The sequence below is a fragment of the Delphinapterus leucas genome, chromosome 10, assembly GCF_059928025.1.
Source record: "Delphinapterus leucas isolate spDelLeu-1000000601 "Yukka" chromosome 10, BTC_Dleu_Yukka2, whole genome shotgun sequence".
In the NCBI taxonomy this organism is placed as follows: domain Eukaryota; kingdom Metazoa; phylum Chordata; class Mammalia; order Artiodactyla; family Monodontidae; genus Delphinapterus; species Delphinapterus leucas.
In genome coordinates this window covers 60,851,994-61,428,709 of record NC_143138.1, presented here as the reverse complement: position 1 = coordinate 61,428,709, position 576,716 = coordinate 60,851,994, and the positions used below count along the sequence as shown (strand labels likewise).

Here is a 576,716-nt window from a genome sequence, read left to right as displayed (position 1 = left end):
GATAGTGTGTAGATATGGTGTGTGTGCGCGTGTAGATATGGTGTGTGTGTGTGTGTGATACAGTTGTAGCTTAGCTTAGCTTTTGTTTAGATTTTCTTTTGCTCTTTGTTTTGGTCTTTGTCTTTGTTTGGCCTTTGTTTTGTCTTTGTTTCATTCTTTGTTTAAACTTTCTTTGGCTTTTGTTTGGTCTTTCTTTAGCCTTTTGTTTAAACCTTGTGTGGCCTTTTTGTAGTCTTTGTGCAGCTTTTGTTTTCAAGTGGATCTTGGCTGAGAACTCATCAAAAACACCTTGTGTAATGAAAACCCCGGATATATAATCTGTCCCTATATATTCTGCATGCATTGAGGTAGCCTCAACCCCCCCAGGGACCTGGTGCAGACGTGGAACCTGTTTCACACAACTGCTACTTGAAGGTAAGGTGATGCCACTGGTTTTCATCTCACTTCATGTTCTGCTTCATCTTCAGGTGGCAAGTGCACATTTTTGTATGGGCTGTTTCTTTATATCCCAGGGGAAACGAGGTAACAACAGTCAAGATTGGGAGGAGATAGAAGAATGGAGGAGATAAGCACAGAGGACACCAAGGTTATTCCACTGCGGGCAGAGGGCCTTCCTGGAAGGTTCTGGCTAGTGTTTGGGATTGTCTGAGACTCAGGAGAGTCTCCGAACCTTAATCCAAGTTCTCCTGGGTTTAAAGTCTCATGTTACTGGAGCTAGATCAATAGCATTTACTGGCTTTTTCTTCTTTCCCCCTATTTCTTCTTTTATTGCTTGTCATAATTTGAAAAAGAGTTTTTCTTCTTATGTAGGAAGAGCTTCTTTCCTCATACAGCCGGGTTTATGTGTGGGGAGTACTAGTGGAACAACAAAGCCTAAATCTTGCTAGAATTTTGCTCCCTGTAGACTCGCAGCCTTCAATGGAAGGACGCTAATGCTTTGTCTTGTACAGAATTTCCTGAAAATCACAGAGTTTTTCAATGTTGCGGTTGACAGAAAAAGGAATGAAAAGATTATGTGTCAGGGGAATAAAGTAATGAACCTGGCTAGAATACTAGGAGGAAAATGGGGGAAAGTATTTTGAATGCTTTGTGAATAAAACATGAGAGAGAACAGACTGCCGTCAGATGTGCAGCTATACCATTTTACGTTCATCTAGAAAAACAGGAGAATGCCTTGGTGGGTGGATTTAAAAATTTTTTCGGATTTACAAAAAAATTACCAACAGTACAAAAATTTCAGATGTACCCCCATCAGCCAAATGTTGACATTTTACCATATTTGCTTTATCACTCTCTCTCTGTATACACATTTATATATTTTCTTCTGAGACTTTTGAGACTATATTACAGACATGATCCAAATCAGAAAATTAACATTGAGAAAATGGTGTCATCTAATCTACAGACATCTAGATTTCATCAATTGTCCCAGGAGTTGATCCGGGATCACCCATCACCTTTAGTTGTCACGTCTTTTTAATGTCCCTTAATCTGGAAGAGTCCTGAGACAGTCATTCTCCTTCATGATCTTGACCGTTTTGAAGAGTATACGCCCGTTATTTTGTTAAATGCCCTCAATTTGGGTTTGGTCTGATGTCTTCTCATGATTAGGTCAGGAGTATGCAGTTTTGGAAGGAATAGGCTTGCATTTTAGATCATACATAGCCAAATTCATTCTTGAATTGTACAAGCTTAAATTGTACAAATTTGAATTGTACAAGCTTGAATTGTACAAGCTTGAATTGTACAAATTTTTAATTCGAGGTCTTATTCATCTAATGGTAACTAGGATTTTAAATGAGTACCTAAAATCTTACAAGAAAATACAAAAAAATTAAAAATCCAGAGCTTTTACATGTAATTCTCAAGTATTCACCAAAAGTGTATGTGTTGTCTTTGAATTATAAATGGTACTTACAATGATATGTACATGAACTTGATAGGCATGTAGTGAAGTATTTATCAAGATTCTTCATGTGTGTTGGATTCATGCCTACTGCTCTATGAGTATTCATTTCATCAATGTGATCATTCTTTTCTAAGTAAAAGCATCTGCTAAAAACAGACTTCAATAAAGAGCTGTCCTGATTAGCAACTTTGGGTTCACTGACGTTTACCATGTTGACAGGGTATTTGGTAGAGAAAGAACTTTCATTTTGTTTGTTTGTAAGTGGGAAAACTTCTGTTTGGAGGCATCTGGCAGCTATCATTCCACAAGTGGAGACTTTGATTTCCTAGCAGACTTCCTTTGTTTGGGGAGTATTGCTAAACTGCATTCCTTAGATAAGCAAATATAAAGCATCCATTTTTTTTTCTCAGAGAAAACTTTGCAGTCATCATAAATCTGAACGTGGGGCAATTGATTAAACTTGATATACGATCTCTGTGGTCAAGTGAATGTATTATGATTTTAACAGAACTGTTCCCTGGATGAGGTAGATAACTATTTTCTTTCCTAAACATGGAGTTAGATTAGAAGTTTGGGGTTCTGCACGTGGTGCAATTTAATGTTGAGGAACTCAGCTTTTGGGAAATGTAGCATTACTTATTATGATTGCTTTATCTGGGCCATCGAAGTCACTCTGGAGGTTGAGGAAGTATTTTGACTTAAAGGGTTATGTGTTCCCATGATGAACATTTTCCTATATCTTCCTATCTTGTAATTTTATTGTATGCTGAACACGGTAGATAGTAGATTGTAGAGGTTCTGGATTATGCTAAATTACTGGAGGATCACCTTGATCCTGTCCAGGCTTGGTTTTAGGCCTTGTTAGGGCAGACTTACTTCATCTTTGCTCTTTCTCCTAGGCATATAAGACCCCTTTGTTTAAACAACACTTCCAAGATCTGAGATGTATTAAGAAAGAAGGGACAGATGGTATGAATAGTCACATAAATCTCTGTAGTGCATGAGAAACCAATATTGATATTTTCTAGAAGTTCTCAATTTGATGCCTTGTCAAAGCGGATCCTTCATTGAGTTTATAGTGCAAAAACTACATCATGATCCTTCCTAGGGCTGTGATTGTGAAGCTCGGTGATTAAGACACTTGATTTAACTACAACCTCAGTAATCAAAACACTAAATTAACCAGAACGCATTCTACTGCTTCAATTTTAGGGAAAAAAGAAGCCAATGATACCAAGAAAAGCTCATAACAGAGATCTATTCACCAGATGTGTATGGATGAAAATACAGGTACAAATGAATCTCTTTTACTCTTTTGGATCGGCATCTAAATTCCGGTATAATGATTACTAGTATTCAGAATGTCAAAGTAGAATGTAGAATCAGCAAAAGACGGAGCAATCAAACTTTCAATAAGAGTTACACGCTTTAAAAAACTATTCCAGGTGTCTTACAGTATTCTAGGTTTGGGGTATAGAAATATGAGAAAAACACTTCCTTGCATCAATCGGAGGGACTATGACCCAAGCCACCATTTGTCCACCTTTGACGAACCCATGTACCACAGTGTGTAGTCAAATGGAAAAGGAGACTTCATCCCCTGTAGCCTCAAACTCTACTCAGGAGATTCCTTCCATCTCATTATCTTAACTGAATCCAGCCAGTCTTCTGAGAACGAGGCTTCATCTGTCAGCCTCTCAAGTGAAGGCCATTTTACACTCCAAGTAGCTCCAGATCTGAGAGTGGGGCAGTGTTCTCCCCATTGCCACGTTCAGGCCACTGCTCCTTCACTCTCTAGTTATTCCTCCATAATTTGAAGCTTGTGCTCCATTCCCTGTGTCAGTCTGCATCTGACTTCCCAGTCACTCCTCCTCTTTCACTGATAATTTCATAACCAGACTCCGTACTCCCCCACTCCCTCTCCACTTCAGCTCCATCCATTGACTTAGATGACTTTAGTGTCCATGTGACTAAACTATCACTACTCCAGTGAATTATCCACTCTGTCTCATCCATCCACCGTCGTGCTGTGGAACTTAGCAATACTCGAAACTACTCAATCTCTGAATCAAACAGTGCAAACATCTAGCATCTCATTCACAACCTTCCTTTTTTCAACTTTATTTGTTAAGTGCCCCACTACGACTATTCTTTCACTAGGTGCTTCTGATTGACTTGCCCCTTCACCTCCCCATCCATTTATGAATCCATTCACCCATCCATTCAACAATTCATTCACCCATCCATTCATCAATCACTCATTTCTACCTTTTATTTTCTTCCTATTATGAATAGATGCTAGGATTTATCACTTCAATTTTTCTCCTGCAAATTCTCTGGCAAACTCCAATCCTAGATGAACCTATATGTCTTCTCCATGTCTCCACCCAGGCTGCTAAGAACATCTGGAGAAAAACACAATGAGATTGGTACCACTGCAAAATAATGATCAGTGACCTCAACTAGGCCATCAAAAATACCCAGTAGCTTGGTCTAAAAATTTATGCAAAATCTATTTTACGCCCATTCTATTCTTCTTAAATCTCCAATTCTCTCTCAGCTGATAACCTTGCCTCTGTTTCACTGGAAAAATGGAAGCTATTAGATGGGAACTTCATACAGCCAGTGTTTTCCCTCTTCCAACAAAAGCCAACCCTTCTACATGTGCTCCGAACTCTATCTCCTCGGGTTTCACTCAAGAACATTAATTATTTTACCTCTTTCTTATTTTATTTCAATCTCTTCCTCTCTATTAGACCCTTTTCCATCAGCATTTATGCATGCTCTCATTTGTCTCATTACAACAAAAAATAAATCAACAAATGAACAAATCACCGTTCCCCACCTCCAAAAAAAAAAAAACCCCTGGAAACCACAGGCTTCTCTATCTTCCACCAATCTCCTCCCCTTTACTCTCAAATTTCTGGCCTGAGTTGCCTATAGTTTCTCTTTCCAATTCCTCAGCCCCTTTTCCCTCCACAAACCCTCTAATCTAACTTGTTTCAACCACTCCATGGAGACAATTCTTGTTAAATTCACCAAATATTTCCATATCACTTAAGCTAATGTACTTTTTATAGTCTTCATATCACACCACCTCTCAGAATCATTCTACAACTTTGACCACTCCCTATGTTGAAATAATCCTTCCTCTGGCTTCTACGATACCACATGCTCCAGTTTCCCTCCTTCCTCTCTGATTCTTCTCTTTTTCCTTTGCCAATCACTGTTCCTCCACCTAAACTGCAAATGTGGGAGTGCCCCAGGACATAGTCATACCCTCTTCTCATTCCACGTTCTGCCACCCGGGCAGTCCCTTCCATCCCCACGGCTTCAATTGCCACCTATACTCCAACAACTTTCGAATTCTATCTCCTGCCCACACTTCTCTGAACTCTCCACTTGATGTCTCTATCTAGATGCCCCTCAAACACCTCAACTCGAGTGCATCTAAAACTGAACTCATGATTTAGCCTCTTCCTTCAAAGCTTCTCCTCCAGTGGATGCTTCCACCACCGACATAGTCGTTCAAACTATATACCCTGGAGTCACCTTTGACGACTCTTGCTTCTTTGAGGAGGTGAATGATTTCAGTAAAATATGGTAAATACAAATTTCAAAATGGAACAAAGATAAGTGGCATTTCATCAAACTGAGGAAGTCTACCGGTATCACTGCTATTGGCTGACTCAGATGGTGGCCTTGGACATAAAATTTGGGAAAAGGTGTGGTTGACAATCAGTGCTTATTTCAGCTCATCTCTAGCCTGGTCTCTTTGTCTCCCTGAGACTGACGCCCCTGGAGAACACAAAGGCAGAACCCGAGGCAGATTAGAAGCTCTCACCATACAATTGCTGTCAGTGGAGCAATGAATCAGTCCATCGGGTAATTTAGGTTCTCTTCTTTAGCCCCCGCCCCTATGACTGTAGGCCAAATTAACATTTAGGTTTTTCTATAAGACAATGCAAATCTGGAAGATTGATTTTCTTCTCCATCATTCAGGAAGAAATTATAAGAGAAAGGATTTGTGTAACCTACATATGTGGGCATTCCAGAATCCCATCATTTTCACAGAGAAAGAGAAACATATTTTCCTTATTTCTTAATCACAAACACTGGATTAAGAAAGACAAATAACTTAATTTTTCGCACCTTGAAAAAATAACAAAATAATAAGACGGTCTCTGTGGAGAGATCATTTTATGTTAAAACCTTAATTCTTAGAATAGCCCTGCTGGGAATCTGACAAAAGCAACTGGAGTCCTATATGACATCCCAGGGGACAGAAGCCCCTGGGAATTTTAAAGACACTTTCAAATCAATCATGCTTAATACTCATTCATCCAGTAGAAGGAGCAGCAGAACCCTGAGGATTCAGAGAGAAATCCTTCCCTCAGAGAGTTCAAACTCCGGTCACAGACCTACAGCCAATTAGAACATAGTGGGATGTGTTCACCAACAGAAGTATGTACAAATTATAGCCCAGAGGAGGGGTGGATCCTTTGAGGAGGTGAGACCTTAGCTGGGTTGTTCAGAATGAATAGGAGTTTACTACACAACCATGATGGGGAAAAGGCATTCCAGGAAAAGGAAACAGTATGTTCAGGGGCATATCTTTTGATCATGGGATGATGCTTCTGTCCTAAAGCAGTTGCGGGGGGCGGGGGGAGGTGGGAGACAAAGGGGAAAGGTGGACAGGGACCAAATCATGGGGAGTCTTATGTGCCATATTATTAAAGAAGCAAGGACTTTGCTCTGTAACTGGGGAGAGTCTCCGTGGTTTTGCGTAGGGAATGGATAGATGTGGAGGCAGACTCATGTTTTTGGTTCCTTCTCCTGGACTCTCTTGTCCCCTGTCTGTAGAAAAATATGGGATTATTCATTCACCTACAATCCTAGTTGCAAGTTCTCTTGATAAGCTAAAACCATGTATTTTGAAATTTTAGATGTAAGAAAATGATGAACATTGTGTTATTAAAATTACATTCAGAAAATTACTGTACTTCTTACATGTTTATCGAGCTCCGCTATAATAAGCAAGGTTTTCACTCCTAAAACATTTTCTAAATATATTATCTTTGTGCTAAGGATACCAACCTTGGTCACGCTTGTTCCCTTCCCCACGATAGCCGGGGGTTAGGCAGAGTTTGTTCAATCAGAAAGGGCTTTTGCATGGGTCTGTGAGATAGTTATCTGTGCGCAGTGTGGTCCTTGGACCACTTTAATTTGTCTTTATCACCTGGAAACAAAGCAAAGCAATGAGGGCTTTGTTTTGTCTTGCCAAATGAGTTGCCAACTTCAAGACAACAGTATCCTCTTATGCTATTATGTTTTCATAGCTTCAGCAGCTCCCCAAATCAGTGCTGGAGCTTGGCAAGATGACGCTCTCTGTGGAAAAGCAAAGCACTCTGATTCAAAATAAATATCTGTATGAAGCCTTCTGTTACCGGGGGGAACTGGTTTCCCAACAAGAATCTACTGTGCAACATTCAATTAGTAGTAAACAATTTGGTTGCCAAGGAGACAAATGAATAAATGAGTACAAATGGATAAAGCCACCCTTAGAGACATCCTGTGGACCAATCAACACGGAAGCCATTGTCTTTTACTGTGTAAATCTCCTCTCAGGGGAACGCATTAGCCCCTGACCTGAGAGAGAATTAGCAAGGTTTAAGAAGCTACTCAAGATCTCTAAGGGAGGTGGTGAATGTGGAATGAATTTGCTCCTCAGTGATAGTGGTTTTCACAGCAGAGGATTTGGGGCTGTGCAGCCTTTGGTAGGATGTGGTAGGGCTACGTGAAAGAAGCCTGGGCCTGCAGTGGAACTTTTGAAGCCTCAGTTTTTTATTCCAGAAACAGCTCCTCAACAAGGCACCCAAGTGCATTCCTCACCTGCAGCAAGCGTGCCCTGTGGCAGCTTGGGACAGTGCCTTGAGCACTGAATGCACCAGCCCCTGTGCCCCTCCCTGCGCTCTCATTGGCTGCTTTTCCCCCTCCTTCAACAACGTTATCCCCTCACCCCCTTTTCAGGCCAGTCAGAAGGGGCGTGAATTGACATTCCCTTGCTGCTATTGTCTCTTTCCTTGAGTCCTACAGAATTAAACGTATTTGTATATGATTACTAGCTTTTAAAGATTCATCTCTTTCTATTATTTGCCCATTTAAAAATATTTGTAGCTTGTTTTTTCTTAAACATTCTGATTATTAAAACTTTATACTTTTATGTATTCATACATTTTCTTCTATACTGGCACAGGTCTTTTAACTTGTAACCACAGTGGTATCTTTTATTCTATAAAATCATAATCTTTGCTTCCCTCCTCTTCACGTGTGCTGAGTTAGAAGCTGCATACTGTCAGGATTAGGAATACAGACTAGCCTACCTTGGTTGGAATCCTGGGGCTCCCATGTTCTAGCTCTGTGTCCTTGGGTGGGTTATCTGACTTCTCTGTATCTCAGCTTACTCATTTGCAAAGCGGGGCTATTGTGAGGTCGTGAGAATTAAGTGAGTTAAATACATAAAGCCCTTGAATAGTGTTTGGCTTCCATCTCATGACATGTTTGCTATCATTTTTCTTGTTGGGGTCTTTTGTCTACTTCATTTTGTCTCCCTTTTGAGTAGTTAAACCATTTTCCATTTACCAAAAAAATGCCCCCTCTGTTATGAACCATGCTTCTATACATATGTGGGTCTGTTTCTGGGCTCTCTGTTCTGTTCCATTGATTTATTGGTCTATTCTCAAGCCAATACTCTACTGTCTTAATTAGTATAGTTTATGATGAGCGTTGATACTTGGTAGGGCAAAACCCTATTCTTATTCAAAATTGTCTTGACTCGTCTTGGTCCTTTATACTTCCATAAGAACCATGAAATCATCTTGTTAATTACATGAAAATCTGATATATTTATTGGAATTGCATTAAATTTATAGATTTATTAAGAGATAGCATACTTAGGATATTGGCTATTTCTTTTGCAGCCTTCAAAAGGATTTGCAAATTTCTTCATGAAAGTCTCGCGATTCCTTTATCAGATATACTTCTACCTGTAGGTGTCCTATGGTTTTGTAGTCAGTGTGAATGGCTTCTTTTACTTTTACATTTTCAAATTGGATCCTCTTGACCTACAGAAATGATTTTGATTTGGGCGCATTGATCTTGGGTCCAGAAATCTCACTGGACTTTCTATAAGTTCTAACAGCTTGTGGAGTCTCACGGTTTTTTGTTTTATTCTGTATTTTGTACCGGTTAGGATTTCGGGTGCCGTGTTGAAGAGTAGTAATGACAGCATCCTTCTTGGGGTGTCTGATTTGGATGAAAATGTTTCTAAGATTTCACCAGCAGTAAGCTGTGATTGTAGATATTTTGGTAGCTAGCTCCTTATAATGTTAAGGGCATCCCTTTCCCTTACCACTATGCTAAGGGTATTTATCAAGAATGGGAATTGAATTTTTTCCCCACAAGAATTTACACATATTAATTACTGCTTTATTTCTAGGTATCTAAAGATTTTTGTTGCTACTGTGAATAAATTTTTTTCTAGTTATTCTTTTCCATTTCTTATACTCTCTTTCTCCCTGGCTGTCCTCCTGTGTTCCTTTGGCTGTAAATCTCATCTGTATGTCAAATACACTTAAATTTATTTCTCATCCTCTCTCTCTCTCGAAATCTCCTGACCCATGTGGCCAATTACTTCCTTTCACAGCTGCTTGGAGGCTTCATAAGTTTCTCAAACTGAACATGCCTCAGACTAAATATTTGACTCTTCCCTTTCCCCATCCCTAAACCTGTTCCCATCTTAGCAAAATGATTCATCATCTACCTTAATTTCTCTTGGAGAGATCCTGTTTGTCCTTCCTTCCTGCCTACGTTCAATCTATCTTCATGTCCTGTTCATTGCTGGGCTTCCTTTCCTGCTCACTCTCTACTCTGACCTTTAGCAATTTTGAGGAGCTGAGAGGACACTTGGATCAGAATAGGAGGCTGCTGAGTAGGGGCCCTGACGACTGGTGGCTTTGGTGGGTCAAATGGTCAGCAGTAACATGTGTCATTCATGCCAAGGGGCCGGTGAGACCAGACAAGGTACCTATGGCAGAGTCCGGCAGAGAAGGACACCACAAAGACCAGCCACTCCTTCCCTCATTGCCACGAGGACTCTTGGCTTCCCCATACTCTTTTCCACCTTGAGAAGGCATAGAGGGAGGTAAGGAATAGTCCTGATAAGGAGCTGAACTTTAACTGACTACTTATTAGCCAGAGACAGTTTACGCCAGAAACAATCGAGGCAGTATGAATTCAGAGTTTCTCCTGCCCTGTCCCTTCTCCTTTCTTGTAGTATTGTATCAATTATACAATTATAGAGCAATGAAAAAGTTATGTGATTTTTTTTTGGTACAACTGAGCTGAATTTTAATAAATCTGAAATTTCTTGCTTGATTAACTTAAAAATTTTTTCCCAAGTATATATTAAACCACCCCTTCCTTAATCCATGTAACGTATTAAGAGATCTTGGGACTGATCGCTGTCCTCCTTTGGAGTTTTGATCTCTGAAGCCAGAATATTGTTCTCACAGAGGGTTCAGGCCCTAGGTAGTCAGTTGCCTCCTGTCCTTCCCATGTTGAGTTCTCTAATCACAAGACAAGGGCAGCCCTTGCTCATGGTTCTGAGGGATCTGATTGACAAGAACTGGATAAATGTACTGTCTTCCAAATACTGACCTGCATCCACCCTTCACTTGGTAGAGCCTGTACCCATTTCCACGTCTGACTTCCCGTGACCCTATGGAGATGTAGCATGGCAACTGACAACTTGCACTGTCTTTCTGTCCAGAGGACCACCTGGGACTAAGGGCCACATGCTGCTTCTATTAAATAATTACCCCACACCCCAACTGCCTTTTAAAAAAGATGGTAGAAAGGAAGGAAGTCTGGATGGAAGGAAGAAAATCCGTTTTATGTTCACGGTTCTCATTTCCACCTGCAGTCTCCTTAGCGAATAGTGAGAGTGTGTTTAAAGATACCTATGACATTGGTAGGTACGTAGAGATGCTAGTGCCATCTCTAGAATATGTAATTGATTTAAGCTTGCTAATTAATTTGCATGAATTAAAAAGTTATAGTGGGCTCACAACCAATCAGAATGGCCATTATTAAGAAGTCTACAAATAATAAATGCTGGAGAGGGTGTGGAGAACATGGAACCCTCTTGCACTGTTGGTGGGAATGTAAATTGGTGCAGCCACTGTGGAAAACAGTATGGAGGGTCCTCAAAAAACTAAAAATAGAATTACCAAATGATCCAGCAATCCCACTCCTGGGCGCATACCCAGACAAAACTATACTTCAAAAAGATACATGCACCCCTATGTTCACAGCAGCACTATTTACAATAGCCAAGACATGGAAACAACCTAAACGCCCATTGACAGATGAATGGATAAAGAAGATGTGGTACATATATATAATGGAATATTACTCAGCCATAAAAAAGAATGAAATAATGCCATTTGCAGCAACATGAGTGGACCTAGAGATTATTATACTAAGTGAAGTAAGTGAGAAAGAGAAAAATACCATATGATATCACTTACATGTGGAATCTAAAATATGACACAAATGAACTTATCTACGAAATGGAAACAGACTCTCAGACATAGAGAACAGACTTGTGGTTGCCAAGGGGGCGGCAGTGAGGGAGGGAAGGATTGGAAGTTTGGGATTAGCAGATGCAAACTATGGTGTACAGGATAGATAAACAACAAGGTCCTATTGTATAGCACAGGGAACTATATTCAATATCCTGTGATAAACCATAGTAGAAAAGAATATGAAAAAGAATATGTACGTATAACTGAATCACTTTGCTGTACAGCAAAATTAACACTATAGTATAGTATAGTAAATATAGTATAGTAAATCAACTATACTTCAATAAAATTAATTTTAAAAAAAAGAAACAAAAAAGTGTAGTGAGTTCACAAAGCTTCTTATTTTGTCCTAAAGAGCCCAGTTTTATAACTTTCAAGATCCGTTAGAAAAGTCCCTTTCTGTGTTGCCTTTTTCATTCATCAGACTCTGTTGCCTGAGTTAGAGTGGAGGTCCCTGAGGGATGTGGGACTGCTAAAGAGCATCTGGGGACAGGCAGCGACAGGCTGAGGGCTCCTGCAGCCATTGTGAGAGGCACCCTTTGTTCATGCTCTCCTTACTCAAGCATCTATTGAACACCTGTTCTGAATTAGGCGTCAAACAAAGCTCTGAGGGCAGAACACTTAAGGGCAACCCTACAGGTTCCAGATGCTCTCCTAGAATTATATACAGCACACAAGGCCAGGGCACAAAAGAGGGAGGAGTGATCATTTTTCCTTGGGGGAAGGGAAGGCTCTGGAAAGTCTCCCCAGGAAGTGACTTGGCTTTGGGCTGAGCCCCAAGGTGTTAGAAGCATTTGCTGTGTAACTGTTGGTGGGAAGGAAGTAGGCGGAAGGAGCCCTAAGGCTCAAGGTCCAAAGGCTGAAATAATCCTGCCTCTTGGGGGCCAGGAAAAGCTGGGTTGGGCTGGATGTACTCACCAGGGGAGAGTCCCTCCTTGAATAAAAGCCTTATTATAGAAAAAAAGTAATCTTCCCCATGGACTTTTGCCTGCATCTCCTTGGCCAGAATGTGGTCACATAGGGAGTTGTATATATTTAACTGGGCATATCATGCTGCCAAACAAAATCAGGGTTTGTTATTGAAGGGCAGGGCAGATATTGGGTAGTCAGTAATCATACTGGCGATTATGAGTTTTCTATTATTATTATTATCATTACTATATGATTTGGGTGAGTTTACATAACTTCTTCAGGTTTCAATTTCCTCATCTCTAACATGGGGACAGTAGGGACTACCTGGAGGGTTATATTGGGAATTAAAAATGACAGATATAAAGCATCTGGAGCATAGTAGGTGCACAATAAATAGGGAGGGGAGGTTCTTGTTCTCCCTTTGGTTCCTCTCCTTCACTTCCTTTTTCTCCTTCTTCAAATACCTGTCTCACTTTCCCCTCCTCTGTAGTTTTAGAGTATATGGAGACATCTGGAAAGCCTAGAAGAAATTATACTTTACAGTTTCAAGTTCAGTCACTTTTTTTCTCCTCATCCTGATAGACAGTTTATAATGATATTTGCTTTGCAATTAGGTAGTATAGTTTGTGAAAACATCATGTAGTGTTTATAATGATTTGTTTTTAGCCACGAAAGTAAATGATGATGTCTTTACTTCATTAAGCATTTAATTAATGCTTAAATTAAATGTCATGTGAGATACATAAAAAGTGTGTCTGAAGAAGTCAGTAGAATTAGGTCAAATGAATTTGAATGAATTCTTAGTGAAAGGAAAATGGAGTTTATGAAGCAAGTTATTTGTATTTGGTAGTGCTAGGTTCTTCACCTACTTTATTTTATTTAATACTGTCAAAGCCCCTGTGAGTTAAATGTTATTATTATTTTTTATTCCCCTCTGTTATGGACTGAATGCTTGTGTCTCCCAAAATTCATATGTTGAAATCTAATCCCCAGTGTGATGGTAGTTGGAGGTGGGACCTTTGGGAGGTGATTAGGTTATGAGGGTGGAGACCTCATGAATGGGATTAGTGCCCTTATTACAGAGACCCCAGAGAGCTCCCTCACTCATTCCACCATCTATGAACCAGGAAGTGGGCTCTCACCAGACACAGAATCTGCCAACACCTTCATCTGGGACTCCACAGCCTCCAGACTATGAGAAATAAATTTCTGTTATTCACAAGCTGCCCAATTTATGGTATTTTTTATAGCACCCAAACTGAGGCAGACACCCTCTTTTAGGTGAGAACACTGAGTATATTAATTCAGAATTGTATTTGACTGTTTGTAGCTGAAATAATAGTGGTTTAAACAAGGTGGAAGTTTGTTTCTCCTGTAAAACGTGGTCAGTGTTCAAGGATCCAGGCCTAGAACCACTGTCATCAAGGATTCAGCCTCCTCCAACTTTCTGCTCCACCAAGTGGCTTTATCTGCAAGGTGGAGCTATGATCCAAAAATAAATCGCTAGATTGTAGTTTGTGCCCAAGAATAAACTGCTAGATTGTAGCTTGTTCACATTCTTATCTTCCGTAGATAATTCCAAATTGTTTCTGGAAATACACAGTCTTTCAAAGCACACATGGAACATTTAAAAACGTTGACTGTGAAACATGAAGCTTAACCAATATCAGAGTCATTAATCATACAGACCACTCTCTGACCAGAATGCCTTAAAATCAGAAGTCAATGTAATAAAAATAACTTCATACACTTGGAAATTTTACAACAGATTTTTAAAAGTAATTGATGAATCAAAGAAGAACTCATCCATATTTAAAATGAAGAGAAAATGAACATTTTATGTTAATATTGTGGTATTCAGCTGAAGTCGTATGAAAAAGTTATAGTCATAAATGCATATGTGAGAAGAGTTTGTCTCAAGGATATGTAAAAAGCACAAGAACATAAGCCTAAAGAAAACTGAAAAGAAGAAATAATAAATGCACTCAGAAATTAATGGACTAGGGAAAAAAAGAACAAAGACAAGCAGGAAACCCAAGAGCTTGTTTTTGAAAAGAATTGTAAAGTGGGTAAGTTCTCCAAGGTTAATCAAGAAAATGAGAGAAGATGCAAATATATGATATAAACCATAAAGGGGGCTGCAACTATAAATTTATCACAGATTTTAAAAGCCAAAGGAAAATGCTATGAGTGACATTATGTCTACATCTATAAAACTTTATTTAAAAAATGAATGATTTTTCCAAGTATATAATTTGAAAAGTATGTAAGGTATGGTCTGACTTTTTATTAGCTATATATTTACATGTAAATATTCTCAAGGCAAAAAATACGTTCAAATATTTTTACGTGGTTAACTATGAGATAAGAATTTAGGAATTTTTATCATTTTCCTTCATCCAAGTTTTAAAATTCTCAACAGTGAATAAGGTCTTAAAACCTACTAAGGACTGGTGAGGGAGGGACAGAGGAAGCACCCATGGGTCACACTCCCCTCGGGACCCTGCCTGAGTTTACATTGCAGCCCCCCACTGTGAGCCTCTGTGCTCTGGCAGGAGGTGCTGGCCACCGTACTGTCCTGATGTCTCCACACGCCATCCTCTACCATTCCTTTCTTCAGGGAGCTGTTTCCCCAACTTTCAGTCTTTTTCACCCTGGGACATGGACCCATGCACTTCTGCAGCCTTATCCCATCCTTGGACCCAACTCCAGTTCCCCAAAGTCCAGGCTGGTCCCATCGCCTGGACACCTGCTCCCTAGAGAGGAGGGCTGAGCACAGGGAACTCAGACCATGTTGAGCCTGGTCAGACGGCACCAGGTGCTGGAGTCACAGGGACCTGGGTTCAAATCCCTGTTCGCCTCTTACTGGCTCTTTGAACTTGGTCATATTCCTTACTTATCTCATCTTTAGTTTGTTGATGATAATGCCATATTAGAAAAATGAGGTAAAGTATATAAAACAACCACCATATAATAGGGCATCAGGAAATGTGAATTATTTCTTCTGCCATTAGTTATTTGTCTGTAGTTACAACTAATTTACTAGGAAGCCTGGTATGGTGGGAAAGGATGGCTCGTGTGTATGTTGCTATGGCTTAGCATGTGGACCTTAGCATTTCTAAACTGGGGCATGGTGTGGGGCAGAGTTGGAGGGGAGTATATATAACCAATTACAATGTACCCCAAACTAAATGCGGTTCTTCTGCTACCACAGGCAATAGTAGCCAGAGCCTTTCCACTGACTGTTAACATTTTACTAAAGGAAGGGGGGAAATGCTGTGTTAAAGCTGGGTGAATTTTCAGTTGGTTAATCTAGAAGAATGTCAGGGGTCCGGGGCAGAGAACTGCTTTTCCATTAGGAACACATGTGATGAGTAACAAGCGGTTAGGCTGCTCCCTGCTGGACACGGTGGGCGAAGGCGGAGAGTAAGGAGAGTTGCCAGGGAATACTTTGAGAACTTTCCCCTGATGTGCTGGGGAAGAGATGGCTGGGAGGGGGTCTAGATAGGCATAGAGTGGGCCCAGGCATCTTGTCAGGTGGGTGGGAATTGAGAATTCAATCAGAGCAGAAATTTAGAGTCACAGGAGACTTAAGATCTCCCTCTTACCCCATGCCGGTCATTCATAAAAATTTGGGGCAAGTGCTAGATTTTCTGTTATTTGTGATGAGTGCCTGAACAATCTGGGGAAAGATGACCCCAGAAGGCTGGAGGAATTAGGGATGTCTGAGTTGCCTGTGAAACTGAGTAACCTCGTCTCCATGTGCTGGGAGCCTAAAGAAATGACTCCTGCTGCTTAGTCCTGGGGTGTTTCATTTATTTCCCACGGGAGCAGAAACTCGAGCTGGACTTTGCCACATGTGCAGGGTTTGGTAGGGCTTCGGCAGATCTTTAGGGTCGTAATTGCAAAGAATCAGATCCTAAAAATCAATTTTAGTTTCTCATTGGTCTAAAAATGCTTGTTTGTACAAAGCGTTTTTTTGTTTGGTTTTTTTTTTTTTTTAATATATACTGCTGACCATCTCCTCCTCCTGCAAATTTGCAGATTTCTCTTCTAAGAGTCTGCTACTCCTCCCACCTCCCTGGCTGCCCCTGCTGCTCCTTCTTCCCTAGCTCTTCTTCCTGGAGCTTGAAGGTAGGCCCACTACTCCTCCTGGGAGCCTTCCCTGGCCTGGCTCCTCACTCAGCTCACACCCAGTACATCCACTCCCAAGGTTGTGCCTCTTCCATGAGGTGAAGAACCCTCGAGCTGACAGCTCTAGCTCCTGAGTTTCGGATGCCCATTTCCACATGGATGTCATGAGCGCCTTAAATTCATGATACCCCAGACCAATGAGATGATCTCCCTCCCTCTCATCTATTCAGACTCCTGATCAGCTGATGGCATGACCACACTCCCAGTCACAAGGGCTAGATCCTTCGCAGTGATGGGTAGCTCCTGTGTTACCTCATCACCTGTGTCCTGGCACTGACACCTCTCCCACACTGCCCTGAAGACCGGGTGGGCTCTCAGGTGGACTGCAATTCACCCTTCTGTATCTTTGCTTAGGAATCAACTGTTCCCAATCCTCCACAAACCCTTATCTCTGCTGTCCAAATCTCAGGGCCAGATGTTTCTACCCATGTTTTACCTGCTTCCCCAGCCCAATGTATGGCCCCGCCCTTGTGGACTCTCCGTGCCATTGTCTCAGCACATTCTCATGTTCCACAGCATCCCTTCCTTGTATTGCACTTCCTAACATTTATGCAACATTCCTCCATCTACAAGATGTCAGCAGGATGTTTAGCTGATCCATCCCCTCAGTCTCTTCAGAGACTTGTACGTGTTTGGGGTCAATAGGTAGGTTTTGTGGCCATGAGTACACCATGCGCATCCTTGCCCATCTTCCCAGCTGGTGGATACTTTTCTTGAGGATGGGACTAAACATGATTCAGCTTTGCATCCACTACAGAGCCTGAGCACTGTGTCTGGCACAACCTAAACATATCATAAATGCTGAAGTGGATGCTTGAAGGTAACCCCATTAATAATTTAGTATTTATTGTACCTTGAAGAACTCTAATATTAAAAGTTTTGGATAAAGCAGATGAGCCTATAAGAGAAACTGAGACAGAAGGGCTAGAGATGGAGGAGGGAATCTAGGAGAACATGGAGTGACAGGACAGGGAAGCATTTACATGGAGAGAGAGATCGAGCAAGAAGACGCTGGTCTGGCAGCATGGAGGTCTTTATGAGAAACACGTGTCTTTGGGAGGTAGGAACAGAAGCCAGATTGGAGTGTACTGAGGGGGAGGAGACGTAGAAATGGAGAAAGAGAGTGTTGATAACTTCTCAAGAACATTGCCTATAAAAGTGAGGAGTTATAGAGAGGAAAAGAGACATGAAAGTGAGATTCAGAGAGGATTCTCTTTCAAAATGGGATATTCATGAGCATGATTAAGAGCTTCTGAAGTAGGGAGGACTTTCTGAACTCAAATATAAAACCCTGAGTAAGAACTAGGAAACTTAATTACATAAAAATTAATTTTTTGCATGATAAAAGCAGGTGAAACATTGGGAAACAGCATTTGCAACATAACAGGTGTAACACATAATATGGACTCTACAGACTGAGGTGCAAAAGGTTGTATTTTCTTCTCACAACTACACTCAACTTGCTCCTCAGCCCTCACTTCTATCTGTAGCAGAAGACAACCCTATCAAAAAACAAAAAAGTTACACAACATTATAAATCAACTATACTTCAATAAAAAACAATAGAAACCAACCAACAAACAAAAAATCAAAATATCCCCTCAGAGTAACTTAGTTGTTTTTAATGTATTCATCCTTAAAACCCAGATCATCTTCTCTGTCTTCAAAGAATCCATCCCCTTTTCATGGTTTCCTTTATCTTTGTACATACTTCTGTTGGTCGATGTCACTGTGTCTTGTAATTACATACTGCACGTCTGTGTGTACAACTTGACCTTGAGTTTGTTGAGAGGAGGGACATTCTCAGTGGCCGGTATATGCACATTACCTGTGTATATTTGTAGACTCTTGTTGGTTAATAGTCATTTAAGTACCCTGCGTGCTTCAGTGTTTTGGAGTGTTAGGTAGGACTATTTCTGCATGTGTCACGTTTCCACAAAGGATGTTGTAGTAATTAAGTTTTTACCCCCCTTTCAGAATATTTCAAGAATCAAAACTCTCTAGTCTCTCCTCTTCCTCCTCTTACTTTTCCTTTTCAACTGAGGTAAACAGTAAAATGCACAAAAATTAAGTGTAGAGCTCACTGAAGTTTTACATATGTATACACCTGTGTAGTCATCTCCCAGATCAAGATCCAGAACATTTTCCGCCCCCAGCAGGCTCCCTCCTGCCTCTTCTTGGTCAGACCCCACCCCTTCCAAATATAACTATGTTCTGATTTCTAGCACCATGTACTAGACTAGTTTTGCCTGTTTTTGAACCTCATATAAATTGAATCATATAGCGTGTATTCCTTTGTGTTTGGCTTCTTTTGTTCGACATTATGTTTGTGAGATTCAAACATGTTGACCTGTGTCTTACAGTCTGTTCTTTCTCATTCTGGTGTAGTATTTCATTGTATGAATAGAGATTATGCTTTCAATAACAAAGCTTTCTTGGTTTTTTAGAGAAACGGCCATTCCTAAATCTAGAATATTATTTTGCCATAGATGTGTTTGGCTTTGTAATATTTTTTCCTGTCCTAAGTGGGTGGCTAATAAACAAGGGAAAAGAGAGTCCATTTTCAGAAAACATGATTTAAAAATTAACAAACTCTTCCCTTATATTGCCTAGGTACAAACTCTTAGGTGTAAGATAGGCTACAGGGATGTATTTGTACAACACGGGGAATATAGCCAATATTTTGTAATAACTGTAAATGGAATGTAACCTTTAAAAATTGTATGTAAATTTTAAAAAAAGAACAAACTCCTAATTGAGTTCATTTCCATAGAGCTGGGCAGGAAATTGACCTTCCAGATTCAGGATGGAGGATAGCCCTGAATGTTAACTTGGACCATGGGAGTAGCAGGGAGTGGGTTCCTTGAGTAGAAAGCTCCCTCACATGAATGTGCTGTTTTATGTCTCCCCACCTCCCCCCGCATCACTGATTTCCAGTGAGATGAGTCAGAAAGTGGTTAAGGAGGGCCCCAGACTCTCCAAGAACCAGAAGTTCTCGGAGCACTTCAGCATACATTGCTGCCCGCCGTTCACCTTCCTCAACTCCAAACGCGAGATTGTGGACCGCAAGTATAGCATCTGTAAAAGTGGCTGCTTCTACCAGAAGAAAGAGGAGGACTGGATCTGCTGTGCCTGCCAGAAGACCAGGTGAGTGGTCTGCGAGGCCACCTGGCGCCTGGGCTGGGCGTTGGCCTCTGTCTCTCAGCTCTGAGTTCCCCCTTCCTGCTCTACTCTGCGATGCTGGGGCTGAGGCTCTGCAAGCTGCGCTTCCCCCAATCCCCTGACAGTCGGCTCCCCCGTTAGGCTCAGGCATTGGAAGGTACTGGAGGGAGACTGGAAGGTGGGGCGGGGGGAGGAGCAGGGCTGCCTTCCTATTTCCAGCTCCTGTCAGCATCCCTTAAAGCAACAGAGGAGAGCCATTGCTCCAGCCTCCAGCTTCTTTTGGCCCTCTCAGAACCAGCCGCCGCGCAACGTCCCCTCAGAGGCCCAAGCGCCAGCCAGCTGCACCCCCCGCGGTGGTCAGAGCACCAGCCAAGCCACGGTCCCCTCCGAGGTCCGAACGTCAGCCACGCCCCCGCCCAGAAGTCCGACCTCCACCAGCCAAGCAGCGTTCCCCTCAGAAGTCCAAGCAGCAGCCGCGCAGCAGCCCCCAGAAAGGGCCAGGCACCAGCCGTGGGGGGTCCCCCAACAAAGCCTCTAGGTTCTGGTAACACCACCTCTTCCCTTTTGCTCCCCAGCCCTAAGGTTAGTAGCTGCTTCCTGTGTTTACTAACAATAGGTTATCTCAGTGGCCCTCCTTCAGCCTTACCAAACCTGTGTAATCAATTCCCTGCATTAAATCCCCTTGTTTGAAACACCTAGTGTGGCTTCTGTTTTCCACATAGCCACTGTTGGTACAATACTTCAGATGGCAGCACCAGTTGCTTCCTTTGTCTAGTAGGACTGGAAGTGATTAATTTATAAATTCAGAGTATGGACCACAGTAACAGATTGAATTAATGAGGTCCTCGATTCCTGTCCCTCAGAGAAAGAAAGAATGGTGGCTCTAAGGGGTATCTGTGTATGTGCAAAAGGAGAGGTTCAGCCAGTTCATCCATCCCTCCTCCCAACACACTTCATCTGATGTTAACTTCAGTGGCAAGAGCATTCATTCATTCATTCAACAATCTTGATTGCATATGTATAGAGTTCCACATACTATACTGGGGGATGGGAACGTGGCCAGAACAAGCCAGGTTGTGTGTGATCCACCAGAACCAAACAAGAGAATAGTTAGTCACAGTGTAGGGTTAAACGCTCTAATACTCTCATAATCAGTATGTGCATTGGGGCTATGGGAGCCTGGAGAATGGCTCTGCCTGTCTGGGGCTTCGCAGAAGTTAGGTTAGAATAAGTAGAGGATAAAAGAGGATGATGCCTGTAGAGAGAATAAGTGAGCCAAAGAGCATATGTTCATCAGCTCCATCTTGGGAAGGTCAGCCTGTTTTTTTGTTTGTTTGTTTGTTTGTTTTAATAGACTTTACTTTTCAGAGCAGTTTTAGGTTCATATCATAGTTGAGCAGAAGGTACAGAGACTTCCCTTATACTCTGTCCACACGCACGGCAGGCCAACTCTTTAGTCCTTTTAGTATTTGAAAATGAACCTGTTTTATAAGTTAACAATGGATATAAATTGTATTTGGGATTCTCATAAATACTCTGATGCTCAGAACCTACATAGCACATAATAGTGTATGCATGTCTCATGATGTTTACAGATTTAGTATGTAGAAGAATCAATTGGGGAGCATGTTAAAATGCTCCCAGAGAATCTAATTCCTTGGGTCACTTGTGAGGTTCTAGGGATCTGCACTGTCAACAAGCAACCAACCCACCCCCAGTGTAGATCAGGTGAAGTTAATTTGGGAAGGAAGTAACAGACTGGTGAGTGACTGGTAAGTCACTAAAACTGTAATAGGAAGTTGTGCGTCAAGTTACCTGGTTGTTAATTTATGCCTTCCTGAGGGGCCTGAGTAATAAGGTCCTAGGACAGGTAAGCTTTGAAATATGGAAGTGGTTAGGAAATGTACAGAGCAGAGGAAATTAATTGTATATGAGGCATGACATCTATGGTGGTGGCTTCAAGCCCACAATCTCCAGTGAGCTGTGTGATGGCTGTTTGGGTGGCCGGGAGTTGAATGAACCAGGACATGGAAAGGAGATGGAAGACAATGAAAGCTAATTTCATCTGAGCCACAGATTTGTCTGGATTCAGCCTTGCTGAATTCACTTAAACTCAAGAGATATTTTAGTGTTGGTGTATTTTGACTCCCTCAGTTAACCATCCTCAGTGGGTATCGGGGAAGACACCTCTATAGTCTGTCATTGCCTCCTCAGCTGTCGTCCCTTCCCTGGGACCAAGGGACCTGACAGGCTCCATTCATAATGTCCCACGACATCACAGATGCACCATCTGAGCCCTTCCTACGATACTCATTCTCCCTTCTCAGGTTCCCCAAGGTCCTAAGGTAATGCATTAGAGACATTGCTTCGCCATGCTGTATGCGCTATGCATACATACTCTATTGACACTAAGTGACTGTCCTAAATCAAAGGGGTGGGAGGAAGATTAATGGGAAAAAATTCACTCTCAAGCAGAGCTACTAAATTACATGTGAAGAAAGCGTCAAAAAAGTTCTCCTGAAGCAGGTTTGCTTTCTGAAATGGTGCCATTCTTGAGGTCTGACCCTTTGAGGTCAAACAATTTTGACAAAGGACTTTTGTGTCCTTAGTAATTCCCTTGGATGCATCTTTTCAAAAACCAGTGAATATTTAAATCTTAGGATCCAATAGGTATGATTCCTTGCATCCTGATTGAACATGCCAGCATTCTCATATTTGATGGAAAGAAACCATGGCATCTCCCTTTTAGTTTGTTTTACTCTCAGTTCTTCAAGGTTTTAGTATTTCACAGGTCATCCCGGCCTTTAGGGTTAAGACGTGTTTCCTGAGCTGAGAATCTTCTGGCTCCTTGGTGCTCTGCTTTCAGGAGCTAAGATCTGTGGTTTTCTGAAAACTTCTGTGGCTGTGGCTTTGTGTGACTAATTTGGGGCCAGTCACACATATGTGAGCAGTACTGTGTGTGCCTTTGATGTGTTCTTTCACAGCATTGTCTTGTACAAACTGAGCCCTGCACACAAGAAGCCTGGAGGACCAATCTATTTCCACATGTATTTTCACGCCTGGTCATCAAGACCACGTGTACAGCACTGCACCAAACTCTGGGCAATCAGGGGGGATGATGTATACCCCTGGTCCCGCTGCTCAGATGGTATTTATGAGTGGCCCATCTCTCAGTGATGCTGCTGTTCCCTGAGTAACAACCCTGAGCTCGGGAGTTAGCCCACAGTCAGTGGTCGCACCTGTATATAGTTTTCGGTTTGTTCGCAATGACCAGGACTGCCAAAGGAAAATGCAATTATAAACATTTACATACTTGACAAGCTAGGATTTACTTCAGAAGAGCGCCGACCCATGAGCAATTACTGTGAGGGGTCCGAGAGTATGCACTAACAGACCCAGGCTCCGGGGCCAGCTGCTAAGTTTCAGGCTCTTAGATAGAGGTAGTCTGCCTGCTTTTCAGGTCTGCACACCCAAACTTATTCCAGACACTTTCTATGATGTGACTTGTCCTCCTTTTGTCTTCCTGATGCCAAGAGGTACATTCTGCATTTTCACCTTCCAGAAAACCAGAGAGAACTCTCTTTCTTTGTGCAGGATTGGGTAAACTAGCCCTTCCACTTCCCTTGATTTTTCCATCTTGGTCTTCTTTATGAGTCCTTCCTTTTCTGGCAACACTTCACCTTGGGATCTTCTAGGGTTTTATTCTGAGCCCTCTCCTTGATTTTGCCTTCTGTTTTTTTTTTTTTTTAATTATTTATTTTAAAAATTTTTATTAGAGTATACTTGATTTACAATGTTGCGTTTGTTTCTGCTGTACAGCAAAGTGAATCAGTTATACATATACATATATCCCCTCTTTTTTAGATTCTTTTCCCATATAGGCCATTACAGAGTCTCTTACGGTTTTATGGGTTTTTTTCAGTTGTAAATATATATATATATATATATATACACATTTTTAATATTCTTTTCCATTATGGTTTATAACAGGATATTCAGTATAGTTCCCTGTGCTATACAGTAGGATCTTGTTGTTTATCCATTCTAAATGTAATAGTTTCCATCTACCAACCCCAACTCCCAGTCCCTCCCTCTCCCTTCCCCCCTCTGCCTTGACAACCACAGGTCTATTCTCTATGTCTATGAGTCTGTTTATGTTTTGTAGATAGGTTCATTTGTGCCGTATTTTAGATGCCACATTAAGTGATATCATATATTTGTATTTCTCTTTCTGACTTACTTCACTTAGTATGATACTCTCTAGTTGCATCCATGTTGCTGCAAATGGCATTATTTCATTCTTTTTTATGGCTGAGTACTATTCCATTGTATATATGCACCACATCTTCTTTATCCATTCATCTGTCGATGGGTATTAAGTTGTTTCCATGCTTTGGCTATTGTGAACAGTGCTGCTATGAACATAGGGGTGCATGTATCTTTCTGAAGTATAATTTTGTCCAGGTATATTCCCAGGGGTGGGATTGCTGGATCATATGGTAATTCTATTTTTAGTTTTCTGAGGAACCTCCATACTGTTTTCCATAGTGGCTGTACCAACTTACATTCCCACCAACAGTGTAGGAGTGTTCCCTTTTCTCCACATCCTCTCCAGCATTTGTTATTTGTAGACTTTTCTTATGGTTTTAAACGTGACCGGCACGGTGATGACTTTTAAACCTTATTCCAGCCCTGGCATTAAACTCATATATGGGCTTGATTGCCCAGCAGATCAACATGGATGTTATCGAACTCAACTCATCTCCACTTGACTTCTTTCCCATGAACACTCGCTCTTCCTCTTATCAACAACCTCAGCAAATAACACTACAGCCCCTCTAATCAGCCCTACTGGAAACCTAAGCCCCACCCTGACTTCCAACCTCTTGAGATACACACATGCCTGCCAATTCTACTTTCTAGAATTTTTTTTGTTTTTTTACCGTAACTTAAAGTACATTAAGAGCTGATGGGAAAGGGTGCAGAAGTGAGGGTGAGATTGGAAACAAAGGAGAGGGGATGGAGATCGTGGATAGAGTGAGAGAAGTAAGGCTCCTTCATAGTACGTGTGGAGGGACAGGCCACTGATGGGAACAGGAAAAGCCGTTTGTTTTTGCAAAATAGAGACCCATTAAATGGTCGTTAAGGGGACTTCCCTGGCAGTCCAGTGGTTAAGACTCTGTGCTTCCAATGCAGTGGGTGTGGGTTCGATCCCTGGTTGGGGAACTAAGATCCCACATGCCTCGCAGCCAAAAAAATACATAAATAATAAAAAAATTTGAAAACATTTAAAAAAGGATGAAGGCAAGTCATACCCCGAGGATGAAAGAGCTGGAGGACTGAGAAGGTTAGGGTAGGTTTAGAACAGGCCGTGAGGCTGTGCTGAAGGCTTGCTGAGCTCTGCCTGATGGAGCCGCATATGAACCATCTGTTCTTTCAAAGTTTATTCTCCAATGAGGGAAACAAATTGCCGTCTCTGAAATCACCAGTGGAATCATCCAACTCCACATCACCGTCTGCTTTTCTTCCAGCTTGCTTTGTTAAGTGTGCCCACAGCAGCTGTTCTTAAACTTCACCAGGTGCTTCTGGTACTCTGAGCCCTGGCTTTTCCTTCTCCATCCATCAGATTCCTTTTTTCTTCCCTGGTAGTTTGATTTAAAAAATGTTTCAAGTTATCATCATTTATTTATTAATTTAAATTATTTCCTTATGAATTATTCAATTTATTTAAATTAAAAAAAAAATCGAAACAGTTTACCAATTTCTCTCCCCCTGCACCCCTGCCTCTGTTCTCTGTATCTATGAGCTTGTTTTTCATTTGTTTGTTTGTTTAGATTCCAGATATAGAAGAGATCCTATGGTGTTTATCTTTCCCTGACTTATGTTACTTAGCACAATGCCCTCGAGGTCCATCCATGTTGTTGCAGATGGCAAGATTCCATTCTTTTTTATGGATGAATAATGGTTCGTTGTATGTGTGTGTGTGTGTGTGTGTGTGTGTGTGTATATATATATATATATATATATATCACAGTTTCTTTATTCACTTATCCACTGATGGACACTTGTTTCCATATCTTGGCTATTATAAATAATGCTGAAATGAACATGAGGGTGCATATATCTCTTAAAGTTAATGTTTTCATTTTCTTTGCATAAATACACAGGAGTGGAATTGCTGGACCGTATGGTAGTTCTATTTTTAATTTTTTGAGGAACCTCCATACTGTTTTTCACAGTGGCTGCACCAATTTACATTCCCCTCAACAGAGCACAAGGGTTTTCTTTTCTCTACATCCTCACCAACACTTACTATTTCTTGTCTTTCTGATAATAGACATTTTAACAGGTGTGAGGTGATATCTCATTGTGGTTTTGATTTGCATTTCCCTGATGATTAGTGATGTTGAGCATCTTTTCATGTACCAGTTGACCATATGTGTCTTCTTTGGAAAAATGTCTATTCAGACTCGTTCTTTCTTCACTTTCCTCCCTCTCCAAATTAGAAACCATGGCCCAACATTTTAATCTCTCTCAAAAATACCTTACATTCTCCTACCCTTTGAGTATCTATCTCATATTCTTGGGAAAACCTCCAGCCTTGTATGAAGCCAACCATCTGCCTTCACCCTGTCTGTTTCCAGGCAGTTTTGAGCATTACTGGGAGAAAACACACAGCAGGGCAGTAGTAGTTGGGTGGAAAGCAGGATTACAGTGATTATATCACTAAGCACTGTTTTCTTTTGGGAAGTCATAGTTCAGTTACCTGCATTCGGATAAAGGAGAAAGCCACAGACCATGACACAAAAAGTGTCATGTATGTTTGTGTAATACACAAGGCACACACACACACACATGCATACATATTTCAGGTTTACATGCATGCAGTAGAATTCAACATTTTCATGTAACCACCACCGCAATCAAAATATAGAATACTTTCATCAACTTCCAAATTTCCCTCATACTTCCCCTTTGAAGTCAGTCCCCAAGCTCCTGACAACCACTGATCTGTTTTCTGTCCCTATAGTTTTGTCTTGTCTAGAATGTCACATAAATGGAATCATACAGTATGTACCCTTTTGAGTCTGGCTTCTTTCACTTAGCATAATGCATTTGAGATCGAACCATGTTGTTGCTGCATGAATCAGTAGTTCTTTCACTTTTATTGCTGAGTAGTATTCCACTGTGTGCATGAACCTATCAGAATTTTCCATTCACGAGTTGAAGGATATTTAGGTTGTTTCCAGTTTTTGGTAATTATGAATAAAGCTTCTGTAAACATTCATGTGAGTGTAAGTTTGCTTTTCTTTGAGTAAATAACTAGAACTGGTATTGCTGGGACATATGGAAGGTGTATGTTTAAATAAATATAAAACTGCTAAATTGTTTTCCAAAGTGGTTGCACTACTAGCAAAGTGGTTGTATCCTCCTAGCAAAATGGGATGCTCTGAATTCTTGCCAGCATTTGGTACTGTCAGCTTTAAAAATTTTACCCATTCTAATATTGTGTGCTGTGGTAGCTCACTGTAGTTTTAATTTTGTTTTTTTCTATTGACTAATGATGTTCTTTTAATGAGCTTATATATCATCCACCAAAGACATTTATTGGTGAAGTGTGTGCTCAACCTTTCGCCCACTTAAAAAAGTGGGTTATTTAATTATTATTGTGTTTTCAGAGGTTAAAAATACATATCTGGATATAAGTCCTTTATCAAATACATGTTTTACAAGTATTTTCTCCCAGTCTGTGGTTTGCTTTCTCATTTTCTTAATAGTGTCTTGTGAAGCACCAAAGTTTTAAACTTTGGCAAAGTTCAGTTTATCAATTTTTTCTTTTATATATCATGTTTTTTGTATTGTATGTATGCTTTTTGGATTGTATGGAAGAGTTCTTTGCCTAACCCAAGATCACAAAGATTTTCTCCTGGAAATTAAAAATTTTAAGTTTCACATTTATGTTATTATCTATTTTGAGTTAATTTTTTGGTAAATGGTGTGAGATATGGATTGAGGTTCCATTTTTTTTTTTGCATATGGATCTCTAATAGTTCCAGCACAACTTGTTGAAAAGATTCTCCACTGAATTACTTTTGCAATTTTGTCAAAAATCAGTTGACCATAATGTGTGAGTTTATTTCTGGACTTTCTATTCTGTTTCACTAATTTATATATCTTTTCTTTCATCAACTTGATTACTACAGCCTTACAGTAAGTGTTAAAATCAGTTTAGTGTAAATTCTCCAACACGGTTTTTTATTTTTGAAATTGTCTTTGGCTATTCTAGTTCCTCCACTTTTCCATAGAAATTTTAGTGTCAGTGTGTGAATTTTGACAATATATCCTGGTGGGATTGAATGGGATTATGTCAAGTTTATAAGTCAGCATGGGGAGAACTGTACATGCTATTATCTCCCCATTCATTTAGGTCCTTTTTGTTTTGCAGTTTTCAGCATACAGATCACATACATATTTTGTTTGCTTTATACTTAAGCATTTCATGCTTTTAGGTACTATTAAAAATAGTACTTTTTCAATTTCAGTTTTTCACTGCCAATATATAAAAACATATTGATCATGTACCCTGTGATCTTGCTAAACTCACTTATTCTAGCTTTTTTTGGGGGTAGACTCTGGGATTTTCTACACTGACAATCATGTTGTCTGTAAATAGAGACAGTTTTATTTTTTCATTTCTGATCTGTATGTCTAGTTTCTGTATATGGTTTAAACTGCTATTTCACTTAGAACATTTTCTTTTTAGAAAAATATTTTAACAATATTAAGTCCTCGCCAAATTGGCTTTTTGAATCATTAAAAGGAGTTAGAGCGGCTTCCCTGGTGGTCCAGTGGTTAAGACTCGAGCTTCCACAGCAGGGGGCACGGACTCATCCCTGGTCAGGGAGCTAAGATCCCATATGCTGTGCGGTGCAGCCAAAATATATTAAAAAAAAAAAAAAAGAAAGAAAGAAAGAAAGAGAAAAAGGAAACAAAATCAATAATTACTGTACATAAAAACAGAAGATATTTTAAAGAATATCTTTCCTAGGCTCAGGCCGGAAAAAAAAATTATCATATTATTTTGGCCAGATATTTCCAGAATTGAGAAGTTTCCAGAATTGAGATTTTAAGGCTGAGTTTAGCAGAAGAGTAATAACCGCAAAGGTAGTCTATAAATGTATAATTCTATTAACTGAGCATGGAGAAAGAGCACATCACTTAGCAACGCTGGGGATTTTTATGTTTCTCTTTGTAAACCAGATTGAAAAAGAGGACCAAGCCGACCCCTCGGAAGAAGTGATGGAGGAGTTTCAAGTGAATGGACGGCCTCAGCTCCCGGACTCACTGCTTCTCAACCCACGTGCCCTGGGACAGGTTATCTGGCTTTGAATATGATGCAGGGGCACACACCTGCTGATGCAGCCACAGCCGATGCCCATAGTCCCAATGGCGCGGGGGCCACCGGGCAGCCTGCCTGGAGGTGAGAGGGGACACGTCTGTGTGTTATACTCCAGGCGGTGGGTCCCAGCAGCAGCCCTCAGGCTCCAGAGCTCTTTTGGTCTCAGCTACAGACCTTTCTCCCCCAGGATGTGCACAGGCCTCCAGGATCTGTGGCTCAGGATGGCCCCAGTGCCAGCCCATGTGTTGTCTTCCAACCTCTAGTCCCCTCCATCCCGCATCCTATTGCCTAGTCTGACTTTTAACCTTTGACCTCTTTCTTTGTAATTAATCCTCTACCTGGGTTCCTCTCTCCCCCTGTGTCCTTTGGTTTCCATTTGACCTCCTTAATCAGTCCTCTGTACTAGCTCACAGTCTGAGGCACAGCTGGCTTTGGGGAAGATCCAAGTTCTTTTGTAATAAGATATTAGGCTACCAAATGGTCCAGAGATGCAAGGAGATTCCCAGGGAGGGTACGAGCTGTCTAACTCCACATGTCAGAGGCAGTCGATGTGCTGTGTCAGGAGCTGAGAGGAAAGTCATGAGGAAGGAGCTCTCTCCCACTCCCAGGCCCCTGTCTCCAGCCTCACACAGGGATTTGTGAGTGTCTCCAACTGATCCTCACCCCGGTGAGAGCAAACCCTCTTACCAACCCATCTGGACAGTCTCAACTCCAGAACTAGTTGCTTTGCAAAATGTGTAACCCTGGGTGAGTAATCTGGGCTCACGCACAATGCCCTGCCCACTTCCCCGCTTCTGAGGGCTCCTGGAGACAAGGCTGCAAAGATGGCCCCTGTGTCCCACCCTCCCCACCTCAAGACACAGGCAATGGCCCCAGAGCACTTACAGAGAACCAGAGGGCTGCTCTGAGAGTTGCTGTTTACAGGCCATAGAGCCTCAAATTCCTGAGAAGGGCTGAGGCCTGGTTCCCCTCCCCCTCCCCAATCTCCCTGGCTCAGCCCCTTTACATACTGTAGAGGAATCAGGAAAACTAGGAGAGGAACTTGGCCTTGGGGAGAGGATAACTAGGTCAAGGAAGGAGCGAGTTAGGCCAGTTAAGCCGTCCAAGACTTCCCTCCCTGCGTCTGAGGACATTCTGTGGTGGTGGGGTCTGAAGCCAATTATAATGGACCAGGGTTGACTTCTCATCTCTTATTTTTTTTTTGTGGTACGCGGGCCTCTCACTGTTGTGGCCTCTCCCGTTGCAGAGCACAGGCTCTGGACGCGCAGGCTCAGCGGCCATGGCTCACGGGCCCAGCCGCTCCGTGGCATGTGGGATCTTCCCGGACCGGGGCACGAACCCGTATCCCCTGCATCGGCAGGTGGACTCTTAACCACTGTGCCACCAGGGAAGCCCTCATCTCTTCTTTTTGATTTGCTCCCACTATCTACAGTCCCAGGCTCTGGAAAAGGACTTTGATCTTGAGTATGGGCTCTCGATCAGGGCCACAGGAACTAAACCTCCACTCCACTCTGGTTCTACCACACCCCCTATACACACACACATGCTGGGGGTCATTGCCCCCAGGTTAGACAGAGGACCCATAGATCACCTGTGTTCCTGTGGATTGGGGTGCGTGTGTGTGTGTGTGTGTGTGTGTGTGTGTGTGTGTGTTTGGGAACTTGGCTTTGGGAGAATATCTTTGGGCTCATTTTGTCTCCCAGGCACAAATACTGGAGAGCCCCTCCAAGTCCAGGACCCTGACCACTGAAGCTGATCATGAGAAGATTGAACTCTAACACACTCCCTTCAGGGGCTGACCTTGACTTTGGGTTCCACTGTGTAGCCAGAAGTGGCCTTGTAGGAGCCCCTCTTGGGCTACTTTCCCTATCCAGCTCAGAGTTGAGGGATCGAAGGAGAGGGGTGAGGGGATCCGTTTCTCTTCAGGCTCCAGCGGGGTCCATTCCAGAAGCTCTTCCAGCTTGTTTTAAGCTGGCTGATTTGCTTATTGGCTTCTAAAGTTGGATTTGAAGGGTGGAGGAGGCGGGCAACAGACCCTCCTCCACTCCTCCAACACTTCTACTCAGGAGGCCCGTGGAGGGGAGGTGGAGCCAGGCCCCAACCCAAAAGGGTACAAAGCTCATTGTTCTTCCAGACTTGGTCCACTTCACTTGTGGCTCAGAAGCCCTTTCCTTACCCAGCAAGAGCACACTCTCTTGCCTCTTTCTGGTCTCTGCTTTTGTACATGTAAACGACATGTTGTCATATCTATTCAGTGCTTGTGCCAACCTCAGGACTCCGTTCTTGCTGTTTATTCTGCCTGTGACATTCTGGCCCAAGATCTTTGTACTCGTGCCTTCAGCTCAAATATCATTTCAGAGAGGCTTCCTTTGGAACTCAGTGTGGTTTCCATAGTTACTCTCTATCCCATCACTCTAGCACTTACCACCTTATGGAATTATCTTGTTCATATGTTTCATTGTTTATGGCTTGGGTCCCCATCTCCTCCTAATGTAAACTCCACAGTTGCCAACACCTGTTTACTGCCACATTCTAAGTTCCCAGCACTAGTCAGAACTCAATAAATGCTTGTTGACTGAATGGATGTTTGTTTGTTATTTTTTAAATAGGAATAATTTTCCAAAAGTTTAGATACTTTTGAGAAGTCAAAGGTGTCTATTGTGTTTAGCAACAAGGAATCTCGTACGGCGACGACTTTGAAGGGCGACCTTGTAGGGCATCCTCCCTGGGAGTCAATGGGAGGTGAGGAGAGGAATTCGTGAAGGTAGATGCAACTCCCTCAACTAAGCTCGACCATGAAGGGAGGCAGAGGATGGGACAATAGCTGGAATGCTCCATGAACCCAGTTGACACTTGGGCCTGTTGAATGCTACTGGGAAAGAGGCAGTGAAGTGGGTGTAAGAGGCGGAGGAGGAGATAACTGATGGAGCCAGGGACTGAGGAGGTTGGCGGGAGGGATCTGGGACACAGGTAAGGAGATCAGGCATGGAGCAGGGGTTCCTTCTCATTGGAAAAAAGCGAAGGAGGAAAGGAGAGCACAGATTCTTGTGGGTTTGCAGGAGCCTGAGGCAGTTCCTGCCTGTGGCTTTGATTTTCTTTTGAAGTAGGAGGTGAAGTGGCCTGTTCACAAATGGGAGTGGCAGTGGTGGCAGTGCGGCAGGGGTCAGAGATATGAGGACGGTGGAGAGGGTTATAAAGAAACCAATTTATCTAAGGTCTTTGAAATCTTCTTAAAAAAGCCTGTCTCCAGATGAGTTTCATTAATTAATTAATTAATTTACAGCTCAAGGCAATATTGTGCCACTAAGTCGTTGCCTACAACTTCACATTTAGATGTAAATCTAAGATCTAAATCTGAGACCCACATGGTCTCAGATGGAAGATGTAAGAGTTGGAGGAAAAAAAGGCAGAGTCTAATCTTCCCAAGGAATACAGAATCATGAGGAAGCTTTTTCACTGTGGGAAGCTGCAAAAATGCTGACAGATCCCAGCGAGATGGGGCTGTGCTGTGAGACAGTAATTTGCTGAGCGTCCATCTGGGCTGCTGTTCGTTCTAACACCAGAGAAATGTGGAAAGTCATTCTCCCAGGAGAGCATCTTGCCTGACTCCATAGCACATGTCTCGGCCCCATTAATAACATCACTAACAGGTACTTACTATCTCTGCTGAAATAAAATGAAGTGTTTTTAACAGACAAAGATGATGCTGTTGACCCGATAGTAGGGTGTATATTTGCAATTTGGAGGGATTTTGCATACTCACTCTTCTTATTTGTAACACAGGTACACACTTGCAAGAATGCTGGTTAAGAATACTGATAAAAATTTCTTTCTATTGAGTATCAACTGTTATCTATCTCATACCACATAGTGTTTTATGTTTGTAAATGGAAGAAGTTGGTTATGGCCTCCGTGGCCATTGAAACCATGACCTTGACCTTATTGCTATTGTGTTGTGACCTAGAAGTTGCTAAACTGAGCTTGGTGGAGCCCTGGGGCACTCGGAGATGCCACCTTATGAGATGAGACGGATGTGGAGCTGACAGGCTACCTCCATGTCAACTAAGGCAGCTTTCAGGGTCTATGTTGACTTCTAATTTTATATAGATAAAGGGTCCCACTGGGGTAAAGGAGCCCAACAAAATCCACTTTCACGGCTGAGAGCAAAAATTTTGGGGTGTGTGTGCCATGTGGCTTACGGGATCTCAGTTCCCTGACCAGGGGATTGAACCTGTGCCCTGGCAGTGAAAGCGCCAAGTCCTAACCACTGGACCACCAGGGAATGCCCAAACATGGAGAGAATACTTATGTTAGTAATCTTCTAAGTGATTTCTTGAAGAGTGTATTCTTTGGCATCACACTGCAGGTTTGGGTTTAGTTGATGGGTATTTCAGTGACTACTTATTTCCTCTTAGGCAACAGTTCACCTACCACCAAGTTGAGTGTTTTGACTTTTGATCAAGGTTTATGCAAAGTATGGATGAGCAAAAGAACATAGATTAGCAAACAGTCATGACAATTATTCCTACACTTTTCCTTTTAAGCAAATTTATGAAAAAGTGTTATATTCAGCACATATTAAAACCCATCTCTGTCGCGCAAGCTACATTAACTGTATAAACTACGTTAGTACATAAAACAGGTTTGAGGAGAGTGGAGAAAGTGAGAGGCATCAGCTCAAGTGGTGGTCATACTTTATAGTAAATCAAATACCTATCAGATTTGAGTCATTTGGTTCAAAAAGATCTCTTAACAACAAAACTAAGTTCTAAGAGCGTTAACCTAATTACCAAAGTAACATTCACACTGGATTTTGAAACACCTGAACTATCCCAAGGGTCCATTCATAACCTGAGGCTGGAAGCCTGGGGGGGCAGGTAGTGACATCTGGAGAAGCTCCTCTCTAGAACCCAAAGGTTGTATGTATTTTGTAGAGGGAGAAAGGTAGATAATCTCAAGTAATTAGGGTCAAGAAAGAAGGTACTTTCTTAGGGCAAGAGGATCTATGTTTCTAAAGTTTTCTTTAGCAAGGAGCTGTAAGCTCACCAGGAAGAAAGGTTGGGAATGTGTGGGTCCATGTTTGAGAAGGTGGCTGATGGCAGTGTTAGTGGTTTTTGTGATTTATATTTATGACAGATATTCCTGATAAAGATAGGAAGTTAGTGGCATCAGCATTAGCTAAGCCAGCCCTCCCTGGAGAAAGTAAGAGCCCTTAGGGCCATTCTTTGTTAATGAAACCACACCAAGGCCAACATTAGAGGCAGATATTTTATCAGATCCTGAAAATAGTCCTTTGGTCCAGGTGGTGGTCCATGTACAGCCCTGTGTTGACCTCCACGCAAGTCTGTTTGATGAATGGTGAAGTGGAGATATCTCGATTGTGTCCACCATCAAGGAAGGTTGGGTAGTCTGTCATTCAGACGGTGTGGGATTCAGTAGACATTCTGGCAGTTTTTCATCAAGTCATGTTTGCAGATCAGAGGGTAAAGTTTTCCTGACACCTCATAGGTCCCTCTACCCAGGTGGCAGCCCATTCACAACGCATTCACTTGTAGGCCATGCCTCTTCCATAGCAAGAAGGATGTGAAGGGCACAGTGGGGTCGAGGGCCCCAGTACTCCCAGGGAGTGTGCTCAGGGAGCCAGCCTGTCTCCCAGGACCTCTCACTGATGGGATTTACTTCGTGACCTTCCTGGATTTGGTTTATTTCTGAAATCTCTTAAGTACACCAATCTTTGGGTTTGCTATCTGCAATTTCTATCTCTGGAAGGCAGCATCTCTCTTCTCTCCAGGAAGAAATCTTGATGCATCAAAAAGAAAAAGCCTGGTGTCTTGGGCTTTTTTTCCCCACAGGGTGATCCAACAGATTTTCACATAATCTATCTTCACTATAATTTCTCTTCTGTTTCTTGAATTCTCTGTGAACATCCCCTTCTTCAGCTGACAGCTTCTGTTCTCTCTCTTCTGGCTTATAAGTTTTCTGAGTCAGACCCCTTAAAAGAATCTTAGTTTTCTGCTGATGGAGATCATTAAGAATCTCTACTGCCAGCTGCAAAATTTTGCATTTATTTTCAACTAGAGCTTTGGCTGCAAGCAGTGAAAAAAAGAATCATTTTCCAACGTTTTTCTTCCAGCTGATGCCTTGCTGACACCTCATTATTTGGCTTGGAATGTAAATGGTGTCTGTTTTCTTCAACTTTTGTTAATGTGGATTTTGGTCGCATTTGACTTTCCTGACTTTTCTTTCATCTTCTTACTGTGGTAATCTGCCAACCAAATCTTTACTTTTAAAATGATCCTGCTCATTTCATTCCCTATGATTTTCCTCCTCTCATGCAAAGATCATGATTAAATGGTTTTAGCTGCACAGCGGATTTATTGAGAACTTCAACTCCATTATTTTTCTAAGCCACAGCTTCTTCCCGAGACTTGAGATCTTAAATGATTCGCTCACCGATCCTAGTGGGTAGGGCTGGGAACACAGAAAAAGCTAGGGGCAGAAGGGGACCACTCTGCCCCCGTTGAACTGCTACCCTTCCTCTCCTTCTAGCTCCTGTCTTCCTTCCGTCTCTTTCCCTCACCCATCTGTTTTCTCACAGCTTAAGTTCACAGAAGATCTTGGTGTTTAGATTTCTAGCAGAGCTACTAACAATTTTATGTACTTTTATTGCTCTGGGTTTCACACTGTCTTTGCTGCCTTCTCCAGATCTTGTTCTTAGCTGCTAACTGAGATTCCACCCAAACCAGCACCACTATGATTCATGCAGGTCCCCACGGTCAGGTGACCAAGAATGACCCTGAGAGGGGTGCTGACCCACATCCAGGTGCATTCTGGCTCCAGGCCTCTCCAATCCCAATTTTCTTCGCTTCCGCAAGTGGCCTGGTACAAAGGTACCATCATGTCACGCAGATGCGTTCTCTTGAGTTAGGATGGTTGCGTCATTGCTGAATCTACCTCTGTAACTTGCTTTCACCTACAGTTTTAATTTGCTGCTACTTTCATTGACTCAAGTCTCCAAAAGTCCTCAAATACTTGAATGCAGCTTCTCACATGATACCTTCCCTTTTCTTCTGGTGTTAGTTTCCCTTCAGTGAGCTTTTGAAGTCCTCATAAGAGAATCTCTGGAGTCCTACTGAAGAGCTGGGAGTATTTAGCACCAAACATGTATGTGTGTGTGTGTGTGTGTGTGAGAGAGAGAGAGAGAGAGAGAGAAAAGAGAGAGAGAGAGAGAGAGAGAGAGAGAGAGAGAGATTCTTCCCTTTTTGTGGCTTCTTTCCTTCTGCTGCTTCATGTGCTCTGGGGGAGGTTGGCTCCCTTCCTTCCATCCTTGATTCCCTGTCACCCCTGCACGCAAAATCACATGCAGATGGGAGGTACTGAGCTCCTGGCAGGGTAAACCCAGCGGTGCTCCTTGCCCAAACAGCACAAGGGTTTGGTTGGCATGTCATTCCAATATCCTCTCTCTTTCGACTTGTGAATGGAAAAGCTTTAGTGTACATGTATCACCCAACAAAGCTTTATAAAGCTGCTTCTTAAGGCAGCTCTGTTTTCTGAACACTTCTAACCCCTACTGGGATATAACTGATTTAGAACAGGGTTATACAGTGACTTGCTCATACAGGGAATTCATTATGCCAATGAAATTGTTTAACCCAGGACATTATTTACACAGGGGAAAAAAATCAGGTGTGTTTGTGTGTGTGTGTATTTTCCCTTCCTAAATAGAGAACTCATTTTGTCTCAAAATCTAAGGCCCCATTTAAAATTTGTAGAGGACTACCTGACCTTTGCTCTCCACCCATGTGTTTTAGGAGCTCTCCTTTCACATGGGACCCTGGAGCAGGAAGCACTTTTTAATTTATATCTAAGTGATCAAAACAAAAGGGTCTGTCCTCAAGTTCATGGACAAGTCTTCTCATCACCAGTGTCACTGGCCAACAAGGTCAATATTTTCTGACTGAGTAAATAATGAAAATATACTGAAGAGAAAATTATTTAGAGATTTATTGAGTAGTATGTAAGTAAAGACTCAGAAATGAGAATTCCAACCATCAGGCAGAGGGCCCAGATGACAACTTCAGGTGCTCAAGGTCACACAACTATTCCAGAGGATAGCTGAGCACACCTAAGAGTACGCTACCATCTCCTCCATCCATATGGGGCTGGATGCCTAGATTCACAGGGGCATTTAGTACAGCCTGGGTCGGCTAGCACTTGCTTTATTGGTTGATGGGCTCATGGGTGGGAGGGTATAGGGACGGGTCTGGGCCAAGGGCACAGATCAGGGCACCTCTCACACTCTCCACAGAAGTGGGAGTTGACTATGGCAGCTATCACTTTACCATTGTTAGGAAAGGTGGTGTGTGCAGTGATTCAGAGTGAGGGAGCTGAAACACACCTGTGGTCAAACCCCTGTCTGTTATTGGTTGTGTGAACTTGGATAAGTGACGAAAGCTCTTTAGGCTTCATTTTATAGATAAGGACAATTAAGTAGGAAGAACATGCAAGGAATGAGCATAGAGCTGGCATGTACAAAGTACTCACTCAGTAAAACAGGGAAACACGACACTCATTCTCATAGTCATAGTTCTCTTCACTACTTGTATTTACTTCATGTACTTATTTGTATACTTATCCCGTCTTTTCCCCTAGAACGCAGTCCTCATAAGGGCGAGGACCATGGTTTCATATCCCTGTGTTGTTTCTCATTCCCCTCGATTACATGATATGGACAACTGTCATTTTCTGGGATTTATGGAAACAGCTTTGAAAGCATGGCCTTGAATCTCCTTTTGGCCCCTTTTTAAACCTTCATTTCCACTATGCTGTTGATCTGGCAGAGTGTGGATGTCGTCTACTTTCCACTCTGCTGTGGTGAGCAGACTCTACCTAGAAATGTGCCATGTTTGCAATTCCTTTTTAAAAGATAATAATAATAGTAAGAAAAGCATCATCCTTAAAATAAGTATGTCATTGTCTTTCTTAAGGTGCGCTTAGTAACAGCTTGTACACAAAAGGTCCCCTATGCTGTATGACTTCCTGTAAGGCACTTCCTCCTAAAACTTTCAGGCTGCTCTCATCCTCCAGCTCATTTACTCAGGGATTACATCTGTGTCTTAGAGAAAAATGTGATTATTTTCCATACCCTGGCCCTAGTGAGGAATAAAGCATTTCATCTGAGGAGCTGCAGCTGCAGACTCTATGCCAGGGGAAGACCAAATGTGAACTCATGTTATCCACTCAGAAAAACAAAATGGGCAGAGTCCTTCCTCTGTTGCAGGGTCCTCTGCCTTCATTTGTCAGAGTATCTAGAAGTAGATAATGATATAATGTCAGGATCCCACAAGGATCCTTGCCACTATTCCAGAGAGTAACTCTCATGATCAAGGTACGCGATTTTACTTAAGCTTTCAGAAAATAATAATCTATTGAACTGAAATTCTTTGATTTTTCCTCTGCCCTGAGCAATATTTCTATGAGTATTCCTATTTAAGCTTTAACTGCAACGAGTATTTATAAAATAAGATTTCATTTGAATATGCTAACCTCTCAGTATAATATACATCTTGATTTTTTAAAAATTAATTAGCTGATTTCTAAACATACACTCAATTTCTTGATATTTCCTATCTTGCTGTCTACATTTGGCTATTTTGCAAACATATAATAGCTTCACATAAGAGTGAATATAGGGGGCTTCCCTGGTGGCGCAGTGGTTGAGAGTCCGCCTGCCGATGCAGGGGACACGGGTTCGTGCCCCGGTCCGGGAGGATCCCACATGCCGCGGAGCGGCTGGGCCCCTGAGCCATGGCTGCTGAGCCTGCGCATCCAGAGCCTGTGCTCCGCGGCAGGAGAGGCCACAACAGTGAGAGGCCCGCACACCGCAAAAAAAAAAAAAAAAAAAAAGAGTGAATATAGTAAATTAATACGTTTTCCAATTGTTGGCATTGAAAGTAGTAGGTCAAAGAAAGTTTCAAGAAAATGGGCAAAAATCCCTGGATTCTGGAAAGGGCAATTATAACAAAAACTGGGCTCAGACATGGTTTTGTTTCTCATTAGCTGTATGACTTTGGTCAAGTCATTTGACCCATGTGTTGTGATTTCTTTATTTGTGAAAGTGAAAGGATGACGCCTACCTCACCTTCCCTTTCTCACAGGGCTACTGTGCAGACCAAAGAAGATAAACTTTTTGAATCTGAAAGATTTAGCACACTTAGATGGAAATAACTTTTCAGAGAGGCTTTTGTGCAGGAGGCTAGTTGACAGAGGTCAGCTTACCGCTTTTTAGTCATCTAGAACTCTAGGAACCTGACTGCTGTGATGACTACTGTGATCAGATAGAGTCTAGGCAGTCTGTTTACTGATATAGAACAAGGTCTGGAGCCAAACTGGGCTGCGAAAAGGATATGTTGGTCCCCATCTCTGGACCTAGAACCATGTATGCACTAGGGCTAAGCAAATTGAACAAAGCTCCCTGAGGTGGGGCAGGCTTTAGGAACATGAAATATTTGGTTAACCAAAGAACTCTGCCTTGCCAAGTGGTATTTACAATCCTGGGGTAGAGCCAAAAGGCTCTGGACAAAGGAAGGGAACAATCATATGACCAGAAGGCATGAGGTTCTAGGATCTTCCCAGCTTCGACACCTACCCTCAGTATGTATTTCTGAAGAAGGTGGGGGAGGTCAATTGAGGATGCACAGACAAAACCACTGGGAGAATAATATAGGGTTTTAGTTTGACAGGTTTTTTTTCTTTCCTCCCAACAGCATTTTGAAGATATTGTCCTATTGTCTCCTGACCTCTGTAATTGCCAATGAGAAATGCGTTGTCAGTCTGCTGGTCCTTCCATTGTAAGTAAACTGTATTTTCCCTTTGGCTGATTTTGAGATTTTTCGTTTTGTCTTTGGTGTTCTGAAGTTTCACTATGACATCACTAAGTATGGATTTATTTTTATTTATTTTGCTCAGGACTCAAGTTTCTTCAACCTGAAGATATGTGTCTTTCTTCAGGGATGTGCAGAAAAAAGATATTGTTGTACAACCACTATAATGGCAAAAATTAAAAATTATCAAGTTTTGGCAAAGATGTGGGAAAAATTCTCATAAGCTACTTATGAGAATTTATAAACTATTACAACATTTCTGGGCTGCAATCTCGGGGTACTAGCAAAACAAGATATATCCAAGAAATATAATCCAAGAAATATCTATCGTCTTGGAAATCAAAAAGAAGATATGAAATAATTCCTGGTTTGAAGAAAGAACAGAATTAAAAGCTATATGGAAATGGTCAACAGTATTAGCCAGACACAAACATGCTTGGGGAGGTAAGGGAGACTACTGATTAACCTGGGGTCTCTCCAAGGTTACAAGTCTTAGAAAACAAAGATACTTGTTCAGAGTCAATTTTTTATCTGGGTTGTACTGTGGTTTCTGCTCGTTTCTGACATGGCAAAAGGGGGAAGAGTTAGAATGTACCCCTCCCTCTCTCCCAACTTTCCTTTGGTAACAGGTAAGAAAGCACAGTAGAAGATAATGGAACGTAGTAGAATGTGGAGGGATGTAAAATGGACAGTATTAGGTGGAGGGAAACTCAGAGCACAGGAGAGCGAGGGCATCGGGGCCGGCATTCTGCTGGGAGCTGGGGCGGCCAAGCACAGGCAGATGCCTGAAGCACCAACCAGGCCATGGATCTGTGTCCTTGAGAGAGCACAGCCAGACCTAGCCAAGCTTAAAGGGCAAGTGAGAATCTGGGGGCAATGCCAGGGGAAGTCCTGCTCGAGGTGTGGGGCTGGGTGAGAGGGAGTGCCAGAAGTAGGGAGGAAGCGTGCTAGACTCAGATGGGCTGTAGCTCAGAACGCCATACTCCCGGAAAGAGGAAGCAGGACGAGTACTGTCCCAAGGCAGCTGGAGGGACAGAGTGTCCTGGCTTCCTCACTTGGGGAGGCCACTTCTCTGTAGAAGTGGCAATAACAAGGCAGGGAATCAAACTACACAGAGCCTTCAAGTAGAAATGTTTCCTGCCTAAATTCAGGTGCTAAATGAACAACAAAAAGAGAACCTCTACCATGAACAGTTTCCAACGATTAGATACCTGAGGCCATTACATTCCTGGGAATAACACCAGGGGTGCCATGACAGACCACCTGAAAGAACAAATTAGTGGGCCAGCCCCACTCAGACCCAATGAGGAAACTTCACATCCCTTTAGCTCGTTTTAGATTTTGGTAAAGCCAGACCCCATGCTCCAAGTTTGCTGGGTTCTATCCTCCATATCACCCAGATAATACACAGTTACTACAGAATGTGACATCGAGGAGAGAGCATGGTGTGTATTAATTCATGTAAAAAATTGGATATCAGCACAGAAATGTTAATAACTAGAAATTACTGAATTCTCTATGTTGTCTGTTGTGGAAATAAAGGCCTCTGGGGAATGGATCAAAAATATCTGGAAATTACTTGAAACTGGTGAATAACTAAATGGAATTATAACTAAAATGTACTATAACCCAATTGTACTTTTTGTCTTTCAAGGGTTGGCTCCGGGGAGCACTACGCAGTGAATATTACAAAAATTACATAAAGCTCCAAAAGCTACTCTATGTAAATTTCTTGAGTGGGAATTCTCAACCATAATGTTTGGCATATTATTCTGATAATTCTATATCAGAATATAGAATTGTATAGTATATCAATTGATTTTTTGTTCTGACATTTTGACCGGTTTTGGTAAAACTGAGGTGTGTACCCAGAGTTGTCCTGATATATGCTTAAAAACCAGCCCTCTGGGTGGAAAGTCCTGGTTGATAGTGTTTGCCTATTTCCATGGTGTAAATACTTCCATTATGGCTGATTGTAAGCTACAAACGTGATATCACTGAGTGCAGAATTGGGAAGAGATGTGCAAAGTTGACCCTTGTGAGTCAGTACAGGACACTGTATATACCTATGGGCCTGTATGAAACTACAATTTTTTACTAAAAATGTTGCCCTGTAAATATATGAAGGCACTAATGAAAGAAAAAATATAAAGAGAAAATAAATTCCAATTGGGAGCTCAAATGGAAAAAATTGACAGAGGATTTTTTAAACTTTGTATTCTACATTTTATTATTATCTTTTATTAAGCAAACAAGCCATCTATGTGTCACCCTGAGTGTTCCAAAATCTTAGTTTCTTTGGTGTTCCCCTAGATGGAGGCTAGGGTTTCTCTCCTTTCAGATACTGGTGCTAAGACGATGCTGACCAAAGAATTGATGGGACCTGCTCACCGTGAAGCTAGTTTCAGGATGGCTGAGCTGAGGGTGGAGACAGAAGAAAAGATGTGGAGGCTTCTGAATTTGGGGAGGCAACACTGATATTCAGACTTCTGGTTTGGTATGATAATATATTGCTTTTAAGAAATTAATACTCATGGAAACAAGAAAAATCAGTTGTTTAAAAATTGAAAAAAAAAAAAGAACGGATTGATAACCTCTTCTGTTAGAGCAAGCCAAGAAGAACTTATTAAAATTGAGATGAATTGGAAATACCAATGTTTTTAAATGACATGTTTTTAAAGAGGCTTTATCTGTTCCGTCCCTACAGTGATTTATGCCGTTGGATATTTTTGCTGCCATCTGCCAAATTCCAGTTGGAATGTGGGACAAGCTTATTTGTGGAACTAGTGCTTGTGGGTTCTAAAACTATTCTCCAATGAAAGGAACAAATGCCCTTGGAGGATAGTTGACTCCATATTTCTGGGCAGGGAAAAAAAAAATCAGGATTAGTTTGTAGATTCTAGATGTTGAAAGAAAACAAGGTTGCATTAAGGTATCAGAGAGTCATAAATCCATAATGATGCAAAAGGGAAGATAAAACAGAATTGCCTGAAAAACACACTCTCTGAAATTGTTTACTGAAAAGGCTGTGTATCAATTAATAAAAATTATGTGAAGCCTACACTTAAGTTTTTCTAAGCAACCGTTTGTTTTTGTTTTTTTGCTTTTTGTTTTTGCGGTACGCGGGCCTCTCACTGCTGCGCCACCAGGGAAGCCCTCTCCTGTAGTTTTTTGACACTGCCCTCCTTCTTCTTGGTTCTTGCTATCACCATCTGAACTCTGGGTGGCCTAACCCAGCTTTCCCTCCAGGTCCTGGGCAGTGGCTTCTTGATACTGAGAATCTGGACCATCTCTGCTCTGGCTTTGCTCCTCTACCTGAATTCTATTACATATGGGCTTCCATGCCGCCCTCCCAAGATACACACACAACATACTGATCATCTCTCATCATGCGCTCAGTCTCTCTCTCTGTATTCTTATATATAGCAGAGGGCGTTTTGCCCCAATGAATTCTTCACTAACATTATTTTTACACAGAATGGATCCCATAGTTTCTCATAAGAGCCGGTGACATTTTGGAGTCAGAAATATCCTCATGCACAGTTGTCATCTGAGTCTATAAGACAGTGAAGGTTGTAAAACCACTCCCTTCATCCAGACCTGCAGAACAAGTACAGACATTAGACTTTATATAGTCCAACATGGCTAATTTATAGGTGAAAAACGGAGTCCCTGAGAGGGTAAATGATCTGCCCTGAGTGTCTCAGAGAAACTGTGATGAAGGCACACACCCAGACCCATTGTTCAAAACTCTTTCCATCGTGAAGAGCAATTTAGTAAGTGACATCATTCTGGAGGCTATGAGGACAGAGTTGAGCAGGGAGAGACCAGCAGGAAGAATATACAGGAGGCTGTTTAAAAGTCCAGAAAGTAGTTGAGGGAATGGACTCTAATGTCAAAAAAGCAGAATATATCTGTAAGAGTAAATCACCTCACCAGCAAATGACACAAAGACCCATCTGCCCATCCCTACACTCCCCAGGGACCAGGCATTCCTAGCTGAGGCAATACCGTATATGGTCATGCAGAGGCCGGAAGGTGGTCTCCGAGTGATTAGCATGGATGAGGTTTAGGAGGCATGAAGAAGCAAAGCAGGAGATAAGGCCACTTCCGTAGAATTAGGACTTCCCTGCAAAGTCTGGAAATGTTCATTGTACCTAAGAACTCAGCCCGAGGTGAAGTTCCAGAAGAGGATCCAACACATGGTGGAAATATTGAAAGCCCAGTAATAAAAGGAGTGCAAACACAATCACCCACGGCTTCTGTCTGTGAATGAGGAGCCATACATAACACACGGGGCAGAACCATGGAGAACCATGATGGAAGCCACGAGGAGGCCCTGGAGTAAGGTGTCCCCAGACCATGGGCAAACCATAGAGCAGTACTGCTAATGCAGAGGAACTCAGGGAGCAGCCCCTAGAGTGCCATGGTACGCCCACTAGACCGAGCACACACAGAGTCTTAATGATACCTTACAGCACCAGAATCAACTCACCACACGCTGGACACAATTAAATGTTTAATCACAACCAACAATGCTTCCAAGTGGGGTTTCTGGAATAAACTAAATTGTTCACATGCCCACCAGCCACTCACCCATCAGCACACACCGTATAAACACCATTTCCCTCCTTCCACTGACATGTGTTAAAGATTTATTGAGCTATGCCCTATCAGGTATTTCATAAGATATCACATTACCTTATTTATTCATAATGTAGCAATTTAAAATAGCATTTTAGATGAGAAAAGAGTAAAGTTCAGAGACTCACCCAAAAGTCACATAGCTGATATTTAGAGGATCTGAGACTTTGACACCCATGCAAGTTCTATTCCCCATCTCTCTTCTCCTGGTCAATCTCAATGAACTGACTTGTGTCCGCCCAGGAGGCCTTAGGGGTGTCTTCCCTCGGGACAGGCGATTCCTGCTGTTGCTGCCCTCTCTCCCCCATGTAAGGGGCCAGGAAGCTCCTACATGCTGTCTGGCCAGTGGTGGCCACTGGTGGTGAGTCACGGGGTGTTGTAGGGTAGTGGGATGACCCAGCTACTCCCCACTTCAGATCCAGGTAGGCCAAGACTAAAAGCCACAGGCCACAGCTTCAGGTGGGAATATCTGTATTGAGGAGAGCCTGGTGCTCAGCCCTTTCTGGCCAGGCTCCTGGTTTGCACTGGATCCTGAGCCCCACAAGGGGTACTCCACCATCCTCTGCTTCGTAGGCATGAAAAATAGTCATCATTTCCTGAATGCTTACTATGTGCCAGGCACTGATCTAAGCCTTTTAGATATACTTAACTTTCACAATGACCCTTTGAAATACATAGCTTTATTACCCAAGTTTTGTAGAAGAAGAAATAAATCAGCCTGGAAACATTAATAACTTGCCCAAGATTTCATAATTAGTCAGGAGTGAAGCTGGGATTTGAACCCAGCAGCCTGGATTCTGGCTTTCTTGACTTGCATATTGACCTGCCATCCCCTGGGGTTCTTGATTTTGCCAACTTGACCAACTCCAGACACTGACCTCTTCTTCCTGGTTTCAACTCAATGATTCACGGACAACGTGGGCTCCTCAGTCTCCAGTTGTGATCCTGTGGTTTTTGAACTGATGATGCCCTGCAGCTGGACACTTCCTGTCCCCTAAGTTTCCTGATGCTCACTGGCAACACTGTGCTTAACCCTTTGGAGGATTAACTAACCCCTTGTTCCAGCTGAGACCTACTCCAATGTTGAAAAGAAGGACTAACTAGTTCTAAAGCCAGGAATGTCCTGAATTGCTGTTTGCTGGGTGAATGTCTGTCTAGACTATTTCCCATCTGTAAAAAGCCCTGCCAAAATCCAAATAGAAAATATGGGTTTACTGTGCTTTGTGTCGATTGCATGTATTATTTAGGCTATACTAGGCTGAAGTAACAAACACTGATTGGTGGATCAAAGACAATCAAAATTCATGCCTTGGCTCAGGTGACAGTCCTGGGCAGGTGTGTGGATTGGCTGGACCCCTCTCCCCCACATAGGCATTAAAGGACCTAGGATGAGAGAGGCCCTGCCATCCTCAGAACAGGGCTTCCAAGGTCACTACTGTCCTGTTCTTCCCAGTCAAGTGGAAGGAGGAAAGAGTATGGAAGAATGCAAAGGAAGGGTTTCATGGACCATGGCCACAAATGGCACATACAACTTCTGTTCACATCCCCTTGGCTGAAAATCAAACTGCAAGGGAGGTCGGGGAGTGCAATCCAGTTGTATGCCCAAGAAGAAGGAAAACAGATTTTGGTGAACAATAAACTGTTCCTGTCACTCTACTTCTGATAAGTAATAGTCTGCACATTCATATTTTGACTTTCTTCTTCAGTTTGCTCTTCTGCATTTTCCTGAATTCAGTTTTTATTTCTATATTTACTTTTCTACTTTACTGTGTTTTTTCTTTAAGTCTTCTATGGAAGGTGGCAGAAAAGAAATTTTTTTTTTTTTGGCGGTACACGGGCCTCTCCCGTTGCAGAGCACAGGCTCCGGACGCGCAGGCTCAGCGTCCATGGCTCACGGGCCCAGCCGCTCCGCTGCATGTGGGATCTTCCCGGACCGGGGCACGAACCTGTGTCCCCTGCATCGGCAGGCAGACTCTCAACCACTGCGCCACCAGGGAAGCCCAGAAAAGAAATTTAAAAAAATGAATGTAGTAGAATGTAAATCAATGAAGTTAGAACACACGCTCTCACCATACACAAAAATAAACTCAAAATGACTTAAAGACTTAAACATAAGACACGACACCATAAAACTCCTAGAAGAGATCATAGGCAAAACATTCTCTGACATAAATCGTACCAATGTTTTCTTAGGTCAGTCTCCCAAGGCAATAGAAATAAAAACAAAAATTAACAAATGGGGCCTAATCAAACTTACAAGCTTTTGCACAGCAAAGGAGACCATAAAAAATCCAAAAAGACAACCTACAGAATGGGAGAAAAGATTTGCAAGCAATGTGACTGACAAGGGCTTAATTTCCAAAATATACAAACAGCTCATATAACCCAACAACAAAAAAACAAACAACCCAATAGAAAAATGGGCAGAAGACCTAAATAGACAGTTCACCAAAGAAGAAATACAAATGGCCAATAGGCACGTGAAAAGATGTTCAACATTGCTAATTATTAGAGAATTGCAAATCAAAGCTACAATGAGGTATCACCTCACATGGGTTAGAATGGCCATCATTAAAAACTCTACAAATAATAAATGCTGGAGAGGATGTGAAGAAAAGGGAACCCTCCTATACTGTTGGTGGAAATGTAAATTGGTTCAGCTACTATGGAGAACAGTATGTAGGTTCCTCAGAAAACTAAAAATAGAATTACCATATGATCCAGCAATCCCACTCCTGGGTACATATCCAGACAAAATTCTAATCCAAAAAGATACATGCACCCCTAGTTCACAGCAGCACTATTCACAATAGCCAAGACATGGAAACAATCTAAATGTCCATTGACAGATGAATGGTTAAAGAAGATGTGGTACATATATATAATGGAATACTACTCAGCCATAAAAAAGAATGAAATAATGCCATTTGCAGCAACATGGATGCAACTAGAGATTATCATACTAAGTGAAGTAAGTCAGACAGAGAAAGACAAACACCATATGATATCACTTACATGTGGAATCTAAAATATGACACAAATGAACCTATCTGCAAAACAGAAATGGACTCACGGACATAGAGAACAGACATGTGGTTGCCAAGGGGAAGGGGGTTGGGGGAGGGATGGAGTGAGAGGTTGGGGTTAGCAGGCATAAGCAATTATATACGCAATGGATAAACAACAAGGTCCTACTGTATAGCACAGAGAATTCAGTATCCTATGGTAAACCATAATGGAAAAGAATATAAAAAATGAATGTGTGTGTGTGTGTGTGTGTGTATGCATAACTGAATCACTTTGCTGTACAGCAGAAATTAACACAACATTGTAAATCAACTATACTTCAATAATAATAATAATATATATATAAATATAAATGAATGTAGTAGAAAATGACAGAGTATAAAATGATTTCTCTTATATACATAGATGGGAAAGAAAAGGGGAAGATAGCAAGTTTTTGCTTTTGTTTTTGTTCCTGAGGAAAGGCCTACATTTGGGTGACATTTGCCAAGATTTTACAGATCTTAGGTCATACCCTGGACACAGTTCCCTTCTACACAGATATTCCCTTAATTGTAATATGGGTAACCGGATTCCCTTCTTGTGGTTATGCACATTATAGATGTAGATGACTGAAGAATGCCAGTCCATCCATGCTTATCTGGAATTTTAGTTACGATTTTTTTCATGAAGACAGAGCAAATAAAAATCATTATATTTATAAATATTTTGTATAAAAAGAACATTAAATGTAGGGTCTTTGTAACAGCTTTAAGTATTATTCATCACTAATTAATATATTCTATTCTGCCTTCAGACTTAAGTCCAGAATAAAGATTTCTGGACTTGAATTTCATTAATAAGATGTCAAATTAATTATTAGGAATTCACATAAGGGAATAATGTATAATACTTGGAAAATGAATGAAAGCTTTATTCATTATTATTGAATAATCTCCAAGACATATAAATGAAGAAAGCAAGGTCCAGGGAAACCGAGATGATATAGAAGCCTAGTTTAAAGAGTAAGTCCTGGTTTTTATTTGTAACAATTCCTGCTCATTTTCAGATTTAGGGGAATGGTAACATGGGTAGATGGTGGATCATTTTTACTTCCTTCCCAATGATAAAGTCAATACTTTTGTGACAGCCACATAATTGGGTTTCCATTCAGGGATTTCTGGGAGAGAAAGGATCAAAATAAAACTCTTTGAAAAAAAAAACACCTGGAATTCCAGTATGAACCTGTCTGTGTGAGACAGTAAGTAATCTTCTTCTCTTGTGTATCATAAGAGCCTGGGATTGTTTACATTCTGCTCTAGGCTACTGAACCAAGTCAGCCAGAAAATAGCCATTGAAGAGCATGTTTTGGACTGAAAATCATCAACAGCCTCTGTGATTAGTGAAATAACTGGAGAGACTGTCTTACTGGTTTGTGGCAGAGAATGACTCAGAGTGACATTGTGGTTATAATGGAAAAGGCACAATATTAAAGGTCAGTTCTATCTGCGGGGATCAGGGCATCAGTTCTATCTGTGTACTGAGCTCAGGATATTGGCTCTGTCTCTCAGCATGGCAGTGAGGATCCCATCAAATGAGGTAGTAAATATGATATGTAAAATGCAAGATCAATAGAGTTGATATTACTTTTATTGAATATATTTATATTTAATATTATTTTATATGATATTTTTAAAAAAATCAGTGGTCACAGATCTCAATTTTCTTGTGTTCTTTACTGTCAGCATGACTTGACAACTAATTAGTCAAAACCACCCATGAAGGTTGGCAGACTTATGCTTCAAGGAGAACTACCCCACACTGTAACTGACTGTGTAATAGCACTATTTTTTTCATGTTTTTTTTCAAAGTGCCTTGAAATCAATTGTGTTAGTCAGAGTTCGCCAGAGAAACAGAACCAATAGATTGTGTGTGTGTGTGTGTAATATATATATGGAATTGGCTTGCCTGATTATAGAAGCTGACATCTGCAGCTGTGAGCTGAGACCCAAGATTGCTGATGGTGTATCTAGTCTGAGTCTGAAGGCCTGACAATCAAGAGAACTGATATTGTGGGTTTCAATCCCAAAGCTGCCATGTTCAAGACCCAGGAAGAGCCCATGTTTCAGTTCCACACCAAAGGCAGGAAAAACTGATGCCCCAGCTCAAGAGTCAGGCAGGAGGAGTTCCTCCTGAGAGACTGTCAGCCTTTTTATTCTCTCCAGGCCTTCAACTGATTGGATGAGGCCTACCCACCCTAGGGAGGGAAATCCACTTTACTCAGTTTACTGATTCAAATGTTAATCTCATCTAAAACACACTCACAGACATACCCAAAATAATGTTTGACCAAATATCTGGGCATCCTGTGGCCCAGTCAAGCTGACATATAAAATTAATTATCACATCAGGTAAGTCTTGTTTTAAAATCATCTAGTTGCAAAGGTAAATAATGACTCATTAAACTATAATTTTTAAAGTCCTCAGTTCTAAAAGAACAGGGGTTATTTCATTTCCCCCAGACTTTGTTTTCCAAATAAATAGCCATTAGAGGGAGCTCTGGTTGCAGCATAGAAACAAAATTATCCTTCATGAATTGATAATGTTAACTTGAAACTGTTTCCAGGTTTTAATGGAGAGACAGAGAATATATATATATATATATATATATATATATATATATATCCCAAAACAACACTAAACTAAGAGGTATTAAGTATGCTTTAGCATCACGATTTTGTATATCTGAACTGAGTGAGACCAGACTTGCTTCATGGAGTGCAAGAGACGAAATGATACAGCGACAAAGCTGGGTGGAATGGGATAGGCTCTGAGCTTGAGTTCCAGCCATGCCACGGAAGCAGCTGAGTGCCCTTGAGTCAGTTGCTTCCCATCTCTCCTGGCCTATTTCCTCCCCTGAACAATGAATATGACAGAGATTAGTGTTTATCACACATTGGTATCTGTGGATGGGAGAATTTTAAAAAATTTTCTTTTCCCAAAAGATAACCTTGAAAATGTTATGTTCTTAAAAGCTGATGCTTTTGAAAGAATTATCTTAAGCATACTCTCAGTCATATGGATGATACACTCACAGTCAACCCAGCTGCTGCCATGCAGTTTATGAGCTATGTTGACATTATGTGGGTACCAAGTGATCCCTGTCTTGAAGTGACAGCACTGAACTTTTAATCTGTTGCTAAGCCTCTTCTGGATGACTTTAGTTGGTGTTGTCAAAATGACAACAGTTGACTTATCACCATTGTACCGATAAAGACAGATTTTCTCTTTCGCAGAGATAATATTGAAATTGAAATATTCTATGACAATGCAATTGAAAGCACTGTCATAGAATAATATTTTAGAGTCATAAGTCATCTTGCAAACCGAAAAGGAACCCTCCTACACGTTGGTGGGAATGTAAATTGGTGCAGCTGTTACGGAGAATAGTATGGAGGTTCCTTAAAAAACTAAAAACAGAGTTACCATATGATCCTGCAATCCCACTCCTGGGCATATATCTGGAGAAAACTATAATTCGAAAAGACACATGCACCCCAACATTCACCGCAGCACTATTTCCAATAGCCAAGACATGGAAGCAACCTAGATGTCCATTGACAGATGAATGGATATAGAAGATGTGGTGTGTGTGTGTATATATATATATATATATATATATATATATATATATATATAAAATGGAATATTGCTCAGCCATAAAAAAAGAATGAAAATGGAGGTATTTTAGACTGAGGAGCACATATGTATTTTTTCTTGATGGATTTTTTTTTTTTTGGTACATTGAGAGGAACTCATGATTTCACATCACTACTTCTGAAGACCCTGTTGGGAATGAGAGAGGAAGCATTGGCTCTGCACAGATATGTACACATGCATGTACCCACACATACATGCAAAGGTACTGAACGAGTTGTTACCCCCATCTTATCCAAACTTCCCTTTCTCACCAGTATGTACAGCCTACTGCTGTGAGGAGGTAAAAGGAAGAGAATGATGGAGAAAGAAAGAGACAGGGGAGGCAGGAAGGGAAAAGGAGCAGCAAGGCATGGACCTGGGAGCAGCGGGCACTCCGTCTGAAGTGAAGAGAAACACAGGATACTGTGGCCTCCCTTTGTCTTCACTCCACATATTAATTAAAACTGATAGACATGGCCAAGTGCAAGTTTCTGAGCATCCGGTGCCTGTACTGAGCTTGAGGGTGTGTTTCATGTATTAAACCCACAACCACAAAGCCTTCGACTTCGAAGTTCTGCAGAGCTACACGAAACCCTCTGCTCTCCCCTATTGTTACCCTTTGTGGATAAACAGGGGCTGAAGCACCAGTAGCCTTTGGCTTTCTTCTCGGTTGGGCGTAAGCCTGTTCAGCCACAGTTTGATGGTTATTATTAACGTATCTCATCTAATCTAAGATTCCTTCAACTGTAAGTCATACCATTATTTTATGTGCCACTAAAAAAGAGAAAAAAAAACCACTGTCAAGTACGCTAGGACACAGCCTTAACAATGTTGCCGCTCAATGCATGGATGGGGCACAAGAGCTTGCTGGTGCTTCGAAATGCCTTTTATCTGTTCTGAGGGACTTGGCAATCTCTCCTGCCTTTGGTCACACTGTGCTGGTGGGCAATAAGCCATCCTTGTGCATTTATCTCAGTAACAAGATGTACCTCCATTTCTTCTACCTGAGGGTTTCTAAAGCACTTGGTTATTGCTTCGAAAGAAATATGAGATTGCAATCATTCCTTTAACAAAAATACCGGCTTCATTAATATAAAATATATACTCCACTGCTCCACTTCCATGTCTTTCTGCAAACACAATGACTTTTTTGCTTGCCAAATTACAGCGAAATCTTTCTGAAGATATTTTCAATAACAAATTCAACATTTGTAGCTCTGACAATGCATATAACTCAGTTGAAGTGACAACATCAGGAACAGCCCTGGCCAAGTTTGTTCACGATAACTACAATGATTCTAGCTGCCAGACTGGGAATTGTGAGACACATCCTGATTTCACAAATGTTAAACTATGAAGAAAAAAACCACATGTTTTAGAAGCAAAGAAATACCTTAGATCTGCTTCATTTTAACAGTTATGCTTTTCCTCCTTGAGCACCTTCTCCAGCAGCTCTGCCTTCCACCCACAGCCCTCTCACCTGGCCAATGTGTGCCCGCACCCCTGAGACCCAGCATCGGTTCAGGGGACGGTAGGTGCTGGGGCAGCCTCCTGCCCTCGGCGGCAGCATCGCTGGCATGACCGCACATGCCGCTGTCACTGACCTTCATGGTGGGGATACAGAGCTGTCTTGTTCTGGGCACACAGAGCAGCAAGAAAAAGAATCCTCCTTGTGGAGGTTTAAGAAAAGGGGGATTATTTGTGAGGCCTTAACAGGCAACTGCACAGGCTTCCAAGGGCTGAAAATAAAGTCAGCCAGGCTCATGGGACAGAGGTCTCTAACTCTTGGCCCATAAGATTCTCCCATTTCTGCTTCTGATTCCTCCATGTAATAGACACTCAGTAAATGCTTGAAGGACTGTGGCTCTGGCTCACCATGGCAGCAGCATGGGCCCGACGCTCCACGACACAGGGTCTAGTCACAGCGTCTGGGTTTTGTAATTCACATTCTCAATAGAGAAACCTACGACTCAGCCCAGCCCATGGATTTGCTCTCCCCACCATCTTTCCCCACCACGGGGTCAGATGTTCATCTCTGGTCAGCTCTGGCCAACCTCAGGCTATCCCTTCAGTAGGAACTGTGGGAGGGGTCACTTCTCCCCACCACCAAATGCTGTGGGCAGAGAAGTAACAACTGGCTGACCTGGTACAGGATTCGTGCAGCTTTTAATCTTTCATCAGAACCCCTGAAAGATGCTGCATGGGCCTAGCTCAGTACTCTATTAAATCATCTCAAGGCAAAACTCAGCTTCCATAGAAGCTGAACTGTGGTGACCAGGCCACATCTGGCTGAGAAGCTATGATAAAGGAAGAGAAGAAGGGACATGGGTCTTATTCTATTACTGTTTTCAGTGATGCCACTTTTTGTTTAATGTAGACCTACATAAACCTATCAAGCATGGATGCTTTCCCTATGAACCAAAAAGGTATCTAAGGTTACAGCCTACCCCACCTGCCAGAGCCTCCATATGGAATTCTGTGATCCCAGAAGTGATAAACAGTGGCAAAGTGAGGGTGGGATGGATATGGGGACTGGAGAGGTACTTCCATGGGTTTCTTCCATGGACATGGGTATGTCGGTGGGTAGGGGTACTTTACAGCAGAATATTTCTCTTTAAGGATTTATCACAGGGTTTCTTTCAATGAGCACATTTATAGGGTGAGTCCTGTCACAGGCTGATTGCAGCTTCCACCCAGCACTGGCATTGCCTGAGGGCAGATGTCCTGGTAGAGTAAATAGGACACCAGCCTCACAGCAAGAAGTCACCTCTATCATAGAACAGCGCTACGACCTTGGTTAGTGTCCTGGCTGAGGCCACACTTCCAACCCCCTCTCCATAGAATGTGGGGAGATGGTGGCTTCTTGCCCAGCTGCCAGGATCCCCGCTTACAAAGAATGCTGTGCTGGAGAAACGAAGGTCCTCACACTCTTATCAGTGCTATTTAAATGTGCTTGGCCGACAGCCTTGCCCATTACAGGATTTCTGCCTCGGTGCCCAAGGCATTCTCTGCCCAAAGATTCTGGTACTGACAGTACATTTTGTTGCTGGGAGAGGCAGAAGAAACCAAGCAGGCTCTCTTTGGCCCAAAAGACCTGAGAGTCCTGGGTTTCCTGCAGATGCTCACTCTAGAGAAACACCACATTCCAAGTCAACGTCCAGATGTTCACCAGCTGGGCCAGTGTGATCAGAAATGCAGAGACAGCCAACCACAGATATGTCTCCAACAGCCCTGCCGTGAGTTTCTGGGTCCAGAGGGACACAGGGTCCCCTGCTGTGGGCAGATTCCTCCTAGCTGGGCCACTGGATACAAGTTTTCTACCAGCCAGTGGCTGAGCTCATGAAAGGAAGCAAATGACGGGATTTATCACCAGCTACTCCTTCCAGTGGTGGGGAATTCTCAGGTCAGGCCCTTTCTGACTCTATAGAATGTTTCTCCGAGGAGGTGGGGAGGCATCGCTTTAGAGGATGCTGTGAGGGGCATTAAGGGGCCCCTCACTCATCCTCACTTATTTCTCTAAACCTCATCTTGTTCAGAAAGGAGATTTGAGGGCAGTCATAGAAATATGAGCGACACAAAAGAATAAAAAGAAAAAATTGTTTAAAAGAAAGAATAAAAGTAAAAGAAAATCAGAGCGAAGGAAAATGACAGTGAGAAAAAAAGTGAAGGCTGATGGGGCAACACCAGAGCACAGTGTGTTTTCTCTGATGACTTGGTAAAAATTGCTAATCACGGGCATTTAATGCCTCACATTTGGGGGAGGACACGGATGCTCCCTACCCCGGCCCCAGGGATGGGCAGAGTTCAGTTCTGCGTTGAGGCTGGGTTGTTCTCCCTTCCCCCTTACTTTCTGGCCTCTCTTCTCCCCCAGGGGTAAGCAGACTGCTGCTGCCACCCGCTGGAAGCTGCCTCAGGTAAACTTTCAGAATAAAAGGATGAAGGTCAGGGTCAGGGGGTTAACCCCGATCTAGAAGCCCAGATCCTATTAGGGGCCCTGGTGAGGAGAGAAGTCGGGGAGCCTGGTCCCAGCTAATCTGCTCCCCGGTTTCTGCAGCAGCACATTGGGGTCCCTTCTCCGACAAGGCTATGGCTCCTGGGGTCCCAGGGCCGGGGAGGGTGTGGAGGTGGCCCAGTAAAGGCCAACCTCTATAAAGCAACGCGACTTTCTAGCTGCGTAACACTCAGCCAGTTGGTCAGTCTTCTCAAACCTAGGATAGCGATCTTTAGAGTGAAATAAGTTAACGGGTGTTAACTCGTTTACACAGGCCTAGTGAATTAGTTGAATAAGATCCTGAACACAGAAACTCCTGGTTGATTGGAAACTTAGCCTTTCGGTACTAGAAGGAGAGAGAGACAAGGGATCTGCCAGGGAAGCCATGTGACATAAGAGTTAATGGCTGGAGTGCAGGAGGCAGGGCCCTTTCACTTACTTTGGGCAAGTTTCCAAACTTCCTTTAGTCTCAGTTTCCTCCTCTGAAAAATGGGAATAATCATAATTATTTCCATTATGATTTCTGTGGGGGTTCAATGGCCCGGTTTAGGAAAGGTGTTTAGAACTCCAATTGTTACAGTAAGTGCTCAAAGAACATAAACTATTACTATTACAATCACTGACATTTGTAAGGGAGGAAATCATTAATTCTCCACGGTGCCCGGGGATGTTGTATACCGCCCCCCCCACCCCCGGCAACTCCCTGCACAGAGGGAAGATACACCGTTCTCAGAAGCAGAGCGTGGAAAGCCAGGTTCACAGAACTGGCGAGACTTTTTGTTGGAAACTGATCTAATAGTACTCATAATTCACTTTCACTCATTCAGGAGACAGTTGTGGCTGAAGAAAAGAGTAATAAAGAAGAAAACATCTATCCGATGAGTTTGCCCTGTGTCTTGGCCAACTCTCTGATTATCTACTCTTTCTGCGGAGCTGCTTCATTTACTTGGTGGTGATGGGATCCTGGGAAGTTTCCACAAAGCAGCATGACAGCTCTGGAGGAAATGGAGGGAAGAATTAGGGCTGAACACCCTTTTCTGAAGATGAATGGTACGTGCAAACACAGAAGTTGAACCAGCTCTGTCTTAGAGGTTGAAGCAGAGAAAGCCTGGATTATCCTATATCTTTAAAGAAGTGGGTGGGACTGCATTAAGAGATAGATAAGGCTGATTTATAATTCACATTAATTTTTTTTCCCTAGAAGATGCTTAGTTTAAGAATGCTGAGGGGGAATTATTCTGTTGAGAAGATTAAACAGCTTTCCTATAATCTCATTTACACTATTCCAGCGCTCAGCAAACGATTTCTTCATGTAAGGGCATTTGCTGGATGCCGTGGTGAGGGGGATATAAAAAAAAAATGCCGTGGCCCTGCCCTTAAGGCAAACTTCTTCTTGGGATACTTTTAAATTATCCTTAGTAGGCTCAAAATTAGTACTACCTGCTCACTCTTCTTTGAAAGATGATGGGTAAACGAGGGCCTCTTCCTGTCGCTAGGAGTAAAACCAGGTCATTTTGAGCTGCACGAATCAACAGGAGAAGGAAAGTGAGCCGACTTCATGTGTGTGTGTGTCTGTGTGTATAGTGTGTATAGTGTGTGAGTGTGAGGTTCACTACCATGTACAGGGCCTAGCACACAGTGGGCTGGCTCTCAGTGAATGTTTGCTGAATGACTGAACACTGTGTGTGGACAGGAATTTCTGCATCCCTGGGAGCATGTATGCTTTTCCCTGGGAGGTGTGACAGGGTCTGCAAAGAACTGGGAAGATGGGACAGGATTTAGACAGCAGCCAAGGTTGTCTAGCAGTTCAGGGCCAAGGGACTCAGAAAAGATCCTGCAGTCAAGGTGAGAAGGAGGAAAAGTTCAGAGTCCAACTGCCCTGACGTGGGATTCCAGCTTTGTTACTTATGAGCTGTGCGACCTGGTCACCTGGCCTTTCTGAAAAGGAGGTTGGTGACAGGTGGACTTCCTGGAGGAGGATGGGCCCCTTTTTCCTAGGCAGGTGTCTTCAATGGGCAGCAGAGCCCAGGATTCCCTTGGCTGGAGCGGAAGAGATTCAGGGCTAGGAGTGTGCTGAGGGGGGCAGTAGCGGCCCCCGCGTGCTGTGAGCTGGCCCAGCTTCCCATAAGGAAACAGGGCATGCTCCCAGAGGGACAAGTATTATACAAAGGGCTCTCAGTTTCTCAGGCAGCTGGAAGCCTGGGGTTTGTGGGAGGTTTGAGTGGGGCCAGGTGGAGAAGAAGGGATGCTGGCAGGTGCTGCCTGGAAAAGTCTTAAATTCCACAAGGACAGAACTGAACATTTGTCTCCCCACCTTCCCCAGAGCCCAAGTCAGGAAAGGAGAACAATGTTATTCTGGCTCAAAGTATGAAGTCATCTTATATCCCTTCCTCTCCTCATCTCCCATGTCAGACACCCAGTCACCAAGGCCCATCACCTCCACTTCCTAGAGCCTGCTAGAACTATCTACTTCTCCTCTGCTGTACCATTGCCACAGTCCACGGTCCCCACGGAATACAGTCTCCAGGCACGGGAAACGTGACTTGTCTTTTTAAGAAACCTCTTCCCTACGTCGGCTGTTTCATGATCCCCGTCTTTCATAGAATTCTGACCTGCGTGAATGGGCCCTGCCTCCTGTCCGGATGCTCTACCCCACTTCACTGAGCAAAGAGTTCCAGAAACAGAGACAATATCCTCTTCTAGACGAGCTTTGTAATAAAACCAGGTGTCTCCCTTCATGTTACAAAAAAGAGCCTCTGGTGAAAGCTTACTATAGTCAAGACACTGGCACATAGTGCTCTATGCCTTATCTTATTTCATCCTCACTACAACACTGAACTTTAGGGACTTCTACCGCTCCCATTTACAGATGGAGATGCAGGCGGAAGTTACGTAATGTTACCCAGATCAGTTCACTAGTCAGTGACGGCGTCAAACCAGCCAGCCTGACTCCACAAAGGGAAATTGTGCCTTCCCTCCTGTCTTGAATTGATCACCTTCGATGGTTGGTCCATGAGCACATATTTGACTGACACATTAACCAATTTGTCTCTTGAAGCAAACCTGGGAAGTGGGGAAGTCAGGGAATATTATCCTTATTTTTCAGAAAGGCAAAGTGAACTCAGATATAAGCTCTAAATAGTAACCACGACGATGATAATAATGACATTATGCCGAGTGGCTAACACGCACTGCAGAGCACGCTGGCCTTGCCAGGGCAACACTCCATGTGGACCATGTGTGCAATAACTAAGGTCACACGGGTACTCACCCAGGAGAGGAGCCCGGCCAGATTGCAAGGGGACTGTCCAGGGGCAGAAGACAGGGGCAGAGAAGACCCAGAGCCCACAGTTCTTACACCCAGAGGCGACCTGGGAGGACGGGAGGGAGTGAAATAACAAGGGCTGACTGGCCATACTGACAGTACAAAGTATCACGCATACAAGCCCCAGCATCTCCCAAATGGTCCTCGCTTGTCAGGTGGGAGTTCTGATGTCTGGCTTGGGTTGTTTGTCCTCTTATTTACAGACAGTGCTGTAAGTCTGGGGAATCACCACCTGCACGTTGGGCTGTGGTGACCAACATCTTTCCTCTCCTCTGGGAAACTTCTACACTTAGTAATTCCTTTAATGTTTGGTCTCAGGACCCCTTTATACTCTTACAAGTTATTAATGACCCTAAAAAGAGATTGTTGATATGGGCTATTTCCACTGATATTTACCATGTTAGAAATGAACAGCAAAAAACATAAAAAATATGTATTAATTCATTTAAAAATAATAACCCCTTACATGTTAACATAAATGCTATCTTTTTATAATAAATAACTGTATTTTCCAAAACAAAAACTACTTTACTAAGAAGATAGGCCCTTTTATATTCATGAACTACTGTTGGTGCCAGGATGCAGAGTTTGGCTTTAATAGTTTGTGATTTTGCAGGAATTCTACTGAAACCATTTCAGACCTCCTTTTTTCTCAGCACTTAGATTATATTTAGATACATTTTAATGGATTTCTTTGGATGCTCAATGCCAGCATCTACACTTCCAATTAATTGTGTCAACTCTGCAGTTCCTGCAGGCTAACAGTTACCTGCAAAATGTGCTTTGGCCCGTTGTAATTAATAACGTGACCTTCTGAAACGGGAACCAAAAGCTTCTGGAGCAGGAAAATTGTTCACCTGAATTCAGTGGATGGTGGCCAGAGGCAGGCCTGAGCTGCAGCGTCTGTCAGTAGTGAGGCTGAAAGTCAGAGCACCTAAGAGAGACGTGTGAGGGCAAATGCAAGAGGAGAAGGAGAAAGCAAGGAAATCCATAAATCAGGAGTGATGTTTATGTTTCAGGAAGCTCGCGAACATACCAAATGACAAAATAAATGCGGTGGTGGTCTTCGGAATATGCTTTGAGGAAGCCTCTTCTGATCATTATTGGGCTAGCCTGGAGTCCTTCCCTAAGCCGCCCAGCCTCCACGAGTCTTCCGTTGAGGCAGGTCTGTGCCACAGAGCTGTTCTCCACTGACTTCTGCCTGACTGGGGCGCCTGCGTCCTGTGCCCCCGCCACTCTTCTTCCCCCACGGAGTTCCCTGAGCATACACACTTTTCCTCACTCATCTTTTTAAAATACTATTTTATTGGGCTTCCCTGGTGGCGCAGTGGTTAAGAATCCACCTACCAGTGCAGGGGACACGGGTTTGAGCCCTGGTCCGGGAAGATCCCACATGCCGCGGAGCAACTAGGCCCGGGCGCCACAGCTACTGAGCCTGTGCTCTAGAGCCCGCGAGCCACAACTACTGAGCCTGTGTGCCACAGCTACTGAGGCCTGCGTGCCTAGAGCCCGTGCACCGCAACAAGAGAAGCCACTGCAATGAGAAGCCCGCGCACCACGACGACGAGTAGCCCCTGCTTGCCACAACTAGAGAAAGCCCACGTGCAGCAACAAAGACCCAATGCAGCCAAAAATAAATAAATTTATATATAAGAAAACTATTTTATTATTTTTATTTGTAATTGTGGTAAAATACATACACATAAAATTTATCATCTTAACCATTTTTAAGTGGCATTAAGTATACAGTCACGTTGCTGTGCAACCATCACCACCAGCATCCATCTTCAGAACTCATTCCATCTTGTAAACCTGAAACTCTGTACCCATTAGGCAATAGCTCTCTGTTTCCCTCTCCCCTCCAGCCCCTGACTACCACCACTCTACTTTCTGTCCCTATGAATCTGACTCCTCTAGGTTCCTCATATAAGTGGAATCATATAGTATTTGTCCTTTCGTGACTGGCTTATTTCACTCAGCATAACGTCCTCAAGGTTCATCCACGTTGTAGTACGAGTCAGAATTTCCTTCCTTTTTAAGGCTGAGTATATTCCATTGTATGGATACACCACACTTTGTCCATTTATCTGTCAGTGGATACTAGAGCTGCTTCTACCTTTTGACTATTGTGCATAATGTTGCTGTGAACATAGCTGTATAAATATCTCTTCGAGTCTCTGATTTCAATTCTTTTGGGTATATAAGCAGAAGTGGAATTGCTGGATCATATGGTAATTGTACTTTTAATTTTTTTAGGCATTGTTTTTCATAGCACTGCATATTTTACATCCCCACTAGCAGTGCACAAGGATTCCAATTTCCCCACATCCTTGCCAACACTTTTTATTTTCTGGGGCTTTTTTGATAGTAAGTAGTCATCCTAATGGATTCTCACTCATCTTTGAATCCTCCACAACAGGACATGATACAGTGCATGGCCCAAGGGATGACCACAGGGATTGGCTTTTAAATGGAATGCCCTTTTGTTTCAATAACATGTTGAACTAAGTCTGCCTCCGACCAGCCTGCTCAACTTCACCAAAGGCATCTTTGTCACTGCATAGTGGTGACCTTTATCAGTGATGAGAGACCTTTGCACCTGAAGACAGTACCTCTCAACACTTCCTGTTCATACATGGGAAGATCTGACATTGTAAAAATGTATATCTTTCCCAAAACAATCTGTAAAATCATGTTGGATCTTGATACCATAATATAAAATTCATCTAAAAAATAAGCTTATGAGAAAAGACAAAAAAATCCTGGCAAGGAGGAATGGGGGACACAGAGAGATTATATTTTGCAGTTATTTAAATACGTTAACACAATGTGTACGGGAATCAGAGGGTTGCTGCCCGCTTGATGCAGAGATTTCTGTTCAGCTCCCTTTCCTTACCGCGGCCTGAGGTTTACTATGACAATTGCACATCACAGCACTGCTATCAGCTTTGCCCTCAGGGCCACTTCGTTCCTTCAGTTTATTCACTACTTTCTGCTCCCAGCTCTGGTTCTGACTCAGAGTTTGTTACCCTTTCTTTAGGAAGGAGGGTTCCCCGGAGATTTTCCCTACTTCCTGTAAGCACAGCAATCCCAAAGGTAAATTCCCTTTAAGATCTAGGTGTTCTGGAGCAAATGGGGGGCAATCAGCAAAGTATCAATTATGTCACTGTGCTAAAAATAGATTCATTTGAGGAACTCAGATAATACTTTGAACGTTATAAATATCTTGCCTTAGTGGAACCAAGGTGGACAGACACAATGGCTGGGCAGTGGCAGTGCCCTGACCAGACTTCAAACCCCTAGTGCCCAGCAAATCCCCCTTTCAGATGCTAAGATGTCACATTGCCTTTGTCCAGTGGTTTGTGACTTGATGACCAGTGTTTTGTGATCGGAGAGGCCAACTAGGTCTCTAGAAAAACACAGAATAAGGAATGACCTCATCATTAGCCCCTCTACCTTTGTATTGCTGGACCAACCAGCTCTTCTTTTTATAGATTTTTAAAAAATAAATTTATTTATTTTATTTTATTTTTGGCTGCGTTGGGTCTTCGTTGCTGCGCGCGGGCTTTCTCTAGTTGTGGCAAGTGGGGGCTGCTGTTCGTTGCGGTGCGCGGGCTTCTCATTGCGGTGGCTTCTCTTGTTGCGGAGCACGGGCTCTAGGCACGTGGGCTTCAGTAGTTGTGGCACACAGCCTCAGCAGTTGTGGCTCACGGGCTCTGGAGCACAGGCTCAGTCGTTGTGGTGCATGGGCTTAGCTGCTCTGCGGCATGTGGGACCTTCCCAGACCAGGGCTCAAACCCATGTTCCCTGCATTGGCAGGCGGATTCTTAACCACTGTGCCATCAGGGAAGCCGTATAGATTTTTAACAGAGGATCCTTCTAGGCTTCTAGACAAGCCAGAATTCCTGTGTTGTGCTTATTGAAAGCTAACTTAACCCCGCTCTGGCTTTACTGAGATATAATTTACATATAACACTGTGTAAGTTTAAGGTGTACAATGTGTTGTGAAATCCAAGCTTTTTGTTGTTGTTGTTTTTTGTTTTATTTTATTTTTGGCTGCATTGGGTCTTCGTTGCTCTCCGTGGGTTTTTCTCTAGTTGTGGCGAGCGGGGGCTACTCTTCTTTGCGGTGCGCAGGCTTCTCACTGTGGTGGCTTCTCTTGTTGTGGAGCGTGGGCATGGGCTTCCGTAGTTGTGGCTGTCGGGCTCTAGAGCGCAGGCTTAGTAGTTGTGGTGCATGGGCTTGGTTGCTCCACGGCATGTGGGATCTTCCCGGACCAGGGCTTGAACCCGTGTCCCCTGCACTGGGAGGCGGACTCCTAACCACTGCACCACCGGGGAAGCCCAATCCAAGTATTTTTAATGCTGGACAATGAGGAGCGGGAACAACCAGACAGACTCCTGCTGTCACCTACACCCTCAAGTTCCTCCCTCTGTGGACAGTGGGCCACGCAGGCAAGTGGAAAATTCGAAGACCTGTTCCTCCCCCAGAGACAGTTAAGACTCAGCTGAACCTGGGCTGGGAATCAGGACACCTGGATTCTTGTCCAGCTCATCTGGCAAATACCACTTTTGAAATCTACTGCCCTACCTGGATCTTAAAGCATCTGGATCTTAGAGTTGACTTCATCACAGTATTTAAAGAGATATTGTGAAGATTAAATGGCTACTTCAGAAATGTTATTCAAATGGAACACAGTAGTAGCAGTGGCATCAAACTCTCACTGAACACCTAAGATACTTAGGTGTTAGCACAATGGGACAGCTGTATAATCAGCCTAGGTGGAGAGACTGGATTAATAAATAAAATCTAAATAACTGTGTGAGGAAGTACATGACAAGTGCTAAGTGCTCTCAGCTATGTTCTACCAGGTTTAATCCTCCTGCTTCCCTAGTACCAGCTTTCCACCCTGGTTCCTTGCCTCAGAGTTCACCAAGCCTTAATTGGAAATAGAAATGCAGCCTATTGCCTGAGTCGCAGGATGACAACAAACCAAGATAAATTAGAGTGAAGCTTGCATGATCTTGAGCTTCTCCTGCTAACGAAGCAAATGCAAGCTGGAAATCTGCAGCCAATTTAAAGAGATGGTCCCTGTCACGGTCTGTAGCCACAGGGTAAGGTTGCCGGCTTTTATATTTGTGGCAGCATCAAGCTCCCAAGTGTCTATTTCAGCTTCCTCATCAACCCTTTTTAAAATTTGACTAGGAATAACAACCGTCACACCAAACATCTCCCATGTCACATCTCGCAGAATATAAGGAAGCATTAGAGAGTGCAGCCCCACAAATTCAACCCACTTATAATGCAGGTTGCTAATAAGATATGACAGACAGATTAAATTTGTTCATAAATCCCCAGACTCATTTTAGACCATGCTTTGCCCAAACACTCACTATTCTTTTGACACATTAAGGGATATGGGGTGAGTTGAACTTCATTTTTCTTCTATGCATTGCCCCCAAATTGGCCAGAGGTGAGGGATGAGGAAGAGAAGGCAAGGACATAGATATAGAATTAACAGAATTATTAGCATTAATAAGTGAATTTTTAGAATTAGTACATGAATTTTGAAAGTCCTTGAGCTACAAGGGCAATATATAAGTACCAACTGTATTTCTTTATACAAACAACATAGAAAATAAAATTTAAATTTTATTTTACAAGTACAATTGCATAAAATGCATCAGAGATTTGGGAATAAATATAATGAAAGATGTTCAAGACCTCCACAGTGAAAACTAAAAATCAGGACAGGAGACTTTAAAGACTATCTATAAAAATAGAGGGAATATACAATGTTCATGAAATAGAGCAATCAATATTGCGAAAATATCAGTTCTCCCCAAACTGATGTACAGATTCAATGAAACCAGAGTCAAATCTCAGAAGAATGTTTCTTGGGGGAAACTGACAGGTAGATTTTAAGGAAATGCAAAAGGCAAGGATAGCCAAGCCAATACTGAAGAACAAAGTTGGAGGATATTGAGACTTAATTTACAATTGCATTAATTAATGCAAATTTGGGTAAATAGATCAATGGAACAGAATGGAGAGTCTGGAAAGAGATCCACACAAATGCTTCATCTGACTGTCACAAAGATAACACTGCTGTGCAGTTGGGGGAGGAGGCTCTTTTCAATAAATGGTATAAAATTCCCTACTTCACACTATTCACAAAACCCAATTCCAGATAGATTACTGATTTAAATGTGAATATTAAGTCATTAAAGCTTCTAGGAGATAGCATAGGAGAATATCTTCATGACTTTAGGGTAGGCAAAGATTTCTTCAATGGGACACAAAAAGCATGAATACTTAAGGAAAAGGTTGATAAGTTGGAATTCATTAAAGGTAAGAACTTTTAGAGAAAAGCCCTTCTCTAATCTTCCCTCCTCCTTAAAAGAAATAAAAATTAAAAACTTTTGGTCATCAAAATCCCATTAAGGATGTGAAAAAGTACCCACAGAGCAGGAGAAAATATTTGCAATCCATATGTTAATAACATAAAGAACTTCCACAGCAATGAAAAAGGCAACTCAATAGAAAAAATGGGCACTTTACATAAAAGGATATAAAATACATGAAATATGCTCAACATCAGGGAAATGCAAATTAATCATCGGGGAAATGCAAATTAAAACCACAAGAAGAGGGCTTCCCTGGTGGCACAGTGGTTGAGAGTCCGCCTGCCAATGCAGGGGACACGGGTTCGTGCCCCGGTCCGGGAAGATCCCACATGCCGCGGAGCGGCTGGGCCCGTGAGCCATGGCCGCTGAACCTGCGCGTCTGGAGCCTGTGCTCCGCAATGGGAGAGGCCACAGCAGTGACAGGCCCGTGTACCGCAAAAAAAAAAAACAACACAAGAAGAATCCAAACTCTGACCCAGTAATTCCACTATTAGGTATATATATCCCACCTCTTCTTCCTAGCATCTCTCCCACATTTTCCAGCTCCTAGGGCCCCCTTTTTCCAGTTCCTCTGGCCCGAGAGACAGACCTGCCTGTGACTTGGGCTGCCTTCTGAGCAAAGCAGTGAGAGAAAAGAGAGAGGAAGAAAAATAACCAGCATCCTCCCTGCTTAAGGAGATGGATGTTCTCTAGGGGCAGGGCTGGGAGAGAGAGAGAGAGAGAGAAAACAAAAACAACACAGGGCTTTCCCCCTGCAGCAGTATGGAAGCGTGGAAACTATAGAATGCATAGAAAGTGATTAGATGGTATACAGGTATAGCATAAACCAGGACAAAAATAAAATCTATAATTGAACATTAAATTTCTTTGTTGCTTCCTGACCAAAAAAAAGAAAAGGTGAGGGGTGATGACTGCATTGGATTGAATGTTTGGACTCTCTGACTATATCTAAAACTTCAGTTAAAAATTTTCCCATTTTTAAGAATTGTCTTTTTTTATCCTCCAGCAATGGTTTCTGAGCTGGCAGCCAGCTTCCCAGAGAGCCTGGGGCTGCCACAGTGTGGCCAGTGTTGCAGGGAGTAGACCATTTGGCCTCTGAAATATCTGCTTCTGGTCAGCATCAGCTCCAGGTAACACAGGGGAAGCTGAAAACAGATTTACAGGTGTCTCCAAGGGTCCAAGAATCAGAGAACAGGCCAGATATCTGTTCTTTGTTCTATTCATTCATTCAATACGTGCTTATTAGGTGACCCATGTGTGCCTGGAACTAAGCTATTGATTGAACTGCACACTTATTCATTATTCTACTTCCTTAAATTCACACACCCTTTGCTCCCAGACCTGGAATGAGTGCTGACCTTGTAGCCCTTGTCTGAGTGTCCTAAGACCATGGGGTCAAGGAATTGGCACTGGGACCCAAACACCAAACCTGACACTGTAGGCAGCAAAGGAAAAAGCCACATTTGGGACCATCTTCAGGGGGAACTAGCCACTTAGCTAAGTGACCCCAGGTAAGCACTTCACTTCTCTGAATCTCATTCTTCTTGTCTACAAAATGGTGTAAACACAGTGACTTCCTCAGAGGGTTATTGTGAGATTAAATGATATAAGTCTATAAAGTGGATACCAGACAGAGCCGAATCTTTACTCAACCAAAGTGATGCTTTCCCATTTCGTCTCTCCCTCCCCTCCCACAGTCTCTCATCTGCTTTGGCCATCTCCCTCCAGGACCTTGAGACACCTGGCTCCGGAGGACATGCCCTTCTCCCCATGGGAGCCCTCCTCTGCCTCTGAGAAACATGGGAAAAGCAGGCAGCTCATTCTCTGCACCATCAGCCCTGTCTGATGAGGACTTCATGAATTTTAAAAATGAGGAAGAAAGGTCATAAATGTGTATGTACCTCAAAAAGCTCTAAGGCAGCTCTCCTCAAACTTTAAAATTCACTCAGACTGCTTGGGAACTTGTAAAATGCAGGTGTGACTCAGTTGGTCTAGGGAGGGGCCTGGGAGTCTGCATTTTTACCAGGCAATGCTGATGCTACTGGTCATGGATTACACTCCAAACGGTTCTATGTCAAAGCACACAGACCCACGCTTCCATGCCCAGCAGCTGCCTGTGTCCCCATGAGCCAGCCCCTTCCCACTCTGCCTTCTCCTGCTCACCCCTCCAGAAGGCAAGCTCTGAGGATGGTCCCTTCTCCTCCCAGGCCAGGCCCAACCACCCTTGGCACTGGTGACCATTGGTTCTTCCCTTCCCTGGGCTGCGGGCACCAGGGAGGGAGAGGGCCAATTATCCCAAAGAGTATCCCTACAGTAGCCTCTGCAAGACCTCTGCCCAGAAGCACCGGCAGCCGAGCCCTGAGCCCTGCCTCAGTGAGCTGTCCTTTCCCCCTCTGCCCTGGGCACAGACCAGAGGAGCTGGGCCTCCAGGGAGCAGAGCTTGCTTTCCAATTTTGGAGAGTCCCCTTAACCCCCTGATCTTTTAGCTTTTCAAGCTCTATCACTTACTGACTATGCGACTTTAGACTGTTACCTCCCTTTTCTGAACCTGAGGATCCTCATTTGTAAAATTAGGAATAAAACTACACACCTGTGTTCATAGCGATACTCTTTTACAATATCCAATAGGTCACCCAAGTGTCCATTGATGGATGAATGAATAAGCAAAATGTAATATATATATATGTGTGTGTGTGTGTGTGTGTGTGTGTGTGTGTGTATGTGTATAGTTGGCCCTTGCACAGGTCATGCACAGGTCCACTTACACACGGATTTTTATCAGCAGTGAATAATACAGTACTACATGATCTGTGGTTGGTTGAATCCATGAATGTGGACCTGTGGAGATGGAGGAAACTTGGTTGAGGCCAACTATAAGTTACATGTGTGTTTTCTTACCCTCTCTTCACTCCTTCTGACGGCTTCATGCTCAGAACTTCTTTATAGATCCAGAAAAAAAAATCCCCACAAAAACAGTCAGCTGGAAGGTGCTTGTATATCCTCTTTCAAATTCTGAGTTGGACATGAAATTCCCAGTGTGCACCAGCCCCACGCTTAAATGGGAAGTGGACCACTGACCATCAGATTCAGTGCCAAAGATTTTAGGAACTTAAATCAGTCACCAAGGACTAAATTTGTCACTACTCTGCAGCCATTTATACAGCCATTATTCTTGTCAAGATGACTAGTGAGTTGACCCATGAGTGGCTTAGGGGCTGAATGGCAGCCAAATACCCAAGTGATATACTTAGGAGAAGCTCCAAAATGACCAACCAACTCCAGCTCATGGAAGCAGGTAAACCTACACTCGGGTGACTTTGGCTGGAGTGACACGCTAAGACATAAAGAGCATGTGCTTTGAAATCAGGCCCACCTGGGCTTAAATTGAATTTTGTTACTCACTAGCTGTGTGAAGATGGACAAGTTACTTAACCTTGCTGAGCTGAGTTTCCTTAAATGTAAACTGGAGATAATATTGGCATCTATGTTTGTGGGTAAAGTGTGTAGCAGATCTCCCAAGACAGGGAAAATGCTGAATAAGCCTGACACCAGGTGGGTGCTCGAGATCTGGGAGCTACTGCTGACGCTGTGTAGGATGAGTGGTAAGAAGGCTTCCAAGGAAGGTGATTCAGAAGTAGGGGAAAGATGAATATAGATGCATCTAATCTTTTCTGGAAATTTGCTTCCTTGCACAGTCCTCCTTGATAGGCTGGGGCATGGCATGCTCCAAAGCCTTGAACGTTCTCCTTGGAATGCCCTTTCTGCACTGCTTAGTGGCCACTATTACATTTTAAACAGCCATATTGATTTTTCCTTCCCTTTACCAGCAAAATCCTCCAGGCTCTGTTGACAGACCAAAGCACATACTCTACTTCTTCAAGCTCTCTTCAAGGGCAGGGCACTCCGTCAGCTCTTTATGCCTGGATTTGTGGAGAAAGCAGGTTGGGGGCGCTGCAAGATCTCTGCAGATCCCCTGTCCATTCCTGGCCAGTGCAGGCAAATCAGAATCACGCAAGACAGGGATAGCTGGAATTGACTTGGGGAGATGTGCAGGCTCTTTTTAATATATTTTTTCACGGTAAGGCAAGGGAGTCGGATGAAATTCCAGAGCTCTGGCTCACTTGTCTTTCCCCTTCAGTCAGGCTTTGTGTTTCCACACTCACTACTCTAGCTTGTGAGGGCAGGTGGCTGCCGCCAGCTCTTGCTGATACGATGCCCAGGATGCTAGATGCCGACTCCTCACCTTCAATGCTCGTGACTCAGCCAGAGTGCAGACATGTAGAAGGTGGCAGCAGGGCCCTATTGTGAGGACTGACCCTGGTGGTCTTGCCTGACGCCTCCCTCTGCATGTTTGCTAGAAACACCTGCCCACTGGATAATGTCCACTGGGAGTGATGGAGAGAAGAGCCCTCCAGTGTCCTCACAGCCAGAGTTTTCCAGAGAAACAGAGCTAATATATATATGGTGACTTTGTATCTATAAAGCAATTTACTGTAAGGAATTGGCTCATGCCATTATAGCCAGTGACAAGTTCCAAGATCTACAGGGTGAGTCATCAAGTTGGAGACCCAGGACAGACAATGTAGTTCCAGTAGGAGTCTGAAGGCCTGAGAACCAGGAGGACGATCCAAGGGCTGGTAGGATCGAAGCCCAGGAAGAAGTTTCCATTTGTGTCCAAAGGCAGAAAGACTGACGTCCCAGTTCAAAAGCAGTCAGGTAGGAGGAATTCTCTCTTATTCATGAGATGGTCAGCCTTTTTGTTCCATTCAGGTTTCAGCTGATTGGATGAGGTCCACCCACATTCGGGAGGGCAATCTGCTTTTATTCAGTCTACTGGTTCAAATGTTAATCTCATCCAAACACCCTCACAGAAACACCCAGAATAATGTTTGGCCAAATACCTGGGCACCCTGCGGCCTAGTCAAGGTGACACATAAAATTAACCATCACATCAAACAATTCATGTTTGTTGTGATTATGACATTCTGAAACACTGATAATACACACCCAACCAGTCTGGCTACAAAAATATCAACTTTTATTTCCTTTCATTTCCAAGGAACTAAATACTGAAGCTAGAGGGAAGAAGCAGCTTCCACTTGAACCCTACCACATGAAATTTTAGGATTTAGCATTTCCTTGGGACAATATAGAGGATGGAATACTGAAAAGAGCTTGGATTTATGGTGACATGACATAGATCCAAATCCCAGCCCTGACACTTGCTGGCTGTATCACTTCGGGCAAATGACTTAACATCTCTGGATCTTGGTTTTCTCATCTGTAAAACAGGATGACAAAACCTCCCACCCACACTGTTCTGTAAAAAATGAGATAAGGTAAAAGAGTGTCTGAAAGATGATCAACCATGCCAACACCTTCATAACATGACATTGAAATGGAGGAAAATTCCGTTGTGAGATCAGAGCACAGAGGGTGTGTTGATTTAGTCCCAACATTACTGCTACATGGTGGACACTAAAGAAATATTGAATGAATAAATGTATACATGAATTTCAGGCCCCACCAACTGTGAGCTCTTAAAAAGCAGATACCAGGGGCTTCCCTGGTGGCGCAGTGGTTGGGAGTCCGCCTGCCGATGCAGGGGACACGGGTTTGTGCCCCGGTCTGGGAGGATCCCACATGCCGCGGAGCGGCTGGGCCCGTGCGTCCGGAGCCTGTGCTCCGCGGCCAGAGAGGCCGCAGCGGTGAGAGGCCCGCGTACCGCGAAAAAAAAAAAAAGCTGATACCAAATTTTGTCTTCCTACGTTTAACACAATGCTGTGTTCAGATATTAAGCTCCCCAAAATGTATTAGCATAGGTTATTAAAGTTTGAAATTCAAAAAACAAAGGGTTTGTTCATAAGCAATTCAAATCTGGGAGACTGACTACTTTATAAAAATGTGAAACTATTAGATATTCATTTTTTGTGTCATTCCTCTTAGTGTGTCAGAGATTAAAATCACACTTAATAGCTTTTTGTTATGTTCACACCATCCAGCCACATTTTCAGTTCAATAATCCACCCACTACTGAAGCCATTACTTCTCACTTGGGAGAAGAGAATAATTCTCTTTCACTCAAAGAGGGCACAGTGGTCTCTTTTACTCCCTCCAATATCACCTATAAAATAATTTCTGGTTTTCTAGCTTTCATTTTAATGTGGCCTTTTTCTGTAATGAATAAAAATGTGTTCATCAACTAATCTCAGTGAATTTTCTTTCTGAAAATGAATGCCAGGGCTCTGTGCAGAGACTTCCTTGTTATGTTAACGAAAGGAAAAAGGCTGAGTCACCAGGCTTATGATTCACTGACTTAGCAGGACAGTGAGTCAGTTGGGCCCTGACTGGAGATTGTAAGCATAACAAGGGAGCCAGGTAGATATGGGCCCCTCGATGTGCGAATATGGAACAAGGGAGCAGGTCTACAAGGGGCAAAACATTTCAATATACATTTCTCCAAAAATTTTATATAAGTGGCCAATAAGCACATGGAAAGATGCTCACTATTATTAGCTATTGGGGGAATTCAAATCAAAATCACAATGAGATACTACTTCACACTCACTAGAATGGTTAGTTATAATCAAGAAGTCAGATAAGAGCAAGTATTGACAAGGATGTGGAGAAATTGGAATGCTTATATATCACTGGGGTGAATGTAAAATGGTATAGTCATCTTGGAAATGGTCCGGCAGTTCCTCAAATGGTTAAACATAGAGTTAAAATAGCAATGCCATGGCTAGATATTTACCCAAGAGAATTGAAAACAGATGTCCACATTAACACTGGTACCTGAATGTTCATAGTGGCATTATTCATAATAGCCAAAAAACAGGAACAGTCAAATGCCCATCAACTGATGAATGGATAAGTAAAACGTGATATCCACACGATGGTATATTATACAGCGATAAAAAGAAATGAAATACTGATACATACTACACATGGATAAATCTTGAAAACATTACAATAAGTGAAAGAAGCCAGTCACAAAGGGCTAGAGGTTATATAATCAGGTTTATATGAAATGCCCAGAATAGGCAAGTTTATAGAGATAGAAAGTAGATTAGCAATTGTCTAGGGCTGAGGGGGATGAGAGTCATGACAACTCATGCTCACACAACCTGTACATGAATGTTTATAACAGCCCTTTTCTTCTTTTATTTCTTTTTGGCTGCGCTGCACGACTTGCGGGCTCCTTGTTCCCTGACCAAGGACTGAACTCAGGCCCTCAGCAGTGAAAGTGCGGAGCCCTAACCACTGGACAGCCAGGGAATTCCCTTCAGCTTTATTCTTAATTGCCCCAAACTGGAAACAACACAAATGTCCCTCAGAGGAGGAATGAATAAACAAACTATGGTACAGCCATGCACAGGAATACTATTAGGCAATAAGAAGAAGAGAATATTAATATGTGCAACAACAAGGACGAATCTGAAATTCATTAGGCTAAGCGAAAGCAGCAAGACTCAAAGGCTACATACTGTATGAATCCATTTCCATGACATTCTTGGACAGGCAAAACTATAGGGACAAAACACAGATCAGTGGTTTCCAGGAACTGGGAGTAGGGGGAAAGGTTGACTACAAAAGGGCACAAAGGAATTAAAATTTTAACTGTTCTGTATGTTGATTGCAGCGATGGTCACATGCATTTGTCATGTATTTGTCAAGTATGAATTTGTCAAAAGTCACAGAATTTTATACTAAAAAGGGTGACTTTACCTGTTTGTAAATCTTTTCTCAATAAAAAATTTTTTTAAAGATAAGTATTAAAAAACTACTAAACATGCTAAAGTAATATAAGGGACCCTTATTTTTGTTTACCATTTTGTTGAAAATATTTGCCAAATATGTAAAATCATGAAAACATACTTATGATATAATAGCATATAAGGTAATCAAGTGATTATATTACATATTTATAGCATAAATACAAATCTTGTATTTAAAAATTCTCAAGTATTAGGGATGAAAAGACAGAAAAAAATTAGCCAAAATGTCAACAGTAGTCATTTATGACTGGAGTGGGGGAACCATGGATGATTTTTCTAGTTTTTAAGTTATATGTAATAAGTATGTATTGTTTTTCTGTAAAGAAAATGACAGATTACATTTATGAAAAAGGATTTGTGGGAGTCAGAATAATCCTTCCCAAATATAAATATGTGCTCAGAGTATATGTATATTGGTCTAAAAAAGATGTTTATTAAACAAGCCGCTATTCTTTGTGGCTTAAGTTTACTTTTCAGCAGAATGAGAGGAATTCGTATGAAATTTTTGCTACTGCTCCCCTTGAAGGCAAAATAAACAAACAACAGCTAATTCAGAGTGGGTGGAAAGGGGAGTTTGTAAAAACAGGAGCATTCATTTGCACATCTGATTTAATTCACATTCTCAATCAAATATGTTCTAGTTTCATGTTTCGCTTTCCAGTAAAACAGTAAAGCTAAGCAACATGTTAATATGAGCCACACTCTCTCACCCACCAAATCTATAGCAATATGCCCCATAAACGAAGATCCACCAGCCCGGTTCTGTTTCCATAGCACTGACCAACAGTAAGCTATCTGTGACCAGACTTACAAAGCAGCCTCTTATTATCAAAGACCTCACTGATACCATCAAGTCCTGAAGGAAAATGGATCCTAACTCTCCCGTCTAACCTCACAGGGGCCCCCAGTGCTGCTGCATCACCTATGGGAATAAAGGATGGTTTGAGCTGAACAAGAAACAAGAACATCCTGAGTATTTCTGAAAGATAATTTTCTCTGAGCCAGTATGTGCTTTATGACCCAAAGAGGGAGAGACTGCAGGACTACTGTAATGTAAACAAACTGTCAGGAGGTGGCAGGGCTATGAAATCAGATAGATCTGAGGTCACTCTGGCTTCTACCTCAAATTGGTGGTAACACATAATTTTTTAACTTCTTTGAGCCCCAATATTCTCATAGGTAGCAAGGGAGATAATAAGGCCTATATTTGAAAATTATGGGGATTAAGTGGGGGTAAATGAAAAGTGCCTGATATGTAGTAGGCACTTAATAAAACGTTATTTCTTTTCCATGGAGGTCCAGGATGTTCTGTGAAAAATCATAAGGAAGCCTAGCTAACTGTTCTAGAGATAACAATAAGAGTGTCTGTGTGTGTGTGTGTGTGTGTCCGTGTGTGTGTCTGTTTGTGTGTGTTAGGACTAGTGGTCAGAAAGAATCATGTACAACGGTGTGAATATATAATTAGAGGTGGAAACTGAAACCTACAAGACCTGGGAGAGAGGCTTCCAGACTCCTAGTGTAAAAGTTATGAAGAAAGAGAAACAATTAGTCAACCCATTTGAAAAGGTTGGCCAAACCTAATTATAGGATCATAATATATTCTAGTTGAAAGATATTTTCTTTTTTTCATTTTCTTTTTTCTTTTTTTAAAAATTTTTGGCTGCGCCGAGCGGCATGCAGCATCTTAGTCCCCCGACCAGGAATCGAACCCGCCCCCCTTGCGCTGGAAGCACAAAGTCTTAACCACTGGATGCCAGGGAGGTCCTGAAAGATATTTTCAAATTAATTGTGTCCAATTTTCTCATTTTTCAGGCAAAACAACAACAACAAAACACACCAAGGTTTAGAGGAAATAAAGGAAATTCTCAAAGTCACACAACCTGTGGGGAGCAAAAATGGGACTAGAACATTCCCAGTCCCATTTTTCTGGGGAGGTAGGGCTCTCCTCACCCTCTGAGAAACTGCTGGCCCTTCTTTGAAATGCCTGTGCAAACAGGTCTGTGCTAGATGCTGGGCGAAGCAAGGTATATGCCCACCTCTCAGTGCTGTGCCAGGAAGGAGAAGACAGGAAGATGGGGAGAGGGGAACACAAGCTGGAAGATGGCACAACCACAACTGCCAAGCCATTAGGAGCTGGAACTAAGCACTCGTGCACACATTCGTGCATAGATGTTTACATTACTTGGGGTTGCAGCAGATTGCTATTTGTCATGGAAGGTTCCATGGAAAAGATGTACACCCTGCTCAGCAAGGAGAATACGGGTCTTGAGGAAATCACTTAAGTGGGTGAGTGATGACACTTGATGGAAACTAAAGAGATATGCGAGGATTGCAAGCATTCTGGGAGGGTTTATCAGGCCATGTGACCTGAGGAAAGTCACATGACAACCCTCTCCTCACCTTCCTTATGGATTATGTTGTCTTCGCCAACACGGGACTACAGTTGAGGTCATGGGCATGCCAATGGATAAATGATTTAGAGCTGCTCATTGCATATCCAGGACTCAGAGACCTTTTCCAGCTTCTTTCCTCTCCTGGGGAAATTCTAGGTCTTCTTAAGGAAGGTACCTGAGTGTTTCACATAGAATTTGAAGCCAATGTCTCTGCTGCACTGCGTATCAGGTGCCTCATTCCTAAAAGGATGAAACTAATAGAGAGGGCTTCGTATTACCCTGAGATATTAGACTTTGAGCTGTGTGTAGGGTCACAATGGGACTTTAGGTTGTCTCTCTGGCAGAAGAGGTTTTGGATGTTCTCTAAGCAAAAAGAAGAATAAACTGGGTATTTGATAGACTGCCAGACTGTGGTAGTGACCACTAAGTGTTCACCAAAACGTCTTTCATTTTTTCCCCAGGGTATACAACGAAACTACATTTTCCAGACTCCCTTGCAATTAGGCATGCTCACATGACTAGTTCTAGCCAACAGAAGATGAGAAGAAATTATGTATGTTATGGCTGAATGTAGAAGGATCTGAGGATCTGCCTGAGGGTGGAGCTACATGATGGAAAGGTCATGAATCAATATATCACTGAACTACATGAGCAAGAAGTTATCTTGTACTGTATTACACTACTAAGATTTGGAGGTTGAGCTGTTATAGCACTTAGCCTGCCCTACTTATATTTCATCAGTCCTAACATGCATATATTTCCATATTTTAATACTCCATCTTAGACTTGATGACATACAGTCATATGACAATGCTAAAAGAGGCTTATCGATACGCTCGCATTCACACAGCTAGTGTGATGCTGATACTCCAAGTCTCCTCAATATTGGACCAGAAGTTACTACAGTTGACTAACTCACAGCTCATGGTCACAGTGCATGGAACCATGGAATGTTATTCTTAGCATTCTGAATACTAACTATCTGGGTTCTGTGACCGAGGTAGGGATCAAAGCTTGAACATCGGCTAGATTTGGGAGTGGTGGAGGGGAGGCGAGGTAAACCTGGTAAACCACAGAGAGCCCAATTGTGTCCAGAAAAGGGGAAGGCTCTTCTTTGAAGAACTGAGCTCAATTTCAAGTCCTGTCAGAATACAGAAAAGAGATGCCTCAGCCTCTAGCGTTAGCGTGTGTTCCTGTCAAACTGCCTTTGGATGTTAGATCTGCCATCTGTATCATGGTGTCTGGTTGCCAGGGTTACAGTGCTCTCCTTGAACAGAAAATCAAATAGTTTCCTAAAACCCGCAGGTAAAGGTCAGAGCGGGCAGAGCATGCTTTGTTTCTTGGTATATAAACAGAAAAATATGCTGTATGGAAAGCAAGTACTTTAGATTCCTCCTTTGAGGCCAAGCCGGTAAAGATGATCTGGGTGGAAACTTCAGAGATGAGCTATATATAAAAGAGCATCTTGATAATGCAAAAGAAAATCCATAGCTGGACACTGGAAATGAATGCTGAAAAATTGAACCCAAGATCCCATGTCTTTAAGGGGGGTCATGGTCTCACATGAATCACCCCACGTTCTCTACTCTCAGCTACCCCGTTTCCTCTCCCAACTTTTAGAGTGAATAAGTCCGTATGGCTGAGGAATAGGAAACACTACCTAAGTAGTGATGGAGCAGTGGAAGAAGTACATTTCCCAGATCCTATATGTGACTTAAATAATGGTTTGATTCTCTGCCTTTTCAGGGCTCAGACAGACTCAGGGGTAGCAGAGTGAAGGGGAGGGGGATATTCTCTGGCCAGGATAATTTAGTTTTGTAGCCCATGCTTGAAGAGACAGAGCACCTCTGGCTAGAGGAGTAACAGACTTTTTAAAGACTCTTAGAGAAAGGGGAAGAGAGTTACCAGCTGTCCTAGGCTTGTTGCTTTTTATTTTTCTTATTGTAATTTTTACTACTGTTGATGCTTCTAATAATTTTGCTACTACTTCTGCTTCTAATACTATTAGTATTTATGACCCCTAGCTCTTCTAAAATAATTTCCAATGAAAGTATTATAATTGTAATATATGCAAGTGTAACTGTACAGAAACATATAAAATGAAGTTCCCTTCTACATATCTTGATACCCAAGAACTATTCCTTATCAGTGATCAATCTAAAACATTTCTTGTGTTACTTCAGAAATATTCTATGTTCACATATAGACATATAAATATATTTGGACAGATGTGGGATTTAATATATACTGTTTCTCAACATATTTTTATCACTTAACACTGTGTCTTGGATATATTTCCTTGTTAGCTCCTGTAGAGCTATATATATGTGAGATACAAATTTGCAACATGGTTCAGTAGAAAGAGCATGAGCTATAATTAAGGATATTTGAAAAGATTTGGCTAAAGGATGACAATAGCTTCATTCTTTACAATAGCAGAAGTTTTGCAACAACCCAAATGTCCATTAAAAGGAAATTCACCATAGTATCATCATAGAAAAATATATAGCAAAACAGCCTTTTTGTTTGATATTAAATTTTAATTACATGACACAAAAGAGTTCTTAACCAGATTTGGGACAATTTTTCTTTCTCATGCTTGATATTTGTAATTGATTCTTTCCTATAACAGCTTGTTCAAGCTTCATGTTTCAAAAATTCTTATCACTCTGAAGATATGTATTGAACATACTTTATTTATTTATTTATTTATTTGTGGTACGCGGGCCTCTCACTGTTGTGGCCTCTCCCGTTGCGGAGCACAGGCTCCGGACGCGCAGGCCCAGCGGCCATGGCTTCACGGGCCCAGCCACTCCGCGGCATGTGGGATCTTCCTGGACCGGGGCATGAACCCGTGTCCCCTGCATCGGCAGGCAGACTCTCAGCCACTGCGCCACCAGGGAAGCCCTGAGCATACTTTAAATTCTTATTCTGTATGGTCCTCTAATTTGGTCTCCTTTAGTATAGTTCATTCAGTCTGCTTTTCTTAAAGAGTACTTATATTCCTTAGATGTTGGGTTATTTTGTTTTATGAATTAACTTGGCTTGACCCAGGAAGAAAAATATAATTAGCCTAAAAACCTTAACTTGAGCAACTCTTAAACAACGTTATTAGCTGAGTTAAGAAATGGGGCGGGAACATCTCAGGATGGAGAGGGAAGGAGTAGGTGTTGCAATCTGGGTTTAACTAACCCTTGCAAGTGTCTTTCCCAAATTTCTCAGGTGACCGTTACCCTCACGGTACCTCTGTCCAGGAGCTTTCACTCTTTCTTGTAAGAGGTTCAACCACTGGATCAGGGATGAAGGAACTGTGAGTGGGGGATGCTTAGAGGCGTGCCAATCTGCTCACCAACATTAGTATCAGCTCTGCCACCCCCTAGCCAGGTGCAGCACTAGGGTGATCTTTGCGTGTGTAAATGAGATCATTAACTCCCTGACTTGAAATCCTAGTACAGCTTACCATTATACTGGACTAAAACCAAAGTCTTTCTCATGACCTGCAAGGCCCTTCATGATCTGACTCCTGCCCGTCTGCCTTACTTCCTCTTTCCAATCTCCAGGAATTCCCATCAGTCAAACCCAACTAGAAGCCAGAAGACAAGAAAATCTATTAAGGTAATCCACAGAAGTCAGCATTCTGGTGAAGAGAGGAAAATGGCAGGGGTGAAAAGTGGCTCTGAAGGGGAATGAAAGGGATCCCACATGATAATCCCCCAAAGTTAAGAGGCACAGGCCTATGGGGCTAGTGGTTAATTAAGCTGGAAATCTAGGACTTTCTTGAGGAGCCATGCCTTACCTTGCCTCAAAGGATTATAGTCATCTAGTGTGAGGAGAGAATGTATGTGGGGAGGGGTGCAGGGATGCTGACACTCCCCCCAGTAGACTCTCTTCTCTCGAAACTTCCACCCCATGGAAATCAGAAAATGCCTAAATAAAGTGAGGGGGATATTTTCATTCCCTCTAGGACAGGCATCTTGGGAAACCTTAAGAGTCAATGAGCCTGCTCCATCCAAGGTAAGCATTTTAGTCTGTAAGTGGAGCAAGCTCATAACATCACTGAAACCTTAATCAAGGTCCTCTTGATCATCAAGATTCATGATTTAAAAAAATTTATTTATTAGTTGAACATTTTCCAAGCAATCCATGCAGAATTCTATTTTTTTTTTTACAAGAATAGAATGTAGTTTCTCTGCTTAAGATGTATGAGTGTGTGTGCAAGTGTGAGTGTGTGTGAGTATAAGGAGGTTAGCTGGGGTTTTGCCCGCTCTTCTCCCTTTCCTTATCTCAGCAGCACCTAGACAGCAGATTGGAAAATAGTAAGAGAATTTTGATATAGTCCAACTTCACTGCATGGACAGGAAGCCCAGCCCTAAGACTTCAGTCCAAGATCATGCAGGCACTAGAGTTTTGAATCTCCTTAACACTTGGTCTAGGGCTCTATCAGGCTCCCTATCCTGCTTCCCATATGGTCTCTGGTACACTCACAAGTACATCATTAAGCAGATCCAAAGCATCTTAGATTTGGGAAACGTATCACATGGAGTGATGGGGTTAGAACAGGCAATAGAACAGATTGGGGGAAGGAGTGTGGTGCATGTCAAAAGAAAAAAACAAAGACATGGAGCAAATATTAAACCCAAAATGTATTTTCTGTTGACTTTTTTTTCTCAAAGCTGCCAAATACTTATGATTAGGGATGAGCAAGTCTTAATGCCACCATTTTATCAACTCATTAATCAAGAGGAAAGGCTTCTCATTCTCACAGATGTTAAGCATGAAATATTCTCAAAGCATGCAAGCCACAGATGACAGGTACTCCAGCAGCCTAAAGTATTTTTGGAAGCAGTGGAAGTCAGTGAAAACTGACCTGGTTACTAGAGTCAGTTGGAATGCAAAGCTATTTTGATGGTTACCACAGGAAGCAGCTGCTACTGAAGAAACCATTGCCCTATCTGTTAATTGGGTATTGGCTGTTGGGCTTTTTTAAGTTTCCATAGAATAGAAGACTGAAGATCTTATTAAAGCTGTTCTGAGAAAAAGGCCAACCTACCTTTGAAATTTAAAGCACAAACCAAGTAGTCCACACAGTGAACTTTTGGGACATTCTCTTATTGTGTCTCCATGCTTTTGAATTTCCAAGTTTGGCCTCCACACCTGCCACTTCTGATGTGTCTGCATTTTATTTTCTAGAAAACCTCTAAATATTTACTGACACTTATTATCAAAAGTAAGCATTTAAAGGAAACAGTCATTGCAGGGCTGCTGCATTGGATTCTAGACACTTGACTGCTCCCAATTGTGCCTTAGTGATTGGGAGAGCTTGGGGTATTGTTATTGAAAGATGGACACTAAGTCTTGTTCCAAACTTAAACCATCTGTGTCTATCAACCAGTGCCCAATCATCTTCACCGTTTGTTGTTTCTCTTACATAAAGTTAAGTCTAAGTTCTTGAGTTTGTCATCTTCCCACTCAAAGCCTATTTATCCTCTATATTTTTAGATAAATTTAAGAAGCAACCCAACCTGATGATATACTAAATATTTCAAAATGAGAACACTCATGCTCCCTCTGAGTTTTAAGTGTTTACTGAAAATCCAACAAATCAAGCAAGTCCCTGCGACTAAACTAGACCACCTAACAGAGAGTCACAGCTTTTCCTCTGCAAATTATTTACATCAACATAAAAATCATTGGTGTGTGATCCAGACTCTCTAGCTATGATTCATCAAGAATGAACTTTAGTTAACATTAAATGCCACACTACCTTTGGAAAACTAGGACATTCAATCCAGATTCTACTTAGAGTTTTAATGCAAGAAACAGAACATTTTCTTCCATCGTCAGAGTGTCTAAGAACTCTAGAAATGAGTTTTTGTTCAAAAACACTACGGTTACAAAAGGCAGAATCTGAGGGTATCTTTGCCTATGACCAGAGCATGTCAGATAGAAGAATAAGGCACCATCAACTCTAATAAGTGTTTGTGAGACAAAGATTCCACCCTAAGAATTTTCATCTCTGGTAACAGTGCTTATGTGGTTCAGACCAACCTCTCACCAAGAACAACTAGAAAAATAGCAGAAAGTGAAGAATTGTAGCTCCAGGAACTGGGAGGAGGACAGAACACAGAGAAATGAACCCAGCATTTGGGGCCACTTTTCCATAGGGTTAGTTCATGGGAGGAGAGCCTGTTAGTAATTTTTCAGCTGATCTGAGTGCAATGGGTTAGAGCTGCTCACCCAACGTCTTTCTCACTCAGTCTCCTTCTGATTCCTTTGGAGAGCTTCCTGTCCATTCCATGTACAACTAGTGGGGATTTTAATCATGACTTCCAGTAGGATAGGCGTATGGCCCAAACTGGGGGCAATCAAATAATATGCCACCAGGAGAACAGCATTAAGATATATAATATGGTTGAGAACTGAAATTTGAAATCCAACCCTTAGAAGTAGCTAGGAGAAGGGTAATAGGAAAGAAGTCAGTCAGCCAACGTGTGACCAATAAGCTTAAGAGTGGGTGGTGTCATGGAACCCAGGAGAAGGGAGTGTTTCGTGAAAACCATGGAGGTCAACTATGCCAGATGCTACTGAGTGGTCAGGATGACAACTGAAAGGTATCCATTATATATGGCAGTGTGGAGGATGTTGGTGATTTTTGTCAGAAGAAATTTCAGGAAAGTAGTAGGGGAGAAGCCAGATTGGAGAGGGAAGGAGAGAAACCAGGTAGTGAGGAAATGGAAACACTGAGTAGACAATTATTTTGTGGTTTGGCTTTGAAGGAGGTAGAAATATGGCCACATCTGGAAGTAGATAAGGAGTCAAAGGAGTGTTTGTTTTGTTTTGCTTAAGATGAAAGACATTCAGGCATGCTTGTATGATCTCTCTGAAGTCGACTCGATTTTTATTAAATGTGAAACCACCTTTTGTCCTACCTTTAAGTTCTTCTCTATTCTGTTCTCTACGACCAACTTCTTGGTATCAGATGTTGACAAAAAATAAGTCTATAAGTCATGCATTTGGATGTAAATATTTGGGATCTTTAGAATTGTCATGAGATGGACCCCAGGTCTTCTAATCCAATCACAATGTGCCTTGCTAAGGTCTTATACCTAGGTAATGGCAGGATCTCCTCCTTGAAGACTAGCAAAGCCAGACCTAGAACTTCAGCTTCACTGCTGAATCCAATGGCTTGCAGGGCTCAGGTTCACTCTCAGAGCTGTCATAATTATGTAAAGAAAACAGTCTGAAATCCTCCTTTTACCAGTCTCCTGAGAGTATGACATGTGTGAGCTTGTTCTTGAGACCATGGTCATCTTTGGGATACTGATAAATTTGAGTCTCTGGACTGTAAATCTGGGGGTTGGACCTTAAAACTGGGCAATATCACTGATGTACATTATGAGCCCTTAATTCATCAGTTGGAATGCTCAGCTAGCATGCCTATTTGAGGGAGGGGAGTGCTCAACATTTAATATTCTTATTTCTTAATTAAATAATTGGCTCAATGTGGTTCTTTCAGCTCTAAGCTCTAACTCAGAATCCAGACAAAGTTGGCGGCAAAGCAGTCAGTATATGATGCTATTTAGGAGCCCTTTTAGCAGGGAAGTGCCAAGAAAGAGCAAAATGTGTGAGCAAGAAAACAAAAATAAAACCTAAGGGTAAATGAAGATGAAGTAATCGAAGCTTTTCAAAAACTTGTATTTAGAAAAGAGCAAATGGATGAATATCTCAAGCAATGTCAAATATCAGATTCTGCTTACGTGGTTGAATATATCATAAAGACCTTATATAGCAAAAGCAAAATTACAACTTTATCATCTCCTCGAACACTTACTTCCCAAGTTCCGGTCATGGTCTGAAAACTTTTCCACAGACACAAAATTACTTGAAATAGATTGGTGCCCTCATCCCAAGCAAGCCACCTGATGCAAGTACAGCTAAGACTTTACTAAAACAAGGAGTACTTTCAGCAGGATGTTAAACATCTGGCTCAAGACTTGAAAATCTGTGAAACTACTAGATTGCTATTTCTGAGAGTGCTAGGCTACTGAGTACATTTGGCACGCAGGCCGGCGGTGGGGAGCAGGGAATAGTTCTATATTTGAGCAAGGCGTCTTTCTTGAAAAACAATATCGGCTTTTTAGGACTTCCTATTTTCTTTTGAATTATCCAGGTTATTGCGTTTATGTCCTCAAAAATTTTCCCCTCAAAAAAGATGCAAATAAGCTTGCATGCGCACGCACACACATACACACAGTAGATGAATTTATTTCTAGAGCGATCAACAATGCAAATTTCTGTAGTTTTCTTTTCTTAATTATACAAATCTTGATGAAAGACTGGGGAACATTCAGTTGATAAGATTGGACCACTTTCATCATGGGAATGGCAGTGACTTGTCCTCACTGGAATAACTTCTGTTTAGAGAATGGACTTGCCTCTGCTGGCACCAGCACCACCATCCATGGACTCACTGAGTACCTTAGAACCCATCAGATATCCCTCACAACACAGCTTCTGTCTGAGCAACCTGTTTCACAGCATAAAAGTTATGACACTTTGCTCTCACCTTTGGAGTTCTCTGGACTCACCGTCTACTTCATCACCGAGAAGGAGCTGTCCACTTACAGTGGTTGTGTTGCTAACTGGGAAACCTGCATGGTTGGGGTGCTGTCTTCCAGAATGTGGTATATCTTCTCAACCTGCAACTGACACACAGAGTTTGAGAACAAAGTAACACAGTAGTAGTGATCCCTCTCATCATTACACTTAATAACCCACTGGCAGAGTCTTTGCTTCCCGTTCCAGAACCTTGGGTTCTGTTGATCTGAAGGTCTTCATTCCCAAGAGAGGGATGCTTTCACCAGGGGACACAGAATGGCCCCATTAAATCTGAAACACAGGCTATCCCCTGATCAGGTTGGGTTCCTCATGCCATTGAAACAACAGGCAAAACAGTCACTGAAACAGGGCTGATAACGGTCTGGGGTGATTGGTTCTGATGAGCTAGAGGAAACTGGATGAGGTTTCCTGATGAGGTTACTTTATGGATTGCCTTACCATCTCAGTTTAGCTTCTCAGCTTTTCTATCACCCGTGTAAAACTTCCTGCATTAGGGATTTCCCTGGTGGTGCAGTGGTTAAGAATCCGCCTGCCAATGCAGGGACACAGGTTCAATCCCTGGCCTGGGAAGATCCCACATGCTGTGAAGCAACTAAGACCGTGCGCCACAACTACTAGCCTGCCCTCTAGAGCCCGTGTGCCACAACTACTGAGTCCTCGTGCCACAACTACTGAAGCCCGCGCACCTAGAGCCCTTGCTCCACAACAAGAGAAGCCATTGCAATGAGAAGCCCACGCACCACAACGAAGAGTGGCCCCTGATCATCACAACTAGAGAAAGCCCACACGCAGCAACGAAGACCCAATGCAGCCAAAAATAATAATAATAAAAATAAAATTAAAAAAACTTCCTGCATTAAATTTCCTGTTTCAAATATTTAGAGTGCTTCCTTAGGACCTTGATTGGTATAGTTCTGGATAGCAGGAGTGGTCCCAGGAAAACTCCCTCAAGAAGGGATTCTAGGGATTGAGTTCTTATCAGTTTGAGCACAGTTTCAGGGTTGTCCTACTTTACAGATGGAAAACGAGTTACTGGTACCCTTGGTATCTCGCCTTCTTCTTCCGAGTAGAACCTCTATATATTATCTGGGCTCATGGCCACCCAGAATAACCATTAGCCCTGACCAGCCTGACTTGCACCAGGTTTAGCCAGGTGACAAAGTTCTGGCCAATAGAATATAAATGGAAGTAGTATGTGAAACTTCCTGGAGCCATCTTTAAATGGAGCAGCTTGCACTTCCCTTCCCCCTTGCTCCTTTCTGCTGACTGGAATGCAGACATAAAGATATCTTGGATTATCCCTTAGGACAGCAGAAGTGAAAACTTGAAGGAGCCTTGGTCTCTGATGAATTTGAAGAACTTTCTTATCAGCCCAAAGGTTGGATAGAACCAGTGACATCGTCAGTGGCCCCAGGGAGACCAGAGGCTCTTGCCCAGAGATAAGCAAGGTCCGATACCTGAACTGGAGTGTATACAGACCCAGAATATAGGGTGTAAAAAGGCATCTCCTCTCCCATAGAAGGTAGATTCCTAAGTTTCCCCATGCACCCATTTGCCAAGTTGAGAAAAAGGAGATAAAAGGGAAGAACTTCTGTGATAAGGAGAGGATCTTCAAATTCCTTGAATATCTACCCTCCAAAGATTCAGGGATCCAAAGGAAATGGTTTAAACCAGAAGAGACTGAGAAACCATCCACTGGAAGATTTAAGGTTTGTTTATTTGTTTGTTTGGTTTTCATTGCAACCCAGTGGGTGGGGACTTAAGGATGATATTAGATCAGTCATGGGAAATAAAGAATCAACATCTTCTTTGAATATGTGGAATATAGTGGGTATGAACATTTGATCAAACTGAGTTTCATATGGCTAGCCTGGCAGAATGCTGGAGTCATCGTTAGGGAAGAATTATGCATGTTAAAGCCAGCAAGTCCACAGATCATAGTATGGTTAAAGCCATCAAGCAGATCATGGATGTCATTTCTTTTATCAGGAAATCCTATGTGGTAAGAAAAAGCCCACAGTGATGAAACAACAGAGAATCTGATGAGCTTTACACATACAAGAATAATTCAGAGGCTTCCCTGGTGGTGCAGTGGTTGAGAGTCGGCCTGCCAATGCAGGGGACACGGGCTCGTGCCCTGGTCCGGGAAGATCCCACATGCCGCAGAGTGGCTAGGCCCGTGAGCCATGGCCGCTGAGCCTGTGCGTCCAGAGCCTGTGCTCTGCAATGGGAGAGGCCACAACAGTGAGAGGTCCACGTACCGCAAAAAAAAAAAAAAAAAAAAAAAAAAAATTCAGATACCCTGTAGGGAACTCTGCCAATACCAGGGCAAGAAGACATCTGTAAGCAAGTTGTAGAAACTTCAGAAAATGCAGCCCAGTCCCCAATAAAACCAAGACCTTAAACCTTGGTGACAAATCTCAGTCTTCCCACACTGGAGCCCACGTTCCATGAAGGCAGTGACAGTGCCTGCTATTGTGTACCCAGTGCTCAGAACAGGGCCTGGTACCTAGTAGCTGTTCAATAAATATTTGATAAAAAATGGGTACATAACTTTTTCCTTATTTTCAAAACTTTCTACCATAAGGAGATGGTGCATTTCTATTCAGAAGGAAAAGAGTATTAAAAACTTCTTCAGAAATATGAAGTATAGTACTTTAAAATATTCCCTACTGATACCTCGTAAAGAAAATACTAGAGGACGGTGGAGTAAAAGCTACATACGTTGGAGGAAGAAAGTTGTGACTTAAGCAGGGGAAGCAGTGGGGGGCTCAAGGGCTTCTCAGGTTGGAATCAAAAGCCAGGGGCCCATGACTGCAACAGAGGTGAGGTGGGGGAACCAGAGGCAAGGACGGGCACTGTAGTCTCGTACTGGCTTATATTTTCTCCCAAATATTTGGTGTGGTCACTAGCGGCAAAACACTGTTCTGGGCATTTCATCTCTGCATCTCCTTTAATCCTCATAGCGATCCTTTTGGTAGGAAGAGTCCCATTTAGCAGGATCAGAGAGATTAAACAATTTTCCCAAAGCCACACAGCTGGAGGTACACAGAGTGAGATCTGGACCAAGACTGTTTCACCTGCAAGCTTGGGTTTACATCTCCAGCCTCACCTGGAACACATTCTCAAGGAAGCGCTCACTGGCAATCTCTGCTCCTCACTTATCCCTGGATCCCTCTTCTCAGGGTCAGCTCAGTGCAGCGAGAGGCTCTCAGGCTTCCCTTTCGTTAACACCAGCCCTATCTTCAGAAAAAGCCTGGATGTCACTGCCTCCAAGTAGTTCTCCTTGATCACCCCTAACCGTGCTCTGGCACAGCCCTGTCACAATTGCGATGCTACATTCCATTGTGTGGTTATTTCATTAACCTGTCTTCCCCACTACGTGGAGACAATATATGTTTTCACTCTCCATTGTCATCCTAGTGTCTAGAACAGTGTCTGGCACATAGCAAATATTGATAGATATTTGTTGAATGAATAAAGTAATGTTTTGAGTGTGAGAATCTGCTGCGGGGGTCATTTCTACAGTCCCTTTATTGATTGATTTCCTAGGACAGTGCACTAGGACACCCCTGTGTGACTTTTGATATGGGCCTCTGTTGAACGGAGGCCTGGGCTAGACAAAAGGGAGTCAGGGCATAATGTTGATCAAATTCTTTTTAAAAATGTAGTATACAGTTAATTTTTCTTCCAAGGTTCTGACACAGTTACTCTGCTCTGAGGACGATGCATTATTAACAAAAATTCTTAAGACACAGAGAAAAATGAAATTATTCCTTATTAAAATTAAATTACTGAAGTGAAATATGGAAAGTTTCATTATCAAACATAGATCTTTGGAGATTAGTTTATACTTTATAATCTAGTAAAATAGTTTACAAACTTTATACATTCCTTGTCTATCAATAACTCAATCTTGGGAAAACAAGATATTTGTGCTCTAAAAGACTCACACTCCTACAAATTGAATCAACTATAAACATCTTAAACTTTTAATGTTCAAAAGAAATATACTGCAAACCATATGTCTGATAAGGGACTTGTATCCAGAACATATAAAGAACTCTTGCAACTCAATAGTAAAAAAAGACAATTAACCCACTTCAAAAATGGGCAAAGCAACTGTTTACAATAGCCAAGACATGGAAACAGCCTAAATGTCCATTGACAGATAAATGGATAAAGATGTGATATATATATATAATGGAATATTACTCAGCCATAAAAAGAATGAAATAATGCCATTTGCAGCAACATCGATGGACCTAGAGACTGTCATACTAAGCGAAATAAGTCAGAAAGAGAAAGACAAATACCATATGATATCACTTATATGTAGAATCTAAAATATAACACAAATGAACTTATCTATGAAACAGAAACAGACTCACAGACACAGAGAACAGACTTGGTTGCCAAGGGGGAGAGGGGGTTCGGGGAGGGATGGACTGGGAGTTTGGGATTAGCAGATGCAAGCTAGTATATACAGGATGGATAAACAACAAGGTCCTACTGTATAGCACAGGGAACTAAATTCAATATCCTGTGATAAACCATAATGCAAAAGAATATGAAAAAGAATATGTATATGCATAACTGAATATATATATATATATGCATAACAGAAGAAATTAACATGACATTGTAACTCAACTATACTTCAATAAAATAAAAAAATGGGCAAAGCATTTGAATAGATATTTCTCCAAAAAAGCTATAAGTATAGCCAATAAGTACATGAAAAGATGTTCAACACTATTAACCATCAGGAAAATGAAATCAAAACCACAGTGAGATGCCACTTCACACACACTTGGATGGCTATAATCAAAAAGACAGATAGGGCTTCCCTGGTGGCGCAGTGGTTGAGAGTCCACCTGCCAGTGCAGGGGACACGGGTTCGTGCCCCGGTCCGGGAGGATTCCACGTGCTGCAGAGTGGCTGGGCCCATGAGCCATGGCCACTGAGCCTGTGTGTCCGGAGCCTGTGCTCCGCAATGGGAGAGGCCACAACAGTGAGAGGCCTGCGTACCGCAAAAAAAAAGAAAAAGACAGATAATAACAAGTGTTGGTGACAATGTGAAGAAATTGAAATCTTCAACTGTTGGTGGGAACGTAAAATGGTGCAGAACAACTTCAGAAAACAGTTTGGCGGTTCCTCACATAGTTAAACAGAGTTATCATATTACCTAGCAATTCCACTCCTAGATTTATACCCAAGAGAAATGAAAACAATGTGTCCACACAAAGACTCATCCAGGATGTTCATAGCGGTATTATTCACAATAGTAACAAAGTGGGAACAATCCGATGTCCATCAACTGAGGAATGAACACATGAAATGTGGTATGTCCATGTAACGGAATACTATTCAGCAAAAAATAGAAGTGAAGGGCTGACACATGCTACAACATGAATGAACCATGAAAACATGATGCTCAGTGAAGAAGCCAGGCACAGCAGGCCAAATATTGTAGGATTCCATTTATATGATATGTCCAGAATAGACAAATCTATGGTGACAGAAAGTAGATTAGTGGTTGTTAGGGACTAGGGTTTGGGAGAATTAGGAGTGACCGCCAGAGGGTGCAGTACAATGAAAACCAGGGCAGTTCCGAGAAATCCATATGGATGACAGGTGGGCAGGGGTCCCAGACAAGAGAGTTTCTGTCACATATCAATTTCACATGGTCACATATCAATTTCTTCCAGATTTTCAACTTTATTTCTATGTATATTACTATGTTTAGTCACCAACAAAGTCTATTTCTATTTTTTTTTTAATATTTCTTTATTTATTTGGCTGTGTTGGGTCTTTGTTGCCGTGCACAGGCTCTTCACTGCAGCACACGGGCTTCTCTCTAGTTCTGACATGCAGGTTTTCTCTTCTCTAGTTGTGGCACACAGGCTCCAGAGCGCGTGGGCTCTGTAGTTTGCAACAAGTGGGCTCTCTATCTGAGGCGCGAAAGCTCAATAGTTGTGGCACGCGGGGTTAGTTGCCCCACGGCATGTAGGATCTTAGTTCCCTGACCAGGGATAGAACCTGCGCTCCTTGCATTAGAAGGCGGATTCTTTACCACTGTACCACCAGGGAAGTCCCAACAACGTCTACTTCTTATACGACTGTTAAGAAATGCTGTATATTTAGGTGGGCTTTCTCTGCAATCGTAGGTTCTGGCAGTACTGACTACTCACTATGTTCTGGCAGTACTTCTTTGTAGCTAAGAGGACAGACTCTGGAGAAACATGAACTGGGTTAACACCAGCCCCATCACTTGCTATGTGACCCTTGGACAAGTTGTGTGAGCTGGAATGAGTTATGCAAACCTGCCCTGGCTGTTTCTTCAGCTGCAAAATGGGAATAGTAATATGCACTGATGTCTTAGGGCTGTTGTGTAGCGCTTAGAGCAGTCTTGGTGTATGATGATTGTTAACTATTTTTCTTCCTTTGTTAATTATAACAGAATTTAGTCCTGTTTATTATTGTTTTCCCCGCCCCCGGGGAAACCTAATTTATCAGTTCTATTTTATTATGTTCACTTCAAAAAAATTAATAGACTTTACTTTTTATAGCATTTTAGGCTTACAGAAAAATTTAACATTAAGTACAGAGTTTCCATATCTGCTGCCCCCTCCCAACACAAACGTAGTTTTGCTTTTAAATATTAACATCTTGCATTAGTATGGTGCATTTGATATAACTGATGAGCCAATACTGATAGATTATTAAATAAAGTCCATAGTTTATATCAGAGCTCATTTTTAATACTGTATAATCTCTGGGTTTTGACAAATGTATAATGTCACATATCCACGATTACAATATCATATAGAATAATTTCACTGCCCTACAAATCTCCCGTGCTTCACCTCTTCATCCCTCCCTCTCCTGATCCACTAGCAACCACTGATCTTTTTACTATCTCCAGAGTTTTGCTTTTTCCAGAATGTCATAGAGCTGGAATCATTCAGTACTTAGTGTTTTCAGATTGTCTTCTTTCACTTTCACTTAGTAATATCTATTTAACTTTTCTCCATGTCTTTTTGTACTTTGATAGTTCATTTCCTTTTATCACTGAATATTACTCGATTTTTTTTTGGATGTACCAGTTTGTCCATTCACCTAAAAAAAGTATATCTTGGTTGCTTCCAAGTTTTGGCAATTATGAATAAATCTGCTATAAACATTCATGTGCAAGTGATTGTGTGGACATATATTTTTAGCTTATTTAGGTAAATGCCAAGGAACATGATTGCTGGATAGTATGGTAAGAGTATGTTTAGTTTTCTAAGAAACTACCAATCTGTCTTCCAAAGTGGCCATTATGAATTCCCACTAACAATGAATGAGAGTTCCTGTTGCTCCACATCCTCACCAGCATTTGGTATTGTCAGTGTTTTGAATTTTGGCCATTTTAATGGTGTGTAGTGGTATCTAACTGTAGTCTTAATCTGTAATTCCCTAATGACATACGATATTGAACATCTTTTCATGTGCTTATTTGCCATCTGTATATCTTCTCTGGTGAGGTGTCTGTTCAGACCTCTTGCCCATTTTTAAATTGGGTTGTTCATTTTTTTTAATTGTTGAGTTTCAAGTATTCTTTGTATATTTGGATATCAGTCCCTTATTAGACATGTGTTTTGCAAAGATTTTTCTCCCCCTCTCTGGCTTGTATTTTCTTTTCTTTTTTCTTTTTAACATCTTTATTGGAGTATAATTGCTTTACAATGGTGTGTTAGTTTCTGCTTTATAACAAAGTGAATCAGCTATATATATACATATATCCCCATATCTCCTCCTCTTGCGTCTCCCTCCCACCCTCCCTATCTCATCCCTCTAGGTGGTCACAAAGCACTGAGCTGATCTTCCTGTGCTATGCGGCTGCTTCCCACTAGCTATCTATTTTACATTTGGTAGTGTATATATGTCCATGCCACTCTCTCACTTCGTCCCAGCTGACACTTCCCCCTCCCCGTGTCCTCAAGTCCATTCTCTACATCTGCGTCTTTATTCCTGCCCTGCCCCTAGGTTCTTCATAACCATTTTTTTGTGTGTGGGGGGGATTCCATATATATGTGTTTCTGGCTTGTATTTTCATTCTCTTAGTGTATTTGTTTTTTAAAATTCCTTAATAACTTCTTTAACCTTGATGGAATCCTCCTGCTCTTTTTCAGATTTGTTTTGTTTATTCTAACTTCATGAGTCAAATGTTTATTAACTTAATTTTTATTTGCTTTTGTTTGAACATGAAAATACACATTTTCTGTAGTTTCTTCTTGGTGCACTGTTGGCTGAATCCTATATACTTTTTTTTAATAGCTAAGGGTTTTTTTGTTTTGGTTTTTTTAAATTATAGCACATTGGTTGAGTGCTTTCTGAAAATTGTGCATGTTTCCACAACCATTTTAATTTTTTAATTATTTTTAAAAATTTATTTATTTATTTATTTTTGGCTGTGTTGGGTCTTCATTGCTGTGTGAAGGCTTTCTCTAGTTGTCTTCTCATTGTGGTGGCTTCTCTTGTTGAGGAGCACGGGCTCTAGGCGCACAGGTTTCAGTAGTTGTGGCACACAGTCTCAGTAGCTGTGGCTCGTGGGCTCTAGAGCGCAGGCTTCAGTAGTTGTGGTGCACGGGCTTAATTGCTCTGTGGCATGTGGGATATTCCCGGACCAGGGCTCGAACCCGTGTCTCCTGCATGGGCAGGCAGATTCTTAACCACTGCACCACCAGGGAAGCCCAATAACTAGGGTTTTTTAAATAAGGATGAAAAGTGATAGAAACACAGGCATTTAAAAAATAGTGAAGTAAGATTAAAAATGAAGATGTGCTACATGATGAACAGTTACTGAAATTAAATGATAGGGGATTTCCAGTTCCAGATATGATGCAGCGACTTGCAACAGACTGATGCTCTCCTAAGATTGACCAGTGTAGCTGGATAAAATACAAAATTTCATCTGTTTGGAGACCACAGAGAACTGCTAAGCAAACAGGACTCTGGGTCAGGATTCTGGAGGAACGGAATTGCAGATCGGTGAGCAAACATTCTAGAACTACTCTACCTTCAGGGAATTTGCCAATTCTTGGCACTGATTGAGGTAGAAGGCAAAGAAAGATAGAGAGCCACTGTTTACAGGCAGAGAACCAAGTAGAAATTCTAGCAATCTCAGAGATCTGGGGACAAAAAGTGGAGTTTGGGACTGCCCAAATAGCCACAAGACCCCAGAAAGAGAAGCCGGGACTTCGAAGTGAGTCTGATGCTGTCAGTTTTCCTGGAGGCATTTGTCAATTTTTAAACTGCAGGGAAGAAATATAAGACACTGGGAAGAAAGACAAAGGGCAAAGCAGAATTTTCTCCCCTTTCATAGTACTGAGAAAACTAAAAATTGAGGTTAGAACTGGCCATGAGAGAGAGGACCAACTAACCATCCAGGAGCTCAATTAGAAACCCCAAAGGACCACACGGCAGAAGCAGAGGGAACCAGAGGTAGACTAACTTGTGCCCAAAGTGCAACCCAACCTTGAATTAGCTCAGTCCCTGACTGGATTAAGGTAATTCATCACCTCATGACTTTCTGAAATGTGCCTCCAATCATTTACCTCACCTGCTCACGACCACCCAGTGAAGCCCATTTCACAGAGAATCGCATCCTGACTTACAAGGCTCCACATCATCTCTCTTTTTCCCTTACCAGAGGAGTGGTTGAGCATTTTTAGGGAAAGAAAACACCATTCAGAGTTTCTATAGTTTGACACACAATATATAGCACTCAATAAGAAATTAAAAAGTCTTCCTAAGAAACTGGACCAAGAGAAAAACAAAAATTAGAAGCAGATACCCAGAAGAGACAACATTGGAGCTATCAGAGAGGAACATTAAAATTTGTATGAATAATATGTTCAAGAAAAGAGAATTTCACAAGAGAAATGGAATATATAAACAAGAATCAAATAGAAATGCCAGAATTAAAAATTATTGAAATTGTCCTATGACCCAAGAATTCTACTCCTAAATATACACTGAGGAGAAATTTGTCCACATATTCACCAAAGATATGTATAAGAATATTTTTAGAAGCTTCAGTTCATAATATTCCCAAACTGGAAAGTACCAAAGTGTCCATCAATCAGTGAATGAATAGACAAGCTGTACAACGGAACACTACTCAGCTATATAAAGGGAAGAACTATTGATACACCCAAAACTAAACCCTTCTTTCCATATTCCCTCTTTTCCTCTGTCAAGCCTGCCCCTCCCACTTTTTTGCTCAGAGTAAAATTCATATAGTCAACCCTGACTACTCTGCCTCTTGCACATACAGCAAATAAAGTTGGCTCTGCTTTCAAAATGTGCTTCTTTCAAAATACCAGCTCCTTTCATGACTCCCAGCCCTACCACACCTACATAAACCATGAGCATTTCTCTCCTAGAGCCTTCAGGTGGGCTGCAGGCATCTGTACTTTCTTATCTACCACCCCCAGATGTGGGCCTTCTGAAATGCACATCCAATCATTTACCTCACCTGCTCACGACCACCCAGTGATGCCCACCTCACAGAGAATTGCATCCTGACTTACAAGGCTCCACGTCGTCTCTCTTTTTTCCTTGCCAAGCTTCAGATCCACAGGCTTCCTTAACCCCAGACTCCCTCTCAGGAATTTTCCTTGTTCTCTGTGACCTTCTCCTCAGAATTGCCATTGACTGAGAACCTCCTCACCTGTAAATGCCCCAGATGTTGATTCCCCACCCTGTGGGGGGCGGGGGGCAAAGATTGACAGGAGGCTACAAAACACTGCTTGCCTTGAGGTGGGGGCAATGCTGGGGTGAAATACACGCTCCAGAGCTGGCAATCAGGCTGTGGCCGGACTTTACCTGGAGCCACATCCCTGCTCAGCCACTTTCCCTGCCTCTTCTTGCTTCCCTTCTTCTCCTTCTCCTAAGAACACTCCCCCACCTATATGGGAAAACAATCTTAAAAAAAAAAGAGTGGATATGTATAACTGATTCACTTTGCTGTGTACCTGAAACTAACACAACATTGTAAATCAACTATACTCCAATTAAAAAAAAAAAAGGACACTCCCACAAGAAACCATGTACATCAAATTCTTATCTCAGACTCTGCTTCTAGTTAGCCTAACTTAAGACACACAGCTACTGCAGAAGAAACTGCAGTGATTTGGCTAGAGAAATAGGCTTCAGTAGCCAATTTCCTGTACTATTTGTGTGGACATTGCCCATTCCATACAAAATGTCCAATTGGGGTTCACAGGTTTTGGAATCCCAAAACCCCAAATCTGCAATAAACCTACTAGTTAGTTAACAACATTTAAACAGAAATCGATGTATCATAGGTAAGGGATGAACTCTCAGAAGTCACTGCAACCAGGACAAAAGCCTTGGCATACTGTCAACTTGGAAAGTTAAAAATTCTGGAAACTAAGTCAAAAGAGAGAATACCTAGATAAAAGGTCCATAAATCTTAGGGTAGAAGTTCTCCCTTTACCCAAAGAGTAAGGAGTAGTTTTTTAAAGCAGTTCCTTTGAGTAAGTTTACACTGAAAGAGGCTTAATGGAAAAATTCTAGGGACATTCACAGAAAGATAGACAAGATGAAAAGGCAGAGGGCTATGTACCAGATGAAAGAACAAGATAAAACCCCAGAAAAACAACTAAATGAAACAGAGATAGGCAATCTTCCAGAAAAAGAATTCAGAATAATGATGGTGAAGATGATCCAGGACCTCGGAAAACAAATGGAGGCAAAGATGGAGAAGATGCAAGAAATGTTTAACAAAGACTTAGAAGAATTAAAGAACAAACAAACAGAGATGAACAATACAATAACTGAAATGAAAACTACACTAGAAGGGATCAATAGCAGAATAACTGAGGCAGAAGAACAGATAAGTGACCTGGAAGACAGAATAGTGGAATTCACTGCTGCAGAACAGAATAAAGAAAAAAGAATGAAAAGAAATGAAGACAGCCTAAGAGACCTCTGGGACAACATTAAACGCAACAACATTCACATTATAGGGGTCCCAGAAGGAGAAGAGACAGAGAAAGGACCCAAGAAAATATCTGAAGAGATTATAGTTGAAAACTTCCCTAACATGGGAAAGGAAATAGCCACCCAAGTCCACGAAGCGCAGAGAGTCCCATACAGGATAAACCAAAGGAGAAACACACCAAGTCACATAGTAATCAAATTGGCAAAAATTAAAGACAAAGAAAAAGTATTGAAAACAGCAAGGGAAAAACGACAAATAACATACAAGGGAACTCATAAAGTTAACATCTGATTTCTCAGAAGAAATTCTACAAGCCAGAAGGGAATGGCATGATATATTTAAAGTGATGAAAGGGAAGAACCGACAACCAAGATTACTCTAGCTGGCAAGTATCTCATTCAGATTCGATGGAGAAATCAAAAGCTTTACCAACAAGCAAAAGCTAAGAGAATTCAGCACCACCAAACCAGCTCTACAACAAATGCAAAAGGAACTTCTCTCAGTGGGAAACACAAGAGAAGAAAAGGACCTACAAAAAGAACTCCAAAACAATTGAGAAAATGGTAATAGGAACATACATATCGATAATTACCTTAAACGTGAATGTATGAAATGCTCCAAGCAAAAGACACAGGCTTTCTGAATGGATACAAAAAAAGACCCATATATGCTGTCTACAAGAGACTCACTTCAGACCTAGGGACACATACAGACTGAAAGTGAAGAGATGGAAAAAGATATTCCATGCAAATGGAAATCAAAAGAAAGCTGGAGTAGCAACACTCATATCAGATAAAAGTGACTTTAAAATAAACAATGTTACAAGAGACAAGGAAGGACATTACGAAATGATCAATCCAAGAAGAAGATATAAGAATTATAAATATATATGCACCCAACATAGGAGCACCTCAATACATAAGGCAACTGCTAACAGCTATAAAAGAGGAAATCGAGAGTAACACAAGAATAGTGGAGGACTTTAACACCTCACTTACACCAACGGACAGATCATCGAAACAGAAAATTAATAAGGAAACACAAGCTTTAAATGACACAATAGACCAGATAGATTTAATTGATATTTATTGGACATTCCATCCAAAAACAGCAGATTACACTTTCTTTTCAAGTGCACATGGAACATTCTCCAGGATAGATCACATCTTGGGTCACAAATCAAGCCTCAGTAAATTTAAGAAAATTGAAATCATATCAAGCAGCTTTTCTGAACACAACGCTACAAGATTAGAAATCAATTACAGGGGAAAAAAAAGTAAAAAACACAAACACATGGAGGCTAAACATTACATTACTAAATAACCAAGAGATCACTGAAGAAATCAAAGAGGAAATCAAAATATACCTAGAGACAAATGACAATGAAAACACGACAATCAAAACCTATGGGATGGGCTTCCCTGGTGGCACGGTGGTTGAGAGACCACCTGCCGATGCAGGGGACAGGGCTTCGTGCCCCGGTCTGGGAGGATCCCGCATGCCACGGAGCGGCTGGGCCCATGAGCCGTGGCCGCTGGGCCTGTGCGTCCGGAGCTTGTACTCCATGACGGGAGAGGCCACAGCAGTGAGAGGCCCACGTACCACAAAAAACAAAACAAAACAAAAAAAACCTATGGGATGCAGCAAAACCAGTTCTAAGAGGGAAATTCAGAGCAATACAAGCCTACCCCAAGTAACAAGAAAAATCTCAAATAAACGATCTAACCTTACACCTAAAGGAACTAGAGAAAGAACAAGCAAACCCCAAAGTTAGCAGAAGGAAAGAAATCATAAAAATCAGAGCAGAAATAAATGAAATAGAAACAAAGAAAACAATAGCAAAGATCAATAAAACTAAAAGCTGGATCTTGGAGAAGATAAACAAAATTGATAAATCATTAGCCAGACTCATCAAGAAAAAGAGGGAGAGGACTCAAATCAATAAAATTAGAAATGAAAAAGGAGAAGTTACAACAGACACCGCAGAAATACAAAGAATCCTAAGAGACTACTACAAGCAATTCTACGCCAATAAAATAACAACCTGGAAGAAATGGACAAATTCTTAGAAAGGTATAACCTCCCAAGACTGAACCAGGAAGAAACAGAAAATATGAACAGACCAATCCCAAGTAATGAAATTGAAACTGTGATTAAAAATCTTCCAACAAACAAAAGTCCAGGACCAGATGGCTTCACAGGTGAATTCTATCAAACATTTAAAGAAGAGCTAACACCCATCCTTCTCAGACTCTTCCAAGAAATTGCAGAGGAAGGAACACTCCCAAACTCATTCTATGAGGCCACCATCACCCTGATACCAAAACCAGACAAAGATAGTACAAAAAAGAAAATTACAGACCAATATCACTGATGAATATAGATGCAAAAATCCTCAACAAACTACTAGCAAACAGAATCCAGCAACACATTAAAAGGATCATACACCATGATCAAGTGGGATTTATCTCAGAGATGCAAGGGTTCTTCAATATACGCAAATCAAACAATGTGATACACCATATTAACAAACTGAAGAATAAAAACCATATGAGCCTCTCAATAGATGCAGAAAAAGCTTTTGACAAAATTCAACACCTATTTATGAGAAAAACTCTCCAGAATGTTGGCATAGAGGGAACCTACTTCAACATAATAAAGGCCATATACAATAAACCCACAGCAAACATCATTCTCAATGGTGAAAAACTGAAACCATTTCCTCTAAGATCAGAACAAGAAAAGGATGTCCACTCTCACCACTCTTTTTCAGCATAGTTTTGAAAGTCCTAGCCACAGCAATCAGAGAAGAAAAAGAAATAAAAGGAATACAAATTGGAAAAGAAGAAGTAAAACTGTCACTGTTTGCAGATGACGTGATACTATACATAGAGAATCCTAAAGATGCCACCAGAAAACTACTAGAGCTAATCAATGAATTTGGTAAAGTTGTAGAGTACAAAATTAATGCACGGAAATCTCTTGCATTCCTATACACTAATGATGAACAACCTGAAAGAGAAATTAAGGAAATACTTCCATTTACCACTGCAACAAAAAGAATAAAATACCTAGGATTAAACCTACCTAGGGAAACAAAAGACCTGTATGCAGAAAACTATAAGACACTGATGAAAGAATTAAAGGTGATATAAACAAATGGAGAGATACACCATGTTCTTGGATTGGAAGAATCAATATTGTGAAAATGACTATACTATCCAAAGCAATCTACAGATTCAGTGCAATCCCTATCAAATTACCAATGGCATTTTTTACAGAACAAGAACAAAAAATCTTAAAATTTGTATGGAGACACAAAAGACACCAAATAGCCAAAGCAGTCTTGATGGAAAAAAATGTAGCTGGAGGAATCAGACTCCCTGACTTCAGACTATACTACAAAGCTACAGTAATCAAGACAATATGGTACTGGCACAGAAACAGAAATATAGATCAAGGGAACAGGATAGAAAGCCCAGAGATAAACCCACGTACCTATGGTCAACTAATCTATGACAAAGGAAGCGAGGATATACAATGGAGAAAGGCCAGTCTCTTCAATAAGTGGTGCTGGGAAAACTGGACAGCTACATGTAAAAGAACGAAATTAGAACACTCCCTAACACCATACACAAAAATAAACTCAAAATGGATTAGAGACCTAAATGTAAGAGAAGGCACTATAAAACTCTTAGATGAAAGCATAGGAAGGACACTCTTTGACATAAATCATAGCAAGATCTTTTTTGATCCACCTCCTAGAATAATGGAAATAAAAACAAAAATAAACAAATGGGACCTAATGAAACTTAAAAGCTTTTGCACAGCAAAGGAAACCATACACAAGACGATAAGACAACTGTCAGAATGGGAGAAAATATTTGCAAATGAATCAACGGACAAAGGATTAATCTCCAAAATATATAAACAGCTCACGCAGCTCAATATTAAAAAAACAAACAACCCAATCCAAAAATGGGCAGAAGACCTACACAGACATTTCTCCAAAGAAGACATACAGATGGCCAAGAAGCACATGAAAAGCTGCTCAACATTGCTAATTATTAGAGAAATGCAAATCAAAACTACAATGAGTTATCACCTCACGCTAGTTAGAATGGGCATCATCAGAAAATCTACAAACAACAAACGCTGGAGTGGGTGTGGAGAAAAGAGAACCCTCTTGCATTGCTGGTGGGAATGTAAATTGATACAGCCACTATGGAGAACAGTATGGAGGTTCCTTAAAGAACTTAAAATAGAATTACCATATGACCCAGCAATCCCACTACTGGGCATATACCCAGAGAAATCCATAATTCAGAAAGACACATGCACCCCAATGTTCATTGCAGCACTATTTACAATAGCCAGGTCATGAAAGCAACCTAAATGCCCATCGACAGACGAATGGATAAAGAAGATGTGGTACATATATACAATGGAATATTACTCAGCCATAAAAAGGAACGAAACTGGGTCATTTGTAGAGACATGGATGGATCTAGAGGCTGTCATACAGAGTGAAGTAAGTCCGAAAGAGAAAAACAAATATTGTATATTAATGCATATATATGGAATGTAGAAAATGGTACAGATGAACCGGTTTGCAGAACAGAAATTGAGACACAGAAGTAGAGAAAAAACTTATGGACACCAAGCGGGGAAAGCAGCGGGGGGGTGAGGGTGGTGGTGTGATGAAATGGGAGATTGGGGGGTGAGGGTGGTGGTGTGATGAAATGGGAGATTGGGATTGACATGTATACACTAATGTGTATAAAATGGATGACTAATAAGAAAATAAATAAATAAATAGTAAAAAAAAAAAAAAAAGAACTAAAAAAAGGAAAAGTTCTAGGGAAAAGGCCAAATGTTCCCAGAGGAAAGGCACACGGCCTGTCTAGATCCCATCCCTGCGAAGTGGGGGTTTAATCTCTCAGCCCACTGTCTGGTGAGGAAGTGTCCACCAGCCAAGGGCAATGTGGGGAGCTCACCCATGTAAGCCATTGGCTGCAGCACCTCCATTCATTGGGGATGGGTGTGCCAGGTGGTAAAGGGAATTAAGGGGGTCAGCAACAGAGCCCACCATACCTGCCTCCATTAAAAACTGTTCAGACTGTGGGATATGAATCTCTGAAAGAATCATTGGAAACCAATTTCTTACATGTCAGTAAAAAGTAAATCAAGCATTCAGGACCCCTGCCCTTGACCTCTCTGGGGTGGATATGTGTTTGGAGACTTTTCCTTGCAAATATCCAATTCTTTCTTCTTGGGTTTCCCATGACCAGAGTTGTTCCCCATCACCCCCAAACTGGGGCTATCATAAACTCCTTACTCTTATCACCAAAAGTATTACTTCTCACACAAGCATATTCAGAGGACTGTCCTCATGGAGGGCCTCTGGAGCCCCCAGGCTAAGCTGACTGTCCTCCCATGCTTATCTCATAACCTTCTCAGTCATGGTGATATACACTATCCCAGAGGTTTGCTATAAATCATAACTTGAGCTGAACTTCCTGATGAGTCATATATCAGTTCCTCCACTCTCTTTCTTTTAATTTTATTTGACTCCAAGTAATACACTTACACAGATTTAAAGGTCAGTGTCCTCAGGGAAGAGTCTTCCAGTCTCCTTCCTGAGATGCACATGTTTGACACCAGAGTTCCTGTATCAGACAGGGAACAAGGTCTATGAAGCGTCACCACCCAGAATGCAAGCTTGACTCCTTTGTACAACATCTCTCCCCATCCTCAGCTGTGCAGATCTCCAGAAGGCTAATTAATCTCCCTTCTCCTGCCAGCATGTCCCTGGGCTGCCTGGGGTAGGGAGACTGATCTGAGAGTGGGTTCTATCAGCTCCACATTTGAACGATCAGCAAATCCTTTTCAGCTTTACCCTACAGACCCTCTTCTCCCCCATTAGAGGTAACTGGTGTCTCTAATTCCTGCATCTTCCTTGGGTTCTGTGCTGGCAGTTCATCACTTATTTCTTGTTACTTTCACCACCTGCAGCCCCAGGTTTAAGATTTACCTGGTTGGCTAAGCCAGTTAACAGGTAACCATTTCACTTTCAGCCTTTCAAAATTCATAGAAATTTGTGTAATCTCTGGTTTTATTTGGCTGAACTCCTGTTCTCTTTGTTCTTCTGAATTGATGGCCTTTTTATTCTTTAACTCTCACTTTAATGGGGTTCATAAAGGAATAGATATACACGCTTGGGTGCAGCCTGCTGTATTTCTGGTGCAGACTTTTCAGAATTTTGCCTATTAGTTGCCCTTCCTCTGTCGGATTCTTGCTCAAATCGATAATAAATATTCAGAGGGCCTGAGGTGTATTACAAAAAAGATACGATTTTATTTTTTTACTTTCAAACAAAAACCCAGGAAGAAAGAAGGGGCAAAGTCTGGGGTGGGGAGAGGCCAACTAATTTCTACCACATTTCCAAGTCAGCATCTTTTTCTGGTGTTCTAGAAACATTGTTGGGGCTGACAGCGCCCCACCTCCTTGTCCCAGGAACTGAACTTTAAATAGGCTCTTTCAAAGCCATTAGAGTGGGGTTTTCGGCCATCCTAGACCTTCCTATGTTCAAAGCTGAGCTGTTAAAGATTGCTTCTGTTAATTTGTGTTGTGAACACTGTCCTTGCTCTTTAAACTTACAGAGAGGTTATTCAGAAATAGAGATAATCTGTCACTTCTTTGTGGTCATCAAAAAACACACAAGTCCTGCCAAAGAGCACCCTTTGACTGAACTTGCCTAAGTCCAGCATCTAGACTACAATTTTTCTTGAAAATACGGTCCTATTTCCAACTTGGTTGCTTTCTAATTATGAAGTGTAAGCCCATGGATAACCATTAGGGGGTGCAAGAATTTTAATGTAAGGTCCTCCTAAAGGCCGCTAATCAGACCTTTTTCATTTAATGGGCAAAGTGGACTTTTTCTTACGATTTTTAGAAAAACTTTTCAAACCACCATACATGTAAATATTTTTTGTCAGATTACCAAATTCCAAGAGAGTAAGAAAGGAAAACTAACAAATAGACTACCAGTCCATGTTTTAATATGAAACCTATTTACTCATTCATTCAACAAATATTTATTAAGCACCTACTACACACCAGGCACTGCACCAGACATTGGGGATTCAGCAACGAACATGCATTCATGCATGCCTCATGAGTATTCAACTTGCTTTCTCTCTTTCATATTGCTTATCTGTAGGAATTCTTAATTCATTCACAGACTTTTTGCAGATGACATCAGAATATTTTAGGAGAAATTTTGGCTAAAGATCAGAAGAGAATCATTTTGCTTAGCTAGGTATAAAGTGAACTAACAGGTACCTTTAAGGTCATGAGGAGAAGATTTAGAACTTTAAAGACATCAATCAGAAGATGTTTTAGACAAAATTCAATACTTTCCCTATTCGAGATACAATGGGTAGAAATCTGACAATGCCTTCCATTTTTTCTCCATTCTCCGCTGGTGACACATCCATCCTTTAATTGTTTCAAGGGGCAATTGCATCTAGGGATCACCCTACCCCCCGTCTTAGGAGGAGACAAAAAGTACATCTACCATGAAGCACCGCGGACACAAATTAGTCAGTGCTTCTCCCCCAAGATAACCTGCATCCCTCTTTTATGTCCAGGATGACTGATGGTGATAACATCTTTTCCAGGTTCTCCTTTTACATTTGACGCTTTGTCTGCTCTCTAAAGGGGTATTTCAAAGTAGCAAGTGAGCAAAAATTTTATGTGGTGGTGCAAGAACTTTGCATTCATTCTTTCATTCTCTGCCTTTGTCCTAATGTAAAATTAATCTCAAGGAAATGGAGCGACCTAGGCATTGCTGTATGCTGCTCTCCTGTTGACAATTTACCATCTCATATGTTCACAGATCAGGACAGGCTTAGCCTATGGCAAATGGTCCAGAAGCCCTCTGGGCCTGACCAGGAAGGGCTGTGCTGGGATCCCAGACATATGCTTATTTTTGTATGTGCTTTGGTGGGAAATAGGGCAATGTCTCTTATTAATTCTACCACTGGAAAGAAACTTATTAACTTTCTCAGTTCCGGTGCAAACATAGCTATAAATAAATAAATAATCAGATGCTAATCCTAGAATCAGCAAATGTGACCAGGGGAGTGGAGCTATGGACAGATCTTGGATGGGAACTGCATGGCAGTGGTGGAGGAGCAGTTCCCAGAAACAGGGACATGTTCTCAGAAGAAGGGGCAGGCTCTGAAGACAAGGCAATAAATAGCCATTGTGGCAAAGTTCACTGTCCCTTTTTACTGCGAAATTAATTCTGGCTTTTGGATACAGAGCTATTTTAGGCATGATTGATATGGAAAAAACTTTGACCTTTTTTCTGATTCAACAGCAACAGGCAAAAAATTTCAAGAATGGGTACTATTTAAATTATACTGTGAAATCATTGGAATCATCTCATATAGTACACTATAACAAGGTAAAATGTCATCAAATATCACTGATTCCAGCAAACCTCAAAAATTAGTCTTTCATCTAGCAAAGACGAAACTTTGCACAATTCCTGGTAAAAGACACACTTTTATCTAAATATCTAAATATCTTGTTTCCAAACCCCTTACATTCTCAGCTTTGATATCTGAGGATGAGTGGCAGCAGAATTGAAGCTTATTTTTAATTGCCCCATCTATAGAAAGAAGGGTGATTTCTAGAGAAACACAGTTTGAATGTATCTGAATTTAGCACCTTTAAATTATCAGTGGCAAACAGGCAGATCCTGCATCTGGCAGGGGAAGATTTTCAAGTATGAAATTGAATTGGTTCTTGCAGTCTGCAAGAGCCCTAAATATAAAACTTTGGGAGAGGCATAAAAGTATTTGTGGCTGCTTTGTTTGAAGGAATTGGTTTTTGCTTTGTTTTTATGAAAAGATTCATCCTTTAATTAACAAATGTGAAAAGGAATTTTTAAAAAATTTAATTTCACATTCAAAGTTAAATTAAAATGGTTTAATTCATATATCCAAAGATTAGAGCTAGACTTTATTCTCAAAGATTGTTGCATAATACCTACTTAGAAAATTTTTTTTATTGAGGCTGAACATACATCTCAAGCATGCAGTTGGATGAATTTTTATATTGTTATGTCTATATCTGTGTGGCACTATCCAGATCAAGATATAGAACATCTCAAACATCACAGAAGACCTCTTCATGCTCCTATATGGTCCCACCCCTACCCATGATCCCTGAGGTAACTATTATTCCAATCTTTATGACCATTTGAATTTCATTAAAATGTAAAAATTCAGTATATACTCTTTTATGTCTGGATTCTTTCACTCAGTATTATTCCTCTGAGATTCACCCATGTTGTTTCATGTAGCGATGATCCATTTGTTCTCATACTCAATATTATTTCTTTGTATGAATAGACCACAACTTCATTACCCATCTATCATCTTTTGGTAGATGTATGCCCTCCTTTTTCTCACATATACCCTAGCAGTGGACTTGTTGAGTCACTGGGATGGCAGCTGGTTAGCTTGACTAGATAATGCCAGTTAGTTAGTTACCCAACATGATTGCACCAATCACACTGCAGCAAGAAAGGAGAGTTCCAGTTGTTGCACATTCATAATACCTCTTGGTTATAATCAGCCTCTTTAATTTTAGCCATTCTGGTGAGCACAGAGTGCTTGCTCACTCTGGACATTTGGAAACAACTCAAATGTCCTTAAATGGGCAAACAGTTAAACAAATCATGGTAGTGCCCTACAATGGAATGCTACTCAGTAGTCAAAGGGAACAGAGTGGCATATTACTGTGGTTTTACTTTGCATTTTCCTGATTCCTACCAATGTTATTCTTCTTTTCCTATGCTCCCATAGTTATACTAAAGTCTTAGATGGAGGGCTAAAAAGTCAACATAATGCAAAATCTCAACAACATAATAGCCACAATATCCAGCACACAATAGAAATTTTTGAGACACACAAAGAGGCAGGAAAATGTAAGCAATGATCAGGAGGGGAAAATGTCAATAGAAACACACACATAGAAAATATATATTCTGGAATTAGCTGACAAGGACTTTAAAAGTTTATATAAATAAATTCAGGGATATAAAGAAAAAGACACACAACATTGTAAATCAACTATACTTCAATTAAAAAAAAGAAAAAGACAGACTGAATGAGTGAACAGATGGGTAATCTCAGTGAAGAGATGGAAACTATTTTTAAAAAGAACTAAATAGACATTCTAGAACTGAAAAATACAATATCTGAAATTAAAAATTCACTAGATGAGCTTAACATAGAGTGGACGCTGGAAGAGAATCAGTGAACTTGAAAAAAGATCAATAGACACTATGCAAATTGAACAGAAAGAAAAAATATTTTAAAAAGAAATAATCTTCAGCAACTTGAGGGACAACATCTAATGGTCTGATATATAACTAATTAGAATCCTAGAAGGATAGGAAGGAGACTGGGCAGAAAAAAATGTTTGAAAAATTTCTAGTTTTGATTAAAAAAAATCATTTCAGAGATTCAAGAAGCTCAACAAACCCAAGCAGGTTACACACAAAGAAAATCACACCCAGACACATCATGTTCAAACTGATGAAAACCAAGAAAAAGAGTAAGTCTTGAAAGAAGCAGAGGCAAAATACACATTATATATATGGAATAATGATAAGAATCTCTACTTATTTCTTATCAAACACAATGCTACCAGAAGCCAATGTAACAGCATCTTTAACTTGCTGAAAGAATAAAACGGTCAACTTAAAACTATATATCTAGCATAAGGATCTTTTAAAAATAAAGTAGACTTTACAGATCAACAAAAGCTGAGGGAATTTATTGCCAGCAGATCTGCACTAAAGGAAGTCCTTCAGCCAGAAGGGAAAAAATTAAATAATACCAGAGATAAACCTGGATTTACACAAAGGAACAAAGATTACTAGAAATGGTAAATATGTGGGTAAATAGAATTTTTTTCTCATTCATAATACTAAAAGGCAAATAATAATAATGTATTGCAGGGTATACAACTTATGTAGAAATAAAATGGGTGACTAGAAGGGGGTGGTCAATGAAAACATTTTGTTGTAAAATTCTTAGATTAGATGTGAAGAATTATGATATTAAAGCAAGGTATACTCTGAGTAGTTACAGATATGCAAACACCAGCCATAAGAAAGGCAAAGTCTCTACATTAATATTGAAGTAGACTTCAAGACAAGAAGGATCTTTCAGTTCATAAACGGCATAACCATCCTCAATCATTATACATCTATTAAAAGCAATTCAATATACATGAAGCAAAAAGCGACAGGACTAAAAAAAAAAAGAAATAGACAAATCCATAATGATAGTTGTAGATTTTATGACTCCTATGTAGTTATTGTTAGAACAATTAAGTTAAAAAGTAATGTATAGAGGACTTGCAATACTATCAAATAATTTAGCCAACTTGATATTTAGAGAAAACTTCACCTAACAACTGAAGAATACACCATCCTTTAAAGGGCACAGGGGACATTCACCAAGATACTAGGCCCAGGAAAAGTCTCAATAAATTTAAAGGTATTGAAATCATATAGAATACATTCTCTGATGACAATGGAATTAAATTAAAAATTAATAATAAACTGATACGTGAAAAATATCCAAGTATTTGGAAATTAAACAACATACTTCCATATGACCCACAGGTCAAAGAAATAATCTAAAAGGAAATTGTAGGGGCTTCCCTGGTATCACAGTAGTTAAGAATCTGCCTGCCAATGCAGGGGGCACGGGTTTGAGCCCTGGTCCAGGAAGATCCCACATGCCACGGAGCAACTAAGCCTGTGCACCACAACTACTGAGCCTGCACTCTAGAGCCCGCGAGCCACAACTACTGAGCCCATGTGCAACAACTACTAAAGGCCCCATGCCTAGAGCCCGTGCTCCGCAACAAGAGAAGCCGCCGCGAAATACCATAGAAGGAAACCTTCAAGATGGCGGAAGAGTAAGACGTAGTGATCACCTTCCTCCCCACAAATACAGCAGAAATACATCTACGTGTGGAACAACTCCTACAGAACACCTACTGAACGCTGGCAGAAGACCTCAGACCTCCCAAAAGGCAAGAAACTCCCCACGTACATGGGTAGGGCAAAAGAAAAAAGAAAAAACAGAGACAAAAGAATAGGGACGGGACCTGCACCAGTGGGAGACAGCTGTTAAGGAGAAAAAGTTTCCACACACTAGGAAGCCCCTTCATTGGCAGAGACGGGGGGTTGCCAGGGCGAAGCTTCGGAGCCACGGAGGAGAGCACAGCAACAGGGGTGTGGAGGGCAAAGCGGAGAGATTCCTGCACAGAGGATCGGTGCTGACCAGCACTCACCAGCCCGAGAGGCCTGTCTGCTCACCCGCCGGGGTGGGTGGGGCTGGGAGCTGAGGCTTGGGCTTCGGAGGTCAGATGCAGGGAGAGGACTGGGGTTGGCTCCGTGAACACAGCCTGAAGGGGGCTAGTGCGCCACAGCTAGCCGGGAGGGAGTCCGGGAAAAAGTCTGGAACTGCTTAAGAGGCAAGAGACTTTTTCTTGCCTCTTTGATTCCTGGTGTGAGAGGAGAGGGGATTAAGAGCATGGCCTAAACGAGCTCCAGGGATGGGCGCGAGCCGCAGCTATCAGCGCAGAGCCCAGAGACGGGCACCAGACGCTAAGGCTGCTACTGCAGCCACCAAGAAGCCTGCGTGCAAGCACAGGTCACTATCCACACCGCCCCTCCCGGGAGCCTGTACAGCCCGCCACTGCCAGGGTCCCGTGATCCAGGGACAACTTCCCCGGGAGAACGCATGGCGCCTCAGGCTGGTGCAACGTCACGCTGGCCCCTGCCACTGCAGGCTCGCCCAGCATCCATACCCCTCCCTCCCTCAGGCCTGAGTGAGTCAGAGCCCCCGAATCAGCGGCTCTTTTAAGCCCGTCCTGTCTGAGCGAAGAACAGACACCCTCTGGCGACCTACATGCAGAGGCGGGGCCAAATCCAAAGCTGAACCCCAGGAGCTGTGCAAACAAAGAAGAGAAAGGGAAATCTCTCCCAGCAGCCTCAGGAGCAGCGGATTGAATCTCCACAATCAACTTAATGTACCCTGCATCTGTGGAATACCTGAATAGACAACGAATCATCCCAAATTGAGGCAGTTGACTTTGGGAGCAACGATATATATATATTTTTCCTTTTTCTCCTTTTCTGAGTGTGTATGTGTATGGTTCTCTGTGTGATTTTGTCTGTATAGCTTTGCTTTTACCATTTGTCCCAGGGTTCCATCTGTCTGGATTTTTTTTGGTTTGTTTTGTTTTTCAGTACAGTTTTTAGTGTTTGTTATCATTGGTGGACTTGTTTTTTGGTTTGGTTGCTCTCTTCTTTCTTTCTTTTTTTATTACTTTTTAATTTTTTAATAATTATTTTTTATTTTAATAACTTAATTTTATTTATTTATTTTTTCTTTCTTTCTTTCTTTCTTTCTCCCTTTTATTCTGAGCTGTGTGGATGACAGGGTCTTGGTGCTCTGGCTGGGTGTCAGGCCTGTGCTTCTGAGGTGGAAGACTCAAGTTCAGGACATTGGAACACCAGAGATCTCCCAGCTCCATGTAATATCAAACGGCGAAAATCTCCCAGAGATCTCCATCTCAATGCCAAGACCCAGCTCCACTCAACGACCAGCAAGCTACAGTGCTGGTCACCCTATGCCAAACAACTAGCAAGACAGGAACACAACCCCACCCATTAGCAGAGAGGCTGCCTAAAATCATAATAAGGTCACAGACACCCCAAAATACACGACCAGACACGGACCTGCCCACCAGAAAGACAAGACCCAGCCTCATCCACCAGAACACAGGACTAGTCCCCTCCACCAGGAAGCCTACACAAGCCACTGAACCAAGCTTAGCCACTGGGGGCAGACACCAAAAACAAGGGGAACTACGAACCTGCAGCCTGTGAAAAGGAGACCCCAAACGCAGTAAGTTAAGCAAAATGAGAAGACAGAGAAACACACAGCAGATGAAGAAGCAAGGTAAAAACCCACCAGACCTAATAAATGAAGAGGAAATAGGTAGTCTACCTGAAAAAGAATTCAGAATAATGATAGTAAAGATGATCCAAAATCTTGGAAACAGAATAGAGAAAATGCAAGAAACATTTAACAGGGACCTACAAGAACTAAAGAGGAAACAAGCAATGATGAAAAACACAATAAATGAAATTTAAAATACTCTGGAAGGGATTAATAGCAGAATAACTGAGGCAGAAGAATGGATAAGTGACCTGGAAGATAAAATAGTGGAAATAACTACTGCAGAGCAGAATAGAGGAAAAAGAATGAAAAGAACTGAGGACAGTCTCAGAGACTTCTGGGACAACATTAAACGCACCAACATTCGAATTAAAGTGGTCCCAGAAGAAGAAGAGAAAAAGAAAGGGACAGAGAAAATATTTGAAGAGATTATAGTTGAAAACTTCCCTAATGTGGGAAAGGAAATAGTTAATCAAGTCCAGGAAGCACAGAGAGTCCCATACAGGATAAATCCAAGGAGAAACACGCCAAGACACATATTAATCAAACTATCAAAAATTAAATACAAAGAAAACATATTAAAAGCAGCAAGGGAAAAACAACAAATAACCCACAAGAGAATCCCCATAAGGTTAACAGCTGATCTTTCAGCAGAAACTCTGCAAGCCAGAAGGGAGTGGCAGGACATATTTAAAGTGATGAAAGGGAAAAAACTATAACCAAGATTACTCTACCCAGCAAGGATCTCATTCAGATTCAATGGAGAAACTAAAACCTTTACAGACAAGCAAAATTTAAGAGATTTCAGCTCCACCAAACCAGCTTTACGACAAATGCTAAAGGAACTTCTCTAGGCAGGAAACACAAGAGAAGGAAAAGACCTATAATAACAAACCCAAAACAATTAAGAAAATGGTAATAGGAACATACATATCGATAATTACCTTAAATGTAAATGGATTAAATGCTCCAACCAAAAGACATAGACTGGCTGAATGGATACAAAAACAAGACCCATATATATGCTGTCTACAAGAGACCCACTTCAGACCTAGGGACATATACAGACTGAAAGTGAGGGGATGGAAAAAGATATTCCATGCAAATGGATATCAAAAGAAAGCTGGAGTAGCAACTCTCATATCAGACAACATAGACTTTAAAACAAAGACTATTACAAGGGACAAACAAGGACACTGCATAATAATCGATCCAAGAAGATATAACAACTGAAAATATTTATGCACCCAACAGAGGAGCACCTCAATACATATGGCAAATGCTAACAGCCATAAAAGGGGAAATCGAAAGTAACACAATCATAGTTGAGGACTTTAACACCCGACTTTCACCAATGGACAGATAATTTCTTAATGTGGAAATGAATATTGTATAAATAGCAAAAGGCTTACAACCTAAGCATTTTTAGCTTTGTTGGTCAGTTAAACTTCAGAGATATTTTGTTGCCTAGCATTTAAGTTTCAGAGGAGAAATAAGAATCACCTACATTCAAAATAGCTCAACAACTTTCCGAAAACTCCTGAAAAAGACAGGCAATGGGTGTGAACAGGACAGGTAATATAGGTAATAGGTTGAAAGACCTGTATCTAGAAAAGGTGATGAAATGTTATTGTTTTTTATTCTTCATGTAAGTTACAGGTAGTGACAGTTTTGAGAGACTATCCTGTTTTTGAATGTACTTAAGTCTGTTATTATTATAACAAATAATAATGAAAATAAATAAGGAAACACAAGCTTTAAATGATACATTAAACAAGGTGGACTTAATTGATATTTATAGGACATTCCATCCAAAAACTATAGAATACATTTTCTTCTCAAGTGCTCATGGAACGTTTTCCAGGATAGATCATATCTTGGGTCACAAATCAAGCCTTGGTAAATTTTTAAAAATTGAAATCATATCAAGTAACTTTCCTGACCACAACGCTATGAGATTAGATATCAATTACAGGAAAAAATCTGTAAAAAATACAAACACATGGAGGCTAAAAAATACATTATTTAAAAATTGAGAGATCACTGAAGAAATCATAGAGGAAATCAAAAAATACCTAGAAACAAATGATAATGAAAACACGATGACCCAAACCTATGGGATGCAGCAAAAGCAGCTCTAAAAGGGAAGTTTATAGCAATACAATCCTACCTTAAGAAACAAGAAATATCTCAAATAAACAACCTAACCTTACACCTAAAGCAATTAGAGAAAGAAGAACGAAAAAACCCCAGAGTTAGCAATAGGAAAGAAATCATAAAGATCAGATCAGAAACAAATGAAAAAGAAATGAAGGGAACAATAGAAAAGATCAATAAAACTAAAAGCTGGTTCTTTGAGAAGATAAACAAAATTGATAAACCATTAGCCAGACTCATCAAGAAAAAAAGGGAGAAGACTCAAATCAACAGAATTAGAAATGAAAAAGGAGAAGTAACAACTGACACTGCAGAAATACAAAGGATCATGAGAGATTACTACAAGCAACTATATGCCAATAAAATGGACAACTTGGAAGAAATGGACAAATTCTTAGAAAAGCACAACCTTCCAAGACTGAACCTGGAAGAAATAGAAAATATAAGCAGACCAATCTCAAGCACTGAAATTGAAACCATGATAAAAAATCTCCCAACAAACAAAAGCCCAGAACCAGATGGCTTCACAGGCAAATTCTATCAAACACTTAAAGAAGGGCTAACACCGATCCTTCTCAAACTCTTCCAAAATATAGCAGAGGGAACACTCCCAAACTCATTCTACAAGGCCACCATTACCCTAATACCAAAACCAGGCAAAGATGTCACAAAGAAAGAAAACTACAGGCCAGTATCACTGATGAACATAGATGCAAAAATCCTCAACAAAATACAAGCAAACAGAATCCAACAGCACATTAAAAGGATCATACCCCACAATCAAGTGGGGTTTATCCCAGGAATGCAAGGTTTCTTCAATATATGCAAATCAATCAATGTGATAAACTACATTCACAAATTGAAGAATAAAAATCATATGATCATCTCAATAGATGCAGAAAAAGCTTCTGACAAAATTCAACACCCGTTTATGAGAAAAACCCTCCAGAAAGTAAGCATAGAGGGAACTTACCTCAACATAATAAAGGCCATATATGACAAACTCACAGCCAACATCATCCTCAATGGTGAAAAACTGAAACCATTTCCCCTAAGATCAGGAACAAGACAAGGTTGCCCACTCTCACCACTATTAGTCAACATTGTTTTGGAAGTTTTAGCCAGAGCAATCAGAGAGGAAAAGGAAATAAAACGAATCCAAATCGGAAAAGAAGAAGTAAAGCTGTCACTGTGTGCAGATGACATGATACTACATATACAGTATCCTAAAGATGCTACCAGAAAACTACTACAGCTAATCAATGAATTTGCTAAAGTAGCAGGATACCAAATTAATGCACAGAAATCTCTTGCATTCCTATACACTAATGATGAAAAATCTGAAAGTGAAATTAAGAAAACACTCCCATTTACCATTGCAACAAAAAGAATAAAATACCTAGGAATAAACCTACTTAAGGAGACAAAAGACCTGTATGCAGAAGACTATAAGACACTGATGAAAGACATTAAAGACGATACAGACAGATGGAGAGATATACTATGTTCTTGGATTGGAAGAATCAACATTGTGAAAATGACTATACTACCCAAAGCAATCTACAGATTCAATGCAATCCCTATCAAACTACCAATGGCATTTTCCAAAGAACTAAAACAAAAAATTTCACAATTTGTATGAAAACACAAAAGACCCTGAATAGCCAAAGCAATCTTGAGAAAAAATAAAATGGAATTGGAGGAATCTGGCTCACTGACTTCAGACTATACTACAAAGCTACAGTAATCAAGACAGTATGCTACTGGCATGAAAACAGAAATATAGATCAATGGAACAGGATAGAAAGCCCAGAGATAAACCCATGCACATATGGTCACCTTATTTTTTTTATTTATTTATTTTTGCAGTATGTGGGCCTCTCACTGCTGTGGCCTCTCCCATTGCGGAGCACAGGCTCTGGACGCGCAGGCTCAGTGACCATGGCTCACGGGCCCATCCGCTCTGTGGCATGTGAGATCTTCCTGGACCGGGGCATGAACCCGTGTCCCCTGCATCAGCAGGCAGACTCTCAACCACTGCGCCACCAGGGAAGGCCTGGTCACCTTATTTTTGATAAAGGAGGCAACAATATACAATGGCGAAAAGACAGCCTCTTCAACAAGTGGTGCTGGGAAAACTGGACAGCTACATGTAAAAGAATGAAATTAGACCACTCCCTCACACCATACACAAAAATAAACTCAAAATGGATTAAAGACCTAAATGTAAGGTTAGATACTATAAAACTCTTAGAGGAAAACACAGGCAGAACACTCTATGACATAAATCATAGCAAGATCCTATTTGACCCACCTCCTAGGGAAATGGAAGTAAAAACAAAAATAAACAAATGGGACCTAATGAAACTCGAAAGCTTTTGCACAGCAAAGGAAACCATAAACAAGACCAAAAGACAACCCTCAGAATGGGAGAAAATACTTGCAAATGCAGCAACTGACAAAGGATTAATCTCCAAAATTTACAAGCAGCTCGTGCAGCTCAATATCAAAAAAACAAACAACCCAATCCAAAAATGGGCAGAAGACCTAAACAGACATTTTTCCAAAGAAGATATACAGATTGCTATCAAACACATGAAAGAATGCTCAACATCATTAATCATTAGAGAAATGCAAAACAAAACTACAATGAGGTATCACCACACACCGGTAAGAATGGCCATCATCAAAAAACTTACAAACAATAAATGCTGGAGAGGGTGTGGAGAAAAGGGAACCCTCTTTCACTGTTGGTGGGAATGTAAATTGATACAGCCACTATGGAGAACAGTATGGAGGTTCCTTAAAAAACTAAAAATAGAACTACCATACGACCCAGCAATCCCACTACTGGGCATATACCCTGAGAAAACCATAATTCAAAAAGAGTCATGTACCACAATGTTCATTGCAACATTATTTACAATTGCCAGGACATGGAGGAAACCTAAGTGTCCATCGACAGACGAATGGATAAAGAAGATGTGACACATATACACAATGGAATATTAATCAGCTATAAAAAGAAACGAAATTAAGTTATTTGTGGTGAGGTGGATGGACCTAGAGTCTGTCATACAGAGTGAAGTAAGTCAGAAAGAGAAAAAGAAATACCGTATGCTAACACATATATATGGAATCTAAAAAAAAAAAAGGTCATGAAGAACCTAGGGGCAGGACGGGAATAAAGACACAGACCTACTAGAGAATGAACTTGAGGACATGGCGGGGGGAAGGGTAAGCTGGGACAAAGTGAGACAGTGGCATGGACATATATACACTACAAATGTAAAATCGATAGCTAGTGGGAAGCAGCCACATAGCATAGGGAGATCAGCTTGGTGCTTTGTGACTACCTAGAGGTGTGGGATAGGGAGGGTGTGAGGGAGGGAGATGCAAGAGGGAAGAGATATGGAGATATATGTATATGGATAGCTGATTCACTTTGTTATAAAGCAGAAACTAACACACCATTGTAAAGCAATTATACTCCAACAAAGATGCTAAAAAAAAAAGAGAAGCCACCAAAATGAGAAGCCCACGCACCCCAACGAACAGTGGCCCCCACTTGCTGTAATACAGAAAGCCCGTGCACAGCAACGAAAACCCAACGCAGCCAAAAATAAAATAAATAAAAAATAAATAGGGCTTCCCTGGTGGCGCAGTGGTTGAGAGTCCGCCTGCCGATGCAGGGGACACAGGTTCGTGTCCCGGTCCGGGAAGATCCCACATGCTGCGGAGCGGCTAGGCCCGTGAGCCATGGACGCTGAGCCTGTGCGTCCGGAGCCTGTTGCTCTGCAACGGGAGAGGCCACCACAATGAGAGGCCCGCGTACCGCACAAAAATAAATAAATAAATAAATAAATTTTTTTAAAAAAGTAAATTGCAAAAGAGTTGAAGATTAAAATCCAATATATCAGCTAAACAACAAAGATTTACTATATAGCGTGGGGAACTATAGTCAATATCTTGTAATAAACTATAATGGAAAAGAATAGAAAAAAGAATATAAATATATACATATATATATATACAATATGTGTGTGTATAACTGAATCACTTTGCTGTACACCTGAAACTGACACAATATTGTAAATCAACTATATTTCAAAAAAAAGTCAGCTGAAGAAGTCCTCACATGGGAATTTATAGCTCAAAATGCTTATATTAGAGAAGAATGTTATAAAATCTAAGATGTTGAGTTTCATCTTTTCTAAAGAAAGGTAGAAAATAAGAGCAATTAGATTTTTAAAACAGCAAAAGAAAATGAATAATAAAGAGCAGAAACCATTGAAATAGAAGACAGCCAAACAATAGAGGAGATCAGAGAAACCAAAAGTGGAAAGATCCATAAAATTGATAAAGCGTAATCTAAATGGACCTCTAGCTGAGAGGAAGAGCAAGAATGAGGAATGGAGGGAGGGGGAGAGAGAGAGAGAGCACACAAATTACCAGTATCAGAAATAAAAGAGGAGATATTGCTATAGAACTTACAGATAATAAAGCATTAATAAGGAAACTATGAATTTCTTTATGCCAATAAATTACTTAGATGAAAAGGATAATTCCTTGAAAGACAGAATTACCAATAATGATACCAAAAGAAATTAAAAGTCTGAATAGCCCTGTGTCTATATTAAAGATATCGAAATCAAAATTAAAAAGGAATTTCTCAGAAAGAAAACTCCAGACCAAGATGGCTTTCCTAGTGACTCCTAGCAAACATTTGAGGAAGAAATAATACCAATATTGAACAGCTCTTTAAGAAAATAGAAAAGAAGAGGACACTTCCCAATTCATACTTGAGGCCAGCATCACCCTTAGAACCACACCAGATAAAGATGTTTTTAAGAAAAGAAAAAAAAATTAAGAGGCTGGAGGTACTGGGCTAAGGTAGTGTGATGGCTTTTTGATGTGTCAACTTTTTGAGGCTCTAGTCCCCAGTTGTTCAAACAAACAGTAATCTAGGTTTGGGATCTTGAAGATGCAATTAAAGTCCCTAATCAGTTGTCTTTAAGTAAGGAGGATTATCTGGATAGTCTGGTTCAGCCTGACTCAATCAGTTGGAAGTCCTTAAAAGCAGGACTGAGGTTTCTGAGAGAGAGCTAGAGAGGAAAAAAATTCTGCCCATGGGCAGTAGCTTCAGCCCACGCCAGTGGAGTTCCAGCCTCCTCCTGCTCAACCTCCCCTGGTTGAGTCCTACTGCTACAGGAAGGGCAGTATTAGACGTTAGAAAAATTCACAGAGCCAATTATGCTAGGTCTTACAGGCCATGTTAACAAGAAGGGATTTTGTAAGTTAATTGGATATGAGTAGTTGTATAATCTAAGAGTTTTCTCAAAAGTTTGCTTAATTAATACCAACTTCTGCCCATTGAACTAGAGAAACAGATATCACAATGTTGGTGGGTTTAATAAAGAGAAACCATAATCACTTTATCTGTGGAATTATATCCCAGGGAAATAATTAAAATTAAAAAATATTTTCTACTACTGCATAATAAGTTATCACAAACTTAGCAGCTTCAAAAATGTCACCCAGCCTTCCCTGGTGGCGCAGTGGTTGAGAGTCCTCCTGCCGATGCAGAGGACACGGGTTCATGCCCTGGTCCAGGAAGATCCCACATGCTGTGGAGTGGCTCGGCCCGTGAGCCATGGCCGCTGAGCCTGCACGTCCGGAGCCTGTCCTCCGCAACGGGAGAGGCCACAGCAGTGAGAGGCCCGCGTACCGCAAAAAAAAAAAAAAAGTATTTGCTAGATAAATATTAAAAAACAACAACAAATGGGCTTCTACTGTCTTTACCTTTTTGGGGTTTCTGCCCATGCGAGGCAAAATTTTCAAAATAATTGAGTGGAAGTGGATTGAACTTGGCAAACACATGCCATCAGTTGAAGTCAGACTCCCCGATCATTTCAAGGCTGTGTGAAGCTGCCTTACAGAGGCAGGGCTGGTAGGGAGCCGAGTTCCACAAGGAGGGCGGAGGGGTGGAGGGACTCACCTCCCCAGGGCTCCCTCTGCTGTGGCTCTGCCTCCCCCTGACTGTTCTCTTCACTTCTGAGTCACTGATTGTGAGTGACAGCTGGAGTAAATACAAAGTCCTTCCCTTCTCTCTTGGGTCTGCCATCCAAACTCCCTTCCCCTCTGGCTTCCAGGTGCGGGTCCTAGTTGCTGACTGATCCTTCCAGGCTTTGGACAACCTTCCTTCACACTTCAGACATCAGACTTCATTTCACCTGCTTTTCCCAGCAGACCTCCCCCATTGGAGGGGGAGCGGGGGAGCAGGGCCCGAAGCTTGCCTTCACACTTCAGAGAGTTTGGTAAGTGAGTTTTTCTTCCCAACAGTAAAAGCACTGGGACAAAGGGACCGTGTTTGTTTGAAGCTTGTAATTCAGACATCCATCTTCTTGTTGAATCTGTGTTTTAAATTTTCTCAGAAACCACAGAACAAGCTAAACTTTTTAGGAAGTCCCCAGGCTGCTTTTGAATAGTACAAGCTGGGAAACCAAGGTTCCATGATGTTTGCTCCCCGTAGCAACCTGCCAGCTTCTGCTCCCCATGGTTCCCCAATTCATCCTTTAACGCTCTTTCCTCCATTTCATAAGAATATTTTTAAGCTTAAAAAAAACCTCTCTCCCTTCTGTTCCTGCATGTCAGAGAGAGCTCTGAGAAGCAAAGTAAATTTTCCTGCTTCTGATATCTACAGTAATTGGAACAAATGTGGGTGGGCTGAGAAGGAGATCTTGATGAAACAGAAAGGCATAGGGTTTTTTGTTTTCTTTTTTTCCAACTCCAGGGTCCCATCGCTGACTTTCAATCAACACTGTTCTGCACCTGTTCACAAATGTAGGCTGGGCATTTAGGTCCACCACAATTGAGGTATTTTGTTTGAAAACATCCTGAAATCTCCGTTAATCTTCACAGCGAGTCTCTGAGGTAAATGTAACATCTCTGAACCTAAGATTCTCCAGGCTGGTGACTTACCCCATTTTTCAAATAAGAAGCAGGCCAGTAGAAGGGCCACAACATAATTACTGAAAAAAAAAAAAATCCATGAAATGAGAAGACCTATGACAAATGAAGACAGACATTTCCTAGAGAATATAAGAGAAAAAAATGCAAAGAAGGTTCAATTGTTAAATGTCAAATTGCAAAGCTTTCTTTCCATTTGTCCAAAACAAAAGGAAAAAAGAGAATATGTCTTTATTGCAACCAATTTGAAAAACAGTTTGACAGTTTCAAGTGTTAAACATATGTTTACCATGCAACCCAGCCAATCCTGGATATTTACCCCAAATTAACAAAAGCATATGTCCACACAGGGACTTGAAGATGAATGTTCACAGCGGCTTTATTTGTCAGAGCCACAAACTGGAAACAGTCCAAATGTCCAGCAGCAGGTGAATGAACAAGCAAACTGTGGTTCATAATACAATGGAAAGCTACTCAACAATAAAAAAGATGAACAATTGATATACACAATGACATGGAGTAAAAAAATCCTTATGGTAAATGAAAGAAAGCAGAAAAAAAGAGAATACAGGGACTTCCCTGGTGGTCCAGTGGTTAAGGATCAGCCTTCCAATGCAGGGGATGCAGGTTCAATCCCTGGTCAGGGAACTAAGAGCCTACATGCTGTGGGGCAACTAAGCCTGTGGGCCACAACTAGAGAGAAGCCCACGCCCCACAGCAGAGGATCCTACATGCTGTGATGAAGATCCCACAGCAGCCAAAAATAAATAAATATTTTTTGAAAAGAGAATACACACTGTATGATAGCATTTTTATAAAATATAAACTATACTGATAGAAAGCAGATGACTTGCTGCTGGGGGAAGAAGTATGAATTACAAGGGGCATGAGGGAACTTTGGGGACATTTACCTTGATCGTGACAATTATTTTATGGATGTCATCAAACTGTACATTTTAAATACATGCCCTTTTTTGTATCAGTTGTACCTCAATAAAGCTGTAAAAAACATGGCAGTGATTCTTTCCTTCTATTTGAAATGAAAAGAAAAAAAGAGTATGCCTATGTGCTCAAGAACTTTGAGATAATTTTGAAGCTTGTAATGAACAGTGGCATAGACTCTTTTCATCTGAATGTTTGGCAGTGGTTAGAAAAATAATTTCTACTGTTCAGGCTCTCAGATAGTACATAATTATCTGATTGGGTGGTATTGAGCTTGGAATGAACTTTATGGCTTCGTGTCCTATGTTTTCCCATGGATGATGTACTTGTAGAATAGGAGATATCTTTCTATCCCTACTACAGATATTCCTGACTTGGTCCATGGAATAGGATTTGTCAACATTCCTACTAATCAGGAAGAGTTGGGGAAAAGCTTTTGCCCTTACCCCCTCTCCATGGCAGGAGAAGTAACTTATCTCATGGATGAGATGAAAAGTGTTCTTTCTGGCTGACCAGCATGGAGGCAGGCTATTTTCTTCCCTCTCCCTATCCTCTAGGTGGTAAATACACCTAGGTTGGGCCTCTTGTCCATCTGATGTGATGGGGCTTGAGATACACCCAGATCCTTCATCCATGTGACTGGAGGAGTAACCTCTGTAGACACAACTCTCCCACTGTGTGGTGGCAAGGTCTAGACTTGAGTTGAGGTGGAAAGAGGTCATTGAAAGCTGAGTTTCTCTTCAAGTCTGAGTCATAGTCTACAATCTGGCTGATAATAAAGTGGATACTATGATTCAATTCCAACCTCTAAATTGGTTCAGAATCCATAGAGGAGGGAGTTGTGACTAACCAGATGATGGGATCATATCAGGTGGTGCTGCTATTGCAATAGCATTCTGCATGGAAGGGAATGATAGGTGTGTTGTCATATTCCCAATGGGAGGAAGACTCTTTCTATAGATAACATAAAAAGCAAAGGACTCAATTATACTCCAATAAAGATGTCAAAAAAATAATATAATATGAAATTATACTTTTAATTATAAAAAAAAGTAAAGGACTTCCAGTCATAAAATAAATAAGTCATGGGAGTGTAATGTACAGCATGGTGACTGTAGTAAATAATACTGTATTGTATATTTGAAAGCTGCTAAAAGAATATATTTTAAAAATTCTCATCACAAGAAGAAAATTTATAATTATGTAATGTGCTGTGGAGGTGAGCACAAAAATTTGTAACTATGTATGGTGATGGATGTTAACTAGACTTACTGTGGTGATCAGTTTGCAATATATAAAAATATATAATTGTTATGTTGTACACATGAAACTAATATTATATGTCAATTTTAAAAAAGAATGAAAAAAGAGTTACTAAAAAAGTAAAGGAAGGGACTTCCCTGATGGTCCACTGGTTAAGAAACCATCTTGCAATGCAGGGGACGCCAGTTCAATCCCTAGTCGGGCAACTAAGATCCCACATCCCGCAGGGCAACTAAGCCTGTGCGCTGCTTAGCCCACGTGCCACAACTACACAGCCCACGCGCCCTGGAGCCTACACGCCACAACTAGAGAGAAGCCCGCACACCACAAGGAAGAGCCCACGCACCGCAAGATCCCACGTGCCGCAACTAAGACTCAAAACAGCCAAAAAAAAAAAAAAAGTAAAGAAAGACACAGGTGAATTTTTTTTGTCACATTAAACAGAGTTTCTCTCATCTGGCATTTTGATATATCAATTATAAAAAGCATTACACCTTTAAATCAATATATTCAAGGAAGAGATTAATCACACTTCTAAGCTTAGAATGTCAATGCTACTTTGAGTATGCTATACAATTTTAATATGTGAAGGTATTTTTGTTGTCATTCAGTTGCTAAATTATCAGAATAATTTGGAAGAAGGAGTTGAGGATTTTGAGGAAGCATTATTGTATAATGTTTAAATGATTAAACTGCCACAAGAGACCTCATCTCCCACCATCCTCATCGATTCTCCATCCCTTTAACCATCTTTATTTTTAAACCAGCTCATCCAATACCTATGTTTGTTTGTTTGTTTTAAAGGGACATGGGAAGGTCTCTCCAGGTGCAGTAGGGAGGGATTCCAAATTCTTGGGTTGGACAGGTACCATCAAAATGGTTTACAGTGCAATAGTCTATGCCTCATACTTTCTGTATACTTCTAGTAAAACTGTCTGCTGTCCTAGAGCAAATAGCCTGGAGAGTTTATTGGACTTCCTCAAAAGCAACAGAGTTGGGATAACAGAACCTCCATGAGGAAAATGAGGTTACGTAAGTTGCCTTTTCCAAAGAAGAGAAAGCTAGATCCAGCCAAGATTTGAACCCAGCTGTGTCTGAGATCAGAACCATACTCTTTAACCCCTGCTTTCAAACGATCTCCCTTCTAAGGAACAGTCTGTCATTACCAGCCCTAAGTAGGTCAATATACTGCATTTGTTTCTTATAGATCTTCACGTTTTCATAGTGAGCCTGGCCGTCCATGGCACTCTTTGATCCTTCTCCTTTAGGAGTGATTCCTAGGGCCAAAGCCCTTCTAGTCTTCTAGGTTCAGTAATTATCTCAGGTGTATCTCATAACTCAAGAAAGATGCCAGGAGAAGAGATTGGTTCAAGATGGCAGAGTAGAAGGACGTGCGCTCGCTCCCTCTTGTGAGAGCACCGAATCACAACTAACTGCTGAACAATCATCAACAGGAAGACACTGGAACTCACCAAAAAAGATACCCCACATCAAAAGACAAAGGAGAAGCCACAGTGAGATCGTAGGAGGCGTGCAATCACAATAAAACCAAATCCCATAACTGCTGGGTGGGTGACTCACAAACTGGAGAAAAATTATACCACAGAAGTCCACCCACTGGAGTGAAGGTTCTGAGCCCCACGTCAGGCTTCCCAACCTGGGGGTCCGGCAATGGGAGGACGAATTCCTAGAGAATCAGACTTTGAAGGCTAGTGGGATTTGACTGCAGAACTTTGACAAGTCTGGGGGAAACAGAGACTCCACTATTGGAGGGCACACACAAAGTAGTGTGCACATCAAGACCCAGGGGGAAGGAGCAGTGACCCCATAGGAGACTGAACCAGACCTACCTACCTGCAGGGTGTCCTGCAGAGGTGTGGGGGAGGGTGGCTGTGTCTCACCATGATGATAAGGACACTGGCAGCAGGAGTTCTGGGAAGTACTCCTTGGCGTGAGCCCTCTCAGAGTCCGCCATTAGCCCCACCAAAGAGCCTGCAGGCTCCAGTGCTGGGTTGCCTCAGGCCAAACAATCAACAGGGAGGGAATTCAGACCCACCCATCAGCAGACAAGTGGATTAAAGTTTTACTGAACTCTGCCCACCAGAGCAACAGCCAGCTCTACCCACCACCAGTCCCTCCCATCAAGAAACTTGCACAAGCCTCTTAGATAGCCTCATCCACCAGAGGGCAGACAGCAGAAGCAAGAGGAACTACAATCCTGCAGCCTGTGGAACAAAAACCACATTCACAGAAAGATAGACAAGATGAAAAGACAGAGGGCTACGTACCAGATGAAGGAACAAGATAAAACCCCAGAAAAACAACTAAATGAAGTGGAGATAGGCAACCTTCCAGAAAAAGAATTCAGAATAATGATAGTGAAGATGACTCAGGACCTCGGAAAACAAATGGAGGCAAAGATGGAGAAGATGCAAGAAATGTTTAACAAAGACCTAGAATTAAAGAACAAACAAACAGAGATGAACAATACAATAACTGAAATGAAAACTACACTAGAAGGAATCAATAGCAGAATAACTGAGGCAGAAGAACTGATAAGTGACCTGGAAGACAGAATGGTGGAATTCACTGTCGTGGAACAGAATAAAGAAAAAAGAATGAAAAGAAATGAAGACAGCCTAAGAGACCTCTGGGACAACATTAAACGCAACAACATTCACATTATAGGGGTCCCAGAAGGAGAAGAGAGAGAGAAAGGACCCAAGAAAATATCTGGAGAGATTATAGTTGAAAACTTCCCTAACATGGGAAAGGAAATAGCCACCCAAGTCCATGAAGCGCAGAGAGTCCCATACAGGATAAACCAAAGGAGAAACATGCCGAGACACACAGTAATCAAATTGGCAAAAATTAAACACAAAGAAAATTATTGAAAACAGCAAGGGAAAAACGACAAATAACATAGAAGGGAACTCGCATAAGGTTAACAGCTGATTTCTCAGCAGAAACTCTACAAGCCAGAAGGGAGTGGCATGACATATTTAAAGTGATGAAAGGGAAGAACCGACAACCAAGATTACTCTAGCTGGCAAGTATCTCATTCAGATTCGATGGAGAAATCAAAAGCTTTACTGAGAAGCAAAAGCTAAGAGAATTCAGCACCACCAGACCAGCTCTACAACAAATGCTAAAGGAACTTCTTTAAGTGGGAAACACAAGAGAAAAAAAGGACCTACAAAAAAACCCCAAAAACAATTAAGAAAATGGTAGTAGGAAAATACATATCGATAATTACCTTAAATGTGAATGGATGAAATGCTCCAACCAAAAGATACAGGCTTGCTGAATGCATACAAAAACAAGACCCATATATATGCTGTCTACAAGACACCCACTTTAGACCTAGCGACACACACAGACTGAAAGTGAGGGGATGGAAAAAGATATTCTATGCAAATGGAAATCAAAAGAAAGCTGGAGTAGCAACACTCATATCAGATAAAATAGATTTTTAAATAAACAATGTTACAAGAGACAAGGAAGGACACTACATAATGATCAAGGGATCAATCCAAGAAGAAGATATAAGAATTATAAATATATATGCACCCAACATATGAGCACCTCAATACATAAGGCAACTGCTAACAGCTCTAAAAGAGGAAATCTAGAGTAACACAAGAATAGTGGGAGGCTTTAACACCTCACTTACACCAATGGACAGATCATCGAAACAGAAAATTAGTAAGGAAACACAAGCTTTAAATGACACAATAGACCAGATAGATTTAATTGATATTTATAGGACATTCCATCCAAAACCAGTAGATTACACTTTTTTCTCAAGTGCACATGGAACATTCTCCAGGTTAGATCACATCTTGGGTCACAAATCAAGCCTCAGTAAATTTAAGAAAACTGAAATCATATCAAGCATCTTTTCTGAACACAATGCTATGAGATTAGAAATCAATTACAGGGGGAAAAAAGTAAAAAACACAAACACACAGAGGCTAAACATTACATTACTAAATAACCAAGAGATCACTGAAGAAATCAAAGAGGAATCAAAAAAAACCTAAGGACAAATGACAATGAAAACACGATGAGCCAAAACCTATGGGATGCAGCAAAAGCAGTTCTAAGAGGGAAGTATAGAGCAATACAAGCCTACCTCAAGAAACAAGAAAAATCTCAAATAAACAATCTAACCTTACACCTAAGGAACTAGAGAAAGAAGAACAAGCAAAACGCAAAGTTAGCAGAAGGAAAGAAACCATAAAGATCAGAGCAGAAATAAATGAAATAGAAACAAAGAAAACAATAGCAAACATCAATAAAACTGAAAGCTGATTCTTTGAGAATATAAACAAAATTGATAAACCATTACCCAGACTCATCAAGAAAAAGAGGGAGAGGACTCAAATCAATAAAATTAGAAATGAAAAAGGAGAAGTACAACAGACACCACAGAAATACAAAGCATCCTGAGACTACTACAAGCAACTCTGTGCCAATAAAATGGACAACCTGGAAGAAATGGACAAATTCTTAGAAAGGTATAATCTTCCAAGGCTGAACCAGGAAGAAACAGAAAATAGACCAATCACAAGCACTGAATTGAAGCTGTGATTTAAAATCTTCCAACAAACAAAAGTCCAGGACCAGATGGCTTCACAGGTGAAATCTATCAATCATTTAGAGAAGAGCTAACACTCATCCTTCTCAGACTCTTCCAAGAAATTGCAGAGGAAGGAACACTCCCAAACTCATTCTATGAGGCCACCATCACCCTGATACCAAAACCAGACAAAGATACTGCAAAAAAAGAAAATTACAGACCAATATTACTGATGAATATAGATGCAGAAATCCTCAACAAAATACTAGCAAACAGAATCCAACAACACATTAAAAGGATCATACACCATGATCAACTGGGATTTATCCCAGGGATGCAAGGATTCTTTAATATATGCAAATCAAGCAATGTGATACATCATATTAACAAAGTGAAGAATAAAAACCATATGATCATCTCAATAGATGTTGAAAAAGCTTCTGACAAAATTCAACACCCATTTATGATAAAAATTCTCCAGAAACTGGGCATAGAGGGAACCCACCTCAACATAATAAAGGCCATATATGACAAACCCACAACAAACATCATTCTCAGTGGTTGGTGAAAAACTGAAAGCATTTCCTCTAAGATCAGGAACAAGACAAGGATGTCCACTCTTGCCACTATTATTCAACATAGTTTTGGAAGTCCTAGCCACGGCAATAAGAGAAGAAAAAGAAATAAAAGGAATACAAATTGGAAAAGAAGAAGTAAAACTGTCACTGTTTGCAGATGACATGATACTATACATAGAGAATCCTAAAGATGCCACCAGAAAACTACTAGAGCTAATCAATGAATTTGATAAAGTTGCAGGATACAAAATTAATGCACAGAAATCTCTTGCATTCCTATACACTAAGGATGAACAATCTGAAAGAGAAATTAAGGAAACACTCCCATTTACCATTGCAACAAAAAGAATAAAATACCTAGGAATAAACCTACCTAAGGAGACAAAAGACCTGTATGCAGAAAACTATAAGACACTGATGAAAGAAATTAAAGATGATACAAAGAGATGGAGAGATATACCATGTTCTTAGATTGGAAGAATCAATATTGTGAAAATGACTATACTACCCAAAGCAGTCTACAGATTCAATGCAATCCCTATCAAATTACCAATGGCATTTTTTATAGAACAAGAACAAAAAATCTTAAAATTTGTATGGAGACACAAAAGACCCCAAATAGCCAAAGCAGTCTTGAGGGAAAAAAACGGAGCTGGAGGAATCAGACTCCTTGACTTCAGACTATACTACAAAGCTACAGTAATCAAGACAATATAGTACTGGCACAGAAACAGAAATATAGATCAAGGGAACAGGATAGAAAGCCCAGAGATAAACCCACGCACCTATGGTCAACTAATCTATGACAAAGGAGGTGAGGATATACAATGGAAAAAGGACAGTCTCTTCAATAAGTGGTGCTGGGAAAACTGGACAGCTACATGTAAAAGAACGAAATTAGAACACTCCCTAACACCATACACAAAAAGAAACTCAAAATGGATTCGAGACCTAAATGTAAGACCGGACACTATAAAACTCTTAGAGGAAAACATAGGAAGAACACTCTTGGACATAAATCACAGCAAGATCCTTTTTGATCCACCTCCTAGAATAATGGAAATAAAAACAAAAATAAACAACTGGGACCTAATGAAACTTAAAAACTTTTGCACAGCAAAGGAAGCCATAAACAAGACGGAAAAACAAGCCTCAGAATGGCAGAAAATATATGCAAATGAATCAACAAAGGGTTAATCTCCAAATATAAAAACAGCTCATGCAGCTCAATATTTAAAAAACAAACAACCCAATCCAAAAATGGGAAGAAGACCTAAACAGACATTTCTCCAAAGAAGACATACAGATGGTCAAGAAGCACATGAAAAGCTGCTCAACATCACTAATTATTAGAGAAGTGCAAATCAAAACTACAATGAGGTATCACCTCACACTAGTTAGAATGGGCATCATCAGAAAATCTACAAACAACAAATGCTGGAGAGGGTGTGGAGAAAAAGGAACCCTCTTGCACTGCTGGTGGGAATGTAATATGATACAGCCACTATGGAGAACAGTATGGAGGTTCCTTAAAAAAGTAAATATAGAACTACCATACAACCCAGCAATCCCACTACTGGGCATATACCCTGAGAAAACCGTAATTCAAAAAGAGTCATGTACCACAATGTTCATTGCAACATTATTTACAATCACCAGAACATGGAAGCAACCTAAGTGTCCATCAACAGATAAATGGATAAAGAAGATGTGACACATATACACAATGGAATATTAATCAGCCATAGAAAGAAACGAAACTGAGTTATTTGTAGTGAGGCGGATGGACCTAGAGTCTGTCATACAGAGAGAAGTAAGTCAGAAAGAGAAAAACAAATATCGTATATTAATGCATATATGTGGAACCTAGAAAAGTGGTACAGATGAACCGGTTTGCAGGGCAGAAATTGAGACACAGATGTAGAGAACAAACGTATGGACACCAAGGGGGTAAAGCGGCGGGGGTGGTGGTGGTGGTGGTGTGATGAATTGGGCAATTGGGATTGACATATATACACTAATATGTATAAAATGGATAAGCAATAAGAACCTGCTGTATAAAAAAATAAATAAAATTCAAAAAAAAATAAAAGAAAAAGAAAGATGCCAGGAGCCCTGCACTTTCAATTCTTAGTGTAACTTATGTGCTGGTGCTCCCACTTCCATTTGCCATGTGTACCCAGCCTCTGGTCTTACCTGAGGCCAATCCTGCAACAGTATTTATTTCTTTGCTTGTATAATTCCCAATACCAAATCCCATCCACAAGTGTAGATTTGACTAGAGATTTTGTAAGAGAGGCAGAAGAGGTAGTTTATGTTGCACTACAGATAGCATTTCATTCAAAAATTCTGGGATATCTTCTAATTCTCTCTTCTTGGACTTGCAGCCATCTACCTTCCAGGCTTCTGACCATCTCTTCTCGGTTCATTTGTGGAGCAATTTAGCTCTCTCCCTGCTTTCATATCCAAGTTTACATACCTCCACAAAACCACTGAGAATATTGTCAAGTGGATCAAATGCTATTGTTTCTGAGTATAAGGATTTTTGTTTGAACTGAGCCAAGTAAATGATTCTTAATCAATGAATAGCCAACCATTTAAAGACAGTGAGATAGTGTAAATATTTAATGTAGAAGGAAGCAAGGTAATAGAACCACCTGAAACCCATCTTGTGCAGGAGAGATGAGAGGAGAGATGGTTAGGTTTTCTGAAGAGCCACTCCTGAAATCTTTACAATGAATATGCCTTTTGTTCTCATGGAACAATTTGTTCCTGGAGAGGCTTCCTTGCCTGAAAAGTGAGGAGGCTGGAGAAGATCTTCTTTGACAAATCATTCATCTTCATGAGGCCAAGACAGGGACTACTGGGCTGAAATTCATGTGTCCAATCCCAGAGACATAGTGGGAGAGTCAAGGCCTCCCCAGGAGAGGGCTCAAGTGCAGCCCAAACTTGGGTGTAAAAGCCAGTATTGCACTTATTTCCAAACTAGTTTTTGTTTTTTGGGTTTTTAAAATAAATTTCTTTATTTTATTTATTTTTGGCTGCGTTGGGTCTTGGTTGCTGCATGCGGGCTATGTCTAGTTGCGGCGAGTAGGGGCTACTCTCCATTGCGGTGCACGGGCTTCTCATTGAGGTGGCTTCTCTTGTTGCGGAGCACGGGCTCTAGGCACACGGGCTTCAGGTGTTGTGGCATGCAGGCTCAGTAGCTCGCTGGCTCTAGAGCACAGGCTTAGCAGTTGTGGTACACGGGCTTCGTTGCTCTGCAGCATGTGGGATCTTCCCAGGCCAGGGCTCAAACCCGTGTGCCCTGCATTGGCAGGTGGATTCCCAACAACTGTGCCACCAGGGAAGCCCTCCAAACTAGTTTTTAGGCAGCTAAGACATTTTGTCCAGCAAGGCAAAACAAAGATAATGTGGACTAGAGTCAAAGAACTCCATCCATGTAGACACACATTCTGGTATCTTTTTGTCTTTATCAACACTACCTCCTGCCATGCTGATGTGGAGAAGAATAGGGTACCTTTTGTGAGGCTTTGCACAGAACTATAGAGAGTACAGTAAGCTTCCTAATACCCTGCTGTCTCCCTTCGTGGTCTCTCCTAGACTCCCAGTACCTCAATCCACTTTTCTCTCTAGCCTGAGAGAATTATAGAAGAGGCTCAGTCCTAGGATTGTGGTCATTCAAGATGTGGTGTTTGTAATGGAGAAGCAACTACAATGGAGGAATGTATTTGCTTCCAGCCATTCTATGTCCAAATGTTGACAAACTGCTTCTGCCAGCTACTGAAGATCCTTGGGTTGTGCTATATAAACAAGAATTAGCTCTCCTCCCTCTGACCCAGGATAAGAACCTGAGAATCTGCATTACTCACAAACTTCAGTAGCTAATTTTTATGCAATTTAAAATGTGATAACCACTCTGATACAGAGGAAGATTATGGATGGAAGCTATCATAGAATATATTGGGAAGGGTGAGGGGGTGGTGTTTGTTAGGAGTGGGCCAAGGGTGGTTCGGCAGCCTAGGATGCCTTTTAAAAGCTGAGAAATTCACTGATCAAATTTTGGTGGTTCCTCTAGCACTTTCCTATCCATTGTCCCCACTCCTCAATCTCCGTTTTGGGTTGACATACATTTGGCTGGCTGCAAAGCAAGGCCGGCAAAGGTCTGTTACTGTCCCTCTGTCTCCCTCTTTCCCTTAGACACAGAGCTGCTGAGATGAGCTGGTTCATGGCCCCTTGAAAGGACTAGTGATGACACATTTGCATTAACATCTGTCCATTTGTTTCCAGACACAGTCTGGGTGGCGTCATTTAAGTAGAAACTGCACACTGGTAGCTTCCTAATTATCTCCTGCACCTATGTGTAGTCTTTGCAGCTGTTCTGGGGTCTCAGGGGGCTTCCACGAGGCCCTTGCAGGTTCCCTGCCCACCTGTCAGCCTCTCCATCCCTACTTGACAGTAGGACTCAGCTGTAGCCAGAGCACAGAGGTCAGGGCTTGAGCTGGCCTCTACCTGCTCCGTAATCATAGCCAGAAATGGAGAACACTGTCTTGAGTGAGTGTGCTTGGCTTTGCTGAGGCTCAATGAGGCTCCCCACCTAGGGAATCCTGAGACCTTTTCCCTGGGAAGAAGAGAGGAGACAGCAAAGATAGCTGATGAGCTCCTTAGAAGTAGAGCTGAGTCAGAACTTTGAGTGGCTTGGCTCCTGGGGTCACACCCAATGAGAACTCAGACCAGACTTGGTAGCTGTGGGGAAGGCGGGGTTAACATCTGTTCCAAGGCTTTCTCCTGTCTTGTTAACTTTGTAAGACCTCCTTTCAAGCTGAAGTGGGGAATGGTTTTCATCTTGCAATAGACTCTGAGAGGCAGCCCTTTGGAGCACATTCTGGCTGGTGCCCCGCTAGGTGGGGTCTGCCCTCAGGAAAGAGGAAAAGCATGTTCCCTTTAGGGAACAAGGTCAGGCTCTTTGAGCACAATCATTCCCAAGATCTTAGACTCAAAGGTAAGCTTCTCTGATCCCTACTAATAGGATTCATGAAGGACTGATGGATGTAGGGAGAAGGGAAGGGCGATAATAACCCAGGGGGCTTAACCTCTTGGTCACCAGTGGAATGAGAAGTGTTAGAAAATTCTCCATATTTATAGAGTGGGGCATGTTATCAGATATGTGCTCATCTGTCTTGAGTTGGGTTTCCTAGAATAGAGCCTGCGAGAGACTCAAGGTTATGGGATTTACTGAGGGTAAGTTCTTCAAGAAAAACCTGTAAGTAAGGGAAGGAGCTAGGAAAGAGAAGGGGGAAGAGCTGAGGAAGGATGAAGTCTCAGCCTGATCAATGGCAAGGAATACCCGCTATCCCCCAGGTTTGATTCCACTTCCTGATGATGCTTCACTCCTGCTTCAACCCCTGTCTACAACCTTCACTGAGTGCTGGAGATGGACCAGGTCCTGGAGATGGACAGTGCCCCTGTCTTGAAGGGCTCAAAGTGGTCATCAATGCCTATAGGCAAACAAGTATCTATGCTATTACACTTTTCACTATCACTTTTCAAGTATCTATGTTATTACACTTTTCTATGTTACTTCCATACCTTGTACCGGGAAGTGCATTATTTCTAGTCAATCAGTCTCTGCTCTTGGGCACACCAGTTTACAAATACATTTCACACCTAGTTTTCTAATGGTTCTGAAATAACATTCCCCCCAAATTTTGTTCTGGGCTACAATGATGGGTCATTATTTCCATAAAAAGAGCTGCAAATTTTGTTTTTCACTTAAAAATCCACTTATACTTTTAGGCGAGTTTCTTTTAATTTGCTGTTTTAAAAATGATTAACATATTGAGGTTTGTGCATTTGTAACTAAAGGTTAACTTCACTTCAATTAAGGTGATAAAATCAATGTGTTTATGCCATAATTCAGAACATGGTAGTAAAGTTAATTTTATTTTAAAATTAAAATTGAAAGCTTTAAATTATGTCATCTATTTGTTTAGTGTGTATATTTAAGTGTACATATAAAGGTATAATATAATTAATGAACAAAGGAAGCTTATGAATAATGAAGAAGAGAGAGCTAGGAGCTTAAAACTGATGCTTGGAGTATTCAGTTGGCTCTTACTAACAGGAGGTAAAGAGTTGTTCTCCACATTTTGTGCGACCTGCCCAGAGAACAGAGGTTCCTCATCTCCTCAGAAAAACCCTCACTTGAAAGATGGATAACTTTGTGTCTTGGTGATGACACTTGTCATGCTTTGGAATTATTTTATAAGCAAACAACATAAGTTCCTTGCTTCTAAAAGAGCTAGAGCTTCTAGGTTACCTTCTGCTATGTCTATTTGAAACTCTTTTATTACCATTCTGGTTAATAAAGGAGCCAGGCTATCAGCATATTTTATCCTCAGGCCCCTATGCTCCTATCATAATCAAGTGGCCAATCTCCGGCGACGACTCTTTTTAACGTTGTGCCTACTTAACAGGATGGATTGGAAGGCCCTGGAGATTTGTTAAGGCTCTCCGTGGCCATAATGTCTTCCTACCTTCAGGATAATTTGCTCTGATCTGTATAAAATAGTCATGTATACATATGTTTTATCCATGAAAGGATTCTATCATCCTCTACTTTAAAATCATGTTTGTCACTAACAAAGTAGAGTCATTTCATTTTGTCATCAACCACTGGATTCTCCGCTCTCCTTTCATTTTGCCTGAAGGTCTGTTATAAGCTGCAGGCCAGAAACTAGGTCTTCCTAAAGTAACAACAAAAAAGGACAGCATGGGAGCATCGGTAGGAAGGACTGCACCAAATGTGATAATCTGACAATTATCGATACTGTTGCAGGTTTCCCAGAGAAGCTAACCTCACCACTGTGAGAAGATGTGTCAGACTGTGCCAGGGACATCAGTCAGAGCTTCCAGGACTCTTGAAACCCAGAAGTAGATGACATTATGAAAGCAGACAGCAGATCCAAGGTTGGATGAAACAAGAATTGATTATGTAGACAGAATGAAATGGATGAGAAAAGTATTATTGTATTTGTTGGCATTGTCTTTAGTGTTCTATTTTTCAGGGGCATACAAAGAAGCCCCTTTTCTGTATTCTTGGGACGTCTTTAACCCTCGAAATAGCTGGCTGGAGTTGTGTAAACTGGAATGAAACTGAATGATGCCTCATCCCAACTGACTCCTCAGAGTTCATGAAAGACATTCTAAGGGAAATCTTAACATAGGTACAAGCTAAAGAATCACAGAAGAATGTAAGGACGATGATGCCCCTGGTAACTGGAATGCAGATGAATGTTTGCTTAGTTATAATAATAGCACCTATCTTACAGTGTTCTTGTGAGGATGAGACCAATAATCTGTGAAAAGAGTTTACGACAGTGCCTGGCCTGAAGTAATTCTCAATAAATATTATTTTTTAAGGTTATTATCACTGATATAATTGCGTTTGATTCTCATAGTAACTCTGTGAGATAGGACTGTAAAAATGAGGAGACGACTGGCAGAATGGACCAAGAAGGGATGTTTCTTCCATAAGCATGCGTAGATGCTGCTCATAGCTCAGTCACTGGCTGCTTCTAGAACACAGGGGACAGGTGCCCTCTGTGCTTATGCAAGGCACAACATGCACAACTGTACATGGTGGTCCTAGTTTAGAAGCTGACATTGGGTAAATATCTGAAGGTGATGAAGCAGCAAATCTTGCAGATGCTTTAGAGAAGAGCATGCCAGGCAGTCAGAACAGCATGGGCAAAGACCTCGGACAGGAACATACCTGGTGAGATTGAGGAGTGGCCAGGAGGCTAGTATGGTAAAGGCGCTTGAATGAGAGGGAGAGTAGATGGTGATGAGATACGGAGTTGTACGGTGTCCTGACCATGTGGCTCCCTCAGGTCTGGTGGGGGGCCTTTGGCTTTTACCCCAAGTGAGATGAGAGCCACTGGAGGGTTGTGAGCAGAGGGGTGATGTGACACTAAAAGCTCACTCAGGCTCTTGTGGTAAGGGGTCAGTATAGAAGCAGGGAGATCAGTTAGTGCAAAGGCCATCTCGATGTTACAGGCACAGGATACAGCAACAAATAAAACCAGGCCAGTCTTCGTGTTGGGAGATACGGGCGGTAAGACAAAGAAGCAGGTTGAAATGCAGTATGTCATGAAGACGAGTGGATAGAGGGTGATGGAAGATGTCTGTGGCAGGTCAACAACGCTCCCGCCATTAACTGCTAAAACAGCCAGAGACAAACACTAAAAACATGTTTTTGAAGGCTTCTGAATGCAACCAAAACTGGGGGCAGAATCCTGAAGCTGGAATCACAGAGAGATATATTCGTCAGCTGCTTTTACCCTTGGGCACTGGCCAAAGTGTCAGACAAGTGGTCCCATTAAAATATAAGCCAGATCATGTCATTCCCTTGGTCCACACCTTCCCATAAATACTCATCTAATTTAGCTTAAAGCTAACGTCTTTTCGATAACTACAGGTCCTGCAATTGGCCCCCCTTTATTAGCTCTCTAACCATTTCCTATTATGATTTCCCTTTGCGCCTTCTGCTTCAGCCACCTGAATGTTTTGCTGCTCCTCAAACCTCCCAAGCACATGTGTGTCTCAGGGCCTTTGCACACCATGCATTTTAGCTGGAATGCACTTCTTCCGGAGATTAGCACTCCTATCTCCTTGTCCTCCTTTCTCACTGCTACCTTTTCAATGATTCCTTCCCTGACACACTACTTAAGATTACGACACTCCCTTATATTTTTTCTCCATAGCATTAATCACCATAGTCTTTATTACATACTTAACTTATTGGTTTTGATTACTCTTTCCTCTCCCCACAAAGCAAGCTAAGAGGGAATTTATTTTTATGTTTTGCTCACATTACCTAAAGCAGGGACTGGCCCCTTGCAGGGCCTTGATAAATATATGTTGCAGAAATAACTGAATCAATGACCTACATACCACCAACACTGATAAGTTTCAACCATACAGAGTTAAATTAATTTGAAATTGAAGATGACAGAAGCTGACAGAAAACTCTCCTCCTTAGGAACTTCAGTGTTATGGGAGGAGATTCCAGCAAACCTCACTAATAATCCCTTAGATTTTAAAGTTAAAGCCTGAAGACATGGATGAACTGTAGGAAAGTCAGCAATAACCTTTGCCTGCTATAGATCAATTCAAAAGGGCTCAGAAGGAAAAGAATGTGGTCAGGCTGTTTTTCTGACTTGGTTTCCAAATGGGAGCTTGATCTAGCTTCTAGATGTGAGAGAAAGCCTCCTACCCTGGAATGAAATTATCTGCAGAAAGAAGTCTCAGTAAACAACCTATCAAGAGCCATTTTCACACAGGTAGACAAAACAAAAAAGTGATGGAAAATGTAAAATTTTCTTCAGTCTCATCAAACAGTCCACAAGCCTTTTGAATTTGTCATTCAGCTTTTCTCCCATGTGACCTGTTCACCTAAAAGTAGGCCATCTATCGTCAGTCCTAAATCACACCTCCCTATTGGACATGGGATTTCACCAACATACACTAAGCGTTCACTAAATTTTAGTTGAATGAGGGTAAAGGCACAGCACACAGAACAAATGCATGTACCCAATGGTGATATTCAAAATATTTAACCATGCACATGGCTCAGAAAGAACAACCCCCATAAACAACCAGTACAGCTATAGCAGAGAATACTGGTTGAAAATCAGCCACACGTTTATCACCTCTCTCTCCCACCCCCAACATAGATTCAAACACCACTGTATGAGACACTGTATCTAATTGTGACAATGTCCTTGACCCTCTGGTCTTCAGCCTTTCTTATTTCCTAATGCATTCATTCACTTAGAGAAAGTAAACTGAGTCACCTATAAAGTCCTACCTTTCTAGGATGTAGGCTTCTTAATGTTTTGCTGACTTCTGAGTAAAAATTTTTCATCACTAGGTATTAACTGTTTAAGTTCAGTACAAATACACCCAGGTTCTAGGCCAATAAACCAAAGGAGATTTGCATGCCTACCCAGTCTGATCTTTTCATTATCTCAGCAAAAGTAATTTCGCATACAAGTAACTTACTAATAATTTCTACTTTTATTATTCAAAGAGCTCTTATAAGTACAAGTGTCTCTTCAATGATGTAAAACTTCCTTTTCTTCAAGATTAAATATAAAACTTTAATTAAAATACTCAAGGCAATAAAGTCAAATTCTAATCCCTTTAAGTAGTCAATGTAATGGAATTGAAAGAGAGAGGAATGGTGGATTGATTTTCAATGATCCATTCAATCTTTTAAAATTTTTCATTATCTTCCAAAAAATAAGTTATCTGAGATAATACGTTTCTTCTTTACAGGAGGCAAAATTTTCCAATGAAACTGTTATTATTCACTCAATCAATATTAAAATAATCAGCTACAGGGAATGGTGCATCTACAAAATAAATGCCTGCTTTGGACACGTCATCTTTTTGTAGATTGTTTCTGTGCAATTTTATTTTATGTATGTCTATCTCATCTCAGCATTCATTATGGAAGCAGAGACAATTTTCTAATTTTACTGACTTCAATACACCAGCAGCAGCAACCGTGCAGGTGTATAACTTCAGCATTTGTTCTACAATATTTTAACACACACCATCCATACCTCCAATTTCCTTCCCTATGTCCATAAAAAGTTGTTTGATCCAGCTGTCATGAAAAGTGTTAAAGTTCATTTGAAACTACAAATATAGGGGACTTCCCTGGTGGCCCAGTGGCTAAGACTCCATGCTCCCAGTGCAGGGAGCCTGGGTTCTATCCCTGGTCAGGGAAGTAGATCCCGCATGCCGCAACTAAAGATCCCACACAGGGCAACGAAGACCCCACGTGCCGCAACTAAGACCCGGCACAGCCAAATAAATAAAGATAAAAAAAAAAAAAGAAACTACATATATATGTACCATGGTAGGTTTCTCTCCATCACCACAATTATGCTATTACATATCTTGTGTACTGTGAATAATAAATCAAACAATTGTGTCTCTTCTTGCACAAAGTTGCCAGCTCTTTCCTTTATAAGATGAGAAGACTTTTAAAAATTAATATGTGGCTATTAAAAATTATAGCCAACAGGAGAACCATCATCTTGAAGATTAGAAGACAGAATAGTCTTTGAAAAAATGACTTACTATAGACAATAGAACAAAACTTAAAAAACGGTCATGCTAAAAAAAAAATACAAAAAAACAAAAACCCACAACTGTCATGCTTTATGGAACAAAAGGAGAAGGCATGAAATGCAGGTGACTGTACCTTATTCATGAACACATATTAGAGTATTTGCCACATAGTAGTCACTAAATAAATATTTGTCAATTTAGTAGTTGAAGAAAATTTTTCTGAAATCACACCAGGATATGTGTATCAACACTAAACACATCTTGGGTAAATTTTTTTTTTTTTTTGTATTTAAAGAATGAAAGATTGGTAGATAAATAAATGAGAAAGGGATGAAGAAAGAGAGTTCTATAAGCACTGAGTAAAGGAAAAAAATTAGGAATGGAAATTAGACTGGGCCCAGATTTCTCTGGAAATACTAAATTCTAAAGGACAATGAGGAAACCTCTAAAGAGTTTAAGAAAAAGTTGTAACCTCTCCCAAATTTATATCCTGCCAAACTTTTATGTCTAAAGGCAACAGAAAAATATTTCAAGCATTTTATTCTTATAATCATCTTGAAATATTACATAAATATTTCATACCAGCAGTCTTCAATATAACGTACACTTACCTCAGGAATACACAAAATTTTTCAAGGAGATAAATGGGCACGGATGGTTTTATAGGAATCAATTCCTAGATCCTGAACATATGTATTGTTTATCAAAACTAGTTCACTTGGTTCTTCTTTCTAAACTACCATTTAATAATCACTCCTTTCCTACTTGACAAAAGAAAGATCAACCTCTTACCCACCCAGAAAATTACTATTCTACAGGATTGCTTTTCATGTAAATATCTCTGGAACAATTCAGAATAATAGTATCAGGACTGAGAAAGTGCATGACTCTGAAGACTCAGTAAAAAACACTTTTGCAAATAAGGGAAGTAGCATCTGTTGTCTTTAATAAATTGAATGTTAAGCTGATGGATCATTTAAAAAATTATTTCATACTAGTGAATGTGATTTTTGGCTTCTAACACAGGACTCTAAAGAACTGAGTAACAACGTTATAGAAAATACTTTCTATTCCTATCTACTTAAACATTAGTTTGCATTTCCTCAACTTTTATATAAATGTACTCTTTTTAGTCCGACTTCTTTCAGTCAGCATAATACCTTTGAAATTCACGTCTGTTGTTGCTTACATCAACAGTATTTTTTGTTAATGAATGGTCTTCAATTATATGGATATACTACAGTTTACTTATCCACTCAGCTACTGATGTACATTTAGGTTGTTCTGGCTATTACAAATAAAGCTGCTATGAACATTTGTGTACAAGTTTTTGCATGAACACACGTTCTAATAAGTATGTAATATGTAATAATGATTTTCTTTTCTTTTGCATGAATATCTAGGAGTGGAATGAGTAGATCATATGGTAGGTGTATATTTAATGTTTTAAGAAGCTGACAAACTATTTTCCAAAGAGGTTGTGCCATTTTACATTCCACCAGCATTGTATGAGAATTCCAGTTCTGCCATGTCATCACCAATACATTGTAAATGGAAGCTTAAGCAGTGTTTAGAGAAAATTTTATAGCTTAAGTGCTTATACTAGAAAAAGAAAGTCCTAAAATCAGTAATCAACCCTGCCAATGTAAGAAACTAGAAAACAAAGAGAAAATTATATCCAAAGCAAGCAGAAAGGAGTTAATAAAGATAAGAGCAGAAACCAGTGAAATTAAAAATAGAAATACAGTAGAGAAAAGTCAATAAAACCAAAGGCTGCTACTTCATAAGCATTAATAAAATTGGTAAATCAGATGTACTAAAGAAAAAAAAAAGATACAAATTAACAATAGAAGGAAAAAAGAGGGGCCATCACTACAGATCTGACAGACACTAAATAGATGCTAAATTCATCTGTGATAAACATAATTAGATAATAAGGGAACCAAAAAGATAACAAGGGAATATTACAAAAAACAGCGTCCACAAATTTAACAACTTAGATGAAATGAATCAATTCCTTGAAAGACATAAACTATCAAAATTCACTCAAGAAGAAGTGTAGATAACTTGAATATTGCTATATCTATTAAAGAAATGGAATTCATAGTTGTTGTTGTTTTAATGTAATAAAGAATCTTCCAGGCCTAGAAGATTTCACTGGCAAATTCTATCAAATATTTAAGGAAGAAATAATACTGATTCTACACAATCACTTTAAGAAAACAGAATGAAAGAAAACACTTCTCAAAGACATAAGAAAGAAAACTACAGACCAATATCACTCATGAATATAGATACACCCCCCCAAATTAGCAAATCAAATTCAGCTATATATAAAAAGGATAATACATCACAACCAAGCAGAATTTATCATGGGAATGAAAGGTTGGTTCAACATTTTAAGAAGAATCAATATAATTTACCATATTAACAGACTAAAGAGAAAAGTAATATGATCATTTCAGCAGATGCAGAAACAGAATTTGATGCTTCCATCTCAATAATACCTAACAGTGGGCTCAGGTCAATGTACTTCTCAGAGCAAAAAGACCCAGTCATCTGGTTGATACTTACATGGCTAGAGGTGAGCTGTGCTTGCTTATGTGTTCCAAGGAATAAATACTGCATGGGTATAAGGACATCACCCAGATAATAATCTTTCCAAATAAATCTCCTTGAGCCCTCTGTTAAGGATGGAGGCAAGGAGGGGGAAAGGTGGGAAGGCAGATGCCCATTTCAACAAAATATTTCTGACTTTGACATCAGCATTTTATAAAGATACAAGTCTTAGAAGAAATAAATAAGAGAGGAGGAAATTGGAATACCTCAGGGGCCTTCAAACTTCTTTTGATAATGCTTTAATGAGATTTGTGAATCTCATTTTGTGACTTAAATAAAAGTCTTTCTGCTGAGAACTTGAACAATGCTTTTTTAGACTTTATCTTCTGTTACGAGACTGTTATGAGAGGGCACTGATGAGTTCTAAACATTTTCCTTGATGAAATTCCTTCTCTTTTCTTTGGAATGTTTTCCCCTCTAGCCTCAGGACTACATGCTCTTACTTTAGCCTTTGAGACAACAGTAGCAGAGTGTTTTCTAGTAACACCTGGAGCAGGGCTCACAGTGGATCCATTCTAATAATAAGGGCTTGAAACTAATTGTAGTTATACTTTCCACTCATTTACCCATTGCTTCCAACGAAATCCAAAGTTGTTATGGTTCACAGGGACCTAAAACTCCAGCTCCTTCTCCTGTAACTCTGCCCCTTGCTCTCTAAGCTCCAGCCACAATTTCAGTTTCTCAAATTCATAAATCCTTTGCAAAACCTATGCCTTCAGACATGTTCCCTCTGTTTGAAGTGCTCTTCCCCTCACTCCCCACCTGGTTAACCCCTCTTCATGCTTCAAGTCAGCTTAAATGTCTTGTCCTGAACACATTCCAGTCCATCTAGGAATTGTTCTCCATTACACTTCCTCTTAGCACCTCATACTATTTCTTTATTGTACGCAGCATGACTTGTTGTTCCGTATCCATTTCCTTGGCATCCTTCTCCCACTAGGTTGTAAATTCCATGCAGGCAGGAGCAATATTCACTTTATATACCATTGTGTTTCCAATGCATAAACAATTCCTACCACATAGTAAGTGCTCAGTAAATCTGTATTGAGTAGATGCTGAATAAACTATCACTATCCTTCTGTACTCTAATACTTGATCAAAAGTGAATACCCCAGTTTCTAAGCCTCCTCAAAATATGTTACTATAAAAATATGTTACTATAATTAATTTTAACAGCATAGCATGCCTATTAAAATTACATGCACTACTAGAATGCTAAAAAAAATATTGTTGCCTGAAAGAACAAGGCACAGTTTTGCATGTGAAGATAGATTGGAGCGTTAGAAACTCAAGCAGCTTTACCACCTGTTTCATCCGGCATTATCGCCGTGGGCTGCAACCACATGTGATCAGGTAGCTTAGAGTAAAAACAGTTTTGTAACAATTTCCAATAAATTCCTTTACTTTTCTGTACTTTCCCCAACCATTTCTTCATAAATGCTCATGAAATGGAAAAAAGTTAATAATTTGATTTTTTTTAGTGGACTCCTAAGGTGTGCTTGACTCAGTGATAACGATCAGCAAAGAGAATCCAAGAAGTGTGTAATATGGATTGTCTCCTCAATATCCTCAATATCCTAAATATAGGATCATATGTCTGCGTTCATTTGTTATCTCATTGTTTTCCATTTCAAATAGCATCCCACAGTTAACAAGATTGAAATAACCTGTCTATCCTTCCACTGACAGCCCAGTCACACATCTCTACTTCCATTTTTTAGTTGCTAGACAACTACTGTGTCTAGCTACAGGTGTGACAGTGATAAAGAAATTAATAATGTTGACATTATTGCTCCTAGCCTAATGTTTTCTTTAATTAATTGGTTGTCAGACACAGCAAATACTATTTCGATGCCCTAAGACATCCATAATGGGGACAGCAATCTCTAAGAGACTCAGAATCCATGAGCTAAATGGGACTTTATTTGAGATCAGCCCGAACTATAACAACAGCATTATAACTTCAATATAAAGACATAGAGTTTGATAAATAACTTGGGAGACATTAGTACATAATTTTAAATTAGAATGGTTCCAGGAACTCTGAGAATCAAGTTATCCTAGCTAAAATGTATCGGTCTTTTTCTCTTCTTTTAAGAAACCAGTGGCATAATGATTATTTCCAGCATCCAAGGCATCTTCCTAACCAATAAAAAGTAAAGGGGCAGGGAAATGAATTCAGTTCCTCTCCAGCCTCATTGAGAAATCAGGAAGGGGACTGGCATGAGACCACAAGTAGAAGAAAAACCATCAAAAGCTTGCATGATGCCAGGACCCACAGAATTGGAAAAATCAGCAACTATGGCTAAGAGTGAAAAGATAGTGACAAAAAGGCATCTGGTCACAGGGAGGATCAAACCGAGTGATACAGTAGAATTCTATGCCCATGGGCAGGTAAGCATCTGAATGGGGTCCCATATGTGTGAGGTGAGTGTGTTTTGCAAGCTTTCACACAGAAATTCCAGTGGGTACATATACATATAGATATGTATATAGATAAAAGATTTTCACATATTGAGGTATGGGGAAGTCATACAGGCTTATACATAAGTTAACCTGAATTTTATGCTAAATAAAACAGCCAGTTCATGACCTATTGAGACAGGCTGGGACCTGGGACCCTTTGCTGGGACCTGGGCCCCTTTGCTGCAGTGCTGCAGTGCTTGCACCTGGACACACCTCTCCTCGAGCAACAGAATACAAAGAAACCGTATGGGACTAAAAATAACTGCACGCATGCACAGTTGGGGCAAATTCTGGACCCAAAAGATGCAAAGAGACCAAAAAACCCAACTGCCGCTTTTGAAGATCCTGGAGCAAAAACGGGGTGTCAGGAGCAAAAGCAGGGTACTGCGCATATGCCCCCTGCGCTCAGTACCACCTAAGGGGTGGGCCAACCACCTAAGCCACCCCTCTGGCCCGACCCCTAGACACACCCCTACCCTCACCCCACACCCCCTTGGGGAGCAAGCAAGCAAGCAAGGGAACCTGTTGTTTGTTCTCACTGCCCCTGCTGCAGCAAGGGCCCCAATAAAGCCTTGCCTGAATTCTTGTCTAGTCTCTAGTCAATTTCTATTGCTTGGGGAAGGCCAAGAACGCTGGTCAGTAACACTATCAAACATACATTGTACATCTTCTTTAATTACTAAGAAAGGGGCACACTGATGAGAAGTAAAGGATGTCCATGTTAAAAATAAAGATTAGGACTGCGTGGTTGTCAGACACGGGTGGCTTAGTGGTTAAGAATCCGCCTGCCAATGCAGAAGACACGGGCTCAAGCCATGGTCTGGGAAGATCTCACATGCTGCGGAGCAACTAAGCCCATGCACTGAGCCTGCGCTGTAGAGCCCGCGAACCACAATGAAGAGTAGCCCCCACTCACTGCAACTAGAGAAAGCCCGCGTGCAGCAATGAAGACCCAACGCAGACAAAAATACATAAATTTATTTTTTTTTAATTTAGAAAAAAAAAATAAAGGTTAAATGCCTCCTTTCCTGGGACACCAATGCTGGTACTCCTTCAAGGATAAGACTCCCTTCCCAGGCGCCAAAGCCGTACTGACTTACTGTGTATGTGCTGCCTTCTGGGCTGTAGTCCTCAGTCTGCCTCAAATAAAACTCCTTTCTATTCCTATTATAGATTGTTTATTGATTATTTCCATTGACAATATACATATATATACACAGACACATACTCTGCCATTTATCGATATATAGCATATGTGTATATATATATGATATCATATACCAATACATATATCGAGATAGGGAGAGAGAGAGAGAGAAGTATTTTCTGTTATTTAAATACTGCTTGCCCAATGTTTCAAATAATCTTCAAAGTGTTGGGAAAGGGAGTTGTGGTACCTGGCAATAGTCTATGAAAATCATTGTTTTCTCTTTCATTCTCTCCTTTTCTAGAGTAACATCAAACTTATTCACTTATTAATACAGCACAATTCTGCCCACACCCCTAGCCCCTGAGTCTTCCCCTCTTTTCAGATCCAGTTCCCTAAGTGGAATTCCAGAAATAACTATAGTTATAATTGTTGTAAATTATACAGTTGAGTTATATCACTTCCAACAAGTGACGTTTAAGGCTATTCAGAGTTCTTTATTCAAGCTCTGTGGACAGGCCCAGCCCTCTGAATGCCACTTTTCTCTGACCCCTCTCGGCAAGTAGCTCCTTTGTGGATGCTGCTCCTTGCAGGATGGATGCTTTCTTTTAGCTGTAGTTCAATGAAGGTCAGAGTAGGTTCCAGCCAAGCAGCCTAGGTCAGGAGCTTAGAAACCAAGCAGCTACTTACACTTGAGGCTTGTCCTGTCCTCAGCCCAGCTTTTCTGACAAGGCAGCATTTTATATTTTTTGCCTCATTTGTAGCTGTGTGGCCCTGTCCCCTTACTGCATTCACGAGGTCCTGTCTCTAGGATCTGCCAGCTTCCCCGTTTCCTATGCGTTTGGGGGCTCTTCTTTGCTGGGCCTCCTGGATAAGGGTTCCTGCCTCTTAACTCCCCCTGCTGGTTGCTGATTACATATTAGGGTAAACCACATGATCCGTATTTGCTACCTACAAGAATGTCAATTTCATTTGGTTTAACTTAATATAGGAAAGTCCTACATGAACACCAAGACACCAGACACTGTTGAACCACACGATCCGTATTTGCTACCTACAAGAATGTCAATTTCATTTGGTTTAACTTAATATAGGAAAGTCCTACATGAACACCAAGACACCAGACACTGTTGAACCACACGATCCGTATTTGCTACCTACAAGAATGTCAATTTCATTTGGTTTAACTTAATATAGGAAATTCCTACATGAACACCAAGACACCAGACACTGTTGAACCACACGATCCGTATTTGCTACCTACAAGAATGTCAATTTCATTTGGTTTAACTTAATATAGGAAAGTCCTACATGAACACCAAGACACCAGACACTGTTGAACTGTACCTGGGTGAAATTTGGAAGCAAGGTTATCTTTCTGGTTTTGTACTTTCATTTTTGCAGAGCCTGATCTTTCTAGTCACATTCATACTGTATTGTCATACATGTGACTGCGCATGTGGGTGTGTGTGTATAAACACATGTGTCTTGATACCTGTTTATTTTATTTTCACTGACTAACCTTTAACATGGGAACATATTTGTTTGTAATTAAAAACAAAGCTAAGGCCCTAGGTCCTGCCTCTCAGCAGACACGGAGGGCTCCTGTTCACAGCTGTGCCCTCGGTGGGTAGATTTCAGCAGGGACCACAATATTTGGATGTCCTGAAGTGGACACGGCAATGTCGTTCTGCCATAGGCTTGGTTCCCTGCCAAGGGAGCAGCTGAGCTCCAGAACAGAGGTGCCAGCACATCTGTCTGCTTGGGAGGGAGTTTTGGCTCAGTCACCACAGAAGGTCTCAAAGTGAGGCTGGAGCAATTTGCAATTAGATGTTCTCATTTGCATTCTTCTTACTAACAGCTATTTAGAGAAGAGCTTTAGAAATGCTGGCTGATGATTCTGGAAGCTGGGTCTGCTTCTATCCACAGACCTACAGGCAGAAGGGATTTCAGCCGCGCTAACACTTAAATACTTAAGGGAAAACACTTAAAAAGCAGCTATTCCACCTCACTTTTTGTGTTAGTGATAGTGTATCTGTTCTCAAGACTGTTTACTATAGCAGACACTGGATTCCTCCACATTATCTGGATGATCTTATACAAGGAATTCAACCTTTCTAAGTTTCAGTTTTCTTATCTGTAAAATGGGATAATAATGTGTTCCTTATAGGACTATTGTGAGGGCTACTTAGATAATGTTTACTTTCTAGTGGAGCAAGCAGACAGCAAACCATGATTCAACTGGTAAGTGTTTAGTCCTTGTGATGCTGATGAAAAGGAAATATTCAAGGTACCAGAGAATGACTAACAGGGATATGGGTTGGTCGGGGGTACCACAGGAGGCTTTACATCTTGGGGAAGCTGTATTGAAGAACGACGTCATTATTATATCTAGTTAGGAAAAGACAAAATATAAGCATCTTGAGATGATTGCAAAAATTTAGATCTGGAATGCATGGTTCGGGGTAAAGGAAGCATGTGAGACACAGTGACTATCAATAGGCGCTTTCTTATTCTCTTAGTGTTTCTAAATGTGCTTGATTAAGCAAACTAAAGGAACTGAATAAACTGGAAGGAGGTTCTTATGTCTGGTGCAGGGTTCTCAGCAATGGCACCGCTGACATCTTGGGTGGGATACATCTTTGCTGTGGGGACCTGTCCTGTGCATTGTAGAATGTTTAGCAGCGTCCCTGGCATCTACCCACCACCCCCAGTCATGATATCCCCAAATGTCTCCAGACATTGCCAAATATCCCCTGGTGGGCAAAATCACCCCCAATTGAGAATCGCTGCTCTAGTGAATTCATCTTAGAATTACATAGCATTTGGGGCTTCCCTGGTGGCGCAGTGGTTGAGAGTCTGCCTGCCGATGCAGGGGACACGGGTTCGTGCCCCGGTCCGGGAAGATCCCACGTGCCGCGGAGCGGCTGGGCCCGTGAGCCATGGCCGCTGAGCCTGCGTGTCCGGAGCCTGTGCTCCGCAACGGGAGAGGCCGCGACAGTGAGAGGCCCTCGTAATGCAAAAAAAAAAAAAAAAAAAAAAGAAAGAAAGAAAAAAAGAATTACATAGCATTTGCAGTATATAAATTAGTAATAAATAGTCCCCCGTCTTTGAGGACATGGGAGAAAATATAAAAACAAAAACACAGTCAGCCTGAGCCTTGGTCAGAGTCTGGGTGGGTCATTTGGGATGATGAATTCTGCCTGAGACCTGACTGCACTGCTCTGTTGTCAGTGTCATAAGCTGGAACTAGCTTGCCCAGAAGCCCTATCCCTGAGTGGCTCCAGGTAAGCCTGGTCAAAAGAGGGACCTGTACAAAATGTGGGAGGCAGGTGAAGCACTGGCCATGACTCTCAGGGCTTCAGGGTCTGTTACAGTGACGGACAGTTGCACTGCTGACTCCAGCTTATCCTCATTCTCCTCCACTCCTTGTCCAGTTCTTCCCAACAGCTGGTCCTGCTGACCACCAGCGACCCCAGCTCCCCACCAGAAATGTGACTATGGAAGTGCAGAGGTGGGAGCCTCACAGTGACAACGTTCTGGGACAGTTCTGTTTGGGTAACTAACTGGACGTACTTGGCTTCTCAGAGTTCCCTGCAAGCTCTGACTTGTCCGTCAGACGAGTGCTTCAGGAGGTCAGTTAGGGCTTACCCTCTAACCCCATGATCCCTCTTCCAGAACTGCACTTCCCCATCTCCTCCAACAACTGGGTAACATCAAATTTCTATCAAAAATCCAACCCCTTATCCCATAACACTCATAGTTAATTGAGTGATTGAATGCTGATAATCTCTCTCTCTCCTTAGCCTTGTTCAGAACCTGAATTTCAGAAGCAACTGCCCTCTAAGCCATTGTTAGTCACATTCATCCCCAGGGAGGAAGCTGAGGACATGAATCATCACCCAGAACAGAGGCGGAGAGAAGCAGGACAAGCAGTCAACTTCCTTCCTAATTCAATGGGTCCTAATAAATTTATCTCTACTATGCCTGTTCCAAGAGCTCAATTTGTTTTGTCTGCACTGGAAGATTGTAGACTAGAAGAAAATTAACTCTTTGTAGGCTGAAAGAAGAAGGCTTTCCTGTGAGCATCCTCAGGTTTAGGATTTGAGCTGGGGTGATAAGTTCAGCCGAGCAGGGCCTCCACATCCCGACTGAAAGTGGTGACCACACTGCATCCTTGACATTGCCTGTGTCTTAGTTCAGGTTCCCCAGAAGCAGACCCAGAGATAAGGATTTGAGGCAAGCTGTTCACTTAAGAGATGTTGCCAGGAGACCCTGAGGGAGGCACGGGGAAGTGAGGCAGGGCAGGGCAGGCAGCTAATAAAGGATTTGTTATCCAGCTAGGGACCACATGGGTAACTGGAGCTCAATTCCATTGGGGAGCTCTGGAAACCAGTATAGAATACACCGAATTATCCCAACTGGGGCTGATGACTCTTGGGGAGGAATTCTTGACCTATACTTCTGACCTGCTCTGCACACAGGCAGAAGATCCTAGCTGCCAGAGATACAGATGCTGGGAGCTGGACATTGGCCAGTGTGCACTAAAATGGTGAGGCCCAAGAGCATATACAAAGAGGCAATGACAGCATCTATTACTCCCTGCAACACCAGAATCTGTGCATAAGACTCAATACTCAGACGGAAACCAGACCTTAGAAGAGACGAGCAGCAAAAAATTAAAAAGGGTGTGTCCTGGGTCTTGCCTCTAATCTCAGGAAGAGGTTGATAGCATTGTCTCTGAATCTTAAGCCCTGCAAACTGGAGTCTTCCCTACTCACATTCCTCTGGTCAACTTAGAATAATGTGGAACATACTCCATTTATTTGCTCAGCTTATTTATTTCCTATTCTTCCTGGCTTTACATCATCGTCAGACTTGATGGTCATTCCTGTTTCCTCTTCCTTTGGCTCCACTGAACCAAATAGAGGAAAGAGGTCCGAGGATACTGGAAGTGGCCTTTTGGTGTGGAATTTAGCTTCTTAGGAAAACTGATCACACAACATTCTGATCTCCAGGAGGACCTGCCTCAACCTGTATCATGCACATAAGGGCACGCCATAGAGAAATGGTCCCCTAGTTCCCTTCTCCATACTGTGAGTTGGCTATTTGATAGAAAGGACAAAGAGATTACCGGAGTATCTTTGCACATTCCTCTCCTGCAGGAAGTGCCTTTCGCCTTTGAGGGTCTTTCATGCTACATGGTTGAGATAGGCCAGGGCAGGGCTCTGGGGAGCCGATGGTTGACTTTGGCACCTGAGGACTTGCTCGGGTGGAGCCTTTAATGGAGGAGGGCCAAGGGTCTTGGAGGTTCCTGTGTGGCCCAGGGTCACTCTAGAGCATAACAATGTATAAAGGGATCCACGGGAAGGACCAAAATAAGAATGAAATGTGCCTAAGACTGTAGTGTCATTTGTCATGGAATTCAAAGGAGAGAGAGTGAGGGAGGTACAAGAGAAGGAAGAAGGGGAAGGAAAAGAGGGAGAAAGAAAGAATGAAGTGATGGATGATAGTGTTTTCTGCTGCCCAGTCCATGAGATGGGTGTCATCTTAATTTTGAGATGACATCCCTGAAGCTCAGGGAGGTCAAGTGACTTTCCCAAGGTGACATAGCTAGTCAGTGGCAACACTCAGATTCAAACCTGCTCTGACTTACTCCCAAACCAATGCGTGTTCCACTTTGCACACCAACACAAGCATTATACTTGGCTGGAAGCTGGATGGGGTGCAGCTCTAGCAGAGGTGAGGAGAACCCAATAAATGCAGCTACCCAAGTGTTACTCACTCCCTCTTCATTCACATTATTCACAGTAACTGAGTAATACATAACATTTGAGAAATTACTGTGTGCTATAATACTCTGCATGCCACTTAATCTTCAGAACAGCCTGAGAGCACATTAAAGAATTACTTGGGGAGCTTTTATTTTTTTGTTTGTTTATTTTTTAGGCCGTGCCGTGCGGCATGTGGGATCTTAGTTCCCTGAACAGGGATCGAATCTGTGCCCCCTGCTTTGGGAGCTTGGAGTCTTAACCACTGGACCGCCAGGGAAGCCCCCTTGGGGAGCTTTTAAACATATGAACACCAGGGGGCCCCACCTTAAATTACTGTATATTAGACTCACTTGGGGTTGGAACAGAGCATTAGTATATTTTAAAAGTCACCAGATACTTGTGATGAACAACCAGGGTGAAGAACCATTGCTTAGAACAGCGGTTCCCGGACTCTAACATGCATCGGAATGCCCTGGAGGGCCGATTAAACAGACTTCTGGGCTTCACTCTCAGAATTTATGATTCAGTATAGGGACTATAATTTCATATTTTGAACAAATTCCCAAGTGACACTGACGCTGCTGGTCTGGGGACCTCCCTTTAAGAACCACTGATTTAGAACAACTTTGAGGATGGTGTTAGAGTGATTTCCACTTTACACGTTAATCAACTGAGGCTTGGTGATGACCAAGCCAGAACTCGCACTCAGGTCTGTGATCTTTGCCCTTAAAAATCTATGCTCTGGGGCTTCCCTGGTGGCGCAGTGGTTGAGAGTCCGCCTGCCGATGCAGGGGACACGGGTTTGTGCCCCGGTCAGGGAAGATCCCACATGCCGCGGAGCGGCTGGGCCCGTGAGCCATGGCCGCTGAGCCTGCGCGTCCGGAGCCTGTGCTCCGCGACGGGAGAGGCCACAACAGTGAGAGGCCCGCGTAGAGAAAAAAAAAAAAAAAAGTCTATGCTCTGTTTGCCTCATCTTGTACACAAGTTGATCGGGCCTGACTTTACCAAATGCTTCACTAGAGAGCAGTTATGGATGAATCCCAGCATTGTGTAAAAGTCTGCTGCATTAAATCAGTTCCAAACTCTTGCCTGCTAGCAGTGAGGAAGAAGCATTAGAGATTATGAAGCTAATTTAGCTTCATTAATCAGGATAACATTAATTGCTCCAGTCTTCTTAATGAAGGACCCTAATGCATGCAAAAACACTTCATCCAAGACAACTTCCAAGCGCCTCCTCCCGGGCCTGTGCTCAGAGACCAAACTCTTCCAGATAAATGTTCTCTCCTGAATGGACTCAGCTCTCTGTACTGCCTACCTAGGCAGCTAGGATGTCCCTTAGAAAGTACAACTCCTGTTCCAGATAATCCCTGGAGCAAGCCTCAGATGCCACAGTGACGGAGGGCTTTGGCCTACGTGGCACTCAGGATGGTCTCCCAGGTCCATTTAAATCCTTTGTAAATACTAGAAGGTAAAGCCAAAGAGCACCATAAGCAAAATGATTACAAATTCAGTTTCCTCCAGCAATTTTTTATTGCCATAAAGGTGAATTTCAAGACCTCAGATATCTAAGTGATTGCACTTTCAACTTTAATCAATTTACCATTTAACTTCTAAGACAGACTGAGGGCCTCCAAGGTTCTTAGAGGAGGCCAGCCTTCTGTTTGTGTGCTCTCCCTCCCACATCCTCCCTCCATACAGGCTTTCTCCTTAGAATAGTGGTCTTTTCATTTAGAAAAGGGGTATGGAGCTGAGAAATGCCTTGATAAGATTATTCCCTGACTCTGCTCCTTCCTTCCATTTTGTCCTTGCTCCATGATTTTTTTTTTTTTTCTTGAGAGCCATACAACCAAGAAGCTGACAATAAACACAGGAAACAGTCTTGTGTAGATTCTCTAAAAGCAGAGCCTGAGACGGACTGCTGAGCAAATGATTGAGGGGCTCTTTTCAATTTCCCTAAGAATAAGGAAATCAGGCAGGAGAGGGAAAGAGAGTGGGAGTCAAAGTGTGAGTTCAGCTGAAGTCTAACCTCAGCCTGATCCCACAAAGAGCTCTGGAGCATGAGTTATATCAGGGTATTCCTTCCTTGAAGCAAGGGGGACAGCCCTTTGAACTTTGTATCAGTCAGTGATAGGCTGTGGGCCATTGATGGGAAGGGCATAATATCCCAGGCATTTCCCAAAAGTGATTCCCAACAGACCAAGGGCAAATCTCAGGATACAGAGGCAGCTGTCTAACACTCACGGAAGCTGGTGACAGGTGCAACTGCCAGATAAAGGGGATCTGGGCACCAACGGCATCTACCATAGGAGCTTTGCAGAATCAAGGTGACTCTTCCTCATGTGTATGTGTAGCAAGTGCAACTGGGAAGTACGTGATGTTTTCCTTCTGTCGCCTTTCTTCAGGACCTGCTGGAGCCCTTGCTGGAGGGAAAGCAGTGGGTTTCCCTCTCTCTGTATTCATACCTCTGCTGTAGTCCTTAGGTATGTTAACATGTTTTATTGTCAGTGTCTGTCTCCGCATTGAGAGCAGGAGCTCCTTGTGAGCTGGAACCCTGACCCACTCATTTTGTATCCTGAGAAGGAGGGCAGCACCAGGCACAGGCAGGGGCCCCCTAGTTTGCTAATAGCATGACCCAAAGCTTTCCTGTCCCTCCTCTTCATTCACACCTCTCGGTTCAGTTCCATCAGGGCCACTTTCAATGAAAGGGAGAACAACCAAGACCTTAAGAATGCCCATCTCTGGAGCTTGGAAAGTGCTTAATGTAATTGCAACTGTGTAGAAATAAAATAAAGACAGATGGTCTCTGTAAACAGATGACAATGCACAGAAGGTTTAGTCATTCTTGAACTCACTTTAGTCCAAAGAAAGACCCACTTAATGGCTCTGTAAAGCAAGAGCAACAACCTGTACAGATATAAACAAGAAGGGATAGACCATTCTTCAAGGTATTAACTGGTATTTGGAGAGACAGCATTCGCTATAAGGAGTAAGAGCAGCAGAACAACTTAGGAATAGAAGCTCGTTGTGCAAAGCTGGTAATCTGTAAGGAGGCACCACCCTGGCATTATTCTGATATGTAGAAATTGGTTTTTTCAAGTATATTACAAAACAACATCCTCTAGTTAAACTAAACATCTCCCCTTTCCATTTATAAGCATGAAGAATTATCACTGTGGTACAATATTCATAAGCAAAAAATAACTTGTGCAAAAGTGATGCAAATATTACTTCAAAAGAAGAAAAGATTGCATCACAAGGGCAGATTAAATACATGGTTCTGCTTAAAATCCCCCCAAAATTACCAAAAAAAAAAAAAAAGCAACAAAATCAAGTTCTTGATTTTGAGCAAGAAAAGCTCCATCTAGACACAGTGTTTCTAATAAAAAGATTATGTGAATGCTGGAGGGGATTCTCTCACTACGTAGCCACTTAGCCATTGTGATGTTCTCTTCTAAGATACATGATTAGTGGAAGCTGGGTTTTGTGCCTGAACCTAGTACCATTTTTGTGGTCTAGGAGGTCTTCATCAGAAGGTGGTTTCCCTGGACCAAAGGCAGATCCTCTCGTCCTGCCCTGGCCAGTACCACAGCAACTTCAGCAGCTAGAGCACTGTACTAGAAGGAAAACGCCCCCTAGCACTTGCGGATATCAGGGCTCTTTTGGTAGGTCTCCATTCCCGCCCACTTTTCCTGGACTCCATTCCCTTTTTGATGGTTGGTGGTGAGTAGGGGGAGGAAGCTGCAGTTTGGGGGGATTTATAAAGAGAATTGCTAACAGATATGATGGAGATGGGGTTGAGGAACTCTGAACACCTCCAACAAGCCATGGAAGGATGATTCCTGGTTTTTTTGATTGTTAGGATTCCTGGGGTTCTAACCCAAGGACTGGCCCTGGAAGGAAAGCATGTATGTCTAACACGTCCCTCAACATGCACTCTCATTGCAGTGGCTTCTTTTGTTGCGAAGCACAGGCTCTAGGCGCTCAGGCTTCAGTAGTTGTGGCTCGCAGGCTTAGGTGCTCCGCGGCATGTGGGATTCCCCGATCAGGGCTCGAACCTGTGTCCCCTGCATTGGCAGGTGGATTCTTAACCACTGTGCCACCAGGGAAGTCCCTGATTAGTTTTGACATATGTGTATATCAACCTGGGAAGTTCCCTCATGCCCCTCCCACACATTCCCTACATCCCCCTCTCCCGGAGGCAACCACTATTGTGATTTCTTTCACCATAGACTACTTTGGTCTGTTCTCAGTTTCATATAAATGGATGTTCTTTTGTGTCTGGTTTTTTGCATTCAACATAATTCACTGAGATTTATCTTTGTTTCTGCATGTATCAGTAGCGCGTCCTTTTTATTGCTGGGTGGTATTCCATTCTATGAAAATCCCTGCCCTTTTGGGCATAAGCATTTCTAATTTTCTTGAGTAAATATTTAGGCATGGAATTGTTGGATAACAGAACAGGTGTATGGAAATCACTTCTTGTTCCAAAAGAAAGATGGGTGTCATTGACAGTGATTTAAAACTTACTTGACATCTGAACTTCCCTGGTGGTGCAGTGGTTAAGAATCCACCCGCCAATGCAGGGGACACGAGTTTGATCCCTGGTCTGGGAAGATCCCACATACTGTGGTGCAACTAAGCCCGTGTGCCACAACTACTGAGCCTGCATGCCTAAAGCCCACGCTCCGCAACAAGAGAAGCCACTGCAATGAGAAGCCCGCACACCGCAACGAAGAGCAGCCCCCACTGGCAGCAACTAGAGAAAGCTCCTGGGCAGCAATGAAGACCCAATGCAGCCAAAAATAAATAAATTTTAAAAAATAAATAAAAGTGTTTTAAATAAAAATAAAAATTACTGACATCGAAAGCCACGTGTTACAGAAACCTAGCCTCTTCTCATAATCAAATTTAACTATGGGCATGAGCTGAGTTGAACTATAGCCAGCACCTCCCTGTTCAACAGGAATAGTAGCCATATAAGGAGAGCAATCAGAAATAGCTAACTACCACCTCCAGAGAGAGATTCCCTGGCTTTGGTATACCTTTAGAACATGAAGAATTAGAAAAGGGGATTGAGAGAGTAAGGTTTACTCTAGGGGATACTAAACATGGTACTCTGGCTGAAACAATTTCATGCGGCAATGTAGCTCTTTGCTGAAAGGGTTAAGGAATTTCCTGTGGTCCAGCATGCCTTGGCTATGGGCAGGGGCAGTACTGGATCATGAGGACCCTTATCTGTCAAGCCAAACAACTTGAATGTTATGTTAAGGCAACAGAAAGCCATTGATGGTTTATAAGCTAGAAAGTAAGAGGATCAAATTTAGGTTATAGAATGATCTTTCTTATCATGGGCTGGACAATAGATTTACAAAGGAGATGCGTTGGAGGCAGGGAGAATAGCTGAGAAGATGGCGGGGCTGGGGGCTGTCATCTACATGAGAGTCAGGAGTGTCTGAAACCAGGGTAGACGCAGTGAAGACGGGGAGGAGGAGCCTGAATCGTAGAGTGTGAAGGAGACCGAATCTCCCCTGAAAGCTGGGCTGCCGAGGCTGAGAAAAACAAGGCGGTAAGAAGGACACTCTTGATTTCTGACTTGGCTATTTAAGGGGATGCAGTGCCATTTGCTGCTTCCAGAAACGAAGGAGAAACAGGGCTTTTGCAGTGATGGAGGCATAGACAGGAGATGAGTTTTGGGCATGTTGAGTTGGAGATGTGCCCTGTGGGACAACCAAGTGCAAGTGCACAGGAGACAGTTGATATTCTGGTTTTTATCTCAGTAGCAGACCAGGCTTCATGGATGTGCAACCTATACAGTCACACAGGGCCCTGTGCTCTGAAGAACCCCTTGCTGGGTATAATGTTCTGTTGTCACCATCTTGAAATTCATGATAATTTTAGAGCAAGGGACCACACATTTATATTTTGCACTGGGCCCCACAAATTCTGTAGCTGGTCCTACCCAGTATAGTGATCTATCCTGGGGATGAGTTTATGAGTAACCAGCATATACAGCCAATGGAGTAAAGAAGAGTATACATAATTTGAAGTGAGAAGAATCTAGGGGTGTCCCCTGAAGAAAGATATATTTAAAGGATGGGTGAAAAGAACTGTAAAAAGGTATCAGAGGAGAAAGAAGCCATGGATCCCACGGACACAGCATCTAAGAAGGTGGACAAGTACAGGCACATTACAGAATCCAGAGAAAATTACAAACAGATTTTTACTTTTTCTCAATGCTATACACTGGTCTGTATGGAGAACTGTGTCAAACATGTGAGTCCCTTTTCTCTGTTTTCCCTCCCTCTTCTCTCCTCTTCCCAGGACTCACCTGTCTTTTCTACACCTCTGCTCTTCCTCCGAGGAGCTTGATTGTGAAGTAGCCACATGCGGTTCTGCAACTGTGACAGCAGTTCTTGATGATGGAAACCTGGGGTGGCAGGAGAGTAAGGGGCAGGGGTGAAAGGGAAATTGTAGCTCTAGGTCGTTTAGATTCTTGAGACTTGTATAAGGATGCACTTGTCACTCATGCCAAAAACAAACAAAACTGCCTGGAATTGATATCTAATCATGTCCCGTCATAGCTAATATTGGTTGAATGCTTACTACATGCTGGCCACTCATCTAAGATCTTTACAATGTGGTATTTCCCTCAGCTCTCACTCAAACAGGGGAGGTACTATTAGTCCCCAAGTAAACCGCTCTGAAGCATAGAAAAAGCGATGACTTCCAAACTCTTTTTCTGAAGCCAACAAAGCTCAGATAGAAAAACCTGACAAAGAGCACATGCAAGAAGGAAGGAAGGAAGGAAGGAAGGGAGGGAGGGAGGGAGGGAGGAAGGAGTAGACCAATCTCACTTATAAGTAGTGGCAAAATATTACAGGCAGGAAAAAATTTAAGAATCATCATCACTGTTGTTATATAACAAAGACATGTACTATAACTAATATCTAATACAATTAGACAAGAGAAAGAACACGAGGTATAGATATCAGAAAGGCACAGGCAAAAATATTACTATGTGTTAATGATATAATTTCATATTGGAAAGTTTAAGAGAATCCATTGTATTTTACAAATCAATGATTATATTTTTTCCTTGAAGGCATTTTTCTTTCTGATCTAGATTTCCCTTCAATTTCCTTCATTTAAGCTTTACAGTCACAGTGGCTTTCCATTGCTACAATCGGGTCTTCTGAGCTAAGCAGTGAAGGCAGCAGTGAGCTCTCAGCTAAAGGGCTGCACGGCAGGAACACTGGTGACCGTGTTCAGAGGTGGGTACCTGGAGCCTGGGGTTAACTGAGCCACTCTCCCCTTTGCAAACTACTTCTGTGATTGATGGATATTTTAGATGAATCTGCATATTAGTAAAATACAGTGCTGTCACCTGTGTCCCTTTCTGTAACCAGAGCAAACAATGTATTTTCTCTGCTATGAGAAAAAAAAAAAAAAAGGAGAAACCATATAATAGCTTCCTTTGCTGTGATTTGAGTCATAATTGTCAACTCCCTAATACATTAAACTGTAAAGATTTTGAAGGCAATATGTCGTCTCAGCTGGGAAGCCTAAAGTAGGAATAAACAGAAGGAGTGTGGGATGGAAAGGAAGGAAATAATCATGCAGACTATCTTCAACTCTCAAAAAAAATTTTTTTGAAAGTAAGCGTTGCCACAACAGGAAATATTAGAGTTATTCTAAATGCCCATTAAACATATCGTCAACCTGTCTGAACAAAGCTGGGATTGCTTCCTGGGAAGCAGTAATATTTCCAAAAAGAAAAAGGAAAATATTCTTTTTGCCAGTCAATGCAAATATTGAGAAATACAAACTAATTACAAACAAAAGAGAAAATATCATAAGGAAGATGGAAGGTATCAGGGTGCTAGTGAATTTTCCTAGTTCCTCCACTCATTGGCTTCATGAGTCTAGAAGAGTTACTTAACCTCTCTGAACCCATGCTTTTACATTTTTAAAATGGAATTACTACAAATAATGTAGTGGTAGAATATTATTAACATGAATAAAGCAAATGAAACAAAAAGTGTACATATAGTATGCTTCTTTTGTGTGAGAGAAATAATGAAATAAGACACTAAATAAGCACCTGTTTATTTTTGCAAAAGGAAACACAAGGATAAACCAAAAACAAATGAGATAGCTTACCTAAAGGAGGTGTGTGGAAAACGGTGGAAGGGTTGGGGGACATGAACTGACACTCCTCTGAGTATTTGGGTTTTATATAGTTTTGACTTTTGGAACCATGGTCGTGTTTTTATATAAACAAAAAGTTTAAAACTCAACAAGCGTGAGGAGGGAAACCTTAAATTGAAATACAAACAAAACCAAATGTATTTAACTATACTTCAAACAAACAACATAACCAAACTGAAAGGGAAAAGAAAAAGAACTGACCCATGTGACTTTGAACACGGTATTTTGACTATACATCCTCAGACTAAACTAAAAAAGAACTTTAAACAAACATTGAGCTCTAGTTAGTAAGAACCCAGTCCCACAGTGTGGTGTGTCAGCAATTCCAAAACAACTCTTTATACATTCTAAGACTGAGAAAATAAGTAAATATATTAAGGATGGGGAAGCTAAAATCAAACTGGTGGTTCTAGATTGGAATTGAAAATATCAGCATAAACTCATGCTTTCTAACATAGTGATAGGTGATAGATAGATGTGTGTACATTTACATGTACAAACATACATTTCCCAGCTCTGTCCACTGGGAGTCCAGAAGCTATGACACAGCAATAGCAATGAGTACATCCGATGCCCAGACTTTAGTTTCTAAATAAACTAAACATCTAATAAAAGAAACCAGAATTCCTTGGAGAACTGGCTGATTCCACGACTGGGGCTAGGAAAGTACAAGGTGAGCTTTGAACATTGTGTTGTGCCAGAAAGCAAGAAAGTGCTCAAAGACTGATAGTCATGCTAAAATGACGTGAGAGCTAACTCAAAGGCACACACTTGGCCAAATACGGGACAATCTGAGTACCAAATAGAATAATGACAGTACGTAATGGATTGGAACACACTGAATTAGAAAAGAATCCGTGAGCCTACAGCGATAGCCAAAAATAGAGACGTGGGAGGGAACCGCTTCTTTACAAAAGAAGACTGGCTAATAGATGTAGAAGGAAAAATAGAATTGGGGGCTGGGGGTTGTGGAAATACCATTTTGCAACCTCACTGTAATAACTGATTCAGCCAAGAATTATCAATGGATATGAACATCATTAAGGGAAAAGTTCTTGGGAAACAGAATATTCAAATGGTTTCAAATTGTCTCCCTGCAAACTACTCAGTTGCAAAGGGAAAAAATTATTTTCACAATGGGGGATACACAGAAACTACTTTTGCTTAAGAAAGTACCTTGATCAAATATTATATGTAAAGGAGAAGGAACAAGAGAGAGGTCTGCTCTCTCATTTAACACACAAGATTATAATATAGACCTTTGTCACTGTGATAATACAAGACATAGGGATAAGAGATATAAATGTTTTTCTGAAAAGATTAAACTCTATATGTAGATGATATGACTATGTGCTTAATTCAAGAGAGTCAAATGAAAAACTATTTTAACCAATAAGAGAATTCAGTAAGGCCAGAAACATAATCAACAATCTAAAAATGCTATCATTTTCTATACATCAGAAAATGTAATAGAGAAAGAGACTGATTCACACACACACACAAAAACTATAACAAAAACAAATGACACTCAGAATATGTGCAAGACTCATATGAAGGAAACTATTCAATTATCCAAAAGACACAGACTATCATGACCCTGATGGGACAACTCAATAATGTAAAGTTAACTGTTCTTTCCAAATTAATCCATGATTTAATCCAATGCAAAGCAAAATCAATGTTCATCAAAATCCTCAAAGTATTTAAGTTTTTTTTAAAGTTTATCAGATCACAAAATTAGCAAAAATTACCTACATATTTTTGAACTGCTTTATTGCTATGAAATTTACAAACATAAAGTTTACCTGTTAAAGTGCACAATTCAGTGGTTTTTAGTAAATTTATAGAGCTATGAAACCATGGGAATGTAAACTGATGCATTTTTAGACAGCAGTGTGGCAACATCTATCAAGATCTTAACTTGGGATATTCTTTACTGAACAATTCAACAATTGGGAAAACATTCTAGAGAAATGCTCTCACTCATGCACAAGGGTATATGTACAAGGATGCTAATTATAAGTTTGGTTCAGAAAATGGTAAACAATCCAAATACCCGCAAAAAGGGAAATATTATTCAGAAAATTGAAATCTGTCTAAAAAGGGAAAATTTTAAATAAATAAGTGAATGAATATATGAACTAACACACAAGTCTTAAAAGTAGGGAAGAGATAGGTAGATGGAAGATAGATAGGTAACTAGGTAGATAGGGAGGGATAGGCTTACTGTCTTCTCTTCCTTTAACATGATTATTGTCCCTGTAATTTCAGAAATATAAGCAACAACCAAGGGAGACAAGTAATGCAAATAATGTACTTTTTTCCTGTTGACTTATTTGCCAAGGTTTCTATATTTTGAGATCCTTGGTTCATAAAGCTAATTCTTTGTAAATATCTGAACTTTGTTAACTCCAGGAAGACCAGTACCTTCTTGTCTTTAACCATCTTGAAATAGAAAGAATATATTATTATTTTCACCTTAAATGAAATCAAGATGCTCTGCATTCTGAGTGAGTAATGCTGGACGAAAGCCAATGCTTTTGTGTGGTCCTTTGGTGTTTTTCATGGGTGTGTCTTTGTGTGTGTATCGTGTTTTGTGTGTGTGTCTGAGTGTCTGTGCGTCTGTGTGTGTTTTAAAGAGGTGCTGGTTCTCACCAGTCCAGGAATTGTACAAATCCCCTGCTATCCTTCTCTTCCTGGTCCCCTCTCTCCACCCATGGCATCTGCATTGGCATATGAATGTATTTGTTCTGTCCAAATGTCAACACTGATTGTTTTGAGCAGACATGTGTCAAACTCTATCAGGGGCAAAGGAGAAAGATTGTTCTCAGGTGACACCTACAGCCACTATCCAGGCTAGCCCCTGGTCAAAATATTTCATTCTCCCTATAAATCCGAAAAACAAGCTTTGTAAGATTACGTATCTCACTTAAAGGTTCAAAAGATATGGCTGTTAAAACCATATGAGGAGGCTTCCGGGAAGATGGAGGAAGAGTAAGACGCGGAGATCACCTTCCTCCCCACAGATACACCAGAAATACATCTATACGTGGAACAACTCCTACAGAACACCTACTGAACGCTGGCAGAAGACCTCAGACCTCCCGAAAGGCAAGAAACTCCCCACGTACCTGGGTAGGGCAAAAGAAAAAACAGAGACAAAAGGATAGGGACGTGACCTGCACCAGTGGGAGGGAGCTGTGAAGGAGGAAACGTTTCCACACACTAGGAAGCCCCTTCGCGGGCGGAGACTGCGGGTGGCGGAGGGGGAAAGCTTCGGAGACGCGGAGGAGAGCACAGCAACTGGGGTGCGGAGGGGAAAGCGGAAAGATTCCCACACAGAGGATCAGGGCCGACTGGCACTCACCAGCCCGAGAGGCTTGTCTGCTCACCCGCCGGGGCGGGCAGGGCTGGGAGCTGAGGCTCGGGCTTCGGTCAGAGCGCAGGGAGAGGACTGGGGTTGGCAGCGTGAACACATCCTGCAGGGGGTTAGCGCGCCACGGCTGGCCGGGAGGGAGTCCGGGGAAAAGTCTGGACCTGCCGAAGAGGCAAGAGACTTTTTCTTCCCTCTTTGTTTCCTGGTGCGTGAGGAGACGGGATTAAGAGCGCTGCTTAAAGGAGCTCCAGAGACGGGTGCGAGCCGCGGCTAAAAGCTCAGACCCCAGAGACGGGCACGAGACGCTAAGGCTGCTGCTGCCGCCACCAAGAAGCCTGTGTGTGAGCACAGGTTACTATCCACATCCCCCTTCCGGGGAGCCTGTGCAGGCCGCCACTGCCACGGTCCCGGGATCCAGGGACAACTCCCCCGGGAGAACGCACGGCGCGCCTCAGGCTGGTGCAACGTCACGCCGGCCTCTGCCGCCGCAGGCTCGCCTCACACTCCGTGCCCCTCCCTCCCCCCGACCTGAGTGAGCCAGAGCCCCCGAATCAGCGGCTCCTTTAACCCCGTCCTGTTTGAGCGAAGAACAGACGCCCTCCTGCGACTTACACGCAGAGGCGGGGCCAAATCCAAAGCTGAGCCTCAGGAGCTGTGAGAACAAAGCAGAGAAAGGGAAATCTCTCCCAGCAGCCTCAGAAGCAGCGGATTAAAGCTCCACAATCAACTTGATGTACCCTGCATCTGTGGAATACTTGAATAGACAACGAATCATCCCAAATTGAGGAGGTGGCCTTTGAGAGCAAGACTGATGATTTTTTCCTCTTTTCCTCTTTTTGTGAGTGTGTATGTGTATGCTTCTGTGTGAGATTTTGTCTGTATAGCTTTACTTCCACCATTTGTCCTAGGGTTCTATCCGTCCGTTTTTTTTTTTCTTAATAATTATTTTTTTATTTTAATAACTTTATTTTATTTTACTTTATCTTCTTTCTTTCTTTCTTTTTTCTTCCTTCCCACCTTCCTTCCTTCCTCCCTACTTCCCTCCCTCCCCCCTTTCTTTCTTTCTTTGTCCTACTTCTACTAATTCTTTCTTTCTACTTTTTCTCCCTTTTATTCTGAGCCGTGTGGATGAAAGGCTCTTGGTGCTGCAGCCAGGAGTCAGTGCTGTGCCTCTGAGGTGGGAGAGCCAACTTCAGGACAGTGGTCCACAAGAGACCTCCCAGCTCCACATAATATCAAACGGTGAAAGTCTCCCAGAGATCTCCATCTCAACACCAGCACCCAGCTTCACTCAACAACCAGCAAGCTACAGTGCTGGACATCCTATGCCAAACAACTAGCAAGACAGGAACACAACCCCACCATTAGCAGAGAGGCTGCCTAAAATCATAATAAGTCCAGAGACACCCCAAAACACACCACCAGACGTGGACCTGCCCACCAGAAAGACAAGATCCAGCCTCATCCACCAGAACACAGGCACTAGTCCCCTCCACCAGGAAGCCTACACAACCCACTGAACCAACCTTAGCCACCGGAGACAGACACCAAAAATAAGGGGAATTACGAACCTGCAGCCTGCAAAAAGGAGACCCCAAACACAGTAAGATAAGCAGAATGAGAAGACAGAAAAACACACCGCAGATGAAGGAGCAAGGTAAAAACCCACCAGACCTAACAAATGAAGAAGAAATAGGCAGTCTACCTGAAAAAGAATTGAGAATAATGATAATAAAGATGATCCAAAATCTTGGAAATAGAATGGACAAAGTGCAAGAAACATTTAACAAGGACCTAGAAGAACTAAAGATGAAACAAACAATGATGAACAACACAATAAATGAAATTAAAAATACTCTAGATAGGATCAATAACAGAATAACTGAGGCAGAAAAACGGATAAGTGACCTGGAAGATAAAATAGTGGAAATAACTACTGCAGAGCAGAATAAAGAAAAAAGAATGAAAAGAACTGAGGACAGTCTCAGAGACCTCTGGGACAACATTAAATGCACCAACATTCGAATTATAGGGGTTCCAGAAGAAGAAGAGAAAAAGAAAGGGACTGAGAAAATATTTGAAGAGATTATAGTTGAAAACTTCCCTAATATGGGAAAGGAAATAGTTAATCAAGTCCAGGAAGCACAGAGAGTCCCGTACAGGATAAATCCAAGGAGAAATATGCCAAGACACATATTAATCAAACTGTCAAAAATTAAATACAAAGAAAACATATTAAAAGCAGCAAGGGAAAAACAACAAGTAACACACAAGGGAATCCCCATAAGGTAAACAGCTGATCTTTCAGCAGAAACTCTGCAAGCCAGAAGGGAGTGGCAACACATATTTAAAGTGATGAAGGAGAAAAACCTACAACCAAGATTACTCTACACAGCAAGGATCTCATTCAGATTTGATGGAGAAATTAAAACCTTTACAGACAAGCAAAAGCTGAGAGAGTTCAGCACCACCAAACCAGCTTTACAGCAACTGCTAAAGGAACTTCTCTAGAGAAGAAACACAAGAGAAGGAAAAAACCTACAATAACGAACCCAAAACAATTAAGAAAATGGGAATAGGAACATACATATTGATAATTACCTTAAATGTAAATGGACTAAATGCTCCCACCAAAAGACACAGATTGGCTGAATGGATACAAAAACAAGACCCATATATTTGCTGTCTACAAGAGACCCACTTCAGACCTAGAGACACATACAGACTGAAAGTAAGGGGATGGAAAAAGATATTCCATGCAAATGGAAACCAAAAGAAAGCTGGAGTAGCAATTCTCATATCAAACAAAATAGACTTTAAAATAAAGACTATTAGAAGAGACAAAGAAGGACACTACATAATGATCAAGGGATCGATCCAAGAAGAAGATATAACAATTATAAATATTTATGCACCCAACATAGGAGCACCTCAATACATAAGGCAAATACTAACAGCCATAAAAGGGGAAATCGACAGTAACACATTCATAGTAGGGGACTTTAACACCCTACTTTCACTAATGGACAGATCATCCAAAATGAAAATAAATAAGGAAACACAAGCTTTAAATGATACATTAAACAAGATGGACTTAATTGATATTTATAGGACATTCCATCCAAAAACTACAGAATACACATTTTTCTCAAGTGCTCATGGAACATTCTCCAGGATAGATCATATCTTGGGTCACAAATCAAGCCTTGGTAAATTTAAGAAAATTGCAATTGTTTCAAGTATCTTTTCCGACCACAGCGCTATGAGACTAGATATCAATTACAGGAAAAGATCTGTAAAAAATACAAACACATGGAGGCTAAACAATACACTACTTAATAACGAAGTGATCACTGAAGAAATCAAAGAGGAAATAAAAAAAATACCTAGAAACAAATGACGATGGTGACACGACAACCCAAAATCTATGGGATGCAGCAAAAGCAGTTCTAAGAGGGAAATTTATAGCAATACAATCCTACCTTAAGAAACAGGAAACATCTCGAATAAACAACCTAACCTTGCACCTAAAGCAATTAGAGAAAGAAGAACAAAAAACCCCCCAAAGTTAGCAGAAGGAAAGAAATCATAAAAATCAGATCAGAAATAAATGAAAAAGAAATGAAGGAAACGATAGCAAAGATCAATAGAACTAAAAGCTGGTTCTTTGAGAACATAAACAAAATTGATAAACCATTAGCCAGACTCATCAAGAAAAAAAGGGAGAAGACTCAAATCAATAGAATTAGAAATGAAAAAGGAGAAGTAACAACTGACACTGCAGAAATACAAAAGATCATGAGCGTTTACTACAAGCAACCCTATGCCAGTAAAATGGACAACCTGGAAGAAATGGACAAATTCTTAGAAATGCACAACCTGCCAAGACTGAATCAGGAAGAAATAGAAAATATGAACAGACCAATCATAAACACTGAAATTGAAACTGTGATTAAAAATCTTCCAACAAACAAAAGCCCATGACCAGATGGCTTCACAGGCGAATTCTATCAAATATTCAGAGAAAAGATAACACCTATCTTCTCAAACTCTTCCAAAATATAGCAGAGGGAGGAAGACTCCCAAACTCATTCTACGAGGTCACTATCACCTTGATACCAAAACCAGACAAGGATGTCACAAAGAAAGAAAACTACAGGCCAATATCACTGATGAACATAGATGCAAAAATCCTCAACAAAATACTAGCAAACAGAATCGAACAGCACATTAAAAGGATCATACACCATGATCAAGTGGGGTTTATTCCAGGAATGCAAGGATTCTTCAATATATGCAAAACATTCAATGTGATAAACCATATTAACAAATTGAAGGAGAAAAACCATATGATCATCTCAATAGATGCAGAGACAGCTTTTGACAAAATTCAACACCCATTTATGATAAAAACCCTGCAGAAAGTAGGCATAGAGGGAACTTTCCTCAACATAATAAAGGCCATATATGACAAACCCACAGCCAACATCGTCCTCAATGGTGAAAAACTGAAAGCATTTCCTCTAAGATCAGGAACAAGACAACGTTGCCCACTCTCACCACTCTTATTCAACATAGTTTTGGAAGTTTTAGCCACAGCAATCAGAGAAGAAAAGGAAATAAAAGGAATCCAAATCGGAAAAGAAGAAGTAAAGCTGTCACTGTTTGCAGATGACATGATACTATACATAGAGAATCCTAAAGATGCTACCAGAAAACTACTAGAGCTAAAAATGAATTTGGTAAAGTAGCAGGATACCAAATTAATGCACAGAAATCTCTTGCATTCCTATACACTAATGATGAAAAATCTGAAAGTGAAATCAAGAAAACACTCCCATTTACCATTGCAACAAAAAGAATAAAATATCTAGGAATAAACCTACCTAAGGAGACAAAAGACCTGTATGCAGAAAATTATAAGACACTGATGAAAGAAATTAAAGATGATACAAATAGATGGAGAGATATACCATGTTCTTGGATTGGAAGAATCAACATTGTGAAAATGACTCTACTACCCAAAGCAATCTACAGATTCAATGCAATCCCTATCAAACTACAACTGGTATTTTTCACAGAACTAGAACAAAAAATTTCACAATTTGTATGGAAACACAAAAAACCCCGAATAGCCAAAGCAATCTTGAGAACGAAAAACGGAGCTGGAGGAATCAGGCTCCCTGACTTCAGACTATACTACAAAGCTACAGTAATCAAGACAGTATGGTACTGGCACAAAAAGAGAAAGATAGGTCAATGGAACAGGATAGAAAGCCCAGATATAAACCCACGCACATATGGTCACCTTATCTTTGATAAAGGAAGCAGGAATGTACAGTGGAGAAAGGACAGCCTCTTCAATAAGTGGTGCTGGGAAAAGTGGACAGGTACATGTTAAAGTACGAGATTAGATCACTCCCTAACACCATACAGAAAAATAAGCTCAAAATGGATTAAAGACCTAAATATAAGGCCAGAAACTATCAAACTCTTAGAGGAAAACATAGGCAGAACACTCTATGACATAAATCACAGCAAGATCCTTTCTGACCCACCTCTCAGAGAAATGGAAATAAAAACAAAAATAAACAAATGGGACCTAATGAAACTTCAAAGCTTTTGCACAGCAAAGGAAACCATAAACAAGACCAAAAGAGAACCCTCAGAATGGGAGAACATATTTGCAAATGAAGCAACTGACAAAGGATTAATCTCCAAAATTTATAAGCAGCTCATGCAGCTCAATAACAAAAAAACAAACAACCCAATCCAAAAATGGGCAGAAAATCTAAATAGATATTTCTCCAAAGAAGATATACAGGCTGCCAACAAACACATGAAAGAATGCTCAACATCACTAATCATTAGAGAAACGCAAATCAAAACTACAATGAAATATCATCTCACACCAGTCAGAATGGCCATCATCAAAAAATCTAGAAACAATAAATGCTGGAGAGGGTGTGGAGAAAAGGGAACCCTCTTGCACTGTTGGTGGGAATGTAAATTGATACAGCCACTATGGAGAACAGTATGGAGGTTCCTTAAAAAACTACAAATAGAACTACCATATGACCCAGCAATCCCACTACTGGGCATATACCCTGAGAAAACCATAATTTAAAAAGAGGCATGTACCAAAATGTTCACTGCAGCTCTATTTACAATAGACAGGAGATGGAAACAACCTAAGTGTCCATCATCGGATGAATGGATAAAGAAGAAGTGGCACATATATACAATGGAATATTACTCAGCCATAAAAAGAAATGAAATTGAGCTATTTGTAATGAGGTGGATAGACCTAGAGTCTGTCATACAGAGTGAAGTAAGTCAGAAAGAGAAAGACAAATACCGTATGCTAACACATATATATGGAATTTAAGGAAAAAAATGTCATGAAGGACCTACGGGTAAGACAGGAATAAAAACACAGACCTACTAGAGAATGGACTTGAGGATATGGGGAGGGGGAAGGGTAAGCTGTGACAAAGCGAGAGAGAGGCATGGACATATATACACTACCAAACGTAAGGTAGATAGCTAGTGGGAAGCAGCCGCATAGCACAGGGAGATCAGCTCAGTGCTTTGTGACCGCCTGGAGGGGTGGGATAGGGAGGGTGGGAGGGAGGGAGATGTAAGAGGGAAGAGATATGGGAACATATGTATATGTATAACTGATTCACTTTGTTATAAAGCAGAAAGTAAGACACCATTGTAAAGCAATTATACTCCAATAAAGATGTTAAAAAAAACAAAAAACAAAAAATACCCATATGAGGGGATACTGTTCAGCATAAAGTGGACCTAACTTCTGATACGGGCTGCCACATGAATAAACCTAAAAATAATTCTATCACTGAAAGAAGCCAAATAGAAAAGACTACATATTCTGATCCCATTTACATGAAATGTCCAGAAATGACTCCATGGAGAAAGAAAGCAGATTACTGTTGCTCGTGGCTAGGGGATGAGAACAGGGACTGTTTGCAAATGGGCAGGAGAGATTTTGGGGGGTGATAGGGATATTCTAAGACTGGATTGTGGTGATGTTTGCACAACTCTGTAAATTTCCTAAAAATCACTGTACACATAAAATGGATGAATGCGATGGTATGTAAATTATACCTCAATAAAGGTGTTAAAAATATTGCTACAATCTTGAAAAGACAGAACAATCAGACTGCCCTATATTCACATTGCTGGGTTCTGTATAGTACAGAATACCTCACTGAGGCCTAAGACTAGATTACATCTGTATTCACCCAATGAGAGTTTCTCATTTGATGGCTTCCTCATTCACTGGAAAGTCTCAAAGGTAACAGTAGCAGCTGGCTTTCACCCATGGGCACATGGAAGCACTCGCCACATGGAAATCCTTCCCTTTACACACTCCCTCTTCCAATCCCCTATACTCACCAACTGATATACAACCAATCAACTGAACAGAGAGTCCCGACCATCAATATCAATATACAAAGAGGTTTGGACAAGGTAGGCAAAAACATGATTAAGAAGAATCCATTCACATTATTATTGGGCAAAAGCAAGCCCCGTTAGAATTGTCCACTCGACTTCTAAATTGAGTGGCAAGAAAGAATATCTACAACAAAACTAAGGACAAAATAGTTTGCAAAAGAAAGATGGAGAAAGTATATGGGTTATTGCAACAGACCCCACACCCCTGATCACAGAGGCAGAGCCGTGGCCCAGGGTGGGCCAATCTGTTCTTTATCATTTGGTGACACTCATTGGTGTAGGGGTATGAATGTAACAAGGCTGTTTCCTCAGCAAGTTTTTTACTCTAGCTAGAGGGAAATTGTTTTTTATTCCGTGATAATGGGGTGTTTGGCTGAGAGCCTGTAGGGACCAGGTATACACTGGGAGAGAAGGAAACTAATACAATGAGATAAGTACAGGCAAGAGCCAGAGAGGGTGCTGATGGATTGTGTCCTCAACTCCAGACGCCCCTAAACCCAGCTCCAGCCCTGCTTCTCTTAGAGTGGTTATGTGACCCAACACATTTCTCATTTGTCCTTAAACTGCTTTGAGTTGGATTTCCATCAGTCGTAACCAGAACCTTTTCTAATATAAACTCACATTGGAAAAAGAAGTCACAGAGAACTGGCACTCAATAAAATAGAAGTTAAAGAAGAGACATTACACTTCAAAGAATGAATAAAGCAACAGAATGGGATGTAAAAGTAATTAGCAGAATAAAATAACGGGAGGGCAGAGAAACCTAAAACTGTCTCAAAACTAAAAATTCAAACTAGAAGCAGCAAGAAGTAGAATTGACAGTGCAGGACACTGTATCAGGGACGTGCAGTACAGGCTTGATGACAAAAATCACAGAGCATTCAGAAGGAAAGGATGAATAAAGCAAATTTTCTGAGATAAAAAGATGACCTGCACCTGGAAAGTGAAGGGATCCATAGATTCCAGGAGAATGAGGGATAGTAACCTTGGAGCCATCACCAACCTTTACATGCTGGCATGGGTATATTTACAGAGGAAAATGATCTAGAGCAGCCTCAGAGAGAACAGAACACACACAGAATTCAGAAGAGACAAGACTGTGTGCCAAGAATTCTACATCAAGTGTCAGCTACACAACAAGAAGGTATAATGGAATTTAAAATGACATGGGGAGTGTTAAGCATACGCTCTTTGCTTATTTTTTTTGTCTTTTATGTATGATTTGTTAAATTATGATATATTTGTGGATACACACCTAGGAGTTGTAGCCTAGCACTAGTCAGCCTTGTGCAAATACTGGCATGTCCTCTGGCATGTGAATGGATTCAGAGATCTATGCTGAAAAGGCACAAGTGAGAGTCATGCAAATGTATATGAATGTGGGTCAAAAATAATCTAAAACTCTGACTTAGACAAATCTGAAGAGCAAAGAAATTCCAAAGGCATTAGGTCACAGGATTTACCTACTGATCCTCCATCTCTACTCATGGGCTATTCAAGGACCTAACCTAAGTGAGTGTCTTTGACACCTGGAGGGGAAGGACTAAAGACTTAAAGCCCCTATTCCAACTCAAATGTGTTAGGCCTTTGCAGTCCGTTGTGGTCTGATAGTTCCAGGACACACAGCTGAAGATCCAAATCAGCCCTCAACACCTCCCCAGTTGAATAATTATGGGATTCAGCAACGGCTGGGTGTCAAGAACAGATATGAAAGACACAATTCCCCAAGATTGTGGAACTCCATCCAAAGGAGTGCCCTGTTGAAAAACAGGAAAAGTGGAAAAGAAATAGTAGGCGAGGTTCTATTATGATACCAGTAATTTGTATCCCAATAAATGTATTGGTTCCCCAATAGCCTGGCTTCCCCGAGAGCTCCATTTTATACATTTAAGGCTGATTGGGAAGAAAACTGGAAATCTGTGACTCCACCCTGACCAAGGTCATCCACTACAGAAGACCCGAGGAAGATGTGATCAAATATGCCAGGAAACCTAAAACTAATGCTCCCTAACTAAAGAATTTACTTCAGGATATAACCCAGCCCTCTCAGAGGAAGAGGGAGAAAGGCAAGGGAGCAAAAGGATGAGAACTCACAAATCGAGAAGCTGTGGCATTAAAGGGCACAGGAAGCCTTGGCTCCATTTAAATATATTATTATAGGGACTTCCCTGGTGGTCCAGTGGTTAAGAATCAGTCTTGCAATTCAGGGGATGCCGGTTCAACCCCTGGCCAGGGAACTAAGGTCCCACATGCTGTGGGGCAACTAAGGCTGCGTGCCACACTATTGAGCCCATGTGCCGCAACTAGAGAGCCCGTGTCCCACAACTATGGAGCCCACGTACCACAACTACTGATCCCATGCGCCCTGGAGCCCGCGTGTCACAACTAGAGATCCCATGTGCCACAACTAATGAGCCTGCGCGCTCTGGAGCCTACGCGCCACAACTAGAGAGAAGCCTGTGTGCTGCAACGAAGAGCCCACACGCTGCAATGATAGATCCCACGTGCCCCAACTAAGACCTGACGCAGCCAAAAAATAAATAAATGAATAAATATTTTTTAAATAAATAAATATATTATTATAGTGCCGCAACTAAGACCTGGCACAGCCAAAATAAATAAATTAATAAAATAAATATTTTAAAAATATGAATTATTATATATAAATATATATCTATGTATGATATATAATTAATATATTATATAAATATATAATAATATATTAATATACAATCAAATATACACATCATATTCTAAATAATTATAGTAACATTGATTATAAACATAATGTATTTGTATAGTTCTTAAATGAAAAGATGAATAATGTAAAAAATAATTTATCTTTAAGGCAGAAACATAGCTCAGAGGAGACTTGCAAATGAGAAATGGGGACAGAGGTGGGAAAAAGTGTAAGTTGCTAATTTTCCCATCTTAATTGGGAGACAACAGAAACCTCTTGGTTTCTGAAGTTGTTCCATTGGTGTTGGTATTGAGGTTATTGATTTTAATAACCGAACTCTGATCTAGCAATATCATAGGCTCTCATGAACTGCCAGTTGGAGTGTAACTGGTTGCCACTTTTCTGGAGAGTGAAGTGGCATAATGTAGCAGAGGCCTGAAATTCCTTCGTAGCCTTTGACTCAGAAGTTTTACCTTTTGGAAATTATCCTACAGCAATCAGATGTACACACAACAATTTGTGTACACTCCAAATCCTGTACAACCAGGAGGATGGCAATGTAAGTCACAGTTCAAACAGGGGAATTTCTGAGAGTGAAAGTCAGTGCTATTAATAATACACCAGGACAACAGGTGTCAACAGGGTTGATGCCAAACAACCCAGCATGTACTACAAGACCATAAAAATGTATTATTTTTATAATCAGGAAAAGAGAGTTACTTTTTTTTTGTCTTAAGGCTGAGACATGCAGCATGTGGGATCTTAGTCCCCTGACCAGGGATTGAACCCACACCCCCTGCATTGGAAGCACAGAGTCTTAACCACTGGCCCGCCAGGGAAGTCCCAAGAGTTACTTTAAAATCTACTAAATTGTAAGAGAAAACAAAAGGGCAATGAATAAAAACAGTGCAGGAGTTACGGGGCCTTCCAGCTTGCACAGGCTGAGATACTGCCAGTCTAGCATCGAGAGGAACAGAGCGACTTGGAAGAGTACTCCTGGCTCCCTCTCAGGACTCGTCTGCCCACAGTCTGCTGTTGGCCAACATGCCTCTTTCGTGACTCTCTGCTGTACACCTAGGATCTTTTCATCCAGAGTTTTCTTAACCTTTAAATCATCAGAACAATCTAACAGAATCTTAACTACATAATGAATCGAACATCCAATAAAAGAAAAGTTACTCAATAACAGGAAGCCATTCACACACATCTGTTAATGCATCAAGAATGACCACACACAGACAGAGAGAAGCTCTTATACAGTTTTGTCCCAAGTGTCATGGAGGCTCAGAGGGCTGTCTCATTTAGTCAACCTTCCCTGAAAAAAATAAGATGAGGGAGGCTCTCAGAGAGGAAGACAGATTGAGGTAGAGTTTTGAAGGAAGTCTTCATTTTCAGGGACTGCAAGGAACCTTAGTGTAGCTGGTGCATGAGATATGAGTTAAGAACCCAAAGAGAAGATTCCAGGAAGAACAGATTGAGAAGGGTACATGGGTCCTTCTACTCCTCCATCTCCCACGATAACTCTCAGGTCTCAAGCTTGGTACCTAAAAAATCATCTCTGATTGTGTCAGGGGTGTAAGTGCTTTGCTGAGCCAAGAAGGACCTATGTTTCATTAGATGTCCACGTTGACAGCTTCCTTGGGTATAGATAACAATACAAAACACACAACTGTTCCAAGTCACCTTTGTCCTAACTCTAACGGGCACAGGATATGAAAATACCTGTTGGTGGTGTAGCTGCTAGGAGATGAGGATGGGGGGTGGGGATTGGGGGGAGTGGATGCTCTTTGCACTGCCATTGTCTATCCAGAGAGAAGTGGAATTAGCAAGTCTCTTCTACAAATGGGAGCTCTTTGAACTCTGCTCAGTGTGAGCAGACACAGTGGGGCTGATCTATAGGAGGGGTGTTAACAGCAATGGGTTGTCCAAGATCTCTGAGAGGATCAGCACTTAGAAAATAATCTCATTATGGGTGGTGGTGTCAGACAAAGGAACTCAAGGGCAACATGATTAAAAGTTATATTGTAGCTCATATGAAGATCCAAGGCTGACTTGCCTCCTCTCCCTTGAACCCATTTATCATGAAAACACTGAAGGAGCAGAACTCATGGGCATAACCATAAACCAGTTTTACTTTGTTTCCCACTGTCTCTTTAAAGTTTGCTCACTGGGAGAAATTCTCCACCTGGAGATTAAAAACTCAGAAAATTACTGTCCAATCACTCACAGATAATAAAAGATCTTATGAACATTTAAAAATAAAACACAGGATCTCAACTTAGAAATTAAAATCCTAGTCCCATATGATAATCCAGATTCCAAACTTGATTTAAAGTTAAATCTTGTGGACTTTTCTAGTGAGGGCCTTCCGCCATCTTTCCCTCCTATCTCTCCTTCTGCCTAGTAACCTGATTTCTGACCTATTCCATTTCCTTTGCCCTGGCAAATTGCGTTCACAGCTTGATTACTAAGCAGCCTCTTCAACTTGTCAGAGAGCAGCTAGCCGGCCTGTGTCTCACCCTTTGCTTTTTTGGGTCAGACATCAGTCCACTTTGTCTCTCCAACCAGAGATGACACTCACAGTGCTGACGCAGAGTTCCACTGAAACCCTTTCTCTTGATTTGAGGTTAAGAGGGATGTACCCTCTGCTCTACACCCTTGCTCACAGCTCAGTAACAGCTCCCTGCAAATAAGTTCTATCTAAAATAAGCTTCCTCTGATGCCCAGAAACTCAATCCTTTTATACTCTCAGTGTTGGGTGAGGAGATGAAGAGCCATGTAACTGGTTTCTACTTATTTCCTTTGAAAATGCTCCTTTTGGTGTAACACGTCTCTTTAGTACCTCTCTATTCAAATGTGGTCCGAGGACGTGGCAGCATCAACATCACCTGGGAGCTTGTTAGAAACACAGAAGCTCAAGCCCCACCCCAGACCTACAAAATCAAAATCTGCATTTTAGTAAGATTGCCAGGTGATTTGTATGGACATTAAATTTTGAAAAGCGTTGCTTTTTCAACGTTCTTGGCGACTCAGTCAAAATTTTCTACTTAATTTCCTGTTACTACATTTACAGTTCAGTGTTCTAATGTAGTCGTGTGGGTTCTAATTTCAGAAAGGAGGAGTGCCCGTGTCTGTCCTTTGCAAGTCCAGATCTCAAACCGCCTAGAGAACTAACTTAAATGTCTTTCTATCAAATTCAGATGTTCCTCTGTTATCGGGCTGGCCAAAAATTTTGTTCGGGTTTTTGTAAGATCCTACAAAAACCCGAACGAACTTTTTGGCCAACCCCCAATACTTCAAATTCAACATAATCTAAACAAAGTCATCATTTTCCCCCAAACTTGACCCCTTTTCCTGACACCTCTTACCTATAAACCTACCTATTTTTCAAGACCTGATAAAGGTCAATCTCTGCCAAGACTTTTTTTCTTGACCATTAGAGCCCACACTGGTCACTCCCCAGTCTCAATTCACACACCATGTCATCCTTGAGCACTTGTTATGTCCTGCTATTTTTCATTTACGTTATACTGCCCTGAATTGAAATTTTCTTTCATTCAATAATATTTATTGAGCACTTTTTATGTGCTTACCAATGTTTTAGGAGTTGGGGACACAGTAAAGAACAAAACATTAATTTTCTGCCCTCATGAAACTCATACTCTTGGGGGAGAAAGAGACAAAAAATAGATAAACAGAAAAATATATAACCTCATATCATAACAACGACTATCAAATTGAAATCACCAGTCCCAACCTCTCCCTTTATCTGCAGCTCTTATAGTCAACTCTCTGCTCAATATCTTCACTTGGATGTCTATATGCATCTCAGATTTAACTTATCCCAACTGAACTCTGAATTTTCACTGGAACACCCTCTTTTTCCAGTGTCCTACATCTCAGCAAATGCCATCCCCATCCTCATAATCTTCTCTTTTTCTCACACCAGACCTTCATTTCATCAGCAAATCCTGGTAACTCTACTTCTAAAATATTACCACTTCTCTCCACCTCCTCTGCTACAGCTCTGACCAGGTCACCAACAGCTCACCTGGACCTCTGCTTCCAACTCCATCCCTCTGCTACAGTATGGTGAGTACTCTACATGGCAGCCTGAGCAATCCATCCTTTTAGAGAGTAAATCTGAGCATTCCCTAGCTCAAAACCCTTCAGTGGTTTCCACTGCACTAAGAATTAAACCCAGAGACCCTACAGACTCTGGAATCCTTGTTATCACTCTGACTTCAAATCCCATCACTCACCCATCCCTTTCCCACCCGAGCCACTGTGGTCTAATGTGATGTTCTTTGAAGCACACAGCAGGCTCCCTCCCCAAGGCCTTTGCAATTTGCTTGGACCATTTTTCCCCCAGACACCAGAGGCTTGCCTTCTCACTTCCTTCTGATCTCTCTCCACTCAAGTATCACTTCCTCAGAGAGGTCTTTCCTGACTGATCTATTGCCCAAGGCACTCTCTCATCTTCTCCTTTTCTTTTCTTTATAACATTTACCTGTAACCGCCCCCCACACCCGCATACACATTTGTTGATTCTATTTGTTTACTGTCTGTCTCCTCACTAAAATGTAATTACCCTAAAATGTAGTTTCCATGGGGAACAAGAAATTTTTTTTCATGCCCAGCATCTAGATCAGTGCCTAGAGAGAGCAGACATTCAATACATATTTATTGAATAAATGAACAGCAGCTGAAGTACCTAAGTTGGCAAATTATTTAGTTTGTTTAATAACAGCCCAAATTATTCCTGTAATTATGTCACTGCACTAACTTGCATTTTTAAATACATCTTTAAATAGAATTACAGCTGGGAATTGGCCCTCGCCTGTCACAGCAGGACAGTGTCATGCCCGTAAATACTGTTCATCACATGTGTGGCAATAGAAGAAAAATTTGAGAACTGTTGCTCTAAAACACAATTTCCAAGCTCACTGTGCAGACTTTTTTTTTCTGGAGGCATTTGGTGACAAGATGGGGGGGCGCAACCTCAGGAAGCTGTCCACTGACCTTCTTTGAGAAGGTGGGAAGATGTTGCCGCCCTCATTCCATAAGGAATATACATGCTAGCACCTTACCTGCAGCGGAGCAAAGATGCAGACATCTTTTTGATGGTGAGGTCCTTTCTATATGGTACTAGTTGTTAACCTTGACTGCATTTGAGAGCCACACAGGAGCTTTTAAGAAATAGCAGTGTACCACCACACCCCCAGAGATTCTGATTTAATTGCTTTGGGTGCACCTAGGGGTTGGTATTTGTTAAAAGCCTTCCTGGTGATTTTTATGTGCAGCCAGGTGGCTAACCACTGGTGTATAACCCGCTGGTGCCAGGGTAACACTGAATGAATGCACATTCTGGGCAGAACCAATTACAAGGCACTCAGGGATGGGACCCAGGAACCGGAGCTGATCTCCATCCCCCTTGAAGAACTCACAGCCCTGAAGAGGGTGTCACAGTTGCATGATCACATCCCAGCTAGAACACGGTGAACACTTTGGTGTTTGATGATGGCCCTAGAGGTGTGGAAAACTAGGAAGATTCAAGAAAAGAATGAATGAAAAGATTTGAGGAGTTTGGAATATAAAACATGTGAGGCAAAAGTCAAAAGTTAGATTGATTTAGCCTGGAGAAGTAGAGTCAGTAGAAGAAGGGTTAGTAGAAGTAAAATTTCTGAGTATCTTTAAGTGTATACATCTATCCCCCATGAAGAAAAGTCTAGTATGCAAAAAATTCAAATGTGCAAAATAGACACAGGAGGGCGTAATCATTTACACCTGCACTACGTACACAAATACATGCAGACTAATTACAGGCGGATATTTACATAGAGTTCTCCACGGGCTGGATGCTGTTCTAAGTTCTGTGTAGAGCTGTGCATATATATTCACTCATTTAGCCCTACGACAACCCTATGAAATTGATATAAATATTATTCTCATTTTAGGATAAAGAATTTGAGGCACTGACATGTTAACTAACTTGCCTTTGCTACCATATGGATCTGGAGTTTAAATCTAAGTAGACTGGTTGCAGAGTCCATACTCTTAACCATTATTTTGTACTGCATGCATGTGAATACATATGTATATATGTGTGTATGTATGTATACATATGTATATACATATGTTACATACACTGTGCATGAGTATATGTGTGTCTAACATACTAGATAGGTAGCTATGTACTACTGTGTGTGAGTACACACACACACAGATATACATATTATATATGTGTGTAGATTATGTTTTAATGAACATATATACACACTTTGCTTTACAAAAATATGCACAGTTTCCTTTAAATAATAAGTATACTTATTTATACGATAATTTATAATATTGGAGTTTACAAATAAGTAAGCAAGAAATTTAAAGAGAAAAACACTTCTGTTATCATGTGATAACCCATGACAAATCCCTTGCAGTGAAAGTTTTTTGAGACAGATTAACGGGAAGGCACAAGTAGTTCAATGGAAGGTCTTGTATGTTTGTTCTGGATCATTTTAGCATGTGATGAATAAATTCGTTGAAAAATGTATTCTTTCGGGATTTTCCTGCTGGACAAGAAACAAAAATAAAAGTCTGACTTTTGAATATTAAGGCTGCAGTTCAGTGATTGAATGACTCATTGTTCTTCTAATTGGCTAACTGGCCTTAGGGGAATGGGAGGTGGTGTAGGGGAGGCTGGCAGTTCCTGCCTGCACACAACAGGACCATTAAAAAGCTTGCGTGAGTTTGGCTTGCTTTCTTTTGCTTTGCCTGTTGCTTTTTTAATGAATTAGGCAAGGTGCTTAAAGGATTGTCCAGTAGAGCAGTTGAAATATCATTTTCACAAATGCCATCTAAAATTTTCTTGGAAATAAGGCCCGAGTTTATTGCAACGATCTATTCATTAATGAGTATGCACATGGTAATAAAAATGAACATATTCCTCTATTTCCTATTGATTTACTTAAGAGAAAATTTAGAAACCCTCCAATGTTGGATTGAAATTCTTTAATTTTTTTGTATTTATAATTTGATAATTATAATGAGACCTTAATTGAAAGGTTAATCCTAAATAAACTCACAACATAATCTTTTGGTCAATTTAATTAAATGGTACTGGGTTTAAAGAGTGTGTAGTAACAATGAAGAAACATAAACTGAGGAAGAGAAGTGAAAGTCTCAGAAGCTTGAGAAGAATTGTGAAACAAAATTCATGTTTATGGCAAGACAAGAATATAAAAATTCTTCTCTGCCCTTTGGCCTCCCTCTGTGCATTGTTTATCTGCATTATGCATCGACCAAACCTACCCCATCAGTAGGAATACCTGCTCAACCATAAACTGCAACATTCTCCTAGCACCAACAAAACAACTCCTTAAAAGATAACATTCCTTCTTGATCTTGGCGCTTAAATCTGGATTATGTAAACTGTCAATAATACGTCATTTATTGTACAGCCCTCTGTTTCAAAAAACTTATATAAACTGTCTTGACTTTCAACGGGCGGAACAGTTCTCAGAGCTTTCCGAGATGCTCTTCCTGGGTTATAATCCTCAAAATTGGCTCGAATAAAATTTTCCAGTTCTTTCTTAGATCAACTGATTAATTTTTCGCTGACAGGATGAATAAGTAGGAAGGAAGACACCAGTTCCACTGGCCTTTGTTTTCATTGTACTGAAGTTGTAGATAGTTAAGGAAATACTGGGGTAGTGAAGATGAGACAAAGATGCTTTATAGAATACTGATGATGAAACTCTTCTTGTAAAAGGGCAGTTGCTCATCTTGGTTAAAACCTATTAAAGACCAAATTAGCCTATTTTTTAAAAAGAGAAGCCCTGCAGAGTCATTCTTTCTCTAGGCTCACATTTCCTTTGTCTAGAAGGATGCGTGTTATGAATATAAATGAATTTTTTAGACTTATAAAGTGATTTGTGCAGCATCACTAGCATTTCAATCCTCTCTGTTAGCTGGATTTCCTGGGGGCTGTGTCTACCACCATTTCCCCCATGCCCCATGCAGACTCCCCTGGGTCTCTGGAAGACTGGGCACATTTTGCCTCTGTGGACTGCAGCTTGCCTATTCTTAGCTAACGTTTCTGTTCAAAACCCCTCCCTGTTTCCTTACCCTGGTGATGGAGCTACAACCCCAGGGCCCCTGCTTTTTTACCTTTTTTTTAAGCTATTGAACTGTATGCTTTATTTATTTTTTTAATATTTATTTATTTATTTGGCTGCATGCGGACCTTTGTTCCCCCCCCCCTTTTTTTTTTTTTAGTTGCGGTATGCAGGCTTCTTAGCTGCGGCATGCGAACTCTTAGTTGCAGTATGCGTGCGGGATCTAGTTCCCTGACCAGGGATCAAATCTGGTCACTCAGCATTGGGAGCATGAAGTCTTAGCCACTAGACCACGAGGGAAGTCCCCCAGGGCCCCTGCTTTTATCCTTCTTGACAAAGACCTAAAGGAGATACAGCTCCTGGCACTAGCCAGATCTTCTCATCAGAGGCAACCTTCCAAGCAGGAGGTACCATTAGATCATATCAGGCCTGGGAGAGAAAGATTGGCCATCAGTAGGAGGAAAGGACTGACAAACTTCTCAAAGGCATAGAACTTGTCTTATTCACTTCACATTTCCAGAGCCACCAATAGTGCCTTACAGTCACAGGTGTTCAGTAAATACTGGGTGCACTGAACTTGGACTCTTCTTCTCTTCCCACTCCCAACTTCATCCTCAGGATCAGTGGCCCACTCTGGGTTTCCTTAAGAAGCTACCATAAAAAATACTTTACTTAGGGCTTCCCTGGTGGCGCAGTGGTTAAGAACCTGCCTGCCAGTGCAGGGGACACGGGTTTGAGCCCTGGTCCGGGAAGATCCCACACGCCGCAGAGCAACTAAGCCTGTGCGCTATAACTACTGAGCCTGTGCTCTAGAGCCTGCGAGCCACAACTACTGAAGCCCACCTGCCTAGAGCCCGTGCTCCGCAGCAAGAGAAGCCACTGTAATGAGAAGCCTGCGCACTGCAACGAAGAGTAGCCCCCGCTCGCCGCAACTAGAGAAAGCCTGCGCGCAGCAACAAAGACCCAACGCAGCCAAAAATAATAATAACTAATAAATAAATTTATAAAAAAGTACTTTACTTAAATGCCTAGCATGTGATTTGATCCAGGTTAACAAAATTTCCAAAATTTAGATACCTTAACTTCAAAAAAATTTTTAGAAGGTATGGTATGTAATTAGGGATATAAAGTATGATAAGAAATAAATGAGTTTAAAAATTATATATATATGTGTGTGTGTATATATATATATATATATATATATGTTAAAAACTAGCAGTTACCAAAATGCCCTTTAATAGTTGAATGGATAAATAAATTGTGGTATATTCTTGTAACAGAGTCCTACACAGCAAAAAGAATGAACAGTCTACAGCTACACACAAAAATATGAGTGACTGTCACAAATATAATATTCAGAGAATGAAGCCAGTTACAAGTGGAGTATTTATATAAAGTAAAAAACAGGCTAAATTAATCTATGCTATTAGAGGTCATAATAGTGGTTACCCTAGAGGCAGTGATTCTCAACCAGGTATAATTTGATCCCCAAGGGATACTGGGCAATGTCTGGAGAGACACTTTTGGTTGTCATACTGAGGAAGAGGGTTGCTACCAGCAGCTAGTGGATAGAGACCAGGGGTGTTGCTAAACATCCTACAATGCGCAGGACAGCTCCCCGCAGCAAAGAACTGTCCAGCCTAAAACATCGACAATGCTGAGGTTGAGAAGCCCTATCTACCAGAGGGGTAGTGGTAACATTCTGTTTCTTTTTTTGTGTGTGTGTGTGTGGTACGCGGGCCTCTCACTGTTGTGGCCTCTCCCGTTGCGGAGCACAGGCTCCGGATGCGCAGGCTCAGCGGCCATGGCTCACGGGCCCAGCCGCTCCGCGGCATGTGGGATCTTCCCGGACCGGGGCACGAACCCATGTCCCCCGCATCAGCAGGCGGACTCTCAACCACTGCGCCACCACGGAGGCCCAACATTCTGTTTCTTGATCTGCATGCTGTTTACACAAATGTGTGCAATTGGAAAATTCATCAAGTTATACACATATGGTAGGTGTACTTTTCTATAGGTATATTGTCTCTTAACAAAAAGTTTAAAAAATATTATAAAGCTACCTAAGGTTTAGAAAACCTTTAGTTAACAAAAATACATCCTAGGACTCAATTAAATCTAGACTTAGTAGAAAATAGAAAAAAAAGTAGAAAACCCTAAATTTTAATGATAAAACACAGTGTAAATAGTTCACTCATCATATCTGGTACTAAACATCAGGATTTGGGGTGTACTCTGAAATGACAATAACAACTTCAAAAAAGCATCATGCACTAATAAAAAATGCATGAATGTTTTATTTACCAGAAAATCCTGGTTGATCTGTAGATAGGAATCTGGCCAAGTCACTTAGAACCAGGATTTTTGTTGTCAGCATCTGCAGAGACCAAAGAAGAAAACAGCTACTTAAAAAATGCTTCACTGCCTCTTGCTGGGACCTTTCTCTGCAGCCTGCAATCTGCAGCATCTCCTGTTCTGGGACTGTCGGTTTGCAAACTGGGTCCCGCACACAGAGGGCAAGGAGGGACTGAAAAAAGAGAGGACAATTCCAGATTAGTAGGTGGCAGGTTTAATGAGCAAGGGAGTTTACACAGGAGGCTTGTCTTGGGTGGCTGCAGGACAAGTAGATCTCATCTGCTTGCCAGAATGTTAAAAGTTTATATAGAGGCCTTAGCTAGGTTCAGTCACGTATACCGTCCAGGTGGTCTCAACAACACCTTATGCTCTTAAGGCTGGATCCTTGAAACAGCTCCTAGTGTGGCAACAGTGGGCAGAACAAACATTCCAAGGACAGGTCCAGCTTGAGGGTCAACTGTTATGTCCCTCAATGACTTTCTCCAACAGTGATGGGGTCCTTTGGTCTGTGAAATTTACAAAGTTTTTCACAGCATGAATTGTCCTTGACAGAGTATTTTGAATGGGAAAGTCTATTTTGGTCATCTTGTCCATGTTTCACATTTGTATGTTGGGTATGTCTTTTTAATTCACAGGCCTCCAATCAAGGGAGGCCTCCTGTGGCAGAATGTAGGTTCCCAAATCATGGACTCCAATCCAGATGGAAGGAGGTCTTGGGAGGAGGTAAGTGTATTTTGCACATGGAAAGGACATGAATAACTGTGGCCGGAAGATGGACACATGGATGGAGATTTATAAAAAGGCCATAATGATTTCCTTCCCCTTATCTAGGCCTCCATGCGATGTGACTTGATAGCTCTTTCTACATGGAGATGGAGTCGATTTCGCCACTGCTTTAAATCCAGCCTGGACTTGAGACTTGTTTTGACAACTAGAATGCGGGGCAAGTGAGGTCACCCCAGTTGAGAGCCTGGTCCTCAAGAGGCCTAGCATGCTCCTGCTGACTTTCTTGGAACCATGACTCTGCCATATGAGTAAGCCTGAGCTGGTCTGACGGATAATGAGAGCCCACATGAGAGCACTAGAGACAAGCCATCCCTTCCTAGCCCAGCCAGGCCTGCCCACTCATGTACAAAGTGAGTCCAGCCAAGACCAGCAAAACCACTCAGCTGAGCCCAGCCCACACCGGCAGCCCACAAAATGATGAACTAAATAATTTAGAATGATTTCTTATGCAGCACACACCTTTGTTCTCAGAAAGATGGCTGTAAGCAGCTCTGGCACTTATTCTACTCATGTCAAGTCCAGTTTTATTAATAGTCCCTCTTTCTCAATAGTGGAGTGAAAGTCCCTCAACTGAATATTAATGATCTCACTTGAATAACCCAGCTCAGGGGGTTAGACACGTGGTGGCTGTACCTGGGTCCTTCCTAGAAGCTGGAACAATGAGATGGACTGTGAAGAAGTGACAATTGCCAAAGGGTAAAAAAATAATAGATATCCAATGCATAGTACACTCTGTATCTCATTGCCTCTAATGTGAAAATTCGGCTGCTGTGATGTTTCCAACTGGTTGATCGCTCACTGCTTTGTAGATTCTGCCATCACCACCGGCACCAAAGCAAATTCACTCATTACTAATTCTACTTGCATAATTTGAAACATAGAAGATCACTAGGAAAAAAAGCCCATTAAGATCAAATTTTGTATTTTACGTGCTTCAGTATTTGGATCTCTGGATAACTTATTCTCTACCATATTTTATTCCTGAAGCATACCAGAGCTCTTCATTTTCTCCTGAAAATGAAGGAAGGATGTGTTGCCAATTTTGTGCCCTGACGTGTTATGGAATGAGATGCATTCTAGGGAATACTCCTGTTTTTATAGAAAGTAGAAGGACGCTAAGTAAAATGTGAAGCAAGAGATGTTGTTGATGCTTGAATAGTAAGTATAGAAAGAATTGACAGATCATGGACAAAAGAATACCATTTCCTTTAATCTTATTTAATAAGCCCTGTCTTTGAGTCTTTTGATTTTCTCTGGCTGACTTATGGATGAGCTTGACTTGAATTTTACCCTTAAAAATAATGAAGACTAGGAGGTGGACATGGTATGAGTGGGAAATCCGATGGAAAGAATTGACAGGGCTTAATAATCTTTCAGCAGATGAACACTGTGTGGGCTCCTCCTGTTAAAACACTGGTTTTGTGATGGGTAATTCACCAAGTCATCCCAGTGAATGAACCACTCAGGGATGAACGATAATATATTCATAGGATGGGTTAGTCTGCAGCTGTTAAAATAGTGTTTCTAAGGAATATTAATCGACATGGAAAAGTGTACATAATTTTTTGTCAAGAGAAAAATATTTCTAGAAGTGTATTATGTCATATATATATATGTATATAACAAAATATTACCACTGAGGTTTCTAAAGACAGATAATTTGAGTGCATTTCTCCCTTTAATGCCTCTTTATGTTTTATAGGCTCCCAGTGTTATAACGTGTTACTTTTGTAATTATAAAATACAGAAATGAAAATGCAAAATGTATCAATTAACTATTGTAGTACCACATAGAAAGTCATGCTGTCAAAATATTTGCAACCAGGATAAAACAATTCCCTAGCTCCTCAAGATGTGTCCCTTTTGTATGCATTTGAAATTAGCATTGCAGTCTGATGGGGATATTCTTCTGAGGGCTGCCAGATCTAAGCGAAATGAATAACTACCGACACCTCAGAATACACCCTATATTCCAGACCCTGTTCTAAGTATTTCACATGCTTTAACCCATGTAATACTCACACCATCCTATGAAGTAGTTACTATTATTACCATGTTATGTTATACATGAGAAAATTGAAGCATGGAGATTTTAAGTTAAGATGGGGTAGAGTCAGACTCCAGAGTTCTTGCTCTTGACAACTGTTCTACAGTTCTCTCCTGTCTTGTGAGAATGGATTCCAGGTACTACTCATCTTGAAAAGGAAAGATGTCTCAGAGAGAAAGAAGAATTGTAAGTGCAGAGTTCAAGTAGTCATGAGAAAGCCTTGACCTCCTTCTCTTTGTCTATTCATGGAGGAGTTCATCTTGAACTCTGAGGACAGCATGTACTTTGTAGAAGCTGAAGAGGGATGTGGGAAAGAAGAGACTCCAGCACAATCTCTGCCTTATGGGGTCCATTTGTAATGGTTGAGGTACAGTACAGGTGACTAAACTGGTATCGTAAGGCAGGCTGTCCATAAAATATTGGTTGTGTGCTAAACTAAAGGGTTCCATGCTTTCATAAACTTGAAAATCATTGGATTAGGAAAAGCTAGAAGTCTGTTGCAGGACTTCTCAGAGCCTTTATTATGCTCATGTTATGTTTTAGTATATATGGAGCAGGTATAGCGTATACCATTTCCCAACTTTGTTCAACCACAAAACATCTTTCTCATGGAACATCTTCTAATAGTTCCCCAAGTTAATGTTCTGTGGAACAAAATTTGGGAAACACTGGTCTCAAATAATGGTACTCTCTATATTATTTCCATTTCCCGCTGATCGTCAATGATTTTTTAAAAAATCTTATCTTGAGTGTCCTCTGGAGACACAAAGAAAGGATTTGTATCCCTGTTTGGATATGTTTATTGGAGGAAGGGTAGCAATCTACTGAGGTCAACATGATAGATGCAGCTATGAGCACCTATGGGAAATAAATTTTGGTGATGGAATAGGAATGATGCCTAAAACGTCACCCAGTCCTCCAGGAATTGTCTCTCCTTGTACAGCAAAACCCTGGGAGGCTCTTTGTTAATGAAACAGGGTTTCCTTCTAGTAATATTAATTGAGCTTGGTTCATTGAATTGCAGGACTTCCTGTATGATATATGGCCATCACATGGGAATAATGCTACATTCTCATTTTTCGTATGGCAAAGAAATAAGAGAGCTTCAAATAACTGAAACGTCAGTGTGGACAGCCCCTGTCTCCTACCCATGCTTATCTTAAAAAATACTGTAGAGTCTGTAGTGTGTTTGAGTTTTAAGGTCATACATGGAAAGAAGTTGAAAATTCATGTTAGAAGGAGACTGCCAGGTAAATTATTCCTAGGAGCATCACTGTGCTTGCTGATTAACTGATAAATATTCAAAAATGTTTTTGTAAATGCCTTGAAATTGCAACTATGGCTTATTTTCAGAATGGTGGAGAGAGAACAAAAGTAGTGAAGGAAAAGCACAGAAAATCACTAAAAGGAATTGTTAGATGACCTCAGTGAGTGAGCCCATCCTAGATCATTCAGCCATCAGTCAACCTACTTCCTGAATGGGCCTAGCAATAAAAGTCGGGCCAGCCCAATTCAAGGAACCACCCAGCCAACCCATAGAATGATAAGCTAAATAAATGCTTACTGTTTTAAGTTGCTAAGTTTTGAGTTGGTTTGTTACACAGCAACTAATATAGTGTTCTTGGCATGGTGAGGATTTGCGGTCTTTCCATTGATGACCTGACCCCCCTTTGGCTCTTAATGTCATCACAGAGCCTCTGAATTTCAGACAAATCCTGTATCAGTTCCAATGGCAAACCACCTCACATCCCCTGCAGCAGTATTGCCCAGTCCCCCCCAACAGTGGCCCCTACAAGCTTGCTGGCTCTCTCAACTCCTAGTACCGTCCACATTCTTTCACAGGGAGTATATAGAGATTTATGAATTCCTTCCTTGCTGGATAGGAGCCAAGGGAATATCACGGTGCCATCTCCTGTTCTTTCTCACTTTAAATCTGCCACAATTCCATTCCTATTTGGCAGCAGCTGCTCTGTGTTGCCAGATGGGATCCAAGTGAGTCTGTCTCCTTCTAGAATTCCAGATGGGCTGTGGACATAAATGGAGACCATGCAAATGAGAAGCCACCATCACTAACTAGTGTTTGGTAGAGTCAAGGCAGGCAGGAGTGTAGAAAAGCTTTATACTGAAAGAAAAAAGGAAGGCTTTAGGTATGTGCTGACTGAAGGTTTTGTTGGCATAGGAAATCTGGCTGTAGGCTAACTAGAAGTGGGGCATCTTACGAGGTTGGTTTGGAAAGCATGTTTGGCTTTCTTTGGTTGGTCCTCAGTTGGAAGCTGGGGCGAAAAGTTGGCAATTATTAACAAAGTGCTAATTGTTCTAGGCCAATTGCTGTACAGGTTGTGTTTTCACTCCCTGAATTGGCTGCTGCAGAGGTTCTAAGTCAATATTCTACTGCCCTATATATTGTGCTGGCCATTGTCCATTTGTATATTCAGTCTCTCAGTCCCCCTTGCGGTCATCCTTTCACTTGCATGATGTTCAGACCAATTCAGGAAAGGAAACAGATCCAGATCGTCACTGTTTGGCAATTGTTCGGTTGTCTTCATGGTCAACTGTATTGCAAGATCATCTTGAGCTTTTTGTTGCTGTAGCATCATGGTGATTAGCTGGCGAGAGAGCAGCTGTGCAGGGGGAGTCATGATTCTGGACAAAATGCAAGGGGTCAGTATCATGATCTCTGACAAAGACAAGAATAATTAACAGTCCCTATAAGATAAGAAGCTTTAGAACCAGGAACCCAATTGCTCAACCTAGGCCAAGTGAACAAATTCTATGGGCTATGAGGAACAACTTTAAAAAGCCAAGTAGTTTTCTCCAGAAGGCAATGTATTGCCTGTTCGACTTTGCCTGTTTCATTAATCTAAGTAGAGCAAGAAGTTTTAGCAATGGCACAGACACCTCCCTGACTAGCCAAAGAGAAATCTAGAGCAATGCAATTGTTCATCACTACTTGCGCCGATGAGTTAAGATTGGTCTGTATTTCATCTGCCAAATGGAGATGGTAGTGCTAATAACTTCTTCCAAAGTTAATAAGCTTCTTAGAGTACTTTCTCCTTGAATGATTCACACCATTGGGAACACTGCTCTGATTGTTCACATAAACAATTAGTAATTTCCCCAGTTGGAGTGCTTGAATCATCAAGGGTAGGCTCATTTGGGAACTTGCATCTGAGCTGGAATTTTCTAAGTTGGTGATATATAGAATTAGGGTCTTCCTGTACAGACAAGTCTTGGAATACTATTCCTAAAGTGCTTGAGGTATTAGCCTGAGGAAAACAAGACCAGGCATCTTGGTTGCAAGGGAAATAGTATCCAGTAGGGGGCACATGGAAATCCAGGAGAAAAAGAGCTGTTGACAGCGGGAGGTCAGAAGAAAGGCCTTCAGTAGCCGAGTTACATACTTGGATCGTTATTAATCTCTTCCAGGTGGCAAGTAATTGGCTCATCATCCCATAAAGGCTGTTGAATGCAAATGTAGAACCAGTTGTAATAATTGGTTCTTTTTCTGGGAGAGAGGACACTACCAAATTTGCATGTTGATTTATTTAAGTTCATTCGTTTGTGTAGATGCAAATGCCATTGGCCGTAATTCCCTATGATCTTGCTTGATAAGACTGGAATTGTCCAGAGTTTTTTATCGTGATGATCATGGTGATGGATGAAATATTCCTGAATCAGTAAGATTCAGATTAGTGGCTACTGTTTGGGTGTTAGAAAGTGTGCTTTAATCTAACAATTGTAATAAAGAGGAAAGAGAAGAGAAAAGGGGCCAGGATGGATGGACAATAACCAGAGGTTTATAGAAAATGAGAAGAATGGTTATAACCAAGTAGATGAATAACAAAATGGGATTTTAGTCCCATGTCTTGGGCAGAAGCTGTCTACTATCTGTATATTCCAAAGGTCCTAGGACAACTGTTTACTTCCAAAGGTTGGCTATGAGTAGAGGAATTCTGAGAATCCTAAATTTGCGGTCCCTTACTGGAACAGCCTACCAGCTGTGTGGAATTCTGAATTGTTTCTTCAGTCGTGAAACATGGACCCAAGGACTGACTCCCTGGAGTTTCACTGCTGTATTTGTTGTTACAGTACCTGATGAAGTCCCTTCCAATGAAGTTCAAGAGTAGTTTTTCTCCAGTGTCCCTTCCAATACATGAAATCTCCTGGTTTCAGATCATGAGGAGGCTGAGGCTGTGTAGGAAGATGTTGCGGGAAGGCAGCTTTAACCTGTTGATGATAAGATTGAGTACATGAGTCCCTTGCAATTTTTTGCCATCTCTGCATGCAGCCGGGTAGAATATCAGAGGTGAAACTCCTAAAAGCATGGGTCTTCCAGTTACCAGATCATAGAGGGATAACTGATGTATCCCTGAGGTAGTGGATTGTATGGCTGTAATCACCTACAGTTTCCTCTTTTCTCTGCGTGCATGATTGAATTATCTAATCAAATTTTACTGAGAATCTTTTGGGTATGGCTTTTTGGCCTAATTGGGAGGCCCCTTTTGACCCTTGGGTTTATTGTAAAAAGAGGGACTCTGTAGATTCCTTTCTGTGTTAGTTCAATCAGTTTTTGCCATCCAGGATTGAGCATCTGAGATTTTAACCAACATGTGTACAAGTTAACATAATTCAAGTAACCCTGAGACATACATATCCAAAGGAAGTCTAAATTCTCCAAATAGTAGCTGTCCTTGTCTGGGTTAGAGAAATTCTGAATTATAACTGTTAATTCAGCTCAGGCCCAAGGCATACCTGACTCATGGGAGGGATGGATTTTTAGAAACAATTGGTATATGAGGTTTTAGGAGAGTTAGTAGGAAAAGGTAGGAGATCTGGACGAGGGAATGAAGAGGGAGGAGTTGACAGAAGTGTAGAAGGAAAGAGATCAGAAGGATAAGGGGGAAGTGGGGGACTTCCCTGGTGGCGCAGTGGTTAAGAATCCACCTGCCAGTGCAGGGTACATGGGATCGATCCCTGGTCCGGGAAGATCCCACATGCTGTGGAGCAACTAAGCCTGTGTGCCACAACTACTGAGCCTGCACTCTAGAGCCCACGAGACACAACTACTGAAGCCCGCGTGCCTAGAGCCTGTACTCAGCCACAAGAGAAGACACTGCAATCCGCAATGAAAAGCACGCACGCCGCAAGGAAGAGTAGCCCCTGAAAGCCCATGCGCAGCAACGAAGACCCAACACAGCCAAAAATAAATAAATAAATTTATTTTTAAAATGGGGGATAGTGGGAGAGCTGGATATAGGGAGGCAACTGAAGGACAAAGAGGGAGAATTTATTCAGGAAATGAGTCTAGCTTGTTGTTGCTTAAGTTTGTCAGGTTGCTATTTAACTTTGGTCAAAGGATCTTTCAGTGAGGCAATTTTTTGATCAGAATTTCATTTGGAGGCTTCTGCATGAAAAAATGCTGCCCATTAAAACTGAGAAATCTTAGTCCCTTTATTTTCTAAGATGCTTCTCAAATGAACAATTTTGTTCAAGTCAAATGTTCCCAGAGTGGCTACTGAAGATCCAAATCATCACTGATGAAGTTATGCTATTTAGATCAATAGGTACAAGAATTAGGATTGTTAACAAGAGTTCAGGTAGAAAGGAGGAGCTTCTCCTGGACGAGGGGGAGAGGACTGAGACTTAGATGATCCTTGAGAGCAGGCAACAGTGAATCCAAAGTGATGCATATGCACTTTGTATCTCGGACTCCCAGCCTGATGGTTGGCTGCCTCTGATCGCAGGTCTGACAATTGGCACCTCCAGGCAGGTGGAAAACCAAAGAGAACATCCTCTTGGGATAAGAGCCAAGCTCTCAGAACAAACAAATATTATAGAAAGAGAACCTCACCTAGTTTTATTGGTAACTTGGCAAAATTTGTTTAATTGGACTCTGGTTTAGTGAGAACCACAAATTTAAGCTTATAGGTCCTATGCCTGTGTTCTCCCCTGTGATTGTCCTCCATAGGACACTTTTAGACGACACTACGCAAAACAGAGAGCAAAATGGATTGGAAAAGAATGACCTGATTCCTCCAAGGATGCCAAACAAATGGGGACCAATAACAAAACCGAAAACAAATAGCTGAGGAATTCAACACAGAGAGGGTGGAGTCCAGACCCAGGGCTGACTTGCAGTGTTGGTGAGCACTTGACAAGCCACATGTGGCTCCTGTGGGTATCGAGCCTGGTTGAAGGCTGGGGTCTGCAGTCGTAAGCAATGCGGAATGTCTTGGTGGGACCTTTAGGAAAACTATGGAAATAAATGAAGACCACCAAATGAGAACAAACAGAAGCTTTTTATTTAGAGTTTGTGTTTGGCACAAACTCAAAGGCAAGCAGGGGACTAGGAAAGCTTTATAATGAAAAAGAGGGAAGCCTTCACTCATGCTCTGATTGGAGGCTGTCGGCAGGGGGAAGCTGGAGGTAGGTTAACTAGAAAAGCAGCCTATGTGATTGGTTTGGGAGCATATTTGGCATTCTCTACTTAGTCTTAATTGGAAACAGGGACAAAAAAAATAAGGAAGCTGGTAGCCACTGGCCAAGTCCACTAAGGGCTGATTGCTGCAGAAGATGTGGTCTGTCTTCCTGAGCTGGTTGCTGGAGAGGTCTTGGGTCAGAGTCCTGTTGCCATATATGGTCTGGCTGCTGTCCATTTGTGTATTCAGTCTCTCAGGGGCTCAACTCTACTAGCCCCTTCTGCATTCAGGGTCCACTTCAAATGCTCTTTTGCTTCCATTTTCTCACCACCCTTCCACATTTCTGAAAGGACCAAGAAACGATTTAGTCCTGGATTCTTGGGAGAACGAAGTAGTGTCTTTCCAGGGTACTCACATTCCTTCCAAATTATTCTCTTCCTCTACTGGAAGAGAGAGTGCTCCTTCCTTTTTTCCTCTCTTCCTACAGAGTAGAAACTTCCCCTACATTATATTCTCCTTTCCCTCACCCTTACTTAGATTTTTATGTTCCACGTAAAATCCACTTTTCTGTCTCCTGGAGCCAGAGGCCTCTTGGCTCTTTCTTAAAGGTGGTGGTGCTGGTGGAGGGGGGGATTGCTGAGCGGAGGAATATCCTCAATGAACTGGTAATATCATTGCAAAGAGCATAGAGATTCTTCACTTCTTGAAGGAACGTTAGAATACATGAAAATTCCGGTCACCTGATGAAAAAATACCAGTATGAATATTCAGCACACACGAAAGCCTCTGAACATCTTTGAATTGTAAATGGTGGTGTAAATTTTCTCTGGCATCTTCATTCATTCAATACGTATTCATCCAGCACTTCCTTTGTGCTAGGCTCTGTCCAAGGCACTTGGAAATACCTGTGAACAAAACAAAGAACTCTGCTCTCCCATAGCTTATGTTCCAGTGGGGGAAGACAAACAATAAATAGGAAACAGAATAAGGAAGTTAATAGTGTGTTAAAGGGTGACAAATGCTATGGAATAATGAAAATGCAGAGCAGGGTAGGGAGGATCAGGCAGAGGGAAACAGGGCAGCCTCATCTATTTCCTTTTCTTTGGTGATGCCTGACTTCGCCATGTCAATAGCAACGTTATTGCTAAGCCTCAGTGAATAAGATCAAGATAATTAAACCAAGCCCCAGGGTTTGAGGATTGTTATGAAGGAGATGCACACTCACACACAGGGCCCTAAGTTTCTGGGTATTACTGCTAATTTTATTAATCCTTAGCACAGCTGCAGTCTGAGTCGGCTGCCAAGGATTTGAACTGGTTTGGGATTCAGAGAAGCAGTGTATCTGATTTGGCTATAGAGGTTATTACCAAGTCTGGGCTTTATTGTAGGGACCCGATTTATAGTAAGAAAAATCGTAACAGGAGAGAGTCACAAATCAAGACTCTGTAAGTCAGTAGTCACCTATATGCCCTATAAAATAATACCGTTATTATCATCATCTCTCAGCAGCATCAGGATCCCTTATTAGATGCCCTAGTCAGTGTAATGACAAAGTTTCTATTATTACATCTACATTGTCCTTCCAAGATAGAATCCACTTTATTGCAGAAAGCAGCAAAGCTTTTTAAAAGCTGTTATTTTGTAGGAAACAAATAGCTGTATAATAAAATATTAATTGTTCTAAAAAATGGAAATAGTTCTAAAAAATAGAAAAATACTGTAGATACTAGAAACAATAAATTCTTTTCTCTGCATTTCTATTACTATTTAGTCCAGTATGATCTGTTTCATAATTTGAGATACACATTTGGTCATATGTCTTTTATTTTTCTAATTCATCACTGCTGAAGAGCAGAAAATCCAGGATTTCCATTTTGAAGTTTTCCCCCGCCTTGAGTTGTCCAAAGACATGAGTGTTTACTTAATCCAGTGAGGTCCATCTTGTTCCCTCATTCAATAGGCAAACTAGATGTGTGTCGTGGTCCTCTCCTCTTTTGCTGTCTCATGGTAGGGCTGTGTGTGAACTGGCTTGTACAAGTTTTTGTGTGAATGTAAGTTTTCATTTCTCTAGGATAAATGCCCAAAGTACAATTGCTGGGTTGTATGGTAGATCTGATTTTCGTTTAAAAAAACCCAGCCAAAGTATTTTCCAGAGTGGTTGCACCATTTTACATTCCCACCGGCAATGCATAAGTGATACTGTTTCTCTGTCTTTTCCCCAGCATTTGGTGTTTTTTATCTTACCCGTTCTGATAGGTATGTAGTGATACCTCATTATAGTTCTAATTTACATTTTCCTAATAATGTTGAGCATCTTTTCCTGTGCTTATTTGCCAGCTGTATATACTCTTTGGTGAAATATCTCTTGATGTCTTTTGCCCATTTTCTAATTGGCTTGTTTGGGGGGTTATACTGTTGAAGGTTGAGAGTTCTTTATATATTCTAGATACAAGTCCTTTGTTGGATGTTATTTGAAAATATATTCCCCAATATATCATTTGTCTTTCCATCCTCTTAATAGGGTCTTTCACAGAACAACTGTTTTTAAAATTTTTGATGAGGTCCAATTTTTCAATTTTTCCTTTTACCCATTTACTTTTCATTTAACACACAATTATTGGATATCTACAATTTATCAAGATAATGTTCCAGGTGCCCATAGGAAACAAGGATGTGATGTGGTCCCAATTTCAACACATTTCCAGTCTAGCTGGGAAGACTGGAGATGTACCCAAATATTACATAAGAAGTGCTAAGTGGCATGGAAGAGGGAGAGATACATTTTTTTAAAAATCAGATATTATGTTTCAGCTGATAGGGAAGTAGTGGGTGAAGGTCTCACCACTTCTATGCCAGAGAATGCCACAAAATGGCATAGAAATTTCCCTTATAAGTCCATTTTTCAGGATAAAAATTGTAATTTTTAGATAACTAACATATATTAAATCTCATTATGTGCAAAGCAATTTCACATGCATTGTATCAATTAATAACAATAAAGGGCAATGGAGAGGATTACACCATATTTTACATGTAGGGAATCTGGGATTCAACAAAGTTAAGTAACTTGCCCAAGGTCACACAGACAGGAAATGGTAAGGTCAGACTGGCACCCCAGTCTTGTGATTAATGCTCTTTTAATTCTACCCAGAATCCTCCTGAGACATGTCCTTTTCCTGCCAGTATAAATTCGTCAATCTTATGGCTAAGAAACAGACTGTCTGAGTCACATTTTAAAAGAAAACACAAGGGACTTCCCTGGTGGTCCAGTTGGTAAGATTCCGTGCTCCCAATGCATGGGGCCCGGGTCTGATCCCTGGTCAGGGAACTAGATCCTGCATGCATGCTGCAACTAAGAGTTCGAATGCCTCAACTAAAGATCCCGCATTCCACCACTAAGACCCAGCACAGCCTAAATAAATAAATAATAAAATAAAAGAAGACCCGATACATTTCCTTGGTGCACAAAAGTCAATGAGCTCTTCTTGACAAAGGAAGGATCCATTAAAACTCTTACAGTGGTCAAGATCACGCAGAAAATGGAAAAGCAAGCACAGCCTGTGACTCATGAGGGGCCAAAGAAGGGGTAGATATTGCTGGAACTCGGTAAAATTTTGCTGGATGACAGCTCAGGATGGAGTAATCGTGGAGGGAGCATTTTAGGTCATCTTGTTGTCAGCTCATTGTTACCCAAATCAGCTTCAAGTGCAAAACTTTTCATGGGGAATGTTAAAAAAAATGAATAATAGCTCAGGTGAAGAACAAAAGCCTGTTTCTGACCTAAAGGATGACAGATAGGGAGCTGGGGCTCTTTCTGACTCATAATGTCTCTGGATTTCCATCTGTACTTTCTTCCTGTTTTATTTGTGAACTTGCCCAAATCATTGAACTATTCTGTATTTATTTGTCTTTCTTTTAAAATGTTTATAACTTAGGGAAGATGTTAGGACCTTAATTCTGAGTCTGTAAAGAGGTAAATTTATATATTAGGTCAGTTTTGCAAACACCTGTATGATGTCAAATAACCTTTGAACCCCGTCCCCATTTTTGTCATGATGCAGCCACTGGCAGGCCGCATGTGGAGAGTAATCCTTTCACATTCTACATGCCAAACTTCACCCTGATGGCCTGGGATCGAGCTGCAAAAGCAAAGGTCTTCACAGTGTCTGGACATGAATGAACACGAGCATTTACATGTGGCTTAGCAATGACCAGTCATGAACTACCTGCAAACATTTGGGCGAACTTACTTCCACCACTGTGTCCATCTCACTGACCTTGCAAACAATCAGAATACCCAAGTCTCAGGCTGCTCACGGGGTAAAGGATGACTGAAAGAGGGCAAATAAGTCTTCTTGGGCAATTTAATTTGCATGCTGGGAAAGAAAAGACTGCCTCATTCTTGGATCCTAACCACTGAGAAGACAAGCCTGAAGCTGGAGGGGCCACCATGGAGTAAGTCAGCTTAACAATGAAGCCCACAGAGGAAAGCAGAGAGGAGAGGAGGAGGAAGAGAGGAGGGAAGGGGGAGGGAGGAAGAAAGACAAGGTGGGGGCTGAGATTCCAGTTCTATTGATACTTCTGACGTCACTTGAGAGCCCCTGAATCCATCTGTGCCTGAAGTTAGACCTACCATTTTGTATAACAAAAGGTAAAAATAAGAATATGAGAGAAATACATTTGGTTGTAGATTCTCTCTAGGAGGGTACGCACGAAGGTGAAAAGCAATGGTTGCCTCCAGAAGAGAAATTGAGAGGCTGGGAGACAAGGGTGGCAGGGAGACTTGCTAACCGTGTATTCATTTGCGCTTTTAAATTTTCGTACCACTGCCAATGTTAATCAAGCACAGACAAATAAAGTTAAAATTGAATGTAAATAAAATAGAAACAAAACACAAACTTTCTTCCACTTTAACCAATTTGTGGATAATAAAATCGCCTTGAAAGGAAACCAGATCTTTAGAGAAATCAACTCTTTACCTTCCAAGTTCCCTTCTTAAATGTTTTTTTGTTTTTGCTTTTTTGGCTGCTGCCGACAGATCAGCAAATGAACCGTCCATTTCTACTGCGCAAATTTACACGGAGAGAACAGCCTCAATCCATGGTCCTGAGAGACGGTTCCCAGGGTTTTAGGAATCACCCACGTAGCTGTATTCCGATGGCGCGACTTCCGTCCTGCAGCGAAAACTGATAATGTGCTTCCACAGTCGAGTTGTTAGGGCTGAGGCAGTCCGTTTTAGAAAGATTCTGGGCCCTGTGTCCTCACGGATGCAAACGCACAATGAAGCGCTGGCCTGAAGGGGAACCTTTCAACTCCCAGTCCTTCTTCCGAGACCCGGAACTCCAGGCAAGAGCCCGAATGCGGTCCTCACTGGCAGCAATCTTTGGGCGTCCTTGTGACAGCGCGGGCTCACTAGTCCTGCGGTGCGGCAGCGACGGGGGCTTTGGGACACTTGGGAGAGCAGTAGCCTGGGAGATCCAGCTCTATGAGCCAAGAGCGAAACCAGTCAATGTGTGCTGAACGAAGGAGTGTCGTTAGCGCAGTAAATTCAGGAGAGGACGAAAGGAACCCAGACCAAGGGATGGGTCACCACGGTGACTTTAAATACCCAGGCACTATGAAGTGAGGAAGAGCTGTCTTTGGAGACACGCCGGCTTCGGTGAGGCTGGGGAGGGAGGGCGCCCACACTCCGGAAGCCAGGCCGGCCCCGGATTCGGGTTACCAGGCATTCGGCTGTCAGGAAGGGTCCGGGCGCCCGGGGCGCAGGGGCAGGGAAGAAAAACCCTTACTTCAAAGCTGGTAATGACTTGAGGGCTCATCTGGCTACCCCGGGGCCGGGGCCTCGTCACCGCACTGCGCCTCAAGCTAGAGCCGAGCGCCGGGCGCGGGTCTCCGTCCCTGGCGCGCTCAGCCCCAGCCCCGCCCCCTGCCGCGCCGCGCCCCGCCCCTCCCGCGCGGGCCGCCTGCGCGCGCGGAGGGGAGGGCCTGAGAAGCCCGTCGGGCAGGCGCCCCCGGCCCCAGCACGGGCGAGAGCGCGCGCCCCCCTCCCACCGGGTGTCCGGCACTCGCCCCCGCTCCGGGCGCCTCTGATTGGTCGTCGCCCCGGCCGGCAGGTGTCTCCAGGGGCTGCGTCCACGCTGGCCCTGGCTGCCTGCGGCGCGGGCGCTTCCCTCGCAGCCGCTACCGCTGTCGCGCTCCCGCCTCCCGCGCCCGCTCTGGGCTCCCGCTGCGGCTACGTTTCTGGCGGCCGAGCCGCCGCAGCGCTGCAGCTCAGATCTGGCGCGCCTACCGCCCCGTGCCCCTGCCTTGCTGCTCGCTGCTTCCTAATCCACGCGGCGCTTTGCGGCAGGTGCCCCAGGCTTCCCGAGGCGCGGTGGCCTGAGAGCGGCCGCCATCGATGACCCCTGCCGCCATCGATGACCCCGGTACCGACCTGCTCCAGCCCGGCCAGCCCGTGTGAGTACTGTCCCCTCCCCTCCGGCAGCTTTGCGCCACTCTCCCCCGTACGTTGCCGCAACTTCGGGGGTGGGTGTATGGAGGTGTCTCTCGTGTCCCCGTACACCCCGTGCGCGTCCTGAGCCAGGGCCCTGAGGCACTGCCAGTCCACCTCTGCGGAGGGTCTTGGGGGGGCATCGAACTTGCTAGGGGGTCGTCGCAGAATCGGAACCGCCCCTTTCTCCCGCTGCCGGGGTCCGAGCTCAGCTCTGCGTTTCCTTCGCGGTTTGCGATTCCACTGGCCGCGTAGATATTGGGCTGCGGTTCACCGCGCACCCACTACGCTCCTGGCGCGCCGGCGGGGCGCCTTAAACCATCAGGTAAGTGCCCGGAGCAACCCAGCGCGACGGACTTGATTCTTTCCCACTCTTAATTTCTGTAAAATGGGACTAATCAGGGACTCGTTCAAGGTCACGGCCGGTGCGCAGGACTAAGAACCGGAGTCGATAGCTTCTGGCCGGGTTCTAGGACTGCCTGGGGAGGAGCGGCTGTTGCGGGGTGTGAGGTGCTCACTTCAGCTTCATCCTGGTCTCCTCCTTCCTGCTCCCTCCCCTCCAGCTCCGCTGCTTTTTGGTGAGGTCGGGAGCCGATTCTAAGGTACCCTTCAGAGGTTTGGATGTAGCCGCGGGGTATCTTCAGGGAGCGCGGAGCGGAGCGGTTCCTCATTGGGAACCCCGGGACCTGCAACATTTGCAGCATCCCTCCCATTCCCCGTCACTTAATTTACTTATGTCTCCGCAGGGTAGGGGAGTTTGCTAGGTGCCTGCTCTTGGATCAGTCCTGTTCCGTTTCCTTCTCCCAAATAAGCCCTGTCCCCAAGGATAAGTAAGTATCCGAGAGACTCGGACTGCACACACCACTTTGGGCCCAGGGACTTCCTAAGAGAAGCAGTAAGCTCTGGGCTTGGCTCCTATCTGATCTTAGAAAATGCCTTAAGTCTGGCTTTATTTCTGCCCGCTCCACTCCTGACCCCTTGACCTGGAGGTTTCCCACTTTCCCAGGGGAAGGTGGAATCCAGTCCCAGAATGTGTGTGAATGTCACCAGACGTGAGTCATTTACTCCAGGTCCTTTGAGGTAGCTCCTGTGGGGCTGTGGGCGGTTCTCAGAGTTTTGGCCTGGGGAGAGGGTCGCCCCTCCTCTTTTGGCATTATCACCCTGCCCCTCCAACTCAGCCTCCCTCCCCCCAACTCAGGGATGAGATGACCACTTAGATAGTTTTGTGATGTCTGACAAACATCTTTGACCCTCAACTTTTCAAATCTATAAAATGGAATAATCCCTGCTTTTAGTCTTCCGAAGGCAGTTGGGGTTCAGGGTACGTGATAGATGTGAAAGTAGAGGACAATGGTCCAAGAGATGGGACCTGAGCTGTGGGTGGAAATGGGGGTGATTTAAATATATTTTCACAGCAACTTTGGGACTATTCTCAGGTCTAAAACTCCCTCTTTCCAAACAAATTTAGTTTGGTAAGACTTTGAAAATATTATTTTCCATCTTCCTGTTGATGTTCCTCGCCTGCCCATGGGCAGCCCCATCTCTCCTAATAACCCCCACCCCAGCCATCACATCTGTGGTTTGTCTTTGTGGGCTGAAAGCTAGCTGTCTTTATGGGGCTGGGGGCTGTCTCTGTGGAGTTGGGGATTGTGTCTGGTGGTGGGGCAGTGTGTCTGTGTGGGGGGGGCTTGTCTCTGTGGAGATGGTGTGTATCTCTTTGTGGCAGGTTCTCTCTGTGGTCTAGGTTTTGTGTGTGGAGGAGGAGGGGGAACTGTCTGCTCCAGGATCTGAGAAAGTAAACTGTTAACCACCTTCAGCAATTAAGCTAACGGTGGTATCGACTGTGTCCTGTCTCCTTCCTCCCTGTCTAGAGAGACAGAAGGAGAGCTCATCTGTGGCCATGGCCCTTAGAGCAATTGATACACAGACTGAAATACCTTGTAGAGAAGAACTAGGCATGCCCCTCTTTTTGCCTTCCTGGTTATTACTGTGTTTGTCTCAAACGCAAGTTAAGGAGGGTTGACTGACTGGTCAGACCTTTGAGTTATAACATCATCCCAGAAAATTGCACAGATCTGAAGTGTGCCCTCAATGGATTTTCACAAACTGAACACACAAGTAACAAGTGGCCAGATTAAGACCTAGAATATTCCCAGCCTCCCAATTACCCCCTACAGGCACTATCACCCCCCCTCCCCTGAGGGTAACCAACATCCTGTTTAGTTTTGTCAGGTGAGTTTTATTTTTTGTTACTATTATTATTTATCATTTTAGTTTCAAAGCTAAAATGAAACTGCTTGATGTTTTTCACTTTTTTATATATGCAAACCAAAGGTAGTTATACCTAAGCCAGTCCAGAAAGCTAGAAGGAAGCATTTGGTCTTAAGATCTGGGCGGAGTTGTCCAGATCTGGTTGTCCCCCGAAACTCTGATCATCAGTTCTTGCATGATGTAACAAGCCCAACCCCAGATATAACATTGCTGACATTGGAGGCTGGTCTATTCATAGAGTGTATTTAAATAATGCAAATCTGAAATAGTGTGATAATAAAATATGAATGAAGAAAAGACATGAGTGAATTCTTCATTTGACATATAAAAATAGAAGTATTTTGAATTCCTCAAACTTAAAAATTGGTAGAGAATCACAGAATTTTAAGGCTGAGCGAATTATGAGCTGTTTGTGCTGTTGCCACATGGTGGCGCCACGTTGGCTGGATAACTGAAATACCCACTATCCTTTCCCAAGTCCTCGGGAAGGAGTCCCAGGAATAAAATTCAACAGCTTAGTATCTCCAAAAGTGATTTCCAAACACTGTGGTTTTTCCAGTGTCTGGGAGGCAGGCCTCCCCTCTGGTGCCTGCTACGAAGTCCACGGATAGAACCCTATCCCAGCTTTTGAGGAGGGAGGCTTGCGGGTTAGAGGCGGGTATATGTTGGAGGTGAATGGAGCTGAGACACCATTGCCTTCTCTTTAATAATATGGAGCTGTGGTATGTCCTTGGGATTCTAAAGAGGTTAACCGAAAAGCTAGCTTAGGTCTGTTATGATCCTTTTGGTCTCATTTTACCCCAGAATCCTTCCAAAGGTGTGAGAGAAGGAATTCTCTTTCCTGAGGCAGGTAGCTCTCTTCACAGAGCACTGTTCATGGTGAACTTGGAAGAATAAATAGACCTGGGTGTAGCCAAACTGTTGCTAGAAGAAATGCCCTGTGTTCCACAGAGAGGGGGCCAAGTCACAGGGGAAACCACCAGGGGTGGGAGTGTTATATCCAGCTGTGGAGAGGGCTAAGCAGACCCATCCAGTGCCCTTCTCCCGTCCATCACCTTTTAACTGTCAGCGTGTCTGAGACACTGTTTAGAAGTTTGTATTCGTGTTATGGCTGCCATGCCTTTGACTGCTGAGAGTGTTGAGTGTTTGCATATGCTGGACACTATATATATATATATATATTCATTTAATGTTCTAAACAGGAGGAGGGTGACTTTCCCATTTTATAGATGAAGGAACTGGGCCTTGACAATTAAGCACTCTTAAGTTTACATACTATGTGAGCCAGAGTGAGGACTGAGAGCCAGTCTCTCAGATGGCTTCCCTAGCTGAGTTGTACCCTCTGCAGGGTGCAAGGAGTCTTGCGTAATTCTTTTGTCCTCCCTGAGACCTAGTATAGCACAGTACATGTAGTAGCTACTTAAGTCGAAATCTGTGATTGCCATAAATAGAAAATTCTCTGCTGAGCAAGAGGGAAATCCAGACAGTGAAGGATGAGAATTTGGGGTTGAGTCCATGCAGCCTATAACATTGGGGCTGAGTGTATGCCCATCAGAATGTGTAGTCTCATTTTGTGTTTAAAATTTTATGTAAATGGAAATAGAGTCACAGACATAGAACACAAGCTTACGGTTACCAAAGGAGAAAGTGGGCACAGGGGGAGATAAATTAGGAATTTGGGATCAACAGATACACACTACTATATATAAAATAGATAAACAACAAAGATCTACTACTGTATAGCACAGGGAACTATATTCAATATCTTGTAATAACCTATAATGGAAAAGAATCTGAAAAAGAATATATATATATGTATGTATAACAGAATCACTCTGTTGTACATCTGAAATGAATACAACATTGTAAATCAACTATACTTCAATAAAAAAAAGAAAGATGCTCTCAGAAGAACTTTATGTTTACCTGGAAGATTGAAGGGTGGAAGGGGGAAATGCATAGAGGGCTAATGGTATACACCTTTTAATAAAATGACATGTAAAAGACTAAACAGTAAACAGATACATTATAAAAATTGTTACGTAAATGGAGGCTTGCCACTGATTTTTGTGATTTGCTTTTTTCACGCAACATTGGTTTTTGACATATGTTGATAATTGTAGATCTAGGTGATTCATTTTACTGTAGTCTTTGTTTATTTAATATTCCAGAGTTAATTCCCCACTGAAGGTCAAAATGACGTTTTTACCTTTTGCTATTACAAAAAAATTGCAAGGAATATCCTTGATAGGATCTTGTAGAAATGTATAAGAGTGTGTCTAAGGTATATATCCCCAGAAGTTGAGTAACTGAGTAGTAGGACTTGCATCAACATCTCATGTTTGTAAATTTTGGAGGTTAATCCTTTGTCAGTTGCTTCATTTGCAAATATTTTCTCCCATTCTGAGGGTTGTTTTTTGGTCTTGTTTATGATTTCCTTTGCTGTGCAAAAGCTTTTAAGTTTCATTAGGTCCCATTTGTTTTTATTTCCATTCTCTAGGAGGTGGGTCAAAAAGGATCTTGCTGTGATATATATCATATACTGTTCTGCCTATGTTTTCCTCTAAGAGTTTTAGTGTCTGGCCTTACATTTAGGTCTTTAATCCATTTTGAGTTTATTTTTGTGTCTGGTGTTAGGGAATGTTCTAATTTCATTCTTTTACATGTAGCTTTCCAGTTTTCCCAGCACCACTTATTGAAGAGGCTGTCTTTTCTCCATTGTATATTCTTGCCTCCTTTATCAAAGATAAGGTGACCATATGTGCGTGGGTTTATCTCTGGGCTTTCTATCCTGTTCCATTGATCTATATTTCTGTTTTTGTGCCAGTACCATACTGTTTTGATTACTGTAGCTTTGTAGTATAGTCCGAAGTCCGGGAGCCTGATTCCTCCAGCTCCGTTTTTCTATCTCAAGATTGCTTTTGCTATTCAATATCAGAAAAACAAACAACTCAATCCAAAAATGGGCATAAGACCTAAATAGCCATTTCTCCAAAGAAGATATACAGATTGCCAACAAACACATGAAAGAATGCTCAACATCACTAATCATTAGAGAAATGCAAGTCAAAACTACAATGAGGTATCACCTCACACCAGTCAGAATGGCCATCATCAAAAAATCTACAAACAATAAATGCTGGAGAGGGTGTGGAGAAAAGGGAACCCTCTTGCACTGTTGGTGGGAATGTAAATTGATACAGCCACTATGGAGAACAGTATGGAGGTTCCTTAAAAAACTAAAAATAGAATTACCATATGACCCAGCAATCCCACTACTGGGCATATACCCTGAGAAAACCATAATTCAAAAAGAGTCATGTACCACAGTGTTCATTGCAGCTCTATTTACAATAGCCAGGACATGGTAGCAACCTAAGTGTCCATTGACAGATGAATGGAAAAAGAAGATGTGGCACATATGTACAAGGGAATATTACTCAGCCGTAAAAAGAAATGAAATTGAGTTATTTGTAGTGAGGTGGATGGACCTAGAGTCTGTCATACAGAGTGAAGTAAGTCAGAAAGAAAAAAAATACCGTATTCTAACACATATATATGGAATCTAAAAAATAAAAAAGGTTCTGAAGAACCTAGGGCCAGGACAGGAATAAACACGCAGATGTAGAGAATGGATTTGAGGACATGGGGAGGGGGAAGGGTAAGCTGGGACAAAGTGAGAGAGTGGCATGGACATATATACACTACCAAATGTAAAATAGATAGCTAGTGGGAAGCAGCCACATAGTACAGAGAGATCAGCTCGTGGTTTGTGACCACCTAGAGGGGTGGGATAGGGAGGGTGCCAGGGAGACACAAGAGGGAGGACATATGGGGATATATGTATATGTATAGCTGATTCACTTTGTTATAAAGCAGAAACTAACACAGCATTGTAAAGCAATTATACTCCAATAAAGATGTTAAAAAAAAAACAAAAAAAAGCATCTCTATGTTACTTCAACTCTGCTAGGTTTTGCAAATGGCCCTCTGAAGCTGTTGTACCACTTAACACTCCCACTAGCACTGTCTTGGAGTTCTTCGTATCCCAATATCTTTGGCTGTGTCTGACATTAATCAGTTATTTTAATTTTGATTAATCTGATAAGCGTGGAATGTATTTCACTGCTTTTACTTTGCATTTCCCTTAGAGATCTTTTAAAAATATATTTTGATTTTCAAGTTTTCCTTTCTATGCATTGCCATTTTTTATGAGATAAAACTTTTAGATCTTGAAACTCATCTGAAGTTTATATTTCTGTACTGTGTGACGCAGAGATCTAATGTTTTCCATATTGAAAACCATTACCCCATTATCATTGAATGAATATTTATTTTCGCATTTATTTTGCTGCCATCTCTGTCATATACCAATTTTGGTTATAGTTTTGGACCTGTTTCTTAACTCTGTTCTGTTCTATTAATCTTTTTGTGATTCCTGAGCTAATACCACTTTCATTTAGTTATTAAAGCTTTGTAATAAATCTTCCCTTCCTAGCCTTGTTCTTCAAAATTGTCTTGGCTATTTTTGACCCTTTAGGCTTCAACATGAATTTTAGGATCTATCCTAAACATCACTTCCTATGAAAAATACTGTTATCAAAATTTGGTAAAATAGAAAATAAAATGTATTTTCTTGTTTCTTTTTCTTCAAATATAGTGCTAATCAAATGCTTTCATTTCCCATTATTTAGTGTAAATTTTTGGTCCCCATTTTAAGTGGATTTACTTTAAGCGACTCTTCTCTGGTACCAGATATCCTTGAATAATAAGGACCAGATGAATATAATTAAGATCTTTTTTTTCCACTCAACAACATATAAGCAGCATTAATGTCAATGATTATTCTTCTGTGTCATTATTTTTATCCTCCTAATAATCCATTTCATTTGTATACCATAATCTATTCAACAAAATCATTCTTTTAAAACATTAAGCACTTTATACTTTTTATTGTAACTTCATCTTTGCACACATTTTTATTTTCTTAGGATGAATTACTTTGTCAGAATTTACTTACTTTTATTTAAATTTTGGATACATATTGCCAAATAACCCTCCAGGAAAGTCTATAAATTTATATTGCTCTTGGTAGTGTATGAGTGTGCCAGATCCCCATGCCTTGCTAGTGATAAACATAATTATTCATCAACATTGTCAATTTCATAGGCAAAGGGAAAAAAAAGAATCTTATTTTTTACTTTGCTTTTCTTTTCTAGTGGGACAGAATATCCCTTCATGTTTATTCATAGCCCACTTCACTAAAGAATTTTCCATAAGGGTTGTTTCTCTTTTACTTTCTGTGAATGAAACTTGCATTATCACTCAGTGTTTTTGAGAGAACTATCAGATTGTTTATATAGATTATGTTCATATTTTTAACTGTTAAATATTACTCTATCATATGAAAATACCATTTTTATTAATCTGTTACCTCCATGATGGACTGTAGATTTTTTCTACATTTCTTCTGTGGCTATTACATAGATGTATGCAGCAAACATCTTTGAAATGTATTTATGCATATGCAAAAGAAATTCTTGAGGATGTATGCCCAGAAGCAGAATTTTGAAGGGTCATATTTTACATAAACTTACAACTTGACCATTTGGTGCCAAATTTCTCCCAGAGTGGTTATACTCAAACATCCCTAGCAGTGTATATCATAGTATCTCACTTTAAGGAAACAATAATACCAGGGAAGGAGGAACAAAGGTGTTAAAGTGAAAAGTACATATGTGTGTTTGTGTATATATAAATATCCTTAAGTTCATTTAGAAAGCTCAGGGTTTTTTTACCTTTTCATTTCGAATCTTGCATCATATGAATGATTAAGTGTATAAATCATAAACATCACGTAAATATTTACTTGGCTTAGGAGAACTGGTAAGAGTTTAAGTAAAAGGTGAGCGATTTTATAGTGCCTTTATTCAGGGCAGCCTACAAGACGGGGTTAGCATATGACAACCAGAAAAGCACCTCTACCCAGCTCTGCGCCTCCCGACCCAGGGCAGGGCTTCTACCCTTAGACCATTGTTGCTTTTTATCATCTTCTATTTTACAGTTTAGAAGACCTTGGTTGGAATAAGTCCAAGGTAATAATGTACCATTAACACCCTCTTGCGAATGACCTTATGTGATCAATTGCTAGTGATGGTTAAGACCAGAACAGCATGAAACCACCAGAAGGTTATTGGGGAAAAGGCTCAAAGATGGACTTGTTTGGGGACGGGCTGGATTCGTTACTGACAGAAACCTCATTCACTTCGGACTTACTCTGAGAATCAATTCTGCATTTGTGTAAAGAGAGTAAGAAGAGCTTTATGAAACTGCCTAAATGCTGTATGAAAACTGCTTTCAGCGTTGTATTCAACCATGTGTTATTTGCCCCCATTACCTTTCCTAGGTAATTGTAAGTTAAATTTTTTGGTGTACATTTATATATTATCAGCTGGGGAAAGAAAACCATTCTGTGGAAAGTCCTTTTTTGGCTATGATTTACAGTGTAATGCCACTGATGTGACAGATATGTGATCTGCAGCTGGTATGCACAAATCCATTCTGTGGGCTGACAGTTTAATCTCTCCGAGCAGACACTTCGGAAAAGAACACAAGACATGAGAGAGAGGAACGGGGGTGCCTAGAGGACAGAGGTGCTCATGGCCCCAGGATCTAGTGTGGCTATTTGCCAAAGTCCCCAAATAATCCCATACTGACTCATGGCTCAGAAAACTGTCATCCTATATGGTTCTCCCATTTTGGTATGAAATGTAACTACCTCAGAGTATACAGGGTCACTTTCTAGGCTTCAAAGCCTGCATATCACTGGAGAAAAGGAAAATGACCCAAGCCCCTTTATGTTATCTTTTTTCTGAAGATAGTCCAGTCTGCATATGCAGTGCTTCCAGCCCCAAACCTCTTCCTAACCTCCTCTTGAAAACCTTTGTCTCAATCATCATTTTACTTTATTTGTGCAGCTCCAGCCTCTGAAAATCTGGCAGGTTCTGTTTTTGTGTTTGTGTTATATAAATGTGGTTTTGTTGTTTTGCTTTCTTTGAAAAACAACTTATTGATCAGTAGGGACTTTGATTTACTAGAATGACATGTAACCAGAATATTTGAGATTAGTCTCTTTCTTTTATGGCTAATTAGAAGAAAATTTTTAAAATGCTGTTTTAATGGAATCCTTGATTAAAATCTATTAGAAATCTGCCAGTGGGTCTTTCAGCTCCACGGTCCACTGAATGTCAGGTGCCTCTCCCAGGACTGCAGATCTTGCAGCCCGGGTGCTTGAATGCCCGCCATCCCCCAACCATCCTCTGTGCTCCCAGATCTGAAGCTCCCACGGCTTCCAGGTACCTTACGCTTGCTCTTCCCACTGGCACCACCCCTGCTTTCTGCCTCAGTTCCCCTCCCCTCAGCCTGGTGCTGATGGTGGATGCCGAAGTAATGCTGATATTTCCCCTTCTCTTCCATAAATGATCCAAAAGCAACAAAGAGAATGAGAAGCAAAAAAAACCAAACACCATTTCTGGCAAATTTGGGAGATGGTTGGAATTGTTTCCCTCAAAAGATGGAAGAGCTGCCAGAAGAAGAGAGATCAAGTGGCGGTGCACGGGGAGAGGCATGGAGATGTGCTCCGCGTGTTGTCAAGAACACTCCTTGGGAAGGCAGGGGCTCTCCTGGGGTACAAAACCCAAGTCCCTTCTATGCCCCAGTGGGATGAGGAGACCTGCAGAGGCGGCCACCGCTTCCCTCCTTAGCTCTTGATCCGTACCACCAGAGTTGTTACAGGTTCTTTTTAGACTTTCCAGAGAACCAACTTTTCACTTTCTCTTCTTGGTTGTGTCATTCTTTTTCATTTTACTTAATCTCTGTTTTCATCCTTATTATTTCCTTCCTTCTACTTTCTTTGGCTTTATTCTTTTTCTCACCTCTTAAATTTACATGATTACTCATTTAATTTCAGCCTTTCTTCTTTCATGTGTATGCATTTAGTGCAATAACTTTCCCTCCAAGTGTTGCTTTAGCCATATTTGTATTCCACATGTTTTGATATGTAGTGTTTTGTTATTGTTCACATGTGAGTTTTTAACATTTTCATGATGATTTCTTCTTTGACTTACGACTTATTTGTAATCTTTTATTTTATTCTTTAATTTCCAGAACCTTTTAGCAATTATTTTTCTATTTTAATTCTATCTTTATTTTAGTTTAATATTTTTAGTAATATCTACTTTAATTTTCTATTTACTATTTTAAAATATTTTTTCTATTTTAAATTTTTTTCCATTTTAAATATTTTCTATTTTAATAGTGATTAGAGAATGTGATCTACATGATTCCATTTCTTTGAAATTTGTTGAGACTTGTTTTATGGCCTGGTACATAGTTTTCACAAATGTTCTGTATTTCCTTGAAGTTACTGGTTTGCAGTGATCCATATATGTTCATTAGCTTAAACGAGTTAATTGTGTTATTCAAATCTTCCATCTACCTTCCTCATTTTTTTGAAGTTTGATTAATCAGTTATTGAGGGAGAAATATATAGAGGTGAAATTTTCAATTTAATCTTGTGCTTCTTTCAGTTTTTGCTTTGTATATTTTGAAGCTGTATGTTATTAGATGCATTCTAGTTTAATTTTTTCCTGGTTAGTCAAGCATATGTCATTATGAAACGACCCTCTTAATCTGTAGCACTGCCCTTGTTTCTAGGTCTGAGAAAGACAAATATCACATGATATCACTTATATGTGGAATCTAAAAAATGAAACATATGAACTTACTTACAAAACAGAAATAGACTCATAGACATAGAAAGCAAACTTATGGTTACCAATGGGGATAGTTGTAGGGGGGATAAATTAGGAATTTGGGATTAATGGATACACACTACCATATATAAAATAGACAGATAAACAACAAGGATCTACTGTACAGCCCAGGGAGCTATATTCAATATCGTGTAATAAACCAGAACCTGAAAAAGAATATGTGTGTGTGTGTGTGTGTGTGTGTGTGTGTGTAACTGAATCACTTTGCTGTTCACCTGAAACACTGTAAATCAACTATACTTCAATAAAAAATAAAAATAAATAAGTTAAAAAATAGATCTGTTTCGGATAGAGCTATACCAATTTTTTTTGCTTAGTACTTGCCTATCTTATTTTCTTATCCTTTCACCATCAACAATTCTGTATATTTTTATTCCACTTGTGAAACTGTTGTAAAGAGAATAAATTTGCTTTATTTTTTCCAACCTATAAGTTTTAATGTGAAAGTTATGTTCATTTATAGTGCTACTATTAATATATTTGGATTTATTTTATCATTTTACTTTCTTCTCTTTCATTGTCCCACTTTTAATATACTTACTCTAATTTCTTTTTGTATTAATTTAGATTCTCTCTCCTACCCCACATTACATGTCCCTCCTCCACTTATTCAAAAGCCTTACGCTCCATTTCTATTTTCTTGTGTTTATTATATGGTTATTTTAGCACACATATTTACCTTAACAAAATCCAAACTGAATCAATCATTCCTGTCCTCCTGAGCAATTCAAGGACTTTATACTTAACTCTGATCACCCTTCTACCCAATTTATATGTTAACATTGTCTGGTGTTTTAGTCAGACTTTTTAAAACCCCATCTATTTATTATTTTCCACATGGTAAGCAATTTGTTGACAGTATGATTCTACTGTCTTCCAATTTCCATTGTTTCATTTAAAGAATTTATCTAACAATCTGATTGTTGTTCTTTTGTAGTAATCTGTCTTTTCATTCTGGCTGATTTGAGTTTCTTTTCTGTGTATTTGTTATTCTGAGTTTCACTACAATGTATGTAGAAATGGGCTTCTTTTTAATCATCCCCCTCAGGATTCCCTGGACTTTTAAAATGTGAGACTTGATGTCTAATCGGTGTTCCGGAAAATTCTCAGCCATTATTTCTTTGAATATTGCTTTTCTTTATTCTCTACTCCTGAAACTCTGAGCAGATATGTGGGACCTTCCTTCTATATCATCTGTGTTTTTAAGCTCTCTTCCATGTTTTACTTCCTTTCTCAGTACTGCATTCAGCTTCTTATTTCAGCCCTGTCTACCAATTCACTAATTCTTTTCTCTGCTGTGTCTATTCTGTCTTTTAAACTCTCCACTGAGTTTCCATTAACTTTTTCAAATATGTGTGGTAATTTTTATAGTTTCTTGTTCATTAGTTGTACTTTGATAAACTCTTATTTCCTTAACCATAACAAGCATACTTATTTGAGGTTTTATATAAAATAATATTATTATTAATAGGAATTTAGCAATTGGAAAGGACTGGTCAGGCAGTTTACTTCTGGGTTCCTTATTAATGTGGAATAAAGTGAAAGAACAAACAAGGGGCCAGGTAGGGGGTCAAGCCCTCGAACTAAGACCCTCCCCATCCAGAATTTTTACCCACCCCCATCATAAGGTGCAAGAGATGTTTGTGGGCTTGAGCGATACTGAGCTTCCTTGGACATCCTCAGCCTCCTCAGTGAGGACCACTGGGTGTCCCGATCCCTCGGAGTAAGTCCGCCCCTACTCAGTGAACATCAGTAGGAGCCCCGCACACTGGGCAATCATACTGACTCTGGCCTTCTGCTCCCCATTGACCAGGTCAAGTAGACACTTGAAACACTTATCCCTCCTGCCCCTCCTCACTCACGAGCCCACCCAACTCTGCCTTGGGTGGACCAGCACTCATCCCATCATGCTCTTTATCCTGTTTGTCAGTGCCCTGGGCTCCAGGACCACTTACCCTCAGCTCTTGATGACTTTAGCTCCAGGTAGAGGATCTTGTTAACATCCTGGAGTTCCTTGACCTTCTTTGCTGCAATTCTCTGACTTCCACCCAACCCTACCACTTACTTCCATAGTCATTGATAGATGTTTTCATTCCCAGTTATGGCTGGCCCTTCATAATGTGTTTCGTGCATCATGCTTTCTGATAACCAACCTCCATCTTCCAATCCTTTCCCTCTCTTACTCCAATTCCAATGGTCCCTCGGTGTTCCTGACCTCCTGTCTGTGACCCCTGAAACTTGAGGTTCTCTCCTTCTGCCTTTTCCAGCCAATGGCAATCCTTTGGGCACCCCCAGTTCACTTGCTCCTCTCAGGCAGCACTCGGTAGAACCACACACTGGCTAAGCCCTAATCTCTGCTTCCTCCTGCTTGCATTGGAGCTGCTGAATGTGGCTGGAGAAGAGCTCACAAACAATTGATGGGTCTTACGTGGCCAGGAATGTCAGATGGATCCTTAAAGTGCCTGATATTTCTCTGGTCCCTGCACTCTCCCATTCTCTTCACTGATTGTTTCACATTCGCTCCCATCTCCGCAGACGCCCACACCTCCTCTTCATTCTCACTCTTACACGATGTCCCCGCTTCCACTCTCACTGAGAAAACTGAGCCATCAGAGGGGAGCTTCCACAGACTCGCACCACCATCTGCCTACCTGCCCTGCATCTGTTGCCATATACTCTGCCTTTTGTTTTGTGACTAAACATGAAATCTCTATGCTCTATCCAAAGCCATTCCCTCTACTTCCTGGCACTGGAGCCCATCTTCCTTGAATACTCAAGGATATCACTCTAGTAATTCCCCCTTCTGTCTTCTGTATCACCTGTTTACCTCTCTCTACCAGGTAATTCTCATTGGCTTATAAACATGCTATTTCTTCTTTCTTGGAAAACACTCCCTCCTCATATCACTTCCACTGCTAGCAGTGGCTCCATTTCTCTACTCTCCTGTATATAAAAACTAGTAAGAGTTGTCCAGACTTGCTGTCTGCAGATCCGCTCCTCACATTCTCTGTTAACCCACCCTTGCCGGTTGCCTGCCAAGTTTCATCAACTTTACAAGAAACTGTCGAGATTGACCATCACCTACTAAATACAAGGGTCTGTTCTCAGTCCTCATCCTCCATGAACTTTTCGCATCATTTGACTCAGTTAAACTGTCAGTCCCTCCTCATTGGTACACTTTCTTCACCATGCCTGGAGGATACACTCTTGATTTTCCTTTTAACTCCTTGGAAGTACTCTCTCCTCTGTCTAGCCGGTTCTTCATTTTTTGCTTGCCCTTTTAATGCTGGAGTGCCCCACGGCTGCGTCTTTTCTCTTCTTTGCCTTTTTGTTTATATCCCCTCCCTGCAGACCTCATCTTTTTTCATGGTTTTAAATACCATCTAGGCCAGTGATCCCCAGACATATATCTCTAGGCTGGACCTCTCTCCCCAACTCTTTGAATAACCTCCTTGACATTTCCTGGATGTGCAATAGTCATTTGCAAATCAACTTTTTGCAAGTGGAACCCCTGATCTTCCCCCCAGACCTGTTCCACCTGCATTTTTCTCATCTTAGGTGTCTTGGTTCCAATCAATAATCAATATAAAAATTACTAATGCCTTGTTTTACCTTCTTTTTTTCATACTAATCTTTGAAATCCAACATGTATTTTTCAAACATGGCACATCTCTATCTGGATGCTAAATTTTCACCAGAATTACTTGATTTATGTTTAGATTTAATGAAATAAACAGTTAAAAAATACATCCACATACCCATGTTGTTATATAAATGTATTTAAATGTTTTCCAATTGCTCAAATGAATATCATTTAACAGGAAAAGTTAGAGTTGCTTTGCATAGCATCTAGAACTCTGTTGGTCAAAAGTCAAGAATTTTGTCTGGAAGATTCTCATTTCTGCAAAATTGGAAGTGGGAGAAATGCTGGAATGTAGAAAAGATAAGCAGATCTCCAAGAGCGGTCTCTTACTGTTCCTTCTACACCCCACACCCTCTCACCTTGTGTTCATTCTTTGTATCATTACTGCATGGCTTTTGTTTATTTGTCTTCAGAAATAGTTTCAGCGCCTCCTTTCTGAATAGGGAGGACTCCTGAGGTACAACCCAGAACATCGTTGACTACCTGGCATTAATTTTCTTCAAATGATTCTCCCCCAGATTCATGGAAAAACTCCTCAAATAATTATCTTTCCAGTGGGAATGGATGTCTTACAGTGTTTCTGTTTTTCCTGTTAGAAACGTGAGAAATTCACTTAATTGCGAGACACAAAGGCTGAATCTTGTGTTTTTCCCCTTTTAGAATCGTTATTCTGAAGTGGTCTCAGAAATAAGGTTTTGGGACTTGGGAGGACGGTATTCAGTACCTAATATTTACATCAGATAAACCCGATAAAAGTGAAGAATTTTAAGAAAATGCCATCAATCTGTAGCATGGGGAGTTTGAAGTACATAGCACTTGTTTCTCAGGTAGGGACTTAACGGAAAATCATCTAGTTAGCACATAAACAGGTTTTGTTTTTAAAAGAGTATAAAATTATTTGGAGGGGACCTTCAAGATGGCAGAGGAATAAGACGTGGAGATCACCTTCCTCCCCACAAATACATCAAAAATACATCTACATGTGGAACAACTCGTACAGAACACCTACTGAACGATGGCAGAAGATCTCAGACTTCCCAAAAGGCAAGAAAATCCCCCACGTACCTGGGTAGGGCAAAAGAAAAAACAGAGACAAAAGAATAGGGACGGGATCTGCACCTCTGGGAGGGAGCTGGAAAGGAGGAAAAGTTTCCACACACTAGGAAGACACTTCACTGGCGGAGATGGGGGGTGGGAGGGGGTAAGCTTTGGAGCCATGGAGGAGAGCACAGCAGCAGGGGTGCAGAGGGCAAAGCAGAGAGATTCCCACACAGAGGATCAGTGCCGACAAGCACTCACCAGCCTGAGATGCTTGTCTGCTCACCCACCAGGGCGGGTGGGGGCTGGGAGCTGAGGCTTGGGCTTTGGAGGTCAAATCCCAGGGAGAGGACTGGGGTTGGCTGCGTGAACACAGCCTGAAGGGGGCTAGTGCGTTGCAGCTAGCTGGGAGGGAGTCCGGGAAAAAGTCTGGACCTGCCTAAGAGGCAAGAGACCATTGTTTCGGGGTGTGCGAGGAGAGGGGATTCCTTCCCTGTCTGCCCACAGAAGGCAGAGCACCGCCTAAATTAGCTCCAAAGATGGGCGCGAGCCACGGCTATCAGCTCGGACCCCAGAGATGGGCATGAAACACTAACACTGCTGCTTCAGCCACCAAGAATCCTGTGTGCAAGCAAAGGTCGTTATCCACACACACCCCAGGAGCCTGTGCAGCCCTCCACTGCCAGGGTCCCGTGATCCAGGGACAAGTTCCCCGGGAGAACCCATGGTGTGCCTCAGGCTGTTGCAACGACACGCGGCCTCTGCGCCACAGGCTCGCCCCACATTCCAATTATAACTACCGTACCCCTCCCTTCCCCAAGCCTGAGTGAGCCAGAGCCCCCTAATCAGCCGCTGCTTCAACCCCATCCTGTCTGGGTGGGAACAGATGCCTGAGGGCGACCTACATGCAGAGGGGCCAAAACCAAAGCTGAATGCCGGGAGCTGTGCGAACAGACAAGAGAAAGGGAAATTTCTCCGTGCAGCCTCAGGAGCAGCAGATTAAATCCCCACGGTCAACGTGATGTACCCTGCATCTGTGGAATACCGTAATAGACAACGAATCAACCCCAAATTGAGGCCGTGGACTTTGGGAGCAACTGTAGACTTGGGGTTTGCTATCTGCGACTGATTTGTTTCTGATTTTTATGTTTACTTACTTTAGTTTTTAGTGCTTGTAATCACTGGTAGATTTGGTTATTGGTTTGGTTGCTCTCTTTTATTTTTTTTAATTATTGTTTTTTTATTTTAATTTTATTTTCTTTCTTTTTTTCTCCATTTTCTTCTGAGCCATGTGGCTGACAGGGTCTTGGTGCTCCAGCCTGGTTTCAGGCCTGAGCCTCTGAAGTGGGAGAGCCAAGTTCAGGACACTAGCCCACCAGAGACCTTCCAGCCCCACATAATATCAATTGGAGAGAGCTCTCCCAGAGACCTCTGTCTCAACGCTAAGACCCAGCTCCACCCAACGGCCAGTAAGCTCCAGTGCTGGACGCCCCATGCCAAACAACCAGAAAGACAGGAACACAACCCCACCCATTAGCAGAGAGGCTGCTTAAAATCATACTAAGTTCACAGACACCCCAAAACACACCACTGGACACAGCCCTGCCCACTAGAAGACAAAATCCAGCCCCACCCACCAGAACACAGGCACCAGTTCCCTCCACCAGGAAGCCTACACAAGCCACTGAACCAACCTCACCCACTGAGGGCAGACACCAAAACAAACGGGAACTACGAACCTGCAGCCTGTGAAAAGGAGACCCCAAACACAGTAAGTTAAACAAAATGAGAAGATGGAGAAATATGCAGCAGATGAAGGAGCAAGATAAAAACCCACCAAACCAAACGAAGAGGAAATAGTTAGTCTACCTGGAAAAGAATTCAGAGTAATGACAATAAAGATGATCCAAAATCTTGGAAACAGAATGGAGAAAATACAAGAAACGTTTAACAAGGACCTAGAAGAACTAAAGAGCAAGCAAACAATGATGAACAACACAATAAATGAAATTAAAAATTCTCTAGAAGGAATCAATAGCAGAATAACTGAGGCAGAAGAATGGATAACTGGCCTGGAAGATAAAATAGTGGAAATAACTACTGCAGAGCAGAATAAAGAAAAAAGAATGAAAAGAACTGAGGACAGCCTCAGAGACTTCTGGGACAACATTAAATGCACCAACATTTGAATTATAGGTGTTCCAGAAGAAGAAGAGAAAAAGAAAGGGCTGAGAAAATAATTGAAGAGATTCTAGTTGAAAACTTCCCTAACATGGGAAAAGAAATAGTCAGTGAAGTCCAGGAAGCACAGAGAGTTCCATACAGGATAAATCCAAGGAGAAACACTCCAAGACACATATTAATCAAACTCAAAAATTAAATACAAAGAAAACATATTAAAAGCAGCAAGGGAAAAGCAACAAATAACATACAAGGGAATCCCCATAGGTTAACAGCTGATCTTTCAGCAGAAACTCTGCAAGCCAGAAGGGAGTGGCAGGACATATTTAAAGTGATGAAAGGGAAAAACCTATAACCAAGATTACTCTACCCAGCAAGGATCTCATTCAGATTCGAGGGAGAAATTAAAACCTTTACAGACAAGCAAAATTTAAGAGAATTCAGCACCACCAAACCACTGTTACAACAAATGCTAAAGGAACTTCTGTAGGCAGGAAACACAGGAGAAGGAAAAGACCTACAAAAACAAACCCCAAACAATTAAGAAAATGGTAATAGGAACATACATATTGATGACTACCTTAAATGTAAATGGATTAAATGCTCCAACCAAAAGACACAGACTGGCTGAATGGATACAAAAACAAGACCCATATATATGCTGTCTACAAGAGACCCACTTCAGACCTAGCGACACATACAGACTGAAAGTGAGGGGATGGAAAAAGATATTCCATGCAAATGGAAATCAAAAGAAAGCTGGAGTAGCAATTCTCATATCAGACAAAATAGACTTTAAAATAAAGACTATTGCAAGAGACAAAGAAGGACACTGCATAATGATCAAGGGATCAATCCAAGAAGAAGATATAACAATGGTAAATATTTATGCACCCAACATAGAAGCACCTCAATACATAAAGCAAATGCTAACATCCATAAAAGGGGAAATCGATAGTAACACAATAATAGTAGGGGACTTTAACACCCCACTTTCACCAATGGACAGATCATCCAAAATGAAAATAAACAAGGAAGCACAAGCTTTAAATGATACATTAAACAAGATGGATTTAATTGATATTTATAGGACATTCCATCCAAAAGCAACAGAATACACTTTCTTCTCAAGTGCTCATGGAATATTCTCCAGGATAGATCATATCTTGGGTCACAAATCAAGCCTTGGTAAACTTAAGAAAAGTGAAATCATATCAAGTATCTTTTCTGACCACAACACTATGAGACTAGATATCAACTACAGGAAAAAAAACTGTAAAAAATACAAACACATGGAAGCTAAACAATACACTACTAAATAACCAACAGATCACTGAAGAAATCAAAGAGGAAATCAAAAAATGCCTGGAAACAAATGACAGTGAAAACATGATGACCCAAGCCTGCGGGATTCAGCAAAAGCAGTTCTAAGAGGGAAGTTTATAGCAATACAATCCTACCTCAAGAAACAAGAAAAATCTCAAATAAACAATCTAACCTTACACCTAAAGAAATTAAGGAAAGAAGAACAAAATAATCCCCAAAGTTAGCAGAGGAAAAAAATCATAAATATCAGATCAGAAATAAATGAAGGAAACAATAGCAGAGATCAATAAAACTAAAAGCAAGTTCTTTGAGAAGATAAACAAAATTGATAAACCATTAGCCAGACTCATCAAGAAAAAAATGCAGAAGACCCAAATCAACAGAATTAGAAATGAAAAAGGAGAAGTAACAACTGACACTGCAGAAATACAATCATGAGAGATTACTAAAAGGAACTATATGCTAATAAAATGGACAACCTGGAAGAAATGGACAAATTCTTAGAAAAGCACAACCTTCCAAGACTGAACCAGGAAGAAATAGAAAATATAAACAGACCAATCACAAGCACTGAAATTGAAACTGTGAGTAAAACTCTTCGAACAAACAAAAGCCCAGGATCAGATGGGTTCACAGGCAAATTCTATCAAACACTTAGAGAAGAGATAACACCTACCCTTCTCAAACTCTTCCAAAATGTAGCAGAGGGAGGAACACTCCCAAACTCATTCTATGAGGCCACCATCACCCTGATACCAAAACCAGACAGAGATTCTACAAAAAAAAGAAAAATATAGGCCAATATCACTGATGAATATACATGCAAAAATCCTCAACAAAATACTAGCAAACAGAATCCAACAGCACATTAAAAGGATCATACACCATGACCAAGTGGGGTTTATCCTAGGAATGCAAGGATTCATCAATATACACACATCAATCAATGTGATACACCATATTAACAAAGTGAAGGATAAAAACCATAAGATAATCTCAATAGATGCAGAGAAAGCTTTCGACAAAATTCAACACCCATTTATGATAAAAACTCTCCAGAAAATAAGCATAGAGGGAAACTACCTCAACATAATAAAGGCCATATATGACAAACCCACAGCCAACATCATTCTCAATGGTGAAAAACTGCAACCATTTCCTCTAAGATCAGGAACAAGACAAGGTTGCCCTCTCTCACCACTATTATTCAACATAGTTTTGGAAGTTTTAGCCACAGCAGTCAGAGAAGAAAAAGAAATAAAAGGAATCCAAATAGGTAAAGAAGAAATAAAACTGTCACTGTTTGCAGATGACATGATACTATACATAGAGAATCCTAAAGATGCTACCAGAAAACTACTAGAGCTAAAAATGAATTTGGTAAAGTAGCAGGATACCAAATTAATGCACAGAAATCTCTGGCATTCCTTTATACTAATGACGAAAAATCTGAAAGAGAAATTAAGGAAACACTCCCATTTACCATTGCAACAAAAAGAATAAAATACCTAGGAATAAACCTACCTAAGGAGACAAAAGACCTGTATGCAGAAGACTATAAGACACTGATGAAAGACATTAATGACGATACAGAGAGATGGAGAGATATACCATGTTCTTGGATTGGAAGAATCAACATTGTGTAAATGACTATACTACCCAAAGCAATCTACAGATTCAGTACAATCCCTATCAAACTACCACTGGGATTTTTCACAGAACTAGAACAAAAAATTTCACAATTTGTATGGAAACACAAAAGACCTTGAATAGCCAAAGCAATCTTGAGAAAGAAAAACGGAGCTGGAGGAATCAGGCTCCCTGACTTCAGACTATACTACAAAGCTACAGTAATCAAGACAGTATGGCACTGGCACAAAAACAGAAATATAGATCAATGGAACAGGATAGAAAGCCTAGAGGTAAACCCACGTTCATATGGTCACCTTATCAGTGATAAAGGAGGCAACAATGTAAAATGGAGAAAAGACAGCCTCTTCAATAACTGGTGCTGGGAAAACAGGACAGCTACACATAAAAGAATGAAATTAGAATACTCCCTAACACCGTATGCAAAACTAAACTCAAAATGGTTAAAGACCTAAATGTAAGGCCAGACACTATAAAACTTAGAGGAAAACACAGGCAGAATACTCTATGACATAAATCACAGCAAGATCCTTTTTGACCCACCTCCTAGAGAAATGGAAATAAAAACAAAAATAAACAAATGAGACCTAATGAAACTTAAAAGCTTTTGCACAGCAAAGGAAACCATAAACAAGACCAAAAGACAACCCTCAGAATGGGAAAAAATATTTGCAAATGAAGCAACTGACAAAGGATTAATCTCCAAAATATACCAGCAGCTCATGGAGCTCAGTATATAAAAAAAAAATCCAATCCAAAAATGGGCAGAAGACCTAAATAGCCATTTCTCCAAAGAAGATATACAGATTGCCAACAAACACATGAAAGGATGCTCAAGATCACTAATTAGAGAAATACAAATCAAAACTATAGTGAGGTATCACCTCACACCGGTCAGAATGGCCATCATCAAAAAATCTACAAATGATAAATGCTGGAGAGTGTGTGGAGAAAAGGGAACCCTCTTGCACTGCTGGTGGGAATGTGAATTGGTTCAGCCACTATGGAGAACAGTATGGAGCTTCCTTAAAAAAACTAAAAATAGAACTACCACATGGCCCAGCAATCCCACTACTGGGCATATACTCTGAGAAAATCAAAATTCAAAAAAGTCATGTACCACAATGTTCATTGCAGCACTATTTACAGTAGCCAGGACATGGAAGCAACCTAAGTGTCCACTGACAGATGAATGGATAAAGAAGATGTGGCACATATATACAATGCAGTTACTCAGCCATACGAAGAAATGAAATTGAGTTATTTGTAGTGAGGTGGATGGACCTAGAGTCTGTCATACAGAGTGAAGTAAGTCAGAAAGAGAAAAACAAATACCGTATGCTAACACATATATATGGAATCTAAAAAAACAAAAACAATGGTTCTGACAAACCTAGGGGCAGGACAGGAATAAAGACGCAGATGTAGAGAATGGACTTGAGGACAGGGGGATGGGGAAGGGTAAGCTGTGACAAAGTGAGAGAGTAGCATTGACATATATACACTACCAAATATAAAATAGATAGCCAGTAGGAAGCAGCTGCGTCACACAGGGAGGTCAGCTCGGTGCTTTGTGACCACCTACAGGGGTAAGATAGGGAGAGTGGGAGGGAGATGCAAGAGGGAGGGGATATGGGGATATATGTATATATATAGCTGATTGTTATACAGCAGAAACTAACACAGCATTTTAAAGCAATTATACTCCACTAAAGATGTTAAGAAAATAATTATTCAGAACAAAAAAAAATTGTTTGGGGTTCAGTGTAGAGGCAAAGACCTAATTTTAGAGTAAAGTGGTGCCCCCAGTGAGCCTGCACAAATGAGATGACTCAGCAGTAGGCCTGATGGCATCTGTGCTATTCAGGTGGCTTCACTATTTAGATGTTGTTCTTCAACTAGATGCCTGAAAATGTGTCTCGGGGGCTTAATATTCTTAACCTTAAACGTAGTCATTTTATTTCTGGGAATCTAGCCTAAGGGGAAAAAATTCTTAATGTGGAAAACCCTTATGCACAAAGATGTTTATCATAATTTTCTATGAAATAGTCCACAATTGGAATCAACCCTGAGGTACAACACTAGGAGCAGGTCAGCAAGTATTATATATCCACTTGATACAATATCATGTAGCCATTAGGAGTGATGCTTGAAAGTGATTGCACCAACATGAAAAAAATGCTGGAGATAAAGAGTTTAGTGAAAAAAGATGCATACTTCTGTGTATAATAGGACAAAAATAACGACATTCCCTACAAAAAGTGGGGGAAATGAGACTTAAATGAACCAATGGGTTGGCACTCCTTGTATTTTTTTGATGCTGTCAGGCGATTAATCTTCTTTTATGATATTATCATATCATTCAAATTTTCATAAATGGGAACTTGGGGGTATTGAAAACTACACAGAAACTGTAAAGGAAAAACTCAAAAGAATGAGGTGGCCAGAGAGCTGTTAGAGGTTCCTTCTGATGAGCTCCTGGCCTGGATTGTTCCCCTTCAATAACTGTTTTGCGGAATTGAGAGTCCAGAAGCAAGTGATGGCAAAGAGATGGCTCAGGAAAGGGGTCCCGGCCAGACCAGGTTGGGGTGCACATTGTTAGCAGATCATCTCCCACCCATGTCTGTGGAAATTCAGAGCAGGGCCATGTGCTTTCTTTCTGGGTTCTCCTCTGTCTGGCACATCACTGGGTCCAAGTGGGCACCAAGCAGTGTTTGCTGACTTTAGAATCAGTGGGCAGAAACTATAGCAAATTCCATCGGCCACATTACGGAATATTTACGTTATGCTTTTAGTGTGTTACCTTTGGATTTTGAGGAAAACAAGACAATTTGGCTGGAGAGGGTGTGGAGAAAAGGGAAACTTCTTACACTGTTGGTGGGAATGTAAATTGGTGCAGCCACTGGGAAGAACAGTATGGAAGTTCCTCAAAAAACTAAAAATAGAATTACCATATGACCCAGCAATCCCACTCCTGGGCATATATCCAGACAAAACTATAATTCGGAAAGATACATGCATTGCCATGTTCGTAGCAGCACTATTTACAATACCCAAGACATGGAAACAACCTAAATGTTCATCAACAGATGAATGGATAAAGAAGATGTGGTATTTATATATACACAATGAAATATTACTCAGCCATAAAAAGGATGAAATAATGCCATTTGCAGCATCATGGATGGACCGAGAGATGATCATACTAAGTGAAGCAAGTCAGAAAGAGAAAGACAAACACCATATGATATCACTTATATGTGGAATCTAAAATATAACACAAATACAATGTTCATTGCAGCTCTATTTACCAGGACATGGGAACAACCTAAGTGTCCATCGACAGATGAATGGATAAAGAAGATATGGCACATATATACAATGGAATATTACTCAGCCATAAAAAGAAATGAAATTGAGTTATTTGTAGTGAGGTGGATGGACCTAGAGACTGTTATACAGAGTGAAGTAAGTCAGAAAGAGAAAAACAAATACTGTATGCTAACACATATATGTGGAATCTAAAAAAAAAAAAGGTTCTGAAGGACCTAGGGGCAGGACAGAAATAAACACGCAGACGTAGAGAATGGACTAGAGGACATGGGGAGGGGGAAGGGTAAGCTGGGACAAAGTGTAGCACGGACATATATACACTACCAGATGTAAAACAGATAGCTAGTGGAAAGTATCCGCATAGCACAGGGAGATCAGCTTGGTGCTTTGTGACCACCTAGAGGGGTGGGATAGGGAGGGTGGGAGGGAGACGCAAGAGGGAGGAGATATGGGGATATATGTACACATATAGCTGATTCACTTTGTTATACAGCAGAAACTAACACACCATTGTAAAGCAATTATACTCAAAGATGATAAAAAAAGTTATGTTTAAAAAAAATAATAAAATAATATATAACACAAATGAACTTATCTATGAAACAGAAACAAACTCACAGATATAGAGAACAGACTTGTGGTTGCCAAGGGGGAGAAGGGGCTGGGGGACAGATGGATTGGGAGTTTGGGATTAGCAGATGCAAACTGTGATATATAGGATGGATAAACAACACTGTCCTACTATATAGCACAGGGAACTATATACAGTATCTTCTGATAAACTGTAATGGAAAAGAATATGAAAAAGAATATGTATATATATATGTGTATAACTGAGTCACTTTGCTGTACAGCAGAAATTAATACAACATTGTAAGTCAACTATACTTCGTTAAAAATTTTTAAAATGAAGACAATTTGTTTTCCATTTCTATCCAATTTGAATTAAATATCCATTGTCATTACTACTCAGTGCTAAACTACATTCCCTGCCTTCTGTAGTCCTTCTCAAGTGCTGAACCACTTTATTTAAAATAAAGCTTAAGGGACTTCCCTGGTGGCGCAGTGGTTGAGAATCTACCTGCCAATGCGGGGGATACAGGTTCAATCCCTGGTCCGGGAAGATCCCACATGCTGCGGAGCAATTAAGCTCATGTGCCACAACTACTGAGCCTGCACCGTAGAGCCTGTGCGTCACAACTACTGAAGCCCGCATGCTCTAGGGCCCGCGTGCTGCAACTACCTAGCCCACGTGCTGCAAGTACTGAAGCCTGCACGCCTAGAGCCCGTGCTCCACAATAAGAGAAGCCACTGCAATGAGAAGCCCGTGCCCCGCAACGAAGAGCAGCCCCCGCTCGCCGCAGCTAGAGAAAGTGCATGCAGCAACAAAGACCCAACACAGCCCCCCCCCACCAAAAAAAAAAGAACAAGCTAATAAAAAAATAAAATAAAATAAAGCTGCAGCTTTTTGGTTAGCTTCTGCTTCAGAGTTCTATAATCTTGTCTAGAGATTTCTATAACACACCTTTAATTATCTTTGAAGTAGCTAACTTTAATTAAAGTATGTGTCTCTGAACCTCCTGCCGATGTGAAGACGTATTACTGAAGTATAGCTGGGTTGGTGAAACCCGCCAAGGAGCAGGCTAATGTTAAAGATCATTAAACAATTTCCCTCCTGCCATGGTACTGAACTGTAGATTTCTGTTTCCTTTTTTATTGCCTAGAGCAACCTTGCTCTCCTCTTTTTTCTCTATCCAATAGGACATTATCTAGGATCAAATCTGTTTTTTAATATTATTGCTTACATATGTTTGAGTATAACCACAGTCTGAAAGGCTTAGCTGAGCACAATATTTTACTGTAAGCCTTTCCATTTGAAACTATTTTCCTTTTGAAAAATGTACACTGCAGTCCAGTTCAAACATTTATTTCAACTTTTACTATATTGAAGCTTCAAAAAAAGAAAGAAAGAAACCTATTTATTGCACTCAGGCCTTGGGTCATTGCAGACACCACAGCATTCAAAAAGATCAGGTCACAGAGGTGTTTTGAAGATCATCTGGTCCAGAGGTAGAAAACTGCTGGATCAGAAGTCATCAGTAGGTCATCCCACCAGGTGATGTGGTACATGGGTGAGATGAGTGAATTCCATGGACGTGAGTCCATGGCCAAACTTTGTTTGCTGTAAATGAGTTTCTTGGTCAGCCACAACATGCTGGGGGGAACCATGACAGTGAATCAAGTATTCTGTAAGTGATGGATAAAGGTGCAGGCATAGATGGAAAATTTATACGTATGTATTCCAGGAAGGACTCACTAACCCCTCTATGACAGAAGATCTAGTGCAATCACTGCCACCAGGTGACTGGCTGGCTTCCCCCCATCCACAGCTCAGCACTCATCTCTGGTGTTGGGAAGATGGGTCCTCAGCAGTGATGACAGGCAGATTAGGCCTGCAAAGAGGAAGTCTGTGAGACTGAACCCATGTGTAGCCACGTTGTTGGACCCTCCTGCCATGTCCATTTTGTACAAGGGCTCACTGAATAAGCACTGGGGAAGAGGCTGCCTCACCTCCTCGGGTGTCCTCTTGTCCACCGGATTGTTGAGAACTTCCGCATAGATATTCAAATATCATCACGCTCTGCTTCTCTGAGAGATCTGCACACACCTCTTCCCAGACTTCCTTGTCATTGATCTCCCAAACCTGTTCTTTTCCCATCTGCCGTTCTGTTGGCTACCATCCATGAATTGATGTCTGTTCCATTCTTCCAGACATCTCTCGGTCCAGACAATGTGGAAGATCAGTATACGGCTTGAAATCCTGCCCACCAGCAGGGTGGCCCCTCACTGCTATCCTTCAGGGTCACCCCTGACTGGGGCTGTAATGCTGCAGCTGTCCACTTCGGGCAGGTGTCAGTGATTTCTTACAGAATCAACCACAAATCCAGACTGAGGTTTTTCCTCTTATGTCGGTTGATCACCAGGAACTTTCTATGAGGACGTAGCTGTGGATTGAGGGAGAGGAGACATAGCAGCAGACATAGGAGACACGGGAGTCTGAGTCACCTGCCCATGCAACTTACACCTTCTGGAACAGATTGGGTCTAGTTTCTTATATAGCATTTCCACTTGACATCGGGTCCCTACTGTGCACGCCAAGCCTAACATGCAGCTCAGAGCTAGCTTCTGCTGGTCACATGGTCACTTGATGTCCCCTAGTTAGGCATTCAGTACCAGGGCCTGGTAGCAAGCATGAGCTATTTCTCAAAAGGAGAATAGTTACTTGTAGAGGAGGGTGTAGTTCTGCTTTAACACACCCTTGAAAGCCTTTGCGGTGCTTCTCCTAGAGCTTCCCAGAGGTCCTGTATGGCATCTCTCTTTGCTGTGGACACTTTGATATCATTGCATCTGTTGGGTCCTGCATAAACCAAGGGACAGAGCCTCTGGTAGTGCCGCCTGGACTGTTTACATATAAATTGATACTTCTAAGTAAGTACCTGATAATAATTTGCTCTCTTTGGAAGGTAAATATTCTCTAGCTCTGGGCCCCACTCAAAACTGGATGCTTACAGTTTACATAGTAAATGGCTGAGAGCAGCGTACTTGTATGTTTCTATGTGTCGTCTCCAAAATGCAGAAACTCCTGCCAAGCTTCAAGCCTCTGTTTTTACTGAAAGGCTAACTGATGATTAAAATAATAACAATAACAATAAAACAACAGCTGTAGACAGTCTAGAACAACCCATCAGAGAAACAACAGGCTAAATATGTGGTTGGGACTGAGGCTGCTGCTGGAGAGGCAGTGTGCTGATTCTGTCTCACTCTAGGGCCTGGAGGAGGCGCTGCTTAGGGCACAGATGTCTGGTCTTGGCACACCGGGCTTGAATTACAGTGGGAGCTGGTTTAGAAACTGACTTTTTACCACACGTTTGAAAAGTACCCCTCATTTGGGAGTTTACTATTTCCATACATTTCATTTCCTCTTCTTTAAGATGTTATCTCTATTTCTTTGTCTTCCTTTAGCTTATTGAGGCCATTTTGCTTTCTACTCATGTATAGACTATATCTCTGAGTTTCAAAGTCATTTATTGAGTTTTAGACATTTGGTAGGCATTTGGGATGATCTTATTTGGCACAGAATAGTTGACACTTAGTAACAGCACTGTGGCAGGACTTGGTGAAATTTGGCAAGAGTTCTTTTTGATAGGCTGCTCTCAGATCAATCAATCAACAAACAAATGTCACCAACCCACAAGTAACCCACAAGTAACAGCTGAGCATGCCACTCATGACAAAGGACAAAGAAGACCAGTTCCCCCTTTACATAGTTATAGTCCAGACACCAGACCAGCCCCCATGGCAGAGCCCAGCCTAGAAGGACTCTGTGTGTACTGGTCTTTATTGCCAAGAGCAGTAAAGCCTGCCTCTCCTGCCAGATGCCATCTTGGGAAGGAGGAGGGAGAGGGAAGGAACTGCCCATTGGGAGGTGAACTTTGACCTGCCTGAACATTTTCCAAGAGGCAAGAGTTTAATCAAGGAGTAAATAGGCAGCTTTGAGTCATTTTCTCTGCTTTCTTCTCAACTTCGAGCTCCCACCTAGACAACTGCAGTGGCTTCCAGGTGACTGCCTCTGTCCCTGTTCACCTCCATCCCAGTTTCCCACCACGACCCGTGTGACCCCAGGAAAGCACAAACGCCGTTATCTCGGGTTGCTCGCCTGTTTAGGACCCTAAAGTGGCTCCCAGGGCCCTCGGGTGAAGTCCAAGCTCTTTAACAGAGCTTCACAGACTCCCTCTGCAATCCTGCAGCAGACATACTGAGTGATATGCCCATCGCTAAGGGAAGCTTCTGCCTGTGCTCCTCCCTCAGCCTGGATACCTGCCAACCCTTGCCCCACCTAAGGGCCCTGGCCGAGGCAGGACCGACACCCGGAAGTCTCTCCATCTCTGGCTCCTGCCCTCCCTCTTTCCCCTGATCCAGGGGCAGTGACTCCCAGCCCATTCCTCAGGTAGCCCTTACCACTTTGGGCCTGATTTATCCTTTATCCTTTATCGCCAGCTGTCCCAGCCTTGAAGGTGTGAACAAACAGTACTCACCCTGGGTCCTGAGATTAAGTCCCAATGTGCATGACTAGGGGAACCCTCTGAGGTTTGCATACTAAAAACCCAGGCTCTGCAGCTGTTATTTGCTTACACTGTAATTGTGCTGTTTACATATAAATTGATACTTCTAAGTAAGTACCTGATAATAATTTGCTCTCTTTGGAAGGTAAATATTCTCCTTTTCTCATCTACTATTCACTGTCTTAATCCCTGTGTTTTGAGAACAAGTGGAATGGTAAATTTTAGCCTACCATGTTTGATCACAAATTTGGAATTGATGAAGTCTGAATTAGTGAAGTTTTAATGCGTATTTTTTCACAGTCTTATGTGGTCAAGTTCCAAATGCAGCCAGCTGTCAACTCTTATCTTGACACACTTTTATTACAGTCAGAAGAAGTGTACCAGACTTTTATATATAGAGGGAGCAAAGAGCATCATTATCCAGTTGAAACTGAAGAGGAAATTCTCAGTGGGCTGAAGAGCTGTGTATTTTTATCGAGTGTTCATTAGCTGTCCTCTGTGCAAGGGATCAACGTGAAAACACCCAAAGGATGGGAAGCAGACAGAGAAAAAGCACAAAACGCAAGAGAGGCACTGCAGGGCTTCCACTGTGACCAAAGGCTCAGAAAACAAAAGCAAGGGATTGTAGGCATTGCTCTAATTCAAGATGGCAGAGAAATGCACTGGGCTCTACTACAGACCTGTTAGTTTGGTCATTGCAGATAAGGCCAAAAAAATGCAATCAAGGTTTATAAACCAGGTCATTTATTTGCCAGTAATGTGTAATGTGTATATGTGTCTGTATTAGCCAGAGTTTCCAGAAAAACAGAACCAATAGGATATGTGTGTGTCTCTCTCTCTATGTGTGTGTGTGTGTATGTATAAAATAAAAAGATTTATTATAAGGAATTGGATCACATGATCATGTAGGCTCACAAATCCCAAGATATGCAGCTGGAGACCCAGGAGAGCCAGTGATGCAGTTACAGTCTGAGTCGGAAGCCTGAAAACCAGGAGAACCAATGGTTTAATTTCAGTGTGAAGGCCTGTACTGTAGCAGTAGTGAAGGCCCCTTTGTGAACTCTGCTGGGCATACCTGGGGCTACTGGGAAGCACATAGTAAGAGGCTGACAGCTATGTAGCTCTCAATTTAGACCAGGTTTTCTCAACCTTGGCATTATTGACATTTTGGACCAGATAATTCTTTGTTGCAGGGAGCTGTCCTGTGCATCATAGGATGTTTAGTAGCAACCCCTGGCCTCCACCCGCTAGATGCCAGTAACACACCCCTATTAGAAACAACTAAAAATTTCCCCAGATATTGCTGATTATCTCCTGGGAGGCAATATGGTGCTCAGTTGAGAACGACTGGTTTAGTCTCCAATTTTATTTCCCTTCCACCCCCCTCCTCCTGCTAACTCCTTCCACTCTGTGCTCAGGGGGTGTGTGTGCCCATCTAATACCATTTGAAATATCTCCCAATACCTGTTGCCAGCAGAGGCTGTGGCAGCAGCTCCCCCATTTTTACCATCCTTACTTCTGAAGAAGTTTCCACCAGGATCTAATAGGTAGAAAATGCCATCAACTCTCAAATGGATAGGGATAATGAGATCTCCCCACCAATTTTCAACTTCTAGAGCTGCTCTCATTTGCCAGAAATAAAATCATAGTATCACTTCTGTTTAATGGGGAAGGAAGTTTTGCCTCAAATACCATGAGCTTGGAGCCTCCATGAGGTATCAGGAGGGTCAGTGGTTCAGATGGAGGTCACAGGGGCTCTAAGAGCTGATGCCTGGCAGTCTCAGGGTGATGGCATCCAGACTATAGGAAGCCATAGGTTCCCTGTGCAGCTAGGCTTGGAGCTGATCTGGCTTTTCTGCAGATCTGACCCTTTTTCTGCAAGGGTCTCTTGTAGAATTTTAGTCTGCAGAGTATGCCTGGGGACAGCCATTCATAGGCCAGAGGGAATTACTTTTTAAATTTTTTCATTCATTTAGCAATCAAGATTGTATTGGATTCTCTTGGCCCTTACATTTCCATATGAATTTTTGGATCAGCTTGTCAGTTCTTGCAAAAAAAGAAGCTGGGATTTTGATAAGAATTGTGTTGAATCTGTAAATCAATTTTGAAAGTTCTGCTATCTTAACATTGTCTTCCAATCCATGGGATGTGTTTCCTGTGTTTAGTGTATAAGTCTTAAACTTCTTGTGATAAAATTACTCATAAGTATTTTATTTTTTTGATGCTATTGTAAATAGAACTGTTTTCTTAATTTCATTTTTTGAAGTGTTCATTTATAGTGTATAGAAATATGATTGATTTGTGTATACTGATCTCGTATCTTGCAACCTTGCTGATCTCAGTTTTTTGGTTTTAATTGGTTTTGTGTATGTGTATTCCTTAGAATTTTCTATATATGAGATTAATGTTTTCTCTGAATTTAGATAATCCCAATTTTTCCTTCCCAATTTAGATGCTTTTTAGTTCTTTTTCCTGCCTATTGCCCTGGCTAGAACCTCCAGTACAATACTGAATAGAAATGGTAAAAGTGACAATCTTGCTGTGTTCATGACATTTGGGGGGAAAGCATCTATTCATTCACATTGAGTATGATGTTGGCTGTGAGTTTTTTGTAGACAGCCTTAATCAATTCAAGAAAGCTCCCTTCTATTCCTAGTTTATTGAGTATTTATATCAGAAAGAGTATTGGATTCTATCAAATGCTTTTCTGTATTAATTAAGATTATGTGATCTTTGTCCTTTATTCTATTAATATGCTGTATCATATTCATTGATTTTCACATGTTCAACCAACCTTGCATTCCTGGCATAAATCCCACTTTGTTATGGTGTACATAATCCTTTTTTGTATGTTGCTGGATTTTGTTTGCTAATATTTTGTTGAGGATTTTTTCATCTATATTCATAAGGGATATTGGTTTATAGTTTTATTTTATTGTGATATCCTTGTCTGTTTTTGGTATCAGGATAATACTGGCTTCTTAAAATGGGTTAAGAAGTGTTTCCTCCTATTCTATGTTTTGGGGAAGAGTTTGTGAAGGATTGGTGTTAATTTTTCTTTAAATGTTTGATAAAATTCACCAGTGAAGCCGCCTAGCCCTTCGCTTTTCTTTGTGGAAGTTTTTGATTACTAATTCAATACCTTTACTAGTTATAGATCTATTCAGGATGTCTATTTTGTCTTGAGTCAGTTTTTGTAGGTGTCTTTCTAGGATTTTTTTCATTTCATCTAGGTTATCTAATTTTCTGGCATACAACTGTTCACAGCATTCCTTTATAATCCTTTTTATTTCTGTAAAGTCAATAGTGATGGCCCTCTTTCATTCCTGATTTTAGTAATTTGAATCTTTTGTTTTCTTTCTTGGTCAGCCTTGCCAAAGGTTTGTCAATTTTGTTGATCTTTTCAAAGAACTAACTTTGGGTTTTGTTGACTTCTCTCTATTGTTTTTCTATTCCATTGATTTGTCTTTATTATTTCCTTCCTTCTGCTTACTTGGGTTCAGTTTGCTTTTTTTTTTTTTTTTTCAGTCTCTTAAGGTAGAAGGTGATTTGTGATGCTTCCTTTTTAATATAGGTGTTTATAGCTATAAATTTACCCCTAAGCACTGGTTTAGCTGCATCCCATAAGTACATGTGTTTTCATTTTTATTTATCTCAAGGTATTTTCTTATTTCTCTTGACCCTTTGGTTATTTAGAGTACATTGTTTAATTTCCATATACATGTGAATGTCCCAGATTTCTTTCTGTTATTAATTTCTAATTTTCTTCCATTGTAGTTAGAGAACAGATTTTATATTATTCAACTCCTTTAAATGTATTGAGATTTATTTTACAGCCTAATATATGGTCTATCTGGAGAATATTCCACGTACACTTGAGAAGAATATATGTTGTACCATCATGTAGAGTGTTCTGTAGATGTCTGTTAGATCTAGGTAGCTTATAATATGGCTTAAATCTTCTATATCCTTGCTGATGTTTTGCTAGTTGTTCTATCTATTATTGAAGGTTGATATCGAAATCTCTAATGATTATTGCTGAATTGTCCATTTCTTCCTTTAATTCTGTCAGTCTTTGCTACAAAGACTTCCTTTAGTATTTCTTGTAAGGCAGGTCTGCTAGTGATAAAGTCTCTCTGTTTTTGCTTATCTGGAATGCCTTAATTGTCTTAATTTATCCTTCATTTTTGAAGGATACTTTTCTGGATATAGAAGTTTTGGATAATAGTCCTTTCCTTTCAGTTCTTTGAATATATCATCTCAATACCTTCTGGCCTGCAAGATTCCTGATAAGAAGTCAGCAGTTGACCTTATTGAGGATCCCTCATGTGTGATGAGTCATTTTCTGTTTTACTTTCAAGATTCTGTATTTTCTTTGGCTTTTGACCATTTGACTATGATGTGTCTAGATGTGCATTCTTTGAATTTATCCTACCTAGAGTTTGTTGAGCTTCTTGGATGAGCAGATTAACACTTTTCATCAAATTTGGGAAGTTATCCACCAAATTTATTCAGTATTCTTCAATTCCTTTTTCTCATTAATATCCTGTTAATATCATTCCCAGGAGATAGAATCTAACATCCAGTATGGGTCAGGTGACACCCCTGGTCCAATCAGCTGTGCCCTGGTGGTGTGACCATGTCTCCTCTGGGCCATTCCTGTGTTCAGGTAAAGGATGAGTCTCAGAGAATGGGCTGTTCATGGCAGGAATAACACCCTTGAAGGTGAAGATCAGTGAGTCTTACAGCCCAAGCACCACTTGCTCCAAAGAAAGTCGCAGTGAAAGTACATATCGGATCATTTGTGCTTTTTTTCTTTCCTTCCCAGGCAAGTTCTTTTCCTTTTTTACCCCCTGATAACAAGTGCCTTAAATGGGATAGCCCTAACATTTCGATTCCTTTGTAGGAACAAGAAATTTATTTTCAGTTCTAGTCAAGATCTAGCCATGGTCAAAGAGGGAAGCCCTAGTAGTATTCACCCTTTATTACTCTTAGGACTTTGGATAGTCCAATTTAGTCTCTGTACTTCTCTCTTTGTATTAGGTGCATCATCATCATCACCACCACCACCAAACACACGCGCGCGCACACACACACACACACACACACACTGTGTATTTGTAAAGATCCCACGCATGCATTTGTCCTTGACTCATCTGTTCTAGGTTCCTTTCTACAATGTTGCTTGTGTAGACATTGACCTTTCATTATGAACCTCCCATTATGTATGTATTTCATATTCTTGGAATGTCTGTTTTTTTTCATTTGCAAGGTTGTGCTTACTAGTTTCCTACAGAAGTATCTGTATCCTTCCTCTAGTTGTTCTAGCCAAGAATAGTATAAACAATTCTACCTTTATTTTGGTTTTCTATCTTTAAATTTGTTTCCATTTGCTTTCCTTTTTAAGTCATCAGCTTCTTCTAAAGCTCATATAACTCTGTAGCTTCTTATGATAATCGCATAAAAACCCCAGCTAAATCAATTCAGTAATTATATTAGAGTAGTTACTGGAATTTGTCATCATGGGATGGACTTATGGCAATAATTCCGCAATAGTCATTTCTTTGGGTGTTAAGAGGTAGCTGTTATTAAAGAAAGAGGTATCTGTAGACAAATGCATTTGAGAACTACAGGGATAAACAAAATCAGACTGGTTCTTTAGTGACAGACTTCTTAGAGGTTCTGATAAGCTTATATGCACTGTGTATCCCTCAGAGGGCAATACAGTTTGAGGCATTTCTCACCTTTATTTCATCACAGAGCTCTCCTTTCTCAGATCGCTTGTGGGAACAGTGACCTGAGAAACACACATTAGGGAAATGGTGATATAATTAAATCTTGAAGTTTATTAATTTTCTCATTACTAAATTTTAAAATGTATTCTCTCTGCTACCATCTTAGTTGAGTATAAACCAGAGAAATCCAGGGGCAGGAGCACGGGTCTGGAAGTCAGAGCATCTGAACTGGTTTTGTGTCTGGGGAATCACTTCCCTTTGGGCAATGAAAGAGTCATACTTTTGTGACCTTTGACTCATGGACATTGAGGCTTTTCCAGCCCTAACGATGCTCTTTCTCTTGTGCAGGGAATCTAATTGTGTTTCCTGTAGAAAAGGGAAGAAGCTTTTACCATTTCCCAAAAAGGGTTTCTCATTATTCTCTGTCTTATCCATTTACAGCTACTTTATTTATTTCTTTACAGAAACCATTTACCCCTCTTGAGTCCTGATCATTCTTTTTAGATTTGATATGATCAGAGCTGTCACTTCTGTCTTGTACTAACTGGGCATCTTAGAATCTCATTTGGAATTCTCAGGAACCAAAAGCCAGTGAAGTGAAATGAAGGGGGCAGACATGTCACCTTCTGGGAAACTCCAAAGTGCCATTATCACCTTTAATGGGGTGTTTGAAAGCAAGAAGTCGGTCTGCATTTTCCCTGTGCCCTCTAATCTGTTTCTCCCTGCTCATTGGGAGACTAGAAGATGGCAGCTATGAAGCTTCCCCTTTCCTGAGCAGCCTAGGGGTGGGACCTTATTTCTAATTCACTCCCTCAGACCAGCAGGTGCTCTAGGCACTCTCCCCACCCATAATGTGATTATCCCTAGCCAAATCTTTTCTCTCCTCCACAGAGGTCCCATTTTGTTCTGTATAGTTTTATCACATTTATTCCTAAAATTATATGTATTCTTGAGTTTCTGTGTTTTTGAACTTTATATAAAAGGAGTCATACTGTTTGTATGCTGTACATGCATATATATGTGGCTTCTCTATCTCAACAGCATGTTTTTAAGATTCATCTATGTGGAATATACCTTCAGAATGTTCTTTTTCCTTGCACTGGAGTATTCCATTGGTATGAAACAAGTATACAATATTTGTTTATCCTTCTTCCTGCTTGTGGATGTTTGGGGTGGTTTACAGGTTTTACTTATTTGTTTTCTCTTATTTTTTGCTAGTTTGAACGTGACTGTTACTAATGTTCTTCTGTTAGGCTGAACTATGTGAAATAAGCATTTTTATAGGCTCCTATTTATTTCCTATGATTCAACCTGATTCCTATCTGTTGGTGCATATTTGCAAGATTATATCTGAGGAATATACCTAGGTGTGGCAGAAATGCTAATTCATAAGGTACATGTATCTTCAACTTTGAAAATGATGCCTAATTGTGTTATAAAGAGATTGTACCAATTTTTACTCACTCTATCAAAATTGTCCCACCTCCTGTCAACACTTGATAAAGATGATTTTGGTGGGTGTGAAATATGGTTTTAATTGCAATTCTCTAGCTACCAATGACATTAAGCATCTTTTTATATGTGTATTTGCCATCTCTGTTTCTTATTCTGTATAAAAATGTGGAAATGACTTTGGAACTGGCTAAGGGTAGAGGGTGGAAGAGTTTTGAGGTGTATGTTAGAAGAAGCCTAGGTTGCCTTGAGGAGACTATTGGTACAAATATGGATGTTAAAGGTGATTATAGTGAGGTCTCAGGAAGAAAAACGGAGGGACTTCCCTGGTGGTCCAGTGGTTAAGACTCTGCACTTCCACTGCAGGGGGCACAGGTTCGATCCCTTGTGGGGGAACTAAGATCCCACATGCGGGGCGGTGTGGCCAAAAAGTAAAATAAAATAAGAAAGAAAAGAGGAGAGCTGCAGAGAAAGCTTCTCTCATGTTAGAGAACGCATATATCATCATGAACAGAATGCTAGTAGAAATGAATGTTAGAAGTACTGGTCTCAGACGGAAATGAGGAAGATGTTATTGGAAACTGAAGGAAAGCTGTTCCTTGTTATAAAGCGGCAGAGAATTTGGTTGAATTGTGTTCTAGTGTCTTGTGGAAAGTAGAATTGTAAGTGATGATGAACTTGGATATTTAGCTGAGAAGAATTCTAAAATAAGTATTAAAGACTGGTTTCTCCTTGCTGCTATAATAAGATGTGAGATGAGAAAGGTAAATTGAAGAAGGAATTGTCACACTAAAGGAACCAGAACTTGCAGATTTGGAAAATTCTGTCTATCCATATTGCAAAAATGAGAAAGTCTGTCTGTAGAGAGCAACAGGGGTGTGGCTGGACAACCATTTGCTAAAGAGATTAGAGTGTGGCTCACGGATCGAGTCAACCATTGCAGCAGAAGCCGGGAATAGAGATGCAGTTATTCAGGACAGATCTGTAGAGAACCTCTTGTCTGATGGCTTGGCCCCTGTGAACTGCATGGGAAGCTGACAAAGTTTTTGAGAATTCATATCAACAGAAACATTGCCAGCTTAGACTAAACAGAGACAGGACAAATGAGGGAAGGCTGCTGGATTTCTGAGTCTACAGGATGGGCCAGTAGAGCTATTTGGCTACAAACATGCATTATCCTTCAGGAAAAGGGAAGAATGATCCTGAAGACAAATCAGAGGTCTGCAGGGGTGCCACTGTCACCATGACCTGGGGAATGGGGCTGTCCCTCCTCAATTACCAAGGGTGGGCCAAGCTGCTGTGGCTACACCCAGGGCCAAGGGGGTGGGACAGCCACCCTGGCCGGCTCAGAGGACAGAGCATGGAGCCTAAGAGGATTATCCTTGAGCCTTAAACAAACAAAACAAAACAGAAACAGACTCATAAATACAGAGAACAAACTGGTGGTTGCTGGAGAAGAGGGGGTCGGGGGAACAGATGAAATAAGTGAAGGGAAGAAGAGGTACAAACATCCAATTATAAAATAAATTAGTCACGGGGATGTAAAGTACACACAGGGATAATAATTATTAAAAGAATAACAAATCAGAGATTATGCATGGAAAAAAGTACACATAGAGAACATGGTTAATAATACTGTAGCAACTTCGTATGGTGACGCAGGTAACTGGACTCATTGTGGTGACTATTTCATAATGTGTAAAAATATCGAATCACTATGGGGTACACCTGAAACTAATACAGTACTGTATGTCAAGTATAACTTAATTTTAAAAATTCTAATGGAATTTGCCCTGCTTTCAGACTTGCTCGAGACCTAAGACTTCTTTCTCCTTTCCAGTTTCTCCCAGCTAGAATGGAATGCCTATCCCATGCCTGCCTCACTGTTCTATTTTGGTAACTGGTAACCAGGTTCACAATGGGAAACGAATTTTGCCTCAGGATGAATCATACCTCAAGTCTCACCTATACCTAATTTAGATAATAATGAGATGAGAATTTGGACTTCGAGTTGATGCTGCAATAGGTTGGGACTGTGGTGGCTGTTGGGATGGGGTGAATGTAATTTACATGTAAGAAGGACAAGATATCTGGGGGAGCAAAGGGTGAAGTGTTACAGGTTGAGTTGTGTCCCCTGCCAAATTCATACGTTGGAGTCCTAACCCCAGTAACTCAGATTGTGACTGTGTTTGGAAGACAGGACATTTAAAGAGGCAATTCAGTTGAAATGAAGGTGTTAGGGTGGACCCTAATCCAATATAATTGGTGTCCTTATAAGAAGGAAAAATTCAGACATAGATGTGCACAGAGGGAAGACCATGTGAAGACACATGGAGAAGATGGCCACCTATAAGCCACGGAGAGAGGCTTCAGGAGAAGTCACCTCTGCCGACATCTTGATCTCAGACTTCTAGCCTTCAAGACTGTGAGAAAATACATTTATGTTATTTAAGCCACCTAGCCTGTGGTGCTCTCCTACAGCAGCCCTAGCCAATTAATACACCTACCTATATGCCAATACCACTCTGCCTCGATTACTGTAGCTTTATAATAAAGACATTCAGTATTGAGTAGAGGTTGTAAAGGTGGTCATTCTTGCCTTTCTCCTGATCTTAGGGGGAAACGGTCTTTCATCATTGAATATGTTAATTGTAGGTTTTTGTTGTTTTTATTTTTTAATGCCTTTTATATGATTGAGGAAGTATCTTCTAGTCTTAGTTTTCAGAGGGTTTCTATCATGAATGGGCATGGAAGTTTGTCAAATGCTTTTTCTGTATCTATTGAAATGATCGGATGATTTTCCCCTTTTATTCTGTTAATGTGGCAGATTACTCTGATTGATTTTTGAATGCTGAAACAACGTTACATTGCTTAGATAAAACTCACTTGGTCATGTTATATAATAATGCTTTTGAAATCTTGCTGCATTGGTTCCACTGATATTTTGTTGAGAATGTTTACATTTATGTTTGTGCTGCCCTTCAGTTCTGGGTAGTTTTTTGGAATTATGTATTTGATTCATCCCTGGGTGCAGCCATTCGTTAAAAATGATTTTTAAAAAAATAGTTTCCGGGCTTCCCTGGTGGCTCAGTGGCTGAGAGTCCGCCTGCCAATGCAGGGGACACGGGTTCGTGCCCCGGTCTAGGAAGATCCCACGTGCCGCGGAGCGGCTGGGCCCGTGAGCCATGGCCGCTGAGCCTGCGCGTCCGGAGCCTGTGCTCCACAACGGGAGAGGCCACAGCTGTGAGAGGCCCACGTACCAAACACACACACACACAAAAATAGTTTCCCATAATTTTTAGGTATGCACTTCTGGGAGGTGTGTCTTTGAAATATCATCTTTTCTAGTTCTGAGAAAATGTCTAAAAAGATTACTTTACTATATATATATCTTTTTTTTGCAGAGGAGAGTTTATTGGTTTCTAGTTTATATTTCATAGTCATGTGATAAAAACTTCAAGGGATATAGTATATATAGGATTCTTTTTTTACATTTTTATTTATTTATTTGGCCTGACCATGCGGTTTGCAGGATCTTAGTTCCCAGACCAGGGATTGAACCCGGGTTCCCAGCAGTGAAAGCCCAGAATCTTAACCACTGGACCACCAGGGAATTCCCCTATGATTTTTTTTAAGTATGATTTATTTTATCTTACAATTATGTGTGATATTTAAAATTTGAAACTTCAAACCATAGAACTTTAGAAGTTTTAGATATTGTCTTTTGGTGTTTTGTAGAAATCCACACCAGGTCTCATGTACACTTCATTCTATCAAAAAGAATAATTTATCTATTTTTTTCTAATTTAAGAGTTGGGATAAATGACACCGTTGATGACCAGTTACCTTCTCTTTTTCTCCACAGTCTTGCTGAAGTTGTCTGTAAATGTTTGCTGAGTTTGAGGACAGAGCAGGATACTATCTTATGTAAACACTGTGTCTAATTTTGTTTAATAACAACATTGGTTGATTTTATCCATGGAGGACTTTTATCTTGCCCTCAATTTGTGGTCTCTCCTTTGATTTCTCAGGTCTCGTTCCACTGTCTGTGTTTGGTGTTAAATCATGGGGAGGAAGCTGGACCTGTCTGGTCTGACCGATGATGAAACAGAGCATGTTCTCCAGGTGGTTCAGCGAGACTTCAATCTCCGAAAGAAAGAGGAAGAGCGGCTCAGGTGAGATGCTTCTATTTCCCACCTGGGTACAGTGAACCATATGTGGACAAGTGGAACAGGCTTCCTGAGTGTTCCTTGCTGCCAGCCCTACACTCAAAGCCTTTATGTCATGTAAACACACAGAAGAAGACTGTCCTTCCCTCTGTAGTCAGGCTGGCCAGCTTCAACACTGGGCTTCACAATGTCAGCTCAGAAATGAGGCTGTTCACACTCGCAGTCAAGCTTGCGTTCAGCTGCTCACCCTGTAAATTATTAGCTCTAGAATGGATGGAGTTCGTGCTGACGGTGGCTGTTTCGAGCTTGCTCCTGCCTTTAATTTTCTTGTCGGCAGGTACTACTGAAGAACAACCAAAGTGTTATATAAATGGGAGAATTAGATTCATAGCTGCACAATCTTCTGTTAGAGCTCTCAGCTACCATGGTGCAGGAAGAGAGCTCTGAAGACCTGGTACAAGGAAAGTGACCACCAGGCTGGGATGGGGTTACCTGGCTCAGCATCACCCTCCTCATTTTATAGAGGGAAAAGCTGAGACCCAGAGAGGGGGGCCCTGTGACTCCTCTGCAGTTGGTATTTCCTCGTGGGATGTTCTTGGAAGTACTGTTGCTGCCTAAATTTGGAAGAAGTCAGAGTGATGGAAATGCGGTCATGTGTTGGGGTTTGTGTGTTAGAACCTGATGGCAAGTCATCATGAGCTCCCCTCCTCCATAAACCTGTTTTCCCTTGGGATTCCACAGGTTTGTCATGGCACTGTCTCCTTCCTTAGCCACTGAGCTCAAAACCTCAGTCTTTATAATTCCTCCCCTGACTTGGTCCCCACACAGGGCAGGGCCAGGCCCTGTTATTTCTGCCTCCTCAGCATCTCTCCCACCCCTATCCCAGTCCAGCTTTTGTGACTTTTCATCCCAGTCGTTGCAGTAACCTTCTCTATGATCCTCCTGCCTCCAGTCCTCCAGGGTGGTGCCCCATTTCAGCTGTAACCATGCCCTTTCCCACTCTGCTTAAAATTGACATGGGTTGTTTTCCTTTGCCCTTGGAGTTTCTCAGACTTTCTATTTCTGTAGAATATTTACCTCCCTTACTTTTAAGTACTCTAGTGTAATTTACTTTATTTCCACCATGTTTTTTTCCCATATCGTATATATTTAATATGTGCTTATTAGAAGGAAGACAAGAAATCTGTTAATTAAGTAGTTATTTGATTTAAAAACCATGTGCCACAAAAAAAGATATATGGATCAGTGGAACAGAATAGAGAACCCAGAAATAAACCCACACACCTACGGTCAATTAATCTTCAACAAAGCAGGCAAGAATATACAATGGGAAAAAGACAGTCTCTTCAGTAAGTGGTGCTGGGAAAGTTGGACAGCCTTATGTAAATCAATGAAGTAAGAATACACCCTCTCGCCATGCACAAAATAAACTCAAAATGGCTTAAAGACTTGAACACAAGACATGATACCATAAAACTCCTAGAAGAGATCATAGGCAAAACATTCTCTGACATAAATCATACCAATGTTTTCTTAGGTCAGTCTCCCAAGGCAATAGAAATAAAAACAAAAATAAATAAATGGGACCTACTCAAACTTACAAGCTCTTGCATGGCAAAGGAAACCTTAAACAAAATGAAAAGACAACCTACGGAATGGGAGAAAATATTTGCAAATGGTGCGACTGACAAGGGCTTAATTTCCAAAATATACAAACAGCTCATACAACTCAACAACAAAAAACAAACAACCCACTTGTAAAACGGGCAGAAGACCTAAATAGACAGTTCTTCAAAGAAGAAATACAAATGGCCAATAGGCACATGAAAAGATGCTCAACATTGCTAATTATTAGAGAAATGCCAATCAGAACCTCACACCGGGCAGAATGGCTATCATTAAAAAGTCTACAAATAACGAATGCTAGAGAGGGTGTGGAGAAATGTGAACCCTCCTACACTGTTGGTGGGAATATAAGTTGGTACAGCCACTATGGAAAACAGTATGGAGGTTCCTCAGAAAACTAAAAATACAATTACCATATGATCCAGCAATCCCACTCCTGGGCATATATCCAGACAAAACTCTAATCCAAAAAGATACATGCATGCTTATGTTCGTAGCAGCACTATTCACAATAGCCAAGACATGGAAACAACCTAAAGGTCCATTGACAGATGAATGGATAAAGAAGATGTGGTACATATATACAATGGAATACTACTCAGCCATAAAAAAGAATAAAATAATGCCATTTGCAGCAACATGGATGCAACTAGAGATTATCATACTAAGTGAAGTAAGTCAGAAAGAGAAAGACAAATACCATAAGATATCACTTACATGTGGAATCTAAAATATGACACAAATGAACCTATCTATGAAATAGAAACAGACTCACAGACATAGAGAACAGATTTGTGGTTGCCAAGAGGGTGGGGGCTGGGGGGAGGGATGGAGTGGGAGGTTGGGGTTAGCAGATATAAGCTTTTATATATAGAATGGATAAACAACAGGGTCATACTGTATAGCACAGAGAACTATATTCAATATCCTATGATAAACCATAATGGAGGGGCTTCCCTGGTGGCACAGTGGTTAAGAATCCAGCTGCCAAGGCAGGGGACACAGGTTCAAGCCCTGGTCTGGAAAGATCCCACATGCCGCAGAGCAACTAAGCTCGTGCGCCACAACTACTGAGCCTGAACTCTAGAGCCTGTGAGCCACAACTACTGAGCCTACATGCCACAACTACTGAAGCCCACGCGCCTAGAGCCCGTGCTCTGCAACAAGAGAAGCCACCGCAGTGAGAAACCCACACACCTCAATGAAGAGTAGCCCCTGCTTACTGCAACTAGAGAAAGCCCATGTGCAGCAACAAAGACCTAATGCAGCCAAAAATAAATAAATAAAAAGTAAATAACATTTAAAAAAACATGGAAAATAATATTTTTTAAAAGAATGTATATATATGTATAACGGAATCACTTTGCTGTACAGCAGAAATTAACATGACATTGTAAATCAACTGTACTTTAATTTTTAAAAAGTCCATGTGCCAGGCACTGTTCTAGCTGTTGGATACATAACAGTGAGCAAAATAAGTCTTTGCCCCACGGAGTTTATATTCTAGAGCTGTGCTACCCATACTGTAGCGACTGACCACGTGTGGCTTCTGTGCACTTGTAATGGGGTGAGTCTGAATTGGGATGCACTGTAAGTGTAACATACACACCAGATCTCAAAAATTTAGTACCAAAACATGTAAGATATCTCATTAATAATTTTTATATTGATTACATTTTGAAGTGCCAATGTTTTAGATATACAAACTTAAAGAAAAGACATTAAAATTAATTTTTTCTGTTTCTTTTTACTTTTTTTTCATATGGCTACTAGAAAATTTAAAATTAGACATGTCTCACAATATATTTCTATTGGCTAGTGCTGCCCTAGAGGGCGGAGAAAGAGAGGAAGTAAATAAATACAAACATATTTATGTGTATTAGGTAGTGGTGAGAGCCATGAAGAAGAGTAAAGCAGGGAAGGGGGACAGAGACTGGCCAGGGATGGGCAGGGTGCTCTCTTTTGAACGGGCTGGTTGGGAAAGACTTCTCTGATGAGACTTGAGCAGAGACTTGCTGGAGGTGAGGGAGGGAGCTGGGCTGCTCTTTGGGGTACTATCAAGCAAGGTGGAGGGAACAACAAATGGCAAGTTCTGATTCAGGGATGTGCCTTTATGTTACCAGAGGAGCTGGGAGGGAGGGAGCCAGGGGGAGTGTAGTAGTAGAACAAAGTCCAAAGTAGTAGAACTAAGCCCAAAACACGTGTAGTAAATCCAAACTCAAAACCACTGCAATTGTCAAACCTTTCCTTGCCTCTCTGCATTGCCTGGATTTAGGAGACATGAAAGAGTCTTCGAAGCTATGTTACAGAAAGTATTTTTGAATTCTTTAATATTTGCTTCAGTGAGCATAAGACGCAGAATGGAAGATTTTTATCTTAAGGTTTCAAACTGAATTGTGTTTCTTTTCTCCCGGCCAGCTGTTCCTTATTTACCTAGTTTCTCTGGTTAGGTTTTGTGAGGGTAGGTCTTGGGTGTAGAGGTTACACAGTATTTCTAATGATCTGTTCTTCAGTGTTGACATAAAATGTAGTAAATAGTGGTGAAAATGTGAATTAAATGTCCTCAGAACATATGATGGTAAGGGAAACAGAGAGAGTGGGGCTGAAGCATTCAGCACAATTAGGAAATAAATTCATGGAAAGATAACTAGAAGATATAAAAGCTGTGAACGGGCACTGCCCTGGGTGCTCTGCACAGTTCATATTATTGATTCGTCATAGGAGTCCCCGTAAGGAGGATCCCCATTTACATGAAGGCACCCAAACACAGAGAGGTTACAAATCTTTCTCAGAATCACACAGTTAATTGGGGTAGAGCCAGGATTCTGTTTCCCACAGCCTCTGAATTATACAGACTGGATTAAGCCTTTTCAAAACTGCTCTTATGTGCAGGTAGAAGAGCCCTGTCCCCCACTCCCCACCTCACCCCCTAACGAGCACAGTCACACCACAACTGGGTATATCAGTTGTGTATATGCATAGTCATAGGTCTTCCTATATAAAGAGACTCTGTAGACCCCATTTCACTAAGATTATGTGCATTCCCAGCACTGGGGATGTGGGGTATTGAACATTTAATCCCATTAAAGGCTATACGCATAGTAGGACTGTTTGGGGGGAAGACAGAGGATTGGGTGGGCCTAAGAATAGTGGACATGCCACAGCAGACAGAGGAGGGGGTACTTATGTACAAACAAGTTCAATAGAGTGTTTATTGCATTTTCCAGGACACACCATAGTATTAAAACTGTAGATGGAGCACGTTGGAGAACAAAAGACATGTTGACCCCTGCTCCTACTTCCAGGGGCTTGGGGTCTAGACGAATCAGGTAAATGTGTAGAAAATACACACTATACTTGATTAATTTTATTCTTTGTTTTTCTTTTTTATCAGATGCATTCATGCAAACATTAAAAAACAAAATGGTAAAGACCTTACAATGAAAAGCACCAGTCCTCCGCTCCTTGTTTAATCGATTTTGTCCTTAGTTCTGCAGTCCTCCTAGCATTACCTCCATAAATCTAAAAAAATATGCTTATGTTGCTATTTCTCGATGTATCAATTTTAGATAGTCTTTCATTTCTCTGTTCTGAATGGTGGGGATTTTGCTCACTTACTTAGACTACTTTTACCTTTTGTTTCTTGATGGTTATATTATTTGTGGTTTGGTTTTCTATTGGTCATCTTTCAAACAAACCGTATACAGAAACCTCTGGGTCTCGTTCCATCCACATTCACCATCCTTTCTTGGTTCTGGCAGCACACGTATTCGTATAGCTAGTATGCATATGGCATCCCTACCTTCCATCAACCACCCCTTCCACTTTCCTTATCTCACATCTGTCCCTGCTGTACCTTTAGTCTTACATATTCAAGGGCTGTTCTGCAAACATAAATTTGAGTCTTTCTTGCTTTGTTCAGAGGTTGACACTAATGTTGAAAATCAATAGGCAGCCCTTAAGTTATTATGATTGAAAATAGTGTTTGCTGCTCTCTTTTCCAGAACTTCATTGAAATCTGCAGGTGGCTCATTGGTCCCCTCCTTTTCTTTTCACTTTTATGAATTAATTACACTTTTATTTCTTCACTGTCATTTTAAAGGAGTCTTGGGAAGGAGGGGAGGACACTAAGTGTTTGTTTAGTCTGCCATCTGGAACCTATTGGCCACAGTAACTTACTTGCTGGTCAGGGCCACGGAGGAGGCTGGGGGAGGTAGAGACATGAAGGGTACTCCCTGTGTGCAAAGTGTACCCAAAGCATGCTCTGGGGTCACACAGAAGTGGATATAGGTCCTTGTACCACTGCTTAACACATCATTAGATGGAGGGAGCCTGACCCCTAAGACACTAGATAGAGGGGAGTTTCTGATGACCAGCAGGGGACTTTGTGTCCGAATGAAATAAACTTTTGTTGGGATAAATCACTGAGGCATCAGGGTTTATTTGTTATAGCAGCATAGCCTAGTATTACATTGACTGATATAGTTTCTGGGGCCATCTGGCCCCTCGTGTAGTAGAAGACACCTGTGGAAAGATCTCCAGACTTACAGTAGAATCATAATTTATACCCTGTGATTTTATATTGTCAGGCGCATTTGCAAACTGGTTTTTAAAATGAGTGTTAATTGCATGGTACTCTGGTGTTCAGATTGAGATGTTTATGAGATAGCCACAGGCTTAAAGTTTCTCATTTAAAATGTGCTGGCCAGAAGCTAGTTAGCATCTGGGTAACTTCCAAAGATTTGCTGGTGCTCTAATGGACTTGGTCTGTGGGGGAGCAGTGGTTAGATTTGATGAAATGGTTTCCCGTAACTGTGACAGGCCATTAATTGTCAGGGTTTGCTGAACTGAGAGTGTGCTTCTGCCTGCCAAGGACTGCGGGGCCCAGGAGAGGCCAGGCCAGGGAAAGGAAGGGAGGGGAGGACGGAGAGCATGAGTGGCAGGGCACTTCCCATCTAGTCTTTCTCTGAGAGGCTCAGTGGCTGTAGCCCAGCAGCTGCAGTGTGTAAATTCCTCCTCCTTGGGCCTGCGTTAAGAGGGGGATTAATGCACTTGGAGACCTGTTTCTGTTACTCACTTGCTGACATGGCCTGTGCTCTCTCTGCCACCTCAGTGACAGGATGTGAGGGCAATCGTCCATCCCCCAAGAGTCCAGTCTAAGTGAGAAAATAACTAAGAGCTGCCAGGGGGTGTGAAAGGACCACTGCAGGAAAGCAGAGCATCTCCCCCAAACTAGAAGTGCTTTGTGTTTCTAGTCTGTTATACAGAAACTCCTTTGAGGTTTAATCACGATTTTACAAAATAAAAAGAACACAGTGCTTTTAATGAAATGAGTTAGCGATCTTCGTTCAAAATTCATTTTAAATAAATTAAAATTTTATTATGAGAACTTAATTTTTCAAGAAGTTTCTTTTTCAAAAAGTAAAATGGCTTTGTTCTCAAGGTCCTTAGTTTGGACAATTAAATTGATCGAATTAATTAACAAACACTCCTGGTCATATACTTCTTCGAAGCTGGAAGTCAGATTGCCTCGTCTTTACTCAGTTGGAATAAATATGCCCTGTGGTTTATGAAATACCTATGCCTTCACAGAGTGCATCTGCCCTGCATCTCCTCACTGGCCCCTTGTAGCTCCTGAGAGGCCACAATAACACTGTGTGGCACTAACCTGTCCAAGTGATGCATCTGCTCTCTCAGAGAGAGGATGCTGCAAGGCAGGAGTTCCTTCCTCTGCACTGCTAGATCAGGTTGGCTGGCCAGTCACCCGGCAGGGCTCTGAAATAACAGAGCCCAAAGCAGGTGCACTGTGTGGTGGAGTGGGAAGTGGGACACAGCTCTGTCTGAGTCACTTTGTGATGGGGGAAGGCCCAGCAACTAGGAGACACCAGGAATGGTCCTGGAGACTTGTGTAGGGCAGGTGTGAGGACCTCAGAAGCAGGACGTTCATACCATAGAGCATATCAATCTCAAAGCTAGAGCAGACCTCACAGATTTTTAAAAATCACCTTTTTACTTATTACTGGTATTTTTAATAATGAAAAGGTCACATATATTACATCAAAGCTATTGGATATCCATTCATTTGCTTCACAATCTTATATTGAATGTCAGGAGCCTCCTGGGGAAACATGAGGGGGATGAAAGAGTGGGGGAGGGCGAGAGGGGTTCACAAAGTTAATAAGTGCCTAACCCTTGAGAAAAAGTCCAGAAGGTGAGCTAAGTCTGATATGAATAATTAGGATGCTATAGAGAGTGAGAAATAAAAGCATTATGGCAGACCCATGGGAATACTTTCATCTTGGAGATGGCAGGTAGGAAAAAGGAAAGACTTCCTGAAGGAGAGGTGCATTTATTTGATCCCTGAAGGTAGACAGGATTCTTTAAGTGGATTGAAACAAAGGTCTGTGCACCAGGGAGCATCCTGAGCGAAGTGATATGGATAGAAAAGAGGGCATGTTTTCTCAACCCCAATCAGGAGCTGTGGTGGGGCAGTGGAGGAAGTGACCGCTTTGACAACAGTCCCTTTTGCGCTATTGCTCATCGTATGGAAGAGTGGTGTTCCAGGAATAGCAACCCCTCCCATGCCCAGCCACCATGAGAAAAGAGATATTCTTTCCAAAATGGGGAAAGTGAGGCTCTAAAAAGAAGCTTAAAACTGGCCCAGGCTGTACAGAGTGAAAGGTAAAATCAAACCTAGGCAGTGTCACTCCAGAGCTAGGACATCACACTGCCTTGGTACTGAAAACAAGGGGACCCAGGTGTCATGGGACAGAATGGGTGAAATTAGGGCCATCTTAGAAAATCTGGTACCTGTGCTTGCTAAAACCTGGGGTAACATTCCAAGGGATGGGAAAGTAGGAGGGTTTAAGTCAGGATATGGGGAAGGGTAACTGGGACATTACAGTAGTCATTAGCCACATGTAGCACTGAGCGCTTCAAATATGGCTTATCCAAACGGAGATGTAGTCTAAATTACTCTGGATTTCAGAGCTCTAGTATGAAAAAGAATGTAAAGTATCTCATTAATAATTTTATATTGAAAACATATTGAAATGTATCTAAAATTACATTTTAAGTAAAATATATAATTAAAATTAATCTCACCTGTTTCTTTTTTACTTTTTAAAACTGTGCCTACTAGAAGACTTTATATATATTGCTCACATTATATTTTTATTGGCCAGCACTGGTTTGGAATGCTAGGTTAAGCAATTTGGAATTTATGGGATCAGAAAGTAAGCTTTCTTCCCCAATTTTGTTTAAGGCTAGTCCTTTTCTTTGAGGTTTGTAGGTATCTGAAAGATCCAGCAAATGCCTTAGCTACCCAGCTGTGCGTTGGCCTTTGCTATCAACAGCTGTTATATCTGCCATGTGAAGGTGATCTCAGAATACTAGCCTGGTATTGGCTTTCCTGTACAGTTTAAAAGGAAAGCACACTGTGATCGTGCCATATTCACCACAGAGAGCTTGCCATCTCGGAATGGAATAAACCCTTTGATGTTTCTTTGAAATTAATGGTTGACCAAGTATATGTCATGATTTTTGAAATAAGAAAGTGGCCTTAGGATGTCCTCATATTCATAATTTGTATAATGTCTCTGGTACCATAAAAGTGATATGGATAGCGATATGAATATAGTGATATGAATATCACATATTCGCCTGTGGGGATCTGCTTTTAAGAATGGCCAAGAGAGTTTGATGCTGCAAATGGACTTATAATGTAGAAAAAGAATCATACTGATGCTCTTATTTACTTTTTAATTTGTAACCCTTCAAAGATGTATGGTTACTAATTTGTAAATTCTGGATACCTTCTCCCCATAATCCCATATTCTTTAATAACAATATTCTAGATTGCTTTTGTGGCTCTAAGTTCCTGATCTTATCTGCTTTTCCACTGCCAGTGTCAGAGGCTCAATTCTGCTGGGCTCTGATAAAGCTTTTGTGGTACTAATTCTTGGCCGGACTTTCATTCCTCAGACCTCTGGCTCCAGAAAGCATTTATTTGGCATTTGGTGCACAAAGAATTCAGGACTTGAAAGAGAATAAGGAAGAAAGTTTCTGCAGCTATTGTGAAAGCAGCTTTCTTCAACCGCAGTAATTCAGGCACGTCCACAAGCATTTTGCCAGAAACGGTCTGAAACGCAGAGTTGGTGAACACAGGTGTACGTTGTGGACATCAGAGTTTTACCTTCACCCTGTGCTGTGCTAGTGGAATGACAATTTCCTTGTCCCCATGACCTGCTTCAGTTCCTGGAAACAGGCCCCTGCCTTCACCTCCTTACTCAGCTCCTGAAGAAAACAGGCCCATCTCGAACCTTCCTGTACTGTTGGTAGGAATGTAAGTTGGTGCAGCTACTATGTAAAACAATATGGAGGTTCCTCAGAAAACTAAAAATAGAATTACCATATGACCCAGCAATCCCACTCCTGGGCATGTATCCAGACAAAACTATAATTTGGAAAGATACATGCACCCCTATGTTCATAGCAGTACTATTTACAATAGCCAAGACATGGAAACAACCTAAATGTTCATTGACAGGTGAATGGATAAAGGAGATGTGATACATATATACAATGGAATACTACTCAGCCATAAAAAAGAATGAAATAATGCCATTTGCAGCAACATGGATGGAATTAGAGGTTATCATACTAAGTGAAGTCAGAAAGAGAAAGACAAATACCATATGGTATCACTTATATGTATAATCTAAAATATGACACAAATGAACCTATCTACAGAACAGAAGCAGACTCTCAGACACAGAGAATAGACTTGTGGTTGCCAAGGGGGAGGGGGTTGGGGGAGGGATGGAGTGGGAGGTTGGGGTTAGCAGATGTAAGCTATTATATATAGAATGGATAAACAACAGGGTCCTGCTGTATAGCACAGAAAGCCATGTTCAATGTCCTATTAAAACAGGAGGGAAGGGGGCAGGGCACAATCTTTGAAAGAATGACATAGCCCAAGGACATGACATAAACTGATTAGAACCAAATGGGTCCAAGAGGCAGACAAGTCGACTTCCACTAGACCTTAAGCCTCAGTATATGCTCACTGTAACACATCAGCAAGCTAAATGACACACCTACAGGCACCATGACTGTTCCAAGGCCACCATAAGGATCGAAAAGTGGGCAGTGGCCCAATTCCTGGGAATCCCCACCCCTTCCCGAAATAGCTGAATACTCCTCCCACTCATTAGCCTATGAAATTACCCACCCCTATAAAAACTGACAACTCCATACCCTGGTGCTTTTCTCACCTTCTGAGATGGCCCACACTCTGTCTGTGGAGTGTGTTTCTCTCTAAATAAATCCACTTCTTACCTATCACTTTGTCTCCCACTGAATTTTCTGTGATGAGACATCAGGAACCTGAACTTCATTAAGACCTGAAACCAGGTGTGTGATCTCAGTTGGAAGACTGTGGGTTTTGGCCCAGTACGAGTCCCAGCCATGTGGGTTCAAGTTCCAATCTGCATTTAGGCCTGGTTCGAGTTCTGGCCCCATGTGTTCAAGTCCCAATCTGAGGTGCACAGTTCCACTATGATAAACCTTAATGGAAAAGAATATTAAAAAAGAATGTGTGTGTATGCATAATTGAACTACTTTGCTGTATGACATTGTAAATCAACTATACTTCAATTAAAAAAATGTCAGGGCTTCCCTGGTGGCGCAGTGGTTGGGAGTCGGCCTGCTGATGCAGGGGACACGGGTTCGTGCCCTGGTCCGGGAAGATCCCACATGCCGCGGAGCGGCTGGGCCCGTGAGCCATGGCCGCTGAGCCTGCGCGTCCAGAGCCTGTGCTCTGCAACGGGAGAGGCCACAACAGTGAGAGGCCCGAGAACCGCAAAATAAATAAATAAATAAATAAATAAATAAATAAAAAATGTCAGTGAGGATAGAAAAAAAAAGAGAGAGAAAGAAAATAGGCCCATCTCCTGGATCAGCTTCTAAGTTGATACCATCATGAAGTAAATTCATGAACCTCTCTGACTCTTGGAATAACTTTTAATGAGTTCCTTCTTTCAGATGAGAGATTTCTGCTCCAGCCTCAAGATTCCCTTGTGGATGTCTGGTTGATGACTTAAATGCCCAGAAGAGCTGGGCCCCAGGTGCCCAGTGAGTCCCAGTCCTCTGCAGTTCACCACCCCCTGCTGGCCTGACTCACGGGCTCCCATCCTGCATCAGCTATTCATGTATGTGGGCCTAGGACCCAAGCCTCCTAGGTCTGGCTGATTCTTATCCCCAGGCCTCAGGCTAGAGCTAGAGTACCTGACTCCTGTGTGTCTAGCCGGATCCTGGGTTTGCAGATGAGGTGACCTGCATAGGAGGTTGGCAGGGTCTGTGGTTCCAGCAGTCTCTGGAGTTAGCACTAGAATGATGTGTCCTTGGCCTCTGCCATGTTCCCCCAAATGTTCGTGTGTGGTCAGCCCCTGTAGCTGTGACGATTACCCATAGTCAGCTCCCACCTTGCAGTGCTCAGCTTGCCTTTTACATCTTCCAGGCTGAGCATCTCACAGCTACCAGGGCCCATTCCCTACACAGCATAAGATGGCCTGGGCTGTGACTTTGCCCCTTTCCATGCCAGGAATGTGCCTGGAGCCCGGGCTTCCTCTTCCCAAGGCTGCCTGTTTGGAGGGACATGGTTTTGTGTTGCTCCCCAAATCCCATCTGCAGGTTCCCCTGCCCCACTGCCCTACTCATCGGAGCTGGAGCCTACCTGAGTGCTCCTGCCAGATGCCCACCCTGTCCTGAACCAGGGCTTGGGTTAAGGTCTCAGGTCAGACCACCCATGGCTATGGCTTGTCTCCCTCCCTGCGCTACAGCTGACAGACCCCAGAGGACCTGCATTTCTCTAGGCCCCGGACTTTCGCCATGTGGCCCTGCCCTTCTGACACTCCCCCTTCCCTTCCTACCTTCCCCTTCTTCCTCTCTTGGGTCACCTCCCCTGCCATCATCTTTATCTAGCTGAGTGGATCCTGAACCAGATCCTAAAAGCTTCTGTTTCTCTGAGAGCATAAACAGCTTTGTGTGGTCCTGAAGTAGACCCGTAATATCCTACACGGCCTGCCGTGCTTAGGGGTATGTGTAGTGAGAGAGAGAGAGGGAGGGAGGGGGGAGGAGACAGAGTCAATTCATTGTCGACTGTATTTTAAATCTTCCTTCCTTCATACAGTATTTATTCATTTTACATGAATCTCAGAGCAGAGGCACGGGAGTGGTATTTAATGCTAGATGCTCAATGGCACTACTTGTCTTGCTGAAAACATAAGAACTACAGGTTCACTGATGCTGGTTTGTTTTTTAACCAGAGGATCCTCACCTGACATGTGACCTTGGGCATATTCCTTCGTTTTTTTGAGCCTCCAGTTTTTCCACTGTACAATGAGGATGATGAGGATACCTGACTAGAGTGTGGGAGGTTAAATGAATTAGTACATGGGAAGCCCTGCGGACAGCCTCTGGAACATAGTAAGGACTCATAAGAACTCAGGGTGAGGTATGTACCTGCCTTGCTCTAGGCCGGTGTATCCGGTCCATGAATTAAATAATTAGAGTCCTCTTTAAATTTTCATATATATTTAGTAAGTTCAAATGGCTTTAAGGGTTTAGCTTTTCATAAAGCAAGGTGCTTTCCCCTTTTTTGCTATTAGATGATTCTCTACAAGCAGAATAGAAATGCTAGTGTTTGTTTTATAGCCGATACTTAGTTATTTAGACCTTCAATGTCTCTCTTCATTTCGTATATTCACTTGTGTGCTGACCTGCTGTGGCCAGAGGAGACAGTTGGCTGCCAGGATGTTTTTTTCCTTAGAATCAGAAACTCTGATGCCTTTTATTTAGGGTGGTGGTTCTATTCATTTCTGTTTCCCTGCATACCTTCTATAGGAACTGTTCAGTGGCTTCTGTTTCTTTCTGATTGTAGAAACAAAACATTTCTATACAAACTAGAAAACAGGTCAGTGGGCAAATGAAGAGCGAGTTTCTGAGAAAAATCACACTTTCTGCTTTGACAGCTTAAATACAAAAGGGAAGCTTTTAACTAGGAAGTAGAAGTTCTGAATACACACAGCTACCCCAGCAGGACTAACTGGCCTTAGATGCAGCCACTGAGAGTGTTTGTTTTCTCCTGGAGACGCGTTTCTGCCTTGAAAGTGGTTTCCAAAGTCTTGCATGTCGCAGACCCATAGTTAGGGAGGGCCTCCCTACTGGGCTGCTTCTTCATGAATCACATGGGCCAGCCCGTATCCCCGAGTCCGTTCACTCTGCTCTAGTCTGCCATTAAAGGCCTTAGTGTTGCTGATGTGCTCAAAATATCACCTGACACAGAGGAGATTCTGGTGAACTGTTGCCATTATTGAGAATGGCAAAGGATGCCTCTGGTCAGAAAGACTTTATCTGTTCTTCATGCCACCCCTTTAGCTATGGGAAGCCTGTCCTAGAACTGACATTATCAAGCTTTAAAGTAGAGAAAGAATATTCCAGAATAAACGATGGAATTTTAGAGCTAAAGTGAAGCTTAAAAATCAGTCCTGAATTCAAGTACAACCTGCTCATTTTATAAACAAAGCATTAAGTCCCCAGGAGTTAAGGATGTTATATAAAGCAACACAGCAAATGAACACTGGCAGTCTCGTCCTCTTTCCTCAATTGTGACAATGTGTCTCTTGTTTAGTTTTTGTTTTCCAGTGTAGCTAGGTATTTAGTTAAATGTCACGAGATCTACACTTCCCCCCTCCTCCACAACTAGTTTCACAGGAATATTTAAACTCACTGTATTGTTTAAATGCAAATCATCATCATTTAAAATAAATTTGTTCCAGATGACATGACACTATACATAGAAAATTTGAAAGATGCTACCAGAAAACTACTAGAGCTCATCAATGAATTTGGTAAAGTTGCAGGATACAAAATTAATACACAGAGATCTCTTGCATTTCTATACACTAACAACAACAGATCAGAAAGAGAAATTAAGGAAACAATCCCATTTACCATCACATCAGAAAGAATAAAATACCTAGGAATAAACCTACCTAAGGAGACAAAAGACTTGTACTCTGAAAACTATAAGACACAGATGAAATAAATTGAGGATGACACAAACAGATGGAAAGGTATACCATGTTCTTGGATTGGAAGAATCAATATTGTCTAAATGACTATACTACCCAAGGCAATCTACAGATTCAGCGCAATCCCTATTAAATTACCAATGGCATTTTTCACAGAACTAGAACAAAAATTTCACAATTTGTGTGGAAACACAAAAGACCCCAAATAGCCAAAGCAATCCTGAGAAAGAAAAATGGAGCTGGAAGAATCAGGCTCTATGGCTTCAGACTATACTACAAAGCTATAGTAAGCAAAACAGTATGGTACTGGAAGAAAAACAAATAGAGGTCTGGAACAGACCTATAATGGAACAGGATAGAAAGCCCAGAAATAAATCCACACACCTGTGGTCAATTATACTATGACAAAGGAGCCAAGAATATACAATGGAGAAAAGACTGTCTCTTCAATAAGTGGTGCTGGGAAAACTGGACAGCTACATGTAAAAGAATGAAACTAGAACATTCTCTAACACCCTACACAAAAATAAACTCAAAATGGATTAAAGACCTAAATGTAAGACCAGATACTATAAAACTCTTAAAGGAAAACATAGGCAGAACACTCTTTGACATAAATTGCAGCAATATCTTTTTGGATCCACCTCCTAGAGTAATGAAAATAAAAACAAAAATAAACAAATGGGACCTAATTAAACTTAAAAGCTTTTGCACAGCAAAGAAAACCGTAAACAAAATAAAAAGACAACCCACAGAATGAGAGAAAATGTTTGTAAATGAAGTGACCGACAAGGGATGAATCTCCAAAATATATAAACAGCTTGTGCAGCTCAATATCCAAAAAACAAACAACCCAATCAAAAATGGGCAGATCTAAATAGACATTTCTCCCCAGAAGACACTCAGATGGCCAAAAAAAAAGCACATGAAAAGATGCTCAATATTGCTAATTATCAGAGAAATGTAAATCAAAACTACAGTGAGGTATCACCTCATACTGGTCAGAATGGCCATCATCAAAAAGTCTACAAACAATAAAGGCTGGAGAGGGTGTGGAGAAAAGGGAACCCTCCTACACTGTGGGTGGGAATGTAAATTGGTACAGCCATTATGGAGAACAGTATGGGGGTTCCTTAAAAAATTAAAACTAGAACTACCATATGATCCAGCTATCCCACTCCCAGGCATATATCCAGAGAAAACCATAATCAGAAAAAATTAAGGTGTTAGCATTTTGCCTCTGCCTTGCACAAGGCCAAATAGTAAAATGTAAAGGAGAAACTAGTCTTGCAGTTCCTTCTGTCACAACGTGCTGCTCTTTTCTTGGCTTTCAACATTAAGAAGGGACAGTGTAGCTTAAGGGATCAATAGATAATCTGAAAAGGTCATTGCAGACCAGACTGTCCTTTGTTCCCGCCATTTCCTTTGTCAGTCACTGCTTGGCATGACTGACCATGGTTAGGTTCTGGTCCACTCATGCTGAGGATTCCTTTTTCAGCCACAGTTTAAATCAGGTGCACGAACCTGTCTACTTCCCTAGTAACAACCGTCTGACTCTAGTGTGTTAATCTTCCAAGGACAGAGCTGCCTTCAGCTTTCTTGGGGCAAGATGCTTATTTGCCAGGACAACAGCAAGGGTGTTCCTTATGACTGGTATATTATTCCTATTGAAAAATAATCTTTTCTTACAAGTCAACTTTTCACCAGGGTTTCTAGGCAGAGATCCAGCGCATTTTGCTCATGTCTTTGTCTCCAAACTTTAGAGAAGGAAGAGGGTGTGAACATCCCAGAGTGCCTTCTCTGTGCCGGGGATCCCCTGAACAGCATTTCAGGCCAGGGTGAAGCCTCTGGATTGGGATTCAGACACACTCCTGCTCTTTATCCTCAGGTCATGCCTGTCTCTGTGATGTGGGCCACCTGGTGCCTGCCAGAGGAATAGGAGGTATACAAGAAGTAGGGGAGGGAGGGGTGGAAAGCAAAACAGAAAAGTACCCTGGCAGTTCAGTGTTAGAAGTGCTGTTATGAGGGAAATGTAGTCTTATAAAAGCGTGTGCACGTGTATATACAGTAGACAGATTTTTAAAAAGCAAACTGGCGTTCTATGTATATAGTTTCCTACCACTTAATATTATATTAAGCAATGCCCTGTGTCATTAGATGAGGCTGTTTTATATAATATTATATAGTAATATCATGTCATCTCATATATCACATCACATAGCATCATATGAATGTGTCTTAATCTGGTTAACCATGGCCTGATTAGTGGATATTTGGGTTATGATTTTTATAATATAAAGAATGCCACAGAGAACATCCTTGTATTTTGTGAAATTTTGTCATCTCCAATCTTTTTCCTTAAAACCCATCCCTAAAAATATTACTCAGCCATAAAAAGAAACGAAATTGAGTTACTTGTAGTGAGGTGGATGGACCTAGAGTCTGTCATACAGAGTGAAGTAAGTCAGAAAGAGAAAGACAAATACCGTATGCTAACACATATATATGGAATCTAAGGGAAAAAAATGTCATGAAGAACCTAGGGGTAAGACGGGAATAAAGACACAGACCTACTAGAGAATGGACTTGAGGATATGGGGAGGGGGAAGGGTAAGCTGTGACAAAGTGAAAGAGTGGTATGGACATATATACACTACCAAACGTAAAACAGATAGCTAGTGGGAAGCAGCCACATAGCACAGGGAGATCAGCTCAGTGCTTTTTGACCACCTAGAGGGGTGGGAGGGAGGGAGACGCAAGAGGGAAGAGATATGGGAACATATGTATAACTGATTCACTTTGTTATAAAGCAGAAATTAACACACCATTTTAAAGCAATTGTACTCCAATAAAGATGAAAAAAAAATAGAATAACCGGCTTAAATGTGTGAAATAAAACTTTTCCAGGCCTCTGAGCCACACCACCGAGCTGGTTTCCAGAGCGTAGCTCCAGTTTTGTTTGCTCAGTGGTGAGACATTTCATGTTTGCTCCTGAAGCTTGTGGACAGCATCCAAGTGAACATGCCCCGTGTTGAGTTCTTTATGGCAAGTACTGTTTGGCAAGGGATCTCTGTTTACAGTCGATTAAGCAAATAGACAGCTAAGTTCCACGTAAGACATAACAATGTTAGCAGCCCTATAGACTTAGTACCTCTCCGTGCTTTCAGAATAGGAAATGTGTGTAAAGTGCAGGTCAGAATAACAGAAGAGAGCCATGCCACTCGAGTTTCCTTTGATCTCACTGTGTGTCAGGACCGAAAGGCAGAAAGGACCACCACTAACCTTCCAAGAAACAATAAGCTCTTGAGACTTGGTGCCAAAATTTAAAAAATGTGCTCTCTGACCCCTGCCGAAAGCCTTGTGTTTTACATGTCTCCTAGGAATTAGCTTTGTTCATTTAGGCCTGACCTGCCAGATGTTTGGATTTTATAGAAATAGGAATTAGATCATTTCTCTTGTATTTTAGGTATATAATTCAATCAACAAAGACAAATCATTTTTTAAAAAGTAAATGAGGTACTTCTTTGTTCTGGAGCAGCTTTCCTGCTGTGGACATGATGATGGAGCAGGAATAAGCACATTTTTAGTTCTGATGACCTTGACTCTTGTGTTCTATAGACTTATCTAGGGCACCCATGATTGAGACTGTGTACAAAGGTAAGAAGCAATCTTAATGCTCTAGAAATTTCTTCATTCAGATTTGGATGAGACATAGCTCATTAAACTCTGGGGCATAATTGCTTTGATGGCTGACCATAATTTACGACAACATTCTCCTTTGGTCTACATTTTTATAAACCCCACCCTTCTGTTTAATATTATTAAAGTTTTATGGTGGCCCATTCCAATGAGGAAAAACAAATGGAAACACCTTATCATGCTTTCGTGTCCCTTTTGCCAGGTGGCGGTCCTGTTCTTGGAGCAGGTCCTTAGGGTTGGAGTGGAAGTGAGCATCCCTTCTGTGTTGGGAGGAAGCTGTCAGTTGAAGATGGCTGCCCTGGGGGTGGGCTTGGGGCTACGTGACCCTGTGTGCTATGGTGCTTCTGCCTAGTGCTTGAAGTTTGGTAGCTGGTCTCCTGCCTCCTTTCCTTAAGTTACCCAGTAGAAGACCACTGCCCTCAGAGATCTGTACATTCCCCTGGAATTACCTCTCAATTAACTTTTCCGGTGCTTAATCATCATAAACCCTATTTAATATCTAGGCAGTGTAGGAAAGTGCCAGATGGAATTTCTTTTATTAGCAATAAGATAAGGTCCCCTGAAGCCTGTTAAATCAATTCTCATTAGACACTGATTCATAGGGCCAAGTGTTCACCAACTCTCTCCTGCTGTTACAATGCAGTTTAGGATTTAGATGGGCTTTGTAGAGACACTCAAACTTAATGGACTCTGAACCCTGGTCATTTCAGTATGTCTTAAATCTGTGAAGCTTTATAGCAATAGTGTGTGTTTTGTGGTATTCATGTGCTTTAGGGAAAAGACAGAGGAACCAGTATAATTTGGGACAAAAACCAGGACTCATCTGACTCACACGTCCACTCCAAATAGCCCCACAAAACCAAGCCAAAAAAAATTGGGGACAGGAATTTGAAAGTACCAGGTAGCATGCTTTGGAACTACTGGGTTGGCCAAAAAGTTTGTCTGGTTAGTGAATACGTTATTCAATAAAGTTCTTCGTAAAAATGAAAAATATGTTTTATTTTTGCTTAAAACCGAACAAACTTTTTGGCCAATCCAATATGAAAAATCATGCTCTAGTAGGCTCATATATTACTGGATGGGAGCATAAATCGTTATTTCCTTATGGAGAGCAACATGGCTGTAACTCTCATAATTACAAATGCATATAGCCTCTAACCTAGTGATTTCATTTCTAAGAATTATCCTAGAAATATACTTCACACTTCTGAAATGACATATGTTTGGGGTTATAATTGTAACATTGCTTAAAATGTACACCAATAAGTTATTGGGAACATAAGCCATGCTATATCCAGACAATGGAATGCTAGGTTGTTATAAAAAAGAATGAGGAAGCACTTTATACTGATGAACAAAGACCACCAAGAAACGTTAAGTGAAAAATAAGCCTCAGGAAAATGGAATAATTTTATTTAAAAGGGACAAAAATTTTTAAAAAAACAACAAGGAAACAGAGACAGAGAGAGAGAAATTGGATAAGAGGGGAAAGGGAGGGCGAGGGAGGGAGAGATATTTTGTATACGTATGAAATATCTCTGGAAGGATACACAACTTCATATAACTGAGAGGATGGAAATTGGGTAGCTAAAAAACAGAATTAAGAGTAAACCTTTCTATACTTTCTAAATTTGAACGATGTCACTGTAAAACCTAGTTGAGACATTTTTAAATGGAACATGAAAACCATTCTTAAGTGTCATAATTGCTTGTGTGATGTTGTTGAATGAATACTAAGGATTCATCAAAAGTATATTTCCTTTTCCCTAGACTTGAAAATAAGGTGGTTGTATATATACTTGGACCAAGTATTGTTTATGAGTTTCTATTGTTTCTTCTGAGCAAGGCACTGAGAGAAATATTTATTTTTGTATTTACTGTCCATCACTGTGTAACCCTGAAACTTTAAACATATAGTAGACTTCATTGATATTTTGCTGGAAATTAATTCTTCTGCTTTTATGGTGTTGATTAAATATTGGTATTTCTATTAGCTTCATAAAGTCTTGACTAAAACATCTGGAAGAGTGTCTGAGGTGGTTTGGATGAGCCTCCTTCCTATCCATAAGGAAGGAGAGCTCAGAGAAATTAAAGGATGTGCATAAGGTCTGCAGCTAGCCAGGGACCACTGGTGGTTTTCATGTTTTCTTTGGCTGCCTTAAGAATATGTATTTGGCCCCCCCAAAATTACAATTATACCCATACATTTAACCTCATTCCAAATGCCTGTCAAAATAATAGGAGTTCCATCAACAAGCCAGAAACAGTCAGGGGAGTGCCTTCCAGTCTCAACCCAAAGGACTTCTCAGACATTCAAGAACTCAAAATTACTTAAAATTGTTCAGGCAATCAAGGAATTCATCAAACCTCAGATTAAGGGAAAATGAAATATAAAATAAATGGTGAGTAATTAAACCTTTAAAATTTGAGTTAATGTTAAATAATTGTTCTTATTGTACAACTTAATATGACATCAAAAAAAATTCTTAAGTGAGAAAAAAGTATATAAGCATATGGAATCTAAAAAAAAAAAAAGGTTCTGAAGAACCTAGGGGCAGGTCGGGAATAAAGACGCAGACGTAGAGAATGGACTTGAGGACACGGGCAGGGGGAAGGGTAAGCTGGGACGAAGTGAGAGAGTAGCATTGACATATATACACTACCAAATGTAAAATAGATAGCTAGTGGGAAGCAGCCGCATAGCACAGGGAGATCAGCTCGGTGCTTTGTGACCACCTAGAGGGGTGGGATAGGGAGGGTGGGAGGGAGACGCAAGAGGGAGGAGATATGGGGATATATGTATATGTATAGCTGATTCACTTTGTTATACAGCAGAAACTAACACACCATTGTAAAGCAATTATACTCCAATAAAGATGTTAAAAAAAAAAAAGAATTAAAGGCTACAATTCTTTTACTTGGTGGGGGACAAAAAGAAGAGAGAAAGTCGCACGGACATATCTTCAGATACTGTTTTATTCTTCATGGTGATAGGGAAAGGAGTATTAAATGGTTTAAAATATGCATGTAATTGTTTAAAAGTTTTAAGAGACTATGTATTACTTCCGGATGATCAAAGAAGGAGAGAAAAGATCAAAGGAAGCTTTGGTCCCTAAAGAAAAAGATGGTGGAGTGGAGGGGTAGGAGGGGCAGTGGAGCAGCACGGAAGCACAAGATAAAATGACACAGGAAGATCAAATTTATTATCCCAGTCGATGTGAATTTGTTAAACTCGTTTATTAAAACATAAAGACCCTCAAATTTAATAAAAAATCAAAGTTAAGTGCAATTACTTTGAGGATACAGCTGACCAGCACCTTGATTTCAGCCTTATAAGACCATGAGCAGAGGCCCCAGCTAAAACACCCAGACTCCCAACCCATAGAAACTGAGATAATAAATTTTGTAACAAAGCAGTGTTGTTACTGAGTTTAAAGAATGGGTTAGAGGCAATATTTCAAGAGATGAAAAGCTCCAATCAAGATTTTCATGAAGGCCAGCATTCCCAAGCAGGATAACAACAAAAAAAATATCTACATCTAGATTCATCTTAGTGAAGCTGTAGAACAACAAAGACACACAGAAGATCTCAAAAGTAGCCAGAGATAAAAGATATACTTCAAAAGAGTAACAACCAGACTGACTCTTGATTGTCATCAGCAGTGGAATGATACCTTACATGTTCTGAGAGCTATTTCAGAATAAAATTGGCAGGCTTTGGTGGTGGATTGAACATGAGGTCACGGAGGAAGCTTTTCAAGAGTATCTTACCAAGTTCCTAGAATGCACATAATACCTTCACTGAGAAAAGGAATAAAGAAAGCCAGGTTTGAGGGAGACGTTCATGAATTTGCTTTTGGACAAGATGAGTTTGAGATGCTTTGAGACATCCAAAAGAAGATGCGGTTCCTTTCCATCCATCATCTAGCTCACAATTTCTATCTTGTCTAAGAACATATGACAAAGAACTCTGTCAAAGGTCTTGCTGAAATCAACTTACACTATATCTATGGTGATCCCTTGTTCTATCAGCAATGAGGTGAGTTTGGAATGAATTGAATTTGAGTTGTAGCTCAGCCACTTACTATATGACCTTGGACATAACATACTCAATGTTTAGGAAACTCAGTTTCTGCATCTGAATCATGGCAACTGAGTTGGACTAAAAGAGACACTATATCTGGGGAAAGAAAGCCTTACCTATATAAAATACCACACATTTTAGTTAGTGATTCCTAACTCCTCAGAATCAGCCTTTTTTCCAAATGCTCATTAGCCACCTGTTTTCATTAGCTATTTTTCTAGAATTTTATCAGGCATTGATTTCAAGCTTTATAACCAGAATCCACCTTTTTCTCTTATTTGAAAAGTGGAGTCACATTAATCTGATTCAGAGCTTTTGGTGCCTATCCTCAGAGACTATTGACAGTGGCTGGTAATCATATTTGCAAGTTTTTTCTGGGCCCTGGGATGTGATTTGGCTCAGGTGGGCAACTTGAAGTCAGTGTAAGTAAGGCACCTGTGTGTGTGTGTGTGTTTTATTTTTTCTCATTTTAACTAATTTTATCTCTTGTCTTGGGTTCCAGTTTCTTATTTTAACTGTAAAACAGTATCTTCAGGGGAGAAGATGGAAGAAGAAAAGATGTTGAAGAGTTCTGAATTTCCCACTAGCATCTGTTAAATAGCATTATACCATCTGCCCCAAGCAATATCACATTTTGTTTCTTATTTCTATTGCCCTGGAACATAATTTTAGACACCATTTCTTTTGAATGTCTTAGCTCATTCAAGAGCTTTTCTGTAAATATTCTTATAAATCTCAGCCATTAAAAAAAATTTTTTAGTATATATTTTTCAAAAATATGGGTTCTTCCATCTTTAGCTTGTGCTTTTAAAAATATGACCTCATTAGAGCACAACACTTTGCACATGGCTGATATTCCATGTTTGTTTGTGTGAATGAGTGGATGAATGAATGAACCAGAGAATTTTTCATACAGCCGCATTGGTTATGAAGGTTTCTTCCCCTTTCTTCTTTATCAAGGTTATTCACAATTACCAGTTTTCATTTCTATATTCTGTTCCTTTTTGAGTTGTATTCCATCATGGGCCTGACCTTTTGATAATACACATTTTTTCATATGCTTTAGAAAAATGCACTTTCCTGAGGTCCTTTTATGCATTTGATTATGTCCAGATTTTCATTTCTTCACTGTTATGAATTCCAAGATGACACAATCATTTTCTTTCAAGGTTTCTGTGACTTCAGTATCACAATGACTTTAAAATTTTTGGTATCTGGTTTCAACTGGGTCAGCTGGGATGCCTGGGTCTCTCTTTCCATTTGGCCTTTCATCCTGAGCTTCTTTGCAGTGTGGTAGTCTCAGGATTTTAAGAAAAGCATGAGTAGAAGCTGCAAGAGCTCTTGAGGTAAAGGATCAGGGTTAGACTAATAGACCACAACTCTTTTTAAAATTTAATTTTTTAACATTAAAAAAAGTTTTATTTTTGACTGCGTTGGGTCTTTGTTGCTGTGCATGGGCTTTCTTTAGTTGTGGTGAGCAGGGGCTACTCCTCCTTGCGGTGTGTGGGTTTCTCATTGCGGTGGCTTCCCTTGTTGCGGAGCACAGGCTCTAGGCTCGTGGGCTTCAGTAGTTGTAGCATGCGGGCTCAGTAGTTGTGGCTCACGGGCTTAGTTGCTCCGTGGCACGTGGGATCTTCCTGGACCAGGGCTCGAACCCATGTCCCCTGCATCGGCAGGCGGATTCTTAACCACTGTGCCACCAGGGAGGTCCCTAATTTAATTTTTTAATTGAAATATAGTTGATTTACAATGTTGTGTTAGTTTCTAGTACAGAAAATTGATTCCGTTATATACATATGTGTGTGTATATACATTCTTTTCCATTATGGTTTATTACAGGATACTGAATATAGTTCCCTGTGCTCTACAGTAGGACCTTGCTGTTTATGTTTGTATCTGTTAATCCCAAACTGCTAATTTATCCCTCCCCCACTCTCTTTCCCCTTTGGTAACCATAAATTTGTTTTCAAAATCTGTGAGTCTGTTTCTGTGTTGTAAATAAGTTCATTTGTATCTTTTTTTAGACTTCACATATAGGTGATATCATGTATTTGTCTTTGTCTGATTCACTTCAGTATCATAATCTCTAGGTCCATCCATGTTGCTGCAAAAGGTGTTATTTCATTCTTTTTTATGGCTGAGTAGTATTGCATTTTATATATATATATATATATATATATATATATATATATATATATATATATACACACCACATTTTCTTTATCCATTCATCTGTCAATGGACACTTCCATGTCTTGGCCATTGTGAATAGTGCTGCTTTGAACAATTGGGTGCGTGTACCTTTTCTCCAGATATATGCCCAGGAGTGGGATTGCTAGATCACATGGTAATTCTAATAGACCCAACTCTTGATGAAAGTAGATGCAGAAAAGTATGGCCATATTTAATTTACCGCATATGCTATTTGTCACCCATTTTCACTCATTTTCTCAGTAGTTGTTGATTGTATTGGGCTACATGATACATAAATCTAAAATGAGTAAAAGCAGGGGAATCATCAAAATCTTGCCGTTCTATTACCATTTCCAAATATATTTTTTTGTTTTCAGGTTTAGTGCTCTTAGCAGAAACCCTCCTTCTGTAAATGCTTTGGCTTAGAGAGACTGGTTATTAGTGATCAACTTAATGTACTTTGAAAATACTGACTGAGGAACAGTGTTCACATGGGTCTCTTCAGGTGACAGAAGAACAAGGTAGTTTTGTCACAGGTAGCTCCATTTAATCTGCCAGTGGTTTAGATTTAGATCACTGCTCTAAAACTGTTTTGTTTACTAATTAAAAAAATTTGATGTGATTTCAGTGTATTCAAATAAAACTTCAGCCCCCTCATCTTAGCTCCATGGATGATCTAGAACAGTGATCCTGAGTCCTGGTGAAACATTAGAATCACCTACAGAGCTTTTCAAAAACCACACTGTCCCAAGATGGTCATGTAATTGGTTGGGTGAAGGGGAGGGAGGTTGGTGGACGGTCAGTCCGTTTACAGTGTTCTTCTCCTGCACCCATTCTTTCCTGCACCCCCATCTTCCTCCCAAAAGGCCATTGCATCAAAAGTGGGAATCAATTCTCATTGAGCACTTATTCCTGAGACCCTCTTGTAAAAAGCATGAGCTCAGTTAATAAAGCAATTATTTCATTTTACTTAGGGAGGCAAACTTTAGTAATAGCATGCAGTAGACTGTTTTGGCTTACAATTATAAGACTGTTCTTTTTCCTCTATTTCTCTAATCATAGCATCTGTAGATCATTAACAGGTTGACTTGCTTCCCTTTCCTCATCCACCAAACAGAATTTTAAGAACTCCTTACAGCTTTGCAGAGGAACAATATTATATAAAGACAGCATTGTGCCTACAGTTAAACTAGTATGATAAGCTTATGTCTCAGTGTATGTATTGGCACCACATACACTTGTGTATTTCTCCTGGCAAAATTACAACTTTAAAAAATTAGGTATCTGGGGCACCATGTGGTGGTTTAGCCAGAACAGGTTGCTAACGAGGGAATCAAGACAGAGGCGGACGTTGCCTTAAATATGAGCTTACATAAGCCACATTAGTCAGTGCTGGTTTCAAACAATTGCATTTCTTAGGAAGCAAGTGGTGCATTGGATCTTCCTTCTGAAAAGTGATGCCTTTCCACTTGTGAGGGGTAGGCTGTGCAGTCAGGAACCTCCTGGTGAGGAGAAGTGTCACTTTGATTGTTGCTGTGCTTTTAATGTCGTGCTAAGTGGAACGGCACTTTGCAATCTCTCATGCACAGCAGTTTCCTCTTCTCATTCAAATCCAAGCATACAAATGTTTCCCTAACTACTGTTTGAGTCCAAAATGTTTATTTGGCAGCCCTGTGCAAGTTGAGCTCTGGAAGGAAACCTAGCTTTAAAAAACATCTTAGAACATTGTGTTCAGGGTTGAAATCAAGGACCATATTTCCCACACGTGTTGTTTTCCAGGCAGTTTGCCTTGAGTATTTTTGGGGTTGTTTTGTTTGTTTGTTTTCTGCTGAAGAGACTAGAATGGTTCTTGTAGGTGGAGGGGATATGGTAGCAGGAGACCCAGAGAGCAGAGGGACCCACACACATTTCCCTGACAATAATTACTTTGTTCATTTACACCTCAGTCTCACTTTAGAAAGGATTTGAAGTGGTTTACTGATATCCCCACAATTCCTCCAGAAGAGATGGCAAAGAGAAATAACAGTGGAGAGACAAGAGGGCATCAACTGACATTACTCTAGAGTGAATCACTGGAGATTCTTACCTCTCCAGCCCATTTTTCTGTGGGCTTCCGGAGTCCAGGAAGGAAAGGAAAGTGTTGAGTCTGGATGGTTGAGTTCAAGGGTTAGGCACTGGCACTGGAGGACAAGACCAGCCACAATGCCCTCATTTCCTGGCCTCACTCTCTGGAAGATTCCAGAGTCAGGTTTTGAACACATCCTTCTATTTCAAGCAGAGGTGTGCAATGTCAGAGGGCCACAGAGCTGCATCTTTTAGTCCTATTCCATCATGCCTAGTTTTGGAATTAGCTCCCTCAGCGAGGCACATTTTCCTATTCTGCTGAGAGGTATCTAATTCTCCTTATAGCAGTCAGCCACGTGTCTTGCAGTAGGAACATTAGGTCAGCAAGTGCGGCATTAAAAGGAATTAAAGGTGAACATTTCAGGTAGGCCCAAGGCATAAGGGTATCTGGATGGAGCATCAGGGTTTAAATGATCACTATGTGATTCTGTTTCATGAACAGAGAATAAATAGACTTTCTTGGAAGATTTCATGTGGCTAGTTATGAGCAGGGTAATATAGTATGCACATGGTGTCTAAGCTCCTTATTCAACGGGGTTCAAACTGCAGATCCACCATTTTTTAGCTATATGGCCTTAAACAAGTAACTTCATTTCTCAGAGCCCCAGTTTCCCTATCTTCAAGGTGGCTATAATAATGCCAATCTCGGGGCTGTGACAAGGGTCAAGTAGGATTATGCACATAAAAACATTAGGCATCACTGACATGTGGTAATCCGTGGTAAATGCCGATGGTTATTGTGTCTACTGAACCTGTGGCTGTCGTCACATTGTAACTGCACTTTCATTGTTCAAGGAACTGACTATTAAAAGGAATACAACTGCCTGTCAATCTGCTGGAAAACAATTTGGAGCCGGGAGGAACCCAGAACACTATGGCTACGTGTTCTCTGAGTGAGAGCTTTTTCACTTGTTCAGTGAAGGGATGCGAATGAAGCACCTGTAAAGTCCATTCTAATGTGAAAATACTCTGTGGGTGAAGGGGTGCTATTTGCTTGTCCAGAGATACACATCTTCTCTAAGAAGGGCCTCAACTGCACTCCAAAAGGAGTGGGGTCAAGGGCTCTGGTGCAGGAGACATTGTCCCACAGCACTTCCCAATCCAGGATGTCTCAGTCCTGGAAGGAGGGGCCAAAAGCATCCCTAAGTCTTGGATCAGGCCTCACGTTTTAAAACACTTATGTTGCTGACTGCAGCCATGACTTAGACTCACTGTGTAGGAAGATGGAAGAGTGTCTGCCAGCCCATTTCTGGCTGGCAGAAGCCAGAAGCCAAAATCACTTGCCTTGGAAACAACTTCTGTGTTAGAGTGGGAGAATTATGGAGGATTGATTTTTTCAATTTAGTTTCATATTTAAAGTTTTCACACTTCAGTCTTCTGAGAGAACATATGCATAAGATGAAGCAAAGGTAAATTAATACAGTTACCTGCAAATACTTGGACAAACCCTTACAGAAAGACTCCTCATAACATCTCGACGCCATACAAATGTAAACAGAAAAAGCACATACTTTGTGTCAGAAAAGGCCTGGATTTGAATTCAGCTTCAGCACGTTCCAAGTGTCCAGTGCCCGGGCATGTCACTTCTCAGAACTTCAGTCTCCTTATCTGTCAAAGGGGCGGTATTTGCCTGATTCACCAGTTGTGCAGACTAAATGAGACGATGTGTGTGAACTGCCTGGCAAAGTCAGTTTTCATCCCTTCTCTCCAGCCGGGGGTAGTAGGGTGTCTGATGATGTGAGGAGTGAGCTTTGGACAGTTCATCAAGACTACTGTTAGAAGTATGAGAGTGGAAACTGTGGGGAGAATTTTCGCTTCGTTTTCAGTTAAGTGTGTCTGGTCTCCTTCTATCCATCCATCCTTCACCTTATTTATTCATATATGTGTGCATTCATTCATTCACTTATTCATCCAGCCCTTTTTTAAATCGAGTATCTTGCAGTGTGCAAGATGCTGTTGATGCAGAGATGGTTTTGTTTGGAATTTGTAAATCTATTACATGAATACAGAGATGGCACCTTGTTTCCCTTAAGCACTCTCTTGTGTGTTGGTGTTTAGATATAAAAACATGACAACATTAAAAACATAAAGCTTAGTTGTGAACTTAGAAGAAGTTTGGTGTTCTACAGATGTCCGGAACTGAATATTTATATAATATGTGTGTGTGTGTGTGTGTGTGTGTGTGTGTGTGTGTGTGTGAACATGTATATATATTTCTGTTAATCACTCATCTATATTAAAAGTAAAAGCAGTATTTTCCCATGTGATCTCATTGTGCATTGTTGACTGCTAATTTTACCAATAAATCTTCATATTTTATACTGGAAACCTACATCTTCATATTCATATTATGTACTGGAAATCTACATCTTCAAAGATCAGTTATTTTAGGTTTATGTTTAAGATTGAGACTAAGTCCAGAAGGATTGTATGTCTAGGCAATTACATGCTATTCTTAAGTTTAAAACGCAGTATTAAAATAGTTTATGGGCAGTATGTGGTGCTGAGAGAATGTTGTTTTAGATTTCTTCTTTAGCTGTGCGTTTAAATTCCTTTCTTGTGCCAGTGCCTGACATTTCACCCGAGTGTGCCACCTGGTGTGTTCAAAATGGCAAAATATTTATTTTCATCCTCCTATAGCTTGCTTCTCCCTGATGAATTTTCAGCTCTTAACTACCATTACAAACAACTTGGGTTCTACTCTGTTTGTTTCACTTTAGAAAAAAACGTTTTAAAAACGGTTTCCAGTGTATTTTGAGCAGTATGAAGAGTTTTTCAGTGGTATACATGATAATATAGCAGCTAAAAAAATGCATGAATTCCAAATGGAAAGACAATGATATTATGCAGTGAACATTTTAATAAAGACATCACAGCATGGGAGTCCTCCCAACTTTGTTATTCTGGCCTGAAAGTAAGAAGAAACAACTTCTCTGTTCTCTGAGTCTTTTCTGTTGTTGTTAACAACTATTAAGTTGTTGTGGATAATACTTAACATCTGTTCAAGGTCTTTGGTGCCCCTCTTTAAAACTGGATGCAGGTTGATTTTTGCTAATGGGGAAGTCTTGTTTAGATATTAAACTAATGACAAGATCACTCTGAGGCCTGACTGTGGTGCTGCTTATGAAACCCTTGCTTCAGGGTAAGGCTGCAGGTAAAACATCATCCAGAAGAGCTTTTGCCCTTTCAAAAAATTGTCATGAAACTGGTCCAAGAAGAACTTGGAATTATGCACTGCTTTGGAGCACACTTTAGACTGCTGTAGAATTTCATCGTAGTTTTTATGGGAGATGACAGTGTTTGAAGAAGCGTAAAACTTTTCTTACAGTTTTCATTTACTCTGTATCCATCTGATCATTATAACTGCTTGGAGAATCATGTCAAGAATGAATATTCTTGAGTCATTTTGATACAGACATTTTTTAGTTTTAAGAACAAAAGAAGACAGGTGTACTTGCTAGATATGGTAATAAAAAGTCAGTTTGAAAACTCACAATGTTTTAATACCATATCCTTGAAGACACTCTAGGCTTTAGATAATTGATAATAAAATTCATACTTGCAACTACTTTGAGATGCAGGGTAACAATTTGATAAAGTATTTTATGTACAAGTACGAATTTAGCAGAAATTATTCTTTATAATTTTTCCTTCATGTCTTCCCATAAGTCCCCCAAGTGGACATGTTACATATTAAATTTTGTTTTATTGAATTGATTAGTATTATGACCCAGTTGGATTTCACCTTATTTGTATACAGATTTTGGATCCCAGAAGCCTCTAAGTGAACTTATTTTGGATGAATTCTTATACATTCCTTAAGACCTTTTTATGGATGCCACATAACTCTGAATCGCATTAAAGAAACAAAAGCATTTTACAGAACTAAATGTGATTTCTCTTAATTTAAACTTTGCATTTTTCCCATTTGGAGCTACTTAATGATTTGCTGTTTTGTCCCCTCATGCACCTTCCCCAAATCAGTACAGCTTTATGTTTACTTAATTATAGCAATTAAGAATAGTTTTAGGGAGACTTCCCTGGCAGTCTAGTGGTTGAGACTTCGCCTTCCAATGCAGGGCGTGCGGGTTCAATCCCTGGTTGAGGAGCTAAGATCCCACATGCCTCGCGGTCAAAAAACCAAAACATAAAACAGAAGTAATATTGTAACAAATTCAATAAAGACTTTAAAAATGGTCCACATCAAAAAAAAATCTTAAAAAAAAAAAAGAATAGTTTTAGGATCGCAACTCTTTGCTCTTCCTAGTAGATATTTATATCAGTCAGGGTCAATTGGAGAAACAGAACCAATAGGGGATATATACTGAGATTTACTGCAAAGACCTAGAACGTGATTATGAGAGCTGGATAAGCAAGTCCAAAATCCATATGGCAGATCATCATGAAGGGCAAGCTAGAGCTCTCATGCATAAGCTGAAGCTGCTGTCCACAGGCAGAATTTCTTTCTCAGGGAAGCCTCAGTTCTGCTGTTAAGGCCTTACAATGGATTGAATCAAGCCCACCCAGATCATCTAAAATATTCTCCCTTACTTAAAGTCAACTGATTACTGGACTTAGTCACATCTACAAAATACCTCCACAGTGACACCTGTGAAGTTTGAATAACTGGAGACTATAGCCTCGCCAAGGTGACACATAACATGGACCATCACAATATTTAAGTACAAAACATTTCAAATTCAAGAAAATTAATATAGATTTATGTGCTGTTGTATTTGTTTGATATCAGTTGAATCCAGTTGTTCCTTTAGTGTTGCAATGAAGCGCACATCGTGAAAGTAAATATTCAAGTCCCTCCTGTGCTGGCTGAAGGAAGGGCATTAGAGGGGTGATGTAGGTGGTTGTCACGGAGATTCTCTGCCCTGCAGCCAAGGCAGGCAGGCAGTTGGGTAATTACAGGATTTCAAGGTAAGTTCACCCCAGTATGTTCTATCTTCTCTCTAGCTCCTCAGAACTAGCCTTTCTGAAGGGCTCTGTCTAATAGAGAGCTTTCCTTTGCTGTTCAGTGTGTCTGCTGCTGAATGATTATCTAAAACAGCCCGGCTTAAACCCAGAAGCTTTGGAAACCAGGGGAGGGCATCCTGAGTTTTAGCAAGAATACCTATGAAGTTGCCAGAAAAGGGGGATTACAGATACTGTGCTTTTGAAAACATTGAATGACTACTGCATTTGTTTGCTTCTGCTCTACCTCTAAGAAAAAAAGCTTCTTGAAGGCACTGACTCTACATCCTCAGAGCATGTGTATAGCATAGGTATCAATCTGGGTCCCAGCAGGAAGCAGTGTGCTCAAATTAGGATAATTTGAGGAAGGGTTAACAAAAGGGCCTATTTATAAATGAGTGGGCTCTAGGGAAACCCCAAATGACATTGTATAGTACGCAGTCACCATTGTGGTCCCCAGTCTGGGATTAGGGGAGGAGAGGTACTGGAAGTCTGAAGACAAAGCCTGGGATGGAGGGGTGCCCTCATAGGTGCTGAGACCTCTGGTTAAGCGATGAAACCAGTCCTCTGGAGAAGGAGCTGGGGGACAGGAATACCCTGACCCTGAAAATACATCTCACTCTACCTCTGGTCACCTGCCCGGGTTCCCCATTGACTGAACCCACCAAAAATCAGAGAGCCACGATGTCTGCTAATGTGGTCCCTCCAAGTTAGTCACCTGGTGGGCACAGTGGAGGGTGGATCTGGAGGGGCAAGCCCTCCATTAATGTTGTAAACAGCTCCAAGTACGTGAACTTGAGCAAGTGGTGTAATTTCTCTGAGTCTCAGTTTTCTCATTTTAAAATAGGTTAATCATAGTTACCTGGCTAAGTTAGTTTAGGGGCAGAGAGTACATATAAACTTCCTTTAACATTAGGTGGCATTTAATGTAACAGCTGCTATTGTTTATTATTATAATCGACACCATTATTATAATTGTTATCTCAATTAACTCATAACATAGACATGAGATTCACATGCCAGTAGGGAAAGAGGTAAGATATTCAAGAAGCATTTTAAACTGTTTTAGAATGACTATAATATCTTACATAGAATATGTATTTATATATACTATATACTTTAACCTAAACTCTGATAGTAAAACAAAACACCCATCTCCTCTAGGTGCTTCTTATGACCATACATTTTCACTTTTCCCTACCTATCTGCCGGGAATAAAAAAGAACATTAGTAAACTACCCTAATTTGAGTTCCATTCCCCTCCTACCTACCTCATGGTAGAGAATTTAAATGGCCCCCAACTTTGGAATCAGTGGGAAAAAATTGAGACTAATGCACGTTGTCTGACTTCGCTGTTGCTACCTTTTGATGTGATTTCATAAAAAAAGTATTAGGCAGGTAATAATAGCATTGGGATATAATAAATGTGCCCCACATATGTAATTTCTCTTCTCTATGGTATTTAGGATTATAAAAAAGGATTTATAGATATAATAGTACATGTATAGATAGTATAGGTTACTATGCTTTGTATATAAGTATGATTTAGATCATAAGTCAAATAGAAATCCACATGGAAACATCTTAAAAATTCATCCATTGTCTTTACAACAAAGAAATATGCACCATCAAGGTTCCGGGGATACCAGCAATAGCATGCTGATTTTTAAAGAAATTCTTAGTCATTCCTTATGGCAAGCATTCTGTGCTGTCTGCACGGATGAGGCTCCTGGCTGTGAATAAAACTAGGTTGGAGGTTCAGCGACAGTTTATCATATTACACCTATGAATAATTCATGTGTCATCTGTTGACCATAAAGCCAGTTAAGGAATTCTAATAAATGCATGATTTCTACTTCCTGGGGTAAAACAGCATTGGCATTTACAACCTTCCTGAACAATAAAATGCCAGTAAAACTATAACTGACGGTTAAGGGTCTCTGCTCTTCCTAAGCATTAATCACCTCAAAGCACAATATTAGCGATCTGCATTTCTGGGACTGTTACCTACAAAATGCTAAGCAACATGTTAAACTTCAGTTACTTCTTATAATATCTTATATTCACATGAGCAAGACTTAATGACTCACAAGGCAATCTGGATATTCACCCTGGAATTTTCTCTTTCAGTGACAATAATTATTAACAACACTAATTTCTGAGGTAGTAATTTTTGGCAGTTTAGTTCTTATTCAGAATGTACTGAAGATGCGATTATTATTAGTACCGCTGTCTTTCCCAGCATGTAATTATTCCCATATTAACTTCTTTTTTGGGGGGTGAAGATAGCACCATATCAGCAGAGGGATATGATTTTCAAGTATCACCAATATAAAATGATTTTAACACAGAGTTAAACTTTAACTGTGATGATTCTGAGTTACTTTAAAAAATCATGAATATTGCCTTTTATGACATCCTGATCATGCAGGAAAAAAGGAAATTAATATATTTTTTAAAGTATCAAACCTGAGACAGATTTTTGTTATTTTGATATTTTAGTTTTGAACATTCTCTCTCATTTTTGGACATAGGCATGTGCTCTGATTATCTTTTCACAGATGAAAATGAAGCTCACATGAATGGATTGGGAAATAGAGATGTGTGTTGTGCAAACCTCAGGGCTTGCTACTAACCTTCCAGTCACTTCTCTATCCTCCCCTCAGTTTTTTCTTCTGAAATGGCAGAATGGACCCTTCCTTTCATAGCAGCAGTAGAGCTAGATTCCATTGGTGAGACATCTCCTGTGGACCAGAAAAAAAATTCACACCCTGCAAATCTTGATTTTATCTCTCCTTTCAACTAACTTGAGGAATGTGACTCTGTTTATTGGACTGTCTTGATATTTTGAAAGTAAAGATAATCAAATGCATATGTAGCAAGACTTGGATTTTGTAAATAAATAGAGAATGTGTATATATATATATACATATATATATATATGTGAGTTTGTATCGATTTTAAAAGTTCTGGAGGGAATATTGCTAAATATTGAAAATGATTATCTCTAAGTTCGACTTTGCCTGGATAAGGGTACTGATATAAAAGGCACTGAACAGGTAGCATCTCAGTTTGAGACATTAAGGTTAAAAGTGGGTGATGTGCACTGTGGCTTTGGGGGCATCTGCACTGCGACGTTTGGCTGAAGGCTCGCACAGCAGGCTGTTTTATCTGCCTGTCATCAGGTGGTCTTGGGGCTTTGCAAGTGAGCTACAACCCCTCCCTGATTAAATGCATCTTCTCTCTTGTGTTGTAAAAATAACCATGGACTCTGTGTTCTGCCTAGGATTTATGAATCCTCAATGCCATATGTTTGTGTTGACATAAACAGTCTTCCCAGAAATTTGGCACAAGCCTGGCCATGTGCTGACTGGGAACAGGGCTTCTTAGACACCACCAAGAAATCAATTCCAGCTCCAGCCTGATCACATCATCCTATTTGAGTTTAGTGCTGTAATCTTCAAGTGGGTAGCTCTGTAATCTTGTCAAAGGCATTTATATGGAAGAAAAATGCTTTATAACTTTGTGTTTTATTGAACTCTGTATTGATTTTTTAAAATGTTACCAGAATCCTCACATAAGTCACCTAGATCACCAGCCTCTTTTATGTTCTAAGTTGTAGCATTTTCCCACTTTCAACATGATGTTTGATGTAGGAGTTGCTTATTACCCCATTTTTGAAAAAAGGTGTAAAATAGGAGGAAATTACACAGGGGGAGGAGGAGGCCCTTTATAGAAATGGCCCATGGGTTCACTGGAGACATCAGTGCTGACTGCTGAATGTAAACAAACTCAATAGCTATATAATACTTAAGCCCTAAATTTTTTCATATACCATTTGTGGAGAACTCAACCCAGATGTTTTTAATGAGTCTGTCCCTCTTGGGATTTGCAGTGTTTAGTAATTAATACTAAGCAACTAGCTTGCCCAAAATGGTCAGTGAACAACCTTTTTTCACACATTCTGCTGGAGGATGCGAGCAACATTTGATTTCGTGGCATTTCACAGTTAATTTTTAAATGGCAAGTAAATTGGCAATTGATTGTATTTTCCAATGAACACAGCCACCACTAAAATACTTTGTCACCTCTAGTTAGCATCAACATGATATTTTCATAATGAAAATTAACGTCAATGGTGAAAAGATTTTTACAAGATCTGTGTAAAGACTTTGGTGAATGCAGATCACTGTGGTTGTTGCTGAGGAAACAAAAGTGAACACAGGAGTTCACAGTCCAGTGAAAGTAGAAATTAGGCAAAGAATCACAGAAAGAAGTGCAAAATTACAACTCTGGCACAGGTTCTGGAGGAGAAGGGTCATCACGCTGCTTAAGACCAGTTCTCTAGGAGCAGAGCCTGAGGCAGAGATTTAGATGCCCATGATTTGCTGGGGAGGGTGCTCTTGGGAGAAGTGGGTGTCCAAATCAGGCTGAGGCAGGGAAGGGTGAGGTCTCAGCTGGACTGAGTGTCAGCCTGATCCCACGGGGGCTCTGGAGCATGAGTTGCACCAGAGTTTCCCCACCTTAAGGCAAGAGGCTGGTGTCTTGCAGTCTCCTTGATCCCACACTAGTCAGACATTAACCAGGGTCTGACCTGGGTTGGATGGGTATGGCCCCTGGACAAGGGGATTCTGTAAGGCCAAGGGCAAATGTTCCAGAGAAGAAGGGCATCAACTAAGAGAATTAGTACATTGAGTAATGGGGGGCCACTACAGATGCTGAGAGAACATATGATACAATGTTCTTCTTTGTTCTGAACCCTTTGGTGGCCTCCCATCTCACTAGGAAAATCTCTCACAAGGACTGTCAAGGCCCATGGGACCTGGTGCCCACTCTGACCTCATCTCCTGGATGTCTTTGGGTCAATACCCATTGTTCAATGTGATACTCATTGTTTCTCTAGTTAACCTGGCTCTGGCTGGATTTTTAGTTATCTTTTCTATTGAAAATGCAATGTATATTTTGGGCATTACTTTGCATTTCATCACTGTGTGTTGAGGCCCTCAGTTTGGTGGTCATACATGTTTATTCCAAAGACCTGTAAGTGCCCTAGAATTTTGCTTTAAGTTAAAACTTGACATAATGGTATGGCTTTCCTGGCTCCAGAGAAATCCTTTCTCCTTCACCAAACATGATCAGAATTACTGTCTCCATTTGAAATTGGCCCAGGGTTGAAGATAGAAAAATAGAAAAATCTTTGAGGTCAAATTTGTGTGTGTGTGTGTGTGTGTGTGTGTGATCTTAGTTCCCCGACCAGGGATTGAACCCAGGCCCTCAGCAGTGAAAGTGCCGAGTCCTAACCACTGGACCGCCAGGGAGTTCCCTCAAAATTTGTTTTTAATTTCACACAAAAAGATGGCGGGATACTGTGGGCTTCCTTACCTGGGCTGTATCCTTATCTGACATTTGCCTTTCTTTCCACGGTTAGGTTTGTCTGTTAGATATCTGCTGTCTGGGCTCTTTTCACAACTTTTTTCAGTATTCATACTTTATTATTTGGTATCTATTAATCTTTTCCTCCTTGCCTTCTTCACCTTTCTGAGTTCTATTTTCAGTTTCCATAATCAAGGGTTTCCATAATTTCGTCATAATTCGTCATGATTCCATAATCAGTTTCCATAATTTCGTCAAAATAAGATGCTGCCTCCTCACTGTTTCTGTTGGGGTCTGGGTGCAGAGATGCCCTCTCGTGAGGGCACACTGTGATCTTTCCTTTGAGATGTTTTGAATTGTTTTCAGTAACAGCCTGGAGGCTAGGTCTGAAACACTGCCAAGCTCCTGAAGAGGCGATTTTATCTGAAAAAATTTCTCCAATCACAGGAATGCATGTTGCTTATAAGACATAACATCTAAGGACTAATTTAACGCTGGATGTTAGAACACATCAGCAGATGGATGTATTCCACTGTGGGACCCAGTATGAGGGTCTGCTCTGTGCCAGGGCCCGGGGTGGGGAGACTTTGGCACATAGGCGGAGCTTGGGAAATATATGTAGGATGAATAAAAGTGAACTGGCTGGGTTGGAAAGGACAAGGATAAACACATGATTATAATTACTGTAGTATGCCTCAGTTAACTCATCTATAAACTAGGAGCCAGACCTATCTTCTGAGAGTATTAAATGAAAGGATGCATATCAAGTCCTTAACAGAATGATGAACTTAGTGATGTTAGAGCACTACTTAGTAAAGGTATACACAGCACAGGGAGAAAGTGATTTTGTAGAGAGTAGTGGGTGGACAAGGGTACCCAAGAAAACTTAATAGGTTGGTCCTGAGAGTTGAACAAGGTTTTGTGGGTCTGTCTCCTCCATTCACGATCTGTGTTGGCAGCAACACCCAAGTCTGTTGGTGGCACCACATACGTTTGTGTAGGATGAAAAACTGGACCACCATAGGTAGGTTTGATCCCCTAATATTGCTTGACATTTTTTGGAATGGAATAGTCAGTTTTATTACCAAAGGAAATTATCAAAGGAACCACTTACAGCTGCAGTTAAACGTTATTTACAAACACTCAATGGTCTTTATTGTGTTAAACAACAATAATTGCTAATCATTGTATTTCAGAAGCCCAGGGACTGCCAAGTCTCTTGGGAATGGCACAAAATATTTTCATTAAAAATTTAGTAATTTCAACATCATAAAATATCTACCAGGGAACTTCCCTGGTGGTGCAGCGGTTAAGAATCCACCTGCCAATGCAGGGGACACGGGTTCAAGCCCTGGTCCGGGAAGATCCCACATGCCACAGAGCGCCACAACTACTGAGCCTGCGTTCTAGAGCCCGCAAGCCACAACTACTGAGCCCACATGCCACAACTACTGAAGCCTGTGCCTAGAGCCTGTGCTCTGCAACAAGAGAAGCCACTGAAATGAGAAGCCTGTGCACCACAACAAAGAGTAGCCCCCGCTTGCTGCAACTAGAGAAAGCCTGCATGCAGAAACAAAGACCCAACGCAACCATAAATAAATAAATAAATTTATTTTTAAAAAATCTACCAGGGACATCTAACCAGTAAATATTATTAATCTTAAAAAATACTTTAAAGAAGGGGAGGTATCTTTTTAGTATCTGCTCTAAATACTAAATATTTTCAATTTTTCAATAACTTCAATTCCACTTGTTTGTTGCCTGAATCATGATCCTAATTACTAGGTCTTGTTTCCTCTGAAAATGGAATCTTAAAAATACTTTCTGTTTTCTGAAGCAAAAATATATCATGGTGTACTGGCAAAAACTCCTCAGGATTATTTACCCAGTAATGTCAAACTCATAGATAAGAGAATATGTCAGCTCCCTTTTCCATAAGTTTGAGTTCTCTAGAATAATACGGAAAAGCATTTATTGTGATGATGAATGCGTAGCAAGTGTTTAACCAAAGATTAGAAATATTTAAAACCTAAAGCAATAACAGAAACTTATTTCTTCAGCAATCCTTTTGAAATTTTACTTTCGATGAGGCTTAATCCATAAACAAATACCATTGCTACGTTTAAACCTGAAATACAGGTTTCTGATATTTGAAAAGGTGGGCCTGGATTACATTTCAGTCTTTATGTGATCCAGTTACTTTACTCCTGCCAGTGCCCATGCAGTATATCGGGCACTAAATTAAACACTGTCAGGAAAATGTGAAATAGTCCTGCAAAAGAAGAAAGAAAATCTAAAACAAAACCAAAGGTAATATTGGTTTCCTTGGTCAAGACTGTGTCCTTTGGTATATGCATATATATTTATACCTTTTTGCTGTATAACATGATTTTTAATCCTAAAGTTTGAATAATATGAGTTACTGATTAGAAATATTCTCCATCACAAACTATTCAGTTTATTATGTTAGACTATTTTGACTCTACATATTTTAGTTCCCAAGGTCTCTCCTGCTATGATCACCATGATGCTTGACCTATTCTAATTATTTATTCATTCAATAAATAGCCGACAGCCTGCTACTGGACCCTGTGGGAGGGCTGAGCCTCTTGGGGTGAGCCACCCAGACTAGGCCCTGCCCTCATGGAGGTGACATCCTAGTGGAGGAGACAATTAACAAGTAAACACAGGAATAGATATGTAGAATCATTTGTTACAGATTGTGATAAGGGCTGGGGAAGAAATAATAGAGCTCCAAGATGAACATTAATGAGGACACATTCTTTAGAAAATATTTGAGGACATGAGACTTTATGTCACTTGATTGCCCAATATAAACAAACACCCCATGAGAAATTTAATTTAGAATTAAGTGCCAGGAAATGCTACCTTCTGGTATTGCTATGATGTAAGGCCACATTCTGTGACTAAAGAAATGTTGAAAAACTGAAACCTTACTGAAAGCTTTCAGAGTGTCTTGTTATTCATTCTGATTGTTCTAGTCATCATGACCCAATAGATGACAGTCATAGTGCTAGGTGGTAGACCTTTTCCCATTTCTAAGTAAAGGGCTGCCCTCTAGTGGACTCTGAATAAATGTTAATTGAGGATAATAGGTTACAAAATATAACACCTGCAGCCAAATGGCAAACTGTATGAAGCTTGGTCTGTCTAAGCTTCAGTCTCAGCAAGCTTCTGGTGACTTCCAGAGACAGAGAGACCTTCCAGAGAGGTGAAGTGACTTGTTCACTGTCCCATGGTGAATGAAGAGAACTAAATTGTAAACATGGGTTCTCTCTCTATAAATATCTCTCATTTATTTGGTCACATTTATTACTAACTATTTTTACTACTTTCCTACATCTCTCCCCTTTGCTCACTTTTCCCTAGCCTCTTTGTTCTCTGTTTCTCCAGAACATCATGCAGGCTTCCCACTCTAGGATCTTTGCACTGGCTGTTCCCTCTGCCTACCACGCTCTTCCCTGCACTGCCTTCAAGTCTTTGTTCAAATGCCACCTTCTCACTCTGACCGCCTTATTTAATATGCAGGCTCCCACCACCAGCACTACAGATCTCCCTTTACCCTGATCAAGTTTTTCTTTTTTCCATAGTAATTATCACCTTCTATCATACAATATAATTTACATATTATGTAATATAATGAATATATGTGCCTGAGCACAGAGATCTTTGTCTCTTTTGCTCACTGACATACTCCATGTGCCTAGGACAGTACATAGTACATAGTACAACAGGGACTCAGTTAATGTGGGTTGGATTAGTTAACCTTCCAAAATGAATGTGTTACCTAATGGAAGGGCCACTTGCTCCAGCAGGGAAATTCAACTCTCTGTGAAGGCTGAGGGAAGTTGAACAAATTCCCTATGCTTCATGAAAGACCAGGCCATTGCTGCCTTAACTCTGCCCACCACCCAGTGCTGCCATCACGATTAGCCCAAGAGACCAGTTTCAAGAAGGAGGCTGAAATTAGAACTCCTTATCCACTCTCCTCTATGAGGCCTCCAGGACCCATCAAGCCTCTTATTGCCCTATACCCTCCTCATTCCCACGAGCCAAGCCTCCTCTGTGGACTTTCTCCCCATGCAGTACAGTTCAGCCTCTTCTCTGCCTCCACCTCTACCACCCCAGCTCCCCAAACCCTTCTGCTCTCTGCCCCCTGGGGCTCACCACCATCATCAGCAGAGCCCCCCCATCCTCAGCCTCTTCTCTGAAAGTTGCCATTGTACTCTTGCTCTGAAGTATGCCTCTCCCCCAGACACCAATACCACAAAGCTTTTTCAAATCGTGGCTGTTTCTTCCCTTCCCTGTTGTAATTCTGGGCCTGCTCCAGACCAGAACCTTGGGTCCTTTGAAGCACTTGCCATCTGAATATAATACCCACCACCCATCCTTGTTCCGGCCATCTGTCAACCTTGTAGCCAGCCCCCCTCATTCACAGAACATTTTGTTATCTGGATATCCATCTTAGTCTCACTCACTATTCCTGTGACCCCTTCTACTCCTCTTGGTGACTTCAGCATCCCTGCAGTGACCCATCCAGCATCCTAGTCTCTCAATCCTCTGCCTTCCATTAATCTTCCTATCCATGGCCCTTCTCTAGCCCTTGTCATCCTCAACATTGCCCAGCCTCCAAATTCTTGACCGCAAGCATCCTAGTCTCCAACCACTGCTTTCTGTCTTCTTCTCATGGCTCCTCTTCAATAATTCTTCATCACTGGGATCTAGTGACTTCCACTTTTTTATTTTCAAGGCCCCCTCCTGTCCTGACCTCACCTTTACTTAGCTTGGGCTCCATGAGTTAATCTGTTTCTTTGCGTTCATCTTCAGTCCTTTTGCCTCTGCTTCTTCAGCCATACTCACCTGGTTAAACTCCAGTCTTCCTCTCAACCTCCCCTTGCACCTGAGCAGCTGAGTGCGGATGGAGGGACATGTACCACTGTGCTGACTGTCATTCCTCCATCATTTCCCTAGTCAGTCTTCCACTCTCCAAGATGTCAATTATTCATACCTTGTCCTCACTCCACAACCCTCCTCACTCCTGTCACTTCCTCATTCTCAGCTAATTAAACCTTTTCTTTTTTGGTCAGATGACAAACAATATTTATTTATTTCGAACTAAGAATAAAGTTACACGTTTTATTAATAGAGGAGTCCCATCCTCCCAGGCATGGTTGCCTATTAATAATAATGAGGCAGGGGCTTCCCTGGTGGCGCAGTGGTTGAGAGTCTACCTGCCGATGCAGCGGACACGGGTTCGTGCTCCGGTCCGGGAAGATCCCACATGCCGCGGAGTGGCTAGGCCTGTGAGCCATGGCCGCTGAGCCTGCGCGTCCGGAGCCTGTGCTCCGCAACGGAAGAGGCCACAACAGTGAGAGGCCCGCGTACCGCAAAAAAAAAAAAAAAATAATAATAATAATAATGAGTCAGTAATTGAAATTTCAACTGGAAGTAAACTGGCCCTAAGAGAAAAGTCAGCCAGCCACCACTCATTTATCCCCTCCTCTACTCAGTGTTTTAACAGAGAAATTAAGGCTTAAGTCACATTAGTCTAATCTTTGCCCCTCTTTGAAGATGAGCAGCTTCCATTTTAAAGAGAGTAGGAGCTACTCTCTAGCCAAAGATAAACACTGTTAACATTTTGATCTTTATTTTTCCAAGGCTTTTTTAAAATTAAATCTTTTCTTAATTCAGTAAGAAAACAGAAACAATTGAAAGCAAACGACTTCATCTTTCCACCACCAAATATGCTCTATCTTCCTTCTAAGAGCAGATGACTAGACATTAAGTGTGGGGAACAGTAAACTATCTGTGGGCAGATGCAGTAATCCCAGCATTTCAGGGCATGAGAGCGGTGGGCACAGCAGGCCTGATCCCTTCGGTTATAAGACTTATTCCACTTAGTGCTAACTCCACTTAGCCTTCAAAGATTGTCAACCTTCCAGTTACTTTCTTTACCATGATTTCAGACATCATCTTGGGTGCTGGGCAAACTGGACAGCTACACGTAAAGGAATGAAATTAGAACTTTCTTTAATACCATACACAAAAATAAACTCAAAATGGATTAAAGACCTAAATGTAAGACCTGATACTATAAAACTCTTAGAAGAAAATATAGGCAGAACACTCTTTGACATAAATTGCAGCAATATCTTTTTTGATCCATCTCCTAGAGTAATGGAAATAAAAACAAAAATAAACAAATGGGACCTAATGAAACTCAAAAGCTTTTGCACAGCAAAGGAAACTATAAACAAAACGAAGAGACAACCCACAGAATAGGAGAAAATATTTGCAAATGATGAGACCGACAAGGGATTAATATCCAAAATTTACAAACAGCTCATGCAACTCAATATCAAAAAAAACAAACAACCCAATCAAAAAATGAGCAGAAGGCCTAAACAGACATTTCTCAAAAGAAGACATACAGATGGCCAAGAGGCACATGAAAAGATGCTCAACATTGCTGATTATTAGAGAAATGCAAATCAAAACTACAATGGGGTGTCACCTCACACCAGTCAAAATGGCCATCATCAGAAAGTATAATAAATGCTGGAAAGGGTGTGGAAAAAAGGGAACTCTCTTACACTGTTAGTGGGAATGTAAATTGGTACAGTCACTATGGAGAACAGTATGGAGGTTCCTTAAAAAACTAAAAATAGAGCTACCATATGATCTAGTAATCCACTTCTGGCCATATATCCAGATAAAAACATGGTTCAAATGGATACATGCACCCCAATGTTCATTGTAGCACTATTTACAATAGTCAAGACATGGAAGCAACCTAAATGTCCATTGACAGGTGAATGGATAAAGAAGATGTGGTACATATATACAATGGAATATTACTCAGCCATTAAAAACAACGAAATAATGCCATTTGCAGCAACATGGATGGACCTAGAGATTATCATACTAAGTGAAGTAAATCAGACAGAGACAAATATCATATGATATCACTTATATGCGGAATCTAAAAAAAAATGATAACAAATGAACTTATTTACGAAACAGAAACAGACTCACAGACTTAGAAAACCAACTTATAGTTACCAAAGGGGAAAGGTGTGGGGGGGATAAATTGGGAGTTTGGGATTAACATATACACACTACTATATTTAAAATAGGTAACCAACAAGGACCTACTGTACAGCAAAGGGAACTCTGCTCAATATACTGTAACAACCTAAATGGGAAAAGAATTCAAAAAAGAATAGATACATGTATATGTATAACTGAATCACTTTGCTGTACACGTGAAACTAATACAACATTGTTAATCAACTATGCACCAATATAAAATAAAAAAATTTTAAATAATAATAATAATGACACCATTTTGAATCATGTGTCTGCCTGCTTTTAATTTGCCTACTAAGTGGACCTAACAAACTTAATAATTGAAAAGATGACTTTGAGTATAACTTAAAGCATAAACACTTCTTTTATAACAGTGTTTATAACTTCAAGTATAAATTTAACTAACTTGACTTCAAGTATAAACACGTCAAACAAAGTGGAATTTCAGACACAGAACTTAAAAATGCAAAAAGAACTTAGAAGTGTAAACTTATAACTTATAAATAAATGTATACCACTTGCTTACTGCAATCTGAAATATTATCATAAAGACAATTCTGAGTGTTTCCAAGTAAATTGCTGTCGACATTTCACTGTAGAGGTTGTGCCACAAACAGCATCTGCTCTTCCCAGAAAAAGCTCCTTCCTTCCCATGGCATGGCTGACTTGTGTTTTTTTTTGTTTTTTTTTTTCGGTACGCGGGCCTCTCACTGTTGTGGTCTCTCCCGTTGCGGAGCATGGGCTCCGGACGCGCAGGCTCAGCGGCCATGGCTCACAGGCCTAGCCACTCCGCGGCATGTGGGATCTTCCCGGACCGGAGCACGAACCCGTGTCCCCTGCATTGGCAGGCGGACTCTCAACCAATGCGTCACCAGGGAAGCCCATGACTTGTGTTTTAAGTTCAAAAGTCAGAGAGTCAAGTAAAAAACCCATACAGACAGCCCCTGGAGTCCCTTCAATCATGCATGAAGCTAGTCTCCAGGCCATGTCACAGGGAGAGTTTCAGTGTACCCTTACACACAGCCTCACCCTGGAGGTACCTGTGGGACTTGAACTTGAAGGTCTGTAAGTTGCTTTCTTTTCCTTCCTTAATTTTTTGTGAGTCTTAATTTTGTGAGGTAAAGATCAGATTATAAGCCAAGAAACCTGATGAGACTGTCATAAAGTCTCCCTCGTGTGGCTGGTCACCCCCATAATATCCCTGGGCAGTCCACAGCTGTGATGATGGGTCTCCTGCGAGGTTTTCCAGATGGACATTATACACGCTTGTTCATTTTTCCTAATGATGCTCTGAGAATAGAAATGGCAGGTTACGTCCTCCTTTCTCCTACCCTGGATCTGGATACCTGGGAAACATTAGAAGCTTCTGCAATTTGGTCATATTTTTCATGAATTTCTTGTAGGAGCATTTCCCAAAGTGTAGAATGTGGACCATGGCTGGTAGACCAGATGAATGTAGGTGGTGCAGGACTAAACATTTTTTATATTACTAGTTATGTTTTTGTTTTAATGTGTATTAGAAGAAAATTTAACAAACATATCTAGTCCAATATTTCATGGATGTAAATGCTTAGAATTAGTCAAAATGATGATATTTAAGGTTTTGTAGGTGAGATGATGAAAAGAAAAATTTTAAGTTAATAGTAATAACATTGATATACACTTTTGGCAAAAATTGTGAAAGTGGTTGCCTGTAGGCTCACAATGAGAAAGTGATGGGCAGAGGCCTTCAGACATGGTTTCTTAAATGGTAAAGGATGTGGAAACTTTTGGAGACAGTTCCATAAATAAATAAATAACTTGGCATAAGCCCATATGGAGAGATATTCTTCTCACTCAAGTTTCTCCCACTGGAAAGTGCAGCTACCAGTGATATTATCCATACAGAGTGGGGGTTATTTTGCTGTTCTCATTGGGTTTTGTCTCATAAAGAAATGGTAGGAACCACTGAGTTCTTACACTTTCCGAGTCAGAGAATAACCACATAATAACTACAACCAAATTCCTTCAGTCACTCATTCAACAAACACTGCTGAGCACCTTTGTGTGTCAGGCTCTGGGCCAGGTGCTGGGATTAGAGGAGTGAGAAGGCCAGACATCACAAGGTTTTAAGCCTGGGAGTGACTTATCATATTGGCATTTCTGAAAGGTCATCCTGGCTCTCCCTGTGACTGGACAGGCAGCAGAGCTGGGATAGACCAGAAAAGAGGTGACTGCAATAAGACATGGTGGCTTGAACTAGCCTGGTAGCAGTGGCAATGGAGAGAAATGAGCAGATTCAAGAGGTATTTCAGGGTAGATCCAATAGGCCATGGTGACTGATTGGACATCATGGATGAGAGGAAGAGAAGAGTCAGGGAGAATGCTAGGTTTTTGCCTGCGGAAGCCCCATGCAAGATGATGCCAGGTCTTCAGAGCTCACAGAGAACACACTGCTGGGGGCTCAGTACTACATCCTCTAGGAGGTACTACAGTTTGTGGCTAGTGTGTCAGTCCCTCCTTAAGGGTACAAGTGGTACCTTATTCTCATGCATGAGGCAAAGTTCATTAAAGGCATTTGATCAATGTTGACAAAAGGACTAGATGAGAACTTGAGGCATGAGAGTGCAAGGGTGGTTGACTTATGGTGTAGAGCAGTCCCCTCTGCCCCATTTTAAACTTCATTTTAAGGAAATGATTTTGAAACTGGACTCCATTATTATCCTACCACTATAAAGACCCATAAGCAAACAAGACAGAAGCCCCACCCTTCTGCCTCAGGGACATAAGAATATGCTTGGCAACAGGCAGAGCTGAGACCAGGTGAGCAGAAGGACAGAGGGAGATTAAAGCCACTCCAGGCCATATATTAAAGTCAATCAATAGCCATAAACTATTAAAAGAAATATCTAAATTTACATGCGTATATATGTTGATAGGTAATTTCTTTCAATAGCACCATGAAACTAAACTCTAGCATTTACTAGCTGATAAAATGTCACCTCAGTTTTCCAATTAATCCATGTAAGTCATCCAAGTGGCTTACTGACATGAATCTTAACTGATACATAGTTACTTCAGGCAGGTAAATGGCATTTGGAAGCTAAAGAATGTGCAGGAAGAGTAGAATCAGGAAGAGGATGACAAACTGGAACAAGGCAGAGAAGGTGAGAAAGAAACAATGTTGAAGGTAACAGTTGAGAACAACCCATTAGGGTGAAATAAGGCAGCATCCTGTACCAGCATGTTTGTCTTGCTCTGTGTGGGAATTGGTGACCTCTCTCTGAGTAGCAGCCTGTGAGGCATCTTCAAGAACTTTACAGAGAGAGGATATCTCCAGGTAACAGTGGGAGCAGAGAAAGAAAATAGGCTTATGAGTGAGACCCTTTTGGGGGATCCCCAGAGATGATGGGCACACTGAAGACCTGCTTGTGTGTGGGTTGAATCTCTTGGCTCAGGAGTTTGCTGATTCAGAACAACTTTAGAGTTGGAGACCAGAGTTAAGAAATTGGTCTGCTTGAGGCATTGGAAATTTAACGCACTGACTTACAATGATCGCTGTGGATAAAGCATGGTAGAGTAAAGAGAAGGCAATGGTCTGGCTTCCCTTAGTGCACTTCTCTCCATTCCAACAATTTTTGAAGAGTCTATACTTTTGTGGCTAGCTCTGTATACTCTTTCTCCTCACACCTTTTGGCACACCCTGATGTAAATGAAGATGCCTCCCCAACCAGGTGAGGACCGCACTCATTTAGTATGGAGATTATTGTATTGCTATTCCTGTTTCTGAAAAGCTCACACCTCTGGCCACATGGTATAATTCATATTGTTTTTCTGACCTGAAAACTAAGCTTGGAGGGGTGTGTACATGAATAATTTGCCCAGGGCCAGGTAAGTGCTGCACAGCTGATGCAGCCCAAGTCTGACTGTGATGTTTATGAAATTCCTACTATTCCCATCTGCCATCTTTCCTTTTGGACAATTTTTTTTTACTATGCAAAAACTTCAGACAATTTCAGAGAGTATACAGCTCTTCTAGAGCCCTACTTCTTGAAACCACTTAGGTGTCCATGAACATGTTTCAATTCAGTGGATGTCAGTGCAGGCATGTCTGGCTCTGAGTTCCTAAACTTTCTGCTGTACCACCCTGATGTCTTCTCTTCCAAACTCTTAAAGTATTATACTTTTTTACCTTTACCTGAGGGTCTTACACTAGTCAAAGGAACCAGCAAAATGTTAGAGACTATATATTTGATAGAACTTCGAACCACAAAGCAGAAGCCTTGTCAGAAAGAAATCTGCAATGTCCAGGACAGGCTTCCACCCTCTGCCATGATGCTGGGACAGGATGAAAGTGGTCTGTGCTATAGGGTCAGAGTTCCACTGCAGGCCATGGAATCTGGCCCACCCTGTGTTGGGCTCATGCCGGGTCATCCACATCCTGCTTCTTCCTAATCCCCCTTGTTTTGGGAGTTCCGTGTTCATCTGCTCCCGTACGTTGCAGGCTCCTGTCTTATTAATCCACCTCTGTGACCCATAGTACCTGACACAGTGCTATGAGAAAGCCAGTATCAAGTCAATATTTGTTCAATGCATGAAATAACACTTGTTTATGTCTCAGAATTCATTTTACCATCAGGTGTTATTTCTATAATTAATTATGTTCATTCTCTGGCTTCGTTGGCCAATACACCCTCTCTTTGTTCATGGCTCCAATGTCAAAGCAGATGCATGCAATTAATAAGCTAGAACAATCATGGTTTTCAAAGTGATACAGATGAGAATATTAAAACATAGAAAATAGGCTTCATAGGCAGGTGATCTGAAACAATGTGATTTGACTTCAGGGGCATCAAAATGAAGTATTTCGTGACGGGATCATAGCAGTGTGGCTCCTCACAGCTAATGGCCCAGGTTTGAGTATGCCAGTGGTGTTGGACACATGTCATACTCATCTGCTGAGTATCTTGACTATATTTTGCAACACAGTATGTGTGATATCGTGTACTTTGCAAATCTCCTTTGTAATTGAGTCTATAGCGGCGAAACAGACATTAAACAAAATACACTAAAATGTAAATATAATGCACATACACACATTTATCATCAGAAATTGTGAAATGTCTGTCAAGGAGAAAACTTAAGTGCTATGAGAGAGAATCACAGCGAGACTTAGTTTACTCTGAAGGATGAGGGAAGGCCTGTCATGGTGAAGTGGTGGAGAGTGAATGGACTTGGGCTCAGTGGATATTGGCAAGAGGAGCTTTCAAGAAGAGAGATGATATGGAAAAGCCTCAGAAAAGGCAAGAACATGGCATTTTCAAAGAATAGCAAGAAACTGAAGAGGCGGTGTGGTTAGAGCATCAGGGGAGGGGGTGTGTTTGGAGGCTCACAGGCCATGTGGGCTCCTATTATATCTTGAGAAAAACTGAAATCTGTGAACGTATGTTAAGCAGGTGGGTGACCCAATCAGATTTTCATTTTTTAAAGGTCCTCCTCTGCTGTAGTTTAGAGATGGAGATCCGGGAAGACAAAGAAGTGTCTTCAGTTTAGAAAGATGCCATTGCCCTGGTCCCAGGGGAGATGAGACTGGGTTGGACTGGGGGTGGGGGGGTGACGGCAAAGATGGAGACAAGTAGATGGATGCCAGATATTTTCTATTTAGGATCTAGAAAGTGTAGAACCTGGGTTGACTATGGTACATAAGGAAAGGCGACCTTCTGCACATGCTGGTAAGGTATGTAGGTAACCTAATGTAATTCCTTGCCCATGACAGAATGGAGTAGTCAGGGTCCTCCAGAGGAACAGGACCAGTAGGGGTGTGTGTGTGTGTGTGTGTGTGTGTGTGTGTGTGTGTGTGTGTGTGTGTAGAAAGAGAGAGATTTTAAGGAAGAGACTCACATAATTGTAGGGGCTTGGTAAATCAAAAATCTGCAGGGTGGGCTGGCAGGCTGGAGACCCAGAGTTGCAGCTCAAGTCCAAAGGCAGTTTGCTGGCAGAATTCCCTCTCCTCTGGGGGAGGCCAGTCTTTTTGTTAAAAATCCAACTGATTAACATATACACACTACTATATATAAAACAGATAATCAACAAGGACCTACTGTATAGCACAGGGAACTTTACTCAATACTATGTAATAACCTATATGGGAAAAGAATCTGAAAAATCATAGATAAATGTATACGTATAACTGAATCACTTTGCTGTACACCTGAAACTAACACAACATTGTAAATCAACTATAGTCCAATATAAAATAAATTTTTTTTTAAATCTAACTGGATGAAGCCCACCCACATTACCAAAGGTAATCTGCGTTACCCAAAGGTTAGTGATTCAGATGTTCTAAAAAATACTTTGACAGCAACATCAAGACATGTTTTTGGTTTTTTTGTTTAATGTCTGAAACATTTATATTAACATATTTCTATACAAATAACCCAAAGAAAGTTTAGTATTAGTTTTGTTTGTTTGTTTGTACTGCAGGTTCTTATCAGTCATCAATTTTATACACATCAGTGTATACATGTCAATCCCAATCGCCCAATTCAGCACACCACCATCCCCACCCCACTGCAGTTTTCCCCCCTTGGTGTCCATATGTCTGTTCTCTACATCTGTGTCTCAACTTCTGCCCTGAAAACTGGCTCATCTGTACCATTTTCTAGGTTCCAAATACATGCGTTAATATACGATATTTGTTTTTCTCTTTCTGACTTACTTCACTCTGTATTACAGTCTCTAGATCCGTCCAGGATCAAGACATGTTTGACCAAATATCTGGGTACCCTGTGACCCAGCCAAGTTGACCTCTAACATTAACCATCACAAAGGTTTTCAAAAATGCCATTTTAGACTTCTCCAGCTCTCCCTGCTCAGTTTAGCCCTCTGGAGGGCCTTCAGGTAGAGTTCTCATGCTCCCTGTTATTTGCCCTCCATGATTCTGTCCCTTTTTATGCCTGAACCACCTTGCATTTAGACCATTATATGGCACCAGGTAGCATCTCCATATATGTTTATTTAATAAAGGACCACATAAATTATGTAGGATTCATTTATAAAAGCAAAAGATAGAAATTTCAACAAGCGAAGAATTTATTCAGTAAAAATTTTAAAGCAATGGATGAATTTAGATGTAGGCTTCAGGACACACATTTTAACATATTATTAAAATTAAAATGTATAACTGAAGCCTCTGAAGGCCATTAACCTAATACTGTCTCTCTTTCCCAAATGGTCTTTTGTGTATGCAACTTCAGACCCTGTTCTCTGGCTTAGCCAGGCTTTAAGTCCCCACTTTGGCCCCAGTTTTCTCTCCAGGTCAACAGGATAGTGTGGTAGGAAGGGGGTGGCAGGGTGGGGGCAACGGACTGTAACTGTGACTCCAGAATCAAGAGGCATCTCAGACACAGAGGAGTGTGTGCTGGAAGGCAGAGCTGGGGAGAGAGCTCTTCAGTGATGTTGGTACTTACAGCAGGACCCTGCGGGACACCTGACATCACAGGTCTCCATGTGGATATTCAACCTCAGGAGGCCTGACAGTTCCAAAGCCAGAAAACACACTTATTCCAAGTGTGTTATTATTAAAGGAATGAGAAGTGTACAGAATTTCGGGTTCTCTGTGGTCAGTTTTGCCTCTCGTCTTCTCATTCCCTTGTGTCCAGAGAGGACCAGGCCACCTTAGGGATGCATCCGGCAGAGACTCCACTGAGTCAGTCTGCTTCCTGAGCATTTTCTCTCTCCTTGCTTAAAGCTCCTCCTGCCTGCCCTTGCCTCAGGGCTGGGGGTGGGACGGCAGGACTCCTTGTTGGGAAAGCCAAGGCAAATGGAAGGGCAGGGAGGGGGAAGAAGTAGCAGCACAGGGGTTCCTTGCTGGAGTGAAGTTTCCAGCAGTGTCAAGAGCTATGTCAGGCAGACAGGGAGCTCAGAGCTGCATAGCCCCAATGTGGAGCTGGCCAGATCCTGCTGCTACTGAGGGTCTGTCCTAGGCAGGGTCACCACGGAGGAGCGATGGCTTGGGACTCCCTGAGCAGCCCCACTGAGAAGCAATCTGAGATGGGCTTCAAGGGGACATAGGTCTTCTGGATGGACAGGGCTGTCTCCTGGGATCAGAAATCCCTTAAATCACTGGATATGCCATGTCCTAGAAAAACCATTTCTCAATGGTCCCATTAAATGGTCATACTGATGCTACGAATATCATTACAATGTTTTAAAAAAAAGAAGAACAGTGATTTATCACATGCCCATGATGTACAGGTGCTATGAGTGTGTATTTCTAGTCCTTCCAACAATTCTGTGAGGTGAACGTTATTGGCCCCATATTACAGATGAGTAAAACTGAAGTCAGAGAACTGAAATACCAGGTCAGGATTCTCTCCCAGGCTTCCCAATGCCAGACCCGTGCTCTTCATGCAGCACTTTCTCAATAAAGATGATTTTTCCTTTTTCCATCCAAGGGAGGATGAACGTAGGAAAAGGAGTGCTGTCCTGGGAACTAGGAAGTAAGGACAGCAAAAGAGAGAGTCCTAGGAAGATGGCTAGCCATTCAAGGGCAAGCCAATCAGGGGAGCTATATATCCAGGCAGGGAAAGGCCAGTGGGAATGGGGCAGTACTGGCTGTTTTGAAGAACAGAGCCGGGAGATTTCTGGGAATTCTGCTGGACAGCAAGGCCAAGGAGAAAGAGCAGTGCCAAGACGTGAGGCATTTGGCCACCAGGAACTCATGGAAAGCTGGCCCTGGGAAGTGGCCACCAAGGTGACAGCAGAGCTTCCTCTGGCATCCAGTGCCTGGAGGGGAGGAGAAAGGGCAGAGGAATGCTGGGCCTCCCCAGAAATTCTAGAAGGAGGGAGTCATAGAGGGGACAAGTAGCAGTGACCAGTTATAGACCCCACAGTCCTGTGAAATGAGGGCTCCTGATAGACAGGCCTCTGTGCTTCCCATGGTTCCAAGAGAAGGACAGAGCAGCCCCTAGTGAGCCAGTGAGCTAGGAGGCATCAGAAGCCCTTGCAAAGAAAGTTGCCCTACAACTGGGTCAGTTTTAGACCATCCTCACGCCCAGCCCCACTCTGTGGTGGGTTTAGCGTGTTTCTGTATACAATGCTGTGCTTTGCATTGGTTCGCCAGCTCAGTGTGGCAGCTTCAAGTTGACATCCCTCCCCTGGCCCTGCCACCCTTTGGGGATAAATGATCTTCGTTATGGACTGCTTGTGTCATCCTGCTTTCCTTTCCATTCCATCTTGCTCAGAACCCTGCCACTCTCTGCCTCATCACTCAGCCTCCCCTTCCCATCCTTACTTTGCTCTCACTCTACTTGACACTTGCCCTGCTCTCCTTTCTCAGAATCAGATTTATCGGTGTACAAGAGAAAACCCCAAAATAACAATAGATAAACAGTGCTGAAACAGGATAGAATTTATTTCTCTTTCACATAGAAGAAATTCAGGGGGTGGGTTCAGGACTAGTGTGGCAGCCTCCCCACATCATTGAGGACCCAAGAGCCTTTGTTTTTGATCCACACCGATTCCCAAGGTCAAATCATAGATCGGGTTAGCAGCTAGAGCTCATGCCATCATGAACACAGAATGAGATGGGGGAGGAAAAGCAGAAAGACAAAAGGGAGCCCCTTCTGGCAGAGTGAGCTCCCTCTAAGCACCCTATGTAACACACCTCCCTTCCACTTTTATCTCATGGGCCAGAACTTAGTCACATGGCTGCATGTAGCTGCAAGGGATGCTGGGAAGCCTGGTCTTGATTCTGGGAGGCAAAGGCTCAGCTCAAACTCAGTGTTCTGTCAATGAGGAAGGAGAGAAGAATGGGTATCTTCCCTCCCCTCCCTTTGTCTTTCCTCCTCTGCAATGACCAGGCATCCATCATGGACTGGGTTTTGCTTCTGGGTTCAGTGTCTTAGGCTGCCTGAGAATGGAAGAAAATTAACACATGTCTGACCTTAACATAGCACCAAGATCATAGCCAGGCTTTGAGCTTATTCCTCTTCTCACAGGGACAGTGTCACTTCCCACCGTGTTTGCCCAAGCCTCCTGTGTGGACCCAGACACCTGCCTTGTGATTACACCCAGGCGAGGCAAAGCACTGCAGCAGCTGAAGGCGGATGCAGTTTCTGTCCTGAGTTCTTTCCCTTTTTTGTTTAATGGTTTCATGAACCAACCTTTACTGACAGAATCAGAAGCAGGAAAGTAGAAATCCTGGGGCATATGGAAGATAAAAAATCCCCAGTCCAACTTTAGAAGCTCTTTTAGGCAAAAAAAAAAAAAAACAATTAAATACATAAAATGAGAAAGCTCAAAAGCTACAGCCTCAAGGCATCCTCATTCAGTGACTTTTAATCTAAGTGAAGGAACCATCTGAAAAATAAAACCTCAGGCCAGTTCCTAGTATGTAAAGACATAAAAGCACTTTTTTATTTCCATAAATTTACTTCACATTCAAATGTATAACTATTTACTTATAAATCCCATGAGTTAAATAATGAAATGAAGCCATATTAATGAGCAAAATTATTTGAAATCAGAACTTATAGATGTGGTCTTGTAACAATGTTAATATCCAGTTTACTTTGTATATATTTTTTCATACGTATTTCATAATATGATGGGGATCTGGAGACACATGGGCTGGTAGTTATACATGGTCACCCTATTTCCGGTTTGTCTCACAGCTTTAGTTATGCTCCTCTGTCCAGTGTATACAGCAGCAACAGCTTTCTTGTGAATCTGCCCAGCACACAGTGGTCAGTGACCCTGGTCAGCTCAGGTTAACCTACTGCTGGCTTCAAAATATTAAAATATATACATACTGTTGCTGGAAGTGGGGTTTGGCTGCTTACCGCTCAAAAGCCAACAAAGAGGCACAGCTGGTGGAAAGAAGTCTGCTTTATTTCAGAGGCTGGCAAAGGGGTGGGGGGTGCGGACTCATGTGGCAGCTTATGTCATGGCTACAGTCTGGTCATCGTGTAGTTAACATCTTCCACCTGGTGGAGTTTTCAGTATCTATAAAACAGCTCAAAGGATATGGCTTTGAATATTATCTATAGCCCTTGAGGAGGAAATAAATGTCCTTGACTTTGCTTAATGACAAAACTGTTATTATTGAGTCTTGCTTGACTGCTTTCCTTTGCTTCTGCATTTTATCACTTCTCTGATTAAACTTATTCTCTGGCTAAAGTTTTTCCATAGACAGAAGGCAGGTGGAAAACATGTGGGGGAAGGACCATAGGGTCCCACTCCATTTCAAACCCACCTTTTCTTTGATATTCCTCAATCTTGAGGAGGGACAGGTACAGAACCAGAAAGGGAGTTTTGGATAGAGAGGTTAATCATAAACTTGGCAGGGGACCTTGGTTTTAGTTTCATTTCTCTTCCAATTTTCCCCAAATCTTTGAGGGAATGGGGCAACAACCGCTGTGGCTACTTCCTGCTGAAGTGGGGCATAGTCCTGCCTAATTTGGGGAATGGACATAGAGTTGTAAATAATCTTGAGTTTCAAGGTTAGCATCAATATTTTGTATTGTGAAAACATTGCCTCTCTCTTTGATTACTTTGTCATAGTACTTGGACAAACATTTGAAAACTAGCAGACATATTACAATGAGGATAATAATCAAAATGCATCCTTGTATTATTCTCTGATTGTGTTTTTTTTTCCTTAGTGGTTAAAGCAGATGTACAATATATGTTTAATAGGCCAGAAACAGGCTGTTTTGGTTAACCTAAAGTTTAATTTAATCATGTATAAGCCAGGATGACTTCCCCATACCTCAATATGGGAAAATTTCTTCCACCATTTTCCCTTTTTAATAGCAAATCTTTTCATGACAGCATTGATAATCAATGTATTTTTCCAACATTGCCAGAGTGGCTCAGTTGCCAGCTCTGGGTCTATTCATGTCCCTTGGTGCTAGGCCTACTTTTTGTTTATATATTGGCCTAGTTATTCACGTTGGGGGAAAACTAATCAGACATAACAAACCAGTACAGAGGTATGCTGATGGGGAAACATTTTATAGCCTATACATTTTATCAATTATACCCAATTGTCACACAAACATTGTACACGTGCTTTAAGCACATGTACTGCAAAGCCAGCAAGTCTTAAAGCCAGCAAGTACACATCATAAGTAGTTAAGTTATACTCTGTGACAACTTCACTAGACAATTTATAACTAGAAGTATGACTGAAACATAATGGCAGAACATACTCAAATTTTAGAAACGTCATATAACTTCTAGAACACTTATATTAATGATATTTATATAACCTAAGAATGTTTATCATTATTATTTGACAATGTTTTCTGTATAATTTAACATAACAAATAATCCTAATTTGTTTCAAAAAATTTTGTTCTCTTAACAGAGAGAAAACCAAACTCAGTCTTGCATCAGCTTACTATTAATAACAAAATTCATTTATCTAATTAAATTCGATCTAATCTTTATCTTAACAACGTACAAAACTCTTTTCTCGAAATTCATTTTTTTTTTTACAAACTTTTATCACTTTCTTTCTCCTTTTTTTCCCATCCAGAAACAACCAGCTTTAGGACAAAATTAATCCTTCTTCTATCCCTCAGCAAAAATATTTTCATTTTTTTATACCTTCTCTCACCAACAACACATATCCTACTTGCTTTTACACACTGAAATGCTTCCCTTATCATTTTTACATATTACAATTTTTAACCTTTAAAAGACCTTAACAACACCAAGAAACAAGTCATTGAACTGTTTGTTATATCAGCATTTTCTTATTGGCAAACTTAAGAACATATTCCATAACCTCTAAAAACATACATTTTTCTCATAGCACAGTTTCTCTTTAATGTGGTACAAGATGCGTGTTTAATGAACCCAAACATCATTTTTTTAATTAATTTTTATTGTAGTTGCTTTACAATGTTGTGTTAGTTTCTATTGTACAGCAAAGTGAATCAGCTATACGTATACATATATCCCCTCTTTTTTGGATTTCCTTCCCATTTAGGTCACCACAGAGCATTGAATAGAGTTCCCTGTGCTATACAGTAGGTTCTCATTAGTTATCTATTTTATACAAAGTAGTGTACATATGTCAATCCCAGTCTCCCAATTCATCCCACCCTCCCTTACCCCCTTGGTATCCATACGTTTGTTCTCTATGTCTGTGTCTCTATTTCTGCTTTGCAAATAAGTGATGAACCCAAACATCTTTTGAAGTTCTACTAATTAACCCAAGGCTGAAGTGTCAGGCAGAATGGGTTGTGTTTGCATTTCAAGGACATGATAAGAGTTAACTTCAAGCTTTCTCCTAGGCATATTTTTGTTCTCTCAGGGTCAGAATTCTGAAAACAGTATTTTTATCAAGCTAGCTTTCTCTAACTGCATATGCAAAAAGAACCAGTTTTGGAGTTTCAAAAGAGTTTCATCTTAACCAGTTTTCTCTGAAGAATACTGTTAGCTACACTGTGTTAAAAAAAAATCATCTTTCTTTTTCTTAGTCATAGGTTCATAGCTAAAATTTTTCTTACTGAATTGAACCTGAATCTCCCATTTTACAAAAGGCAATAAGAATACCAATCACACAAATGGAATACACATTCACACACCAAAAGACAGAACTGTCACAAATCCTCCAAGACGATAACCGATATGGAGTCCCAAACAAACATTTCCCCAACACAAAGGGTCCTCAACGTCAGACACACATCGGCACCAACTGGCAAAATGCCCAAATAGCACCTCGTGCTCACAATTGATCTCAACTCTCAAATGCCCAAATAGCACTTCATGTTCAAAAGAGAAGTTTGCCCAGGTGCACACTGGTAGACTTAGTCTTGGAGCTCGTCAGCTCTTTCCGATGCATGTTTCTGTTCCACCAAGGTAAGAGCCTATGCTGGCAGTCAGTGCCCAGCATGGAAGAAACAGGGAGAATCCCCAAACCAAATGGTTTCAGCACCTACTAGGAACATCCCCGCAAGTCCCCTCTCAGGATCAGCTAGCCACAAGCAGGGGGCTCATCACAACCATCCCGGCATGTCATCATGGCCGGCGGCTCTTCTCAGGAAAACCCTGGGGAGCCAGATACCGCGAGAGCATGGCCTCACGTTGGGAGCCAAAATCTGTTATGAAAAGTGGGACTAGGTGCTTGCCACTCAAAAGACAATAAAGGGCTTCCCTGGTGGCGCAGTGGTTAAGAATCCGCCTGCCAATGCAGGGGACATGGGTTCAAGCCCTGGTCCGGGAAGATTCCACATGCCGTGGAGCAACTAAGCCCGTGCGCCACAACTACTGAGCCTGCGCTCTAGAGCCCGCAAACCACAACTACTGAGCCCACGAGCCACAACTACTGAAGCCCGTGCACCTAGAGCCCGAGCTCTACAACAAGAGAAGCCACCGCGATGAGAAGCCTGCGCACCACAATGAAGAGTAGCCCCCGCTCGCCGCAACTAGAAAAAGCCCGCGCACATCAACACAGACTCAACACAGCCAAAAATAAAATAAATTAATTTTTTAAAAAGGCAATAAAGAGGCAAGGTTGGTGGAAAGGAAAGCTTGCTTTATTTTGTATTATTTATTTTGTATCTAGAACATTCTCGGTCAGCCTCTTTTATTCTCAGCCCCCACACCTCCATTCCTCTTGGGCTACTGCTTAAGTGAGGTCATTCATAGCGGTTAAATGGAGGGTCTGTTCTGTTTCATGCACTATGGCTAATTTGAGGAGGTGGGAAATATGATTGCCCTCCCTACTTTCCTGAGTTGTGAAGGTAGTGATTGAATAACTGCTTTGTGAAAACCCAGGAGGGAAAGCAGACCTAGCTGTTTGCAGGTGAGAGGGACGATGCTGGAAGGTAACTGAGCTGGGATGGTAATCAGCTACAGCTGGAGATGTCCCGCCCAGACATTTCCCATCTGATTTGATCAGCCTACCACCGTGGAGGTGTGACCCCTCTTGCAGGCTAGATGCCCTTTGGGTTTTCTTTTTCACATATTCCTGGCCAGCCTGGGCTTGTAATGAAACTCTGATACACTGTGATATTGATGTGAGTCCACAGGGTGAAGGTCCCAGCTTCTCTGGTGACCTGGCCATTCTTCTTTTCAAGGAAAGAATTATAATGCCTCTAGGGTGCCCTCATTTGTATTTTGATACCTCTCTCTGCTCAAGGTCAAGATGGATGTGTGTCTGATTTCACCATCTTCCCTCCAGATCCCAAATATAACTAAGCTTCTTCCATAGTCTATTTTAGACGTGGCAGGTTGTGGAAATTCCTTCGTTTTATGAAACATGGAGCTTACTGTCTGTTTCCATTCTTTTTACTTAAACTTCAGTGGATTCCATAGAGGTGATTTACGTAAATGTGCATTCATTTTACCACCTTTTTTTCTGAATTGTGATGGTAAATTCCTTCGTAGATTAGAGGTTGAACATGTTAAATATAAACTATGACTCTCTTTACTGACCCCCAAATTTTTCAGTATCATTATTCTTCTTAAATAGTGATGGTAACCAGCAAAAATGTTTCAATATATAGAAAGGTTTTAACCATCCCAACCCTCACCCCCTTGAGCCATCAGGAGCAGAGCCAGCGCCCCTCACCCTCTCCCCAGCATCCATTGTTTATTAAGCTGTCTGAAGAAATTCAGGTTGATGGAGCTCCCATAACTCCTTACAGACAATGCTCATATGAAACATGATGCTCTGGTTTATGGGGCTAAAGGGACCGTCCAAAGTTCTGGTTTAAAATGGTCTGCTTCCTTTCAGAGCTGGTAATCACACTGTATTTGGTGTGTGTCTATTAACTTCACCATCCAGAGGGAATCTTTAAGTGTTTATTTTCTGTACTGTGACACAGTGAACTCTATTAACCTTGAACGAATTTTGATAACACCATCAGGGGGCAGCAAAATGATTCTGCCTGAAATTACACAGTGAGAGAGTGACATTACCCATGACAGATTAAAAGCAAAACATACTTTTAAATTATTATGACTATTATTATTCCTATCAGTTGGGTTCACCCTCTGGAGCCTTGCTCTTAACATTTATAACATTACCGGCAGAGTCATTCCGTGATTGATCCACTACCTCACCTCCTGTTCACCCTGCAGTCCACAGCAGTAGCTCCTGCCTCACTCCCCCTACCCGCCTCACAGTGAAATTGATTTTGTCAGGGCCACCTGTGACCTCCCTGTTGCCAAATCCAGTGGACACTTCTCTGCCTTCACGGCAGGCACAGTCAGCCATTCTCTCTCTGAAACACCTTCTTCCTTTGGTGTCTTTCTCAGTCTCTTTGTCTGGCTTCACCTCTTCAAGTTTCAGCCTGAGTTTAAACATTTGGGGTTTCCCTGGCTTGTTTCTATGCTCTCTTATTTTCCCCTTGCTGCCCTCTCTTCCCTAGGGTGACTCATCCATTCCTATATTTATGGAGGTGTGTCTGAAGATAATTCCCAAACTTACACAGTTGGCCCAGATCCCTCCTCTGAGATGCACAAACACCTGTCAATTGTCCACATGGCAAATCCCTTTAGATGCCTCACAGTTTTCAGTAAAACATGCTTCTACTATCGTAGTCTTCCCTTGCTCCATAAACCGCTTCACTCCCCACAAAAGGTGTAAACCTGAGAATGGTTCTTGGTTCATTCTTTCCCTCCACCCCCATGTCGGATCCTTCAGCAGGTGTGCCATGCATCTGTCCACTCCTCTCCATCTCCTCTGCTCCTACCCTGGTCCAAACCTCAGCCAGCTACTTAGATGAATGCACTGCTCTCCAGGCTTCCACACATGGCCACCTAGAAGTTGGCCTTAATGTAACAGCAGGTGCTATTACAACGGAAATTGGATCCTGCTCTGTTTCTGCTCACCAGCCTCAATAACTTCCCACTGAACGTAGGATAAGATCCAAACTCCTTTCCAGGGCCTATGTCTTGTCTTCCCTCCCCTTTCCCCAACATTAAGCTCTTTTCCTCTGCTGTTCTCTCTGCCTCTTATGCTATTTTTTTTTCCTATTGGGCTAGCCCCCTCTCAACCTGTAGTCTCAACTTAAATGTCATCTCCCCAAAGAAGACTTTTGTCACCACCCAGTCTAAAGTAGGTTGCCACGTCATTCTTAGTCTAAGTGCCCTGATTATTCTGTAATAGAATGCCTTACAACTTAAAATTGTTTTACATTTTATTTAGTTTGTAATCCTTTGAATCCCCACTTTAATACATGTTTCATGAAGAGGAGGGACCATGTCCTGTTTTCTTTTTATCCCTAGCACCTGGAATAGTAAGTACTCAGTGAGTGTGAACTGAGTGAATAATTGGCAATCTAGACAACAGTGCCTGTGACCATGGAGTGGTGGCTCATAGCTATGGGCTAGAATTACTGTCTCTTTGATAGCAAACAAGTGACATATATGCCATCACTGTCCCTGCTACACCTATGGCAGACACAGCTAACTTATGACACTCTAGCCCCATTGAGCCTGCATGCATTCTCAACACATGGTGAGAATCAGAACTGGCATTGCAGTGGACCCAGAAACCATGAAATGTTGATAAGCTTTTCATATGTCGGTTGCAGAGTGATGTATCGGGAAGAGGCTAAACCAGATGTCAGATGACATTGCTAAAGACCAGACTAACCGTGTTCAACATCATTACTCATTTGGGAAATGCAAGTCAAAACCACAATGAGATGCCACTTCACACCCACTAACACTCAGTGCTCAAGCAACAAATACATATTGAGCCTTTTTGCCCAGATACTATCACAAAACTTTCTTGACATAGAAACAAGTGTGATCAAATGTTATGGGTACTGAGACCACTGGATTTCTTGCTAATCAAAATGTAAAGTACTATTTGCTTATTGTTGATTTGCTCACTTAAAATCTCTGGAAACTCTGCGAAGTAGGAATTACTGTTGCCTCTCAGAAGGCAGAGGCTCAGAAAGGTTAGAGGGATCTTTGAGAAGTGATTGAGCTTCTCCCCAGCCACTGACTCTAAACCCATCACTCTTTCCCACATGGCTGACCATTTGGGGGCCTGGTCCTTCCCAGGACATTTCAGTGCAGGTACCTGGTCTTGCATAATTCTTGGTTGATTCTGCAGTTAGCCACTATAGGTTATCCTATACAATTCTTCAGTGACCTCTCCCGTGAGGTACTATAGGGCAGTAGAATCTGAGAAGTGAGAGATGGTTCACAAGAAGGGCATTCTATTCCTCTACTGAGCCTGTGGTTCAAAACACTCCATTTGCTTGGAACAAACTTTGGAGGAATTGGTACAGTTTTATCACTAGACTCTCAGTGAGTTTTTAAATGCCATTGGCATTTGCAGTCCTGTGTATCAGGAAACAAAACTCATAAAGCTCAAGTGATCTTGTGCATTGAGTTCACAGAGCTTTTTTTGATCCCTAAAGACTTTCCTTCCTGGGTGTTTTATCCTATTTAATTCAGTGTCTTTGAAATATCAATAGAAGAAGGTCAATTGCTGAGGCTGTTCTTATATTGTTTACAGAGGTCAGAGCCGTTGGTAACTTAGCTCACCTTCTATTCCAAATCTGAGGGACTGGATAACAACATCTTCATGTCTTAAGGAAAAAAACCTCTGTCCTGTTTCCCTGTAAATATTTTGTTCAGCCAAGTATACATATACAATATTTTACCCTGTAGAATTATCAGCTGGCCTGATGTAGTCTCCCCTTCTAATGCTCAAGAAACAAATGAGTATCGGGCACCGCAGTGCAGAGCAGAAAGCCCTGTGCGTATACTGGCAGCCATGTAAGCCAGCTCAGGGGACCTGAAAGCTAAAGCTACAAACACTCTTTGAATTTTCATGGAAAGATGTTTATGATGTGTTGTTGTTAAGTGAAAAATTAGATTATAAAACCATATGTAGATTTCCCATTCTAGTAGCAGGCTGGGATGAGCTAGTGCAGCCCTTCTTTGTACTAAAAGCACCTAAAAATACTAATAAAATATAAGGTTTAATATAAGAAAGAGAAAATATTTGCCAATCATATATCTGATAAGGGACTTGTATCCAGAATATTATAAAGAACTCTTATAACGCAATGATGAAAAAGATAAATATTCTAATTTTAAAATGGGTAAAAGATTTGAATAGACTTTTCTCCAAAGACTACGTACAAATGGCTAGTAGGGAAATGCAAATCAAAAGCACAATTAGATACCACCTCAAACCCCCTAGGATGGCTATAATAAAAAAGGCAGACAATAACAAGTGTTGGTGAGTATGCAGAAAAATCAGAACCCTCATATGTTGCTGGTGGGATGTAAGATGGAGCAGCGATTTGGAAAACACTCTGGTAGTTTCTTAAAAGTTTAAACATTTAGCATTACCATATGTCCCAGTAATTCCACTCCTGGGATTGAAAAGATACGTCCACACAAAAACTTATACATGAATGTCGATAGCAGCATTATTCAAAATAGCCAAAAAAGTAGAAAGAACCCAGATGTCTATCAGTCGATGAATGGATAAATAAAATACGGTACATCTGTAAATGGACTATTACTTGGCCATAAAAAGGAATGAAATTCTGATACATGCTGTCACATGGATGAACCTTAAACACATATGGTATGATTCCATTTATATTAAATGTCCAAATTCAAAGAAATAGAAAGTAGATTAGTGGTTGGTAGAGGGTGGGAGGAGTAATCAGCAAGATGTAACACTCAGAAGCCATAGAAGAAAAGACTGACCGATTTAACTACAGAAAAATTAAACGCTTCTAAATGATGAAAGACACCAATAAGCAAAGTTGAAAAGACAAGTTCAAGATGAAAGAAAATATTTGCCACATACATCATAGATTCATCTGGGGTGAACTGCACAATCACAAAATGGATACAGAAACAAAAATTATTTTCTGTTATTCTTTGTGGGTGTGCATCTTTGAACAGGAAGAAACAACTCAAATTTGCCAAGGTAGAATAAGTTGGTTACTTCCGGTCAGTTGTATCCTGGGTAACTCAGTGTGTTTGGGGTAGATCCTTGCCTCTTAGGGTTTCTCCTTTCCTCCTCAGAGTGTAGAGAAAAGTGCATGCAGTGTTGTGTTTTACATTACTATGACCAGTTGTGTGCCCAGAACATCCACGAGCTCTTTGGAAGAAGGGGGTTAACTTTTATCCAACTCTGAGTCACCAGTGTTTAGGATTAGCCCATCACCCAGAGAATCTTTATTGACTACATTGATTTGAAAGCTTTTAAAATCCCTGGTGCTTCAGTCTCCAGGGATATTAAGGGCCAGGATTGCATTTATCATATTCCCAGCAGGGCTGTTATAAGGATTAATATTTTAACATAAATGATCTCCTGCTCCTTTAAAAAGACATTAATTAAGCTAAAGGATTTCTTTTTAATGTGCTTAGCTTTATAATAATTTGTATTTAAATCTAGTGTCTGAAATATAAGTAATAAGGTTTTGTGCTTTCTTATAGAAAATATGACATATAGAAGAACACAGAATTAATCCACCATTAGGGTTCCTCTCTGGATATTATGTCAAGCCATTGATCTTTCTGTGTTTTACAGGAAGATCCTACATGGCAGCTTGCCATATGGGAGGGCCAGGGTGGCGTGCTTTAGGGAGGGAGCCCCCTGACCTGATGTGCTGTTTCTCTTCTCCTCACCCTTTCCCCAACCTGGCTCCCCAGCGAGATGAAGCAGAAGCTGGATGAGGAAGGCAGCAAGTGCAGCATCCTCTCCAAGCACCAGAAGTTCGTGGAGCACTGCTGTATGCGCTGCTGCTCACCCTTCACCTTCCTTGTCAACACCAAACGCCGGTGTGGGGACTGTAAGTTCAACGTCTGCAAGAGCTGCTGCTCCTACCAGAAGCACGAGAAGGTGTGGATCTGCTGCGTCTGCCAGCAGGCAAGGTGAGTGGCCAAGTGCACCCTTAGGGTCTCAGCTAACTGGAGGCACCATCTTCCTTCAAACAGGTGGGGCCGACAGTGATTGATTGATCGGCATTATTTTTTAAGAAAGGGGAGGTTTACTAAGCTGTCTTCTACATTCAGTGTGTCTAATGCAGATAGAACACACCCAAACTTGTTTAATTAAAGTTAGCAGAAAGAGGATGCTGAGGAGAAGCTGGGAATTTCACTGGTTCAATCTTGTATGATGTCTTGTGGGGACATCGCCAGGAGTCTTGGGATTATTATTGTCTGAAATCAAAGAAGATGCAAAAGTTGAACTCATTTCCTGTTTTTCCATATTATTCAAGTCCATCATAAGAACCTGTCCAGGAAAGAAGTCCATGATTCATGGGGCAGGTTTTGCTTCTTGAAATTTCTCTAAGTCTCCGTTTGATAGAGAAGTATGTCTAGGTCAAAGTGTCTCAGATGTATGGCCTGTGCCCTGACAGTCTGTTACATTTTGAAGGATGCCTCAGAAGAGTTTATTTATGTAGTAACAAGCTGTGTAACCTCTCAGCATTGTACTGCCAAATTCATCATGGGAAACATTTAAGGAATAAATTGACTTGAATCAAGTATGGAAAATTTCAGATAAATAACAGATTTTAAAACGTGCCCAGTTTCTTCAAACCACCAAAAAAATTAGTTTCCAATAGATGGTTTAGACTAAATACCTGGTGTCTGGCTGGGGGATGGTGTTTGGGGTCACTTTGTGCTGCCATCCACTTTGACCATCAGCTTCTCTGCTCCTTGTGCAGTCTGAAATTCACCTTGGTTTAGAAGTGATTTACTTTAGGATATTACTCTCTGGGATATTCTTTCAGCATATTCATATGCGAGCAACTGGATTTTAAAACACTGTATATGTCAAATTACATGAAGAATACCTGTGTGCGTATTGTGTGAAATCCCAATAAAATAGTGGATAGCAGCTCTGTGAAGTTGCAGAGATGACCGCTTTTTAGACTCATGTTTCACTCCCCACTGCCTATGACATACTTTTCCTTTCCTGTGTAAATTAATCCCATTTTTGGTGCATTGGTTTAATTTCTAGCTGTTTATCCAGTAGCTACCATATGCATATGTTTTTGAGATACTGTGGAGCCATGAATAATTATAATAATAAAAATTCTTGCTCACAGAAAATTAAGGCACTAGGAATACAGGGTAGACATCCATGTGATAAAATTAACCAATTGTGTCAGAAATAAATGACTATATCAAGCACCCGGGCCTGTCTGTGGTGTGGTTCTACAGGAGGGACTCAGATTAGAATGTAGGCTTCCCTGGGGAGGACACAGGTAATGTCAAGTCACTGTAAAAATGGTGGTAGTCCAAAACTTCAGCTTTCCTCTTTCTCATCACAGTGAAAAAGGGTCTACCTGTCCTAGGGTTCTGGTTGGTTATTTATTATAGTAAAAGCATTTTAAGAATTTTAAATGAAAATTCCCTTGTAATGGTCACTGCTCTAATTATGATCAGATGGTTTGTGCTTCGTCAGTTTGTTTTCTCCGTATGTTTTGCATTAAAACATATTTCTGTTGTCAGTGTTAGTTTAAAATTTTTAGCTTTGGGAGATTAACAAACTTCAGTGAATTTATTATAGAATGAATGATGGATTACTTATTTTAGAAGTTATATAGCTAATGGGATACTACAGGATCATTCCCTTTGTCATCTTTTTATTATATAAAAATTTATCTTCTTGACCATTTATTGCATAGATTCAGTCAAACATTATAAATAAGGACTTATACTGGTTGTTTAAGATCTTCTGAGGAAACCGAACTTTCTCAGTGAGCCTAGATGCACACGTCAGTCATCATTTGGTGTCGAACTGATTCAGGAATGGCGTTCCTACTTTCCTTGGAAACAAACTGGCTTCTTAGTTCTTTGCTTCATTATAAAAATTGTTCTCTCTGATTTTGTTGTTTTGTGCTATTACCTTTAACACAGACCAGTTTGGGAGATTGTTTTCGGGGAATGAGAGAGAAAAATTATCCCTGGGACTGAAATCAAAACATATCTCCTGATTATGTCTGTGGCATTGGCTTTGGTTTTTCTGAGACAACTTAAGCCTTCATTTCTTTTCACTTGGAGTCAAATATCCTTTACTTCTACCTGATCACTTATTGCTTGGTGTTCCACACAGTCCACAGGATTCATAAATTAGGATGCTGCCCTTTTAGTATAAACTCCACAGTATGTTTTAGAGATATCCTAATGGGTTTGCAATATCCCTAAAGAAGATATGATATTAAAAAATTATCACTATGGGATGAGGACATCTACAGGTTAACAAGTATATGGGGAAATGTTGAACCTCAATAGAAAGCAAGGGAATAGAGATTTATGCTTCAAGTAGCTTTTTTCTCATGAAATTAATGTGTTTTTTTCAGCATTCTCTTCAGTGTTGGCAAGGGTAGATTGAAAAAGGCACTCTCATCCATTGCTGGCAAAGTTGAAATGGGCATAACCTTTTACCAACGTGTATCAAGAGCCATTAGCATGTTCAAGTCCTTTTACCCATTAATTTCATTTTTGAAAACCTATACCTAAAGAGACGATGGAATATTTTTAATACAAAAATAATTCTCAGTACAAAAATGAGATATACTGGATTATTTGTAATGTAAAACCCAGAAATAATCTAAATGTCCAACAATAGAACAGAGGAAGTAAGTTAGGATACATTCAACTTGACAGAATATGATGAGACATTTAAAATAATGTGTATATTGTATTAGCATGGGTAAATTCTTATATATTAAAAATTAGGTATGCAATGGTTTCTTTGAAGTGTTTTCACTTTTTTGAACAGAGAGCATTCTTCCTAGGTGTACACTTTGTGGAATATTTATGTGGCAAAGGAGCCTGAATGGCAGTGGAATTATTTGTGTTGGCAGCACTGTGTGCCAATTTCATGTAGTTCATTTTGGTTAATGAGCTCTTGAGATTTCTTTACACACCATGATGCAACAAGTCAAAGAAAGTTACTGTGTGCTTGGAAAAATCCCATCTTACCCACGGCTGTTCAGTGAAAAAGCTGTACAACTGACAAATCTCTTGACTAGATTGAAGAATTTAAGGGAAAAAAATTGAGGAATGTTGGGGGGAAGTTTCATTTGTGTACTGTGAGAGACAGTCTACCCTTCCAAATTTTAGAATAAATCTCATCTTGGGAAACATCAAAGACACACCGAGCAATATTATTCAAACCAACTGGCTTGAAGTCTTCAAAATACTGATGTCATTAAAGAAAAAGAGACTGAGGAAATGTTTAGATTAAAGAAGACTAACAAGAAACGATACCCAAGTGACATGCCTAATCCTTAATCAACTCTTGAGGTGAGGGGAAATAGCTATGAAGGACATTGGGACAATTGACACCATTTGAATATGGATAATGGTAGAATAGTATTGTATTAATTTTAAATTTCCTGAAATTGATCACTTTACATAGCTCTATAAGAGAGTGTCCTTGTTCCTGGAAATACACACTGACATACATCATGGTAAATTAAACATTTTTCACTTGTTTCCTCCATAAATGCTTACTGAGTTCAGCCTACACAGGAGGCCTGTGCTAAAACAATCAACTCTTTATTGTCCATCACTGATTTTCTGGAGAACTGTTTGTTCACGTGTTCACTTGCGATGTTTATCGTATAATTTTTTGACACGAGTTCTTGGTGTGCCTTTTGTTTGTAATGTTCCTTTTCTCCTTTCTTCCTTGAAGCCTCCTTGCATAAATTTCAGGACAGTTACTATGGGGAAGGGGACAGCCTGAAATTTTGATCTTTTTTAAATTTTTTTATTCTTTTTTTTTTTTTTTTTTTAATTCTTCTCTTTTTTTTTGGCCGCACCTAGCAGTTTGCAGGATCTCAGTGCCCCAACCAGGAACTGAACTCCAGCCACGGCAGTGAAAGTGCTAAAGCCTAACCAGAAATTTTGATCTTTTTGAAATTTCTCTGATAAGCAAAGGCACTGGTTCTCTCCTTTAGCAAGTGCCCAGGCCTACGTTAATGGCCAAGGTTAAAGAGTCAAACAGATCTCAGTACTGCTCACGGCAGCTTCCATAGTAACTGGAGATGAGTCTGTGCGTGAGCAGCTGTGAGTGAAGAGTGCTCTGCTGGAGGCTCTGAAGTCCCCGTGGGGGCCCCGTGGTTAGAGCAACAGCAGGACAGGTGTCCCAGAGGAAGGGATGCCTGAGTTGGGCTTTCATGAGGTAGGTGTTCAGCAGGGGAGGACAGGAGGCAAAGGCAGGCTGGACAAAGGAAGGGGGAGCAATGGGCAGACCGAAAAGCTCGGGCAAGGTAGGGCTGAATCTAGGCTGCGGGCGGCAGAGAGTAGATTTCCAGAAAAGAATGCTAATTAGATGCCAACACTCTCCACTTTATGGTCCTGCAAGGTGGATGGCACCCCCTGTTATAGTTGTAGACGCTGAGCTCACTGAGGCATGTTACTGTTCCAAGTAAGGGTGGGAGCAGGATCCAAACCCAAATGTTTGCCTCCAGACTGCAGGGTGTGCATTCTCAACAGGACTAAATGCCCCCCCAACCAGGCCAAACTTGGTCTTTGGAGGGAAGAGGGAATCTTGCTCTTTTTATGCATAAAGCACAGATATACATACAGTACATACACAAGCCTAGGATAAGCCTTGCGGTTAAAAATTTGAAGTTCCCTCAGAAAGGTCCACAGAACATCAATTTAAGAAATGAAAAGGATTTGATATCCCAGTATAAGAGGGGGATAGCCAGCAAAGAACATCCATTTCACTTTATAGAAACCTTACAAGATGTAAATCCTTAGAAAGGTCCTAGAGAAATAAATCTTAATTTGGAAAGGCAGTATTCAGCACGAAGACAAATAAGTTTAGCAGGAACTATTATAGAAGATGATGCTGTATCCATTTCTTTCTCTTTTTTTTTTTTTTCTGTATTCATTTCTTAAGACTACAAACAGCTCTTAAAATCAAGACCAAAATCTACTGCTGCTGGGCTTTTCTGGTGGCGCAGTGGTTGAGAATCTGCCTGCTAATGCAGGGGACACGGGTTCGAGCCCTGGTCTGGGAGGATCCCACATGCCACGGAGCAACTGGGCCCGTGAGCCACAAGTACCGAGCCTGCGCGTCTGGAGCCTGTGCTCCCCAACAAGAGAGGCCGCGATAGTGAGAGGCCCGCGCACCGCGATGAAGAGTAGCCCCCACTTGCCACAACTAGAGAAAGCCCTCGCACAGAAACGAAGACCCAACACAGCAAAAATAAATTAATTAATTAAAAAAAAAAAAAGAATAAGGTGTTAAAAAAAAAATCTACTGCTGCTAAATTTCTTGAGTTCTCATTTGAGAGCAGGAACAAGTGGCCTAAAGAAGGCAAACTGATTCAGCATCACCTGATGGGAGGGCCAACGCATTTACCATACAAATGGGCTACTTCAGCCTGGGCTGTGTAAGCTGTACTGTCAGAAGTATTCCTAGGAATCCTGCCTGAGGTGTGAATTGCTCTCAGAATCACCATAAAAGCATCAGAGAACATTATGGCCTCTGCAATTCAAAGGCAGCCCTGTCAGGGGAGTATTTATGAATTTGTTGGTAAGGAAAGAACTGAAAAGGCTTATAGTCTACACTAGTATAAGTGAAGATATGAGATAATTAAGAAAAGAGTATTTCATTTTTTTCTAAATAATTGACCCAGGGACCCCCAACTCCCCAGTCAAGTAGCTTCCAGAGCCTCATTCAAATTAAACCACACGAAGACATCTGCATTTTCTGGGACTGTGTGTCCTTCAGATGATTTGTTTAACCTCTAAAATGAGATTCTTCAAGAGACATCTAGGAATGGCCTTGTAAACTCAGGAAGTGTAATGAATTCCAAATAAGCTGAATAACTTTTGTCAGCTCTGCCTTTCAGGTACAATCATAAAGCACTAAAATTTTTTTATTGCTTCTAATCAATTTAGCTTATATCTCTAACTTTTGGGGAAATAATATACCATTCAGTAGGTAGGCTATGTCATGTCACTGTGTGTTATCAAATAGAATGAAAAAGAAGAAACTGTCAGTACACGCAACGCTATGGATGAACACCATGGATGTTAAGCCAAAGAAGACAGATACAGATGGCACATACTGTATGATTCCATTGATGTAGAGTTCTGAAATGGTCAAACTGATTTATGATGAGAGAAACCAGAATAGTGATGGCCCTTGGGAGTAAAAGGGGCTACTGAATGGGAGGGGACCCAGCAAGCCTCCTGGAGTGATTAGGATGTTCTATACATTGACTTAAGTGGTGATCTGACGTGTGTGCACATATGTAAACATTCACTGTGACACTTAAGATTAGTGCACTTTACTATAGGTAAGCAATACTGCCATAAAATAATTTTTAAAAATTTACTGGCACATTTACACTGGCTCTGCCACTTAACAGCTATGTGGCTACTGGCCAGTTGCTAAGCATCTCTGAGTGTCATTTTCCTCATCTGAAAAATGCGAATTCATGACACTGGGCTTAGAAGGTTGCTAAAGGATTAGAGAAGGATGATTTGTGCCCACCATGGTGTCTGTCCCATGGTTAGAAGGCTCTGGTGATAAGAACTTTAATTTCTTTTACTATAACGACGTGCGGCCCACAGCCCCTGGCTCTGATGGCTCCAGCTCCGATGGCACAGCTGGGAAGCCATGCCGGGTCCCTGCAGGTATGCCAGAGGATGGCACCTCCTGTGACAAGGACATCATTTCTAATCACACTCATAAAAGTATTCCAGCTACACTTTTTATTGCAGTAGAGGATTTTTTTAAGCATGAGTGGAGAAAATTAGAAGCTGCTGGATAAGGCTTGTGGGTTGTACTCCAGGGAAATAAAAACCAAATAAATTCACTGGCTGATTTTGAGGAGAAAAGGTCATTCTCTGAGAATAATGCCAGAATATGTCCTTGAAACCCTGAAAAATAAACACGCAACTTGGAAAACCAAAATAAACACACAACTTGGAAAAATAAACACACAACTTGGAAAACCAAAGACATTCAGATCCATAGCAAGGTACATAATAATTAAACTTTTAAAAACTAAAGAAAAAATTAAAAATCTTGAAAGCAGCCAGAAATAAACAATGTATTTCTTATAAGGGAAGATCAATTCAGGTGACGACAGATTTCTCAACTGAAACTACGGAGGTCAGAAAACTTAAAACTAAAAATATAAAGGGTGCAATCAAAGCAGGATGTCCACAACGACCCAGGAGGAATGGATTATGGTTCCCTAGTGAGCTGAAAAGCAAGTTAAACAGCTTGCTTTTCACTGCGTGGAGGCTGCCTTTGGAGGGATGAGACCTTTGTGGCCGTGGGGATTTCATGCCTTGGGCAGGCCCTCTCCAGCACAGGAGCGGGCTATAGCTCAACCCATAGCAGGGTCCTGCTTGCCAGGGGCTGGGACGGGAGAATGAGTTGCAGGGCCCCTCCAGAGGGTCACCAGGGCAGGTCCTGCTGCTTTGTGGGCCAGGGGCTGGGAGATGGCAGTGGGAATTGGCTCCCCTGGCCATCCAGAGGCCTGTCCCCTGGTTTACACTCAGGACCTCTGGTGTTGTGGAAAGAATGCCAGCCCCCGCTATCATACACACCTGGCTGAAACCCTGGCCTGGCCCCATACTAGCTCTCTGTTCCCAAGTCTACTATCCATCAAATAGAGCTTTTGCTGGTTTAGGGTAGTGCTGGGAGTAATTACCGAGGCAGCCCTGTGCCTACTGCAGTGGACCTCCAGTGACTGTTCTCAAAGCCAGGTTCAGAGAAGTGATGTGGACAGTTGTGGCCTCTGGGAGCCTCAATCCAGAAGGAAGAGTGTAGCAGCAAGGGAATCTCATTGTAGGCACTGAGGCCAGTTGGCTTTCAGGGCTCTAGGGTGGCACAACGGGGGCCAGCCCACACCCTGAGTCCAGGATGAAAACTGGGGGCTATTAGGGAGTTCATAAGGTGCCACAAAGCATAATCAACGAACTCCCCTCATACCACTGCTACATGGATGAAAACAGAAACACAGCGACTAGTGCTGGACATGCACAGACATGACCATGGGGAGAAGGTCCACAGGAGGGCAGCAGGGCAAGTGACCCAGTGTGGCTGTGACAGAGGGGTGATGTGGCTGAGTTGGTTTGGGTTCTGATGCTGGCCCTGCCCGCCTGTGGGCAAAGATCCAAAGCCTCGCTTTCCTCCTGGTCCAGATGAGTGTAACACAGTGCCAGCCTCACAGCGTTGTGGACAAGACTCATTGAAAGGGGTCTGCCAGGGCTCAGCCCAGCAGCCGGCCCGCAATAAGTACCAATAGATGTTAGCTATTATTATGGTTGTTATTGTTGCCATCACTGGGGAGTAAGCCAGACAAGTAGATCACAGAACTGAGAGTACAAACTGAAACATCTGCTTCAAGAAGGGAGGGTGTTGTGACATGCTAGATTTTGGTTGTGTTGCAGAGAACATTTGTCCAGCATGAATGTGTCAGGTTAAAAGGATGAGGTGAGAAAGCTGGCCTGGAGTCAGTGGTGTCCTGGTGAATTTTTGACAACCGGCTCTCCAGGGATAAAGAAGGCTTGATTTGTAGTATTTGCCAATTTCCATAGTGTAAATACTCCCACCATATACGTTTTCGAGCTATCGACGTATTATCACTGAGTTGGCGAGAGGCGCTCACAGTCAGCTCCCCGCAGCTGGAACAAGCCTGCCCAGCATAGCAGTGGCTTGAGTGGAAAAGGGTGTCTCCAAGAACAACAGGAAGAGGTCCCTGCCCTGCAAGAGCTCAGAGTCTAATATGGAAGACAGGAAAGTCCCAGCTATAACCATACGGAGATGGTATAAGTGCTGGGAGAGCACCGAGAGGCAGTGCAAAGGCCCTGAGGGGTGAGCCAGAAGACCTGAAAGCATCCCGTGTCTGAGAGCATCTTAATGCCTGAAACTCAGGTCTAGGTCATTAAGAAGGATGCAGCCAGACCTTATTAAATTGAAGAAGCATTTTTTGGTTGCATTATGTTGTTTTAACCTCTCAGCCACCCATGAGATACGTGGAGCCAGTGTTCCAATTTTGTAGCTGAAAAAAATGGATGTTTGCAGAAGTTATTACAACGTTGTCCTTTTTCATTGGGAGCCCTCAAAAGCCATCTTTGAGCTTAGTAGCTTTCCATGCAGGTTCTTAAGACTCGGAGATGCTCCTGGGCCTGAGACTGAGATGTATTCACGTAGCAGGAAAATTTTGGTCCTAGATATATTTGGAGTATGCCACAATGCTAGAAGTGGCCATTAGATTTGTCTGCAGCTCAAAAAAAATCAACCCTAACAAGGGCCCAAAACAAATAAACAAAGCTAAAAGGGGACATGAAAGTTAGAATTTTTATGAGAGTCTCAGGAATGTCATCATCATAAAGCTTTTATACATTAGTTCCAAAGAACATGCTCCTCTTTGTTGGATGTTTCTGGGCTTATTGTATTACAAGGGCCTTGGCAATGTTTATGCAGAATTGTATTTGCTTCGCTAAAAACCACTTTCTGTCAATTTCTGTTTTCTTCTCTAAAATTATATACAGGATCTTCAGGCCAAGGTGTATGTGGATGTGTGAGAGCCTGTGAGTCTGTTTCAGTGGGACAAAGTCAAGGAAGGTCACTTCTGAGACCATGTGCACCTCTAATAATAATGTAAACGTGCTTCTCTCCATCCTTTGATTTTTGACCTGGGGACAATCTCTTTCTCAAGGGTTTACTAAAAAGTGCCTCATGTGGTGTTACTGGATGCTGAAAAACACACCATGAATACTTGTTGCATTCAAAATTTCATCAAGAAAAATCAATATACTCAGCTTTATTTCTAATCAGACTGTTTTCTTGCTTGGTAAGCTTTGAGAACTTGTGCCAAATCCCTGACCTTTCTGGGCCCCTCCTGAGAGACTGACAGTCGACAGTGATTAGGGACCTTTGAGGGACATTCCTCAAAGAGCCTAGGGGCTAGCCAGTGAGGAGCTGGCCCAATGCTCAGTGCTGAAATTTGCTGATGTCATGAAGGGCGGTGATTGTGTTCAGACAGCATCGTGATCTTGGCCTTAGAGGGCAGTGTACCTCCCCAAGATGGTTGGGAAAAAGGGGAATCTGCCTTTGCTTATGACCTGTCCCCACCTGGTGTGGGGCATGAGGCTGAAGGCGGTGGAGAGAGCCCGCTCTCCTTGTAGACCAGCCAGAATTGTCCTGTCACCATTTCTGCTGGTTTCCAGTCTCCAAGAGCAAGTCAACTATGAGCATTACGGGATAAGGTTTCAAGTTTGGGAAATGAAAGCCTAACTCAGCTGACCAGCTTCATTCATTTTAACTCACCATCTGTCAAACCTGCTGGCTTATGCACTTCCCTGCCTACAGCCATTTCAGAGATGCCCTTCAGAAACAAAAGGCCACAAGGTGACATCTTATGTGGCACAGGTACCTATGACTTTCATTTCTCAGTGGCAGGGTTCCACCTCCATTGGTGTAGGCTTCCTGTCTGATGTCTGTGGAGGACGTGCCGTGTTGAGTTGCATTCTAGCGTGGTGGGTCTGTGGAGGCTTAAGGAGGTGCCACACAAATGCTCAGACACTCGGGTGGAGCAGAGGTGAGCCTTCAGGAAGCAGTGAAGAGGATTCATCTTCTTCCTTTTGGTTGTGGTTTCCCAGGCGTGAACTTCAGGTAAGCTAGTGTGCTCCCAAGTAAGCTGGTACACATTGCACCTCCCCCAGGGAACGGGTGGTTCTTAGTAGGAGCTGATCCAGCCAAAGTTTCTCTCTGTGTTCACCTCTCCTTTGTGGCTCTGGAGCCTTCATCCAGGTCTTGGTGAGGCCCTCTGGCCTGGTCTCCCCGGGATCTCCCCAACTGGGCCACTGAAGGGGGCTGCCACCAACGGAGAGACCAGGTTAGGGGAGGGTCTGGCTGTTAGGGTGAGACCCCAGAGTTTAGGCTTCCTGATCCAGATGCTCCATCCTCGTGAAACCTTTCCTTCTGGTGCCAGCCACTTTTTTAAATTAAAGAATATAGTGTTTCTCTGCATCCGTGGTTTTAATGGCCATGTGACAAATCAAGGACAACCCAGACCTCCCCATGTTTGATTTAAATCACTAGGAGCATATTTTAGCAGACAATCACTAAATATATTCTTAGTGAGCTTGTATTTTCTCTAAAATAGACAAGGATGGTTTAATGAGTATTAGCATCATGGCATGGGGCATTTTGCTTGTCACTTCTAATTCTCACATCTAATAACATGCTTGATCTACAAATTAGACTGCAGGATTCTTAGCGGCATCAAGGACTGAGTAGAGGAAGGGGAGTTTAAACAAGATAAAGGCTCTGTGTTAATTGTTTCTCCTCTTCCCAGAACCACCCAAAAGGAAGATTTCATGCTAACATTGGCCAGGGAAGTCTGCACCTTCCACTCTCACCCTGGTAATGGTGCCAAGGATTGAACTTGCCTGGAAAGAGATGGCATTGCAAAGAGACACATTAAGATGCATTTCAGAAGCTATAAATGGCTCATCTGAGGCTCTGTAAGCCTTGCAGTAGACTCTGTTCTTGCTGTGTCTTTTGTGCCCTGTGTGTTTAGATTCCCATTCCCCGACCTGCTTGTCTGTGCTGTTCTGAGGACGTGGCTATTACCACTGTGAGACTGCAAAGGGGGGTTTTGAAACTGCCACTAACTCTTTTGTTGTTGTTGTTGATTTATTTATTTATTTATTTTTATTGAACTATAATTGATTTACAATATTGTGTTAGTTTCAGGTGTACAGCAAAGTGATTCAGTTATATATATTTTTTCCAGATTCTTTCCCATTATAGGTTATTACAAGATACTGAATATAGTTACCTGTGCTATACATTAAGTCCTTGTTGTTTGTCTATTTTGTATATAGTGTATATATCTACTAATCCCAAACTCCTATTTTATCCTTCCCCCCTCTTTCCCCTTTGGTAACCATAAATTTGTTTTCTATGTCTGTGAGTCTGTTTCTGTATTATAAATAAGTTCACTTGTATCAGATTTTAGATTCCACATATAAGTGATAAATGATATTTGTCTTTGTCTGACTTACTTCACTTAGTATGATAATCCCTAGGTCCATCCCATCCATGTTGCTGCAAATGGAAACTGCCACTAACTCTTTTTTTTTTTGGCTGCACCATGTGGCTTGCAGGATCTTAGTTCCCTGACCAGGGATTGAAGCCCGACTCTCAGTAGTGAAAGCACCAAGTCCTAACCACTGGACCGCCAGGGAAGTCGCTGCCACTAACTCTTGATTCAGAGACCCTGCCTGGGGTCTTTGCTACCTGTCCGTGGTCAGTACCCCAAAGCCCCCAAAGATGTCCTCCCCTCCTAGATGCTCTGTACCCCTCCTGGGCTCTCTCTCTTTTTCCCCTTGATCACAGCCAGCTACCAGTAAAGGCTGTGAAAGGCATTCACCATGTGCCATATGGGGTGGGCATGTCTCCCCAAACCCCTCTCCCAGTGGAATTTTATTTACACAGGCAAGTCCTTATGGCCGCTCAGGGTATTCTACTCTGGGATGCTTTCAGCGGTGCCTGGGGCTGCCTTGGGACTGTCTTGTCACATGTGGCCCACACTAGTCATCCAGAACCCCAAGAAGGACTGGAAAAGTGAAGTGAAAGTCACAGTCCACTTCCTGAGAGGGAGGCATGTTGTCTGTGTTAACTCCCCAAATCCCCAGAAAGCCTGCAAGGCAGGAATTAGCCTCAATTTACAGGGTAGGAGATGGGCTCAGAGACCTGCTCAAAGTCATGCGGCTGACAAGGCACTGAGCCTGGACTGGGAACCCAGCTTATTTGATTTTGAAATCCAGCATCTTTCCACTGTCCCATTCCTCTTACTTGGGAGCACAGGCCACCACGGCCAGCTCCCAGAGACAACGTTATCTCAGATGCTCCCCACCCCCCGGAATTTTAGTCTGCTAATGGGCTTCATGTCTCAGGAGGTCCAGGCCCCTTGGTGCATCAGAGCTTTGTAGTCAGTGACCACGCCCACCCCTGGAATGGAGGCCTGGGCCTGGTCCCTCTGGCCCTCTGAGAGGACAGTGGAAGCAAGTCTGTGGTTCCCCACCAGCAGCTCCTGCCCAGCATGGGGATAACCCTGCACCATCACCGCTGCTGCTGCCCCTGTTCACGGCATTGCCCCAACAGAGGTGAGATGCCCTGAGCTTATCGCAGTTTGCTTCTCTCTTAATTTCTATTCTCACCTTGGCCATAACAGCATCGCAGCTGAACGCAAAACCAGTGACAACAATTTGCTTCAAACTCCTAATTATCCAGAGGGAACCCATCCATGTTTTCTTTGGCTCTTAAAATAAAGACAAAACTCAACATTCCACAAAGGCCCACAGGGTCGGTCCCACCTGCTCTCCCACCTCCCGCCTTCCTTTCCCCTCCCCGCCTTTATAATGGGGGTCTCTCTCCACCTGGAATCCTGCCCCCTGCCTCCCTCTTCACAAGTTCAAATCTTATTCTGCTTCCAGACCTCCCCTCCATGGTCACAGATTGTCATCAAGCAAGTCTGTGTTTGTTGATACTCCTCTCCCACCCCTGTCCCTCCCTGTCCCACTCACTCATGGTCCAGGCTCTTGTTCTGATGCTTACCCCACTGGAGTATAAGCTCCCTCTCTGTTTTACATACCATATTGTTCACAGTTTCTGGCACATAACAGGTGCTCAGCAAATATGTCTTGAGTGGCGGATTAAATGTTTAATTCTTACAACAAAACTATGAGATAAGACTCCCCCTTTTGCAGGTGAATAAATGAAGACTTGGAGAGGTTGTGTTGGCATCAAAGGCTTGGTCCTTCTGTCTCTAAAGCTGGTGTTTGTTACCCAGTGACAACCCTATGTCCTCACTCCTCCGTCCCCCACTGGCCTTCCCGTCTGGGCTCTGGATTAAGACTGTCAGCTCCTCTCCTCTGTAGCACATTGACGTCTGTCACTGGGGTGTTGGCTCCTCATTCAGACATCTGCCTTCTCTGGTGACTGGGAGAGCCCAGGGACAGAAGCCTTGTGTTTAATCACCTCCTCACCCAGCACCTGTCACTGTACCTGCCCAGTACATTGTTGGTTCTCAGTAGGGGTTTGGGAATCCCATTTACCACTGTTTCAGCCAGGCTTTCATGGATCACCAGGGATAGAAAACCCAACCCAACTTGACTTAAAGAAAAGGGAACCTATTAGCTATGTAATCAAAAATGTTCAAGAGTAGTGTGGCCTCAGGTACTGCTGGATCCAGAGTTTAAACTTTACCTTCAGGACTCAGTTTCTTTCCTTTCCATTGCTTTCTGCTGGTGGGCTGCAGTTTCAAACTTCTCACAATAGCAGGATGCCGGCCAGAACTGTAACCTCTCCCTTCTCTCAACCACACATCCTTAAAAACCACCCCACTTGCAAGGGTTGGACAGAGTCCTGGGCATGGCTCGCACTGGCGTGATTTGGGTTCATCTGTCCGTCCCCGATCTAATCACTGTGGCTGGGAGGAGGGGAAGACACCTGATTAGAGCCAGACCCACTCTTGGAGCCTGGGAGTGGGGAGAGGTGTTTCCCCAAATATTTGGGGTACTGTTTTGTCAGGAAGAGGATGAATGGGTGCCAGACTCTGAAAGGAAGATTTCCACTACAAGCTCCTTTTACAATTTCCCAAACTGACCTCACACCTCCTCCAAACTGGAGTGGTCCAGCGCTGTCACCGTCCCTCACAAGGATAGAGCCTGATTCCTCCTCCCTCACACCCCTTCTGGGATGACTTCCTCAGGCCTAGAGCTGTAAACAGACCCTGGCATCCTCCCTCCCTGAGCAGGGAGGATGAATCAGCTTCCAGCTGCTGCCCACACAAGCTGTGCTGCTCTGAGGAACCCCAGCTCCCAAGTGGGGATGATTTCCTCCAGCACAGAGCCAGGCTTTCAGATACCCAGAGCCAGAAATCAGGTCCTGACCAGAGGGGCAGGACCTTGGGGGGCCTCCTGATCCTGCATCCTCAGACTGAGAGAATCCAGCCTTGCTTTAGAGCCAGTGAGAGGAGAGAATTCCCCAAAGCCCCTGGCAGAGCTTCTCCAGGAAACTTGGGGAGGCTTTTGAGAACTGTGTAGGCAGGGGCTGTGTGTACAGTCCAGCCACTGGTCACAGCTGCCACGCGCACACACACACACACACACACACCACATACCCTCTCTGCCTCCCTCTCTTCCTTGCTCTCTCCCTCTCCCTGTTCCCTTTTTCCCTCACACACTCACAATATGCTCTCGAATTCTCCACAGTCCCTCCTCCCCTTTCCCCTGCCCTCTTCTCTCCCCACCTTCCTTCTCTCACACATAGAAGCATAGAAGCGATATCCACAGTGTCTCTCTCTGGTTCTCTCACATGTACACTCTCGCCCGTTTCTCTCACACACATAGAGGCTGTACAACACAACACTTCACCCCTCTCCCTCTTCCCCAGTCCTCCAACACACACACACACACACACACACACACACACACACACACATAAACTCCAACCCCGGATAACATCTGTGACCACTGACCCTTCAAAGGCTGGCCTCCACAGGTTATCTGGGGTCATTCCACCTCTGGATACACCCCAGATGGCAGTCAATCCCTCAACGTATGTTCCAACTTTGAAGGTTGGGTTCATGGAGTGCCTCAGGTAAGAAAACTAATGTCAGAGAAGGGAAGTGATCTGAGACTAGGGACACAGCCACTGTGTGACAGAGGTGGGCAGGGAACCCAGCTCTCTGGAGCTCTAGGCTAGTATCTTTCCATGTCTCTCCTCTGACATAAAGTGCATCTCCCAGGACTGAATCCTCATGTGGAATAAGGGAGGCCCTGTGAGGATGAAATCACATCGAGCACATGACAAAGGCAGCATGATAAACTAATGGGGGAATCTCTGCAAATGACTTTGAGTACATAAGTTCCACTCCCCTCCAACAAAACCCTCATCTAAGTGACTGAAGAAATCAAAGATTGTTTTTAATGGGTCTGTGTCAGCTCTGGCAACAGGGGTGGCCATCCGAGTACAAAATTTCTGCATGATTTCATGCCAAGGACTGAATAGAGGGGTGTCCGGACCAGCCTCAGGTGAGCTGCTAGGAGGGCATCCTGGGAAATGGGGTTCGGCCCAGCAGAGTCTCCCAGAGCCCCCATCTCAGAGCAGTAGGGCTGAGAGCATAGGGCAAAAGACATCAACATCTTCGAAAGGATAAAAGCTTTCTTTGCCAGGCAAAATGAAAACTGTAAGAAAAATGTGGGCACTCTGAGAGGCAGCATCTGTGCTGCTTGGCAAGGCCCCCAGTGTACTGTTTGGGTGAAGCAAAGCACCCCAGCCATCGTCCTAACTCCTTGCTTTCCCTATCACTGTGGCTTGGTATCAGTGGCCCTGCCAGCACCCAGAAAAAAGGCTCATCTGTTGCCATGGAGCTTTCAACTTCTTCAGAGGCTCCGCCTTGAGTCACTGCCTTTTTGCAAATAGACCCCACTACCAACAGCCACCAAAAAAAGCTTATAGAAATAGGAAATAATTTTTTGGTACAATAGCTAACATTACTGAGAGCTTATTCTGTAATGAATTACTGTTCTAAGCACTAGATACCTTCATAACTCCATAAAGCAAGTATATTGCACCCATTTTACAGATGTGGCAAGTAAGAAAAGAAAGGTTAAGGAACTGGCTAGAAAGTGGAGGAGTTGGGATTTATACTAGGCAGGCTGGCTCCGTAGTTTACCCTCTACACTGTGATGCTCTCAAGAACTCAAAAATCAACAGACTTTCTAAAGGCTGGGTTTTGGGGTGCTTAGTTGAATCCTGGTCAGCGGTTTCAATTTTGGTGAGAATTTTGTTACAAGCCCCTCTAAAAGCAATTTATGCAATGTATTCAAGGCTTCTCTTGAGAGATATTTTGGGCTCTATACAGATGGAGGAGATCTGAAGTCCACCATGCTGGATAATGCTAAAATAAAATCCCCCCCACCACCACCACCTACACACACAAGATCTTTGGCCAGGATCCCACTCTGGAGGTGGGGATTGGTAGCGAATGCGCACGATTTCCATCCCTGAAGGACACGTCCTGCAGCGTGGCACCCAGAGCCTCCTGAGTTTCTCTGTAGGGGGAAATCTGCAGAGACCTGGGAACACGGCAGAACCCACTTGGAGGTCCCTTCTGCTCAAATTGGGACACTGGAAAGGGGATTCGCGATCCGCTATCGACAGCGTGGACAACGGAGGTGGTACAGACCTTGCCCAAGATGAGCTCGATGACTTAATGAGAACAGAAATGTGGCTAGAGGAGCTCAGCCAGAACTGTTAAAGAATTCCGCTGTTCCTCATCCACTCTCACTCTCCAAGCAGCCCTGCAGACTCTGATCTGAGCTCATTACTCTGCTCCCTTGAAGTCAGAGCTCCTAGCACTTTCACCCCCAAAATGACCAGTCTTAATAGCTTGGCAGGTCAGCTGGCTTGCATTAGTTCCTGTCAGAGACCACTCCAGGATTTAAACTTGCTTTTCAAGTCAAAGGACAACATCAGCCTTTTTTTTTTTTTCTTTTGAGATTTACGTTTGAACAGAAGTACATTAACTTGTCTTTGATTTGCAGAATATAAATGTGTTCCCATTTTTGTAAGAAGTGGCCACTGATTTTTCCATGAAGAAAGAAAAGGCATGTGCCTTTTCAAAGTTTGCATTTATGCCCCACATATGTGAAGAGAACCCATTTCTGATGCAATCCATTCCAGGAAAGTGTAAGCAGAATTTTGCACACATGCATTTGTCTGGAAGAAATGGACCCATCCACAGAGGCTGCAGTTACTTGGCAGTCGGCAAAAAAGAACCAATTTCTCGGGCTTCCCTGGTGGCGCAGTGGTTAGGAGTCTGCCTGCAATGCAGGGGACTCGGGTTCGAGCCCTGGTCCAGGAAGACCCCACATGCCGCGGAACAACTAAGCCCGTGCGCCACAACTATTGAGCCTGCGCTCTAGGGCCCGCGTGCCACAACTACTGAGCCCGTGTGCCACAATTACTGAAGGCCGCGCGCCTAAAGCCTATGCTCCGTAACAGGAGAAGCCACCGCAATGAGACGCCCACGCACCGCAATGAAGAGTAGCCCCCGCTCGCCACAACTAGAGAAAGCCCCTGCACAGCAACGAAGACCCAACGCAGCCAAAAATTAATTAATTAATTTTTTTAAGAAAAAGAAAGAACCAATTTCTTCCTTTCCTCCTTAGCACCCTCGGTTTATCTGTAGGTCCTTTTCTAAGTAAGTGCTTTATAAACAGTAGTGCACTGTAAGCAGAGTGCCCTGCGTCCTCATGAATATTCTGAAGCATGCACTCATACCCACACACAGACGGGAGCTAATGTGATGGTTTGCAGAATATTCTGCCTACCATTTCACAGTAAAGGGATAGCACATTCTTCAAAATCCTGCCTAGATCCTTTAGAGAGAAGATTCCCCAATTCTTTCCTAACAAACGTTCTGCTCCCTTCGTGTGTGTGTGTGTAGATGTGTGTGTGTAAAGGCCATTCCCTGCCACGCTGATGTAAAAGCAAATTAGGAAAAAATTTAAATGACAACCAATAGGGCACAGGTCAAATAAATTATAGTACACCCCTAAACGGGAATAAGGAGGCTCTATATTTATGATACAGGATGATCTCTAGGATGTGTTGTTGTGGAACAGCCAGTGCAGAGAAGTCCTACCATTTGTATAGAAGAAAAGCCTAGGGGAACACTTTGGGGAGGATTGTCATGTGTGTGCATAGGTGCACAAGAAACTGACAGCATTGTTTGCCTCTGTGGAAGGGAACTGGATGGATGGTAAACATGGGTGAGCAGGAGGCTTACATTTTAAACTCCATGACGCATCTATTAAATTTTTTTACTTAAAGAAAATTAACAGTCAAAAAAAGAAAGAGGATATTGCCTTCACCATTGACGAGCTATGTAGTTTTTGTTTTTGTAAAAGAAGAGTTGTCTCGTAATTTAGTTTTGAGGACTAAAAAGACCTGGCTCCATGGCAGGCACATAGGAGGCGTTCATGAACCAGCAGGTATTATTAATTACGTGGCAGCCCCAGCAGCTCCAATCTACTATGAACAAACAGTGACGTTTTCGCAGTATCTTTAACCGCTCACAAAGTCCTTGCCTTTTAATGTTCACAGTAGTACACTGTGTGTTTATTATAGCCAAGTCCAGAATTGGTTAATATAAACAGTAATCAGATCATCTTCTTGTTCCAACAACCAGCTTGGAACTTAAAGGGAAGACACCTCATTATATAACATAATGTTACCATTAATCAAACAGATGAATAAGCCCAAAAGGAAATTACACACTTTTTAAAAATACAAATGTGAAGACGTTATCGCAGCAAAGCTGGCACACCTCAATATGTCAGGACATGGGAGGTGAGGCAATATCCAGTGCAACTAACTGTGTGTCCCTGGAAGTTTGGTTGCAGGAAATTGGGATCATTTGTATTCTGAGGGTGCGGGAAGTGAGATGCAGAAAGATAAACGTGTTCAAGGCCGTACATAGAGTGATGTGACTGGGAGAAGAATCCATATGTGCTGACTGCCTTTTCTTTGCTGTCTCAGCCCCTAGATCACACAAAGTAGCACAGGGAGGATGCAAGATTTCCCTTCTGGACAAGCTTGGTTCAGAGTGCAAATTGCTGCAGCTATAGCAGGACAGCAGCTCTTCAAATAAATGCAGTTAAATTCTCTTACTTCAAGTTGATTCTGACAAGTGAAAGTAAGTCCCAATCAGCTTTACAAATAAGAAAGCAAAAGAAAAGCCATATTCAAATGACATTTCTCCCTGCCTCCAAACAGCCGACACTGAAAGAAACCATTTCGCTCCCCCTTCCCCCAGGCCTGACAATTGCCTGGTTGAGTATCAGTCAGACTCGCTGAACCGGACAGAGAGGAATAAATCAAGTGTAAGTGTGGAGCCGAGGACCACAAAGACAGCCTCAGAGATGGGAGAGTTCAGGGCCAGGTCAGGACTAGTGGCATCAAGTCTGGGGAGGGCTTCTTAAGGGACAGGTAGGGACAGCTGGGCAGATCCTGCCCAGGCCAGAGTGACTGCAAAGAGGAGGCTGCTGTGCCCAAGTCCTGTGAATGACAGCTAGAAAGTCCTGGAAGGGACAGAGCATTCCCTGACACATCCACCTCCAGACCATCTCAGAAATGTCTTCTTATTTAGACCTTCCTTGGGTGATGGTGCTTCATTGGTTTTTATCCCTAACTACCAATGCAGGACCTCAGCCTCCTTCAAAGCTCCTCTCCACAACCCACCCCCATGGATTCCTGGGAGTCTCTAAGGGCACAAGTTTCAACAACTAACCCATGACATCCATGGATTTTTTTTTTCCACTTTTTTTCCGCTGTTCCTCATCCTCAGTGTATTATAGGCGCTGCATTCATCACTATACTCCCCTGGGTACCACCACTGTACTCCCCGGGCGCCACCCTCTCCTGCTGGGATCATCTGCTTCACTGGGCACTTTTCCCCCTTCCACGAGCACAATTGTGTCCCCCCGGCACTCCTCTGCCACCACGGAACCCTAGTGTCAAAGTGCCAACACACGGGGCTGCCCTATCAGGGCCGAGTTAGGGTCAGGTAAGCAAGGCACTCACCTCCAGTGTAAAATTTAAGGGAGTGACCAAAATCGAATAATCAAGATAAATACTTTCATGTAGTATGTTTAAAAATCAAAATTAATGCAAAAATTCATAAAGAACAAAATATTAAAATTTTCATTGAAGTATAGTTGATATATAATATTATGTTACAGATGTACCATATAGTGATTCACAATTTTTAAAGGTTATATTCCATTTATAGTTATTATAAAGTATTTTCTATCAAAATTTACAAATTTTAACTAAAGACAGGATCTAGTAAAAGCCTCTGATTGGAGACTGAGACAAAAGGAAATATTTATCCCCCTACATAATATTCTTATGTACTTTTAATGATAATTTTTCTAGCATATTAAAATATCTGAAAAAATAGTGAAAAACTGAAAAGCATGTATGTTAAACTCACAACGTTACTTTTTAATTTTATTTTTTTGTGGTACGCGGGCCTCTCACTGTTGTGACCTCTCCCGTTGCGGAGCACAGGCTCCGGACACGCAGGCTCAGCGGCCATGGCTCACGGGCCCAGCCACTCTGCGGCATGTGGGATCTTCCCGGACCGGGGCACGAACCCGTGTCCCCTGCATCGGGAGGCGGACTCTCAACCACTGTGCCACCAGGGAATCCCCACAATGTTATTTTAAGTTTAAATATTTTATTTAAATCAAAAGCACAACTTCTTATAATTTTACTTTCCTGGCCTTAATGGAAGCACACTCATCAATAATATTTTCAAGGTACCACCTCACACTGGTCAGAATGGCCATTATTAAAAAGTCTACAAATAACACTGGGCTTCCCTGGTGGCTCAGTGGTTGAGAATCCGCCTGCCAGTGCAGGGGAATGGGTTGGAGCCCTGGTCCAGGAAGATCCCACATGCTGTGGAGCAACTAGGTCCGGGCGCCACAGCTGCTAAGCCTACACTCTAGAGCCAGTAAGCCACAACTACTGAGCCCGCAAGCCACAACTACTGAAACCCGCACACCTAGAGCCCGTGCTCCACAACAGGAGAGGCCGCCACAGTGAGAGGCCTGCACACCTCGGCGAGGTGTGGCCCCCGCTCGCCGCAACTAGAGAGGGCCCGCACACAGCAACAAAGACCCAATTCAGCCAAAAATAAATAAATAAATAAATAAAATTTTTAAAAAAGTCTACAAATTACAAATGCTGGAGAGGGTGTGGAGAAAAGGAGCCCTCTTACACAGTTGGTGGGAATGTAAGTTGGTGCAGCCACTGAGGAAAACAGTATGGAAGTTCCTCAGAAAACTAAAAATAGAATTACCATATGATCCAGAAATCCCACTCCTGGGCATATATCCAGACAAAACTATAATTCAAAAAGATACATGCACCCGTTGTGTTCATAGCAGCTCTATTCACAATAGCCAAGACATGGAAACAAGCTAAATGTCCATCAATGGATGAATGGATAAAGAAGATGTGGTACATATATACAATGGAATATTACTCAGCCATATAAAAGAACAAAATAATGCCGTTTGCAGCAACATGGATGCAACTAGGGCTTACCATACTAAGTCAGAAAGAGAAAGACAAATACCATATGATATCACATATATGTGGAATCTAAAATATGACCAAAATGAACCTATCTACAAAACAGGACATAGAGAACAGGCTGGTGGTTGCCAAGGGGAAGGGGGTTGGGGGAAGGATGGAGTGGGAGGCTGGGGTTAGCAGATGTAAGCTATTATATATAGAATGGATAAACAACAAGGTCCTACTGTACAGCACAAAGAAGTATATTCAATATCCTATGATAAACTATAATGGAAAAGAATATTTTAAAAAAGAATATATATATATATGTATAACTGAATCACTTTGCTGTACAGCAGAAATTAACACAACATTGTAAATCAACTATACTCCAATAAAAAATATTAAAACTGAAAAAAATATTTTCAAATATTATTATCTACTCCCTTGTTCTCTCCTTCAGCCTGTTTCCTCATCCATCTCCCTTTAGCCACTGTGCAAATTGTAGAAGTTGTGCAAAGGGCCCAGGAGCAGCTGCGGGGGTGTCTCACACAGACACACTTCCTCACTTCTCTCCCAGGCTTTCCTTGCTGCTATTTGTCAACTCCAGCTTCCCACCCTTAGCAGGATACTTCACATTAATGGCAATTGTCACGTATCAACTGAACATGACACTTCCAGCCTCCTGGCCATGTCTGTCTACAAATTCCCAGGGACACACTCAGGGGTCCCAGTGTGAGGGCTGTTCTTTTCCATCTAGTCTGTCAGTCTCTTTTGACTTTTCGAGACTGATTGCTCCGACTCCGTGCTCAAGGGCCTTCATGCTGTCAGGGCTGAATGAGTCCTATTTTCCAAACACCTGCCTGTCGTTCTGTTGTTTTCCCCACAGCTCTGAATCAGTAATATCTTCCTGTGTTCTTGGCTACAGAACACAGGAAGATATTACATTCTACAGCATGTTAGATCTATCCTCAAACTCAGTGATTCTCAAAGTGTGTCCTTGGACCAGCAGCATCACATCACCTGCACATCTGTCAGAAATGCCCATACTCGGGCCCCGCCCAGACCAAACAAATCAGAAGCTCTGAGGCTGGCCCAGCAAGCTGGGTTTTAAGTTTAAAAACTAAATACTAAAGATTAAGAACCACCTTAACCCTAAAGTCTAACCTTTTGGTTAAGATGAAATGTAAGAATTGAATGTGTTTCCTGACAAGTCTATTTTTACTCTTTATCTGTTGATTACACCCACATCCTGCCAAAAAAGAATGCAGAGGGCTTGGGATAAAATAATAACGTTGATGATAATAAGGAATAGCATATTCTGAAGATTTACACTGGGCAGGACACTGCGCTGAGTGCCTCGCATGTGTTACAGCATTTAATCTTTTAGAAAAATCTGATGAAATATTTATCTCCTTTTGCATCTGGGAGGAAAAAAAAAAACCACCTCTGATAGGTTAAATAAATTGCCTAGGATCAGATTTGGGGGGAGAAAGAAAGTTTGTTTGTTTGATGGGTTTTTTTGCTTTTTTAGTAAAGTTGAGTTTATTTTAGGGACACTGTATCCAAGGAGTCACTTAGAAATCATAATTCTAAGAGTTGAGTCTCACTCAGCAGAGTAGGACTGAGTGATTCTGGTGGCAAGGCTGTCCCCGGGCCTTTCCTCAATGAGAGCACTCACTTGGGAGAGCTGCCATCAGCAGGGCGAGAGACTCAGCTAGAAAGTTCTGGGCTCCGCAGGCCTCTGCTGGCAGGAGAAACAGTGCACACTGTCAGTCAGGGAAGCCTGTCCTTGGACAACTGCTCTCTCAGAAGACATGTAACAAGCAGCTGAGGCCCACACTGATGTCAGTTATTGGTCCTAATGGATAAACCAAGTTCTTCCTACTGATCCTGTATTGTGGTCTGTATAGGGGGAGGGGGGCTCTTTGATTTTTACTTCTTTAGAGAAAAAGGTTTCCTTATAATAGGACTTAAACTTAATGAATATTTAGTTTCTTCTGAGATTAATTAACTACCATTCTCTTCGTGCTCACTGTGTTCAAGTTCTATGGTAGACGCATAAGCATATTAGGTCAATGATGCTTTTGTAAGACTCTGCCAGATCAATATTAGTATCTCTATTTTGCAAATAAGGAAAACGGCACCCAGAGAGGTTAGTAAATGTGCCTGTGTTCACATAGGTGGTAAGTGCTAAAATTCAATCTGATACCCAGCCCATCATCTGCCCATGCCAGCAGTTCCTAAAGCATGTTCTGGAGGCATGGAGACGCCTCATAGGCTGCAAACCAATTCCCAAACACAGTTCCTTTCTTCTCTTCTTGTAGGCAAATGGGGCACAATTCTGCAGACTTAGGTTTCTGCTTAAAACTAGGTCTACTTCTTAGTAATCTATTAAGTAAGTTATTAAGGGTTGCCAGAATCTGGTTTTTATAAGCCAACGTTAGAACAGTCATTTGCTATGTGCTGCCAGATGCCACATCCTGGCCTTTCCTTTCTCTACTCTGTTCCTGGGGGTGCTGAGCCCCAAAGGCTGCATTGCCCAGGCTCCCTTCTGAGCTTGGCCAATGGGAGGCCCTGGAGGGAACTGGGAGGGCAGGAGGAAAAGAGAAAACAGGGTATCAGTCTCTCTGCCTAAAGAAGTGTCTCTGCAGCAGCTGCATCTCCTCTGTGGCCCCAGCTTCTGGCTCCAGGATGCTCGTACTGGTAATGCCACCTCCTCCCTTGTCCCTCTGGCCCTGGGGTGGTGGCAGCTCCCCCACTGCTAGCCTCTGGGATGCCTCAATCATCCTCTCTTTGGAGTCCTGTGATTTCATCATCTATATAACCAATTGCCTATATTAAAGTCCCTCTGTTTGAAGGACCTGGAGCTTTTTCTCTTTTATTACCATTCAGTGTGTTGTTGGTGCTGAAGCTTCTCATTCTGTATTCTGTGAAGCAGAGTTCACAGATCATGGATGTGCTTATAGTTTTCAGGAGGGATGCTTCATTATCCGTACATCATCAAGGTCATCTTGAGTTGGTCATGGACTTTAATTGTTGTGCTTCTTAATTTTTACCAACAAAGTAAGGTTAGTTCATCATTATCAATTTAGTTTGTTGTAGATTGTTTGGGGAACCTTGCTGTATATAATGATTTGAACTTGGCTCAACAGTATTTTTGGCATTTTATTTTTTTGTAATGAAGGCATCTGATTTTGGGAGTACCATTTTAATTATTCTATTCCTCTTCCAAACTTTTTATTACCCAGTTCAGTTCTTTTTCCTTGAAAAGCAGGAAGGAGGGAGGCAAGTCAGCTGTTCTCTCTCTTATCCTACCTAAGTGGATTGTAGTCAAAATTAAAAACAAAACAAAAACCACATGTGGGCTCAGAAAACACCCAGCTAATTTTGCTAGGCCAGTGCTTATCAAGCTTTGATATACATAGTAACCACTTGGGAACCACTTGGGAACTGCTAAAGTGCAGTTTGATTCAGCAGGTCTCAGGGTGAGAATAGAGGTCTGGGATTGCCATTTCCATCAAGGCTCCAGAAGGTGCCCCAGTGCTGCTCCGAGGACCGTACGGGAAGTAGTGGGATCCACAGACTCTCCTAGACTCTCCCCCATAGTGAGCTCAGTTTGCACAGCGCCTGCCGTGCCAGGGCTGAGGGCCAAGGCGGCCTTGCTTCATCACCAGCAGCCAGGATATGAGCAGTTCTTATGTAGGCAGTTCCTTCGTTCTCACAATCGTGTTGTTTTGTCTAATGAGCCAAAAATCAGTCTAGCATTCCTGGGCAAAGCTTTCATGGGGTTATAATTTCAGTGCTGCTCTTGTGATGAGTTACGTGATTCCAGTCTGTCTTCTGATGAGAATGTACCATATTTACAAGTTTATTCATGTCATAAAAATAATTAGCAAACTTCTCACACAAATAAGTGCCTTGAAGTGATTAGTATTCACAATGTGATAAGTAGGTTGTTTTAGGGAAATGATACAACGATTTTACATTGTCTGCTGATTCCTTGATCCATGGTGCTTTCTATTTGCTTAAACTTTGAAATAAAAGCCGTCATTTGCAATAAGAACACTAACTAGGGGTTCTGGAAGGAAAATAACCCGATCAGACGTCAAGGCACTGACCCAAGGATGAGGTCTACGGTCTGTTCCCTGACTTGCTCTTAGTTCAGTCAGTGACACCAGCAAATTACTTGTTTCTATTTTCCTTGTAAAATAGAGATAATGATGATTTATACCTCCATTACGCCAATTATTGGCTTCAATACTACCTGTGGACCAAAGACTACCAAACCCATATTTCTAGTCCAGATTTCTATCCAAGTCCCAGACTAGTATATCCAGTGCCCACCAGGTATTGCCACCTGGGGATGTGGTGGGCACCCCAAATTTAAGTGTCCTAACTCAACTTCCACCTTCCCCCCAAACCCGATCCTCCTCCTATATTCCCTATCCTTGTCAGTTGTGTGACCATCATTTTACAGATGAACCAACAGTAGTTCCAAGGACTAAAAGTAATCAATTCTAACTATGTTGTGACTGGTGAATTTTGAAGGGTTGCTGTTGATTTTTTTAAAGCCCTAGTGTTGAAAGAAATGATCATGCTTAAGACTGTGAAACTGAACTGCACAGAACTAAGAACCTTTGTGTGAGCATTTTTAGGGATAACTTGGGATCATTTACAAAAATAAGTGAGGGAAATCAAGAAGGGTCCCTCTGGACAGTTCCAAGTTGGAAAGCTTTTTGCCACAAGTCTCATCACCAGGACTTCGGCTCCCTGTCCTTCCTAAGGCACCCCTCCTATGTGTTGTCTGAGGCTGAGAAGCAGCAGTTTGGGCGTCATTAAAGAAGATGCCTGATATATCTGGAAAAGATGAAAACTCTAATTCAAAAAGATACAGGTACCCCAGTGTTCATATCAGCACAATAGCCAAGACATGGAAGCAACTTAAATGTCCATCAACAGAGGAATGGATAAAGAAAAAGATGTGGTCCATATATACAATGGAATATTTGCCATAAAAAAGAACAGAATAATGCCATTTGCAGCAATACGGATGGACCTAGAAATGATCATACTAAGTGAAGTAAGTCAAAGACAAATATCATATATCACTTATAGGTGGAATCTAAAATATGATACAAATGAACTTATTTACAAAAGAGAAACAGACTCACAGACGTAGAAAACAAACTTATGGTTACCAAAAGGGAAAGGAGTGGGAGGGATATATTAGGAATTTGGGATTAACAGAAACACACTACTATATATAAAACAGATAAAAAAACAAGGACCTACTGTGTCGCACAGGGAACTATTTTCAATATCTTGTAATAAACCATAATGGAAAAGAATCTGAAAAAGAATATATGTGTGTGTGTGTGTATATATATATATATATATCTGAATCTCTTTGCTGTACACCTGAAACTAACACCATGTTGTAAATCAACTATACTTCAATTTTTTTAAAAGTCTAGAAAAAAAATGCCTGAGCCATAAATCAGGGTGGGCTCTGTTTTTCACACATCTGTGGGAATGATCCAGAACCCAATGCCTGTGGGACACAGACTGTCCAGCCATTCTGGAGATGCCTTTGGCTTGACTTTTGGTTCCATCTCATGACGCATCTGGCACTCGTTGAGATTAGTCCGACAGCACTGTTGGGTACGAGCTTCATCTGTTTTGTCACTCCCCATATCCCTAGCACCGTGCCTGCCATGTAGGGCACTCAATAAATAATGAGGAATAAAAGAATGAATGAATGAACAGATGAAGGAATTCATGCACAGACGCATATTCCACTCTGCCTTCTGTTCCAGCAAGATGCTGACACAAGGCTCCTTCCTTCTCATCTACCCTTGCCTGCAGTTGCGTCCGTTCAGGGGGAAGCTGGAGATGTGAGGGTGGGCCAGGGACCCTGCAGCGCTTAGCCAGTCCATCCTGGGTGCTGGCATCCTCACGGCCCTCTCCCCACACCTCTGCCCCAAGAACTGCACGTTTCCTGTGAGTTTCCTCGGAGCCATGAATTTTAAAATAAGTGAAATAAAAGCAGTAATATCAAATGAAGGTAATCATGACTGAGTCTTCCCTGGGGCTTCCAGAAAAGCTCTCCACATTAATTCTAAGTCAAAACATAATCCAAAATACGTCACTTCTTACGGGAAAGCTTTTTAGTCTCCAAATCAGGCTGTAGTTGCGCAGGTCATTCTCCAAGGATTCAGTGCTGTCCTCCCACCTTCCAGCAGCCCAGTCAGTGCCCTGATTCCTCTCTCTGACTTGAGCAAGTCAAGGCATTCTATTTTTGAGGTCATCAATGTGTTTCTAAATGTCATAGAGTTTTGATATAACGAGGGACTTAACGGAGAGCTCATCCTATGATGTACTTGAAGCATTAGGATTCTTGATTGCAAATAATAGAAACCCAACCCAAGAAGCCTTAAACAAAAGAGAGAATTTTATTGGCTCATGTAATGGAAGAGTCCAAGGGTTGACCTCAGGCTTGGGTAGATCCAGGTGTTCAAAGTACATCAACAGGATCCTTTTCCTTCCCGCTGTCAGATCTGCTTTTGTTCAGAAGACCACAAATAACCCCCGAAGTAATGGCAAAGGTGGCCCCAGCAGCCCAGGCTTTCATTCTGCCACCAAGCCAGCCCAGCAGAAAGGGAGCATCTCTTTCCAACAACAGTAAAAGTCCCACTTCAGACCTTGATTGGCAGGTCTGAGTCATGTGACTGCCCCCAAGGCTGCCAGGAGGAGGGGCCAGCCTTTCCAGAAAAACATAGACTCAGTTGGGAAGGAGGGGGAGTGTCCCAAAAGGCAAAGAAGAATGAAGGGCACAATAACCACTATCGTCCACCCCTACCCTTGTGGACCTGTCCACCTGCAACGCAGAGCCCTGCAGCAGCAACTTCGCGGAGGTCAGCTGCTCAGAGAGCAGGGTGGTGTGCAGGAGAGGCAGCCTGCAGAATATTTCTATTCTAGAGTCACAGTCCTTTTGTGCTTTTAAAGCTCTCAAATAAATCATAAGCCTGGAGGTTATGCTTTCCAAGGACAGTCTTCTTCTATGTGTCTGCTTCTTTTTCATTTTATTCACTAGTTTGTTGTATTTTTTAGATTCCACTTATAAGTAATATCATGCAGTATTTGTCTTTCTCTCTCTGACTTACTTCACTTAGCATAATGAATATAGTTCATCCGTATTGCTGCAAATGGCAAGATTTCATTCTTTTTTATGGCTGAGTACTCATCAATCAACTTTATTTATTTTTGTTTTTTCTTTTTTTCTTTTTTTTTTGGCTGTGTTGGCTCTTTGTTGCAGCGTGCAGGCTTCTCTCTAGTTGTGGTGTGTGGGCTCCAGGACCCATGGGCTCTGTAGTTTGCAGCGCACAGCCTCTCTCGTTGAGGTGCGTGAGCTCAGTAGTTGTGGCAGACGCGGATTTAGTTGCCCCGGGGCATGTGGGATCTTAATTCCCCAACCAGGAATGGAACCCGTGTCCCCTGCACTGGAAAGTGGATTCTTTACCACTGGACCACCGGCGAAGTCCCCATCAATCAACTTTAAAGTGGACCTCTCAGTCTGTGAGTCCCAGCCCTTCTGCCTGCTTTGTAGAACAACGTTCTGTTACCTTTAAGTTGTCACTTATTTAGAATTTTCCAGATATCTAGAAAATCTCTGATTCCCATCTCAGCTCTATAGATTTCTTTCCCTTTGGATATCTTCTCACATTTCACTGGCATCTGAGGAGGAAGAGCAGCTAAACGTGTGCTTGTTCATCCATTGACTTAGAAGAATTTATATTCATTTTGCTTCTCTGAACTTTTAAAATGAGTATGCATCATTACATTCATAATAGAAAAATAACAACCAAAGCTATTCTTAAAATGGGAGGGGTTTAGAAACATGTTCTGGTCAGGCAGAAAAAAGAAGCATTGTGTCAGTGATTTGTACCGAGCATTATAGCACTGACCAGGAAACCACCTTCCCACAGTGCTTCAGGCTGAATAAGAAAGAGGCTGCAGAGTTCTGCCATAGAGCCCAGGGTCTCACCTGTGCTTTTTATCCTCCCAAGCTGAATTACAAATGGTGTTAATGCAGTAAAAGTGTCAAATATAAAGCCTGCTATTAAACAGATGCGTCAGCTAGTGGCTTCAAGTGGCGAGCATTTATCAGCTTGCTCTTTGGATGGACGCGGGTGCATGGTTCTTCTGCTGGTCTTACCTAGGGTCACTCATGCGTCTTCAGTCAACTGGCAGTCGATGGCTTCACTCACCTGTCTAGGGATTGGCTGGCTATTGGCTGGGGCAAGAGGGGGGATTGGGCCAAGTGTCTCTTGTCATCCCAAAGGCTATCTTGGGCTTGTTCACATGGCGATGGGTTGCAGGGCTTCCACGAATAGCAAGAGAGGAAGCTGCCAGGCTCTGGACTCACACAGCATCACTTCCACCAGTCTCTGTGATCAGAGCAAGTCATAAGGCCAGCCCAGATCTAAGGAGTAGAGACCACCTCTTGATGGAAGGAGCTGCGAAGTATTGTGGCAACTTTTGCAATCCACCATTTCATAATTCTGTCCTTTAATGCTAATTTTCTGTTTTCTAATTCTGTGTTGTCCTCAGGGTTCTGAGGACCCAGTCTCTGGAATGGTTCTACAATAATGTGAAGAGCCGCTTCAAACGCTTTGGCAGCGCCAAGGTCTTGAAGAACCTGTACAGGAAACACCGGCTGGAGAGCGGAGGGTGCTTTGACATCCTAGGTACGCTGACTGCCTGCCATCTGGGAGTCTTTGGGGGGTTGGCGGGAAAGAAGAAGGCCTGGCTTGGAGGCCCTGTACACTGCGGCACACTCACCTGTGACAGAGAAAGTGGCTTAAATAATCTGGTTCTAGTAAGGAGCAGAAATAGAAGGACATGTACCAAAGATTCTAAGTTTTAAGTCCTTTGATTCCTGCATCTCCACTGGGCTGGATATGTTAGCAGCTGGGAGGACCAAAGTGTTTCTGCACATTGTGGACATTTTAATTCCAAATCCCTAGAAATGAAAGATTCTTGACCATCTTTCCCTAATGATTAAAACACTGGAAATTCATCTTTGTTCGGTTGTGTAGACTAGGTCTGCACTCAGAGGATATGCCCCCCACTCCTCTTCCTTCCTACTCCAAAATTCTATACATACCAGGCCCAGAGTTTAATGTAATGGGAGAGTTAGAAAAGTCTCAGCTTCCTCCCAGGAAGTTTAAAGGATGAATTCTACCTATGCTGTTAAGACAACCAATGTAATTAGAATGAGAAATTATATTCTTTATTCCTATTGGACCAGCCAGTGGAGAGAAATGGTTGTCAGAATATGAACAGCATGTCCTCCCAGAAAAGGCTATTTTTTTCTGTGTAGAGGAAGATTTTTTCATCACTTTGCTGACACAGGTAAATGCTTTTTACCCCTGAGAAAGAGGGAAGAAAGAAAATCTCATATGGAGCTTTTTCACCATCATTATTTTACATTGTTGTATTCTCAATAAAGTCTTTGGTTGTGTCTAATCTAAAAATATGCCAGCCACTGAGACAAAGGGGAAATAGGATGGAAGCATTAAACATGGAGACTCATTAGGGTCTTCTGTGTTAGTCGTTAGAATCTCTGTCTTTCGAACCACTCAGGAAGCCTGTAGCTAAGAGAGCAGGGCTGAAGGTCTCCACATATTATTTTTAACTGCTCTTTGCTGATTTTTCTAAAAATGTTTCTCTAGAAACAAAGACAAAAAAGAAATAAAGCTTAAAAGTAATCATGTTAACAGTAGGTTTTCAACCCAAGGAGATACCTCAAGAAGGTTCCAGAATAGAATTGTCTCATCATTTGCATCCCATACTTTCTTTCTTGTTCATCCTTGCGTCTGCTTCAGGTACCGCTTTACATGTCACCACATTCACATCTCATAGATGTTCTCTACTGCTTCATGCAAAGTGAGGGGGAGAAGCAAATTCATTTGGAGAATCCTATAAACAGCACAACTCTGGTCTTTCTGTTTCTCCCTCGGGTCCCACAGGTGGAGCAAGGGAACATGAATTACAAGTGGGCTGGCAAAAGGATTTGAAATGTTCAAGTGTCATTTTCAAAGGCGTATCATTTGCTGGGAATAACGCTGACACTACTGAAGCAGATTTAGGTCCCAGGCCCTCCGTGATTCACCACATCTCTCATCTGGGCCTCAATCACAGCACTTATCACATTGCATCCAGGTGATGGTTTACAAAGCTCCTCTCCTGCTGGACCAGGCAGAAGCAGTAGCTTCTTCATCTCTGTGTTCCCAAAGTGTGGCCCAGTGGCTGGCAACTCTTAGGTCCTCAATATTACACAATTCAGCCTTAAAAGCACTTTGTGGGTACCAAGACACTTCATAGAAGTACTAGAATCAGTTGCTTTAACATGATTTGTATCTCATTTTAAACTAAGATTTCCTTTTGAGCAACAAGAAGACAAGCAGGCAGGAGACAATTTATGAGATGGTACTCAAATCTGTAAAGTCGTGATCATAAAACAGTGAGAGCGATTCTACATACCACCTAGAAAATTGAGTTACACCTCAAGCATGGAGAAATCTCCCGTGTGTAAGTAGTGTCCTGATTATGTTAGATGACCGTGGAGACATCAGCATTAGCTTCTACCTACAACCCAGGACCTTGGTATGGTTGTCATCTGCCATCCTCAAGCCCGACTACACGTTAGAGTCACCTCACGAGCTTTGAAAAAGTGCCAGAATCATCTTCCACCCCGTCAATTACTTCCGAATTTCTGGAGGTGGCCCCGGAACGGATATTTTTTAAAGCTCTCTGGGTTATTTTAAGACACAGCCAAGACTGAGAACCTCAGCTAGAACTTCACTATAATTCGTATGGCAGAGTTCTGAATAAGATGGTTCCATCTTCAACTCCATCTGAGGGTACTTAGTTTCAGAATTTTGATTGTCAGAACATAATCTACAGGGTGCAAGACCTGTGCTCTGCTCCAGGACTCTCAGTATAAAACTCCTTTTATCTACGAAACATCTCCATTGCATGGACCAGTGTAGTTTGCCATAAAAAAACACTCAGTCCATTGAAAATTCATTGAGTTCACAGAATCTTATGGGTTACCCATCACATGTACCCATTGCACAGCCATCAGTCCCAAGCTCACTTACTCCTCCTGCAGCCCGTATCAGGTGACCAGATTAGGCAGAACTGGAGAACCATTCGTTTTGTCAGATAAATCTAAGACTTACTCATTCCTTCAGTAAACATTTATTGAATGCCTGGTTTAAGACCTGGGAGTAACAAGATGGGTAAGACCCTGCCATCTCAGAGCCAACGTTGCAGTGAAGTCAGAGAAATAAGTAAATAGATATATATAAAAAAAGTATAATGTCCAACGCTCATGTGGTTTATCTGATAGATTCAGTGTGACATTGTAAACAGTTATTCCAAAAAGAAGCACTACATGAAAAGATGAAAGTAGCCCTTATTAATATACTTAATCCCTAGACAATTTGGTAAATAATACATACATTTATTTAGTATTGGATAAATAAAATGGGGAAAATAAATCTTGCTTTTATTTATTAACGTGATATATCTATTTTTGACACGATTCTTGGAAAGGTCTATGACATCTTTCATGTGGGATTTGACTAACAACATGGTCTTTTAAAAGCACTGAGTCGCCTGAAATTGGAGGTTCCTGCAGCTCATGGAAGCTCTGACTTGACGTCTGGCTGCTGTGTCAGTGCTTTCCGAAACAGTTCAGTTGCTTTCTGCCCTTGGAAAAATCCCATCATCCTAAATGACACAGAAGCTCCCACCTATGAATTTAAAGGGACACAGGGAGAGTTGTTGTACTAGAAGATTTATAATCATGGAAATCCAGAGCCCGTCCTGGTCAGCGCAGTTCTCCCAAAGATGTTTTCAGATCTTCTCCCCCATCAAGCTCCCCACCACCATCCCCGTTGTCTCAGGAGACAGCCTCACCGCCTCCTTCGCAGGGCAGACCGTGTACACCTCCGCACCTGATCCCTGTCACCTTCCATGAAGGTCTCAAGTTCACGTAGCCCTTCTGTCTTGCCTTTCAGCCTCTCTCTTAAGCGGTTCCTTCCTATTGACTTGTAAACATGCCCAGTCTCTCCCATTTCCTAAGCCCTTCCTGGACTGCAGATTTTCCGCCACTTCTGCCCTGCCATGCTCTTTCCCATCACAGGGACACTCCAGAGGGTGGGCCACACTCTCAGCTTCCTCTCTAGACACCCACCCTCTCCCTCTTCCAAACTGTCCTCCACACAGCAGCCGGCGTGCACCTTTACGTGTGTTTAGAAACACACACCTAACCAGATCACCCCTGTGGAGCCTTTACTGTCTTCAAGTGGCTTCATGGTGGGACAAAGATCAGAATACTGATGTGGCCACCATGACCTGTGCAGTCTGCTGCCAGCCCACCTCACCCCAGGTTCCCTCTCCTCTCGCAGCCCAGCCACCTGGCCTCTGTTTTAGCTCTTCAGATGCACCCTGCTGTCCCCACTGCCTGTGCCTGTGCAAGCTGTTTGCTCTGCCCTGGACTCCCTCCCACCCCCACACCCTTTTGGCTGGTTACTTACAGTCTAGGTCAGTCTTCCCTGCTGAACACTTGCCCTATTCTATGAACCACCCAGTCACAGCACTCAACATATCTATAGTTTTATATTTATTTATATAAATTTTTGGTTAATGAATTCTCACCCACTAGACTATCAAGGTTGTCAGGGCAGCGAGGATTTCTGGCCTTGCTCACCAGTACACCCTAACTAACGCTCAGCCCAGGGCCAGGCATCTACTAGATGCCCATGAAACATTTGCTGGATGAATGAATGGCTGCCAGATGCAGCCAGGCCAAAGTGAAATATTTGCACTTAGATGTACAGCCTGGGAACTGAGGCGATGACTTATCCCAAAGCCTTATTTTATAAGTGAGGAAATGGAGACCCAAGAAGGTAAGGTCACTTCATTATGGTCACAGAGCTGGAATAAGTGACTATGGGTCTTCTGAAAGGCTGGTCAAAAAACACAAGAACAGAGAATAGTATATGGTCAGACTGTGTCCCCGTGGCAGGCCGCACACTAATGACCTATTTCATAAAGGTAGCAGCCTGCTGACCCCGCTGTAGATGCCTACAGCAGTTACCCTAAGGGTTCCCACACTGGAGCCCCATGCAGCCCATCCAAGGAAGTACGGGCTGTATTATGTGTATCAAAGGTCTACTGCTTAGTTTGACTTGACATCAATAGCATTTCCCCATTTTGAGCTAAGAGTTGTAGACCCACATTTATTTTCCTGGTTCTATCAGTCTTTTCCACCAGCATCCAATTCAAGAATTTTTTTGAGCCCCCTGCTGTCTTAGTGCTATCTTGGGTACTGGTGATACAATACAGTAATTTAAAAAGGAAAGAGACATCATCCACACCTCCACACCTTCAAAGATCTCTTTTGATGAATTAATACGTGAACACAAATGGTAAATCCCCAACTTAAAAAAGGTTTAGCCAACTGCTCTTCCCAGCCTGGAACCAAGATAGGGTGTGTGTTCAACTGAGAGAAGACCAGAGAAGAGGCAGTGGGCCTTAAAAGATCAAATGCCATGGCTTACCTTGTCTTGCTCTGGGCTTGTTTCCACTAACTGCTAATGACAGTTTACTCACTGGCTAAAGGCCACTGTTTAGACTGATGCCATGGACAGCAGCTAAAGACCAGGCATGCAGTGTCTCATCACCCATCATGAGCAGAGTTCTACCATTATCACAGTTTTTCTAGTACGGAAGCCAAGTGTCCGAGAGGTTAAGTAACTTGATCAAGGTCACACAACGAGTCATTTGCAGGTCCAGGAAATGAGCTCACATCTCTGACTTCAATCTATTATTCCATGATTGATTCTATATTGCCTCCAAGGAAGGCTCTGGAAGAAAGTTGGGGGTGGAAGCATTGCTACACAAGGAATTAGTATGAGAAAGAAAAATGTGACTGGTCAAAATCTGTAGCATTACTGTAGAACCCAGTGATTCCCTAAACCCATTTGCAAGGGTAACAATCAAACTGGGTAATGGTGGTCTGCCAACTCAGTGACACGGTGCACTGGGCTCAGTGAAGACCTTGGATAATCTTATATCTCTCTCTCTCTCTCCCTCTCTCAGGAGGAAGCTTTTTTGACGCAAACCTGGAGAATGAAGGAAGTATTTCAGGCAGTGACTCAACATTTTATAGGCAGTCAGAAGGTAAGTTTGCTTAAGGGTTTACACCTAATGGGAGGTTAGAGCATTATAAACACCTTCAGACCGTCAGGGTCCCCCATGGCATTGGAACCACTGATGCAACTCTGTTATTGTGTGTGAGAGTCTCCCTGGGTCTCCTTTTATTGCCATTTTTGTGAATCCATCATCAAAATAGGTGAATATATCTAAGGAGTAGCCTAGAGAAGTACATTCCGTACCAACCACTAGATACTTATAATCAACTAGTGTGTGTTTTTCTGGAGTTGGAATATGACAATCAACATACTCACTTGTGCAATTAATATTAAAATATTCTTATAAATAATGTACCATTTACTGATCAACTTTTACTTTTTTATGCCAGTACAGTCATCCCCTTAGAGCAAAGGTTAAAAGCAAAACAAACTTCTTCCAATTCCAAATAAAACCTCCTCCAACACTCCGGCTCCTTCTCCAAAGTACTGGGTGTTGGGAACAGGTGTCTCCTAGTCCCCCTTGTCCTGTGGCCCCCCACAGTGCTTCTGCACTCTCTCTGTTTTCTCCTTGGGCACCTTCTCATGAAGGTCTCATCCTCTATCATCCTTGCTGCCTGAGACTTCTCCCTGGGAGAAGTCACATGGCTTTGGTGCACCTCTGTCTGAATGCCTAGCCCTTACTTCAGCCCAGAGTTCTAGACTCAGTGCTCTGATGCTTGGTCACCAAGACCTGCAGCCCCTCCAGGGATCTTAACTTCAGCATATCCCAGTCAAGCTCCTCAGCCACTTAAGTCCACCAGCAAGACTTACCTTTTCCTCAATCCCCCTCCCCACTTCCACCCAGTCACCCAAGTTCCTATGGGTTCTATTTGCAATCCCATCCTTTCCTTTCTGTTTCAAGGTCTATGGCCTGAGCACCTCCCTGCCCTCAACTCTCCTGTATTAATATTAATTTCAGTAACCGTCTATATCAGCCAGGGTTCTCCAGAGTAACAGAACCAATAGGGTATGTACAGATAACACACACACACACACACACAAAAAGAGGTTCGTTTCAAGGACTCAGCTCACACAACTGCAGGGCCTGGCAAGCCCACAGAATAGGTCAGCTGACTAGAAACTCTAGTAGGAGATGATGCTTAAGTCTTGAGGCAGAATTTCTTCTCTGGGAAACCTCTCTTTTTGCTCTTAAAGCCTTTCAACTCATTGGATGAGACCTACACACAGTTTCAAGGGTAATCTCCTTTACTTAAAGTCAACTATCGTAACCATAATGTGGACCACACCTACAAAACACCTTCATAGCAACACCTGGGTTAGTGTTTGATTAAACAGCTGGGTGCTATAGCTTCACCAAGTTGACACATAAAACTAACAGTCCCCCCCACCTGACTGGTCCTCTGAACTTCAGTCACTCTGCCTCTGCTTTCTTATCCTCCCTCCACACCCCACCAGTTTTTATCTCTGAAACGCCCTCTCAAGCCTTCACTTTCAGCCCAAACATCTTAGTGCTCCACTCCACCTCATGCCAAAACCACAGACGTGGCCTCCACCCTTTTTGATGGCTCTAGGCTCTTCCTCTCCAGGGCTCTGTGGAAGCTGGTGACTATCCCCATCATAGGATCTCCAGCATGCCTCTTAGCAGTTAGCTATGCACCTGATCGCCCAATAGCTCGGAAAGCACACGAGAGCATGGGCTCAGCTCGTGTCTGTCGAGGCATCACTGGGACCCTCAGAGACCCTAGTGCTGGGGAGGTCTTGGTGCACTTTGAATCAACAAGAATTTGTGGGGCGCCACTTCTATGAAGAATACATTGATTGGTATCTTGAAGAAGAGAGATGGGAGATACAGTGTCTGTCTCCAGGGAGCACTGAATGTGGTGACAACTTAAATTTTATAGACTCTTCTTATAGAAACACTGGGGAAATTATGTGTTCACTCAGCCACCTGAGGGGTGCCAAGCCCTGAGCTGGGTTGCCCCCGTGTGTCTCTGTCAGGACTGTCACAGCCAGCCTGTGATGTCCTTGTCAGCTGCCTGGCTAGATGGTTTTGACTTTAATTGGGTTGGTTTGGGAGATTTTGTTATGTTTGCCAAATGCCACTTTCTGTCCACATGTGTGTCTTTAGGAGCCTAAGAAGCTTGAATTAAGTATTTTAATTAACGGATTGATTAATTAATGAATTGATATATTTACACCTTGTCTCACATTCTACAAAGAATCTGAGGCAGCTTTCAGGAGATATGCATGTGTTAAATAATGCATGACTAGGAGATTATAAATGGAAACAGGAGGTTGAAATCGGGGAAAAGGAGACATAGGCAAGCAGCCCCTGCAGACCTCTGTTCTTGTGCCTGATGTGAGTCGGGCTTCTGGGATGAACTGAGAGGAATGATAGAGATTCTCACTTTCAAGTAAGAAGCAAAAAATCTAGTACCTCCAGGAAGCAAAACTCTTCCAAGTATTTGACTTCAAAAAGAATTTTGTCACCTGCAGAAGTCCTTTGACTTGGGAAAACTTCCGTTTGTCACCATATGCAAAGAATATTTTCACTAAATATATGATAGCATTATTTTTAAAAATCATGTTGGCTTGTGTTTATCTCACTTTTGTGGTTAAAATCACAGGATTTGGAGACAGAGAGCCCTGAATTCAAATCTCAGCTCTCTGTCTCACTGCGCAATGTTGGGTGAGTTATTTGACCTCTCTGTGCTTCAGTTCTCTCATCTATAAAATGGTGCCTACTCAATGAGTTGTTGGAAGGATCCACTGTGATCATGTATGAGACACTCAGTCTGCAGCCCAGCACGTGGTTGAGCTCAGCAAGATCAGCCAATGTTATCGATAGTATGGGTCTAGAGTCTAAAAAATTCTTCCAAGGATTTTGTGTTTGCATTAAACCATGAGCACAGCCCTCAGAAGATTTCACAATTTTCCTCCCGATCATTATAACGATACATTACGTGCACAAAATAAAACATAATCTTTATCTGAGAAAGTGGATGAAGAACCGTTATTTCCTTATATTAAGTCCTTTTGTCCAGTCATCTTTAAGCCACTTTGTATGTTTTGGAGCTTGTCCTTGCCTTTCAGAAAGCGGTCTACATTCTGTTTCCTGTCTAGGACATAGCACGATGGACACATTGGCTGTCGCCCTACGGGTGGCTGAAGAGGCCATCGAAGAAGCGATCTCCAAAGCAGAAGCCTATGGGGATAGCCTGGTATGCCCACCCCGGCCCCCGTCACAACGTCTGTCTGGGAGGAGGTGTGCGTGGAGTCCTGGCTGCCAAGAGAGAAAGTGCAGGTTGTGGGGAAACCATCATCCTGATAGACATCCTTGACTAGAGCCTATCCTCCCCCTGCATTTGTGGTCAGGACTCCTGAGAAAGCGATTGCCAAGTCTCCCAAACACACCCACAGCTCATGACATTCTCTTCCTCTCTCTGCAGGACAAGCAGAATGAGGCCAGTTACCTGCGGGACCACAGGGAGGAGCTGACTGAGGAACTGGCCACAACCATCCTGCAGAAGGTAGGTGGGCCCTAGCATCCAGATGACTGCAATTTACCACCCTGGCCTAGACCAGGGCCTTTGGTGAGCAGAAGAGCCGCCACAGGTGTCTTTGTTGTCTTGGGCACCATTTCTTCTGTTCTTCTCACTTTCTCCATTGTACTCTGGGGCTAATGCAGAGGGGTTGAATTGCACTGCAAAAACTAAGCTGTGTGAACGTGGTTGCCTTTAGGGATTGAGCTGGTGGGTGAGGAGCCAGGAACCCAGCCCAGAGACCTTCGTACAAATGGACTCATTAAATCCAAGTGGCCATGCCCAACCTAGCAAGCGGTGCAAACAAGCTGAAGCCTTCCCTCGTGATGCTTGGTATCTGCCCCCTCCTTAGGGCTTTCACACACTTCCTAAAGTCAGGATGTACGGCCAGAGACTCTGGGTTTGTGATCCACTTCCTCTATTTATGAGCTGTGTGTCCTTAACTGATAACCTCTGAGCCTCAGTCATCATCTGTAAAATGGGGAGAGTTATAGTACGTAGCTCTTAGAATTATTTTGAGAATTAAATGAGGTAAAGCATATATGGTGCCAAGCACAGAGACTGGCACACAGTAGGCACTTAATAAATAGAAGTTGTCAGCACTGTAAAAGGACTACTTGTAAACTGTAAAGTGATGTAGAATGTTCAAGGCTTTAGTTGTGCTGTTTTATCATAAGACCTGAAATCAGATGGTATTCTGTTGAAACGAAACTCTTTTTTTTTTTAATATTTTTTTTGATGTGGACCATTTTTTTTAAAGTCTTTTTTGAATTTGTTACAATATTTCTTCTGTTTTATGTTTTGGTTTTTTGGCCGCGAGGCATGTGGGATCTTAGCTCCCCAACCAGCGATTGAACCTGCACCCCCTGCACCGGAAGGCAAAGTCTTAACCACTGGATTGCCAGGGAAGACACTGAAACTAAGCTCTTACACGGCTAAGAATTTCCCAGAGATGGTCCCAGTTACCCCACATACCACTGGAACCCTCTCCAATAATGTGTCCCCTTTGTCACCCGCCTCCTCCCCAGATCATAAGAAAACAGAAGAGCAAAAGTGAGCAGCACGTGGAAGAGGAGCCGGAGTGGCCACAGCCCCAGAGCTGCAGTGCGAAGGCAGCCGACGAGGGGACCACAGCCTCCCCAGGAGGCCACCGCGCCTCCACCACCTTCTGGGTGAGTCCCCACGCCATGCCGGCCCACCCCCTACAGGTGCCCTGCATGTGTGCAGGTCAGAGCCATTATCCCCACAGAAATGGGGACACCACGCTTAATTAACATCTATAGTTAGCACATGTGCCCACCAGACAGCCTGAGGTTCCTGAAGGGCAGGGAGAGATGCAGAGAGCGCTGCGTGGGGGCCAGGAGGCCTGTGCTCTTACACACATGGAGGTGGGTTTTTATACAGAGACCAATCTAGGAGAAATAACGATGTCAATAGGCTTTTTAAAATTAATCCTGAAAAGAGTTGTACTGAGTCCCATGGAAAAAAATGGCTTTCTGAAGGCCAGGTGTGTTCTTACAACTTAAACACTTGCTTTACTGAAACTGAGAAATGACAACGAGAGAATTGCCACTGCCTTCTGAGGTCACATTTGGACGTGAGCAGGAAGTTGGGGTGTGAGTAGACCTTTTTGTTCGTCATCCCCAACCACAAAGCACAATGTCCTTCCTGTGCCCCCAAGGGTCTGGGCCTGCCACGTCTGCGGTAGAGTCACCAAGCCCGTAAAATCCTTTGGTATGTGTTTAAGCAGCCCCGGCAAGGCTGCGTGGAGAATGGGATAGAGGCTGGGCCCTCGGTGTGGAAATTCAGCAAGAAAGAGCAGGACTGGCCAGCAGGGCTGGTGTTCTATCAGCTGCAGGTGCCCACAGTCATAGCACAGGGCAAGGGACAGGGCAACACACAGGTGCAATTTAAAACTGGAAAGGCACAATAAAAAAGAATGAAATAATGCCATCTGCAGCAATGTGGATGGACCTAGAGATGATCATACTAAGTGAAGCACAGGGAACTATATTCAATATCTTATAATAACCTATAATAGAAACAATCTGAAAAACTACATATATGTAAGTGACTCACTTTGCTGTACAACTGAAAATAATACAATATTGTAAATCAACTATACTTCAATTAAAAAAAAAAACTGGAAAGGAAGCCATGGGAAAAGCACCCCATCGCATATTATTTCTTTTACTCTCCACCAAAAGGTGGGGACAGGTATTATTGGGCCCATTTTATAGGTAAAGAAACTATAGTTTTAGCATAACTTGCCTAAGCTCCCACAGCTAGTAATCAGTGGGGTTGGGAGTTGAGTACCTTTTTCCTGTTCCAAAGCTTTTGATCTAGCTTCCTCCTCTAAAACGTGAGATCAATGGACTCGATCCCTAAGGTCCCTTTCATCCCAGAGGTTCTAGGTCTGCACTGTCCCATATGGTGACCACATGACACGAGTGACAATTTAATTAAAGTTAAATTTAAAATCCAGTTCTTCAGTCACACTGGCCACATTTCAAGTCCTCAACAGCCCCTGGGACTGGTGGCTACTTTATTGGGCAGTGCAGATACAGAACATTTCCAGCCTCCCTGAAAAGTTTTCTTACACAGCTCTAGGGAGCTAGATAAAGACGGAGCAAGAAGCAGAGGGCATAAAAGCAGAAATGCTTCTGGAGGCTGGCCAGAGCCTGGACGTGAACCAGCAGGCCAAGCCTCGGTTCTTGGGGACTTCGAGGAAGGTGGCTCTCCCACCTTTCCACGAGCTGTTCTAGCCTCAGACACTCATCTTCCTCATCTGCCTGAGCCCCACTCCAGGGGCGCTGACTCACAGGGTCTGGGGTGGAGCTGGGCATCAGTACATTGACCCAAAGCTGGCAGGGGATGCCGGCAGGCTGCAGGCTTAAGGATGGCCTCTTCATGATATCTTCAGGAGGGCACCCTGACCTACAGACCCTGGATGGCCCTAAACCAGTGGTCTCCTGGCAGTGCTTCCTCCTTTATCCTCAGTTCTCCAAGGACACGAATACCCTGCCTCCAGGGGTAACTGTGCAGAATCCCATAACGCTGCAGGCCTCCCTCCTTGGGCTTAACTGCAAAACCCAAACTTAATCCATCCCCATGCTGACAGGATTTCTCATCTACTCTCTGGAAAGAAAGTTCAGTGTGATTGTCCACTTTTTAATTTCCTCCTTTATTGTGTGGTTCTCTGCCAGTAGGGGGGTCAGTGCAATCTAGCTTTCAAAGCCTTAAGATGCAATATCCTGAAAGGCACCAGTGCAGGGGTTATAATTCATTTAGTGCCTATCTCTTTGGGCACGTGTATATAAAAAGTCGTCTCTGTATTAATACGGCGATCCTATTGATAATAATGATGACGGCAGAGGCTGGGCATATGCTATGCCCGGGGACTAAGGTGCATCTCTGTCTGACTCTGTCTCTGCTCTATCCTTCCCTATTTTCCTCAGCCTTTTCCCTTTGTGCTTTTGTCATTTTCCTCCCTCACATTTGCTCACTCCTTTAAATGACTATAGTACAGACCTAAAGTATTTTTCATTATTGTTATAATTATTGGATTGAATTTAATGACTATGCCCGACCCTAAAAATACAAAGCAAAGCTATGTCTCAGTTGTTATTCATATGAACACTGTTATCGATCTCTTTGCCCATAAACCCTTGATACTAAAAACATTCTCTCCCTGTTTTATGATGTGGGCTCCTTGAGAGCAAAGACTTATTTTGAAGCCATGATCGGTGCCCCAGGGAGCCTGCCCTGGTGGCAATGATGATAATCATTGCAGTCATAGCAACAATATACCATTCCAAGAAATACAGGGAGAACAGGACGCTGCTGCCCACACGGGGGACCAGCGGTTGCAGAGGAAGCTTTAACAAAGGTAACTGATGATCACACTGCAAGTTTTGCCTAAAGCTTCAGAACCAGCTGGTTTGGATGGCAGGTCCTGCTGGGTTGGAGCATGTTAGCCAGGAGTGCCTTGTCCCCAGGTTTTCAGCAAAGGGTGTCAGGCACAGCAGCAAGAGGGCATGGAAGAGCATCACCTCGGAGCCAGACAGACCCAAGGTCAAGCCCTGCATCTGCCCTGCACCAACCTTGTGCTTGGGCAAGTTATTCCAGGCTGCCGCAACTCACTCATGTGCACCCAATAGGACTGAGTGAGGGGATGGAGGTCTTGCCCTGGCTCAGTGGCAGAGCTTAATAAATGCTATTATTGTGACTGATATTTACTGAGTGCTTTCTGTGTGCTAGACATGGCACTGATTCCTTTCTGTGAGGAAACTGAAGCTTAGAACAGATCCTCCCGAGATCCCACATAGCAAGAGGAGCTGGCATGGACCCTCTACCCAACACACTACCCATTCATGCCCAAAGAGTTAAGAGGCGGGGCCTGTTTGAACTTCGCAGTCCACCTTTGCAAGGCTTTGCTGGCATGCTAACATTCCTGAACCCATGGACTCCACCCTCCATGCCCAGCCCCCCAGCACAGACATGCAGACACTGTAACTCAGGCCCGCCCGACCTGACATCACCAGCCCTGTTTCTTCCATGGACCCTAGGGTGGGTAAGAGGAAGAAAAACAAAAGCTGTGGGTGGGAACGAAAGGGTGGGCACAGAAGGCCCAGCCAGGAAAACAAGGCAAATAAATTAATCAAGTAATCCCATCACTTCCCGAGAGCCACAGAGGTTGAACCAACTGGCAAGTAAAAGTGTCGTGGTTGCGCCATCTTCTGGGCAATACGTTTACTGCAATGAGTTTGTGGCAAAACTGGGTCTAGGGTCTGGAGCTTTTCCACCCTGGCTGGAGACAGCAGGCCAGCAGTGTCCTGAGACGTGCTGGAGTCAGCTCATTGTGATTGTCAGGGTATAGCTGTTTTTCCTAGTGTGAAACAATGGCTTGCCTGAAATAGATTACAAAAGCCTGGCATCCTCAACTCATGAAAAACAGATCCCATCTTCCCTGTTGGGACCACAGAAGGACTTGGCTTTCGTAGGTGAGGGAGCATTTTTGTCCTATAGAAATGGAGCCCAGCCACCTCCTACAGACACACACATACAGAAATAAAATATTGTTTGAGCCACTGCAAAATGAAATACTATCATTTCCTCTCTTTCAAACATGTATTCAGTGATTTACAGTGAGAAGTTTGAAGGTAGAAAAATAAAGACCAAGGTACAGAAAACAGCTCAGGTGAGGCTGCAGTAATACTGCACCTGGCAATAGGCCATCAGCTCCTTAGGGCCACACCTGTGTCTTACATCCTACAAATTCAGTCACAAACATGGGACCGAGGGTCACATCCAAAAGATCATCCCTGTCTTCAAGGAGCTCACAGTCTGTGGAGGAGTCGATACGTTGGAATAGGACTGTAGGAGAGACAGGAAGAGCCGTGCGATCACACAGGAGGGGGGTCTTCTTGACAGTCCAAGGTGGGAGCCATGTCAAGGGTACGTTCCCCTGAATATATGGCGGTTTGCCATGGAAGGATTTTTTTTCTTCAGTTTTAATAACTTCACTTGCCAACAGACGGTCACCCTTAATCTCTGCCTCTGTGATAGCTGCTCATCATCTGTGAAGGATTTCACAGAATTACAGATGGCTCCCTGAATACCCAACCCCAAGAAAACCTTGGTTGTTGTGAAGTATCAGAGCTGTTCAGGGCGCTAGAGACAGGGTCAGTGCTTGCTGTGCCCTCAGAATCATGGAACTGGTACCCAACTGAGAGCCACTTGACGTGTGTGTTAGCTTTTCTCTCCTCCAAGACCTTGCCCTCCATGACATAAGTGAGGATGACAGTGGGCTTCTTCTTTGTTTTTCTTGATCCCCAGTCTCATCCAAGAAGTTAGTAAGATCATCATCATTATAATAATCAGGCTTCTGAAAACCTACCCTGTAGCCCACCCCAAGTCACATTCACTCCACAGTAAACATTCATTGATGTCCAGTTCCGTACCAGTTACTGTGCCAGGGGCTGAGGATGTCACCATTAGCAGTCCATTAACCTCCCTCAGTTGCTTGCACCAGGCAAAAAAACAGATGTTGCAATAGAGTGTCGTATAACACAGCAAGAATAGAAGCAGCCAAGACCCTCAGCCCAGCTTGAGGAAGGGGCTTTTCCACAGACCGTGGCCTGTTTGAACTGAAGGCACACTGAATCTCACCTAATGGATAAGAGGGGGAGAGCTCCTCCACTCCTGGGCTGCATTAACCTGTGACCGCTGCATCGAACGGCAGGTCTGGAGACCCGTCATACTCTCTTCTGTAATCAAAGGGGTGGGAAGCAGTTTGTGACCCTTGGTACACAGCTTAAAATGTTCCGTATTTGTTATGCAAACCCATCTTCCTCCTGGATCGGCCTCAAGGTCTTGTGAGGGGAAATAGAAGAGGTTTCCAATGACTCTTTCTGGACCAGAACTGGCTGTACCACCCTCTCCAACAAAGTGTGCCAGATGCCCTATGTCTGCAGGCGGCTGGGCCCTGGCCTAGCCTGCAATGATGGTGATGCTGGGACTCGATCCTCAGCCCTCTCTGAGTCTTTTCTCAGACTGGTTAACCATCCTTCGGGGCAAGGCTACAGAGTGCATTGTCCTCTCCCAAAACCCTGGTCATGATGCTCAATTTTCTCACCTATATATCCTGGATCCAGTGTTTGCTATTCTCCTTTGTTATTCTCAAACACCTTTTTAAAGCTCACACTTATTATGCAATTACTGTGTGCAGAGCAAGATTAGGTTTCCGCTTCTCAACAAATTGAGTCACTCAGCCAAGGTGTTGTGGCAGAGGTGGTCTTGGAGCCCAGATACAGCTGAGTCCTGAGTCCAGACTCAGCCGCCCGAGGGCCCTGCCCACAGCTCTCCAAACATGCTCCCCTCTTGTCTCCTACTCTCAGGACCGGTGGCAGGAGAGGAAGAAAGTTACCAAGATGAGCCAGTTCCTCCCGGGAGAGAAGGCAGCAGGGCTGTTGTTGTTGAGGTTGGCCAGCCGGCGGCGCCAAACTGCCTGGGGCCTGAGTCAGAGATGGATACTTTGCTTCCTATCTCAGATACGCTTTTGTTACTGTTTCACCCATATAAAAAGATCAAAGTAAATCACCAATAGAAGGGAATTCTTTCATTAAATGACAATGGAAAAAATTGGTCTCTTTCTGTTTGATGAAATTCCCTACACAGAACATTTGAGCTTCAGATTCTCAGTATAACATTTGTAACATATACAGCTCAAACATGTTTCTTGTCAGTCATTTGAAATCCCTTTTCTACCACTTGCCCTTAGGTTAGAGTTTATTTTCCTTTTTTTAACTAAATGGGAATGTGTTGCAAAGGCTCTGGGCTTGTGAACTGATCATCCTTGGTTCACTTGTCTATTGCAGCACTTAGATTGTGCGATAACTTTCTACTTACACCGCTGAAATGCTCAGGTTTGGAGTCTTTGAAGGGAAGATGCTCTCATTTTCATCACACACAGTTGGCCCTAAGAAATCTTGGCCGAAAGAATGGCTGGGGAAATAGGAGCCATGTGAGAACCTGCTCTGTCGGATTCTACCACATCTCTGATGCTTTCTGGCAGGCCTGCGTGCTTGCAATGGAATAAACAGGAACCATTTGTGCCATTATATGGCATGATGCCCTGATGTGCAACTTCTAAACCTCAACACGAGAAAAGACATTACCATCAGCTGTGTCTTCTCCATGCAGTGGGACGCCTGCAGATGTGAAGGCACTCCTCCTGGGGACTGTGCCTTACAAGGTCACCCCTTCCCCTCTTTTCTTTCCACAGCGGTCACAGTCTGCGTTCCCACTCAGCAGAGAAGATGCCCTGAGGACCTCTTCGCTGGAGGCTGCATCGAGGCAGCCGAGGGGGGAGGAGGCATTGCCCAGCTGGAAGAGCGTGGACAGGCTGGATGAGACAAGTAACTGTTGTAAGCAGCATGTGCTTGGTCGGTGGGCTTCAAAAATGCTGTTGGGAGGCTTCTCGGCTGTTGTGTGGTTGCTCAGCCCTTCCTAACACCAGTCGGAGTGGGGTGTGCCCATTTGGGACAGCTGGGCCACCAAGTCATGAGGTCTCTCACACAGCACACAATATATAATGTGGACGTGTTTCCCACATGGGCGGTTTTCCTTCTGAGACCCGTGACACAGTGGGCAAGTGTGTTCAGATCACTTGGCTACACAGCCCCCCTTCAGCTTCGTGTTCTATGTGGACTAGGAGAAGGTATCTTATTATATGTAGGCCAGGAACACCAATCCAACCTAGCAGGCATTCACTGCAGTATCCAAGATACCGCAGCTAATGTGGTCCTCAAACATTTGCAGGGCTTTTCAACTACTCATGGTAATAAGTGTCTCCACACCATAACAGTAAACAAATAACAACAAAGAAAGAGCATTTCAAAGTTCAGACTTAGAAACTAACAAACTTAGGGGGTATTATAAGCACTTGTAAAAGACACTCCATTTCACAAAACCGTTCCTGCTGAATTATGAGCATTCCAGAAAAATTTGCAAAGGATCTTGGTTTTCAAAACATGATTTTGTGCATAAATTTCTCTAAACTAAGGCACCCATGTGTAATTTATCAGTTGCATAGAAACAAAATAATTAGTTCAACAACATCACACACAGAAAAATGATTTCATACTTGGCTCAAAAATCCATGCATCTCTGGGGCTTCCCTGGTGGCGCAGTGGTTGAGAGTCCACCTACCGATGCAGGGGACACAGGTTCATGCCCCGGTCCGGGAAGATCCCACATGCCACGGAGCGGCTGGGCCCGTGAGCCATGGCTGCTGAGCCTGTGCTCCTCAACGGGAGAGGCCGCAACAGTGAGAGGCCCGCATACCGCAAAAAAAAAAAAAAAAAGAAAAAGAAAAAATCCATGCATCTCTCAGGATGAAGATTTAAAATAAAAAATATAAAGCACTTGTATGGAAAACTGCTGGTTTTTCCGAGGACTGCTTGGTCCTTGACATGCTAAAATGTCCAGGCCAACCCTAGAAGTCTTGAAAGATGTCTGATCTGTTTAGCAGGAAGCAGGTTATTCCCTGGGGGCACTTTTCAGTCTCAGCAGAGCACAAATGTAGAACAGAGGAGGGCCAGAGACAGAGGTCATCTTAGAAGGGTAACATCAACTGGGCTATTTTCAGCAGTTCTGTTTATGCTTCAGGGGAAAGGTTGGCTCTGGAGGCTGTTGGTCCATGGTTGAGGTCAGCTGTAGCAGACACTGTGGGCTGAGTAAACTCACCTTCAGTCTTCATTCTTGACAGTGCTTACAGCAAGTAATCCATGTTCCCCCCAAACACATTTTCACTTTGTAGACCTTGACTGAGCATCTGCCATATACACAGCATGTGCTCATTACTGGGAAATAAAGATCAGGGTACAGTTCCTGGTCTTGAGTTTCTAACTGTGAGTTGTCTGCACAATCATGAAAGAGTGAGAATTTGGAGAAAGGAGAGGATGGAGGAGAGCAGGGTCCCAGAGGGTGTCCCAGTGCACAAAGGGAATATGGTACTGGAGCCCAGGCAGAGCTCTGAGAATTTCCCACAATGCAGCTTGACAACCAAGGTTTTCATGGGGTTGGGCATTTATGGAGCCATCCCTGCTTTTGCTGAGATAAAAACTGGCCAACTTCTAGCTTTCCCAGAGCAACATGCAATCTGGAATTATAAAAGGCAGAAGAAGAGAGGAGCTGGTGATGGGCAGACCCCAGCCCACTATGTAGTGGGTGTTGGAGGAGAGTCCAGGACCACATCTACAACACAGCCAACCCTGGAGGCAGGCACAGAGTAGCATCACTAGGGCCTTCTCTCTTTGGCTTCCTCCCATTGCCCCAGGAGAGGCTGCAGACAGCTGGACTCATGTAGAGCCGCACATTAAGTGCCCCATCTTCCCCTGCAGCCTGTGGGTGCCTGTGTTCACAAGCGAGTGGTCTTTACCAGCCCAGGATGGGTTGCAGAACTGGCCAGGGGCTGGGGGTCCAGCAGTGAAGAAGAGGTGGCCCTGCTCTCAAGGAGCTCATGGTCAGGGGTGGGGGATGGGAGGCGGGATAGACAACCACAAAAATAAGATATAGTTTAAGTGTTAAAAAAAAAATGAAAGCTTTTTGGCAAAGCTCAGAGAACAGAGTAGCCAACTCCTCAAGGAGAGAAGGCCAAGGGTGTGCCACTAAGAAGAAGCACCAGATTCAGAGCCCCAAAGATGGTCCTCAGGGCAGACTTAGTGACTAATTGTAAGGCCCCAAGGATACACCTTTCCCCTGAGAGTGAATGCTCCACTGACGGGGCAAGTCTGCACATTTGCATCATGTGCGTGTCTGTCTGGCTTACCCCAGAAATGGACCCTAATACAAAGATCCAAGAGACAGCAGAAGCAAGAAGAACTACAATCCTGCAGCCTGTGGAACAAAAACCACATTCACAGAAAGATAGACAAGATGAAAAGGCAGAGGGCTATGTACCAGATGAAGGAACAAGATAAAACTCCAGAAAAACAACTAAATGAAGTGGAGATGGGCAACCTTCCAGAAAAAGAATTCAGAATAATGATAGTGAAGATGATCCAGGACCTCGAAGAAAGAATGGAGGCAAAGATCGACAAGATGCAAGAAATGTATAAGAAAGACCTAGAAGAATTAAAGAACAAACAAACAGATATGAACAATACAATAACTGAAATGAAAGCTACACTAGAAGGAATCAATAGCAGAATAACTGAGGCAGAAGAGCGGATAAGTGACCTGGAAGACAGAATGGTGGAATTCACTGCTGCGGAACAGAATAAAGAAAAAAGAATGAAAAGAAATGAAGACAGCCTAAGAGACCTCTGGGACAACATTAAACGCAACAACATTCACATTATAGGGGTCTCAGAAGGAGAAGAGAGAGAGAAGCGACCAGAGGAAATATCTGAAGAGATTACAGTCGAAAATTTCCCAAACATGGGAAAGGAAATAGCCACATAAGTCCAGGAAGCGCAGAGAGTCCCATACAGGATAAACCCAAGGAGAAACACGCCAAGACACATAGCAATCAAATTGACAAAAATTAAAGACAAAGAAAAATTATTAAAAGCAGCAAGGGAAAAATGACAAATAACATACAAAGGAACTCGCATAAGGTTAACAGCTGATTTCTCAGCAGAAACTCTACAAGCCAGAAGGGAGTGGCATGATATACTTAAAGTGATGAAAGGGAAGAACCTACAACCAAGATTACTCTACCCAGCAAGGATCTCATTCAGATTTGATGGAGAAATCAAAACCGTTACAGACAAGCAAAAGCTAAGAGAATTCAGCACCACCAAACCAACTCTACAACAAATGCTAAAGAAACTTCTCTAAGTGGGAAACACAAGAGAAGAAAAGGACCTACAAAAACAAATCCACAACAATTAAGAAAATGGTAATAGGAACATACATATCAATAATTACCTTAAATATGAATGGATTAAGTGCTCCAACCAAAAGACACAGGCTTGTTGAATGGATACAAAAACAAGACCCATAGATATGCTGTCTACAAGAGACCCACTTCAGACCTAGGGACACATTCAGACTGAAAGTGAGGGGATGGAAAAAGATATTCTATGCAAATGAAAGTCAAAAGAAAGCTGGAGTAGCAATACTCATATCAGATAAAATAGACTTCAAAATAAAGAATGTTACATAAGACAAGGAAGGACACTACATAATGATCAAGGGATCAATCCAAGAAGAAGATATAACAATCATAAATATATATGCACCCAACACAGGAGCACCTTAATACATAAGGCAACTGCTAACAGCTATAAAAGAGGAAATCGACAGTAACACAATAATAGTGGGGAATTTAACATCTCACTTACACCAATGGACAGATCATCCAGACTGAAAATTAATAAGGAAACATAAGCTTTAAGTGAAACAACAGACCAGATAGATTTAATTGATATTTATAGGACATTCCACCCAAAAACAGCAGATTAAACTTTCTTCTCAAGTGCACACAGAACATTCTCTAGGATAGATCACATCTTGGGTCACAAATCAAGCCTCAGTAAATTTAAGAAAAACTGATATCAAGCATCTTTTTTTTTTTTTGCGGTACGCGGGCCTCTCACTGTTGTGGCCTCTCCCGTTGCGGAGCACAGGCTCCGGATGTGCAGGCTCAGTGGCCATGGCTCAGGGGCCCAGCCGCTCTGCGGCATGTGGGATCTTTCCGGACCGGGGCACGAACCCATGTCCCCTGCATCGACAGGCGGACTCTCAACCACTGTGCCACCAGGGAAGCCCCCTATCAAGCATCTTTTCTGACCAGAGCACTGTGAGATTAGAAATCAATTACAGGGGGAAAAAAACGTAAAAAACACAAACACATGGAGGCTAAACAATATGTTATTAAATAAGCAAGAGATCACTGAAGAAATCAAAGATGAAATAAAAAAATACCTAGAGACAAATTACAATGAAAACATGACGATCCAAAACCTATGGGATGCAGCAAAAGCAGTTCTAAGAGGGAAGTTTATAGCAATACAAGCCTATTCAAGAAACAAGAAAAATCTCAAATAAACAATCTAACCTTACACCTAAAGGAACTAGAGAAAGAAGAACAAACAAAACCCAAAGTTAGTAGAAGGAAAGAAATCATAAAGATCAGAGCAGAAATAAATGAAATAGAAACAAAGAAAACAATAGCAAAGATCAATAAAACTAAAAGCTGGTTCTTTGAGAAGATAAACAAAATTGATAAACCATTAGCCAGACTCATCAAGAAAAAGAGGGAGAGGACTCAAATCAATGAAATTAGAAATGAAAAAGGAGAAGTACAACAGACACCACAGAAATACAAAACATCCTAAGAGACTACCACAAGCAACTCTATGCCAATAAAATGGACAACCTGGAAGAAACGGACAAATTCTTAGAAAGGTATAACCTTCCAAGACTGAACCAGGAAGAAATAGAAAATATGAACGGACCAATCACAAGAAATGATATTGAAACTGATTAAAAATCTTCCAACGAACGAAAGTCCAGGACCAGATGACTTCACAGGTGAATTCTATCAAACATTTAGAGAAGAGCTAACACCCATCCTTCTCAAACTCTTCCAAGAAATTGCAGAGGAAGGAAAACTCCCAAACTCATTCTATGAGGCCACCATCACCCTGATACCAAAACCAGACAAAGATACTACAAAAATAGAAAATTACAGACCAATATCACTGATGAACATAGATGCAAAAATCCTCAACAAAATAGTAGCAATCAGAATCCAACAACACATTAAAAGGATCATACACCACGATCAAGTGCGATTTATCCCAGGGATGCAAGGATTCTTCAATATACGCAAATCAATCAATGTGATACACCATATTAACAAACTGAAGAAGAAAAACCATATGATCATCTCAATAGATGCAGAAAAAGCTTTTGGCAAAATTCAACACCCATTTATGATAAAAAAAAAAAACTCTCCAGAAAGTGCGCATAGAGGGAACCTACCTCAACATAATAAAGGCCATAAAAAAAAAAAGATCTGAGGGCCTATAGTTTATTTGGAGGTGAACCTGGAACGACAGGGAGGAGAGTAGGGATATGATACAGGGAAGTGAAAACAGGCAACAAATGACTTGTTATGAAGCAGGGTACGACCATGGGTGATGAGCCCTCCTCACTGGGGAACTCCAAGAGTTCCAATGGGCAAGGGAGCTGGGGTACTTATCCCCTAGCTCCCCAGTCATTGGTCAGGGCTGCTCCCAGGAGGTGGTGATTCCATCTTGCCTCAGGGCAGTCAGCACAGGCTCTAGTAACCAGAGAAAGCCTTAGGAAAAGCAAGATTGCTGCCCACTGGCCATTACTAGCTCCAACTGAGAGAGAGCCTGAGCATTATCTGGAGAAACCCTGATGGGCCCTTTAGTCGCTGCCTTCTGCACTACCTGACTGTCAATCTTGGGGCATGGCACTGGGGAAGACGCCAACAAAATAGAGCCCTTTTTCCCAGAAGACCTACTATTATCACAGGTAGAGCCCATAACATGTCAAAGGTAATAATACCCTGGTTAGCCTCTCTTTTGAATGTTCACACAGTCAGTGGAAACAGTGTTGTTGTAGTACGGAAGAGGAACTATAGGGTACAGACGTAGGGTATAAACATATCTGTCTTCTATACACATGTACAAGGAGTACACAGGGGCTGATCCAGTCAGGTGTTAAATAATAATGGTATAATTCAATTCAATAGATGGAGGATAAAAATAGTTGGGGGCCCTCATTGTAGTAGGCACTGTGATGGATGCTTCACATATGTTGTCTCATAAAAATCCTCTGACAGCCTGGGAGGGTCACACTGTCCCCACTGACAGGTCAGGAAACAGGCTCAGAGATGCTCTCTGACCAAGGTCACCTGCTAGTAATGGCCAGGACTGGGGCTCAGCCCTAGCTCTGCCTGAATTCAAAGTTCTTGTTCTTTGCCCTGCCCTACAGTGGCCTCATTTATAGGCAAGGGGGAAAGAGCTGTTAAGAATTCATCTTTTGCTCTGAGCAGGTATGTGTAACACACTTTATAAGCCTCAGCTCATTTCATCCTCTCGGCAGCCCAGAGAAGTATTAGCTGTGCCCTTTTCACCAACCAGAGACCCAAGCTCGGAGACTCACACAGCGGCTAAGTGGCTGAGTGTGCTCTCTGCCCTGGCCCTCTGACTTCCCAGCCTCTGCTCTTTCCTCTGCACGAGCTGGCTTTGGGACAGTGCAGGCCAAAGAGATGACTGAGACCCAGACCCTGCCGCAGGGCCCTTGTCATCGGGGAGGAGGGCCCAGCCCTGTGCGTGATCAGCCAGAACCCAAGTTGGATCGTGGAATGAACCAGACAGTCTGTCACAGCAACTCAGGGAAGGAGGAGGCCACATATGGGCAGGAAGACCAGAAAGTGCTCTAGGAAGAGGGGCACAGGGGAGGTCTTTGCGGGGCCCCTTGTTCTAAGGCGGTACCAGCCCCTCTCTGATTTCTCTCTCCCTCCTGCCTGCAGATATGGCCCCAGTTTTGCAGAGCCCTGACGGCAACTGGATGGCCCTGAAGGATGGGGCTCTGCCCCCAACCCGCCTGCTGGCCAAACCTAAGAGTGGCACGTTTCAGGCCCTGGAGGCGGCCTCCAGCGTGGCGTCCGCCTACGATGAGATGGGCTCTGACAGCGAGGAGGACTTTGACTGGAAGGAGGCCTTGAGCACGCTGTGCCCACAGCCCCAGAGCCTGCCCAGGAACCCCCAGCCTCAGCCCACGCAAGCCCAGGGCTCAGACCAAGGCCCCTCCACCTACTCTGGGCTCTCCCCCAATCCTGAGGCCATGTGCTCTGACTCAGAAACCTCCTCGGCAGGCTCTTCCCGGGAAGCTGAGCACCGGGCCGGGCTGTCCTGGTTGCAGAGGAAGGCCCCCAGGAATCCCTCAGCCGAGAAGGTGCGCCTACAGGGAGAGCTAGACGTGAACTTCAACCCCCAGGCAGCCAGCAGGGAGACCTCAGACAGCAGCGAGCCTGAGGAGGCCCCCCACCACGCAGATTGGAGGGCCAGGAGGTGGAGAAGGGCCCGGGTGGGCTCGGAGGAGCCAAGCACGGAATTGTCTTTCCCCAGCGGCCATTCCCCGGAGCTGGACACACATCAGGTAATAAAGCTGGGTGCGTGCAAGCACACACACATTTTTCAGTAGGCTGTGCCCTCCTCCAAGCAGGAGTGGTGTGGAGAGTCCTGGGTTCAGAATCCATAGAACCGGATTCTCATCTTGGTTTTGCTGCTCAGTCATAACTCTTGGAGGCTCCATGCCCTCCTCTCTGGAGATGAAAGCTTAGAGTTCAAAGTGGGTTTGCAAAGTGTGGCCCCCAGACCAGCAGCCGCAGCAGCACCTGGGAACTTGTTAGAAGTGCAGATCCTCAGGCCCTGCCCCAGAGCTGCTAAATCGGAAATTCTGGGGATGGTGCCCAGGCATCTCTGTTATAACAAGCTCTCTTGGTGATTCTTCTGTGCATTAAAGTCTGATGGCCACTGGTGTGGGGTTAAGGCTATGGGGTTTAGAGTCAGCCACCTCGAGTTCAAATCCAGCTGTGTGACCTTGGACAAGGCATCTTTTTAGGTCTCAGTTTTCTCATCTGTCAAATGGGGCTAATATTAGAACCTACTTCAAAGAACGGTTGTGATGACTGAATAAGATAACTTTATAAATTGCTGTCCTAGAACACAGCAGAAGGGCACAGTCAGTATTGTTTCAATGTGATAATTCAGGGCACAGTTTACCAACATTCTGTGACTTTTAGTCCCCATCACAAGCCTCCTCGGAATCCTCAGTGCCACCTCCCTCACGGTTTACCTCACGAACCACCTTAGAGAATCTGATTAAAGCTATAGAATCTCTCCCTAGAAAAATAGACCTGTACATACAAACACACACACACACACACACACACACACTTTGCTTACAATTTCAGGTAGTTCATGGACCCCCAACCAGATTAATTTTATATTCTGTGAATAAACCCTGCTCATGCCCAGCTCTATGCCTGTAATCATGCTGTGTCCTCGCCCTCACCTCTTCCTGGTTGTGATCACCATGAACTGAATATTGAACTTTGTGATGCTGACTCTAGCCTTCCCATAGCAGTATTTTCTAAACTCAAAAAGGACACATGTAGCCTGGAAAGTTTAAATGCCTAAAAGCAATGGATTGCACTATTTGAAACTGTGACCCTTATGGAAGATCTAGTTATGTTGCCTCTGCTTTCTGTAGGCACATCATCACAGCTACTTGCATTACTATCAACTTGACTTTTTAGGCTCCTGGAGAAACCACACCCACTTTCTGGATGTCATTACATCTCCCATAGTACCCAGCTACCGTGCCTTGCATTCTTAGTTTGGGTTCCACCAAAAACAGGTCTGGAATTAAGGATTTGGATGTAGTTTTATGAGAGAGGCGATCCCAGGAAACCCAAGAGTGAAATGGGGAAATGAGAAAAGCCAATGAAGATACAATATAGGCAACTGGGGCTCCATCCCACCAGGGACCCACTGAGAAGTCATGTGGATCACAGCTCAGAATTCTCCTACTAGAAGACGGGGAAGAGTTACCTAGTCTCCCATCTCCCACTGGTAGAGAGAGGTCCCACCCAGGGTGAGCATAAACTCCATACACAGCCAGGTTTGCATGGATGGTGCCTGAGAAATCCCTCAGATGAAGAAGAAGAGAGAGAGCCGGGTCTGAGGTGGGAAACTATCAGTGAGCCACAGATCATCCCCTGTGGCTGCAGGCAACTCATGTAGGTCTGGGGGATACAGCCTGGGACATCACCAGCCTCTGCTACAGTGACCTTCTATGAATTGTCAGCCAGATCCCTGATCCTGGGGCTCCCATTAAGACAGTCGTGAAAAAAAAAAATTAAAACAAAAAGACAGTCGTGCCTCAGAGGTCCTCAGGTCACAGAATTTAGCATCAGTGCTGCCTGACCTGCTAATATGTTGCCTAGAAATTTGGTCCAAGCTCTCATTTTCTCCTCTGTAAAATAAGATCATTACAAATCTGCTATGTGAGATTGTTGTGATCATAAATGAGAAATATAAAATTCGGTTCAACTGTGAATCATTATCATCTAGCTCAAGTGGAGACTGTTTTCCAGGGACTCTGGGTGACTTGCCTGAAGGGATATTCTTGAGAGTTGTCTGCATGATTCACTGGCAGGTATAAAATGCCACCTATCCACCATAACTAGGTGCCTGAAGCTTCCTATTTATTCTGAGGTGGCTTGTAAGTTGTCTTCTGCTGTTAATCCTTGCAAGGCGTCAACAGGAGAAGGCAAGGGCCAGCAGAAAGGATCCAGGACATCTGCTGTGTCTGCCTCCTCGGCAGTGTTCTTTCCCCACCACTAGGTGGCGATGGCGTTGCACTTCTGGGGACTTCAAAACCCTGGCCCTCCTCGTCCTCCCTTCTATTTAGTTTACTAGGGCAGTTCTCGACCCTCCCCCCCCACCAAAAAAAGGTATATATATATATATATATATATATATACACACATGTATATATATATAAGCTATTTGCATATTTATAAGTTATATAAATAAGTGAATATAAAAATTATTAAAACATACAGATATAGTCTCCTTTGAGCACAACCCTAAATCCCTGCCATCTCTCCCCAAATGACTACATTTGTATTTGTGCATCATATAGGTATAGCACATTTAGAAATATAGTTCTGTAAATGTATCTGTGTTTTAGCAAAATCGGCATCCTACTCCCCATATTCTTCCACCTTTTTCTCCTAACAGTATGTGATGGAAAAGTCAGAGCACACAGATCTCTGCACAGTACCTGTAAAAGATTGCATCGCGGTGGTCTTCAGCGGGGAGTGTGGGAGTGGGAGCAAGCCGTTCAGGGTGCAAGCAGTAAGGGTGCATTGCCTGATGAGAATTTTAAAACAATAATAAATCCAATCAAAGTCAGTCTTTTTAATTATCATCTTGCACCAGGCACGGACAATTCTAAGCAATGCTAATGATAAGAGAACTTTATCAGTGTTGCTCCAAATATCGCGCCCAACCTCCTCGGTTCTTCACTGTTCCAAGGTGGGGAGGAATCCACAATCAATAGTTCCCATAATGATGGCTATTCAAGTCTTTTTCAATGTTTGATGTTATAAACAATACTGCAGAAAATATTATTGCACAAAGCTCTTTATACAAGTACAAGAGTAGAATTTCAGACTGGAGGCATAGATGGATCTTTAATTATAATGAGCACTTGCCAAATTAAACTCCCAAAACTTCACAGCAGTCTACATAGCCATGCACCGTAGAGCACATTATCTCATATTGTCAACAATACTCAGTGTTGTCAGTCTGTTAAACTGTTGCCAACTTTATGTGAGGAAAAAAATATATTTCTTTTTAGTTAACATAGTTACTACTAAGATTGAGCATTTTTTCCTATATTTACAGCTATTTGCATTTTTCCTTCCGTGAAAGACACATTTATATGTTTCTTCTATTATTTCGTCAGACCAATTGTCTTTTTCTCCTTGATTTTTAGGAATTAGTTTTATTTTCTAATTATACTGTAGACGTTAGTTCTTTGAAGGTTACACACTGAAGATACTCTCCCACTGTCTATCACTTTCACCTTAACTTTATTTAAGTATACTTTACATGCAAAGATTTTTGTTGCTAATAGTTTATCAATTATTTTCTTCATTTCCTTTATATTTTGTACCTTGTTTGAGAAGGTTTTAAATCTCCAAGGCTATTAGAATATTTTCCTATTTTTTCCTAATACTTTGTAGTTTTGTATTTTACATTTAGCTCTTTAGTCTAATGTACTTTAGGGGACAATATGATCTAACCTTATTTTTTTTCAAATTAAATATCTGTCATCAAATCATTATTAAATAATTCATCCTATATCTATTATGAGCAGTTTTCTGAGTCACGGAAGCCATATTAGAATCATAAACCCATTCCTTAAAAGATGCTGCTCCTTGAGAAGCAAGAACAACTACAATCCTGCAGCCTGTGGAACAAAAACCACATTCACAGAAAGATAGACAAGATGAAAAGGCAGAGGGCTACGTATCAGATGAAGGAACAAGATAAAACCCCAGAAAAACAACTAAATGAAGTGGAGATAGGCAACCTTCCAGAAAAAGAATTCAGAATAATGATAGTGAAGATGATCCAGGACGTCAGAAAAAGAATGGAGGCAAAGATCGACAAGATGCAGGAAATGTTTAACAAAGACCTAGAAGGATTAAAGAACAAACAAACAGAGATGAACAATACAATAACTGAAATGAAAACTACACTAGAAGGAATCAATAGCAGAATAACTGAGGCAGAAGAATGGATAAGTGACCTGGAAGACAGAATGTGGGAATTCACTGCTGCGGAACAGAAAAAAAGAAAAAAGAATGAAAGGAAATGAAGACAGCCTAAGAGACCTCTGGGACAACATTAAACGCAACAACATTCACATTATAGGGGTCTCAGAAGGAGAAGAGAGAGAGAAGGGACCAGAGAAAATATCTGAAGAGATTACAGTGGAAAATTTCCCAAACATGGGAAAGGAAATAGCCACCCAAGTCCAGGAAGAGTGCAGAGTCCCTTACAGGATAAACCCAAGGAGAAACACGCCAAGACACATAGCATTCAAATTGACAAAAATTAAAGACAAAGAAAAATTATTAAAAGCAGCAAGGGAAAAATGACAAATAACATACAAAGGAACTCCCATAAGGTTAACAGCTGATTTCTCAGCAGAAACTCTACAAGCCAGAAGGGAGTGGCATGATATACTTAAAGTGATGAAAGGGAAGAACCTACAACCAAGATTACTCTACCCGGCAAGTATCTCATTCAGATTTGATGGAGAAATCAAAACAGTTACAGAAAAGCAAAAGCTAAGAGAATTCAGCACCACCAAACCAACTCTACAACAAATGCTAAAGAAACTTCTCTAAGTGAGAAACACAAGAGAAGAAAAGGACCTACAAAAACAAACCCAAAACAATTAAGAAAATGGTCATAGGAACATACATATCAATAATTACCTTAAACATGAATGGATTAAATACTCCAACCAAAAGACACAGGCTTGCTGAATGGATACAAAAACAAGACCCATAGATATGCTGTCTACAAGAGACCCACTTCAGACCTAGGGACACATTCAGACTGAAAGTGAGGGGATGAAAAAAGATATTCCATGCAAATGGAAATCAAAACAAAGCTGGAGTATCAATACTCATATCAGATAAAATAGACTTCAAAATAAAGAATGTTACATAAGACAAGGAAGGACACTACATAATGATCAAGGGATCAATCCAAGAAGAAGATATAACAATTATAAATATATATGCACCCAACATAGGAGCACCTCAATACATAAGGCAAATGCTAAGAGCTATAAAAGAGGAAATTGACAGTAACACAATAATAGTGGGTGACTTTAACACCTCACTTACACCAATGGACAGATCATCCAAAATGAAAATAAATAAGGAAACACAAGCTTTAAATGACACAATAGACCAGACAGATTTAATTGATATTTATAGGACGTTCCATCCAAAAACAGCAGATTACACTTTCTTCTCAAGTGCGCACAGAATATTCTCTAGGATAGATCACATCTTGGGTCACAAATCAAGCCTCAACAAATTTAAGAAAATTGAAATCATATCAAGCATCTTTTCTGACCACAACACTATGAGATTAGAAATCAATTAAAGGGAAAGAAACATTAAAACTACAAAAACATGGAGGCTAAACAATACGTTACTAAATAACCAAGAGATCACTGAAGAAATCAAACAGGAAATCAAAAAATACCTAGAGACAAATGACAGTGAAAACATGATGATCCAAAACCTATGGAATGCAGCAAAAGCAGTTCTAAGAGGGAAGTTTATAGCTATACAAGCTTACCTCAAGAAACAAGAAAAATCTCAAATAAACAATCTAACCTTACACCTAAAGGAACTAGAGAAAGAAGAACAAACAAAACCCAAAGTTAGCAGAAGGAAAGAAATCATAAAGGTAAGAGCAGAAATAAATGAAATAGAAACAAAGAAAACAATAGCAAAGATCAATAAAACTAAAAGCTGGTTCTTTGAGAAGATAAACAAAATTGATAAACCATTAGCCAGACTCATCATGTAAAGAGGGAGAGGACTCAAATAAATAAAATTAGACATGAAAAAGAGAAGTTACAACAGACACCACAGAAATACAAAGCATCCTAAGAGACTACCACAAGCAACTCTATGCCAATAAAATGGACAACCTGGAAGAAACAGACAAATTCTTAGAAAGGTATAACCTTCCAAGACTGAACCAGGAAGAAATAGAAAATATGTACAGACCAATCACAAGTAATGAAATTGAAACTGTGATTAAAAATTCTCCCAGTCTTCCCTGGTGGCACAGTGGTTGAGAATCTGCCTGCCAATGCAGGGGACACGAGCTCAAGCCCTGGTCTGGGAAGATCCCACATGCCACACAACTAGGCCTGTGAGCCACAACTACTGAGCCTGCGTGTCTGGAGCCTGTGCTCCGCAACAAGAGAGGCCGCGATAGTGAGAGGCCCGCACATCGCAATGAAGAATGGCCCCCGCTTGCCGCAACTAGAGAAAGCCCTCACATAGAAACGAAGACCCAACACAGCCAAAATTAAATAAATAAATAAATAAATTTAAAATGAAACAAACAAAAATCTTCCAACAAACAAAAGTCCAGGACGAGATGGCTTCACAGGTGAATTCTATCAAACATTTAGAGAAGACCTAACATGCATCCTTCTCAAACTCTCCCAAAAAACTGTGGAGGAAGGAACACTCCCAAACTCATTCTATGAGGCCACCATCACCCTGATACCAAAACCAGACAAAGATACTACAAAAATAGAAAATTACAGACCAATATCACTGATGAATACAGAAGCAAAAATCCTCAACAAAATATTACAGAATCCAACAACACATTAAAAGGATCATACACCATGATCAAGTGGGATTTATCCCAGGGATGCAAGGATTCTTCAGTATATGCAAATCAATCAATGTGATACACCATATTAACAAACTGAAGAAGAAAAACCATATGATATCTCATTAGATGCAGAAAAAGCTTTTGACAAAATTCAACACCCATTTATGATAAAAACTCTCCAGAATGTGAGCACAGAGGGAACCTACCTCAACATAATAAAGGCCATATATGACAAATCCACAGCAAACATCATTCTCAATAGTGAAAAACTGAAAGCATTGCCTCTAAGATCAGGAAAAAGAAAAGAATGTCCACTCTCACCACTATTATTCAACATAGTTTTGGAAGTCCTAGCCATGGCAATCAGAGAAGAAAAAGAAATAAAAGGAATACACATTGGAAAAGAAGAAGTAAAACTGTCACTGTTTGCAGATGACGTGATACTATACATAGAGAATCCTAAAGATGCCACCAGAAAACTACTAGAGCCAATCAATGAATTTGGTAAAGTTGCAGAGTACAAAATTAATGCACAGAAATCTCTTGCACTCCTGTATACTAATGATGAAAAATCTGAAAGAGAAATTAAGGAAACACTCCCATTTACCAATGCAACAAAAAGAATAAAATACCTAGGAATAAACCTACCTAGGGAGACAAAAGACCTGTATGCAGAAAACTATAAGACACTGATGAAAGAAATTAAATATGAACAGATGGAGAGATATATCATGTTCTTGGATTAGAAGAATCAATATTGTGAAAATGACCATACTACCCAAAGCAATCTACAGATTCAATGCAATCCCTATCAAATTACCAATGGCATTTTTTATGGAACTAGACCAAAAAATCTTAAAATTTGTATGGAGACACAAAAGACCCTGAATAGCCAAAGCAGTCTTGAGGGAAAAAAATGGAGCTGGAGGAATCAGACTCCCTGATTTCAGACTGTATTATAAAGCTATAGTAATCAAGACAATATGGTACTGGCACATAAACAGAAACATAGATCAACGGAACAGGATAGAAAGCCCAGAGATTAACCCACGCACCTATGGTCAACTAATCTATGAGAAAGGAGGCAAGGATATACAGTGGAGAGAAGACAGTCTTTCAATAAGTGGTTCTGGGAAAACTGGACAGGTACATGTAAAAGAATGAAATTAGAACACTACCTAACACTATACACAAAAATAAACTCAAAATGGATTAAATGTAAATGTAAGACTGGACACTATAAAACTCTTAGAGGAAAACATAGGCAGAACACTCTATGACATAAATCACAGCAAGATCTTTTTTGATCCATCTCCTAGAGTAATGGAAATAAAAACAAAAAAAACAAATGGGACCTAATGAAACTTCAAAGCTTTTGCACAGCAAAGGAAACCATAAACAAGACGAATAGACAGCCCTCAGAATGGGAGAAAATATTTGCAAACGAATCAATGGACAAAGGATTAGTCTCCAAAATATATAAACAGCTCATGAAGCTCAATATTAAAAAAACAAACAACCCAATCCAAAAATGGGCAGAAGACCTAAATAGACATTTCTCCAAAGAAGACATACAGATGGCCAAGAAGCACATGAAAAGCTGCTCAACATCACTAATTATTAGAGAAATGCAAATCAAAACTACAGTGAGGTATCACCTCACACCAGTTAGAATGGGCATCATCAGAAAATCTACAAACAACAAATGCTGGAGAGGGTGTGGAGAAAAAGGAACCCCCTTGCACTGTTGGTGGGAATGTAAATTGATACAGCCACTATGGAGAACAGTATGGAGATTCCTTAAAAAACTAAAAATAGAATTACCATATGATCCAGGAATTCCACTACTGGGCATATACCCAGAGAAAACCATAATTCAAAAAGACACATGCACCCCAATGTTCACTGCAGCACTATTTACAACAGCCAGGTCATGGAAGCAACCTAAATGCCCATCGACAGACGAATGGATAAAGAAGATGTGGTACATGTATACAATGGGATATTACTCAGCCATAAAAAGGAACAAAATTGGGTCATTTGTAGAGACGTGGATATATCTGGAGACTGTCATACAGAGTGAAGTAAGTCAGAAAGAGAAATACAAATATCGTATATTAACTCATACATGTGGAACCTAGAAAAATGGTACAGATGAGCCGGTTTGCAGGGCAGAAGTTGAGACACAGATGTAGAGAACAAACGTATGGACACCAAGGGGGGAAAGCCATGGGGAGGTGGTGGTGGTGGTGTAATGAATTGGGCGATTGGGATTGACATGTATACAGTGAGGTGTATAAAACTGATGACTAATAAGAACCTGCTGTATAAAAAAATAAATTAAATTAAAAAATTAAAATAAAATAAAATAAAAAAGATGCTGCTCCTTGACCTGAGATCCAAGAGAAATTTATCTCATGGGTCCTTGTGGAGAGAATGCAGAATACAGCACCCTCCACAATAAACTGCTTCAAACGAACACACACTTTGGAGGCTGCTTCTCACAGTGTCCCTCAGTGTGGACCAACACATCGCTCTGGGGACAACTCAGTCGGGTCAGGTCTACGAGGGGCCAAAATACTCTGACCTCTGCTGGTCCGGGTTGCTCCAGGATTAAATTGTAGGATCTGTAGAGGAGTGGATGGCTGCCTCCTCAGGCCCTGGCTCATGAGTGCTGTGCAGCTCTGAATTCAAAGGCATGCACCTGACAAGTGCCTGCAAGACCATGCATGTTGGGGGTATTATGGCAACACCCCCACGCCCATGAACAGAGGCACCTGACGGGTCTACCCACCTCGGAGGTGTGTCAAGAGAACGCTCCCAAGCAAGCCCTTAAATCTTCTCAAATTGTGTTTGAATTTCCTCCAGTACACAGACCAAAGGGTGACAGTCCCCACCTCCCCATCCTCAATTCTTCACCATTGATTTTCATATCTTTTTAGGTGTGGAAACTTCCTTTAAATGAAAACTTAGAGAGCCTCTCTGAGACAAGTCTGCCATCCCCCCATGCCTCTCACTCCCACCTCCACAGCAGCCTAAGCAAGTACAGATCATAGCCTGCAAAAAGTTTAGAGCAAGTATGACCAAATACCCGCTGGACAGCAGAAAAATCTTGAGTCAAGTATCTGTCAAGTGATTCCCCTTATTGGTGAGAATTGCTGGGTGGGCCCTCTAAGACAAGCCGGTTGCAGAGAACAGGTCTAGAAAACAATGAGACATTTGCTGTATAACAGTGTTTCTTAAACATTCTTGTGTCATAGGCTGTTTTGAGAACCTGATGAATTATTAAGTCTTCTCCCCAGTGGGGGGAGAAATGTGCATAAACACAAGCGCTCAGAGCTTTACATTTTTAAACAGGACTCTGTTGGATATTAAGGATCATCCACCAAAAATAATGACTTTTGTTTTGCTATAGTTAACTTATAGCCCTACTTTGGGCAGATATCAAATAGAGGGGCTACCTGTCAGTTAAAGCCTTTACTTACTTGTGGCAGTAAAACCGTATTCATTCCACGAGGCAAATGTTGAGCTCTCTATATGGCAGGGACTCGAACCCAGCCCACTCACAACAGATAGCAAGTCGTTTGCAATGAAAAGAAGGGAATCTGGAACACCCCTCAGCCCCGCTACCCCAGCCCCTACCCTGAAGGTCATCATGTGATTGTTCAGGAGACTCTTCCTGACCCTTCTGAGATTCTGACTCTCACGCCTGCATTATGGTCCAGGTTCTGAATCATCATCAAAATCCAAGGATCATGTAACTTAGTCTACGTCCAATGCCAATCCAGAGTCAAAGAAAAAAATAAAGATGAAATCCACTGTTAATGCTGCTTCCTTCCTAAAGGATTTTTCCACAAAGTTAATAGGCCAACTGTGGTCAGTATGAAAATAATTGTGTCTTAAATGCCTGTTCCTCATGTAAATATTGACCTGAGAAGTCCAGGCTAATGATTTTCCAGATATTTTATACAGATTGCCATAATTCTAGGGAATAAATGGCTGCTGTTTCAACAAATGGCATAGTTAATTCTGCCAGATTATAAAGGGAAAACAGACTAGGGGCAGAGCCCATCCGTCAGAGGGATTTGGGTTCTGGGAGAGGGAGATGTGACCCAGATTTGATTAAGGTTTTGTTTATTTTGAAATCAATTTTATAATATGAAGGACTCAGAGAACAGCTTGGGATTCACACCAGGACAACTGACCTGTAATTATAAAAGCTAAAATTAAGGCTTCCAGATGACACCCAGGTGCTAAGTTCCCATAACCTCCTTCACCAAATTCATCCCCAAGATCCGGGCCCCATATCTGCCTTCTGTGAAGCTCCACTGACCCAACTCAGACCCTTCCAGGTAAAGCAGTTCTTCTTGAGGCAGAAAGATTATAATATTAAATTTGATAAAATTCCAGGTTCCATCTTCCCATTTCCACCCTGTTAAGTTGACCAAGGATTCGATGTATATTTTGGTACGTATGACTGTTCTTATCACACCAGTTATTTTCTTTTAATGCTTTATTCACCGGAGTACAGCATGTGAATAAATCTAGTTTTAGGTTAACAGCAATACACTGGGAGAGGACAAACCTCTATCTTAAGGCACCAGAGACAGAACTTTTTCGAGTCCTCAGAAGAAACAGGTCAACAGTGGAGTCAGCCAGTACCAAGGCTCATTCTGCTCTTCTTGGATTCGGGATAAATATGCCAAGGGATTTGCAAGTAAAGCTATGTACATTTGTCACGTACAGTGCCTCTACGGTTAGTTAACCTGTTGGGGCTTTTCTCTGAAGTTGACTAAAATGATATCTAAAAGCAAGCTACAGAAATTCTGATTTTTTAGGTCAGGTTCAGTATCTTTCATCACAGGGGCTGGGGAGAGCCACCAGGACACCAGGATATATTCAATGAAGGCTGACATGTAACGCCTGAGGGTAATTCTTTAGCAGGGCTCTTTTTAAAAAGATGGAGAAAACCCAGAGCCTCCCACCTCCCCCTCAAATGACCTGGCAGTTGAAAGCCAGGCTCTAGGAGAAAGTGTTGCTAGGACTGCGGTTGTTTAGCCTGGAAGACACTGACATTGCTCCCTTCAAATGTGTGGAGAATTTTGATGAGGATGGTGATAAGGCTGAGTACGAGAAAAACTGCTTTGAATTAAAGCAAGCAGGATTTCAAGGTCTATAAAGACAGACCACTAGGGCAACTGAAGGTAAGGACAGTCCTCTGAGACTGTGGCTTTGCTAACTGTTCTCCTTCCAAGGAGCATGGTTTAATTTGGAGCTTCTAGCCTCATCTTAGAATAATGCAAAGAGCTTGGCCTTCAGGGTCAGGCCATCTTCAGCTCAGCCATACACTAGGCACCTGACCTTGGACAGCCTACTCAACCTCAGTGTCTTTGTGGATACAGAGGGAACGACTGAGACCCTTGAAGGAGATTGTGTGCCTCGCCGAGGGCAGTGCTCACCCACATGGCTGTGCTCAGCTGCGAGAACTGTCCAGTTCTCACATACCCATTGCCTCCATTTATTTCTACCTCTTTGTTTCTCAATCTTGAGAATTCACAGATTACTCAAGAATTTTTCAGTGGATATCTAGTTTGGGAACAGCTGCATTCAAATCTAAATACTGTCAAGGTAAGAAATCTTTAGCACCACCAGAAGCATAAATGCAAACAAAGGAATGGCGATCCATGGCAGCACTCAGCTGTAAGGTGGTTGCCCTGGTAATCCAGAATGTGCCTTTTTTTTTTTTTTTTCCTTAGGTTATCAGTGAAATGAAAACCAAAATTTAAAAATTAGTATAAAGAACTTGCAGACCACCAAGAATAGATTAGAAGTCTCTTGCTTAAGAAAATGTACTAGCTTATCTTAATGAGTATTCCATCATCAGGTGTTTAAAATTTTACATCTTTATTTAGCCAGAATCTCCATGTTCCACACACTAAATGGAAGTGTGCAAAGAAAAGGCAACGTTTTGATCTTCCATAACCGCCTTAAATTTCCTCATCAGCCTCCGATTTCTGAAGAGCCGGGAATGTAACCCAGGCAATCCAAGGAACACTTAGCCTCGTGCGATTTAATCAACTTTCTGTTTAAAACTGTATTTTTTTAAGTAAATAACCAGTCGTCCAACCCCTCCACTTTCTCTACCTTCGCTGTCTTGGGGGTGGGGAGGGGGGCTTCTGGTGTCCTCCTAGAGCTGAGCAGTGTCCTCTGGGTCCCTGCAGGTCTCTCACTGATGGGGCCCCTGTTCATTAAGTCATCCCCCTCCTGCTCCCCGCCCAGCATCCCCCACCAGTGTCTAAGGCTCCCTCTCCTGTGTGCTCAGTCAGAACCCAGGATCTCTCCCTCAGGCCCCAGCTCGGCTCTCACTTTCATCCGCTTCCCACACGGCTGTCCAGCCACAGGGCAGCTACCTCATTTCCACTGTAGGGAGCCCCTGGGTGCTCACCTTCGAGCCACACCAAAGATCTTCCATGAGCCAGCTTCTGGATGCCCTTGGGGCCACCCAGGAGCCTGGGAGATATTTGACAGATAAAGCTCAGTTCCTTAGGTGGATGCTTAACCCTCTGCAGTCTGACCCAGGCCTGTTTTCTCCATACCCCCAAGTTCCCCACTCTCTCCACTTCTGAGCCCTATTCCTCTAACTATACTGAGCAGTTTCATATACCCTGGGTCTTAGTGATCCTGCTGCTTCCTCATCAAGAATGCTTGTCCCCATGTCTACATATTAAAGTGCTCCTTACCTCTCAAGAACCTGCTCAGAGACCATTCTTCCCATGGAGCTGCCCCAAGTCCTCAGACCAAGGGACTCCTCCTTCTCAGGCATAATGGGGGCTTTACTCACCTCTCACAAGGCCCTCATCATGATTCTTACTCAGGCCCAGAAAAAAAAAATTATCGTTTCCCAGGGACCCTTTTTCTTTTATCAATCCAGTGATCTTTTTTCATTTCTGTCATCTATCTCCTTCTAATCACTTTTATATAGACAGCTCCCTTTAGCATTTGTCCAATTACAAACTGTATCAAGCAAACTTGGTACACAAACATCATAAAGAATCTGCCACACATCTTTTTAGCAGAACAGGATGGTCTAGATTCTTGTTGCAAAATATGTGTGATGAAGCCCTTCTTGTTGAATGACTAACTGAATGAAAATACCATCTTTCCTCTTATCCTGATAAATATGTTGTTTACTCATCGATTCTTGGGTTGAGAAAATTCACCTAGGACACTGTCATCTGAAGATTCTTAGTCTGAGATTTTACTTATACAATCAATTCCATCATCATTATTAGAGTCTGGGGAGCTGCTCTTCTCTTTAACTTCATCTTCTGAGTCATCTAATTGTGAAATGTTCTCTGTCTGTTTTATTCCTTTGCCATTATGAAAAATTTTGAATTCTCAACCATATACAATGAGCTAAAAGCAGACTCAAAACGGTGATGATTTATTCTGATGTTGAATCATCCTTCTAGGTAATTCCATTCTTCTGTTTTATTATTCTAGTCTCTTTTTAGCATAATTGGAAATATTTGATGAGTAATGATGAAAGATAATTCCCAGGATGATGAAACAGCAAAATATTTCAAAAGATAAGGAAAATGAGATCATAGAAATCCCTTCATGTATCTTAGATTTATAAAAGGGTCCAGATAGTAATTGCAAAATACAATGAGTTTTATTTACAAAATTAGTACATTTTCACTTTGTTTGTTGGGAGTTCTTCAAGGAAGAATAAAAGCCATGAAATACCAAGCCTTATAAATAGATACAACAACTTAAAGAGGAAACTCAAAAACTAATACTGGGAGATTGGTTCAGGATGGTGGAGTAGAAGGACATGTGCTCACTCCCTCTTGGGAGAGCATCAGAATCACAACTAACTGCTGAACAATTATCGACAGAAAGACACTGGAACTCACCAAAAAGATACCCCACATCCAAAGACAAAGGAGAAGACACAAAGAGATGGTAGGAGGGGCACAATCACAATAAAATCAAATCCCATAACCGCTGCGTGGGTGACTCACAAACTAGAGAACAATTATACCACAGAAGTCCTCCCACTGGAGTGAAGGTTCTGAGCCCCACGTCAGGCTTCCCAACCTGGAGGTCTGACAACAGGAGGAGGAATTCAAAGAGAATCAGACTTTGAACACTAGCAGGATTTGATTGCAGGACTTCGACAGGACTGGGGGAAACAGAGACTCCACTCTTGAAGGGCACACACAAAGTTGTATACGCATCAGGACCCAGGGGGAAGGAGCAGTGACCCCACAGGAGAATGAACCAGACCTACCTGCTAGTGTTGGAGGGTCTCCTGCAGAGCTGGGGGGATGCTGTGGCTCACCACGGGGACAGGGACACTGGCAGTGGAAGTTCTGGGAAGTACTCCTTAGCTTAAGCCCTCCTGGAGTTGGCCATTATCCCCACCAAAGAGCCTGCAGGCTCCAGGGCTGGGTCGCCTCAGGCCAAACAACCAACAGGAGGGAAGTCAGCCCCACCCATCAGCAGACAAGCAGATTAAAGTTTTCTGAGCTCTGCCCACCAGAGCAACACCCAGCTCTACCCACCACCAGTCCCTCCCATCAGGAAGCTTGCACAAGCCTCTTAGCCTCATCCACCAGAGGGCAGACAACAGAAGCAAGAACTACAATCCTGCAGCCTGTGGAACAAAAACAACATTCACAGAAAGACAGGCAAAATGAAAAGGCAGAGGACTATGCACCAGATGAAGGAACAAGATAAAACCCCAGAAAAACAACTAAATGAAGTGGAGATAGGCAACCTTCCAGAAAAAGAATTCAGAGTAATGATAGTGAACATGATCCAACACCTCAAAAAAAGAATGGAGGCAAAGATCAAGAAGATGCAAGAAATGTTTAACAAAGACCTAGAAGGATTAAAGAACAAACAAACAGATATGAACAATACAATAACTGAAATGAAAACTACACTAGAAGGAATCAATAGCAGAATAACTGAGGCAGAAGAATGGATAAGTGACCTGGAAGACAGAATGGTGGAATTCACTGTCGTGGAACAGAAGAAAGAAAAAAGAATGAAAAGAAATGAAGGCAGCCTAAGAGACCTCTGGCACAACATTAAATGCACCAACATTCACATTATAGGGGTCCCAGAAGGAGAAAAGAGAGAGAATGGCTGCGAGAAAATATTTGAAGCGATTATAGTTGAAAACTTCCCTAACATGGGAAAGGAAATAGCCACCCAAGTCCAGGAAACACAGAGAGTCCCAAGCAGGATAAACCCAAAGAGAAACACGACAAGACACATAGTAATCGAATTGACAAAAATTAAACACAAAGAAAAATTATGAAAAGCAACAAGGGAAAAACGAAAAATAAGATACGAGGGAACTCTCATAAGGTTAATAGCTGATTTCTCAGCAGACACTCTACAAGCCAGAAGGGAGTGGCATGATGTATATAAAGTGATGAAAGCAAAGAACCTACAACCAAGCTTACTCCACCTGGCAAGAATCTCTTTCAGATTTGATGGAGAAATCAAAACAGTTACAGACAAGCGAAAGCTAAGAGAATTCAGCACCACCAAACCAGCTCTACAACAAATGCTAAAGGAACTTCTCGAAGTGGGAAAAACAAGAGAAGAAAAGGACCTACAAAAACAAACCCAAAACAATTAAGAAAATGGTCATAGGAACATACATATCAATAATTACCTTAAATGTGAATGGATTAAACGCTCCAAGCAAAGACACAGGCTCACTGAATGGATACAAAAACAAGACCCATAGATATGCTGTCTACAAGAGACCCACTTCAGACCTAGGGACACATTCAGACTGAAAGTGAAGGGATAGAAAAAGATATTCCATGCAAATGGAAATCAAAACAAAGCTGGAGTAGCAATACTCATATCAGATAAAATAGACTTTAAAATAAAGAATGTTACATGAGACAAGGAAGGACACTACATAATGATCAAGGGATCAACCCAAGAAGAAGATATAACAATTATAAATATATATGCACCCAACACAGGAGCACCTCAATACATAAGGCAAATGCTAACAGCTGTAAAAGAAGAAATTGACAGTAACACAATAATAGTCGGGGACTTTAACACCTCACTTACATCAATGGACAGATCATCCAGACAGAAAATTAATAAGGAAACACAAGCTTTAAATGACACAACAGACAAGATAGATTTAATTGATATTCATAGAACATTCCATCCAAAAACAGCAGATTACCCTTTTTTCTCAAGTGCACACATTCTCCAGGATAGATCACATCTGGGGTCACAAATCAAGCCTCAGTAAATTTAAGAAAATTGAAATCATATAAAGCATCTTTTCCGACCACAACGGTATGAGATTAGAAATCAATTACAGGGAAAAAAATGTAAAAAACACAAACACATGGAGGCTAAACAATACATTACTAAATAACCAAGAGATTACTGAAGAAATCAAAGAGGAAATCAAAAAATACCTAGAGACAAATGACAACGAAACACAACGATCCTAAACCTATGGGATGCAGCAAAAGCAGTTCTAAGAGGGAAGTTTATAGCAATACAATCCTACCTCAAGAAACAAGTAAAGTCTCAAATAAACAATCTAACCTTACACCTAAAGGAACTAGAGAAAGAAGAACAAACAAAACCCAAAGTTAGTAGAAGGAAAGAAATCATAAAGATCAGAGCAGAAATAAATGAAATAGAAACAAAGAAAACAATAGCAAAGATCAATAAAACTAAAAGCTGGATCTTTAGAAGATAAGCAAAATTGATAAACCTTTACCCAGACTCATCAAGTAAAATAGGGAGAGGACTCAAATCAATAAAATTAGAAATGAAAAAGGAGAGGTACAACAGACACCACAGAAATACAAAACATCCTTAGAGACTACCACAAGCAACTCTATGCCAATAAAATGGACAACCTGGAAGAAATGGACAAATTCTTAGAAAGGTATAACCTTCCAAGACTGAACCAGGAAGAAATAGAAAATATGAACAGACCAATCACAAGAAATGAAATTTATTAAAAATCTTCCAACAAACAAAAGTCCAGGACCAGATGGCTTCACAGGTGAATTCTATCAAACATTTAGAGAAGAGCTAACACCCATCCTTCTCAAACTCTTCCAAAAAATTGCAGAGGAAGAAACACTCCCATACTCATTCTACAAGACCACCATCACCCTGATACCAAAACCGGACAAATATACTACAAAAAAAAGAAAATTACAGACTAATATCACTGATGAATATAGATGCAAAAATCCTCAACAAAATACTAGCAAAAAGAATCCAACACATTAAAGGAATCATACACCATGATCAAGTGGGATTTATCCCAGGTATGCAACGATTCTTCAATATATGCAAATCAATTAACAAATTAAAGAATAAAAACCATATGATCATCTCAATAGATGCAGAAAAAGCTTTTAACAAAATTCAACACCCATTTATGAGAAAGACTCTCCAGAAAGTGGGCATAGAGGGAACCTACCTCAACATAATAAAGGCCATATATGACAAACCCACAGAAAACATCATTCTCAGTGGTGAAAAACTGAAAGCATTTCAGGAACAAGACAAGGATGTCCACTCTCTCCACTATTATTCAATATAGTTTTGGACGTCCCAGCCATGACAATCAAAAAAGAAAAAGAAATAAAAGGAATACAAATTGGAAAAGAAGAAGTAAAAGTGTCACTGTTTGCAGATGACATGATACTATACATAGAAAATCCTAAAGATGCCACCAGAAAACTATTAGAACTAATCAATGAATTTGGTAAGGTTGCAGGATACAAAATTAATGCACAGAAATTACTTGCATCCCTATACACTAACAACGAAAGATCAGAAAGAGAAATTAAGGAAACAAACCCATTTACCATCACATCAAAAAGAATAAAATACCTAGGAATAAACCTACCTAAGGAGGTAAAAGACCTTACTCAGAAAACTATAAGACACTGATGAAAGAAATCAAAGATGAAACAAACAGATGGAGAGATATACCATGTTCTTGGATTGGAAGAATCAGTATTGTGAAAATGACTATATTACCCAAAGCAATCTACAGATTCAATGCAATCCCTATCAAATTATCCATGGCAGTTTTTACAGAATAGAACAAAAACAATTTTAATTTGTATGGAGACACAAAAGACCCCGAATAGGCAAAACAATCTTGAGGGAAAAAAATGGAGCTGGAGGAATCAGACTCCCTGATTTCAGACTATACTACAAAGCTACAGTAATCAAGACAATATGGTACTAGCACAAAAACAGAAACATAGATCAATGGAAGAGGATAGAAAGCCCAGAGATAAACCCACGCACCTATGGTCAACTAATCTATGACAAAGGAGGCAAGGATATACAATGGAGAAAAGACAGCCTCTTCAATAAGTGGTGCTGGGAAAACCGGACAGCTACATGTAAAGAATGAAATTAGAACACTCCCTAACACCATACACAAAAGTAAACTCAAAATGGATTAAAGACCTAAATGTAAGACTGGACACTATAAAACTCTTAGAGGAAAACATAGGAAGAACACTCTTTGACATAAATCACAGCAAGACCTTTTTTGACCCACCTCCTGGAGTAATGGAAATAGAAGCAAAAATAAACAAATGGGACCTAATGAAACTTCCAAGCTTTTGCACAGCAAAGGAAACTATAAACAAGACAAAAAGACAACACTCAGAGTGGGAGAAAATATTTGCAAATGAATCAACGGACAAAAGATTAATCTCCAAAATATATAAACAGCTCATGCAGCTCAATATTAAAACAACAAGCAGCCCAAACAAAAAATGGGCAGAAGACCTACACAGACATTTCTCCAAAGAAGACATACAGATGGCCAAGAGGCACATGAAAAGCTACTCAACATCACTAATTATTAGAGAAATGCAAATGAAAACTACAATGAGGTATCACCTCACACTGGTTAGAATGGGCATCATCAGAAAATCTACAAACAACAAATGCTGGAGAGGGTGTGGAGAAAAGGGAACCCTCTTGCACTGTTTGTGGGGATGTAAATTGATACAACCACTATGAAGAACAGTAAGGAGGATCCTTAAAATACTAAAAATAGAATTACCTTATGACCAAGCAATCCCACTACTGGGCATATACCCTGAGAAAACCATAATTCAAAAAGACACATGCACTCCAATGTTCATTGCAGCTCTATTTCCAACAGCCAGGACACGGAAGCAACCTAAATGCCCACTGACAGATGAATGGATAAAGAAGATGTGGCACATATATACAATGGAATATTACTCAGCTGTAAAAAGGGACGGAATTGGGTCATTTGTAGAGACGTGGATGGACCCAGAGACTGTCATACAGAGTGAAGTAAGTCAGAAAGAGAAAAACAAATATCGTATATTAACGCATATATGTGGAATCTAGAAAAATGGTACAGGTCAACCGGTTTACAGGGCAGAAATAGGGACACAGATGTAGAGAAAAAATGTATGGACACCAAGGGGGGAAAGCCAGGGGTGGGGGGTGGGATGAATTGGGAGGTTGGGATTGACATATATACACTAATAGGTATAAAATAGATAACTAATAAGAACCTGCTTTAAGCACAGGGAGATCAGCTCGGTGCTTTGTGACCACCTAGAGGGGTGGGATAGGGAGAGTGGGAGGGAGATGCAAGAGGGAGGAGATATGGGAACATGTGTATATGTATAGCTGATTCACTTTGTTATAAAGCAGAAACTAACACACCGTTGTAAACCAATTATCCTCCAGTAAAGATGTTAAAAAAAAAAACCTACTGTATAAAAAATAAAATAAAATAAAATTCAAAAAAAAAACCACAAACTAATATTGGGTCCAGTGGACCCTAATGGTACTTTAAGGGTTATCTTGCTAAGATTCCATACATATCTGTCTAATATAAGGTGAAAAACAGAGAGTTAGAATGTCATGTCTTCCTGGACTTCCCCAGGCCTGGTCAGGTTCTACTCATAGAGAGAGCTTCGGAGGTAGTAGGAGCCAGAGATGTAATTGTGTAATTATCAAGGGAAGGGCACACAGTATTCCTTATGTATGCGCAAGGACCTTGCACCATCTCAAAATCTGCGATTTGCCTAGAATACCATTCTTTCCTCTCTTCCTTTTAGCTGGGTAACTGCTACACTTTGAATCTCCACTCAAACACCATCTCCACAAGCAAGCTTTCCCTGAGTCCCAGCCCTGCCATCCGGTGCCCCTTAGAGGGCTGTCAAAGCCTCCCTCCCCACGCACTGCTTCTGTGCACTTGTCAGGGCTTTAGTGTCTTCTCCACTAGGGGGCGGGCGGAGGTTTGCTCAGCTTTGCATCCTCAGCACCAGCACAGTGCTGACCCTAGTGGGCACTCGGTGAGTTATTTTGCAAATGAAAAACACTGAAGTCACTTTTCTGAGTACAGGTGCTCACCTGCCTTAATTTTTAACAAAGTGTTAAGATGCATGTGTTTGAAGAAGTAAAAATAAAAAGTCCATCCATAGGGAAAGCAGATCAGGTAAGAGCTTCATTTTCCTGATTGTCCTTTACTCAGGGATTATTGGGAACAACAAGCAACATGACTGTAGCAGAAGAGTCTTCAGCTCATGATTCTGGCTTTCATTTAGGTGTCCGGTGATTTATCAAAGACTGATATCTGCAATGAGGCTCGGCACCCACAGGCCGGCACAGACGCTGCAGAAGAGAAACGGACAAACAGGCTGTACGAGTTGGCAATGAAAATGAGTGAGAAGGAAACTTCCTCTGGGGAGGATCAGGAGTCCGAGCCCAAGACAGAGTCTGAGAACCAGAAGGAAAGTCTGTCCTCTGAAGACAACAGCCAGAGCGTCCAGGAAGAGCTGAAGAAGGTAAGCTCTGTGAAACCACCTGCAGACGGCTTGGTTTCTGCAGCTGGGGTGTGGGGGAAGGTTCTGCATTTGTGCAGAGATGTGCTGGGACCCCAAAGAGCACTCTCTAAAATGCCCATCCCTATGCACTTGGGAGAGCCCAAGAAAACTCTGCTTGATTAACGCTGTTATTCAACCAGGAAAGTAGCACCGCGTGTCCTTGGAAGTCTCCCAAGACCTCTCATCTCCTATTCTTCATCAAGACAGCCCTTACATTTCGACTCTATAACGTAGTACCCATGGTCTCTCTCACTGGTAAAGAGCTGTGTTATTTCCCGCCCCACCCTCTCCCGAAGGAATGTTTCCTGTGGATTGAAAACATCTAGCCAATCCTCTTTTAGCCAATGATGATGCTTCATTTCATAGTATAAAGTCTTTGTGTTGAAAGTGGCCTTCTGGATCATTTATCTCTGCAGTTTTCAGATTTTGGCTTGTTTGACTTAGCCAGAAGGCTTTCTCAAACAAACCTTATATGGAATCCCAGTGCTTTAAACAGATAAAAGGACTGCTGCTCTGAGGGTCCCCAAAGCTCCAACCACCTGATCTTCAGTCCCACCATCCTCCCTTCCTTCTCCCAAGCTGGCCACTGAGTTCCAAGGGACATTGTGTGGAAGGCACAGAAAATAGACCCTGCCACTGGCAGAAAGGGATCCCAGCCTTTCTGCCCACCATCCTGCAGCACATGCCTGGGTTCCCACTACAGCTCCACGAAGTACGTTCACACTAGACTTGGCCCCCTGGTCAGGATATCCCTGCTGCCTCCAGGGGAAGGGGAAGAAGCTAGCATTTGTTCAATGTCTCCTACATGCCTGGTACTTTGCACATGTTAGTTAGTTCATTTAATATAAAACCTTTGAGGCAGACACAGACCCATGTTGCAGATGAGGAAACAGTCTAGTCACAAAGGTACTTACCCAAGGCCCACAGCTAGTAAGTTTCAGAGCTGAGGCTGCATCACAAACCTGCTTGGCATCAAATCACAGGCTCCTTCCTTTACAACAAGCTGCCTCTTCTGGAACTCAGATAAGCTCTTATCTGGTAACATCTAGACTTCTTTGTACTTAGGATCAATTTTTTCCCTATTCTGAGAGCAGGCTATCTAAGCTAACAGGCTGCTGGTAACCCACGTGCATGGTGAAATGAGTCCCCTTCATCTGCTCAACAGCCAAGCTGGGGTACTGTGCAGGAGCCTGGCCAACCCAGGAATGACCACAGGTGGTCCAGAGCAGGCCCCAAGGGAAGTGGGGACCATCCTCCATGGCTGAGGCCCTGAACCTTCCAACACCTCAGACTCTGCCTTGCATTCATTCCCAACCCGGCCTCCGTAACCATTGAATCCTCACTCATAAACCTGCTGGGTCCTTTGCCTGGGCGCACATCTCTTTCCCCCAGCATTTCTGTGGGTGGAGAGCAGATCTTGGCCTTCACGGGCAGCCCTTCCCCAGGATATGGTCTCCGACCCATTGCCTCTTCAATGGTTATGGGCTCTGATCCTCTCTGTTACTTGAACCGATGGCCCATTACAGTCACATTTGTCTGCTAGAGCTGAGAGCCAGATGGTAACTGAAGAATATCACATTATTTCTTACAGTGGCTCCACATCCTACTGGCTTTGCTGTCTGGTGGTCCCAAGGCACCAAAAGCTCATGCTGTACCAGCAGCATGCCAGGCTGGGATGAGCCACGCACACACGCCCCTCATCAGCCTGCAGGCCTCACCTTCTGGAGGCACAGCCATCCGTTTGTACTGTGCTCTTCTGGGCAGAATGTGAACAGGGAAAGGTGGAAAATCCTGGGTGCTTGGCCAAGCCCTCCATCCTGCCCCCATCCTGCCCTGTGCCCTCGCTGAGCAGGAAATTAGGGGAGTTGCTTTTATTCAAACTCCCAAATGTGTCAGTTTCTCAAAGTTTAAGTCCTTCCCATTGCCGACCATGAATCAATGGATTAAATAGTCAACCAGATATCACTTGTGTATGTAAAAACCCAGATAGCAAACAAAAAGAGGTAATCAATATATCTCTCTCCATCAAGCATCGGCTACTCTGATTAAAGGAAAACAGAAATATACGTTCATCTATGGAAGATTATTTAGAAGCAGAAGGGTATAGAGATAGGCTTCAGGATTAGACTGACTGTGAAACACATCCATGCAGTTTGCAAACTTTGGACTTTGGTTCTAAGCCAAGGCCGTTTCTTGCCTGCTTCCTACACCCCGCCCCCTAGCTGCCCTCCTTGGCCCCTCCAATCCTTTCTCTACTCAGCAGCTGGAGCTGCCCTGCGGCCCTTGAACTTGCTCCTAGCCTGTCGACAAGCCCAAGTCTGGCTTGTTTTTATATCGATCCGTAAAAACCAGTCTAGGTCTTCATTGTTGATTGGACAAACACATGTTGGCCGTGTCTGTAAAATGGGGATAATCATACCCCCCTGTAGAGTTGGGAGGACTGAATTATGCAGCATAGAGGTAGCACACAGCCAGAGCCCAGCAAATATCAACAACCTCACAGCCCCTTTAACAACCTCAAGGAAAAGAAACTTCACTGTCGTGAAATAATGCCCCTGTGTTAGCACTGAGGGAACAGCTTAGTGCCTATGTCCCGTCCACACGTGCAGTGTCAAGCCAGAGGTCTGTAGCCACGTTCGGTGCTTCATCATGCTCTGAAGAATGTAATGGGGAAAATACCACGTCAGAACCTCCCAGGTTCCCATCTTCGGGATCAGAGTAACTATGACTTCCCTTGTAATCCGACCACAACTAGTTTGTCCAGCGCTCACACATGTACACACACACGCCATGGTCCGGGAGCGGATCTGGGCTAAAGAAACTGCTCCAGAAGCTGTTCGTGCCTGCCTTATCTCTTTACCGTGCTACTGCACACTGGCCCAAGGTCCATCTGCCTGGGGACTCCCGGCACAGCAGGAGCTCCTCTTCCTGTGCAGAAGGCAGGCTGGGAGTGAGAGAATAACACTCCCCTCCCCAGGAGCAGCCCTAACCAGTGACTGATGGGAAGAGTGTAAATACTCCACTCCTTTGCCTCCACTGGGGTGGTGACCCACGGAGTGTGTGCTACCCACTGATGCCCCGAGTTCCCCAGCAGATTTGGCTCTGGGCACCCGCAGTGAGGACCAGCTGGATCTGGCTCCCTTCTCTTCCCTGCCTTGCCCCACCCCCTCCTCCACTGGTTCCTGGGATCACTTCCCAAATAAACTCCATGCACTCGAATCCCTGTCTCAGGGTCTGCTTCTGGGGAAACCAGACTAAGACAGTAACCAAACAGGAAAACACACAGAGTCCCCAGTTCACAAACACTCACTGCAGTATCTGTGACTAAGCAGTGGAGAAATCCAAATGCCTGACTGGCTGCTAATGGCCTCTGCCTGACCACGAGGATCCCTTACACAGAGAGAGTTTTATCCAGACTTCACCATTCCTCCTGCCTCTATCGCAGGTTCTTCTCTCTGGGAGCCAAAGCAGAGGAATGTGCATATTCCCATAGACACAGGGACATCAGTGGCAGTTCAGTGTCCTTGGTATGACAACCCATGTAGGTATTAGGGCTTCACAATCTTGTCCAGCAGCAGAAGAACCATTTTAGAAACACGCTGTTTCTTGATGGGAGTCAGCCCTTCGCTGTAGGCAGACTTGTCCCTACAGTTGGTTCACTTTGGCTGGGTGTTGGGGGCCCAATGATGATTCAAGGATGGTCACTGCCATCTGAATTTTAACTACCTGAAGAACCAGCTTGTAAAACTTGGGGCCAGCCCAGAAACCTGGATTCCTAGAGGCCATGTTTTTAATTGAAGTCATCTTGGTTTCATTGAACCTCATGGTCAACCTCATGGTCAACCTCATGGTCAACCTTCCAAACCCTGGGATCCTTCAAGCCCGGGAATAAGCACTTGCTTCCCCTCTGCCACTGGGCAGGTGGCTGTGCCAATGGTTATGGAAGAAAGGCCTGGCTGAAGTGGTTCCTAGAACCATCTGCTTCTGGATATGCAGGTGCTGCATTCCTGAGAGAAGGACGCAAAGAAAGGTCAAGAACTCCTGGCCTGACTTTGGAGACTACATGCAGGGGCTGAATCTCCCACAAAACCCTATCTCCCCAAGCTTAAAGCAGTGATCCCCAAGGTCCCTGCTCGCTCCAAAATCCCATGCTTCTAGACATGTAAGGCATTAAATAGGTTTTTGTTTCCTGATATCAGTATCATTTATGACACTATTTATATGACAAAAGATGTCCTGTGTGTCAAGCTTTTGGAACATGAGTGTTTGTTGAAGGCCCATATTAGTGAATTCTTGCATTATAGTCAAATTTGTACACGCAATGTCCTGAAAGCAAAGTGTCTTTGTTTATTAATTATCACAAGTAGCTGAATCATTGTGTTTTAGTTTCACAAAGGAGTCACAGACCAGCAGATAACTCCCATATTCATAGTTTCACGGAATAATTCTCCTCAAAGTACTGAGACTTCCCTAAAGTAATAAATGTCTTTCTCCTCAAATAAGAGACAGATTTGTGCATCTTCTCACAGCTGCTCCCCATTTACTAGCATCAAGTCATATAGAAACACAGTACTGGTCAATGGATAAGCAGACAGATTGATTGTTGCCTGAGAAAACCCAGAGCTGTGGGTTTCTGCAGTTTAATGTGCTTGTGAAAAATTTTTTGTCGATATCACGGTGTTAACATAAAATCAAGTATTGTCCATGTGTGTCTCACCCTTGTAAAATGACTCACCATCCACATGAGGATTCAGTGTCTTTCACCCCAGGTAGTATCTTATTTGAGAAGCATGTCTCCATCTTCAGTTGGCGCTAAAGGTTCAATCCCCAGTTATATCTTACAAGCTACACTGATCTCAGTAGGCCTTATGCCTGTTGCCTCTTCTAACTTTCTATTTAACTGCTGCGCTAGGAAAAAAGAGAAGCTTTAGCTGTCCACTTAGAGCTACAGCTCTTATCCACAGCGCTTGAACAGGTGAGGTTTCATTTCACTCCTGTTGTCACTGGTGTCACTCATTCCCACGCTTGTGTCCTGTGTGTTGGGGGGAGGGGCCTGCACGGCTGGGAAAAGAGTTCTGGGTTCTCTCCTGGATTATGAGGGCTTCAACAGAACATCTTCTTCTCTAGGCAAAAGATGAACTGAGCCCTCAAGAATTAATATACTCATAATGCTAATAGATAAAAAGGCAGTCTACATAAGCAGACAATTGACCAAAAATAAAAGCAAAAAAAGAAGAATGTAAATGACCAATAAGCATATGAAAAAATATTCAACTTTAATTGTATCTCAGCTGTATTCAATACAACACCTAGCCCAGAACTTGGCATATGGTGTGCACAGTCATTTTTTCCATTCAACAAAAGCACATTGAGGCACTGGGAAGACAGCCATGAACAGGGCAAAGTTTATCGTTTGTTCAGACAAGCAATAAAAATGCAAATTGAAATAATGAAATGCCACTTTGCCTAACAAATTGGATGGTTAAAAAGAACGATAATCAATGTTGGTAAGAGTTCAGGGAAATAGGCAGTCTAATACCCACAAAGTAACACATATTAGCACACTGGTGACTTGGTAACTCTAAGCAATCAAAGTGTGCATACCCTTTGATCCAGCAAATATGCTTTCAATCATTTATCCTAAGGAATAACTGGACAAGCAGCCAAGGGTATATCACAATGCAGTTCATCAAGTGTTATATTTTTATACTAGGAAAACTTTGAAACAACCTAAGGGTCCAACAATAAGGGACTCTTGGGGAAATGGAGGGGATGAGGTCCAGAAAACAGATGGGGCATTGGCATTGGAATGGCAAAGACAGAATAGTCCAGATACAAGTAAGTGGGTAAATTTGATGTTTAGGAAGATGAAGAGAGTTTGTTTTATGTTCTCTGCTTCCCCCCCTCCTCCCCTCTGTTACCCAACCAAACTTGGGTCTGCTTGCCTGGGCACAGTAAAGCCAATCTACTGACACTGGGTTGTGGTGAAAGGAAATGTAGTGTTTATTGCAGGGCACCAAGCAAGATTGGGGATGGCTAATGCTCAAGAGGCCGGAACCCCTGATGGCTTTCACGGAAAGGTTTTTAAAGGTTCGGTGAGTGAGAGGGTTGCAGGGCACATGATCAGCTTGTGTACATTCTTCTGATTGGCTGGTAGTGAGGTAATGGGGAGTCAACATCATCAACCTTCTGGTTCCAACCTGTCTGGGGCCTGCCTACATGCTGATGGTCAGCATGCAGTTAATGTTTTCCACCTGCAGGGGTTTCAGTATTTGCAAAACAGCTCAAAGGATATGGCTCAGAATGTTATCTTATAGCCCTTGAGAGGAACTAAAGGTATTTGACTTTGTTTAATGGCTAAACTATTATTATTTTGTCTTGCTTGACTGTTTTCCTTTGCTTCTGCATTTTCTCACTTCTAAATTTATTAAATTTATTCTTTGGAACTCAGGGATGGCCTAGGAGGCTTAAGTCTTTCTACAAACAAGAGGCAGGCAGAGGACATGGGGGCAGGGGATGGTCTGTCCTGGGAAGGCCCCATAAGGTCCTGCTTGGTTACATCTCTAGCTTTCTGAACTAGAAGGCAAGTTTGCCTTCTGAAAGTGAGGGGATAGTGAAATTTGAGTGTCAGGATTGTGGAGAGGGTTTGAAATAGCTATTGCATAGAATGGGAGAAAAACGTGTGGAGAAATATAAAGGATCCCCAGGGTAAGGTCAGAGATCACAAACATTTACTTGAGATAAAAAGAGCCTGTAAAAGAATACAGCAACTATGCACACTACTATGTATAAAATAGATAAAAGACCTATGGTATAGCACAAGGAACTATATTCAACATCTTATAATAACCTATAAGGGAAAAGAATCTGAAAAGAATATATAGATAGGTACATATAACGGAATCGCTTTGCTGTACACCTGAAACTAGCATCACATCGTAAATCAACTTCAATAAAAAAAAAGAAAAGAATACAGCAACTTTGAATGCAAATAAATGCAAAATAAAAATTCATTCTATTCAAAGAAAAGGTCTAGTAGTAGCAGGTCTATTCATGAATCCATATCATTAGGCACAATTACGCAATACAGCTCAATAGGTTCTGGGATTTACATTAGAACTCCCCATTTCATAACTAAAATTTATAGATGAATCTCAAACCAGACTGGAGGAGTGGGGAGATAAAAATGGAAATTAATTCCAACCACAATAGGAACAAAAAAATGTGAAGTTAAAGCTTAACAAGAAGACTGCAGATCTCTCAGAAACCTACCAGTTTTGCTGGTAGGAAAGACAGTGTAAAGAAGAATTCTTCCGAAATGAGGGTAGACATTTACTGTAATTTAAATCAAAATCTGAACTAGAAGTTTTTTTTAACTTTTCAAAAGGATTCAAAAAAATCACCTGATAAAATAAAGTCAAGAATAACTTAGAAATGCTTAGAAAAAATAAAAGAAATGAAGAGGACCTATCTATTAAGATAGTAAATCATGTTTTAAAGGCAGAGTAATTAAATTTGTGAGATATTGATAAAGGATGCAATGAAATAGTCCAGAAGTATGCCCTAGAATATACTTAATTTAACTCACAACTGATCTCATAATTACCACCCACCTCTCACCCCTGGTTGGGAAGAGATCATTTTTTAATAAGTGTGTTGAGACGTATGTGCACTTGTTCTTTTGGGGGAAGGGATGTGGCAAGAGAGGAAGGTCCTTAATGTTCTCTCCAACAAAGGAATGAATGGCTCCCCCAGGTTTGCAGGGCCAGCAATACGTACAGGAGACAATAAGGAAAAGATGCCAACTTCCCATGAGAGGTAGTGGCACAAGTTCTGGAGTTTGAATTCTTGTTCAATCCTTGTTGCAAATAATTGTTGAACTATTCTGAGAGCTGTAATACAATAGGGACCAGAGAGAAAAGGTCCCTGCTCTTGTGGAATTTACCCACTGTTGGGGGCGACAGCTGATAAGTATGTAAACACATACAGGGGAAGAAGTCCTTAGTGATCAGTGCTAAGGAGATTCAGCAGGACGCTCACGGATGGAGTTGGAAGGAGTATGAGTCATGGATGGTCCAGACTTTTCTGACCAACTCTGTTTTCCACTGAAACCCGAAAGACACAAAGGGAAAAGTCAGGCAAAGATCTAAAGGAAGGGCTTTCCAGGCAGAGAAAAACATGCAAGGCCTTAAGGTGGAAATGACCTTGACAAGTTCAAGGACCGGCTTAAAGAGCTAGGGTAGCTGGGGCAACATGGCCAAGGGGAGAGCGCTTGGAGAAGTGAGAGAGGGAGGGGCCAGAGCAAGCCCGCGGTGTGGGCCATGCAGAGAACTTTGGCTTCTATTCTGTGTGAGATAGGAGGCACCTGGAAAGGTTTCAGCAGAGACATAACAAGGAGGACCTTACATTTATCAAGATCACCCTGGTTGCCATGTGCCACCTCCGTTCCAAGTGAACATGGAAGGTGGTTTCCTGTGTCATTGGGCTACTATGGAGCTGAGCACGTGCCCTGGCAGAGCCCTGGTTACCGCCAACAAGTGGGGAAGTGTGTCCAGTGAGCATCAGGAAATAATTTTCTGAGGAACAGCCAGTGTGCTAAGCAAAAGAGATTGACAACCATGATCACCTCCTCTGCCAGGACAGGAAGTCCTGCCTGCCCTACACCAGCCCGGGCAGGTATGGTCAAAGGTAGTGGCCCCAGCATTCCCCTCCTCTCTCACCATCACCAGGTCCTGGAGTGGCCTTGCTCAGGTGCCCACATCAAACAACAGGGACTCCACCAAGGAAGGGAAAGAAAATGAGCATGGGGAAACATACAGACCAATGGGTTTATTTCTGGAACTAAATTAAATGTGCAAATAGCACATTTAAAAAAATTCATTTCGGGCTTCCCTGGTGGCGCAGTGGATAAGAATCCGCCTGCCAATGCAGGGGACACGGGTTCAATCCCTGGTCCGGGAAGATCCCACATGCTGCGGAGCAACTGAGCCCGTGTGCCACAACTACTGAACCCATGCACCGCAACTACTGAAGCCCGTGCCCCCTAGAGCTCATGCTCCGCAACGAGAAGCCACCGCAATGAGAAGCCTGTGCACCTCAACGAAAAGTAGCCCCTGCTCGCCGCAACTAGAGAAAGCCCGCATGCAGCAACGAAGACCCAACTCAGCCAAAAATAAAATAAATGAAATAAATTTTTTTAAAAATTCATTTCAATTATCACAATTTTTAAAAATCTTATTTCTTTCATAGGTGGCTTTGACCATCAAAATCTAAATGATTTAAGAACCCAAACATTCCTAGAGGTCCATTCTCTGATCTCCATTACATTTCATGTTTCAATTTATTACATATGCTAATTTATTAGGTTCATACTCCAATTTCTTTCCACAATTCTGTGCCACCTTCTTTCAAGTCAGTCGTTGGGGACGTGAGTCTGTTCGTGGAGAATGTATTTTGACGGGTTGTAGAGGCTTTGCCGGAGCGCCTTATGTTTCATGAGAACTGAAACATATTTGCATTGAATTTTTCTAGCAGATTTCTGTCAACTATTCAGGAGGACATATGGAGTTTCTTTTCTTACCTTTGAGAAGGAAAAAAATACATGAAATCAGGGCATTTGGACAAATTTCTTTGCTTGCTCTGGCGGTTTGATAGAAGCATTTCATAAAGCCAAGGCAGCATCTGTAATGTGGGACAGAAAAGTAATGAGCGGGCTGTGAAGTCTGGATCCCACTTAGATCAGATTTTCTCAGAGGCCACATTCTTGTTCACTCTGATTGTTTTTGGTGGCTCCATCTCAGGTAGGCTCAGTAAGGCTCAGAACAGGAGCTGGTCGCTTGGGAGATCTCAAGCTCTGTTGTGTGGCTTGGTCATTGGTGTACAAATCAACGAGCTTGTTCTGATTGATGTCACTTGGTGGAGGCTACAGGCCCTTCTCTCGCTGATCTGTTGTTCATGGATCTGATTATTCAGTTAGGTTCTGTTGTTCCATCACTTTCTGCAGTCCATTGGGTCCCAGGAATTATGCAGTTGGAGGAGGTGATGTGGCAGGTGGGAAGGAGTGTGGACCTTGAAGACCAAAGTCTCTGGGTTCAAATCTCAGCTGTGCATCTTCTTCCTTGAGCCACAGTTTCTTCATCTCTCAAGATGGGATGAAAACAGCCACCACGTCAGGTTGTGATGAGGGTTACACGAAATCACGAGAAGCCTGGGGTCAGACCCGGCACAGGAAGGACGCACATTAACACTGAGCTGGCTCCCTTCCTTCCTCTCTTCCTCCCTAAAGGGCTCTCTCAGGAGCAAGGTGTCCCAGGAGAGAAGGTGAGGCCCCGTACACATTTTATGCAACTTGAACATTGAAAGACTTTTCTCCTCTGCCTGTAATTCCTGCATGGGAGCCAACATGTTTTTAGAAGACTCTGTTAAAGTTCTTTCTGTTTCCTGTGCTTCCAGACTGACCCCAAGGTCACACATTAACGGAACCTGCTTGCCCCTCTGCAGGTCCACAGCCTGTGGCTCCCAGTGCAGGGTAGGACCTGTTTTCTGCTACCTGGGTCTTCCTTCCCTTCTCCTGTCTCTGCTCTCTGAGGACAGGAACCCAGGCTTACTCACTCTGCATCCCCTGCAGGGCCCAGTACAGTGCTGGGCATAGAGCAGATGCTTCCTGAAGGCTTGAATTAAATTAGTGATGATGGGAAATAGTAGATGATGTTTGAGGGCCTGGCTTGTTCGGTTGCCCAGCTAGGCAATGACATACCTTATTTTTATTGCCTATCAGTACGTATGGTTCAGTATGCTCCCTACTGGGAAACGGAGGGTCCTGCGTGCGTGCATGCATGCGTGCATGTCTTGAATGTCAGTGTCAGGTTGTTTACTGTCATTTCTCAGGACAAACCATTCTGTATTCTGATATTGTGTTTTCCATTTTTGGTGTTAAGGTATCCCTTCTTTATGAAATTATGGTGAAGCCAGACAGTAGTAGACCATGGTGGCATTTTTTTTTTAATATTCTTACTTAGCAAGAGAAAAAAACTGGGAAACAGCAGCAAAGTTCAACTTTTTTTTTTTTTGGTTAAAAAGTAGTAAAAAGCATCCTTCAAGACACCAAATAGTCAAGGAAAGTTGTTTCAAGAACACAGTACAGGACTTCCCTGGTGGTGCAGTGGTTAAGAATCCACCTGCCAACACAGGGGACACAGGTTCGATCCCTGGTCCAGGAAGATCCCACATGCCGCGGAGCAACTGAGCTCATGCTAGCCATAGCTACGGAGCCCACACGCTGCAACTACTGAAGCCCGTGCCCCCTAGAGCCCATGCTCTGCAACAAGAGAAGCCACCACAATGAGAAGCCTGCGCACCTCAACGAAGAGTAGCCCCTGCTCGCCGTAACTAGAGAAAGCCTGCATGCAGCAACGAAGACCCAACACAGCCAAAAAGGAAAAAAAAAAATAGAACACAGTACATAATAAAAGGTGTCTAAGCTACTGGCCATCACCAGTAATGTGCCCATCTTGAGCCAGTAGGGCAGGTGGGAGAGTTTTGAGGACAGGTGGACAGCTCTGGACCCAAACACTGTGGACACTTGGAATATGCTGACTAATTTCATCTTCTCAAAAACCCCTTGAGCTAGATGGTGTTATCTCCATTTCATAGCTGAGGCTCAGAGAGATTAAGTTATTTCCCCAAAATCTACACAGAGTAACCTGCATTTCCCAAGCCTCATGATCTGGTGTGTACAATGAGGAGGTCACCTTAGCATCCGTCCCCACTAGGAAACCACAAGACCGGAGCATCCACCCACCCCCACTGTCTCCCTCCATTATTTGGGGGAATCTAGGGGAAAGATCTCCTACATGTTCACAACCAGCCCTCTTATAGTGGCCTGCTCAGGGCCTTCACCAGGCTGCTGCTGCTGCCCAGATCCACCCTAGGAACCAGCCCTGCCCAGGTGCCTTCTCCATAGAGGCTCCAGATCAGCAAGATCAGGGCCAAGTTATGACTTTTGTGGGCCCAAGCACTTTTGCCTTTGTGGACCCTTTCCTCCACAAAAACCCATCTAAAATCGTATTTTACAATTGTGTTGGTATAAAGATTAATATTGTGTATTAAAACATGTGCCTGGAACTAATAGTTCATTTTTCCTTATGATTTTAAAAGAAATTAAGACATTTTCATGGACCCCCTAAAAGAATGGTGGGCCCTAGGATCCACGCCTGCTGAGCCCAATGGGTAAGGAGGCCCTTTGCAAGACCCTGCTGACGTGGCAGTGCCCTCACCACTGCCCTCCCTGCTTCATAGGTTGACCCATGGACCTCAAAGCATACTGCCTGCTTCTAAATCTCACAAAAACCCTAATGTCAATGTCCTTTCAGCTTCTATCTGTTTAGGTCTTATTATAGGTGTCAGAATAATCCCCGGAGGTGGAACTGGGAAATTCCCTCTTCTGCCCCAGAAACCTGGACACATCATTTAGTCCTCAAAGCTTTTATCCCACATTGTATTAGGTTCTGTCATATCAAGACTTATATCAAGTCACATAAATAGATACCCCAGGCCTCTGTCACAGCCCCAGTTCATCACACACAGCCAGATACTGAATCCGTTTTGGCGCTGCTGAGACTGGCAGACACATGTGCACGCACATGCCCAGGGGTAGAGAGGGGTCTGGGATCAGGCCTCTGTTATTCCACTGTGTTCTCTTCCTATTAAGCCAGGCAGCTAATGAGACCCTGCTACTCACATGTTCACAAGCTTGAGCCATTCTGGTAAGCAGCAGTCCCACTTATTCCAGCTTGAAATGAGTTTGCATTTCTTTGTCCAACACAAAGCTTTGAAATGAATGACGACACTGGAAAATTATCAGGAGAATTTGCGAGGATTGCAAATAAGCAGGTATATCTAGTGTTTAGGATGGAAATATTTTCTTCTTTCGAATTCTAGAGACTCAGAATCTCCCCCTGGCAACACTTTGCATGCTGCATGTCTTTGGAAAACAGTTTATAAGGAAGAGTAAATGGAGGAAGAATTTGTTTCTAGCAACATGTTTTTATAGGAAGAGAAGGGGCATGGCTACAGGATGGAGAGATTGCTCGGGCTCAAGTGTGTGGGTAGTGAGACAAAAAGTAAAGGAGTCTGCTCTGCCCTGCAGTCCCTAGAAAGAAGAGAAAAGATACAGGTGGGATTTTGATGTGGGTCCTGACCCGGTCTTCTTTCTCAGGTCCACTGACATGGCCACTGTGGCAGGCCCCCACCTCGGAGTGGTACATCACCTCCTTAAAGGTCAGCATTGGTCCTGTTGTTGGTCACAGTCTGGCAGGAAGCTGAGTCTTTGTTGAGGTTGACGCTTGTTTCTCTGCCTCACTGCTGAGCAATGGAGGAGACACTGGAGGTTTCTCATCACCTTCTGTACCCTGAGCGTGGACTCTTGGTTCCAGCCTGGTGATTGTAAAGTTGACATAATAGATTTGATGTTCCACAAGGGGATGTGGCACAGACCGGACCCTAGAGGAGGACACTCAGGCTCTCAGTGGTGACCATGAGTGGTCGGGAGGTGAAGGAGCATCAGTGTGTCAGAGCAAATACATCCCCGGGGCGCATCAACAGCTGAAAGCTCCTCCTCCACCCTGGAGAAGCCATACTGGCTATGCTGGGCATTTTGAAAGGGAGCCATGCATGTACCCGGCACTTAATAAATTTGTTGTTTAATTTGTGTTTCTTTGATCACTAGAAGGTTGAATTTGGTTACTGCATGAGTCCACTGGCCATTTTCATTCCATCATCCATGGGGCCCTTGGCCACGAGTGTCTTTGAGGCCAACCTTCCTGTTCTGCAACAGCCGCTATTCTGTCAGCTGATTTTCTTCACACTTTCACGTCTCCCTTATTTGATACCATGGACCTGTCACATTTGACCCATCTTATAATTAACGTCTGGAGTAACGTCGGCTGCCGTCATAGAGAGCTCTTTCTGGCTCTGGAATCGTGCTTTGTTTGTGCCATTCAGCTCAGGTCTCTGGAGCTGTAAGCAATAAAGCAGGAAGGCTCCTGTAGATTTTCATTTCTCCCACACACAGGGCTCCCTGCCAGCACCTCTGAATCCTCACCAGCTTTTTATCTGAACAAAACCCTGTCTGGTGCTAAATATAGCTTTATTTCACATAATTGTAGAAGGTACTTTCTACTTTTAAATCTAGACTGGGCAGGGAATAGGACATTTACATAACAAGTTGGTGTTAACCCTGTGACAAACCTTCTAATCGCTTACTGGCCTAGTGAGTAAGCTAAGGAACAAGGAGGTTGGGTGCCCTGCTCCTGTCACACAGCTAATTAAATCCCAGTTATCTTCACTTCCAGCAGGTGCCCTGTCCACTCCCGCGCTCACATCCAAGCAAGCCCGCAATACTCCTGTAGAACACGCAAGAACCACCCGATTTCCTAGAGGTGGGATTAATTCCCTGCAAGTGTTTGTGGGTTCCAGTTTGTGTTTCACAATGGAGGGCAGAACTGGGACACCAACCAACCACAGAGATCTTGTCCAGTTTCCATATAATTTTTTTCAGTCACTTCCCCAGCTGGAAGCTGGTTCCCTTCTGAAGGGGACCACAGACCTCCCAAGTGAAACTGTGCTGCTCTCCACAGACCAGCTGCTGGGGACTGCTCCCTCTCACTTAATGACAAGTGCAAATACCTTCAGGGGTCAGGAAAGTATGTCACCGTGTCAAGTGGCTGGGGTAGAGCTAAAGGCACACTCTGAGGGCAGGGACTTCATCCACTGTTCACTTCTTATCCCAGCACCTGGAGCAGAGCCTGCGCACCACAGGCCCCCAATAAGATATGTATGCAATAGAATGGTGGGGACTGCAGAGAACTGGGAAGTGCTTATCTCACAGAAGGCATTCTTGTCAAAAAAGCATGCCTCTAGGCAATATTTGGCTTCCAGCTGGCAACCCCTATGATTGAATAAACAAGGCTATTTCTGGACGGAAAGGAACAATGACTGCCAAGCAACACTGATGTCCAGCTTATCACTTTGATATTATATGTTCAGTTGGAGTCAAGACGCAGATAACTCTTTCTGTTTAAGCACCTCTGAAGTCCTTCCCATTAATAACATCGGCCCCTTAATGACCCTGGACCAACTGGAGATGTGTGTAAATGTTAACATTTGCCCTTCCATCGTGCTGTGGTCTAACCGTTTTTCCTGAATCCCTTTGTCAAAAGATGTACAAAGGCACCTCTTCTATCAAACAAAGGGCAAGCTTTCTAAATACAAGCTCTATTTACGAAGAGAAGGGTACCAAACCTGCTTTCATACATACAACGTTGCCTTTTCTAAAATGGACTTAAGCAAACAGTGGCAGCTATTCCTTGCCAAAAACATTCTGAGTCCAATTCATCTCCAAAACCTGCCACATCGAGTTACAGGATTCTAGATAATGGCGGACAGCCTCTGCAAGTTTTTCCTAAGGTAAAGAGCTGGCTTGGCCCTCCCTCGGACACTTCCCTTATTCTGGTGAGTCTGCGTCACCTTCCTCCATCTTATTTTCCTGATAACCCAGACCCATTTTTCTGGTATGTAGCAAACTCCCTTGAACCAAAAGAAGCATAACTCTTGGGTGAGTCAAGCAGCTATTGTGAAACTGACAGGCTGCAGAGGAGCCCTCTGAGCACATGTGCCCTAACCCTAGGATGACTGACAGGTGCCAGGATGAGACCCTAGGATGAGACCATGTACCAGAGCCCAGAGCCAGCTTCTAGACTGTGGACTCAGCCACAGACTCGTCACTTAGACACTCTGATTCCATAGTGAAGTTGCAGGGCCACTGAAAACTTCCTCTAGTGAGATAAAACCTGCAGTAGAATTTACTTGAGGAAACAAACTTTGCAAACCAAGTCAGAGCTATTATTAATATATTTTGGCCAGAATATATGAATCAGATAGATACCTTGGGAGGTACCAAAGGCATTCAAATTCCAGGCTTTCTTGAAACACTTTACTGGTTAAAAAAATGCCCATGGGCAATATTTGACTTCCAGTTTACAAACCCGGTGATGGGCTAAGTAAAATTGATTGTAGATGGATACCAATGGTGCCAAGCAACATTGACCTCCTGCTTACTTCTTGGTGCTATATGTTCAGACGAACTCAAAGATGCAGATAATTCTTTGTGGCTGAAGTACCTCTGCTCCGTTAAAGACCTTGGCCCAGATCTGGACTGACTGTAATTTTGAGCCATGAATATAAAAACTAGAAGTGACTTGTATCAGAAACATATTCAACCACAAATAACAGAAAATCCAGCCAGTAGGGGCTCCAACAGGTAGGGACTTATTTTGCACACATGTATCAAGGTGTTCAGAGGCAGTTCAGCTGATCCAGTGCTATGTGGGCTCAGGCTCTTTCAGTCTTTCTGATCCACCCGACCCAGCATTTTGGTATCATCCTCACTCTTGTTGGCTTCCTAACCGCAGACCTGTGATCAAGGCAGAGAGAAGTGGGGGCAGGAGAGCATCAGCTGCATCTATTCACCTGATTAGGAAAACAAAAGCTTTGCTAGAAACCCCTCAGTAGACATTCCCTTCAGGCTCACTGGTCAGAACGATGTCACATGACTGCCCCTGGCTGCAGGAGAGGCTGGGAAATGCAGCGTGTTTTCTGTTCAGCCTTAATGGTGGGGGAAGATAAGGAAGAATGGGCTTCAGAACAGATGTGGGTGAGCTAACAACACAGTAGCTACCAGAGACTGCAGAGAAACTCTTTCCAATCCTCTCAATGTACAGATGACAGAACTGAGTTCCAGAAATGGGAAGTAGCCTGGCCAAGGTCCCATATCTAGATGAAATGACAGCTAGATCTAGAGCCCAGGTCTCCTAACTCTTCATCCATAAAGCTACCCACTGGACCACATCGTGAATGTAGTTTGACAGAGTCTGTGACTGAAGCTCTGTTGAGGAAAGAGAATATCATCCAGCAAACGAGGTAATGAATATGAAACTATCAGCAGTGGGCAGAGGACCTAGTGGCTTCCACCTGAGCTCTCCTTCCTCTCTCCCTAAAAATCTGAAGTAATTCACTGTGCGTCACAGAAGCTAAGCCAAGTTACATCAGGCCTCCTCTCGGTCCCCTCAGACTGCGTAGATTCTTTTAGTGTCTCATTCCTTTGGCACATTGATGTTTGTGTGTGTTATGAAACAGAATCGATCTCATGATGAGCACCATGATAATGTAGAACTTCCATGTCATTGTTAATGTGGTTCTTGTCTTCTGTCCCCTTCTGTTATTGGACCAAACAGAAGTATTCTGCTGTTTCTCTCTGCAACATCTCCACAGAAGTCCTGAAAGTCATCAACGCCACGGAGGAGTTGATAGCAGAGTCTACAGGGCCCTGGGAGTTCCCAACTGTCCCTCCTGACAGAGAGAAAGGGACGTTTCCTCTTGGAACAGACCAAGTGAGACTGGATGAGCAGCTGACTTCCCTGGAAGAAAATGTAAGACAGTGTGGATGTGCTCTGTCTAGGGCACACATGTCCAAAGGAGAAGCTAATGATGTTGTAACTCTTCACAAAGAGGGCAAGGACACAAATATACCACCACCATAGCAAATATATTCTCAGAAGGGTCTTAGACTGGGTGTCCCAGAAGCAGACCCCAAGATGAAGATTTCTGTGCAAGTGATTTATTAGGGAAATGCTCCCAGGGGAGACTGGTAAGGGAGTGGGGAGAGGGAAGAAGTCAAGCAAAGCTATGATCTTAGACAAAAAGTAGCTTCAGCCCAATCCTGCAGGCAACTCCGTGATGTAAGTTGCATCTCAGAGTTGTCCTGACCTAAGGCAAAGGAACTGGCCCTTCCTACAGCCAGTGGGCACCTCAGTCTCTCTGAATGCAGGCGAAGTGTCTACAGTAGCTCAAATGCCGTTTTTGCATAGATCTGAGCTGTTGGAAACAAAGGCACACTGCAGCTTGGGAGCGGGGAGGGGAGTATGCAGAAACTATATAAGGGATCTGTGGGGATCCAGGTGGAGCATTGCCAGTGCCACTACAGAGAATAACAGTGGTTGCCAACAGAACTTAGGTTACTACAGAATTGCTCTGCCCTGCTTCACAGATATGTCTGCTCGTAATGGTTTTTCTGTCCTTCCAACTGGTGAGGAAAGAAAGAATGTAATAGATTCTTACATATAAACACCTACAATCATTTTTAAGACTTCAGTAAAGGTCCGATGAGAATTCTCGAACAATGCAAACCGGGGTGACACAGAGAAATCTGGACATTAGCCACTCAGGCCATCGTTACCATCACCAGTTGGCATAGTCCTGATGTCAAATCCAGTCAGGTGATTCCATCTTTCCAGACCCAGTAGAATCAACCCTAATTTGGAAATGGTCTAATGAATGGTGTTCTCAGAAACCGGGAAACGTTATCAGAGAGATTTTTTTGCCAGAAGTTGAAACAACAACAAATCAAAATGACTCAAGGTAAAAAAAAAAAAAAAAAATGCCAATATTAGTTTCACTTTGAAAGTAGAAGACTCTCTCCCTTTGGATTCCCATAAAACCTAAGCATATGTCTGCCTCACTTTGTTGCCCTTTCTGTTCACTCATATACCTCCTATTAGATCAGCACCATTGACATTTTGCGTTAGATAATTCTTTGTTGCGGGGCCTGTCCTGTACGTTGTAGGATGTTTAGCAGCATCCCTTGTCTCTACCCACTAGATGCTAGAAGCTGCACCCTCCTAGATTTGACAATCAAAAATGTCTCAAGACATTGCCAAATATTAGCGGGAGCATGGGGGAAGAGTAGGGCACGGTCTTGCCCAAGTTGGAAACCGGATATATAAATTCCTATAGAACAGGACCTGCTGCCTTTCCTGTCTATAGCCCTAGCCCTTGGCCCTGAGCCTGACACAGAGGAGGTGTGCAAGGAATGTTTATCTGATATATGATTACATCAGATGAATAAAATCCTATTTTAAAAGAAATGTTTTAATTCTAATGTGCAGGTCTCTGTTCTTTAAAAATGCCTATAATACAATTCTTTCAGGTGCTGACAGTCCTAAAATGGCCCTAATCCTGCACACACAGAATTGAAAAGACTAAAATAAAGATATGGTTCACCAGGAAAGGGAGGCATTTTTTTCTTTTTACAAAGTATGGTATCAAAAAAACTTACAATGCATGAAATAATCTAGATTTAAATGACAAAGGTCAGCACACTGAAAGCAAAGACAGCATGCCTTTTTTTCCCCTCTAAGGAGTTTATTGAAAAATACAATGGCCTTGGCAGAGTTTTCATTTTGTAAGATCCTTTTATTGTACATCATGTTTCTTTTTGTGGGTTCATTAACACTTTGAGTGCGAAACACATCTACTTAGCCACTGATTCAAGACGTCAGAAACACCAGCAGTGGAAAAGCTGGGGATTACAACTTCCTGCTCCCTGTCCAGCCCCTCTAAGATGCCTCTCCTGTTCTCATAGAGTTAACTGCCTACTTCCACCTCCTTCCCTACCCCAACCAGCTTTTCAAATTTCACCTCCGAAGAGATTCCATCTTTGTTCCTTTGAATTCTGTGGGTCTTTGAGTCACAGAAGGGATGACTTTTTTTTTTTAATCTCTTTAGTTCACCAGATCACAGAGCCATGGGCAGGTTGCTTGCTCTGCTGTTTCCAGGATGGAATTCAGCTGAGCAGCAGGAGAAGGGCAGGGCTGATTCTTAAACTGGCCTCTGGGTGCAGCTGATTTAATTAAACCACGGCTTTTGTCTATGTTCTGAAGAGCGCGCCTGCTCTTCTGCCTTTCTCCTTTGTGCTGAGGAGCCCAGGGAATGGCAGAAATAGAAATGGCAACACTTAGTCTGCCCTCTGAACACTGGCTTCTGCAGACCAAGCCGCTGAGAAAAAAGAGAACATCCTCATTTGCAAGAGAATATTCATCTTTAAGAAGTCTTATGAAGATTTCAGAGCTACATAAGATAAAACAAAAAATATCACATTCATATGTCTAATCTCCTGTTTTCATAAACTGCCTTGTTAATCCACTTAATTAGGGTAGGGCATGGGGATTTTAGAATTTCCTTAGTCTCTTAGCTTTGACACTTCTCACCTGCTGCCTGGCTGTGAAATCAGCTCTGTCTCCCCTAAGGGTGGGAGAAACCTCTGACCAATGCCAGCCTCCCCTGAATGCACAGTGGGGACTCAGTTTCTCGGACTGAATGCCTGGGGAGCTCTGAAGCACAAGGTTCTACTGTACCTGTTAGGGGTCTGTCTGGGAGAGGAAAGTTTCAGGGAGTATTGACTCAGGTGTGGGCAAGGATAATGGGTGCTGTAGTGCCCACAGAGTAGCAGTAGGAGGAAGTGGTCACCACCCGCAGGCATTATAGCCCAGGGAGAACTGGAACCTGGAAGAGCGCCTCCTAGCGGGAGCTGTCACCGTGGAATCCAGGAAAGGAAAAAGCAGGGGAAAAAAGGCTCTTACTTCTTTCTCCTCCTGCCTTTGATCTCCTGCTGGTGCTTCCCATTGGCCAAACCCATCCCAACCAGCAAGGGAGCCTTGGTGGTAAAGTTTGTATAGGTTAGCGTCACAGAGAACAGAGGAGAGCAGAACAGAATGGAAAATGGATCTAGGGATCAACAGTGAACAACAAGTATGACCATTTTCAGACCTGTGGTGTGAATGGTAGGGGCCCACCAGGGCCACCTTGTGGATTTATGCAGGGTTGTGAGTGGGAGGGGTGAGTCGGCTCCCTCACCCTCCCACCCCCATCTAAGGACCTTCCTCATTCTTATCTTTCCTAAATGACAGAGACCACCTGGGGTACCCCCTAATTCCCAGCCACAGAGCCAATGGAGGAATAGTCTCAACTTCCCTTTTTCTTCTGCCTTATAACTCCGGCAACCCCAAATATGTTGTAGTATACAACCAGTGGCAGCAGGCACAGTGGGATGGCCAAGGGGGGACCTAGCTCTGGCCCAGAATCCAAGATCAGGCAGGGGAGGTTGATCTTCCTTCTCAAAGCCCTTGTACAACCCCCATAGCACAGGAGAGGTAGAACTTCTAGAAGTGGTCATGGCTCTCTGCTCTCAGAGAACAAGAAATACTATCTGTTACTGTCTAACCTTAGTCCCCTAAAGTATATGTCATGGATGCCAAGTCCAACAAGATGCTCTAAGAACAAATAAGCTTGAGAAACCCATATACTCTTTCTAGGAAAATTGAGATACATCTTAGCACATTAAAGACCCTGAGAAGTCCTGCAATAAAGAAATCTGCTTAATGTTCTTTATTTTAGGGGCTTTGACCATAAAGTCCTTCCTTTGAAACACCTATTCTCATCCCTTGAACCACTTTAAGAAAGGCTTGTTGAACCAGGAGCCAGTCAATGGGGTCACAGGCATCAGTGACTAGAGTTTGGAGAGGACGTAGATTACTCAGACATGGTAACCATACCTCTCGCCAAAAGTGGACCTTAATTAAGCAAGCATCTCCAGGTTATGTTTTTCAAATGGGTTATTTTTAAGACTAGAATAACAATTTCATTTTATGGCATGTTAATTTTTGTTATTTCAGCCCAGCCACAGAGCCAATATTATGGCCATCTATAACCACAGTAACTCTAGTACCTTTATGCCAACGTTTGAAATATAAATCGTCAAAATATTCCAGTCGAGATTAAGTATCACAGCATCGTAGGGCAGGGTGGATAAAGGCATGAAATCTGGCACCAGCCCTCTGGCTCAGTAAATACCTGTCATGATCATCATTACCACCATCACCATTGTCATCATCCTCTAATCCTTTAGGTGCCATGACCTTGCTTGTAAGTTCCTGCTGAGCAGGTGTCAGTGCCAAACCACTGAACCTCCCTATCCCCCTAGTGCCAGGAAAGCAGGCTTTTAGGGAACACAAAGTAAAAGATGAACACTCTGGCCTTGCTGAGAACTTGGAGCAATTTCATATTGCTTTGTCTTGGCAGAGAAAGTAAGGAACGTTAGTGGATGACCATGCCGGTGACAAAACAACAAGGTGCTATTAAGTTGATACAGCCATAGGGTATGACGATGCTGAGTGTTGCATGTTTCTGGAAATATCAAGGTCCTGAGACCAAAGATACGTCAGGTCATGTTTAACCATTGCCACACTTAAGTTATTCATTTCATTTAAATTCCAAATTTAGTTTCACTGTGCAAAGCTATAAGTTTATGTTTTTAATTATCTTATCAAAATGAATTCCCCCTTTTTTGGTGTGGGTACCAAAAGTGTAATATCCAAACTCAGACTGTGGTGGCCATCGCTCTGATCTCTTCCTCCTCTCTCCTCTCCTCTCCTCTTCCTCCTCCTCCACCTCCTCCCTTTCCTTTCCCACCTCCTCCTCTTCTTCTCCTCTTATTCTATTTTCCTCTCTCTCTCTCTCTTCAATTTTTCTTCCCCTCTGAAGATAAGTTTTTCAACCTCACAACTTTTGGGAGACAAATTTTTAATGATTTCTCCACTCAAATAGCTTTGAAATATTCATCATTTCCTTCATGTGACAAACAATAAAGTGTTTCTTGTTTTGAAGATAAGGAATAAATGGCTATATTAAACTGTGAACATCTTTTAGAAACAGAAGTTCTCTAATACTTGCATAGGACAAAGAAATATAAAGCTAAGGGCAAAGTGAAATAAGGCAGTTAGTTACCAGCAGACATTTGACTCATGACCCCTGTATGACCGATGAATCACCCAACTTGATGTCCGCTACGTCAGTCACTGCTGGAAGCTCCCACAGCTAATTGTGCCTGGTGATGCACAGTCAAATTTGCTCTCATCAAACCTGCACCTGCCTTTGCTCCACTCTGAAGTGTTTGGTAAAATTGCCAGTTTTCATGCAGATGCAGGAATCATGCCAAGGAATTGACTGAGTTGGAGCATCTCAGGATTCTTTGCCCTCCTCACCAACACTCAGCATTGCTCAGTGCAAATGACCATGCATCATCTGTGTGCACTGCTCTTGGCTTGCCTAACTCTGTTATATTTTTAACTCAAGTTAAAGGAACTGTTAAAGGAGTGACCGTGCATATCATTCAAGTCAACTCTAAATGGCTGTGATTACATGTTTAGAGCTTTATATACATTGATTAAACCTCATGAACCTGTTTAAGTAATTACCTTCTCTAGATACATTTAGCTCCTTGTGTTGTCCACTGTTTCATCATGTTATTAATTAGGCTGAAGGAGCATTTGTTTCACTCACCCTGTCCTCAGCCTGAATTATTCCAACGATTTTACTTTCTGTTTGCCCACTTTTAGGAGAATCACCTTATAAACTCGTAAGCCAAAGTAACTTCCTTTAATTTTCCCTCAAATTACTTCCTTTATCTTATTTTCTCTTTAATCTTCAGGAGCTCTCAAAAAACTGTCTTTATTGATCATAGATTTTATATGCTTCTCAACATCACACTATTTTCTAAAAAATAAGGTATTTTCCTACTACATACTTCAGGTTCATTTTCATTCCCTTAACCTGATTCAAGCAACTTCACGGTACTTAATCAGAGATAATTCACGCAAAATTTGTAATCGTTTTAAATTAATTTCACCTCTTTCATGTTTTCTGAATTTTTCCAAATTACTAATGCCAACCAAAATTTTGATTGGAAAAACTACATCATGAGTTTTTCTCTTTGTTTCCTCTATCTTGATAATTGTGGTTGTTATAGTCCCTGGACAAATTCACAATTTATGTAGCTGATGTCATGTATTCTTGTACTATTTTATCGTATTTTTAAATTTTACATACTACTTTTTTTTTGCAGGAAAGGTTGGGGGAAGAGGAGGTGTGGTTGACAGTGAGGGGGGGGCAAGACCTTATGCTACCACCACTTAAGTGTGAAGAATGTTTATAAACGGGGGGCTCCCTGTCTCTTTCTCCCAATGTTGAGTCTAGTTCTCTCTCACTCCCCTGAATTATGGCATCCCCTGAAGGGGCCCCACCAGTCCTGGGTCCACAGACCTGAGCTCAAAGGCCATGCCTCCTCTATAGGTGTACCTGGCGGCAGGTACCGTGTATGGACTTGAAGGCCAGCTGAGTGAGCTAGAGGATGCTGCCCGCTGCATCCACAGTGGCACTGATGAGACTGAACTGGCAGATCTGGAGGACCAAGTAGCCACGGCAGCCGCCCGGGTCCACCATGCTGAGATCCAGGTAAGAACTCTCCTCTCTGCCTAGATGGAGAACTACCGGGCAAAAGGAGAGGGCACCCCATCTTACAAAAGAATCATTTCAAAGCCTTTATATCTATCAGTTCCTGCTACCTCCAGCAGACTTTCGTGGGCATGGTCCTTCCAGGTGGATTCCACCAAAGCCTCCTTTTTTAAAGTGCAGGCTTCCTCTCCCCAAATTATGACCTTGATAATATATCTCTTTAAAACCTATGCCATTTTCCTCTTTGACAAATTCTCTGACCCTTGCTATAGAGGTTCCCATTCCATCCCAAGACCACCCTTCCCTAACCTTTATCACACTGTTTTTTAAAAAAAATATTTATTTGGTTGTGCTATGTCTTACTTGCCACAGGTGCGCTTCTTAGTTATGGCATGCGAAATCTCAGTTGCGGCATGCGTGTGGGATCTAGTTCCCCGACTAGGGATCGAACCCCGGGCCCCTGCATTGGGAGCGCGGAGTCTTATCCACTGCTCCACCAGGGAAGTCCCATCACACTGTTGATTACCTATTTAATGCCAGGTTTCCCCATGATAGACTAAAAGCTCCTTGAGGACAGGACTCTAGCTATCTAGCTTAACACAATAACTCCAGTGCCTAGCATAACACCTCACACAGGTTTGGGCCTCAATAAAAATGAGATGAATAAATAAATGAAAAATGAAGTGTAGATTTCTTAGACCAATATTTTTCATGATTTAGATATGGCTGTTTTAGAACTAATTACTATATTATCTATAACTTTCTGAAGATGCTTGTTTGCAGTTTTCATGGATATTCTCTTGGCCTCTGACTCTGGATCAAAATGGACTGTGGACTAAGTAACTGGTTCTCAAACTGGGGTCCATGGACATATACATACTCAAGGACCCACGAGAAATGCTGGTCTCTGCAGCATAAGCTCAGTGTAGACCCCTGGTTCACTGCTATTTCTGTAGACCCTGCATCTTAAAACTGCATCCTCTGGAGAATGGGGATCAATTGAAACCATCTCTGGATAGAGAAGATGACAGTTTTGGGAGATAATTTTTTTTATAAGTTTATTTATTTATTTTTGGCTGTGTTGGGCCTTTGTTGCTATGCGCGGGCTTCCTCTAGTTGCAGCGAGGGGCTACTCTTTGTTGCGGTACGTGGGCTTCTCATTGAGGTGGCTTCTCTTGTCACGGAGTATGGGCTCTAGGCACGTGGGCTTCAGTAGTTGTGGTGCACAGGCTCAGTAGTTGTGGCTCGTGGGCTCTAGAGCACAGGCTCAGTAGTTGTGGCACACAGGCTTAGTTGCTCCGCGGCATGTGGGATCTTCCCGGACCAGGGCTTAAACCTGGGTCCCCTGCATTGGCAGGCAGATTCCTAACCACTGCACCACCAGGGAAGTCGGATGATTATTTTTTTAATAAATATTTTTATCTTAAAGAATCAAAAATCACAACAGCTGCGCATATCATTCAGCACTCTTGAGAATGGGAGGGAACCAGTTCTGTGCTAGGAATGGCCCAGGAATGGTCTCATCACAGATGGCCCTGTTGACTGTTTATTACCAGCAAGCATGGCTGAAGAGCAACTCTCCTCAAAAATCATTTCCCACAAATGCCACTCAACATTTAATCAATTTATAGTTAATGTTATATGAAATAGAATCAAATCATTTGTTTTCTGGGGGTATATTTTGCAGCAAATACTTCTTGAATGGTTTAGCAGGAAGTAATATTGTTTATGGGTGCTTGGGAGGGTTTTATTGGATAATTAGTTATTCATGTTTCCAAATTTTTCTAGGCTTAAATTATTGGAGCCATGTTTTATGGCAGAAAATCCTGGAGTCCAAAATGTCCATTTTCCATGTGTTTGAATGTGCCTATTAATTTATCATTCGTTGTTAAATATTATAATAATGTCATTAATAATACCTAATATTCAGTGAGTCTTACTGTGGGCCAGGAGTTGGGCTTAACCCTTGAACTCATTATTGTATTTAATCCTTTCAGCATCCCCATGAGGTGGCTATTGTTATTCTTCCCTTTTTATATCTGGAGAAAAGAAGGCTCAGAATGGTTAAACCGAAGTCAAATAGCTAAAAAGTGATGAAGCCAGGATTTTAAACCTAAGTCTTTCTGGCCTCAGAGCCCAAATTCTTCACCAGTCTGTGCTGTGTGGTTTCCTGAAAAATGTGCTTGTCCTGCCCTCAGGTATATATCCACTTGCATAAGAGTCCTTACTTTGCATGGGAGGTTGTCAACCTTGCCATCATCTTTACGGCTCTTTTCAATGTGGGAACCTTTATTAGCGTGGAGACTCTCCTTGTCCTACAGTTGCTGCCAGAGAAGGAAGATTAATTCCTTGTTATCTGTTCTTGTCCAAAGCAGAGTCTCACAGAAGATGTCACAGAGGGTATCCTGCAGGATGGTAGGAGGGTCCCTGAATTGTGTTCTTAGATTAGGTCAGATTCTAGGGTTGCTTTCACCTTGGAGTTAACCTTTGGGACTCCAAGGTGAAAGCAACCCTAGAATCTGACCTAATCTGACAGGATTGCCTGGTGCTGAAGCCAACTGCGGATGATACACGGGCAGCGTGCTAAGGATGCTGTCCACTGTGTCCTGAAGGGTCATCTCTGTGGGCATTCCTGGGGAAGGTCTCTCTTAACTCTAAATATCAAGAAAAGCTATTCTTCTGAGTACTTGGTCTTTATCTTGTGGACACAGAGTCGTAAAATGATCTTTTTGCTTTGGCTCCCAGGAAACCCAGAGCAGAACTGGTCATCCCCTTCTAGCAAGTGTAAGGGTCACTGGATATGCAGTCTTAGGAATTAATGGAACACAGTGTAAGGGTCACTGGATATGCAGCCTTAGGAATTAATGGAACACAGATACAACATGATAGATGGATGGACGGATAGATAGAGAGATAGATAAACAAAATGTAGGCAAAATCAGCCCTCGGCAGTCTCCTTTCCTCTTTCTGCATCCTTTGCCCTGTGGACTAAAACTGGAAAAATTAACCCTCCTTATTCTAGAGCCTGGCAGTCAGCAAATCAGGAGGTCAGCAACTTGCTCTCCCACTGACCTGTCTCCCAGGGCCCTCTGAGCAAAGCCCTCCATCAAAACTGCTTCCAGGAAAGAATGTGGGCATCTAACCTACATCAGTTGCAAATGACTGATAAAAGTTTATGCAATTTATTGGTCTATAAACCAAAGGAACGCCGTTCTCAGTGTGAAATTTGAGGAATGAGAATAGGAAGGCATCTGGGGGCTAGGAAGGGACAGGGGTTGCACAGTGGCCCCTTCTGGGGGCTGCTGGGCAGCTTGGATTCTTTCACCAGCTGCCACAGTCTTGGCCTTTATCTGCCTCCTCCTTATCTGAGTAAGACTGCCGCTCCTCCGGGATAGGGGAAGTATCTCCCATATTTGCTGACCTTTCAGACCTTCCCTCTGCACTTCCTATAGCAGCTATCCCAATGGACTTTGTCCAAAGAAGCCCTCAGTAAATGGCAGCAGAATTAGAATTCGTCTTGTGCAGCGCAAAATAGCTTAGGGACAGTGGAGGCAATGGAGATGTCAGGGCGGAGGCACACACATTGGCAGCAGGGCCCACTTTCAGGTTTCCTGTCTGATTCCCCAGCAACACTGAGGCTGTGCCATCTCAGCAGGATGGCTGTGATCCCAGCCTCCTCCCTTGACTCTGCCAGCCTCCTCCAGTGTCCCCCATGCCAGGCCTTGGCAAGGCCTCTGAGAAGGGGGCAACGTGGCAAGATCATGAGCAGTAGCATTAATGCTGAGCTCTGCTGTGAGATGTTGGGTGTGTCACTCATCCCTGTAAGCCACAGTTTCCTCATCTGTAAAACCAAGAGAATGGTACCCATGTCACAGGATTATGAATGAAGCATGAGTGAGTTCATGTGTTTAAAGCACTCAGCATGGCAACGGCACACAGTAATGCCCTTTCCTAAGAGGAGGGACCGTGTTTTCTTCACCCCTGGGGACATGGATGGACCGGGGTTCTTTCCGGGTGCTGAGTGGACTCTTGTTCTCTATATCTACCTTAAGACATTGTTGGAAAAAAATATGAGTTCCTTCTGACCTACTGATGTTATAGTAAAGGAAACTGATGCCCAGAGAGAGGAGGGAGTTTCTCAAGGCCACTTGGCCTCTTAATAGAGGAAATGGACTTGAACCAGGGGCTGCTGGGCTTCCCTCCTAAGACCTGGTGCTGTGGTTTTGGATTCAGGGAGTCACAGAAGAAGGAAGCAGGACCTATAAATCATAATTGCTTTTCAAAGCTCACATCGTGTTGTCTCCCTGGGAAGCCTTCCCTCACCCCCACCCCCACCCCTATGCTGAGCCAGATGGCCCCGGGCCATCATGCCCATTGTGCCCTGGGCTTCCATTTATCCGTAGGGGACCTCTGACAGGGGTGACATGCTCTAGAGCTAACAACTGGAAAATTAAATTTACAAAGAAAGCCCTGTGGTTTATTTTCTCACTACAGTACGAAATAGATAAGTGCTTGGTGGAAGCTGAATGAGTGAATGAATGAATGAGCATATATCAAAGCAGATTTGTTCTTTATAGAGTCATAATACTTTTAACAAAGATTCTCCCCCTCCTGGGCTTTCTCCCTACTGATTCTGCCTTTCTGTTGCATTAAGATTTCTGATATTGAGAGCCGGATTTCAGCCCTGACCATTGCAGGATTAAACATAGCACCCTGTGGGCGCCTCACAAGAAAACGAGATCAGAAGCAAAGGAACCAGGTGCGTTTGTCCCTCACTCCCTCTGCTGGAATATTGCACGACCTGGAAAATGTAGAAGATAAAACATCTCCGGCTTTGCGAAGGTGTACTGATTCCTGTGTTCTGTTTATAGGTACAAACCATAGACACATCAAGGCAGCAGAGGAGGAAACTCCCTGCTCCACCGGTGAAAGGTATGCTTAAATCAGCCACCAAAGCATTAAGCCTGACTCACTCACTCAGAGTAACTCAGAGATCTGAGTTTGAGGACCAGATCTAATGGGGTGTTCTCACCCAGAATTGCCCTTGTGGAGAATCTATCTTGGCTTGAATTCCTCCAAGAGGCACACCCTGGGACAAAGATGTGATTTGGGAGGTAATTCCAAGAAACACTGATAAGGGAAGAAAGAAAAGATTCAGGGAAGGAAATTAAGCCAATATAATGTACTTTAATTAGTAGTTTGCTGCTTTGGGCAAATGAGGCTAACCCCTGCTGAGGACTTCTGGGAGACGGTATCAACTGCACCTCAGAGTTTCCATCTCAAAGAATAGGAAGATGAGATATTTCAACTCTCGTCTTTGCTTGAAGGTTATTTCTGGTGGGGGCATTAACTCCCTGGTACTTCTGACCCACCCCATCATTCATGGGCCAAGAGAGACTGGTGATGCCTGTAGTAGGATGCTGTCAGAGTGGGCTGGAATGGTGAGTGTCAGGGAGATGTGGGAAGGACACCAAAAGCATGTAACAAAGAGCCCAACCTAGAGGGATTCCAGCAATGCCAGTCCTATCACCCTTATCTACTGGACATTTTCAACAATTTCCCTAGATTCAGAAGCCACAGAATGATGATGCCAAACTAGAAATTTAGACCTGCAAATTAGAAGAGTAGAAAGTCAGAAGATATATGTTTGAGTCCTGGTTCCACCATTCATTGTTCAACAAATGTTTACTCAGTGCCTACTTTATATTCCCCAGAGCCCTAAACAGTTTAAATATATTACAGATCCACGATCCTGTACTTGAAACCCTTGGGTCAATGTATGTTTCAGAATTATTTGGACTTTAGAAAGGTAATATGGTACATGTACTGTGTATTTCATGACAGCCCGCTCTCATGGCATCTGGAGTAGTGTCTGATAAACACATTAATATTCCTGCAGCAAAGCGTGACAACGTTCATGCTCCATGAGAGGGACAAGGACTTGAAATGGCCACTTATCAGTTTAAGTCAGGTTTTGCCATCAGGCAATTTTGACTCCAAAGTTGTAAAGATTTGCTGTTTTTAGAGCCTTTTATATTTCAGAATTGCAAATAAGAGTTTGTAGACTGTATTGGATTATCTCCAAGCTACATTTGCCTAGAAAGCCACCAATGATGCCTTGATTTATTTGGTCCACCAATAAATAAATAAATAAATAATAAATAAACAGAACAAAAAGTTTCCACAGTCAGACCTATGGACCAGAATGAGATGCCAGTCTAGAACAAAAATCTGGGTAATCTGGCCACCTGGTCTTTCTTCCTTAACCATCAGTCCAGCTTCTGGATAATACTTATTCCTATGTGTTTCCTTTTAGCTGAAAAAACTGAGGCATCTTCAGCGACCACCATTAAAACATTTAACCGCAACTTAATTCTCCAAGACTCCTCAACAAACAGGACTAAAGAAAGGAAAAGCACTACGAAGGATTTGATAGTAAGTCATCTCTATCTTAATGCCAATTACTGTCACTGTTGATGGCACCTCCATTCTGTAGCCCTTCTTTCTGTAGGTCCCCAGTCAGAGCCCCAAGAAGCATCCTTCCTGCATGGTCTCATGGTCTGTTGGTTGGGTGGTGGGGGTCCTTATATTGCTAACCTCTTGGGTATGTGGATACATCCTGTCAATTATATCTCCAGCTCCTTGTATGAACCAGATTTAATATAAGAGAAATAAAAATATGTAGACAGAAATATAAGGTCTGATTGAGGTATAAGAGTTTTTATTCTGTTTTTGATTCATATTCACTCTTCCTTAAATTTCTTCTAAGCCATTAATTACTTGTGTTTCAGAAAAAATGTCAGCAGCTGCCCAAAAATATGGCAAAGGAAGGGACAGTGGATAATTTGCATAAACCTGGAGATCATATAAGAGGGCTAAGGGATTATTACCCTAACACCAACATATGCTTCAAAATTTTGCAAATGCTTGATGCTGCTTATATGGGAGGTGAAGACCCAGCTAAACTGCCTCAGTGATACCAGTTATGCAGAGGGGGCAGACAATGGCTGGGTGACAAGACTGAAGCAACAAAAGGCAAAACTTATTCTGTTGCCTTTTATGCATCACCTGTCACTCCCTTCCCATTCCTCCCCCTCATGTCCCTGTGTCACGAGCACAGAAGCACCAGATAATGGCATAATGGTGAGCATGCCCTTTTGAATTACAAGTTACTGCATCTCTTAGGTACCATATGGCAACAGTGCTGCCCACTGCCTTTGCTTCATTGGCCAGCCGTTACCCCTGACCTTTCAAAGTCCAGTTACCTGGTTCCTGGCTGTTACTTCAAAGAGCTAAAAAGAAGCATTATCACACTAAAAGGGCAGACCACTAGGGCCAGGAAAGGAGTCTGTTATAAATAAGATAGTTAAAAATAAATTACCTTAAGGGAAAGTGGAGGGTGGGGGGGAGGGATAAATTCGGAGTTTGGGATTAACTAATATATATAAAATAGATAACCAACAAAGACCTACTGTATAGCACAGGGAACTATACTCAATATTTTGTTAACAACCTATAAGGGAAAAGAATCTGAAAAAGAATATATATGTGTGTGTGTGTGTGTGTGTGTGTGTGTGTATGTATCTGAATCGCTTTGCTGTACACCTGAAACTAACACAACATTGTAAATCAACTATACGTCAACAAAAATTTTAAAAATAAAAAAATTTTAAAGGATAAAGCTCCAGATACCCCTCTCTTAAAAAATAAAATAATAAATAAATTACCTTCCATTGATGTAGAACATAGATCAGTGGTTGCCAGGGACTCTGGGGAGGGAGAATAGGAAGAAATGCTTAATGGGTAAGAGGTTTTACTTTAGAGTGATGGTATGTTTTGAAACTTGATAGAGGCGGTGGTTGCGCAACATTGTGAATGTACTAAATGCCACTGAATTGTTCATTTTTAAATGGTTAATTTTATGTTTTGTAAATTTCACCTCAATAAATTATTTCTTAAATAAATTAACTTTAAATAACACTGAGAGGTTAAAAATGAAAGAATAGACAACATCCTATGCTAAATAAATGCAAACAAAAAAGAAAAGGCAAGAATACTACTTTCAAACAAAGTAGAATTCAAGGCAAGAAGCACACAGTAGAAACAGGGAGGGAGGATGTTTTAGATACTGATAAAATAAAGTAAGTAAATCATGAGACTTTCTTGAATTGGCAAAACAATAGAGCAACGCAATCTAATGTGCCATGGCTGGTGACTTTAAAATTCCCTTATCAGCCCTTGGAAGCCCAGTACACCAGAAATAAATACAAATTAGATAATTTGAATAGTGTAATTATTAAGCTTTAATTAAGAGGGACTTCCCTGATGGTCCACTGGTAAAGAATCCACCTTATGAAATAATGGAAATGTTCTATATCTGCAGTGCCCAATATGGTAGCCACCAGCCAGAAGTGGCTACTGAGCTCTTGAAATGTGGCTACTGCCTTGGAGGAACTGATTTTTAAATTTTATTTAATTTTAATTAATCTAGGGCTTCCCTCGTAGCGCAGTGGTTAAGAATCTGCCTGCCAATGCAGGGGACACGGGTTCGAGCCCTAGTCTGGGAAGATCCCACATGCTGCGGGGCAACTAAGCCCGTGAGCCACAACTACTGAGCCTGTGCTCTAGAGCCCACGAGCCACAACTACTGAGCCGTGTACCACAACTACTAAAGCCCACGCGCCTAGAGCCCATGCTCCACAATAAGAGAAGCCACCACAATAAGAAGCCTGTGCATCCCAACAAAGAGTAGCCCCTGCTCACCACAACTAGAGAAAGCCTGCGTGCAGCAACGAAGACCCAATGCAGCCAAAAATAAAATATAAATAAAAATTTAAAAAATTAATCTAAATGTAAACAGCCACTTGTGGCTAGTGTCTACCATATTGGATAAAGCAAATCTAGAAAATTAGAACAAAAGTTAAAATAGTCAGAAACGCTACTCAGAAGTTTTAAAGCATGTGCACCCACATACACAAGTATACACATACACACACACAACGTGCACATCTCACACATATTTCCAAGTAACTATTGGATTAAAGAAAAAAGCTAATCCACAGAGCATTACAAAATGAAGACATTACATATATCAAAACAAATGGGATACATACAGAACCACACTGAGTCAAATTCACAGTATTAAATCTTTTCTTCATTATTAAAGAAGGAAGAAGCAAAACAAGTGAACTAGACTTTGAATCTCAGACATCAAAGATAAATGCATAAACTAATTAAAACCAAAAAGCTATAGAAATGATCATAAATCCAAGAGCTTATTCTTCGGAAAAATAGAGAAATTTTTGTTAGCCAATTCAAGAAAAAAACCCAAGAAATAAAAAAATAAGAGATGTGAATTTTTTATTTAAATATACAATGTGATGTAAATCTATGCTAATAAATTTTAAAGTCTTAGTTCTAGTAAAATCAGGATCAAATCAGAATATCAGTAAAAACTGACTTAAATAAAATTTTAAAATTTATTAAAACTTCAAAAAAGCTTCTCTGGCCAAAAGGTTTTGCTGATTAATTTTTATGAGCTAATTCTCATGCAATATGAAATATTCCAGAGGATTAAAAAATTTCAAACCTAAAAGATTCAAGTTGTAAAGCTGTTAAAACCCCAACAGCTAAAGGGCTGACAGGGCTGGTAAATATGTACACATCTTACACACACAGGCACAAACAGACGCATACAAACCACACACCAATAGTACTTCTTCAGAGAGATGAGGCATGCTAAATAAAAATTAGCAAACTAAATGCAGCAGTACATTAAATAATAAATTACCAGGTAAATTTTACAGGAATCCACCAATACCTTTAATATTGAGAAACTGATTAATAAACCCGACCAACAGTTCATTTCTTTCCAAATTAATTTATAGTTTAATGCAATTCTCATAAAGTTCTCAGTGGGATTTTCTTGGAACTAAAGTTCAGGTAAGAATAAATCAGAAAGTATAGACAAGAGCATTTTGCAAAATTAAAGTGATTTTCCTGCCAGATTTTAAAACCAATTAAAAGTTGTACAGAAACTGAGGATTAATGAAATAGAATAAAAGCTCAGAAATAGATACAGGCACATATGAAAATGTGTTATATGACTTTTTAAGCATTAGGAACCAGTAGAGGAGGTATAGATTATTTTTTTAAAAAAACTCTGCTTGGGAAATTAGCCAACGGGATGCAGCGGGAAGGGAATCAATTTGCCTTATTCCATACACCAAAATGAATTTCAGGTGGATTAAGAAGTACATGTAAGAAATGCATCACTTTTTGAATACTGTGAAATATTTCACTGGTCAATGGGCATGAATACCTTTTACAACATAAAAAAAAGCAGCAGACGTTGTTGTTAATGGCCTCTCCTCACTTTCACCAAGTGGCTGATTGCATCTGCTCATTTTCTCCCCTCAGGAGCCCACCCTGGAGTCTGCTGTGAGGTATTAGCACCATGGAACTCCACTGCCAGTGACCCACTGCCTCCGGCCGTACACGACAGTGCCTTGACCCAACAGCCATCGAATACTGTACGGATTTCCACCTGAGGAGAGGGCGTGGGGAGGCCACAGTGCACCTCTGCACAGGGCTGTCCTGATACCTCAGCCAGAAAGCAGACCCAGACTTCAGCATCAAGGTCTTGCCTACTCTCTGCCTTAGGCTCCCAGGAGAATCCAAGACAGAAAACCAAGACGCTGGCTTCCAACAGTAGAGCTCCAGTTCAAAAGATGCATCTTTTCCCTGTTCGCTTTGCTACTGCGTGTTGTCTTTAAGACCTTTTTTTTTTTTCCTTTTTTAATCCCTTTGAATCAACTAGTATTACATGTCAACAATTTATCCCAAAATATATTGTTGGGGTCGGGGGATAGTGGAGGGAAGGGTATTAACATTTAACTCATCAGTTCTTATTAATCTCTCACAAGCATCTTTGTCCTACAAATGCTAAGGAGAAAAGTGAAAACCCCTGTAGTGAGCACTAGGGGCTGTCTAACTTGGGGAGCCCTCAACTCTCAAGGTGTCCCTCCAGCCACCTCCTTCCTGCTGGCTCCTAGCCCACCACACCACCAGTTCCTCCCATTGCTTTGCAGTCACAAGCCACAGGACCGAAAGCTCTGACTCACCCATGCCGGCCCACGTCCACCTGAAACAATGTCTCATCGAGAATTCAGGGTTCTTCCTTGGACTCGCTGAGAGTTTCCTCGCTCTGAAGGGGGGAGGGGCTTGCAAAAGCCCACCACTGGCTTAACTTTAGCACTCTGTCTAGAATCAATAAGGTGTGGTTTAGCATTGATGCATCTAAATGAGGTTTAGGTAACTGGATTATTGCAGGATACAGCCACACAAGGAAACGCCGTCCTCCAAAATTTATTTCCCAATAAATATTCAGCAGAAGTAGTAAAATGACCTTAAAGATAAAAATGGTTAAGACCTGAGAAAACTTGCATGTCTGAATAAAGCAAGGACAAATTGAATTCAACAGACGCAAGAGCTGACACTAACTCCACGTGTGTGGTAGCACATGCATGACTATTTACAGTGTATTTATAAAAGCAAATGGAACTGGAATTTCACTCAATTAATTGAGCATTACCAACTTTTTAAAAATTTGCTCCTGATAAATTCTGAATCTGAGGAAGAAGGCAAAACATGGGAGGCAAGGGAATAGCATGACTGACGTATATTAAGTGACTGTGCTGAAGGAAGCAATATTATTCTCATTTTAATCCTAATAGCAACCCTATTCAGTAGGTATCCCCACTTTTCAGATTTGGAGACTGAGGGCCAGAGTGATTAATTTGCCAAAGTCATACCTTTAAGCTAATTATAACTCGAATGCCTGACAAAGCCTCATTCTGTGTTGTTTTCCACTTCTACAATCTTTTGCTGCTGTGCACATTTCCAGACCTGACTTGCTGCTGAAATGTGTGTTATGATCCATTCCTGATGGGGGTCTACCTATCTTCTGGTAATACTCCTTGCTGATGCTGTGTATGTGTTATCCAACAGAAATGACTCCTTTGAAATAAAGTAAATCTTTGGTTTTTTGTTCTGTTGGTGTTATTAAAAGCAAACAAATACAAAATTTAAAAACACAACAAAAAGATCTGAGTTCCAAATAGAGCGTTTTCTTTAAGAGGCATGAAAAGCAACTATTGTTGTGTTACAGTGTTAAAATACTCAGTTTTCTTTGACAAAAATGTGTACTGTGTAAGCCTTGCAAAAAAACAAAAAGAAGAAGAAGCCTGCTCTATGGCATTTGAATTTTTATAAAGGTTTCCTTGTGCCAAATAAGTGCAAAGATTTAATTTACTATTAAAATCCATAAGCATATGTTATAGCTCCAGATGAATTATTTTGTCATCAAGTGACTTTGATCTTCAGTGTCAATATTTATATTTAGATTAATTTTTATAAATGAAAATATTTTAATGGTTTGAGAAAATGAGGCCAATAGGACCATATCTTTGATGACTTCTGAAAGTATGCTTGCCTTCATGTTATATGCACATTGCCAAGGATTACTGTCAAGAGAAATGATAAAGAAGTAAAAGTCATTTACGGAAATAATGTCTGTGGGTGTGTGTGTTTTTATTTTTTTTGTTTTTGTTTTTGGTTAGAGAAGAGTGGGAGTGAAGAAGGGGTTGTCATTGGAGGGGCCAAGATTCAAAGCCATGGTTACCCCACACCCCATGTTCCCTCCGGTTACACCACCCACCTCTCCATTGCTTGTTCTACTGAGAACAGAATTTCCCAGGGCCACCTCCACTGAGTGGTCACTCAGGTAACACTAGCAGTTCTCAAAGCAGAGAGGAGGGGCAGTGTGATTTTGTGCCTCAGGGGACATTGTTGCAACTTGGTGGGGGCAGGGCATGCATATAGTGGATAGCGGCCAGGGATGCTGTTAAACATTCTGCAGTGAGCAGGACAGCCCCCCCACAGCAAAGAGTTATCCAACTCAAAGTGTCAGTGGTGCCAAGTTTGAGAACCCTGGGTGAGACCCTGGAGGGAAGCCTGGACATCAGTGGAAAAGCCCCTGCCCACCTCTGCAGGGACCACGTAGCTGAGTGGCAAGAAAGGCAGTGACTCTCCCAGAGTCTTGCACAGGCTCAGAGGCAGTTGTTGGTCCTCTGAGGCTGGTATGCCCAGACACTGGCCCCTGCCATCCCCAAATGGGACTAGGAACCAACTACTAAGCTGAAATAAATGAGGGAGTAAAAATATGAATAGAAGCCAAGAGCAGCAACACGGACGGACCTAGAGATTATCATACTAAGTGAAGTCAGACAGAAAGACAAATATCATAAGATATTACTTATATATGGAACCTAAAACAATGATATAAATTAACTTACTTACAAAACAGCAACAGACTCACAGACATAGAAAACAAACTTATGGTTCCTGAAGGGGAAAGTGGGGAGGGATAAATTAGGAGTTTGGGATTAACAGATACACACCACTATATATAAAATCGATAAAGAACAAGGATTTACTGTATAACACAGGGAACTATATTCAATATCTTGTAATAACCTATAATGGAAAAGAATCTGAAGCTGTACACCTGAAAGTAACACAATATTGCAAGTCAACTATAGTTTAAAAAAAGAAGAGGAAGAAGGAGGAGAAGAAGAAGGGAAAGAAGGGGAAGAAGGGGAGGACGGGGAGGAAGAGGAGGAGGAGGAAGAAGACGAAGAAGAAGAAGAAGGAGAAAGAGAAGAAGGAAAAGGAGAAGAAGGAGACGGAAAAGGAGAAGGAGAAGGAGAAGAAGGAGAAGGAGGAGAAGGAGAAGAAGCCAAGGGCCTCCTCTGCCTGATAGGCTAATGCAGTAATACTCAAGCTTGAGTGGGCATCAGAATCCCCTGCAAAAACACAGATCATGGGATAAATCCAGTCATCCCCGTCCTCAGTTTACCTTTGTCTACACTACCATTAATGTGCCTGGCACAATAACGTTTGCTAAACATTCATAACAAACAAGCTAACACTTAGGTTGGTGGGGCATTTCAGATGGGGCTGGCTGGGAGAACAACACTAGGAGACCCTCTGAGATCCTCTTCAGGCAACATTTCTGGACCAAGAATTCCTGACTTCTCTACCCACCCAACCCCCAGACCGTATTCCCATAGGACAGCAAGACATGGAAGACAGCCAAGAGGGTCCAGCCACACTCCAGTTACCCAAGCATTCAGCCTCCCTAACCCAGAAGCCCAAAAAGCTTGTATTGAGCAGCCAATCTGCATCAACACTCCGAGTATTCAAGAGAACTGGTTTGGGTCAACAATTTGAGTGTCAAGAGTGATGGGCAGCTACACTCATAGAAAGTTTACAGCTCTTCTTGCTTCTGGAGTAAATAGGAACAGAGTAAAGACAGTATTTTCCCCTAAGAAATAGGTGCTTCATTTGCCATGACAAAAAAAAAAAAAAATGTGACCCAATATTCACAGCATTTGAAGGCTGCCAGGAAACACTAGGCTCTACTCTTTGATATTCCACACACCAGCTCTGTGGCTTATCACCTCATCTGTAAAATGGGGTTAAAATATATTCCTCATGGTGTTGTTAAAACGTTCATTGAGGTAACACATGAGAAAACTCTCAGCAGAATGCTTGATAACTATGGGTCCTCAATACCGGTTTCCTCCTTTTTCTCTTGAAATAAGAAAATCATTCGAATATAAGCACCATGATTTATTTTGCAGAATGCTGTGCCTCAATTTTTGTACTCACAGTAGAAGAGATTATTGTGCTGCAAATATTCACTCCCTTAACCCCCTAACTCTGGGAGGAGTGCACTACCTCACCCCACTGACGTTGGGCTTGGCCATGTGACTTGCCTCATGGTTGGTGGAGCACACTTCTCTGTCTTCTAGCTGCTATTACAAAATACCAAAGACTGGGAAGTTTATAAACCACAAAAATTTATTTCTCACTGTTCCGGAGGCTGGGAGTCCAAGATCAGAGTGCCAGCATGGTCAGGTTGTGGTGGAAGCCTGTTGCAGACTTCTCACTGTGTCGCCACATGGCAAGGGATCTCTCTGGAGCCTCTTTTAAAAGTGCACTAATCCCAGTCATGAGGGTGGAGCCCTCCTGACCTAATCACCTCCCAAAGGCCTTGCCTCCTAATATCATCATTTTAGGGGTTAGGTTTCAAAGCATGAATTTTGAGGGGACACAAACATTCAGACCATAGCATTATCCAACCCTTGGTTTGGATCTGACCATGTAACTTGCTTTGGTTAATGAGATGTTAGAAAAAGAGCTACTGAGGGGCTTGAAATATATTTATGGAGTTGGGTTTGTCCACTTATATTTGCCGTTCACTATGAGCACAAGCCACAGGCAGCCCACTGGTCCAAGGAACAGACTCAGATCCAACCTACAGCCAAGCTGAGCTGAGCCCAGCAGAGATCATCAAAGCCACCCCAGCCAACCTGTAGACATGAGAGCAAGAATAAATCATTGTTCTTTTAAAACACTGAGTTTGGGAGTGGTTTATCATGCAGTAATAGCTAACTGATACGCTACGTGAAAAATTAGTTTTATAACCTTAGATTAATCTTTGTGTTAGTGATGAAATGAAGATGAGTGAATATCAAAAGTAAAATCATGGGCTTCCCTGGTGGCGCAGTGGTTGAGAGTCCGCCTGCCGATGTAGGGGACACGGGTTCATGCCTCGGTCCGGGAAGATCCCACATGCCGCGGAGCGGCTGGGCCCGTGAGCCATGGCCGCTGAGCATGCGCGTCCGGAGCCTGTGCTCCACAATGGGAGAGGCCACAACAGTGAGAGGCCCGCGTACGCAAAAAAAAAAAAAAAAGTAAAATCACTTGCCAATATAAAAGATGTATAAGCAACTATTGAGCTACTTGCTTTGGACCTTCCATGATATATGAAACTTCTGTTACATTTTTTGGAAGCATCTCTCTCTTTCTCTCTCTCTCTCTCTCTGCATGTGTGTGTGTGTGTGTTGATCTTTCACAAAGGGTCCTGTATTCACTGAAATTTTTGACAAAACTTTAAAGTACAGGAGGCATTTGGTGAGTTCCTTTAAAAATAACTTTCCAAATGACAGCCACTCTATTTTCTCCCAGGGGAAGTATTTCCCATACAAAATTTGCATTTTACAGAACAGTTGGTTGCGTGAGCCTTCTGTCTCTGCGATTGAGTTATAATTATGATAAAGTGCAGGTAAATGGAGTTGCATTTTAAAGAGCTTTCAAGGGACTGGAAAACTTTAATATCCACTTCAAATGTTGGAAACCTCAAAGAAGTTATTCAGAAGGATCCAGTTGGGTAGAATCAAGTCCTCAAATATAGAAATATATGTTTTATATCAAAGTTATCATGTTTGATAAAGATGAAAGATTAAAGGCAGTGCTTCTCAAACTTTAATGTGCAAATTCTGATTCAGCAGGCCTGGTGGGGCCCATGATGCTGCATTTCTAACAACCTTCCAGATGATGCTGATGTGCTGGTCATACTTTGAATAGCACGGTTCGATAGAGTCCCTCAGAGCGTCCCCTGCAGAATTGAGGTCCAGGTACCCACAGCAGTAACCTGTTCATTAGTGCTTCTTTTGTGATTTTTCTCCCTTCATTCTCTCACATTCTCCCTCCCTCAGCATGTACTCTGGGCGTCACCTCCCAAATGAACTACTCAACACAGAATCTCCTTTGGGGAGACCCCAAACTAAGATATCCCCTGCACTTCATGTACATGTTTGATTATCTTTCTCCTGCATTGACCTGAAAGCTTCTTGAGGAAGTGGGCTCCGTTCATCCCATGCAGAGCCTGGCACAGAGCAGGTGCTTGAAAGAAATTTGGTTCACCTAGGCTGGCCACAGTGGTCCTAGCTTTAGACTATGGTTACCATGCCCAAGAGACTCAACTGAAGATGGTGCCCAACAGGCACCCTCATGCCCATCCTGGGGCTGGGGGTGAGCATCCTCCCAACACTAAAGTGTATAGGAGGGATCTCAACAACAAGATGGAGAAGCAAAAGGCTCTCCCAAACCTCTACTTCACCCTCCCCCCTTTTCTAAAGACAGTGGAACAACCCCAGGTGGCAGTGAACGGTCCAGGCACCTGCTGCCCAGAATCCAAAAGCACAAGCCCCTGTATCCACAGATACTCACGACCTGCAGGCCCCAGTGAGACACCAGTAACTTTGGCTTAGTTTAGCGAGTCTCTTAAAACACTGTCTCTAAGCTGTCCAAGAGTTAACACAGAGTTCTTGGGTGCCATCACTCCTTCCTGCCATCACTGATAAGGCAGGGAAGACGTTGAGATGCTCACTTGTTTCACTGACTTCTTTGAACAAAACCCACGTGCTCAGCCAAGAACCGTTTTTTCTCTGTGTGGATCTCTCTCCTTCATCCTTTGCCTATGAAAAGCCAGAACTTGGGGAACTCAAAGGTTAGAAGAGCAGTTTCCAAAGTGGGGTACAGAATACACAAGGGGTACAGAAGATGGTCCACTGAGGTCATGTGAAAGAACAATTAGTCCTTTTACTTATACTTATTTTTTATCTGGAAGTAAGATTTACCAATATTAAATATATGGATAGATGAAAGTACATGTAAGTAATTTATAAATGAATATGCATATTTTGGGGGTGCATTGTCAAACAGTTTTTACTGGTGGGATGTGTGGCCCAAAAAGTTTAAAGACCACCTACTAGTTAGAAAACCTCGTAAACTTCTGATGACTCAAATTCCCCCTCCAGCTAGTCCCCACCGTCACCCCTGTCAGGGACAATGCTAACTCTCAAGATCAAACCCAGTGCTTAAAGGGCAGCTGCGAGAAGGGCAGAGGTGAGGAGGTTATCCAGAGAGACCCAATCTATTGGTTGAGCCCTGAAATGAGTGTTGTTCCATCCCTTTAGGGAAAAGCTTTCTGTCAGTGTTGCCTGTTTCCCTTGCTCTCCTCCCCAGCCCAGGGAGGAAATGTCTACTTACTACCCAGCTATCCTAACTGAACTTCTGAGAGACATCAAGTTATTTTGCCTGGAAACAACCCAGTGGGCAGCCTTGATGAGTGGGGATTTCCAATAAAGTTTCCTTGTGGCTCTTTGAAGTGGATAAAGTTAAATCTCTGCTTGTAGAGCCAGGTGAGCCAGGCTGTGAGCCAGGTGGACCAGGTAACAGCCCCCTCCTCTATCCAGCCTTGCCTTCCTTTGTATCATAGGGCCCAGAGCGAGCCAGCCAGGCAGGCACAGCAGTTTACAGACCCAGCAACCTAAGAGCCTCTGGGAAGTCTACTTGAGCAGGAAAAGTGCACCAAACACCCCCCCACACTCCTGTCAACTCGCAAGATCTTCCATGACTCCAGGAGAGTCTGTCCTCTGCTGTCATCATAGAAAATCTGGGGAGTATGCCTTTGGCACCTCCCAGACAGTGCCACCAAGTTCACAGAGTTCTCAGCTTTGTACTTGCTCAGGGAGAGACAGGACTGGGGGCCTGAGGGCCTCAGACTGTGAGAGCTGCCTTCTCTTCCATGTACTGTGTATATCAAATGACGAGGGGCAGTGCTGGCCCAGGGCCAGGATATGCCCCAACCATGAGGTGCTAGGTGTCAAGGTGACAGGATGAAAAGTCATGTAATTGCTGTCCTCATTCACTGAACAATGTGGTAATTACTTAATTGAAGATGAAAGGACTATTTGCCGACAGTGGTGGTGGTGTTTCCCATTTCACCTCTGTCTTCAACATGCCCTTTCTTTCTTCCCAGTAATGACAATAATTTGCACTTTCAAAACTGTCATTTCTGATTTATTCTTCCCTGCTATTCCATTTATTTCATGACAAACCAATGGGAAGTCAGAAAAAGATTTTCATCTTTAAAAGGAAAAGGCTGGACAAGTATTCTTTGCCCTGATAAATGCAGACCATGTGTCATGAATGCTCTACCACCGAAAACAGGCTCTATGAATCAGTGCTTCCACCCTGTTTGTAATTTGGGTCTTTGTAGAACCATCCTGGTGATGAATGAGTTGCTGTCCTCAGTCTGGCAGAAGAGAGGTTCTTCTTTGTCTTTAAATGACACTGTTATTGTCTTTTCTGTGCCCAGTAGCATTCTTCCTAGTGACCCTGGTCTGTTGAAATTTTGACTGTCTGTGGTACAACAGCTCTGCTGATACCACTTGGCCAGTTGTCAGCTTGGTGCCCATTGATCACTGAACTGTCTAATGACAAAGGAGTAAGTCACCCAGCCTTGACTTGAAGCAGTTAGGATTCTGTTCCCCTGGCCTCCACTCTGTCTTTGATTGCAGGGGAAAATGGGCATCCTGGCTAATGCTAAAAAGACAGATCTAAATGTGGTTGGAAAGTCTGTTCCAGGCATCATCAGAGCTGGGCTGTAACGGTGGATAATTTTGGACCATAGCTCCTGGTAGGGCCCCATCTACCCTCTGTGGGTCACAAACCATTAAAACTAGGAACTTTCTCAACTCTGCATTTTCCCACATTATATTCAGTCCTCTGGAATGCTTCCCTCTGACTTTGAAAACTCCTACCCATCCTTTAAGAAGGCTCAGTTCAAAAGTCACGTCCTCTCTGATGGTTCCTGATCCCTCCCCAGCCCAGGAGAATCCTAGTGTAGCCCAGATGGCTGGAGGTAAGAGTAGGATCCATGCCACGAAAAATCTAGGTTCAAATCTACACTGCTTCAAACCCCTAATTCTATTTCCCTTAAAGCCCAAAGACTTTCCCAAAAGCCTGTGAATTTGTACTTATGGAGATCAACGGTTTTGTGTCCTTATTGCAGCCTCTGTTTTGTATTGCATCAATCCAGAAGGGAAGTTTAACCCTTTCACCATTTGCACTTAAAACAACAGCAACAACTAAGAGATCAACCAGCCCTGTAGTAGACCTCACTGAAGGGTTGATGGGCAGCAGGAGTTGGCAGAGGCTGGGAGTGGGGAAGAAGTCGGGGAGCAGGGGCATATAGCATATCACCTAGTAGCTGAAAATCTAATTTAGACTTTCCTGTTCCTCAAAAGTCTTTTTTCCAAACAATAGTGGGCTCCCCCCACAGCACCAGTCTCCTCCTGTGCCCTGACTCCTCGTCTTTGACCTACAGAATGGTGTGGCCAACTCCCAGGGCCTCTCTGATGCCCTGACCCCACCGAAAACTCAGGGCATAAGTGTCCCACTTTCTGCCCCAATCACTTACCCAGAGACAGTTCTCTAACTGCTCAGAGCACTGGGACTCACTGTTAAGATATCATTCCCCACCTAGTTACATGATCCACTCCTTCATCTGTATATAGAGCATTTTGTGTGTTTCCCTATTTTCATCCCATTCATACAGATATATGTCATTTATGTGCATGTCTGGATTGATATGGTGCATTTTGTCTAATCCATGATTCGTGGTGAGACACTGAAAAGTTCAGAAGGGAAGTGACCTGAGCAGATTTGTGAGTTTATTTTTTTTAATAGCTCTGAATTTTTAGTGTAAGGAACATATTGTATCAGGGCAAAGAGACTGTAGATAGACAAACTAGGAGACTTCCTATAGAGTCCAGGAAGAAATCAAGACAGCTTAGATTAGGACAGTGAGGAAGGAGAATTTTGTTGGATCCAGAAGACATTTTGGAGGCAAAAATGGGATTTGGGAATTGGTTGGATATGGATAGTGAAAATGATTGAAGTGCGAAGGATGCACGCAGACCTCTGGCTGGTTCTATTCATTGAGCTGGGGGCTGGGGAAGGAAGACTCCTTTTTGGATATGTTTGATTTGAGATGTTGGTCAAGTGGAGAGGTCTGGGAGGTGGGTGGATCCACAACTGTAGAGATCAGGCTGAAGTTAAAGATCAGAAAGCTGTTAGGACCTGGATGGAGCTAGAAGCTGTGCCTACAGATGGGATCACTGATGGAGTTTATAAAATAGGATAAGGACCGAGGGCCCTGGCCCTGTAGAACTGGACTGGCAGAGGGAAGAGCAGTCAGAAAGGTAGAAGGAAAATCAGGAGAGAATGATGTCTCAGGAAACAAGGAAGTTTAAAAAGGAAGTGAATGAGTGGCTACTGAGCAGTCAAGTAGTATAAAGACTGGAAGACATCAGGGCTCTGATTTCATGACCGGATTGCACTAACCAATACAGAAATGGAAGCACAAGGTTGAGCAGAATCTTGATAAAAGGATCAAGTTGGGTCAGATTGAGTTTAAGGTGCTTCTGGGACATCCTGATGGAGATAACCACGTGAAGATTATAAACACACATTCACTCACTGAATTCACTGAATTCAGCAACATGTCTTAGTGTCTAGGCTTTGCCAGGCTGGTACCCAGCACGAGATAGGCTGGGCGGGTTGGAGGGGCGGGGGTCAAAGATCTGTGTCGAGCATCTCAAATCCACGAGTCTGGCTTGTTCTCCGTTCTTTCCTGTTGCTTCACGGCTCCTTCATGGTGCCTTTTGCTCCTTTATTTTGACTGAATGACACATTTGGGATTTGGAAAATGCGTTCCTGCTGCAAAAGAACTTGGATTCCCTATGATCTTGAGCATCTGTATTACACCCTGAGGCTCTGAACTGTGTGGGTGGAAAGGATACTCAGAGTCCCCTGGGGTGCTTTTTAAGAATACACATGCCGGGACTTCCCTGGTGGCGCAGTGGTTAAGAAGCCGCCTGCCAATGCAGGGGACACGGGTTCGAGCCCTGGTCCGGGAAGATCTCACATGCCGCAGAGCAACTAAGCCCATGCGCCACAACTACTGAAGCCTGCGCTCCTAGAGCCCGTGCTCCACAACAAGAGAAGCCACCGTAATGAGAAGCCCGCGCACCACAACGAAGAGTAGCCCCTGCTTGCCACAACTAGAGAAAGCCTGCGTGCAGCAACAAAGACCCAATGCAGCCAAAAACAAATAAATTTATTAAAAAAAAAAAAGAAAGAATACACATGCCATATATCTGGAGAAAACTCTAATTCGAAAAGATACACGCACCCCAATATTCATAGCAGCGCTATTCACCATAGCTAAGACATGGAAGCAACCTAAATGTCCATCGACAGATGAATGAGTAAAGAAAATGTGGTACGTATATACAATGAAATATTACTCAGCCATTAAAAAAGAATGAAATAATGCCAGTTGTGGCAATGTGGATGGACCTAGACATTATCACACTAAGTGAAGTAAGTCAGACAGAGAAAGAAATATCATATGATATCACTTACATGTGGAATCTAAAAAAAGTGATACAAATGAGCTTACTCACAAAACAGAAAGAGACTAACAGACATAGAAAACAAAATTAGGGGATTTCCCTGGTGGTGCAGTGGTTAAGAATCCGCCTGCCAATGAAGGGGACACGGGTTTGAGCCCTGGTCCGGGAAGATCCCACGTGCCGCAGAGCAACTAAGCCCATGCACCACAACTACTGAAGCCCACGTGCCTAGAGCCCACGAGCCACAACTACTGTAGGCTTCGCACCCTAGAGCCCGTGCTCCACAACAAGAGAAGCCACCGCAATGAGAAGCCCGTACACCACAATGGAGAGTAGCCCCTGCTCACCACAACTAGAGAAAGCCAGTGCAGCAACAAAGACCCGACGCAGCCAAAAAATTAATTAATTATTTTTTAAAATTAATTAATTATTTTAAAACAAAATTATGGTTACCAAAGGGGAAAGGGGGGAAGTATAAATTAGGAGTATGGGATTAATAGATACATCCTTGTATATATAAAATAGATAACCAACAAGGACCTACTGTATAGCACAGGGAACTATACTCAATATCTTGTAATCATATATAAGGGGAAAAATCTGATAAAGAATATATATATGTGTATATATATATATATATATATGTATAACTAAATCACTTTGCTGTACACCTGAAACTAACACAACATTGTAAATCAACTATACCTCAATTAAAAAAAATTTTTAAGGAATACACATGCCAGCCCCCATCCCCCTTACAAAATCCTAACATTTCACACAATTCTACTCCCTAATCACCTCCCCACCCTTGCCCAAGACACTAGTGATGCTGAAAGTAGGTGTTCCTGAGTTGGAGGGTGACTCAGAGACCAAGCAGAAAGAGTGGAGAGGAGCGAAGAAAGGAGTGGCAAGGTCCCCAGGTTTCCTGCCAAGGCTGCTGGGTCAGTGGCAGCTCCATTAGCGGAAACAGTGAGAACAGATTTGGGCATTAGAAGTACTTTCTCTTGCTCTGAAGTTTGCTCAAACTTTCGCTTGAACTGATTTTTCAATCTCCACATTTTGTAATTAGCTACTGTGAAAGACATCTAAAATGATCGTTCCGAGTAACTAAAAGACTTGGACTGCTTGTACCATTTCCTCCACTACTTGTAACTTAGCATTCTGGCTGTACAGCCTGGTGACTGAGTGTATGGCTAATAATTTCTAATATTTTCACAACATCCTAGCTCATGCATGAAGACAAAGCTCATCCCATCTGTTTTTTCTGCTAATGGGTCAGTGATGTCCCCACAGCTAAATTATAGCAATTATATAGAAAATAACATGTTTACTTTGAAAAGCCAGATTTGGTTTTCGTGGCTGGGTAGTTTTGACAGATGCACAACTGTTTCTAAGAGGGTGAAGGTCTTTACTCTTTTACATCTGTAAGAAAAAACCACATGGAATCCCTTTCTGCAGTTACCGTAAAAAATGCTATTGAGGATATTGTCCATTATATTGCCTGGGGTCCTTTATTTTGGAATTATACTCCAAGAAGCAATGACATTGCCCTCCAAACTCACTGCTATTACTGACAGCTCTGCAAATTTTCATGTTTCTGTGGAAAAGTATTATTATTAAAGATGCCTAATATTCAAAGGGGATTGAGGTGAGCTGAACTCAAGAGTAGATTTTCTTTTATTTAATCTGTTTTCTCACTCTCTCTCTATGTCCTACCCATTTCTCAAAGCTGAATGGCTTTATTTACATAATTCTCCATGTTTGTTTCCCTTCCTCAAAGACGCTTTTGATGCAGAATAACTTCCTCTCCATGTTTATTTTTCTTTAGCACAAGGGGAATTCTAATGCATTTCCTTTTTGCCAGTAGCTCATGACAACCAGTGTAACCCAAGTGGAAGAGATCTGAGACCCTACCTGGTGTCATGGATATTTGGAAATAGCTGTCTCCTCTACTTCAGCGCTATCCCCCTCATCCTGACACCATGATGCCACTGAATGCAGCTGTGGGGTTGCCTGTCCACTGGGCTCAACTGTCCTCTGCTGGTGACCACCACTCATAACCCAGCCTTTGGGAGGCATACTTCCTTCCCTTTGCTTCCAACACACCACCTCCTGATTTTTCCTCTTATCTTAACAAACACATAGGCACAGTTTGAGCAGAGAAGGAGTCACTATTTCCAACTCCTTTGGAAATAGTGTGACCAATGATATGGAAGAAAACCAACAGAGGGTGATGTCACAGAAGCCAAGAGAAGAAAGGAGTAGTTCACTTCATCAAATGCTGCAGAGAGGACCAAGTCAGATGGAAACAGTGAGATGGCATTGGGTTGGCAATATGGAAGTCAAGCACACTTGGGCACGGATGGTCTCAGCATAACAGTGGATGTGGAAGCCTGTTTGGAGGGGTTAAGGAGAGATGAGTCATGAGCAAGTGGAGAGAGTGATGATAGACAACTCTTTGGAAGAGTAGAGAAATGGGTCCTGGCAAGAAAAGAATATAAGTCAAAGGGATTTTTGTTTTTGTCCTTTTAAGATGGAAGATTCCAGAGAATATCTGCATCCTGGTGGAACTAATTCTCGCTATCTAGAGATATTATAAATGCAACAGGGAGAGGGGGATACTTCCAGGAGAAACATCTCTGAAAGGGCAAAAGAGGAAAGCAGGGATACTTATCCATGGTAACAAGCTGGCAAGGCAGAGAGCAGAGGTACAAACACAGTGAGATTTGGAGATTTGGTGACTGGATGATGTTTGTTTCCATCTGATTGCTTCTATATTCTTAGTAAAATATGAACAAGGTCATCAGCTGAGAAGGAACATAGGGGATGGAATTTGGGTTTGAGAAGAGAGAAGATGTATGAAATCATCATTGTACAGAGTGAGAAGAAGAAAAACATCCTAGGAAGTGCAGTAAGAAGTGTGGCGCTGACTGCCCATTTGGGGTTTGTGGTCCAGAATTTTAAATGAGGCCAAGGTAAATAGAAATATTGCCTGGAAAGCACTTAACCCTGACCTGGTACATAGTGCACACCCAATAAATGCAAGCTATTACTATTTTAACACATGAATATTTCTCCTTTTCTTTGCTTAGATGAGATACAATCCTGTCAAAAGAAAGAAGGAAGGAAGGGAGGGAGGAAGGAAGGAACTGAATCTTGGGTTACATTGTTTTACCAGTATTGCAAACCCATTAAATAAAGAAAATGTTTCCAATAAAAAAGGTGATTAAACTCAAAAGTCTTGAAAATGTAGACCCAATGGCCCAAGAAACTGACAAAACATGAAGAGCATGAGGCTGTTACCAGAGCTTTGTCCAGCCCTGTGACATAACGACATCATCGTTCTGGGATTACATACCATAGTAGGCAGACTATGATATGGGCATATTGAACGTAAAAAAAAATAACTGGTGTCTCAGTTAAAAGAGTAATCGAATCAATTAAGTAGCTCTCATATTAAAGTGAGCTAAGAAAAGAATTCAGGCAAGCTATTATTACAACGAAAATATCGCCATAAATTTGAGACTTGGGAACGTCACTGGTCTATCCTTGAAATAAGAAGCAACAACCTCCTACGTCATCCCACTTCCAGAAATTGTATGAGGTCCTATAACATGCAGCCTTAACTCCCACACTGTGGTCCTCGACCTGCCCTTATTGGGTGGGGAGAGGAGGCAGTGTCCTTGGAGAATAGAGCCAGCTGATCAATTAAAATCTGTTTGTTTGTTTTTTCATCTTATTGAGATGACCATACAGCTTGTGTCCTTAAATTTGTCAGTGTATTGGGGAAGGGAGGGATCAGTCTCTTCACAATGTGGTAGTGCATCATTTCTGTACCTCCAAGTTAAAGCTCAATGAAATGATGCTGTGTGGCTTTCCAAATGTATGTTCTCAGTACCCCTTTACAAAGAGCTTTTCTGAAACTAGGTGACTTACAACTATGATGTTCACTTTTCTTTCCCATGCTGTCAAGGGGTCTCATCTCCTCTGAGAGATACAAGGTCTCCATCACCTCTGCTCGAGTATCACCAAGTCTCCATTCCCCTTCTCGGTGTCCCAAGGTCCCTCCAACACTACTAATTAAAATGCAACTCCTGGGAGTAGTCTTGGTTGTGTTCGAGTTGTAAAAGTCTGTCGTTGTGATTTGTTAAAGACTTGGGGTGTGGAGGATTCCTCAGCCCCTGGCTGGTGAACATTTCTCTGTGCTCCTACAAAATGGCAAAACTCTATATTTAAATCTTTGTATATTAAATTCTGAAGCGTTTACAGCAATTTTAATAATATACTTGCTTATGAAAGTTTATCCTGGCATGTCTGGGTTAATAATATTCTTTTGGATACAGTACTGACTTGATTTGCTAATATTTTATTTAATATGTTGACAATGAATAAGAGAAACTTTTATTTTTTGCTTTTTTTGTATCCTTTTTATTACCATTTTATTGAGATATAATTCACATAACATACAATTTACCCATCACCATAATTAATTTTAGAACATTCTCATAACTCAAAAAAGAAACTACAGAACAAATGTATAGGTACCAAGGGGTAAAGGGGTGGGGTGGGAGGAATTGGGAGACTGGGATTGACATATTGATACTATGTATAAAATAGACAACTGATGGGAACATACTGTGTAGCACAGGGAACTCTACCTAATGCACTGTGGTAACCTAAATGGGAGGGAAGTCCAAAAGGGAGGGGATATCTGTATGTGTATGGCTGATTCATTTTGTTGTGCAGTGGAGGCTAACACAACATTGTAAAGCAACCATACTCCAATAAAAATTAATTAAAGAAGAAAAGAAACTACATATTCAATAGCAGCCACTACCCATTTCCCCTCAAACACACCCCCAGCCCAAGGCAACAACTAATCTACTTTCTGTCTCTATAGCTTGGCCAATTCTAGACAATTCACCTAAGAAGGATCATACAGTATGTGGTCTTTTGTGACAGGCTTCTTTCATTTAGCATAATGTTTTCAAAATTCATCCATGTTGTAGCATGTATCATTCCTTTTATGGCTGAATATATTCCATTGTATGGATATACCAAATGTTGTTTATTAATTCATCAGTTTATGGACATTTGGGTGTCCTGGGTGTTTGAAAATTGGTATGCTTTGCATTGGATACAAAGTTTTACACATATCTATTGCACCAAACATATTAATTATATTATTAAAAATATCTATATCTTTACTTAATTTTCGTTTACCTTACATGTCTGTTTCTGAAACAAACGTGTTACTGTATTCCATTATGACTGCAAACTTTTCAATTTCTCCATATTTTTCTTTTCCTTTTCTGCCTTATATACGTTTTGCCGAGTTGTAAGGAATATAAAAGTTTGTGATTCACATTCTTGGTCCAATATAACTTTGATCCAAATGAACTATCCTTCTTTGTCCTGCTTAATGTAATTCTTCTTGAATTCATTTTTTTTTTTTTTTTTTTTTTGCATTATGCGGGCCTCTCACTTCTGTGGCCTCTCCCACTGCGGAGCACAGGCTCCGGATGCGCAGGCCCAGCGGCCATGGCTCACGGGCCCAGCCGCTCCACGGCATGTGGGATCTTCCCGGACCGGGGCACAAACCCGCGTCCCCTGCATCGGCAGGCGGACTCTCAACCACTGCGCCACCAGGGAAGCCCTTGAATTCATTTTTCCTAATAATATTGTTATACCGACCCTACTTTTCAACTTGCAGTTGCTTACAATAACTTTTTCAATCTTTGTCATTTGACCTTAAATGTGTCATAAATAGCTGCTATATAAAGTTTTGTGACCATTTTTCATCAAAACTAAAGAGGTTACCTTTTAATAGAAAAATATAACATTCACACCTGTGATTACTGACAATTATGTACTTTTTACATCTTTATTATGACTTAATGTTTTAAATTTACTCTATGATTTCTTGTTGCTCTTTTATACCTTTTCCTGTCTTTTGTTGGATTGAAAAATGCATGAAATTTCTATTCTTCTAGAAATCACCCATAAAATATTTCACCCTCCTTACATACCAATATGATTTGGACATAACCATCATTTTTACTGATTTCTTTATGCACCTATATTCTTTTATCCCATGTCTTTCTCTTCCTTGGGTTTTTAATTTTTCTGGAGTATATCATCAATATTGTCCACGGAAGTAAACCTTCTGGGTTTTTAAACATTTTGAAAATGCCTTTATTTTGCCTAAATACAGGATTTCAGGTTCAAAATCTCAGGATTTTAAAGATATTTCATAATCTTTAATAATCCAGTGTTGCTAGTATTTAAGCATGCAGTTTCCTCCATCAACTGATTTCTGGGTGTTTTTTTTTCCTTTAGGAGGAAAGAAATGTCTGATCCACTGATGGCACATCCTTGTTGTTTACTGCTGGATTTAGTCTTCCCCAAAATATATCTTTTCTGACATTATTAGGGATCTTTTGATAGTGAAGATACCAAGTTAGCCATCTTGAGCCAATTATTGTTCCCTTCTCTTTAATGATAGTGTAACCCTTGATTATTAAGTTTAATGATCTATCATTCAAATTCCCACTGCAGGTTAAGTAGGTTTCTAGAAACATGATTTTACTTTTGGCCTTTGCAAATACTCATAAATGAGTTTTGCTCTAACACAATTCTACTATTTTCAGTGATAAATTAAGTCCTTCTTAACTTACAACGTTTTCAAGCATTTCATTTATAACACGCATTGCTAATATAACAATCAAGTGTTCACGATAATAAGTTGAGATTTTTAAGTGACTTTTTCTGACCTAGACACTAGATCTAGGTCCTCCTAGAAGAGGAGTCCCACATCTCTCAAGAACCGGCCTGCATTAGGATCCTTGTTGAGTCACCAGGAGCAGCTGGTGGGAGGCGTGACCTCAGCGATGTTGAATTCAGAGTGCAGCAGCTGAGGCAGAGAGTCAGTTATGCTCACTGAAGCAGGAAACCTGAGCAGCACATCATCACAAGGCCGCCGCAACCAGCAACCTCTGGATGGATGAGGATCCGAGGTCCTCACCTGTTAGTATGTCTTCATGACTGGCTGATATAAGAAACAACTGCATAAAACCCACCACTGTCCTTCACGGTAGGCAAACTGCTGGGGACACTGTCCACTACATCACAGCATCCCCTTTATGATAGCCCAAGAAAAACACCTCCTGTGGCTCTGGGCCAGGCAAAGTCACTCCTCCTGCACAACTAGTATGTTTTCATCCTGTAGACACATGGACTTCCTAGCTGATTTTCTCGTTGTCTTACCATTAGGAAGTTAAAAGCCGGATCTGGGGTCTATCTCTAGCTTTGGGGGCTTTTATTTCTCAAATATTCTAACTTTTTTTTTTTTTAATCTTCCCTGATTCCTTTAGTCAATACTACTGTTCTCTGCAAGTGATCTAAACTCCCTTCGGAAATAAGGCATGAAATAATCACCTTAAACTAGGCTGGTACCATTTAGAACTAAAAATACTAGATTTAAGTGCTTTAATTTGTTCCTTTTATAACTTTACATATAGGTCAAATCCTTTCACTCTAAACCAGTGCTGTCAATAGAAATAGTATGTGAGCCATATGTAACACTGAATTTTCTAGGAGCCACATTTTAAGAAGTAAAAAGAAGCAGGTGAAATTGAGAAAATTTAAGTCTTCCAAAGGTCAGTGTGTACTTTATAGTGAGAGCACATCACAGTTTGGACCAGCTACACTACAAGTGTTCAATGGTCAGGTCTAAACACAAAAGCTATGAATGATGACCGGGGTCAGAAGAGTTTTCCAGATTATAATTACAACGTATCCGACCTGTATTCATAGTTGGCTTTGATTGAAGATTTCTGAGCTCCTGGGGGTTTCTAATGCAAACACTAGGTCTTAGAAAGTATAAGCTCTCCTGACAGGGGTAATGACCATGGCAACCCAAAGACTTCTGGATCTTTTTTAACTTGTCTATGTTCATTTGTTATTTTTTTTCTTGACTGGACCACCCTTGGCTCCTTCTAAGAAATAACATAATATAAAATGGTTTGGGGCGTCTAGTAACAAAGAAGGAAAACAGAAATAGAGACGCATTTTGCTTATTCTGAACTTCATCCAGAGTAGTATTAAAAATTACTTTAAAGCATGCTGATAAAGGTACAAGACCAGAAAACCACTGTAGGTGTAATCAACTAATGAACAACAAAAAATGTTTGATTCTCCTTGTTTTAGAACCAGCTCTAAAACTTTACACTTTAGTTTGGATAATAAAAGTGTTATTCATTTAAATCAGGACTAAAAGACCAAAAATGCAGTTAAATTCCTGAGAGTTGAAAATTTGATTTTTTTAGGGAAATTATTTAACCCATGAAAGCCTCCATTTCTACATGAATATAAACAGAGTAATAACTACATCACAGAATGGCTATGAAGATTAACAATACTGTGTATAAAGCTTACAACAGGCAAATAGTATGCACTCAATAAATGGTACCTATCATCATAGTTAATCACTAAAGATTATTAAATCCTGGTATTCCTAACCTGGAGTCTGCAGATCCTTGGTCCATGGCTAAAACTGTGGGGGTGGGGGATTCCTAAAATTGGATGGGAAAAAAGACTCCACCTACATTTTCACTAACCTCTAACCCAAATTTAGCCTTTTCTTCATTATGAATGCTGGCAACATCCCAGTAGTACCTGAAGGATCTGTAACTTTGCACCAATAGAAGTCACAGATATTTTCATATTACACTTCTGATGCTACAGACATCTCAAAATATCTTTTGTTTATCACCTTTTTGAAATTCCAGCCTTTGTGAGACCTGCTGCTAGATCTTGTTAATTAATGCACTAGTAAAGAAGCAATACTATGTTATCAATGTACTGTTTTTAATTTCAGTATAATAGGTTTCCTTTGTAATCCTACATGTTTTATTTCATGCACTTAAAGCATTATTCTGAAAAGGGGTCCATAGGCTTCACAAGACTGCCATGGCACAAAACAAGGTTAAGAATCCCGAACTTTTAGTCTATCTCTTTGCTTCCAGAAAGCGAACCAAGTTTGACAATTGAGCACCTGCCTGGGTGAGCCCATTCCCATAGTCTCAGGTTTGTTCTCCTGTGTTTAGCTTGATAGGAAGATATTACTGTTCTGGTATCAATCAACCTTCTGTCAATTAACCTTCCTGTTCAAGGTTCTGTATTTAAGTTGATGGGCTGATTTTCTGGTGTGTTCGGTCGACCTGGGGGACATACATGGCCCCACTGGATGCCAGGCCCCTGCTGAAGGTGGGCAGTGGTTCTGAATTGTGGTCCCACGCCAGTAGCATCAGCATCTCCTGGCTGCTTGTTGGATTTGCAGATTCTCGGGTCACACCCCAGACGTCCTGAAACAGAAGCTCTGGGATCTATCAGTCTGTATTTTATTAAGCCCTAGGGGAGATGCACGTTAGAGTTTGAGAACCACCGCGCTAGGGAATCGGAGGGCAGCCCAATCCTGGGCAGGAGGCTCCCACCTCGACCCTTGGTAGGGACGAACAGGGTTCCTGCAACCGGACAAGGCGGGAGGGGAGGAGGGGAGGTGCTGAGGGGCAGCCATCAAGTCGAAAGCCGGGACTAGGGACCTTGTTCTGCTCCTGTACCCCGATTTCACTTACATTACCCAAGGCCTCGAGCGAGGGTGACTCATGGAGATAATCCCCCCCAGCACCGAACACTCGTTGCTGCCACTGTACCGCGAGAGAAGGCGAGTCAATGGAGAGCCTGAGAGACCGCGGGGAGGACAGCTGCAGACCTACGAGCTCTAGGCAGATGTCTCTGCAGCCCTCTGGACCCTTTCCGGCCCCGCCGCCCGCCGCTGGGGGGCGCACTCCCTGCTGGGAATTGAGGTCCCGGAAGCCCGCCCGCTCCAGGCTTTCCGGGCTCTCTTGCCTCGTGAAAACTACAAGTCCCAGGGCGCCAAGCGCGGTAGGGTCACGTGGGAGGGGCGGCGGGCGCGGCTAAATAGTCTCCGTCGGCCATTTTGTCGGAGAAGCCGCAGCGCCGCCTCTTCTCTCGCGTCCTCGCATCCGTTGCTGCCGCCTCTTCCTGCCTCCTCCCGGCTTCCGCCGCCGATCCAGCCGCTTCCCAACCCCGGGGCGAAGCGTCTCCTTATTTATTTCCGTTTTCTCGCTACTACCGCCTCCTGACACGGTGATCCGGGCGGGCCCCGCAGGAATTTTATCCCTTCACCGGCCTCACACTAGTATCGCATGTCCACTATCCAGAACCTCCAATCTTTCGGTAAGAGCGGGTCGCCCCACCGCCCCTCCCGTGACCCCACGTCCCCTGCGCGCCTCTCGGCCGGTAGGCCGCCGCTGCCCGCCCTCGCCGGGGCCGCTCGCCGGACCCCCGCCCCAAAAGGCACCCGGCCGCCCTCCCCGCACCCCGAGTGGGGCTTTGTCTCGGTGCCCGGAAGATGGCGACCGGGCCCCTGGCGACCCCCTCTCCGAGGACGGCCCCCGGAGTCCCGGCCGCGGACCTTGTGCCGCCCCCTACCCGCTCCTGGACCCTCCTGCTGCTCGCTTCTGCTCCCTGCCACCTCTGCGACCCTGTTCCGCCCCCAGACTTGCCCTGCTGATCGCCAGGGGGACGCCGGCTCGGGCTGGGGCATCGGCGTCCATTAGCGGTCGGGGCTGTTCGTGGCTGCTCTCGGGCGCATTTAGTAAAAGATGCTGCGTATCAGGCCTCTGATCTGTTACAGGGCAGTGGGCCAGTCTTCTCTACTTGCGTAGTAATACGTAAAATTACTCTTGATATACATATATAGATCTTTTTTCGAGGCAGAGTTAGGGTTAAATGATTGGGGTGGCATTTGTGAATGTTTCTGTTGTCATCAGAATGTAATCGAGATGACGCACATTTTTATAGTGGCTCTAAAATTAAGGTCTTAAAATCTCTTTTCTCTCATTAGAGGATTATGTCCAACGATAACATCTATAACAACGTTTTTCTGTTCCGGTATCAGTGGACATACCTGTTTAAAATCTCTTTTTGTGAAAGTACCTTGTAGGTTTTATTAATACTCTACCCTTATCACTCCCCCACATCCGCACCTGCAGAAAGAAAGCAGAAGCACTAGAACCTTCTTTGCTGAGTTTCTAGATTGTAGCGTAGCTGTATCTGGAAATTACTGACTAAAAGATATTTTCCTGCTTTGGATTTTTTTGTATCCCTTTGTAGACCCCTTTGCTGATGCAACTAAGGGTGACGACTTACTCCCGGCAGGGACTGAGGATTACATTCATATAAGAATCCAGCAACGGAACGGCAGAAAGACACTGACTACTGTTCAGGGCATTGCAGATGATTATGACAAGAAGAAGCTTGTGAAAGCTTTCAAAAAGGTAAAGGTGTTAGGGAGAAGAGATCAAAATATAGTTACTCACACACGTCTAAATAGGATTACGGTTCACACCTTTTACTTCACGTTAGCGTGGGTTAAAATGATTGGACCCAAGGAAACTGTTCATACTCTTAATTAACATCCAGATAATCTTAGGGTGAAAGTAAAATATCATTGTATTTGACTCAGTTATGCTGAATCTACTTCTTCAGAAATTTGCCTGTAATGGTACTGTGATTGAACATCCTGAATACGGAGAGGTTATTCAGCTTCAAGGTGACCAAAGAAAAAACATTTGCCAGTTTCTCTTGGAGGTGAGTGATTGGGTGCTTTATGTACAACCTTGAGATTGCTTCTAAAATTGTATTTAAGGGCAATGTGAATTATTACCTACTTAGTAAAAAAAATCATGTGAATGAAGCACATTAGTTGTACTTATCTGGGCAGGAGTACCAGTTTATTTTGTCATTAGAATGACCTGATCATTCCTGTGTCCATTTAGGATGTTTTGTGGAATGTCAGGATATTCAAATATGTGTTGAGTTTTTGTTATTAACAGTTTATGCCACAAATACAGTGTTGCAGTAACCTATTAACAATGATTCTTTTTAATGACTGCTCTGTCTTCTTAGGAATGAATTTATGTGTTACCCAGAGTGATTCTGCTAAATTAAATTTTATTTTGCAGGTTGGCATTGTCAAGGAGGAACAGCTTAAGGTTCATGGATTCTAAAATGAACCTAAATACGTGGAGAATTTCTTGAATAATTTTGTTCTCTAAACCAAGTTTGGCTGCCTTGTGAAATGATTCTCTGCAGTAAACGGACTTTTCATTTATTTAATCATTCAAACTTTCATTCACATCTGCATGATTACAGAAAACATGGGGTATGTAGGCTAGTAACACATAAGAAAATTGCAGTAAGATGGTAATGAAACCCCGTATTCATCTTAACATGTTTCCAATGGAAAATATTTTGTTTTGAGTGTTTATTTGTTTATTGTTCAGTTTATTAATTTTCACTTGATTAAACCATGTATGTTGCAGCTTAACAATAAAAAAAGAAATATATGAATCCTTTTGTGAGCAGTTAGGCTCCCAAATCTAAGCAAGTAATATACACATATAGTTTGTCTTTCATAATTGTCTCATTCTGTGTATTCTTTCCAGTTGATTTCAGATGCTGTGAAGAGCTAGAGGAGAACCTTTGTTATATATGTAATTTTGTTCTTTACTTACTTAAAAATGAGTAGAAACAGTATAAACTCAGAGCCAAGAATTTGCCAGAATGTACTGTTAAATTTTTTAAAAGAAAATGAAGCATAGTTTAAACTTACGTATTGGCACAGAGAATTATTTTATTTATTTTTATTGGTTATGTTAGTGGGGTGCCAACACAAGTCTATCCCTAAGTGACAGACAGTAAACTAGGTTCCTGACATAAAATAAATTTAGTCACAGGCAGTGCCCTGCAAGTGTGGGTGGAAGGCATTGGGGTTAGGGTTAGGGTTAACTTCCTAGAGTGCTAGAAAGTGACAGAGTTGGGGTGCCAGCCAAGGGCTTCCAGCCAGAAAAGCCATGTTCTTTCACTAAGTCACGGTTTGGTATTCACCAGAGGAAGTAAGAGCCAAGGGCAGTGGTGCATGGGTGTTGGGGGTAGGGTGAGAAATAAGAGAATTCACAGTTCTTAATTACGAGGTTTCTGCAGCTCATCCTCTTCAGTTCCAGACTTCTGCTTTTTATTGAGCTGTGATTATTTGCTCAGTTACACAAGCTGTATCATTAAAACCATTTAGCCAAGGCAGAGAAATACATCTAGAGTAGTCACCTCTTTATCCAAAGGGGATACATTCCAAGACCCCCAATGGATGTCTGAAACTGCAGATAGTATCAAGCCCTATATATATTATGTTTTTTCCTATACTAAGCGGCAGATAGCATATACAGTGTGGATACGCTGGAGAAAGGGATGAATCATGTCTCACCCAGATGGAGCAGAATGGTGCAAGATTCCATCTCCTCACGCTACCCAGAATAGTGCCCAATATAAAACCTATGAATTATCCCTAGAATTTTCCATCTAATATTTTTGTTTTGGACCATGGGTAACTGAAACTGCAGAAAGTGAAATCTTGGATAAGAAGGGAACTATTGTGTAGATGTGTGCTTTTTAGCTTAATGCAGTGGGATAGTGGTGTGAAAAATGTCACTGCATTCTGTACCGGCTTAACCTTTCCTCCTGCTTTGATGGTGCTGCTTTTGGAAAAACAAAATTAGCCCCCACAGAGTTTACCTCTGAAGGATACTTAAGTGATAGGTTTTGTTACATTCTCACCCCATCATACCTCTAATCAAGAAAGACTGGGAATATTGAGAAGTGAGTACACCAGAATATAGTGCCAAATTTGGTAAGCTGGTTTCTGGAAAACAGCAGTATAATACAACCAAGAAGATCAAGCGGCATGGGAGAATTTTCCAACTTAATTGAGAAATCCTCACTTTTCTACCTGTAACATTTTGCAATGATTCCACCTCACATTGAGAGGTGCTGTGGAAATCGTTATGAAAATGATAAAGCAGAAATTTACATTAACACGCACATTCAAGTGTTCATCTATGGAGATCTGAGGTGATGCCCAGAAAAGAATTGACTGTTGAGATTGATTGAACAAGAGGTGGACAGGACAAGGGAAACCTCGTTAGATGGAAAGAAAAAGGCCCCTCCTCTTGGCCCCCACAGATAAGCTCTTGGCCATCACTTCATGTGTCAGGCCACTCCCACTAGATAGGATCAAAAGCCTTGAGTAATACTTCACTCTGGATTTTGTGAGGAGCACCTCTTTCTGATCCCTCAATCTGTGAGCCCCAGATACCTGATTGGACTTGTCACCTGTAGGGCAGTCCCCATCCTTGGAGCGAGAACAGTATTGTGCACCCTTGTCTTTGAGCAGTGCAATGGAAATAGCTACAGATTGCAATTTTACTGAAACCAGTCAAAGTCAAATCCCCTCATGTGGGAAAGCTGTCTGGGAGCCTCAGAGATACCTAAGGACATAGCTCAAAGTTCTTGTCCACTTCAGGGACTGCAACACTCTTGTCTGCAAAAAGGACTAGATGGCATTGTGTAACAGGAGGGAGAATATGCCCTACAAATGCAGTTAAAATAACCAGCCAAACGGTATCTCCTTGTGTCTCCTGTGTGGGGAGACTGTGATCTGCAGTTTTTTTAGTGGTCTGTACTTTGACGGTGCGAAACAAAAACTACCAAGTAGAGGACTAGTAGATTGTCCCTAGACCTCTAGGTTCAGCTGAGGCCTTGGTGAAGCCAGTAGGAAACTAACCTTTGGTTGACTGAGGCACAGCCGAGTAAACTGCTGCTATAGCAACGATGTCCTCTGCCCTCAATCTTGTCCCCACAAGATCTGGGCCCCACACAAGGCAGAGGAAAGCCTGGGGGTGCAGCCTGCTCTTCCTGTTCAGGAGCTCAAGTAAGAGCTGTTCTCTGAACCACCCTAGAAAGGGGGCAGCTCTGATCTTATGGAAGGAATAGTTCTAGTTCCAATCAGGATGCAGTTAACCAAAATAACTTGAGACAAACAGAATGGTAACAGACTTCTGTGTGCCTCCTGTCACCAGCTGGGCTGCAGCTAAAGGAATGGGCAGTTAGAACTCAGGAAAAATCAAGCTCATTAGATTGCCCACACAAACTTGTTCCACTGGGCCTGTGAGGTTTCCCCACACCAAGCCAGAATTCCATGTGGGAAGGAAATGAGGCAGGCGTGGCCCTGCCGTATCTAAAAACAAAGAATTCTCACTTGCGGTGGACAGCAACCAGCTGGCCTCGCTTGACAGGCGATAGCCAGGCAACGCTGTGCTTGTCTGGGATCAAGGGGCCAAGTGCACCAGCCAGAATTAAGCAGGAACAAAACCATGTAAGGCGCCTTCAGCATTGACAGCTCCTTTCACAAGGTTATGTGGGCCTTTAACTCCCTTTTCATCTGGATAGTGGAAGCTTGGAAAAAGAAAAGTCATAAACCAGAGGAATGGCTATTTCTTCACTCCTGGAAAACCATTCAGGGTGGAACTACTGCCAGTAGAGGAGGGAATACCAAGCTGTCCTTGGATGTTCCTAATCCAGCCATTGTTGTGTCAGATGACATGCGGCCTGTGGGGATTCTCTGGCCTATATGGGGAACTTAAAGGGCAATTTAAACTCAGCATTGGCAGTGAGGATGCCAGTGTGAGGGGGATGGCTCACCCATTAGCTCATAAGTCTTATTTTGAACCTAGCAGGAGAAACAATAGATCTGCCCATGAACTGAGGGCATGATCTGAATCGTGGTGCCTTCCTCTCAAACCAGTGAACAACCTACAAACTACTTTTCATGCAGAAAGCAATTACATAGAGATAAGCACCATTCATTCAATGCACAAAGGGGACTAAAGTTCAAATCCCCTGATGGGAATTTAAGTGATCTTGACCCCCAAGCTGAGCTACCGCTGCAGCCCTCTGCTCTATCCTGAAGGGTCTCTGAGCCTATAGAATGGTCCAGAAGGAAACTAGCTGTAACCCCCAGGTTTGTCTCCATGTGTCTTTCATCCATTATCAGGACCCCAGGCCCACCTCCTCAGTCACTGGGCAAGGAACAACATAAAGGAGAGTGGAGATAAAATCAGAAAGTACTTTAATCCATGTCGATCATGACAAATTCCATGGGGAAAACATCACCAAGGATTTAGAGAGCAGTATACTTCCTTGAAGTAGGAAAAAGGCCCATCTACTCCCTGGTCACAAACATCCACACTGAGTGCCTAACTGCCATTAACTTGCTAAAAACTCAGGAGACATTAGCCTGATATTCAGATTAAACTATGAGAATCAGTAGCAACCTACTCGATAAACTAAGATTGTTGAAATGAAACAACATTGGGTATATAGGGGATGATTCTTCAAGTAAGGACTAGAAAGGGTGGGAAGAGGGAGGGGATGATTAGAGCAAGTATGTAGTCCTTTAACACCCCCTTGTGGCCACTTTAAAAACTTGATTGCTCTTGGCAGTTCTCAGTAAATTACAGGAGGTTTAGGTTGTTGCAGGCATCATTAAAGCACCGGCTGACAGGTTTAATTTTGTCACCCCTCAAATGTTATGCATAAATTGATCTAGCCAATGCCTTATTACTGCAATCCATAGAAATCTATTGCAGTTTGCTTTTACCTGGGAGAGAGAAGAAAATGCTTTCATGGTCTTGCCCTGTGGATGTATAAAGCCATCTCACCTACTATCTAGCACAGTGTTATTAGAAGGAATTTAATTCAAGTGTAAATAGAGACATCTGTTTATGGCCTCCAGAGAATGGATGATTAAGTTAGAAAACAAGGCTCCTTCTAAATTGTCACCTGTTGAGGAACACAATCTGGAGTTTTACACACACACACACACACACACACACCGTAAATGCATAGCGCTCTCAATTTAAACCTCTGTCTGTCTTAGACCAATACACAGGTAAGTGTGCCTTTTTGGCTACTGGAGTCACACCCACTTAGAGGATCACTTGAACATTAGCAGCTTTTGCCTGGGAAAAGCAGTGACTGGACTCCCTTAAAGACCTAACGTCCACAATGATGCCACTGCGTTAGGCCTAAACAACCCAGAACAGGACTCACTTGGCAGATTAATCATTAGTAATATACTCACTTGGAGAGCCTCTGGCAGATCTCACCTTCACAAGTGAGGGAAGCCTAATGGAAGCTCAGTGGCAACCTGGGAATTGTACTTTAGGGATTTGATTCTACATGAATCAAGGACAGCATCACAAGATGGGCATCTGACCAGGGAATCCCCCCAGAGAGATATTAGGAGGTATTACATCAGAAAATGTATTATCTCTAACAATAAATCCTTTGACCCTTCCACATTTTTACCAAGCATTGTCCCTCATTTTCTCACTTCCCTTGCAATAAAAGTAAAAATGGCTAACCTCTTTTTAACATTTGTAACACAGAGTTCTGAATAACTTACATATATCGGCTCATGCAGTTCTCAAAGACTTCATGACCCAGCACAGCTCCCTTGGCTTACCATCATAATTACCTCCTTGCAAATACCCTCATCTCCTTTGATCTTGCCTCCTTCCTTTATACTCGTTTGTCAAAACCGCAACCCTTGTTAAACTCAACCACTGGCTCAATACCTGCACAGGACAGCTGATGGCTGCTGAAGGAAAACAATCGTCGTTTTCCCTCTCCCTTCACCCCCATCCTCCATCTTACACAGCTGAAGGCTTTGCCTCATCCATCGTTGACATATTTGAAATTGCTTCATTTTTCCATCTCTAAATCCTCTCATCTAGGGCAACTGTGCATACTGTCTTCTTTCCTGCTTATAATGGATGAAGGGTACTTGCTCCCATTAAAACCAACCCCTCAATTTGTATCATGAGCATGGTCCCCTCTTCTCCATGAATTATCACTGTAATTACCCTCCTTTTTCTGAATCATCAATTTTTTTCCTCCCTACTGAATCCTTTTCATCACATAGAAATATCCCCTAATATTTCCCATCTTTCAAATACAGGCATACCTCGGAGACATTGTGGTTCTTTCCAGCCCACTACAATAAAGTGAATATTGTAATAAAGAGAGTACCACCATGCAGCCACTATGAAAAACAATATGGAGGTTCCTGAAAGAACTAAAAATAGAGTTGACATATGATCCAGCAATCCCACTCCTGGGCTATATCCAGACGAAACTAATTCAAAAAGATGCATGCACCCTAATGTTCATAGCAGCACTATTTACAATAGCCAAGACATGGAAACAACCTAAATGTCCATCGGCAAATTAATAGATAAAGAAGATGCGGTATATATATACAATGGAATATTACTCAGCCATAAAAAAGAATGAAATAATGCCATCTGCAGCAATGTGGATGGACCTAGAGATTATCATACCAAGTGAAGTCAGAAAGAGAAAGACAAACACCATATGATATCACTTATATGTGGAATCTAAAATATGACACAAAATATGACAGAGATATGTTATGAACATATCTCTGAAACAGAAACAGACTCACAGACATAGAGAACAGACTTGTGGTTGCCAAGAGGGAGGGGAGGTGGAGGAGGAATGGAGTGGGAGTTTGGGATTAGCAGATGTAAACTATTATATACAGGATGGATAAACAAGGTCCTACTGTAAAGCACAGGGAACTATATTCAATATCCTGTGATAAACCATAATGGAAAAGAATATAAAGAAGAATATATATGTATAACTGAATCACTTTGCTGTATAGTAGTAATTAACACAACATTGTAAATCAACTGTACTTCAATAAAGTTAAAAAAAACACTAGAATCTTAACAAATATTTAAAAAAAGAGAGTACCATGAACTTTTTGGTTTTCCAGTATGTAGAAAAGTTATACCTACACTATACTGTAGTCTATTAAGAGTGCAATAGTATTATGCCTAAAAAACTATGTATATACCTTATTTTAAAATACTTTATTGCTAAAAAGTGTTAACCATCAACTGAGCCTTCAGTGAGTCATAATCTTTTTCCAATAGTAACATCAATCACTGATCACAGATCACAATAACATATATAATAATAATGAAAAAGTTTGAAATATTGTGAGAACTACCAAACAGTGACACAGAAACACAAAGTGAGCAAATGCTGTTGGAAAAATGGCTCCAATAGACTCTCACCAAAGTGAGTACAGAGGGAACACACCTCAACACAACAAAGGTCGTTCATGGCAAATCCACAGCTAACATCATACTCAACAGTGAAAAGCTGAAATCTTTTCCTTTAGAATTAGTAACAAGACAAGGATGCCCACTCTTACCACTTCTGTTCAACATAGTATTAGAAGTCCTAGCCACAGCAATCAGACAAGAGAAAAATAAATAAAAGGCATCCAAATTGGAGAGGAAGAAGTAAAACTGCTACTGTTTGCAGATGACATGATACTATACATAGAAAACATTAAAGATGCCACCAAAAAACTATTAGAACTAATAAGTGAATTCAGTAATGTCGTAGAATACAAAATTAATATATGGAAATCTGTTACATTTCTATATACCAATAACATACTATCAGAAAGTGAAATCAAGAAAACAATCCTATTTACAATCATGTCAAAAAGAATAAAATACCTGAAAATAAATTTAACCAAGGAGGTGAAAGACCTATGCTCTGAAAACTGTAAGACACTGATGAAAGAAATTGAAGATGACACAATAAATGGAAAGGTATACTGTGCTCATGGAGCAGAAGAATTAATATTGTTAAAATGTCCATACTACCCAAAGCAATCTACAGATTCAGTGCAATCCCTATCAGAATACCCATGGCATTTTTCAGGAACTCAACTAAATTATCCTATAATTTATATAGAACCACAAAAGACACTGATTAGCCAAAGCAATCCTGAGAAAGAAGAACAAAAATGGAGGCATCATAATCCCTGATTTCAAACTATACTACAAAGCTATACTAATCAAAGCAGTAAGATACAGACACATCGATCAAGGGAACAGAATAGAGAGCCCAGAAATAAACCCCCACACATATAGTCAGTCAACAACAAAGGAGGCAAGAATATACAATGGGGGAAAGACAGTCTCTTCAATAAGTGGTGTTGGGAAAACTGGACAGCTAAAAGTAAAAGAATGAAACTAGATTTTTTTTTAATTAATTTATTTATTTCTAATTTTTTTTTTTTTTTTTTTTTTGGCTGTGTTGTGTCTTTGTTGCTGTGCACCGGCTTTCTCTAGTTGCGTCGAGCAGGGGCTACTCTTCGTTGCAGTGCACGGGCTTCTCGTTGGGTTGGCTTTTCTTGTTGCGGAGCACAGGCTCTAGGCACGCAGGCTCAGTAGTTGTGGCACACGGGCTTAGCTGCTTCGCGGCATGTGGGATCTTCCCGGACCAGGGCTCAAACCCGTGTCCCCTGTAGTGGCAGGCAGATTCTTAACAACTGCGCCACCAGGGAAGCCCAAACTAGACCATTTTTGCACATCATACACAAAACTAAATTCAAATGAGTTAAAGAATTAAATGTAAGACCTGAAATTATAAAAAATCCTAAAAGAAAACATAGGTGGTAAGCTCCTTGACTTTTGTCTTGGTGTGGAATTTTTGGATCTGTCCCCAAAAGTGAAGGCAACAAAAGCAAAAATAAACAAGTGGGACTACACTAAACTAAAAAGCTTCTGCACAGAAAAGAAAACCATCTACAAAATCAAAAGGCAACCTACTGAATGGGAGAAGATATTTGCAAATCCTATATCCAATAAAGGGTTAATATCCAAAATATATTAAGAATTCAAACAACTTAATATCAAAAACAAACAAACAATCCAATTTTAAAACCGGGCAGAGTATTGAGACATTTTTCCAAAGGCACAGAGATGGTCAACAGGCACATGCAAAGATGTTCAACATCACTAATTATCAGGGAAATGCAAATCAAAACCACAACGAGATATCACCTCACACCTGTTAGAATAGAGAGGGTGTGGAGAAAAGGGAACCCTCATACACTGTTGGTGGGCATGTAAATTGGTGCAGCCACTATGCAAAACAGTATGGAGGTTCCTCAAAAAAAATTAAAAATAGAGCTACCGTACAATCCAGCAATTCCATTCCTGGGTATTTATCCAAAGAAAATGAAAACACAATTTGAAAAGATATATGCATACCTATGTTCACTGCAACATAGTTTACTACAGCCAAGATATTTCCATATCCTGTCCATATTGATGGACAACCTAAGTGTCCATCAATAGATGAATGGATAAAGAAGAGGTGATATGTATATATACAATGGCACCCTCCTCAAGCTGGATCATCTTCACTGCGTCTGTCACTCTCCTCAACCAGTGTATTTGGAGATATCAGGTGCTAATGTAGTTCTTTGAGGATAGTGCTTCTTTTTCACTTTCTAATTCTCTTTGTTGCCTCTCTTTGTTATAGTGTGGCAGGGATATCTTTTGTAAATTTACTAAGTTGAAAAAAAAATAGTAGCTGCAGTACCAGCACATGGCCAATAGCTAATGCTACTGACCTGCTTAAAGCCAGCCCTTATATTTCCTACATAGTCATCTAGTTTGCTTGCATTTGAGTTTGTTTTAGAGAAAAGACCTAAAAATGAGAAGAGATGGAGAGGTTCTATGATACTGGCTAAACTCTCAAGTGCTCCAGGCGCTCAGGAAAAAAACATAATAAAAAATTTGGTTTAAAGGGAGAAGACTCAAATCAATAGAATTAGAAATGAAAAAGGAGAAGTAACAACTGACACTGCAGAAATACAAAAGATCATGAGAGATTACTACAAGCAACTCTATGCCAATAAAATGGACAACCTGGAAGAAATGGACAAATTCTTAGAAATGCACAACCTGCCAAGACTGAATCAGGAAGAAATAGAAAATATGAACAGACCAATCACAAGCACTGAAACTGAAACTGTGATTAAAAATCTTCCAACAAACAAAAGCCCAGGACCAGATGGCTTCACAGGCAAATTCTATCAAACATTTAGAGAAGAGCTAACACCTATCCTTCTCAAACTCTTCCAAAATATAGCAGAGGGAGGAACAATCCCAAATTCATTCTACGAGGCCACCATCACCTTGATACCAAAACCAGACAAGGATGTCACAAAGAAAGAAAACTACAGGCCAATATCACTGATGAACATAGATGCAAAAATCCTCAACAAAATACTAGCAAACAGAATCCAACAGCACATTAAAAGGATCATACACCATGATCAAGTGGGGTTTATTCCAGGAATGCAAGGATTCTTCAATATATGCAAAACAATCAATGGGATAAACCATATTAACAAATTGAAGGAGAAAAACCATATGATCATCTCAATAGATGCAGAGACAGCTTTTGACAAAATTCAACGCCCATTTATGATAAAAACCCTCCAGAAAGTAGGCATAGAGGGAACTTTCCTCAACATAATAAAGGCCATATATGACAAACCCACAGCCAACATCGTCCTCAATGGTGAAAAACTGAAAGCATTTCCACTAAGATCAGGAACAAGACAAGGCTGCCCACTCTCACCACTCTTATTCAACATAGGTTTGGAAGTTTGAGCCACAGCAATCAGAGAAGAAAAGGAGATAAAAGGAATCCAAATAGGAAGAGAAGAAGCAAAGCTGTCACTGTTTGCAGATGACATGATACTATACATAGAGAATCCTAAAGATGCTACCAGAAAACTACTAGAGCTAATCAATGAATTTGGTAAAGTTGCAGGATACAAAATTAATGCACAGAAATCTCTTGCATTCCTATACACTAATGATGAAAAATCTGAAAGTGAAATCAAGAAAACACTCCCATTTACCATTGCAACAAAAAGAATAAAATATCTAGGAATAAACCTACCTAAGGAGACAAAAGACCTGTATGCAGAAAATTATAAGACACTGATGAAAGAAATTAAAGATGATACAAATAGATGGAGAGATATACCATGTTCTTGGATTGGAAGAATCAACATTGTGAAAATGACTCTACTACCCAAAGCAATCTACAGATTCAACGCAATCCCTATCAAACTACCACTGGCATTTTTCACAGAACTAGAACAAAAAATTTCACAATTTGTATGGAAACACAAAAGACCCCGAATAACCAAAGCAATCTTGAGAACGAAAAATGGAGCTGGAGGAATCAGGCTCCCTGACTTCAGACTGTACTACAAAGCTACAGTAATCAAGACATTATGGTACTGGCACAAAAACAGAAAGATAGATCAATGGAACAGGATAGAAAGCCCAGAGATAAACCCACGCACATATGGACACCTTATCTTTGATAAAGGAGGCAGGAATGTACAGTGGAGAAAGGACAGCCTCTTCAATAAGTGGTGTTGGGAAAACTGGACAGGTACATGTAAAAGTATGAGATTAGATCACTCCCTTACACCATTACACAAAAATAAGCTGAAAATGGATTAAAGCCCTAAATGTAAGGCCAGAAACTATCAAACTCTTAGAGGAAAACATAGGCAGAACACTCTATGACATAAATCACAGCAAGATCCTTTTTGACCCACCTCCTAGAGAAATGGAAATAAAAACAAAAATAAACAAATGGGACCTAATGAAACTTCAAAGCTTTTGCACAGCAAAGGAAACCATAAACAAGACCAAAAGACAACCCTCAGAATGGAAGAAAATATTTGCAAGTCAAGCAACTGACAAAGGATTAATTTCCAAAATTTACAAGCAGCTCATGCAGCTCAATAACAAAAAAACAAACAACCCAATCCAAAAATGGGCAGAAAACCTAAATAGACATTTCTCCAAAGAAGATATACAGACTGCCAACAAACACATGAAAGAATGCTCAACGTTATTAATCATTAGAGAAATGCAAATCAAAACTACAGTGAGATATCATCTCACACCAGTCAGAATGGCCATCATCAAAAAATCTAGAAACAATAAATGCTGGAGAGGGTGTGGAGAAAAGGGAACACTCTTGCACTGCTGGTGGGAATGTGAATTGGTACAGCCACTATGGAGTACAGTATGGAGGTTCTTTAAAAAACTACAAATAGAACTACCATATGACCCAGCAATCCCACTACTGGGCATATACCCTGAGAAAACCATAATTCAAAAAGAGTCATGTACCAAAATGTTCATTGCAGCTCTATTTACAATAGCCAGGACATGGAAACAACCTAAGTGCCCATCATCGGATGAATGGATAAAGAAGGTGTGGCACATATATACAATGGAATATTACTCAGCCATAAAAAGAAACAAAATTGAGCTATTTGTAATGAGGTGGATAGACCTAGAGTCTGTCATACAGAGTGAAGTAAGTCAGAAAGAGAAAGACAAATGCCGTATGCTAACACATATATATGGAATTTAAGAAAAAAAATGTCATGAAGAACCTAGGGGTAAGACAGGAATAAAGACACAGACCTACTAGAGAACGGACTTGAGGATTTGGGGAGGGGGAAGGGTGAGCTGTGACAAAGCGAGAGAGAGGCATGGACATATATACACTACCAAAAGTAAGGTAGATAGCTAGTGGGAAGCAGCCGCATAGCACAGGGAGATCAGCTCGGTGCTTTGTGACCGCCTGGAGGGGTGGGATATGGAGGGTGGGAGGGAGGGAGATGCAAGAGGGGAGAGATATGGGAACATATGTATATGTATAACTGATTCACTTTGTTATAAAGCAGAAACTAACACACCATTGTAAAGCAATTATACCCCAATAAAGATGTTAAAAAAAAAAGAAAAAAAAAAAAGAAAAAGTGGTACACACATATAAAGGAATGTCATTGAGCCTTAGAAAAGAAGGAAATCATGACATTTGTGACATCATGGATGAAGCTGGAGACATCACCCTAAGTGAAATAAGCCAGACACAGAATGACAATTACTACATGACACTACCCATATAAGGCATCTGAAATAGTCAAACTTATGGAATCAGAGAACAGAATGATGATTGCCAGGGCCAGGGGAGGTATTAGTAAAAACATACAAAGTTTTAGTTATGCAAGATGAATAAACCCTAGAGTCTACTACATAGCACATCACCTATAGTTAATAATACTGTGTGGTACAGTTAAAATTTGTTAAGAGAGTAGATTTTATATTAAGTGTTCTTATAATCCACCCTCAAATAATAATAAATAAAGAGGGTGGGAGGAAATTTTGGTGATGAATATGTTTATGGAATAGATTGTGGTGACAGTTTCATGATGTATATCTCCAAACTCATCAAGTTGTATACATAAAATATGTACAGCTTTTTGTATGTCAATCATACCTCATGAAAGGAGTTTAAAAAGAGATTCTCTTTTAAAGACAATACAAAACAGCAAAATATCTGATTAATAAATAATTTTACCTTATTATATATTGAAATAATATTTTGGTTTATTGGGTCAATAAGATATATTATTAAAAGAATGTCAACTGTTAAAAAAATGCATAAAAATGTCCCTCTGGGGACTTATTCCAGAGGTCCAGGACCCCCGGAGGAAGAAGCATTTGCTACCCTGTTGTGGAACCCGTGTCCCCTGCATTGGAAGGCAGATTCTTTACCACTGTACCACCAGGGAAGCCTCTTTTGACAGTTTTTTGTTTTTCATTTTTTAACATCCTTATTGGAGTATAATTGCTTTACAATGTTGTCTTAGTTTCTGCTGTATAACAAAGTGATTCAGCTATATGTATACATATATCCGCATATCCCCTCCCTCTTGTGTCTCCCTCCCACCCTCCCTATCCCACCCCTCTAGGTGGTCACCAAGCACCAAGCTGATCTCCCTGTGCTATGTGGCTGCTTCCCGCTACGTATCTATTTTACATTTGGTAGTGTATATATGCCACTCTCTCACTTCATCCCAGCTTACCCTTCCCCCTCCCCGTGTCCTCAAGCCCATTCTCTAAGTCTGCATCTTTATTCCTGCCCTTTTGAGTTTTAAGAAGGTGATTTGGCCATGGGCCCATGAGCCCCATAAGTACCCCAAATTTGTCGATCTAGCCATTTCTTATACCCATGAGATCCCTGAGGGAGCCGTGTACATAAGGAACAAGGGATATGTAGGACACAAAATTACTGCTTGGTCACTATGCACCTGTGCCTGCACCTCGCTCTGCAGGTCTTCAGGGAGTCTTGCTCTTAGTTCCTGGCCCCAGTTTCCTTCTCCCAAGTCCAGCTTCTGAATGAAGAACAGAGGGACACATGAGACAGAGAGATGGCCAGGTTACCCCCAAGACCAGGTTTCCCTGAGTGGTTGAGAGGAGACCACTGCAGAGAGAGGCTGTGCTCAAAGGCACCAACTTTTACCAGCCATGCTTGTTCCCATGGAATGTCACCCTCCACCCCAACCACCAAAAAATCTCATTATTAGACTAGAGCTGACTCACCCTGAAATACATGCACTGAAGCTTCAGGGCCCTCACCTGAAGAGGCCTCCTCCAGGTTCCCGAGCCCAGATTTGCATTCATATGTTTTATTTTTCCTTTCTTAAAGAATGTCTCTATAACTGTATAAGCAACCGGTCCCTGCAGATCGGGGATGTTCCTGCTCTCAGAAATTTGAGTTGGGAAACTGGGAAATAATCAAGCAGTGAGTAGCAGGCACTGTGGCTTTCTGAAGGGAGTCATGCTAGAGGTCCTGAGAGGAGCAGGAGCAGTGGGCAAGCCAAAGCTTTGCCTAAGCTGGAATGATGAGGCCTCAGTAGGTAGGGAGGGCTACAATGAAGGTGAAAGTGCCTCCCAGGTGGCACTTGGGGTGGGGAGTAAATGAGTAAATGAGATGATGTGTATAAAGGTCTGAGCATGTGCTCTACAGAGTCAATGCTTGCTAAACTTTATTACTATTATTATCACTATTACTGTGATTATTATTATTTGCATTGTTACCATGTTACTGCGAAGATCTACAACGTCCATTTGCTGAGGTCCCTGGAGCTTCTGTGGACCCAGTTTCAGTCACTTCTAAGGCCTGGCACAACTAAGGTTTCTTTTGCTCATTTCCATGAAAGTCTGTCTCCTTGTATTCTTGTGATAAACTCCCATCTTGCAGTGGATAAGGCCTAACTCTGGCAGGCACCATCTCACTGGCACCTCTGGCAAGGTAAGGCAGGTGACCTAAGCCCCATTTCACAGGTGAGGAGACTGTGGCTCCAGGAGCTTCTGGGCCTCACAGAAAGTTCCAGAGCCAGAGTGTGATGAGGCCAACACTTGACCTAGATAGAAGATGCTTTTTCTGATCGTCCAGTGACCTCTCTGAGCAGTTAGGTCAGCTTGGCAGTGGCTGTAAAAACCACCCAGCGGTTTGGACAGTCATCTCCGTGGCACCTTCCTTGCTTGGGTTCCATGTACATATCAAAGTGCCTTTACTTCTTTCTTAATTTTGTTTCCCAAGTAAGTAGCCCCTCCCATTGGTCCTCTTATTCAGTCGGCTTTAGGTGGTTTGTGAGAGTGTGGGCAGCATGGACCAGTCCACCCTGGCTCTGCTCTGGATGGAAATCCAAAGCCGCAGAACTGCGTGCACCCCCTCCACTCCACGCCCACACTCACAGCAGGTCATCAGGCTAAGTGCTCCTTGACACCCATGAGAGTCAGGTCTGTCCCCAAGAAACCTTTTCCACCTGGTCTTTTAAAAATGGCTGCTTGAGGGGCCCAGGATGGGGAGACTGCAAGGCTTGAGGACCAATTTGATTATTAACCTGAGAAACCACTCTGCATTTGCTACCCCAGACTCTCCCCACACTGTTTTTTTTTTTCCTTACCATATCCTTCAACATCTTTTTATCCCCTTTTCAAGAGAAGAAGAAAGGCGCCCCACGACATTGCCAGGGGAGCTGATTACACACAAGCCCGGGAGGGAGGTTCAGTGTTACCAGGAGTCCTTGTGCTGCCCTTTCGAAGGCTCACCTGCACTAACGGCCCAAGAGGAAACAGGCAGCCCATCTACAGTAGAGTTTCACCTTTAATTAAACTTTAATTCATTCATGCCTTGTCCCTGGGGCCACATGCTGCTGGGAATCAGCACCAAGTAACCTGGACTCAGGCCAGGGCCTCACAGAACACGCAGAGGCATCACTGAGTAAAACTAGATTTTCCTGACTATTAAATCCAATGATCTACTCAGGGGGTCAAAGGAATCCCCTGGAGCTGCCTATGGGCAAAGAAGACAGATGCTTTCATAAACGCCCCCACACCACCACACACACACTTGAACAAATTGTGATTATACAGTTATCCATTTAAATTCATCTCATTTCCGGTGGAAGCCGCTGTTAATACTTTGCATCTATACAGTTTTCCTTCAAAGTGGGATTATACTGGGGCTTCCCTGGTGGCGCAGTGGTTGAGAGTCCGCCTGCCAATGCAGGGAACACGGGTTCGTGCCCCGGTCCGGGAAGATCCCATGTGCCGCGGAGCGGCTGGGCCCGTGAGCCATGACCGCTGAGCCTGTGCATCCGGAGCCTGTGCTCTGCAACGGGAGAGGCCACAACAGTGAGAGGCCCGCATACCGCAAAAAAAAAAAAAAAAAAGTGGGATTATACCGTACGTATTGTCTTGTAATCTGATTTTTTTTAACTTCATAATATATCATGAGCATTTTCCCATGCCATTAGACATTGATTTGACTAGTTACAGTCACACTGTATTTTCCATAGATGCTAGCACCAGCATATTATAATCCCATCCCACATGCTCTTCCTGCAATGTGACATTGACACGCCTCCATCGAGAGGTGGCATTTTTGTTTCCTTCCTTTCAGCCCAGCCAGACTTTTGTAACTATCAGAATAAGTAGAATGTGGCATAGGCGATGCCGTGTGACTTCCACAGCAGGTCATAAAAGGCAAGATGGCTTCTGCCTGGCTCTCCTTTCTTTTCAATCTTGGAACCAAGCCACCACATGGTGAGAAGCCACCTTTCCTACATGGAAAGGCCACATGTGATTGTTCCAGCAGACACACCCAGTTGGGTCTCTAGCTGATTATCAGTGTCTGCCAATATGAGAGCAAACAAGCCTTCAGATCATTCCAGCCTTTAAGTTCTCCAGCTGAGGCCCCAGACAACACAGAGCAGAGATAAGCCATCTCCACTCTGTCTACAGAAACCATGAGTGATAATAAAGGATACGGTTAGATAACTAAACAGTGTTGCATTGCATGAATATATAATAATTCCCCTTTCTTGGGCTCCAGATTGTCTCCATTTTTTTGTTATTATAAATAACACTGAAATGGGCCTCCAGATAGCTGATTCTTTGTCTAATTAATCAACTATATCTTAAGAATAAATTTAAAGAAGTGCAATATCTAGGTCAAAGGCTATGATCATTTTACCAGAAAGCAATGATTGAGTCAATTTACATCCCCACCAGTAGTGTATGAGAGAATGTGAAAGCATCCAGTGTGTTATTCTTAGTCACCATCCTCTGGCAACTTCACATTTCTTTTCCTCAAACTGTCATCATCACCTCTGTTGACCACCTTTTCAAGTATACAGCTCTGGGGTTCAGAAACAAATTAGTGGATGCCATGTTGGGAGTTACTCAAGGCAAGGAGTGGATGGGAGCTGCTGGTGGTGTGACCATGGAGCCCAGCAGAATTGCTGAGAACAAGGGGTCCTAGGGGCTGCCAAGGCTGATCACACTACAGACCAGAGGCTTCTCCTGCCCTGATGAAACATGAATTGTACAGCGGAATTAGTCTCAGGCTGAGGCAAGAGGGCTGGCCTTTTATACCCCATGTCAGTCACTCATTGACTGTGGGCTGCCCTGGGTGGACTGGGGGGGTGTAATATTCCAGGCCAGACGGCTCCTGGTTGCCAGAGCAACTCTCTGAAGCGAGCAGTTGTGAATAATTAATCACCAGCACTCCCAGGGCTGGGGTTGGGTCCACTGGCCTTGTGGAGGCATCTGGGTGGGACACCAACAGCGTCCACTACAGAGAGGATGATGTTGATTACATTTTTTCATTATGTAAACTGTAATGCCTATCTATGCATTGGATAGCAGCTTTTATTCAATTAGTTATTTAATTATTCAATTAGTTAAATAATATGACCAAAGAGCAAAATAATATCAATATTAATAATAAGATGGGGAGATGAATTAAAACTATCTTTAAGCCTTTTGTAGGACCTTGGTGATTCTTTTAGGGAAAATAATAAGAAAATTAAGTCCACATTGTAAGCTGAGTCTTTCTCAGCAATGCCCAGGGTAGTGAGCAAACTTAAGGGAATGAGGCTGAATACTGTAAATTGTGCTCGGTAGCTGGAGAGTGCCACATCTACCAGGAAATCTTTGCTTCCTAAAAATGGAAAGTCAGAACAATTACGGCCATTAATCATGTGTAACTGAAAGCTTGTAAGAGAGCAAAATGGGAGTTGAAAACTCCAAATCTAATTTGTCAGTAATGGACAAAAATTACGTCCATTGGGACATCCATTGCAGATAAACAATGAGCAGTATTGGTCCAAATCTTATGCTTTCTTGAATTTAAATTGACTTTGCTCATTAGGAACTGCAGCTTCATTGACTGCAAAAATTTTACAAGCATTAAGGAGATGTCAAACCAACTCAAAGCCTTGGGAGCTCAGAGTGAGCGGTCCTACTGTAGTCAGAGCTGGGGATTAGAGGTCTGCACTACTATAAGAAACGGCCTGGCTTGGTTTTTGTGTTGAGGAACTGAAACAAACACACAACCATTTCACCCTACACACACAGAACTTACTGTCTACTTTAACATGACTTTACTATTCCATCGTATGCATTAGTATAACTGCCATGCCAGGAGACTCCTGCTCAGGAAAATAATGTGAAAGTTCATTACATGACCCTCCCAAAAGACACATCAATGCCTCTATAGGAAGCATCAACAGACAGCTTACTCCCTAAGATTCTTCGAATCCCTCACCTCAAATTCCTTACCTTGCTGTTGCCACCAATTCTAAACCACTAGTCATGATCTTTACCCAATCCTGATCAAGCATCACACTGAAAGACCCGCTTTGATAAAACTTCCAATTCTCAATAATATGCAGCTTTGCCTTTGCCCCCTTGAAGACACAGCCAAAGTTCTGTTGCAGTGGTGCTGGTGTTCTCCCTTCCAGGGTGAGCAATCAATTTAGCATTGTCTTATCAATAGGTTGCGTTGGTGATATTTGGGGAGCTTGCATTTGACAGTGTTTAATCGCTATAGCTTTTCTCAGGCATAAATCTTAGTTCTTGCTTCTCTCTCATCCTCTGTCTCTTACTCTCATTTCTTTCCCTGCCCTTAATATTGTGGTGTTTTCCATTTTACTCTAAGCTCCCTTGAAGAAAACAACAAGGAGATAAATAAATTTTAAGAGTAGGCAAAAGACAGAGAAAGACAAATATCATATGATATCACTCACATGTAGAATTTAATTTTTAAAAAATGGTATAAATGAACTTATTTACAAAACAGATATCCCCAATCCAACTACTTCTGTCTACCTCTACTGCTGCCACCCTGATCCAAGCCACTATCATCTCCCACCTGAACAATGATAACAACCTCCTAACCATCTCCCAGCCTCCACTCTTGTCTCCCTACAGTCAAATCTTCATAAAGTCATCAGTGTGAGTCCTGAAAAACTGAGACCATGACATTCCTCTGTCCAAACCCAGTTCACTAAGAGTGCAAGTTCTGCAAAGCCCTACAAAGCCCTTCAGGAAGTGTGCACACCTGCATTCACACACATACACACATACCTCCTCGACCCTCACATTTCAAGTAGGCCTTCCCTGACCACCCTACATTAAATTGCAATCTGTGCCCCCATCCCACTTACCTTACTCTACTATCTTGGAAAACATTTGTCACTTTCCATAGCACATGTAATATTACTTTAAAATTTGCTTATTCATTGTGAGTATTGCTCATCACCAGCTTCCTCTTGCTTAAATGAAAATTTCACATGGGCAAGGATCTTTGTTCTGTTCACTCTTGGATCCTAAGAATCCAGAACAGTGCCTGATACACCGTAGGCCCTCACTAAATATTTGTTGAATGAATATGCACTTTTTTCTTGCTAGGATGAAACATTAGCAAATTTTGACCATTAGGTCACAAAGGGAATGTTGACAAATTTCAAAAAGCAGAAATTATAATGATCAAAATGTAATATAATTTCAAATTAATAACTAAATAATGCTTTAAAGATCTACTTCGATATTTTAAAATATTTTGACTTCTTTCTTTTCTTCTTCCTTTCTCTCTCCCTAGCTCAACTTGCCCTGTAGCCTCCCAACAAACCTGTGATTCCCCAGGGACACTCCGTGTTTTGTTCTACCAACAGCCACTCACACCCTAATACAGAGCACAGCTTGTTCATTAGATCATTGGCTCAGTGACGGAGAAAACTGAAGAGGAGGTGAGGCACGGTGTTCTGCGTAGGGACAGTGAGTACTTTGTTCCAATCTAAGATATGATGTGCCCCGCAGCAGGGAGTCAGGCAAAGAGCCCACACCTGGAGACTGGACTGGGCTTTTCACACTGGCTATGAGCACTGGTCCATCTCTGTGTAAGATGGTTATATGGTCCATAGGTCTCCAAGAGCAGTTGTGGCCATGGGACTTCTGATGCTCATCATGTTCTCTTTCATTTTACTTTACTGAATACACTTTTAAAATTGAAGCATACATTCAGAAAAATGTATAAATCATAAGTGAATAGCTCTGCTATGGACTGAATTGTATCCTCCCACACTAAAGATTCATGTCTCGTAGCCCTAATCTCCAATGTGACTGTATTTGGACATAGGGCCTGTGAGTTCCCATATGATCCATATGGATCATATATATATATATATTAGAGTTGCCATATGATCCAGCAATCCCACTCCTGGGCATATACCCAGAGGAAACCGTAATTCAAAAAGATACATGCAGCCAGAGGTTCGAGCCCTGGTCCAGGAAGATCCCACATGCCGCGGAATAACTAAGCCCATGCACCACAACTACTGAACCTGCGCTCTAGAGCCCACGAGCCACAACTACTGAGCCCACGTGCTACAACTACTGAAGTCTGCGTGCCTAGAGCCCATGCTCCGCAACAAGAGAAGCCACTGCAATGAGAAGCCCGCACACTGCAACAAAGAGTAGCCCCCGCTCACCACAACTAGAGAAAGCCTGCACACAGCAATGGAGACCCAACACAGCCAAAAATAAATAAATTAAATAAATAAATTTTAAAAGAAAAGATACATGCACCCCAAAGTTCATTGCAGCATTGTTTACAATAACCAAGACATGGAAGCAACCTAAATGTCCATCGGCAGAGGAATGGATAAAGAAGATGTGGTACAGATATACAATGGAATATTACTCAGCCATTAAAAAGAATGAAATAATGCCATTTGCAGCAACATGGATGGACCTGGAGATTATCATACTAAGTGAAGTAAATCAGACAGAGAAAGTCAAATATCATATGATATCGCTTATATGCAGAATCTTAAAAAAATGACACAAATGAACTTATTTACAAAACAGAAACAGACTCACAGACTTAGAGAATGAACTTATGGCTACCAGAGGGCCAGGGTTGGTCAGGGGAGGGATAGATCGGGAGTTTGAGACTGACATGTACACACTGCTATATTTAAAACAGATCTCCAACAAGGACCCACTGTATAGCACAGGGAACACTGCTCAATACTCTGTAATAACCTAAATGGGAAAATAATTTGAAAAAGAATAGATACTTGTATATGTATAACTGAATCACTTTGCTGTACACCTGAAACTAACACAACATTGTTAATCAACTATACTCCATAATAAAATAAAAATTAAAAAAAAGAAAGAGTCCCAGAGAACACACACACACACACACACACACACACACACACACACACACATTAGGGTCAGCAATAGAGAAACAACTGCAAATACGGAAGAATTTTCTAAAGGATGAATCAATGATGTGAAACTTTATATGAATAAATAAATCTCTTCTGAGAGAAGAAAGGATTCCAGATCCTCAACTTCCTGATGTGTTCCTTCCTAGTATAAATTTGTCTGAGAAGAAGCTTGCAATCTTCCATTTATCCTTCTCCTAATTTACCAAGAAAGTCTCATCTCTCACATATCCCAAAGCTTCCAAAGGGAATTATCCTGGGGCACAAGCACCTCTGGGGCAACCAAAAACTGGACAAGTAAAGAATGAATTGCTCCTAGGGGAGACCCTGGCCCTACCTTTTCTGTATAGTGATGTGGTTGTAAAGGAATAGGTATTGCATATTTATTCGAATTTTAAAATGCAGCTTTGGGACTTCCCTGGTGGCGCAGTGGTTAAGAATCCACCTGCCAATGCAAGGGACACAGGTTAGATCCCTGGTCCGGGAAGATCCCACATGCCGCGGAGCAACTAAGCCCGTGCACCACAACTACTGTGCCTGTGCTCTAGAGCCCGCAAGCCACAACTACTGAAGCCCGCGCGCCTAGAGCCCATGCTCTGCAACAAGAGAAGCCACTGCAATGAGAAGCCCACGCACCGCAACGAAGAGTAGCCCCCGCTTGCCGCAACCAAGACCCAATGCAGCCAAAAATAAAATAAGTAAATAAATAAATTTATTTTAAAATTAATTAATTAATTAAAATGCAGCTTCTTCTGAGTAAAAGTAAGAGTGATTTGGTGGATAGGTTTAACCATGAGGACTGGCATTGCCAATTAGATTGTATGGCAGACAATCCCATAAATTGAATAAGATAAATCTGCAACAACGTTTTGATAAAAATATATTTAAGGCTCATATATAATATGTGTACATTGGGAGATTCCATCCTTTGCAGTTACTTAATCTTAAGATGAAAAAGAGTAGGTGTTAACTTAAAAATGTGTGAAGGGTACATAGTTTTACAATACTTTTTAGGCACAAGAACTAGAATAAAACTACAGTAGAAGTCTGGTGATGTGGGCACCAGCTAAAGAAAATAGAGATTTTTAATAATCTCTTGGGGGTGGAAGTCGTGGTGGGGTGGACATGGGGTGGGAGAGGTTGATTTATCCTAATGGGAGATGGTGGAACCTGAAATCTCAGACTCCACAGCTATTGGGGATGGGGGGAGGGAAGGATAATGGCAGATGAGGAATCTTCATGCTATTCCTTTGAAATCTCACTTGTCTCTCTTGAGAGTGTCTTTTTTCTATCTTTCCTTTTCTTTCTCTTTGTGTCTCTACCCACCACCCTTGTCCTTCTCTGTTTATTTCTGTCTTAACCCTATCCTTCCCCCTTCAGATTTGCTTCTCTTCCTATTGACCTCCCACACCACCCCCACCCTTGTTTCATCCCAGCAACTGAATTAGTAACAATACTGAATGAATGATTATGTTCTACTGTTAATTGCATGTGCTAGTGTTTCAGGTTTTCAAATCTTACTTCCGAAAATTGTGAGATGTACTTTATTTCTCTCTCTTTCAAAAATGTAATTCATTTACCATTTACTTCTGAAAGACTCCTGCTTGCTTTATTCCCTGTGGATCAGAAGCTCTTGACAGGTAGAAGAAAGCTTCCCATCCTTGTCTTAAGTATATCAAACGATATGCTTCTCCCTTGGAGACAATTCTTTCCATTCTCATAGAGACCTGTGAACGCAGCAGTTCCTGTGGAGTTCCTCCTAAGTGCATGGCAAGCTTCAGGCCTCTCATCCCTTCTTCCCACATACTTTCCCTTCTTTCTTCCACCTTCTATGGATGTCACTAGAGACTTTTTATTTTATTTCTGGTTTTTGCACTTCCTGATTCTCCCCTCATAGTTTCTGCTGTCCAACCATCACTTCCCAAGGCTCTTACTGCCATGGTCTCCCCGCCCCAGCACGGCTACTCAGATAGACCACGCAGTTGGCCTGGAGGGTCAGGGAGGTTTCTGACCCTTGGGGGCAATTCCCTTCCTCTTGACATAGCTGTTCGGTGAGTTGTTCAGTCTGTAAAAAGTCGAGCCCATTCAGTTATGTTTCCAGAACCTCACTATGAAGAGTTACAGAATGTCATTGCCTACAGTTCTTTTACACTTTTAATAATCTATTGCATGGACCCAAGTAGGTTGGAAGCTGGTTTTATATATATATATATATAATTTATTTATTTTTGGTTGCGTTGGGTCTTCATTGCTGCACGAGGGCTTTCTCTAGTTGCAGCGAGTGGGGGCTACTCTTCGTTGTGGTGCACAGGCTTGTCATTGCGGTGGCTTCTCTTGTTGTGGAGCAGGGGCTCTAGGCACGTGGGCTTCAGTAGTTGTGGCGTGCGGGCTAAGCAGTTGTGGCTCGTGGGCTCTGGTGTGCAGGCTCAGTAGTTGTGGCGCACGGGCTTAGTTGCTCCACAGCATGTGGGATCTTCCCAGATCAGGGATCAAACCCATGTCCCCTGCACTGGCAGATGGATTCTTAATCACTACGCCACCAGGGCAGTCCTGGTGGCTGGTTTTCATCTCAGTTCTGCAAATACCAGTGAGGCTCTGGGCCAGTTGCTTAATTTCACTGAGCCCCAGCTGGAAAGATAATTTCTAAGGTCACTTCCCGCTCCAGAATCTATGATTTCATCAAGTCCTTTGGTTAGTTGGCATCACAAAAAAATAAAGAGCATCTTGCCAGTGAGCCCTTGTATGCCTCACTCCTCCTCTGTATAGTTCCTAAACATAGCCCAGCGGTGACACAAGGTAAGCAGTCAATACTACTTGATGTTCGAATGAATTAATAAATGAACACAAAGAAGATTTTAACAGACTATCTGGAGCCTGTTTTGTCATGGATGTGGCAAATGACGCGATGGTCACAGAGTTATAAGGACTGGGCTTCTCACTATTTACAGTAGCCAGGTCAGGGAAGCAACCTAAATGCCCATCGACAGATGAATGGATAAAGACGATGTGGTACATATATACAATGGAATATCACTCAGCCATAAAAAGGAATGCAATTGGGTCATTTGTAGAGACGTGGATGGACCTAGAGACTGTCATACAGAGTGAAGTAAGTCAGAAAGAGAAAAACAAATATCGTATATTAACGCATATATGTGGAATCTAGAAAAATGGTACAGATGAACCGGTTTGCAAGGCAGAAATAGAGACACAGATGTAGAGAACAAATGTATGGACACCAAGGGAGAAAAGCAGGGGGCCGGGGGGGTGGGGGGTGATGGTGGTGGGATGAACTGGAAGATTGGGGTTGACATATATACACTAATATGTATAAAATAGATAGCTAATAAGAACCTGCTGTATAAAAAAATAAAAATTCAAAAAAAATGTATAGCAAAAACAAAACAAAACAAAAGGACTGGGCTTCTCTCAGTCCTGTTTACAGGACTATTTACAATTAAACAGGGTGGCCTTTGAGATGTTACTCTTTCCCACTCCATCTCTCCCTCAGCCTCCTCCACCTGTTGGACATCATGCTTAGGAATGAATCCTTAGAGCCCTGGAGAAAGTGTTTAACAAGACTGGGTGAAACACCTTGTACTTAATAACAAGTTAGGCTGCCCCCAAATTGCATCTTGCCTTTACCAATATTTGTAATTGACTTTTAGGTAAACCTGCAGCTAAACTTACCATTAGCTCTGGGAGAGGAATCTGTTATCAAGTGTAAGGACAGAACATTTGACTTGAAGTCAGCATCTTTCCCTTCTAAAATTGGCAAGAGATATAAGAAAATTAAAATCTGAGGCCCATGCCTCTAAGAAAGAAAGAGAAGTTGTCATTATTGCAAATTTGTTGATTTTTAATTTAATGACATAATTATTTCTTCAAAAATGTTATTAAAGCCATGGTATGAATTACTATTGATAATGTCAAGGAATTAGGACATTCTATTAATTTTATGCAAAAGTCATTTCACTGCATTAATATAAAATTTATTTTATTGGACCATGTCCACTACATACCTCAGCAGATTTTCTTTTTGCCCAAACTCCTTTTAAACTAATATTCATTTTAGGGCTTCCCTGGTGGCACAGTGGTTAAGAATCCGTCTGCCAATGCAGGGGACACAGGTTAGATCCCTGGTCCGGGAAGATCCCACATGCCGCGAAGCAACTAAGCCCGTGCACCACAACTACTGAGCCTATGCTCTAGAGCCCACGAGCCACAACTACTGAAGCCCGAGTGCCACAACTACTGAAGCCCGTGTGCCTAGAGCCTGTGCTCCACAACAAGAGAAGCCACCACAACGAGAAGCGTGCGCACCGCAAGGAAGAGTAGCCCCCGCTCGCCGCAACTAGAGAAAGCCTGCGTGTAAGACCCAACACAGCCAAAAATACAAATAAGTAAATAAAAATTTTTAAATGTCTAATTAAAAAAATATATTCACTTTAATAAAAACAATATAATTAAATTGTCTTTGGAACAATGCACAAGGAAAAAATGTTGGAGGCTTTTGCTGAGGGGAGCCAGGTTGGAAAGGACAGCAAAGAAGACAGACTTTTTACTGTACCATTTGAATTTTGAAACATGTGAAAATACTTTTTATTGTAAAAAATTAATAATAGAGTAACAGGCACATTATTTAAAAATAAATAGTGTTAAAAGACAGGTCTCTGCCCCACCTATCTCCACCCCCACCCTTGCCCTGTCCTTCTTCAGAAGCATCTACTTTCAGCTCTTTCAGCTGCTTCTTCTCATACTTAGTCTCACATTTCTAAGTAGTATGGTCTTATTGCCCCTTTTAGATCTATCCATTTTAGAGCGTGTCAGTTAATTACCAATTATGGTATTTGAGAGTTTCGTGCTCTTATATGTCATGACCACCTGCTTCCTCTTCTTCATCTTAATATGGTTAAATCATAGCTTTTTTGGTTGAACAAACAGCCAATGTAAGTATTATTCACTGGTGAGCCAAGTTGTTCTATGATTTGCTTCCTTCCCTTTACAGTTTTCTATTTTTCCCCAGTTTTTATTTGCTTAATTTTCTATATTTTTTCAAGTGATCCAAAAGATCTGTTACATGTCTAACAATAATTTTTCCAAATGCCCAAACACATCAAATTTCCCCTAGAATTTTTTTTTTTATTCTGCCTATCTTGAAGATTACCAACGCTGGTTATCAGCTGCAGTACCCAAGGTGATTCACTCTCTTCCTAAGAGCCTCCTTTGTTCACACTAACTTTTCACAGAGACTCTGTTACCAACACAATCCTACTAGGAGAAAAGTAAATTTAATTGTTTCCTCAAGAGACACGCCCACCTTTCCAGGGGCTGCCAAAACACCCTGAATGTTTTCCCCTTGAACTCCCTCTCCTGCTTCACAAGATACGTGGGGCTCAAGGTGCAAATATGCTTCATTCACAGCAGAACACATTTTGACCTAACAAGCTGGCTTCACCAGAAGATTAGTATTTGTTTTGGTGCCTAGTATCATAGTGGATGCAAAGTATCAGACATTCCCTGATGGCAAAGACTTTGCAGTCAGGCTCATTAGCACAGCTGTGAAACAGAAATAACAGTTCCTAAGTGCTACAAAACTGTTTTTTCCCCTTTCCATCTCTGATTGATATTTCTTTTACAACTAAAACATAGGGAATCTTTGTCAAATTCTCTTTTTGTTCTTTTCTTCTCTTTACTCTCTTACCCTGTATGACAGATATAACGTTAACATCTTACTGCATGATCCAAGTATTTTCATAAGTTTTTGGAAACTCATTTTGCCTCCAAAGTTTACTCTCTGCTTGACCTTTAACAATTTAGTTAATCATGTTGCACTTCAGTTTCTTCACATGTAATTGGGAAATAATAATAAAACTTATAAATTTGTTGGGAACATTAAACAAGAAAGGTCAATGTGAAGAATTTAGCTTACTTCCTGACACTTTGTAAATAGTCAATAAATATTAGCTATTGTTTGTATATTGGAATTATTTTTTACCATCATCACCATTTTACTTGGTCACAGAAGGGAATCTTAATGCATAATTTCACTATCTTCTAGTATTCAGTGTTATTATTAAGAGGTCTGATACCAATCTGATTTCTATTCCTTTGTAAGTGAACTGTTTGTTCTCTTTCTCCTTCCCTCTCTCTCCATCTCTCTCTCCAATCTTCTCTCCATCATCAATGTTTTGAAAATAACATGGCTTCTTTGCCTTTTTTTTCATCCATTGTACTCGGCACTCAATTTAGCACTTTCAATCTGGACATTATCTTTTTCCAATTCTGGGGTGTTTTTCTTGTATTACTTCTTTGATAATCTCTCCCCCTCCATTTTCTCTGCTGTATTTCTGGAACTTGTTATTGGATGCTGTACTTCCAGAATTGATCCTCTTTTTCTTATAATTTCTCTTTCCTTATCTTTATCTTTTTATAATAGATCCTAACATATTTCTTCATACTTATTTTCCAAACAGTCAACTGGACTCTTCCCTTCATCTGTCATGTTTTAAATGCCCAAGAGAAGTTTTCATGTACTCTAAATAGTTCCCCTTCCATCGTGTGTTTCCTTCTTGCTTAATGGATACAGTATCTTCAAGTCTCTCTGAGAAGTTTAGTGATTCTGGGGTTTGTTTTTTATCTTTTCTTCTGCTACTTGCATTGTCTTATTTGTTCTATGATTTCCTTTTTTCTGTTCAGTTTTTGTTTTTTGCTATTGTTTTTGTTTTCTCTCTCTCTATAATGAATGTTGGTGGCTTTGCCCTGTCTTGGCTATTGGTTCATATTTAAGATTCAACATTCAGCCTGATGAGATCTTCAGTCACCACCAGGCACCAAATTAATCATATAAGCCATACTCCTAGAATCCAGACTGTTTCTAGGAGAACCTCAAAACACCCATCTATAACCTCCTGTGATGAAGCCGTAAAAGGCTCTGGTCATAAGAAATGGAATGAATCAGCCTGAACCTTTTTAGATGGCTCCTTCAGACAAAGTTATTTCTACAAAACATCCTCAAACACTCCTTTATGACCTCCAAGTCAAGCCCATGTCATACCTTAGAGGAGAAATATGTTCACTATTAGCCATCTTTTCTTGAATTTCTCCACATCCTAGGACAGTTTTCCTTCCTAAGTAGACATCACAATTTACTCCAATTTTTCATTTAAAAAATTATTGTTCTCCAAACTCAAAAATAGTAAAGCAAGTGAAGACATGCTTTCTGCAAAGAAAAAGCAATGAAACCAAATCAGAAGAATTGCAGAAGCATGGATCAGGTGCAGGGCAGGAAGGTGAGAGCTGAAACTCTCAGGAAGGTGACATTAGTAGACAGGTCTTGACCTGACACTCAGATACCCCAGCTGGAGGGGGCCCAAAAGGAAAAAGTGCAAGGCATTGTTCTGATGGGAAACAGGCACCAGCAACAGTATGTCGGTAATTTTGCAGGAGAAATAAGTAAACCAAGAAAAACTTTAAATATTAACAGTCAAAAAAAAAAAGACAGAAATATTAAATTCTTGAAAAAATCTGAAATTTTTTCAGAACAATATTCCCATTTTTTATAAGAAACAATTAAAATGCAGTTGTCATTGGAGGGAGGCTTACTTTCCATCATATATCCTTCTGCAAGACTTCTGTGTGAGCAACAAGGGTGTCTATTTATTTAAACTGGTTGACGGAGACCCCACCACTGAGCAAGAGCTGAGGGTCTTGGTGCTGTGGGGCTGAACAAGCTGGTATGTCCAGGTAGCAGAAGGTAGAAATAGCTCAGTTGAGCAGCATCAGGGGCAGGATGAGCAGGAGAGGCCAGCCCCACAGGGCACAGACCCAGTGCATGTCACAGCATAGAACTTCCTCCTTGGGGCTCCCTGGGCCAGGATGAACCACATCTGGGTGCAGTGACCGCTCCCTTGGCTGCAGTTGGATCATGCTGTAGGAGCAACCCTTGATTTCATTGCAGAGTGGCCGATGTGGGAAGTAGAAATTGAAGGGGTAGCAGGAAGCCCCACTGGACACTGGTTACGTTGTGCAACACACTTCTAGGTAAAGTAGGTGCAGCAGTTTTCACACGAGGACTGACAGTCATCTTTGCAGAGAGGCAGGTCCAGATCTGCCTCTCTGTGCCCAGTGTGGTCCAGCTGCTGGAGCCAGGGCCCCAGGCTGAAGAAGCATTCATAGAGGCAGGTGTCCTGGATGAAGGGGTGTTTGCCATCTCTCCATAGTGGTTCCAGTGAGTCTGCTGAGGCAGGACATGTCTTTGTGGGCTTCCTGGAGCAGCCAGCATTTGCCTTCCAGGAACTGCACTGTTCGTGCAGCTTGTCCGTGGAGCCTGGACTTCCCTTCTGGTGCTTTGGCGTCCATAGGAAACCAAGCAGGACCCTGCAGGGCCTTCCTAGGGACATACCCCTGCACTGTGTCCCCCACCTCTTACTGAGGATTTGAGTCTGTATCCACTGAGAAATGGATGGCACAGAAGTGTCTATTAAGGATGGGGTTGACACAGTGAGATTTGTGTTTTGAAAAGAGGATGCTGGTAGCAATGGGAAAATGGATCATAAAGGGAGAAATCAAGACCATTGTCCAAATCCAGGAGAGAGAGAATGGTAGCTTAGACCAGTGGTTCTCAAACTGGGAAATCTCACCCCTCAGAAGACACTTGGCAATGTCTGCAGACATTTTTGGCTGGTCCACTGTGTGTGGAGGGATGTTACTGGCATTTTGTGACTGACCATCAGGGATGCTCCTTAATCATGATACACGGGATTGCCCCCAGAGCAAAGGATTATCTGGCCTGAAATACAACTAGTGCCTAGACCGAGAAACCCTTGCTCAGACTGTGGTGGTGGTGGAGATGGAGTACATATTGGAGAGATAATTAAGAGGTTAAAATCAGCAGTAATTAGTGACTGATTATGAGGAAGGAGGGAAAGATTACCAAAGATAACCCTCAGGTTTCTGGCTTGCCCACCTGGATGAGTGGGGGTGCCATCCACTGAAATTAAAAATGTTGGAGGAGGTGATGGTCCGGTGGGGGAGGATAAGGAGCTCAGCTTGAAGCCTAGTAAACTTAGATTTCTAAACCTAGAAACTTAGATGCTTCTAAGACATCTGAAGAAGTCAAACAGGCAAGTCTCTAAGTCTACAGCTCAAGGGGGCAAGCCTGAGCAGGAGACATGCATTGGAGAGGCTTCTGTGAATAGAACAGAAGCCGTGGGCATGGATGAGATTAGGTAGGAAGAGAGTACAGACTGAGGAGTAAAAAGGGCCCGAGACTACATCTTGAGAAACTCCTGGCAGAGAAGCACAAACCAGCAAAAAGCACCTAGCGAGGTAGGGAGAAAACCAGGGCATGTCACATCCCATAAGCTTCAAAAGAGCCTGTTTCCCCCACACCTTCTCCAGCATGGAGCATCATAGATCCTTTGTGGTGGTTGTTGTTATATTCACTAGTTTGTTGTATTTTTTAGATTCCACAAAGAAGTGATATCATACAGTATGCCTTTTTCTGTCTGACTTATTTCACTTAGCACAATGCCCTCCAAGTTCATCCATGTTGCTGCAAATGGCAAAATTATTGTATATATATATATATATATATATAGACATATACACAAACACACACACACACACACACGTATCACAGTTTCTTTATCCATTCATCTGTTGGTGGACACTTAGGTTGCTTCCATATCTTGGCTATTATAAATAGTGCTGCTATGGGCTTCCCTGGTGGCGCAGTGGTTGAGAGTCCGCCTGCCGATGCAGGGGACACGGGTTCGTGCCCCAGTCCGGGAAGATCCCACATGCCGTGGAACGGCTGGGCCCGTGAGCCATGGCTGCTGAGCCTGCACGTCCGGAGCCTGTGCTCCGCAACGACAGAGGCCACAACAGTGAGAGGCCCGCATACCACAAAAAAAAAAAAAAATAGTGCTGCTACGAACATCGGGGTGCATGTATCTTTTTCAATGTGTTTTTATTTTTTTCAGGTATATAGCCAGGGGTAGAATTTCTGGGTCATATGGTAGTTCCATTTTTAGTTTTTTAAGGAACCTCCATACTGTTTTCCACAGTGGCTGCACCAATTTTCATTCCCACCAACAGTGTAGGAGGGTTCCCCTTTCTCCACATCCTCGCCAACATTTGTTATTTGTGTTCTTTTTGATGATAGCCATTCACAGATATTTTTAAGCTTCGCTAAACTGATCAGTTAAAAAAACCTAATTTATTTAGTTATTTATTTTTAATTATTTATTTTTATTTATTTATTTATTTATTTATTTATTTTGGTTGCACTGTGTCTTAGTTTCAGCATGCGGGATTTTTAGTTGCAGTGTGTGGACTTCTTAGCTGCGGCATGCAGGTGGGATCTAGTTCCCTGACCAGGGATCAAACCCAGGCCCCCTGCATCGGGAGTGCAGATTCTTTCCCACTGGACTACCAGGGAAGTCCCCCCAAAAATCTTATTTAAAGATATTAAAGTTTTAATTGGCAACTTTTGGGTAAGTAATGAGATTAAACATCTTTGCCATGTTTATAGGCCATTTATTCTTTTTAAATTGTCCAGTGCTTGTCATTTGTCCACTTTTCTACTTTAGATATTCATATATTTCCATAGATTTGTAGGACTTCATTATATATCATGATTTTTTACTCTTTGCTATCACATTCTTAAATATTTCCCCACAGTTGATACCTTTTTTTAGGGGTGGTGTCTTTTTCTAGGCAGTTGTTTTACATTTTTATGGATGCAAGTTTGTTTACTTTATCTCCCTGCTTTAATCTAATGCTAGAAGAGGCTGTTCCTTCCCAAGGATCATAAAAATATCCTCCTCTATTTTCTTAGTATATTAAATCCTTTTTTCTATTCAAAATTTTAATCTACATAAAATCTATTTTTATGTCTGATAAGTGACTGGGATTTGTTCAAAAATATGAAAAGTAGAGGTTTCAAAACTAATTATTGGATAATATGTTCTTTCAATTTCCTCTTTTTTTTTTTGGCAGTACACGGGCCTCTCACTGTTGTGGCCTCTCCTGTTGCGGAGCACAGGCTCCGGACGCTCAGGCTCAGCGGCCATGGCTCACAGGCTTAGCCGCTCTGCAGCACGTGGGATCTTCCCAGACCGGGGCACGAACCCGTGTCCCCTGCATCGGCAGGCGGACTCTCAACCAATGCGCCACCAGGGAAGCCCTCAATTTCCTCTTGATGCTATACTAGATCCCATACCCATTAACTAGTCTGATACTGAACTATCTCTTATGTTCTTTAGCTCTCTTGGTATATTCCTGTGCCCAAACCAAGCTGTTTTAATTACTATAGCTTTATAGTATGGTTTGATGCCTGGTAAGGCAAATCTGTATTATTTTAAAATCAGGAAAACCCATAAACATTTGCATATGTATGCATATGTATGTATCTGTGTTTGTTCCTGCATGTGGAGGGTTGATGGGGAAGTGTGTGTGTATGTGTGTGTGTGTGTGTGTGTGTGTGTGTGTTCTTATACATGGAAGGTTGAGGGAGAAGTGCCTCTGAATGACTAGGACTAGTTGGGGAGCCACAGAGAAGTGTGAGACAATGCCTGGAACAGAGAGTTTCAGAGAAGTTTGGAAAAATAAAAGTAGATTTGGGGTCTCAAAGGAGGTGGGTGCTCACAATTCCAGGGCCTGTAGATTGAGGAGAGCATTCAAAGTATGAACTGTACCAACTGAATTTCAAGGCCCTTTAGGCCTAGGAAACTCTTCTCAGCTCCTGGGAAACCAGTAGGGATGTTAAGGTCAACCATTCATCCCTTAGAGCCAGTGTTACTGACCCCAGGCCTAGGTGCAGCGTCAGCAGCTGTTTGTGGGTTTATGGTCCCCTGGGTGCAGAGAGTCCCTCATCTTTCAATCCTATGCCTTGTGTTTCACTGACCCACAGCTTTCAATGAAGAGAAGTCTTACAATTTAGCAAGTACATACTGAATGCCCCACTGTAGACTCTACAAATTTCCTGCAAGGGTCCATGTCCATCAGATTCGGGGTAAGTGACTGGTGCTCTTGCATGCCTGTGTTTCTGAGTATGTGCACGCACATACACACACCCAGACCTCTCTGATCTCAGAGGTCTCAAAACAGGGGCATTGTTCTCTGAAGGCCCTCTTGCCTCATGAAGGGTTTGGCCCTACCTGCACAGGACAGAAAACTAGTGGTGCACAGGGCCTGGCTCCCAAGGACATAGTTGGGGCCTCAGCAATTCCTTCCAGATATTCAGGAACCACAAAGAGGGATGATCCAACAGAAACCTGCTTATGGGACTTCCCTGGTGGTCCAGCAGTTAAGACTCCATGCTCCCAATGCAGGGGGCCCAGGTTTGATCCCTGATCAGGGAACTAGATCCCACATGCCACAACTAAGATCCCGCATGCCGCAACTAAAGATCCTGCATGCTGCAACTAAAAAGATCCCGCAGGTCACAAAGAAGATCCTGCATGCCCCAACTAAGACCCAGCGCAGCTAAATAAATAAATAAATGTTTAAAAAAAAAGCCTGCTTATGCCTCTAGCTGGGATCATTCCAAGAGTCCTTGGGGGTCACTCAGAGGGGCCAGAAGGCTACCTGCTGCTGCATTAAAAACAGGCTCCTGGGGCATTTGAATGGCTGCATTTTTGTCATCTTTCCTATTTGGCCTCTTCCAGGCAGTGCTTGCCCTGAATTTTGGCCTAATGACACATATATAAAATGCAGTGGGGGAGAGCACTGCTCAGTAACCAGTGAGAATGTCCCTGGGCATAGCCAAGGTGGTTCTGCTAAACTATTTGAGAGGGAACGTCTCTGTATTACTTTGCTCTCCTGGTCCAAGTGACCTAGGGACAAGTCTGCTTACCTGCCTCACCCCCAACATTACAGGTATTTACTGGTCTCGACTTCACAGAAAGGTGGGGCACAGGGCCCACCTGTGCATACCCACGGAGTGCCCAGTCTCTGCCCTACCCTTCCCCCACTTCCCCTCCACTTAGGGTTGGGGTAACAGTGGTGGAAACTAAAAGACAGATCAAAAGGCTCTTGGCCTCGACATCGAAGAAGGCGGCAGGCAGAAGACATCGCCCCCGCCCCACCTTCCCCAGGTAGGCTTGGGCGGGATCGCGGGTGGAGAGCCAAGGCCTCGCAGCGCCTCCCGCCCCTCCCCACCCCCACTTCGTGTGGTGATGAACTAGCAGAGGTCAGGTGAAGAGGTGCTTCGCCTGGACCGGCGCAGGGGTCGGGCCCCGGACGCGGCAGCCCCGCCCCCGTCCCGCCTCGCCCCGCCTCCACAGGAGCCTCCTGCGCTCTGGCCGCCAGCTGGCACTGCGGCAGCGCCAGTCGCCTTCCTCGGGTCGTCTGTGCACAGGTAAGGACAGAGGTCCCCGTGTCCGATCCGCCGCGGAAGGAACGGGAAGCTTCGTGAGGCTGAGATCTGGGAGGAAAGGAAACGGAATAGGATTCCGCAGGGGGCTGGAGGGAGGGACCGACGGACGCGAGCCCCACATCCTCGGGCGGTGGGGAGGTTGTCCCCGCCGTGCCGGGAGAGGTGGACACGTCTTTACCAAGCGCTTCCTCGGGTCCGGAGATGGGCTGGGCGTTTGGATGCCTTGGCTGTGTGGAGACGCAGCCCAGCGTGGGGCCTCCAATATCCTGGGGCGCTGGATGCCGGGGGCCCCGACATCCTCTTGCAATGGTCGCCAGCCAGCAGCCACAGATAACCGTCCTGGATCTTGAAAGGGCGACCTCGGGCTCGCGGGCCGCGAACACACACACAAGCCTCCCTTGCTGGTGCGCTTTGAAGAACAGCCCTTCCTCAGACTATGAATGTTCATAATAGGTGGAGGATTTGTTCTGCCCCGGGAGGTGTGTACCGGTGGGAAAATCTGTAGGAGAAGCTTGACTTCTTAGAAATCTTTTTGAGTTTAAAATTCAGCAAACCCGTTCTTCTTCCTTTCCTTGCATGAGGGGTGGGTGGGGGGTGGGGGGAGTTGACCTTAGAATGTAAGCCCAGCTTTGGGTCTGTCTTGGAAGTTCTAGGTTCATCTGTCCCCCGGAAGGTTTTCCTTCGGTAGAAGTGAAGTGGCTTTGTATTTTAACACGGTGCAAGTTTTTGGAACTTCGTAAGTCAGGGGCCACGAAAGCTCTGTCATTCTGTGTTCTCTCACCTGCAGCTGGAAGGAGAGATGTTCACGGTACTGACCCGCCAACCTTGTGAGCAAGCAGGTTAGTATCGCTCAGCAGGCAGCAAATGTGATTTTGTCACATCACCCGAGAATCCCAGCTTCAGCCCACAGCTCTTCATCCATGTCCCCAAGCAAATGATGGTTTAACCTCTTTGGTGTGAGACAGTGCTCACCGGGCTTTCACCACCGGCATTCCACAGATAAAAGTAATTCTTTTCGTCAAAGCAACACAAAACAAGGACTAACATGCTTGTTTCGCTTAAATGGTTTTTCCGGTTTGCATAATCCATTAATTTGGCCCTTGTCGTTTCCCTTACCCAGCTGTGTGTAAGGTCTGCTTTAGAATATTGTTGATTTTGTGATGAATTGTAAAGCGCTTGGAGCTTGCCTCTCTTTCCATCCAAGTGTTGTTTCTGGCAAGGCGCCTACAGCATCCCCCCTGCCCCCACCCCTGCCATGGGTCAGCGTTGTTACCGCTGATACTGCAGGCACATGTGTAGAATGCTCACACACACACACACACACACACACACACACACACACTTCCAAGCTTGCCCCTCCTGCCTGCCTCTGGAGCACATTTTGGAGTTGCTCATGTGGAAACCCAGAAGGGTCTGGCCTCTCCACTTTCGGGAGGCACCTGGTAATTACAGTGTTTGTGCAGCCCTAATGACAGCACAGCTCTAGGCTGCATTCCCTAAATGAACGAGACCTGGTCTAGTCCATTTTGCTTTGTGATAGGCTTTTCTGCTGGGGCAAGGGTTTGCTTAAGGTAATCATAGCTTTCTACCTGAAAACTGCTGAAGTACAGAGGACTTAGGAGGCCAGCCTCCTGGCTGTGGTCAGGAGACTGCTTATATATCACCCCCACTCCCGCCCTGTGGACAGATGTTCTTTAGTGGTGCCCCTAAATTGGGTATTCAAAACACTTTGAAATTTTAACACAATATACTGTAAGGTCACACATACAGACTAACTTGTTACATTCCTTCCAAAGGACAAGTTTAACATGGCAGATTAAACCTCTACCTTGTCTTGTTAGGGGAAGAAAAAAAAAATCCCTTAAACTATAACTGACACTGGCATATGCATTGTTTAAAAGCTGATGCAAAAATTTGCCTCTGTGGATAAACCGGTTTCTGTCTGGGTCATATCCTTTGACCTGGAATCACAGAAAGTTGATCCAGGACCCCTTTAGGGGTTCTTAAGGTTAAATCCAGTGGCTGGCCTCCCTCCAGGTGCTATGACAAACGATTCTGCAATGAGTAACTTGGTGTACAAGTCATTTAACACACTCGGGGCTAGTTCTGTGGAATAAATTCCCAAAAGTGGGATTTTGAGGCAGATGGTATACACATTTGCAATTTTGATAAATACTGACAAGTCCCCCTCCAGTTCACTCCCAGTGACAAGGTAGGAGAATTAAGGTGTTACATGACCACCTTTGACATCAGGAAGTGTCTGTGGCAGCATCTATACTGCAGGGGAATCAGATGAGGTGGTAAGAGTTGGCTGTTCTGAGCTATTGAGACCCACTGCATGACTGGCCTCCCCAAGTAGTGAGCATTGTGATGAGATTGGATATTGAGGCTGAATCTAACTCTATATGGTAGTATATACATGCTTTTTTTTTTTTCTTCCAAGAAAATGTCTCCTAGAAATAATGAAGGAGTAGTAAAGCATAGGTTATGATGATCTAAAAGTATATGTTCTGGAATAGGACAGGATCTACCCCATTGCTATTCAGTTGAACTTTCTGTGATGGTAGAAATGTTCTGTAGCTACACCGCCCAATGTGGTAGCCACTTCAGGTTACTAAACACTTGGAATGTGGCTAGTGAAACTGAGGAACTGAGTTTTTAAATTTTATTTCATTTTAATTGATTTACATTTAAGTACACAATTAGTGAGAGAAATATTTGGATTCTCTGAATTCAGTGATCTTCCTGTTATGCTAGTGTTTATCATATTTCAGCCATTTGAGTGTCACCACTTACGTTTATGCTATAATAGTTCTACCAAGACTATTATTTAGTCAATATTTTAATTAAATGTCTTTTTATCTTTTTAAAAAATTAGGTATAATTTATATACAGTGAAATGGATAGATCTTGTGTCCCTAAATTAGGTATTCTTGCCTTCTGAAAGGATTATGTTTTTAGAACAGGGACAATTTATAAGAATCTTTTTTTTTTTAAAGGGAAATTGTACCTAAGGAGCTGGTTTGCTTTGATTTTCAGTTTTTTCCAAAGAACTTTTGAAAATTTGATAAATTTTGAAAAACGCACACACCCATATACCCCACAATCCTATTAAGATGTAAGAGCATTTCCATTACCCCAGAAAGTGCCCACGTGCTCCTTCCCAGTGGATGCCTGCCCCAAACCCCCATGCAATCACTGTTCTGATTTCTGTCACCTGCCTGTTTTAGAACTTAACATAAATGGAATCATTTCAGAAAGTTTCTTTCTTTTATTTTATTTTTTTAATAAGTATATTTGCTACTTTATGAAATTTTCACTAGCCCACTGATTTTTTAAGACCCAAGTAAATATTTGCTCATAATCATCTAGTTAAGAAATATTAGTTTAAATTTAATAAGTAGAAATAGCCCATTATGATACATTATATATTACTATATAATGCATATAATTATATAATTTCCTTTATTCAGAGGCTATATATTTAGTTGAAGACTATTCATATGCTACATTTTTTCTTTTGCTTTTAAATGTACAGGTATAGTTTACATAGATAGATATAGTTATGATTAAAATACAAATACCAGAGATTATATGACCACTTTGGGAGGGAACACGTGGATTGGGGTCTAGTTACTCTTTGTTTGTGAAGATGTAGGGGAGACCCTATGCCTTTACTATAGACACAGGAAAAATGACTGAGGTTGAATTCTTACTGGGAACCCACATATCTTAGGAATTCAAACGCGTTACTATTTGCTTGACGATAAGTCATCATGTACTGAACTTTATAATCATTGATTACATCTGAAATACAATATGAATTTCTTTTTATTTATCTGAGATTATTTTCAAATGAAATGTTATATCACCTGCTTTAATAGAAAACCCATAGTTTTCAAATCTACATTGAAACAAATGTTACTGTAAATCATCTCAGGGATGACCAGTAATATGCATAACACACTTTGGGAAATACCAGAGAACTAAATCATGCATATCCTCCCTGCAAACACTGGTTTAGTCCACTCTTTGGAGGAAAGATAAATGGGTATTGAGCCCAGTTGCTGCTCTAAAAGTATTGGTGTCACTAAAGCCAGAGGAAGTGACTTATGCATGCGGTTAAGCACCCAGTCCAGAGATTCTACAAAGAAGGCCAGGACCTTGTTCCCAATTTCCCCTCATGTGTCTTCTGGGTCTCCCCATTTTAGGCCTCAAGGCCCTCTCCCGAATTTCAGCCATCATCACCTTGGTGGTCTTGCTTTTGAGCATTGTGGTGCTTGTAGCTGTCACACTCATCCAGATTCACCAGAAAGAGGTTCTCCTTCCAGGACTGAAGGTAGGTGTGAAGGGGTTGGCATTGAAGGGAAGAAATGGGCTCTGACATCAATGGTTCTAAACTCATGAGTTAGAAGAGAAGAAAATTATTGCCCCTTACCTCTAGCTAGAGCCAGGGAAAGGTGGGGTAAGAACCCAGGGAGAAAGACTGGACATGCTGGGTTTGTGATGTTTGAGGTGAAAGATTGATAGTGGTGACACCTTCTCCTAGGACTGTGAGGTCCTGCTTTGACTCCTGACTGTTAGAACCAAAGCCAGACTCTGTAGCCAAGAATTATAGATGGCTACCAAAGATTTACCAGCTTGTCAGTTCCTCCAGATGACACAAACTTGCTCATGAGTGAAGACCAGGAGACCCAGGCTCTTCTTCTGGCCTAGCCTGGGTAAACAAAATCAAGGACCTGAAAGGACTTCTTGAGCTGTGTTGTGCTACCTCTGTTGAGTCTAGAAGTATTCCATGATCCCTCTGACTCTTCCCCCACCAAAATTACTCAGGACCTTATGCTAAGTTCCAGAAGCCTCTCTCAGCTCTTGATAAGTCCATCCCCAAATGGATGTTCTCTGGTAGGCTGAGAATTGTATGTATCCCTTCTGCCTTGGCTATTAAAGGTGATAGGAGGTGATCCCATGAGAGACTGTCAAATGAAAGGTGAAGAGAGTCAGTGAGTCCTTCAACCTTTTTGGGTAGAAGTCAGCAAACTTTCTCTGTAAAGGGCCAAACAGTACACATTTTAGGCTTTCAGAGCCGTTTATAGTTTCTGTTGCATATCTTCTTTTGTTTTTGTCTTCTTATGACTCTTTAGAAATATGAAAACCTCTCTTAGTTGGACAAGGGCCATAGGAGCCATGTTATTTGAATCTCATTTAGTATCTATCCTTGACATTAGAGTCCTTTCTACATCTTCCTGCTGTTAGGGAGCGTTCAATGGCTATATCTGAAATAGAGGTTTTTAAAAGGTAAAAAAGAAACTAATATTGCCTTGGCTGCGTGGGTGAGTTTGCTCTACCATCCTGAGTTCACTTTTCTAAAGGATTAAAGTAAAATCTTTTTATTTATTTATTTTTTTGCCTTCACCATGCAGCCTGTGGGATCTTAATTCTCTCACCAGGGATCCAACCTGGGGCCCAGGCAGTGAGAGCGCCAAGTCCTAATCACTGGAACACCAGGAAATTTCCTAAAACAATTTTTAAAAATTTATTTATTGTTTCTGGCCACGTTGGGTCTTCATTGCTGCGTGCAGGCTTTCTCTAGTTGTGGGGAGTGGGGCTACTCTTCATTGCAGTGCCGGGCTTCTCATTGCGGTGGCTTCCCCTGTTGTGGAGCACAGGCTCTAGGCACGTGGGCTTCAGCAGTTGCAACTCTCAGGCTTAGTAGTTGTGGCTCACAGGCTCTAGAGCACAGTCTCAGTAGCTGTGGCACATGGGCTTAGTTGCTCCACGGCATGTGGAATCTTCCTGGACCAGGGATCGAACCCATGTCCCCTGCATTGGCAGGCGGATTCTTAACCACTGTGCCACCAGGGAAGTCCCTAAAATCTTTTTTAGATAATGGAATTTGGTTCTTTTATAAGGTATTTTACTTAAGAATCTCAGCCCCCATGAATAGCATGAATAAAAATGAAAAATAAAAAGCCTTATGCAGCTGTCTAATGGTGAGAGGAAAACAAATTATCTGGTTGTCCAAAGACATTAGCTAAGGCCTAGAGAATCTGTTTTCCCAAGTTCCAGACACTGCCTTCTCCTATAAACTATATAAAATCAGGATTGAAACTAGGGGAAATACCATCCCCTTACACTTTGTAAATTGCTATTCGGTTGAGTGAGCATTTTTCCCTGAATTATCGCACTGAACTCTTCTGCCAACTATGGAAGGTGGACAAGCACTGTCACCACCATTTTGCAAGTGAGGAAACATAGGTTTGACCAGTGGATGGCAGGACCTGAACTGAAACCCAGACCCTCTTGTTCCCACGGCTCTCTTAACTTACTTCCCGCTGTTCCTTGATCCTAAGTTCTGAACAGGAAACCCAGGAGGAGATATTGGCCTCTGCTGGGAAAACACGTCCTCCTTTGCACAGGAGGGAAGGAGGGAGGATGGATGCAGAGACAGGAAGGTGCTGAATTGGAGGAGGGACGTGCCTCCCAATTGGGGGGAAGGCTGGTTCCACTCTTAGACCCCAGTAACCATTCTTAGACCCCAGTACCACCCTTAGATCCCATAAGTCAAACGAACCAGCTCTAGCTGCGTTCCAGGTATATCTCTCCGTGGGACAAGGGAATGTGCCCACCCAGAGTCGTGCTTCCCTTCTAGAACATGTTGTGGTGCCTGAGACCCCAGAATCCAGGGTCTCTGTGGGCCTCCTGCTGAGGGCAGACCTCACCACTGGTCTGAGGGGTGGTGAAGGGGCAGCTGCTTGCAGGGAGAGTAGACAGAGCATGGGTGTGGGGTCTGAGCTAGCCCACCCTCTACAGTCAACTACAGGTGCATGAGGCTGTTTACTCTATGGATTTGCCTGGGGATGGGAAGAGGACAGGTGGGGGTGGGGCAGAGCCGAAGTCTTCATTTATAAAATTTTCCCTCAGGCCCTTTAAAAGTGAGGGATGAGGGGGTTTCCCTGGTGGCGCAGTGGTTGAGAGTCCGCCTGCTGATGCAGGGGACACGGGTTCGCGCCCCAGTCCGGGAGGATCCCACATGCCGCGGGGTGGCTGGGCCCGTGAGCCATGGCCGCTGAGCCTGCGCTCCACAACGGGAGAGGCCACAGCAGTGAGAGGCCCACGTACCGGGAAAAAAAAAAAAAAAGTGAGGGATGAGCTGGTTAAGGCAGTTGTTTTGGGAGGTGAGAGGTAAATTCAAACTGGAGGGATATGGAGGAATTAGAAGACTTGAAGAGTAAACTGAGTACAGAAAAGTGGGTCCCCGAGCAGTAATGGAGGGCAATGTTGAAGGAGGAGACCACACGTTTAGTTCTGTGTCAGAGGGGTTCCCCTAGTCAAAGATGCCCGTGCAAGATGGTCATCTGGGGGTGACCCCAGGGAGAACTGTGGGGGGATGGGAAGTGAGACAGAAGGGAAGGCAGCCAATGGAGGGGCTATTACCCAGCAGGTTACCGCTGTGGGCAGCTGGAGCTGTCCTGCTAGGAATTTCTGGGAGCCAGTGCAGAACTCTCACCTCAGGGGTGTCCTCTGCCATGGGCATATAGAACATCTGCCTCACAGTCATCCTACTCAAGGGCATATTTACACACCAGCTTCCATTAGTCATTGGTTGAGGGCTGCTCCCTGGGGAACATTAGCTCTCTAGTATTTCTGGCATATTGTGGGCTCGGGTAGGTTCAGCCAATGGAGACAGCCTTCAGGCAGGTAGAAAGTGCATGGTTGGACATCACAGTGGTAAGGTCTGAGGGCTTGTAGGCAGGGAACCCTCAGTGACCGTTCCCTGTAGATAATTATTATTCCCATTTTGAAGATGAGAAAACAGGAACAGAAAGGGCAAATAGCTTCCCACGGTTACACAGATTGGAAATAGCAGACTTGGCATAGAAGGAAGAAAAGAGAGCAGAGAACATTGGCCTTAGGCAAGGGTTTGGAAGGGCCAGCAGACGTACCCTCACGAATTAGCAAACGGTTCAGAGAGGGGGTTTTTAATCTCTTCAGAATCTCACTGTCAGGCCCCAGTTGTAGGGGACAGGAAGTTGTATAACACAGGAATATTGGCTCAGAAGGCCCATTCTGCTTCACTGAGTGGGTTAGTTACAAGAAAAGACAGATGTCCTGGGCCGGCTGAAGCAGAAGCAGAATGACAGCTTGGAAGGGGGCATTCCACATGCAGCTTTTCTCAGGCTGTCCAGAGACCTTTCCTTTTGTTTTGCAGTGTGTGCTAGGGGCAGGAAGGGCAGTGTGGAGGTGGAGACCAGTGAATATAAAGGCTTTTTCATTGTTTATGTTTTCATACCTTGAGCCTTGTTTTGCCTTTTTGTGTGCTGCTGACAGTTGGTTTTGAGGGGCCAGCTCCACAGTGGCCTATCTGAGGGGCCCTGGAATGTTCCTCAAGACCCACATGAAAAGTCATGATATCTGGCTATTAAATCCAACGTTGGCCTACCTAACCTTGGTTCATCTGAGTGTAAAAGAGGAACTATTAAAACTTAGCCAACGGTGGAAATATCCCCAGTCCGTTTTTCACTGTCACTGGTCTGACCTGCTCTATCAGCTTGAAGAGTAAACATGATGACGTCGCCTTTATGTTTCACTCAGCACCCCCCCACCTCAACCCCACCGCTTTATTATCACTAAGTCCAATATCTTCCTCTTGAGGTTTCGCCCTCCTAACTGCATCACAGTTGTTTAGAAGCCCTGGAGCTTCTCAGACCCATCTGATCAATACCCCACTGCCACTGCCGCTCGCAGCCACATGGTGCCACTGTTGAAGAGGGGCCTGCAGGGTCCCAGGTTTCAGGGACACTGCTTTTCTGCCAGTCAGAGCCCCACCTTGGGTCACATGACTCTCCAAAGCACAACAACTGGGCCAGGCTGTGTTAAAACCATTTCCTTCTAACCCTCATCCATTCTCAGTCATCAGCCTGGATATCTGGTGCCCTGTGGCCCACCTTGGTTTACCTCTTGGAGTACAAGAGTTGTGTAATTTGTTTTTTCCTTTCCAGAAGGCCCTGGCTCCTTATTCAAATTGGTGATTCTCCTCTCCAGCCAGATCTGCACACCACTTAACCAAGAGTTTGCTTCTGAGGGTCTTTTGTCTGAACAAAGAAAGTCTGCCGTACCATATCAGGCACCTTCTTATTAATCAGTCACCCTGTTAAGACTTGTTTTCCTTGGAACTCAGTGAAAGCACAGGGGCAATGAGTACAGGTTTAAGAGTCAGTTAGACCCCGGCTTGATCCCAAGTCTGTGACCTTGGCTAATTATTTAACCCCTGTGAGCCTCAGTTTCCCTATCTGTCAAGTGGGGATGATGATAACACCTGCCTTATAAATGCAAAACTAAAGCCCTTTGTGCAGTGCCTGGCATATTATAAGTGTTCGCCAAATGTTTATTACTACCATTATTCTCATTATTATAGTAAGAGTAATAATGATGATGATGATAATGATAATAAAAATAATAATAAACACATCTAAGGAAGATGATCTTATGACCTTTGCTTTTGCTTTTGTTAGAAGCTCACAAAGTTCTTGAGTTTTGGACAATGGGGTTCATATGTTTCCTTCTGGTTCACCCACCGACTGTATCTTCAGTTCCACATGCAGACCATGTTTGTTTGTTTGTTTTTCTGACACTGCATTAAACAGAAGGTGACTTAACGCTTTTCATCCAAACATCACCCACCTCGCTGAACTGAATGAAATTCATTCTCCCCTTCCCCCTCCCTCCATGGAACCGCAATGAGTTGCACTGATCTAGGCAAATGAGCTCTGAAAACTGATTAAAGACCAATCTTTTCACTTTTGAAAATGCCAGTGAACGATGGTGGGGTGGGGGTGGATCGTCTTAGTGCAAAGTAGCACTGGGCCTCAAGGCTGCCCGTCACCACATCAGCAGGCGCCCAAGGGGCCGCCATTTCTCCTGCAAATCTCAGAGCAAAGTCTCTGGCTGCTGCCCATTCTGGGGAAAACTGAATCCCATTTTCCCGGACTTACAAATGAGGATGGACATTCTTCATTCTTTCAGATCTTGGCCCAGCAGCCTCGAGCATTCTTCATGAAGTGTTGGGATAAAGAAGATTTGGGGACAGACAGGCACCCTCTGGAGTAGCTGCCCTCTTATGCTCCCTCTCCTCTTATCAGTGCCAGGCATGGAGGGGCTGGTGAGCAGGTCAGCAGCAGAGGGAAGGAAAGAAAGCAGACTGATACAGAGGCTCAGACCTCTGGAGTGCCTGGTTTCCTTCAGTTTCAACCTGTGCTTTAATCTCATGGGGAGCCTCTGCCTGGAACAGATTGTGAACAATGCCTCCTCTGTTTGCCATGGGGGGTGTCATGTCAGGATCCCAGGCAACACACATCAGATTGAAGAGCTGAGGTGAAGAGGCTATTCAAGTTCAAATACCAATGTACACAGGATGTTCTATCTTAATAGAATGGAGAAGCTGGAGTAACATTTTTTTATTTGCTCCTATTTCAAATGAAGCAAGCATTCATGATAGAAAGTTTAGAATCAGGGGATTGGTTAAATCAACTGCTGTACATCTCATAGTGAATGTGATGAATGGCTTAAAAATCATGTCAGTACTTTTACCGGTAGGGAAAGATGTTCATGATATACTTTTATTTATTTATTTATTTACTTACTTACTTATTTATTGGCCGCGCTGCACGGCATGCGGGATCTTAGTTCCCCAAGGAGGCATCGAACCCGTGCCCCCTGCAGTGGAAACGCGGAGCCTTAACCACTGGACCACCAGGGAAGTCCCCCATGATATACTTTTTAAGTAAGAAAAAAGCATTGGAGAAGATTATGTGTACTGTAATCCTGTGTTGATTTAAAAACATATGTCTAAACACATATGTGTATATGTAGTTGTAGGCACAGAAGACCGTTGGAAAAGATATAAAACAAGGTCTTAAAACAGTAGTTGGATTTGAGGGGTGTTATTCACTTTTTTTCCTCTTTTTCTTGCTTTGCAATTTTATTTATTTTGCTTCACTGATTTTTCTATATAGCCTGTATTTATTGAGCAGCCACTAAGCATCAGGCAAATGGTCTCCTATTTACTTCTGAAAGGAAGTTGCCTGAAGACGAGGGAACCCAGAGAGGTTAGGTCTCTTATGCAATATCAGAAAAGTAGGAATCCATCTGATGTGACCTGCCTCCAGAACCCAACGTCATCTTCCCCTCTGGGACAGGCTAGGCTAACTCAATGGTGGGGGAATTGGGGAAAAGATGCCACCCAGAAGCCTCTGATGCCCTGGACTGATTCCAAGCCCAACCAGATAGTGACCTAGGTCAGCGTAACTCATTCCAATGCCCCTAGGCTGCTAATGAATGCTCCTTCCTAGGCAGGCCTGGTCCAGGGCCTGGGCTGGGCCACACCTTCAACTGAAGCTCCCTGGTACCTGCCTCAAGCTGCGTGAGATGGCCGGCAATACCCTCCTGTCCATTTGTTCACACACGTCACCTAAGTGGGATCATATGTCAACATTCGTTTGTATTTTAGTTTTTTCCTCCTTAAGCAGGAATACTTTCATTCTGAAGGCCAATGCAGATATCAGTGTGTCACTCCCCTGTGAGAACTTCCTACCTATGGTTTCCTTTTGGTTGTTTATCCCAGGCTGATAGGCCTGGAAGTTTGGAGAATAGAGGGCAGCAGGTGACTGACTATTCATTGTACTCCTGAGACCAAGGTGGCTTCTGACCGTGCGCCCCCCCCCCTCCGCCCCCCGCAGAGTCTGGATGAGGAGGAATCAGGAGACTGTCTTTGCATGCAAGATCTTTGGGGTACTCATCTTCAACCTTGGCTGCATACTGGAATCACCAAAGGAGCTTTAAAAACTGTTGGTGCCTGGGTCCACTGACAGAGATTCTGATTTAATGGGTCTCAGCTGCAGCCTTGGCATTGGGAGTTTCAAAAGCTCCCCAAGTGATTCTAATGTGAGGCCAAGGCTGAGAACTGCGGCCTAGAACACCGGACCCATCTCCCCCCAACCCCTCCATCCAGAGTCCATGGAGACAAAGTTGGTTTAGAGAAAATAGTTTTTTTCTTTTTGGTCAGCTCCTACCTAAATGAAGCAGTGTGGGTTAAGCTCTTGGGAGGACTCAGAGTTCTCGGTGGCCCCCTGGGAAAAGGGGTCCTCAGATGCCTGTCTCTGACTCTCCCTCCCCGCCTTTTATTCAGTATGGAATCGTGCTCGATGCCGGGTCTTCCAGAACCACAGTCTACGTGTATCAATGGCCAGCAGAGAAGGAGAATAATACTGGAGTAGTCAGTCAAACCTTCAAATGTAGCGTGAAAGGTAAGGCCCAAGGGAAGAAAGGGAATGTCCTAATGTCCTTCAGAGGCCTGCAGGAGTCCTGAGATGCTGCCCAGAGGCAAGGACTGAGCACTGGGCTGGGTGTCAGGGAAATATGAGACCTTGAGATGGTGCTGCTACTCATCAGTACAGTGACCTCAGGCCAGTCCCTTCCCTTCTCTGGGTTTCAGATTTCTCATCTGTAAAATGGTGGGGGGGTGTCAAGAACTGTGAATGGTGTGAGATTCTACCCTGCCGCACTTTCATGGATGCTGGTGGAAGACCCAAGACTCCTGGGTCAGAAACAAAGGAGAGTTTATTACTCACAGAAACAGCTGTAGCCCGAGTATCAGCATTTTCTTGTGCTGGTTCTGAGCCCCAATTTGCACAAGATGATGTAGAAAGGGCCAGATGGTACCTGCTCACACAGTGGGTTATGTTACAGAAGAGGAACCCTGAGATTAGGGAATCTGAAACATTTATAATGGGTACCTGCCTTTTGCTCTGGAGGGAAACACTATATCTTCTGAGCCTGTTCATTATGCAAATATCCTTGAAAAAATAGTCCAGAACAAAGGCAGTCAGTGCCTCTGCTCATAATGCATAAACATGAGAAACTCAAGGAAAACTGTATTCCAATAGGAAAATTATATTCCAGTTGGCTGTATATGATGGGGAGGTGGGTAGGGAGAGATAGACAGAGATGGACAATCTGTAAACCAGTAGGCGTTTGTGGCTCTGTTCCAGTAAAGCTTTCTTTATGGACCCTGAAAGTTTGAATTTCATATAATTCTCAAATGCCACAAAATATATTAAAAAAAAGGTTTTCCCCACCATTTAAAAATAATGCAAGAATATCTTAGCTCACAGGCTGTATAATAGAAGGTGGTGAACTGTATATGGCCGGTGAGCTCCCAATCCCTGACACAGAACAGCATCAACATCTTTAATGACCCTCCATGCACTCCCTGCCTCCTCCACAACATATTCGGAATGTTAGATTGATGGTTTACTTGTTCTTCTTTAGTTTTGTCCTTATGCATTTAGTTTTTCCTGGTTTTGAAAATGGAATCAAGCACATATTTATTTAATTAGAAGCAAACATTTATTCTGTAATTTGCTTTGTTCACTACCACTGGGTTTTTAAGATTCATCTATGCCGCAATGAGTAGCAATATCTGGTTCATTTTTACCTGTTGATGAATATTTGTGTTTCCCTGGTAACTAATAAGTATCTTTTTATATATTTATGACTCTTTCTATTTCTGTGAAATGCCTGTTTATGTCTTTTGCTCATTTTTCTACCAAATTGCTTGAATTTTTCCTTTTGAGTCCTAGGAATTCTTTATCTATATCCTGAATATGAATGCTTTGCTAGTATTATTATCATATTGTTGCTAATATCCTCTCACAGTTTATGGTTTGTCTTTTTAATTTCTTCATGATATCTTCTGAGAAGTTCTTAATTTTTATGTAGGTACAATTATCAATCTTCTCCCTTTTGGTTTGCACTTTGTACGTTTTATTTAAGAAATCCTTCCCTATCCTGAGGTCATAAAGATATTCTTCTATCAAAAGTTTTGGACTTCCCTGGTGGTCCAGTGGTTAAGACTCCACGCTTCCACTGCAGGGAGCACGGGTTCAATCCCTGGTCAGGGAACTAAGATCCTACATGCCGCATGGAGAAGCCAAAAAGAAAAAAAAAGTTTCATAATTTTGCCTTTTACAATTAAGCCTTTAGTCCACATAGTCAAGCCCAGTTAGTGAGTGTGTATGTATGCACCACCCTCTTTAGAGCATTATGATCTTTGACTTGGCCTGGATCTTCCCAACCAGTATGTCCTGAATGGGTTACAGGGATACCCTCAGCCTATAGGACAAGTTATAGATTCTGAACCAGTCCTCCCAACCCAAGCAACCTCCTTCATTTCCCTCAATGAGCTGCCCAAATAGAACACTTTCTTGCAAGTGATGGCATGGAAGAAGTTGGGAAGCAGAATTAGCCTTTCCCATAGGGAGACCAAGCGTCTTCTCTGTATAACCAGGGTACATTCTGATCATCTGCCCTTCCATGGAGGGCACCAGGAGCTCGCCTTCCCTGGGACATAGGTGTCACAGTTAAGATGTCCAGACAGAGTCTGGGATGCAAGGGAGTGATTAGCGATCCGCACCCATGGAAGGAAGGCGGAAGAAGGAGGATTGGACAGAAAGAGAAGTCAGATTGCAGCCCAGGCCTGACAGAGCTCCAGCCAATTAGAGATGTCCTGCATTGGGTATGAATGGCCTGAAATGGCTGGGCTGTGGTCCCCCCATCACTGTCAGTCATTGGATGTTGCCATCCTGGGAAGAAGATGTTGAGCAAGGCAGCTCTCTGCAGCTGAGGCAAACCCCAAAGGAGCTAACCGCTGAGACACTAAGCCTTCCTTTGAAGAGGCATCTGCATGGCACCTCTCTGGGCTCCTCACAACAGGGGACTTCCATGTTTTCTGAGTACTGCTTGCATTGTTACCCACAATTCATAAGCGGCAGCACCATCGCTCAAACTTCAGCCAGAGATCCCATCTCTGTTCTCCTAACTTCTGAGCCATTTCTTCACCCCCAAGCATGAAAGAGGATGCTTTCTTTAGGAAAGAGAGACCAGTCACTCCAAGTGGAGAGGATAGTGTACGACAGTGATTAAGACGTCACCCTATCCCTACTGTGGGAACTCTAGAAAATTATCTAACCTCTCTTGAGTCTTGACTCACTTATCTCTAAACTAAAAAGCATAATAATAGTAATACCCACCCCACAGGTATTATTTGAAGATTAAATGACATAATATATATATAAAGCAGGTAGCAAATCCCTGGCATACAGTAGGCATTCAATAAGTGTTAGTTATTATTAATTATGGGGCACCACACTTTAGAGTTCCTGGTGGATATTCTTGCTAAAAGGTTATTCTAACATAGTTGTAAGATCTGCCTCTATACCCGGGAGGGCAATTCAGCGAAGTCAGTCCTGATGGCCTCGGGCTGTAGAAAGAGGTGGCACTTTCATGGGGAGAGACCCAGGCAGTCTCTCAGGAGTAGGGGCCCTTGGCCCACCCTGGATGTGATTTAGGGGAGGGGCAGGGTCATGGAGCCCACACCACATCCATAAATGGATCTTCCCTTTGATCACGGTAGCCTCAGGGATCCATATATACTCACAATGACCAGAAGACCACAAATTACAGCTCAAATTACAGAGTTAAAGTTTGGCAAGTGTCATCCCCTGAAAGACAGGCAGCTTCACCAAGCATAATTTGGGTTTCTAGTTTCTAAGTTGCAAATTTCCCCAGGTCTCCCCTGCTTTGGCCAGTTTGAGGGGTTGGTGAATGCTTTTTTGCCCTACAGTGTTTCCCGAATGCCCAGGGCCTCAGAAATTTCTTTCTCAGGGGGTCCCTGGTGAGTATCCAGTCCTCAGGTGCTGTTTTCCGTGAGTTCACTGGGTGCTGCTTTAGCTGCTCGTCCCCATGCTGGTGCCTATTGCTCTGGCTACTTGTTTTAAAGCCATTCCCTCAGGGTCACTTGTTCCTTGCCTGCCCCTCATCTCTTTTGCAGGAGGCACTGCTCAGGGTACCTGCTGCCTTCTCTCACAGGCGGCATTCATGTTTTCCCTTTAAACCAGCAGTTAAAAATTCTTTAAACTCCACTAGAGCCTAAACTTAACCATCTCCTCCACTGAAATACCTTAAAGAGTTGCTTTAGGGACCAGGCCACTACAGTGTTGGAAAGCATCCCTTGCCCATGTCTTTTGCTTTTGTCCGACCTCAAGTAGGTCTTGTGCCAGCTGTCCAACCCTCTCTTCCCAGATTGGAATAGCAGTTTCAGCTCTTTTCTTGGGGTTGTGAATCCCAGTATCCCATGAACCTATGAATCCAATCTCCTTTTCCCTCTGGGAGGCTTAAGGAACCTTATGCAAATAGGCCCCCGAGGGACATGCTCAAATACCCCACATTTCCACATTCTAGCAAGGCTCCTAAACAGTTCCTATCCAGAGACTAGCTCTGGCAGAATATATTTTGTTTGCTCTAGATTGGACTACACAATCCCCTTACTATAGTATTGTGAGCTGATGTGAAAATCTCATTGATTGATTGATTGATTGATTCCTGTACTTAATAAATATTTATTGGGTGCCTGCTGTCTGCCAGTAACTGTTCTTGACACTGGGAATTCTAAAATAACCAAAATATACAAAGTCTCTGCTGTTACAGAACTTACAGTCTAATGAAGGAGACAGAATAAATAAATGGGTATATGATACCAGGGAGAAGTGCTGTGAGGAGAAACTAAGCCAGCTAGGTGGATAGAGAGTGATCATTCTATTTCATGGGAGAGCAAAGAAGATGATAGCTAAGCAGAGGCCAAATTGAGATGAGAGAGTGAGCCGTGCACCTGTTTGAGGGAAGAATGTGCTGAGCAGAGGGCGTGGCAAAAGAAAATGCCAAGGGTGACAGCTGCTCAGCATTTTCTAGGAAGAGCAAAGGGGCCGATGTGGCTGGAGCAGAACGAGTAAGAGAAACAAAAGTGAGAAATGAGGCCAAAGCTGTCACCGAGGCCAGCTCATAGAGGACCCTGAGATGCAGTAAGGGGTTTGACATTTACTTAAATGAATTTTCTTCAAAGTATATTGGGAAGCCATTAGGAGATTCTGATCAGGGAACTAACACGATACAACATAATTTTAACGGGTCACTCTGTCAATGTAGAATACGTAGTCAAGAGACTAAGATTAGAAGCAGGAAAACCAGGGCTATTAGAGCAGTGCAAGTGGGAGGTGACGTTTTGGTGGTCTGGCCTAGACTGGTGCTTCTCAACATGGGGTGATGTTGCCCCCCAGGGAACATTTATCAATGTCTGGGACATTTTTTGGTTTTCATAACTGGGGCTGGCTGTGCTGCTGGCATCTAGTAGTAGAGAACAAGGATGCTGCTAACCATTACATAACTCACAGGACAGCCCACAAAACAAAGAATAACCCAGCCCAAAACTTCAGTAGTGCTGAGGTTGAGAAGCACTGATTGAGAATAGTTCTGGGGAAGGGAGTGAGAAGTGCTCAGATTTGAGAAGTATTTTGAAAGTAGAGCCAAAAAGATTTTATGATAGATTCAATATGCAGCATTCTGGTTGATGGTGCCTGAACATTAGTTCTGACCTGAGTAACTGCATGGGTGAAGGTACCATCTCCTTAGAGTGGGCAACACTGAGGGTAGAGTAGGTTGGAGCCATGGCAGGGATTAAGGAATTTGGTTTTAAATATATTAAGTTGGAGATGCCTATAAATCATCTAAGTCAATGGACAGCAAACTTTTCCTGTAAAGAGCTAGAGGATAAATATTTTTCATTTGTTGGCTATATGATCTCTGTTGTAACCATTTAACTCTCCCACTTTAGCATGAAAGCAGCCATAGACAATATGCAGACAAATTAGCATGTATGTATTTCAAGAAAGCTTCATTTATGGACACTTGTACATGCCTAATAGGATATACCCTAAGGACAAAAAGAACTTCAAAAAATCTTAAATTGTTTTCAATAATCCTATAATTGGTGGTAGTGCTGGTATTGTCATTGTCATACTGAGACTGTTGTGTGTGGATTGTGAAATAAAGCTAATGAGTTATTAAGTTGGAGGGGCTGGGAAACAGGCTAGTAAAAGGAAGATAAAGATACAAGATCAGTGAATTCAAGGAAGAACTTGAAGTTTTGAATTAGAAATACCACTAAGAATTCATGATGTGTTTTCTCTTGAAATAAAGTTTTCTCTAAGTCTGTCTTCTGGAAAGGCTTTCAGTAAGCAACCTAGCTTCCAAATTTTGAATGCTAAATACCATTACTCAATAAAAGAAACCAGGATTCCTTGGAAAAACAGCAGATTCCAGATCTGGGGCAGGAAATTTATAGGTCATTGATACATCTCATCATATCAGAAAGCAGAAAAGTTCTTAAAGGTTTCTGGGATCATGTCAAAAGGATTCAGCTGCCAAATTGAAGAGAGCGCCACTGGACAAGATAGGCCACCAATAAGAATAGTAACTGCAATGAATTGAAACATATCAAATATATCTTTAGATTCATATGCCCTTAAACAAACAAACGAACAAAATCCCTTATTGGTTAAATTAGGTAGACACTAGAGATGCAATCTATATTTTTTAAGCTGGTAAATAAAGGGAAAGAATCAAGCACTTATCCACTGCCTTCCCTATACAAACTGTATAGGGTAATCAAATAGTTAACGATGAGGAAGTTTTCCTCTTATAAAAGCATTTTAGGTAAAAAGTGAAGCAAGAATGATGGAAATAAAATATCAGCGTTTCATAAACCCTAATGGAGTAATGAATGGACCTAAGCAATGATCATTGATGCCTGTTAACAGCACAAAGAGAGAAACAACCAGATGCTTGTGTGTCTTATTGGAAATGCACATCCCTATAAACTACTCTTTCTGAAAAAGTTCAAACCTGAATCTGATTAAACCTCTGCATTCAGCTACCAATTTATAGAGAAAAACTGGGACCAAATAACATGTTAAATGATTCATGGGGCTGCAATCAGCAAATTCTAGACTGTGGGAAACTATAAGACAAATGAAATTGCAAGGAAAAAAATGTTTAATTACAAAGAAAAATTAGAAAAGGGGGGCAGAATCTATATATTAAAAGAGACTTAAGAGACATGCCAACCAATTATAATGGATGGAATTTATTTGGGCGCTAGTTCAAACAAACTAGATAGAAAGAGAGAGGTGGAGGGAGAGAGAGGGAGAGAAAAAATATGAATATGAAGGAAACGTGAAACTTAATTAGATATTTAATTATATTAAGGGATTATTTTTAAGATTTTTAGGTAGAAAAATGAGACTATGGTTATGTTTCTTTAAAAGAATTCTTATCTTTTAATGATACATACTGAAATATTTATAGAATGGAATGATACCATGTCTGCAGTTTGCTTCATGATGAGAGAATGTGAGAGTGCAGATGGAGCAAGATGGATCATTGTTGAAACTGGAAGATGGGTGCATGGGTTTGTTATACTCTTCTCCCTACTTTTATTTATATTTGAAATTTCCATGATGAGAACTTTTTTTTTAAAGCAGGTCTTGGCTCATTACTTTTTTCACCTGTATAATTATTTCCTTCCATATTTTGGGAATTGACTCATCTGTGTGACCACATGGAACTTAGCACATACACAATTTTCAGCCCCCTACAAAAACCCATTAATTTCCAGAGCTGATTTATTTTATATTTAAAAGTTGTACTGCTCTTGTTGGTTCCTGGGAAGGCTAAGAAGTGCTGACTGCTTGCTCTTCAGGCTCTGGGATCTCCAGCTATGGGGAAAACCCTCAAGATGCCCCCAAAGCCTTTGAGGACTGCATGCAAAAAGTCAAGGGGCACATTCCAGCCCACCTCCATGGATCCACCTGCATTTACCTGGGGGCCACAGCTGGGATGCGCTTGCTGAGGTAAGGGCTAGAATGGCACAGAGGAGCCCTTTGGACCAAAATAACCAGGAATGTGTTGAATTCTTTCCAAGAATGTAACTCTATTTCTGGGAATAAATCCAAAAGAAAGAAGCCCATATTCTGCCATAAATTTAGGCTTTAAAAGTTGGGAAACTTTTAGTCTTTATCTTAATACTCAGAAAGAAACAGTTCTATATTTGATTCCCTTCCCCATGGTGATTTTACTGAGAGCTCGGAAAGTAAAGGAAAGTGACATGAAATCTAATCATGGGATGTACCTCTAGTTTTCTAGAAAAGTAGAAACTGTTTTTGACTCCTGGTATTTTTTTTGAGGTACGCGGGCCTCTCACTGCTGTAGCCTCTCCCGTTGCGGAGCACAGGCTCCGGATGCGCAGGCCCAGCGGCTATGGCTCACGGGCCCAGCCGCTCCACGGCACGTGAGATCCTCCTGGACCGGGCACAAACCCGCGTCCCTTGCATCGGCAGGCGGACTCCCAACCACTGCGCCACCAGGGAAGCCCTGACTCCTGGTATTTTAACACCTGTGGACAACCGACTCCACTATACTACTAAGCTGTGTAGCTTCTACCCATGTACAAAATGTCACTGAGATCTGCTTTCAAATAATGGGATTTCTGCTCCTCACCCCAAAGCCTTTGGCATTACATAAAAACAAACATCTCATTTCATTCAATTAAGCAGTTCCTTCTAAATTTGTAGCCATGACTTTTAGCCCAGTTGCATTGTTTTTGAATGTCCTTTCTCTTCATTTTTTTTTCTCCATGATAATACTTCCTTGACCTTGAATTAAAAGAAAAATAGTTTTTTTAAAAAAACCATCAAACTTAAATCTACCTAAATTAAAGGGTAGATGCTGCCCTAAACTTTGAAAATAAGGCTTTCTCCCCAAAAGATGACACTCATTCTGCTTCAAAGCCACTTTGTCTGTGATCCCAGGAATGTAAAATTACATGGATTTTCTTCATGTGGGCATGAAGAAAATACAAAGGAACAACAGAGTCACTTTAAGATGATCATCAAAAAAAATCATGAAGCACTCTCAATTGGACTGAGCCCTTTCCTTGTAGTTTTCCTCTCCTTTTTTCTATTCCTGTGTCCTGGTTGACCAAGTAGAATGCGGAAAGAAGTCAGATTTCTTTGCTTACTCTTGGAATCTGCAGTGTGTTTTCAAAATTATTGCGTTTACCTGAAATAGAAATGTCATAGAAATTCCCTTCTTCTGCCTTTTCTTTCTTATGGAAACAAAGAACCCAACTTTCTTGGTTGCTTTTTTCTCCCAGTCCTCTCCGCGAGAAATCATTCAAAGGCTCTGTAATTTATAGCCCATGACAAAAACCATGGAATACAAAAGTTTGCCAGTTGGGGAAAAAGTGAATGTCGCATTTGAATAAATTAAATATTAATGCCTCCTTGTGAAACTTTCTGATGGTGATCCATTTCTTCTGAGGAACTAGTTGATATTTTAATTGCTAGAAAAGTCAAATATTAAAAAAACAATAATTTGAGAATCTCTGGGATGGGAATTAATAAAACTAGGAAAATTCTTAATTATTTTCCAAGCGGTGATAATTTGCTACTGAACTGGAATGGACTTCTGCTTGTAGCATTTCTCTTTCTTCTTCTTCAGCCAAGAGTGAGCCAGTGCCCCTGGCTTTCTTAACCCACTGATGAAAGGGAAAAGAGTCTCCCAAGTGAGATTTCTTTCATAAAATGGCAGCAGATGAATGATATTATTACTCTACATCATGGGTGATATGAACACTATGCTACCACTCCTCCATGGGTCAGCACACTGATGAATTTCAATTCAATGACAGCCATGATGGCCATCATATCCCCTCATGATGAAGCCCTCCCAAAGAGCAAAGCTGGGACAGCTGAAAACTCATCCCTCTTCCTTTCCCCCTCCCTCCTAAGCTCCCCTTCCTTCTGGCCTGATGAGGGCTTCTTTATATGGTGCCCCAAGAGATTACTTATGCCACTCCTATGCCTTCACCAATCTCCTTTCCTCTGCTGATCTGAGACAGAGCAATGGTGACTGAGTAGGAGGCTCTTTTCATTAGCTGGTTGCTAGAGAGAGAGATAGGAACAGGTAGGGGAGGAGAGAACAAGTGGTATTTTTACTGGTAGCTGTTTTCCTGCTTGGCAGTTTGACAGGTAACAAGTGCATCCTGCCTTGCCTGGGAGGCTTCAACTTGTACAGGGGGTTGCCATGTCTTATATACATCTGGAAAACTGTCCCTGCCTGAAGGGGGTGGAGGGGTTATTTTAAGATCGTTGTCTGGGCACTCAGCCTTTTGTGTTCTGTGCCTTGCATAGGTTGCAAAACGAAACAGCAGCTAATGAAGTCCTTGCGAGCATCCAAAACTACTTCGAGTCTCAGCCCTTTGATTTTAGGGATGCTCAAATCATTTCTGGGCAAGAGGAAGGGATTTATGGATGGATTACAGCCAACTATTTAATGGGAAATTTCCTGGAGGTGTGTGAAAACAAATGCATGGTTTTTAATCTTGCTGTTTATCCTGTCCCCTGTGGTTGGTAACTTAAGCAGAGGTACATACCAACAGGGCCACCTGTCCTGCATTGCTTCTATCATGTAATGAATTAGGGAAACATCTATGATACAACAGCTAAGAAAAGACATGTATAGCTAGGACAAAGCCGTGGATCCTAAACAGGACCAAATGCATGGGGGAAGGGGAATATCATCATTTTACTAGCTAATAAGAAATTAGAGGCAGGGAAGGATCTAAATCTAGCAGTGGGCTATGAGTCTTTTGAAGGACACCTGGAAAATGACCCTTCCAAGAAGCCCCACAGCCATCTGGAACTTACAGAGCCCTCAGGCAGCTTTCTTCCCAACTCATTCTGTGTCCTCAGGTCTCCTCACATTCCAGTCTCCATACTCCCTGCTCCTTTGGTGCAGAGGACACCATATTATGTTCAGCCTAAGACCTATTTTCTTCCCCCTTGAATACATTTTTAATTAAATTAAATTAAATTAGTTAATATTTTGGAAAATTCACATAAAAATCCACATTTCTAGCTTCTCCTGCCCCCCTCACTCCCCAAAAGTTGGAGGAGCTGGTCACAGCAGACTCACATTCCTGCATGGCAACAACCAACTGGAACAGAGTATAGCTCATGCATTCCCCAGTTTGCCCCAGGCCCCACCATTCCCTACTGTCTACACCTCATTCCCTATTGTCTACTCACTCATTTATGTTGCCTGTACAGTCCCTGTAAGCATTTGAGTTCCACCCCTGAAATAAAGGAGAGATCTGGCCCTGAATGCTTCCTATGTCATATTTCTTAGCAATAAGAGATGGGTCTTGGGTGAAGAACCCTAGCCAATCAGAGATGGTACCTTTGGTCTTTTTTCTTGTTTCCTTTTCCTACTGTGTAGAAGAGCCTGTGGCATATGTGGGTGCATCCGAACGGAAAGGAGACCACAGGTGCCCTGGATTTAGGCGGTGCCTCCACCCAAATATCCTTTGCGGTAGAAGAGAACGTGGGGCTGAACACCAGTGACATCGTGAAGGTGTCCCTGTATGGCTATGAGTACACACTCTACACGCATAGCTTCCAGTGTTATGGCCGGAATGAGGCTGAGAGGAGGTTTCTGGCAATTCTTCTTCAGGTACCTGAGCCAGGGGGCAATGGGTATTCCCTCGGGGGTCTTAGCTGAGAGGAAGATGCCTTGCCTTCTGGGGTCTGTCCTTTCCACTCCAATTAGAAGATGGATGGAAACAGCAGCATTTTCCTGTTTACTTGTGGGCGTCCAAGCGCTCTCGCTCTCTCTCTCTCTCTCTCTCTCTCTCTCTCTCTCTCTCTCTCTCGTGTTGATCATTTCCAGTGTATCTGAGTCAGAAGTCCAGGGAAATTCCAGAGCTCCAGGTGTTTTATAAATGATTCAGGACTTGGGATCCCTTTATGGACACAAGCTGTTTTAAACCAGTAGCTAAATAAACCTGAGAATGTTGAGACTCCCCTGAGTGCAGACAAAATAATAAAAGTGATCATATGGGAAATGCTTGCTGACAGGGGAGAGGGCAGAGCCCTCCCCAGGCTCAGGCTTCTTTTACATGAGCCTATATTAGGCAGATTTCATGCCCTTTATATGTTGGGGTCTTAGAACAGCCGAATTCCATCACATCAGTCACTAATTCATATGGTAAATGTTCCATGGCACAGATGGCTACTTCAGGCATCAACTAGAAAGCTATCACTAATATGAACTTGACATTAGTACTGTATGTGTCAGCAAGGGCACTAGCACCATGGATGCGACCTGAGATCCCAAACTCCAGTGCTAAGGGGACATCAATCTCAGCCATGGCTGAGAAGGGAAGATGAAGATGAAGGGAACACGAAGGGAAGGAGGCTTGATCACCTAGAGGGGCATGGGGCCAACCGGAGGCCACAGATCCTGGCTTCTGATGGGGCCCAGGGGAAGGAGACAAGAGCTGGGTCAGCCTATGAACATAGTGGACACAGCATCAGTAGCTTAAGCCCCACCACTGCAACCTACTTTGGTCATTGAAGAAGGAAGCAGTATTCCCCAGCCATTAGCCTGTAGAAAATTGGGCTGGTTTACAAAAGTGTCATCAGCAGAAGTCACATCTTCAGATCCCCATATTTACTGAGTAGCCATGCAAGGTAGGTGGTGAGAATTCACCCTCCAGGTCTGGCCCTCTTCCCAAAACTTCTCTTTCAGCCTCACAGGAAAGGCTGGAGCCCCACTACACATGCATGCCACATGTATTGTTGGGAGAGCCTGAGCACTCCTGGGAAGGACAGAGCGGGGACCCTGCAGGCAGCCCTGAGCTACACTTCCATGGCTCAGAAGACTCAGTGCCCACTCCAGACCCTCATATCCACCCTACACTCAGCCAAACCAAACCCCACATGGAGCTTAACCAACCCTCGTTAACTGGGGCTCCTCTTTTCTCTCTCTCCTTTTATTTTTAACAATACTTATTGTCCCTTCCTCCAGCTCTGGCCCTGGTGGGGGTGGAGGGTGGAGCAGGGGCTCCTCCGAAATTTAGACAGGAAAAGGGAAGCAGGTGAAATCACCCTTTTTCCAGAATGAGTGGAGGTTTGAGAAGCTAACCTCTTAAATTTGACTGACACTGAGGAAGAGTGTGTGTGTGTGTGTCTTTATGCACACACTCCTACAATGTTTATTAAAGAATGTCTATGTACCCAACAGTCTACAGTAGAGAAGTGAATACTCCACCTGGATGAGGTCTCATTTGGGTTTGAGAATGCAGGTCTCAAGGTGTGAGCCCAGGACTGGGGGCAGAGGTGGGAGACCCCAGCCCCTCACTACAGATAGTCAGGTCACAGGGACAGGGTGTGTCTACAACTTGCCTGATAACATCTGGATGCCTGAGAGTGTAGCTCTGCACTGTAAGCCTTCTGACTCAGGTGAGGGGAAGAATCCAGGTGTGATGAGGATCACCCACAAATGCATGTCCCGATTTGCCTGACCAATACTTTCATGTCCCAAAGATGTGTTGCCAAGCCCCAGCTTAGAAGGTTCCCAAAGATTACTGCATCATGAACTGGCTGAGTAAATGCCACCAGTCCAGGACTCGTTTCCCGGTCTGTAATATAAGGGGCTACAGAGTGTGGTGAGAGTGACACCTAGATATATACTTTGCAAATTATTTTCTTAAAAAGGAGTCTCCAGTCACCCCAGGGCTCAAGTCTCACTCTGAGAGCATGTTAGACGTTAGGGACATGAATTCACTTTCTCTTCCTCTTTAAATAAGACTTAAGTATTACTTAAAGTAACACTTAAAGTAATACTTAAGTATTTATTTATTTTTGGCTGTGTTGAGTCTTCATTGCTGCATGCTGGATTTCTCTAGCTGTGGCGAGCGGGGGCAACTCTTCGTTATGGTGCGTGGGCTTCTCACTGAAGTGGCCTCTCTTTGTTGTGGAGCATGGGCTCTAGGCACACGGGCTTCAGTAGTTGTGGCACGAGGGCTCAGTAGTTGTGGCTCGCGGGCTCTAGAGCTCAGACTCAGTGCTTGTGCCTCATGGGCTTAGTTGCTCTGCGGCATGTGGGATCTTCCCGGACCAGGGCTTGAACCCGTGTCCCCTGCATTGGCAGGTGGATTCTTTTTTTTTTTGCGGTACGCGGGCCCCTCACTGCTGTGGCCTCTCCCGCTGCGGAGCACAGGCTCCGGACACGCAGGCTCAGCGGCCATGGCTCACGGGCCCAGCCGCTCTGCGGCATGTGGATCGTCCCGGACCGGGACACAAACCCGCGTCCCCTGCATCGGCAGGCGAACTCTCAACTACTGCGTCACCAGGGAACCCTAGCAGGTGGATTCTTAACCACTGCGCCACCAGGGAAGTCCTCTTCTGTTTTTAAAGTAACACATGTTCAGTGAAAAAAAAATTAGAAAATACAGACATAAAAAATATAAATAATAAACAAACAAAACCTGGAATTAGCCACCATCAACACAGTATTGCATTTTCTTCCAGTTTTCTTTTTCATGCAGGAATATGTATAGTATTTACAAATTTGGCTTCATATGGTTTACATATAATTTTATATCCAGCTTTTTTTTAACCTAACAATATATTGTGAGCAGTTTCCTGTGTTGTTAAACATCTTTTGAAATTAATACTTTTATAGGTGCATAATATTCCAAATACCATTATTTAAAAAGGAAAACTATATTGGTCATTTTATTATAAAAGAAAGTACATGACCCTTTCATGCCAGTGCCCTGAAAACACTAAATTCAGGGAAGATTTATTGAATGTTGAGGGCCTAAGCAACTTGGCACACTGGCAAATTATATTTAAGGAATGCCATAACAAATAATTCACACTCCAAAAAGAGAAGTGAAATAATCTTTACTGAGCTTCTTCTGCCAGAAATAATTTATATTATCTTGCTTCTTCTCCAAGCCAAGCCAGAAATGATTTAATTATTTAAAAAGTATAAGGCAGATTTGGAGGGAGAAACTAAATAATCATTTGGTTGATTTGATTTTTTTCTTTTAACGAATATTTCAGCCATAGGGTGACCATGGCATGATACGTTACAAATTAGACATAAGACCTTTTGAACACCATAGATTTTTTCACACCATTAAGGCAGAAGGGGGCCTGTTTGCTGCCTCCACAGAGTCATATGAAGATCTTTCTGCAGAACACTCATGTTAGCTATACTGGATGAGTGTTGGACTTCTGTAGGATTCTGTGTAGAATCCTACCACTGCCTTTTGTTAAATGATTACATTATTTTGATATGTACCTCAGTTTCCTCAGCAGTAAAATGAAAGAGTTGGGCTAAGTGTTTTCTGGGTCAAGATTTTACTGTAGGGGTAAAATATGCCTTAGTAGCTTTGAAATTAGAGTTTGAATCCAATTTCTTGGAAAAGAGAGTCCATAAATAGAACCAAACACATTTTGGAATTCAGCGTTTGATAAAGGGAACATTTTTGACCATAGATAAAAATTGGATAATCATCTGGAAAAAGTAAAATCAAATCCCAATCTTAATACCAAATTAATTACAAATGGATCGAAGATTTCTATGTAATGCGATATTTATTACAGCATTGTTTTGTAAAGGCAAATGATTGGAAACTACCTAAGTTTTCCTCTAGAGGGGACTCCCTAAATAAATTATAGTTTATTTGTACAGTAGAGTGCTATGCAGCTACTAAAAACCCACTCTTACACTTACAATGAAAGGAAAATCTCAAAGATATATTTTTAAGTAAGAAAAGCAAGGGGCAGAACAGTGTGTATACAGTACTGCCATTTATGATTTAAAAATTTTAGGGACTTCCCTGGTGGTGCAGTGGATAAGAATCCGCCTGCCAATACAGGGGACATGGGTTCGAGCCCTGGTCCGGGAAGATTCCACATGCCACAGAACAACTAAGCCCATGAGGCACAACTACTGAGCCTGAGCTCTAGAGCCCGCGAGCCACAACTACTGAGCCCTCGTGCCACAACTACTGAAGCCCGCGTGCCTAGAGCCCGTGCTCAGCAACAAGAGTGAAGTCACCGCAATGAGAAGCCCACGCACCACAACGAAGAGTAGCCCCCATTCGCCACAACTAGAGAAAGCCCGCACGCAGCAATGAAGACCCAATGCAGCGAAAAATAAATAAATAACTCTATTAAAAACAAAAAATTTTTTTTAATTTTTAAATTTTAAAAAGAAAGAGAGGAGAAAAGAAAATATATTTGCACATGCATACAAGAAGTATACACAGAATCTCTGGTAGAATACACAAAACTGGCAATAGTGGTTACTTCCAGGGAGGGAATAAGGGTGGGGAAAGTGGATGGGAGGGAGCCTTAATTTTCATAATATATTTATTTGTACCTTTTGAATTATTTTTTTAGGTGGATAGATAACATTCTCTTCAAAATGGTCAGTGAATCTAAACATATCTTGTTTTCTCATCAAAATGGAGTTCATAAAACCTGCTTCACAGGGCTGTGGTAAGGGCTGGAGCAGACAGTGTAAGCAAGAGCCTAGTGTTGTGCCTGGTGCAGGGTGATCATCCCCCCACCCTGACTTGAGTTATCTAGACAACCTGGGAGTTCCCTTCTACATTGACGCAGAATGACCTTTTTTCCGTTTCTCTCTCGGCATTGGTGGGGGACAACAGTAAGGATTTGCACTGAGGATTTGTACTTGGGCCTCCACAAAACAGTGATGTCTAACACCTCACTCTTGTACCTACAGAATTATACCACTGAAACCACATTTGCCAACCCCTGTTACCCTCGGAATTACAACACCACCTTCACTGAGGCACATGTGTTTGGCAGCCTGTGTACAGAGGACCTGAGACCTGAAAGTTATGATCCCAACAACATCATCACTTTTGAAGGAACCGGGGACCCATCACTGTGTAGGGAAAAGGTGGCTTCCCTATTTAACTTCAGTGCTTGCCATGACCGAGAAGTCTGTTCCTTCAATGGCGTATATCAGCCAAAAGTTAAAGGGTCATTTCTGGTAAGGGCAAAACTATGGAAAGATTCCTTTTTTTCCCCATTGAATATTTCTTTCTCACCTTTCTGTTTTTCCTCTGCTGAGCTGTTTCCCACTTTCTTATTCAGTACCCTGAAACCTCCATATTATATCCCATTCTGAAGCCTCCATATTATATCCCATTCTGAGAACTTATTTCCTTCTGCACGACTTCCTTACAGGCTTTTGCAGGATTCTACTACACAGCCAGTGCTTTCAACCTTTCGGGTAGCTTTTCCCTGCACACCTTCAACTCAAGCACCTGGAATTTCTGCTCACAGAATTGGGGTAAGGTCAGTATTTAAAGAGAAAGGATCCATACTGGTACGAAACAGTACAGCAGAGTAGATTCCCTTTGTGTGCATGTGTGTGTATATTCTGAATTTGACTTTTATGCTGTCCTCCTTTCACCATATCCATAAGATGGGGATAGTAAGGGACCCCAGCTCATAGCTGCGTTGTGGATTAATGTTCTAACCATGGGCACAATGGTTATAACAGTGTTTGGCATGTCATAAGCACTCTATAAACTTAGATTGTTCTTCTGTGATGTTGTATAGGGATTTGGTGGGGGGGGGAACATAGGAGATATGGTGTATATGTACAATGGAATATCACTCAGCCATAAAGAATAATGAAATTTTGCCATTTGCAACAACATGAGTGGACCTGGAGGGTATTATGCTTAGTGAAATAAGTCAGACGGAGGAAGACAAATACTGTACGTTATCACGTATATGTGGAATAACATAAAAAATAAATAAAACAAATGAACATAAAACAGGGATATTTTTATCATTGTATTATTTTATAGTAATTTTAATTATTAAATTCTGGGTGATAAGATTCTTTAAAATATGACAGCTGACCTAAGCTGTTCTGAAATGTTTTTTTTTTTTTTTTTTTTGGCTGCGTTGGGTCTTCATTGCTGCGTGTGGGCTTTCTCTAGTTGCGGCGAGCGGGGGCTACTCTTCGTTGCGGTGTGCAGGCTTCTCATTGCAGTGGCTTCTCTTGTTGTGGAGCATGGGCTCTAGGCATGTGGGCTTCAGTAACTGTGGCGCACGGACTCAGTAGTTGTGGCTCACGGGCTATAGAGCGCAGGATCAATAGTTGTGGCACACGGGCTTAGTTGCTCCATGGCATGTGGAATCTTCCCGGACCAGGGCTCGAACCCGTGACCCCTGCATTGGCAGGCGGATTCTTAACCACTGCGCCACCAGGGAAGTCCCTGAAATGTGTGTTTTAAAACCTGCCTTCTCCCTGTTTTGAACCTGCCTTCAGCTCCCACTGCTGCTCCCCCGGTTTGATGAGGAGTACGCTCGCTCCTACTGCTTCTCAGCCCATTTTATCTACCACTTGCTTGTAAATGGATACAAATTCACCGAGAACACCTGGCCCCAAATACATTTTAAAAAAGAGGTAAGTCAAAGCACAAACTGTTTCCTTCTCTTTCTCTCAAAATAGATGCTTGTGTGTATGTGCGTGAACGAAATGTAGAAGGTAAGTGGGACTTGGGGTTTAACTTGCTAAATGGAGCCAATGAGACTTGATCCCTGGTGAGCTTATGAGAAGAGATGATGGAGAATTCAGAGGAAGTGGTCATCAGAAACCTTCCACATGAGTTAAGGATTGGATGCCAAGAACCGTGGACTCTGAGCTCCGTGGCGGCAGCACTTGTTTTATCATCCTCATATTCCTAGCGTTCAGCACAGGGCTGAGAACATGGAAGGTGCTTAGTAAATGTTGTTGAGTGAATACATAAATATGTTAAGGAACAGAGACTTTTCATCCTGACAAGAAGCTACAAATGTAACAATTTTGTTAAGAGAATAGTAACTAATTGCTCTCCATTTTACACAAATGTCAGAGTGAGATCTATGCTTCAGAGAATAGGGTTTAAGTAAGCAGCATTAAATAAGAATTTGATCTCAGAATGAGTCTGAGGCCACCGTATTCACTCTCAAGTGTCCAGAATGGTCCAGTGCTGGAATGACAGCTCTTAACAGGTGACTATTTGGTGAGGGGCCTCTGTACCTTGCTTTCATGACGCAGCCTTGCTGATATTTTCATCCAGCACTCTGTTCCCCAGATTCTGGGAGGGTTTTCTCATTTCAGGAAGAGCAGATGTAAAGCCTGAAGTATGTCTGGAGTCAGTCTGTTCGATGTTAGCTTCGGCAATAATTAGATTAAAGCAAGCAATATCCAGCATTAGGCCTGTGACTGTTTACTTTTACATAGATAAAACTGAGTCATCTATAAAAATTAAGGATGTCTGGAGATGTTTAAGGACTGTTGGTGGCATGTACTCTCCAAGCTTTGTTTCTAATTAATCTAATTACCAGGAAAGTAAATTATGAGAATGGGGAATGATTTTCCATTAAATACCAATTTGGGGGGATACAGAATTCTAGGTTTCAAGTTCCTTTCCTTTACTTATAAAGAATTTAATACTCAGTCAAATTAGTATTCAAATGTGAGGGTATAAATAGACTTCAGAAGATTTGCCATGCAAAGATTTACATCCAAAATATTTTTGGAGGAAGTGATCAAATAAGAAATAAATCCAGACGTATAAAAATATAGGAAGTAAGAATAAATGATGTTGTGGCTTAAAATTTATATTAAAAACAAAAAAAGAAAACTAACACCAAAGAAAAGTAAAAGAGAAGAATCCATTTACAACAATCCAGAATTCTAGTATAGCTAATATCCAATGTGATGGGGGTATGGTTGAGGGTCATAGGGTACAGGGACATAAGAGTGGCCTGAAACGCTCATCTTGTAAAGTGGAACATATTTATATCATTTTTAAGGCAATAAATGAAAAAAATAAACATAGGGAAGTAGCACTTATTGAAAATTTAAAACTAAGGTATTAGAAAGCAGTCCAAATATATCAATAATCACAATAATCATAAATGGACTAAACCTACCAGTTAAAAGGCACTGTCAGATTGGATTTTTTTAAATGAAGTATATGTTGTTTATAAGAGAAACCGTCTTTAAGGACATGGAACATTTTTTGGGTTTTTTAAATATTTTATTGAAGTATAGCTGATTTACAATGTTGTGTTAATTTCTGCTGTACAGCAAAATGATTGTTATACATACATATATTCTCTTTCGTATTTGTTTCCATTATGGTTTATCACAGGATATTGAATATAGTTCCCTGTGCTATACAGTAGGACCTTGTTGTTCATCCATCCTATATATAATAGTTTTCATCTGCTAATCCCAAACTCCCAATCCATCCCTCCCCCACCTCCCTCTCCCTTGGCAACCATAAATCTCTTCTCTATGTCTGTGAGTCTGTTTCTGTTTTGTTCATTTTCAAAGGACATGGAAAGTTTGAAAGTTAAAAAAAATTTTTTTAACTATCAGGCAAACACTACACAAAATTGGTGTAGCTTTTTAATATCTGACAAAATAGTCTAAGATAAAGAGCATCATTTGAGATAGAGAGGATAGAAGATTGCAAATTTGAAACATTTATACATCTAATAAAATAGCTGAAAAACATGTAAACAAAAATTGATGGAACTACCAGATGAAACTGACGAAGTCTGCTTCCCACTTAAACTGACCTTCTTTTCTTTTTTTTTTATGGTTTTTTTTTTTTTGGATATTTATTTGGCTGCACCAGGTCTTAATTGAGGCACGCGGGACCTTCATTGCTGTGTGCGGGATCTTAGTTGCAGTGTGTGGGATCTTTAGTTGCGACATGTGGGATCTTTTTTTGGTTTTGGCACGTGGGATCTTTTTTTTAGTTGTGGCACGCGGGCTCTTAGTTGCGGCATGCAGGATCTAGTCCCCTGACCAGGGATTGAACCCGGGCCGCCTGCATTCAGTGTGGAGCCTTAATCACTGGACCACCAGGGAAGTCCCCTGACCATCTTTTCTTAGAAACTGGTCCTGGGTTCAGTAAAACATGCATCACCTTCTTTCTTTAGCTATAGACACTTCTGTACCCGATGACAGAGAAACTTTCACTGTTATTAACTGTGCCCTCTTCACGCTTGGCTGTGACGAGGCCATGAGGATTAGTTCTTCTGGCTGTTTCCTCTGCAGTGTGGGAGATTGGGCCCTCGAGCCTTTGTGGTCACAGTGACCTGGGTTCTAGCCCAGTCTCTGCAGTGTCTGAAATTAGGCAAGTCCTTTGACCTCCTTAGGCCACAGTTTCCTGGTGGTGTCTCAGGAGGGTGACCATGGTGTGCCCTGGGGATGTAATCAGTGCCTCAAGCCCAGCCCTGAGAACTGAGCCGTCTCCTCTACTCCACAGGTGGGGAACAGCAGCATAGCCTGGTCTCTTGGCTACATGCTCAGCCTGACCAACCAGATCCCAGCCGAAAGCCCCCTGATTCGCCTGCCCATCAAGCCGTCTGCCTTTATGGGCACCCTCACCTTCTTCACAGCAGTGGCCTTGCTGTGTCTGACATACCTTGTGTACCTGTGTGTGTCATCCAGGAACCAGAGGCGCTCCCAGCATGCCTTGGACAACACAGTGGACTCTGAGTGAGCCTCACAATGTGGCTCCTGGAGCCTGAGGGCTGCCCATAACCAGCCTGGGGGGCACCAAACAATGCAAGCAAAATGTCCATCTTCAGGAAACACAGCTAAAGTCCAATGCCTGTGTGCCTCTCAGATACTGATTTATGCCAAAGCACCTCTTGGGGAGTCTCTCAACTGTTCTGTGTACATTGCTCCTCCAGAGACCCCACCACCCACTAGCTGGCCTATTGGGGAACAGAGGAGAGACAGGCCATCAAGGTCAGGCTCTTTCATCCAAGTGCCCCAGAGGAAGAGTAAGTTGAGAATATGACAGTTTAATGTTGAAGAATATGCCAGTTTAACGTTGAAGAATTGACCTCAGGGCTCAGTTTGCATTTTCCCTCCTTCAAAAATGCTGTATTTCGCCCAGCGGGTTTGGAAGCTGGCAGGTGTCTAGTAAGCATCTGGCCCCGTCAGATATCTCATTTTATGGCTTCCTCTCATTGGTCCTTAACTAAGACTTTCCTTAACAACCCCCAAAACATTGAGCTCCCTCAGACTGGGAGAACATTGTATCTGGGGGAAAAGCCTCCTTTACCCCAAGGACAGTGGCCCCAGCCAAGCTTCTGTCATGTAGGCAGAATCTGAAGGACAGAGACACGCACAATGTCTACCAGAAAACGACAAGTCATTCCTGAAGTGGGATTCCCACTCAGGGCTCTGCTTGTTAGATCGCCACCTTTGTGTGTATCATCCTCCTTGCCTCCCCTTCCCATTGCTGTGTCCCCCTGTAAAACGTTTATTCCTAGCAAGGCTATCATGTTCCAGGTCATTCTGCCTTTGCTAGGCTTTTGCTTATGGTTGGCTTTCCATCGTTAGCACCATATGCATTTCACCCACCATTCCGACAGGTGCACCTGATGTTGTCACAAGACATCCTCTTCTATGATTTGCTTACCAATTATCAGTACTTTCCTAGATGGTAGGCCTCTGCATAGTAGCCACAGTTCTTGACTTTGGGAAAAGAAAAGGAAGCTGCGGGGACATTTAACTCCAAAGTGGGATGGGAAAGAACTCTAGCAAGTCCAATGGCTACAAATTAAAAATAAACATTCTTTCAGATTATAGTTTGTTCGCTGAATACAGAATAAATGACTCTTATTTTATTGTGACTTGCAGTGTGTGTGTTTGTTACCTTGCATATGGTACTCTTTCTCCTAAGGACCCAAGGTGGCATTTATGAAAGGAAGCTTTAAAAACTAAAAAAAATTTCTTAAGGAAACGTTCCTAGTGCATTAAGAAAGTCATGCATTAATATCACCTTTATTCCAGAGAGTTCAAAGTGCTTCACTTTAATAAATCTTTGTTTCCTTGAAATAACTGAGTCAAACATTTCTTTACTTTTTTTGACATTGCAAAGCTTCTGTGAGGCTACAACCTGCCACTCATATCTTGATTCCCACCCAAAATGGCTGCTCCTATCCCAAAGTGCACCTTTGTTCACACAGTTCTTCCTACCTAGACTGTGGGTCATCCTCCCACCCATCCAAATAATCATATTTCTAAAGGCCCAATCCTAGCTCTACTTCTTCCACAAAGCATTCCTTGCACACAAATGTGCACGCACACACACACACACACACACACACACAATGATCTATCTCTTGGACTACTTTTAAAAAACTACATAAATTCTTATATTGTTTATCTTTGTGTGTGCATATAGCTTATTCTAAAATACACAGTAGGCTACATAAGGGCAATTCATCACTCACACATTCATTCAACAGATATTTAAGAAATACCTACTATGGGCCTGACACCTTGCCAAGTGTGATCTCAGATTTGGATAAGTGCTATGACTGTATTATATACTCAACATATTTGTTGATTGATGGTTCCATAAATGACTGAGGGGTGGGCAGTAAGCTCTAGAGATATCAGATAAAATAGCATCCAAGTCACCAAGAGTTTGCAAATAAAAAGATATGTCTGTGCAGGAAAGAGGGTCAAAGCTCCATGAAGATGAGTTGTAGTCAACATTTCTAGCCAATTTGGGAATTTGGAATGAACTGATGAAGTATTTTGAGTTTTCTGACATACACCAAAGAATTCTTTTCAGACAGACCATCTCGAGATCTGCAGGCTAAGTAATGTATCTGGCACTACTGTGGTAGGCAAAAGTCTAAGTAACACCCTCTGGTGTTACTCCTGAGATTACATCATTACATGGCACAAGGGATGTGCAGATATTAATCAGCTGACCTTAAAATGCAGAGATTATCCAGGTAGGCCTAATCGTATCACATGAGCTCGTTAAAGGCAGAGTATTTTCTCCAGAAAAGGAAGTCATATTCAAAGCATGAGGAGGATTTGACTATTGCTAACTTGAAGATGGAGAAAGCTAGGTAGAAAGGGCCTGAGAGCAGCCCCTAGGAACTAAGAGCAACCCCTGGCTGACATCCAGCAAGGAAGAGGGACCTCTGTCCTACAACTGCAAAGAACAGGGTTCAGTCAACAACCTAAATGAACTTGGAAGCAGGTCTCCCCAGAGCCTCCAAATAAGAGATTGACCCAGTTGACATGTTCATTTCAGCCTGTGAGTCCCTAAGCAGAGAACCTACCCATACTTCTGAACTTCAGAGTTTCAAGGTCAGAAATGGGTGCTGTTGTAGGCCACTAAGTTTGTGGCCACTTGTAACACAGCCATAGAAAATTAATAAAACTACAGAACTCCAAGCCCCAAGGCTCCAAACAGAGCAAGTGCTTACATTTGAAATATGTAGTAATGATAAAATGATTAGGTGTCACAAATTGTGCCTATTCCTTACAATTACCATGCAAGAAAAACATGGGCTCAGAGGTAAAATAACATGCCAGCATCACCAGCTGGAAGCATTTTTGGAGATGGAGATTGTGAGTTGAGATTCTAGTTAAGTCTAAAATGCATTATGTCCATCATATTTCCTTTCACAGACAAAGGCAGTATCGTGGCACTTAGGAGTTCGACTTTAGAATTTTGTAGTCCAACATACCCATTCACATACAATTGCATGATTATGACAGAGATGTCACATCACAGCAGTAGTGAAAAATGTGGGACAATTGGATTTCCATATGAAGAAAAAAGGAAATTCAACCCCTTCCTCTTACATTTTCAAAAATCATTCCCAGGTAGTAAGTGCGAAAGACATAAGTGTGAAAGATAAACCTACAAAGGTTTTAGGATAGAATGGAGGAAAAAAATTTAAGATCTTGAATAAGGGAAGGGTTTCTCAAACACTATATAAAAAGCATTAACCATAAGAGAATACTGGGTATGGTTGATTACATTAGATTAAGAACTTCTGTTCATCAAAATACACCATTAAAAGAGTAAAAGGACAAGCCATAGAGTGGAAGAAGGTATTTACAACATATATAATGGATAAAGGACCAGATTGTATGAAGAACTATAAATCAGTGAGAAGAAGGCAGATGATCCAGTTTTTCTCAGTGGGCAAAAGGCTTGAAAAGACATTTTACAAAAGAAGAAATCTAAATGTCCAATAAATATAAAAAGGTGCTCAATCTCATTAAATAGATAAGGGTAATGCAAATTAAAACTATAACAAGATAGCACAATATACCCATTAGTCTGGCAAAATATAAAAGCCTGACAATACCAAGTGTTAGTGAAAGTATAGAAAAATGGAACTCTCTTACAGCAGGTGGGAATGTAAGTTAGTGCAACCACTCTGGGAACCTGTGCTATTGTCTAATAATGTTGAAGATATGCATACCAGATAGCCCAGAAATTCCAGGCCAAGGTATATATACCTTTGAGATGTGTGTTCTAATGTACATTAGGATACATGCCTAAGAATGTTCTTACCAGCAACCAAGATGCCCATTCCATAAAATGGAAGAATAAATAGTAATATATTTGTACTAGAAAATACCATACAGCATAAAAACGAAAGAACTACAAATATATGCTCAACGTGGATGGATCTTACAAACATAATGTTGAGGTTAAAAAGCAAGTCATAAAGTAGGTAGGTAGATAGATAGAATAATTCCATTTACATAAAGTTCAAAAACAGGTAAAACTAAACAAAGAAGGTAAACTCTAAGGAAAGGCAAGGAAATTATTACTCTTAAATTTGGAGGAAGATAGGGGTTGTGTTTGGAAAGAGATAAACAGATGTCATAGTTGGCTAGGGCTGCCATAATAAACTACCATAAACTTGGTTGCTTAAACAACGGAAATTTATTTTCTCACTGTGCTGGAAACTGGGAAGTCCAGGATCAAGGTGCTGGCCAATTCAGGTACTGGTGAGAGCTCTCTGGTTTGTATACAGCTACCTTCTCGCTGACCTTCCCTCTTTGCTTATGCAGAAAGGGAGAGTGAGCGCTCTCTTTTTATAAGCGAACTAATCCCGTCATCATCAGTGGACCCCCCTCATAACCTCATCTAACCCTAATTACCTCCCAAAGGCCCCATACCCAAACACTACCACATTAGGGGTATGCCTTCAGCATATGAATATTGGCGGCACACAAGCATTCAGTCCATAACAACAAGACTTCTGGGGTGACAGTGATGTTCTATAACTGGGTATAGTTACAGGTGTTCTCTTTTTTCAACCATTCATATGCTTTCTGTATGTCCTATATGGCATTTACAAATAAAATATAGATCTGGGGTAACTCAAGGATTTGCTACTTGCTACCTCTATGATCTTCACAAAGTCTTTCAATCTCTTTGACCCTTAGATTTCTTCATGTATAATGGGGATAATAGGTACCTCATGGTAAATGTTTTTAAAAGAGAAAATTTAGCATTCAGCTAGTACCTGGCACAGAGTATAGCCAATGAATAAAAGTATAAAAAAGTATTTCCTTCACCCATTTATTTATTCACTCATCATACATTTACCAAAAGTGTATCATGTGCTAAGTAAGCCCTGGGCTGGGAGACTAAGGCTGGGAGAGAAATGATACAAGTTACTTTCCTCTTGAAACACGAGACACTGCCACCCCCTGCTGGAGCCATGGAGAAAATCCTTCCTGGTTGTGCACTTTTTTTTTCTCCATAACTAAAATGCTGAAAAAAACTCATAGTTCAAAAACATTTTCAGGGATTTCCCTGGTGGTCCAGTGGTTAAGACTCTGTGCTTCCACTGCAGGGAGCACAGGTTCGATTTCTGTCCAGGGAACTAAGATCCTACATGCCATGTGGTGTGGCCAAAAAAAAGGTTTTTTTTAATTTTATAAAATAATGAGACAATTCGAAATTTAAACATTTGATATTATCAATGAATTGCTGTTAAGTTTTGTTTATGTAAGATAATGGTATTGTGGATTTTTTTCAAGAATCCTTACTGTTTAGAAACTTGCTAAACTATTTCAGATGAAATGATGTATGTGCAGTACAGCAGTCAGGATTTAATCCGAGAAATAGAACCAATAGGAGATACATTGATACGTATAATTTCAATTTCATAAGAAATTGTTTTTGAAAGAAATTGGATTATGTGATTGTTGGGGCTAGTGAGACAAGTATGAAACTCACAGGGCAGCCTCACCTAGATTACGTAGGATAATCTCCCTTACTTAAAAATGACTGATTATGGTTTTAATCACATTAGATTAATGAATAATGGAGGACTGTAGTCTAGCCAAGGTGAAACATAAAACTGACCATCACATCTGTGAATTGATTCAAAATAACATGGAAGGGAGAATGCAGATGGGACAGGACTAGTCCATGGTTTGATGGTCCTTGAGGCTGGGGTGATGGGTACATGGAGGTTTGCTATAGTTTCTGTCTGCTTTGTGTATTTCACAATTTTCTACAATAAGAGGGTTTTAAAATATACTTTAAGAGCACTCAGAAACTCTGCTTTATATATGATATCTTTCTTTCTGGATCTTTTTCTCTATACGTTTTCACATAGTTAAGATCATGCTGGAGTTATATCTTTATATCTACTTCTTTCATAGCATTATACCGTTAGCAGTTACACATCTCATTAAAACTTCTTCCCAAATATCAAACAAAATGATTAATAACTCAGGCTCTGACATCACAGAAACCTGGTTTGAATCCCAGTTCTGCTATTTGTTGCTGAGTGACCTTGGTCTAAACTTCTTAGTCTCTCTATTCCTCAGTTTCTTTTAATATATTCATTCATTCAGCTAATATTGTGAGCGTCCTGTGAGCCAGATCCTGTTCTTGGTGCTGTGGCTACACTAATAAACAAAATAGACAAAGTCCTTGCCATCATGAACTGACATCTGTGGAGGAAACTGACACTAAGAAACTAAATACATATTGTATAGGGGGTCACAACTAATCCAGAGAAAAATGAAGCATAGTAAAGGGGAGAGGGAGTGCAGGGATTGCTACTTCACACAAATAAGTCAGCAAAGTCTTTTCTGATAAGGTGACATTTGAACAAAGACTTGAAGAAAGTGAAGGTGTCAGCCATTTGAATATTTGTTAGAAGAGCATTCTAAGGAAAGGAAACGGCATATGCAAAGGCCCTGCGGTAGGAGCACAAGGTACAGAGAGGAGGCCAAAGTGATTGGAGCCGAATGAAAAAGTAGAAGATGTGGGAAATGAGGTCAGAGAGTTAGCAGGAAGTAGACTATGCAAGATACAGTCATTAGGGGGTTTTGAACAAAGGAGGGACATCTATCTGGCTTCTGGTTTAGAGGGTTTACTCTCTAGCTGCAGTGACAAAAATAAAGTGAAAGGGGCAAGGGCAGAAACAAGAAAACCAATTGGTAGCCTATTAGAATCACCCAGACAAAAGATGCTGGTAGTATAGACCAGGGTGGTAATGCTAGAGGCTCTGAGCAACTGTTAGATCCTGCATGTATTTGAAAATAGAGCCCACAGGATTTGCTGATGTGTGTACGTGGGGTGAGAGAGGGAAGGAGTCTAGGATTATTCCAAAATTTTTGCCTGAGCAACTGGAAATATGGGGTTGCCATTAACTGAGCAGTGAATGCAGCAGAGGGAGAGAGTTTAATAAGGAGGAGGTTAGGATCCAGACTGCTTTTAAAAAGTCTGCTTCTACCAGCACAAATCCACAAGCATGGGAGAACAGGAGGGAAGAAAATGGCAACAACGTATTTGACACATAAAAAGCTGATGGACCAGGGTTAATGGGTTAGCAAACCAAGAAAGCCTAATCCTAAATCAATGAGGAAATTGAGAATCAACCATTTTAAACAGCAGCATCTTCAGAAAGCTCAGGAGTTCATGGTATCATGTACAGCTGGAAGCTGGGTTGGTGGGTATAAAATAAGGATGATCAAAAGATTAAAGATTAAAACAGTTTAAAGCTGTTTAAGAATTAGTAGCTCCCTAATCCCTTCTCCCACTCTTTGCTAATGGATGACTACCTCTCCCTAACTCAGGAAGAGGACTGGAAAGCATAAGTTACAGTTGAGGTTGGAGGTGTCATACCCAAAACAGCAGGATTTAGAGAACCAGAGCATATTCAGTGTTTAGACCTCAAGCCCACTAACCCCATCAACCCTCAGGCTCTGGCTAACTCTCCCTCCAAACAGGCCTTTAGAAGAGTTTTCTATATAAGGGGAACCCAAAGAGCCCAGGAGAAAGGACAAAATGTGCTGACATCTGGAGTTCCACAGTCAGGTCATCCGATAGTGAAGCCTGAGTCAACAACTCAGAACTTACATCACCTTTTTATCCTACCCACGCTTAAAAATGAGATGATAAACAAGGATTGTCAAGTATCTAAGCAGAGCCTTATTTTACTTTTACTGGAGTGTCAGGAAAGAATACAATTAGATGTTTGGGTTCTATCATACATCTTTACCCAGAGTCTGTCTGTTGTTATTCTTACCACCGCTCTACCTTTTGTCCTTTGCCCTATTCTTTCCTTAAAAAAAAAAAAAAAAGTGATATTCCAAAAGGCCCCTGATTTTGTTCCTTTGTTCTTCTCTGCCTAAAACTCACCTCTGAATCATCTTAGAACTTGACCTTTCTTCAGGGGGAAAGTCACATTGCTTTTCTCTGGATTTCAGAACCATGGTCAGGGATAAAAACACACTCCTGGTGTGTGGTCAGGGGTGATGTGGGCTCCATCAAGCACTCCTGATGGGATGTAAATTGGTGTCAACATTCTGGAAAATTATTGGTAATATGCTGCAAGATTTTTTTTTTTTTTTTTGCGTTGCGCGGGCCTCTCACTGCTGTGGCCTCTCCCATTGCGGAGCACAGGCTCCGGACGCGCCGGCTCAGTGGCCATGGCTCATGGGCCTAGCCGCTCTGCAGCATGTGGGATCTTCCTGGACCGGGGCACGAACCCGTGTCCCCTGCATCGGCAGGCAGACTCTCAACCACTGCGCCACCAGGGAAGCCCCAAGCTGCAAGATTTTAAATGAGCAACCCAACAATTTCTAACTTCTAGAAATTTATACTAAGGAAATTTTTTAATGTGAACATTATTATTAGTGATACATACTGAAGTGTTTATGGATATATTGATACAATGTCTAATACTTGCTTCAAAATAATCATATTTTGCGGGTATGTATACATTTTCTCATACGGAAGCCACTAAGTACATAGTCCCATTTAAATGTACTGTAAATGTATAACACACACTGGATTTTTAAAAAAATATTTATTTATTTGGTTGCACTGGGTCTTAGTTGTGGTATGCAGGACCTTCACTGCCACGCACAGGATCTTTGTTGTAGCATGCAGGATCTAGTTCCCTGACTGGAGATTGAACCCTGGCCCCCTGCATTGGGAGCAGAGAGTCTTAACCACTGAACCATCAGGGAAGTCCCTACATACTAGATTTTGAAGACTTGATACCAAAAAGAAAAGGTAAAATATGTCATTAATAACTTGCATACTGGTTATATATTGAAATAATATTTTGGATATATTGGAAAAATAAAATATATCAGTAAAATTAATTTCACCTATTTCTTTTCTTTTTCAATTGTACCTACTAGAAAATTTTAAATCACATTTAAGTAACATTTTTAATTATAACTGTGGCTTGCATTTGTGGTTTACATTATATTTCTATTGGACAGCACTGGTATAAAATCTATATACAGTCAGCTCTCCATATCTGCAGGTTCCAACATCCTTCGGATTTCACCAATCTCAGATCAAAAATATTCAGGAAAAACAAAATTCCAGAAAGTTCCAAAAAGCAAATTTGAATTAGACATGTGCTATTAATGATTTACATAGAACAGCTGACCCTTCAACAACCCTAGGGTTAGGGGTCCCAACCCTCCGAGCAGTGGAAAATCTGAGTACTGTGTAACTTAGAGTGGGCCCTCCACATCCATGGTTATTGCATATTTGATGTCCCCAGCTATGGATTCAACCAACTGTGAATCGTGCGGTACTGTAGTATTCACTACCGAAAAATATTCAAATATAAGTATACCCCTGCAGTTCAAACTCATGTTGTTTAAGGGTCAAATGTATTTACAACCATTTACATAGCATTTACATTGTGTTAGGTATTATAAGTAATCTAGGGATAATTTACAGTATACATACAGGAAGATGTATGTAAATTATATGAAAATACTACATCATTTTTTAAAAGGTACTTGAACCTTTGCAGATTTTGGTATCTGTGGAGGTCCTGGAACCAACCCCCCATGGACACCAAGGGATGACTGTATACTATCAATAAAACAAAACTTTCCATTAAACATGAACATGTTTGGATGACTGACCATAAAGGGGTAATTATTGAAACTAGGTGATGGGTACACAGGAGTTCATTATATCATTTTCTATACTTTTGTATATGATTGAAATTTTCCATAATAAAAGTTTTAAAATATATGAATAAAGCTGTTTTCAAAAAGGTGTTCATTCCTGTTTATAGTAAAAACTGGGGAAAAAAGGCCCAGTGCTGGTAACAATAGAGGACAGACGATGGTTAAGTTAATTATGTTCATCTATGTGCTGTATGCAGTCACTAAATAGTAAAATAAAAGTAACATCTAACATTTGTAGTCTAATTATATTCCTGGCTCTGTGCTAATATTCACAACAGCTATACGAGGTTGATAAAATTTGTATCCTCTGACCTCTCCCATTGACTCCAGATTTATATATCTAATAGCCTGCCAATTGACATCTATTAGCTGGAATATAAGGATAAAGAACAAAACAAATTAACAGGAGAAAGTGAATTGAAAGAAATATAAACTATGCATGGAACAGAAAACTTTAAACAAAAAAGGAAATTTTGATTAATATACTCAGAGAAATAAAAGAAGATATTGCTTCTATGAAATAGCAACAATTTTTAAAAAATATGTATTTATGGGCTTCCCTGGTGGTACAGTGTTTGAGAGTCTGCCTGCCGATGCAGGGGACATGGGTTCGTGCCCCGGTCTGGGAAGATCCCACATGCCGCAGAGCAGCTGGGCCCGTGAGCTATGGCCGCTGAGCCTGCACGTCCAGAGCCTGTGCTCCGCAACGGGAGAGGCCACAACAGTGAGAGGCCCACGTACTGCAAAAAAAAAAATATATATATATATATATATATATGTATTTATTACGACTTCCCTGGTGGCGCAGGGGTTAAGAATGTGTCTGTCAATGCAGGGGACATGGGTTTGAGCCCTGGTCCGGGAACAGCCCACATGCCATGGAGCAACTAAGCCCATGTGCCACAACTACTGAGCCTGCGCTCTAGAGCCTGCGAGCCACAACCACTGAGCCCATGCATCACAACTATTGAAGACTGTGCGCCTAGAGCCCATGCTCTGCAACAAGAGAAGCTACCGCAGTGAGAAGCCCGTGCACCACAACAAAGAGTAGACCCGGCTCACCACAACTAGAGAAAGCCTGCACACATCGATGAAGAACCAATGCAGCCAAAAGTAAATAAATAAAATAAATGAATTTTAAAAAATGTATTTATTTACTTATTTGGCTGCATCAGGTCTTCATTGCGGCATGAGGGAATCTTTTGTTGCAGTGTGCAGGCTCAAGAGCGCCTGGGCTCTCTAGTTGTGGCATGCGGACTCAGTAGTTGCAGCGCGCACGGGTTTAGTTGCCCTGTGGCATGTGGGAATCCTAGTTCCCCAACCACGGATCAAACCCACATCCCCTGCACTGGAAGGGGGATTCTTAACCACTGGATCATCAGGAAGTCCTGTGACAAATTTTCTAAAAAGGTAGGTGAGATTCAGAAAAAATAACTCTTGAAAATTAAAAACCTGATAGCAGACGTTAAAAGCTAACTAGAAGGGTTGGAAGATAACATTGAGGCCAACCCTCAGAAAGTAGAGAAAAGACAAAGGAATGGTCTCACACCAGCCAGAATGGCCATCATTAAAAACTCTACAAATAACAAATGCTGAAAAGGACATGAAGAAAAGGGAACCCTCCTACACTGTTGGCGAGAATGTAAGTGGGTACAGCTATTATGGAAAACAGTATGGAGGTTCCTCAGAAAACCAAAAACAGAATTACCGTATGATCCAGCAATCCCTCTCCTGGGCATATATCCAGACAAAGCTCTAATCCAAAAAGATACATGCACTCCTATGTTCATAGAGGCACTATTCACAATAGCCAAGACATGGAAACAAACTAAACGTCCATTTACAGAATAACGAATAAGTGAGCTGGAAGACAAAATGGTGGAAATAACTGCCGAGGAACAGAATAAAGAAAAAAGAATGAAAAGAATTGAAGACAATCTCAGAGACCTCTGTGACAACACTAAACGCACCAACATTCGAATTATAGGGGTCTCAGAAGAAGAAGAGAAAAAGTAAGGGTCTAAGAAAATATTTGAAGAGATTATAGTCAAAAACTGCCCTAACATGAGAAAGGAAATAGTCACCCAAGTCCAGGAAGCACAGAGTCCTATACAGGATGAACCCCAGGAAAAACACACCAAGACATACATTAATCAAACTAACAAAAATTAAATTCAAAGAAAAAATACTAAAAGCAGCAAAGGAAAACAAAAAATAACATACAAAGGAATCCCCATAAGGTTATCAGCTGATTTTTCATTAGAAACTCTGCAGGCCAGAAGGGAGTGGCAGGATATACTTAATGTGATGAAAGAGAAAAACCTACAACCAAGATTACTCTACCCCGCAAGGATCTCATTCAGATTTGATGGAGAAGTCAAAAGGTTTTCAGACAAGCAAAAGCTAACAGAATTCAGCACGACCAAACCAGCTTTACAACAAATGCTAAAGAAACTTCTCTAGGTGGGTAACACAAGAGAAGAAAAAGACCCACAAAAACAAACCCAAAGCAATTAAGAAAATAAACACTTTGAATGTAAATGGATTAAATGCCCTAACCAAAAGGCACACACTAGCTGAATGGATACAAAAACAAGACCCAGATATATGCTGTCTACAAGAGACCCACTTCAGACCCAGGAACACATATAGACTGAAAGTGAAGGGATGGAAAAAGATATTCCATGCAAATGGAAATCAAAAGAAAGCTGGAGTAGCAATACTCATATCAGATGAAATAGACTTTAAAGACTGTTACAAGAGATAAGGAAGTACACTACATAATGATCAAGGGAATCAATCCAAGAAAAAGATATAACAGTTAAAAATGTTTATGCACCCAATATAGGAGCACCTCAATACATAAGGCAAATGTTAACAACCATGAAAGTAGAAATCGACAGTTAACACAATAATGGTAGACGACTTTTAACACCCCACTCACACCAATGGACAGATCATCCAAACAGAAAAAAATTAAGGAAACACAAGCTTTAAATGACGCAATAGACCAGATACATCTAATTGATATTTACAGAACATTCCACCCAAAAGTGGCAGAATACACTTTCTTCTCAAGTGCACATGGAACATTCCTCAGGATAGATCACATCTTGGGTCACAAAGCCTCAGAAAATTTAAGAAAATTGAAATTGTATCAAGCATCTTTTCTGACCACAACATTATGAGATTGGAAATCAATTACAGGAAAAAAAACTGTATAAAACACAAATACATGGGGGCTAAACAGTGCACTACTAAATAACCAGATCACTGAAGAATTCAAAGAAGAAATTTAAAACTACATAGAAACAAATGACAATGAAATCACGACAACCCAAAACCTATGGGATGTAGCAAAAGCAGTTCTAAGAGGGAAGTTTATGGCAATACAATCTCATCTCAAGAAACAAGAAAAATCTCAAATAAACAATCTAACCCTACACTTAAAACCACTGGGGGGGGGGCGTTGTTAAGATGGTGGAAGAGTAAGACGTGGAGATCACCTTCCTCCCCACAGATAAACCAGAAATACATTTACACGTGGAACAACTCCTACAGAACACCTAGTGAACGCTGGCAGAAAACCTCAGACCTCCCAAAAGGCAAGAAACTCCCCATGTACCTCGGTAGGGCAAAAGAAAAAAGAATAAACAGAGACAAAAGGATAGGGATGGGACCTGCACCAGTGGGACAGAGCTGTAAAGGAGAAAAGGTTTCCACACACTAAGAAGCCCCTTCGCGGGCGGAGACTGCGGGTGGCGCAGGGGGAAAGCTTCAGAGACGCAGAGGACAGCACAGAAACAGGGGTGCGGCCGGCAAAGCAGAGAGATTCCCACACAGAGGATCGGTGCCGACCGGCACTCACCAGCCCGAGAGGCTTGTCTGCTCACCCGCCGGCGCGGGCGGGTCTGGGAGCTGGAGGCTCGGGCTTCGGTCAGAGCGGGAGCGCCGGGAGAGGACTGGGGTTGTCAGCGTGAACTCAACCTGAAGGGGTTAGTGCACCATGGCTAGCCGGGAGGGAGTCCAGGGAAAAGTCTGGACCTGCCGAAGAGACAAGAGACTTTTTCTTCCCTGTTTCCTGGCGCGCAAGGAGAGGGGATTAAGAGCGCTGCTTAAAGGAGCTCCAGAGACGGGTGCGACCCACGGCTAAAAGCGCGGACCCCAGAGACGGGCATGAGACGCTAAGGCTGTTGCTGCCGCCACCAAGAAGCCTGTGTACGAGCACAGGTCACTATCCACACGCCGCTTCCGGGGAGCCTGTGCAGCCCGCCACTGCCGGGGTCCCAGGATCCAGGGACAACTTCCCCGAGAGAACGCACGGCGCGCCTCAGGCTGGTGCAACGTCACGCCGGCCTCTGCCGCCGCAGGCTCGCCCCGCACTCCGTACCGCTCCCTCCCCACGGCCTGAGTGAGCCAGAGTCCCCAAAGCAGCTACTCCTTTAACCACGTCCTGTCTGCACGAAGAACAGACGCCCTCCTGCGACCTAAACTCAGAGGCGGGGCCAAATCCAAAGCTGAGCCCCTGGGAGCTGTGAGAACAAAGAGAAAGGGAAATCTCTCCCAGCAGCCTCAGAAGCAGCGGATTAAAGCTCCACAATCAACTTGATGTACCCTGCATCTGTGGAATACATGAATAGACAACGAATCATCCCAAATTGAGGAGATGGACTTTGAGAGCAAGATTTATGATTTTTTTCCCCTTTTCCTCTTTTTGTGAGTGTGTATGTGTATGCTTCTGTGTGAGATATTGTCTGTATAGCTTTGCTTCCACCATTTGTCCTAGGGCTCTATCTGTCCGATTTTTTTAAAATTTGTTTTCTTAATAATTATTTTTTATTTTAATAACTTTATTTTATTTTATCTTACTTTATTTTATTTTACTTTATCTTCTTTCTTTCTTTTTTCCTTCCTTCCCTCTTTCCTCCCTCCTTCCTTCCTTCCTTTCTTCCTTTCTTTCTTTCTTTCTTTCTTCTACTAATTCTTTCTTTCTACTTTTTCTCCCTTTTATTCTGAGCCGTGTGGATGAAAGGCTCTTGGTGCTGCAGCCAGGAGTCAGTGCTGTGCCTCTGAGGTAGGAGAGCCAACTTCAGGACACTGGTCCACAAGAGACCTCCCAGCTCCACATAATATCAAATGGTGAAACTCTCCCAGAGATCTCCATCTCAACACCAGCAGCCAGCTTCACTCAACGCCCAGCAAGCTAAAGTGCTGGACACCCTATGCCAAACAACTAGCAAGACAGGAACACAACCCCACCCATTAGCAGAGAGGCTGCCTAAAATCATAAGTCCACAGACACCCCAAAACACACCAACAGATGTGGACTTGCCCACCAGAAAGACAAGATCCAGCCTCATCCACCAGAACACAGGCACTAGTCCCCTCCACCAGGAAGCCTACACAACCCACTGAACCAACCTTAGCCACTGGGGACAGACACCAAAAACAATGGGAACTACGAACCTGCAGCCTGCAAAAAGGAGACCCCAAACACAGTAAGATAAGCAAAATGAGAAGACAGAAAAACACACAGCAGTTGAAGGAGCAAGATAAAAACCCACCAGACCTAACAAATGAAGAGGAAATAGGCAGTCTACCTGAAAAGAATTCAGAATAATGATAGTAAAGATAATCCAAAATCTTGGAAATAGAACAGACAAAATGCAAGAAACATTTAACAAGGACCTAGAAGAACTAAAGATGAAACAAGCAATGATGAACAACACAATAAATGAAATTAAAAATACTCTAGATGCGGGCTTCCCTGGTGGCGCAGTGGTTGAGAGTCTGCCTGCTGATGCAGGGGACACGGGTTCGTGCCCCGGTCTGGGAGGATCCCACATGCCACGGAGCGGCTGAGCCTGCGCGTCCAGAGCCTGTGCTCCGCAACAGTGAGAGGCCCGCATACCGCAAAAAAAAAAAAAAAAAAAAAATACTCTAGATGGGATCAATAGCAGAATAACTGAGGCAGAAGAACGGATAAGTGACCTGGAAGATAAAATAGTGGAAATAACTACTGCAGAGCAGAATAAAGAAAAAAGAATGAAAAGAACTGAGGACAGTCTCAGAGACCTCTGGGACAACATTAAACACACCAACATTCGAATTATAGGGGTTCCAGAAGAAGAAGAGAAAAAGAAAGGGACTGAGAAAATATTTGAAGAGATTATAGTTGAAAACTTCCCTAATATGGGAAAGGAAATAGTTAATCAAGTCCAGGAAGCACAGAGAGTCCCATACAGGATAAATCCAAGGAGAAATACGCCAAGACACATATTAATCAAACTGTCAACAATTAAATACAAAGAAAACATATTAAAAGCAGCAAGGGAAAAACAACAAATAACACAAGGGAATCCCCATAAGGTTAACAGCTGATCTTTGAGCAGAAACTCTGCAAGCCAGAAGGGACTGGCAGGACATATTTAAAGTGATGAAGGAGAAAAACCTGCAACCAAGATTACTCTACCCAGCAAGCATCTCATTCAGATTCGACAGAGAAATTAAAACCTTTACAGACAAGCAAAAGCTGAGAGAGTTCAGCACCACCAAACCAGCTCTACAACAACTGCTAAAGGAACTTCTCTAGGCAAGAAACACAAGAGAAGGAAAAGACCTATAATAACACACCCAAAACAATTAAGAAAATGGGAATAGGAACATACATATCGATAATTACCTTAAATGTAAATGGACTAAATGCTCCCACCAAAAGACACAGATTGGCTGAATGGATACAAAAACAAGACCCATATATTTGCCGTCTACAAGAGACCCACTTCAGACCTAGAGACACATACAGACTGAAAGTAAGGGGATAGAAAAAGATATTCCATGCAAATGGAAACCAAAAGAAAGCTGGAGTATCAATTCCCATATCAGACAAAATAAACTTTAAAATAAAGACTATTAGAAGAGACAAAGAAGGACACTACATAATGATCAAGGGATCAATCTAAGAAGAAGATATACCAGTTGTAAATATTTATGCACCCAACATAGGAGCACCTCAATACATAAGGCAAATACTAACAGCCATAAAAGGGGAAATCGACAGCAACACATTCATAGTAGGGGACTTTAACACCCCACATTCACCAATGGACAGATCATCCAAAATGAAAATAAATAAGGAAACACAAGCTTTAAATGATACATTAAACAAGATGGACTTAATTGATATTTATAGGACATTCCATCCAAAAACTACAGAATACGCATTTTTCTCAAGTGCTCATGGAACATTTTCCAGGATAGATCATATCTTGGGTCACAAATCAAGCCTTGGTAAATTTAAGAAAATTGAAATTGTATCAAGTATCTTTTCCGACCATAACGCTATGAGACTAGATATCAATTACAGGAAAAGATCTGTAAAAAATACAAACACATGGAGGCTAAACATTTCACTACTTAATAACAAAGTGATCACTGAAGAAATCAAAGAGGAAATAAAAAAATACCGAGAAACAAATGACAATGGAGACATGATGACCCAAAACCTATGGGATGCAGCAAAAGCAGTTCTAAGAGGGAAGTTTATAGCAATACAATCCTACCTTAAAAAACAGGAAACATCTCGAGTAAACAACCTAACCTTTCACCTAAAGCAATTAGAGTAAGAAGAACAAAAAAACCCCCCAAAGTTAGCAGAAGGAAAGAAATCATAAAAATCAGATCAGAAATAAATAAAAAAGAAATGAAGGAAATGATAGCAAAGATCAATAGAACTAAAAGCTGGTTCTTTGAGAAGATAAACAAAATTGATAAACCATTAGCCAGACTCATCAAGAAAAAAAGGGAGAAGACTCAAATCAACAGAATTAGAAATGAAAAAGAAGTAACAACTGACACTGCAGAAATACAAAAGATCATGAGAGATTACTACAAGCAACTCTATGCCAATAAAATGGACAACCTGGAGGAAATAGACAAATTCTTAGAAATGCACAACCTGCCAAGACTGAATCAGGAAGAAACAGAAAATATGAACAGACCAATCACAAGCACTGAAACTGAAACTGTGATTAAAAATCTTCCAACAAACAAAAGCCCAGGACCAGATGGCTTCACAGGCGAATTCTATCAAACATTTAGAGAAGAGCTAACACCTATCCTTCTCAGACTCTTCCAAAATATAGCAGAGGGAGGAACACTCCCAAACTCATTCTACGAGGCCACCATCACCTTGATACCAAAACCAGACAAGGATGTCACAAAGAAAGAAAACTACAGGCCAATATCACTGATGAACATAGATGCAAAAATCCTCAACAAAATACTAGCAAACAGAATCCAACAGCACATTAAAAGGATCATACACCATGATCAAGTGGGATTTATTCCACAATGCAAGGATTCTTCAATATACGCAAATCAATCAACATGATACACCATATTAACAAAGCGAAGGAGAAAAACCATATGATCATCTCAATAGATGCAGAGAAAGCTTTTGACAAAATTCAACACCCATTTATGATAAAAATCCTGCAGAAAGTAGGCACAGAGGGAACTTTCCTCAACATAATAAAGACCATATATGACAAATCCACAGCCAACATCGTCCTCAATGGTGAAAAACTGAAACCATTTCCACTAAGATCAGGAACAAGACAAGGTTGCCCACTCTCACCACTCTTATTCAACATAGTTTTGGAAGTTTTAGCCACAGCAATCAGAGAAGAAAAGGAAATAAAAGGAATCCAAATCGGAAAAGAAGAAGTAAAGCTGTCACTGTTTGCAGATGACATGATACTATACATAGAGAATCCTAAAGATGCCACCAGAAAACTACTAGAGCTAATCAATGAATTTGGTAATGTTGCAGAATACAAAATTAATGCACAGAAATCTCTGGCATTCCTATACACTAATGATGAAAAATCTGAAAGTGAAATCAAGAAAACACTCCCATTTACCATTGCAACAAAAAGAATAAAATATCTAGGAATAAACCTGCCTAAGGAGGCAAAAGACTTGTACTGAGAAAACTATAAAACACTGATGAAAGAAATCAAACATGACATAAACAGATGGAGAAATATACCATGTTGTTTGATTGGAAGAATCAATATTGTGAAAATGACCATACTACTCAAAGCAATCTACAGATTCAATGCAATCCCTATCAAACGACCAATGGCATTCTTTACAGAATTGGAACAAAAAATTTTACAATTCGTATGGAAAAACAAAAGACCCCGAACGTCCAAAGCAATTTTGAGAAAGAAAAATGGAGTTGGAGGAATCAGGCTCCCCGAATTCAAACTATACCATAAACCTACAGTAATCAACACAGTATGGTACTGGCACAAAAACAGAAACATAGATCAGTGGTACAGGACAGAATGCCCAGAGATAAACCCACACACATATGGGCACCTAATTTATAACAAAGGAGGCAAGAACATACAATGGAGAAAAGACAGTCTCTTCGATAACTGGTGCTGGGAAAACTGGACAGCTACATGTAAAAGAATGAAATTAGAACACTCCCTAACACCATACACAAAAATAAACTCCAAATGGATTAAAGACTTAAATGTAAGACCAGACACTATAAAACTCTTAGAGGAAAAACACTCTTTGACATAAACCACAGCAAAATCTTTTATGACCCACTTCCTAGAGTAATGGAAATAAAAACAAAGATAAACAAATGGGACTTAAATAAACTTAAAAGCTTTTGCACAGCAAAGGAATCCATAAATAAGACCAAAAGACAACCCTCAGAACTGGAGAAAATATTTGCAAATGAAACAACAGACAAAGGACTAATCTGCAAAATATACAAATGGCTGATGGAGCTCAATATCAAAAAAACAAACAATCCAGTTAAAAAATGGGCGGAAGACCTAAATAGACATTTCACCAAGGAAGACATACAGATGGCCAAGAGGCACATGAAAAGATGCTCAACATTACTAATTATTAGAGAAATGCAAATCAAAACTACAATGAGGTATCACCTCACACTGGTCAGAATGGCCATTATCAAAAAATCTACAAACAATAAATGCTGAAAAGGGTGTGGTGAAAAGGGAACCCTCCTGCACTGTTAGTGGGAATGTAAATTGATACAGCCACTATGGAGAACAGTATGGACGTTCCTTAAAAAACTAAAAATATAACTACCATATGACCCAGCAATCCCACTACCAGGCATATACCCTGAGAAAACCATAATTCAAAAGGAGACATGCACCACAATGTTCATTGCAGCACTATTTACAATAGCCAGGACATGGCAGCAACCTAAATGTCCAAAGACAGATGAATGGCTAAAGAAGATGTGGCACATATATAAAATGGAATATTACTCAGCCATAAAAAGAAATGAAATTGAGTTATTTGTAGTGAAGTGGATGAACCTAGATTCTGTCATACAGAGTGAAGTAAGTCAGAAAGAGAAAAACAAATACCATATCCTAACACATATATATGGAATCTAAAAAAAAAAAAAAAGGTACTGATGAACCTAGTCGCCGGGCAGGAATAAAGAGGTAGACATAGAAAATGGTCTTGAGGACATGGGATGGGAGGGTGAAGGTGGGGCAAAGTGAGAGTAGCATTGACATATATACACTACTGAATGCCAAGTATTTGGCTAGTGGGAAGCAGCAGCATAGCACAGGGAGGTTGGCTCGGTGCTTTGTGATGACCTAGAAGGGTGGGATGGAGGGATGGGAGGGAGGCTCAAGAGGGAGGGAATATGGGGACATGTGTATGCATATGGCTGATTCGCTTTGTTGTGCAACAGAAACTAACACAGTATTGTGACACAATTATACTCCAATAAAGATCTATTTAAAAAAAAAAGATACATGCACCCCTATGTTCATAGCGGCACTATTCACAATAGTGAAGACATGGAAACAACCTAAATGTCCATCGACAGATGAATGCATAAAGAAGATGTGGTACATATATACAATGGAATACTACTACCATAAAGATGTGGTACATATATACAATGGAATACTACTACCATAAAGAAGAATGAAATAATGCCATTTGCAGCAACATGGATGCAACTAGAGAGTACCATACTAAGTGAAGTAAGTCAGAAAGAGAAAGACAAATACCATATGATACCGCTTATATGTGGAATCTAAACTATGACACAAAGGAACATATTTACAAAACAGAAACAGACTCACGGATGTAGAGAACAGACTTGTGGTCGCCAAGGCGGAGGAGTTGGGGGGGAAATGGAGTCGGAGGTTGGGGTTAGCAGATGTAAGCTATTATATATGTAATAGATAAACAACAAAGTCCTACTGTATAGCAGAGAGAATTATATTCAGTATCCTATGATAAACAATGCTGGAAAAGAATATTAAAGAAATGAATGTATATATAGGGACTTCTCTGGTGGCACAGTGGTTAAGAATCCACCTGCCAATGCAGGAGACACAGGTTCAAGCCCTGGTCCGGGAAGATCCCACATGCTGCAGAGCAACTAAGCCCATGCACCACAACTATTGAGCCTGCACTCTAGAGCCCGCGAGCCACAACTACTGAGCCCGTGTGCTGTAACTAGTGAAGCCCATGCACCTAGAACCCATGCTCTGCAACAAGAGAAGCCACCGCAATGAGAAGCCCGTGCACCGCAACAAAGAATAGCCCCTGCTTGCCGCAACTAGAGAAAGCCCGAGCGCGTCAATGAAGACCCAACGCAGCCAAAAATAAAATAAACAAACAAATAAATAAATAAATATATATTTATTTAAAAAATAATGTATATATATATATGTATAACTGAATCACTTTGCTGTACAGCAGAAATTAGCACAACATTGTAAATCAACTATACCTCAAGTTAAAAAAAGAAGGGGAGAGAAAGGAATGGGGAAAAGGAGCGAAAAGACAAAAGAATTCTAAAACCAGTCTTCAGGGCTTCCCTGGTGGTGCAGTGGTTAAGAATCCGCCTGCCAATGCAGGGTACACGGGTTCGAGCCCTGGTCTGGAAAGATCCCACATGCTGCAGAGCAACTAAGCCTATGTGCCACAACTACTGAGCCTGCGCTCTAGAGCCCATGTTCCACAACTACTGAAGCCCATGCACCTAGAGCCCGTGCTCCGCAACAAGAGAAGCCACCACAATGAGAATCCCACACACCACAACGAAGAGTAGCCCCAGCTTGCTGCAACTAGAGAAAGCCTGAGCGCAGCAATGAAGACCCAACACAGCCAAAAATTAATTAATTATTAATTAATTATTTTTTTAAAAAGCTCTTAGAACACATTTTTTTAAAAAGCTCTTAATTAGAGCTCTTAATTATTCAATACATTATTACAGAGACTAATTGAAGATGGATTCTGTGATAGGTTAAGGACCTCATCTAGACCAGGGGTTGGCAGACCATGGCCCATGGGTCAATTCCAGCCACTGCCTGTTTTGGTAAATAGCTTATAGGAGCAGAGCCACACCCATTCATTTTTGTGTTATCTATGGCGGCTTTTGCACTAAAACGAATGAGATGAATAGTTGTGGCTGAGATTCTATGGCCAAAAAGTCTAACATATTCACTATGACGCCCTTTACAAGGAAAGTTTGCTGATTCCTGATATAGATTATTCCTTTTAGTCCTAACAGCCCTTGGAAGTTGACATTTTTCACCCTTATTTTACCACAAGGGAAACTGAGGTTTAGAGAAGGCAAATGACTTGCCCAGATTCACAGACATTAAGTATTGGGAACATGATAAAACTGTCTTTTGACAATAACATATGGTCTCCTGTTAGAGTCATTTCCCCACCTCATGGGAACTTTGTCTTGTACAAGGAATCAATGAGAGGACACAGTAGGTCATAGAATTCCAAGGTATTTAAGTATTGAGCCAGCCAAGATATCATGAGTACTCTCACTGGAGCTAAAGGTCATCCCATGTATCTTTGTCCCTTTACTTTTTCAGAAGTGACCCTGTCCACTGGTGCAGGAGCACCAACCTTGTTCTGGGATCCCAACCAACACTCTACTCCTTCCCAGAAATTACCCCTACATCTCTATCACCCCTTCGTCCAGCAGAAAGCCTGACCTTCTGAGGTAAATTCATTCTACAGTTGGTTCAACACAGCCATCATAAGGGACACTCTTGTCCGTCTCTGCCAGAGTTCTGCCAGCCCACACTGAGGAAAAGCCCTCATTCCCAGCCTCAAATGAGCACAGAGGCGAGAGTAAACCAGATCCAACTCTCCAGAGGGAAAGGCAGTCCGAAGCTAGGATACAGGGTCCAGTCAGGTGAATTCATCCCAGGCTGCAGCACTGAGCTACCAGAGGCTAGAGCAAAGAGTTGTCCCAGAATAGAGTTTTTTTGAGGGCAGGGCATGTCTTATTGCCCACAGGGCCTACTTAGCACAGGGTTTGGCACAAAAAAAAATGTCCAAAAAATAAGAGCTATGATCATTATGTGTTCATAAGTGTTTGCTAAATAAATTAATCAAAAAACATGGTCTCATTACAAACCTTTCAGCACCATATACAGTCTTATAATTTACAAATATACAGTCTTATAATTTACAAATTATTTTTCATATCCCCTATCTAAATTCACCCTACCAACAATGTTTAGGGAAATAGAGAAAGCTTTTAAACCCCATTTCACAGAGGAAAGGAGATTAAGAGATTAAGTAACTCAGACCAACATCACACTGCCGGGGGCAGGGGTGAACCCAGAGAGGACTCAACAGCCTGTGTTTCTGCCAGAGAACCAGAAGCAATGACTGAATGTGTCTGCCCGCTCCTTGCCATGCCACAGCCATGCCCTTCTTTTTTCTCTATCTCTTCCCTTCTCCCTAAAGGTCTCACTTTTCCTCCCTCTCCCCTGTCTCAGGTTCCAAAAAAAGGATTCCTTGACTGTACTAATGATTCTATACTAGATACTGTTGCCTTTTTAACAAGTGTGACTGAGTTTCTACCCAAGGTTTCTCTGCAAAGTTTCATGTTCTAATAACAGAAGGTAAAGAAAATTTAAAAGACCCCTTGCATTTAAGAGATCTGTACACAACTCTGTTTTCTTTACTGAACCACAGTGATTGGATTTCAAATGTATTGAACATCCCTGCCTGCCTCTTATGCTATTTTCTCTCAACCTAACTGCACTAAAGGTTTGCAGGATCTACTCTTAAGTTAGTCAGACATGAGCAGGTCCCCACCCCGTCCTGGACAGGGTCATCGTTCCCTCCCCCCACCTGGACACTGGTGATCAGAACACACCCAGAGATCCTCCATTTTGTGGTCAAGGACCGCTAAGTTTCCAGCCTCATCAGGATCAAGCAAGATAAAACCAGCAGCACAGGTTGGCGCAGGTGCACCAAAAACTAAAAAGTAGCACAAAGTAACCTGGGGTTCATGATGCCATATTTGTAATAAATTAACGTTGCAGTTTTGCACACACCCCCAACCCCATGGGTAAGCGCCTGCACACAGGAGAAAAGTTATATAAGCTAAAGCTCTCAGTCAATCAACTTGTCAAATAACACAGGACACAGGGAGGGACCACCACCCTAAAAAACCCAACCCTATTCCCATTGCGAGGCTGCTTCTGGTTTCCAGACAGCCTGCTCTCCTTTCCCGGGAACATACTTTCATTTTGCTTAATAAAACTCGTGCTGCTTAAAAACTGCTCTACATCTCTCGATTGCATTCTTTTCTTCGGGAGGACAAGAACTGAGGAATTGCCATTTCCTTGGTAAAACTACTTCCCCTAGTACAAGTACAAACTCCATTTACTGGAAAGCCTTTTTAAAACTTTTTTTTTTTGACCGCACTGCACAGCTTGTGGGATCTTAGTTCCCCGACCAGGGATTGAACCCCGGCCACAGCAGTGAAAGCATGCAGTCCTAACCACTGGACCACCAGGGAATTCCCTAAAACAATCTTATAAAACAGACAGCAAATCCCAAAAACATGTTCAGCTGACACGTTTGCCCTGGGGCAAGTTCCAAGTACCCGTATATTCAGCAACTCAGAAAACATTCCAACCACAGTCAGTGTGAATATGGGTCAAAGTCATCCAAGACCTCATGCATATCAGCTGTCCTGAGGAATACATGTCAGGGGCAGCCCAGGCAAGCTCTTGCTTCCTTCCAGAGTGCTTCTTTCAGATTCTGATACTCTCCACCCTCCAGGCGGGACACAGACAGGTATAGCGGCCAAAACAGTGGCCAGAATGGAGAGGGCTGCATTAATGGTGGGGTAGGAGATGAGGTTCAAGTGTTACAGTGCAGCAAGGCTATTATTTGGTTGTTCTTGCCTGGGAACATCCATCTACCCAGCCATCTACCGCTGCAGCTGTGCTTTACACCTGGCCATGTAGGGAGTATATCTCCCTTGAAAGCCTCATACAGTGACACCTCGGCCTCACCATTCTCCAGCAAACACAGATTGCTTGGAATGAGGGACTAAGAAATTAATCACAGCAAGAACTTTGCTGTTCCTGCACTTCAAAAATGACATGGTTCAGAAGGGGAACGAACAAGGCCTTTCTGGGGCTCTCCTGGAGGCCCGTGGCTGTGAAGACACTGTGGGGAAATTTTTGGCCACACAACATGGGCAGAGTAGGAGGAAATTCTTCTATTCCCATGCTTTACTTCATTGTACAAGGACATCAAGCCTGGGTCTCACTGTCCTTCATTTTCAGGAACCTCTGGATTATAGGAACCTCTGGATTACAAGGTGGCTTCATTAAACAAGTCAATGAGGTCAGTATCAGCCTGCTGCATGTCCTGAGGCAAGGAGTTGGTGTGTGAAAGGGTTTATTCAACACACCATCATCACTAGGAAGTCAAACTTGGTGATGGAATAAAAAAAAGGTCTTTCAGCACCCTTGTGTGTGCCTATTTCCTGCAAAACTTTGAGGATGACTGTACACTTAGCCTTTAGAAGACACAGACACTGAGATGCTGTCCACCTGGTATTTTCTCTGATAGTACTCTGTTCCTCCTTGAAAAGGGTTCCCAGCATCAATTCCAACATGTGTGTGGAGGCTTCCCCACACCAACAAGAAATTCTTAGACACCGGCAGGTGTCTGAGAAATCAACTCAGTTCTGACACTAGCTACCCAGGTAAAGGGCTCAGTCTCACAAGACCACCCTTCACTTCAGACGCCAGTCGCAAGCCCAGGTCCTTACCTGTGCTTCTGACCAACTGGCTACAAATCAGAGGTTCCCAGGACATCCTCCTCAGGTCCAAATGACCTGCTAAAACGACTCACAGAACTCAGGAAAACCCATGTACTCATCAGATGACTGATTTATTATAAAAGGATATTAAAGGATACAAATTAACAGCCAGATGAAAAGACATACGGCGAGGTACCGAACAAAGGCACTTCTGGCCTCTTAGAGCATGGGGCCCTCACGTGAGCATGAGGAAGCACTGTCGCTCTCCAGGTGGAAGCACTCCAAAAATGGAACCAAAAGCTGTCCTTCTGGGTTTTCATAGAGGCTTCATTACATACCTACAATTGACTAAATCACTGGCCAATGGCAACTGAGTCAATCTCAGGCTCCTCTCCCCTCTTCCTGAAAATCAGGGGGTGGGACTGAAAGTTCCTACCCTCTAATCACAGAGTTGGTTCTCTCCTGGCAACCCACCCCCATCCTACTTCTAAAAGTCACCTCATTAACACAACAAGAGACACCTTCACCACTCTGAATATTTAGGAAATTCCAAGGGTTCTGGCCATCTGGGTGACCAAATATATATTTTCCTTATAAATCACAACATCCCACTCCTCTTCCTCCTCCCAGTGTTCACCCCCTTCACTCAGAAATGCCTGCAGCAAACCCAGCTGAGCTGTGAAGTGCTCTGAGAATGCCTTTAGCGTACCATGACTTTGCCCACAGCATCTAGAAGTTTGGCGACTGGCTCCACTTCACAGGACCAAATAATAGCTGAGTCCAGCTCCTGCATCTCAGAAGCCAAGAACAAATCATTCCAGCTGGCCATTCATGGAATCACCCTCTGATCACAGAAACCCTGCAGTAATTCCTTTGGTAAACCGCAGACCGCTATTCTCTGCAAGAAGCATTCTGTCGGGAGATTCTCAGTCACGTCAACAGCCTCTACGAAATCAATCAGATATTAAATAAAACTCCACTTACCTTCTTCAGTCTGGTGAAAACAGCACACAAAGAGGGAGAGATTTTCTTTGGAAGAGATGCCAGTGTTCCCATCTATGATCACACTCAAGAATTCGGCTGCTTTTACCAGCTCCGGGAACTTGTTCTGGGTTTGGAGGCCTGTTAGCCTGTTAGTTCATTCTGCATTTCTTCAGCTATTTCGAGCACCATGTGGTACGTAGCTAATTTTCTCTTTCAAAACTGGCTCCAGTTCTGTAATATAATGTGAGAATGCATATATAACCTTGGTGTTAGTGAGGCTTCTATGCAACAGAATATTCTGTGTTCCACAGAAAATGAGGAGTTTAATGATCTATTTTAGAGCATGACAACTGTTTGTCAACAGCTTCTAATACTCAAAGGCAACAAAAGCCACCAACTTTGCTGTGGCCTCACCATGTTCCTTAGATCTGATATGTTTCCCAAGTATTTTTAAAAATTATTTTATTGAAGTATAGTTGATTTACAGTGTTGTGTTAACTTCTGCTGTACAGCAAAGTGATAGTTCCCTGTGCTATACAATAGGACCTTGTTGCTTATCCATTCTATGTATAATAGTTAGCATCTGCTAATCCCCTTGTTCTATCACCGTATTTCCTCAAATCTTTTCTTGACACTGGATCAATTTGTATTGGCACAGAAACCAACACTAACTCCTTGGTTATTAAACAGAAAAGACAAACCACAAAATACCCCATCCAGGCATTTGGAGTATTAGACAAACTTGCACTACTGAAAGAAACTGGGCACTGCATCCCAAGAGTCCTGACCCATTTCAGGGTCCATCAACCTCTTTGGGAACTTGAAGTTGGAAGTGAGCAACCACTAGCTTGCTAAGTAAGCTTCATTTGATCTCACTCAGGTTCCTGTGATTTAATAGGCCAATGTCCTCCTCATGATGGACATCTTGCTCATCCAAGTTTATGTCATCACCTGTGGTGAGTTTACCTCCTGCTTTGCAACAGAAAAGATCTAAAATTTCCCCGTTGATGAAACCCTCAGGGTACCTTCCTGCTATATCGTCAACATTTCTTAAGTAAAAATTAGCTCTGGGGACTTCCCTGGTGGTCCAGTGGGTAAGACTCTGAGCTCCCAACGCAGGGGGCCTGGGTTCAACCCCTAGTGGGGGAACTAGATCCCGCATGCTGCAACTAAGTCCACGTGGTGCAACTAATATCCGGCACAGCCAAAATAAATAAATAAATATATATATATATTTTTTAAAAGTTAGCTCTGACTGAGAAAGTAAAACCTGCATGGCTAGTCACTGGGCAGGAAAAACAGATACAAATAAAGACAACTGTAAAGTTAACAGGAAACAATATTTCTGCCAATGAATGCTACATCTATGAAGGGTCATAATAACCCTCTTCTTTGAGTGACTACTGATTTCTTACTTATTGAGAAACTTTGCTCTCTAAAATCAAAGATTCTCAGAAACTTTGATGTTTTACAGTTTATCAGTATGAATGAAAGTTTCAATTTACAACCCAGGGGCAAAGCTTCAGAAAAGGGGTTTCTGGACAACATTTTCAAAGAAACAGGACCATGGGTTCATTTTGCTGTCTAGGGCTGATGTTGACCACTTTAGAAAGTCCTGCTTTCCTTTGAGTCTATCAAAACAGTGTTTCATTTAAATTTCATCTAAACTTCACATCTCCCCACAATCCTATAACCCTCTCTCTTCTTAGTGGTCTTAGGTTGATTGGGCTTGGACCCTGTCACGTTCAGCTTCCAGGCTCCTAAGATGAAAATTTTGAAAATAGATGTGTGAATGAAAAATGTTGCCTGACATATCAGTAAACAAAGGCTATTGCGGCCATCAACCCATCAACCACTAAAGCCATCCCAACTGTGCACTCTGAGGGGATTCAGGATGGAAAAAGAACAGTATATTGGTCCTAGATAGCTAAGGTGCATATCAAAGGAATAATTTCAATGAGCCGACTCTTGCAACTTCCCATACACAGAAAAGCCCTAAATTCACTAACTTGCAATGTCTGTTCTTTTTTTTTTTTTTTTTTTTCCAATTGGGGTATAGTTGTTTTTGGTTTTATTAACAGTAATCTTTTGATGTTCCACTACCTGGTTTTTGCTGGAAAACTCGTATATATCCTGGCTCCTCCCTTGCCTCTTTGGAGCAGTCCCCCAAAGCGATCTGAGAGGCTGTCTTCCTGGCTTAGGTCCTCAGAAAAGCCACCAAATAAAAAATAATTCTCAACTTTTAGGTTGTGCAGTTTTTTCACTTCACAGAAGTAACGTGCATTTTTCATTCCTAAATATATCATGCCAGGTAGGCATACATATGACGGCCATGCCAGTTCCATCATAACCGGGATTGGTTCATAACTCAGAAAGGTTACAGGAACAAGGATGTCAGGGTTCTGCGTAGCTTTTGCTTCATTTCTTGAACAGGCTGAGACTTTTTTCTCTTTTGGGCCCCAGACAAACAGTTTGTCTGCTAAACTGAAGCCTCCATCCCTCATGACTGAGGGGAAAAAAAAAAAAAACCCGAGATACATCTACTCAGTTGAAGCTGACAGGTATACTGGGGTCCAGTGTGTACAGGTGGACAGCTCTGGCCACGCTGACACCCGCAGGGATTCTGGAAACAGCGGGGAAGGGCGCGAGCTGCTGCCCTCCCCCGCATCGCCCGGCCTGGAGCCGACATCAGCGCTACCCCTCTGCTCGGAGCCTCAACGCTGAAACCCGAAGCAGGACGTCCGCCCTGCCCTTCACGTCCACTTCTTGCCACAGACAGGCGCTGCGGCGCGCGGCTTCAGGGGAACATAATTTCCAACACAGCTCACGCCAACAGCTGACGAAAGACCGGAGCTCTAGAGCGTTCTCCTGTCGCCATGTTTGTAGCACGCACGGACCTTGACCCGCCTTCCCTCTCAGTGATTGGACACGTAGGGACGGCGTACGGCAGGGGCGTGGCTCCGCAGGGAGAGGCCCCGCGAAATAACGGGTGGGGCCAGGACGCCATCTTGGATCCTGGCGCCGTCCCCGACTTGCCCTTCCTCCCGGTGATTGGACGAGCCGGTTGGGTGTCCTGGAAGGGGCGTAGCCAACCAGACCTGGGCGTGTGCTTTGTCTGGTTCTCTTGCGTTTGAACCGTATAGATGCTTAAGATGTTCTTGCTTATTACTGGACGCCGGCGATGTAGCGAGGTAGAGAAGGCTTGCTTGGAGAATTATCTTGCCATTATAATGAAGCTTTGAAGAACTCTGAAAACCGCCTGGGGCTGCTTTGAAAGGTGTCTTAAGATGCTTCTTCAGGGACTTCCCTGGTGGTCCAGTGGCTAAAACTCCGCAGTCCCAATGCAGGAGGCCCGGGTTCCATCCCTGGTCAGGAATCTAGATCCCACATGCTGCAACTAAGAGTTAGCATGCTGCAACTAAAGATCCTGCATGCAGCAACGAAGATCCCGCATGCCACAACTAAGACCTGGTGCAGCCAAATAAATAAATATATATTTTTAAATTTATTTATTTTTATTTTTGGCTACGTTGGGTCTTTGTTGCTGTGTGAGGGCTTTCTCTAGTTGCGACGAGCGGGGGGCTACTCTTCGTTGCGGTGCGCGGGCTTCTCATCGCGGTGGCTTCTCTTATTGTGGAGCACGGGCTCTAGGGGCGTGGGCTTCCGTAGTTGTGGCTCACGGGCTCTGGAGCGCAGGCTCAGTTGTAGCACACGGGCTTAGTTGCTCCGTGGCATGTGGGATCTTCCCGGACCAGGGCTCGAACACGTGTGCCCTTTTTTTTTTAAAAAAAAGATGCTTCTTCAAGGATGGGCTTCCCGGGTGGCGCAGTGGTTAAGAATCGGCCTGCCAGTGCAGGGGACATGAGTTCAAGCCGTGGTCCAGGAAAATCCCACATGCCGCGGAGCAACTAAGCCCATGCGCCACAACTACTGAGCCTGTGCTCTAGAGCCCGAGAGCCACAACTACTGAACTCGCGTGCCACAACTACTGAAGCCCGCGCGCCTAGAGCCTGTGCTCCGCAACAAAGAGGTCACCCAATGAGAAGCCCGTGCACTGCAACGAAGAGTATCCCCGCTCACCACAACTGGAGATAGCCTGTGCACAGCAACAAAGACCTAATGCAGCCAAAAATAAAATTAAAAAATAAAATAAATTTTAAAAGAAAAGAAGGGCTTCCCTGGTGGCGCAGTGGTTGAGAGTCCACCTGCCGATGCAGGGGACATGGGTTCGTGCCCCGGTCCGGGAAGATTCCACATGCCACGGAGCGACTAGGCCCATGAGCCATGGCCGCTGGGCCTGCGCGTCCGGAGCCTGTACTCCGCAACGGGAGAGGCCACAACAGTGACAGGCCCGCGTACCAAAAAAAAGAAAAGAAAATCCTGGTTTCCTTTAAAAAAAAAAGATGCTTCTTCAAGGATGCACTGTCATTTTTCAGGGAGAAAGATGGGGAGCACATTCTAGGAAGAGGGGGGCTGACTGCATGAAAAGCCATGAAACGTAGCTATAGCGGGATTAGGGGTGAGGGGCGCAGAACGGCCAGAGAGAAGAAGCTAGGAATGGGGGTTGGGGTGAGATTATGCAAGGCCTTGAATGGCTAAGGAGTTTGGACTTTATCCTGTAGATTAGGTGATAAAAATGGACTTTTGGAGGACTTTAAACCAGTGTGACATAACCATTTAGTGAACTCTAGAAAAATAATTCTGTAACTGGAGAATCCCAGTCTTTCCCAAAGTGTGTTCAATGAACCACTTGGAGAGCTTGTTTATTACATGCAGATCCTTGCCCCTCCGCAGACCTGCAAATCAAGATTCTCTGGTTGTACAGCCAGGAAACGTATTTGGGGGAAAGAAATGCGCAAATCATAAAGGTAGAGATTTGAAAGTTCACAAGCTGAACACACTCCGTGTAACTAACACCCAGACAAAGAAACTCTCCAGCAGCTCAGAAACCCCCCTTCCCCCTCCAGCCATTGCTGACTGCACCAGGGGTAAAAGTGACTACTTCTAATATCATAGATTAGTTTGCCTGTTTTGAATTTTCTATAAATGAAATCACAGAGTATATACTCTGTCTGGTTTATTTTCCCCAGTATTGGGTATAAATTCATCCATGCTGTTCCCATGTAGTTGCTGTTGACTCCATCACTGCAAACTTCCACAATTTATCCATTCTCTTGTTTATGGCCTTTGGGTAGTTTCTAGTTTGGGGCTGTTACCAAGAAAGTGCTGCTATGAATATTTTTATTCACGCCTTCTGCTTTATAAATTATAAAGCAGGATACCAAGGCATAAAGACTACCCAATTTCTGAGCCCCTCCCTGTTCAGGTACTGTACCAAGAAAAGATTTCAAGGTTCTGCTTTTATGGAACTTATGTCAACTGGCACAAAACTACAACCTAAACGAATGGAAAAATCAGTTGAACAATTGCCATTATGATGATAGCTCTAAGGAAAACAAAAAGCTGAGCTAGAAAAGGGAGAAGCAGAACAACTGCAATTTTTTTATGAGGTAGTCAGGTTAAGTCTCAGAAGAGGTATCTAGAAAAAAATACAAGACGAAAGTTGCTACTGCTATTCAATGAGTATGAAGAGGGAAGGGCATTCCTGGCAGGGGAGACACCATGTACAAAAGTCACAGCACAAGACAGTTCTTGGTGGCCTGGTCAAGATCAGTGTGGCTGAAGAAGCACAATGGTGAAGGAGGGATGGCATAAGATGTGTTTGGATATAGGAACACATGATGCACGGCCTTGTAGGCCAGAGTAAGGAGTTTAGATTTTATTGTAAATACTGTAGAAAGCCACTAAAATATTTTATGTATTTACTTATTTATTTATACATATTCTGGACACAAGTCCCTTATCAGATATTTGATGTGCAAATATTTTCTGCTATTCTGTGGGTTGTCTTTTCATTTTTCTCTGTTTTGGCTGCGCAGCGTGGCTTGCAGGATCTTAGTTCCCCCACCAGGGATCAAACCTGTGCCCCCTGCAGTGGAAGTGTGGAGCCCTAACCACTGGACCACCAGGGAATTCCCTGAAGTACTTTAAAAAGAAAGTGATGTAAGAGGGAAGAGATAGGAAACATATGTATATGTATAACTGATTCACTTTGTTATAAAGCAGAAACTACACACCATTGTAAAGCAATTATACCCCAATAAAGATGTTAAAACACACACACACACACACACACACACACACACACACAAAGAAAGTGATGTGATCCGATTTACTTTTTAAAAAGATCCCTCTAACTGGTGAGCAGAGAACAGAGTAAAGGGAGCAATGGAGAAGGCAGGTCACTTAGAAAGCTGCTAGAACAGTCCTGGGAATATACACTGGCAGAGAGCTTAGAGGAAAGGACTGAAATACATCTGGGAATTGTCAGCACAATGATCAACACCTTAAGGATGAAAGTTAACATTGCCATATTGGGACAAAGATATATCCTGCGGGCGTTCTGATGTGATGCATCAAGGGCACGTCATTTCTACCAAAAAATGCATAATCTGAATCTAATCATGATGAAAACTACAACAAATCCACATTGAGAGAACGTCTACAAAACAACTAGCCTGTATTTTTAAATGTCAGTACTATGAAAGACAAGAAAAGATTTACTACAGATTTTTAAAGACTAGACGTGATAACTAAATACAAACTGTAACGCTTCATGAGATCATAGACCAGAAAGATTTTTTTTCATTTGCTGGAAATGACATAAATGGAACAACTGATAATATTTGAATAAGGAGTGCAGATTAAATAATAGACTATGTAGGAATTCCCTGGCTGATGATTCTGGGATTTCACTGCCGGGCCGGGTTCGATCACTGGTCGTGGAATAAGATCCCGCAAGCTGTGCCGTGGCCAAAAAAACACCCGAACACTAGGTTATTATTAATTTAATGAGTTCGACCACTGAACTGATTATGTAGAATAATGTCCTTGTTTTTAGGAAATATCACATTTAAGTGTGTAGAGATAAAGGAACATCATGTCTGCAATTTCCTCTCAAATGGTTCAAAAAATAAAAGATAAAGCAATGGTAAAATGTTACCACTTGGGGAATGTAAGTGAAACGTTTATGGGAATTATTTGTACCAGTTTTGTAACTTTTCTGTAAAGTCTGAATTATTTTAAGATGAAAGGTTAATAAAATTACTGGAGTCACTTACGGAAAGAAAAAATCTAGTATTAAGCCATCGGTAACATTTAGACAAAATTCGGGAGAGAACGTACTCAGTAGCGGAAGGAAAGATGCAAGAACGTTAAAATAGGAAGTCAAAAGGAATGAGGACAGAGTCACAACGGAAAGCACAGCTTCTGTGCCTTCACCCTTAAGTCTTAAGAGACAACCTCCCTACAAATTAACCCGCGGTATCAACTAAGCCAATCCAGCAATTCCAGTCCGGGAAATGGAGCGCGGCCTCCGCAAGCTCCAGCGAGCTCCGGCTTGTTTTCCCAGTGAGCATGCGTGCGCGTACGGGCGAACGTCCCAACCAATCGGTACCCACGTCGGCGTCTCGTGCATCGCAGGGGCGGGGCGGCCTTCTACACATGCGCACAGTAGGGTGGGCTTTCTTCCTTTTCCCCTAACGCCGCCAATATGGTGAGTGTCCCGGTCGTGGGCTCCGGGTCTGCCTGCCATGCTGTTTCATCTCTACTTGGGTTGGGGAGTGGAGGCGCGGAATGGCGCCCAGTGGGTCTTAGGTAGCGCGCGGTGAGGGTCCTCGGGTGGGCAGGACATGGAGTTGGCAGCTTTCCGGATGCGCGCCCGACGAGCGCGTGTGGGGCCCGGTAGGCCTGGCGCTGCCTGGGCCACGCGTGCGCGCTTCGGCCGCCTGCGTCGGACCGGTGGTGTGGCCAGTCGCTTGGCCCGGCCACTGGGGCCAAGCCGGGATGGGGCTGGTGATCCGACCGTGCAGGCCCCGTAGGCCAGCGGGAACTTGGCTTTTGCCGCCGCCTCTGCGGATTTCGTCTAAGTTCATGGCACCTGGGCGTGTTACCCTCAACATTCTTTTTCCCTGTTGTTAGCCACGCTGCCTTTAAGCTGCAAAGCCTTGCAAACTAGGGAGTATGTTTAATCATTTTCTCTCCTCCACCTCTCAATTTTAGGTGTTCAGGCGCTTCGTGGAGGTTGGCCGCGTGGCTTACGTCTCCTTTGGGCCTCATGCCGGGAGGCTGGTCGCGATTGTAGATGTTATTGATCAGAACAGGGTAAGTGCAAAGGAAGAGTGTCACAGCTTCACATGGCAGTGGATGGTATGCAGTGTAGATGATAATGGTAATTGTCCCAACAGCCGTCCTAGGATAGGAGTACTCCGGGTGGTAGCTTTATTTTAGGAAACCCAACGCAGATAGGGGTTAGGAGTACAGACTTGAATTGGTGGGTACTGCTGGGTTTGAGTAATACTTATGCTCCTTCAGCTAGGCAGAGTTTTTAACTAATTATGGTCTAAAACATAGGTGAGGTTTAAATCAGTTATTATGTTTAAAGCAAGTTTAGAACAAAGCCAAGCACACAGAAAGCCATTATTTGCTATTGTCACTATTAGAGCACCACAACTGAGGGATTGACCAAAGGCTGTGAATAATCATAAAGTTATTTGTTGGGAATGCAAGGGTTAAAAATTTTAAATTATATGTAGTTGGGTTTTATGCTGTGCTACTGTTGCTAAGTCTTTTTAACCTTTAAAGAAAAGAATTTAAATATAAGGATTTGATGATTCCGAAAGGAATAATGTATAGAATATTTGCATTTTGGATGCTGTTACCTTTTTACACTGAGATCCTTGATTTTACGTCTTCTAGGCTTTGGTGGATGGACCTTGCACTCAAGTAAGGAGACAGGCTATGCCTTTCAAATGCATGCAGCTCACTGACTTCATCCTCAAGTTCCCACACAGGTAACTATCCACCAACCGTCACCCCTCCCCTAGTTTTGTTAATGCTAGCAAAAGCTTGCTTATTTTAATTTAGAAATGTTTTTGCTATTTTGTTGTTTTTCTGTTGAGAACATAGTAAGCAGTGTGAAAGTGAGAGCAGTTTAGAAGAGGGATTTACATCGTAGAAGTGGACAGGCATTATTTACTTCTAAAATTCCCTGCGGTCCGGTAGCTCTCTGGTTTTCCCTTTTTCCAGATTTCCCATCCTTTTTCTTTTGTTCCCCTTTCTTTCAGGTTTTACACAACAAAAGCCTCCCTATATATGTGGCTCCCCCAACATATGTTAGTCCATTTTAGCTTCAGAACAAAACTACCGATTGTGTCTTGCAACTCTATCATTAGTTGAGCTTTTTGTATGTGTCGGCTATTAAGTATTTAACATACATCATCTCCTTATGACAGCCACAAAGAGGTTCTATTCCCAGTTGTTTGTAAGGGATTAAGGCATTCTGTGATTCTTGACATGATTTAGGTTATAGAAGTTAAACACTATGGTGTGTTGCTGTGCAATGACAGTTGTTTGCAATGGAATATGTGCTGTGACATATTACTAGTTTATTTTCTAAGCATACTGGGTTTTGATATTTGAAAGGAGTTTCAAAATGATTATAATTCCATTTTATGGTGTTTGAACACAAATCTTTATAAGCGTTATTGTACAAAATAAAAGCATAAGGCATGACGATTTACTTTACATCATTCTTTATGAAAAGGAAAATGCTTTCTACACATTCACTATTTAAGTGATATTATATACATGATCAGGTGATTTTTAAACCCACAAAGTGGAATGGTTTGCATATTTTTATTAAAATTGTGTTTGAGATTTTAAGACATCCTGGCTTAGTGAACACCGTTCAAACAAGTAAAAGATATTGATACATTGTGCCAGGTGGTGTGTTTTCTATGGAGACAACTAGAGCTGGAAGTAGAAAAAATGAGAAGGGTTCTTTTGGCATTTTCCTTATGCTTTTTTAATTTGAGGGGTATAAATTGCGCTTTTTCAGAGGATGAAAAGCTGTCCTTGGATCTGTGTGGCTTCAAAGATGATATCTATCTGTTTATTTATTTTATTTTTTGGCTACACTAGGTGTTAGCTGCGGCATGCGTGTGGGATCTGGTTCCCCGAGCAGGAATCGAACCTGGGCCCCCTGCATTGGGAGCACGGAGTCTTAGCCACTGGGCCACCAAGAATGTCCCAAAGATGATTTCTTAATCTATGGTATTGGCTCTTTCTAGTGCCCGCCAGAAGTATGTCCGAGAAGCCTGGGAGAAGGCAGATATCAATGCAAAGTGGGCAGCCACAAGGTGGGCCAAGAAGATTGAAGCCAGAGAAAAGGTAATGATTTAGAGTCATTTGAATTTGGACCTTTTCTGGGGAAGATTAGAAGGTGGTATGACAGAGATTTTTTTTTTCTTTTTTTTTTTAACAGAAAGCCAAGATGACAGATTTTGATCGTTATAAAGTCATGAAGGCAAGGAAAATGGTAAGTTTTTAATTAATTCAGGATTGTTGTATTCTAACGCTAAACTTGTTTGTCTGGTTAATTCTGCTTGCCTAAGCTTACAGACCAAAGTTGACTTATAGGACTCTTACACATCATAAGGGTTGTCTTCTATACATACATATTCCATACATATAAGATGGATATGTGTTTTGTATGCATATATGATAAACATTTCTATTGAAATTTTTCAGAGGAACAGACTAATCAAGCTTGAAGTTAAGAAACTTCAAAAGGCAGCTCTCCTGAAGGCTTCTCCCAAGAAAGCACTTGCTGCTAAGGGGGCAGCTACAGCAGCTGCTGCAAAGGTTCCAGCAAAAAAGATGACTGCTGCGGGTAAGAAGGCTCCAGCCCAGAAGGTTCCTGCCCAGAAAGCTGCAGGCCAGAAGGCAGCACCTCCTCCAAAGGCTCAGAAGTGTCAGAAAGCTCCAGCCCAGAAAGCACCTGCTCCAAAGGCATGTGGCAAGAAAGCATAAGAGGCTGTTATAAACAGAATAAAGGTTCTTTTTGACATGCTGGCAAATCTGTTTAATGTATGGATTAAAGTCTGTTACTGGGGCCGGGGTTATGAGGCAGATTGATGGTAGGGTTGTTAATGTTGTCATTGGAGAATCAGTTCCTTAGTCCCACTCTGCCCAGACTCAGTCATCACACAGTCATAAGTAATGTTCTCATGGGAAATCGTGATAATTAGACCACTGGGTTAATTTTTTTTCCCTTGTACAAATATATTTCCCATAAATAAGTAAAATCCCAGCTGCTTTTGATGCTCGAGTTTAGTAAATTTTCTTATAAAAATGAACTAGGAAAACAAATACATTATACATTGGTTCCTTAAAGTTTCTGGTTCCCAATCATTTCTAATCAAAAGCTGGCTTCTGAGCCTCACTGGAACAAGGAGGACAGCTCATTTTTGCTTGGTGGTATTAATAGGCAGGTGATACAGTGTAATAGTTTCTGTGATAGAGGAAATACAGGCAATTTTGGGTTACCTGTCCTTGTCTGAGGGGGTTGTCTAAAGTGGAATCTTCAGCTTCCACCCAAAAGAAAGATGGTGTAAGGGGAAGGGTGGTATGAACCTCAGGAATATAGAGGACTGGCCAGAGACCACTGGACCTGGAAGCCAGTTGTTGGGTCTGTGTTGGGCAGGTGGGGTGTAAGAAGCCATAGGGTGTTTTTAAATGGAGTGATACCTGAGATTCAGATCGTGTGCTGTTGAACTGAATGAAACCAGGCAACAAGAGTGGGAAGGTCAGATGGTGTCAAGCTTGGCCGTATTCCTTACCTTGACAAGAGTCCAAAATAAAGTGGCAATGGTGATGCCATTTGGTAGTCTTGATGTTGATGTAAATAAGTGATGTCTTCTACTAGTCTCTTGGTTTACCACTAGTGCTTCTGTCCCACCTTTTCTTGGATTAATTTTTTTTTTTTTTAAGTTTCATGAACTGCATTTTCTAGTATTCCAGGTAGCATTCATGAGTAATAAACTTTTGAATGCTTGCTTGTCAAAGTATTTTTATTGTGTGCTTATGAGTTTTTACAGCACATCTGATAGCGAATGTATGGGTTTTTTTGTTTTGCTTTTTCCCCCACACCATTTCTGTAATTCACACTTCAGTTAAATTCTGACCCTTAACTACCCAGGTGAGCCTCAGGTTAAGGGGTCTGCCCCGACTTCAGACGTCAATTGCAAGTCCCAGGCCTCCTGTACTTCTCACTGTGCAGCTGAAAATTGGAGTTCCCATGACTCCTTCCTTAGGTTTAACAGTTTATTACAGCTAAGGCTCATTGCAGAACTGGGAAATACGTTACCAGTTTGTCACAAAAGATAAAACTAGGGAACAGCCAAGTGGAAGTGCATGGGTCAAGGTGTGGGGGGAAGGGGCATACAGCTTCCCTGCCCTCACTAGCTTACCACCCTGCCAGCACCTTCATGTATTCATCCTGGAAGCTCTCTGAGCCCCCCATCCCTTGAGAGTTTTTGTGGAGTTTCATTAGGTAGGCACGTTTGTTAAAATATTGGCCATTGGTGATTAGCTAGATCTCCAGCCCCTCTCTGCTCCAGGCGGTGGGGGTTAGCATTCAAGCCACGTGGTCCCAGTCCCCTGGTGGATTCCTCTGGTGACGAGGACCCCCCAACTGTCACCCCCGAAGTTAGGAGCCCCCAGCTGCTGACTTACCAGGAAACACAAAGGCAGTCTCACTACTCCGGAGACTCCAAGGATTTTAGAAACTTCTTGTGTCAGAAAGAAGTGAAGACCAAACATTTTTTTAAAATTTGTTTAATTTTTAAATTTTTTGGCCGCGTGGCATGTGGTATCTTAGTTCCCCGATGAGGGATGAACCTGCGCCCCCTGCAGTGGAAGCGAGGAGTCGTAACCACTGGACCACCACGGAATTCCCCAAATATGTATTTGTTAAATCACAGTATTACAGCCTGTATCTGTGTGATAGTTTAGAACCAGAAGTTGTTATAAGTGCTTTGCATGAATTGACTGAGTCAGTTAATCCATTGAATTTATGAGTTTGGAACTATTACCATTCTCAACTGAAAAACTGAGGAAAAGGTTAGTAATTCGCACAAGGCCATACAGTGAATAAATGGTGGAGACAGGATTTGAACCTGGATAGTCAGACCCCTGACTTCATGATTTTAGGTCACAGTCCAGGCCATCAGCCACTAAAGTGGGAGAATGGGGCTTTACATGCATTAGGTTAAGTTGCTGCTAGCAAATCTTAGCGCCAGAACTCGAAGCATCACAAGAAGTATAACGTCATCACAAGTGGTAACTGTCCTTGAGGAAGTGATCGTCAACTTGGGGTGAGCAGCCATAGGAAAGAGCCGGTGCGGGAGCAGTAGTCTGAGGTCTGGCTTGGGGGAACCATGGAGAAGGGCCAGCCTCCCGGCTTCCTAGAGAGGCGCCCAGGGCGCCGTCCCGGAGCGCTTCCGCCTTGGCTCTGTTCGGCTGGGCTGCCGGCACTCAGCGAGCGGCTGGGGATTACGCGACCCTGCTCCCCAGTGGCCCAGCCCTCCCCATCCGGAGCTCGGGCGTCAGGACCTGGCACTCGCTGCGGAGGGGCCCTCGGGGCGCCACGAGCCTGGTCCCAGCCTTCTGCCGGAGAGGCGCGATAGACCTTCCTGCCTCGAAGAGCCGCCCGGATCTCCTCTGATTCGCGGTACTCAAGGTGGGGTCAGGTGACGTTTGGGGTCGCCTGCTTCCCAGGGTGGAGTGTCCAGATGTGGATGTGGTCTCCGGTCCGCATCGCCCACTGGGACGTTGAGCGTCTTAGCTTTTCCTCCCGGGGTCGGAACACCCCTTGCATTTTTTTCCGCAGCCGGTGCAGAGGTCCACGGACCCCTTTTACCCTACTTTCTCTCCAGAAGCTTGTTTAGAGTCTGCCATTCATGATCAGTAGAAGCATTCAGTGCAGACTACTTAGTAATGCATTCACAGTGGGTCAGGGATTTTCTTAAAAACCATGAATACACTGCAGTCCTTGACTCTTGCTTCAGAGATTCTTTCTAGGAATTTACATCCTCACCAGGCAAATTTATAGAGTGTACAAAGGAGCAGTTGCAGCACACCATGAATCCCTAGCGAGGGTGCAATGAGGCCATCCACAGTGTCCTAAGAGTATGTTTCCGAGGATAGTGGCGAGGAGACTGAGGGAGGAAGAGGTGGCAAGTGTGGGAAACAACACAGGGTCAGTCTCATTGTGGTTCTTTCTCCTCTTAGCTCTGCAGGTTCTTGCTTTTCCAAACAGAGAGGGCACCGCACGAAGCCAGGGGTCATCAGCCATGCTCCAGAAATGGTCCCAGGTGAGCTGAGCTTTCTTCCAGCTTTCCATATTCAAAACAGATATGAAAGGGCTTTACAGGACCCATAGCCTGCCTTGGACAGTCCTGTGCTTAGCTTTGCATCCATCAAAGAGTGTGGCAAAGGAGTGTGTTAGGGGAGTTGATGAGGGAGAGTAGGATAAACTTGGGAGGATCAGGTTGGGAAAGAGGGGAGCACCGGCCAAGAAATTCTCCTAGAAACTGAGAATCTACGTCCATGCAAACTGCAAGTACGGTGCACAGATGAGCAGCTTTGGTCTTACTAGGGGGCTCATTAGAAAGGCAGAACCTCAGATCTCCTGAGTCAGAAGATACATTTGTACAATATCTGGGGAATTAATGGGCAAGTTAAAATTTGGGGAGTGCCAGTCTGCGTGACAATACACAGAGGAAGGCTGCCTCCTAAGATTAAACAGGCACGCCCATAAGAGGAGTTTACTCTGCAGACCACGGAGTCAGGGTGCAATGAAGCCCAAACAGGGAGCATTGGAGGATGTGGATTGATGAAGGAGGTGAATTCTTGGAGGAATGCTGAGTTTGGAGCTGAAGCCAGTGCCTCTAGCCCATTGCAAAGACTGCAGCTTAACCTGCGTAAGAGGCTGTATCCATTGTTGGCACAAATTCATGCAGCATTGGAGGAAGTTTTCCCTCCAGAGTTTTCTTAGTGGTACAGGATAATTTCAGTAAATTTTTCTCCAGAGTGCTACATCATGTAATGAGAAAGCTGGGTATATCATGTAATGGATGTATCATATAATGAGAAAGGTCCATCCCAGAAACTTAAGAGCAATGTGTACTTGGTTCATTTTTCTGGACACTGGACCATCCACTTCTGTTTCAGCACTTAAGCCAACATTCGTTCTGTGTCAGGAAATGTTTAAACAACTTTGGGGACAGTCTGTTCTCTCCAAGTGCTTTGTCTGGACTATAGTAGTCATGGGGGATTATTTTCCACTAAGAGAACCCCAAGCGACAGTCGCTTAAACAAGATAGAAGCTTCTCTCTCACAGCAAAGAAGTCTGGGAGAGGCAGCCTAGGGCTAGTGTGGCAGCTCCACTGTCATCACACATCCAGGTCCTTTATTTTTTTAATAAATTACTTTCGTTTTTAAAATTAATTATTTATTTTCGGTTGTGTTGGATCCTCGTTGCTGCGTGCGGGCTTTCTCTAGTTGCAGCGAGTGGGGACTACTCTTCGTTGTGGTGTGCGGGCTTCTCGTTGCGGTGGCTTCTCTTGTTGCAGAGCACGGGCTCTAGGCACACGGGCTTCAGTACTTGTGGCATGTAGGCTCAGTAGTTCTGGCTTGCAGGCTCTAGAGCGCAGGCTCAGTAGTTGTGGGTCACGGGCTTAGTTGCTCCGCAGCAGGTGGGATCTTCCCAGACCAGGGCTCGAACCCGTGTCCTCTGCATTGGCAGGCAGATTCTTAACCACTGCACCACCAGGGAAGTCCTCCATGTTCTTTCCGTCTTTCTGCTCCACTGTCCTAGCACTGGCTCTCATGCCAAAGGTTACTTCATGATCCAAGGTGGCTGCTTGATTTCCAGCTGTCATATGCATTCCAGCTAGAAGAGATGCTAAAAACTCAAACCTCTCAGCTGAGTTGCTCTCTTTTAGGACCTCTTAGAGGTGAGATAGATAGATAGATATATAGATAGATATGACTGTCAGCCTTTGCTCCAGTCTCTATGAGAAACATTTGTTATTTGGAATCTTTTAGGAAGTTCCCCTAATCTCATCTGTGGTTGTAATAAGTGCTGAGATTTATATAACATCATGTGCCAGGTGATGTTTGCTTTACACATATTAATTCATTCCATCCTTACAAGAGCCCCATAAGCTAGGTACTGCTATTATCCCAGTTTTCCAAATGAAGAAACTGAGGCACAAAAATTAAGTGTCTCATCCAAGTTCATACAGCTAATGGCTATAGGGATGGGATTTGAACCTAGGGAGTCTGGCTCTAGAGCAGGGTTTGTCAACCTCAGCGCTGTTGACATTTTGGGCCAGGTAACCCTTTGCTGTGGGGGACCCTCCTGTGTCCCCCACAGTAACATCCATCCCTGGCCTCTACCCACTAGGTGCCAGTAGCATCACCACCACCCGACAGTTGTGACAACTAAAACCATCTCCAGGCATTGCCACATATTCCCTGTTGAGCACAGTATCACCCCCACCCCGCCCCCCATTGAGAACCACAGCTCTAAAGTCTGTGCTGTTAGCCGTCATGCTGTGCTGCTCTGTTATCTGCTTCCCACAGAGAGGAATCTGCAACGCTGTTGATTTAATAATGGAGAAGGAGGAAGTACTAGCAAAGGACCAAAGCAGAGTGATGAGAGATGGAGCCGGATGTTGAGAAGCTGAATGTTGCAGAGAACAAAGAACGAAGGATGCGTCGATAATTAGAGAGGAGAGGAGGGTGGAAGCCATAATGTGAAGGAAGAAGATCAGGACCATGGTCTCAGCTGTTGACTCTCAAGGAAGTAAAGACAGAATATTACATTCAGGATCAGCAAAGTGTCTGTTCTCTCCACTGTTCAGTAAGGGAGCCACTAGCTACAGGTGCCTATTTAAATTAAAATTAGAAATCTAGTTCATCAGTCACACTAGCCATGTTTAGATTTCCTGGTCAAGGTGTTATCTGATTTCTTCACTGTACAGTTATTATTTTCCCCTTGCAACTGATAAATCCGTTGGGAAACATTTAAGAGCATGAACATATCCTGCTTCTCATCAAAATTTCCGCCTAGATTTAGCATCCAGCGATGGTTCTTGTCTGAACCAATCTTTATAATGATGGCTTGTAAAGTATCGGATGGCTCCGATACTTCTTTGGTTATTTCTTCCACCCATAAGGGACTAAGAACAAAGAGACGGTTGTTGTCATGACAGACTGGGATAGGTGACAGTGTGGTTCAGGGAGAGATATTATAGTAGGACTAATTTATGTAAGTGGTCAGTTCATTTTGAAATTTTTGCTCCTTATTCAACCTTGTAATAAATACTCAGATAAAGAGGTCTCACTTTTGTCTATTTGAAAGTGCTTACTATCACTGATCCCCATCATCTAGAAATGGGAATAATAATTCTGACTTCACAGATGTGTTCTAAGGATTGAGCTAATTGATGTGAAAGTAACTGACACGGGACAAGGCACAATGGCCTAAACAAGCTATGACTTTCCTTCTCCCTTGGGAAGGTGGAAACGGCCCCAGTGAGAGGCAGGAAGAGACACACCTGGTGAAGAGGACAGTGTTGGCAGGTCGGGCAGAGCTTAGGTGATCAGGGACAGGTCCATGTTGAAGAATGGAGACTGCCTTTCTGTCCCTGGAGTCAGATGTGTTAGGAAAGGAGAAGGTGACATTGCCTTCATAGGACAAACAGCTTCCTAATAAGGCAAGATGTTGGGAAGAGGAAGAATCGCCCCTCTGTCTATACTAAAAGATATGGAGGGGGCCGTCCAGAGAGGAACTGAGTGGGAGGCCCTGATGGGGGCTTCAGAATGGGTGGAGCCTGGGCAAAAGATACCTGCTGTGGTCATTTTAGAAAACATGCCAGAACGATGGACCCAGCCCATGGAAGCAGACGCAGGGTTGCTGTGATCACCAGGCAGACAGCAGTAGGTGCTGCACTGTGTGCTTGGGATGACAGTAGTGGGACCCCAGAGGCAAGCACATTGAAAATGCGGATGCTGGCTGAGGGCTGTGCCTGACTGGGGTGCTGTGTGGCTCTTCTTCCCAGTACACACCCTCCCTAGGGCTCAGAGCCATGGACTCCAGGAGATTCTTCCCTGGAGTTCAGGCCGCTCCCTCTGTCCCATCCAGGGCTTGAGCAGGAACCTGTTGTTTCAGGAATCAGTGAGCTTTGAGGACGTGGCCGTGTACTTCACCCGGAACCAATGGGCCAGCCTGGACTCTGCGCAGAGGACCCTGTATAGGGAGGTGATGCTGGAGAATTATGCAAACGTAACTTCCTTGGGTGAGTCCTCCTTCCTTCCTAAAACTCAGCTTTTGCCATTGTGGGCTCCTGGTTTCCTCCTTAATGGATCTGGGATCTCTAATACTACCAGGATTGATGCTCCATGAGCTGAGCTCCCCAATCCCCAGTTGTAGGAGTAGCTGCTGGAGAAAGATCTGGGTTTACTTTGGTTTTTTTGTGTTTTTTAAAAATTATTATTTATTTGTCTGTGCCAGGTCTTAGTTGCGGCATGTGAGATCTTCAGTTGTGGCATGCAGGATCTTTAGTTGCAGCATGCGTGATCTTTAGTTGCATGTGAAATCTTTAGTTGTGGCATGTGAACTCTTAGTTGCAGCATGTGGGATCTAGTTCCCTGAGCAGGGACCGAACCCGGGCCCCTGGCATTGGGAGCGTGGAGTCCTAGCTACTGGACCACCAGGGAAGTCGTCACTTTGGTTTTAAACGAGACTTCTTGGGAATTCCCTGGCAGTCCAGTGGTTAGGACTCCATGCTTTTACTGCCGAGGGCACGGGTTCAGCCCCTGGTCGGGAAACTAAGATTCCCACAAGCTGCAAGGTGTGGCCAAAAAAAGACTTCCCCTCTTTCCCTGTGGGAACTCTCCTGGGAGGGGCTTTGCTCTGGGCACAGAGCACTGAGAAGGTTCCATGTTTGTTCCTTCACTCTTTCAGTTCCCTGGAGGAGACTCTGGCCCCATCTCCTCTGTGTGAGAGTCTCCTGGGGCTCCCCCATACACACTTCCAATGACAATGGGAACTTCCTTTGTTCTCAGAGCCAGACTAAACTTCCTCCTGAGCAAAACAGTTTGAGCCCTCCTTACACCCCAGAATCTCTCCATACTGGCCTCACTTCATCTCCTAGAACATCACTTCTTTTTCCACCTGGTAAAGCAGAGGGTGGGCTGAGAGGGGTCAGAGGAGACTCTCCTCAGCTTCCTGTTCCTTTTCTTTCTCCTTCAGCAGCATTTCCGTTCCCCAAACCAGATCTGATATTCCAGCTGGAGCGAGGGAAAGCACCAGGGGGCCTGGATCCCTGGACACCCATCAGGAGAGAGGTGAGAGGTGTCTGCACAGGTAAGCAGAACCTACCATGTTCCTCTTCAGCTTTGCCTCCTTCGGTCTTTTAATGATTTAACATGAAAAAGGTTCCCTTGCTGGAGTTTCAGACCCAAACTGGAAAAGACGAGTCCAAACATTTCATTTTCTGTCATTTTTCTTTGTAAAACTAAAGGATTTCAAACCTTTTGTAGTGAAAATAGGTTTCTGTTGGTCAACTTAAGAATATAAACAGAATAGAGTAAGAACTTGTTTCTGTAAGAATATTTTATATGGGTGTGTGTGAAACTGTACAGGAGAATGGAATGTTTATGAATTCCTGAACACTAAGTTATAAATTAGCTTTTGGAAGAAAGCCTGTTTATTTTGGGGAGTGTTTTTTCTACTTCTGTAAAAAATGCTCTTGGCATCTTGATAGGGATTGCATTGAGTCTATAGATGACTTTTGGTAGTATTGATATTTTAACAATATTAGTTCTTCCAATTCATGAACACAGGATATCTTTCCATTTATTTGTGTCTTTTGATTTTTTTTTTCCCTCAATACCTTGTAGTTTTCTGAGTAGATATCTTTCACTCCCTTGGTTAAATTTGTTCCTAAGTATTTTATTGTTTTTGATGATGTTGTAAATGGGATCAATTTCGTTATTTCTCAGAAAACTCATTGTTAGTTTATAGAAATTATTCAGATTTTTGTATGTTAATTTTATATCCTGCAACTTTACTGAATTCATTGATTAGATCAAACAGTTTTTTGTTGAGTCTTTAGAATTTTCTATATATAAAATCATGTTATCTGCAAATAGAGACAATTTTGTTTCTTCCTTTCCATTTCTGGTACCTTTTATTTCTTTTTCTTGCCTGTTTTCTCTAGCTAGGATTTCCAGTATTGTATTAAATAGGAGTGGTGAGAGTGGGCACCCTTGTCTTATTCCTGATCTTAGAGGAAAAGCTTTCAACGTTTCACCCTTGAGTATGATGTTAGCTGTGGGCATGTCATTTATTATGTTGAGATATGTTCTTTCTATGCCTAATTTGTTAAGAGTTTTTATCGTGTATGGATGTTGAATTTTGCGAAATGCTTTTTCTATATCTATTGAGATGATCATACGATTCTCTTCTTTCATTCTATTAATGTGAAGTATTGGTTGGTTTGCAGAAAGCATGATTGGGAATGAGTGGCTTCCTTTCTTGAAAGATATTGAATTGAAGTAAATGTAAAGAACCATCCAGAGATTTGGTGTATAGCCTTTCTCATTCAATTGGCCCTGTTCTTATACTCTCTCAATCGCTAATGCTATTCAGAACCTCTGTAAACCAAATGCCCCTTTATTATTCACCCACACTCTGTTTTCATCAGTACCTTTAGGTTGACTCCAGCACTTCAGGTGACCTTGATGAAACCCTTTCCCAGGGACCCACCTGCAATTGTCAGTGTCTCCCTTTGCCACAGCTACACATTATTTAGTTAGCCTGCCAGCAGCTTTAAACCAGCATTGTCCAGTAAAGCTTTCTACAGTGATGCAAGTGTTACATATCTGCACTCTCCAATATGGTAGCCGTTAGCCACATGAGCACCTGAAATATGGCTAATGCAGCTGAGGAACTGAATTTTTAATTTCGTTCCATTTTAATTAATTTAAATTTAGGTAGCCACATGTGGCTAGTGACCACCTAATCAGACAGTACAGCCTAAAACCATGAAAAAACAGCCTCCAACTGTCTCTTTTAGTTTCTAGATCAGTGGGTTTCAAACCCTAGTGTGCATCAGAATTACTTGCAGGGCTTGTTAAAACACAGACTGCTGGACACCACCTCCAGAGAGCCTAATTTGGCAGATTGGGGTAGGGCCTGAGAACCTGAATTTCTAACAAGCTCCCAGATAATGATGGTCCTGGAACCACACTTTGAGGACCACTGTTCTTGAGAATCTTGAACTGTGTTTTTAAAATTCTGGGTTGCAACTCCTCAATGAGTTGTGCTCAGCATTTAAAAATTAGACTAGACTGTGCTAGGCTTAAATAAAATAGACCAAACTTGTATAAAATCTGTCATACGTTCATTACTCTTATTAAGGGTATCATTCTGCGAAACTTTTGTTTCTGTTTCAGTTTTGTACGAGTGTATACGTTTTTGTGTGGAAGCATGTGTGTACTGAGTGAGTCATGGTCAAAATAACTCAAGAAACACTAAGCTAGAAGTTTCACTTTTGGTGCCTGAAAAGGCAAAAACGGCTTCCCTGTTGTAGTGCCACCAGTGAGAGTGTGGGTCCCCCTTGCCCGCCAGTTGCCTTCTCCAGTCCTAGAAGGGTCTTGACTAGCCATGTCTTTTTTCCTTTCATGGGTAAGTCTCTCTCCCAGGGGACAGCACATAGGTTTTGAAATTACGGTACTTTTATGAAGCCCTCACAACCGGCAGTGGTACAAACCGTTTTTGCCCCAGTCAGACTTGCTATAAAGCACATCTCCTTAAAGATTACAGAATACTCTAAAGCATTTAGAGTTTCTTGCCTTGACAGGGCCTTGAGATCCACTGTTATGGACAGCATCTCCCAGCCCTCTGGACGCTGTGTGGCATGAGAGCTGCTTACCCAGCTCTCTTTACTGTAATTCAGAGATCTCCTTCCTCTACCTCAGCTCCCTCTGCTTTCCCTTTTTTTTTTTTTGGCTGCTCTGTGTGGCTTGCAGGATCTTAGTTCCCCAACCAGGGATTGAACCCAGGCCCACAGCAGTGAAAGCACTGAGTCCTAACTACTGAACCACCAGGGGATTCCCTCCCTCTACTTTTCTTAATTCCTTTCTATTCCAGCAATTTCTCCACCCCATTCCCATTTTTCTTCTTCCATTCGTCTCCATTAACAGTTTCTGCTGTCTGCACTGGTTTTGTTGTCTTAATGCCATTGCTTTCCTTCTCCACCTCCAGTATTTTTTTTTTTTTTTTCTGTACGTGGGCCTCTCACTGTTGTAGCCTCTCCCGTTGTGGAGCACAGGCTCCGGACGCACAGGCTCAGCGGCCATGGCTCACGGGCCTAGCCACTCCGCGGCATGTGGGATCTTCCCGGACCAGGGCACGAACCCGTGTCCCCTGCATCGGCAGGCGGACTCTCAACCACTGCACCACCAGGGAAGCCCCACCTCCAGTGTTTTTAACTGTTCCTTCAGGGCACCATCAGGAGGCTATGTCTCCCTCCAAAAAGTATATATGTCCTGGGAAAGCTAGTACTGCTTAATCCCTTTCTCCTTCTAGCATAAATAAGTGACTGTTATGTTTTCTTTTTTCTTTTCCTTTTTTTTTTCTTTGATACCTTTATCTTTATGTAATGCCCTTCTTTGTTTTTTTGTCACAGTCTTTGTTTTAAACTATATTCTCTCTGGTATGAGTATTGCTACTCCAGCTGGTATGAGTATTGCTACTCCAGCTTTCTTTTTGTTTCCACTTGCATGGGATATCTTTTTCCGTCCCTTCACTTTATCTGTGTGTGTGTGTGTATTTATTTATTTTAATTTTTACTTTATATTGGAGTATAGTTGATTAACAGTGTTGTGTTAGTTTCAGGTGTACAGCAATGTGATTCAATTATATTATGTTTTCTTTTTATCATGCTAGGTTGTAAAACCAAGACTGAGAATGGAGGGCAAACTCCAGAGCTGAGCATTTCTAAAGGACCAGAGTCACACAGACCGATAATGGAGGTACTGCTGGTGGATGTTCCCCAGCACCCTCACTTTGAGAACAGCTTAGAGAAGCTGAAACTGTATGACACGGGGAAGAAAACAAACTCAAAGAATGGCGATTTCACAGATTTGCCAGTCCAGGATCATACATCTTCCACTGTTGAAAGAGAAGAGATAGCCAGACAACTGGAAGGAAGATGTGGTGTCCACACACATCTCATTGCAAAGCAGGGCCTCCCTAGAGAACAGGTATTTTATAAATGTGGTGAGTGTGGCAGATATTTCAACCAACGTTCAGACCTTCACCAGCATCAGAGAATTCACACGAATGAGAAGCCCTACAAATGCAAAGAATGTGGGAAAGCCTTCAGATATAACTCAAAACTGTCACGGCACCAGAAAATCCACACTGGGGAGAAACCGTACCCGTGCCAGGAATGTGGACAAGCCTTCAGTCAAAACGCCCACCTCCTTCAGCATCAGAAACTCCATGGGGGAGAGAAACCCTATGAATGTAGGGACTGTGGGAAAACCTTCAGCTACAACTCAAAACTTATCCGGCATCATCGAATCCACACTGGGGAGAAACCCTTTAAATGTAAGGAATGTGGGAAGGCCTTTCAGTGTAGCTATGACTGCGTCATCCATGAGCGAATCCACACTGGGGAGAAGCCATACGAGTAAGGAGTGTGGGAAAAGCTTCAGCTCGAATTCAGTCCTGATTCAGCATCAGAGAATCCACACTGGGGAGAAACCTTACGAATGTAAAGAGTGCGGCAAGGCTTTCCACCGGAGTTCGGTATTTCTCCAACACCAGAGGTTCCACACTGGGGAAAAACTCTATAAGTGTCATGAATGTTGGAAAACTTTCAGTTGTAGCTCACGCTTTATAATACATCAGAGAATCCACACCGGGGAGAAACCTTATGAATGCCAGGAGTGTGGGAAGGCGTTCAATCAGAAAATCACCCTGGTTCAGCACCAGCGAGTTCACACTGGGGAGAAACCTTACGAGTGTAAGGTGTGCGGGAAATCTTTCAAATGGAGCGCAAGTTTCATTCAGCATCAGAAACTGCATACTAGGAAGAAACCTGCCCAAGTTACAGAGCGGTCCCTGGTTAAGCCCCACTGCCCCACTTCAGTGCTCTCCCCTCCGCCTCCCCAACATGCGAACCCTGCCCCAGCCATGCCAGGGTCTCCCCCGTCTTCTCCACGTGCAGTGCTGCTTCCTCCCTCTGTGCCTCTCTTCATTCTGCTCCCCTCATCTGAAATGGCCAAGTCTTCACCTGTCCAAATCATGCATTTCTTTCAGGATCTTGCTTCTCCTGGGAAGTCATCCCCTCATAGCCTGAACCCTTTATCTCATTCCCCCTGAGCTCCCTCATGTTCTCAACTCCATTTTCCCTAGGGTAGCAGACTTTCCTCTGGTCTCCTAGTCATGTCTTTAATGATACTCTTCTGGTCTTCCATAAGTAAATCATTATTGTTTTCCCAGCTCCATTTAAGTTTCATGCTTAAGGACCGTGTTTGATTACCCTCTTCTATCCCCCGGGTAGCAAACGGTAGTATATATATATATATTTTGGGGGGGGGCATGCCTCACAGGTTGCAGGATCTCAGTTCCCTGACCAGGGATTGAACCCGGGCCACAGCAGTGAAAGCCGGGAATCCTAACCCCTAGCCCACCAGGGAACTCCCTGTAGTATTTGCTCTTTATCATGCCCAGTTTTGGCCTACCATCAGTCTGCTCCTGCCTTCTGGGGCTACTAGAGTTGGAAGAGTTGGCAGAACATTTTGGGCTTTAGGGGGATGTCATTACAATGAGATGAGCCATAGTAATTCAACAAGTAGGGAAAACGCAGAGTCTGTGGGAGGAAGTAATCAGAAAAAGTATCCAATGATTACCTTCAGTATTTAAGGAGCACCATTTGGTGGGGCCAGTAGCAAATTTCATTGTGGGGAATCTGAGCCTTGGATTTTCTATTACCTTGATAATGACCATTATGAGGATCTTGTGTAACTAAGCTATAGTGCAAGGAAATAATCAGTGACAAGAATATGATTGAAAGGGGATGTGCTTTTTCTGTTTGGGTTTCTTTGCTGTTCCCGTCCATATCATTGTTTACTTTTAGTGCCCACTCAACTATGTAGGTACAAAAAGTGACTTGGGCTTGTGCAATTGAGGGCAGGTGCCTGGGTGTATATCTAAATTATACATGGGGTGATGCTGTTGGCATCACTCTGGGGAACACCAGAGGGAAGGAGAAGAGAAACCCAACAGTGACTTGCTGTAGCTCCTGCCTTAGAAGAGAGCTCATTCCTGATCAGTTACCATATGTGCCTCAGCCTGTTATCACACCTACTCCATGTCCCCTATCATTCATTTGTGAGGGGTGGTGCTTTTGAATTAATTTCCTAATGAACGACTTTGGTAACACCAAAAAGAAGAGTTTAAAGGACGCTAATCTTACCAGATGTTATGATCTCACTGGCTTGGCCACACTGTCCATCCAGTGGTTAGAGGCCCTGACCTTTCTCAGAATCACTGCTTCAGGACAGTGTAGTGACGTGGAAGGGTACTTTAAATAATTACATGGGGATAAGTACTAAGAAAAGGATACATACATTGTCATTATAACACCATAAAATTGTCTCTAAGGGTGGGCAAAGAAAGATGGTTTTGGTTTTGGTTTTGGTCAGGCTTATTGAGATATACTTTATAGACAGTAAAATTCACCCTTTTAAAGTATACAGTTTGGTGAGTTTTGACAACTGAATACATTTGTGTAACCAAGATACAGAAAAGTTCTATTACCCCAAAAAGCTCCCTCAGCACAGGGAGAAAGTTAAAAGGTTGGCAGGATGTTAAGGATATTTTCTTTATTTTTATTCCTTGATAAAGTTTGTGCAATACATAGAATTCAGGGGACTAAAAGGCAGAAACCAAACTTACTTACCCAGCTGTGGTCAGAGCTTCCAGAATATGCAAAGATGCCTCATCCAGAATCATTGTTAAGAAAAGCAATCAAAATATAGGAAAATGACAATAACTGTGGTTTCTTTATCATACATATTTCTGACACATGCACACATATATATGTGTGTATGTGTGTGTGTGTCAAAAACATAATATATATTTATATGTAATATGTGTGTATCTATATGTATGTGTGTGTACATATATGTGTGTAACTATGTAAATTTTGTCCTATTTATTTTCCTAAAACACCATTAAACAGGAAGGGGCTCCTGGGAGGATTATAGCAAGGAAGGGCACCTGGGAGGATTATAGCAAGGAAGGGTGGGGGTGAGAGACTCTAAACTAGCCAGACTTCAGAAAAGGGGAACTTCTAAATATAGTTTGGAAGGGAGCAGATTATACCATGAGAAGAAAGCAAGGAGTGAGGGAAAAGTAAACAGATCTGCTCTGGGCTGAAAGTGGCTTTTGAGTGCTCACAACAAAGAGATTTATGGGTTTCTGACTTTGGTGACTTTTATTTTCTCATTTATTTCTTCCTTTATTCATTAATTCAACAGGCATTTAGAGCTTTTTCCTGTTGTTAATTGAATGTTATTACACAGCCTCCACAGCACCTACTAGGTGCTGAAAGGTGAGCGACGTGCTGTCCTTTCTGATGCAGGGACCAGCATTGCCAGGTGTCTGGCACTTAATTAGACACTCAGGAGTTTTTTTGAAAAGGGCCATAATGTAGCTCACAGAAAGGACACGTGTAAAAATAAACTCACACATAACTTAGTGTTCTGGGGCTTCCCTGGTGGTGTAGTGGTTAAGAATCCGTCTGCCAATGCAGGGGACACAGGTTCGAGCCCTGGTCCGGGAAGATCCCACATGCCACAGAGCAACTAAGCCCGTGCACCGCAACTACTGAGGCTGCATGCCTAGAGCCCGTGCTCCACAACAACAGAAGTCACCACACTGAGAAACCCGCACAGCGCAACGAAGAGTAGACCTTACCGCAACTAGAGAAAGCCCATGCACAGCAATGAAGACCCAATGCAGCCAAAAGTAAATTAAATAAATTAAAAAAACTTAGTATTCTTTCAGGAGTTTCTATTTTCTCTGAAAGTGAAATAACATTATAACCAGCTGACTGCCCCACGCCCCCCAATTTGCATGAGGACTGCCTGCTTCCCTCTGGAAAGGTATGTGGGTGTCATTTTACCTGAGTTAATTCAGTTTTGAGACTTTTACCTTTACCAGTGACTTGGCTTAGTACGTTATGTAGGACTCTGTTTCAGAATAGCAGAGACCTACTTGAATTAACTAAAATATACTTAATTTATTATAAGGACTCCTGTGTGCATCCTGACATCCAAGGGCAAGATTGCAGCCAGGAGGTCCGGGGGCTGGAAACCCAAGCAATCAGAACCACAGGCGGCACAGTTGGGCTGAGTGTCAGCAGGCTCCTCGCTTCCCATCTCCTCTCCCCTCTTGGAATTCCTATTTTCTTCATCCCCAGGCACAAGGCAGAAGTTGCCACAGGTCCTACAGTTTACAACTCCACTCCAGGGACCAGCCCGAATTGAGACTCTCCCAGACTTAATTCCAAATTCCTAGGAGAGTCTGAATTGCCCAGTTTCGGTGTTCACTTCTGGCCTACTCTCCTCTGGTGGGGGGTTGGGGGGGTGGTTCATACAGTGTAATGAGGCTGCTGGGGCCCCACCCTGTGGTAAGGGGGCAAATATCCAAAAGGTATCTGTTGCTGACTTCGATTACAATCTTTTCCCTCATTTCTATTGCTGTATGTCTCCTGGCAACGAAGATAACTTAAGGATATTTTTTTCCCTACAGCCTGGAATCTTTGGGCAATTTATCTTTTTTTTTTTTGCGGTACGCGGGCCTCTCACTGCTGTAGCCTCTCCCGTTGCGGAGCACAGGCTCCGGACGCGCAGGCTCAGCGGCCACGGCTCACGGGCCCAGCCGCTCCGCAGCATGTGGGATCTTCCCGGACCAGGGCACGAACCCGTGTCCCCTGCATCGGCAGGCGGACTCTCAACCACTGGGCCACCAGGGAAGCCCTGGGCAATTTATCTTTGATAGTCTTCCATTGGATGTGTTGATCATCCTCCATTAACGTTTCCTGGCTCACAGTAAGCTCGGTCTGTGCATTCAGACTTTCATTTGTTGTTGGCTTGTGACTGGCTGGTTTGGGGGTGGATTTGCTGGTGGGGTTATGTGAAGTGATAACCCCTCTGATTTCCTCTGTGCTCTGTGTTGGGGGTAGACAGGTACTTCTGGCCATGGGTTGAGTGAGGGTGTTTCTTGGGCCTTTTCCTTTGGGGTTTATGTGTGTAGTTGACCCAGCAGTGGCAAGGCTGGCTCGCTGGTTATAGCTCTCCATCTAGTTCATTTCTGGTTATAGTTCTCCCACTTTTCCTTCTCTGTTCACAGTCACTCCAAAGTGGAAGCTGGGTTGTTGATCAGAAAAACAATATGGCTGCGTGATTTCTCCCTTAATCTAGCTACCACTGCCACACCTCCTGAAGGAATAAGCCTCCAGCAGGGTATTCCCTGCATCTCCCTTAACTGCCCCCCGCCCCTGCCCTCATCCCGCCAAGCTGAGACTTCTAAGCAGCATCTTCAGGGAGATCTCATTCTGTGCACTCCCTGTACCCTACACATAACAGAGATTAGGCAAGCTGTGAGGCAAACTTCTGTCTGCTCCTACGGTTCAGTTTAAATTGTAATGTGCTCCGCTGACAGTCCTCAGCATTTATAGTGTGAAATCGAGCTAATTCTCTAGTTTTTAGCCTAATCCGGGAAAGTTAGCACTTAGTATGTGAAATTTTGCCTTGTTAACAAGTTAGAAGGAACAGCGATTGAGCCAACTTCAGACTGTTAGGTTAATCTTTACCAGTCCACCCTTGGACTGTGTCCCAGGAATAGGGGGGGATTAAGAAGAGATACAAACATTTGTTTCCATATATGATGTCACATCCTGGAGGCCAAGAATCCCCGCTTTTCGATCACAGTTGCACCAGCCCTGCTGCGGCCCCATCTGCAGCCAGCCGCTGAGATCTAGGCAGGCAGGTTTGCCACAAGACCGTCGCTGCCGCCACTGGCCATCTCCAACTTGCGGAGATAGGGCCCGGCGAAGCGGGAAGGTCACGTAAGCGCCCTGGACCGGCACCACCGAGAGGAAACCTCCGGGCTTCCTAGAGCGGACGGTGGGCTCCCGCCGTCCTTCCGCCTCGGCGCTGGCTGGGGGAGCCCGCTCTCCGGCGGGAGAGTGGACCGTTGCGTTAACCGTCCGCCGGGGTGATCCCGGCCTCGGAGGCGAGGTGGCTCGGCGCATTCGTTGTCTTGGCTGGCTTGAGAGCCTTGATCTGGAAGAGCCTGGCCGAAGAGGCCCGCGCCCCTGCCCGCGGTGGCGGGTTCGTTCGTCTTCCTCCGAAGGGCTTTCTGTGCCCGCCTTCTTCGTTGGCGGCTGGAGATGGCGTCGCCTGCTTCCCGCCGCTCCGAGCGGGCGTGCGCCCGGCATCACCCACCGGTCCACTTGAGCATCTCTTTTTCCTGTTTTGACCCGCTGCCAAGCCTCCACCAGCATTTTGTGCTGTAGCCCCTCTCGGTCCAGGCGCCCCCTTTCTCTCCAGAGGAGACCTCTCTTGGTCATCGTGTCAAAGTGTCCAGGGTGAACTGAACTCAGCTTCGACTTGTACAGAGGTGACCCGGTCTTTGAAAGGGAGAATGAGAGAGTAGAGAGGGGGCGAGTGGAGACTCAGTAAAGCAGGGAAGTCAAGTGAAACCCGTCTGGGTTTGCTAACTGGCGCTTATGGAAGTTAGGCTCCTACCCCCTCCCACAGAGACTGGGAGACAGAGGCCCTATCTTCAGGAGTTGGGTGGAACAAGCACTATATTCTTTAGACAACCTTGAATTTTCTCAAGCAGACCCTCTAAGAGGGGGTAGGGTCATCCTAGGGATGTGGCCTTGAACTGTTAGAGATGATGTTAATGTCTTGTTCATGTCTTCATAGGCTAGGGTTTGAAGGCCTAGCGGAGAAGGGGCTCAGGGGAGCCTGCCAAGAGTCTGGTCAAGGACAGAATCTTTGTCACCGGTCAGGGTCACAGGACATATTCAGTAAAAATTTTCTGTTCCAACCCAAGCAGTCACTGAGGCCAGGATTCTCCTCTAGCCGAGACTCAGTTCTGGATAATGTAGTGTTGTGGCATATTTTGAGAAGCCTTGTGGCTTGCCAGCAAGTGGATGGAGCAGTTATAGCTCTGTGGGTGAGGGGAGGGGCCGGACTGCCATGGAGTGGTAGGGCAGTCATTGTCCTAAGAGTTAAGGGAGCCCAGGGATGGTGGTGAGAGATGTAAAGGGGAGTAATGCACGTACGGGCTGCGAGAGAGGGGCAGTTTCCCTTGGAGCTCTTTTCTCCTTAGATCTGAGACTCTTCCTCTTCCCAAATCAGAGAGCAGTGCAGGAAACCAGGGGACGGCAGCCATGCTTCAGACAGCGTGGTCCCAGGTGAGACGGCTTCCTGACAGCTTTTCTTAGATCAGCTCTCAGAGAAGTCTATGCCAGACTCGGGCCTGACTTGGGTTCCCCTTTGCCAGGCAGCTGTGGATGTGTGTCTGTGCGGGTGAGGGTGTGTTTGGGGAAAAGTGTTTTGAGGTGAGATGAGATTATCCCCAGTGGGAGATACCTTTGTCTACAGAGAGGACATGATTTTCAGAAGATCCATTTAATTGCATGAGTTGGAAGCACTGCCAGTAAAATTTCCTGGGAGCTACAAATCCACATCAGTTTCTACAGATGAAGTCTACCAAGAGGCAGGTCTCCTGTGCCAGTAGTTTGCAACTGTCCTTGGAGGCCATGGAACTTAGAAGAATTTGGAAGACACCCTGGGGATGCTAGATGAGTAGAGCATGAATCTAGGAGGGGTAGGAGGAGGACTGCAAAACCAATGACATTAGGCAGTTCCGACAATTATTGGGGAAGTAAAGGAGGACTGAGTAGTGCATCAGAGGCTGTGGGGTGTGGAGCCAGAGAATTCCGTGTCATGTTTCCATGGTGTTTAAAATGCTTCCCTGCTCCCAGGAGAAACTGCACGGGTATTGGTTAATGGGCTTTTCTAGCTGTGTGGCCTCGGATTACTTCTAAACCTCTTTGGCTTCAGTTTCCTCAGTTGTAAAATGAGGAACGTAACAGTACCAATCTCAGAAGTGAAAATGAAAAGCGATGATGCTTATAAAGCCGTAGCACAGTTTCTAGCACCTATTAAGCTCCCATAAATCTTAGCTATTATATAAAGACCATTTAAGTGACTAGTGCAAGGAAGTTTAATTAATGAATATGAATTGATTGCAACAAAGTAATACATTTGTTTAATGTATTTAAAAAATATTAGTTCTTCCTTTTGGATTGCGGTTACTGTCTAGATGATTCTATTTGGTTTCAATATCTATTTATATGTGTAGTTACAAAAGAGAGCTGGGCTGGAGCAATGTGCAGCAGATGCCTAAGTGCAGGAGACTGGTTACACGGTACGTGAAAGGCCCCCATCATTGGGCATTTGAAACAGCAGAGGAAAGTCTCTGGATACTGTAGCACCTGTGGTCACAGAAGAGAAGCCATTCCTGTTACTGTGCAGGCCCTCTGTCATGTAGTTGAACTAATTGAAGATGCCTTTGTAATTAAAACCTTTCTGGGTAGAAGCACTGAATTTCTCCAGGTTGGGCCTGGAACACACATCCGGGTATATGGTGGGAAAGGGCTCTAAGGCTAAATGTTAATAGCTGTTTCCCTACACTGTGTCACACATTGGAGCCCAAGCAGCACTTGTATCTCTATAAACAACACAAACTTGTAAGCACTTATTACATGCCAGGCACTACTGTAAACACTTTGTCAATCCATGAATTCATTTAATTATTATCCTTCAACAGCCCTTTGTGGTTGGTACCACCATCATACCCATTTAACAATGAAACAGGCAAGGCAACTTGCTGCTGGTCCCACAGCTAGTAAGTGGTACAGCGGCCAGGTTTTTGGACCAGGTGCTCTATGCTCTCAACCCATACACATCTGGCGGTTGAAGTGATGGGCTCCACTCTTCCAATTTCCAATCCTCCCACATTGGTGTAGCCACAGAACCCAGGCCTCTTGGGCACATGTGGAGCAATGGTCCCCTCAGTACCTGGAAGGGCAACCAGAAGTAGTGAACGCCAGAGAACCCTGGGTAATTCCCAGGATTGAAACCATTCTGTGGCTTGAGCCAGCCGGCCTACATTCCCCGGAGGAGCTACCGAATGGGGGCGCTGCGGGACCCGAGCCTCCGGCCAGCAGCTCTGTCCTTTGCCATCTCCCAAAGTAGGGACTGGACGGCTGCGGCTGGGATAGGGAACCACAGAGATGGGAAACTTCCCAGGTTCCTAGAGAGGAGGGGAGACGGTTACCGCACTTGCCACTGAACCTGTTGGAAGCTTTCCCAGAGGTTGGCTGCAGTCCCATGCTTTCTCTTCGCTTGCACTGTGCGGGGTTAGTGGCTTCCTGGGATGCGGGTGCCGGTGTCCGGGTAACAGATTCGCTTTCCCCGGGTGTAGTACCGGGTTCTCCAAACCCTTTCTTTGCCTTTGTGGTGAGGGGGTAGCGGAATGGAAAGGGGCCGAGGCGGACAGAAGGTATTTGCAGGGTGCGAGGCAGCATCACTCTTACCCGTGCCTCTGTATTTTCCTTTCAGTGTCACATCTCAGGACCTGAAGGGCAGTGTGCGAAGCAGAGACGCCTGCCATGCTCCAGATCACCTGGCGCCCAGTGAGCGAGCATCCTTTCAGCCTCTGTGGCTCCCCTTCCCTGCCCTCTCACCCTTTTGATGTCAAGAGAGCAGGTGTCAGCTCTGCATCCAGATCCAGGTCCAGGCCTGTGGCTTCCGTTGTGCATCTGTCATTGTCGGGTGTGTTTGGGGAAGGGGAGGAGTTAAGGGGAGTGGAGAAATGAGAATTCCCAAACTAAGACATAATCAAGATGGAAAAAACAAGTGAGTGTGGGGGATTGATTGGGATAGATTTGGCAGTTTGGGCTGAAAAATGGAAATGCACTAAAAAGTGGAAATCTGCATCACAGCATACAAGGAAGACCCTTTTCACTTCTGTCCACAAGATTGAAAAAGTCTTTGCTTGGATAAAGCACTTCTAGTAGTGTTTTTGTAGAATCCCAGGGCTCACCTCTCTGCTTCCCATCTCTCAGGAATTGGTATCCTTCATTGCCTCATACCCAGTATCTTGAAAACCATTGTTTTATGTAACTTGTCTTATTTTGGTTCAGGCAGGAGGATAAATCTGTTCCCTTTGACTCCATCTAGATAAGAAGTGCAAGTTTTTCCTCAGCATTTAAAAAACATGACTCCTTTTACTTTGCCATCTCGACTCCCAAGTCTTCATGTGTGTGTTGTTTTCCTTCTCTGAAAGCCTTTAGGATCTTTTTTTAAGTCTCTTTTTCTGAGGCTTCTCAGTGATGTGCTTTTGTGTAGGTATTTTTCATTCATTCCCTATATACTCTGGGGGTCCTCTCTCCTCCCTGGTGCTTTGAAACAGAATGTGTTACCAAGTTATAAATCAACTATACTTCAATCAGAAAACAAAAAAAAAAAACCCAAAACAAAAAACAAACTTCCTTTTAAATAAATAAAAACTCAAAGAAAAAAGAGTATTTTACCAAGTTACAAAAAAGCAGTTCACACTTTAAAAATATCCAGAGCTCATCCTTTGTTCTGTGGTGTGAATCAGGCTCTTTTTTGTTTGCTTCCTCCTGCACCAGCAGTTAAGATTCAGCTTTCCCTTCTCTTCTGTGTCAGTTACCATTTATCCTGTCTCTGCCTTTCAAAATTCTGTTAATACCTCTAGTCTGATTTGACTCTTCTCCTGTTGGGCCTTTGTGTTCCAGTGACCTTAGCGGGATTAGGGAGGGAGTAGAGATCAGTACAAAAGTTCTGTGGGCTGTGTTTATACAGATTTCCCCTGTGCATGTTCACACAAAACCCACGTAGGGGAGAGGAGCCAGAGGGACCCATAGGCACACGGAGCAGGACACAGTAGAGTCGACACAGAGATCAGCAGGTGAAGGAAGGGCTGTTCGCTGGGGATGACCACAAGGGATGCAGTGAGTCTAGGGCTCCCCTACTGATGAGGGCAATGCTGGCTGAGGGCTGGCCCCTGCAGAGAGGGGTGTAGGGGGCTTGAGCGCTGGACAGCTGTCCTCGGCAATAACACCAGCCCCAGTGAGTCTCTCCCTTTACTTAGGCTCCTCTGCCCTCACACAGGGCTGGAGCAAGAACCTCTTGTTTCAGGAGCCAGTGACCTTTGAGGATGTGACTGTGTACTTCACCCAGAATGAATGGGTCATCCTGGATCCTGTGCAGAGGGCCTTGTACAGGGAGGTGATGCTGGAGAATTATGCAAATGTGGCTTCCCTGGGTGAGATATCTTTTCTCCCTGCTCTTCTCTGCCTCTGCCCTTTGAGCATCCTGCCTTCTTTCTTCCTTTGACTTTGTGGGGTCTCTAATAACCCTTGTGGGCAGTTGCTCTGGAGGCTGAGCTCCGCAGAGGCTACTGGGTTGGGAGAGCCCTGGGTTCCCAGGTTTTGAAATCACTATCCTCTAACCCTGGGAGGGACTCTGCCCCATGCATGGAGGGAAATGAAGAGCTGTCAGGAGCTCACCAGAGCCTTTGCCTCCGTCTTCAAGTTCTCTGAATATTTGGAACTTGAGTAGAGGATTATTCCAAGACTCTGCCCTGCTTTGTGGGAATTTTCTGTCATCTAAGATGCACAGGCTGACTTCACTTTGTTTCTCCCCACCTGGCTCACTGGAGAAAAAGAGGGCTGAGAGGTGACCTTGCTTCATGATTCCCTCTACCTTTGTTTTCCTGTTTCTTTCTCCCTGGGCAGCTTTTTCGTTCACCAGACCTGTTCTGGTCTCTCAGCTGGAGTGAGGGGAACTGCCATGGGGCCTCGATCCCTGGGAACCCGTGGGCAGGGAGGCCCTCAGAAGAGTCTGTCCAGGTGAGTATGAGACCCTACCTTTTTTGCTTAGCCTGCTTTCTTGTTTTCACATTTCAATATGCACAGTGTTTCTTCTCTTGTGAGACTGTTTTCATTCCTCTGGAATCGTTACATGTGATGTTCTGCATTTATAGTGGTTGCCTCCCTCAAGTGAGGAAGAGCCCTTCTCTTCCAAGAAGGGTGTGGCTGCAAGATTTCTTTGCGTGTTCACATTTGCCTCTCCACCTCACCACCCGCCAAGGGACACTGTCTGAGCAGCTCTTATCATCCCTGTCATGTAGAAACATTTTATTTTTCCATCAGTTTGTTTTTGCAAAGATGAGGATGTCAGCCACCTTATGAGGAAGATAGACTTCTGGGGGCCTGTCTGGCAATCTGTGTATGCATAGGGTACATTATTTGTATGGGAAATTGAAGTATGTGTTCCCAAACACTAACTTAACAAATATTAAAAATTTATTTTTATATGGAAATTTTCACACATATGCAGACACCAGCCACATGCACCCAGTGTACCCCTCACCTCAACAGTCCACCTATATCCTGCCGTTCTTGTTTCATCTTCCCTCCATGGACACTTAAAAATATATGGATACCTCCCTGGTGATCCAGTGGGTAAGACTCTGCACTCCCAATGCAGGGGGCCTCGGTTAGACCCCTGGTCGGGGAACTAGATCCCACATGCATGCCGCAATTAAGAGTCCGCATGCCGCAACTAAGAAGTCTGCATGACGCAATGAAGATCCCCCGTGCCGCAACTAAGACCCAGTGCTGCCTGAATAAATAAATATTAAAAAAATATATATATATATGTATTTTTTAATAGATGAACTTTTGAAGCAAAACTTGTAAATGAAAGGTGAATGGCTTCCTCATTTTGAGAGGTATTGATATGAGAATTAGAAATAACAACATAGTATATATATATATATGTATATATATACATATATGTTTTTTTTTTTTTGCCTTTGTTATTCTGCTTCACCCATTCTCTGCCTGTTAAAATTTCCTGTGCTCTTCAGACTCTTTACAGAGAATGTCCATTAATAATGCACATCGCAGGACTTCCCTCGTGGTCCAGTGGCTAAGACTCCGTGCTCCCGATGCAGGGGGCCTGGGTTTGATCCCTGCTCAGGGAACTAGATCCCACATGCCGCAACTAAGAGTTTACATGCCACAACTAAACATCCCGCATGCTGCAACTAAAAGATCTCGCACGCCGCAACCAAGATCCCGCGTGCCACAACTAAGACCCTGTGCTGCCAAATAAATAAATATTAAAAAAAAATAATGCACATCGCTCCCCACCGCCTCCCCGCTCCAGCCTTGTGTGCTTTCCTGGATATGACCCCAAGACTTCAGGTTGTCTGGGTTAAAAAATATTTTCTAAACAGTTTGCTTGTAAACACATGAGGGTTTTCTCTGGCCCAGTGCTGATGATTATATTAGTTTTTCTTTTTTAGTTAGTTTAGGATTTCACATTCCATATTGTTGTGTTAGACTGTATGTGCATCCTGTATAGAGTTTTAGGAAAAAGGACAACCATCGTTACGTGGTTGTCTCTAGGACTGATGTCCATTCTTGGAAGGGTTCTTCACATGTCCAGTGCTCTTTTCTTTTAGAGGCAAGCCTGCACGTCTTCCCCTTCCTTCTGGATGCTGTGGTGTTTGCCCTGCGTGGTCCCTTCAGCCACTGCGTAGGAGCCTGCTGCTTTACTAGAGCCAACTTGATGACAGAGGTTGGGTCTCTCTCAAAGATTATGACATGGATAACATTTAAAAAAATAAGCAGCTCTTAAGGAATTTCAGCCCGTGGGACCTTTTGTGGGACTTGAGCTGCTCGACTGCCCCTTCTTCTCCACTCTCAGCCGTCTCTCACCTCGGGCTCTCCATTCATCACTTCTTTACATCTGCACTGATCCATCCGATCCACTTGGGAGACAGCAATTGGTCCTTCTGCCCTAGTGAACAGACTGTGCTGTTTTCCAGTCTTCACGCTCTTTACAGGAATGCTCCTGGCCTTGCTGGCCTCCCTGGCCTCTTTCACAGAGTTCCACTTGTGGGGTTCTGCTGCGTGGTGGTCTTTGATCATTTGGTGTACATATTGGAAAATATCCCCTTACTCAGGGCAAATCAGAACCACTTGAACCTATTCCCTCTTTAGCATAAGTATTTTCTTTTTGTGATATTAGGGGCTGACACTTGTATTTTCTTTTTATGATATCAGGCGGGGAGACCAGAACTGACAAGGAAGAATCAACGCCAAAAGAACACATTTCCAAAGAAGCAGAGTCCCACGGACTGACATTAGGAGGGCTGCCAGGGAATGTTCCCCAGCACCTTGGCTTCAGGAGCCACCTAGAACAGCACAGCCACGGGATGGTTAAGAGGACAAGGTCAAAGAGGAGAGATTTCACAGATGGGTCAACCAGGTATCAGGAGGCCTGTGCTGTGGAGAGCAGGGAGAAGTGTGAGAAGCTGGGAAAATACATTAGTGTTAGCACACAACTCACTACAAATCAGACAATTTCTAGCAGTCAGCTATAAGTGTGGAAAATGTGACAGATGCTTCATTCGGATGGCAGACTTCCACAGACATCAGAGATGTCACACTGGTGAAAAGTCTTTTGAATGCAAAGAATGCGGAAAATACTTCAGATATAATTCCTTACTTATCCGGCATCAGGTAATCCACATTGGGAAGAAACCATTTAAATGCAAAGAATGTGGGAAAGGTCTCAGTTCAGACATGGCCTTGATTCAGCATCAGAGAATCCACACTGGAGAAAAGCCTTATGAGTGTCGGGAGTGCGGCAAGGCCTTCAGCTGCAGCCCCGTCTTCCTCCAGCACCAGAGGTTCCACACTGGAGAGAAGCTCCATGAGTGCGACGAATGTTGGAAAACTTCCAGCTGTTAGCTCAAGTTTCATCCTCCATCAGCGAATGCACACTGGGGAGAAACCCTGTGAATGTAAGGAGTGTGGGAAATGATTAAGCTCCAACACAGCCCTGACTCAGCATCAGTGGATCCACACTGGGGAGAAACCTTTTGAATGTAAGGAGTGTGGGAAGGCATTCAATCAGAAAATCACCCTGGTTCAGCATGAGCGTGGCCACACTGGTGGGAAACCTTATGAGTGTAAGGTGTGTGGGAAAACCTTTAGCTGGTGTGGAAGGTTCATCCTGCATCAGAAACTCCACGTGCAGAAGACATGTGTCCAAGAGTAGCACTCTCCACAGCTAGGCTCACAGTGCCTCTTCTTGTTTCTCCCCATCTTCATGCTTTTGATCAGTGTCATCACTGCATTTTCTGAACTGTGCTAATTCTATTTATTTATTTATTTATTTATGGCTGCATGGGGTCTTAATTGCAGCATGCGGGATCTTTCGTTGTGTCGCACCAGCTTCTCTCTAGTTGTGGCGTGGGCTCCAGAGTGTGCGGGCTCATTAGTTGTAGCTCGCAGGCTTAGTTGCCCTGTGGCATGTGGGATCTTTGTTCCCTGACCAGGGATCGAACCCGCTTCCCCTGCGTTGGAAGGTGGATTCCTAACCACTGGACCACCAGGGAAGTCCCTAACTGTGCTAATTCTTAAACATCTGCTGCTTCTCTCTGTATAACTGCAACGCGTGCTCCTCTGGCCTGTCCCACTAAGATGTTTAATTCAGACTCTCAGCTTCCATCATGAAACTTTCCTCAGGTTCTCTTAACCCTTGTTTCTCCAAGATGAACTCTCTTTACAGTTAGAAAAGACAAGAAACAAACCCCCAAACTTAAAAACATCAAAGGAAGGTTTCCAGATTGAAAGGATACACCAAGTGCCCAGCAAGATGGATTGGGGGGAAACCTACATCAAAGACCATCACTGTGAATGATCAAAGGACCAGGTTTAAAGAGAAGATGTTAAAACATTTCTAGAGAGGGAAAACAAAAGATCAGGAGTAAGAATAGCATTGGATTTCTCAACAGCAACCTTGACAGTTAGATGACAATGGTGTATGCCTTTGACATTCTAAGGGAAATGATTTCCGCCAGAATTTTATACCCTCAAGTGTGGGTATAGAATAAAGACATTTCAGACCTTGTACCTGTTAAAATTTTATCTCCCCTGCATCCTTTCTCAGATGTGCAACCCTAAACAAGGGTTAAGAAAAGGCAAGCTATGTAGACCCTCTATTAAAATCTGTATATTGGAAGTCTCTTAAACACAAAAACAGAGGGGCCCTATCTGTGTGGAGCCATCTGCATCTTGGAAGGACAGTCCTAATAGGGTGCAGACTTCCAGAGACCTACCTTGGGTACAGTGCCCACCCTCACTACTTCTGACTCTGCAGTGACTCTTTGCTACTCAGTTGCAGTCTATGCCTTTGCAAAAATGGGGTGTTTGTACCCTTTGAATGAGATGCAAGGCCCTATTTGTCTTAAATTTGTCCATCTCATTACTGTTCCAAGTGATCTCCCATCAGCAAACATTCCCTTGCAATTTCATCTGGTTATTTTTTATGATCTGGAAGAAGCCACCATTATTTTCTGTTACCTGCGGTTGCAAGAGAAGTAAATATGTTCTGTCGTAGCATCCACTCGTGCAGACAGCTTGACTTTGCCACTGCAGGAAGCAGAGGGTAGTGGTTAATCATTCGGAGCCAGGCCAACTTTGGTATGAACCCAGGCGTGTGACCGTCTACCTCACAGGATTGTGCTGAGGATTAACTGCATTAATACACATAGAAGTAGTTAGAACAGTGACTGGAGCATAATAAACTAAAGTGTTATTATCATAATGTCGTTGATAAGTTTTGACTTATGTATATACCAGTGAAACAATCACCACAATCAAGATAATAAACATAGCCATAACACCCGAAACTTCTCTTATGCCCCTTTGTAATCCCTCCCTCTTGGCTCTCCCCAAGCAAACACTGATCTGCTTTCTGTCACTGTGGGGGTTTTTTGTTCTTGTTTTTTGTTTTGTCTGTGCCTCGCGGCTTGTGGGATCTTAGTTCCACGACCAGGGATTGAACTTGGGCCCTTGGCAGTGAAAGCATGAAGTCCTAACCACCAGACATCCAGGGAATTCCTTCTGTCACTTTGGATTAGCTTTCCTTTTCTAGGATTTTATACAAATGTTAACACCTTGTATGTATTCTTTTTGGTCTGGTGTCTTTCTCAGCATAATTTTTTTTTTTTTTTTTTTTGCCAAATCCTAACCACTAGACCTTAAGGGAACTCCACTTAGTATAATTATTTTGAGATTCATCCATGTTGCATAATATCAGTGGTTCATTCCTTTCTATTGCTGAGTAGTATTCTACTATTGATATACCACCATCTATTTGTCCGTTCACCTCTTGATGGGCGTTTGGGTTATTTCCAGTTTTTGGCTTTTACAAGTAAAGCTGCTGTGAACATTTGTGTTCAAGTCTTTGTAAGGATGTACACTTTTATTTCTCTTAGGTAAATAAAGAAGTGGAACGGCTGAGTCATAAGGTATGTGTATATTTAACTTTTTAAGTATCTTCAGATTGTTCTACCAAGAAGTTGTGCCACTTTACCTTCCTACCAGCATTGTGTGAGAGTTCCATTTCTAATACATCTTTGCCTACACTTGAGATTGTTAGCATTTTTAATTTTAGCTATTATAATAAGTGTGTAATGCTATCTCATTAAGGTTTTAATTTGCTTTCCCTAATGACTATTGATGTTGAGAATGTTTTCATGTGCTTACTTGCCTTCCATTATGTCTTCTTTGGTAAAGTCTCTGTTTATATCTTTTGCCTATGTTTTTACTGGCTTTTCTTTTTATTGATCTTTGAGAGGTTTTTATATATTATAGATACAGTTCCTTTTTCATATATGTGATTTCCAAACATTTTCTCCCAGCCTGTGGTCTGTCTTTTCATTCTCTTAACAAAATCTTTTGAAGAGCAGAAGCTTTTGATATTGATGAGGTCTAATTTATCAGTTTGTTCCTTTATGGATTGTGCTTTTAGTGGCATTTTTAAGAAATCTTTGCCTTGCCCAATTTTACAAGGGCTTTTTCCTATTTTTCCTTCTAGGAGTTTTATAGTTTTAGATTTTACATTTAGTTCTGTCATCTATTTTCAATTAAACTTTGTATAGGGCATGAGGTATGGATACAAGTTCCTTCCTCCCTCTCTCTCACACTCCCTTCCTTTCCAAGTGGGTAACTTGTTGTAGCACCATTGTCCATATATGTGTGGGTCTAGTTCTAGATTCTGTTTTGTTCCTGTTTGTTGATCTGTTTGTCCATCTTGTTGCCATTAACACACTGCATTAATTACTATAGTTTTTCTAAGTATCAAAGTCATATATTGTTAGTCCTCCTACTTTGTTTTCTGTTGTTTTGGCATTTCCAGGTCCTTTACATTTCCATATGAATGTTAGAATCAGTTTGTCAATTTCTACAAAATATGTCCTGGGATTTTGATTGAGATTGTATTGAATCTGTACATCAATTTTGGTATAATTGACATCTTAATTATATAGACTCTTTTGATTTGTGAACATGGTAAATCTCTCCATTTATTTAGATTTTTATTAATTTCAGCAATATCTTGTAATTTTTACTGTATAGTAGGTAACTCCTGGGATAGAGTCATATATACAGATATCAAGGGTCATTCTGTCCTCTAGCAGTGGGAGGCCAATTTCCCCTTTTAGCTCTGAAGTACTTGGTGAGTAGGAACCATATATATGGAACTGTGTTCAGTAGACCTATCAGTGGTCAAAGAAAAAGTCTGTTCATGTTGGCAACCACACTGGCAAGAAGTGGTCACTAAAGTAAGGCTACTGTTGACCCATTGATTTTCAGAAGCATCGTCATGGTAGTGAGGCATTTGCTAATTAGCTGTTGTCCAGTGGGTAGGACTGTCATTGATTGGCTAGCTTTCAAGGGCATTTGTCACTGATTGGCTCATGTTCTGAAGAT

General features: G+C 42.2%; 7 protein-coding genes and 2 long non-coding RNA genes across 10 annotated transcripts; 7 read left to right on the top strand and 2 right to left on the bottom strand.

The window, feature by feature from the left end:
• Positions 1-19,519: 19,519 nt before the first annotated feature.
• MOBP (myelin associated oligodendrocyte basic protein) lies at positions 19,520-20,372 on the top strand. The gene is made up of 2 exons (XM_022563628.3): positions 19,520-19,809; positions 20,117-20,372. The coding sequence occupies exons 1-2, from the start codon at positions 19,547-19,549 to the stop codon at positions 20,370-20,372; spliced, it is 519 nt and encodes a 172-aa protein (XP_022419336.2). The 5' UTR covers positions 19,520-19,546.
• Positions 20,373-187,687: 167,315 nt separating this feature from the next.
• On the bottom strand, positions 187,688-537,644 carry LOC149748256 (uncharacterized). 2 transcript variants are annotated; one of them, XR_016394713.1, is made up of 3 exons: positions 536,857-537,644; positions 534,754-534,984; positions 187,688-188,968 (listed from the first exon to the last, which is right to left on the bottom strand). It is a non-coding gene; the product is annotated as an uncharacterized LOC149748256 (long non-coding RNA). The 2 variants fall into 2 exon arrangements; XR_016394714.1 differs by lacking the exon at positions 187,688-188,968 and having other exon boundaries at positions 530,512-534,984.
• Positions 237,952-412,137, top strand: MYRIP (myosin VIIA and Rab interacting protein). The gene is made up of 16 exons (XM_089918170.1): positions 237,952-238,411; positions 303,314-303,535; positions 334,380-334,516; positions 339,945-340,025; positions 343,121-343,218; positions 343,447-343,527; positions 344,568-344,711; positions 351,326-351,458; positions 358,559-359,187; positions 380,699-380,938; positions 398,269-398,463; positions 404,999-405,160; positions 409,815-409,919; positions 410,032-410,092; positions 411,477-411,595; positions 411,952-412,137. Exons 1-16 carry the CDS (start codon positions 238,302-238,304, stop codon positions 412,135-412,137), a joined length of 2,703 nt encoding a protein of 900 aa, XP_089774296.1. The 5' UTR covers positions 237,952-238,301.
• On the bottom strand, positions 413,683-450,300 carry LOC149748257 (uncharacterized). The gene is made up of 2 exons (XR_016394712.1): positions 436,971-450,300; positions 413,683-436,700 (listed from the first exon to the last, which is right to left on the bottom strand). It is a non-coding gene; the product is annotated as an uncharacterized LOC149748257 (long non-coding RNA).
• On the top strand, positions 437,323-440,034 carry EIF1B (eukaryotic translation initiation factor 1B). The gene is made up of 4 exons (XM_022563690.2): positions 437,323-437,595; positions 438,535-438,698; positions 438,910-439,011; positions 439,386-440,034. Exons 1-4 carry the CDS (start codon positions 437,565-437,567, stop codon positions 439,428-439,430), a joined length of 342 nt encoding a protein of 113 aa, XP_022419398.1. The 5' UTR covers positions 437,323-437,564; the 3' UTR covers positions 439,431-440,034.
• ENTPD3 (ectonucleoside triphosphate diphosphohydrolase 3) lies at positions 474,537-509,416 on the top strand. Its single transcript, XM_022563691.3, has 10 exons — positions 474,537-475,360; positions 478,733-478,860; positions 486,706-486,823; positions 494,170-494,320; positions 496,661-496,820; positions 497,748-497,981; positions 503,076-503,348; positions 503,546-503,656; positions 504,645-504,782; positions 507,646-509,416. Exons 1-10 carry the CDS (start codon positions 475,321-475,323, stop codon positions 507,880-507,882), a joined length of 1,590 nt encoding a protein of 529 aa, XP_022419399.1. The 5' UTR covers positions 474,537-475,320; the 3' UTR covers positions 507,883-509,416.
• Positions 537,645-542,278: 4,634 nt separating the features above from the next.
• Positions 542,279-545,732, top strand: RPL14 (ribosomal protein L14). Its single transcript, XM_022563699.3, has 6 exons — positions 542,279-542,368; positions 542,875-542,976; positions 543,571-543,665; positions 544,944-545,043; positions 545,138-545,191; positions 545,404-545,732. The coding sequence occupies exons 1-6, from the start codon at positions 542,366-542,368 to the stop codon at positions 545,683-545,685; spliced, it is 636 nt and encodes a 211-aa protein (XP_022419407.1). The 5' UTR covers positions 542,279-542,365; the 3' UTR covers positions 545,686-545,732.
• A 2,393-nt stretch (positions 545,733-548,125) lies between these two features.
• ZNF619 (zinc finger protein 619) lies at positions 548,126-562,743 on the top strand. Its single transcript, XM_022563643.2, is given in 6 exon segments — positions 548,126-548,395; positions 548,947-549,029; positions 552,896-553,022; positions 553,979-554,092; positions 557,681-558,428; positions 558,430-562,743. Coding segments are annotated over 5 exon segments (1,704 nt in total). The 5' UTR covers positions 548,126-548,395; positions 548,947-549,008; the 3' UTR covers positions 559,124-562,743.
• A 90-nt stretch (positions 562,744-562,833) lies between these two features.
• Positions 562,834-575,200, top strand: ZNF620 (zinc finger protein 620). Its single transcript, XM_089919146.1, is given in 7 exon segments — positions 562,834-564,433; positions 565,183-567,527; positions 569,059-569,185; positions 569,658-569,771; positions 571,998-572,304; positions 572,306-572,684; positions 572,686-575,200. Coding segments are annotated over 6 exon segments (1,263 nt in total). The 5' UTR covers positions 562,834-564,433; positions 565,183-567,503; the 3' UTR covers positions 572,998-575,200.
• The last annotated feature ends 1,516 nt before the right edge of the window (positions 575,201-576,716 follow it).

Bases quoted from the DNA above. Each gene is read 5' to 3' on its own strand.
- MOBP (XM_022563628.3), top strand. From the start codon at position 19,547: ATGAATGTGCTGTTTTATGTCTCCCCACCTCCCCCCGCATCACTGATT. The intron at 19,810-20,116 runs GTGAGTGGTCTG...TGGCCCTCTCAG, and splicing joins TGTGCCTGCCAGAAGACCAG to AACCAGCCGCCGCGCAACGT.
- MYRIP (XM_089918170.1), top strand. From the start codon at position 238,302: ATGGGGAGGAAGCTGGACCTGTCTGGTCTGACCGATGATGAAACAGAG. The intron at 303,536-334,379 runs GTGAGTGGCCAA...TGTTGTCCTCAG, and splicing joins TGCGTCTGCCAGCAGGCAAG to GGTTCTGAGGACCCAGTCTC. The intron at 343,219-343,446 runs GTATGCCCACCC...CTCTCTCTGCAG, and splicing joins AAGCCTATGGGGATAGCCTG to GACAAGCAGAATGAGGCCAG.
- EIF1B (XM_022563690.2), top strand. From the start codon at position 437,565: ATGTCCACTATCCAGAACCTCCAATCTTTCG. The intron at 437,596-438,534 runs GTAAGAGCGGGT...ATCCCTTTGTAG, and splicing joins CCAGAACCTCCAATCTTTCG to ACCCCTTTGCTGATGCAACT. The intron at 438,699-438,909 runs GTAAAGGTGTTA...CTACTTCTTCAG, and splicing joins TTGTGAAAGCTTTCAAAAAG to AAATTTGCCTGTAATGGTAC.
- ENTPD3 (XM_022563691.3), top strand. From the start codon at position 475,321: ATGTTCACGGTACTGACCCGCCAACCTTGTGAGCAAGCAG. The intron at 478,861-486,705 runs GTAGGTGTGAAG...CCTTTTATTCAG, and splicing joins TTCTCCTTCCAGGACTGAAG to TATGGAATCGTGCTCGATGC. The intron at 497,982-503,075 runs GTACCTGAGCCA...TTGTACCTACAG, and splicing joins TTCTGGCAATTCTTCTTCAG to AATTATACCACTGAAACCAC.
- RPL14 (XM_022563699.3), top strand. The intron at 542,977-543,570 runs GTAAGTGCAAAG...TACGTCTTCTAG, and splicing joins ATGTTATTGATCAGAACAGG to GCTTTGGTGGATGGACCTTG. The intron at 543,666-544,943 runs GTAACTATCCAC...GGCTCTTTCTAG, and splicing joins ATCCTCAAGTTCCCACACAG to TGCCCGCCAGAAGTATGTCC.